At 35.3% G+C, this 499788-nt stretch overlaps 21 protein-coding genes and 7 long non-coding RNA genes across 50 annotated transcripts; 14 read left to right on the plus strand and 14 right to left on the minus strand.

Annotated features, from left to right (window-relative positions):
- Positions 1 to 2834: 2834 nt before the first annotated feature.
- LOC106055393 (NF-kappa-B inhibitor alpha-like) lies at positions 2835 to 9148 on the minus strand. Its single transcript, XM_013211628.2, has 4 exons — positions 8489 to 9148; positions 5427 to 5779; positions 4666 to 5003; positions 2835 to 4048 (listed from the first exon to the last, which is right to left on the minus strand). The coding sequence occupies exons 1-4, from the start codon at positions 8878 to 8880 to the stop codon at positions 3977 to 3979; spliced, it is 1155 nt and encodes a 384-aa protein (XP_013067082.2). The 5' UTR covers positions 8881 to 9148; the 3' UTR covers positions 2835 to 3976.
- Positions 9149 to 15218: 6070 nt separating this feature from the next.
- On the plus strand, positions 15219 to 29878 carry LOC106055392 (ABC transporter F family member 4-like). Its single transcript, XM_013211627.2, has 13 exons — positions 15219 to 15337; positions 19963 to 20067; positions 20331 to 20402; positions 21114 to 21274; positions 22202 to 22341; positions 22607 to 22680; positions 23566 to 23734; positions 25058 to 25546; positions 25634 to 25788; positions 26231 to 26487; positions 26745 to 26846; positions 26995 to 27053; positions 27211 to 29878. Exons 2-13 carry the CDS (start codon positions 19975 to 19977, stop codon positions 27402 to 27404), a joined length of 1965 nt encoding a protein of 654 aa, XP_013067081.2. The 5' UTR covers positions 15219 to 15337; positions 19963 to 19974; the 3' UTR covers positions 27405 to 29878.
- A 1396-nt stretch (positions 29879 to 31274) lies between these two features.
- On the minus strand, positions 31275 to 42064 carry LOC106055391 (methylmalonate-semialdehyde dehydrogenase [acylating], mitochondrial-like). Its single transcript, XM_056025161.1, has 13 exons — positions 41880 to 42064; positions 37111 to 37164; positions 36852 to 36926; positions 36570 to 36731; positions 36361 to 36439; positions 35622 to 35776; positions 34947 to 35094; positions 34561 to 34625; positions 34211 to 34457; positions 33925 to 34106; positions 33203 to 33382; positions 32526 to 32624; positions 31275 to 31695 (listed from the first exon to the last, which is right to left on the minus strand). The coding sequence occupies exons 1-13, from the start codon at positions 41913 to 41915 to the stop codon at positions 31594 to 31596; spliced, it is 1584 nt and encodes a 527-aa protein (XP_055881136.1). The 5' UTR covers positions 41916 to 42064; the 3' UTR covers positions 31275 to 31593.
- Positions 42065 to 43378: 1314 nt separating this feature from the next.
- LOC106055390 (protein lin-52 homolog) lies at positions 43379 to 49084 on the plus strand. The gene is made up of 6 exons (XM_013211624.2): positions 43379 to 43595; positions 44965 to 45033; positions 46025 to 46059; positions 47342 to 47408; positions 48187 to 48270; positions 48905 to 49084. Exons 1-6 carry the CDS (start codon positions 43562 to 43564, stop codon positions 48964 to 48966), a joined length of 351 nt encoding a protein of 116 aa, XP_013067078.1. The 5' UTR covers positions 43379 to 43561; the 3' UTR covers positions 48967 to 49084.
- Positions 49085 to 49413: 329 nt separating this feature from the next.
- Positions 49414 to 63592, minus strand: LOC106055389 (uncharacterized). 3 transcript variants are annotated; one of them, XM_056025159.1, is made up of 13 exons: positions 63351 to 63592; positions 62058 to 62164; positions 61612 to 61736; positions 61308 to 61448; positions 60972 to 61073; positions 60667 to 60781; positions 59602 to 59717; positions 59246 to 59368; positions 58184 to 58277; positions 57585 to 57671; positions 57074 to 57151; positions 53165 to 55933; positions 49414 to 53059 (listed from the first exon to the last, which is right to left on the minus strand). In XM_056025159.1, exons 1-12 carry the CDS (start codon positions 63404 to 63406, stop codon positions 53181 to 53183), a joined length of 3897 nt encoding a protein of 1298 aa, XP_055881134.1. In that variant the 5' UTR covers positions 63407 to 63592; the 3' UTR covers positions 49414 to 53059; positions 53165 to 53180. The 3 variants fall into 3 exon arrangements, with proteins under 3 accessions (XP_055881134.1, XP_055881135.1, XP_013067077.2); XM_056025160.1 differs by having other exon boundaries at positions 49415 to 55933; positions 61320 to 61448; XM_013211623.2 differs by having other exon boundaries at positions 49415 to 55933.
- Positions 63593 to 63877: 285 nt separating this feature from the next.
- Positions 63878 to 69812, plus strand: LOC106055405 (dynein axonemal light chain 1-like). The gene is made up of 10 exons (XM_013211656.2): positions 63878 to 64020; positions 66542 to 66580; positions 66918 to 67024; positions 67151 to 67206; positions 67699 to 67754; positions 67954 to 68043; positions 68299 to 68352; positions 68484 to 68520; positions 68714 to 68800; positions 69480 to 69812. The coding sequence occupies exons 1-10, from the start codon at positions 64018 to 64020 to the stop codon at positions 69512 to 69514; spliced, it is 564 nt and encodes a 187-aa protein (XP_013067110.1). The 5' UTR covers positions 63878 to 64017; the 3' UTR covers positions 69515 to 69812.
- Positions 69813 to 70010: 198 nt separating this feature from the next.
- Positions 70011 to 100014, minus strand: LOC106055386 (uncharacterized). Of its 2 annotated transcripts, none has more exons than XM_013211621.2 (20): positions 99816 to 100014; positions 98767 to 98971; positions 97811 to 97974; positions 97340 to 97637; positions 96706 to 96782; positions 96506 to 96559; positions 95975 to 96089; positions 95317 to 95495; positions 94544 to 94768; positions 92939 to 93147; positions 92125 to 92265; positions 91496 to 91633; positions 78928 to 79150; positions 77038 to 77239; positions 76091 to 76213; positions 74545 to 74618; positions 73756 to 73822; positions 72620 to 72768; positions 71496 to 71712; positions 70011 to 70808 (listed from the first exon to the last, which is right to left on the minus strand). In XM_013211621.2, the coding sequence occupies exons 1-20, from the start codon at positions 99975 to 99977 to the stop codon at positions 70669 to 70671; spliced, it is 3162 nt and encodes a 1053-aa protein (XP_013067075.2). In that variant the 5' UTR covers positions 99978 to 100014; the 3' UTR covers positions 70011 to 70668. The 2 variants fall into 2 exon arrangements, with proteins under 2 accessions (XP_013067075.2, XP_013067074.2); XM_013211620.2 differs by having other exon boundaries at positions 74545 to 74617; positions 76057 to 76213.
- Positions 100015 to 100249: 235 nt separating this feature from the next.
- Positions 100250 to 114040, plus strand: LOC106055384 (uncharacterized). Its single transcript, XM_013211618.2, has 8 exons — positions 100250 to 100790; positions 102338 to 102455; positions 102576 to 102630; positions 104861 to 104909; positions 106394 to 106437; positions 106816 to 106883; positions 107282 to 107356; positions 108513 to 114040. The coding sequence occupies exons 1-8, from the start codon at positions 100465 to 100467 to the stop codon at positions 108795 to 108797; spliced, it is 1020 nt and encodes a 339-aa protein (XP_013067072.2). The 5' UTR covers positions 100250 to 100464; the 3' UTR covers positions 108798 to 114040.
- Positions 106011 to 110268, minus strand: LOC129925387 (uncharacterized). Its single transcript, XR_008777152.1, has 3 exons — positions 110153 to 110268; positions 108896 to 108933; positions 106011 to 106863 (listed from the first exon to the last, which is right to left on the minus strand). It is a non-coding gene; the product is annotated as an uncharacterized LOC129925387 (long non-coding RNA).
- LOC129925389 (uncharacterized) lies at positions 113610 to 122027 on the minus strand. Its single transcript, XR_008777154.1, has 3 exons — positions 121692 to 122027; positions 113840 to 113942; positions 113610 to 113677 (listed from the first exon to the last, which is right to left on the minus strand). It is a non-coding gene; the product is annotated as an uncharacterized LOC129925389 (long non-coding RNA).
- Positions 122028 to 122437: 410 nt separating this feature from the next.
- LOC106055383 (acetyl-coenzyme A synthetase 2-like, mitochondrial) lies at positions 122438 to 140642 on the plus strand. The gene is made up of 15 exons (XM_013211611.2): positions 122438 to 122587; positions 123358 to 123734; positions 124761 to 124857; positions 126296 to 126495; positions 127743 to 127918; positions 129002 to 129154; positions 130320 to 130467; positions 132012 to 132149; positions 133987 to 134079; positions 134744 to 134856; positions 136863 to 136989; positions 137973 to 138100; positions 138260 to 138323; positions 138851 to 138972; positions 139174 to 140642. Coding segments are annotated over exons 1-15 (2106 nt in total). The 5' UTR covers positions 122438 to 122585; the 3' UTR covers positions 139342 to 140642.
- LOC129925388 (uncharacterized) lies at positions 129811 to 131069 on the minus strand. Its single transcript, XR_008777153.1, has 2 exons — positions 130998 to 131069; positions 129811 to 130656 (listed from the first exon to the last, which is right to left on the minus strand). It is a non-coding gene; the product is annotated as an uncharacterized LOC129925388 (long non-coding RNA).
- LOC106055385 (uncharacterized) lies at positions 139623 to 143194 on the minus strand. The gene is made up of 2 exons (XR_008777151.1): positions 142905 to 143194; positions 139623 to 141119 (listed from the first exon to the last, which is right to left on the minus strand). It is a non-coding gene; the product is annotated as an uncharacterized LOC106055385 (long non-coding RNA).
- A 5689-nt stretch (positions 143195 to 148883) lies between these two features.
- LOC106055370 (unconventional myosin heavy chain 6-like) lies at positions 148884 to 215953 on the minus strand. Of its 5 annotated transcripts, XM_056025164.1 has the most exons (41): positions 215583 to 215940; positions 214292 to 214398; positions 207643 to 207849; positions 206897 to 207005; positions 206022 to 206599; positions 179956 to 180105; positions 178161 to 178253; positions 176763 to 176888; positions 175264 to 175500; positions 174271 to 174410; positions 173686 to 173803; positions 173421 to 173576; positions 172875 to 172986; positions 172601 to 172707; positions 172054 to 172211; positions 171128 to 171166; positions 169952 to 170177; positions 168499 to 169455; positions 168105 to 168218; positions 167433 to 167657; positions 166650 to 166781; positions 166137 to 166295; positions 165653 to 165723; positions 165303 to 165492; positions 164577 to 164762; positions 164076 to 164480; positions 163290 to 163429; positions 162721 to 162917; positions 162195 to 162317; positions 161229 to 161252; positions 159481 to 159647; positions 158820 to 158896; positions 158613 to 158694; positions 158198 to 158279; positions 158007 to 158107; positions 157504 to 157623; positions 157245 to 157312; positions 156838 to 157006; positions 156312 to 156395; positions 155554 to 155673; positions 148884 to 154996 (listed from the first exon to the last, which is right to left on the minus strand). In XM_056025164.1, the coding sequence occupies exons 1-41, from the start codon at positions 215620 to 215622 to the stop codon at positions 154838 to 154840; spliced, it is 6855 nt and encodes a 2284-aa protein (XP_055881139.1). In that variant the 5' UTR covers positions 215623 to 215940; the 3' UTR covers positions 148884 to 154837. The 5 variants fall into 5 exon arrangements, with proteins under 5 accessions (XP_055881139.1, XP_055881141.1, XP_055881140.1 ...); XM_056025166.1 differs by lacking the exon at positions 171128 to 171166 and having other exon boundaries at positions 215583 to 215924; XM_056025165.1 differs by lacking the exon at positions 161229 to 161252 and having other exon boundaries at positions 215583 to 215924.
- Positions 215954 to 216486: 533 nt separating this feature from the next.
- Positions 216487 to 225257, plus strand: LOC106055382 (pre-mRNA-splicing factor 18-like). The gene is made up of 10 exons (XM_013211610.2): positions 216487 to 216726; positions 220470 to 220574; positions 221311 to 221388; positions 221664 to 221774; positions 221875 to 222027; positions 222265 to 222333; positions 222485 to 222625; positions 223989 to 224060; positions 224268 to 224423; positions 224801 to 225257. The coding sequence occupies exons 1-10, from the start codon at positions 216661 to 216663 to the stop codon at positions 224888 to 224890; spliced, it is 1041 nt and encodes a 346-aa protein (XP_013067064.1). The 5' UTR covers positions 216487 to 216660; the 3' UTR covers positions 224891 to 225257.
- A 4888-nt stretch (positions 225258 to 230145) lies between these two features.
- Positions 230146 to 248022, plus strand: LOC106055378 (uncharacterized). Of its 2 annotated transcripts, XM_056025171.1 has the most exons (9): positions 230146 to 230711; positions 235167 to 238118; positions 238259 to 238765; positions 238864 to 239001; positions 239749 to 239842; positions 242463 to 242581; positions 242787 to 246095; positions 246204 to 246456; positions 247461 to 248022. In XM_056025171.1, exons 1-9 carry the CDS (start codon positions 230406 to 230408, stop codon positions 247571 to 247573), a joined length of 7791 nt encoding a protein of 2596 aa, XP_055881146.1. In that variant the 5' UTR covers positions 230146 to 230405; the 3' UTR covers positions 247574 to 248022. The 2 variants fall into 2 exon arrangements, with proteins under 2 accessions (XP_055881146.1, XP_055881144.1); XM_056025169.1 differs by having other exon boundaries at positions 242787 to 246456.
- A 331-nt stretch (positions 248023 to 248353) lies between these two features.
- LOC106055379 (uncharacterized) lies at positions 248354 to 266797 on the minus strand. 4 transcript variants are annotated; one of them, XR_008777156.1, is made up of 8 exons: positions 266637 to 266797; positions 265997 to 266100; positions 265490 to 265566; positions 263436 to 265345; positions 256937 to 256977; positions 256595 to 256698; positions 255453 to 255529; positions 248354 to 249347 (listed from the first exon to the last, which is right to left on the minus strand). It is a non-coding gene; the product is annotated as an uncharacterized LOC106055379 (long non-coding RNA). The 4 variants fall into 4 exon arrangements; XR_008777157.1 differs by having other exon boundaries at positions 256920 to 256977; XR_008777155.1 differs by having other exon boundaries at positions 256889 to 256977.
- Positions 266798 to 273541: 6744 nt separating this feature from the next.
- LOC106053266 (methylmalonate-semialdehyde dehydrogenase [acylating], mitochondrial-like) lies at positions 273542 to 294770 on the minus strand. The gene is made up of 13 exons (XM_056022355.1): positions 294709 to 294770; positions 293346 to 293396; positions 290403 to 290477; positions 290068 to 290229; positions 288751 to 288829; positions 287077 to 287231; positions 285395 to 285542; positions 284643 to 284707; positions 282745 to 282991; positions 282057 to 282238; positions 278201 to 278380; positions 276521 to 276619; positions 273542 to 273968 (listed from the first exon to the last, which is right to left on the minus strand). The coding sequence occupies exons 1-13, from the start codon at positions 294748 to 294750 to the stop codon at positions 273915 to 273917; spliced, it is 1539 nt and encodes a 512-aa protein (XP_055878330.1). The 5' UTR covers positions 294751 to 294770; the 3' UTR covers positions 273542 to 273914.
- Positions 294771 to 303027: 8257 nt separating this feature from the next.
- Positions 303028 to 314621, plus strand: LOC106069293 (methylmalonate-semialdehyde dehydrogenase [acylating], mitochondrial-like). 2 transcript variants are annotated; one of them, XM_056025173.1, is made up of 13 exons: positions 303028 to 303130; positions 304072 to 304107; positions 304242 to 304322; positions 304469 to 304630; positions 304744 to 304822; positions 305766 to 305920; positions 306715 to 306862; positions 307206 to 307270; positions 307452 to 307698; positions 308252 to 308433; positions 308877 to 309056; positions 311487 to 311585; positions 314034 to 314621. In XM_056025173.1, exons 1-13 carry the CDS (start codon positions 303092 to 303094, stop codon positions 314133 to 314135), a joined length of 1575 nt encoding a protein of 524 aa, XP_055881148.1. In that variant the 5' UTR covers positions 303028 to 303091; the 3' UTR covers positions 314136 to 314621. The 2 variants fall into 2 exon arrangements, with proteins under 2 accessions (XP_055881148.1, XP_013084368.2); XM_013228914.2 differs by having other exon boundaries at positions 303029 to 303130; positions 304248 to 304322.
- Positions 314622 to 328474: 13853 nt separating this feature from the next.
- LOC106069292 (uncharacterized) lies at positions 328475 to 340215 on the plus strand. The gene is made up of 12 exons (XM_056025176.1): positions 328475 to 328493; positions 331974 to 332241; positions 332511 to 332718; positions 333410 to 333519; positions 334128 to 334336; positions 336060 to 336228; positions 336365 to 336539; positions 337241 to 337332; positions 338143 to 338284; positions 338418 to 338500; positions 339003 to 339168; positions 340074 to 340215. The coding sequence occupies exons 2-12, from the start codon at positions 331990 to 331992 to the stop codon at positions 340184 to 340186; spliced, it is 1719 nt and encodes a 572-aa protein (XP_055881151.1). The 5' UTR covers positions 328475 to 328493; positions 331974 to 331989; the 3' UTR covers positions 340187 to 340215.
- A 3826-nt stretch (positions 340216 to 344041) lies between these two features.
- On the plus strand, positions 344042 to 361093 carry LOC106055369 (probable methylmalonate-semialdehyde dehydrogenase [acylating], mitochondrial). 2 transcript variants are annotated; one of them, XM_056025177.1, is made up of 13 exons: positions 344043 to 344482; positions 347827 to 347871; positions 348002 to 348076; positions 348208 to 348369; positions 348589 to 348667; positions 348982 to 349136; positions 353174 to 353321; positions 354435 to 354499; positions 354685 to 354931; positions 355389 to 355570; positions 357072 to 357251; positions 359618 to 359716; positions 360585 to 361092. In XM_056025177.1, exons 1-13 carry the CDS (start codon positions 344420 to 344422, stop codon positions 360684 to 360686), a joined length of 1602 nt encoding a protein of 533 aa, XP_055881152.1. In that variant the 5' UTR covers positions 344043 to 344419; the 3' UTR covers positions 360687 to 361092. The 2 variants fall into 2 exon arrangements, with proteins under 2 accessions (XP_055881153.1, XP_055881152.1); XM_056025178.1 differs by lacking the exons at positions 353174 to 353321; positions 354435 to 354499 and having other exon boundaries at positions 344042 to 344482; positions 360585 to 361093.
- Positions 361094 to 368454: 7361 nt separating this feature from the next.
- LOC106055374 (uncharacterized) lies at positions 368455 to 387284 on the plus strand. Its single transcript, XM_013211598.2, has 13 exons — positions 368455 to 368777; positions 369073 to 369139; positions 369349 to 369616; positions 371136 to 371343; positions 374193 to 374302; positions 377341 to 377549; positions 378398 to 378566; positions 380416 to 380590; positions 381001 to 381092; positions 382631 to 382772; positions 382896 to 382978; positions 383799 to 383964; positions 386578 to 387284. The coding sequence occupies exons 3-13, from the start codon at positions 369359 to 369361 to the stop codon at positions 386688 to 386690; spliced, it is 1725 nt and encodes a 574-aa protein (XP_013067052.2). The 5' UTR covers positions 368455 to 368777; positions 369073 to 369139; positions 369349 to 369358; the 3' UTR covers positions 386691 to 387284.
- On the minus strand, positions 380472 to 392223 carry LOC106055377 (uncharacterized). Its single transcript, XR_008777158.1, has 4 exons — positions 392168 to 392223; positions 390382 to 390639; positions 387277 to 387389; positions 380472 to 380610 (listed from the first exon to the last, which is right to left on the minus strand). It is a non-coding gene; the product is annotated as an uncharacterized LOC106055377 (long non-coding RNA).
- On the plus strand, positions 389253 to 417096 carry LOC106055372 (uncharacterized). Of its 3 annotated transcripts, none has more exons than XM_013211595.2 (12): positions 389253 to 389389; positions 397541 to 397805; positions 399890 to 400097; positions 401473 to 401588; positions 403339 to 403538; positions 404521 to 404689; positions 408576 to 408750; positions 410452 to 410546; positions 412538 to 412682; positions 414540 to 414622; positions 414782 to 414947; positions 416343 to 417096. In XM_013211595.2, exons 2-12 carry the CDS (start codon positions 397554 to 397556, stop codon positions 416459 to 416461), a joined length of 1728 nt encoding a protein of 575 aa, XP_013067049.2. In that variant the 5' UTR covers positions 389253 to 389389; positions 397541 to 397553; the 3' UTR covers positions 416462 to 417096. The 3 variants fall into 3 exon arrangements, with proteins under 3 accessions (XP_013067049.2, XP_013067050.2, XP_013067051.2); XM_013211596.2 differs by having other exon boundaries at positions 389256 to 389393; XM_013211597.2 differs by lacking the exon at positions 389253 to 389389 and adding an exon at positions 393071 to 393311.
- LOC106055375 (gastrula zinc finger protein XlCGF8.2DB-like) lies at positions 417043 to 424717 on the minus strand. 5 transcript variants are annotated; one of them, XM_056025180.1, is made up of 3 exons: positions 424672 to 424717; positions 419731 to 419803; positions 417043 to 419451 (listed from the first exon to the last, which is right to left on the minus strand). In XM_056025180.1, exon 3 carries the CDS (start codon positions 419410 to 419412, stop codon positions 418462 to 418464), a length of 951 nt encoding a protein of 316 aa, XP_055881155.1. In that variant the 5' UTR covers positions 419413 to 419451; positions 419731 to 419803; positions 424672 to 424717; the 3' UTR covers positions 417043 to 418461. The 5 variants fall into 5 exon arrangements, with proteins under 5 accessions (XP_055881155.1, XP_055881157.1, XP_055881156.1 ...); XM_056025182.1 differs by having other exon boundaries at positions 419742 to 419803; positions 424672 to 424689; XM_056025181.1 differs by lacking the exon at positions 424672 to 424717 and adding an exon at positions 424555 to 424657 and having other exon boundaries at positions 419742 to 419803.
- A 10500-nt stretch (positions 424718 to 435217) lies between these two features.
- Positions 435218 to 436338, minus strand: LOC129924895 (uncharacterized). The gene is made up of 3 exons (XR_008776774.1): positions 436236 to 436338; positions 435725 to 435824; positions 435218 to 435311 (listed from the first exon to the last, which is right to left on the minus strand). It is a non-coding gene; the product is annotated as an uncharacterized LOC129924895 (long non-coding RNA).
- Positions 436339 to 440560: 4222 nt separating this feature from the next.
- Positions 440561 to 461582, plus strand: LOC106074260 (uncharacterized). 2 transcript variants are annotated; one of them, XM_013235010.2, is made up of 12 exons: positions 440561 to 440757; positions 442444 to 442682; positions 444238 to 444445; positions 450530 to 450648; positions 450821 to 451020; positions 454144 to 454312; positions 455489 to 455663; positions 455844 to 455938; positions 457200 to 457344; positions 459462 to 459544; positions 460837 to 461002; positions 461367 to 461582. In XM_013235010.2, the coding sequence occupies exons 2-12, from the start codon at positions 442449 to 442451 to the stop codon at positions 461477 to 461479; spliced, it is 1707 nt and encodes a 568-aa protein (XP_013090464.2). In that variant the 5' UTR covers positions 440561 to 440757; positions 442444 to 442448; the 3' UTR covers positions 461480 to 461582. The 2 variants fall into 2 exon arrangements, with proteins under 2 accessions (XP_013090464.2, XP_055881161.1); XM_056025186.1 differs by lacking the exon at positions 442444 to 442682 and having other exon boundaries at positions 440562 to 440757.
- A 5423-nt stretch (positions 461583 to 467005) lies between these two features.
- Positions 467006 to 497913, plus strand: LOC106078730 (uncharacterized). 3 transcript variants are annotated; one of them, XM_056025183.1, is made up of 12 exons: positions 467006 to 467194; positions 470096 to 470412; positions 478887 to 479094; positions 479765 to 479874; positions 485533 to 485732; positions 486294 to 486462; positions 487117 to 487288; positions 490055 to 490149; positions 491737 to 491878; positions 492013 to 492095; positions 492503 to 492668; positions 494926 to 497913. In XM_056025183.1, exons 2-12 carry the CDS (start codon positions 470158 to 470160, stop codon positions 495036 to 495038), a joined length of 1713 nt encoding a protein of 570 aa, XP_055881158.1. In that variant the 5' UTR covers positions 467006 to 467194; positions 470096 to 470157; the 3' UTR covers positions 495039 to 497913. The 3 variants fall into 3 exon arrangements, with proteins under 3 accessions (XP_055881158.1, XP_055881159.1, XP_055881160.1); XM_056025184.1 differs by lacking the exon at positions 467006 to 467194 and adding an exon at positions 467304 to 467602; XM_056025185.1 differs by lacking the exon at positions 467006 to 467194 and adding an exon at positions 468034 to 468187.
- The last annotated feature ends 1875 nt before the right edge of the window (positions 497914 to 499788 follow it).

Consider the following 499788-nt stretch of genomic DNA (forward strand, 5'->3'; position numbering starts at 1 on the left):
AGTGTTGGCCTTGTCAGCTTGGTCTTTTTTTTTATAGGTCCTTTAATATCTGATATAGTCCCCCTAGGCCTACTTTAATCTTCATTTTTTTTCCTCACGCAATTCATAGTAGTTGATACCTCTAATGTTTTGAATACGCCTATCACCTTCAGCTAGCGCTTGATCCGTACAACGGTCAGATGACTTATTAAAGGTTTATAGGTATATGCCATGTGTAACCCACTATTTCTTGAGTGGAAATAATTTCTTTAATTGTTGCTTGTGTTTAAACCTACTGCGATATGTCATAACATTGTATTCTTATATGCTAAGGCCTAGGCTTAAGTCAAAACAGAAGCCATGAATGCAAATATTCATCATTTTTCGCGTCAGATAAAACGGCTCTTGTGGGATCTTCAATTTGACCCCTTTTCTTGACCTTTTGATTATAAACTACAGGTCGCCAAAGAAGATCACTTATGACTTATGAGACACCAATGGTTCAACCAAATATTAGCAATAGCCTATATATTCAGGTCTGTTCAATAGGCCACTCCTCCTGATTGATCTACTTCTCGAAAGCATTTAGATACGATGCCAATAATTTTCGGCAGTTTTTTTATGCTATATCTCTAAATAAACTCTAAGGGATATTGAAAATGTAATACGTAAAGGAGAGGCCTAGACGAATAATACCTTTGATCATTGTAACGGGACGTGATATTATGTGGCGTGTTTCCATGAAACTCTTGACATTTTAATTGTATTTAATGCTAGAATCATAATATAAAAAAAGACGACAAATTTTTCTACTTGACTGTTTCTTTGAATAGGACTAAATGTCAGGCCCACTATCTACAAGAAGAGGCTATGTTGATAGTTCTTCCTACTTAGAGTACAGCCTACTTATTGCTGTAGAAGAACGGTATCCTCTTTTCAAAATCAATTCTGACGTCCGTGTTTGTAGGTTTTCCCCCAGCTACGCACTGTTTTCCTCTAACATTTGACCCGGCTAGGTCAATACAGCAACGTCATTTGTTTTCTTCTCAGAGGAAGGGCGGAATCAAGGGAAAATTTAAGGCGTGTCTTCAAATTTATTTTTTTTTTAGGTAGAATTAGGTCAACGTTTCATAATTTCAATGAAGCTACGGAGTTGATGTAACTCTGACAAAGCGTATATAAATATATAAAATACGTCAACTATGGATGCCGAGGTGAAAGGATGGTTGAGAGTTTGACGTTTTAAAGCACTAAATATTGCGCCAATTAAAGATCAGACTGGCGTTTATAAATAGAGTACGTTATACCTTTTTATAGACTAGGAAGTAGATTATCTTCAACTCTGAAGGAACACCCAAAACATTTTTACAAAGATCAACCTAGCTAACAACTGACCGTCATTTTCCGTGTTATAGCGACGCCAAGGGCGGAATTATTAATGCCCTCTCCCAGTTTTTAGGTGGGGCCGGGGATTAGCTAGGGCCTAGGCCTATCTAATGTCGAAAATTTGTCACCCACACAGCAGCCCATCCACCTCTTTTTTCTCTTCACGCAGTATTGTCCTAAGGAACGGCAAATGACCCGATACAGTTTGGGATCAGCAGAGTTGTAGGTTCTGTCAGGATGTAGCATTGTGCGCTGCAATGTGCCTCGAGTCAACGGTTCCTGATTTGTCTTCAATTCTGACATTACTATTTAGGATTTAAGTTAGGCTATATTTTGGACACATATTTCTTGAAAACCTCCATGCAATATGACTTTTTAAACTAATCATTTCCAAAAATAAAAAATCACGTGATTCATTTGGCTCGATGTACGTATTCCAATAGTCCTACAGGAAATAGGACGAGATCAAAGTGTGACCTGTTTGTTGATTTGTGATCTGAAGTAAAAGTTTTCATAGGTTCGTGCACAGGATCAACGATCGAAACAAAAAAGACAAAGGGACTGAGAGACAAAGAGATCATCTGAAAAACATTTGACAGAAAGAAAAAGTAAATTGTGATAAAAAAAAAAAAAATCTATCTGTTCATGACTGACAATCAAAGAGCAGAGTTGTAACAGCATCACACACACAAGGAATTGAATTCTTGTAAATCTACATTTTGTAGGCGTTCTAAAAGAAAGCCTACGCCTTAATGACTGGCCACGTTGAGCATTATCAGGCGTAGACCTAAATAACCCGTACTGTTAATGCCTAATGGTTGCATGCTATCTTGAAGTTGTCTTTCAATTTGGCAAGGATGTTCTAATAACTTAATTAAGCAAGATTAAGATGGTCTCCCCCCCCCCCCCCCATCCCTTTATTTATAAAATAGATCTTAACGAAATTCATTAGAAAAAATGTCTGCTGAAGTTATGAAAGATTGTCGGTCTGTGTAGAAGTTGCAAAGGTCAACCAAGATATAAAACAGAGATGGTGTTGGCTCAATCATCCGTCCTTTCCGTTAATTAAAAGATGTCTGACAGAAAATGAAAGGCCGCCATGCAATGCATTCTATTTTATACACTGTCAAATTTGGAGTTCTCCACTAAGGTTATTACAATATACATTTTATGCATGTCTACTGTGTTAAAGTGGAGGAAAGATGTTTTTATTAACAGCCTACGTGACCATGGCACAGCATAGCCAATATTTTGTAGGTGTATGTGTCACTTATTTGACAAGGTAAATTTGTTGAAGTCTTAGCTAGGCCTATTTCAAGCAATAGTTTAACTGTGATGTTAGAATACCATAGGGCCAAACAAGTGTTAGTGTATTGAATTAAATCAAGTTTCTACATCTTAAGTTTCCCTGAAACATGTCATTACATTTAAAAATGAGTACAACACACGATACAATGAACAAAAAGATGTTTAAAATGCATTAACTATTTAATAGTCAATAACTGTATAAAGTACAAGAAGTATTCATAGACTAAAAGACCACTCATAAGATCAGTGCCTACGAATGTCATCTAGCTCTAAAGATTAACTGTTTGAATAGATATCTATACATGTATACACATTTACAACAGCCTCTTGGGCCTGGACTTACAACCAATACATTCTTTTGTGTCTCACACCATAAAAATAAATAACACCTTCAGTAACTCAATTCAGTGATGTACAGATGCATGAAAAATGCCGCAATGCAATGTCTAGGAGAAAACATAAAATATACTCCAATAGCAGAAATATGTGGGAACTTTTCAAACAATACAAAGTTATAGGAAAACATATCTACCTGAATACATACAAATAAAATTAGGCTGCCATTCTTTGTTTCTAGAAACATAGGAAATACAAAAGTTGTACCAACATCTGGACATGGTTTTGAATTCACTAAACTGAACATGGAACAATGAGGTTCTAACACTTGTTCAAATCAAATACAAAGATGTATGCCTTCATGACATGATAACATATGACTAGTTCATTTAATTTACTTTGGTCATGTCTTAAGAACTTTTTTTTTTGCACCAATGAATTCTCTACTTTTGTGTGCTATGAAGTATTTTAATGGTCAACAACATTTTAGGTACTGAAACCATGTTAAAACCGTATATAACCTTGGTAATTCAGATAGCACTGGCATTTCTTTTGACCCAGCTAGTAACTGCCACCATAATTACACCCCTGAGCAAAACTTGTTCTGACATTAACAACAAGCTTCTCCGGTCCCACTAACTTGATTTCCTTAAAATAATGTTGAATATTATTTTCACAATTTTTTAAAACTAATAATAATGATAATAAAAAAATCCCAGATAACTTCAACTTAAATATCTTTACAAAATAACATACAAATGATATAAAAGTAATTTTAACAAGAAAACGCCATTTCCCCTAGGGAATCTGTACCAGGCTTTGATACTCCACCACTTGAAACTGTTTTTAAGTCCTCAGTATGTTTAAAATTGAACAGCGCTGTGGGTAGCTCCAAGACTGTTTAAACAATTATCAGTCTACTTGATAGTCTAAATTGAGATCTACAATTACTAATATATTTTATATTTTATCCATAGGTATTCTGACAAACTCTTTGAGGTAAAGCCCCAAAAGATCGAAATGTGGGTCTCTCATCAGCCTGTAAAAAAAAAAATTTGAAAAATTAAAATAAAACGACAAATAATCACTATTAGCTTCACCACCATACCCCAAACACATCTTTTAAGGACATGTTCTGTAATGACTCTATAAACCAACATGCAAAAGTGAATTTTTTCTACATAACAAATAAAGTCTGTGCAGAATACACTAAAAAAAATGTTTTAGACTAAATTTATTTTAATCCAGCTTCTTTTTAAATTCAAACTTAAGAACCTTAGTTCAAAAGCAAAGCTTTCATAAGCAAAGTAACTCTGACCTTGGCATTAGTGTGAAGCTTGTAAGGTAATTAATTTATAATGTTTTAATGACTCACACAATTAGCATCAGTTTTCAGTTTTAATTTGATATGTTTGAGACAACACTATTGCTATCACTAGTACATTTTAAAAAAAAATTATTCCTCTCCTCTGTTCTTATTAATTTAATTAAAGAAACACAAACTAACAGACTGATGTTTTTAACTGTAATTTGTATTAATTTGACAATTACATATATGAATTATATAAATAGATGTTCTATTAATTATAGCTTTCAAAGATCACTTGAAAAAAAACAACTGACAGTATAATAATAATAATATTTAGCAAGTCTTACCATTTCTTCATCTGAAACATCTAGGTCAGAATCATCACTTAATATCATAGTATCACATACAGCCCCACATCTGGCCAGTTCTTCTGTTATATCTTCATGTTGACGACCTAGTGCTAAAAAGAATGGGGTTAATCCTGCATAGGTCTTTGCATTCACATTCACATCTTTCTGAGAAAGCACAAACTTTAACAAGTCCAAGTTGCCCCACTCAGCAGCAAAATGAAGAACTGTCCTGCCACTCTTGCCTTCGGCTGTGTTTATGTTGGCACCAGATGCTAATAATAGCTTCATCACATGTAAATGCTCTCCAATAGAAGCCAAATGCAGGCAAGTTAGACCTTTAAAACAAATAGTAAACAATACATTTTATTAGTTAATAGTTAAAAAAGGCTTGCTAGTAGTAGGCAATAGATTATCAAATTAGAAATATTAGAAATAAGATTGCCGAGCCTCAACTATAGAATCCTGGTGAAAATTCATATTTTTACTTTAGTTTTGAAGATGTTATGTAACATGCTGGTATTATGAAGATCATCTTAAGATGATTAAGTCTACATGATTACCTGGCGTCAGGTGAGAAACAAAAAGGTCATTATACTAAGTACACAGCTTTTCAAAATGATTGCCCACAAACATAGCTGTACTCCTTCTTCAAATTTAACAGGAAACTTTCCCATGACATACTTTAAATACATTGAAATAGTTTCCCCTGTTTTATTAACTATTGTTGTATCATTCATAATAAAAGATTATAAGCTAACCTTCATAATTTCTGGACTCGAGATCTTGTGGAAATCTTTGAAAAGGAACAATGTATTTATTCTGTCTGGTTTCCTCATATTTAACAGGCATAAGCAACATTCTAACCACATCCTCAAAGCCCAACCTGCAAGCTGTGTGCAGAGGTGTGTTGCCCAACTGGTCCCTAACATCAATAGATGCACCTGCACATATGAGCCTTCTCACAACACTTGTCTGTCTGGTGATGACTGCAATGTGTAATGGTGTTTGCAAAAGGCTGTTGGTTTGATTTAGCCAATCCAGGTCAGGGGCTAATCCAATGATTTGCATTGTCACTTGTGGAAGTCCGTGAATGATGCTCAAATGAAGATGACTAATAATAGAAAAAAAAAATAATATAAATATAATACAAATGTAATACAAATATATGAATAAAAGCTGCTTGAGTTGGTTTTTTTTTAATCACGTCATATTTTTTTTATTTTTCTTATTTGTTACTGACCTAAAACTTAGAAGGTACAGGTCATACATTTTGAAAATACCTTTAAACTACTTTGTCTATACTCTATACCCTACAATATATTTATATTATCATCATCATTGAGTATGTAGGTACTTTGATTTTCCAGTCAAGGCCCTTTTTTTTTTTCTGGTTACTCAGAAACTATTGCTTTTAAAGCGGCAGTTTTGATGTGGACAAGAGTTCATGGGACATATAATATTTCATTCCAATCTTAGTTCTCAAATTGATGTTTAAAATTTATATTTAAAGTTCCTATTTATTCACATGGACCATCGATCGATTTATTCTTTGAATTTACAATGAGTTATTTTTTCTTGCCGACAAAAAAAAAATTTACCAGAATATCGATCTAAATCCCCCATAAATGTAAGTAATTGATTCAGCAGCAGATGCATTAGATATCAAAGAATCCAAGAAATACTGAAGTTTTTCTGGGCCCTAAGTCGTGGCAATTTTAAAAAAATCTTGGGTTGTGAGCGAAGTCGAAGATGTCAAGTTCTTGGCATGGGAACCTTAGATTAGTTAGATTAACATCTAGCACTATTTACAATGCCAAATGTGTATAAGTGTAAATCTATAGTAATCCTGATTAATTTCAAACATAAAGCATAAGCTTAACCGAATTGCCTAATTTATATTAATAAGTAAATCATGACGGTATTTACAGCAGAAATATTTACTAGATCTAAATCTATGACTTTTTTAAAATTTAGAATGACCCGAGAGTCAATATTATTCTATAAATCGATATAGACCGTGTCCCTAGATTCTAATTTAAAAGAAATTTCTAGAAATCAAATAAGAACATAAAACTAAAATGTTATTTAACTTTGGTTAGGCCAATAATAGAATATGCATCCTTCGTTTGGGACCCATCAACTCAAGAAAACATTAAGAAACTGGAACAGACACAAAATAGAGCAGTGAGATTCATAACAAACGAATATTCACATTTGACTAGAGTAACACCTTTAATAAAATCACTAAATTTAGAAAGCCTTCAGGACAGAAGACTCAAAAGTAAAGTAGCAATTATACATAAAAATAATCTTCAAATACAAAAACAAAATTTAATAAAATACTCCAAAAGACACAAAGATAAAGGCACATTCCTCGTCCCATATGCTAGGACAAATTTGTACAAATACTCCTTCTTCCCTAGTGCTATTAGAGCATGGAATGGGTTGCCTGAGCTAGCCAGGAAAACCAGTGACTTGGCAGAGTTTAAGTCATTGGTTAATATGCATGACTAAATGCATGACGCGTAGGACGTAATCATCTTCTTTTTTGAAGTAACATCTGTATTATATAAGATAAGATAAACTTCGACTATATTTAGTAAATTAATATTTAGCATCTCTATATCTAGATTATATGTGTCTTAGTTATTTGATTTTGGTGTGCTACTCTAGATTCAATGCAAATATTATATTAAATATTCTAGATCTATTCTAGATCTAAATAGAATTCATTTTTAGACTGTGATTATTAGATCTATGGAATAGATCAGCGCCAAAGACCTAGAATAGCCGGCATAGGATAGCATGATAGACCTGAGTCAATATTTGGCAACGACATGAATATGACATGCGTACGACGTTATCTTCTCTTTTGAAGAAACTTCTGATAGTAGACACTTGTCTATTTAATTTAATAATAAGCCTGGGTAATGCGAACCAGATTTGAGACCACTTCATTTACTACTTAGACCTAGATCTACACTTTAGGTAAAGAGTCGATATATAATAAAAAAAAAATCTAGGTCAATTTCACTTATCAGGGGGGAAACCCACCTATTCCAAAAGCAGGTAACATACGGTTTTTATTAATTTTGTTATCGGCTTAATTCTTTCTTTTCATTTTGCGCAGTGCGCCAGGCTGGGATTTCCGTCCATCATCCCCTCAACCCCGTTTCTTTTCAACAATGAGGCCCAGGCAAGGAACGCCCAAAATTAGCACAGCGTACTTTCCAAAATGACTATTTTTAGATTTGCCCAGCACACCGATCGATGACCTTTACCTAGCACGCATAAAGAACATGTATATACGTGACATAACATTTTAATTCAAGACGTCAGCGTCATGAAATAAACGATCCAAATAAAGAAATAGACATTGAATGGAGACAAAGTTACAATCCCATGGCATAATAAATGAAATCTAGATCTATTAAGTCTATCATGTTATTCATATCCATTCTCTTAAAAAGAAAATGAGCTAAACTCTGCTAAACTGTGTAAAAAAAAAAAAGAAGAGATCTGTAGAGGCGAGAGGTCTTTTAATTATTTTAATATAATTATATATAGCCTTTATACGTCTAGACTTTATAATATAGATCTAGACTAGATTACTAGATCCTCTCCTCTAGATTATAAAATATATAGATCTAAATATAGATCTAGATCTAAATCTAGATTATTCTAGATCTAGTCTAGATTACTCTACTAGACTTAAGTCTAGATGTTAAAGTTACTTTTTACGTCTAATAAATACAACAAATATTATTCTAATCTAGACTCTATAGATAGATCTAACTAGATTATGATCCTAGGCACTTACGTGTCTCCATCTTCATCTCCTTGAAATATTTCAACAACTCTCTGTGGTGAAAATGACGGCGATACCCAATTGTCATCCAAATTTAACTCTTCATCTCTGATTTCTATTAAGTCCACTTCATCGAGACCTGAATCACACACATTAGTTGGATCAATCGTCATGTCCGAGATATCATTTTCTAACCGCCTCAATTCGACATCACAGTTACTTTTTTGAGGATCACCTTCTTCCACCTCATGTGAACGACATGCTCCAGAGTCGATAGATTCCCACTGAAGAGAATCCAGTCCAGAATCGATTTTATCGTCATTGAAAGTAGACTTAATACATTTTTTTGAACTCGAATCGCCGTCGGTCTCAATATCTCGAAATGCATGATGATGATAATCCATTATTTCTGTTATTGGTTTAGGCTAGAGTTAGATCTAGAGCCACTGGAGCATTGATTAAGCACAAATAAATGTCAATTAACAGTGTTCAGCATGAAATATCTTAATTCTCCTTGAAATAAGCTATTGCTAAGCACTTACAAATACATTATATTGCAACGATCAGTTAAGAATTTTTCGGTGGAATTTCCATGCGACAACAAATTAATCTCAGCAGATGGAGCTGGGATATTTGAGGCTGTGTTGAGAAGGTACTGTGCACGTGACTTTCTAAACCAATAAGAATCAACTACCGCGTGAAGTTTTGCAAAAGGGGATTCCCCTATTTTCTATACACGACGTAATTTCATTTTTTTTTACGGAGAAGCCTAACACACAAGTGGTTCTCAAATTATATTTAGCAATAGTATCATGAAGTTAAGAAAAATAATTAAGCCCTCAGAAACAAATCATAGTCATCTTTTTTTTTTCAATAACGCCTGTAAAAAGATAAAGATTGACAAGATGAAATATGCCTTTAGCTCTTTAAAAGTGTAGGCCTAATTTATAAGATATTTTTTATTCTTGTGAAAAGAAAGGAAACAAAGACACATTTCTGGAATTGCGATTGCGTTTATTTCATTGGAGAGAGTATAACAACAAATGAAATGGTTATAACGAATTAGAATATAGGCTTAGAATTATTTTATTGTCTTATTGTCTTATTCACTACATATACTCGTATCTATCATTCAAAACAAAGGATTAAGATAGGAAGATGCACACACAGAAAAGATAGACATAGATCGGAAAAGAACTTATTGGCAAATGGTCTCGCGCGGTGCTTAGTAGAATGATTGGACCAGAATAGAACTACGTACGGGAGAGCAATAATTGTTCAACATAATCTGACCATAAACCATTGGAAAACCTTCAAAAGCTGCACCTCAGTGCCTACTACAAGCTATCCCGACAAGACCAACGTATAACTTTTAGCCCTAGAACCGGACACAGAAGAATGAGACACACATGTTCCGGAATCTGAAAATTGGGACTAGTGATATTTGCCCTTGTAAGTGTCACCAGAGAATGCCGATCATGTCTTTCAAGGCTGCATAGGCTACTCTATCGAAAGGCCCAAAGACACTTGCGGCGACTTGGCCCTTTAACAACCCCATAGAAGATTAACTACAAGGAGATCTGCCTGATCTGGGAACCACTGCGCAGTTCATCTCAGATATCTGAATTCTTCAACGTAAAAATGAGAACGCATGCCTCATAAGGCTACATATTCTAATGTGGTGTCTATATCACTGTGGTATTCCGATTGGATATATATATATATATAGGCCTATTAAAAGAAAAAAATCCTAGTAGATATTTAGAATATATATCAGATAAAATAATACCATTGAGCACTGACATTCAATATCTAAGGCACTAGCGGATACAGAAATTTTTTTTTTGTTACTGGGGGAAAAAAAAAGGGGGGGGGAGCGATTTTTTTCTTAACCCTAGCCTCATGTAAACCTTAACCCTAAGTATGAATAAGCACTCTTAAATGCTCAAAACGCATTCTACTAATGTCTACAGCAACAGTTCACTATCCAACCTATTAAAAATAACGTAAGGTTGGGGGTGGAAGGTTAATACTGAAGTGTTAGTGACAATCAAGGCACATGTAGTGTATGTCCTTATTTGCCATAATCATAGTAAGATTATCATCATGTTAAACAAAACCTATTGTAATAGGTCTAGGCTGTACCATGTTGGTCAGCAGAAGACGTCAACGGAAGTTCCAGAACAATAGTGAAGTGCTCTGTGGAAATTCGACCATTTTAACGTGCGCATAACGCGTATAATTGATTTGGCGGATACATATTAAAATATATTCTGTATATGAACCTTTTGAATAATGCTTTTACTTGATAAATATTCAAATATTAATTCATAGGCACTAACTAATTCGTAAAGTGAAATGATTTTTTTCCATAGAAACCTTCAACCCCCATCAGCAAAATGCACCCCACAGGTTGAGAAAAGCTAATTTAGATTAAGGAAGAGTTGAAGTGTTGCACCCTAAAAAAAAATACATGAATGTTTGGGTAAAACATTATAAAACACGTTCGTATTTAAGTCATAAAAATAAAAGTTCGGGTAAAACATCATAAAACACGTTCATATTTAAGTCATAAAAATGTTGGGGTAAAGCATCATAAAACACGTTCATATTTAAGTCATAAAAATGTTGGGGTAAAACATCATAAAACACGTTCATATTTAAGTCATAAAAATGTTTGGGTAAAACATCATAAAACACGTTCATATTTAAGTCATAAAAATGTTTGAGTAAAACATCATAGTACACGTTCATATTTAAGTCATAAAAATAAAAGTTTGGGTAAAACACGTTCATATTTAAGTCATAAAAATGTTTGGGTAAAACATCATAAAACACGTTCATATTTAAGTCATAAAAATGTTTGGGTAAAACATCATAAAACACGTTCATATTTAAGTCATAAAAATGTTTGAGTAAAACATCATAGTACACGTTCATATTTAAGTCATAAAAATAAAAGTTTGGGTAAAACACGTTCATATTTAAGTCATAAAAATGTTTGGGTAAAACATCATAAAACACGTTCATATTTAAGTCATAAAAATAAAAGTTTGGGTAAAACATCATAAAACACGTTCATATTTAAGTCATAAAAATAAAAGTTTGGGTAAAATATCATAAAACACGTTCATATTTAAGTCATAAAAATAAATGTTTGGGTAAAACATCATAAAACACGTTCATATTTAAGTCATAAAAATAAATGTTTGGGTAAAACATCATAAAACACGTTCGTATTTATAAGTCATAAAAAAAGCTTGTGAGAAGAAAAGAAAATGAATAGGTCTATCATGCCGCCTATGCTGCTAATTGTATGTATTTTAAGCAGTTTGTACATAACATTCTATGTTAAAGTAGGCCTACCTTAAAGAGAGTAACAGTACGAAATCTGACTGTCCTATTTTAAAACTCATGTTTTCTGCGGAAAAGGGAAAGGGGCGGAAGAATTGAAACGATTACTCATATACTGTCCTCTGTCCATTTTATATTTATTTATTATTATGATTGCATTTGGCATTATCGGGTGCATAGGGTGGGGCACTCGATGTAAGAAGCTACTCTCTGTATCTGTGGCATTTTACGTCTCGAGAGACAATCTTTTCCCTTTGCGACTTCCTGTGTGACAAAAGAGGCCAATCCTTGATACACAGATGCAGTCACAGGTTGAGCCCTTCCTTTATGCTATCTATGTGGATCTATCCAGTGCCACTTTTTTCCCCCAGCTGCTAGTGTCGATTTTAAAGAGTTCGTGTTGCGTTTGCATCTATCCGTATGACGTATACCGTATAAAAGTGGGCGACCAGCGTCTCTCCTGCCTTCTGTTAGATCGCCATACATAATGTCCTGTGGAAGTCGACTTACTGGCATTCTACGAACGTGGCCAAGCCAGCCTGTTGTTGATAACACAGCGGATGTCCTGTGTTATGACATGATTAGGAATTAGTTATTTGTTTCAGGAATAAGGGGAAAGTTTTAATTAGCGACAAGTGACGTGACAGATCTTTAAAAAATAAGAACGCTCTAAGTGACGCTAAAAGGAAGACGCTTCTTGTAGAGTAGTAGACTTGAGTACGACATAACTGACATCGGACGATTCCCTTCTTGAGTATTAAACATATTTGTAGAACAACATATCAGCGTCGACTACATATTTGATTGTTTCGGCCTTTCGCCGGTGTTACTGAAGTAGTTGAGTTCAGCGTTACTTCCAGTCAGATCTGCACTAGACAGATTGCCAAGAATCAACACCGCGAGGAGGCCTTAACACCTGGCACCCTGCTTTTCGTAGCACTCCCTCATTGGTTATTTTATCTTGCCACCGTATTTTAAAGATTCGCCTTAGGCATTGGAGATGGAAGACATTCGACTTTTTTCCCCCTGCTATAAGTAGGTTGACCATGTTTCACTTCCATATAGCAAAGTGCCCTGTTTTGCATATATAACTTATATTAGTGACAATTTTGTTACACATAAGTTATGTAATTTCTCCACTAAAATAGGCCCACCCCACCCCCAGGCATATCTAGGGTGGGGAGGTGTCCAACTGTCCAACATGGTAACGACAAACTGTCATAATATAGGCCTACAAATGGTTTAAAAATATCGATACGTAGCACATATATATTTAACTAATTTTGTTCACAAACTGTCATTTCTGCACAAAAAATCAAATCGAAAAGGTCGGCGTGGGGAGATGCAGTAGATGCAATCGTCACACCCACCTCGCAGAATCGGCCAAAAATTAAATCGTCCCCCACTCGAAGAGTTACTGTGGGGGGGGGGAGGCAGTATAGATGCATTCGCCCTCCCTCCACCACACAAGAAAAAATGGGGGGGGGGCAGTAATATAAAATTGTGTTGAAATTAATATCAGCTTATATTGCTTATAAAAATTAATAATTTTGTACACAAATTGTGATCTCCGCTATCGCCCCCCCCCCCCCGATCCGCCAATGATATTAAAACAATCGATCCCAGACGCACTGGTGGAGAATGTGGGAATTGAGACAGAAAAATAAAAAAAAAAACGATGCAAACATTCAATGGATGGCTGGAAAACATCAGAGTCTAGCAAACTTGAAACTTGAAACAATATTTTTCACTTAGAGATAGACCTATATATATAACTTACGAAGACTGACTCTTGATAAAAGGAGAGGAAATAATTATACCAAGGTCGAAACACTACGTAACGAAATCCTGGGATTAGACTCAAGGAGAAGCAAGCACACTAGTGTGCTTGTCTTGTCTTCCTAGGTCCGACACCCGACTCTAGCAGAGTTGTGTTTACTGAGCTCTATAAAAGCGATAATTTAATTTATTTAATGTACAGAAGAGCAAATGAATTTTTTAAATGTTGGCTTGTATTATCAGCCATGATAAGGGCAGTAGCCAATTCAAAAATCAAAACAGAGAGTGGAACTCATATATATACAACACAAAATCCATTGAACAAGATACGAGTTATTTTATTCAAACATTTAAAGAGCATAATTTTTAAAAAATAAGTGAAGCCAGTGAAGTCAAATGCTTTGAATCTATCGTATATCTTAGCAATACTCCAAGAGACAAGACAGTAGGCCTATATAATAGCCTATACGAATCTAATCCCAGCTTAGGCATATATCTTCATAGGATGGATGACTTGAAGACTGATTTAAAAAAAAAATTAAGATTTCTACTCGTCAAGAGAACGTCAAATTTCTAGAAAAATCGTTATCTCTATAGAGCCGTTTTCGACATCCGTGTCCAGGTTCCAATCCAAATGTTCCAAGATGTTTTCACTAAGTTACGAGTTTAATAAAGGTATTATAAAAACAAAACAAAATATATACATATTTCCTGAAACCGATGACAATTTACAATTTTACTTTGCGAAAATGCCCGATGAGTTATAAGAAACAAGTTTGGGATTTGATTTGAACAGACCTGCGTATCGAAAATGTATATTAAAAACAAAATCGAAAACCTATCATTTTTCTACTATATTTGAGTTTGTGTGCTTAAACCAGAAGATATAAAGGTTTGCTACTTGCCATTACAGTAATCAACAGCCTGTCGGACGGAGGACACACCCCAACGTCTGGTTGGCCTAACTATATATGGCCTAGGTAGGGCCATGTCGGAAAATCTTCAGAACCTGCGAAAGACATTCATGTACGGTTATAGTAAAAAAAAAAATATTCACTGACGTCTTTCATTGTATGATACTCTGTGGATTATTGAAATCATCTTATCTTATCTAATCTTATATAATACAGACGTTACTTCAAAAAAAAAAAAAAAAAAAAAGAACACGATTACGTCCTACGCGTCATGCATTTAGTCATGCATATTAACCCTAACCCTAAATTCTGCCAAGTCACTGGTTTTCCTGGCTAATTCAGGCAACCCATTCCATGCTCTAATAGCACTAGGGAAGAAGGCAGACTTATTGGGCAAACACAATCATGGATCAGCAGACTTTACTTAGACTAAGTTAACTATAAGTCTTAGTTAATGAACAAGGGTGACCATCATTTGAAGAGCGAAATGAAAACTCGTTTAGATCTAAATGAAACATTATCATGTAGCGGTCTACTGAGTTTCTATTCAAATGTTGACATGAAAAAAAAAAGGCAAAAGCGAAATTATAAAATTTTTTGGCGCACGTCATAGACAAACCTAAACCAGTCAAAATGTGTAAGTGTCCCTAAACTAGAAATGGGAATATAACTCTAAATATCATTAGAATGCACTCTCCAAGAGAAAAGTTAAAATTGGTCATGCGTCTCTTTCTCCGGACTCCTGGATAAGGTGTAAAGAAGGCGAAAAAATCTGCGACTTTAAAGGGGCCTTGGTTTGTTTAATTAAGCATAGGTAATTTAAAGTAATTATCACGTATAATCCTTAAATGCAATTTAAAACGTATTTGCTTTCAATGCACTCCACGGTTTCTATCTCGTATGCTTTATTACAAGTGCGCTTGATTAGAGCTGTGACTGTCACTCACTCACTGGACTCAACTCACTCAGACTCAGTCTCTCAGTCAGTGTCACTGTGGAGAATAGACAATTAATAATATGAATTATAATAAATACTTTAAAAAATAGTAGATCTAGATTAAGTAGATTTCTAATTTTAAATATATCTTCTAGATCTAGTATTCTTAGTCTTGTCTATAGATCTACTATAGTTAGATATACTACCCCCTACGCCCTACAGTCTAGTATAGACTCCTATAGGCTATAGAATAGATCTAGAAAATAGAAGCATGGACCATGGAAGGAAGATGATAGGAATTAGGATAGTACTAACTAGTAGATCTAATCTAAACTCTGACTCTACTGACTATTTTCTAGCTAGACTAGGTGACTAGATTTAGATCTAGATATCTAGAATAGAGTAAGGCTGCCATATTGAACACCCCCTTTTGTATATACCATATTAGACATCTCACCTTATTTTTATTAATGCATTTTATTTTGATGGTTAGTATATAAATACTGTGGACTGTGGTATTATGGTATGCGGTCCATTTTTCTATTTTTTAACACATTTAGTTTTGTATACATGTATTAGATTAGGTGATAAAGTACACTGGTATAAAAGCCGCTAAAAGCGTGTTATTTTGACAACATACACATGAATGGGGGTGCTTCCGGTACTAATGCTACTGTATATCCCCATGGTGCATTAGCCAAGCAAGACAGCCAAGACCTAGATTATATATTTGGATTTAGGATTGAAAGGAGAACTTGTATATTACACTTCCCTTGCTTTTCATTAAACCCATTCATAGTTATAGGGGTTGTTGGATAAGGTTTACCATTTTAGAAAATGCTACAATATCCATTTTTTTTTAGTGTTCATGTAATTTTATGCATTGATTTCTTTAATGTTCAAATAAAAAATAAACATAATCAGTAAATTTTTAGTCAATTTTGTAGATAAAAGACAACAAATCACACAAGCAATTTATAAATACATGTTTATTTGACATTATTTTGACCAAAAAAAATAAAAATTTTTCTTGCACAAATTAAAAAAAAAAATTTGGCAGAATTACTTCTCCCCTCCCCCCCAATAATTTTACACTCCCCTACCATTGCTAAATCTATTTATATCATTGACTTTGCCTAAATTTTGAACTATCACTGTTACATGTGTATTGCATTTAAAATAGTCTTTTCTTTTGCACTTGGTAGAAAATAGCCTCAGCCCTCTATGACATCAGATTTTATTTTAACTACGCATGTTTAAACTGTGCAACAGTTTATAGACCAATGGATGACAAGTGTATAGATGGTTTCATTTTTTTCTAGGTATAGCCAATACAGAGCTTCAATAGTTCAAATACGACAAATCACGATTCGGCTTAATTTGTTCGATAAGGCAGCTTTGCTCTAGTTCAGTGGTCAGTGTCGTCAATTCGCTACTCTACTCTATTTTCTAGATTTAGATCTACTCATCTAGAATCTAGTTCAGTGGTCAGTGTCATCAATTCTAGTTCATCTTCTCTGTCTCTGGCTCAGTTAGTGATCTATTACTAGATTCTAACCAGTGGTTTAGCTAGGAAACCATCGTTTTGGGGCCCCGGTGGGCTTGACCTCTTTGGAAGCTCCTGCATTTTGAATAATATTTTATGTTTAATGTAAAAAAAACCCACTCAAGTGGGGGCCCTGGGGATTTTCAAATTCTCCCTCTCCCTCCCCCACCCTAGCTATGTCTTTGATTGTAACAAGAGCTAGATCTCTAGAATCTAAATCAAGAGTAAAGCTGCCTTATGATCAAACACCCCTCTTTTAATCAATGCAATTTTATTTTGATGGTTGTTACAGAAATACTGTGGTTGTACAGTCCACAATCCATTTTTCTAATTTTTACAAAGCTTATATTTTTTTAAATACTTCGTCTGATGTCTGCCTGGTACAAACTTTATAACATGGTATGTTATTTCTCCCACACCTTATGTTGGATCAAACTGAAATAAATTTGGCACAATTATTTCTTATATCTGACATCACAATATCAATAAAAAAAAATTAACAAATTTGTTAATTAACTATTGGTATTGGTATTGGTATTGAACAAGGGAAAGAAATTGTACTTGACTGATGTAGTAGTATAAGTTGAATTAGCCCCCCTTTATACTTTTTAGGTTGCCACTTAGTTTGAAGCTAACAATAGATAACTATAAAACCTATTTTCATAAGTGATTTGCTGAGCCATTGGTTATTGTATTGGCTTCATGAGATTTTAGGGTGTTTGAATTCAAGTCTTTCACCTTTTTTTTTTATAAACACATTTTAAAAATTATCACGGTAATATTCACTTCTTCCCCCTTTCCCTATTGATCCAGACAAGTGATTGGATCATTCAGAAAGCTAAAATATGTAAATATTTCTAATAACACATATTCATTATTGTTAGTCTCTAGAGATCTATTACAAATTTAATTTTATATGACTGATCCAAACTAATTGCAACTTATTATAATCTATTTTTTTTTTCAAGTTTTTAAAAATATTTTTCTTGTTATGCAACATTTTCTTTAATTTTTTAAAGCAAAAATAAACTTCATCAGTAAATTGTTTGTATCTAAAAGACAACAAAACACACAAGCAGTTTATGAGTACAACCATGTTCATTAAATATTGTTTTGACAAATAACACATGTTGTATAAATGTACAAAAAAATTGTTTAAAATAATCTTCTCTCTTCCCCCCCCCCCCCTTTCACCCCAAATAATTTATATAAATATTAAGTACACTCTCTCCTGCTATTTAGAGCATCCACACCATGCCTATATTTTGAACTATCAATGTGACATGGGTTACAAGGTGTTCAATATTGTAGTCAGAGAAAAAAAAATTCGCTTGATGAGGTATACTGTTTGGCATACCTACCCAAACCCTCTTCGACATCAGATTTTATTTTAACTAGATGCGTTGTGAAAAATGACAACATACCTATTTTTATAGACCAACAGATGATAATTTATAGATCCTGTTTTTATTTTTTTTCTAGGTCTTATCAATATGTAGCTATAAAAATTCAAATGCAAAAAAATACGGTTGTGCTTACTATGTTTGATAAGGCAGCTTTGCTCTAGATTAGCTAAGTAGTAGTATACTAGGTCTAGATCTAAAGCTCTGCACTGGTCAATGCTTGCTAAAATGACACTCACTGACTCTTGTCTCTCTAAAATAGACTTTTGATTTCTAAACTGTCTAGCATCTACAATCTAAAGTATCTGGATCAATAATTCTAGATCTACTGTATCATTTATTTCAAAATAAACTAGCTACTCCCTATGGCCTATGATTGTACAAAGTACTTTATAGACATGATTCAGTGGTGTGGAATTTGATTGATGATCTATAGAATATTTTTACTTGAAATATTTTAAAATATATAAATATATATATATTAAAAAATAAAAAAAAATATATTATTTAAATATTATACAAAGAACCTTAACCTTGCCAATATTATATAAAACATAGTTTTAGTGGGATGTTTAACTAAGTAGCAAAAACCGCTAGCTTTATCAAGAGAGCTTGAGTTCAAATCTTGAATCGAGTTGAGTTGTGTTAGCTGAGCACCTAAGGTTAGCACAGAAACCTTTTCCCAGATATTCCCTCCCTCCCATTGTCCACTTTGGATGTGGTGGCTGAGTGGTAAAGCACTTTGACTTTCAAATGGAGGTCTCAAGTTCAAAGCCCAGAAAAGAATGAGCTATGATTTTTAGGATGTCCTGAGTCCACCCAACTTGAATGGGTACCTTGACATACGTTTAGGAAGTAGAGGCGGTTGGTCATTTTGCTGGCCACAGCACCATCAGTCCCAGAAACTGTTGAGCTTCACATCATCCGTCCAGTGTATTGCAGGGTCTGAAAGGGGTACTACCTAACCACCAAGGGGAGGATGAGCACTTAGCTTGCTATAGCTGCATACAAAATTTACTACATAAAAAAAAAATTTTAAAAGCGCCATATTTGGTACTTTTTCTTGTAAAGTATTGGCCAATAACTTTTAAACTTATATGTTACATTCATTACAATTTCTTTGAAAAATAATATTGATAACTGAGTATGGCTGCCTGGTCATGCAATATACATGCTGGATTGTCGTTTGGTTGTCTTGATGGTCCTGGGTTCATAGCTTGCCTGCTGCCATCCCCCGCTGTCCTGCAGCAGGTTTGGACTAGGAAATAGGTTATCTTCAACTCTTAAGGAACATCCAAAACATGTACAACATTTTTCAAAACATGTTTTTTTGTTTGGATAACTTTTAAATAGCACTTTGTAAGGTGACAAGCTCCTCAGTGCTTTAAGTCTTTATTGAAATGATATCTAAGTAATATATAAGAATTTTAATTTAATTTGAACCCGTCTTCTCTACTTACCCCCAAAAGTGAGAGGGAGGTACATTAAATTAGAATTCTTCAAAAGCTAACAAACTGTTCATGATTGAACTCAATCTATGTGTACCATTCCAGTGAAGCAGTACAATGGCAGGCATTACCCTACAGGAAGTTGGGGGAGACCTGACCATCAATATTCCTGAGGAAGCTACAGTCATAGGAAGGGGTCAGTTTCTTCAGGTATGAGATGTGAATAAGTTGTAGATTATAATATTAAAAATAGTTTTGACATAAGTTTCAACTTTAGACTTTACTAAACTAAAGGAAATATATGTTTGAAAGCTCAAGGGTTTAGGATTATATTTCTGCTGAAATGTGAAGCTGCTAATAATTAGATTGAACTAGTCAGTTACTAGTCTCTCTACTGGATGTGCAATGCTCCCAGTTTTGACTCTAGTACTACAACAATTTGAACAAAATGTGTTTGTGTTTGTTTGCTATAGGTGACAGATAAAAGAGTTTCTAGAAGTCATGCTGTTTTGGAAGTTATTGATGATAAACTCTTTATCACACCAGTAAGTTGATGCCTTATATTTTACCAGCTTATTACTTCATATATTGTCTTTAAATCAGTACATGTTTGTTTTCAAACACCAGAAACCTCAATTTAAAAAAAGAAAGGGAGAGAGATTTTGTTAATCATTGCAGCAGTTAATGCAAACAGTGTTTAAAAAAAAAAGTTAAAAACATTTCTGTTAACTTTATTAATGCTTGTTAAACTAGTGCTTGTGAAAGATTGTGTGTAGTCTGAAATATTCTTATATTTAAGATATAAAAGGGATGAAAGCAATTTTCTGTGCTGAAGATCTTTTCCTTCGCCTACTCTCTGGGCTTGTGCTAAAACATCCAAGCCTTTTAGGAAGTATGAAGTCTATTTTGTTTAGTTTTCATAAAACTTGTGGTTGTATCTGATCATTAGTGATTTACCATATAATATATTGAATAAATCTTTAAAACCCAAGCTGTGCCCCAATCTAAGTTGAATGTAAGCTGCATCTCAATTTCTATCCATTCAATAAAACAAAAAGAGGGTGTGGCTTAGATTTGGTGGAATATAGGAATTGAGTTTACTATTGAAATTATTATAGACATCTATTATTGTATACAAAAAGTTCTTGGATTAGATTTGATGGAATATAGTAAATAAGTTTACTATTAAAATTATTGTAAACATGTATTATAATCAGCATTTAGTTGCACATTTAAACACAATGATTTTTTTTTAGACTCATACCAATCCATGTTTCTTGCGTACAACAAGTTCCAAAGAGCAGAAAGTGCTAACACGAGAGATCAAGCAAAGTCTGGAGCATGGTGATGAGTTTGGACTTCTGCCTGACCAACTGTTTTACAGAGTGGTATACCCACAAGTTAATGGGAAAGACAGGTTAGAGAATTAATATTTCTTTCAACACAAGATCTTTGGTCAAAATACTAGAGATATTTTTGTTTTCTTTCATGTCAAAGAATAAAAAAACAATTACAAGATTTGTTAGATTAGACTATCAATTCAAAGTACTAGAGATATTTTTGTTTTGTTTCACATCAAAGTACAAAAAAAATTACAAGATTTGTAAGATTTAACTATTAATTCTATGAAATACTGCATTCTTTCTTGGTGTTTTGAGTCAAAGGCTTTGCCTTCTTATTTTTTATACATTATTGGCTAAAAGTCATTATCTGGCATTGCTAGATCGAGGCTCATTTCGCAGGTGAAAGTGTGTGTAAATGTAATTTCTAGTCTAGGTTTTACTGTAGATCTATGTTAGTCTACAGTGAATGAGAGAATGACTAGATTTTAAAAGATTGTTGGCAGGCGTAGATGACTATAAAAGAGAACGTAAGTCGACCACTGGCAGACAAAAGTTTTATCTGCTTTTGATGTGGTAAAATATTTAGCTCACAGCTAGGATTGCATTGCCACATGAAATGCTGCACTGCTTCTTAATCTATGGACAAATTTTATAATTATTATTATTTGCTTCATCTCCATGCGTAGCGTTTCATATTTTGTTCTTTTTATTATTTTCAATTTGTTTAAAATATTGTCAGATAATGACACTGCTGTGTCAATGATTTTTTAAGATTTAAATTTTTTTTTTTTTTTACAATAAAAAGATCTGGTTGTCATGTCTGTTAATACATACCTATTATTAGTATAAATATTGTTTTATCTAAATAGAAAAACTGAGACTAAAAAAAAGTAGGATGAATTTTGGAGTTGACTTGAATACTTTGAGCATTTGTTTTAAATTTTCTTACTTTATTTAGTGTGTGGTTTTATTTTACTATCGGGCATTTTATTTTTATATAGAGATGAGGAGAAAAAATCTGATGGGGTGACAGATGGGGTAAAGAAGGCTGAACAAAATAATGGCAAGGAAGATACTAAATCAACAGAAAAAGTTTCCAATGGAAGTCCTGAGGACTCTAAGCCTGCAGATAATGTCAAAGGTCAGTTTAAAGAAGAATGTTGTCCACATGTTTTGCAATTTACAGAAATTGAAGACATATTTTCTGTTTTGATAGAGAGTAAATATTAAATGATAAGAATTAACTTTCAGATTGTGACCAAAGCCTTTTTTTTGAAGCATGTCACATTTTATGTTATTGTTCAAACAATTATAAAGATAAATAAGACATCTTTCAATCTCTTAATTGTCCAGCTATAGTGTTTATAAAAGCATGTATATACTTAATTTGTAATTATTGTTTGCAGATGATGAAGAGATCAGTGAAAGTGATCAGAAAAAGAAAGAAGACAAAGAAGAGAGTGACAAGGAGGAAAAAGAAGTAAGAATATACTTATAGATCTTTCTGTCAGCTTTCAAAAAACACTTAAAATTACTTGCCCTTAGAAAATTAAATAGCACAAAAATGATTGTTGTATTTTGTGCTCTTCTTCAGCACAACCATTTAAGTCTTTGAATATCATTTATCTAACTTAATTTTAGGTCAAAAGGGCAACTGAACATTTTTTTTAAAAACTTATTTTTGTTCAAATATCACAATTAGAGGCGCTGTGGCTGAGAGGTAAGGTGCTTGGCTTCCGAACCGGGGGTCCCGGGTTCGAATTCTGGTACCTGATATTAGTTGGGGAAAAGTAAAGACGGTTGGTGGTTGTGTTGGCCACATGACACCCTCATAAACCGTAGGCCACAAAAACAGGTGACCTCTACATCATCTGTCTATAGACCACAAGGTCTGAAAGGGGAACTTTACTTATTCTTACACATATCACAATTAAAAGCATGTTACATCAAACATCTGGCGTTTACACTGTTTCACTCATTCAGTATATGTACTACTGTGCAACCTAGTAAACTGCATCTTATCCAATGATGTGAACAAACTTGTTTCTCTATCTGGTTAAAGTCTCTTTTTTATCTTGAATTATTAAACATAGTGGTACATAGGCCAATGTTGAATAGTTGAGGATTTTTCTTTCTTATTTATAAAAAAAAAAGCCTCTATGAATTTTTTTTCAGCCCATTAAATTATTAAATCCTATTTTCTCATTTCTGTGACCTGATTTTTTTTTATACCTGTTGTGTTGCAATACCAATAAATGCTTTTGATACAATAACATTTCAAGGCCCATGTACCACTATTGTCAAGTGTTTGATACCTTGGAAAGTTTCTTCCTATTTAAAAAAAAGATGTTATCTTTATGCTCAGGAAAAAAGTGAAGACAGTAAAAAAAGTGGTGAAGCTGAATCTGACCTTGCCATGCCAGTTGATAAGCCTCGAGTTTTGCCAGATTGGATGGTGAAAGTTGCAGCATCACCATCTAAAACAAAGGCTAATCCCAAAAAAGGGCCAGGTCCAGCAAGCAAAACCCAACCAAGTAAGCCATTTTAAGCAATAATTTAATTTTTTTTTGTGAACACTGTTTCTCTAAGTGAGGATGTTTTTTTTTTATTGCTCTGTGTTTGAGCATAGGGCCGCAACCACACCTCTCCACTGAACTCGGTTCTGAGCAGCTTTCTTCATCTGCTCCCATGTCATTCGAGTTCCCTTAGCTTCACTGATGACTGACCTCTTCCAGGTTTGCTTGGGTCTGCCCACTTTCCTCTTTCCTTGTGGGTTCCAGTCAAGTGCCTGCCTTGCAACATTGGTAGCTGGTTTTCGCAGGGTGTGTCCTATCCAGCTCCATTTTCGTTTTGTGATGTCTTGGGCTATGGGCTTTTGTCTAGTTCTCTCCCACAAATCGATAGTAGTTATCTTTTCTGGCTCATTAAATGCCTACATTTTAAACTGTATCATCTGATGTCATTGTCCCAAATATTACATTATCTCTAAGAACTTCCGGATTTGAAATCCACTATCCAGGAGAGATAACTCTCTAAACATGCCAATTAGTTAGCTTTTTTTAAGCAAAAAGTAATAACACTAAAACAGTTTTAACAAATAATATAAATACTTATTAAAAATAGAACAGGGAATGACATTTCAAAAAATGTATTTTTGTTATAATGTAGAACACAAAACCTCATTCACACTTCAGTTGTTATGGCCTTCTAAGTCCGGGAAAAAATTCTTTTACTGAAAATCTGTTAACCTTATAGCTCCTATTTAGGTTTCAAAAACCCTTATCATATCCTAAGCAAAGAGGGAAAAAAGTTTCCCTTTCAGACCTTGTGATCTATAGGGCAGATGATGTAAAGGTCATCTGTTTCTGTGGCCTAAGGCTAACGAGGGTGTCATGTGGCCAGCACAATGACCAACCGCCTTTACTTTTCCCCAACTAATGTCAGGTACCCATTAGAGCTCTGTGGTGCCCAAAAGAGTCTCTACTTTCTCATTCTCTTTCTAAATGAAACATGATGAGCTCGTCTTATAGGAAAGTTTTAAAAACGTCAGATAGTGTCGTAAGGCATTCTATTGCAGTAGGGCTTAACCATAAGCTACAACATTATACTGTGGTAGGAGCCATTGGGTTAAATAATATGCTTTTCTTACTTCATTAAAAGTCATTTATCTTATTAGGAGCAAATAAATTAAAAAGATAACTCTTAGATAACGGATAATTAAGATTATTATTATTATTATTAAACACTTTCTTCGGGCATTGTTCTTAGCATACATTATTTCCAACATCACTAAATTTAAAATATAAATGCTCTAAGTTGTAAACAATTTTTAAAAGCCATTCACATTTTTTTCTCAGAGAAAAAGGTTGAATCAAAAAAAGAGGAAGATGAGGACATGGAGGAAGAAGAAGCAGAGGCCATTCCTGTAGTTAATAAAAAAACAAAAGCCAAAGCTAGTGAGGAGGAAGATGATGATGATGATGATGCTAACCAAGAACCTTCAGATGATGACTATGTTCCAGAAAAGACTTCAAGGAAAGGGCGCCGGAAAAGAACAAGTGATGACAGTGATGAAGAGCCAAGCGATGATGATGACGATGATGACTATTCTCCTAGAAAGGGCAAATCTAAAGGTGGTAAAAAAAATACTAGAGCAAAGGGCAGAGGTAAAAGTAAAAAAGCTGCCGCCCCTGCCAGGAGAACGCCAGCCAGAAAAAGGAGTAAGAAGAAAGGGAATGATGACGATGATGAGGAAGATGAGGATTTTGGGCTTAAAGAGGAGGAAGAAGAGGAGGTGCCATCAAGGAGGCCTCAGAGAGCAGCAAGACAAAAGAGAGGAAGCTATGGTAAGTGCATTTCTAGAGTTCTCAAGACCCGTTTGATATTGTAATTATGGGCCTTCATTGGTTGATATATATCTTTTGTGCCACCAGTTGATGACCCCATGATTGAGGAAGCCCTTGAAGACTTTGCATCAGACAATGATGACGATGGTAATGAGGACAAAGATAGTGACTTCCAGGTGGAGGGAGAGGAAGAATCTGGAAGTGATTGGGAAAAAAGTAAAAGTGGTTCTCAAAAAAATAAGGTAGCTTATTTTCATTCACTTATGCTACTAAGACTGAATAGCTTATTAAAAATGCAGTAAATAAGTATGAAGTCAGATCAGCATTAAATGTCAACATTGATGATATTACACTATTATAATTTTTTTCATTTGCAATCTCATTAATTTTTTTTTCAACTAGTTAATATGAAAACTAATACGTTATGCTTTTTTTTATTTAAAAAAGCAACAATTTAGATGGTGTCTGATCAGAATTTTCTACCTTTTTTCCTGGTCCCGTAACTTTTTAAAGTAAACTGGTCTTTCCAATTTTCCCCACAGTACACAGGCACAAAGCCAATTTTTCTTTGTGTTAAGAACTGCTTCCTCTTCCAGTTTTACATAATGTCTAGCCCAAGTTGATAAACTCTGGCTTATTAAATTTAGGGGAAACTGGTTAGATTTTTTTTTTGCTTGTTTGAAGGCGGGCAGTAAACCAAGCAGGAGTCGAGGAGCTCCAAAGGGACCAACTAAAAAGGGGCAGGCTAAGAAGAAAGCCCCAAGAAGATCCAAGAAGTCTGAAAGTGATGAGGAGGAAGAGATTGAAGATGATGAGCCCTATGTTCCTAGGCCATCCAAGAGAAGGGGCGCAGCACTGTCCAAAGATTCGGATGAGAGTGAGGATGGGGCAAAAAAGAAGAGAAAGCGAGAACCTTGTCAGTATGGGAAGAAATGTTACAGGTAATAGGCACTGTGAAATGTACACATAGAATGAATACAAATGACATTTTTAGTGAATTGTAGTCTCTTTTAAAATTGTTTAGGAACAAGATATAGTCAATTCTGTGATATCTGTTTTCAATGTTACAAATCCATACAAATATTACAAAGCCTTTCATTTTGTGCATTTATAAGCAAACATTAAGTGTCTACTTATATAATTAGCAAGTTAAGCTAGTGCCTTTTTAGTTCTCATTACTTGCCTGTCTCTTCTCTAGAAAAAATCCAGTCCACTTCCGTACATATTGCCATCCTGGGGACTCTAGTTTTGATGAAGAGGAAGGGGAAGAAGCATCAAGTCCCAAGGACATTATCACAAAGTAAGTTAGAAGGACCACATGGTTCTCTCAACCTTGACCAATGTAATAGTATCAGTTGAAGGAAAGTTAACCAGTATGATAACTATAAGGCTTGTAATAATAAGGCATGTTTAAATTTAAAAAATGATGTCATTCATTCATTCACTAGGAAAGATTCCAGTAAGGCTAGCAAAGATAAACCAGTCAGACCTCAGCGCAGTACAGCAGGTGAGATTTGGTTTTCAGTGAGATTGGAAAGATTTTAATCTTCTGTTGTTTTTTTTTATATAAAAAGTAGAACAAGGAAATGTGAAAGAAAGTTGAAAAGTAGCTTTTAACTATTTGAATATGTACAAGATCAAAAAGACTTTTTCTATTTCCCCAGGTACAAGACTTGTGACACACGGTGATGAAGGGGAAGAGGAGGAGGAGGAAGAAGACATGCCAGAAGATGGTGCACAGCCATCAGAAGAATCTGCAGCAGATGACTCAGACTATAATGCTGAACAAGATATATCATCCGGCAAAAAGGGCTCTAAAAAATCTGCCAAGGCAGTTAGCAACGAGTCCGACGATTGATTCTGTTGTTTCCTATGTGAATGAGTGGCTGTTTGACATATTTCCTTACAGTGAGCAGCAGAGGTTTGTATGGATTCTATGTTCTGAAAAATGTCAATCTATTGAAGTACAACTCTCAAAATCTCAAGTTTAACAGAGAACTAAATAATGTAGATAAGCATCACATATAAATCACACATGTAAACATAGCTGGATAAAACCATGGCTTGTTTGCGTGAACCCTAACAAATGAAAACACAACATTAAATGCTAATTATTTTGGGTAAATCATTTTGTCTTAAATGTATTCCTACATTCCTAATCTTCTATATCAGCATCAAAAGTTCAGTCTCATGTATTTCAACATCTTAAACAGATGAGTTAGTTTTTAATGCTAACACAAAATAAGGAAAGCATTGGATAATTGTTCATTGCTTTAATTATTTTAATTACTGATATCTTAGTGAAATGATCTTTGAAAAGAATTCTGTGATTACATTTGCGAAATCTCACGAAATGAAAAGTTCTGACCAAACTAGTCATTGTAATCTCATCAGGACTTTTATTTTTTAATAATCTTGGACATAGGAAACAGTGTGACGTTTCTCTATGTTGAGTAGTGCTTGTTCCAAACTTGTGTTCTTGTGTTGGTGTTTGAACTGGACAGGTGTTCCCTGGAAGATATGTGTTCAGCCTCTAGCATTGTTGATATTTTATGGTTTCCATTTTTTTTTAAAAATATAAATGCATTTTTATAGTGTTTTTGTAACTGTGTATATTCTGTTTTTATTTTGATTGTAAATTTTTAGTTGTTTTTTTATGTTCATAATATTTCACAGTTGTTGCTGTTTTAATCTTAGTGGACATGAGCGCAAAAGTCAAACATGGATGTATTTTTTAGTCATGAATAATTTTTTTTTTTATGTGAAAAGACGATACTGCATAGCAGAGATTCTTTTCATCTATATCTTATGAAAATCAAATTTGTTTTCTAAGTAAAGAACTTTTGTCTTTTTGACTACCTCACCATTAGAAGGAAAGATTTTTTTTTTATTGAAAAAGGAAAATCTTGAGAGCAAAATGCTATTACCATGCAAGAAAATTTACTTGCAAATTTTAAAATTACAAATTTAGTTAAGACATTGCTAAAGGCTCGGGTCTCTTTATTATTAAGAAATTACTTTTTATAAGTGCGCTGGAGAAGAAGAGAAAGGAACATTAAATCTGATCAAACACATTTAATACTTGCACATTGTCACTATGAATACCTTATAAAATATCCAGTATTGATCAATGCCCTCACACAAATTGACCATTCAGTGATTGCAAACAAAAAAAAATACTTATTTCATTTGCCTCTTTGCTTTGATACTAACCCTCTATGCTGTTTTGTTTTTATTAATCAGCTCAAATGTATTGCTTTTTATCTCCATTTCTTCATATTTCTATTTACATTTGGACATTTTTGTGAATGTTTTATCTTTAACTGATCAATAGGCAGATACTTCATGAAAACAAGACCACTCCAAACTTACATGTAATTTCAAGTATGAACTTCACTTACTGACAATATACCTAGCAGTGTTTAGGATTCTGTTGCTCTGTGTTATAAATGTGAATTTTTTGCTTCAAGAAGGCATCAATTAAATCTAATCTCATGTGATAAGAAATGAATAGCATGCTAGTAATAATGAATGAAGATTTCACTGCTGGGGCTGGTGATATTATCAAATAGGGTTAGGCAAAGTCTTGTACTTTGAATAAAATTCTGATAAAAGATGGAGGTCATTGGTAACAAATGTCATCCTTGGTGTGGGTACATGTGAGAGGTAACTAGTAATTAAAGTGATTTGAAATGATATTAGCTTGTTAATTTCTTGAGCTGGATCTCTTTTGCTTGTATTCTTTTAGAGCCTTCCTCTCCTTACCTATTAATATTCATTTGTTTGTCTAGTGACAGGATTTCTTTGATTGCTTTAGTGGTGGGTTTCTTTAGTTTTGCATGCTGTTTATTTTCTCCTCCCCTAGTTTTAGTGGAGATACTTTTGAATCACAATGACAACACTAAGTCTGGGGTTAAGGGACAAAAACAACTTTATAAACATTAAGAATAATTAGTTTCATGGAATAAATTTAATCTATTTCATGTTCACATGGGCCACTCAGTTTTGAAATTGTATTGAATTCACAATCACTCGAACTTGAGCCTCTTAACTAATAATTGGACAGCAGTAATCATGATGCTCTCTTTCTGCCCCATGTCCACAAGCACAAAAGTAGATTTTAGATGACCATTTGCATCATAATGACCAGTGTTCAGACATCTTTATTTGATTGTGTGGCTATGTACATAAACCCCTATCATTTCATTGATTTGATTATTCTGTGTTTCTGTGTAGTATTGTCTCATCATGGACTAGATATGTGAGTTTATATGTATCATATTTAGAATGTAAATGTACTGGATTCAAACAAATACAGGCAAAAAATTATTATATATAATTCTTAAGACTTTGTTTTTATATATATACATGTTATTGTAATGAATTTTTTGTCATCACTTCAGAGTGTGGCCAGACATAATAGTCTTAAACTCGGTGTGAGGGAGAAAATGCTGACTTTTTTTTTTTTGAACTCTCACAATGACAAAGTTTAGTTTGTCAGCTCTGGATGGATATAGTTTTAAACTCTACAGCAAAGTAAAAGTAACATTCCGCTTTCAAACCTTGCAATCTATTGGACATATGATGTATAGGTCATCAGTGTCTGTGGCCCATGCTTAATGAGGGTGTCCTATGGCCAGCACAATGACCAACTGCCTTTACTTTTCCCCAACATAGACCATTACTGATGGAACTATGTCAATTTTTAACCCTCCTATCTGCTTTTAAAAGAATGAAATGCTGACAGATTTTTAAAACACCAGTTACTTGATACTTTTTTTTTTTATATATAGCAAAATTTCCCAAGCAATAGTTGTTTCCCTTTTCAGACCTTGTGATCTACAGGGAAGATGATGTTTTTGTTTCTTTGGCCAACGAGGGTGTCATGTAGTCAGCACAAAGACCAACTGCCTTACTTTCCCCCAACTAAATTTGGGTACCCATTAGAGTTGGGTGGACTTAAGGCGCCCTGAAAATCCCATTCTTCACCAAGATTTGATCCCAGGTTTGGAAGCCAAGCGCTTAATCACTCAGCCCCCACTGTATCTAATTAAACAATATTAATGAGAACACCCTTCAAGGCTAATTTCTCAAGAAAGTCAAGTTTTCAGAGTGATTTTCTCAAATCCTCAATCTCAGCCACCACAAAACTATTGCTCATGACCTAACCCTAACCCTTGACCAGTCATCCAATGTTTATTGTATGAGAACACTTGTAAAAATGTCTGCAGAATGTTTGGGTGCTCTTGTAAAGTTATTCATTAATATAAAACTTCAACAAACTACAGAAATTCTTCTATAAAAATTAAAATCAGTTAAAAAGTTGAGAAGAACTGAAATAACCCTTAGTTGCAGCAATGGGATGATGTCTTTAACAATGTTAGTGTGAAATCTTAGCAGTGACTGTCAACCTGTTCTTTAGTACTACTCTTATCCCTATTCAAAACTGATTGCATCATTTTTTTGGTGCATTACAGACACAATTTGAATACTACTTAAACTATCCATAAACAAAGGCTAATTAGTTATTAAATGAATGGCTCTAATCTTTTAGTCACAATTTAGATCCAACATAGATGGTCCAAAAACACTATTTCCTTATCTCTTGTACAAAACAAAAAGGTTTGGACAAAGGCTTATTAGTAGTCCATTAAATAAATGACTGTATGATTATCAAACCATAGACCATTGAGAACCAAAGATATAAAAAAAAAGTGGTGACAAAATGTCAATGCATTACAAGAACTTTATTACAAGTTGATCATCAGGACATTGTCTAACATAAAGACACTTGTCCTCCATGACAAATGTGATAATACATTTGAATACATTATACAAGGCTGTACAAGAAATAACAATCTCACAAACTGGTTCATGCAAACCTGCTAGCATAAAGCTGAATACAGCCAGTATTTCAGTTTCTTTGTGGAGTATAAATAAGCATCTGAGTAAGTCCACACTATTCAACAAACTAATGTGGCAGACTATTTCAACATTTCACAAGCATACACAACTCCAGGTCAATGGATGTAATACTACACATCAGACTACTGCTGCACAGGCATGTTAGTGGCAGGTCGAGATGACACAGCATCTTCTCCACGCCACATTTGGGTGACTGTCTTGATTTGAGTGTAGAACTGAATGCCCTGAAACACAAACAAAAAGACCATAAAAGTAATACCAAAAATGTTCTTAAAAAAGTGGATTGGGTTTGTACTTTTTACAAGACAATGTGTAAGGTAGAGCATGCTAACATTTTACCCTTAACATTGAGATTTGAAAAATGATCAGGCCAATGGAAAGTTAACACTACAAACCCAAGACTGAACCAATAGGGTGATGTAGTGTAAATTTAAAATAGAAATCTTATAAATTACAGACATTCCTTCAAACGAGAAGATAATTACGTCCCACGTGTATCCTGTGACAGCCTAGTCAAGCATGTTAATCAGTGACTTAAAAACTGCCAAATCAGTTTTCCTTGCTGATTCAGACAGCCCATTCCATTCTCTAATAGTACTAGGGAAGAAGGAACACTTTGTAAGTTTGTCCTAGCATATGGAATAAGAAATGTGCCTTTATCTTTGTGTCTTTCTGAGCATTGTAAATTATGGTTCCGCACTTTAAGTATTATAGCTACTACCTTTTAGTCTTCTGTGCTGAAGGGTCTCTAAATTTGGTAATTTTATTAATGATCCCTACCCTCTAATCAAATGTGAATATTTGTAATTAATCTCACAGCTCTATTTTGCATATGTTCTAGTTTATTTGTCTTATCTTGAGGAACCATATTTTAATACTTAATCTTATAGATATTACAGTAAAGCTGAAGGAGAAATCCATACAAGAGTCAATGTAGACAAGTATTGTGTTATCCATAAATCAGCCATATTTTCTATAAAAGAGAAATCTCAGGATTCTCAGATCTTTGGATTAATTGCTTTACACAATATTTTGCTGAACATCAAGGCCCTACCTGTTTTCCATAGAAGTTTTGATCTCCTCTGAATGAGCCTCGGGATCCAGTGAATGAAAACATTGGTAGTGGAACAGGAATAGGGACATTGACTCCAACCTGTCAAAGTAAAAAAACAGTTGAGTAAATGTCACATAATTAACATGGGTTACAATAATACAAAAGTTAATAATAACAATAATAATAATTTTTATTGTCCATATGGAAATTTGTCTTACAATTTGTGCATTACACTAAACAAAAAAAATTATAACTATAAGAAACCAAAATGTACATTCACACCTGACTCACTCATAATTTACATGTGACAAAGTTTATATCAGATTGTTCTTATTTAATGATTTGATTGCCAGGGGAACAAAAGAGTGTTTGTGTCTGTTTGTCTTTGCCATCAGTGTCTTGTATCTCTTTTGTGATGGTAAAATCACAAAATCCTGACACAAAGGGTGATTCTTTATTTCAAGGATCTTGTTAGCTTTTTTATAGATGTTTGTCTCAAACAACTGCCCAAATGGGGTTTGTTTTTTGCCAATGATTTTACCAGCAGGGCATTTGGGAGAAAAGTTAAAGATTTGGATAAAATTACAACACAAATTTGTATTATATGTTAGGATGAATGTTAATCTTCAATTTAATCTTGTATGGCACACAATAAGTGTGTAACATTCTCTACCTACCTGGCCAACATCACACTCCATTGTGTACTTTCGTGCTGTGGCTCCATTGGTTGTGAAGATGGCTGTACCATTACCATATGGGTTAGCATTGACAATGTTTATAGCATCCTCTAAAGTATCAACCTCCATGCTGACTAAAACTGGGCCAAAGATTTCCTCAGTGTAACATTTCATTTTGGGCTAAAGAAAATATTTGAAACATTCAGCTTTTAGACCAATTCAACATTTCTTTAAAACTAACAATTAAAAATTGTATGTTCAATGGTGCCATTACACCATCAATATTAAAATCTTTCACTGGCACATTGTGCAGATGTTCAAATATAATTGAATTTGTTTGCTCTGCAAGTCAAATTTAAATAAAAAAGCAAATTAATGCAATAATTGTGTCTGCTTTGGTAATCATTAAAGGGCTTTGTAAGTAAAGCTAACCATACAGTTGTAACCACTCAACTGTAGTGTGCATCCTAATAGATGTCAGAAAAAGCAATTTTATCTCTACAATGTGGCCATAATGTCTGCGTGGTATGGAACTTTGCTGCAAATTTTAAAGGAATTTTAATGTCCTGAGTGCATCAGCACACAACATGACAGTAAAAAAATAAAAAAACTGTTGGTGATTGTGGCCATCATAACCAAAACAGGTGAAAATAATCTAATACATGATCTGCTCTTATTTGTGCAGTCTTATCTTATATTTAATGTTTCAAATTAATACTTACATTAACATTGTGTAAGATAGTTGGTCCCACAAAGTTTCCCTTTTCAAAACCTTTCACTTTTATGTTGCGGCCGTCAAGCAGCAACTTGGCCCCTGCATCAACACCAGACTGAATGAGATCACAGACTCGCTTCTTAGCTTCAGGTGAAATGAGTGGACCCAGGTCTGCATCAGGTTCAGTGCCTTAAAGATTAACACAATTGTTAGTACATATTTTAAAATTCAAAGTTGCACATTTTCCATTAAGAAGTTTTAATCCAAAAGAATTAACAAATGTGTCAACTTACCAGCAGTAACTTTCAATTTCTTTGCTCTCTCGACAAGTTCTGGAATCCATTGCTTTGCCTCACCAACAAATATGGCTGTAGACAGGGCCATACACCGCTGACCAGCAGCACCGAAGGCAGCACCAACAAGGCTGGTTAAAGTGCTCTCTTTATTTGCATCGGGCATGACAACTCCATGATTCTTGGCACCCATGTTAGACTGAACTCGCTTACCATTTTTAGATCCTCTCTCATAGATGTACTGGCCCTGACATATATAGCATGAACATTCGTTAGGTGGATGAAAAAGTAAAAGTGTTTCCAAGGTAACGTGTCTTAAAATATTTTGAGTGTTGTTAATGTGAACTTACAGCCTGGTCAGAGCCAACAAAAGAAATTGCCCTAATGTCAGGATGGTCGCAGATAAAGTTGACAGCTACAAAAAAGAATTCAAATGTTAATTGTGTTTTTAAAAACAATACAACTACATAAAGGACAAAAACACATAGTTGAGATGACACATGTATCAAGATCATTTATTCTGTGTCACAATCTAAAACAGCTATAGAAAACAAGTTGCTAATTGTGCACAATAGATATACAATCCATGCTACAAAATGTGGAGAATTCAATAGGCAGATTAAAACATTTTTTACTTATGCTTTTTTAAAATGTTGCTTTACTTCATTTTAGAATTAGTTAAAAAAAGATCCATTGTGTTTCAGTTAGCAAATGTTATATTACTGAACTGTCTTACAGTCATGACGTCCATGAATGACATTCACAACACCGGGTGGAAACCCAGCTTCTTGACATAGCTCCATTAGGATCATTAAGGCCCCTGGGTCACGCTCTGATGGCTTCATCACAGAGGTATTACCACACACAACAGCCATGGGGAACATCTAAACATTTCATGCAAAATGAAAAAACTTTAGACTTCAAAGTCTAAAAAGCTTTCCAAATGAAAGAATAAACACACAGCTCTAAGATTGCTTACAAAGTCAAAAAGTAAAAGAAGCTTTTCAAGGACATAAAACAGGGAGTTGTACAAGTACTAATCATTGGCATTGTGTAGTTTTTCTGGGTATAACAAGTTTGAATCCTTATGGGCAAGATTATGTTTTTTTTTTTGTTGTTTGTTTTTGCAGACTTTCTGGAAGAGTAGACTGCCTTCAAATTATAAAACTCCAGTTAAGTGTGGGAGTACAACTCAGTACCTAAGTTCAATTCACATTATTGTATAAAAATTGGTTGAGTTCAATATTGAGCAAAATAAACAAATTATAATCTGCAAGGCTAGTAAATATTGAAAAATTACCCAAATCTGTACAAAAAATTATCCTTAGTAAACCGAAAGGTTATTCAGATAAGCCACAAATAGTAATTAATAGTACTGTATTTATAAATAGTTATAAATCCAGAGGCTTACCCACAATGGAATCATTGCTGGGAAGTTAAATGGTGTGATGCCAGCAGTGACACCTAGAGGCAGTCTAAATGTGAAAGTGTCCATATCTTTGGCTATACCAGGAAGTGTCTCACCCAGTTGCAAAGATGTTATACTGCAGCAGTGTTCAACAACCTCTGAAATAATAAACATTTGATCCTGACCAAGCAATACTGTAGTTAAGATAAATGTTAGTATCAAGGGAAATAGAAATAAAATCGGTTGTAAACTGACTGCAGAGTTACTGGTGGTAAACTAGCTGTAGAGTTACTGGATGTAAACTAACTGCAGTTACTGCTTGCAAACTAACAGCAGAGTACTGGTTGTAAACTAACTGCAGTTACTGGTTAGTTGTAAACTAGCTGCAGAGTTACTGGTGGTAAACTAGCTGTAGAGTTACCCGATGTAAACTAGCTGCAGTAATTGGTAAACTAACTGCTGAGTTACTGGGTGTAAACTAACTGCAGTTAGTGGTTGGTTGTTAACTAGCTGCAGTTACTGGTGCTAAACTAGCTGTAGAGTTACTGGATGTAAACTAACTGCAGTTACTGGATGTAAACTAACTGCAAATTTACTGGGTGTAAACTAACTACAGAGTTGCTGGGTGTAAACTAACTACAGAGTTGCTGGGTGTAAACTAACTGCAGAGTTACTGGGTGTAAACTTACTGCAGAGTTACTGGGTGTAAACTAACTGCAGAGTTACAAACAAAAAGACTTACGAAGCCCTCGCAGTACATCTCCTTCTGCATCAATTAAAGTTTTTCCTTGTTCTTGTGTTATACTTGCAGCCAGGCGTTTCTGTACATGAACCAAAAATAAAACTTGAACAATATACAAACATACTGATCATATTTAAAATACATCTTTTTTAAAGAGCTTTTTAAAATTAACATAAGAACTAAGAATAAAAACAGGTAATTCAACTGACCATATTTTTCTTAATAAGATCTTGAAATCTAAACATTATCTGCTGCCTTGATAGAACAGTTGATTTGGACCATGCAGGAAAGGCTGCCTTAGCTGCCGCAACCGCCGCTTCCATTTCAGCTGTTGTACTTTCTGGCACTCTTGTGATCACTTCATTTGTTGCCTAAACATTTTGTAAACAACACAAAGTTAAAGCTCTGATGTTTGTTTTTTTTACTTTTCCTTAATACATGTCAGAAATTAAATCAAATACAAACAATCACATGATACATATGTAACTTACAGGGTTATGTAAATCAATCCATTTCTTGGTTTTGGACTCAACAAATTCATTGTTTATAAACATCTTGGTTGTGGGCTACACATTTAGAAAAAGAAAAAACATCAATACAAGCAAAAAATGAGCAACTAAACTAGCCAACATCCTTGTTAAAATAAATGTACAACTAGTTCTAAATAAGCTTTCTTCTGAAATTTAACTAAAGTTGGCCTAAAAAAAAGTTTATAAACATTTAAAAAAAAAATCAATTTATAAAACTTACTATGTTTGCAGAAGAAGCAAAGCATCTTGCAAAGTGTAGAGATTGACTTGACGTCTGCAAGACAAATATAAAAGATGTTACAAAAATGACAGAATGACTACCTGGTCATGTGGTATGCGCGCAGGATTGTTCGGCCGTCTAGATGGTCCTGGGTTCATACCCTGCCCACTGCCATCCCTCGTCCTCCTGCAGGAGATTTGAGCCAAGATGTAGATTATTTTCAATTCTAAAGGAACATCCGAAACATGTAAAACTTTTTTAACAATCTCAAAACCTTTGTAGATTTCTAGCTGGTTAAATTTTAACAATCAGCTAAGAAATTTTAAGAACAGATTTATGAATACACTGGCTAAACATTGCATATTTATTAGTAATAGAAACGAGAAAAATATTTTAAAATGCTTAAAAAAAAAAAGCTTATATTAAGTGTACTTTTATCAATTAGTTTGGATCAGTTGTGTAATTAAATTTGTAACAGCTCTAGACTTATAATAAAAAAGCATTTATAAAAATAAAAAAAGGGGGCACGACCTGAATGCAAATTCATGGCTCAAGCCTTCTCAAGCTAACGTGGTAACCACTCTCCTATGGAAGAGTCTATGAACATGGAAGATTGTATAGTTATCTATTGTTTCTATTGTGTTCACTAAGCTTAAGACTGCAGCCTAATATAAAGGGGACTAATTCAGCTTATACCACCACTTCAATCAAGTACTATTTCTTTCCCTTGTTTGAGAGACCAAACAGAGTAATTTTAAACCAATAATTAATTTACTAATTGGTTAATTTTTTTTGTTTTATTTATTCTTCTGTTATCAGGTAAAAGAAATAATTGTGCAAAATTTCAGCTTGATCCAAGACTGGGTGTAGGAGAAATAACGTGTACAAACTTTTGGCCAAAGAGATTCAAGCTTTTTAAAAACTTCCTATTTTTTCTAATCATTTGTTGAAGAAAGCAAAATAAGGTAGGTAAATGTGCAGATTAACAAAAAAATTAAAACCAAAGCTGATGAATGGCTTGCATTAAGACTTAAACTATGGACTCGTTTGTAGCAGACAATAACAAAGAAAAAGTTTTGAGTACAAGAAATCATGTACATTGGCTTTTATTTTATTATTATTATAGGAAATGATAAAACATTGTATGATAACTTTTGGATGTGGGAGCCCAGCTCTCCAGATGATCTGCTATTAGAAATAAACATTTTAATTGAAGTACACTACTTCTGCTGCCAGAACCATCTGGTAAAGTTTCAAGGTCAGATAACTCATAACCTTTCCTGTCAGTGCATAGTTTACAACAGCCATTAACACAAAACTCAAGCACTTTAAATCTGATGACTTTAAACATAAAGAGGTGTTTTAATGGAGATAAAATATCTCACTACTGAAAAAGTTTAAATTAGCTTATGTTTGAAACAGATGTTTGAGGATTGATAAACCTGCATTTAGTTGCTGCACAAACCCAACTAATATTCAATTTACCAGCCCATAGTATTATTTTTCCTGAGGAAAGGGGGACATAAATGTTTTAGACTACATCTATAAAAAAGCTAACAAGATCCTCGAAATAAAGAATCACCCTTTGTGTCAGGATTTTGAGATTTTACCATCACAAAAGAGATACAAGACACTGATAGCAAAGACAAACAGACATAAACACTCTTTTGTTCCCCTGGCAATCAAATCATTAAATAAGAACAATCTGGTATAAACTTTGTCACATGTAAATTATGAGTGAGTCTGGTGTGAATGTACACTTTGGTTTCTTATAGTTATGTTTTTTGTTTGGTGTAATGCACAAATTGTAAGAAATTTCCATATGGACAATAAAGATTATTATTATTATTATTATATTTTAATAAAAATTATTATTGATGAGCCATTCAAAAATGTTAAACTTAAAAGAAACTAATTCTACTATGAAATACATGGATCAAGAAAGGGAGAGATGTAGTATGACCAGCCAATAATAAAAACCAGGCCAATCTTCTTTCAGTGGTTAAATAATCGATACTTGTTGAACCTTGCATCAACTCTGACCTCAACTGTTAATCCTAAGAACATTGATGTTACACTCTGTAGGTTCTTACACAGAAATATTTACAATTTCATTTGATAAGATAAGAAATGACCTGTTAATGATAATCTAAACTGCATATTGAGGCTAAAGTGTCTTACAATGTCCGCCTGGATTAGAACTACAGACCTTAGTTTGGTAATTGTTTGTACTTTGTAATAAATTACAAATTTCAAAGTGTGTTAATGTAAATGTTCATGTAAAAAGGTGCAAATCCAGATCTTTGCTTTGTTTACAACTGTTTTTAGATGTGCAATCATGAATGTCATCAGGTGTTCAGTAAAACTAAAGGTTCATGAATATGCTATGAACCAATGCTTCTTTAATCACTCACCAAAACATTACTTGCTTTGTGTACTTTGAAAAATAAAAAGGAGCTCTTCAAGAGTAGGTTGTCACATAGTCCTAACAGTGCAGTGAAAATAAGCAAAGTTCCCTCTTTCAGATTATGGAGCAGATGATGTAAAGCTCATCTCTTTTAATGTTATGGGGTGGGACTTGGGTATATCCTCAAAACCCTGAAGTTTAAATACATAGACTTCACTGGGATTTGAACTTGTGACCCCACAGTTCATCATGCCCCTTTACAGCAGTAACCTTTGCAAATATTGCTAAAATAGTTCATCATGCCCCTTTACAGCAGTAACCTTTGCAAATATTGCTAAAATTAACCCACAAGCTATCAGTTCCCAGTCTTATATTTTAGATTTTAAAAAATGTGCCATGTCCTCAGTATACTCCATTATAGTTAAACATTCAGTTACCATGATAAGTCATGGCATGGACTATTAAAAATTGGTCTACATCCAGTTTAGGCATACAAGGCTACCACCAAAAAAAAATTAGGTCACAACTGTCTTTTGAAATTGCGTGACTTAGGTTCCTAAAGGTGTAGACTTCTACTGGCTTGCATGCATAGCTATTCTACTTGTGTAGAGCTGTGCTTGGGCTATGATTACACCCTACATACATACATCTGATACATCAAGCAAGCCATGTCAGCAGACAAGGATTTATTGTGGAAACAAGATATATAGTCAAATATTAGGATACTTGTATGCATCTGGTAATAAGTTATTGGATTACTTATACACACGATGAATAAGACAATCATGTAATGTACAGAATAAATAATATCCATATGAAATAAACAGTTCTCAAGTCTAATAGAGAAATTACTTTTAAGTCCATTAAGTAACGGTCTACATATGTCCGCTCTCCATCAAGACTTTTAAAACAACCCACTAAAAACTTTTCCATCCACAGGGTACACCATCAAAGTATTCACATGCAGTAGTATGTTACAATAATTAACTAGATGCCAAAAACAAGGCTGTTGCACAACTACAGTACATTATAGGAATAAAGAGAGTCCCCAATGGGCTCGGATTCTAGCTTTCATGTAAGAGGGGGAACTTGTGTTGTCAGATCAAGGAATTATATCTCATGAAAAACTGGTGTGAACAAATTATCACATTGTAGAAGGCCTCCTAACAGGAAGGTCTGTGAAGAGCCAATCTCTAGTCGTGGCCATGGGATAAAAGCCTTTACCAGGTCAAAGGTCCATAAAAAGAATTTATCTCAAACCTTTTTGGACACTTCAAGGATGTCAGAAAGAGGTACATGGTAAATCTTCCATTTCAAACCTATTTTTCCCCAACTACCATATATTTGGTATTTGAAAAACTTCCTTTATATCATTTTCTTTACAGAAATTAACTACAGAGATTAACTATGATTGGAATGAGGACAGAAAGGGCTATAACTGGTCAGTGCTACAAATAGATCTAGATCTAGCAATTTCAAGGGAGAGGATAAGAGGGAATGGAAGATAACTAATTTATTACATTTACATACACAATTTTTTATTAATCAAAATTTTTTGAAATAAACATGTATTTTATAATATATAATATAAATTATATGTGTGATTTGTTGTTTATTAAATATTAGCTGCTAAAAATTTACTGATTAACTTTATTTTTGTTTTAAGAAGTAAAGAATATTGTGTGAGATAAGTACATGAAGACACACAGTCACACACACACACAAAAGATGTGGTGTTTGATAAAGGCAAACATAAATATAAAAAAAAGTTGGGCATTATCAAATACCCCCATATTTTTTAATGGATAGATAGGCCATGAAACAACAGATCTCTCTAGTGGACACTAGGTGGCCTAATATGCGATGTTCTCTTCAGCTGGTGCATCTTGGGGCTTAAAACTGGACCTACCCTCCTCCTTTAAACATTATGAGACATGTATAGATCTACTTGAAAGGTGGATTGCCAGGCCAAGTGCCGCCAATAGAACAATCTGATTACTCGAGTCTGATTTGTGATCAGTGTCTTGACTTCACTGTCTAGAGTTGTCTAGACGTCTAGAATCTTTATCTTTCTAAAGTGACTAAAGCAGTAACTAACTAAAGGGTGTAGGCATTGACTATTTCCATCATTCTACATCTAGATCTATATCTATCTAACTAGAACTAGCAGTGAAAAGACACAGTGATTGAAGATTGAGTAACTGTAGTAACTCAGCCTACGTCAACGTCACTGATCAAGATATGTCATTATGTCTATGTGTAGGCCTACTCACAGACAAACTAGTCTAGCTGTTAACAGTTAACACTCTGACTCTGGTCTAGATAGAGACCAGGTCTACTAATCTATATAGCAAATACTAACCAATTTTATGCATCGTATAATGCCCGTGATTGTCATTGCTGCAGTTAATTAATTTAACAACTGGTAACCTTTGTGACAAAACTAAAGGCAAAAGAGATTATTAAAAATACTCTACTGTCTTTAGTGCCAGTGTTGGTTCTTATAACTGTTACCAGTCACCAGTTATTACGTTCTTAAAGTAGGTCAGAGCACACTTCTCAACCAATCAGTAGGCTGCATTGTTCCACGCCTCCAATCTGGCTCAAGGTTAAAAGGCCGTAGTTGACCGATTCAGCGTTTAGCATGAACCAAAAACAAACGAACTTAATCTAACGGTAACTTAAAATAATCAAAACAAATGAAAATTATAAAGTCTAACTTATTTCAGCTAGATCTACATCTATGTTGGATTCACACATAGAGCTAGATCTATATAGAGCTATCAAAATGGGCGTAAAAAAAAAAGAAGACAAAAACGAAACAAGATTACAAAGTGTGTTTAAATTATAAGCTAGGCTTATCTTAGAAGCGAACAGAAAAAAAGGATCTATAGCTTCCACAGTACTGGGCTTTGTTCGTGGTAAGGACAAATTATGGGCTCGGTAACCCTTGTCCAATCTGCCTCGCCATTGCTCGCAGGGGCATCGCACGCAGAGGTAGCGCCCTTCTGGAGCTCATGGTTGGCGGGGACACTAACTACGAAAGATTTGATGGCGGCGGATAGGGTTCGAGCCCGGAGCCATCAAGACGACAGTTCACACGACCAGCCATCCATATAGGCTATAATATAGGCTATAATTCAATCTAGATAATCAGGGAGAAAGAACAGCGCTTATATAGCGCTGATATCATATAGAAGTTGGCCTACGTGAGATAATAATACAATAAGTGCGATTGAAGAGTTTTGATCTACAAAAGGCATGGCATTGTGTGTTTTTTCCCCTTTCCTTTGTTTGTTTTAGCATACATGTGACGGAGGGGGAGAGGGCAGAGTTCGAGCTCGTCGACTATCAAGATGACAGTCCAGAGCGCATACCCCAAGCCGCCTAATATATATTTTTAAACATAGAGCCTGCATGCTAACCATAGGCCTATCTGTGGCGAGACCTCAAGTCATTGTGAGTAGGGCCCCTGTAGATTATTCGAAAGCCACCTTAATTCTCCAAACCTTGTTGAAAGCCATGCACACCAAAAAGCGAAGCGCTATTATTATTATTATTTGGCGTTTTATTGGCGCAAAACAAAACAAAAAAATCGTGATGTCCTCTTGCATTTGACAATTAAATTAATCTGCCCACCTGTGAACTAATGTCAGTGATACATTTGCTGTGGGAACCATTTTTTTTTTTTTTTTTTTTGCGAACCATATGTCGGTGCCCCCCCCCCCCCCTTTTTTCAAGCACTAGTGGTGGTGTATAGAGAGGGCTGGTTCCCCTCCTTCGGGGCTTTTCGTGTTTGGTCTCTAGGATTAAATTCTACAGCCTTCGGAAACAACAGCTAGATGATCGCTATATCTAAATGTGAGGACGGACAGGTCGACAGGCAATTAACAAAATGCGATTTTTTAAAAATGTAGTCTCTAAAACGACTTACAGTTACTAGACACTGACATGTCTATGAGAGATAGGCCTACTTTTTAACTCGGTAAAGAAATTAAGAATGACCCGGAAACAACCTGAATTTTATTTTGTTTCACTTTGAAAATGGCCGCTTCAACAAATAACCATAACACTGGAGGTAATTTTAAACTGATATTTGTTTAGAAAGACTTTTTATATCTAAAATGTGTCGGCGGCGGGGGGTGTGGTGGCTTATCGAAGCTAGTCTAAGCCTAAGCGAAATGTTGTCGATCCGAGATCGGTCCTGTGCATTTCGATTTTACATTCTTACTCACTTTGACACTTACTTGACTTACACTTATCACTTACAGTTCTACTTTACATTTTTATGATTTAGTTTACTGTTTAAGTTTAGTATTTACACTTTGACTTTAATGTTACAGTTTTGAGTTTACTCACAAAGTCACTAGTATAGTATCATAAATATGACTAGCAGGTCTAGCACTATGCATGATTATGACTAAGAGTCACTATTCAGAACTATTCTACTAAAATACTATAACTATTCATTATAATTCATATTCTACTCAGTTTACTCAAAACTCAACTCACCCCCAATTGAGCCCTATTATTTAGTATTTTCTGATACACCCCACAATATTTGTTAAAATGAGCCTTTATTTTGATTGATACTGATAGCTTTGATGAAATAAGTGTATTGTTTTTGTTTATATTAGGCTCCATTTCTTTACAGTTCAGACACATTTAGTTTCATTTACTATGAAAAAAATGGGTTTTACTTGGGTTCAAAGAGCATTGGTAATATGACGATGTCACATTGACAGTCACATTTTTATCTTCTAGGACAGAAAGAGGGTAGGTCTGGGGTTAAAGAGATTTTTTAAAAACATTTAGGTAGAAGCTAAACAAAACCTATCTAAAATGCTTCTAAATGATTAATGATTTACTGGAGAAACAAGTGAAACAGAGAAACAAGTGATTCGAATTAGTGATTAGATCTTGTAATATTCTTATAGATTATATCTTCTTGATTATTCTAGACTATGATCATAAAGTGTGCTATTTTAATTAACATTGAGCTGTTAGACTTGTGAGGCCGCTCTACATTTTTTACACTACTTTATTACTATTTTGCCACAAATCACTAATGCGCTAAAATGAAAAAAGAGTCTGTTAAAAACAGAGAAGGAAGCAGTTGAAAGAAGTAAAAGTAACAATTACTTGTCTAACTTGAGTTGGTGTAAAAAGGAATTGATATAAAAAAGAAAATTGAAGATAATAACATTTTTTAAATACAATATAACTATTAAGTGTTTGTTACCACACTGAGAGTGTTCATTAAGTTGAATGGACCAACTGTTGTTATTTAGAATTATGCATTTTTCCTGACATCCTTATTTGTAAAAACCCTCATAAATTAGGAACACTGATAATTTATGTATTACTTAAAAAAACAAAACAGGTTTATCTGCTTAAAGTAAGTGTTTAAAAAAAATAATACGGAAAGTTTTTTGCATGTTTTACAGAAGATGATAAGCTGTTGAGTTTAGAGACATTGAATAATAGATTATCTCCTGACTTGTGGCCTGAGAAAAGTAAGTACCATTTTCTAATAGATATTGAGAATAACAATATTTTAAAATTAATTCATAATATATATATATATATATATCTCCTAAAAGCTGTAGTAGTCTAGCAATTTAGTTATAGTATATAGGCAAATGTCAATTATCATTTGTATCAGTCTTTTTTACTTTATTTCATTAGGGTGTTTATGAATACCGTAAGTATAATACATTCTTGGTGGTATGTGAAAGAGGTTATATTCATACCTTTCCATTATAGAATACAGGGGATGTGGTGTCTGAGTAGTGAATTGCTTGGCTTTTGAACCAAGGGATCTTAGATTCAAATCTCAATGTAGACTTGAATTTCGTGATTTTTAGGACACCCCAGATTTCACCCAACTCTGATGTTTATCTGACATTAGTTGGGGAAAGTGAAGATGGTTGGTCTATGGTAATAGAAACAGATGACTTTTACATCATTTGCTCTATAGATCGCAGGATCTGAAAGAGGTACTTTTTAAAATTATAGAATGTTATGGGAGAAAGGCTATATTCATAGCTTGCATTATAGAATATGCTCAAGTAGTATGGAAGAAATGTTATATCCTAGCTTGAATTATAGAATACGCTCAGGTGGTATGGGGGAAATTTTATGTCATAGCTTGCATTATAGAATATTCCCAGGTGGTATGGCTGATGGGTAAAAAGGTATGTCAAACTTTGCATAATTCAACTACTTGTTAAATGAGAATTTCATTGACATTGGCATTGGTTTTAAGAAAGAAGTCAAACATCAACACACCAGTACACATATATAAAGGCAAATAAAATTTGTTATGTTTTTAAAAAGAAAGCCTAAAATAAAAAAGCCAGCATGTGTGTTGAGTCATACAAATTTGTCTTACCCCAAAATGTGCACTGAGGCTACTTTAAAATAAAAAGTTGTTTTTTTTTGGTACATTTTAATTTGAAGAGAAAAAATGAGATTAATTAGTTATTTTTTGTCTATTTTCAAAAGTCCCAGGAGTTACAGAGTATGAAGTTGGCAAACATGTAAGTAGTGGAGATTCTTAAGCTCTAAGCAAGCAAAATTAAGCACAAAAAACTGTTTTAATAACAAAGCTTGTATAAGAAAACCGCTCAAGTGGCATACCTCTCAATATTGCAAGATTTCTCTCCCTTTTCTATATAAAACAAAATCCATTAAATACCACTTAATTAATTAACTTATTGTTTTGTTTTTTTTTTTTTTTTGATTTAAGTATCATCTCTGACAAAGAATAATTGTGCTAAGTTTCAACTTGATCTGAAAATGTGAAGTGGGAGAAATAATGTGTACCAGACAGACAGTGAGTTGATTTAAGCTCTGTACAAATAGATATACTTTGTGAATTTTTTTTTTTTGTGAATTATTTTATGAATGAATGGTACACAATATTGCCCTGAAATATTCTGGTGGGAGTCTTGGCTGAATTGTTTTAAATTAGTTTCTTTTAAAATTACACTTCATATATCCTAAAAATAGGAAATTGCCCTATGGAGCATTTGAATTTATGAGATATAGTATTTTCTTTTCAAATGATTTTAATTAAAAAAAAAATATTTTTGTTTTTTTGGCACATCTGCACATGCTAGGCTATCTTTCTTTACTCAGTAAACGCATTAAAATTATATAATTTACAATCCATGTATTAAAATCAGCTTATATAAAGTTCAGAAATTAAAAATTATAATGATTTCAATTTGAACTTGATGATGCCATTCTGTTTAGTTATAGTAAGCCAACTGTATTGAAGTCAACTGAGTAGTTTGTGGTCCAATTGAGTTGTGTCAGTACACGTTTGTTCCCTCACAAAGAAAAGCGGGGATGGCATAGTCTGCATTCATAGATAGCAGCATGTTGAATGATTAATGAATACAAGTGTCGCTGGCTCTTAATGGATGAAAAAGGCATACAGTCCCCAGGAAATGTTTAGCTGTTTTATTGGAATTACAAGTATCAGAAGTTAGGCATAACTGACTTTGAATTAGCCCCTTTTTTTTTCAATGAAGACAAAGGAAAAAAAAAACACAAAAAACCAAAGCAACTTTGATGTATGAACTTTTGAATCATCTGGATTCCACTGTTTTTACAATAAATATTAGACAAAACAGTGCCACTAGATTGTTTTCTTGTCTTTTTTAGTGTTTACATCATAGTTAATTGGAGATATAGTATTACTAATTGAAAATAAAATTGGACATGTTTCATTACTACCTGTACCACTAACCTAGTACCAGTATTTAACAAATAGTAGTTTTCTATTAATGGTTTAATGTTTCTTTATATTTCTAGTCAAAAAATGCAGGGACACCAAGGTGGCTAGCTGACTTGGAAAAAGATGACATCAATCTCTTGCAAGGTTAGTGTATTTGGTTGAATTTTTGCATTATAAGTGTCACAATAGCAACCAAAATTGTTTCGTTACACAGTTATACTTGAAACGACTGGAAATTTATGGCAGAGCTAAAAATAATTCATAAAAGCCTGGGATAGCTAAAAATAATTTTAGACATTTGCAATAAGCAGTTGCTGGATATTTCTAGAATTATTTTTAGATTGGGGGGTCAGTTATCCTGTTTCAAGTTTGTGATAAAAATATTCAATTTTTTAAAGTGGATTTGTGCTTATAGAATACTATTCACAGATCCCCAGATACACTTGGATTTTGTCTCTAGAATTATTTCAACTTTGTAAAAACTACACAATATCTGTGGTAACAATATGTTAAGGAATTAGGAAATGCAGATTTCTAGTGAGCAGCAAATAGTGTAAAAAAGATGTTTTGGGTATTTTGAAATAGTGTAAAAAAGATGTTCTGGATATTTTCAAATAGTATGAAAAAGGTTTTCTGGGTATTTTCTTAAATAATAACAAAATTTAATTAAAATGTGTAACATAAATGAATGCGTTGTTTTTAAAAATAAAGTAAAATTATGTCTTAGTAATTTATTTGCACCATCAAAGTAATACTTGCGGTCTCATTGTTACATTATTTCTTTCTAACATTCTTTGGACAGTCAAGACTTCACTTGAAACTTATTGTATTAACGCTATAGTCTGTTTGGAAATGAAAGTTCTCATTTCACTTTGCTGGTGTTTGGTAGACTTAATAGATATGATGGTATTTCTCTTTTCAGAATTTGGTAGCTTAACTCTATCCCAGTTGATGGAGAAAGTCAGAGGACTACAAAATTTAGCCTATCAGCTTGGTCTGGAAGAAGGTGTGTTACCTGTGTCCCTTTTTATGTAGTGTGTAGCTATTGTGTTGCATACGTATCTGGTTCATTCAATGGGATTACTTCTCCCCTGGGGTCAGACTTTCTGAATATCATTTTAAAATGTATAATGAACACTAGAAATCTTTGCTTTGAGCTTCACTGCAAAACTGACCACAATTTGTGGAATATGTCGTGTTTGTGTGGCATTCTCTCTTGATATAATCTATATACACAAGTATTATTTTAAGATGAACTGATATGTATGTGTGTGTGTTGGAAGGAAAGGGATTTACATGGCTAAATGTTGTTGTTTTTTTTATATCTGTGGAGAGTAACAAAACTAGTTTTTTAAAGTGGCACTTAGTATTGGTTCCTTATATTTATCTTATAAATTTACAGTCATTCCCTCAGAAGAGAAGATAATCTAGTCATGCATGTTGATAATAGACTTAAACTTTGCTAGGTCATAGGTTTTCTTTGCTGATTTAAGCCACAAGTTCCATGTCCTAAGTGAAAGAAATATTGCTATTATTACACTAAAAATGTATTTTTAAAATTTTAAAAAATTTATTTAGCATTTAAAATATTTAAAAATGTAAAATGTGTTTTTATTATTTTTTTTTTTAAAAAACCACAGCAAGGGAGATGACCAGAGGAAAATTTCTAAACATTTTGGCCAAACCAAAGCAGCAGAGATAAGCTATCTTGCCAGTTTCGGATTTCTTTATGTTTGATCTAATCATCATTCTTATATTTTCTGTGAAAATGGTGCAATTTCTTTGTAAATAAATAAAATGTAAAAATAAGATAATCTGTGTTATTGTCTTCAGAATAGATGTTTTATATATATATATATATATATATATATATATATATATATATATATATATATATATATATATATAATTGCATTGCTCTTGCCAATACCGGTACTGTCAATTATCTTTGGAGCTGGAGCCTTAAAGTACCTACTATTTAACTTCTATGGAACATGCTAATTTCTACTGCCCTGTGCCTTCCACCAGTTACCAGGTTACATAAATTACTTTAAAGTAACAATAAATAAATACAAAAATGATCCACATACCAGTACAAGCTAAGAAAATAATTGACAAATATAACACTGGGCAATGGTTAGGGTTATTTACATGAGAATTTTATTTTCAAAGTTTTGTGTGTGTGTGAATAATAAAGCATGCATAGTACTTAGATCTATAATAATCTGTAATAAAATGTCAGTTTTAATTATATATATATATATATATATATATATATAAATGTGTACTTTGATGTAGACTTTAAAATATATGCAACTAAACATATAAATTCTTAAACAAGTGAGACTTATTTTTCTTAAACATACAAATGTTTATACTAATTAAAATAGGCAAACAATCAAAAGACAGAAACTCAATGAATTTATGCTTGATAATAAAGTATAACCCCTCTGGGGTACCCCATGCTCACATATTACTTTGCATACAATCTAATGGAATCTCATGTAAAAGTTGTGGATTAACATTAATTAACAGAAACTGCCTATTAGATAGAAGTAAATGCATACACTATGCATAAAAAGTTTTTTAGGCATGACATTTCCCTCTATTGTATTCTTTGATGAAGTACTAACAAGACTTTTTAAAAAAAAAAAGCTTGCATTTCTCATTTTAGAAAACAATAATTCACTTTCAGAAGACCAAAAGTTGCCATTGCACTAATTTTGAGCACTATAAAAGTGACAGTGAAATCAGGATGTTCAATAGCTCCCATAGTTACACAAACTGTAGTTCCTAAAATTAGATCTAGATCCTTTCGTTCTTTTCTCATGTAAACATGGCCTAGATCAATGAAGTTATAATGCTTTCATATAGCTGGTCAACTTTTTTATTTTTGAGAGTCTTAAGTTTGTTTAAGGGCTACAATACATACACTACGGTCTAAATTGGTACCCAAGGAACATTTCTGCCAAGTTTTATCAAGATCGGTCAAACGGTTTTGATTTCTATACGGGGACATACATACATACAAACATACATACGCTTTACTTTCTACTTTATATATTAGATATATACATATTATATATGTGACAGTGCAATACCATCTTTCCCCTTGTGTGGAATGATAACTCTAAAAAACTGAAACTTCAACTCATCAAGTAGTGCTCTGTCAAAAGTAGACAAACTCATTGTATAGGATGGTCCATTCATCTTCACTGCTACATAATTTTCTGCCATTCATTAAGTTTGAACAGAGAGACCATGACCTTGACCTGACCCTGTGCATTGCGAAATGAACACATCCAGTGCATGTACATAACTATTAGACTAAAGGGAGTCAAGAAGAGAAACATCTCTAGTGTCATTTTGTTGGGATTTAAACAACTGGTTTGAAAAACTGTATATTCAAAATATTGAAAGAGACTAAATAAATCAATACAAAAAAACTTTTTACTGAAGAGATGAATTGAAAAACTCGTTTAAACTTGCTTATTTCAAACCAAACTTTACAGCTGTGGAAGCACATATATATGAAAATAGTTAAAACTTTGTAGCCTCAGGTTGTATACAAGACAGTTATGGGGGAAAAAAAGAGATTTCATTTGCAAGAGACTAATTTGTCATCAGATCAACTGTATGCGCATTATCTTATCATACATATCTACAATTATAATTACTATTATTAATTATAATCTTTACAAAAACAATTTTCAGAATAATCTGACAACTTTAACAAATATGTACAGTGTAATGAAAGTAAAGTCAAAATTGAACCTTTTAAAAAGCAATATTTCAGGTGTCAACATAATTGACAATTTTCATTAACACAGAGCTAGTTCACCTATCACAAAAGTTATGGACCCAGTCAGTACAGCCAGGTGAAGAGCCAAAAACTCATGTCCTTATTCTTTTAAAGCCCAACCTTACAAGTGAATACAATGAAGTGTGTATTCATTAAGTCAATGTTCTCCAGTAACTAATACATTGCTATTTACAATTCTGTTATGGCTGAATGTAGTCGGAAGACTTAATCACAGCATCAACAACCTCTCAGGGTGAGACATTATGAAACTATGGCAAAGCAATAGAGGCATCATCAATGTTGACCACCACCAAAAAAAAAGAAATGGATTTTGATAACAGAGAAACAACAGTTGTACACACTATGGTAGATGAAGATCTTGATGCCCATTCACCCTCTAGGGAGTACGATAAGACAGTTTCAGATGACTATGTAAATGTACTCATCTTTTTTTTTAAAAATAATTTCCCTTACTTCACACTAACAATAGCTCATTATGAAGGGCAGATCTCAGTTTAGTCTTTGCTAACTTGGAATTTATATCACAACATCAAGTTCTAGATAATATTAATAATGATTATCTGCCAATATTACAAACTGCCACACTTTCTGAAGTTTTTGCCAAAGCCACTAGGCTACAAAAGTTGCATTACATAAAAACAAATTGGGAGTTATGTCTTATACTTGTAAATAACAGCAACATTACTGAGTGCGCCTGAAGGTTCATCCCTAAAGTTTATTATTGCCCTTTGGCACAAATGAACAAGCTGGTTGCCACCTAGAAAACAGCAGTAGAAAGGTTTTAAAGAACCTGAACAATCCTATATTCAGACAGAAATACCATAGACTCAGAATATTCTACAAAATAATGAAAATAATAGTTTAGCACATCCAAAAATTGTAAATCCATTATTATCTCCCAAAGGCATAATCGTTTCCTTAGATATTGCCATTGCCACCTTATTTTGCTATTATAAACATGGCCAGGAAGATGTCCAGTGTCCAAGGCCATTGACAAGGTAAACAAAGCAGTTGACAATAAGAGACTGGAAGAGACCTAAGTATGAATGAACCTGACCTTTAGGATAGGTGAGTCTAATGCTGCCATTAGAAAATAGAAAAGTTCTGTGTCCAGATGATGTTTTGTGTAGAGAAGACTGCTGATAGGATGGTAAATGAATGGCTTATCTGAAGCTAGTTTGGGCTGGAATGTCCACAATAGATTAAGCCAAAATGATTATGAACTACATGGTAGATATATTCCACAGGCACATAAGCAGTCTTCATCCTATGTCATAGAAATATAAGAAATGGCTTAAGGCACTGAGTTGCTCTCAGATAAATGACTCTAAATCATTTACATGACACAACAGTGAAGATATAACTTTAAGATTTCATCTTTGACTCCATGGTTATTAGTTAATGAATTGATGAGTTAATTGTCATCAGGTAAAAATAATTATTCATGAAGGAAAACACTACAAAGGGATATATGATGCAAATGTTATCATTCTAAAGTATATAATTAAATTTAAAACTCCATTATTCAATAAGTACAATTTAAAACAATGGTACGACAAAATCAAAAGTATGTTACAGATGTTCTTACTTTACATCATTATATGTAAGGTTAAGATCTTCCTAGTTCTATTTGTCACCTTATTGTTTAGGTGGACTCTTGCTCTTGGTCTAATAAGTTTTACATAAATGACATTTGTACAATCTTAAGATTCATAACATATAATAGTTACTACTATATTAGTATTTTTTAAAATGCATTAACAGTTGTTAAAATATTCACAAGTAACGTGTATACCTGCCAAATGAATGTGTGTCAAGAGAAAATCAAGAAATGGAGTTATTCTTGAATAAAAGGGCAGGAAGGAGTTGGTCTATCTATTGTTTGCATTAAAGGACCAGTGTAATAGTGTGTGTGTAAGTCCTCATCATAGATTCACCTCTCAGTGTGTAAGTCTGCTCATCATAGATTCACCTCTCAGTGTGTAAGTCTACTCATCATAGATTCACCTTTCAGTGTGTAAGTCTACTCATCATAGATTCACCTCTCAGTGTGTAAGTCTACTCATCAGAGATTCACCTCTCAGTGTGTAAGTCTACTCATCATAGATTAAACTCACAGAGTCATTACTCTGATCCTCCTCACTGTCATCCACAGGGACATCTAAAATCTTGCTGACTTCATCATTGAGTGAGAAAGTTTCATTCATGGTAATCACATTGTTTTCTTTAGGGTCTGGCCTCAAGCACAGTTGTGACTTTTGGCCAGTTAAACTTGTCTCACTGGGACTTAATCCTGCATCTTCAGCATCTGAGTCGATCTGAGGTTGATTATGAGCTGCATTGCAATGTGGTGAAAAACAACACATTTTTTTGTTTCTTTTTTTATTGCATGTCTGTTTATAAGACAAATCTTGGTCTAGCTTTTGGTTTTCATATTTATTTACTGCAGTATTAGATCTAACATTTGTGATTTTACAGTTTGAAGAGTTTAGAACTTTATGAACATGCAATTTCTTACAAGTAGTAGCAACATTTGTAGTCATGCTTTGTGAAAGAGTGATGGTCATGTCTAGTTTTGAGCCAAGTGAAACAAATTTATTCTTTGAGAATTGATTAGGAGCTTGAGAAATGGGTTTAGCACAAGCAATTGCAGGGTTAGTAATTGTGTAACTTGTGTTTGGATGGTCTTCATGATCATTTTCGAAAGTTGAGCTTTCTTCCAAGCATTCAGGAGCGGAGGTCAGACTTTGATTTGAATTTCTGTGCAGATTTGTATTAGTATTGGTTTGATTGATCAAAGGCTCTCCACCCAAGTCAGACTTGTCAAAACTTCTATTACTCTGATTGAATGAAGATGACCTTGTTAGTGCATCACAGCAAGACAAGTTAGTGGGTGAAGTGGATTCATCTCTTTCCTGGCACGGCGGAAGGGAAAGGAAATGTTTGGTTTGACAGGGGGAAGCATCATAGTTGTCATCTGTTAGAAAATTCAAATTGCTACATGTGACAAGCTTTGTGTCAGTGGTTTCAACATAAGTAGTATTCATGTTATTGTCGTGTTTAGCAGCTTTTGGTATGGTATGATGAGCATCAGTAACTTGTATGTTGTTGCAAGCATGGTCATTATCTGAATCTTCTATAGGACTTTCCTCTATTATTTCCATGTCATCTTCTGGAAAATGTTCTTGGTATGACAAGTGCTGAGCTGCTCTTACATGCTGCTTATGTGTTTTCTTTTGATTTAGTCGACTTGTTTTCAATTTTCTTGACAGGTGACCTTTCAGTTTTTGTCTTGATGAGGCATCTCCAGGTTTGTTCAATGGACTTGTCAAATGACCTCTAGTTGGTTCTTTCAAACATTTATTGCTTGATGTCATCAGGCTACGCTTTATGGTATACGTCATATTTAAATCACGACCATTTTCTAACTCATCACCAGAGGACTCCTCAATCCTACAATGACAAGAATGTTGTAGATTGACATCTGAATTGTGACTTGTGACATCTGACGTGTCACTAAAAGGTGGACATTTTCCTGATAGGTTGTCATAATGACATTCTGTAGAGTTTTGACAAGAAGTTTTCATTTTCTTTTTATTACCATATTTCTGCTTAGGAGAGCTTCTCTTTCTGGGACAGCTTTTAGTAAGTAAATTACCTTGGATATTGTGACTTGGATTAACATAAGAATGAGTTGTGACAGATTGTTGATTTAATGGCAATAGGGCATCAACTCTATGATTGATGGGTGGGGTATCCAAAGGAAATTGACAGTTGCTTTTGTTATTGGTGGGCAAGCAATCCAAAAGTAATTGACAGTTGTTTTTATGATTGTAGGGGGGGCTATCCAAAGGTGATTGACAGCTGTTTCTCTGAAAGAAGGGTTGGATACCTAAAGGTAACTGACAGTTGTTTCTATGATTGATGGGTGGGCTATTATTCAAAGGTAATCTACAGTTGTTTCTTTGAGTGATGTGTGAAATATCTAATGGTGATTCACTTCTGTTTCTGTAATTTATGGTTGGATAATCCAAAGGCGAATGACTTTTGTTTCTGCACTTTGATTGTGATGTTGGTGTTGTTTTTTGTGGGGATGAATCTGTATGTTCTTTACATACCACAGTTAACGTATTCTGAAGTGAGTGAGTTCTACTGCTAGAATCATTCCCCAAATCAGGCTCTGCAAACAGATTCTTTGCAACTGAATATCTACAGCCTTTGATTTCATGTATTTCTTTGTGAGCATTTCTTTGGGAAGAGCTTTGAATGTAAGGGTCCAAGGAATGCATTGCTTGTGGTGAACACTTCTTTGCTGACTGCATCAGCCCATTATTTGTAGGGGAGCAAGTGAGATTTGACTGGAGACATTTACCATCCTGTTCCAACACTTCATCATTTGCAGTGTCCGTGATAAAACATGTATTGTGATTCTGAGGTCCAGGATGATGAACAATTTTTCTGAGCCATCGAATACATTTCTCTTCGCTGTTGACACCACTGTCCACAAGGGAAGTAGGGTTTTTAGGGTCTCTGATGTTTGGACATGGAGTCAGTATGGCTGCACAGTGTTCAAGTGTTTGGTGATCAAAGCATTTGCAGGGAGTGTGACAACGGGATGTCTTACAGGAGGAAAGTTTTGCTTCACTTTTAACACATTTTTGTTCAGTAATATCACAATGTTCACATTTCTTTAGTTCAGTCTTTGAGTTTACCAAAGTTTGTTTTGTAGTTCTCAGCTTAATCAAATTGTATGCTGACAGGTCACTTCTGCCAGTACAGTCAAGTGAAGCAGGAGTGAATTCATAATCTTTTTTATGAACAACTCCAATGGAATGAGGAGCAAAGCCTGGGGAGAAAACAAATCTATTTGAACAATGCAATGGTTAATTAAGAGAAGGGAACAAAAGTCTCTGAGATTCATAGATGTAGTGGTCCATTTGGGCACAATATGAGTAAAAATCAGAGGCACAGAGGTTTCCAAACTGTGGTCCTGGGTTCAAATCCTGGTGAAGACTGGGATCTTTAATTTTGGGATCTTTGGGTGCCTCTGAGTCCATCTAGCTCTAATGGGTACCTGACATTAATTTGGGAAAGTAAAGGCTGGCCACATGACACCCTCGTAAGCCATTGGCCACAGAAACAGATGACCTTTACATCACCTGCCCTATAGAGCGCAAGGTCCGAAAGGGGAAATTTATTTTTTATGCGTAAAAATCACAGAGAAATATAGATCTAGTGGTCCACTTGGTTGCAATATGAGTAAAAATCTCAGGGAGATATAGTTCTGGTAGTTCATAGGGCCACAATTCAGTTGTACTTAGGGCAGACAGCCTTAAGTTTGCAACATTAAACTTCTATGGCAAAGGATTCATAAAAAAAAATTGAATTTAAACTCATTGACTTCACCACAGTCCAAACACAAGACCCATGACTTGACTGGCAAGAGCTTCAATGGACTGTGGGTGTTTTTTTGGCTTAATACACTCTGTAATCATGAGTAAGACTATAGCCTTTGTATTGGCCAAATAGATTGGGATGTAAACATGAGCAGTGGAGACTAAAAGATGTGAAGTTTTGAAAGGAGTTGTTTCCCTTTTTTTTAAACTAGGAAATATTTTATTATTACAACTTGTTTTTCTACATATTTCTTCCTTGAAGTCGAAAGCTGTATATGGTGTGCATTTCAATAAAAGTTTTGTTAATTTTTGTTCAAAATGAAGTTTGTTAAAATAATAGGCCTGCAACAGTTTAGTTGGACTAGTCATCTGGCCCTACAATCCAACAACCATACATAAACACACACTACATACAAGTAAACCTACAAGTAAATCTAGATAAATTGAAAGAACAAAGAGAAAGACAGAGAGAGAGGGAAACAGACAGAGAGAAAGAGAGAGACAGAGAGAATATAAATATCGGAGGACAATAACAAAATAATAGACATTTGGGGAAAGTGGTCTGGGGAGGGTCAGGAGTTTGCTTTTACCTGTTAAATAAAATGGTATGCAAATATCAGCAGACATGAAAGGATGCTGCAGAGCTTGCCAGGGTGTCATTCTGTCTTCTGGAAGACAAGTCAAAAAAAAGGTTTACATTTGACAATCTGAATTAAAGGAGATTAAAGAAAAAGGCAACTTGGCACACATTTAAATGTACAATAACTGACTGTTAAAGTTTGTACATCTAATAAAGTGCTAGAAAAAAAACTTCTATGATGAAATTTATCTTCTAAAGAATTTAAAAAGATTTTTTTTGTGAGCTTTAAAAAAAAATAGTTCAAATAATAAGTGTAATATATATTGATGAAGTGAATGTAACAAGATGGTCAAAGTTTACTGGATTTACAATATTTCATTTAGAATATTTCACAATCATACTGCTCCCATAGCAGTGACAGGATTAAATAAAGTCTCTAAATCTTTTTGAAGTATCTTTTGCAAGTTCTGCATTTAAAAAATAATTTTTAAAAGAGATAATGAAAAAAAACAAAAAATTACCAGGATTTAAGGCTAGCAGGCCAGACAGAAAATTAGCAAACTGATAATTTTTTCTGTCTGTGAAAACTGTCATTAGACCCAAGGCTCCTGAAATAGCAAAAATTCATTAGAACAATGGACATACATTATTTAAATTATAAGGCCAATAGCAGATTGAAAAACATTGTGAAAAACATTGTGAAAATTAAAGGACAAATAATAATTTAGAGTTCTTTCTCTTAACTGCTTATTAAGAAAAATATTTTAAATTGACTTGGATCAGCTGGGAAAAGGGAGGGGCTGTGAAGGTTACCATGATAGTTTATTTTTGGAATGATTTTATATTTTAAAAAGTTGTAAGACTTAAATTTAAACTCGAGGGCTCATGCCTCCTCAATAACCAATGTGTTAGTGAAGTGTTTATGAATATAGAAGGATTCAGTTATCTATTGTTAGTTTCAAACTTTTAAGACACGACTTAATTCTCTACACAAAGTATAAAGGGAACTAGCTCAACTTATACCGCCACATGTCAAGTACTATTTCTTTTCCTTGTTTGATACCAAACAACAGTTTGGCATTTTGAAAAAGAACTTGGATAACATAAGTAAATAGCTAACCTCTTTTGGTTGGATCACCTGCAGGCTTTATGTCAGATGAATATTTGTCATTGGTACACATCTGAGTAGGTAGAGGACCTAACACAGATACAATCTGAAAATAGAAGGTCAGGAAATGTATAATTATATAAATAGCAGTGACTTTACACAGATACAACCAGAAGGTCAGGAAATGAAATTCTATAGATGAATGAAAGCACATTTTTGTGACTTTTGTGACTTGTATATTCTCTGAGTAATACAATTAACTGACTCTCATAGACTAATTTTCCTTATTAGCACCAAAGAACCATTAACTTTTCAGAATTTCCTAAATAGTTATATATATATATATATATCCAGAACATCACATGCAGGCACCAATAAAGCTAGAAATATAATGACCCCTTTAGCCCAACACTCAATACCACTCGTAAATCTGGGCCCCTTTGCAGAAGACAGGAATAAAAAAACAACAACAATAACTTGAGAAATGAGATGCTATAGCAGGCAAAAGCTGATAAAATAATTTAAGGAGCCATGATATCAAGGGGAGGGGGGATGCCTGGTGCTGTACCTATTACACCATTTATTCATGCAGAAGGGTTTAGAGTCCAAGACAGAGTGATGAAAAGATACTAACACTACAAGGTCTTACATTCTGGCTACACAAGTAAAGTCTGCTACATCCCACAGCAACACCATTAAAAATGGAAGGATAGAGTAAAAGTAAGTGGGGCATCATGACAAATTTTTATTTTTCAATAGAGACAAAGATTGATTGATCATCCCATTCTCAAGTGAAAGACCATTTTCTGAATGACTGCTGATATAAAATGCAAGTTCCCAGGGAATAATATCAAAGAGCAATTAGAGCATTAGATATATCGACCAATGCTGGACTAATTTAATCTTACTTCTTGTAAATGTAAAGCAGAAAAGATACAAATTAAAGTGGCACTATGTAACATAATGCCTACTGTAATGCTAAATATTACCTTCTAAAGTGAAACTGTGGGGATAAACATTTAGAGTAACCTCTTTAAGGCAAAAACAAAAAGTGCCTTTAGATCTATATGTTACCTTGTTTATTATCTCCAGTCTGTCTGCACCATTGAACAAAATCTGGCCAGTATAACACTCAAACAAAACACAACCCAGAGACCACATGTCTATTTCCATTCCAAATGGCTGGCCAAGATGCACCTTTAAACAAAAAAACAACAACAACTGTTAAGCAATGCACTGCACTGCACTGTAAAGTAAAATAAAATCATGTTATGTGGCTGTCTAGATGCACCTTTAAATAAACAACAAATACTGTAAAGCAATGCGGTGCACTTTAAAGTACTACAAAATCATGTTACAGTAGCTTATATGACCACCATACCAGCAATAATCTGCCTCTGGGATTTTATAAGGTAGGGAGCTCTACTGACCTCTGGAGCTCTGTAAGGTAAAGTTTGGATCTCAAAATCTGAGTGATACACAAAGGACTCTGATTTATTTAGAGCATTTCCAAAGTCAATCAGTGTAACTGTGTCAAGGTCTTCATCTAAAAAAAATAATTACATAAATAACATATGAAAAGCACAAGAAAAAAAAAAGAAAACAAAATTAAATAAACTTAATATAAAAAAAAATTTAGTCAGCTTCAAAGGAAGGTAATGTTTGGTTGCCAAGCAATAGGTGTAAAATGATTACATTTATGCGTTGAGTTACAAAGGATGATGTTGTGTTTTAAAAAGAAATTTGCAGATTCCCAATCATTATTCATGCTGACTGCTATTTCTCATTCTTCATTAACTCATCCAATTCATGAAAACATTCATCTCGTGCTGTACTTAACACCAAAGGAAACTTACTTTATTGTAGCTCATAACTAGATTGCATTCATATCTGCCATGACAAATGAGGATGCTCTATTTATTTAATTATGCAATAGCAACAATCTAGCTTTATTTACTTAACCACTATTTCCAGTTTTAAACAAGCAAAATAAAATAAGAAAAGATGTACTTTCAAAAACAAAGCTTATCAAAGGGAAAGAACTGCTAATTATTTGAAAATGGCAGGGTTAGCTCCCTTTCTGCCATATAAAACAAAATTAATTAATTAGTACTAATTGATTAATTTTTGGATTGATTCGTGTATTGTCATCGACTATGTATAATTATACGAAATTTCAACTAAATAGGGAGTGGGAGAAAAAATGTGTCAAAATACAATAAGGGGATTAAATCCATAAATATATCCACTCCCATTAAGTAGCAGTTATTCCCCCTTATTTTGATATCAAACAAAATAATTAATCACTGATAATTAATAGGCTACAATAAAAATATAAAACATAAGACAAACAAATATGCACACAAAAACAAAAGAATATGTCTAGTTTCAAACAATTTTACTTTAGGACAGAAGAAAGCCACATAAACATTACCTAATAAAATATTCACATTTTTACAAGAGTAAAATTACATTAGTAAAATCACTAAATTTACCATCCTCAACCAGAATGTTGTCAGGTTTAACATCAGCATGGATGACCTCCTGAGTTTTTAGAAATGCCAAAGCTGTTAAAAGCTGACGGCTGATTTTTCTCAATGCAGAATTTAACTGTTTTAAATTATAGAAAATATTTTGATTACATTCTTTTGATTTCTATTTGAAATGAATGTAAAGAAATTTTAGTTGTAGCAATTGTTATAAAAAAACATATTTTTTCCCCTTACAAAACAATATCAATTAGCCCTTTAAACATTCAATTATTAATAAATGAAACAATTAAACATAAATAGTAACTTGCCTTTTGTTCTGTTAGGCAAGTTTCTGTCAAGACATGAGTGATTGGTCTTGAATCATAACAAGGAAACACCAAACAAATATGTCCTTCATGACAAAATGAATTCTGAAAAAAATAATGACCTTCATTAAAGAATATTTAAATACAGAATGGTGTCAATGACTAAGATGTAATGAAATTTAGTTATTATCTTGTAATTATTAAACGACTAAATTTTTGTTGTTCAATGTTTCTATCACTTTTGTTTTTTTCATCTACGACAATCAGAGTAGCATCAGGAAGAACTTAGTCGTCAAAATACAAAAAAAAGTAATCCAAGATAATAAAACTTTAAATTACCAATAACCTAACTGTATGTGAAGCTTGACTGTGGTCCACTGAGGTTAATCTACGCAGTGTAAAGACTTCTTTTAAACCAGCAGCCAAGTAAGTTGTGTGAACCACCTTGATAATCACCAACTGATTTTCTTGGAAACTATCCTTGAAAAAAAAAATTGTGCTCTATTGTACAAGTAATTTCTACCATAATTGTCACAATTCTATGTCATTCAAATATATGTCATTCACAGTCATTCTCATATCATCCATAAGTCAATCCCTGTAATTCTTATATGTGCCATTCAATCTGTTATGTAAACATTACTTGAGCTTTGATAAGCACTGCTGACTGGCCTTTGTTGGCGACACAACATTGAATGATATATCTATCAGCAAGCAAAACATTCCGCTTGGGTTTCAAGTGTCCATTTACATCTGTTTGGGTTTGGGCTAAAAAAAATAATTAAAAAAAAAAAACTCTTTTTTTTTTCGATATTAAGAACTGGGTTCACATAAATTCTAAGTAAATTTAAAGTGTTCAGAAAGACAAGAGCTGCGTTAAAGAAGGATGAACACCATAATGTTTTCAAGTCAGGATTTCAAAAATGTTAATTAATGCTTAATCTATATTATAAATTCAAGTGAGCTTAGCAAAACCTTCACAATATAATACCCAATTAGATCAACTCAAAAGAATGCAAAATATGATTACATTTATTATGTTTAGAAAATTAAAGAACAGAACAATTTTAGCCCAAAAGTTGTTCTTACCATGGCTAGTTCCATCTTTAATTCTTCTGTATAGTAATTTTAATCCAGCTGTTACTTTGGAGACAATGTGTACAGAAGGTACAAAAACTGTGTTTGGTCCATTCTCTCTTTAGAAAAACAAGATGATAATAATTGATGAAAATAAGATTTTTATTTTCTTTTATAGCATTTTTTTCATGTAGAAAAAAAGATGGCCTTACTCAACCTTCCCTAAAATATTCAGCCATCATTAAAACATTCAATGTAGTTCACAAATAGAACTTTCTATTCAGGTTTCTCAAAATTTTTGTTGGAAGCTGGCATTAGAATGAGAAGTATATATACAATTTGCTTTAATTTTAAATCTATTATCTAGGCATTTTACAACTTTTTAGACAATGTGACAATGTTTGGCACATCATGGTAATAAAATTAGAATCTATCTATCAACCACTAATTACAGTGGAGAGAAAATTCAAGTTGAAAAAAAATAATTTCAAAATCAATGTATTTTATGAATTTATTTATGTCATTGTTTCTAAATATTAGCGATACATTTCCTTTCTTGTACCCAGCAGGGATGTTCCCTTTCTTTTTACCCATTCACATCACTTTTGGTTTAACACCTAGAAAGCACTTAACAAAATTATGTAAGAAAATGTTACAAAATAAATCAATGCAATTTATATTTCCCAGCCTAGAGTTATATCCCTCTCTGATAGAGATGTATTTTCAATGTTGACTGATAAAGGAATATTAGAAAAAAACACTTATTTACACTGATAGGCTATGATATATATGCACAATTTCTGTGCCTATTTCAATTTAGAGGCATTTTAGATAAGTAATGTTTAGCTGAAACCTCACACAATGGTATCAAAAAAAAAAAAATATATCCTCTACCCCAGACCTACCCTCGTCATACCAGTGCACTTTTAAATTTAAGCCCATTGGATGTAAAACCCAAGTTTTTTTTTTTAGAGTAAATGAAACAAATTGTGTCTGAACTATAAAGAAATGGACTCTAAAGGACCTTAAAAAAGACAAGAGTAATATAATAACTATAAACAAGTTCCATCAGTCCATCATTCATAGTCATAGCTATCAATAAATTCAATTTCAAAATAAAGGTTCACTTGACTTGAACAAATATCAGAAAATAGGGGGTGTTTGCTCTAGACCAAAATGACTATAGTTATAGACTTAAGATTAGTATAGAATAATAGATCTAGATCTATATTTTTTAATACACTAGATATAGATATGTACTATGTAGGGTATATTGGTCGACCTTCTCTACTGTCTAGAATCTACCTGCTTAATGATGGTCGAGAGAATGAGCTTATTTGTAGCTCTAAATCTAGCTCCATTATTAATAAAAATTGAATCAGCAAAGAAAAAAAAAACAAAGCAAAAATTATGTAGAATGATTTCTAGAAATCTAGATCTATAACTGGATATAGATTTAAAAACCGCTAGAACTAGAGTCTAGATCTAGTCTAGCCTAGCTAGATTTAAATTGTTTAGCACCAGGATCTTGAATGTTTACAATTAAATTAAAATGTTATTTACATAGGTAAGGTATTAGAGCCAGCAGTGAATGTATTTTCACAGACCTATATATATTGTTTGTATACATTTATATTTATAGGTCTGTGATTTTTTTTTATTTATTTAAAATATAATTTTGATACAAAAATACAGCTATAGGCAGATCTATATCTGGACTAGATCTTCAAATTATTACTGCTTAAAATATTTAAGAATATAAATTAAAAGATTTATATGCTTCATATAAACATTTCTTCATTACTTATATTTAAAAAATGAGAATTCTTTTTTGTCTAGTCTCGCGCAAAATGTGTCATGGCAACGTATGTGCAATGATTGTGCATCGTCTATTTTTGTTTTTCTTCTACATCTAGATCTAGATCTAGTTTAACTGTAGTGGGATTGTGAAATACATGTACAAGATTTCATTATGGTACGGCTTTAGTATACTTACATTTCTTATCTTTATATTAGATGATTTCTGAAGTGTTAAAATCTTAATTCGATTGAGAACTCTTAAATTAGAGTAACACCGTTATAACGACTTTACTATTACATTTACAGTAATTACACTATTTTCACTAATACTATAATTTATAATCACTGTTACCTTTATTTTATGATGGTTTCACCTGCCAAGTAGCCCATTGTGGCAAGCTGTCAGAGGAATTTCCAGTCTTAACAGGAGTCAAACTGGGATGTATTCTTTCACTATTCCTGTTCGGAAGTGTTCCTTCTAGTATTGGATTGGGTCACAAAAGAAGCCTACACGCTAATACTATAGTCTCTAATTCAGGGAAAGGAATCCAATGGACTGTCACACAAAAACTGGAAGATCTGGAATTCGCTAATGACATAGTCTTATTATCACACAGACTACAGGATATGCAAGAAAAGGTCACAGCTTTAAGTGAATTAGGAAAAAGAGTAGGCCTCAAAATAAACCAACAAAAAACAAAAGTAATTAAAGTAAACAACAAACAAATTGGAGACATAGAACTGGATTCTCAGACCATAGACCAAGTAGATAATTTTATATACCTTGGGAGTGTAGTCAAAGTATCAGGTGGAACAGATGAAGACATTAAACGTCATATAAATCTAGCACTTCAGACATTTACACAGCTAAAACCAACCTGTAAATCTCCTCACATCTCAAACAAGTCTAAAATAAGAATCTTTAACTCTAATGTCAAGGTGGTCCTACTGTATGGTTCTGAAACATGGAGAACAACTGAAGCGACAACAAAAAAAAAAGTACAGACCTTCATCAACAGATGCCTGAGAAATATCTTAAAAATACACTGGTACAACAAAGTAGAAAACACCAAACTGTGGGAGATGTGTGGGCTGAAAAATATAGACGTGAAGATCTTAGAGAGGAAGTGGAGATGGATTGGTCACACCCTTAGAGGTTTGGAAAGAGCTGGAAAGCAATAAAAAAACTAGCAAGAGACCGTGGAGAGTGGCATGTTTTTACTGAGGCCCTATGTACCATGAGGAACTCAAAGGAATGATGATGATTACTTAGAGACTATTCATGAGAGATTTGAGAGAAGAATACAAAGTAAAGTAGCTATATATTAGATCTAATACATAAAACACTAAACCATAACTTAAATATAGAAAAACAAAAACTAATGCCTAAGGAAATTCTCAGAAAGGTAGAGGCACATTTCTTATTCGTACAAGTGCTCCTTCTTCCCTAGTGTCATTAGAGAATGGTTGCATGATTCAGCCAGGAAGCCAATGATTTATCAGAGTTAAAGTCATTGATTAACTTGCATGACTAGAATTAGCACATAAAATGCGTAGGACACAATTATCTTCTTTTTTGAAGAAACATTTGTAATATATAAGATAAGATTTTTAAAGAAAATTCTACTGATTACTCTCATAACTTTTATATAAGGCTTATATAGATTAGTAGATTTAGATTATAATGTTCTCTAGATATTTAGAATCTAGAATAGTATGAGTTTTCTTGAGAATATTGTGATCCACTACAATACAATAGATATTAGATAGATTCAGTGCAGATACTAAATCATAGTAAATCTATTTTAAGTAATAGTATTTCTAGATACTTGAACATAATCTAAATCAAATGCTCTGTTCTAGTTCTGACTGATTTGTAACTTTTTGAGGTTTCTTCAAAAAATGAAGATTATTATGTTCTAGCCCAAACTTCCTGCAGGATGACAGGAGATAGCAGAGGGCAGGATAAAACCTGGATCATTGAAATAATAGTCCGGAGTGCATACCATACACTGGATGAGTATCATGAGATAAGACCAGGAAGCATTTCTATATGTTATAAAAGTAGTACAGTACAAACTATTGAAAATTAAAATAAGAAGGACACATTTCTTTATTTTCTAAAATTTTTTAGTCCTCACCAAGTGGTCATTGTATAATGAGCAGAAGCAGAGCTATACATTCTTTTAAGGTTAAAAAAATTGACTATTAAAATGCAGCGTTCTGTCAAAAATAGTTGTTAATAAAGTTAAATAATGTTATCAGATGAACATCTTTATCCTCTGAGCGCAACTTTTATTTTAGGGAAGATGCTAAATGGGTCTACTTTTTGGACTGTTTGGAGCTTCAGTCTCTGTAGATGGCTAAAGAGATGAGAAAATTGATCTAAAAAGAGGCTCTGTAAAGAAATATAAATTAATTCGAAGAGAAAGCTATATGTTTCATTGTTAAGTCCAGTATTTTCAGGCCACCCTCTTATCACACTGGTGGTAAATGGTAGAATCATTGATACACTTTTTAGGACTAAACTGTTTACAGTTTATCTACATGTGATGATTGAGTCAGTACCTTTCTGAGTTCAAAGGTCTAAAAGAGCTTTTCAAAGAGATCTAGCATATTTTTTGAAACCTAGTCACAATTACTAATCCATTTTGTAATAGATATATTACTTAATTTTTTTCTTGTTATTTGTTTAGTCTAAAGGAACTACAATCAAGGAGGCTCTTGCAAAATTTGTAAGTAAAAAGAGTATTTATATCATTAGCTATATTATTCATTATTATAAGATTTTCAATAAAAATTTTAAAAATAAATTTGAAACAGTAAAATAAATACTACTTACAATTTGGACATTTGATTGTAACCTAATAAAATGGTAAGCCATTATGTCAAGACATTAAAAAGAAATGCTTGTCTTTTTTTCAACACTTCAGCAAACAGTTTTACTTGAATTGTCGCCAGTTAGTTTACTTAGGTTACTTTAAATCTAGAAAGAAGTAATCTTCTTTTGATACATACACTTTTATCAATTCATGAAAACAACAACCTTATAATATGATGTATAATTTGCAGGAAGAAAAAAATGGCAAAGCTAGTGAATGTAAAGAAGTTAAACTTATTGGAATCTGCCCTCCTATTGAAAAGATGGATGCATCCTTGTCAACACTGACCAATTGCGAGTAAGGGCAGTATTACACTATAATTACAAAATGAACAAAAATGGTTAGAATATAAGCTTATATTTTGTGAAAAACATTTGAATGCCACTTAAAATTAGATCAATCTCTTTTTTTTTATTATTTTAGAAGGCTTTCATTGTCTACAAATGCTATTGAGAAAATCGCTAATTTGAATGGGCTCAGTAAGTTATTTTTTTTTTATATTAATCTCCAACAAATTACATTGAAATATAACATGTAAGACTGATATGATTACTTATCAACATTTTGAAATTGATAAGCAACATTTAAAAAAAAAATCTTATCAGGTTTGTTATACCATAGTATCCATCTTGAAATTATAGATTTATTAGATAGATGGTGTTAAGTATCATAATGCTTGTTTCTCTGGTCAATAATTTATGAGGGCATCAGATGAAAGGACCAACTACTATTACTTTCTCAAACTAATGTAAGAGACCTATTAAATAATTAGATTTAGAAAAGTAGTCTAGGTCTACTTAAATTTCAAATTAAAAGAAAACTAAGTATTGTTACAGAAATAACACCTTGAGAGTAAGACTTAAATTTGTTCCATTCTATTGATAATTAATTAACTGATTAATATGTATATAATAATCTCACACATTTCCACTTGTATCATTATAATTATTTTTTGTCACAACTTGTTTCAGAAAATCTGAAAATATTATCCCTCGGGAGAAATAACATAAAAAGTTTAACTGGTCTGGTATGTAAATTTGTATCATTATCAGTAATCAAAACAAATTTAAGTCTTGTTTTTTCTTTTTTAAATTTAAATAAGGCAAGTAATTTTCATAGTTTAAAAACTTGAGGCTCTGTTTCATGTTCAAATGATATTGAAAAAAAATTTACTCAATACTAATAGACTTTCTCCTAAAATTAGAATGTTTCCCTAACTTTGCCAGGAAGCAGTAGGTGATACTTTAGAGCAGCTTTGGATCTCTTATAACTTGATTGAAAAATTGAAAGGCATAAACGTTTTGAAAAAATTAAAGGTCAGTAGATTATATTACTTTAAAAGTTAATAGTAATGGGTCTAACTAAAAGATTTATACAAAGATATGTTTTCATGTCCAAAGTGTCAATTTTATTCTAGCATTAATTTGTTAGAAGCAATAAAGAAAAATTTTTAGCCTTTATTTTCTGCATTCCGAGTTTCTCATTTCTATGATTTGAAATAAAAAAAAAAAAAACACAATATCATAACTATCAAAAAATAGATTGTGACTTATTTATGTCATTTTCCCCAGATTCTCTGGATGTCTAATAATAAAGTGGCAGAATGGACTGAATTTAACAAACTAGTAAGAACCTTTTCTTATGAATCAACACACATCCGAGGCTATTTTAATACCCAGACTTTTGTTTAGACATTCTACTTATTAGTTTTGGAACAGGATTTTTTAACATAATGATTATTTATATTTTTTAATAGGCAGAAATGGCATGTTTGGAAGATCTTCTGTTTGTAGGTGAGTTTCTTTTTTTTCATCCAATAATGTCATATCTTTATAAGTTAAATATAGATTAGTTGGACTAATTGGTTTTATTCTCATGTAAAACTTAATACGGTATCTAAAATAGTTTCATGCTGACATTTTATCCTTTTGTTATAAAGATTAAATTTTAAAAAATGCTTATTATAGTAAATTTGTTTTTGTAAAGGCAATCCATTAGAAGAGAAACATTCAGCAGAAGGAACATGGAAAGATGAAGTTGCTAAAAAGCTGCCGAAACTGAAGAAACTAGATGGTGTGTTATCAAATCATTTTATATTTTATCAACTTATGATAATAAGCTCATTTATAATGAAGGCCACTATGCATCTTAAGTTCTGTGCCAAAGCATATAAGTTGGATTAATTCATGGAGGTTTCAATATATAATTAGTAGAGTTGTTGAGGCATATTCTCTTATGCCATAACTTATCTGCTGTTGTCACTGCATACTGCAATGAGTTTCTGTTATTGTTTTGATCTTTTAGCCCATGTTTCAAAGCCATTTTGATAAAAACAAACTCACTTTTGACATTGAGTTGTTCCCCTTACACTGCAGGTTGTTTAAATAGCACTATGTAAGATTTGCATGTTTATAGATTCTACACTATAGTTCAAAACATTCCTGACTGTGAGTGACTCAATACAGCCACATACAGTGGAATGGTTCAAGGAGTTTCAAAATAATTTGTAACAAATAATCCTGAACTTAATCCAGTCAGCTACTAAAAACTGTATTTCTTTTGTGAAATAATAAGATTTAATATTAGTTCTCAAAGCATTTGTAGGGCATGAAAAGTCTTTTTTTTTAAAAATCTGATCCATAGGCTAGTTACATTTGAATGGTGTTGATTAAATAGAAAGACATAACTAATTCCCGAAAGGATCCCAGATTAATGACATTTTGTATTAGTTTTACATTCTGTTTTCTTTCAGGCGTGCCTATTGTACGACAAGAAGAAGAGGAATAAGAAGCTGTATACAATTACAAGAAAGGAAGCACATGTTATGAAAGATTGTATGAATGATTTAATTTGATGGAGTTGATGTAGTATGTTATGTTTCCGTTTAAAGTCTGTACATGTAAGAAAACAAAACGTTCATGTACCAATAATTATGTTTTGTATTTTTCATGTTTGATTTTATTACTGTAATTTATAGGCCTACAAAATCTTTTTTTTTTTATTAAAAAAAAAATTCTACTGTAATATATAGGCCTATGGAATCTTTTTTAAAATTTCTACTGTAAATAAAACATTTTTAAATCAGTGCAATTTGTTTAAATGAATTTTGTTTAAGTGTTAATAATAATGTATATTTCTTTTATCAAAATTAATTTAATTAAAATAAAATGTCCACGATTACTAAGCTAATTAGCACAACCTTGACCAGGCAAAGATGAGTCTTTCAATATCATTTACTAAATAATACCCCCCTCCCTCAGGATTCATAAAATAAAAATTAAGCTTCTATTGAGATAAAAACTTTAATATCAAATATATTTCAAATGTGCATACATTATGTCACACAGTCATGTAAGTCAGCTTTATTTACACACATAATATCACAGAAGCATGATAAATAAATGAAAAACACACTATCACAGAAGCATGGATAATAAATGGAAAATCACAGTATCACAGAAGCAAAATGGCAAAATCATGACTTTGACCTAAGTTCTTGAACATAAATGAATGTGAGGCCAATGTTTGGTAACAGCTAAGGCACAGAGAAGACGGAATGCTTTAAAACATGAAAGTACCTTAAAGGTAGACTACATTTTTAAATATTCTGTGGCATGCCAAAGCAAATTTTAAATATCTGTCACTGGCATATTAATAGTGCTTCTGTAAAAGTGTTTAGTAACATCTAAAAATCATTCACTTTTTAAACTATGTCATTGACTTAAGTAGCTCCAGTTCATAGTTACAGTGATGTAGTAAAACTAATCTATGAGTAAAAAAGAAAGAATGTTCAGGGAGTCAACAATGTTAGGAATTGGAAAATGTTTGCTAGAATGTAACATGTATAAATCCTATTTGTTGGACTTTATATTCATAAATAGATATAAATACTACTATAGGTTACACAAAAATTAAAACATATTTTACATAGTTTTCTTTTATTAAATCCAAAATTTGAATTTAAAAAATGCCTGCATATCTGGGTCATCTACTGGTTTGTTGTGTATTCCTGCATAGATTGTTCTTAGGACATCATTCTTGTACCTCTGTTCTAGTATCTTGGTGTACTTCTCCAAAACACCTTCAAGAAACATACAATGTTATTATAACATTTTTGAGCAAATAATTTTTATGCTCTTTAATTAAAACGATCTGACCTGTGACGTAACATACGCTGCTATTTACCAAACGACTGTGCGCACATGGAGAGTGAGGAAGGTGTGGGTGCGGACAGGAGGAGGGTTAGAGAGTCAGCATGTGTGCGTGGTGTCCCACAGAGAAGATTTCTTGTTCTCCCACCCCCTTTTTTTCTGAGCTGCGCTCTGTGGCCACAAAAGTTACGTGCGAGACTCTAGTCAGACTTGCAGAAATAAAAGAGTTATCTTTCCATGACTTTTTCATCGAGGTTTAGAGAGTCTGCATGGGTGGGCAATGTAGAAAATTATATATACAGAAGATGGAGATTTTCATACTACAGACCTGCTCTTTATTCAGATTCTAATTTTAAAATTGATTCTAGTGCTTTTAAAAAATGTAGGGCTATGGTTTATCAATACTTCTGTTTTCTGTACATTAGAATCACAAAAAATCTTGTTATTAATGGATCTGCCTCCATTGTTAAAAAATATTCAATATTTAATAATGTTAACATGAAGCATACATAAATAAAAGCAAAGAAAAAGCTTTAACCTAATTTACTTAAAAGTAAAAAAAAAAGTACTTTAAGTCACTTTTAAGTACCATTACATCTAATCTAATAAACACTTACCTACACCAAGAACTTTAGCATAGGCAATCATGTTAGTAGCAAGTCTTTTGTCATCGTACTGCTCAGCTTTCATCAAAATATTGACAATTTCCCCAAAGATAAATGCATCATCAAAAGTTGGATGTTCAGAGACAGGAAATCTTGAATAAACATCCACAGCTTCAATGGGATTTGTCTTAGCCAGCATTTCAGCACATTCAATGTAAGCATCATGGACCTAATCAGTGATAAATTCATTTTGCTTTCAGATTATAATCTGCATAAAATCATTTCTTCATGTTTTTAACAACTAAAGATCATGGCCAAGAAATAAACTATTCAAGCAAAACAGTCTTGAGGAATATAGATTTTAAACATAAAGACACATTATTGAAATCAATACAAGACACAGTTTTAAAATCAAACAAAGAACTCTTTTGTTTCCTTAGCAATTAAAACCAACTTTCTGACGTAAACAGCTTGTTATGTGTAATGCATAATTGTTTGACAAAATTCTTAAAAAATAATAATGAAATATTCTTTTATTATTACTGTTAGTATTAAAAACATTCATTTTCTGGTGACACTACAGAGTGTCCCAGTTCAGGGAGCTAAGGGGGGATGTGTCTAAATAGCCAAGTTTCTTGCCAGAGCAAAACCGAGGGCTAGCCCTTCCTGCTCTGTTCCCAGTCAGAGTTCATCTCAGGTGACACTATAGATGGGCATATTTCACTAGTTCCAATTTTAATTTATGGAACACGCATTGTCTCATTCTGTCGTGTCCAGTTCAAAGATAAAAAATTATGTTGAACTGTTATATATAAATAAAGGGAAGTTCCCTATTCATACCTTTCAGGCAGATGATGTTAAGGTCATCTGTTTCTTTGGCCAATGATTAATGAGCAGGGTGTGGCTAGCACAATGACCAATAGCATTTACTTTCCCAAACTAAATTTGGGTACCCATTAGAGTTGGGTGGACTCAGAGGACCCTAGGTTCAGAAGCCAAGCACTTATCCACTCAGCCACCAAAACACAAAATTATTTATATGCAGTGTTTTTAAGCATTTCCAGCAGAAAACTCACCTCAGGAGCCATATCTATCACTTGACTCACCTCAGGAGCATTATCTATAACTTGACTCACCTCAGGAGCCATATCTATAACTTGATTATAATACTTTTTGGCTTCATTGGGTTCTTTGGAAGCTCGCAGTACACGTGCCAGACCAAGACGAGATTCATACAATGGGACATTATTCAGAACAACATTGTCCACAATGACCACTTCTTTTGCTGTGAACAAGATTCATTGGTGCTAATAATAAATCCTATCCTATTATCATCACAATAGTTACTGCCTCTTCCTATGAACCATATTTCACAACTATGTAATCATCAAAAAAAAATTTTTTTTAGTTAGTTCATTTAAAAACAAAAAAATTGATGTTAAATACTGATTTGAATCTTACAGATGCTGCATATCAAAGAAAGTCATGTGTATATGCTCTGGACTATCGTTAGGTGGTCTTGAAGGCCAGAGAATCGAACCCCTGCCTGCTACCCACCCCTGTCAACCTCCAGTATGATAGGGCTAGGATGTAATTATCTTCAGAATCTGAAGGAACATCCAAAACATGTAAAAGTTTTAAACTGTACCAGCTGTTTTATGAAGCACTTTTAAATAACATTATTATTATAAAGTTTACAATCAATGCAATCCTAACTGGCAACCTTTTTTTTAGAATCTTTTATCTACAAACACAACAAGTAATATAAAAAAAAATTCCTACTTTATGAAGCTGATGGTGGTATATCATTTCTTATTCTATTCATTTCTTGTAATGCTTCATTATTGCAAGGAATCTTTCTAAAGAGCTTTGCACAGTCAAGTTTTTCTATTAACGATCTAGCGAATGATTTTATAAAGGGCATGTGGACTAGAACTTCTACGTAACAGGGTGCTCAAAATGTTCATGTACATTTTTTTATTTATTTATTCAACTCTTTACTTAATACAAAGAAACATTATAGCCAGGTGCTGTAATTCCCCCTCAAGTCTTGTTAAAAAAAGACATCAACCAAATGAGATATTAAGAAAAATTATAAAGGTCAAAACAGAGTTTTCAATGTGTGGCCAATTAGGTAGTTATTTTTTTCTTAACGATATACATAAAATGTCAAAATTTCTAGGAAAATCATTAGAGCCATTTTCAAGATCCCAGTCCTTTCAGCCATGAAGAGAATTCAAGGTAATAATAAGAAATGTAAAAGTCAACTTACTTTCAGTTTTCTTTTCAGTTTTCACATCCTTTTTCTGAAGGGTGGAAGGGCCTGATGGTTTAGGGACCTGAACAAAATTGGTTGGGAAAAAAAAAGATGGAAATACCCAAAGTCATTTACATGTAAATCAATCAAGCGTGAATGAAATTATCTCCTATGTTAGCAAATAGAAAGAAACAATATTAAGAGACATTGTTTTATCATAGATCATGCCCATTACAGATACTTTATGTGCCTCAATCGTCCCTCACATTTCAGTATAAGCCCTCCCAACTTTATTTGATTTTATGTAAACTGTACTTTTTTTTACTGTAAATGCCAGGAAAATGCTTGACTCCACTGGAGGAGCTTACAGTGATTCCCCAGACCGCGGGGAGGGGGAGGCAGCACATTATATGTACAAGGCTTAGAAATGCTGACCTATAAGTAAAAAGTGCATTCTATATTTGATATTTCTATAAGCCTATACTTATTGGTATGGACATATTTTTTTCAGCTTTCAAAGTAAGGATGACTAAAATATTAAGTTTCTGAAGATTCTAAATTGTATTGAATGAATCAGCATTTAAAATTTAAAGGCACTGGGCAGATGATTTCTTTGCATAGTGTGTCATTGTCAGGGGAGGCTATGCTGATGTCCCACTTTAAACAAATGGTAGAGGCATTATTTCCCTCTTTACTTTTCCCCTTCACAGGATTCCCAACACAAAGTTTAACTTGGACAGTTACATTAAGTGTTTTAAGTCTTGACACTTTACTTTCTTTATCTCCACAACTCTGCTCACTTACTGCCTTAGATGTTGCTGCTGTTGAAGCTGTCTGAACATGACTTTTAGGGGCTGTTCCAGCTGCTGCTGTGGGTCTTAAAATCAGATAATGATAAATATTATTCTTGCTGGTAACATTATGAAAGAAGGATAACTCTACATTACAAATATATATTTGTTCAGTTTTACAATAACTATTACAGTTGGGCACAGGGAAACATATAAAGTTAAATAGTTATGAGTACAATACTATTTTAAACAAAATACTTTAGTCATAGTACCCTATGCTTTTAAGTGAGCATACATTTTTATTTATTTTTAAACAAAAAAGAAAAAAAAAGGATATTAGTAGTAAAACAAGTTTATAAAAATTGTAAAGTATTAGAAAAAGCTGGGAATGAAATAAAAAAAATATTTTGCAAGTTAGAAGTTAGACATTAAATAAAAGATAGAATAAGTTTAAGGAAAAAACAACAACAAAAAACTTGTTCCTATATAATATATGAAAAAAAACAACAAAAAACAACAATGCACCACACATATTAGTCAAGAAGGGAGCTAGCTCTATTTTAAACAAGAAAAGAAAACACAGAAAGACCAGATTAGATTAAGCCACATTGTCAGAACAGGACTTTAGGCCTAATATTCTATGCAAAGTACAGTGTCCTTTCCACAAGGGAACTTGAAATGGAATCTGGCAGTAGCAGAGTTAACATGAAATGTGGCTACAGAGAAGAACCACCAAAGGTTAAAGATTACAAAAATAAAACATAGAAATTGAAAAAGAAATACATGGGTACATGGACCAGCCTGGCTGAGAAAAAAAAATAGAGTAGAGGTTTATGATGTCATAGGATTTTACTTTATCAAATCAGTAAACACATAGTTTTTAACATATTGACAGATTTTTTAAAGCACTGAAACTATATTTTATGCACATTTTTGTAAGCTTATAAAATACTTTTTTTTCATTGTAAGTGTCACTCATAAGTATATAGCCTGTTATGACTATCCCCATAATGTAGCACATCTAGTTCCACTTTATTTTTTTTTAAGAAACAAATTTTGGATATGTGACTAACAAGATTAGAGGAAGCAATCCCACACCATGAGAATAGTCTGTACAGCCAGGTTAATTATGCTTAGGATGTCTACAAAAGTTACAATAAACAAAATCCACTTGTGCAGAACTTAAACTCAACATGACATGATCTTAACATATTAAACAATTTTCACTACAGAAAAGTTCATCAATTTCCTACTTCAAGATACTTATGTCAAAATGAATGCGATCTAAAATAAATAACTTTCGCATTGATATCTAAATAAAGATTTATGTTTATTCAATGGAGTTTAAATTCTGCAACAAGAACTGCTTAATAAAAATTATATATTGTATTTATTAAATTTAGATACATTTACATTTCCAAGCAGTAGGTTAAAAGGTTATGGGGTTAAGAACTAGGAAGTTCATTATTGCTGACTAGTATGGAATGAAGCTTTCTACTGCATACAAATTAAGAATTTTTTGTGCCTTTTGCTGCTTGGAGAGTAAGTTTTAGACTTATCTCCCTTGTGTGAGGCAAGTTGAGTCCCTGATCTTGTAGGAGCTGTCAACGCCTTACCGACTTTAGTTTGCTTATTAGATTTAATACTACTTGATGAGGATGATCTCATCCACCATTTTTGATCTGTTCAATAGACAAGCAAAAAGAATTAGCTGGAGAATAATTTCAAAATTTCTGCTCTTTTTTAAAAAGTTTTCCCCTGACATGGATAATGTAGATAAATACTTGTGCTGAAATTGGAGCTAATTGAAGAAGGGATAGATAGCAAAGAATAAGTATTGAGACTGACTCTAAGTCATAAGGGATAGATAGCAAAGAATAAGTACTGAGACTGACTCTTAGTCATAAGGGATAGATAGCAAAGAATAAGTATTGAGAATGACTCTATCATGAGGGATAGATAAAAGGGATGGATAATCTTGAACAAGAATTGACTCTCAATCAAAGTAAAAAAGGGACGATATAACAAGTAATAAAATTGAAGCTTAGTCAACAAGAACATTGACAGAGATATTGTAGTGTCATTTAAAAAAAAATCCTTTAACTCTAACTAAACATAAATCTATCAATATATATATATGTATGTATAAATATATATATAATATGTCTCTTGACTTTTGTATATATAAAACTACAGCATTTCATGTGACAAAGCAGACACAGTTGTGACTTAAATATTTTGCAGGCCTCATGCAGAAATAAACATTGTCAATAAGGACATGTGACTGGGACTTAAGAAACATAAAAAAAAATAATAATAATAATAATTAATGGAACAGTTTGAAAAAAAAAAAAGTTCTTTTTATTTTTGGCTGTCATAAGCACAGTCTTTTTGTCAATAGTTTTTAATAGTTGTTTTTTTTTTAATATTACTTTACTTATGTACAATCAATCTTCACTGAAAAGAAATTTAAAAAATCACATTAGAAAATGCAGGATAAATTTACCAGTCAACTGCTTTGGGGCTTCACCAGAACATGGCTTCCCTTCCATTTCAATACTTGCTAAGAAAGAAGCTTTGGCATCACTAAGATATTCCATAGCTGTGTACCCATCTGGAGATTGTTCATACAATGCAAACTGAGCTGAGCCAAGCAGGAATAAGGAGTAACTTACACAAGGTTGTATTTTAACTAGTTTCTGACATGTCTGCAATTTAACAAGAATTTATTTCTTTTTAACATGTCTTAAAATTGATTGAAATAAAGAAGTACTGTACTATATATAATCAGGGCCAGTTCTACAGACTGCGGCGCCCTATGCGAAACGGATTGCATGAGGCCTAGTCTGGGTAGGGATAAGTGAAAATTAAGATTTTTTTGTTAGAAAATAATTTTGTTTTTGCATTTTATTCGTACTTTACTAAGTGCAAAATCAATATCAAATTAACTTTATGAGCCATCTACAATAGAAGGTAGATTTCCAACATAAACCGATAAACATTCAGATCAGCCTTTTAGATTTACTATAGACTATCAAAATATTGCTTTAGATTTTTTTTTAAAGAGATCTAGATAGATTTAGATCTATATTTATATGCCAGTGACTATTACAGTAAAGTAAGTATTGGAACTTACTTTGGTAAAAATTTGCCCAATTATTTTTATTAAATGAAAGCTGACAATGCCATTTTTTTTATTGCAAGTAGGATTGGCGTTTTCCATATTGAATGACACACCAAAATTACAATTTTGTATATTTTTCAGAATATGTTTTGAGTTTTTCATGACTTTTTTCATATACTTTGCAATTTCAGGAGCTCCTGAAAAAATCAGGAGACCTCGGAAAACCTGTTTAAGTTAAAATGGTTCAATTTAATAATTTACAACTAGAGTTAGCGCGGAGCCCATAAAAATGCGGGGCCTATGAAAGTGCGGGGCCTACTGTGGCCGCAAAGGTTGCAGTGCCTTAAGACCGGCCCTGTATATGACTACCAAACCACTCCAATATTTTAGGTGATACATATATACAGCTAAAAGGTTTTATATGCAGGTTTTTTTTTTCATCTCATTTCTAGTGCTTCAATGTAACTTTTTTTTGTTGACTGTTGTAGCTGCCCAAACAGAGTTTATTTTGACGTATCATAGTCACAGTCAAATCAAACTTGATTAACCACTTCGATTAGTATGATAATTTAAAGAGATTATAACTAAACATATTCAAGGTGGCAGAATAAAATAATCAATGTGGAAGGCCTGCAAAGAGCAAGATCACAGGATATCCATACTGTTATCAGCATTAGATGAACTGGATAGCTTGGCCATGTTCACAGACTGCCATAGAGTCGACTTCTGCAGCTATATTTATGATGATCTAATAAAAGGTAGGTTGTCCATCTCTAAGAGATACTAATGTATGCAAGCAGAACATGAAGCTATTCAGAACTGAGATCAATTGTTGAGAGAAAGAAGCATTGGATAGATCTACATGGAGGGAAAGCGTTCAAGAGGGGTCCTGGATATTAGCAAGTAGGAAGAAGACTGAAAACTCTGCAGTAGCTGATGATGAACTCTTGAGCTGCAGTAGCTGTTGATTAATCTCCATAATTATTTTTCCACGTTCTGACAGAATTGTTTATTTTTTCACATTTGTACATTCTAAGTCACCTGACAATATGTGTCTAGTATTGGCCACTTAAGTCACATGAGAAGTTGCATAGGGAAAAGGCCATCTCTCAAGATATAACAAGCATCAGATAATTATGTATTCATGAATGTAAATCCACACTCAGGACAATCAGTCAGACTTAAAATAATCCAATCTTTAAAAAATGTATTGGCGAATTCAATTTAATTATAACCATTTAATAATTATTTGTGATTGCTTTCAAAATATACCTTCTCTTGCAGTTCCAGTAACTTGATGTTCCCAGAAATAGTGGAGTGAAAGATCAAAGCAGACAATCTTTTACATCTGGAGGCAATGAAATCTTTGCTGACATCATCCTGCACCAAGATTTCTAAAAGTTGACTGTGTGCATCAACCAGAACCCACTCCATTTGCTTATAGAGGTCACCACGACAAATGTTTGGTAAGACTTGACATGCCAACAATGCAGCTCTGAAAGAAAACAATTTGATTCGTTGAAAAATGAAAATGAAATCACTCAAAGATAATAATTCATTCTCCTTAAATAAAAAAAAAGGCATTTGATTAAACTTTGGAACAAGTTGTAAAGCAGAAATCATGTGATCAGTTTCCAGTATACTGTTGTGTCCTATGTTGAGTGTTCTGTGTTTTGTCTTTAGAATACCACATCCCATATCTAGCTTTATACGTAATAGCATGCCCTAAGTGCTTGAGCCTTTGTCAGGTATAGTATTGTCACTGGTTTATTTTATATATTATGATTGTGGCTGTGGTTATCAATGTAGGCGTGGTGGTGACATTGGGTTCTTGTTACAAATCACAGAATAATAAAATGACGCTGGGTGTAGCAGACACAATAAGTTTAATATAACACCACATAGTGAATACACCATACAATTCGACCCTGGAATGGTCAGTATTAATCCAACAGTAATATACGAATATCACAACTTAGTACTTATTCTATAACCAACTACTTTAAACATCTAACTCTACTGCTTATATCTTAAGTGACTCAATACAAGTGCTTGCTACCAGATCTCTATGTGGACTGACTGCCTTTAACTCTCTGGTTCACCTAAGGTCAAAAGTGTTCACCTTAGTGCTACATGCGTTGTGAATAAGATTCACAATATGGAATTAACATACACAATACAGAATTAGGGTTTCTACTCTATGGCACCAACTTTGAGGTGGTGACATTACCTATCACCCCCCCTTTTGAAAAAAATTTTGAAGAAATTTTTTTCAGCTTGACGACATAATTATCATAAGTAGGATCAATTGGAATTCTTGGGGTCTATGAAATGTTCAATTGCTGAGTTCAAATAGAACTACAAACTTGAAATAAAATATATAATATGACAGTGTTACACAAAATATTTGCTGAATCAAAAAAAATCATACAAGGGCAAAATTCTCTAATTCATCATATTCTTGTAAGGCAATTCAAATAATTCTCTGAGTCAAATACTTAACCTCTCAAATAATTCTTTACATGTAGTTCTAATATATACATCAATGTTCAAATGTGTTCAATATTTACAAGTCTTTTTCATAATAATATGTGCAAAGTGTGACGAAAATTTCAATGACAATCTCCTATGTCACAATGTGAAAAATTAATACAAGTTTTAATTCACAATATCTATTTATAAAAAAATCTTTGACACTATAGAAATGTTAGAAGTCTGGTTTTTTTTTTTTTAACACCAATAGTACAATATGTACAAATCATGTAGAAAATGTTACAAGTAAGTCTCAATATGTAAGTGATAAGTATAGAAAAATTCAAAATATGTGTCAAAATTCAACATCAAATTGATTAATGATCATTGTTACAAATTCAATGTATCTGTTTACTTCAATATGAGGTTTGACATCTCCATAAAAAATTGTTGTGCATTAATATTACACAAGTAAATATGTATAATTCAAGTATCAAAATATTGGATCAAAAGTATGAACATCAAATCAAAATGAATATCTTTCATAGTGCTTGTTGCATGCACCTTATGTTTCAATTAAGTATTTCTCTATATAACAGTTCAAATAATTTGTAGCTAGTAATGGCAAAAGTTTAATGTTACATTGTTTATCAAATAATTATTGTGTACAAAGTTCAAAAAAACTCTTTTGTCAAAAAAGATTCAACTGAGAAAATGTGTCAGTTGTGATACAATCTTTGAGTTTACATTAATTTGTTCAAGCATATATATACAAGCATAACATCATAATGGTTTAGTTGTATTTATTTTAATCTGTTGTGAAAAAATGTGTAAGTCCAATTTAAAAGAATAATATCAAGTGTCTCTTTCAGCACTTGAAATATCAAAAAGTGTGTTTACAAGGATCTTCTTGTTGACATCAATGATTGTTACAAAAATAAAGTTCATAAGAATAGTTTGACAAAAATGTTTTCAAAAAAATACAAGTGTATGTCAATATTTCATTACACTAATTGACATTGAATAAATAAGTTACATTATGAATCAATCTCCTTTTTCAATAGTATTGAAAAATGTGACTAAGTTATATAATTGTGATAAATGACATAGTAAAAAAATTGCAATCTTGTTTACAATAGCTGTAGAAAAAATTTTTGTCCAAGTTGTTCTCAATACAATGAGAAAAAATAATGTTTACATTGTATGGAAAAAAAAATTAAGCTAGGTACTGAATAAGGTTGGAAAAAATTCAATGTTTGTTTACATTGTTGAGTACAAAAATGTTATTCTTGTTGACAAAAGAATGTGAAAAAATTGTTGGTTACAATGTAGTAATCAAATTCCAAAGTTTGTTTACAAATAGAGTTTTTTAAAAAAATGAAGTCTTAGTTCTAGTTCAATGTTTACAAATAGTACTCATTGTTTACAAAATAATGCTCAATGTTTACAGAATAATGCTCAATGTTTACCAGATGCGATGTATTAAGTCAACAACACTGATGTTAATTGTGAGTCCCTTAATTGGTGTTCCGTATATTTTATGTAATAACTCTTTGTAATGGCCAAAGTTTTTTATTTGTACCCACATTGACTCTCCAAGTTCTGGATGTTTCCAAACTTTTTTATATCCAAAATCACAAGTTATATCTTGTACTATTTGAAAAATTTCTTTCTGAAAATCAGAATCAGACAGGTCATAAAACCATATTGTTTTATGTATTACTGGCTTTTGATGCACTTTAACTTTTGGATAAGATCCAATAATTACTGGACTGATAGTATTTTCAAGTACTACAACTTTTATTTTCCCTTTTATAAATGGTGATTTGATTTCAGCAATGGCAGTTTTACATTCTATCTTTCTAGAGTTTGGTAAGTTACAATGGCTATATCATTCAAATAATCTTCTTTTTCTACTAAATTGGGCTCTACAAAAGTGATTGTGGATTCTTCATCAACTATGCATACAACATCCTGATTATTGACTTCTAGATCATATACTTCTATCTGTTTGCTATTTTTAAATGTCAAGGCTAATATTTCCTCTGTTATTATTACTTTAGGTGAGCTAGTGTTAATGTCATTTTGTATTTCTTGTTTTTCAGCTTTATCTTTATCATCTATTTGTATTTCATCTGTTTGTATTTCACTATCATTTGTTTGTGTGTTAATTGTTTGGCAATCTTTATTTAGTTTAGATGCTTCTGTTAGCAAATGAGTTTGACATTCTACATCTATTTTATTTGTAATTGACTGATTATCTTTAGTTCCTTCATGTATACTGACATTGTTGTAGTCTTGAGAATTTGCAGTTGATGCTAACTCAATGTTTTCTTGATTCACACTATTAGCCCATTTTACTAAGGCTTCTTCTGATAGTTCAACTATATTCTCTATGTTCCCTATAATTAGTTCTTCAGCTGGGTTGTTCATTACTATGGCTTTGTATTGACCAGTGAACCATGGTGATTCAATGAAAACTAATGCTGTTTCACATACTTCCCATAAGTCTTTATTCGCATAAGTCAGTGTGACCTTGTCTTTTAGGATCTGTTCAGGTTTTACTAGTGATTTCTTTACAATGATTGAGGTGCAGCCGCTGTCACGTAATGCATATACCTTAATGCCATCCACATAGGCAGGATACACTTTTAATTTGGCTACCTTTGTCTGTATATATGCTACTGTTTCATATTCTATTGGTGTTTCAGTTGCTACAGCTGCTATGTTTTGTCTGGTATGATTGTTATTGTGGTAAGTATGTTGTCTATCTTGAAATTGATCTCTTCTAGACATTCTGTTGTTTTGCCATCTTCTGTTTGTTTGATGTGATCTACTGTTAGTTGGACTGTAGCTTTGCCATGTTCTTCTGTTATATTGTTGTTGATAGGATCTATTGTAGTTAGGACTGAAGCTCTGGAAAGTTCTGTTATCTCTTCCATATTTATGGTTTCTATTTACATATTGCTGTTTTTCTGATGCCATTCTCTTTCTGCACTCTGCTTTGGTGTGACCCAATATGCCACAGAAAAAACATTGTATGCTCTTGGCATATTTAAATTTATTTGTAGATCTTGGATGGTTTTCTGTCACTGTTGCAGCTACATTGTACAATTCCCTTTTGTCAATGGTGATGTTTGGGTGGGAGTCCTTGTATGTTGTTAAGTTTGATATCAATTCAGCTTCATTTTTTATTTTTCTCTCCTTCAGGAATGAGAATGCTGCATCTGTAACATTAATTAGCACATTCTCAATGAGAAAGAAATCTAATATCTGTTTGGGGTCATCTAAGTTGCAGTTTGCGAGTTGTAGCCACTTTGTCATGTTCTGGCGCATGTCATGTATTGTTCTTTTTAAATCTGCATTCTTGGCTAGTTTTATTTCCCTAAAAAGTTTTCGATAGTGCTCCTCCGTTTTGCCAAAATGTTCAATAAGTCTTTGTTTTACTGTGTTGTAGTCTTTTCTTTGCTCCATAGTTAGTGTGTCGATGATGTTTAGTGGTTCACCTCTTAGGTTAGCTAGAAGTTGTTGAGCCATTTGTGCACTATTCATATTTGCTGTTTGACAGATGTATTCAAATTGAATAATGAAATTTTCCAATGTGTCTTCTTTTGGATCAAAGTTCCTAAATTTGCTATGATACTGATGATGAGATGAAGTTTGACTTGCTGAATTGTCTTTATTTTCTTTTGCTAGTTTTGCCATTTTTTCTTCATGTTCTTTTAATTTTATTTCATGCTGGCGTTCTTTTTCTTTCTCTGAGTTTTCTTGTTCTTTCTCTCTCAGTCTTCTTTCATGTAGCCTTTCTTCCCATTGCTTGTCTTTTTCTACTCTAATTCTATCTATTTCAATTTTAATGAATGCAGCTCTATCATCTTCTTTTAACTTTAGTTTTTCCACTATCTCTATTAGTTTCTCATACTCAGCCATTTTCAAAGATTCAAATTAGTAATATAGTTTAGTAATAGATATGTGTACTAGATATTTGTAAATGAAATATTGTACAATAAATACTTATTATTGCTCAAATAGTAATTACAGGTAATAGTAGATATATATTTTGTGCGAAACAATTGAGGTTATGAGGTGTCTTAAGTTATTCTTGGTACTTTGTCTAGTTCATAATGTAATACTTTACTGATCAATTATGTGATTATGTATTTTTAGTATCTCCACTTGCAATGTAAAAATTTATTGCAACAAATAATTCACAATTATGTGAGCCTTATTAGTCTGATAAATAGTGATCAATGTATCAATAGTATCAAAATAGTTCAATGTGCTCAAAGTATATATTATATACAATCAATCTTGTCACAATCTCAAATCAAAATATATCCCATAGTGTATCAAGTGTGTAGTGTAGTGTTGATAATAATAAAAAATAGGTTGAAATAAGAAGTAAAATAAATATATATATTAATAAGTAATTAGACAAACATAAATACACTATAGATACTAAACAGTCTGCTTTAAAGAGACATTACAAGATAGTAGAAATAGTAGACAAAAGAATTACAATGAGTAATAACAATGACGCAAAAAGAAATTCAACAAATGTAAACAAGACAATACAAGAGTTTAACAATATGATAGATACTTAACGAAATACAAACTTGACTAATACAGCTATACGATCAAGTATTTACTTTATCTAAAGAGTCCCTACCAATACCTGGATGCTTACTTGAAAAAAAATATAAATGCTCAGACTCAATAGATAATTAAATTTAGTCCCTAAAGTCAAATGTATATATAAATACAAATGTAAACAATGAAAAAAATTGTGGTGTAGTTCAAGAGAACTAATCAATACTGATAATACTAAGGGTAATTAAAGTTACTTCCCTTAAATATTCACTTGATGCTTGACTTGTACATAAAGTTCCGGTGATGCTCCACATAAATTATGTCCACAGTACAGTTCATAAGTAATCTACTTGCTAAATCCGCAGCACAACGGTACAGTTCATAAGTAATCCACTTGTTAAATCCACAGTACAATGTTACAGTTCATAAGTAATTCACTTGTTAAATCCACAGCACAATAGTACAGTTCATAAGTAATCCACTTGTTAAATCCACAGTACAATGTTAAATGGTACGGTACTCAAGTTCTTGAACAATAGTAATCCAATAAATACTTCATATGTTTGACAGATAATCCATTAAACAATTCATATAGTTGACAAGTAATCCAATAAATAATTCATGTGCTTGATAGGTAATCCACTGTTTCGTACAGTTGCTGAAACAAATATAAATAACTAAAAATGACCTTAGGTAGTGACGACAAGAGAGGTCTAAGAGTGAGAGCGCTCTCTTATTAAATGTGCTGTTAGACAGCGACAATAGGAGTGTGTCATTAGAATTATGACGAGCACTCGATGTAGATGATTCTTGAATATGTCAGCTACTTCGACTGACCATATATCAGCTGTCTTCAAACGATGACTTGAATGACTTGTAGTACTAGATTTTCACCCACACCGGTTGTAGTATCACGGTTGTCTAGTTTCACCCACACAGGTTGTAAGATCAGGTTGTCTCAGCATATCATGTTTGATCTCTTTCGCTTAGGATGTTAAAAAGTAACTTTGAACAATGCTGTGCTCCTAAAGCTATCTCAACTGGTGTAAAAGTACAACCACATAAATCAGGCTTCCAGATAAATGACAGGACAGTAGTCAACTGGAAAATATGTCGAAGTTGAAAATACAGCTCAGACAGGAACAGTTCAAATTGTTCAGTTCATCACAGATGAAAAAATAGCTCGCTAACGGTAACTGTGTCATGGCAGGTCAACATGACATGTAGTAGTAGATCTAGATACCAAGTGTGTAGTCAAAAAAATTTAATAAATTCTGGATTCGTTGTAATTCATGTAGAGTTCAATCTTGAAGTATAAGTTAAAATAGTAGGCACCGTTAACTTTCAATTTCAGCTCTGTTTTTTGTTAGTAGTGTTAGACTAGCTGAAGATAATAATAATGTCACTCTTGGATCACGTGAATCTCACTTGAAAAATTGTGTGCTGGTCTCAATAAATGTAGATCTAGGTCATCTCTATAATGTTGAATGTGTCGCTGAACGACCAAATGAGAAAAATAGTAGAGTCTATAATAATCAGGTTTTAGCTTTCTTGCTCGTTGAGTGGCGTCATGATTTGTGTAAACAAATATTTTTTAGAGTTACTTTTCATGTGTTAACTAAATAGTTCACTTGCCAACTTCAAAAATATCCGTATAAATGTTACTGTAAGTAACTGTAGTATTAAAATACTTCTGACAGCAATAGGAAAAATTCTTGACTTGTTCCTCTGGTGCTCATAAATCCTTTAAGTTAGTAGATCTGACACTTCTGATATCATAAAATATCGTTTGCTGACACTTCTGACACTATTAATAGTCATTTTCTGACACTTCTGACACCATAAATGCTGTTTGCTGACACTTCTGACACCAAAGATGTCATTTTCTGACAATAAATGACTTGCACTTTGGACACTTCTGACACCATTAAATGTCACTGGTTTATTTTATATATTATGATTGTGGCTGTGGTTATCAATGTAGGCGTGGTGGTGACATTGGGTTCTTGTTACAAATCACAGAATAATAAAATGACGCTGGGTGTAGCAGACACAATAAGTTTAATATAACACCACATAGTGAATACACCATACAATTCGACCCTGGAATGGTCAGTATTAATCCAACAGTAATATACGAATATCACAACTTAGTACTTATTCTATAACCAACTACTTTAAACATCTAACTCTACTGCTTATATCTTAAGTGACTCAATACAAGTGCTTGCTACCAGATCTCTATGTGGACTGACTGCCTTTAACTCTCTGGTTCACCTAAGGTCAAAAGTGTTCACCTTAGTGCTACATGCGTTGTGAATAAGATTCACAATATGGAATTAACATACACAATACAGAATTAGGGTTTCTACACTATGGCACCAACTTTGAGGTGGTAACAAGTATGTGTGTCCAAAGGTCCTTCTTGGCTCCATGCCATGAGAAATGTCACAGGCTTGTGCTGTAAAGTGTTGTATCATTGCAAGGTAAAACAATCTGATACAGATTACTTACTTGACATAGAACAGACTTGAGACAGTATCTTATAGGTATTCAGAGATTAATTAAGTTTTACTACAAAAAAAAAAACCAACTCTAATAAAACTTTTGTTTTGCACACAACAGGGCATATACTACAGTCAGTGGGACACAGAGCAGATATTTTGATTTATTTGGGAAAAGCATGAGCTGGCAGAGTCAGGGTGACAAGATGATAATTAGATTAAAAATTGCATATAGCTTTAAGGACTATAAAACTAGAAGAAGGTCAGTCGAGACAGAAATGATTCAAATACTGCTTGGTGTTGCACTATACCAATGTTACAAAAAGTCAATGTTACAAGAAGTCAATGTTACAAGAAGTCAATGTTACAAAAAGTCAATGTTACAAAAAGTCAATGCTACAAGAAGTCAATGTTACAAGAAGTCAATGTTACAAAAAGTCAATGTTACAAGAAGTCAATGCTACAAGAAGTCACTGTTACAAGAAGTCACTGTTACAAGAAGTCAATGTTACAAGAAGTCAATGCTACAAGAAGTCAATGTTACAAGAAGCCAATGTTACAAGAAGTCAATGTTACAAGAAGTCAATGTTACAAGAAGTCACTGTTACAAGAAGTCACTGTTACAAGAAGTCAATGTTACAAGAAGTCAATGCTACAAGAAGTCAATGTTACAAGAAGTCAATGTTACAAGAAGTCAATGTTACAAAAAGTCAATGCTACAAGAAGTCACTGTTACAAGATGTCAATGTTACAAGAAGTCAATGTTACAAGAAGTCAATGTTACAAGAAGCCAATGTTACAAGAAGTCAATGTTACAAGAAGTCAATGTTACAAGAAGTCAATGTTACAAGAAGTCACTGTTACAAAAAGTCAATGTTACAAGAAGTCACTGTTACAAGAAGTCAATGTTACAAGAAGTCAATGTTACAAGAAGTCAATGTTACAAGAAGTCAATGTTACAAGAAGTCAATGCTACAAGAAGTCACTGTTACAAGAAGTCAATGCTACAAGAAGTCACTGTTACAAGAAGTCACTGTTACAAGAATTCACTGCTACAAGAAGTCAATGCTACAAGAAGTCAATGCTACAAGAAGTCACTGTTACAAGAATTCACTGTTACAAAAAGTCAATGCTACAAGAAGTCAATGCTACAAGAAGTCACTGTTACAAGAAGTCACTGTTACAAAAAGTCAATGTTACAAGAAGTCACTGTTACAAAAAGTCAATGTTACAAGAAGTCACTGTTACAAGAAGTCAATGCTACAAGAAGTCACTGTTACAAGAAGTCACTGTTACAAGAATTCACTGTTACAAAAAGTCAATGCTACAAGAAGTCAATGCTACAAGAAGTCACTGTTACAAGAATTCACTGTTACAAAAAGTCAATGCTACAAGAAGTCAATGCTACAAGAAGTCACTGTTACAAGAATTCACTGTTACAAAAAGTCAATGCTACAAGAAGTCAATGTTACAAGAAGTCAATGTTACAAGAAGTCACTGTTACAAGAAGTCAATGTTACAAGAAGTCACTGTTACAAAAAGTCAATGTTACAAGAAGTCACTGTTACAAGAAGTCAATGTTACAAGAAGTCAATGTTACAAGAAGTCAATGTTACAAGAAGTCAATGTTACAAGAAGTCAATGCTACAAGAAGTCACTGTTACAAGAAGTCACTGTTACAAGAATTCACTGTTACAAAAAGTCAATGCTACAAGAAGTCAATGCTACAAGAAGTCACTGTTACAAGAATTCACTGTTACAAAAAGTCAATGCTACAAGAAGTCAATGCTACAAGAAGTCACTGTTACAAGAAGTCACTGTTACAAAAAGTCAATGTTACAAGAAGTCACTGTTACAAAAAGTCAATGTTACAAGAAGTCACTGTTACAAGAAGTCAATGCTACAAGAAGTCACTGTTACAAGAAGTCACTGTTACAAGAATTCACTGTTACAAAAAGTCAATGCTACAAGAAGTCAATGCTACAAGAAGTCACTGTTACAAGAATTCACTGTTACAAAAAGTCAATGCTACAAGAAGTCAATGCTACAAGAAGTCACTGTTACAAGAATTCACTGTTACAAAAAGTCAATGCTACAAGAAGTCAATGCTACAAGAAGTCACTGTTACAAGAAGTCACTGTTACAAAAAGTCAATGTTACAAGAAGTCACTGTTACAAAAAGTCAATGTTACAAGAAGTCACTGTTACAAGAAGTCAATGCTACAAGAAGTCACTGTTACAAGAAGTCACTGTTACAAGAATTCACTGTTACAAAAAGTCAATGCTACAAGAAGTCAATGCTACAAGAAGTCACTGTTACAAGAATTCACTGTTACAAAAAGTCAATGCTACAAGAAGTCAATGCTACAAGAAGTCACTGTTACAAGAAGTCACTGTTACAAAAAGTCAATGTTACAAGAAGTCACTGTTACAAAAAGTCAATGTTACAAGAAGTCACTGTTACAAGAAGTCAATGCTACAAGAAGTCACTGTTACAAAAAGTCAATGCTACAAGAAGTCAATGCTACAAGAAGTCACTGTTACAAGAAGTCACTGTTACAAAAAGTCAATGTTACAAGAAGTCACTGTTACAAAAAGTCAATGTTACAAGAAGTCACTGTTACAAGAAGTCAATGCTACAAGAAGTCACTGTTACAAAAAGTCAATGCTACAAGAAGTCACTGTTACAAAAAGTCAATGTTACAAGAAGTCACTGTTACAAAAAGTCAATGTTACAAGAAGTCACTGTTACAAAAAGTCAATGTTACAAGAAGTCACTGTTACAAGAAGTCAATGTTACAAGAAGTCACTGTTACAAAAAGTCAATGTTACAAGAAGTCACTGTTACAAAAAGTCAATGCTACAAGAAGTCACTGTTACAAAAAGTCAATGTTACAAGAAGTCACTGTTACAAAAAGTCAATGTTACAAGAAGTCACTGTTACAAAAAGTCAATGCTACAAGAAGTCACTGTTACAAAAAGTCAATGTTACAAGAAGTCAATGTTACAAAAAGTCAATGCTACAAGAAGTCACTGTTACAAAAAGTCACTGTTACCAGAAGCCAATGTTGTAATTGACTTGTACTCATTCTTGAGACTGTGAACTTAAGACATTATAATTGTAGTTTGTAAGGACATGGGGTAAGATGACAATATTATTTACTTTTCTGAGTAGTAACACTATGTTAGGAAGTAACTTGTAGACATGTAGAATAATAGCATTAATGTTTTCATGCCAATTAACCTAGTGTATTTTTCAAGGCAGCATAAATAGTGAAAATTCAACTGTTCAAAGTTATGCTTCAATGTGTTCCTGGTTTCCTGTGTCATTAGTCTTGAGTTTGTAGGAAACACAAGTTCTCTTTTAGTTATGTCATTCACTTTTGCTCTCAAAGGTCTAAGAGAATAAGCATTTAAAAAAATCTTATATTCCTAATGTAATGAGTGGCATGCTGAGAACTAGTCCCTGATTGCATGTATATGAAGTCAATTTTCATGTATGTATATGGCTCCTTCTGACTCGGAAGACAATGGATGCACCCAGATGAGTCACTGGCTTTGGCTACATCTTGAGATGGAGCAAGATCAGGAGTGACTGATCAAGTCAATTCTGGAGTGGCAGAGTTTGCCACAGTTCATGCATGTATATGCATCTGTCCTAGGGCTAGCTGACAGGACAGCTTTCTTTTTCTTTCTCTTGGCTGACACAGCTTCGTTTCTTTTGCTTTCAGCGAAGTTCGTACTAGCACGTACAGTCTGTCTCCATGCTGTCCCGCTTGGGCTATCTCCTCTCACATACTTTGGTTGATGCCCGTGGCTCTCATGTCTTTCTTGCAGACATCTCTATAGGCTAGTCTTGGGCGGCCCCTGGGTCTGACTCCCTTTTCAAGCTCAGTGTATAGGATGTCTTTAGGGATTCTTCCATCTGGCAAGCGAGTGACATGACCGAGCCAGCCCAATGTAGTCTTCTCTGTTGAAGGAGAGCATAGATGCTGTGCATATTGGCCCGTTTCAAAACTTGCTGGTTGGTGACACTATCCCTCCAGGAGATGCACATTATGCATAGCAGACAGCGTAGGTGGAAGTTATTTAATCTGTGTTCTTGATGCATGTAAGTTGCCCAGTGTGGCGCTTGGAGAGTTTTGACATTGCTGCTGCTGTATGTATTATTTTTATAATTATATATTTTTAAAATATTATTTTCTGTGCATGAAAAACTATTTAGTAAAACTTAATGAAGCTGTAAGGAAAAAGCTCAAATAAAATATACTCACGTATGAAAAATATCAGATGGAGCCATTGAATTTTGCACTTTGTTTTTTGTTAGCAATATTCCTAACTGTACAATTCCTCGTAGAAAATGAACATTTGAAGTTCTCACTAAATTCTCTGCAAAAAGACTTGTCTTGGCACTAGAAACAAAAATGACAAGAATTTTAACAAAAGAGATATAACCCAATTAACCAATAGAGTAGTTTTCAGAAAATACTTTTTAGTTTTAAAATGTCAAATAAGAAAAACATAAAAAATACTTTTTAAAAAACAATGCTTATAGTCAACATTCAAACCACTCAGCTTGTAAGTCGCCAATAAAAATAGAAGATTGTTTGTATTAAGTTACTTTAAGGGGCGATCTATAAAGGGGAAGGGGACTAATTCAGTTTATATCACTACTTCAGTCTTTCCTTTGTTCAAGATACCAAACAAAATAATTAATTACAAATAGTTAATCAATTAATCGATTGATTTTTTACATTGATTCTTGTGTTAACAAGTAATGAAATAAGTGTGCAAAATTTCAGCTTGATGCAAATATTTTGGGTGTTGGAGAAATAATGTTTACAAACATTTTAACAAACAGACACATTGAGTTGATATAAGTATCTAAAATCAAATATCTCACACTAATTCTTCTGCTGCTAATGCCTCTTTTGAAAGTGCTGTCAGAAGTGATTCCATACCAGCTTGTAGAAATCCAATGGCTTCTTGACTTCTTTTCTTCCACTCTTCTTTACTTAAACTAATAGCCAGACCTAGGTAAAATCTAACAAAGAAAAATAAGAAATAATATTTATTAAATCCTTCAATATAGAAATGAAACAAAATTTTGAAATAATTTTTCATAAATCCCACTATTTATTTATTTTATATTAAAATCCCTGTAAATTTAGCTATGCCTATGCCAATTTATTTTTAAGATTATTTCCCTTTATGTAATTATGGTAGGTTAAATATCTAGTTTCCTTGTTCTTGAGAAACAAATATTTCAAAAAGGAAGTAAAAAAGAGTTCATTTATTTATGCTGAGATTTTGGAGTTGTAGTGGCTGCATAATAGCAGCATCTGATTTGCAGGCTATGGAATATATGTTTGAATTCTTAGTTGGAATTTTATTTTGGGATTTTAGTAAGTTCCAAAGTCCACCCAGCTTAGTTATTTGACATTGAGGAAAGTCAAAGCAGTAAAATGTTATCAACAGATCCAGATAAACTCAGAAGAATAGAATTGATCTGAAAGCTTTAATTTAAAAGGAGCATTGTTGGATCACATTTTCTATCCCAATAGTAAAATCCTTTTTTTTGGCCGATTTGAAACCTTCTAAAACTGCAAAGATTATTGATCTGGAAAATCTTAATTTAGCAAGGTCTTGTCTGCATTAAAAAAATTATTTGCCTAATTTATGATTAAATAAATAAATTATAAATTATTTCAGCTTGCCTTGCTTGTTCATGGGCTGCATTCCAGCACAAAGCTGCTTCCAATCGTTTGATAGCATCTTCATAGTTCCCCATTATAACAAGCAATCTCCCAACATGAAAGTTATAAACAGCTTTCACTTCATCAAGACACAGGGCATCTAAATATTTCTGGTAAGCCTGGCCTAGAGGAGAGTCATGGTCTTCAACCTTATGAGCTGATGCCCCCTCCTGAAAAGATACAAAAACAAAATGTTGCATCATTGAGTAGGAAAGCTAACTGTTTAATTGGTTTGCATTTCTGAATATCTACACAGTAGTTCTGGATATCATTTTCTGTCCTTTTACACCACATTGAGCTAAGACTAGTCTAGATTGTTTTATATGTCAGTAAAACTGGATCTTATGCTCTAACTGTATTATATGTTATTTTAATCTTATCTTATATGATACAGATGTTACTTCAAAAAAGAACATGATTACGTCCTGCTCGTTATGCATTTAGTCATGCATATTAACCAATGACCTAAATTCTGCCAAGTCACTGGTTTTCCTAGCTAGCTCAGGCAACCCATTCCATGCTCTAATAGTACTAGGGAGGAAGGAGCATTTGTCCAAATTTGTCCTAGCATATGTAACGAGGAATCTTTGTGTTTTCCTGAGTATTTTACTTTTGAGCCTTCTATCCTGAAAGCTTTCTAAATTTAGTGATTTTACTAAAGGTGTTACTCTAGTCAAATGTAAATATTCATTTGTTATGAATCTCACTGCTCTATTTTGTGTCTGTTCCAGTTTCTTAATGTTTTCTTGAGTTGAGGGGTCCCAAACAGAGGGTGCATATCCTTTTATTGGCCTAACCAAGGAAAAACAACATTTTAGTTTTATGTTCTTATTTATTGTATAGAAATTTCTTTCAATAAACCCTAATGCTTTGCTTGATTTTTTGATAGTTTAATCAATATGCGGATTCCATGACAATTTTTCATTTATTATTTCACTAGTAATTTGCTGCCTTTTTTTGTAGCTGTGTCACATGAGCTAACTTTTACTTTTTGTTGTCAACTTATCTTGATTTTCTAAATTGCATTAAATCATAATGTGTGTAAGTGCATTGGAAAGTTTATATTCTGATAAAATCAGAGAAATTTATACAGCCCATGAGTTCATCTTGTGTTAAATAAACACCTGGAAGCAGTTAGGGAAATTAGCTGTGCTGGTCACAAAAGATTTTAAATTAAATTTTACATTGAAAGCTACTTTAATGTCTCTCATTTTGAAGAATGTTTTAGTATCAGAGGTCATCATTCACAAAAACTACCTTTAATAAATGTGTTACAAATACATTATGCCAACAATATCAACCAGCTTATCTATTTCTTTCTACAAAAGCTTGGGGTTCGAGCATGGAGACGAAAGGCTCAGGAGAAATCTGGATGGAGGGATGTGTTGAAGAAGGGCAGAGGCCTCCAAGGGCTTTATAATTCATGTAAATGCAGGATGATAGGGGCTGGAAGCAGGAAACATGTGAACTCCTAATCATCGTGATAACAGTCTAAAGGGCATACCACATGACAAAGCAGCCATCCTGAACTGATTAAGTGTTATTTAGTATTTGTTACTGCTTTACCTGTGAGAGTTTCTTACTGTACCATGCATACAATGCCATGACATGATCTGCCTTTGCGCTCTGTCCCGTCTCAATCAAATGGTGATATTCATTGTCCAGAGCTTTTAAATGATGGCTGGCTGGTTCAGAGATATCAACACCTTTGAGTTTGCAGATGGCATAAACTTCTTCCTCCTTGGAGCTCTCCCTAGCCTTGTAATTTAATGATGGAGCATCTGATTTCTCCTGTAACATAGACAAATATATAGTAATGAATATTAAGTTTACAAAACTAGGATTTATGGGAATGAGTATATTAACAGCCTGTTTCCATCTGTCACCACAAGAAGGTACTAAATAGGACTTGCTGTGGAGACGCTATGTACTGGCAAGAGAGACTTACAAAATTGCTCCCCTTTCACAGATGCTAGCCAGCAGTAGCAACAAGTTAAGTTATCACACTAGACGCTTCACACAGCCTTTGGAACGATTTCAAGGAGGTAGTACTCAGACAGACCCTAATACCACAATAATCCAGCATAACCAACACTCTGTACATGGAGAAGTTGAGAGCAACAGTTACTTTATCATGACAAAGACTGCCAAAGAGTCTATAATTCTGCAGACAAAAGCTGACTAGAAGAAGAGAAATGTTGGTAGTAAGAAGTATTGAAACTAATTCTTTGTTTATTTCTATTCCAGCAAGAGCTTTATTTTGAAGAGGAAGACTATGTTCCCTATCCTTACTCTAACTGCTTTAAAACTCTTACTTAGCTCATTCTTATGATACTCACTAGTTTTTTTAACCCATACATATCCTCAGCCCAATATTTTTCTTCCAAAGACATGGCTAGTTTGAAGTGAATTTCAGCATTATTAGATTTATACTTTAAAGCTGTTGCAAGACAGTGGATGGCATGTTGCAATGCATCTATTGGTGAGTCTCCTTCAGCATACTGCTGGTGGTATTGACCTATTCAAAACAAAAAGATTACATGAATACATTGAAACAGCTTAGAAAGATTCATTTTTCCTAGCCAAACATTGATATTATGATTCTTTTTATGTCTGAACAATCTATGACAAAAGAAAGGTTCAGGGGCTTTCTGGGCTGCAACTTATTAAGAATTCAATAATCTAGCATCATTCAACTTCTTTTGCTCACAGTTTTTTTTTGTATAGAATTTGGGCGTTCCTTCTCAGATGAAGATTATTAAATCCTTGTCCAGTAGCACAAACGTCCTACAGAACAGGAGGGGTTGGCAGAGAGAAGGTTTTACACTCTTTACCATCATGATGACAGTGCATACCACATGATCAGGTGGCCACGCCACAGGTGATAGACACATCAATGATTTATATTTGTATTTGTTGTCTTTAATAAATTGATTTTATGAGAAATATCAAAGTCAAAAAATAATAATTATAACAAATTAATATCAAATAAATTACCAGGTTTTGGAATGTTCTTATAGTACAATGTAAGACTGTTTTCTGCTAAGCTGAGTAATACACTGACTTCCGTTTCATCAAAAATTTGCTGCAAAGCTTTTTGCCACTTGTGCTCCTAGATAGTTATAGTAATAATAAGTAAACACTATGCAATACAATGAAAAGTCAAGCATTATTTTTATAATTAAGAGTACATACAACACTTCTGAACTGATTTTCTAAAGCAACTGGATAAAGAAACATTGAGCATTAAACAATTACAAGTAATGATTTCATAAAACCCTTAGAAAAACCAAATAGATCAAATAAATACAAAAAAAAAAACAAAAACAACTTTTCCAGTGGAGTGAAAAATGAGCTACACAAGTTAGTATGAAAAAAAAAAAAGAGAAATAATTAGTTTATATAAAATCTCAAAAACAATGTTAACAAAATATTTTTTTATAGTAATGTTTGTGATTGAGTTCTAAATTAAGAATTTAAATATCTTGAGTTTCAAAGAGATCCTTTTAATAAGTATGCAATAAATACCTGAAGATTTCTAGATATTGATAATGCTGAGTTGCTAAATACACCAGCCAAATCCTAAAAGTGCAGAAAACAATTTGGCTACTAAATTGATCACTCAAATTAAAACAAAATACATTAAAAAAATTGGTTTTACAATTCACTAACATACTTTATTTCAGGCTACTAGACAATTCTAGATTCTAATCACATTCACACGTTACCTTCATTGGAGGTTGTTGGCTACATTCAGCTAAAATTCCAGCTAGTTCACCAAATTTCATTGGTTTAGTACTCTCAACTAAAAGATTTAAATTGTCACATCAAACAATGTACATACAATCCCATACTAAAACAAAGTAATGATAATCTATTTTTTTTATTTAAAGGATAATATGCAAGCCAAAGATAAAATTTTTAAAAAACCTATTCACAAAAGGTAAGTAAATTTTGCCTTTTTAAACGTATAGTCTATAAGAAAAAAACAAGTAAAATAAAGTTTCTAATTTTCTTAGCTATAGGTACAGAGAGTGTCATGAGTCAGCTTTTTAAAATTACTTTTTGTATAGCACAGCTGTTGGCTTCTCAGTGTGCTATGGTCTAATCTCTATTGAGAATCTTTAGGGGGAGGAAGTATCTGGGAGAAGGTTTCTGTGCTGCCTTTATAGGCTCAGCAAATACAACTCTGCTTGTTTTGGAATTTAAACTCAAAACCCTGTGATAAGTAGCCCAATGGTTTAAGCTACTCAGCCACACATCACACTTAGCTTTGGACTCTATCACTTAGGTCATACAAAACATGTATACGTAAAATATTATAATTTGGAGCACTATAAATATTAAGTATTTTTCACAAACCTGAAAATGTCAGAGGTATCACTGCCATCTGATTGGCCATATTCTTATCTACTTCTATATCTTGAATTTTCCAATCAGATTCAAGGTGCTCTCCAGTCAATGGGTCGATTTTGGACAATCTTGTGATCTCACTAAAGACTGGCCCAGAGTAAGTTCTTTTAGGGTTGCTGCCTTTTATTGAGACAGGGCAGTAGAAGGGGCTTAAGGAAATGGGGCATTCAAATTCGGACAAAGTCTTTGCGTCAACAAATTTAACATATCGGGGTATTGGTTTCTTAGCCACTTCTACTTTATAAACCTGCAACCACAAAGGATTCTAAAATGATTTTCTTATAATTCACATTTAAAAAATGAAACTTGTTGATTATTGTTTCAGCATAATAATCTAAAAAAAATGCTAAAATCAGAAACATGTTAATTAAATAGGTTTTATCAAGTGGAATTAAACTAAGTTGACTTTTATATAAAAACCTTTTTAATTGTTCCATCAGGGGAAGTCACTTCTATTTCAATGATGGTCAAGCCTGGATTTAGTGGTACAGGAGCATTAGCCTTATCACATACCTTCACAGCATTACGAGGATCAGGTGCAGTTGCTACTATGTTGACAGTTGTCAGATTACAGGGTAACAGACCTGAGTAGCACACACACACATAAAATATTTCACTTGCATAAATATGTAACAAAGAAAAATATTACATGATTAATTGGTATTAACCAGTTGAAAGAATGCTAATTTCATTTGTTCAAAACTACAAAGTTAATGTTCAATTTACTTTTTAAAAAATAAACCATATCATTAGATAATTAAGTGAAATCTGTTTAAATGCATCATTGCTATGTAGCTTATAGCATTGATTAATGGAGCAATGTAAATAAGCATTAAACTTGTGTTAATATAAATTTTATATCACTATCAGGATGACAAATGATGACAATTTAATGATAAACATCATGAAATACATCCCCATTTAATAGTCAATAAATATTTGATTAAATATGATATTTTTATCAGGTCCTTTTTTTTTTAACTAAAGGACTTGAAAATTTTTTTTTGAGACCAAATATTTTCTTCTGTGCAAATGAAATCTATCTAGCAATAGCTTGCTTGATCAAACCATTGATTTTTTTTTTATGAACAATGAGCTTTTACTTTTAGAAGATAAATATTAGCTGATAAAATGAATATCATAGCTACAAATCCATATCTGTGGAGACTTAAAGCACAGGATAGATTCAGAATGGAGAGATGTGCTTAAGTAGGTGAGGGCCCTCCATGGGCTATACCACCACTGGAATGGATGGATGGCCCACTAAATCAATTTCTGACAGTTTAAGGGTGGTAATATATAAACATTAACACTTCAATTACATGTATAGATTTTCAAACAGTTTTTTAAAAATACTATAGGGTTAAAAATCTTACAGTAATACAATAATACATTTGGATAAAAGTCAGGCTCTAAATGTCCCTTTTTAATAGCAAGATCTGACAAGTAGGCATCCTTTGCTGATAGTCTCTTGACATTAACAATGTAGTATTTCGTATGACCATCTTCTGATGTTACTTCTATTTTAACAGCTGTCACTGTTCCTTCTGCTAATGACACATCTCTTGATCCCCCACTACCCTGCATAAAAAAAGAATGATAGACACTAAGGCAAATTAGTTTTTAAAGCATTTATGCCACTGTCTGACACAACAAGTGACTACTAAATTTTTAAGAAGTCAATTTGAAAAGAAAAGAATAAAAATGTAAGAATAAAAGACATTTTCAAAATAACATCAATGTAATATAAATAAATAAATAAATATATATATATATAATTATATATATAGTTCCCATTTTGAACCTTGTGATCTATAGGGCAAATGATGTAAAGGTCATCTGTTTCTGTGGCCTATGGTTAATGAGGGTGTCATGTGACCAGCAGAAAAAACAACCGCCTTTACTTCTCCCCAACTAAAGAGAGGTACCCATTAGAGCTGGGTGGACTCAGTGGCACCCAAAGATCCTGAAATTAAAAAGACAAATCTTCACCAGGATTTGAGCCCAGGACCCCCGGTTCAGAAGCCCATCGATTTACCACTCAGCCACCGTGCCTCATATAAATACATAACAAATAATTTTAAAGATTATACTATGATTTTATAATGATTATGGCGAAAATAAAAAAACAACAACTAGATTAGATTATTAGATCTAGATGTAGGCATATAATTGATTTCATTTCTTTGAGAAATAACTCTTTAATTGTGTAATTGTAAAGTAATACAAAATTCTTAAAGACTGAATGTTATGATTTAATCGGTTTTATAGAAAAAGATGGCTTTTGAAACCTGTTGTGCAACACCATGAATTTAAATTCTTGTTAATAGATACGACACATATAATATATGATTATTATATGAATTTAATGAATATGCGTGATATGAACTGATTTAAAAAAAAAAAAGCGAAAACTTTCACACACCAAGATAGTAAATGAGGCTCCGTGATCACTAGTGGATATGTCAAATGTTATCTTTTCTTGTTGACTTGGTACAGTTGTGCTATATTCTAGAATGTCTTTATTAAAATGCGGAGTCAATATCCACGGCTTCGTAGAGAGTTTAGCCAAGTAGCAGTCATCCATCTTGAATCACAGGACGCCTAATAATCCAGACTTTGTCTTTTAAAAACCTTACTTGGGTTTACATTTAGACTAGTCTATATCTAGATATAGAATCTAACTATTTCTTTAATTTAATAACACGTTCATATTGACACTAAATAATTTTAAATGTAAGATAATTAAGAATATTTTAAATTTAAATGTTACTATGCAAATTTTTAATTTATTTTTAGTCATAAGTTATAATATTGTTCTCTACCTGCTCAAATGATTAAACGTTATTTTACACGTGAACAACGGATGTAAACAATTTTCAGTTGCGCGGAAATCAACTTTTAATTAAGATTTTAATCATGTTTTCTCAATTTCATGAATTTGAGTGAATTACTCATTTATTGACTCTGAAATTAACTAACTAGACTGTCTAGAATCTAGAGTAGATTATACTAATTTTTTTAATTAACTTGAATCTTCTGGATCAAAATCTGTTTAACTGATCATATTAAAAATGTCGGAAACTCATGGAAGAAAAGCTAAAAGTGGTATTCCTCTTTTAAAAAAGATTCCTGGAAATGTACTACTTGAACCAACATTGACGTCTCAGTCTACTGGCACTACTGCAAGTAGTACTAGTACTACTGCAGCTAGTAGACCTACTAGTACTAGAGATTTGAACTCAAGAGAAGAGTCAGCCGAGATCATTTCATTGGACGCAGACTCTGCTCAAACGCAGACTTACGTTCAACCAACTAAGTCAAAAACACAAGCTGAGAAAAAAGCTAATACCAGAACATTAATGACAAAAACAAATAAAAATGTCAAAAACAGTAACAGGTAGATCTCGATTTAAAAAAAATAATAAAAAAAATCATGATTTATAATAACATATCTGATATCATAAGCCTTAAGGTCATAAGATCTAGATAATTATAGAGATAGGCTCTGTCATGATTACAGTGAGTACTCAGTATGATTAAAATTGCAAAATGACAATGCGCTAATCACTAGTGGATCCAGAACTTTGGCGTGGGGGGGGGGGATTTTTTTCAAAACCCTAACGCCAAATTAGGTGGACCAATTAGATTCTAGTCAATTTTTTTTTGCTTTTTTTAGGATTCAAATAAATTGTGAATTATTGTTATATATTATTGGGCTAGTATTATAACCCACATTGTTTAAAAAAAAAAAAGCAACAAATTTTTCTATCTACAGGTAAAAACATTTATGGCTTTTGAAACTTTACATTTAGTGTTGAAAGAAATAATAAATAAACAGGATATGTAACATATACAATAGCAGCACTTAGGTACAAAATTGGGCATGGTGGACACATGGTAAAGTGCTTAACGGCTTAACTTCTGAACTGAGGAGCTTTGAGTTTAATTAAATCCTGCTGAAGACAGATTTTAAACTTTGGGATTTTTTAGTATGCCCCTGATTCTATCCAACTTCAATGGATACCTGACATACATTGGGGAAGTAAAAATGGTTGGTTGTTGTGCTGGCCACATCACAGGCTCATTAATCATTGGCCATAGAAACAGATGAATTTACATCATCTGTCCCCATAGATTGCAAGGTCAGAAAGGGGATACCTTTACATTACTTACTAGAGGTCAATCGTTATTTTGAGAATGTGAATTTTGTGAAACATAGACAAGCTTTGATGAGGATTCAAACCAATAACCTCCAAACTAGCTACATCTCCTAGGAGTTAGCAGGTATCAGACCAGACTGACATCTGCCTTGCCTATTCATGTCCCCCCCAAAAAAAGAAATTTTAAGTCAGTAGATTTATCAGGACCACTATCGTCAACCAGTTTACATGACCAGCCTTAATTGTTTTTACAAACAATTTGTATTTAGAGTCAACACATATTGGGGCCAGATTGAAGCTTTTTTTAAAGACCCTAATTTACATTGCATCTCTCTCTATTATTACAAAAGGACTACGTAAACACATTACATATATAGATCAACTTCAGAAATCTTAAAGTAATTTGTTTGTTGCATTTGTTTGTTTTAATCCTTCAATTAATTAGAAGCCCAATGTCATACAGATATTGAACCTTTAACCTTTTTTAACCCATCAGCCCAATTCATTGGTCTAGGGCTAAAAAAGTCAAGCCTCGCTAAGGCAATATATCAGTATGGCACACCTTACCTGAGACTTACAGTCCGTAGAATCTGATGCTTAAAAAAAGTTTTTATTTTTTTATTTTGACATCTGTATTTAACACCATGTAAAAATAGCTAGAGGTTTGAGAATTTATTTATTATTATTTAAATGTATAATAACTATTTTCTTCACTACACTACCCATAAGTTTTGGCTCTGGGCTATAAATAATGTATTGGTATTTGTTTCTTTCAATTGTACAGCAATGAAATCTGGCAGGATGAAAGAACTGAAACAGTTAGTCGTAATCTTCAAGCTATCACAAATACTGAATATGAAAGAAGACGCCAAGAAATGGCATTGAATATTAAATTGTTAGAGGTAAACAAAAATTTCAAGTTCATTTTTTTTTTTTGTGTTTCAGTCCCCTTAAAATGTTTTTTTTAATCATTATAAACAAAACTATTTTTTTTTTTTTTTTTTTCAATTATTTTTTTAAAGGATGAGCTGGCAAAGATGAATGGATTGCTGGAGAAAAGGAAAAAAGTGATGGATGGTACATTTTTTTATTTTTTTTTATTTATAAAAATAGAAAAGAAAATGCAAGTATTTGTTTCCATGTTTCAGACATTCCTTCAAAGATTGATACATAATAATAATAATTAATAATAATTTTATTTATAAAGTGCTGTTAACAAACAAAATGTAAGCTCAAGGCGCTGTAATAACATTACAAACACAAACATGAAAGTAAAATTGAAGAACTAATCTAAAAAAGTTTTAAACAAGTAGGTCTTAATGTTCTTCTTAAAAGTGGTGTAACATGTTGTCTGTCTGAGATCAATGGGGAGTGAGTTCCTAGTCCAGACTGTGGGCAGGGCTAAAACTCAGGACCATCTTCAGAGCAAACCACTTGACCTACTTAAACACATCCTTTCATTCACACCAGAACGTTCCACCTCCATCCCCAACTTTAAGATTTGTCTCACATCTTAGTTTTGGTCTCCTGCCGCTTGGTTATTGCTGATATACTTACTACTTGCAACCTTTTAGTTTTCAGGTTATCTGCTGCCACTGTCCATGTCTCACAATAGTTTATAGACAGTTTTTTAAATAATTGTTCTGTCTTTATAATAAGTCTTTTTTTTATTTCTTTTTTTTTTTTTAATTTTTGGAATTTATTGTTGATTGTAATAATGAAAGAAAGTTACTTTAAAAAAAAAAGTTGTCAGTAATTCTAATGGTTTGTTTTTTTAATTTTGCCATTATAAATACTTGGTCATGGTCTCTGGGATGTCACTGAAATTGTTATCCACAAAGTGAGGTCATCTTCATATATATATAAAGCACTATAGTGGTTGACTGTCACTGCTGATTTTGAACCTGTATTATCTCTCCTGATATATATATAATCTGTGCTGGTTGTGACCCTGTGTTTTCTCTCCTGAAGCTATTTGTAACGTGAGTGCTCGCCTTGGACTTTTTACTTAAGACTTGTTTAATGTCATGTTATTACTTTTGTCAGTTTCTTGGGTATTCCATTATCCTCTCATACAGTATTCAAAGCACTTTTCTTGTACCTGATAATGGCATTTTAATATAACTACTGTAAATCTCATTATACCATATTGTTTATTATTGTTACATATTTCTCTTCTTCTGGCTAAATGTTTTGTTTTTGTAAAATGTTTTACATGTTTCGGATGTTCCTTCAGAGTTGAAGATAGTTTACTTCCTAGTCCGAACCTCCCACAGGACGATGTGAGCGGGCAGGGTTTGAACCCTCGAATGTCGGATAAATCCGAATGACAGTCCAGCAAGCAAACCGCACGACCAGGCTCAGCCATCCAATAAATGTACTTGTAGGCATACAAATAAAAACACTGCAAAGAACTTGACAACTCAACTTTCAGCTTCATATAACTTTATTGACTATTAACTCTAGCAATTCATCACAATAACATGTAGCGTTGAAGACCGTATGATATCTGGTAGTTTACAGTTAGCTATACTGTTGCAATTCATCTCTTCTCAACTTGCATCGAGCCGTATTCCGCTCTACTCAACTGTTCCAAGTCATACTTAACTCTACCGATTCAAAGCCTTACACGTCTTACATCGACTGTAACGGCTCTAGTCCACTGTAGTTCGCTGTATAGACTTTAACGACTGTAGTCTACTCCAGTTAACTTGCATAGAGTCATACACATCTCTCTTCTACTGGACTCTACCGATGACTCTACTGATAAAATTAACTCTCAGGTTTATATAGAATCCCTAATCACTTCTCCAATGTTGCACAAACACTGCTAGTACCATCTAGAACATCACATGAGGACACGTCACATTCTGTCTTTATTTATACATTTAATTCAAGAGAACACCCACTGCTTTGTCATCTCGATGGGTCACACATTGACCTCTACCTGTCACTGTTCATTTGTAGCAGCATAGATGAATGTAATAAATAACAAAAAGTAACTCATTCATAAGCTTTAAAATAATGTCAATTTTTTGGGGTCTGCATTTATAATATAATAATATAATCAAATAAAAATGTTTGGAACAGCCACATTTTGTGTAACCACATACAAAGCCCATTATTGTCTTAGATTTTAGCATGGACTGAAGAAAAATGTGTAATATTAGTATTAGTATAATATTAATATTAGTATACTAAGGATTAAATTTTTATAATGATGTTTCTGTTGAGCATGTTATGAGTTCAGAAGATCAATTATAGTCAAGCTCTTGCTATTTACTTATGTATTATGTTCAACTTTCAGAGGCCCAGGAAGAAGCCAGAAAACAGCTAGAGTCAATGGAAAAAACAATGCAAGTACATTTACATTTTGTGTCCGACAGTTCAATTAGTAGAAGTAGATTTATATTTTAAATCCATTAATATTTTAGCTGTTAAAATTACATTTTCATTTAGTTTACAATGGGTTTTAGGTTAGATGAAAATGAAAGTTCATTATCATAACATACCACATTACCAAAAAATCTTTTTATTGCTTTTTGTAAACATTACATTTTTTTAGTGAAGACATTTAGACAAACCTTTTTGTTCTTCTTCTTCCTTCTCTGGTAATTTTTTTTAAAGAGATTTTGGTACAAAGTGATATTTACACAATAAGTATTGTCTAGAAATTATTTCCTTTTTTTTTCTATTAATATTTTTATTGATTTTTATGTATTTATCAAATACCAATCATATTATTGAATTTTTTCTCTATTATATATATATATATATATATATATATATATATATATATGTAGTTGTATTTTTTCCTGTATATGTTCATAAACTGCAATATTTTTACATTTTATCAGCCTTCTTATTTTATTTTGTTTTTCCTATTAGCTACCAGATGTTTTAATGGTAAATAAGGGAAACAATTTGAACCTTTATCACTTTCTGTTTGGATGTGCATTACTTTTAGTTTGAATATAGATGTTTGCTTGAGTTGGTTACAATATAGAATCAGCCAGGTTAGCATCAAGTTTAAGTGCGACTTTCTCATGTCAGGAATTAGACTGAGCTGTTAGTTCTTAATTTTGCCTATTGTATCTCTTCAACAAAGATGAACAGTTTTTTATTTATGATCTAAACTAATTGCTTTTAAAACTCTCATGAATAATAACTGATCAAATCTGTCGAATGTTGGAAAGTCACTTTCTTAAAATAGTGTAGCTGAAAGAAATTTTAAATGTGGACATTTCATATACCGATATTAAAAAAACAACAACAATGACCATGTTAATAATCAATAGTGAATCACAGACAAATACTGTCACTCCGTCACAATTATTATATCAAAATAATTCACCTTTAAAAAGAAGTAGAGTTCTATAGAAAATTATGGTGATTTCACTTCTGTTTCATTGATGACCAATTATCACAAGTTATTTCATTGTATGCTCACTGAAGATTTTAAGAAATATAATGATACTTTTATTGAAAAGATTGTATCTTTAAAATTCTTAAATATATTAAAAAAAAATTATTTTAATGTCATCTCTAGAGCAGTCATAAACCTCTTGGTTCACCTCATTTGGATCTTAAAGAAACAAAAAACAAACTACCAACAAAAAATGCCTCTAGTTTTTACATTATCTTTTTATAAATGTTCTTTCAACTGAAGCTTTTTCTTTGATTAATGTTTGATACAATTGAATTTCCTGGGCATGAGATTTTAGTATATGGAATTTGTTTACATCTCAAGTATATTCTTTCTATCACTGTTAAGTAGTCTAGCAAGTTAATGTGTTTAAAGTGTAAAGTATTTATTTTTTTTTTTTTATTTTATTTCCAGCGTGGATCAACAAAGTTTACTAATCAAACATGGTGTTGATCCAGGTAATTCTAGCTTTTTTTTTTGTTATGTTTGGACCTGGGACCATCAACAGTCCAGATTACATACCACAGGACCAGGCAGCCATTCATAATTCAGTCATATTTTAAAATTCACATCTACAAAGGACACATGTAAGAGAAAGTGCTGAAGAAATTTAAGATGGTATAGCCATGCAACATTAGAATAGAATAGTTGTTGAAAAAAAAAGAGTGTTGCAAATATATTGAAATAAAGATAAAACAATGAACTGAGCTCAAACCAGAATGACAGGAACTAAGTTAAATAGTGCATTTTGAAAATTTTAAAAATGTCAGATATTTACATGTTTTGATGCATCAAATACATTACAGACATTCATCTCTAATTACTCCTTCTAACAGTAACAGGAGAACAAGTAGTACTGACAGGAAGTGATGGCCAGGGCAAATCTGGGAACATATTCACAAAGGTACAATCTATTATTCATTATTTTTCTTAACATATAACCAGTCTAGAATCAAACTTCCAACATTTTAAATCTTACTGCTTGAAACAATTTTAAGATGGGAAATGATGCTTTTATCTTCCTAATTCGACATGGTAAAGGAACAGCCTATAAAAAAAAGGCTGAACAAAATAAAGGAATTAAAATCCTGTAACAAAATTTACATTGTTAATTGGTTGGGCTTAGTTGTCTACTTGTAAAGGCATCAAACTGCGGCAGGGAGAGGGGGAGAAGTAGAATGTAATTTTACTGAAGTGAGATGGCTTGTACCATTAACATTAAGTCACGATTCTAGGACTAATAAGATAACAAAAATTTTACTATAAAAAAAAAATAAAGGAATGAATTATTTTTTTTGACAGAAAAAAGTTCAGGAAATTAGAGAAAAATTAAGAGACATGAATGAAACTACACGAGTTTATCTTGAGGAAATTGAGGTAATTTCTGAATAGTTTACTAATGTCAATTTAATATTTGTGTGTCTAACTAAAGTGTTGTTAGGTAAAACAAATATGTATGTGTCCTGTTACAAAACATTTTCAGGCTTTCAATTAAAAGTATATTTTAGAATCTCATACATTAAACATTGAACCATAACTTACAAATACAAATAACTAAACTAATAAAATACTCAGAAAAAGAAAAAGGTATATTTCTTATTCTGTCTGCTAGGACCACTGTTTATATTTAGGATTGTGACATGATTTATTAAAAATATTGTAATATTTTTATATAAAAATTTCCATATTCTAAAATATAAACTGTAATTAAAAAAAAATGACAAGACTGGTACCCGTACATCACTTTTAATTCATACAAGATGCACGGCATCCAGCGTCTAAAATGCTTTCTTTAGTTTTTTAAATTGTTTTTCTGCCAATCTTGCAATACCTTATGTATGCTAGCCCAACATTTTCCCACATTGTACATACTTATAAACTTTATTAAAAGTTATATTTTATAACACTAAATTTATAACACTGGATAGTATAATTTGATAGTATTATAGTATATTGGTAACATTCAAATCAAAGTTCATTCATTAATAAAAAAAAAAAGATTCCACTTCTGAGTTTGTTACTTTTAAAGCTTCTATTTGCTTTGAGTAGTTTTGCTGTTAAGCTTTGGGCATAAGATCTAAGCTTTTGCCAATATAACAAAATTTTATCTTATCTTAGGATTTTAAAATGTTCATAAGTCCTTGCTGCTTCAATTGTTAATGAGCATTAGTTGGGTGAAATAAAAGGACTTAGCATGGTGGCTGAGTACTGAGAGGTCCCAGGTTCAAATCCTGGTGAAGACTGAGATTTTTAATTTTAGAATCTTTAGGGCGCCTCAGAGTCCACAGAGCTCTAATGGGTACCTGACATAAGTTAGGGTAAAGTAAAGATTGTTGGTTGTGGTTCTGGCCACATGACACCCTCGTTAAACATGGGCCACAGAAACAGGTGACCTTTACATCATCTGCCCTAGAGATCACATGGTCTGAAAGGGGTATTTTTTTTAATGAACCTTTAAGTCTTGCTAGAAAACATAAAAAAAAAAAGGCCAAAAAAAACAACAAAATAACGAATGTTTTGATCACATCTACAGCAAACTTTGTCTGACATTGACAACCTTGAAAAGGCTAGTGAAAGAGCTAGGCCGACTTCTCCTGAAACTCTGAAGATGCTCCAAGAGTTGGCTGACAGTGACGAGTTCCGGCAGCTAGAGGAAAACTCACAAGTGAATTCACAGGCTCCTGAAGTGGACTTAAATACTGGCAGCCTGGAGGATTACACTAAAGAGAAATTTGGACCTCATGTTTTCTTGACTAATAGTGACAGAGAGGATGACAATGAAAATAATTTTGCAAGTTCAGACATTGAGATAGTTTGAGTTGAATTGTTCAACATGTACATTGTCAGTTGTGTGTCTATTTCTTAACATATATTTTCCCTCAAAAATTCATTTACATAAATACTATTTATACTTACCTTAATTGTGTAGTGTATCTGTCCATCCGTCCGTCATGCTTTTATTTTATAAAATAGAAAAGAGATAGAAAATATGATTTCATGATATTTTTAAGATTACAAAGTTCTGGTGCAACAGCTACTTTTTATCTTCTGAAAGCAAATCGTCTAATTTTTTAACTCTTTGGCTCCGCAACAACGCACAGGACGTTGATTTTAAAAAAGGGGAAAAAAGTCGGACCAACACTGCGGGCATCTGCTATTTAAAATTTATTTTTTCATTTCTATTTCTCCAATTCATGTTTTTTATTGCTTAATTTTTTATCTAGAATAGTTTCCCTTTGCTAAACATCCGGAATTTCCTTCATTTAACGTGTTTTTATTTTGTACGAAGTTTGTAAAGAGATGACATTTATTTTTTCTGTGTGCGTGTTTTTTTTAACATGGAGCTTCAACCAAGGCCATATAAACTTTGTAGATCTAAATATTTCTTTGATAAAGAAGTAAAATAATTCAGATGACTGTGATTTTGTTTCATCTGATGGTGATATTGATAAATCTAATTATATAGTCTAGATCTAGTAAATTAATTTATAGATTAGATCTAGAATCTAGGGCTAGGTCTAGTAATGATGAAGTTTATCAGCTGATGAAGCAGCTCCACCCCCAGCTAATGTTCAATGTTGATCTAGAACTAGTTTAGCTGTCTCTACATCATCTAGATCTAAATCTAATCAGATAGAGGTAGATCTCTAGATCTATCATCTAGGCACTGAACAGATCAATTTCAGATTTGTTGCATCAAGAAATTGGGTTGTCAACCTAGACTTAGTCAGCCATCCATCTATTGAGCTGGAATGGGTTTTTTTCATTGATATCTTTTTTGACTGACCACCCAATACTGTTGCGTGCGTATGCCCAAGGAAAAAACAATGCATGATGTTTAACACAAACAACTATACACACTACACAAGGACTACATGTGTAGGCTCACTAGGTATATCTGACCAGGTTGTTGGTCTGAAATTCATGAACACATACATCCAACCGCTATACAAGGCAGATTGCACTTTACTTATGAGAGATTTATATTAGTAACTAGTTAAATATATACTTACATATTTTACATTGACCCTCCCACACACATCCTTTACAGTTGGTGGCATCTTAATTTGTGATAGGCCTATCTGTTTATAAATACTGTTAAGCTTGAATAAATCAATCAGTAACAGAGTTTAAAACAATAAGAAATATAAAAGGAAAAAAATTAAAACCAACCAATATAGGTATGTTATTTAACATAAAAGTGTTCAGCAACACAAGTTTTTTACAAGACACTTAGGTATCCGGCTCCGGCCAAATATCAAATTTTACTATCCAGTCATATCTGGCTCCGGCAGAATATCAAAAAGTACTATCCGGTGCACCCCTAGTTAATAGTTAAAAAAAAAGGGAAGACTATATTAGAAAAGGGGGTGATTATTTTGTATATTTATACAATATTTATGCAGATGATTTTTGTATTTCGCCAAAATAAAGTTATAAAAAAAAATTGTTACCGGTACTTAATGTGTTTTCAGTTTGTTTGATCTAGTAATCATTTACTATTATTATTTTGTTTTAAAAAAGAAAGGACGCTTTTTGTATTCACATAATTGTACGCATTTTAAAACAAGATTTAATAACCAGTGTTTAGTCCTATTTTATTACTAGCTTATTTATCATGGATGAGGCCATGAGTCTTTTAGACACTTCAACAAAAGAAAGAACTTGAATTAAAGATTGGCCATTCACCAACCTCTTAATCTGTTAATCATGATGATCATTCAATCATGCTTGGCTGGGCTCACACTAAACCATATCCTCATAACAATCAGTTCATTGTATACTTATGGATATGAACAATGTAAGCAATACTAAATATAGACCGTAATACCAATACACCACGTCTGCAACACTTTCACCCTCACATCTTTTTTTTTGTATGGAGGGAGGGGGGATTGTAGCTTCATAACTTTGGATATTCATGCTGAAAATATTGAATCCTGCCTTTTTTTTACTTACGTTGCTTACCAAACAGATGATGGACCTTTCAAGGGCCACATCTGAGTTTGTGTGAAACAGAACCTCTTTTTGTAATATTGGTTCTCATGACTTCAATAAAGATCTATTGTATAATAAATTCTGGAGCTATTTTTTTTTTTTTTATAAATAGATTGAATTTGGGTCTATTTAAGAGACCATACATTTTTCTTACATTATTTTATTTTACTTTTCTAAATATTTTGTCTTAAAATGATCTAAAGATTAATTTATTGAAAAAATCTGGCTTCTTTTAATAAAAAAGTTCAATCCTGTTTATTCATTACCTGGTGCATCAAAAGAATCAAATAACAATTCTTAATAATATATACATATAAAGTACAGTAAATTGCTTCATTTATTACAGGGAGGGTAGGGGTGGAAGGGACGCTCATTAATGCTTCTACTGATTCTTTAGAAACAACGTATAAAGTTTTTGCTATTTTTATTTTTGTTGCTAGTGTTACAGTAATCTAAGCAATGTAGATTTTTTTTTTTGTGGTCATTTCTCATCTCCACAAACCAATGTTCACACTGTTCATTTCTAGCTCTTTTAACTCATCAGTTTTTTTGATGTTTTTCAAAGCACATTTCTAATATCCTTTTGTTTTTTTTTTGGTTTTGGACTTCTCAGCAGGTTACATTGTTGGATATATATTAAATTTGGAAAAGTCAATTTCTTTCTAACTACTAGAGCACTTTATTACTATACTTTCCAAGATTTTGATCCCCTTCACACTTCATGTGCATGCCAACTTTCAATGACTCCTGTTTCATTTCTTTTTACAGTCTTATGTGTAATTGATGCACACATTTCTTTTTTAAAGATATTTCTCATAAAATGTTGCAATTACTTTTTATGCAGACACTCACCACTATTTATAACACCAGTGTGTAAAGTGTGGTTGGGTTACTGGTGGCTATCATTTATACTTTATACTCTTAGGGCACTTCAGGTGATTTTTATTTGACCAGCTTCCTCCATTTCTATTTCTAAACTTCTTGAGTGTTTCATCAAGTGTAAGACCCATGTATTTATTTGTTTTCTTTTTGCATCATTTCTTTTGCCTCTCTCTTTTTCAGATCCTCTGACTCTCTTTTAAAAATGTTCATTAAATAAAGGAAACAAATAAATGGTACATTGGTTGGTGCATTCCATAATTGCATGGAGGAAAACAACTTTTTTTGTTAATACTTTTTTTTTTCTGTCTTAATCTTTTGGATTCTTGCTTGTCTCATATGTTCCTTGACTTTTGAGGTAGGGTGCTGTGACAGTTTTACCAGTAAGTAGCTCTACTTAAGAATAAGACTAAGACTGCTTTATTAATCCTTATGAAATTTGTTGTGATTATTAGGACTCTTCTCTCAAAAAGAATATCAAGAGAGACACCAGTCCATTCTTTTATATGGCCCATTTACAAGTCAAACACTTTAACAATTGGTCAACCTGAATTTAAAAAGAAAACACAAAAAAAAACAACCCACTAATTGTGAACTAGATTTTGTAATGCTGTATATTGATTATTAAAAAAAAAATATATATATATAGAAAATAATCTTAGAAGTTCAGTGCTCCCCCTTCCTCTCCCCCATTAATTCCTACAGCTGCCTGGTAGATTAAAGTGTAGACAGTATTGGTAGTCTTACTGTTAGGTTATAGCTTAGTTAAGTAACTTTTTATTATCTGTGACTAGTTGTAATAATATTGTGATGTTAGCAGTAAGAGTTATACAATGTATAATGTTCATAGCACACAATAGAACCTAAATGTAAATAATATAATAATGTATACAAACCTAATGCTCTTATTTATGCACTATAATGTTTTTGTTTTACTGTATAATTATGATTTAATTATAATGTTGTGTAAAGAACTGGGGTGTTTTTGTTTTGACAACTATGAAATGTATATTTTTAAATGTTCACTAAATGTTATTTTAAAGGGGAGGAGCAGCAAAAAAAATGTGTTTAATTTTTAAAAATTAATTTTTAATTTATGATTAATTATGACAAACTAATATAGGTCATAATTTCCATTATCAGTAGATTACTTTCACTGAAAAAAAATGCATTTCAAAATGGACCTACCAAGATTGATTAACATGCATGACTAGATTGACACTGGATATGCATAGGACATAATTATCTTCTCTCTTTTAAGGAACATCTAATTTTTAAAATAGATGTTTTGAATATCTCATGTTTAAAGATTGAGAAATTATATGCATTGATTAACTGGCTGTATTTCAGCTTTATCTATTTATATTTCTACTTGACTACTGTGGACTTGTAAAAACAGTTTCCTGGATGTAAATAAATGAATGACTTATAATGTCCTTAAAGATTTTAATTGTATAACAGATTCTCCCCATTCCCTTTATTATGCAAAAGTTTTTGCACTAACCTATATCAATTTTTGCTTTAGAGCTTTCAAAAATTCTTTCAGAAATATTCAAGCTTTGTTCAAAAGTTGAAGCTTACCCGATACTTTGAAAGAAACAGCTCAATTAAGCAGAGCACTTTGCTTATTGACACTTTGACTATTAAGGCTTATAAAAAAAAACAAAGAAAATGTAATCAATAGAATTCTATTCTATTCTATTCTATTCTATTACAACTTGAGAACTACAGGGAATGACTGACAAGCTAAAGTGCTTACCATTTTTATTTTGACTTTTTTTTGGTGTTAGCTGGAGCTATCCATTCAATACCTAAATTTTACTTGGGAAGAAAGAGCACAATTAAGTTCACTTATAAAAAATTAAAAGTACACAGAAAGCATGATCTTCATCAGGATTCTATTAACTACCGTCTTTCATGGTTGAAATAAAAATAATTAGAGTAGATAATAATTAAATAATTAATAAATAATTAAATGCATACATCAGAAAGAATTTTTTTTAATACTCTTTAAAACACCTCCTTTTCGATACAGCAGCTGCCACAGGGGGTCCATCCTGTTATCTCTGGTTATATTGACTTGTTGCTTATGTGAAAAAAAAAGTGTTATTATAACTACTATTTATTCTCTTGCATTCTTATATGTTTTAAAAATAAAAAATATATATGTATATAGGTCATTTACTAATTTTGTCCTGTTGATCTCTTGTCATTTGTGATTTATATGTTATAAATATAAATTTATTTATAAACACATAGGCCTACACAAGCACTCCCCTTTCAAACCTGTACTGTGAAGAATTGTACAAATGTTGGCTCTAATCATGTATTGTTTTTTGTAATGCACAATTGTAAAACAAATTTAACTCATGGATAATAAAGAATATTATTATTATTAAAATTCCAATCCTCGCTTTACAAGGCCGGCCGCATGCGTGGTATGGGTGGGTTTGGTCATTCGCAGGTAGGCCTGCATCTTCTCTCCGCCTCTATTTGTCTCTTGTGTCTCGTGACTGTGACACACATGGCTTCACGCAATGAGGAGCGCTCGAGAGCTAGATCTAGTCCTTCCCAGCGCGAGCAAAGCTACTCTGCATCATCGTGGCGCTCGAATTATCTGATAGTGAATTCAGGTCTCGGCTGTTTCGTTCCTAATGACATTGAACATATTTGGCTTTAGAATCTAGGCCTAACGCTGACTGCGCTTACAGTAGGGGGGGGGGGGGGCTTTTTTAATCGCCTATATTAATATATTAAGTTATCGCCCTTTCATCTTTTCTGTTGTCTTGTATAGAAGGTAGTGTGTCAGGGTGTGTTAGTCGAATTATTCATATTAGATGATTAGGCCTAAGAGAAACATAGTTAGAAAACATTAGGCCTATATTTAAGAACCTGCGTAGGCAGGGCCTCCAGAATAGAGATTTAAAAATATCAAAATTCCGAAGGCGGTTGGCAAAACTGTTCTGTTAAATGTGTCCTCGTAGCGTGATCATAATATGTAAATGCAGCTCGGATTTAAGACAATGCCTACCGGCACCTAATCACTGAGTACCGGCACCTATTTTTTTTTTTTACAAAAAAAGCACTATATATATATGTAGGCCTATATATATTACATAAGAAAAAAAAAAAGAAAATCAGAATTCACTAAGTATTAGGCCTATTATAGTAGTATTATTAATAAGCGCCGGCCTCTGCAAAAATCCTGCCCCGGGGCTTCCACTTACTTAAATCCGACCACTTGAGCAGGACTTGATAATTCAAAATGGGTCTTAGTTAAATTACTATAAACTCGAAAATATGTTGTATTTTTATATTGTAGGCCTAGAACTGCAGAAGTACGAATGTAGACAGAAGCCTAGAACAGGATGATCGCATGAATTGGATGGCTGCCTGGTCGCGCGGTTTGCGCACTGGACTGTCGTTCGGACTTATCATCGATGGTCCCGAATTCAAACCCTGCCCGCTCCCATCCCCCGTCGCCCTGTGGGAGGTTTGGACTAAGAAATAAACTATATCCAACTCTAAAGGAACATGGAAAACAAACAAACTACAGACATACGCATGGGCGTAGCCAGGATTTTTTTTCGGGGAGGGTTTTGGGGGGTGGGGGTGATTGTGTGTGTGTACATAATTAATTTTTATTACATCTGACCCTTTCGGAAGACGTTTATTGTTCATTGTAGACTCCCCGCCCTTGCTAGCAAGAGGGTCTGGGGGAGTTCGCAGCGCTCCCCCAGCGCGCGCCGCCGGGCACTATTTCTGGTATTGAAAGCCAACAAAATGCATATTCTGAGGTATCTACAGTGCATTATCTTGCTATTAAAAAGTTTTATTTTAAAAACCTAATGTGCTATTCTTACTGACTTAGACCCTCACGCGCCGTTCGGCGCATTTTCCGGCAAGCTGTTTCCGCAACTCTTATTTTGTGTAATTCATTTTGTGCGAGAACATGTCCCGCAAAACCTCATGCGACGCTCTGTCACAACCTTACTAAGGATTCGACTCCCAGTTCGGCATATGATTTCTTTGATTTTTGTTTTTAATTCAAAACCCCATTTAGCTACGATCATAGAATTTGGTGACTGTAGTTTGCTTTAAAATAATATTGAAGAGAGAGGTTTTCAACCCTAAACGCTCTGTAGGGGAATTTTAAACTCAAAACCATCTGGAGGGGTTTTAAACTTTAAAGAAAAAGCCATCTGGAGGAGGGGGATTTACACTCAAAACCCCTTTGGCTACGCTCATAGATTTTATAGTGTGTAATTTTCTTTTTTTTTTATATTGAAGAGGTACTTTTTAGCTTCAAACCCCAACTGGGAGGGGGAGGGGGTTGAAACTCAAAACCCCTTTGGCTACGCTCATAGAATTTTGAGTGTGTAATTTGCTTTTTTCATTTTGAAGATGGGGTTTATCGCAAATTTTGGAGGGGGTTTTAAAATCAAAATCTTCCTTAACTGTGCTGTCGGAATTAGGGGATTGTTGTTTGCATTTTGTTTTGTTTTGTTTTATAGAAGAGGGGGATTTAACTGCAAAAACCTCTGGTAGGGGGTTTAAAATTCAAAACCCCCTGTAGGGGGTTTTAAACTCAAAGCCCCCTGGTAGAGGGATTTGTATCTCAAAACCCCCTGATAGGGGTTTTTTAAATCTCAAAACCCCCTGGTAGGGGGGATTTAAACTCTAAACCCCTTGGTAGAGGGTTTTTAACTCAAAACTGCCTCGGCTGAACTGTGATAAGTGATGATTTAGTATTAAAATCTCACCTAAAATAAACAAAATGAAAGCAAAAATCAGTCACTTAATTCCGTTTCCCCCCCCCCCTTGCCCGGGGGGGGGGGGATTTCATTTCGGGGGGGGGGGTTTGAACCCCAAGAACCCCCCCCCTGGCTACGCCCATGGACATACGAATATATTATAGACAGTAGGCCTAGAACTGCAGACATACGAATGTAGACAGTAGGTCTAGAACTACAGACATACGAATATAGACAGTAGGCCTAGAACAACAGACATATGAATGTAGACATTAGGCCTAGAACAACAGACATATGAATGTAGACATTAGGCCTAGAACAACAGACATACGAATGTAGACAGTAGGTCTAGAACTACAGACATACGAATGTAGACACTAGGCCTAGAACTGCAGACATACGAATGTAGACACTAGGCCTAGAACTGCAGACATACGAATGTAGACAGTAGGCCTAGAACTGCAGACATACGAATGTAGACACTAGGCCTAGAACTGCAGACATACGAATGTAGACAGTAGGCCTAGAACTGCAGACATACGAATGTAGACACTAGGCCTAGAACTGCAGACATACGAATGTAGACAGTATATATGAAAGTAAATATATAAGACCAAAGGCGAAATGGTGAAGGAGAGAAAGAGAGAGAGGAGGAAGTAAATCTCGTTAAGAACACGTGATGCACACCCCATAAAAAAAAACAAAAAACAACACCCTAGAATCTAATTACTGCAGACAAAACAACAAACAAATGACACGGATGTTATCATTCTGGGTTAACATGCCAAGGAGGAAATGAGACAATTCAAAGTCAACGAATGTGTTCTGTGTTGTGGACGATTCAATCTAGTCGAGTCTCTAGGCCATAGTCAGGTCTTAAGTGTAAGAATGGAAAAAAAACTACGTAGATTATTAACAAATATCAATAATCAAGTAGGTTAAATATATAGCCTAGGTCTGTAGGTAGATCTACCAGATGAATAGAAAAACTTGCAGAACGCTCTCCCCCTCCCCCTAACTGTTGTCCCGGTGGTCCCGGGTATGAATCTTGCAGGCCGCTACCCCCATGCCGTCCAGCGGGAGGCTAAGTTCTAAGGAACATCTGGCCGAAACAAGTAAAACAAGCAAAAAAAAAAAAAAAAAAAAAGACAGATAGATAGATAGATAGATAGATAGATAGATAGATAGATAGATAGATAGATAGATAGATAGATAGATAGATGCGCCTATACAGTGCTTTTTCTGTAAAAAAGATTATAAAAAAATAGGTGCCGGTACTCAGTGATTAGGTGCCGGTGCTCATTAGTTGATTGCCTAACTTTTAACTACTAAAAAATAATAATATACGTTAAAATACAAGAAAAGTAATGTTTGTTTTTCAAAAAGGTGCCGGTACGCCGTACCGGTGCGAACCGTCACAAACAAAGCCTTCAGAGAGATAAATATATAGATAGAGCTTACGTAGCCTATAGGTAAATCCAGCACTGACGACAAGCAAAATAAAAATTAAAAAAAAAGCTAATGTCAGGGGAAGAACTCCGTCCTTACAACTATATATCTCAATAATGAAGAAGTTATTTCTATTATTCGATATCAAACATAATAATTAATTACCAATAATTAATTGACTAATTGTTTAATTTTTAATCGATTCATATTTTTTTTGGTAGGCTACAAATTGCTTAAATTATCAACTGGATCTGAGATTAGGTGTGGGAGAAATAACGTGTACAAACTTTTTACCAACCAGACAAAGGAGTTGATATAAGCTTTCTAAAGCAGCTCTGTTTATACAGATATTAAGCATATATATTTATAGCCCTACTATGTTACAGAAAACCTTCTAACATGTTTTATGTCTATGTGATTTAGACACAACTTTGTTATCAGTTTGCAAAACACATGTATCGTCCAAGATCAAGGACACAAAAGTGCGTTACTTATTTGCATACCCGAATCACCTTGAGGGCTTCTATATAAATAGGAGCTTTCCAACGGGACACGCCACTACGAACTTAGACCAGCGGTTCTCAACCATTTATGGTACCGTTACGTTGCGATGTCCATGTATGGTTCGAGATGACCGCATCCCTTTTATGAACCATGTGAACCGGGAAAGGATTTCATCTCAAGGCTGGATGAGGACTCGCTCTTCACCAGCCCCTCTGTCTGGAGTCCCCCTGCGACTAGATGATCATATAATCACATCCGTCTGGTCGTGGGACACTGTCCCTTGAGCCAGCGACACGGGTCCCCCCGTCCCCTGCGAGGCCGGAAGCCGAGCCCACGCGGGGGGGCCTCCACATGCCTATAATGTCCCACTGTCCCCGTGGGAGAACCATCACCGCCCGTATGATCCCAGTTGGGGAACGAAGCAATGGGGGTTTCGGACTGGTTAGCAAGCCTTTCTCACATCCCCACCACGTGCAATTACACTTGCTAGAGCATACAGTGGTAGCTCACTGGGAGCCCTGTTTGCTCTCGTTCTTAGCCTTTCCGTTTCCCCGGGCGGACGTTTCTACGCAGGTGCCACGCTTAGGCGACGGGCGCTGGAATCCTCCGTTACGAGAATTGCTAATAACTTCGTATGTATGCATTTTCACCAATCTTGGGCCACCAGTAAATCTTAATATTGTCAGGTTAAAATGTAGGTCCTAATGGTTTTGAACATAACGTAGCTTACTGCTTTGGGACATCGGAGTTTAGAAGATATCGTCATGGTGAAAGCTGAAGATCCCCACTGAAAAGAAGGTCACCAGTTGGTAAACTATGATCTGGGTCATAGGTCATACAGTAGATCAGGTGGATAAATGACCTATATGACATTGGTCGGTCCAGCCAAGACCTTGTTGGCTAATAGTAAAGTTATAATCACGGTATACATATTTATATTTGGATCCAAACTGGTCACGAAACCCCCCCCCCCTGGTTCTTTTGGGCGCACTGCTAATTGCTGAAAGCGAAATGTTAATTACTGCTTGACCTATTTGTTTTTGCTCTTAAGAAACTTTGTTGGTCACAATACCTATCGCTATTGTGGAGCTGAAATTTGTTTCGGATTATGAATTAATTATCTAGATCTAGTCTATCTAGATTCTACAGCTACCATGTCTTGGAGAGAAACAATTGAAATCTAGGCCAACATTGAAACCCATCCACACTGTACAAAACATTATATAGGGAAAAAAAAAGCAAGATATAGATCTATATATAAGGTCAAAATATACAAGTGTAAAGCTCGGCTAGCAATCTCCCCCCCCCCTTTTTTTTTTTAAATTGTCTAAGAATGTGAAGGAAGAAACAAGTTAGATTCAATCTACCGAAGATAACAGTTGGCTAAATGTGCAAGGTAACTGGGCTAAAGTAGGCCGCAACTCAAATTACAACTTTTTATTTCCTCTAAAGCTCGACCTTCATAAAATAAATAAATAAATGAGCATCTAGAATCTGAGCCATTAAATACGCTAGCATTACACGCAGGCTACTCGCCTTGATTTGTTCACAGGATATATATATTGTATAGTATATTTTAACGACCCCTGTAACATACTTTTAAGCGTTGAACGGCCAGTTCTTATTCTTCCTTTCTATATCTCCTTCTCTCTCTCTATCTTCTTTCCTTTTCTCCCCTCTCATCTCTCTCTCGCTCATTTACTGCCTCCGGCTCCCCTTCTTTTTTTTTGCACCCTACGCATCGAAATTCTCTCTCATTTAGAATTTTAAGTTGAATTGGAACGGTCCGCAATTTCACTTTTTTCTCTTCATATTGCCTTTCCTTCTTTTCTTTCTCACTCCCCTTCTCTCTATCTCCTTAATTCCTCTTCCTTTTTACACCCTTCTCATTGTATAATGCTCGCCCATATAATCTTCTCTCTCCTTGCCTCCTTTTGTGCCCCCTATTTATCGTAATGGTCTCCCATTACTGAATTAAAATGGCTAGCTTATAGACAATATAATACAAAATGCAATATCTCGCTATAGGCGTGGTTTCAATTAAGAAAACAACAACAACAAGAAAAACATTTAGAAAATAGGCCTACTTTAAAAAACAAAACAAAGCTTATATTAAGTCTAATTGTATCAATTAGTTTGGAACAGTCTGAAATTATATATGCAATTGACCTAGACATAATAAAGCTGTGCGATTAGAATTATTTTTACCAATTGTTTTTGTTTAGCTTAAATTTTAGCTTTCTCAATGCGCTATATGATCCTATCACTTGGGCCAGTTGTAAAAAAAAAAGGGGGGGGGGAGGTATCTTGTGAATTTTTACATAATCGTTTACCAAACAAAATAATTAATGACCAATTGTTAATTAACTGATCGTTTTTTTTAAATTGATTCTTGTGTTGTCAGGTAAAAGAAATAATTGTGCAAAATTTCAGCTTAATCCGAGAATGAATGTACCGTGGGAGAAATAACGTGTAATAAACTTTGTACCATACAGAGTGAGTTGATAGAAACTTTGTACCATACAGAGTGAGTTGATAGAAACTTTGTACCAAACAGAGTGAGTTGATATAAACTTTGTACCATACAGAGTGAGTTGATAGAAACTTTGTACCATACAGAGTGAGTTGATATAAACTTTGTACCATACAGAGTGAGTTGATATAAACTTTGTACCATACAGAGTGAGTTGATATAAACTTTGTACCATACAGAGTGAGTTGATATAAACTTTGTACCATACAGAGTGAGTTGATATAAACTTTGTACCATACAGAGTGAGTTGATATAAACTTTGTACCATACAGAGTGAGTTGATAGAAGCTTTGTTTAAACATAACGAAACAAAACAGCTTCTAAAGGCAATAATCGCCAGATGATATCTGGAATGATGGAATTAAATTTCCCCCTTTCCCTTTGCTCATACAACATCCATCATGTGCCACATAATGATAATAATATATCAGAGTTTAAGAAATGTACATAAAATTGGGTTATGTAAGCTATAAGGCCTATTTAGTCTAGGTCAAAATTAGAAGCGTCCTCTTGTAAGAGCATACTATAAATGCTAGCTAGACATCTTGCAGGAGAGAGAGGTGCATATATATACAAAAGCCTACGTATACAGTACCTTGGTCCATATTTTGGCGGAAAATGGAAAGGTCCAAGTGAGCCAGTGATCCGAGGTGATCACCATAAACAAACTGGGGCTGCAGTACAGGAGTGAATTAATGTGCGCCTGCATTTTTTCCCCTTGAATTTTTTTTTTAATTGGAAGGTCATCATTTTTTATTTTGTTTTTGTCGCTGAGGTTTGGGAAAAATCTAGTACATATAAGTTGTAAGTAACATGTACAACAAATCAACACTAGTGAATCCCTCCGGCTCTAGCCGGATTTTGTGGGCCGCCTTTTTTTTTTAACACTGTCCACGCGATCTACAAATCTGAATATAGAAAAAGATCATGATTTATTATTCAACCGAATTTAAAAAAAAAAAAAAAAAGGCACCTCTCAACTAGTAATCAGACATATAACCTTAACCTAAATAAAAAGTAGGCCATATTTTTGAAAAAGTGATTCAACTTTAAAATAAATATAGATATCGATCTAGCCCTATTTCAAATCCACAAGAGACATTGGGAAATTAGATCTAAATACAATGTGTTCTTTAATATTTTAATTAGTATATAATTGAATTATTTTTATAGATCTAGACAACATGTGTAGTTTTTCTCCCCAAATAAATGATCTATAAATAGAATCGTATCTCGAAGGATTAAAAAAAAAATTAGACTAAAGGTCAAAGTTAACAACCCCCACCCCAAACAAAATTGCGATACAGAAAACACCAACAAATGAACAATAGCACAGTAGGCTTCTATTATGTCTGATAAGTTATGTGTTTAATTGGATCTACTGAACTTCACAAATTTCGAATCTAGATCTACATATATATACTGATAGTCTATAGCCTTATAGACGCTAAGACAGTAGCTAGATCTAGAGTAGCAACGAGTATTATTAATGTGACTAAGAAAGTATTTAATTATAAGACTTACTTAGAATTTATATATATTATATATTATTTGTTAATTTATTAATAATAATAATTTAATTGTCTAAGACTAATTCCTGTATACCACTAGAATTAGAATTAGAGATCACTAGCCACTACCAAGCCTATTTCAACTGAACTAGACTAGTAATGTGTAGTAGGTTAGGTAATTTCTGTAGGTTAATCACTAAATGATACTAAATGTGTCTGAAAACAGTACAATGATAATATGATCAAAATAAAAGTAATCTCATAATCTAATCTGCTATCTATATTAACTATATAAGTCTATATACTCTAGCCTAGGTGTGCCTAGAGAATAGGAGACCTAGATGACAGACTAGATCATAAAATCAAGGCTAGGAATTCAAAAACAAGTTACTGACACTGTGGCTGTGCATCACATTCACATCGAATGCTGTTTGTTTTTATAATGTCCTTTTTTCGTTGTGTTTGTAGACTACCAGTAACTATAGAGACTATATACTACATAGGTCATAGATCTATTATTCTAGATCTACTTCTACAGGCCTAAACTAAAAGTAAAGTGACTGAAGACAGATCTAGTTTACAATGACTAGATTTAGTAAAGAGATATATAAATCTAGACTTATATACATTATCTATATATATAGCTTTATATTTAACCTAATAATATAATAATAAAAAGTGACAGGGACTAATTAGTTTATTATTAGATTCTTGATCTAATTAATGAGTATATTTTGATCTTTGAAACAGGATGGCTAGTCATGGTAGACTTTCGTTAGTTTTACCCAATTTCGGGAAGTATTTAAGTTCAAACAATCCACTATTAAACTGCACTACTTCATACATGCGCACAGGACAATCGAGTGCTAGACCTTTATGCCTTTCTCATTGTGGTTTAAGTTCCCGCAATATATCAACAACCACAGATTATCCAGAATTTAAAGACTTGGAAGAAATCAAGACACACGATAACTTGTATAAATTTAGCATCAATAAACCAGAAGTATTTTGGTCAAGGCTTGCTAGGTCAAGATTAACATGGAGCAAAGACTTTACACATGTCATGAAAGGAGATTTTCTACAAGGAAAAATGGAATGGTTTACAGGAGGGACATTGAACGCATCAGGTAAGGTAGATAATTGGTGAAACTTTAAACATTATTTTAGTAGTGGTCAATAATATAGTAACATCTAAAATCAGATTATCTGGCCACCTTTTATGATGCAAATAATAAATGTATTTGTTTTTTCTTGCCAGCAATGTTATTGTAATTAACTGATAAACCCAATGATCTATGTCGCTGACATGAAAAGAATGAGCGAATAAAGTTGCAAAGGCTAGATCTAGTTAGAAGGGGGATATTGAAAGCTTTAATATGGCCTACATCTAGTCTATATGGACCCTTTAGAAGAATAAATGGAGCATTTACACAAAAATGAAAGATACTGCAATGTTGTTTTTTTTACTGTATAAAAGCCCTATATATATATGCTTGTGGGTAAAGGAAAAGGTGGTTGCTGAAATTCTTTAGACAACAACAGTATGAATGTTAATGTCAAATAGTGTGTTTTTCATCTGATATATTAACTAATCCAAATAGTTGTCTTTGTTATAGATTTTTTTGAGAAGTAAATGTTGAGTGGTTTAATATGTGAATATCTTTCTACTGTTAAGGAAAAAAAACAAAACAAAAGCAAATTATCAGACTAATGTAAAAACATTTTTTGGCCAAAATCATGCACTTTGTTTTTCTCTCCCCTTTACCAGAAGCACCCTTAGTAATATACTAAAAAACTAACTTGTCTAATTCTTCATTTTGTCTGATCTTTATACTGATGAACTTTCTGCATATGTCCTTGAAAAATAAAGGCTAAATCTAATGTCTTCCTAGTTTAAAAGCTGCTTTTTAATAATGAAGAGCTCTCATTTCCTTCATGAATATTTGAATCTCCTCAAATATCATGTACAAAAACTATGCTTATAAAAAACTGAACTCTTTGCTCGCCTCCCAAGTGAGATGACCACATCATGTTCTAAATATTAAAAAAACATTGTTGCCCTGTTAATAACATAAGTAATGATTTTCTTTTGTTTTCAGTCATTTATTAAAAACTAAAATGTATCTTTTTGCTTTACTTTTCAACGTTTTTAGTGAACTGCATAGATCGACACTTGAAAACTCACGGAGACAAAGTAGCTTTAATTTGGGAAAGAGATGAACCAGGCACACATAGTGTCTATACCTACAGGTTTACAAAGATTCCTTTTGTTTATTTCTCTCTCTTTCTCTCCCCAACTGCTTCTAATATATAAGATCTAATTAAAGGATTCAAGATGATGTTAATGATAATTTAAAATGTAGTCACAATGAAAAATCAACATAGATCACAGTCCATAGGTATGGGGAGCTGTCTATGTCACACAAGTCATGAGTGTAGCACGCAGAAAAATCAACATAGATCACAGTGAATAGGCATGGCAAGCTGCCTATGTCACACAAGTCATGAGTGTAGCTCACAGGTCTAAGCGGCTTGATTATACAGGTAATCCTTTGCTACATGACTTTGCTATGCAGGTTCCAACTCTGCAGCACAGCTTTCTGGTGTGAGTCGCCTTATCACACTACACCTCATCACATATTGCTTGCCCTACTCACGCCACCACTGACATCTCAACCTTTTTGTCATTCCAGTAACTGGGCCTCTATAAACTTTCCCTCATACTGGCCCTTGACTAATAAAATCTCCTTTGTATAGTAGTGTCTATTGAAGCTAGAAAGTATTATAATTTCCATTGACTGAACGCATGATCACAACTCATAGACATGTGTTTTCAAATTGAGTTAAGTTGAATGGATTCCCACACTTCACAACAATAGATAATACAAAATGTCTATTGAAGATATAATTAAGAATATTGTTTTCTAATTGATAATGACAAGAAATAAATACATAAAACAAGTAAAATAAAAAAAAAAATTAAAAAAAAAAAAAAATCTCTTTTTCTGAGAAAAATCAATGGTTTCACAAGACTTTTCTACCAGACTTATATTTCTACTTAATTGTTATTACATGAAATACAAATTATAGTGGTTTTTTTTATAACCCTTTCTACAAATAAATAAATGTACATATTTTTACAAAGCTTGTATTAACTCGCTCTGTTAAAAAGGTTGTACACTTTATTTCTGCGACACCCAATCTCAGATCAAGCTGAAATTTTGAACAATTATTTCTTTTACCTCACAACACAAGAATCAATAAAAAAAATTTAAACAATTAGATAATTAATTATTGGTAACTAATTATTTGGTATTTTGAACAAGGGAAAGAAATTGTACTTGACTTTTTTTTTTTAAAATGATTTTAAAAAACCAATTATGGTAAAATCCACCCAGATATTCCTTTCTTCCCCCTCCTTCCCCCATCTTCCCAGGTTCAGACAAGGGATAGGATCATACCTTATTGAGTTAGCTAAAAACATAAAATAGCACTAAACAAAAACAATTGGTAAAAATATTATTAATCACCAGATATATTTTGGTTGGTCTAGATCTAGTACAAATTTAATTACATGACTGATCCAAACTCATTCAGTACACTTCATATAAGGTTTGTTTTTTTTTAAAAAAGGATTTTTCTTGTTTTAGTTTCTTTTATAAAATATTTATGAAAATTTATTTTTCAGAAAGCTCTCGGAGATGGTGGGAAAAATCGGCAATCTACTTCTTAAAAGTGGTGTTAAACCTGGAGACAGGGTGGCCATTTACCTTCCTAAATCTCCAACCGCTGTTGCCACAATGCTTGCCTGTGCAAGAATAGGAGCTATACACAGTGTTGTGTTTGCTGGATTTAGTGCTGATGCCCTGGCTGGAAGAATTAATGATGGTAGGTACACATGTCTAAGTAAAGAGTGAAGTTCCCCATTAAGACCTTGCAATCTATGGGGCAGATGATGTTAAGGTCATGTTTCTATGGCTAATGAGCAGTCTGTCATGTGGCCAGCACAACAACCAACAGCCTTTACTTCCCCAACTAAAGTCAGGTACTCATTAGATTTGGGTGGACTCAAGGGTGCCCTAAAAATCCCAAAATTCAAAATGCCAGTCTTCACAGACATTTGAACCCAGGACCCCAGGTTTGGAAGACTAGGGCTTAACCACTCAGCCACCATGCCCCCTTACATGTCTAGGATGTTTTTTAACTATCTCCTAAGCTTTTTAGAGCATCACCATGCTTGAGAGTTGTTAAGGGGTCTCATTCTCAAACTGTGAAGGAAAACAGGGCATATCTTATGACTTCATTGTGCCCTAGAAATAACTAATTAGAATTTAATTTATCTAGTGAGTTTAGACTTGTTAATCTAATATATATGTTTAAATGTAAGCTGTATGAATGTGTGTATGTCACACATAGAAAGCAAAACTGTTTGACCGATCTTGATTAAACTTGGCATAAATGTTGCTTAGATGACATAAAAAAAATATTTAAAGAGCTAAATTTATCTCTATTAAAGAATGAAACTTTTAACAAATCGCGTAAACCTATTTTCACATTATATTGTATTTGTTATGAATATGTTGGCTAAGCAGGTAAACCATTGTTTACATTTTACTTTTATTTTCATGGCAGAAAAAACAAATTTGAAGAGAACATTGGCCATGTTTGACATAGATCTAAATCCAGTGCACTTGATCAGTAATACCCAAACTAAAGCCTGTGGTCGCAGGTCATATCCGGCTAGTACCAAATATAAGACTTCAGCCTAGTGTGAGGAGGGAGTAGTTTCTTATAATTCATATTACTAGTAAGCCTTGACAAATAGGTTTATGTGATTTCAATATTGGGCTTCAAGCTTGTGAGATTATTCTTGTCAGGTTTATTCAGGATTTCCATTCTTGGTTTTTTTTCTATGGCTTGGTTATATAGGAGGCCAAATAATTCACTAAAAACTGCAAAAAACAGGACAGACAGATGTTTTTCACTTTCACCTATCAATCAAGTGGTTGAACTCATAATATGGCTTGAAGGGGGACTATCCTTAAGTTGTTCATTTAAAAAAATATTTTCCCTCCAATAAAAGGAAAAAGAAACTTTTGTTGGCTAATAAACAAAGTTTTGCTCTCTCAACCAAGCTCAAGCCGAAACTGTTGTTACTGCCAATCAAGCTGTGCGAGGTGGTAAGCTGATAGAGTTGAAAAAGATGGTGGACTCTGCAGTCACCAGATGCCCTTGTGTGAAACGTGTGTTGGTGTACAACAGAACAGAAGCTAAAGTTCCAATGGGTAAACTGGATATTGATATGACAAAGGTTAGTTCCAATGGATTAACAGGATATTAAGTCAATACTAATTTTCAATGAATCATTTAGAATTTAGGTGACATAAGTTAGGTCAAATGTGTAAACTTGATATTGAATGTGTCAAAGGTAAGTTTGGATTGTAAAACTTCATATTTGCATTTTACTAAAAATATTTACATATTTGATTATAATTTAGTTATAATTTAGACTGGAGAAAAAAAAGATTTATCATACATTTTTCAAACCCTTTGTTGCCTCAAGATCTGTTACAAGAATGAATCTATTAGATGGTTGGAGGGATAAGAATTTGTATTTTACTACGGACTAGAAGCCTAAACAAACATTTTATTAAAAGAATGAAAAATGGGCAAAATCTGGAGAAAGTTAAATGGATTGATCTTTCTTTTGGTAACATCATTTTTCAATTGCCTCTGTCCCTAAAATGGGCAAACTATACTTGACCTGGGAACAACACACTCTAAACACAATTTAATTTCTTGACTTAACTTCTTATTGTAAGGAATATTTTCAGAAAATGTTTTTAAAATATTTACTTGGAGATTTATTTTTATTGAAAAAAACTTTGGCAGAAAAAGGGAGCCAAGATAAAAAAGAAATTATAAATGATATAAAAACTGAATTAAGTTACTTGTTCATGTGCAAAACTTGTGAACTAACTTGAATTGTGACCCTTTACTTATTGTTACTTTTTTTTTAAAAATCTCATCGTTATAAACCTAAAATAAGCATTTCATTTATTAAATGGATGCCATCAATGTTATTTAGCTGGGTGGTAAAATGCTAAGAATCAATAGTTTTAGTCCAATCCAAAACAAAAATAAAAAAATCTTAGACTTAAAATTTATTTATCTTAGGGTGCCTTTTAGCTAACCCACTTTTGGGGAAAATTAAAACAGTTATTTATTATGCTGGCCACATGACAGCCTTGTTTATTTTAGGCCACAGAATCAGAACAGAAAAAATATCTGCCCCATGGACTTAAAATCTAAATGAAAAACTTATTAAATCTCTGTTATTCCTATTCAAAATAAACAAAGACCTCTCACTATAATATTTGCACTTGATCTGCAGGCGACACTTGGTGAATCAACTGACTGTCCAGTAGTGCAAAGAGCAAGTGAGGACACTCTGTTTATGTTGTACACATCAGGGAGCACTGGTTCTCCTAAAGGCATCACACACTCCACTGCTGGCTACTTGCTTTACTCAAATGTCACTTTTAAGGTAAATTTACACAAATGTAATGCTCAGTCAGTGACTAAACTTGTTACACTAGTTTCACTCTGAAATATTCAAATCTTATTGAAGTTTCTTCAAAGTAGAAATGAGATGAGTGGACTGAAAAATATAGAAGTGCTGATCTTAGAGAGGAAGTGGAGATGGATTGGTCACACCCTTAGAAAAGATACCAGCAACAGAGCTAGGCAGGCCTTAGAGTGGAATCCCCAGGGAACAAGACGCAGAGGAAGACCAAAAAGAACATGGCGACGCAGTGTACTTGAAGAAGCAGAGAAGACCGGGAAGAGCTGGGAAACCATAAACAAAAACTAGCAAGAGATCGTGGAGAGTGGCATGTTTTTGACGAGGCCCTATGTTCCATGAGGAACTCAAAGGAGTGATGATGATGATGATTGAAGCTTCTTCATTGTGAAACTTTTAAAGTTAATGTAAAATAACAAACTACTACTTTCATTTGGTTGCATAATCTAAATATATGAAGCATTAAATTAAATACTTAAAAATTTATCCAGATAAACACAAATACATAGACACACATAGACACAAAAATGCAGGTATACATACATGGGCACAAATACATTGACACAAATATATAGGCACAAATACATGTCTTTTTCAAAGAAATAGAATTGGTTCTATGATGAAAAATTACAAAATTATTTTATTTGTATGTTTTTTACTATCTAAAAAATGTTAGTTTTGTGTTGCTAAGATGGCCTATGCAGTGCCAATGGTCATAAACTTTAGTTTTGTTTTGGAGTATTTTTACTAGTTTCTTCAGAATTGAAGATTATTGTATCATTGCCCAAACCTCATGCTGGACAATATGGGATGGAGGTGGTTAAGGTTCTAACTCATGTCTATTGTGATCATAGTCTGAAGCAGCCATCTCAGGTCATACATTTTTAGTTAAGGTTATCATTACAAGGCATGGCCCAAAATAGTGTCAATAGATCATAAATTATAGTTTTGTGCTGTTGGTGAATGGTCTAAATAATACATAAATAAATAAAATAAATAAATAAGTACCGGTATATATGTTTGTATGTATGTACACATACATTATACATACATTCATTTAAAGTTTTAAATTACAAAATTGACCCTGCATACAGTGTTATTCTGATAAAAATAATGTTATACTTTGCAGCATGTGTTCGACTACAGAGATGGAGAGAAGTTTGGTTGTGTCGCTGACATTGGCTGGATCACTGGTCACTCCTATGTGTTATATGGTCCACTGTCTAATGGTGGTACCACTCTGCTCTTTGAGAGTACACCAGTTTACCCTAATGCTGGTACAGTTTTTCTGTCTCATTTTTCACTTGCATCATTATGAATTCATACTTTCTGCTTTAGCATCCTTGCTGTTACTTCCACTGAGTCCCACCTTTAGTGACCCTGTCCACCTTGCCTAGACGACCAGTTTATCCCCATATTTCACTCCATGTCTTTGATCTCGGTTTATTGAAAAGTTTGACTCAGACCTGAAAGTACATTATCAACATTACATTTTTTTGTCATAGAGCTACACAACAAGCTCAGGTTTATTCCACATTAAACCAGAGCTAGGAATGTGATGTAACAGCAAAATTAAAGTTTGTGGAATTGTTTGTTGTTTTTTTTTTGGTCTTTTTTCTCAAAGATTTTTTTTTTAGAGTTTTTAGATTCCCTAAGTATTACATCCTAGCTAGAACCTCAACAGAGGATAGCTTTGGTCAGGGTTAGAATCTGGGATCATTATGGTGACATTCTGAAAGGCATACCACACTACCAGACAGTCATTACAATAATTAAAACACTAAACACTATTTGGTATTAGACTTACTCTAGTAACAAAGTTCTATTTCAGTGCACCATTTAGGTTCTTAAACACCAAAGTTATCTCTCCTTTTATACTAGTTATCTTATCTACATGTCACTTTGACATTTACTTTCCTGAGAAATCTTAAGCAGAGAACCTTTATCATGAGACTAAGAACCTTAACTTACAATTTTAATAATAAACAACCAGATAAAGTTATTTAGCCTGTTTATTCATTTTATAGGGGGCTTAACTCTTTCTTTTTATCATTGTACTCCATGTTCAGAGCAATCTCTATTAATACCTTCAAATCTAACAATTTCTATAAATACCTTCGGATCTAATAATTTCTATAAATTCCTTCAGATGTCACAATTTCTATAAATGCCTTTAGATCTAACAATTTCTATAAAACACTTTTAGAATCTGAAGTTAGAAAGGATGTTGTAAAATTGTATTTTTAGCCTGTATTAGGATGAAAGATAAAGATGTAGGCATTTGCAGGAAGACCCCCTGACACAACATATTCTAAATTGTATTAATTGGTTATTAAAAATACCATTTTATTACGTACAAATCAAATTCACTGAGCACAAAACAAAAAGCTCCACATGAGATTATAACAACTTTAGGGTGTTTCTCTTTCTTTGTTAACACAGCCATTTCTGATCAAGGACTTCTGACTTCTGGCACAAATGACCTTTTGCCTGCACTTAAAAAAAATATGTTTGATGTCTATAACCCATTGATAATAATATTAAATCCTAGCTTTAATAAAAAATGCATTTTGTTTTCAATGCCATAGAAGTGTCTATTGTTTTTTTTTAACACATTGTCAACTGAGTCGATAGTTTGCAACAGATTTCTTTTACTTAAATGTAATTTCTTTTTATTAAATATAAATAAGTAGTTGACAGTCTTCCCCAAAAGAGTTTGATACTTGACAACATTTTATTAACTTGATAGTAAATCCCTTTTTTGCAGGCGCTCTGTTTAAGTCCCATTTTACTTACAAAAGTTAATTTGCTTTTTGTTCAGGTCGCTACTGGGAAATGGTGGAGAGGTTAAAACTTGATCACATCTACTTAGCCCCAACATCTCTACGACTGTTGTTAAAATCAGGAGATGAGTTTGTCAAAAAGTATGACAGATCTAGCCTCAGGAAGCTTGGATGTGGTAGAGTACTCTTATTAACACTTAGATTATGTTCCTGTCCTACACCTTGATAAACTTAAGACTTTATTGTTGTTATATTGTTGTTTTTTCTAACAAGTTTATGCCTTTAAAAGGTTCTCATGTTTGAATCCTGACTTAAGCTGAGTTGTGCTTGCCGAGCCCCTTAAGGCAGCAGAAACACCTTTTCCTAGATAGATGGACTAAATTGTGCCGATGTGCCTAACCTCAAAACTCCTAGATAGATACACCCCCACACACACACACACACAGGTCCAAAAAAAAGAGATTAAATATAGTGCTCTGAGCATGCTATAACACAAAAGATGTACTATGTAAAATAAGTTTTAAAAAAATGAGAATTAAAAAAAAAATATCACTGCTAGTTTATGTTGTCAAGTTTGCGGCACAATTGTGCTTCGTGTTGTCATTGTTTCTCTGCCATTATAGGCTTCACATTTATATCATTGTGGGAAACGTGGTCGAGAGGCCAAGTACACTTGAACTTGGCTTGGCTACCTAGAAGGGGGCTCGAGGTTCGACACCCAACTCGGGCAGTTGTGTTTACTGAGTGCCTAAAGGCAGCATGGAAAACCAACTCCTAGATACCCCCCCCCCCCCCGGTTCACAAATGAGATTGGACAAAAAGCGCTCTGAGCATGCTATAAGCATGAAAGTAGCGCTATATAAAAGCTATAATATATATCATTCTTATTTAGCTCACCATTGATATGACAGATGTGTTCAACAATGTAAAATATAGTAACACATATAAATATGTTGCTATCATAGATGTGTAAAGCAATGTTAAATCTAATAACAACATTCAATACAGATATGGAAGATGTCCTAGACAATCTAATCTTCACATTCGCCTATCTTTTGGATCACATGATCTGTTGATGATCTCTCTCCATTCCCCTCTGTCTTTTGCCTTTACTATAATCTGTTTCAATGACAGGCCTATTCATTCTTTAATGTCTTCCCTTTATGTTTACCTCTTCTTCTTTTCCCTGATATTTTTTCCTGGAGGAAGGTTTAGTATGATCTTCTTTTATCACCCCAAAAATGTAGACATTAGTTGACTTGGTACTTAGATTTATGACTGATATCATACTTTGATTTATGACTGATATCATACTTTGATTTATGACTGATGCCATACTTTCTTTAGTGTTGACTTTCTTATAATGTCAACCCTTGAAGCATGTTTCAGTCAAGTTGTATCTGTAATCTGCTCATTCAAGTACTTGAACATTATTATCTTGTTTTGCTTTTGTCATCATATTGTTGATCTTTTTTGTTGTATTGAGGCTAAAATTGTGGTTACATTCTACTGGGTGGTCGCTAGAAAACCTGAACATTTGTCAAACAGCTGTTTTTACAAAGAATAATTTTTACAAAGTTTTTTTAAAGGTGTATGTTATATTAACACGCTCATAAATTATCAAAATGTTGTACTGCACTTTAGAGTAGTGTCGTAACCTTGAAATTCAAACTCGTGTAGCCTTTTGAAGGGTAACTTTTAAGATATCGTTCCAAGCTCTATTTCAATCATCAATAGAGTTTATGTCACGTTGGCAATTCTGAAACTCCTAATCAAAATAAAAATGAGTAAAGCACACATTTTATTCATGATCTTATCTGACCCTCAAATTTTCCGCTTTTCTAGCGACCACCCTTTTGTTATACTTACCAGAAACAAACTGTATAGGATTGCCTACAATATTTTTAACAAATACATTTAAAAAATTGTTAATAAAATGCATGATTTTAACAAATGCAAATATGAAACATAAATATTGATTCAATAAACAATGATGTCGTTTCTAAATTTCAGTTGGCGAGCCTTTAAACCATGAAGCTTGGGAGTGGTACTATAATGTGGTTGGAGAGAGACGATGTGACATCATAGACACTTGGTGGCAGACAGGTAGAGCCTGGCGTTCTTGTGCTTCTGTTTTACTTTTATATTTATTTTTAAACTTTTCTTGTTGGCTGCATGAAACTATGTTGAACATCATGAAACTGTGTTGAACATTGTTGTTTAAAAAAAAAGCAACAAATTGCCACGTTTTTAAAGATTGCACAAGGTATTCTTTGCTTGGTTAATCTATACTATACATCTTAGAAGTGCAAACTAATCTAAAACTGATCAAAATAAATTAATTTAAACAAGATACAATTTTAATTTGTAATATTTTATTCTATACAATTGTTTGATAGTCTTGTATTCACAATGTTATGAACTCTTTGACTGTGTCAGCTCTAAACTTTCTCCCGCTCTCCCCCTTTCTTCTGTAGAATGTTGATCTGTAACTTAGTGGTTGCCTACTTAGTCAACTAATTTAGTCCACTTTTTTTTTCTTGTGTTTCTTGGCCCTTTCTGTTTGAATACAAAAAATATACAACTCTGAATGTTAAAAAAACTTCTCACTACCAGTACCGATAATATTAATTTTATTGGCTCAAACAATGGAAGTTCATTTTATTAAAATTGTCCATCTCAGCGTTAATACTATAAAGAGTATGTTTGTTTAAACCTTGTAGCTTGTAAAATATTATGTTTACCATACTAGTTTTTTATTTATTTATAGAAACAGGTGGTGTGTGCATAAGCCCCCGGCCTTCCGAATTAGGTGCCGAAATCATTCCAGGTATGCCAATGAGGGCCATGCCAGGAATAAAATTAGGCCTCTATGATTCTGAGGTTAGTAACTGTCCCAACTGTCATTATTTGAAAGGGGCAGAGCAGCATTGCAAAAAAAAAATCGGATACTTAACAATGAGAAAAAGAATGTTTATATCATTTAATTAGTTTCTTAGTGTGTCATAAAAATTATGCTTTTTTATATCAAGTTTTATAGGTCTTCTTTTAGAGTTTGGCATATCTAGTGTTGAAAGTAATGGTGTGTGGCCAGCTTATAACTGATGGGACTAAATTAAACAATTTTTTTGCAGATTATGTTACGTTATTTCCATGGTCAAAGTCTAACAAGGGTATGCTATGGTTTGTCCATTACCTTTATTTTATCCAACTGATGTCAAGTACCTAATAGAAGCTAGTTGAAGTCAGTCCAGAGTTCCTAACTTTAGTGGCAAGCTTGTTTCCCTATTGGACTCACACTTGGAATCTTCACATAGGCAGCCAAGGACTTAACCACTTGACTACCTTGTCTCATGGATCCAAAATTTCAAATTATTTGTTTGGTATAGAAATAAATATGTAGGTTGGGCAGAATTTTAAACCATAAAAAAAATCAAGATTTAGAGAGAAAAACATGTTAGTTATCTTATCTTATGAATGAAATACAAACATTACTTCAAAAAAGAAGATGATTACATCCGTCGCATGTTTCTAGGTCAATATTGTCATGCATGCTAATCAATGACTTAAATTCTGCCAAGTCATTGGTTTTCCTGGCTGACTCAGGCAACCCATTCCATGCTCTAATAGCAATAGGAAAGAAGGAGCATTTGTCCTAGCATATGAAACAAGGAATGTGCCTTTATCTTTGTGTTTTTCTGAGATTTTATTAGGTTTTGTTTTTGTATTTGAAGATTATGGTTCAATTTTTTATGTATAATTGCTACTTAACTTTTAAGTCTTCTATTCTGAAGGCTTTCTAAATTTAGTGATTTAGAGTGGTGTTACTCTATTCAAATGTGAATAATCATTTGTTATTAATCTCACTGCTCTATTTTGTGTCTGTTCAAGTTTCTTAATGTTTTCTTGAGTTGAGGTGTCCCAAACAGAGGATGCATATTCTATTATTGGCCTAACCAAGGTTAAATAACATTTTAGTTTTATGTTCGTATTTGATTTGTAGAAATTTCTTTTTATAAACCCTAATGCTTTGTTTTATTTTTTAATATTTTCATCAATATGGGGATTTCATGATAGTTTTTCATTTATTATAACACATAAGTATTTTGCATTTTTAGTCTGTATTACTGGTTTACCATGAATAAGATAAGTGGTATTTATTTTTAGTTTTTCTTTTCTACTCTAAATAACTGACATTTTTTTGGGTGGGATCTTTTTCTAGCCTATATACACAATTTACAAATGAATAATGCAGATTATGAAAAGGATGTCTTTAAAAAGATCTGTAATGGCTTTGTCTGTGTTGGTCATAGCAAAATATGTAGGTCACATACTGCACTTTCATTAATCTTCCTATTTGATAACAAACCTTATTAAATCTTTAAAAAAATAATGTTCAACACAATTTTAATTTTTTTCTTTGACTTAAAAATACACTAGAACAACAATCTCCCTAGGTTTGATTTATTGTCTGTTGTGCTTACATCTCTTCAAAATGAGTGTTTGTATTAGGTCTATATTATCTAGCATTAGATCGATATTATCTAACATTGGATCTATATTATCTAGCATTAGATCTATATTATCTAGCATTAGATCTATATTATCTAGCATTAGATCGATATTATCTAACATTGGATCTATATTATCTAGCATTAGATCTATATTATCTAGCATTAGATCTATATTATCTAGCATTGGATCTATATTATCTAGCATTAGATCTAGATTATCTAGCATGCCAAATGAACAGTCTCTATCTCAACTCTCAGTGAACTAACCATCTCTCAACCACCTCTTCCATTCCTGCTTAATATTCATTATTTACTATTTGTCTGTTAAGATACAATGAACGATACATTCCATTTGGTTATCCCCCCCCCCTCCAGGGTAAAGAAGTGAAAGGAGAAACTGGAGAGGGTGCTCTGTGCATCTGTCAACCCTGGCCTGGAATGGCAAGAACCATTTATAATGACCATGATAGGTTTCTGAAGACTTACTTAAAACCTGTGCCTGGTAGGTTTGTATCTGTTCACATACTACATTTGAAAGATTGGTTGAAATTATTGAAGGAAGGTTGATAGGCTCATTTCAAGGGAAGGAATTTGAGTTTTTGTGAGGCATTGTGTTGGGTTGAAAAAAAGTTTCTTTATTGTTAACACCTGTTTTCATCACCTATCAAGTGCAGGATGGCTGCCTGGTCGTGCGGTTTGCGCGCTGGACTGTCGTTCGAATTTATCTATGGTCTCGGGTTCAAACCCTGCCCGCTCCCTTCCCCAGTCGTCCTGCGGGAGGTTTGGACTAGGAAGTAAACTATCTTCAACTCTGAAGGAACATCTGAAACATGTAAAACATTTTACAAACAAACACTTTACTTGCTTACATTAGAAAGCTTTAAATTACTTGTATATAGTTAGATATGCTTCTCTAGAAAATCTTTTGTAGAATTAATTTTGTTTTCAAAAAGGATTGTTTATAGTATTATTTTTGATGTACACATGAAATGTACATTTAATTCAGAGTATCATTTGTTGTCAATTTTAATAACTATTTAAGAAATGAAGACAAATATGTCCAGATCTCTTAGATGACAGGGATGGCCGCTTGGTCATATGGTTTGTGGTCATGGTGGTTCTTGGTTCAACTGCTTCCATCCCTTGCCTTCTTCTAGAGGTTTGGACTAGGACACAATAATCATCTTTTCTAAAGAAACAAAAAAAAATAAGCAAGGCTCTAAGTTTGAACTCTCTTGAAAACATTCTGAGCACATACATCACAGCCAGGTGGTCTTGAAAACATTCTGAGCACATACATCACAGCCAGGTGGTCTTGAAAACAAAAAGTCAGTCAAGCTTGTATTAGATTGGATCCATAGCAGCCATTTGATTGACTCTATTAAATAAACTCCAATGCCTCAGACTCTTACAGATTCTGTTCAAAACTTACTCATATTGCCACTGACAAATATTCTTTATCAATACTCTCTGGCCACTCTGCAGGAGTCTACTATACTGGGGATGGTGCACATCGTCACAAGGGTGGCTACTATCAAATAACTGGACGGATGGATGATGTCTTAAATGTCAGTGGTCACAGACTGGGCACAGCTGAGATTGAAGATGCCTTGGTGTGTATTTAATATATATTTATATACAAATATAATATTTAACTACTGAAAACCTAATTTATCACATTCCTATCTCTTTTTAGTGAGAGCGTAGTGTAGTATAGTAGCAAATCAAAATTGTGGACGATTGTTTGAACATGGTGATTTAATGTGTTACAGGATGATCACCCTGATGTGGCTGAGAGTGCTGTGGTTGGTTTCCCACATGACATCAAAGGAGAAGGTTATTCACATTGTGAAACTTTTTATTTTGTCAAACTACACAGATTTCACAAAGATAATTCATGTACACATACAATGTGTACTTAGTTCTTGGGAAGGAATTCCAAACCTTGTTAATCTCCTTGTCTTTCTCCAATATTTATCCAGCAATCAATATTTTATCAGTGTGGATTCTATTGGTTCTGATTTAATCTCCCTTCTATGACAGCACAGAGGTACAAGATGTACCAAACCACACTAGATGATTCTTTCTATGAGGTTTTTTTTTTTACAACTTTACACTATAGTTCTCATTAACTTGTATAACTTTTAATATTGTTTTATGTTTCAACTTATACTATGTAGTTGCAATATGTTATTTGTGAACATGTAGAAAATATTCTATTGTAATGAATAATTTTGTTAATAAAAAGAATCAAGTTAAGACATTTGGAGGCCTTCAATTCGATGATTAATACTTTATAGTTATATAATAATTATATTTCTTTTCTTTTTGGTGTTCAACAGTGTTATATCTTTGTTCTCTAGGAATCTATGCTTATGTGGTGCTCAAGGACGGAAGAACTTTAACAAAGAAAGAATTGGAAAAACAATTAAAAGCACTCATCAAATCAAAGATAGGAGGTCTCGCCTTGCCTGAAATTATATTGGTAAATAAGGACATTTTTTTCAAAATATTGTTATAGTTTGTTTAATTTTGGAAACATTTTGAATGTTACTTCTTACATTTAAGTCCAAAGCTCCTGCAAGGTGGCAGAGGACGGAAGCAGGGAGGGTCTGTATTCAGAACCATGGTGTTGACTGTAGGCAGCCATTCCTTAACATAAGAAAACTTTTTTTTTATTTTACAGTTCACTCCTTCCCTCCCAAGAACTCGTTCTGGTAAAATTATGCGAAGAATTCTTCGTAAAGTTGCCTCCAACAAATTTGATGAGCTCGGAGACACGACCACTCTCAGTGAACCAGAGGTGGTGGACTTTATTGTAAAGAAGCACAAAGAGTTAACAGAAGAAAAATAAGCATCCGCGGAATGGGGGATCCTTAAAACCACTTCATACAAGGTGTGGTTTTATTTGATTGGTTTGTATTGATGTATACCAAATAAATATTCTATCTTTTTAAACATGTTGATTGTGATAGCATCTACCTAGCTTATATATTTATATATTGACTCACCTAATGTGCAGCTATTTGTTTTTATATAAAAAAAATAATTTTAATGCCTATTCTACTGGAGTAGATTTACATCTGTTAACGTGCCTTGTAGTTGGCAATAATTTCTCTTTTCAAATTTTTAAAAAAAAAATTATTTCAAGAACCTTATAGATTCTCTGAACATTTTATGTGAATCTACTTAATGCAATGTATGGCTGAGATCAGTGTGATGCTGTCCTTGTTACATTCCATTCTAATCATTTAAAAAACTGAGCAGCCCGGTGAAAGTTAAAAACTTATTCAGTCATTTCTTCAAATCTTTTGATAAAATATGTACTGGAATTTATACCAAAAAAAACAAACCTTTAAAAGTTATTTATACAGTTTCGTGTTGTTAAAAAAACTAGTAAAGAGTCTCAGTTCATCCTAGTTGAGAACGAAAGCTTATGATTGGAAATCCATCTGTAGATATGACCTGTCTGAAATAATCAACTTTGTGATATGAGCCAGTGCTTTGACTACATGTAGACAGTGTATATAAAGTATTCTTGTTTGACTGTTATAACACTGTACTCAAATACTTCAGTAAATATGTACATGTTTTATGATGTAATAACCCATAACTTTCTATTCTACTGGCCATGTAGCAGACACATTTTTTATTGTTATAATAGCAGGGGTACTAATTGTATCATTCATCTACATTACTTGTACAAGCAGTTTGATTTACAATCAAATTTTGAGGTACATGCAAACATCTTTCAAATGAAAGCAATTTTATTATCAAAAGTAACTTTTGTTTTATTCCCTTATAATTATGAATGTTTTAGGTTATTGAATTTGTATTTATTTCTAATGTGCCATAAAAATCATAAGTGCTGTGATTTTATATATTGTGCATATTATTCATAATAGATCATTCAGTCCATAATAAGTAATATGATTGTCATTGAAACCTAAATACAAAATAAATTTTAACAAAATTGTTGAAATGTTTTGCATAATCAAGATATTTAAACAGAAAAGTTTAAACATTGTATAATTCCATCTGATGATGTTCCCAGACTAAGACTTCAATAATTATTACTACTATTTGTATTAGAAACGTGTTCTCACTATGCACCATGATGATAACAACAATGAATAAATAAACTATGTAATCCTTCTGTTTGTTCATTTTATTTCTTTATCAGTGCATAGACTTTGATGATGAGCATTGATGACAGATTAAACTTAAAATGTTATGAGCATTGATGACAGATTAAACATAACATGTATTGATGACAGAATAAACTTAACATGTTATGAGCATTGATGACAGATAAAACTTAACATGTTATGAGCATTGATGACAGATTAAACTTAACATGTTATGAGCATTGATGACAGAATAAACTTAACGTGTTATGAGCATCGATGACAGATTAAACTTAATGTCTTACATTAAACAGCAGTAAGAACAATAAGTAAAAACCATTAAATTTTGTCATTCACTTTAATTGCTATACAGAAAGATGAGTCAATTTTTATGATTTACTTTTCTTAAGAGGTGGAGGTTTTCCTTCAACAATTCCTTCCTCTGTACCATCACTTTCTTCTGAGCTGTCCTCTTCACTTACTCCATCATTGTCTTGAGATTCTTCTGTTCATTAGGAAATACATTACACAATTGTCTATCATGTTTATTAAAATTGTTTATTCATGCTTCAGGCTAAACAAATATTTCAATAATTGTAGTTTTAACCAACATTGATTACTAATTGTACTAAAAGATCACTGCATCTAGATGCTGCTGTGAAACTGTTTAAATATTCCTTGCCTTGCCTCCATTCATCTTTCATTATGAACTATTATAATATAAATTTAATAAACTATGTGCTGAACAGAATTACATTATTTCATAACAATTACAGAAGAAAAAAATAAGTAAAAGTAAATAAGTTCCCCTTTCAGACCTTTTTTGGTCTATAGGGCAAATGATGTAAAGGTAATCTGTTTCTGTGGCCCACGCTTAACAAGGGTGTTATGAGGCCAGCACAACGACCAACAGCCTTTACTTTTCCCTAACTAATATTAGGTACCCATTAGAGCTGGGTGGACTCAGAGGCGCCCAAAGATCCCGAAAGTAAAAATCCCAGGATTCGAACCAGGGACACCAGTTTGGAAGCTAAGCGCTTTACTGCTCAGCCACTGCGCATCCTATTTAAGATGAGGTCATTATATAAAGACGGAATATTGTGTGAAATTCCCTCTTATGATATAAACATGTCTATATTATGAATCTAAACACAGCTACTCAGAGCTAGATGTGTTCAAGTAAAATGATTTTCAGTAACTGATTCATAGACTAAAGGAACATAAATAATACAATTTCTTATCTTTAGATCACTCTAATTGATTTCATTAGTATATTCAATTACATCTATATTGACTTTACCTATAGTATAAGTATACAATAACAATAATTTAATTTATAGAGCACTGTTAACAAACAAAATGTAGGCTCAAGACGCTGTGATAACATTACAAACATAAAAATGAGAGCTAAAATGACAAACTAATCTAAAAAAAAGTTTTAAACAGATAGGTCTTAATGTTCTTTTTGTAGATCTAATCTACATTCACATTTCATTGTGACATCATCACATGGTAAATGATGTTGTTCTTCAGAAGTTCAGTTAGCCATCTTTTTGCTACTTAGCTGTGAGTCTTTTGCAATGTCATTTTTTTAAATTAAATTTTAGATCAGGATAGTACTAAAAAATTAAAATAGTAAGACTACATATATTTATTATTTCTATCTTTAGTACTACTACAGTACAGTAGTACAACAATACTAAATAAACTTATACTAGTTATTATGCTTAAAATTTTAGAACTATATAGACTCTAGTTCTAGACTGACTAGAATCACTAGATCATTCTAGTAGATATCTAGTTAATTTATATTGATAGACTAGATAGATTCTAGATGAGGCCAGTACTAGAATAGATCATACCGGTATTTCTATATTTAGTATTTATATATAAATTATAAGATATAGTCATAGTTATAGTAATACTACTTATACTGCTACAACTACGACTACAGTAAAGTAATGTAAATGAGTACTAGACTAAAGAATAGATGTAGTAATAGTACTAGTAGATCTAGCCACAATCTAGAACTAGTAACTAGTGACCTAGGACCTAGGGCGTCCTAGGGCTAGGCTAAATGCTAGACCTAAGAGTAAGACCTAGGCAGATACTCTCAGCTAGTCTAAGTCTAGACTCTAGAGTACACTAGACTAGAGTCTAGAGAATAAGTTCAATAATTTCACAGCAAATACTTACTAAACTAAGTAAACTTACTTAGTTAGATCTAACTTAGACTTAAAAAATCGATCTAAAATGTCTAAAAAGTATAAAAAAAGTAGTAAAAGTCTACCTGTAAATTTACATTGCGCTTTCTCGTCGTTTACAATACTAGTCATAAAATTGTTGCTTTCCTCGTGAACACGTATAATGGAATTTTTCAAACTATTTAAATTCAATCTGCATTGTTGATTATCAACAGGCTGGGAAATGTTATGCTTGGAACCATTTCGTAATGTAAATTCAATGTTTACATTCGCCATCATTGGTTTGGAGCACAGGGGAAGTCACTCAGACATATAACACAGACCTATATATGTATATATATTTGTTATACAGAATCATAAAAATATGTGGCCATGGCTAAACTTTCTAGACGATTTCGTCATCATCATGTCCTTGACTTTCGTCGTAGAGGTGCTGTGACAGTTTGTAGAGGTGCTGTGACAGTTTGTAGAGCTATTGTGACAGTTCGTAGAGGTGCTGTGACAGTTCGTAGAGGTGCTGTGACAGTTCGTAGAGGTGATGTGACAGCTCGTAGAGGTGCTGTAACAGTTCGCATAACTAAATCCCTTCATTTTTCCGGGTCAGCAGCTGTTCTTAGAAGAATATCAAGAGAGAGGCAGGTCCATTCTTGTACACAGTCTAGCAGTCCAGCCAGCTTTTCTTTGGACAACCCTTTCTTCGTACTCCCTCCACTGTACCTTAGAGATGACTTAATTAGTCAGTGAGTCATGTCTTACAATATGACCAAAACCAGCCAGCTTTCGTCTCTTCACAGTATTGAGGAGTTCCACCTTTTTTTTTTGCCAGTCAGAGTGTTGACTTGTTACAGTATAAACTTATTTGTCTTCTTTTCCTGGTCTCTAATTTCCAGCATTTCTCTGTAGTATCTACTCTCAAAGTCTTGAATTCTTCTTTCAGCCTCAACGTTCAGTGTCCAACTTTCACAGCCATATAGCAGCACAAAGACCACTCGCGAAGAATACAGCTTTAATTTTACTGGGAAGCTGATGTCCCTCTTACAGATTTTCCACAGTTTGCTCCTGACAGCAGATGGCAGGTTTTTATCTCTTTAATTGATCCTCCGTCTTTTGCTGTTTGACCCTAGATATTTAAATGAGTCTACTTTTTGTAATGTTTGTCCATTTAACTGTATGCAACATATCCACAAACCAGTCTTTTGCCTTTTTGCACTAATTTCCATGCCAACTGCTTTAGCTGCAGCATCCTATTTCGTAGTCAGATGTTGTACGGTGACAGTTGTACCTGGTATGCATTTTCTCCAATGAGGTCTATATCATCTGCAAACCTGAGATTGGAAAGTGTCAGCCTTCTATTTCAACACTGGAGAACAGTGTTCTTGCTGTTGAGCTTTACAAGGTCACACAATTGACACAATATATTTTGTACAACATCTTTTGAATGTTCCTTCAGATTATGTGGATAATTACATCCTAGCCCAAATCTCCCGATGGGAGATGCGAGCAGGCAAGATGACCACCGAACGTCGGTACGGGCATCATGAGTTGTTTTATTTAGGAATCATCAGAGTTTGTCAAGCTTTGAAGGACTATTTTTATATTGGTCACGAAAAAAATTTAACTGTTTGGCAAACTTGGCTGATTCGCTAGCATGATAGCTGTTAGCTCCAGTGCTCCTATTTCTTCTCTTTGGTTGTCATAGAGCTCATTAGTTACAATGAACTTAATTTTTAAATTATTGTTTTCTCCATTGGGCCATTCAATGAGTATTCCAGCTTCTTCGTTTGTGGTGGCTTTCTGAGAACCATCCATGCAAACTCTGACCCATTGGTTGTTAGGGCCATTGATTTTGTAGAAGAGTTCACTAAATTAACTAAACGACATATTTCTGCAAACAACATATTTCTCTACACAGCGGGCTGAGTCAACCTTGTCTGGTAATGATGTATTTTTTTGTTCAAATTATTATGGCTCAAGAAATCCACGAAAAACTGCTCTTTGTGAAAACTTTTACTATGATACTTAAGGCACATTAATATTTAATGTTTTGAAGAACTACTTCATAAAACAACAAATCACTATATGAAAAATTATCTCAGAAGGAACGGATGGTGAGCTTGCAAACCTTTAAAATCAACAAGTTTCCAATGTGTTTAGTGATTGTATGCTATAGGCCTTCTTATTAAATGTTGTATAATGGGTTTAAATTTAAATTTTCATACATTTATTTAAAAAAAATAGATTCAACTTAAAATTTATTTTTAAATTACTTTGTCACTGGTAAGAAATTATTTTAAACAAAATGTGTAATTTGAAATTGATGAATTAAAAAAAATCAATATAACAAGAAAACATGGCAAGGGGTCTACGAGAAAAAAAAGTTTGGGAACCACTGTTCTAGAGTTTCCATCATAATATGCTCCAGAAATAAGTTAAAAAGAGCTGGAGAGAGAATGCATCATTGCCGCACCTCTATAGATGTCCTAAAAGTTGTTTGTTCACAAGTACTGAGCTATTTTGGTAACGGGCTTTGATAATGTTCATGTCTACGTTGAACTCCCTCATCAAACGATTCTTAGAAAACTCTTTGGTCAGAACCAGGGCAATCAGTACCCGTGTAGTAATCACACCATATTAGCATAGACAGTGATGCCCAAAGTCATATCCAACCCGTGATGAGGTGTAGTCCGGCCTCTCAAGTTCTGCTAAGTATATAAATAACACAGCAGATCCCCCCCCCTCCTTTTTTTCGGCCAATGACACGCGTGCCGGTTTGGCTCCACTAAACATCTTTAATTTTGTAAAGGAAAAAAAGTCTGATTATTTTGAAATCAACAAATAGATAACTACTTACAAACATCGTCTCCATCAAGTTAGCCACGTGCCAGATCGAAGAATTCCAAAAAAGACACCCTCTATTCCTTCAATAAGGTCCAATAGAGAATCGGCGCTGATGGCGCCCTTATCCCTTTGATAGTTAGAAAGGGTTTTATCCAACGAACAGGCCTGGAAATCTTATCTTATATAATACAGACGTTACTGCAAACAAGGTGATTACGTCAATTATACGTCCTACGCGTCATGCATTTAGTCATGCATATTAACCAATAACCTAAATTCTGCCAAGTCACTGGTTTTCCTGGCTAGCTCAGGCAACCCATTCCATGTTCTAATAGCACTAGGGAAGAAGGAGCATTTGTACAAATTTGTCATAGCATATGGAACGAGGAGTGTACTTTTATCTTTGTGTCTTTCTGAGTATTTGATTCAATTTTGTTTTTGTATTGGAAGATTATGATTAGTGTTTTATGTATAAATAGTCGACCGGCGGCGTAGCATACGCCGCTATTTTGCAGGGCCGGTCTTAGGACCGAAGGATCCGCACTTTCGTGGAATCCGCGCTAATTCAAGGTGTATAAATTATTAAATTTAACCATTTTATAACTTAGAACATATTTCCCTCGCACTCCTGTCGATTTACCAGGAGCTCCTGGAAATCTCCCGAAATTGCAAAATATACGAAAAGTCCTTAAAATATACGGAAATATATAGAAAAAAAATTGTCATTTTGAGTTGTCACTCAATATGGAAAACGCAAATCCTACGCGCTATTAATAAAATCGGCATTATGCATTAGCCGTAATTGTGTAATCAGGTGAAAGAAGCTTCTCGCGCCTCAAATTAATGAAGAATTACTTGAGGTCAACAATTCTCAAAGATAGATTGAAACATTTGGTAATTCTTGCTATTGAGGAAACAGAATTATTATGATATACTGTATGACTTTGCTACACGCAAGGCTCGTTAAGTAATTCTGTACGTAGTAAATAATGAATAAAAAGCATAAACTCTTAAATTTCACTTATTATCCGCTTCCCTAGCCAAACTTGCCCCCTCGAAATCCGTTTCGAATAGGGCCCCACAATGCTTATGTCCGGCCCTGCTATTTAATGTTTGTAAATTGTTTGTTTGTAAAATGTTTTACATGTTTCGGATGTTCCTTCAGAGTTGACGATAGTCTACTTCCTAGTCCAAACCTCCCGCAAGACGAAGGGGGATGGGAGCGGGCAGGGTTTGACAGTCCGGCGCGCAGCCATCCGTAGCGTGCTGTGAAAACCAGTTCCCCCCCCCCTCCCCCTCTTGTTTTTTTCGTGATCTTTCCTTTACTTCTCGTTTAAACTGTTGAGGGAAGAAGAGAATTATATATATAGATAGATTGCTACTTTACTTTTAAGTCTTCTATGACTATCCTGAAAGCTTTCTAAATTTAGTGATTTTACTGAAGGTGTTACTCTAGTCAAATGTGAATATTCGTTTGTTATGAATCTCACTGCTCTATTTTGTGTCTGTTCCAGTTTCTTAATGTTTTCTTGAGTTGAGAGGTCCCAAACAGTGCATATTCTATTATTGGCTTAATCAAAGTTAAAGAAAATTTTCGTTTTATGTTCTTATTTGATTTATAGAAATATTCTTTTAATAAACCCTAATGCTTTGTTTAATATTGTGATAGTTTCATCAATATGGGGATTCCATGATAGTTTTTCATTTATTATAACCCCTGTCCTGTCTGAGGGCTCCTAGTAGTAGCGGCCACAATGACTGGGCTAGAAAGCAGACGGTACCACGTACACAGCGAACTGCCCCCCGGTCCTGGGTCCACCCGCTACAAGTGGCCGAGAGCAGCGCTTACCATGGGGAGCTTGTCTCATATTCTTATACTGTTACCGCCACTCCAGTGCTCTCTTATGACAGCCTCCTTTGTGGAACGGCGTGGCGGATTTTTTTGGACTGGGCTGTTGGCTATTTGTTCCATTCCCACCCCGAGTGAGATTAAAAAAATAAAAATAAAAAGCTCACCCAGGGAATGCTGCAGGGGCCTTGTTCACTACTCGTACACCCTCTATACCAGCGCTTCTCAACCTTTTATGCTCGGCGACCCCTTTTTACAATCCCCCACTCTGCCGCGACCCCCCCCCCCCCCCACAGCAATAGAAGAACAGACAACACGTCACAACAACAATCCATATTTTCGATGGTCTTAGGCGGCCCCTGGCGATCCACAGACTGAGAACCCCTGCTCTATACAGAGCTTGCCAAAGGAAATTAAACCCAGCTGTAACCAAGATAAATGTTTGCTAGCAGAACCAGAGCAAAAGAGCCAAGGAGGACTTAGGTAAAAGGAAGAAGAGGAAAACTTGGCAGTGACCTCCCCTTCATCATGACACTTTTTTAGCGGCCCCCGAAAGGGGAAAAGTAGCTATTAGTTTTGTGTGGCCTGTCTGTCCCGTTTAGATCTCGTAAACTAGAAAAGATAGTGAAAATCCGACATCACAATATTTTAGACCATTCAAAGTTCTGATGCAACGGCTACTTTTTTTCTTTTCTGAAAGCAAAAAAATCTAATTTTTAAAATCACTTATGCAAAGTTTTTTTTCATAAAAATACACCACTTTTACAAGTATTCACTCTTAATAGTAACAAACTTTCGAGGCTCTTTATTAGGGGGTGTTAACAATATGCCATATTTTAAACACATTTATGCTAACGGTTGTAGAATTTTAGTCAAAATTATTTTTTTATATTTGTTTGTTAAGTTATGTAAGTTCTGTTATGCTCAATACTATATTTACACACCAAAAAAAATCTATTTAGTATGCATATAAGTCAGACATAATTTAAAACAACAATTAATAAATAGTTTTTCATATTATCGCGTGAACTGCAATGCCGCACAGTTTGCAAACACCTAACCAAAGAAAAATATTTTTTTTTAACGGAAATATTTTATTCTTGAGAAATATTCATTATAAGACATCAGTTAGGCCAGGTTCACATCTAACTTCACATTCACCTATCCTTTGGTCTGCTGGGGCACCACACTAGATCTTTAACCTTTTTTTCCTCCATTATTTTCTGTCATTTGTCTTTGATAGAATTTCATTCTGATAATATTGAAACCTGCCTGGGTGGACCACTTCATGGGCCGGTCTTTGCAACCTTGTTAAAGGAGACATACTCTGGAGTGGATACTTTTAAGAAACAAAAAAATCAAGATTAAAGAGAGAAACTGTAATAATAATAAGTTTAATGATTGCACAAGTTTTGAAGCATACGTACATTGTTAGCATAACAACTGAACCATTGGGAAATGATAGAGACAAACATGCAAGCCATTTAATGCATAGATAAGCACTGGGTGACATAGCACATTGTGACATCAAAGATAAGTTATACAACTATCTGTTCCTTAGCTTTGGTCACAGGCTAGAAAAGTCCACTTAATCATGATGTGTGTGAACATAAAAAAAACAAACTAATTTGGTCCACAGCAACCAGCATTAATGTGTTGGACTGTGACCAAAGAAAAGTGTTTCATTTAAAGAAAATAATTTTTAAAAATTCAAATTTTTAATTACATAGCCAGTATCACTTAACTACTAGTTTATTACTTTAAACTATAAGCCTACAATATAAATTATATAAAACAAACACTAGTCTCAATTTAATTTTTTTTTTTTTTTTTTTTGTTAAATATGTGTGGACATCTCTTGTCAAATGAAGAAGCTGGGCTTTAACAGAGTGCTTTAAATTTAAACTATAAAAAAAAAACTAAAAATTTGTTCTCATTATTGAAACCTTCCAAATAATATTAACATTTGTTCTGTGTTTGGTTCAAAACAATAGGACAATTCTCTTTCTTCCTTTTATTTGGTATAGTTGAGTGTAGAATGGCTGTCAATAAAATAGGATGTAAACAATAAAATTGTTATTTTGTTTAAATTTGTTTTGATCAAGCAACTTTACCTATGCAATCAAAGACTTGAAAACAAAGGCACTCAGAAACAGCAAGTTTTTTAAAAAATACACTGAGTAAATGGAAGTTGTTCTTCATCTTTGGATTAAAAAAAACACAATCCAAATGTGTGTAGTACATAATTGAAAATGTTTCAACTCATGGTTCCAATAAGGTCACGAGAGAGTCATAACTGAAGTCAGTCAAAATCAAATGTGACATGTCAATAATTTAACAACTGAAATGAAATGTGCTTGCAATGTAATTTAAAAAAAAAGACAATTTATAAACACGTCACATAGATAGGTGTAACCTAGGTTATATAAACAGAACAAAAAGTAACAAAACATTTGGAATGTGGAAACATGTCAAATTTGAATCTTTCACATTTTGAAACAGCCATTTAGCAAGTGTCATGAAATGAATTGTATAATGAGAGAAAGCATGAATGAAAACATCAACAGAAAACCTACGAGAAACTCAATGGCTATTACTTAGACTTAGGTCCTCCCGCGCCGTTCGGCGCATTGGGCGGCAAGCTGTCTCCATAATGATCTGTCACTGGCAATGTCTGGAGCCTCCTCCCATCTGGTGTCCACTGTTCTGAGGTCCTCCATGAAGGTGTGTCGCCAGGTAATACGAGGACGTCCCTGTTTGCGCTTTCCTCGTTTTGGCTTCCAGGTTATCGCAACTCTTGGTGTGCGTAATTCATTTTGACGTAGAACATGTCCCGCAAACCTCATGCGACGCTCAGTCACAACCTCACTAAGTGTTCGACTCCCAGTTCGGCATAGGATTTCCTTGTTTGAGATCCGGTCTGTGTAACTGACTCCCAAAATCCGTCTATGGCTATTATTACTATAGGATTAAAACCCAAGGATTAATGTTTGAATCTTTTTTTCTGAATATAAAAACAAAAGACTTGCCAGCTGAACTTAAACTATTTCTACTTGCGCATTGTTTTGTTAAAAAAAAATATTTGTATTTGACTTGCAGATCTTGCCTCAGAGATACTTGTATAATACATGATCAAGTCCATGCATAGTTGAACATGTAGTAGGAGGCTAGATAGCTACTTTTAGAAATAAATGAAAGAAGCTGGTTACATTAGTGTTGTAGATGGAAAGCATGTTCTACATTTAAACACATGTCTAATAGACTAACAGTTTCTGTTTTATTTCCTCTCTAAGAGTAATACTAGACTCAGATGAAAGCTGCACTAGTACAAGTGTGTTTCTTGCACTGAAAACAACGAACATATCATTCAACACAGAATGGAGTCTAACTGAATATGTATGAAGAAACTAGCAGGCTGCCTTAGCAAGTTGAGTAAGAACACAAGGTCCATCATTTGTACTATGACCAATCCACTGCAGTACATTAGTGGCAGGTGACTGATGAAATATAGACATGAAGATGAAAGCACCAACAGTTTTGTGACACTCTTTGGATTGAGCTTGGTTTACATTCAAATGTCATCTGAGACTCATGGAGTTACAGTAATAACTAGAGATACACAATCATGGGGGGGAACACAAATGGTATGATTGCAACAATGACATACAATGGATTTGGCACAGTCCAGTAAGACAACAAAGAAACTTAGGATTCAGAATCTTATTTGTGCTAAGTTCATGTCAATGACTACCAATGCAGCAACCTTTGGTTTGACTGCTTTCTAAGGATAATTCCATCATCATTACTGACATGAATAGATGAATGACCCTAGAATTATACAACAAATAAAAAAAAATCTACATGTCAATATGCAAACATCTAGGCGCCCTCAAGTATATCACTTCGGTACAGGTCAGTGCCATAATAAATAAAAAGTGGAGCTATGAGATATGTACATAGCAAAGTTTGTGCAGTCAAAACAATCTTCCCACACTACCAGTAGGTCCAATAATGCCATCTCAGCAGCAATGTTGAGCTAATCATTTCATTATTACACTGTGGTAATAGCTGCATGGACCAGAGGTGCCCAACCTATTAAAATCTTCTGACCACTTATAAACAATGGGGTCAATTTCAACTGTCTTCTTTTGGAACACTCTATAGTCATATATTTTGTTCCCAGACCTTACAGGAAATATTCAATCCTCTAACTATGCAGGTTAAGAAATGTTGTTCTAGATTGTATGTTATTGAAACAAAATTCTTTACAATCATTTCACTAGATATGTCTTTATCATGTCCTTACAAAATGTGACAGTCAAATTAATGATAAAGTTTTAGAAACGGCACAAAAAATATAATGAGACATAAACTCAGAGCATTATGTGTTCAGATCAGGAGAAATAGATTGTAAAACAAATAATTCTTGACTGATGCCTGTTGTCATTTAAGAAATAAAACAATACAGAGAATCAAAACTGAATATTAACTACTTAATAACATCTAGAAGATTTCCTTGATGTTAAAAAGATTTCTAAATTCAGCTTGTCAATAACAAACTTTCATTATAGTTTGATTTAAACAAATCCTTAACTTTAATAAAAAAAAATAATTGACAAAATGAATCAAAGTTTACAGGCTCAGAAAAATTTAAACATTACTGCACAAACAAAATACTTTTAAAGTAACTTTAAATTACAAAATCAAGAATAAAGAAAATACAAAATCCTGGACTGTTGTGGGTTTTTTTTTATAATAAGATACAGGCATGGGTTAAGAAATACATTTAGTTGAGAATTCTGTGATCCATTCATTAATGATTCATATCAAATTTAAAAAAAAAAGGTCAACACTTCAGTATAAACTGTACAGCTCAGTACTAAATGTTTTGGCATAAACAATTCAGGAAACAGACGCTACAATGTCATAGAAGTTACTTCCCCTTATTGATCCATTAATAATGGTTTTGAAATGTTTTTTAGATAAAGGAAAGAAGTATTTGTAACAAAAAAACAGGTAAAAAAATGCAAAACAAACAAAACATCATCAAAGTACAGAAACAAAATAAAACAGCAGCTTTCTGAAAAAGTGAAAGCTGCTGGATATATGAGTCAGTATATTGTCAATAAGAAAATAATGCTAAATGAGTGTAAATGCTTCTTACAAAAAGCCTTATACAGTTATTTACTACAATACTGTTTGCACAGTTACAATGTATATACACAGAACTACATTCAAAGTTTGCACTTAACATTGTCAACATAAACACTTGAGACTATATTTTAAAGAAATGGTGTGGCTTTGTTTTTCTTCCATCCATAAAATGACAACTAAATGAACCCTAGAAAGCCTGAAACATGATCTGCTACATAAAATGTTGGCAGCCCAATTTTCAGGTAGAATCTTCCTTGGGTTCAATTACACATCAGATCTACAACCACCAAAAACAAGTCGAAAAGAAAGACATTTGTTGACTTACAATGTGCGTAAAAATGTGCACATAAACTAAGGGAAACAGAAGTCTAACTACATTACACTGCATGGAGGGCAGCAATATGGACAGTCACAAGACTAGAATTTCTTCAACAATGTCACAAACTCAAAGAGAAACTATTCACACATACATGGAACGTGGGAAGTGACTTGGTGATCAAAGATGTATTCTAACACTGAACATTCAGAGAAGACAGTAAGTACATGTCAACATCAAATCAAACACATGTAGACACTCTTCAAAGGGACAGTGAACTCTGCACTTAAAGATACATGACATCAGTCTAGTGAACATGAAGGACACTTGTCCTTTGATCACTCAACTTCATCTGTCCTGTAGGACATGAGTCCTGAACTGTAACATTTAATGTACATATTTCAGAATCCTGTGATACTGGGTGTACAAACATTCAAACATATCACAGTGATTGACCTATAGAGGAATCTTGTATGTCAGTAGAACATTTATTACTGTAGATTAAATGTGTACTTAATGTCGCTTAGAAACAACATGTCCTAGATAAACAGACAGAGAGATAAAATGTCTCACAAACTTGAATCTCAGAAAAACTGGTAAGCTACACAATGTTTCTCTACATTTTGAAGTAAATCTTGAGATAATGCTTTCATTGCTCTGGTATAAAATAATATCAAGTTCAATCAAACATAACTCAAGCTAGAAGACTTACTGTTGTCTTTCAAATAATGTCTATCAACAAACAAAATTATTTGGTTGTCATGGTAATTTTTTTTTTTTTAAATAATTATAACATCAAAGTGTACAACTTTAATAAAAAAAAAAACACATGAAAAAAAAAAAGATCTATGGGGGCCAGTGAATGTAAGAAAACAAAAAGCATGAACAACTGTTGTTATTATGTTGCATTCTGTGGGCCTGTGAATGTTAGAAGAACTCAGCCACAACAATGGGGTGGTTATTATGTTGCATTCTGTGGGCCTGTGAATGTTGGAAGAACTCAGCCACAACAATGGGGTGGTTATTATGTTGCATTCTGTGGGCCTGTGAATGTTGGAAGAACTCAGCCACAACAATGGGGTGGTTATTATGCTGCATTCCTTAGTGAAATCACTGTACAACATCAAACATGCTCACAGCCACGGAGGGTGATTTAACATCATGGGAAGGGAGACAGAGGAAAATGTGCCTCAACATCAAACATACAAAAGTAAGAACACTTCATCTGCAGTCACACTACAGAACAGTGTTCAATCAAATTAACAACAGCAATATCTAATGAATAAATACTTGACATGCAATATATATAAATATATAGGTCATGTTTTGTTCCCTTGTCAACTTGTTCAATAATGATTAAAAAATATACAGGTTTATGTGTAAAACATACTATATAATATTTATCAAAAGTCCAAATGCAGTTTGAAGCATTATGTATAATTACAGCATAAAATAACATCAAGACATCATCCCATACATTTATCAAAATGGACAAATTCCACTTCATACTTTGTACATTATATTCATTGACAAATGATTGTTTTGACTTTGTCATCCCTGAAATTTTAGAAAATAACCAGAGGATTAAATGATTTACTCAGTAAAAAAAAAGTCTAAAATTGATGTGGCTTTGAGACTTAAATTCATCCACTGGACAAAAACAAAACAAATAAATAGTGACCAAAAAAAATGATTATGCTTTCTTTTTGTAGCATAGTAAAAAAAAATATGTATTGACTTTCCATTGAATGAAGACAATCCAATCCAGTTAGTTAGGTCACATTAACATCATGTAGAGTAGGTCAAGTTTTGAAGCCATTGACCAATAGTAGAGTGTTGCTCTATTTCTACATCATCTTTCATCAGTCTATTTCTATTGCTTGGATGAAAGCATTCTGCCTCTCAAGGTCATCCAATCCATACACTCTGGAGATTCTGCTGGCATTTTCTGGAGGTGTGAACATGTAGCGAGCCTGCAACTCATCCATGTAGTCTTTAATCAACTGAGAAATCTGATGTGCCTGGAGAAGAAAGTTGTACAGTATTTCAACTCATATCTCTACATTGGTAAGATCAAGTCAACTCTAGCACTGTAACCCAATAATTACTTTTGTGATAAAATGCTATGGTTATGGGTAGACTACTAATGCTGCACACTGTGATATGAAGTTACTGGCATTTAAAAAAAATCATATTAAAGTGCTCTTCATATGTCTTGTTCCAAACAAAAAAAAATTGAAACTAAAAGACTATTTCAGTAAAAACCAAATGTGTATACCTATTTTCTAAACATTTCTAAATTGAAAGTGACTATTGTCTTGGAAATTTTGTATTTTTGAAGCTATTTTTATTAAAATTATATATATTTTTTAAACTGGACATTTTTCTCTCTCTCTCTATATATATATATTTATAAAAATATATATTTCTTTTTTGTATTACATTAATAAAAAAAAATATTTTTAAAAGATAATTTTATTAGTAAGTTAACTTTCACTGCTTAGGAAATGGACAGGACTTTGTCAAAGCCAGAACTAGTAGTTAATGTTGTGACATGATGTCTATAATGTTGACTCACTTGATTAGTGTTGAACATAAACTTGATTCCTTTAGCCATGTTCCCTATAACTATCATAATACTTTTAATGGCTGGACTTGCATGAACAATTTCTGAGTACGTGAAGGAGGAAAGGATGCTCTGAAATGAAACAAAATAAAAATGAGGTGAAATTAGCAAGTGTTTGCCTGTTACAAGATGGGAAGAAAACATAGGGAAAAAATTGTATTGATTCATTATAACAATTAATGCGCAAAATATAATACATCCTTATAAAAAAAAATGCTTATCCAAAGGGGAAGAACTCTGCCCATAAAACTATATCTATCAATAATGTACAAGTTATTTGATTTAAAAATAAAATTATTAATTACCAATAATTAATTGACTAATGGGGTATATTTTTTTTATTGACTCATGTTTTGTTAGCTACAATAAATAATTGTTTAAAATATCAGCTTGTTTGTAGAATGCCTAAGGGAGAAATAGCGTTCAAAACATATTTTTTTAAGGGGAATAAACACAAAAAATATAGCTTTATCTGTGAATACTAGAGGTTTCCCTTGTTGGTATCAAACAAAATAATCAATTACCAGTAACTAATTGACTAAATGGTTACTTTTTTTTTTATTGATTCAGGTCTTGTTTATGCCATTAAATAATTGTGTGAAGTTATAACTTGATCCGAGAATGGGTGTGGGAGAAATAACATGTACACACTTTTGACCAGACAGATAGAGGGAGTTGATATAAGCTTTGATAAAAGAAATGAGACTTACAAAAGAGGAGACTTCTAGAAGGTATATTCCTCTCTGATGCACACCTAAGAGTAATACTTTAGGCAGTGTTGATGTATAGGTTTGCTGTAAACAAAAAATTTGCACAATACTTTCAATATATTGATTTTTCACATACAATTATTAAAGCAGCAAGTAGTGAGTAAAAAAAAAATACACTTAATTATAGCTTTTTATATAGCGCAACTTTCATGCTTAAAGCATTCTCAGAGCGCTTTTGGTCCAATCTCATTTGTGGACCAGTGGGAGGGAGGGGGGATCTAGGAGTAGGTTTTCCGTGCTGCTTTTAGGCGCTCAGTAAACACAACTCTGCCCGAGTTGGGTGTTGAACCTCGAGCCCCCTTCTAGGTAGCCAAGCCAAGTTCAAGCACACTTAGCCTATCGACCACGCTTCCCACACTTGAAAGTTTGTTCTCAGACCTGAATGCTGAAATAAAGTTTCATCTCTAAATAAAACTAAAGTTTTTCTACGTGTGTTAAACAGACCATCCAAGTCCAAGTTACTTACAGAAACTTCAAAAACAGTTGCTCCAAATAAAGACCAGTTTTTCAGCAAGTTAATAAAGGAAAGAATTGCCTGATGTGGACTAATATCTAGAACAGTTTTGTGCGTTGTGGCCACTTCCTCTGGCCGAACTGTACAGCGCATATCTCTAGGCAGGATACGCATCACAGACCTTTAACAAGTAAAACATTTACAATCGTATTAATTTAATAAAAGTGAATATAAGTGCTTGCCATTAAATTCAATTATTTTGATGTAAACCTTGGTTTTAATGAAGGTAGAGTTGTGATGATTAACCTTATTGTTCCCAAGTTAAAAAAATAATTTCAATGCAAATTGTATACAAAAAAACAACAAATTTAATTTAGAAAACCATGAACTTCTGTTCATCTCTTATTCAAACAACTTACGTGTAATCAATATCTCCTGACTTCATATCTTCTATTTCAGATTGAACTTTAAGTGCACACAGGTGAACCTAGAGAAACAGTTGGGGCACTTGTTGATTAGAAGTTCACAAATGTTAAGTGCTAAGATCTTTTTTTTAGTAACTATTTGTAGACATAGACATACGCTCTCCCAACCCCTTTCTTTACTTTTTCTGAGAAATCCATGTTCAAGGATAGTTCTAAAGTTTCTCTGAAATAGACCTAACTATAATACACTTACAGCTTCTTTGTGACTTATTGGTATTCTTTGTTCAAACACATCTTCAATCAGTTGATTGAACAGAAGATCACATTCTACTGGATCACTGGTGTTGATGTAGGGATCAATAAACAAATGTTTCTGAGGAAAGTCAGAATGATATTTGAATAACTGGGCAATGACAGTAGAGTCACTAGGAAGGAAAGAAGACAAATGTCATGTACAGTAATTATCATGATAAATATTGAAATCAAGTGAATACCTGGTAAATTATAAATAGATATGTTGCGCACAAGGTTTATAAATGTCTTTTTAAAAAAGAAACAAAAGTTTTGAGTTTCAAAAGCAAATAGTAAATTAAAAGTACCCTGAACATAATCATACATGTATAGACTTTGTTAACAAGAGAACTGTGAAACAGTTTGACTCTTATAAAGCAGCTAATAAAGTAACCAGCTATGGTGGCAATAAGTCAAAGTTAAATTCAACTACTTGTTAAAACACTGATGCCTACTTAATCCTACCTTAAAAACCAGCTTCAGATCACGAATAGCACCACTGCGAGACAGTCTCTCCCACTTGCTGACAGTGTCTGATAATCTTTCATCACTTGTCATGGCACGCTCTGAAAGGAGAAAACATTACATGTTATTGAGAAACAAAAGATGTTTTTAGCCAAAATGTTTGATCAAAGTCTGGAATAACAACAATGTACCTGACGTGCCCATCATCTCATAGATGGCAAAACATTCAGCGTCTGATCTCATTCCTATTTTAGTTTTGACAGTTTTGATTACCTAATGATAAGTAGAAAATACAATTTGTTATTTACATTTGTAAAATAATTTGTGCAATTAATGATACAAAATAGTGAAACCTAACAAACTGTTGATTTGCATTTATTAAGTTTAGCCATAGAAAGCATTGCTTTGTAATTGGAAAGTTTGGTAGGAATTCTTAGAGATGTTTATATTATATGTGTTGAGTAAAATGTCATAGCTTCATTACTTTCATTGATTTTTCAGTCATGATTAAAGTATCATCAATAGAAAGGAGGAAAAGGGGGGGGAGATTTGAATTAATACATATTAAATAATAACTAATCAAAGATAATCTCTTCCACTTCTTACCTCCCCACATGTTCCTGCTGAATCAAATTCAATAATTCTTTGTTCCCCATTGAGGAAGAAAACCTTCTGGGTGATTGGTTTCCTGGGTGAAAAGACAAGAAATGGAAATTGAGTTCAAAAGTTTTGAATTTACTGAAAATGTTAGAGGTAAGTATGTACATGTTCAGCTTTATTTTAGAGACCTAAATTCATCACTTCATTTAGTACCTTTGTATGACTGCATGAATTTCTTTAAGTGACGGTGCAAATTTTCTGCGTTTCTTTTCAGCAGTTCTGTTTAGGCACTGGAAATATTTTGTAAAATTTGTTTTTTTAAATTAGTCTTATTATAATTAAATTTAACAAACACATAAAGCATGAAAGATTTAAAATAAATAAAAAAAACAACATGAATATTAAATAATTTTACAAGAAAAATACAATGTCAGTGAGATGGCCTACCTTCTCGAGAGACCAAAATATTGTTCAGTGTTAATTATGATTTTATATTATTACTCATGAGTGAAAAGACCTTCAGATTGTTTCGAGAGAAAAGTACAGCACAAGATGAGTAAATGAAGGGGCGCAGGGATCTCTGAAAGACATATGTACCCCACACCCAGGGTACAAGTGAAGGGTACTTCAATGTTATAAATGCAATGATGTTAAAGTGTGGCCACTGAGTATTGGACTTAAAAACAGGTAGAAGTGTAGTATATTCCATTGTTATAAATGCACTGATGTTAGAATGTGGCCACTTACTCAGAATAAAATGCTATACTATAATTAGTCAGACATTCATTGTTTCAGTCTGATTTAATTGAAAAGATGGTAGGCCTTTTATAATGAATCCTGTATTAAAGTCACAGTTTATCCACATTTATCTTACCTTCAATGAGAACCTGGCATACTTTCCTTCTTCTGTTGTAGTATCCATAGAGCACTTCTTCAGGTGACATTGAACATACTTGTGGACTCTCATGTTGGCAGGAGCCAGAGTACTAGTGGTCACAGCCATCAGCTGCCAACTGCGGCAATTTACAGTACTGTTTGGATCTGAAGAAAATAAAAATGTTACATTTTATACAAAGGTGAGTCAAAAATGAACAGGCAGAGCTGATAGCCAATTATTTTAGCATAACAATGTAATATATTAAACTCAGAACTGTTTCTACATTCATCCCTTTAATACCTGCAATTTTTTAAAAATCCCACACTTTAATAATACCCAGTGCTTTTTTTGTAAAAAATTAGGTGCCGGTACTCAGTGATGGATGGCCTAACTTTTAACTAGCAATAAATTAATAATAAACATTAAAATACAATAAAAGTAAATTTTTTTCCCCCACAATGAAAAAAATGCTGTTACGCTGTGCCAGTTTGTACCATAAAAAAAAAAGCACTGATAATACCCCTCTGAAATAGATTTCATGATACAAATTCAGAGAAAATATACATGGGTAGTTTAATAGTGCTTTTATTTTTGGTCTCTTTAAATTAACTAATACATTAATTAATTAATTTTAAAATGAATAAATTTATGAGAAAAGAAAAACGAAATACTGATGTAATAAGCACAAAATTAGTTCATGATAAGGATGCAAAGTATTGTTTCTATGGTTACTAGAAATGTTTTCATAAAAGTCTCATCAAATAGAATAAATAATAAAAGAAACTTTCTTTCTCCTTGTATCCTTTGGGCTTATTATTTTATTTCATTCAAAAAGACAATCATAAATCAAGCTAGACCTAAACAATAGTAATATTGACAGTGGCTCAACTTATCAATGACTAATACTATCCTTAATAGTAAGCTTCTATATCTAATCATAATAAAATGGTACCAAGTTGACCATAGGAGTAACCATCATATAATAAAAAAAAAAGAATTTACTGTTACAATGAAGTTTTACTTATATTCTTATTTAGTTACTTCATTATTGAATTCAACGTCTTTGGTTTATATCTAGTTTTATACTTTGAGCAGCATCCAAAAAACTCAATGGATTATTACTTGTTTGTTCTGGTTAGTGGATGAGGAACAAAGTAAAAGACTAGTCAAAATTGGTGTGAACAAAAAAGAAACCCCCAATGCAAAACAAAAAACTGAAAAGTTGTAAGAAATTGAATACATCATTGAGGTGAAGTGAGACCAAGTCCACACCTGAGGGTTAGCAGATCAAGATTGTTAAATGAATGAAATGTCCAAGTCATCAGATAAAACTCAAATCACAAGACTATAGGATGCAAGTGTAGATATATATTACAACTTCTATTTCATATATTATGCCAGATATAAGTTAGTAATTACACAGTTGTGATATGTGATGTTAGTACTTAATAAGTTAGAGATGTTAAGTTTATGAGTTTTATTGTTAGTAAGAAATATTTTAATTTCATGTTTATAAGTAACTTTGTCATTTCTTAATATATGTCACAAAATTCAATTAAATATTTTAGTTAAAAAATATGTACTTGATTTACAAAAAAAACCCCAACTGTTTAAAGATGTATTGCTCTGATAATCTTCTAAATAAAAGTTATGTTAGATTATTAAAAAAAAAACGCTAAGTGAAAAACTTTGCCAAAGAAAAAAAAAAGATGGGGGGGGGGGGGGAGATTTATTTGAAATCTTACCTGGCTTGAGGTTATATTTCTTATCTGCCCTGGCCAAGAAACATTACATTGTATTTACATTGCACAATAAGCCTGATAGGAAGTGATCATACAAATCAAGTCTAAACCTATATGCACATCAAATTCACATTTAGTACAACAATGAACAAGCAAACAGTTCTAAACAGTCAACAAAACATTCGCCACTTCTGCTTCTGTTTAGTTCATTGATATGTCTAACACTGGTGCTCATTATGTTCAGGAGAGAGAAATGCTCGTGTGATTAAAATGCAAGCATGTAACAATTAAAATATCCGTGCATTTAAAATATTTATCAGGACATTTTATAAAAATGTGACACATAATTTCAACAATTGTGCTGACAATCTACAAACAAATCATGCTAGTGACTTTCATCAAGAGAGCTGTGTACACAAAAAAAACTACACCAATAAACAGTCAAGACTTGTCAATCCTGATCAATTAAAAGTTTTAGGTGGATAGTGAAAAGTCAAGGCACTAGGATACAGGTGTTTTTGTAAATTCAGATCTGTAAAATCACTATAATGAAATGTGCACGTCTTGATTTACACTTGCATCTTCATAATGTATTTATGATTGTAAATTCACCACAAAATAAACATCTAATTAGGGAGAAAACTTCATGGAAAATAAAATATTTTCTTTTATCCTGGCAAGAAGAAAAGCTTGATGCTACATAAGTAAAAAAATCTTCAAATGTAATTTAGTTAGGAATTAGATTCCAATTTATTCACATAAATATAGGTCATGATACAAAGATGCGAATAAATCTGTAGCAGTGAAATTTGAATACAAAGAGGTGTGAGAACTTCAAACATGTCTTGACTGTCCAGCTAAACCACCACTGAAACACAGACACACACTGACACAGTCTAACTAAACCACCACTGAAAGACAGGCACATTGACACAGTCTAACTAAACCTAAAGAGAAAGAAACTCTTACCTGGATGATCAGTGGTCTGTTTCACAAGTTGCATGTAGAACTCATTGCAGATGAAATCACTTTCCAAACATTTCTGCATCAGTTGTTGAACCATGTTGCTTTTTTCAGCCTCATTGGTATTTTCTGAAAGGATACATTCATTTTAGGTAGGAATGGCATCTTTAAATATGGGAACTAAATTATCAACATTAAAAAAACAATAACAGCATCATCACTAGTTTCTTTATTAAAAAGAGAAAGGAATGTTTTTCTTTGAGAGTTCCAGGTGATATCAAGATAACAGGTTGAAACAAATTGTCCTCATTATGAAAACTACCAACTGCTTTAACTTTGCCAACAAAGGTGAAATACTTATAGGGTGGACCCTGGGACATCCTGAAAACCTGAAGTAAAAATTCCAACATCAACAAAAGACTTATGTTTTGGACACTATATGCTAAGCCACAACATCACCGCACTTCACAGTATGTTCTAGTCATTATTTTTCCTACTAGAACAAGTATGATAAACTCCAGTTTCCACTTACCAGCTTCTTCTATGCCAGCATAAATCAAAATTTGATTAAACATTTTGACTGCAGATTCCTCCAAGCTGGGATCATGGATGATAGTCAAACTTTGTTTGATCACAGTCTTGGTGTAGGACCAAAAGTCTAGACCAAAGTTTGTACTTGCATCACTACTAGACAAACTTCTCAGTTTGTCCAGTTTAGATTTGGTCAACCTACAAACAGAGATCATAAACAAAAATGTCACTGCAATACAACTAATTAAGGGAGAACAAAGGAAAAAAAATTTGAAGATTTAATAATGCACTTAATTTTTTTTTAGATCATGGTTTAATTGAAACAAAAGTCTGTTTAAAATTCTTCCTCTGACTCAAATGTGCAGCCCAATAATGTGTTGAACTTTTTCTAGATATATTTCACTTTTAGAATTATTTTTTTTTGTATAAAATGATTTGAAAATCTATTATTTTAAGAAATTTAGTTTCTAAAGACATTTCAATGAAATGTAAGTTCATAGATAATATTTATCAATATGTGTCAAGAACTTTAAACTAACTGTTGAGATTGATTCAGCACACAATACTAACCTTCTCAAAGTATTTCTTAAAAAGCCAGAACCAAAGTCTTGTGCTGGTCTCTGCAACAGTCTAGTTTCTGAAAGAGCTTTCCTACACCGGACTAATTCTTCATAAAGCTTCAGTTTATCCTCGTCTGACATCTTCATTTGCTGCAATACAAATACATAACACAAATGTTACTTCAGAACAATAGTAACTTAAAAATACATTTAAAAGGCAGATTACTATGTCATTATGTCAAGGAGGCAAAATGCAGTGATGATGAATTATTTACTTTGTCTTGTCCCAAGATGATTTAATATTTTTAATCAGAACTGGACACAACCATTAAGACAACACATGTTCTGGAAGTTAAAACTAAGGACTAGTGAACTTTGCCCTTGTCTCACATCATCCAGACAGACAACTTTCAGTGTGTGCACATTTAAGTAAGCAGCCAAACACCAAACCACTCTACCATTATACATTTTTTACAAATATTTTACAGGGAAAGGGGGCACTGTGGCTGAGTGGTTAAGCGCTTGGCTTCCAAACCTGGGGTCCTATCTAAGTGAAGACTGGGATTTTGAATTTCAGGATTTTCAGGGTGTGCTTGAGTCCACCCATCTCTAATGGGTACTGGGCTTTAATTGTGCTGACCACCCGACACCCTGACCTTAACACCATCTGCCCTATAGATCACAAGGTGTGAAAGGGGAACTTTACTTACAGGGGAAATTTGCCGGTGTGTTACACAATACACATCTCACAATACTGTAACAAATCTATAAGCAAGAAATAAAAATTGTTTTATACCTTCTTCATGCTGTCATTATCTGACTTCATCCAGGAAGCATGTGTGGGTGAGTAGGAAGCTATCAAATGACCCACGTCCTCTTTTTGGCTTGTCTCAAAAACAAATGTCTTCTGGGCAATGCCTGACTGGGCAGAGTTGTAGAGCTCAAGAGTGATATAGTTCTCATTGGAGTCAATCTGGATGGACTCAATGTCAGAATACTTGAAGTCATGAATCACAGACTTGTCTTTAGATCGTACAAACTTCACACCATCCATATTGATGGCCAGGAGGGACTCACTCGTGTGAGACCACATGCCTTTATGCATGATGGGAAATAGTGTGCAACCGTAGAGCGCAAACTGTTTGACACAGGTTAAGTACCAGACTTTAGCCTCTAAATCACTCTTATCTCCCCCATAATGCTGAAAGAAAAGAAAAAAAAATGTGACAGGTTTAGCTTTATTTCTTTTTAATGAGTTGTTTTACACAACGTCAGCTTTTGAAAAAAGTTACACTACCATGTGTGCTTTAGCAACTTCCTGGGACCAGTTTCTTCCAGATGAGGCCAGAATTCTCTTACAAAGGTACTGGTCAGCCTCACTGTATCTGAATTCTTTGTTAGGCTCATAGCGACCCCAGATGACCTGAGCCTGCAGACCTGCCAGTTGAAGACCCACCTTGTCAGAGACGCTGTACTCGTCAAACTAGAAAAAGATGGAGAGGGTCAAGGTTACAACCAGATTAATTTCTCACCAGGATGAAGGACAAACTTGGCTGAAGGTCAAAGTATCTTCAAATATAAGCACTTAGTATAAAAGCACTTCATCAACTGCATTCAACAGGATGAACAATTACAGTTCTCACTCAAAGAAATAAAGCAATCAAGCAAATTATTTTTTTCTAAGTTGTTTGACTCAGTCTACTAGTAAGAAAAAAGAGATAAGCCCTAGAAATAAATACAGAGTTGGGATTTGTTTCTCCATAAGTCCCAGTCAAATCAAATCAACCAATATTTTAAAATGAATTTTAACAAAATAATTATCTAAGTATGTGTATAAACTTTCTGAATTGTGAGACAGAAATTAATTCCATCTTTGTGAAGCTAATTTAAGATCTGCTTTGATCTGAGCTTCAGTTCCCCTCAAACAATAGTTCATTCTAGAGCAGAAAGATCTGATGAGAACTATATTTACTATTGATCTCAGGCATGCACTTCAAAGTTAGCTTGAAGAGAGTAATCCTACCTTGACAACTTTGTGCACAGCTTCAGCATACAGCAGATGATATTCAATTGGATCATTAGGAATGTCATGAACATGTCTGTAAACACGTTTTCTAAACAACAATTTGCTGTCGGATCCCCCCAGTGCAAGTTTAGGACCTTTCCTTGAGACAGTCTCATACTTTGTGGGCTGTATGGACAGGTGATCAGCACTGACAACAAATAGAAATGATTTCAAAATGAGTCATTGTCATAGATACAGGCTATTTTACAAACTGAAAGATTCTCAAGTGTAAATCATACACTAGCTTCAAATACTTAGTAGGTCCAGAGAAATCCATGTGCGTGTGTGAAGGAGGACATAGTACTTACCCTTCCCATTGAGCTAGAATATCAGCAATGTATTCATAACTGCGAATAAATCTCTCTGTGTCTTTATTTGCCTTTAAATACAGTTTAAAAAAAACATAAGATATTCAGTGATTCAGTAACTTGAGTGCAATTTCTAATTCATATAGCACACATAAAATACTGGCTGATACTGGTTTAATGGAGAAGTTTATAATTTATAATAAATAGTTTCAAGAACTAAATATTTTTCCAATAGGATAAAAACTTGTAAAGAGATCAAATTGTCTGACAGCAACTCAAATATAAATATCTTCAGTCATTTCTATTTTAAAAATTGTCCATGCAGTCTTTTAATATAGACATACAAATTAAAATTTCTCAACCTGCCAAATATTTGTAAATTAGCTATTGGATTTACAAATAGCTAGTTAAAAAATAAAAAACAACAACTTTATATGAAATGTCTAGTAGGACTATTGTTAATATGATCTCTGTTAGTACTTACCTCATACAGCGCCCAGCCTTCCACAGACTGAAGGCCAATTCTTTTGGCCACTTTGATTAGAACATCCTGTGTAGTGTCCACTGAGTTTAGGCTGACTGCTTTAGTCTTGCCATCCATAAAGAAAACTTTACAAACTATAGGACTTAGGTTATGTACACTCTAGGAGGAGACAGAAATAAAGAGGACTTATGGCACACTCACCAAAATATACAGGCATTAAAGCACACTAACTAAACTATACAGGCATTTGACAAAGAATAAGTGAGTGTAAAACATTTAGAACACAAGTAACCACCATTGTCTCTTGTAGGCAGAAAAATGCCATCAAACAAAACAATATTGATACACATTAAAAATTGTTTAAAATAGAATGATTTATTGGAAATAAATTTTAATTTATGCCATTTTTTTTCATGCAAGAGTAAACCCCATATCAAGAGCTGAGATTAACAAATGATTAATTAGGTAAAATATAATTTGTAAAAATCAGAAGTAATGATAAACATAACTCACTAATATCTCCACAGTGGAGGGTGGCAGTTTGCGAGTGGTAGCACGAGGCACAGTCAGCTGTTTATAACAGGTCATGGCATATCTTCCTCCCACAGGGTCAGAACAACAACGCTTCACATAAGACAGGAGATACTGCAATAAAATATATACATTGAACGGAGAAAGATAATATAAAGAATGAATGGGGACACACTATATTGTTTCAAAATAGCAAACAAAAGAAAAAAAAGAATACATTTTGTATAATTTAAAGTGAAAGAACAGAATAAACCCATTTCTAAGTAAAAAAAACACAACCCCTCCCACCATACACATTCAAAAATACAATAATTTAGGTAACTCAGTGCTGTATTTCTAAAACTATCCTACCACCACTTCTACCGTAAAGAGAAGCAGTTGTTAGCTGAGTGGTAAAGAAGTGGTTAAACATTGGGCTTGTCATAATGTCATAAAACAGCTTCTGCACAGCAAGGTTTTGAAGATTTTTAATTCCTTTTTTTTTTTACTCAGAAGTTAAAACATAATTCTAAAATGAAATTTGTTTGAGAACAACAAAAAATCAACAACAAAAAAGAAAATTGTTTCATTGTTCAAGACTAATGAAAAAGTTGACAACCATTTTTATTTCCAAAGCACTGTTGCTCTGGTTGTATTGACATACTAACTCATTTATTTTCATACCGTCTACATCAATTTGGGTTTTACTTCTATGTATGTACTAACATGTATGATCTAAAAACTGAAAATGTAAACAAATGTTTTGTTCCACACTGAACAACGTACCTTATGCAAGTTCTTGCTGGGAGAGAATGCTGCAGTACACAGACACATCAGTATCCAAGCTTGCTTCAATGCCTCAGGCTCAGGATTGTCATTGGTCTGTCTCAGCAACTGAATCAGGATCTCATCCCTCAACTCTATCCTGTCTATGCCAGTCTTTATCACCATCTGGATAATGCTTATGGCTGCTTCATCTTTAGCTTCATCTCTCATGTATCTTGTTATTTCCTGTGCATATATAAATCTGGGTTTTAAAACTTGGCTGACTTCTTACATCTATTATACAAACATTGTTTAAAAAGTTTTATCTGGTCTTTAACTTAACAACTATTCTAATTGTTTGAAGACTTGCATTACTGAAATCATTTGCAACTACAAAGCCATTAATGAAAACTTAAACTCTGTACAATCATAGCATTAAGATTTAAAACAGAATGTTTGCTTGTATTTCAAATATAGCAGCTTAAAAGGTCAACAAAACATTCATTAGAAAAAGGACTCAATAAAAGTATAGAAATGATTTAATACATTCAATAGCTTTAACTAAATATTTCAAGATTTAAATTTAATTTAGTAAAATTTATGGGTTATATAATTTTCTGTGTGTATGTATACATGAAATTTCTAAAATAAAATTTAGATGAAAAACTAGTTTAGGCTCTGAAACATATTTACCCTGAAAATATTGCAAGCCTGATGGATGTTTTCTGCATCATGGAGATGTAGATGTGATGTAGGGATCAGACCACTTTTACAGTAACGTAACATTTCTTCTTTGGTTACATTTTCCTGCATAGAGAATTAATAATAAATTTGGGGATCACTTTTTCTCTATTTGTGAAAACACAAATTAATTACAAGCTTAAGTGTTTTTTTAGTGCATTTATTATAAAAATATTTGTTTTAACCAGCTATCAGAAGAATTCAAATTAAGTAAAGATAACAATGTTATTATTATCATCAGGAAGTAATATTCATAAGTTATGTAACAAACAAAACAATTACATAATACTGTTATGTTTGTATAGAAAAGCATTATACAAAAAGAAGTATTAATTATGAAACTTACACTAAATGAGGACTGTTTGGCTCGTTTTTTTATACTTTTTAATAGAATGCCACCAAAATCTCTCTCGTGATCATTGAAATATTTTTCTGCATACTCCAATATGTCATAGAGGGCATCAGGTTCTGGAATACTTTCTTGGAGAGGGGAAGACTCAGAGTGTGGGCTCAACACTTCTAAAGATGGGTGAGACATCAAGAAACTGAGTCTCTCCTTGGTGGTTGGGGACAGCTGACCTAGCTCAGCATCTTTGCGAGGAAGGTTGAGTTCATGGGAAGCACTTATCCTGAGAGCCATGCTGGAGCGAGGCGTGCTGGGCACAGATGGTGGGAAGCTGCGTGGTATGGGTGGCACTGCAGGCGGAGTTGGTCCTGGGGTCTGAAAGCCTCCATTGACCAAAGTGTCATGAATGCTTTGATGGACTTCTTTAAGCTCAGCATAAGGGTTTTCTTCAGCAGGAGGAGGAGGTAGTGGATCTCCATTTGGCAAGTTGGAAAGATCAGAGAGGGGTGGAGGAGGGGGGATATCTCCGGTAGTGGCAGATGATATCCGAGGAGGTGGAGGGGGTGGTACAGTCCCTTTATCCCTGAGTGATGGAGGCGGCATGGTTATATAAGAAGAAATAAAAGCTGTAGCTTGGCTGACCCCAGGGGGTGGTGTCAAAGGTGTTGGAAGTTCAACGGTTCTGTCCATTTTCTCTGATGAAGGGGGCGGTGGTGGCGGAGGTGGTGGGGGAGGAGGGGGTCCTGACACTGAGCCAGGTGGTGGTGGGGGTGGGGGGATAGTATTTGGCGCCTGCAACCCTGGTGGTGGTGGGGGAGGAGGGGGTGGAGCCTGTCCCAAATTCATAAGTTCTGAAGTCGGCCTTGAATCAGAGCCAGAACTGTCAAATTCTTCAATGGTCTTATCCACAGCTCTCAGAGCTTGCTCAATCTCCTGCTCATGATTAGCCTTAAATTCCTGGAAAACAAATGCACACTTTCTTAGTCATTTAATCAATTTTACATAGGCTAAACAAAATTGCACACCAATATATCCTTTATACTCTTCACCTGTTAGCAAAACGTTTTATTTTTCTGCCTACATTCCAAAGTATGAGAACAAAACATTGGCCCAGAAATGTTGTGTATTTATATTTCTTGTTGTGTGTTGTGAACTGATCTGTTCTAGTGTGTCAAAATGTCATGGTGTCCAGGTCAGCTTGTGTGTGTGTGTGTACTGTGTTATTGTGAACAGTTTTGTCATTCTTGTTCAATAAAACCTAGCATCAAGACATGTCTTCATGTAGTATTTTATTAGGTCACTAGAAGAAACAAAATAAATTTGAAATTACTTTTAGCTAAAGTTAAGTAATAAGAGCTAAGAAAAGGAGAGAAATCCTATACAATCTTGAAAATTGGAATAAAAATGTATATATTATTAGCAGTATGTGATTGAAATTCATGAGTTTTCTTACTTTCTCAGCTTCTTTCCAGAGATGATCCAAGGAACTGAACTCCTCATTAATCTTCTTCAGCTCTGCCTCCTTAGCAGCGCCCACTCCTTTGATTTCATGACGCTCTTCTTTCAAGAAATCAAACATGACATCGAGGTCAAGATTGGAAGCAGTGACAGCAGGTTGACAGTGAGTCCACATAGACTCAATCAGGTGTGTCAGTGACTCCAGTTCAAGCTGGGATTGTCTGCATCAGAATAATAACATCATTTCAGTGACATCTCAGTACTGTTCCATAAAAAAGCTCAAATATACACACAACAATATCAGCCTAAAGGATTTCTCTTTCTAGTTTTCTTCACTTATTAAAGTCATTCAAAGCTTTACAGACAGCGCCCCCTACCTACAAACCTTCAAGACTCAGCAGGTTGATTGCTAGTATTATATTAGTAGATTACAAACTGTAAGGAAAACATAAGTTTCAAATTCCAATTTAAAAAAAGACATTTAGTGAAACTAGACTAAATATACAATGGCATCATGCAACATTAATATAGGGAAGCCATTCTGTAGAGCAAAGACATATTGTAGCAGTCATTTAAGCATGTTATTCACCTAATCTCAGCTTGTCATTCAATCTCTTAAAGGAGTTATTTTGGGTTTATAATATCTGGCATTCATGTTACAAATGTCTCAGCAAGTCACAAATACAAATGTCTGCAAGTTTAAGCTATGATAAAGTGACCAAACTTTCATGTTAGAAGTGTCTTGGCAAGTCACAATTACAGCTGTCTGCAAGCTTAAACTTTATCAGACATTCATGAAACATAATGACAACTGTCTGCAAACCTAACTGTCTTTAGCTAAGGTTGACATTAATTTGTTAGGAGTGTCAAAAATGATATGCAGCTGTCATTTAGTAAGCTTTACATTTACTCTGTTCTCTCTAATGTGACCTAAAACAATGTAGAACTGATTCGCGTGTCAGAAGCTGAACTAAAACAACAACACACATCTATGAGGAATGAATGAACACCAATAATTGTCACCAACAATGACCATGCTATTCCTACAAAGTAAAAAAAAGTGTGAAATGATTCTAAACAACATTGAATAACAAAAACAACTGGCAGGTGAACACTGAACATTAAAGCAATGGGAAGCCATTTATCTCACATCAATGGAGAACTGCTATACCTCAAGATTATCTGCCAAGATTGTCTCTTTTTCATTTTCCTGGAACAGTCAGCAGTAATAGGATTAAAGCTAAAAGTTATTACTAGACTACGGTAGCAATACATCCTTCCATGGCAAAATTTACAGAATTTTAATAGTATTGTCAGTATAGTTGTCCTGTTCTGTTTTCTTTGTTAAAGTTCAATTATCATTATTTGAAACATTCTAAGACGTACCAACAGTAAAGTCAGGAATGATGTGTATAAAAATAAAGTTTGAAGAGGCAAGAATCTAGTTTCTAAATAGCAGACAACTCCTCCAACTAGATGTAACAAAGAAACAGGACAATGCATTACGACACAGTAGTCATGACGTTGATAAAAATGTCTAGATGGCTAACATGATCCTAGATGAATGGTTTGGTTAAAATATGGTAGTGGTTAATTATTATTCCAATACATGATATTAAGATCAGTTTTCATTTAAAGTCAAGGTTATTTAATATAATGGATACCTTCATCAATCAAGCACTTTTAATGTAGCAGTTACAATGTTGCATGATAAATGTGACTTGATATAGTTGTTATTGTGCTGACATGACATATAAATGTCAAAAAAATGTTAAGTTTAGTTCCATAAATATTTGGATGCAACTTATTATTACTGTTTGTATGATGAAAGGTAGTTAGAAGGTCTGAAGAGATCTTTGAATTACATATAGATCACTTTCTTTGTAATACTTTTACAGATTTAATGCATGTTAGGAAATAAAAAAAAAATCTGTTCTTTTACACAAGTACACAATATAAAACCCCAACAGCCATCAATGTGAATTGCATGACATATTACCTCAGTGGATAGGAAGCTATCAATACTGGTGCTACAACAAATTCATACGATAGATTTTTTAAAAGTTGAATGGTGAGTAATCAATGACCTTGACCCACCTGAGTGCTTCGTCAATGGCAAGCTGATCCTCTGATTCTTTTTCTCTGTTCTGTCTCTCTTTCTCTATTTCCTCCAGCCTCTTTCTCTCTTCTTCTTGCTGCTTGCGAACTCGTATTTCTCGAGCCAGCTTACGAGCCAGTCTTCCCCTGTAACAAGCCTGGAAGAACACAGTAGATACTAATGTATTCAGAGGCATGAACGACAGGAAGACTTAAAGAAAATCTCAAGTGAGATTTACTTAGATATGCTTCATATTTGACCCCTTTATACTTTAAGGTTTGCTGGGCAGAACAAGTTCACCCATTACAAGGCTTATGATTAGAAAAGATGTATGTTATGTGGATAGCAAAATAAGTTTTCATCTGTAATTTTCCTGACCTAAATCTGGTACCTATGTAAGTTGAGAGGCATTGTGTTATAATATCTCAAATCATCCTATCAGGATCTAATGAAGTGATCTGTGGTTTAGCAGCAGACAGCTGCACTTACTATTTATTTCAAGTATATTTCAACACTAAGAAAAAACAAAAATAAAATAGACCAAACCTGCAGAGTTATGGCAGCTCTTCTCTTACGTAAGAAATCCAAACGAAGTCTGAAAGATCGAAAACTGTCTTGCAAAATAAGGACTGCTTGTTTTTTTCTGTTGTAGTCTATAATAAATAACACAAAATTGTGCAAGCTATAAATGGACATAAAATAATCAAGGGAAGTAAGCAATTAAGTAAACATATTTAAAATAGACTTGTTCAATAAAAAGAAATAAAGAAATGATTTTAGTATAAAAACATATATATCTACAAGACATCTTGGATGTTACCTCTCCAACAAACAAATCCACGCCACATTTTCTGAATGTATATTGCCTTTCTTTTTAATAAGCTCTGCCTCTGTTCTTCTAAGGGCTCAAACACACTGTTTTTCATAAACACCTAAGTAACATAATTAACATAGAAGTTTAATAAAAAATATAAAAAGAACTTGAAAACTAGCACTTTCAAGTGCAGTCAGATAATGTTACATCAAAAATCATAATATTATCTGTGGCATTTTATGTCTCAAGAGACAATTTTTTCCCTTTGCAACTTTTTGTGTAACTAAAGAGACCAATCCTTGATACACAGCTGCTGTCACAGGTTGGGAATCTTAAATCACCAGGCACCATTGCACTTTCACCCTTCTTTCTACTACTGCTGTGTATGGCATCTTCAATCAGGGACCCTTCCTTAATGCTCACTCTCCATAATATTTATACTTATAAATTATTTAACAAAATTAAACCGAAAATGAGAAATAATGATAAAAAAAAAATTTAAACAATACTATAGAAACCTAACATAATAGTTTACTAACAAATTCCACTTACTTTGGTTTTGCCAACCTGCCAGTCTGTTTTGGGTAACTTAAGGGAAGTAAGAATGGTTTTCACTGAATGACCTGAGCTCTCATGGAGCAGTTTTGTGTCAAGAAGTATTCCATACTTGCTGAGAAAATTGTCCACAGGAACATGCACAGGGTAGCCCTGGACACAGAAACAAATTTATCTTTTTATTTGAAAATTTAAAAAAATAAAGAAAAAAAGCAACATTTTGAAAATACTTCATTCTTTTTTTTAAAAGTGAGAAACTGACCTCTCGTTTGATACGTATGATGTCCAGCATTCCTGAGTAGCGCAGCTGTTGAAGAACTTCCTTCTCTTGATAATCATTGGGACGCTTACCAGAATTAGGTTTCAAACATCGTACATACCTGACACAGATATATATATATATGTAAAAATGTAAATATATACAGAATTGTAAGACCACATTATTAAAAGTTTACTTATGACTGGAGCAAAATTTCCTAGCTTCCTCCAAGATCTTTCAATTTGACCTGGGACACTGGGAATCAACTTTCCAGTGAAGGAATGAAATAACAAGATATTTTGTTTTGGCCCAATTTATACTAAAAGAGAGCGTCATTTGTCAAAGTTTTAAGGCAGTGTAGAGAAACATTTTGATAGAGTTTTACAGAAGTTCTCAAGGCTCCAGTACCTTTTCAAAGATAAAGATTAGATAAATACATAGCCACCATTAAAAAACAATGTAGTTGGACATTTCAACAGTTGCATCAATATTATTTACTTCCAAATAAAGTTATAGCTAAAAAAAAAAAAAAAGTTAAAAATGTAGTAGAATTAAAATCTAGAAAAAAAAAAATCCCAAAAGTGTTACCAAGGATTGGTTAGATCCAGCACATCTACTAAAGCATTCAGCTGGTGTTTGAATGTATCCCCAACTGTTGGCTTACTTCTGGCAGTACGAGATATTGTTTGTCTCCCTTGCAAGATTTCTAGTCTAACACCAAGGAGATCCTACACAGAGAGGGAAATTATTTTCAATCATATTTCATGATTCAAACAATTCAATTTTAGTAAATACAAGCAAGCAAATTCAATCAGTGCTTTTTATTATCACAGAAATTTCATATCTTCTGTCTCTTTGCTGTCTCCCCCCCCCCCCCAGACCAAATTAAATTGGACTATACATTGTTAGGTTAAACACTTAGAACAATACCAAAATTACTATATAAAAAAATTAGATAAGCACTATCAAATGTAAATAAATCTATATGCTGTCAACTTAGGACAATCTTAATTGGTAAATTAAATCAACAGAAAATATTTTTTAAAATATTGTTTTTGAATCTCTAAACAGCATTTCTCCAGAAGCTTTGGTTATTTTTAAAAGCACTTCAAAAGCAGATATGAAGTCCAGTGCCAAGTGTGTTACAGATTTAGCCACATAGCCATGAGGTCTACACAGGCTTTTAGAGTGCAATGCAATGTTTCTAACTAAATCCATTCATTACATAGGGATTGGTCAAAGTGCTCAAGAGGAGCTACATTTCTACAAGAACCAAGAAATGTTTTGTTTATGTAAGCTTCTGTAGAATAAGTTAAATAGAGTGAAGAGCATAACTAAAGAATGTTTTATATTCAATTTCACTTTAAAAATACAACAAAATGAAAAGGTTTAGAGAGATCCATAGAGATCTAACAATTTAAAAAAAAAAAATAAAAAAAAAATACAATAATCAAATGCACAGTTTAATTCAAGATTCAAATACATAAAAAAAAGAATAAAGAAAATAGATCCAATGTGTTAATGCAATTAATTATGTTCTGCATATATTGAATGGATTAAAGACAAATAAAATAATACTACCTGAAATCTGGTCAGATCTTCCACAAAGGTATTTTTAGATCCATGCATGAGGTCAAACAGTTGGTCCTGCTGTGTATCCTTGTTTTTGTCCAAAAATCCCTGGACATTATAGACCACAACACCTGCATAGTGCTGAATGCCAAACTCTGTCTCCCAGTTCCTGCGATCTCCCTTGATGTAAGACTCATGGTCCTCCAGCTCCTGATGCTGTTTGATTATGTAAGACTTGTCAGTACCCTGAAATAAAAGACATAAAGATGTTCATCTGGTGGCTTTCTTAAAGACACTCTATGTTCCATGTTTGCCGTTTTTGCAGCGATTGAGATTTTTACAGTGTTGGTTTAGAAGCTTCATGCCCAACCCTCATTTCTCTGCAGCATTTTTGACCAGCAATGGCCATGACAAAATGAAACACGTTGACCAAAGACAGCAATAACATGGATGCAAAAAAGAGGAAAGCAAAAAGAGGGCTGCCCATGTCAAACGTGTCAGTTCACCTTCTTGAAAGAGCTGAAATACATAGGCACTAGCTGGGAAAAAGTTGCAGAAGTCTGTGGATACAGCATGCTGCCCTAAGAGACAAATAGTGAGGGAGGATAAGTTAAGGCACTGAAATACAAGAGTTCATTGAAATGACAGATTAAAGGAATATACCAGGAATTTCAATTAAATGACAATTTCAAATGTAGACAAAATTTAGTGCAAACATATTTCTTAAAGGAAACTCATTCCAGATGAAGCTTCATGACAAGGGAGATGAAAAGTTTATCTGTTTCTTACACACTGTCAAATGACCAGCATGATGACCAGGGCCTTTAACTTTCCCCTAACAGATCCCAGGTGGCCATTATCCAAAAATGTCATAAAATCCCAAATTAAATAAAATAGCATCCATCAGTTTTCAAACCCAATATCTTCAGTTATGCAACAAAGTGCTTCATTACTCAGCTATCATGTTCTTAATAATAGATCAACAATCTCCAAATATCTTCAAGGGAAAAACACCTAAACCGACATTAGTGAAACTTTTGTTCAAATGCTGGAGGATACAGAAGAACAATGTCTCTTTTATTCTAACGGCCATAAATACACAGACCTGAGGTTGGATTGATAAGAAGAGTGCTATTGAGTTTAAACATTTTTTTTTCAAAACATATTTGGTGATTATAGAAATACTTTTGTGCTTTAAAAAACAACAACTTTTTTTTATACATTTATTTATATGATTATTTATGTATTCGTAAATGCAAGAAAAAAAAAAGCCTACTGGATTCAATCTTTGGGAATCTAAATTTAGAACACAGTCTACTTTAAAAACTGACATCTAAGTATATGACCTAGACTTGCTGACTAAACAAACACAGACATCATTTGTTTGTGTAACACTATTATTTCAATCAAAGCCCAGGTTACTTCATTCATCCAGACAGCACAAAAATGTGAGATAAAAAACACCTGTGATACATTCCTGGACATGACAGCCACAGCGGCATATTTACCTGTGGAAATCTACATTCCTCATCCAGCATTTTCAGCACACATTTGGGTGGTTTCTCTATCAGCTCCACACATCTAGTGTTGTCTGTGAATGTGATGTGTGAAAACTCAATCTCTTCCTCCCTGTACTGTACAAACATAAAGAGGTTTTATGAACTACAGTACACCATACAGAACAAGAAGTCATCTTCACTACAAACATAGAGAGATTTCATGAACTACAGTACATCTTATAGAACTACAAAGTACACTACAAACATAGTGAGATTTCATCAACTACAGTACATCTTACAGAACTACAAAGTACACTACAAACATAGAGAGATTTCATCAACTACAGTACATCTTACAGAACTACAAAGTACACTACAAACATAGAGAGATTTCATCAACTACAGTACATCTTACAGAACTACAAAGTACACTACAAACATAGTGAGATTTCATCAACTACAGTACATCTTACAGAACTACAAAGTACACTACAAACATAGTGAGATTTCATCAACTACAGTACATCTTACAGAACTACAAAGTACACTACAAACATAGTGAGATTTCATCAACTACAGTACATCTTACAGAACTACAAAGTACACTACAAACATAGTGAGATTTCATCAACTACAGTACATCTTACAGAACTACAAAGTACACTACAAACATAGTGAGATTTCATCAACTACAGTACATCTTACAAAACAATCAGTCAACTTCACTACAAACATATAAGAAATTTCATGAACTATTATACAGCTTACAGAATATCTACAGTACATAGACATTAACTTACAAGGTTTAAAGAAGTAACTACAGCATACCATATAGAGTAAACAGTATATCACACAAAACTACAAATCATATAAACAAGCAGTTGAGACAGAAAAGATATTGCTATTCAATATTGTATGTTACCAATATGATATTTGTTTCATATTAATCAATGCATTTTATATCCTAAGAATGTTTAAATAATTGCCAGATTTAATGCTTATCAAAGTTTTTATTAAAGCTGTAACACAGAAATCAAGTCCTAAACCAATCCCTTACAATTTCCTACAAGCCAGAACACCTGAGTTCTGCAATCAAATATCTATTTAGAAAAAAAACCCTGATAAAAATTGTTTGGCTATGGTCTGTATTCATAAAGAACTAAAACAGTAATTTATCTTCAAAAATGTTTAAACACTTTTTATTTTCTATCAATAGGCACACCTTATATTTCTAAATATAACCAGTTTTTATAGAGTAGCCCCTCCAATGCAGTGTGTATTTATAGCATGTATTCTAGAAAGATATAATGGCCAGTGTTGTGACACTCACATTTTAAATCATACATAGACACACACAAACACATACAGGTAAATTAAAGATTTGAAACTAAAGTAGCAGATAGTTACAGTTTCTTGTTCCAGGGCAAACACATAATGATTGAAGAATCTGTGAAGTTTTTCATTGGTAAAGTTTATACAAAGCTGTTCAAAACTGTTTTTCTGAAAGTACAAAGTAAACATAACATGGTTGTAAATGTCAGACTTCACATTTTGTTTCATTCTGTTTGATTACTTGCTAACATTTGTGTGAGGAATAATTTATCAGGTAGGAAATGGGAGACTTTAATTCACTTAAAAAAAAAACATTTTCAAGACTTCTGGACAACCATCTGGAAACAATTATGTTCCAAGAACCCCTCCAAAAATATGAAAAGATATAGATCTATACTGTATTCTGAACACATTTCCATTCCTAAAATCAATGTCACATTTTTTTTTAATGATATGACATTAAACAAATCTATTGTATCTTAAAAATGTGTTTTTGTGAGTCTTTGTCATCTGTTTTCGTGAGTTTATTTGCCATTTTTAAAACACCAAACTGATGGGTATGAATATTTTATTATTTAGTTTCCTTGTCATTCAACATGTACATAAATGTTTAAAAAAAAAATCAACCATCAAAAATAAAAAAAATGGAATTTGTTGTTTATTTCCTTCCTTTAAGAAGATCTTCCTGGCATTGGGTGAGTAATAATAAAAAAGAAAAAGTTTAATCAACTTGTTGCATATATAGATCTACTGTCAATAAGATTCGTTTTTCTTCCTTCTCAGATAATAATGAGATGCAAGAAATCGTGACCTAGTTTCCGAGGAAACTTACGAACTTTGCATGCGTGTGTGTGTGTGTATTCGTGTCTTACTACAATAGTTTATTTCCGGTCAAAGGTCATGGTTGGAAGACAGGAATGCAAGGAAACTAGGTTACAGCAGTAGCCAGGAATGTAAGCTCTCATTTAATCCTTGTTATCACAGTTTCATTTACAACCGAAACTTTACCAACACCGGCAGACGTGAGCTCTTCAGGCAGACGTCTTTCATAGACGCCAGCACCGGTACAAGAGGGGGACAAAAAAAAAACCAAGGAGGAAGGAGGAGATCGTGACGACAGTAGGAAGTAGAGCTGAGATGGAATATTAATAGATCTGATACACATTCGTGAGAGAAACTTTATGCTTGGAATCACGAAACAAATCATTCAGATGGGTTATTAAACCGAGATACGTGTACACGTTTATTACAAGAAAAAACAAGCTTATCAAATATGAAAATTTAAATATCAAACCCTTTTTTTTTCATGTGGCAGGGGAGACATATTAAGCTTTCATGTGTGATAAGCTTGTTAAGAGCAACTTTCTTTGAGAAACAACATTCAAATAAAGTACATCTTTCAAAAGAAAAATAAATTGAGCTTCTTTCACTATACTAGGCTTTATGATTTTTTAAACAAATTCAATACCAGAGCGATACTGTGTAACTGTTAGGCCTATCTGTACACTATTTAAACTAACTACTCGATTCAAAGGTTTCGCGCCAATGAGTATTGATAACTGTTTACCAAAAGTCTATTATTAACCACAGCCCCGTTGCCCTTTTTTTTTCTCCCTAATCTACCAAAGGTTGTACCAGCACAGCCCAGAGCTGCTCAGATAAATCAGCAAAAATAGACCAGCAGGACGAGGGAGATAACCTCGCCTCATGTCCCTTCTCTCTGAAACAGATTCTTCCCCCTTTTATTATGCTGTAATTTGATTGATTTTCCTTGTCCCCATCCACCCTCTCCCCCATCCCCACACACACCGCCCGGAATGAAAGCTGCCAATGCCTGCCAATGATATAGTCTAGATGAACAAAATTGTACCTGGAAATTTTCGAATCCAAATATATCCAAAATGCCGATAAAATATTTCTCGTGCGCGCCTGGGTTGGTACACTTGTTGATGGCGTCTACTAGCCAGGCGAAGGTCCTCGAGTACAAGGCCTTAGCCATGGCATGACGGTTCTCTATGGCCTGAGAAAGAAGACATAACAACAGTTTAACTGACACACAGGCATGATGTGGTCCTGCAGCTCCAAGTTATGAGACAAACATTGAATGGCAATGACATGACATTAAGTAACTTTCTTGTAAATATCAGACCAATGACAAACTATCACACTGAGACTAGATGAATGACGACTACATATTACACAGAGACTAGATGAATGACGACTACATATTACACAGAGACTAGATGAATGACGACTACATATTACACAGAGACTAGATGAATGACGACTACATATTACACTGAGACTAGATGAATGACGACTACATATTACACTGAGACTAGATGAATGACGACTACATATTACACAGAGACTAGATGAATGACGACTACATATTACATAGAGACTAGATGAGTGACGACTACATATTACATAGAGACTAGATGAATGACGACTACATATCACATAGAGACTAGATGAATGACGACTACATATTACACTGAGACTAGATGAATGACTACATATTACACTGAGACTAGATGAATGACGACTACATATTACACAGAGACTAGATGAATGACGACTACATATTACACAGAGACTAGATGAATGACGACTACATATTACACAGAGACTAGATGAATGACGACTACATATCACACAGAGACTAGATGAATGACGACTACATATTACACAGAGACTAGATGAATGACGACTACATATTACATAGAGACTAGATGAATGACGACTACATATTACACTGAGACTAGATGAATGACGACTACATATTACACTGAGACTAGATGAATGACTACATATTACACTGAGACTAGATGAATGACGACTACATATTACACAGAGACTAGATGAATGACGACTACATATTACACTGAGACTAGATGAATGACGACTACATATCACACAGAGACTAGATGAATGACGACTACATATTACACAGAGACTAGATGAATGACGACTACATATTACACAGAGACTAGATGAATGACGACTACATATTACACAGAGACTAGATGAATGACGACTACATATTACACTGAGACTAGATGAATGACGACTACATATTACACAGAGACTAGATGAATGACGACTACATATTACACAGAGACTAGATGAATGACGACTACATATTACACAGAGACTAGATGAATGACGACTACATATCACACAGAGACTAGATGAATGACGACTACATATTACACAGAGACTAGATGAATGACGACTACATATTACATAGAGACTAGATGAGTGACGACTACATATTACATAGAGACTAGATGAATGACGACTACATATCACATAGAGACTAGATGAATGACGACTACATATTACACAGAGACTAGATGAATGACGACTACATATTACACAGAGACTAGATGAATGACGACTACATATCACACAGAGACTAGATGAATGACGACTACATATTACACAGAGACTAGATGAATGACGACTACATATTACATAGAGACTAGATGAGTGACGACTACATATTACATAGAGACTAGATGAATGACGACTACATATCACATAGAGACTAGATGAATGACGACTACATATTACACAGAGACTAGATGAATGACGACTACATATTACACTGAGACTAGATGAATGACGACTACATATCACACAGAGACTAGATGAATGACGACTACATATTACACTGAGACTAGATGAATGACGACTACATATTACATAGAGAGAGGAAATACAATTCGTCTTTTACAACTTCATTCAAAACAACAACAAATAATACTTTAAAAAAAAAAAAGCTTATATTTAGTGTACGTTTGGATCAGTCATTTAATTGGATGTAGGACTGACCTAGACATCTGTGCGATAGAAATATTTTTAACCTATAGTTTTTGTTTAGCTTTCTCAAGGCGCTGTGATCCTATCATTTGTCTGGACCAGTTGTGAAACGGGGAGGGAAGAAGGAGGTGTGTCTTGCTGAATGTTGACATGATCGTTTTTTAAATGCATAAAAATGTTCACTCAGGATTCAGACTAATTCAACTTATACCACCACATCTGTCAAGTACGATTTCTTTTCCTTGTTCAAGATACCAAACAAAATAATTAATTACCAGTAGTTAATTAACTAATTGGTGTTTATTTATTTTTTTACTGAGTCTTATGGTATCGGGTAAAAGAAATAATTGTGCGAATTTTTAGCTTAATCCGAGATAGGATGTGGGAGAAATAACATGTACAATTTTTTTTTTACCATACAGGCAGACAGTCAGAGTAAAAAGCTTTGTAAAAATAGGGAAGTTTCCTTTGAAGTTCTAGATAGTGTCAAGTTTGGCACTAAGTGCGGCCATTACTTATGTAAGAAATTAGTGTGTCTTACTGGCTATCAAGTTACACTCACATACACATGCTAGGTAACTTAGTGACACGCTCACACATAGTAATGTAGTAGATAAGTAGATTTTAGTTATACTGATACACACCAACAAATGAGTGGCAGTTAATTGAAAGATAAACTAGTACTGCATCAAAAGCAACACCTCAGCGGTTACTACTAGTGACCAGCAGATTGTGGACACCAGGTATGTTCATTGAGCCTGAGGTCTAGGTTTAGAACACTTTTGTTGCCCCTAAATAGACTATCACTCTTTGTCTTTATTTGATCCTTCTTTGAATGAAACCCATTGGCTAGAGCAGATATACGAGTGTACAGAAGGTGTCGAAAAGAGAAACATACTCTCTGTGTCACACACAAACATCTTACACCAATAGAAACTAGTCTACCACTGAGTCCCAGATCAAAGCCTTGTACATGTTTCTTGTGTACTAGTCTACCATTGAGTCACAGATCAAAGTCTTGTACATGTTTCTTGTGTACTAGTCTACCACAGAGTCCCAGATCAAAGCCTTGTACAAGTTTCTTGTGTACTAGTCTACCATTGAGTCACAGATCAAAGCCTTGTACATGTTTCTTGTGTACTAGTCTACCACTGAGTCACAGATCAAAGTCTTGTACATGTTTCTTGTGTACTAGTCTACCACTGAGTCCCAGATCAAAGTCTTGTACATGTTTCTTGTGTACTAGTCTACCACTGAGTCCCAGATCAAAGTCTTGTACATGTTTCTTGTGTACTAGTCTACCACTGAGTCCCAGATCAAAGTCTTGTACATGTTTCTTGTGTACTAGTCTACCACTGAGTCCCAGATCAAAGTCTTGTACATGTTTCTTGTGTACTAGTCTACCACTGAGTCCCAGATCAAAGTCTTGTACATGTTTCTTGTGTACTAGTCTACCACTGAGTCCCAGATCAAAGTCTTGTACATGTTTCTTGTGTACTAGTCTACCACTGAGTCCCAGATCAAAGTCTTGTACATGTTTCTTGTGTACTAGTCTACCACTGAGTCCCAGATCAAAGTCTTGTACATGTTTCTTGTGTACTAGTCTACCACTGAGTCCCAGATCAAAGTCTTGTACATGTTTCTTGTGTACTAGTCTACCACTGAGTCCCAGATCAAAGTCTTGTACATGTTTCTTGTGTACTAGTCTACCACTGAGTCCCAGATGAAAGCCTTGTACATGTTTCTTGTGTACTAGTCTACCATTGAGTCCCAGATCAAAGTCTTGTACATGTTTCTTGTGTACTAGTCTATCACTGAGTCCCAGATCAAAGCCATGTACATGTTTCTTGTGTACTAGTCTACCACTGAGTCCCAGATGAAAGCCTTGTACATGTTTCTTGTGTACTAGTCTACCACTGAGTCCCAGATCAAAGTCTTGTACATGTTTCTTGTGTACTAGTCTACCACTGAGTCCCAGATCAAAGTCTTGTACATGTTTCTTGTGTACTAGTCTACCATTGAGTCACAGATCAAAGCCTTGTACATGTTTCTTGTGTACTAGTCTACCACTGAGTCACAGATCAAAGTCTTGTACATGTTTCTTGTGTACTAGTCTACCATTGAGTCACAGATCAAAGTCTTGTACATGTTTCTTGTGTACTAGTCTACCACTGAGTCACAGATCAAAGTCTTGAACATGTTTCTTGTGTACTAGTCTACCATTGAGTCACAGATCAAAGCCTTGTACATGTTTCTTGTGTACTAGTCTACCACTGAGTCACAGATCAAAGCCTTGTACATGTTTCTTGTGTACTAGTCTACCACTGAGTCACAGATCAAAGTCTTGTACATGTTTCTTGTGTACTAGTCTACCACTGAGTCCCAGATCAAAGTCTTGTACATGTTTCTTGTGTACTAGTCTACCATTGAGTCCCAGATCAAAGTCTTGTACATGTTTCTTGTGTACTAGTCTACCACTGAGTCCCAGATCAAAGTCTTGTACATGTTTCTTGTGTACTAGTCTACCACTGAGTCCCAGATCAAAGTCTTGTACATGTTTCTTGTGTACTAGTCTACCACTGAGTCCCAGATCAAAGTCTTGTACATGTTTCTTGTGTACTAGTCTACCACTGAGTCCCAGATCAAAGTCTTGTACATGTTTCTTGTGTACTAGTCTACCACTGAGTCCCAGATCAAAGTCTTGTACATGTTTCTTGTGTACTAGTCTACCACTGAGTCCCAGATCAAAGTCTTGTACATGTTTCTTGTGTACTAGTCTACCACTGAGTCCCAGATCAAAGTCTTGTACATGTTTCTTGTGTACTAGTCTACCATTGAGTCACAGATCAAAGCCTTGTACATGTTTCTTGTGTACTAGTCTACCACTGAGTCACAGATCAAAGTCTTGTACATGTTTCTTGTGTACTAGTCTACCATTGAGTCACAGATCAAAGTCTTGTACATGTTTCTTGTGTACTAGTCTACCACTGAGTCACAGATCAAAGTCTTGTACATGTTTCTTGTGTACTAGTCTACCACTGAGTCCCAGATGAAAGCCTTGTACATGTTTCTTGTGTACTAGTCTACCATTGAGTCCCAGATCAAAGTCTTGTACATGTTTCTTGTGTACTAGTCTATCACTGAGTCCCAGATCAAAGCCATGTACATGTTTCTTGTGTACTAGTCTACCACTGAGTCCCACATGAAAGCCTTGTACATGTTTCTTGTGTACTAGTCTACCACTGAGTCCCAGATCAAAGTCTTGTACATGTTTCTTGTGTACTAGTCTACCACTGAGTCCCAGATCAAAGTCTTGTACATGTTTCTTGTGTACTAGTCTACCATTGAGTCACAGATCAAAGCCTTGTACATGTTTCTTGTGTACTAGTCTACCACTGAGTCACAGATCAAAGTCTTGTACATGTTTCTTGTGTACTAGTCTATCACTGAGTCCCAGATCAAAGCCATGTACATGTTTCTTGTGTACTAGTCTACCACTGAGTCCCAGATGATAGCCTTGTACATGTTTCTTGTGTACTAGTCTACCACTGAGTCCCAGATCAAAGTCTTGTACATGTTTCTTGTGTACTAGTCTACCACTGAGTCCCAGATCAAAGTCTTGTACATGTTTCTTGTGTACTAGTCTACCATTGAGTCACAGATCAAAGCCTTGTACATGTTTCTTGTGTACTAGTCTACCACTGAGTCACAGATCAAAGTCTTGTACATGTTTCTTGTGTACTAGTCTACCACTGAGTCCCAGATCAAAGTCTTGTACATGTTTCTTGTGTACTAGTCTACCACTGAGTCCCAGATCAAAGTCTTGTACATGTTTCTTGTGTACTAGTCTACCACTGAGTCCCAGATCAAAGTCTTGTACATGTTTCTTGTGTACTAGTCTACCACTGAGTCCCAGATCAAAGTCTTGTACATGTTTCTTGTGTACTAGTCTACCACTGAGTCCCAGATGAAAGCCTTGTACATGTTTCTTGTGTACTAGTCTACCATTGAGTCCCAGATCAAAGTCTTGTACATGTTTCTTGTGTACTAGTCTATCACTGAGTCCCAGATCAAAGCCATGTACATGTTTCTTGTGTACTAGTCTACCACTGAGTCCCAGATGAAAGCCTTATACATGTTTCTTGTGTACTAGTCTACCACTGAGTCCCAGATGAAAGCCTTGTACATGTTTCTTGTGTACTAGTCTACCATTGAGTCCCAGATCAAAGTCTTGTACATGTTTCTTGTGTACTAGTCTATCACTGAGTCCCAGATCAAAGCCATGTACATGTTTCTTGTGTACTAGTCTACCACTGAGTCCCAGATGAAAGCCTTGTACATGTTTCTTGTGTACTAGTCTACCACTGAGTCCCAGATCAAAGTCTTGTACATGTTTCTTGTGTACTAGTCTACCACTGAGTCCCAGATCAAAGTCTTGTACATGTTTCTTGTGTACTAGTCTACCATTGAGTCACAGATCAAAGCCTTGTACATGTTTTTTGTGTACTAGTCTACCACTGAGTCACAGATCAAAGTCTTGTACATGTTTCTTGTGTACTAGTCTATCACTGAGTCCCAGATCAAAGCCATGTACATGTTTCTTGTGTACTAGTCTACCACTGAGTCCCAGATGATAGCCTTGTACATGTTTCTTGTGTACTAGTCTACCACTGAGTCCCAGATCAAAGTCTTGTACATGTTTCTTGTGTACTAGTCTACCACTGAGTCCCAGATCAAAGTCTTGTACATGTTTCTTGTGTACTAGTCTACCATTGAGTCACAGATCAAAGCCTTGTACATGTTTCTTGTGTACTAGTCTACCACTGAGTCACAGATCAAAGTCTTGTACATGTTTCTTGTGTACTAGTCTACCACTGAGTCCCAGATCAAAGTCTTGTACATGTTTCTTGTGTACTAGTCTACCACTGAGTCCCAGATCAAAGTCTTGTACATGTTTCTTGTGTACTAGTCTACCACTGAGTCCCAGATCAAAGTCTTGTACATGTTTCTTGTGTACTAGTCTACCACTGAGTCCCAGATCAAAGTCTTGTACATGTTTCTTGTGTACTAGTCTACCACTGAGTCCCAGATGAAAGCCTTGTACATGTTTCTTGTGTACTAGTCTACCATTGAGTCCCAGATCAAAGTCTTGTACATGTTTCTTGTGTACTAGTCTATCACTGAGTCCCAGATCAAAGCCATGTACATGTTTCTTGTGTACTAGTCTACCACTGAGTCCCAGATCAAAGTCTTGTACATGTTTCTTGTGTACTAGTCTACCACTGAGTCCCAGATCAAAGTCTTGTACATGTTTCTTGTGTACTAGTCTACCATTGAGTCACAGATCAAAGCCTTGTACATGTTTCTTGTGTACTAGTCTACCACTGAGTCACAGATCAAAGTCTTGTACATGTTTCTTGTGTACTAGTCTACCATTGAGTCACAGATCAAAGTCTTGTACATGTTTCTTGTGTACTAGTCTACCACTGAGTCACAGATCAAAGTCTTGTACATGTTTCTTGTGTACTAGTCTACCATTGAGTCACAGATCAAAGCCTTGTACATGTTTCTTGTGTACTAGTCTACCACTGAGTCACAGATCAAAGCCTTGTACATGTTTCTTGTGTACTAGTCTACCACTGAGTCACAGATCAAAGTCTTGTACATGTTTCTTGTGTACTAGTCTACCACTGAGTCCCAGATCAAAGTCTTGTACATGTTTCTTGTGTACTAGTCTACCATTGAGTCCCAGATCAAAGTCTTGTACATGTTTCTTGTGTACTAGTCTACCACTGAGTCACAGATCAAAGTCTTGTACATGTTTCTTGTGTACTAGTCTACCATTGAGTCCCAGATGAAAGCCTTGTACATGTTTCTTGTGTACTAGTCTACCACTGAGTCCCAGATCAAAGTCTTGTACATGTTTCTTGTGTACTAGTCTACCACTGAGTCCCAGATAAAAGTCTTGTACATGTTTCTTGTGTACTAGTCTACCATTGAGTCACAGATCAAAGCCTTGTACATGTTTCTTGTGTACTAGTCTACCACTGAGTCACAGATCAAAGTCTTGTACATGTTTCTTGTGTACTAGTCTACCACTGAGTCCCAGATCAAAGTCTTGTACATGTTTCTTGTGTACTAGTCTACCACTGAGTCCCAGATCAAAGTCTTGTACATGTTTCTTGTGTACTAGTCTACCACTGAGTCACAGATCAAAGTCTTGTACATGTTTCTTGTGTACTAGTCTACCACTGAGTCCCAGATGAAAGCCTTGTACATGTTTCTTGTGTACTAGTCTACCATTGAGTCCCAGATCAAAGTCTTGTACATGTTTCTTGTGTACTAGTCTATCACTGAGTCCCAGATCAAAGCCATGTACATGTTTCTTGTGTACTAGTCTACCACTGAGTCCCAGATCAAAGTCTTGTACATGTTTCTTGTGTACTAGTCTACCACTGAGTCCCAGATCAAAGTCTTGTACATGTTTCTTGTGTACTAGTCTACCATTGAGTCACAGATCAAAGCCTTGTACATGTTTCTTGTGTACTAGTCTACCACTGAGTCACAGATCAAAGTCTTGTACATGTTTCTTGTGTACTAGTCTACCATTGAGTCACAGATCAAAGTCTTGTACATGTTTCTTGTGTACTAGTCTACCACTGAGTCACAGATCAAAGTCTTGTACATGTTTCTTGTGTACTAGTCTATGATTGAGTCACAGATCAAAGCCTTGTACATGTTTCTTGTGTACTAGTCTACCACTGAGTCACAGATCAAAGCCTTGTACATGTTTCTTGTGTACTAGTCTACCATTGAGTCACAGATCAAAGCCTTGTACATGTTTCTTGTGTACTAGTCTACCACTGAGTCACAGATCAAAGTCTTGTACATGTTTCTTGTGTACTAGTCTACCATTGAGTCACAGATCAAAGTCTTGTACATGTTTCTTGTGTACTAGTCTACCACTGAGTCACAGATCAAAGTCTTGTACATGTTTCTTGTGTACTAGTCTACCATTGAGTCACAGATCAAAGCCTTGTACATGTTTCTTGTGTACTAGTCTACCACTGAGTCACAGATCAAAGCCTTGTACATGTTTCTTGTGTACTAGTCTACCACTGAGTCACAGATCAAAGTCTTGTACATGTTTCTTGTGTACTAGTCTACCACTGAGTCCCAGATCAAAGTCTTGTACATGTTTCTTGTGTACTAGTCTACCATTGAGTCCCAGATCAAAGTCTTGTACATGTTTCTTGTGTACTAGTCTACCACTGAGTCACAGATCAAAGCCTTGTACATGTTTCTTGTGTACTAGTCTACCAGTGAGTCCCAGATCAAAGCCTTGTACATGTTTCTTGTGTACTAGTCTACCATTGAGTCCCAGATGAAAGCCTTGTACATGTTTCTTGTGTAATAGTCTATCACTGAGTCCCAGATCAAAGTCTTGTACATGTTTCTTGTGTACTAGTCTACCATTGAGTCCCAGATCAAAGCCTTGTACATGTTTCTTGTGTACTAGTCTACCATTGAGTCCCAGATCAAAGCCATGTACATGTTTCTTGTGTACTAGTCTACCATTGAGTCCCAGATGAAAGCCTTGTACATGTTTCTTGTGTACTAGTCTACCATTGAATTCCAGATCAAAGCCATGTACACGTTTCATTCAGCTCAAAGACAATTACAAATCAATAGTTGACATTCTCAGATTTTATTAAATAAAAAACAAAGTGGTGGGGTGGGCAGTGTATGAATTATGCAATGCCTTGATGCGTTCAATACTGCTGAGCAAGTCCAGACAGAGACACTCAAACAGGCCATCAAATCTATTTCAAACCTAGGAAGTGTATGAAGCAATACAGAAGAATGTACAAGCCAAGCTTTGCAAGAATATGACAACTTGTTCAAATTCATACAGTTCAGCAGTAAATGCACCTATGTTCAGCAGTAAATCCACCTGTGTTCAGCAGCAAACAAGAGCACTTTGGAATGACTGACTTCTCAGAGTGAGAATGACCTCTGTGATAATGAAGTCAGAATGATGCAGCAAGTCACTTTAATATTGTTCCTGTCCCCCCCCCCCCCAGCAAATATTGAAATAAACTCAAACTTACATCTACAGTCGAAACTCGTTAGATTTCAATCTAGCCGCTTTCCATATTTTTTAAAATGTGTTTCCTAGACAAACAATGTCCCCTACAGTTAAAATTCTATCTGAAAAGATGTAGCGGACATACTTTTGTGAACATTAAACTATCTGTATCAATAATTACTTCATTATATACGCTTAAAAAATACTTCTGTCCGCATGTTGATGAGTACAACCATTAGTAAATGTAAATTAGGTTACTATTAGGGACTGGATCATTTTCTAAGTTCTTTCTCAACCAACCTCCACTCCTTAGAAGATAACACGTGATACTATGTGGTCGAACACGTAAGGTGATACTATGTGTCGTACACGTAAGGTGATACTATGTGTCGAACACCTAAGGTGATACTATGTGTCGTACACATAAGGTGATACTATGTGGTCGAACACGTAAGGTGATACTATGTGGTCGTACACGTAAGGTGATACTATGTGGTCGAACACGTAAGGTGATACTATGTGGTCGAACACGTAAGGTGATACTATGTGGTCGAACACGTAAGGTGATACTATGTGTCGAACACGTAAGGTGATACTATGTGTCGAACACGTAAGGTGATACTATGTGGTCGAACACGTAAGGTGATACTATGTGTCGAACACGTAAGGTGATACTATGTGGTCGAACACGTAAGGTGATACTATGTGTCGAACACGTAAGGTGATACTATGTGTCGAACACGTAAGGTGATACTATGTGTCGAACACGTAAGGTGATACTATGTGTCGAACACGTAAGGTGATACTATGTGTCGAACACTTAAGGTGATACTATGTGATCGAACACGTAAGGTGATACTATGTGATCGAACACGTAAGGTGATACTATGTGTCGATCACGTAAGGTGATACTATGTGTCGAACACGTAAGGTGATACTATGTGATCGAACACGTAAGGTGATACTATGTGATCGAACACGTAAGGTGATACTATGTGTCGATCACGTAAGGTGATACTATGTGTCGAACACTTAAGGTGATACTATGTGATCGAACACGTAAGGTGATACTATGTGATCGAACACGTAAGGTGATACTATGTATTGATCACGTAAGGTGATACTATGTGTCGAACACGTAAGGTAATACTATGTGTCGAACACGTAAGGTGATACTATGTGTCGAACACGTAAGGTGATACTATGTGTCGAACACGTAAGGTGATACTATGTGATCGAACACGTAAGGTGATACTATGTGTCGATCACGTAAGGTGATACTATGTGATCGAACACATAAGGTGATACTATGTGGTCGAACACGTAAGGTGATACTATGTGTCGAACACGTAAGGTGATACTATGTGTCGAACACGTAAGGTGATACTATGTGTCGAACACGTAAGGTGATACTATGTGGTCGAACACGTAAGGTGATACTATGTGTCGAACACGTAAGGTGATACTATGTGATCGAACACGTAAGGTGATACTATGTGGTCGAACACATAAGGTGATACTATGTGTCGAACACGTAAGGTGATACTATGTGTCGAACACGTAAGGTGATACTATGTGTCGAACACGTAAGGTGATACTATGTGTCGAACACGTAAGGTGATACTATGTGTCGAACACATAAGGTGATACTATGTGGTCAAACACGTAAGGTGATACTATGTGGTCAAACACGTAAGGTGATACTATGTGGTCGAACACGTAAGGTGATACTATGTGGTCGAACACGTAAGGTGATACTATGTGTCGAACACGTAAGGTGATACTATGTGTCGAACACGTAAGGTGATACTATGTGTCGATCACGTAAGGTGATACTATGTGATCGAACACGTAAGGTGATACTATGTGGTCGAACACGTAAGGTGATACTATGTGTCGAACACGTAAGGTGATACTATGTGTCGAACACGTAAGGTGATACTATGTGTCGAACACGTAAGGTGATACTATGTGATCGAACACGTAAGGTGATACTATGTGTCGATCACGTAAGGTGATACTATGTGATCAAACACGTAAGGTGATACTATGTGGTCGAACACGTAAGGTGATACTATGTGGTCGAACACGTAAGGTGATACTATGTGTCGAACACGTAAGGTGATACTATGTGTCGAACACGTAAGGTGATACTATGTGTCGAACACGTAAGGTGATACTATGTGGTCAAACACGTAAGGTGATACTATGTGGTCAAACACGTAAGGTGATACTATGTGGTCGAACACGTAAGGTGATACTATGTGGTCGAACACGTAAGGTGATACTATGTGTCGAACACGTAAGGTGATACTATGTGTCAAACACGTAAGGTGATACTATGTGTCAAACACGTAAGGTGATACTATGTGTCGAACACGTAAGGTAATACTATGTGTCGAACACGTAAGGTGATACTATGTGATCGAACACGTAAGGTGATACTATGTGGTCGAACACGTAAGGTGATACTATGTGGTCGAACACGTAAGGTGATACTATGTGGTCGAACACGTAAGGTGATACTATGTGATCGAACACGTAAGGTGATACTATGTGATCGAACACGTAAGGTGATACTATGTGTCGTACACGTAAGGTGATACTATGTGTCGAACACGTAAGGTGATACTATGTGATCGAACACGTAAGGTGATACTATGTGTCGAACACGTAAGGTGATACTATGTGATCGAACACGTAAGGTGATACTATGTGTCGAACACGTAAGGTGATACTATGTGTCGAACACGTAAGGTGATACTATGTGTCGTACACAGAATTCGCGACTTTGGGTGCGTTAGTGTTGCTTTGTCTGCATCAGATGTGGAAAAATGTGCAGGTGGCAACTGGGCTTGCGTCGCCATCTAAACACTGCACTCATTCGGAATCGAAGACAATACTATTATTATTATTAAACGAATATGTCCATAGAGTCCCTCCTCGTTGTAAAGTTTTGGTTCCGCCCTTCCGACCGTTGAACGTAAGAGTCGGTCACTAAAAACTCAGCAATTTGTGCTTAGCTAGCCCTATTGTTCGAGTCCCTAGCACGCCTCCACCTCTGCATCTTACAACTACTCACACACAGACCCGGTAACCGGAATTGTTTTTTGTGTTAGTCTTTGTTCTCCACAGGTGGTAATAAATTACAGATGTGTGTGTGTGCGAGGGGAGATCACTGGAGTCTGCCGTAAGATAAACATTAATCCCCTTCGTGAAGCCGGCGCGTGCGACTTTGTTTGCTGGGCCGAACAAAAAACACGCAATCTGTTGTCCTGCCTAGGATTCTAGTTGGTTTTTTTTTTTTTAATTAGAACCAACGATGTGATATTCAATCCTAAATGTATCAACTACACTAATCATCTCTAAGTTGAAGCAATACTCTGGGAGCTTAAGAGGAATGAAAGAGAACAGAACGCTTTTTTTTTGTTCCAAACCTCGTGACTAGAGTAGAGAAGAGCTGACAGCTTAGCGGTAAAGAGACAATTAAGATACTAAAGGAAACGAGACAAGAGGATTGTAATAAGCCCAATCTATGACACAGATCTAGGCAAACTTACAATGTACAGTCAACACAAAGACAACAGCAACAAAAAAGAAAAATTAAAAAAAAAATCCTTTTGTTTTCAAAAACAAAAGCTTATTTATGGTGAAGAACTGCACAATTACAATGCTATCTCTCAAGAATGTAGAAGTTATTTCCTTTATTCGATATCAAACAAAATAATTATTTACCATTAATTAATTGACTAATTGTTTTTTTTTAATTAATTTATGTTTTGTTAGGTGCAATAAATAGTTGTTTCACATTTGAACTTGATCCGAGAATGGGGGTAGGAGAAAGAATGTGAACAATTATATAAGGGGACCAAACCCTACATATTTAGCCATATCTGTGATTACTGAAGGATTCATTTCCCTTGTCTGTATTAAATTGAGTGTCATGAGTGTAATAGAGCTTACAACGATCTCATGAGTAATGTCTGACATGTATTTCTGCTATAGCCACATGACATGGGGAGGGACATTCTCTTGCGGAAAAATTAATACCCGACACAAACTCCTGAAAATATTTTCTTGATTTTTCTTAGTACTTTATTTAGTGTTTTGTGTGTGTGTGTGTTTTGTTTTTTGGTTCGCCCTCCTTTCCTTTCTACAATAGACTATCTTTTGTAACCCGCTCTCCATTCCCCAAAACCTACGTACGAAACTTGTCATTACACAAGTTAGGCGTGTCAAAATAGTTCTCCCCCCCCCCCCCCTTTTCAGTACGGAGATTCAAAGTCAAATATTTGGCGCACAAACTAGATCTAGATCTTACAAAGTCTCTAAAGTGGCCAGCATTAGAAACTCCCTATGTGCATCTATGTGTAGGTGTGTGTATTTTCCCGGATATCCTCCTTTTGTAGAAAAACGCCTAACAGTCGCAGTTTTTTTCAATTCATATTGAAGGGTTTAAAAAAAATGAAACCTTTACTCTATTTGAAAGAGTCTATTATTGAACAACAAAGTTCTGCCTATGATCACAATCAGTTCAAACAGTGGGGGATGTATGCGCGAGACGTTGGCTAAGGGTAGAAGCCACCCTAGGACCCCAATGCTGCACCCCCGGCTTTCTCTGAATGAACAGCAAACTCTTCACCCCCCGCTTGTATTCCAAGATTCATTTATGGTCGAGGCCAGTGCGGGATTGGGTCGCAAGTTGAGATATCGAAGTTTCGTCTGTTTCTTTTAGATCTGGCTGCGCGAGTTTCTTCCTTCACAAACCTACATTTCAGGGAGGACTGTCAGTTTCAGTTGACACTATATAGAACGGCAAGATGGACTGGGCTAGCATAACCTCCACTCCAAAAACGTAAAAGCTTTGGAAACGTAAATTTCTCGAACCACAATTAGAAGCCAAGTTTCCCTATCCATGGCCCAGTATACCAGGTACCAAGGTAGATAATCTTACAAATCAATCAAAAGAAACTCATGCAGAGAACATTATCAGTATTTGATTGAGAGCTAATGGAGAAAAAATCGAAAGAAACAAGTCTACGAAAGGAGTTTGCTCTAACGGGGCGGACTCCTAAAGTGCACAATCATTAGTTCTAGTGAGTGCCTGGATATGAGTCATCTCACTAAACAAGCCAAGGAGAACGACTTCATTACATTTCTTGGACATCAAAATAGAATTCACGAACTGTTGTTTTTTTTTTTTTAAACTAATTTGTAACCAATTGAATTCCATCGAACCAAATGTCTTGAGTTCAATTCCAACAGTGAATTTTGTGTTGAGAATGTGGCTTGGTCCATTTGAGTGTGTGTCGTCTGCCCACCAGCCGGATAGAGATTAAGGACACATTCATATCTTACTAGATTGTTCTATTAGTCGTTCTAGATTGTTTTATTAGTCGTTTTAGATTGTTCTATTAGTCGTTTTAGATTGTTCTATTAGTCTTTCTAGATTGTTCTATTAGTCTTTCTAGATTGTTCTATTAGTCAATCTAGATTGTTCTATTAGTCTTTCTAGATTGTTCTATTAGTCTTTCTAGATTGTTCTATTAGTCTTTCTAGATTGTTCTATTAGTCTTTCTAGATTGTTCTATTAGTCGTTCTAGATTGTTCTATTAGTCGTTCTAGATTGTTCTATTAGTCTTTCTAGATTGTTCTATTAGTCGTTCTAGATTGTTCTATTAGTCTTTCTAGATTGTTCTATTAGTCTTTCTAGATTGTTCTATTAGTCGTTCTAGATTGTTCTATTAGTCATTCTAGATAGTGCTACAAAAAATGTATTTATATGTCAACCCTGATTGATGTTTTTAAAAAAGGGGGTAAGGGAGAATAAAGGCGCTCAGGGTTAGGGTGTGACAAGGTGCTACCCATTTCCTCCTCAGCTACAACATTAAAGGTGTTTCCCCTGTAACAAGTAGAATCAAAGTGAACAAAAGCAGAGCACCCACCTACACTCCAGACATTGACAATGCCAGAAATAAACGAACACGACAACTGAAACTTAACGTGATTTTTGTTTTTAAGTTGCTTTTGAAAAGAAGTTTAAAGCAGAGACCTTTTTGGTGACCTACAGATGTAACTTTAGCATGTCGCTCCGTAACACACACACACAATGGTCGAAACTCCAGGGAAAGGCGAAGGAATCCCAGATGTGCCCAAAAAGAATTTTTACAAGGTGCCATCGATTCTATCAGTTCCTATTTTTGTATGAGCAGAATGTTAGGACGTGTGTATAGACACACACACACACACAGAGGGCTTTGGGTTGGGGGGGTGTATCTGGGCAGAGATTTATGACTATTTCCGTTGTTAGTAGGATTTTATTAGCCAAACAGTGGAAACCAGAATGGCTGTGATGAATACGTACGACAGACTATTAGTCAGGAATGACTGATCACAATCTAATATCCCAAACTGGCAAACTCAATCAATTGGTATTATTACAACGAAAGTGACTAACACGCACGACCCAAAGTCAAATTATCAAACACACACAAGAAGGCGATGAGTTACTTGGTTTAGGTGAACAGTTCTCTGCTCACCACGAGAACTGGGTGTAAAATGGTAGATTTAGTTTGTACCCCACCAAGTGATGTGTTTGATTACACCACAAAACCAGAATGAAGACCAATTGAAGAGTGCTGGTTAGACAACGACCAGAATGAAGACCAATTGAAGAGTGCTGGTTAGACAACGACCAGAATGAAGACCAATTGAAGAGTGTTGGTTAGACAACGACCAGAATGAAGACCAAGTGAAGAGTGCTGGTTAGACAACGACCAGAATGAAGACCAATTGAAGAGTGCTGGTTAGACAACGACCAGAATGAAGACCAATTGAAGAGTGCTGGTTAGACAAGGACCAGAATGAAGACCAATTGAAGAGTGCTGGTTAGACAAGGACCAGAATGAAGACCAATTGAAGAGTGCTGGTTAGACAAGGACTGTTTTTATTTGCAGTTGTTTCTCGAGAAACGATGATTATTATGTACTGGGCCAGACAACAGGAGGTGACAGCGTGGGGGATTCAAACTTGGGATCATCGCCACGACAGTCCGGAGCGCATAACACATGATCAGCGGATGGGGTTCGGGTGCTGGAGAACACTAAAACAGATCTTGAAAAAATAAACAATAACCAGCGCTAGAGAACTTTAGTGAAATATTGTATTTTCTTGCTGGTATGCTACTATCTTGATGTTTTGCTGTTTTAAGTCGGGACTGCAATGTTTCTATCTTGATGTAAGTGACTTGTGGCTAGAACAGAAGTGTTGTAATCTATGAAGGTAAGTGCGGCTCGAGACAATGTGGCTATACGATTGCATTTCTTCGTGAAGTCAACGACCAGCGTGGTGCCGCACAAGACTCAGACATAACGGAAGTGATGCCACTTGATATTCAGTCCAAAAGTGTTATTTGACTACTGGTGATGGTGGGAAAGTGGGGGGGGGGGGGGGGGGGGAATCAGTTGTACCAATACGCTAGGCCCTACTGTGTCCATGTGTGTCCCGCTACGTTGCTGTTTTTGAAATATTTTCTGCCAGATGTAATCACGGCACAGAAGATTTGAACAACTTGGCCTTGTCTGTGACAAAACCCAACAACAACAAAGTCTTGCTGTCATAGTTCATAGCGGAGAGCGAGACGCTGGTGTTATCTCTCGATCAATAGTTAACAGATTCTTGACTCTCCAGCTACAGCGGCATTTATTTGTACACCAAAAGCAGAGTTCTGTAAAAATACATTGCTGTATCATTTGTCTTATAATATTTAAATGGTACAATAAACACGTTTAAATATTTGCTGTCCGAATGAAATTTATATGGGCCTACATGTTTGGTCAGCTGACGTGTCCACTATATATGTTTAGATTTTTGGTCAGTAGATGAAGCATACCCGTAAAGGCCTATATTTGAATGGTTGTCTGTAAGTAACTAGATCTCTCTATTCGGTCTTCTTCAGGTGGTCAAGACATGACGTTTCTATAATTTAGACACTGAACAACTGACCAGAATGATGTGATGCACCATATATATTGTTCAGGTTGGCTTGTACTTCTAATCAGGACTATAAATCATTGGTTCTCAAATGATAACAAAATGGCATCCCTTATAAACATATATTATTTTAAAAGTATACCATCATACACCAACTAGTGATTGAACCTTTGAGAGGAGCATTGTATTACTAGCAAGGACTAACTAGGTAACACTTTTTTTAACAGGCTGTTCATGTTATAAGAAACATCTTTAGCAGTAGATTTTAGAAAAGAAAAGAACTAGATCGAAATGATTTCTCAAAAAGATAAAGAGTTGACATTTTGATGGAGACCCACAAGACACAAGTCTATAAACAGCTAGATGTGCTAACTCAACGTGGTTCTGTCGGCCCTACAAAGGTGAAAACAAATTTACACTTCATTGGTGGTATCGTGATATAACACTTCATTGGTGGTATCGTGAAATAACACTTCATTGGTGGTATCGTGATATAACACTTCATTGGTGGTATCGTGATACAAACAGAACGTTAGCCTCCAGCAGAACGAGGCAATCCCCATCATTGCGAACCAGAGTGACTCATTCGGTGACTCCAGGGTCAGCGGTCAAACTCATCAATACACGCGCGCTCAACTAGTGTACTCATTGTCCATTAGCTCGTAACAAAGTTAGTGTCATTCAAGTCGGTGCTATCTAGTTGTACAAGTCAATAGAACAAAGCCATTCTCAGTTTTGTCAGTACTATCACACTATGTCAGAATTACGACAATTATCACTCGAAGTGTTATGACAATACAGTAAGTCAGCATAACAGTTGTATTATCATGATGTATCAGTCATAAAACAAATTTATTATCAGTCAATCTTTCCTGAGTCAATATAGTCATACCAAGTGGGTATATCAGCTTTATTATCAAACATACCTATTACCACTTCTATCACCCATAAGGCCATTTAACAATACTCACATGCGATGCCGATACAATCTAATAGAAAGTCAACACGGCGAAGCTATAGTCAGTGACGTGATTTTTACAAAGCTTATTTCAACTATGTCTGTATGTATGGTAAAAACTTTGTACGCGTTATTACTCCCACACCAAATCTCGAAAAAGCTGACATTTTGCACAATTATTTCTTTTACCTAACAACACAAGAATCTATTTTTAAAAAATTAACCAGTTAGTTAATTAACTATTGGTAATTAATTATTTTGTTTGGTATCTTGAACAAGGGAAAAATTCGTACTTGACAGATGTGGTGGTATACGTTGAATTAGTCCTCTTAAGGAATCTTGAACCCTGAGTTAAATTTTTTTATGCATTTAAAAAACGATTATGTAAACATTCACAAAGATACTCCCTTCTTCCCCCCCCCCTTTTGTTTCACAACTGGTCCAGACAAGGGATAGGGTCATGTCAGAAGAAGTCAGACTAACATGACTATGTCAGATGAAGTCAGACTAACATGACTATGTCAGATGAAGTCAGACTAACATGACTATGTCAGATGAAGTCAGACTAACATGACTATGTCAGATGAAGTCAGACTAACATGACTATGTCAGATGAAGTCAGACTAACATGACTATGTCAGATGAAGTCAGACTAACATGACTATGTCAGATGAAGTCAGACTAACATGACTATGTCAGATAAAGTCAGACTAACACGACTATGTCAGGTGAAGTCAGACTAACACGACTATGTCAGATGAAGTCAGACTAACACGACTATGTCAGATGAAGTCAGACTAACACGACTAAGTCATGTGAAGTCAGAGCGAGCGGTCAGAGACAGCGCTTAAAAAAGTGTAAACAAAATGCAGACTATGTGTATCTACTGTTTATGCGTGAATGCACAGTACCTGCCCCCTTTTCTAGGCCAGTGAGTACACAAGTAACAAGTGAGCACTTGAAATGACTCCCAAGGACGGAGTCCTATGTGCTCACGTAGATGAAGTGTATATCTTCAAGTACCACTGCACGTGTGGACTTCATCATACAAGCACTAGCAATGGAGCTGTCAAGTGTGTAAGATGTGAGTGTTTTCAGCAAGATGTGCTTATCATGCGTGGTATGCACTGTCACATGGGAGCCCTTGTGTATGAGAGAGAAAGAGAGATGGAGAGAGTCGACACTAAATTAGACATGCATACGTTTCCAGAGAACAGAAGAGTGACAGAACGAGAGAGAGACAGGGAGAGAGTGGAGGAGAGAGAGACAGGGAGAGAGACAGGGAGAGAGTGGAGGAGAGAGACAGGGAGAGAGTGGAGGAGAGAGACAGGGAGAGAGTGGAGGAGAGAGACAGGGAGAGAGTGTGAGACAGGGAGAGAGTGGGAGAGAGAGACAGGGAGAGAGTGGGAGAGAGACAGGGAGAGAGTGAAGGAGAGAGACAGGGAGAGAGTGTGAGACAGGGAGAGACAGGGAGAGAGTGTGAGACAGGGAGAGAGTGGGAGAGAGAGACAGGGAGAGAGTGGGAGAGAGACAGGGAGAGAATGGAGGAGAGAGACAGGGAGAGAGAGACAGGGAGAGAGACAGGGAGAGAATGGGAGAGAGACAGGGAGAGAGTGGAGTAGAGAGACAGGGAGAGAGTGGAGGAGAGAGACAGGGAGAGAGTGGGAGAGAGACAGGGAGAGGGTGGGAGACAGGGAGAGAGTGGGAGAGAGAGACAGGGAGAGAGTGGGAGAGAGACAGGGAGAGAATGGAGTAGAGAGACAGGGAGAGAGTGGAGGAGAGAGACAGGGAGAGAGTGGGAGAGAGACAGGGAGAGGGTGGGAGACAGGGAGAGAGAGACAGGGAGAGAGACAGGGAGAGAGTGGAGGAGAGAGACAGGGAGAGAGTGGAGGAGAGAGACAGGGAGAGAGTGTGAGAGACAGGGAGAGAATGGAGGAGAGAGACAGGGAGAGAGTGAGAGAGAGGACAGAGACAGTGGGAGAGAGAAAGAAAGATATAAGGGGGACTGAAAATAATAATATATATAAAAGTGTAAATATAGCTCTAAAACAAGACAGTGATCAGGAAAAACATAAACTAAAACAAAGAGACACTAAATCATATACATCTATACTACAACAAACAGACACTAAATCATATATATCTATACTACAACAAACAGACACTAAATCATATATATCTATACTACAACAAAGAGGCACTAAATCATATATATCTATACTACAACAAAGAGGCACTAAATCATATATATATATATATATACTAAAACAAAGAGACACTAAATTATATATATTGTTACGTATTTCTGAATTTTCTGGCTAGATGTATTAGTTGGCACACAAATAAAAGAAACTGTAAAGAACTTGACGACTAAACTTTCAGTTTCATATAACTTTAATGACTATTAACTCTAACAATTCGTTACTTGAACATGTAGCGTAGAAGACTGTACAATATCTGTCAGTTTACAGTTAGCTATACTTCGTTGCAATACATCTCTTCACTTCGTTGCAATTCATCTCTTCTCAACTTTCCTCGAGCCGTATTACACAGAACAGACCAACGACACACTTCCCAGTGTCGCTCCAGGTCTCCCTAAGCTGAACCAAGTCGTACTCAAGTCTACCGAATCAGAGCCGCACACGTCTTACATCGACTGTATCGACTGTAACGGCTCAAGTCCACTGTAGTTCGCTGTATAGACTTTAACTTTAACGACAGTAGTCCACTCCAGTTAACTCTACCCTAGTTAACCTGCATCGAGTCGTACACATTTCTCTTCCACAGAGCCGCACACGTCTTACACCGTCTGTATCGACTGTAACGGCTCACTCACGACTCCATACGACTGACTTTAACATTAACTCTCTGGCTTATATAGAGTCCCTAATCGCTTGTCCAAAGTTGCACAAACACGGCTAGTATCCTCTGAAATAACACGTGAGGAAACGTCACATCCTGTCTTTGTTTATACATGTAGATTCCAGAAAACATCGGCTGCAGTGTCATCAAGTTGGGGTCACACTAGTGACCTCTATCTGTCACTGTTCATTAGTAACTGTCCCCCTACTTAGATCTGTTCGTCCCCTGGAACAACACGTGAGGGCACGTCACATCCTGTCTTTGTTTGTACATGTAGATTCCAGAGGACACTCGCTGCTGTGTCATCTCGCCGGGGTCATACGTTGACCTCTACCTATCACTGTTCATTTGTAACACTGCCCCCTTCTTAGATCTGTTCGTCCCGAACAGATTCTACTTCACCACGATACTGATGAAATCGATCGACGATCAAGAAGGAAGCTTTGGTGGTTGCCCCCTTCTCAGAGATGTTCTTTCAATCTGGCAGTTGTCCATCTTCTTTCCATAGAAGAATGGGAGCCAAATCTTCATTTTTCAGCAGTTCCTCACAAATGTTTTCATCAATCTTGGTATGGAAACATCGACCTTCAGATGACGACATTGGGCACTCTTGTCGAGAAAATTCATCAGCATTCTAACGAGTTCGTGCTTCACTGGCTGAGTTTTACATTTTCAAGCATCTTTTTACAGATGGGTTAGGGCTTTTTCCAGAGCTTCTTCAGAGATGACCAGGTTCATTACAGTACAGCAATATTCACATGTTCTTCTTACAACAGCAACTGACTTTGGGTTTGTACGATGCCTGTTGGGTTGATCTTCTTGTACAGTTCTGTCACAGATGGTTACTAACTACATTTCTGACATCTTAAACTACTTCATTGCTGTCCTTCTTGCTTCTGACTTAATTAGCGTTCTTCTAAAACCTCTGTTATATACTTCATCAACCTATTCTCATGAGGAATGTTCTTAGATTATTCATTAGTGGCTTCACACTTTCAACTGATTCGTAAGGCTTTCTTCTTTGGTCTGATGGTTCCGGACAGAATCTTTCTAAAAACATGGGCTGTGGAGTTTCATAAATGCAGGTGGGGGTCTATCAGTGGGAGAAGGGGTGGGTTTGTATCTTGATCTTGTTGGAGCCATCCACGTTGCACTCTGCATATGTCGCTTTCTCCGCCTCCTCAATTTGATATTTCTTTGGTTGCGTTGATGTCGTTGTCGTTGTCTTGCTTTCCTGTCGATCAATGCTGATGGCAGCGACTTAGCACATAGGAAGGCATTGTATTTCATAGCTGTAGTCATCAAGACTGTTGATCTAACAAGTTGCTTCAGCATTATTCTTCGATGGGTGCTTTGCGAATGAGCTGCAAGTCCACTTGAAGGCAAGTTGTCAAACACGTCATCACCTTCATCCGAGTCTGGAGGACTCGACTGTGGGGCAGGTTGATAACATTCAACGTGCAAAGGTCCATCAACTTAAGCATCAGTTTCTATTGTAATTCCTTGACTATCACCAGGGCTTCTCACGCCTACCTTGATAGCTGTACAAGCTTCTGTTAAGTCTAGAGCTTGTTGGTGTATTTCTTGGCATTCACAGTCTTCTTGCATAGCTACGTACGTACAGTTCTTGTCAAACGCATGGGTGCAATAATCCAGCTTCGAGTTCCTCTCGTAGACAATGACAGATAGACAGAAGTCTTTAAGGCCCACAGCAACAGGCTTGGACGCAGACCCAACGTTGTCTTGATCTGTTTGGCTAGTTGAGGTACTCATATCAGGTATATCTATAGCTAAAGCTTCGGTCAAACTATAGGTCTCTTCTATTGTTTCCTCAGCGGTCTCATTCTGCTTCTCGTTGAAATAGTAACAGCTACCGTCTCTTTTCATTTCCCGTGGGCCACATTCGTTTGGTTTACCATCACAGTCACAGACAGCACAACCATCACCAGCATCCCTATCGTAATTGTCTGTATCGCCACATTCTTGGTTGGACAATTGTTCACTGTTCATCAATGGTGTAGCTCTTTCATCTGTTGACTCAATCTGATACTGCTGAGTGTTCAGCAGCTCGTTAATCATGATTCTCGTTTGATCTATTATCGTCTCTGTTTGTTCTTCTGTCTTGTTGGGCGTGGTAGCTATTTGTTCATTCTCATTCATGACTTAATCAACTGGTTAAATGAAAAAAATTGGGTGTTGATTTCTGATTCTATCTCCTTAATGCTCTCGTTCACCGAGTTCATTTTGTATTGCAAAGTTCTCAGGAGCTCCATCGTATCAGGTTTGATTTCAAATTGGCAAGTGTCCGGATTCTCATCTTCCTCCAACAGGGCTTGTCTGAGACGTACTGTTAGCATTTCCTTATTTCCGTTTAGCTGTAGACCTCTTTCTCGAAGCTCTTGTCTAAGTTCTTTCATGTCAAGTTCATTAAGAAGTTTGGTGGAATACATTCTAGCCAGAAATATCCCACTTCTGACACCAATTGTTACGTATTTCTGAATTTTCTGGCTAGATGTATTAGTTGGCACACAAATAAAAGAAACTGTAAAAAACTTGACGACTAAACTTTCAGTTTCATATAACTTTAATGACTATTAACTCTAACAATTCGTTACTTGAACATGTAGCGTAGAAGACTGTACAATATCTGTCAGTTTACAGTTAGCTATACTTCGTTGCAATACATCTCTTCACTTCGTTGCAATTCATCTCTTCTCAACTTTCCTCGAGCCGTATTACACAGAACAGACCAACGACACACTTCCCAGTGTCGCTCCAGGTCTCCCTAAGCTGAACCAAGTCGTACTCAAGTCTACCGAATCAGAGCCGCACACGTCTTACATCGACTGTATCGACTGTAACGGCTCAAGTCCACTGTAGTTCGCTGTATAGACTTTAACTTTAACGACAGTAGTCCACTCCAGTTAACTCTACCCTAGTTAACCTGCATCGAGTCGTACACATTTCTCTTCCACAGAGCCGCACACGTCTTACACCGTCTGTATCGACTGTAACGGCTCACTCACGACTCCATACGACTGACTTTAACATTAACTCTCTGGCTTATATAGAGTCCCTAATCGCTTGTCCAAAGTTGCACAAACACGGCTAGTATCCTCTGAAATAACACGTGAGGAAACGTCACATCCTGTCTTTGTTTATACATGTAGATTCCAGAAAACATCGGCTGCAGTGTCATCAAGTTGGGGTCACACTAGTGACCTCTATCTGTCACTGTTCATTAGTAACTGTCCCCCTACTTAGATCTGTTCGTCCCCTGGAACAACACGTGAGGGCACGTCACATCCTGTCTTTGTTTGTACATGTAGATTCCAGAGGACACTCGCTGCTGTGTCATCTCGCCGGGGTCATACGTTGACCTCTACCTATCACTGTTCATTTGTAACAATATCTATACTAAAACAAAGAGACACTAAATCATCTTCTACAACAAAGAGACACTAATAATAATAATAATAAGGCTTGTCTTCAAGTCCGAAAATTGTTGAGGAATGCACTAAAACAAAACAAACAAAAAAGCATTCATAAGGCCTTTAAAAGTATTTTTATCAAATTACCTAAGTTCAAAGAACATGCCAGCACTGGGTGAAGGTCAACTTAATAGTTTGTAAGTTTGCTCTATGATTGCAGGCTTCTTTTTTTTATTAAACAATAACAACATTTTCACATGCACTTCTGGTAGTAACAGTCATGCAAAGACCATGTTATAAGAAACATAAATTCTAAACTGCTTTTTCCCCCTCAAAATTATTTCCCAAGAGTGTTTAAAAGCCAATAAAACAAGTGGAGCATAATTTAAAGTGTTGACAAGAGAAACTGGGATTCTGGGCGGCCACCAGGGAACAAATACAATCATTCACAATGACAGACACATGACAGAACATCAGATTTAAAAAGATAACCATGTTACCATATTAAAAAAAATGTTATTACTACTATATCATTATCATAACCTAATGGCATAAAATATTAAAACTGAATTGTGACAAAATGTTTTGAAAAGAGCTGTTATAATAATACATGTACACTCTAAACTTTGTAGTTCAATAGAATTAATCCAACACCATCAGTAGCACCATGAAAGATATGCTGTACAAAGGAGAATGATGATACTTAATGGAGACTAGGATTGATATTACTATTAACTAATTAAGTTAATAAACTTTAAAAAAAAAAGAGTTCTTACCTCCTGAAGTTTAAATGGAATGCTGGTAATAGTCCCTCGAACTTGAATCTGTCGGAACAAGGCAATATCCTGGAAACTTTGCACATCAAATCCTAGCAGAGTACAAATTTGCTCTACTAACACTTTATCGCTGTCTGAGAATTCACTCTTCTCCTTGTCTCCATCAGGCCCCTGGAAGTGCAGGTTGCCCAAGAGAAGCACAGCCGAAAGAACAGAAAACAGACCATGCGACATCTCCTCTGTGATGCCCAGCACGTTCATGGCCAGCCGCAAGCTGTCAAACATGGCAGAGTCGTTGACACCGTCCAGACTATAGCAACCGCTCTGGTTGAGATAGGCATAAGTCTGGGGTGGACACAGCATGTAGGTCTCTGCTAAATGAGGGCAGGCTTGAGAAGCCGCTAAAAGCTGATAAAATACGTGATAGTTTCTTTCCTGCCCACTCTGGAAAGTAATCCTGGACTGCTCCAAGAGATAGTCTTGCACAATGCAGCCTTTGATTTGAGTCCCGGAGAAACAGACTTGCATAAATTTCCCAAAACGACTAGAGTTGTCATTGCGAACTGTCTTAGCGTTACCTGGAAAATAAACAAATTCACTCTATAAAATATTTTTAAAAATTAACCTAAATGAGAAATAACCTACAAATACAAAATTGCTTAAATAAAACAAATATAATGGCTACATTGAAGAAAATATAAGCATGAATTTTATGCCAAGGATTTAACCATAATCTTTTATTACTAATGGAAACATCTTCAAATTCAAAGCATTGTTTAAGACATGAAATTTTAAAGCTTCAATGCATCATGTCAAATCTTGATCGCTGTTTTACAAGTGCCAGTCTGGAGGCTAATATCTTTCATTCAACTTACCAAAAGCTTCTAAGACTGTGTTGGCCTCTAAAATTTGTTGTTCTGTCCAAAAGGATGTATGGTTAGTAACAGAACAGAGGTACTGAAGAATGAACTTGGTGGTTTCTGTCTGTAAACATTCAAGTACAAGATGAAAACTGTGTTTAAAGTCAGTCTCATTAGTAAAACTTTCTATTTGTTTATGGGTCATGTTGGCTGAGTGGTAAAGCACTTGGCTTCTGAACTGAGGGATCTTGGGTTAGAATCTAGATGAGAACTATTAATTTGAATTTTGGGATTTTTAGGATGCCCTTGAGTCCATTCAACTTTGATGGAGTGCCTGACATTATTTGGGTAAAGTTAAAGCAGTTGGTCATTGAGCTGGCCACATGACACCCTCATTAACCAATGACCATAGAAGCAGATGATCTTTACATAATATGCCATATAGATAGTAAGGTCTGAATAGGGTACTTTATTTTTTTTTTAAAGCTTATGAACCATCATGACACATGTAGCCTACATTATATCAGAAATGTTCTCACTGAATTACAATGCCTTAAATGCATACAAAATGTAAGTGAAAATAGCTTCAATCTCAATACTTAAAAATAGCTTATAATTACTGTAATTAAAAAAAATTCTTTTCTTCAAAAAAAAAAGGGGCATTATAATTACACTTTTAATGTGTTGTATGTTTTCTTAGGCTAGGCACTGAATGAAGGTTTGTTGTATACATAAACACACAAGCTTAACTAACAATTTACCTTGCCAGCCCCACTCTCTCCACTGATTATACAGCTTTGGTTGATACTGGAGCTAAACAGACTTTGATAGGCAGCTTCTGCTATAGCAAACACATGTGGCTCCACCTGGCTCAGTTTCTGTCCACTGTAACTACTAATATCCTTTGGTTCATAACATTTCAGTTCTTTGTAAGGGTTTACAGCTACTAAAATAGAGCCTGTGAATGTCTGAGGTTTAGGGTTAAAGAAAATATTTGAAGCACTGCAGCAACAAGATATTTAATACACCTGACACAAATCAAAAATATATTAGACATGCTACATTCACCTTCACCTATCTTTTAATCTGCTGAACCATTGGGGCACCACACAAGATCTGTCAACCGTCTTTCCTTTCCTCTCTGTCCTTTACTTTGGATAGAAGTTCATTCAATGACAGGACTGTCCATTCTTTGATGTTGTCTTCCCATCGCTTCCTCTGTCTTCCTCTTCTTCTTGGTAGTGTTCCCTGAAGGAAGGTCTTTACAAGCTCTGAGGACAGTTGCTGACAGGTCATCTTGGGGTGTATTAATCCTGTTTCTAATCTTTTCATTCCCTAATGCCATCTTTGCAAGTGACAACTTGGATCTTTCTGAAGCATCTTAGTTCCATTGCTAGGATCCTCTTCTCAAAAGCTGCAGTGCATTATCAAGCTAAATTAACTAGCTAGGGGAGGGGGTAGAAAACATGAACTTGTATAATTCGATTTATAGCTGATGTTCCTTGAGCATGAGACCATCTCACATTTCAATGGACGAATCTCCCTCAGTAAAAAAAAAATGTAAGGAGTTAAAAGCTCTAGAACTGAAACAAATGATGAACAACTAGGACATGTGTAACAAATAGTAGCAGTGAGCCGCTATACCATATTTGCATCTCATGTTTATTCACCAGTAAAAATGTTATACAACATAGGATCTTATCTAAGGAACAATGTCCCATTAATCAATAGATTCTCCATAGGTCCTAATTGTAAATAACTATACAGTATGTTTTTAACAATAAAAGGAAAAAAAGAAACATGAATGTAAAGCAACAGTATGTGTGTGTGTGTGTGTTGCAAAACAATATCAAAATGCCTGGACATTCATAGAGCACCCCACCCCCCCAAAAAAAACACAACATTTTCAGCTTTCCATCCTCACAACCTAATCCTCTCTCAGTCTTTTTTTTCCTCCCCAGCTCTCTCTCTCTTTCTCTCCCCCATTTCTTTCTATCTTCTCTGGTCCCTCATCACTGGATAGAATGGGAGGAGCCCTCATGAATAAAACATACCATTCCCAGAGAGTGGCTGGCTATCACATTACTGTAAAGAGACTGGGCCAGTTGGAAGTATTGTTCTGGAACAGTTTGTCTTAAGAAAACATATTCCAGAGTGAGGGGAGGGGAGTCTGGTGACAGTATGGAATTTAATGTTTGAATGACTGAAAGGTCAAAGGTGAAAATGCCATTACTATAAATATTAAGCTTAATGTTCAAGTGTTGTTTTTTTTTTGGAAAAAAAAAAGGCCGGGGTGGGGGGGGGGGGGGCGCTGCTATTTTAAAGTTGTATTCTCATATTTTTTAGACATTTATTGTGATTTATAGAAACTGTCCTATTCCTAATCCTTTTCACACATACATTTATTTCTTATCCAAATCTCCATTTCCAAAAAAAAAAAAACTTTCACACCTGCATTTTATTTACTGCAAATGAATGCATTTCTAGTGCTCACAAATTAAGACTACGAAAAAGCAATAACGCAATGAAAAAGACCATTCATGAGCTTTGTTTAAATGAGGATGTAAAACAAAAAATAATTATTAAAAACCTAAACACTCATTAAAGTTCAAGAATGAATCACTATATTACGAAACAAGGATAAATTCAATTAGCATTGAACTGAAAGTGTTGTGATAGAAACAAGCTTGAGTGTTTTCCACTAGAGACACCAAAATAACATGAAATAACACAGTTGCCAAAAACTGGCTACAAAAAAAAAAAAAAAAACATGGCTTAAAGCATGGCTACCCAGTTTGATACATATTAGCCCTCAGGCTAGATAAAGTACCAGAAACCTTTTTTCAAGGAAACAATGTTTGGGTGAGGCTGGACTAAATAACAAACCGATGCAAGACAAAAAGAAAATTTGTTAAAAAAACATATGGAGTGGTGAAGTAGGTCATGTAGCAGACTTAGAAACACAGAATACAGCTGAAAGCAAGGAAATCAATTATTTGACTACTTGATTTCTCTTCTACCCCTTTACTATTAAAGAAAACCAAAAATATTATTCACAAATAATGGAAGTAAATAAAGTAGAAAATTGTAAAAAGTCATTCATTATCAAACCCTGGTTATTTTAATGTGCATTATCATTTGGTATTGGCCTGAGTCTGACCACTTCAAGCTGGATTTAAGGGATAAAGATTTGTATTGAATGAAAGAGTTTGGATTCCCTTTTTTTTATATATGATTAAAAATAACACAGCCAAGAAAAAAAAAATCCTTTTATGCAGTTAAAATATGACTTATTTTTTAGCATTAAAAATCTACAACCAACATAAACAAGGCTGTAACAGAAAAACAAACAAACAAGACCAATGATGAACTTCAAAATGAAAGGCTGTGATGTAAAAATGATTGACTTTTAAAGCACTTTCATTATAAATGTAAGCTCTATATGGTATGACTTATTTACCTTGGCATTACATTTCAAACCTAGGGTGGGAAATACTCGACATAAAAGTAAATTAAATTTGGTGCATCGTTTCTCAATACATAGGTCATTGCCTTAACCATCATAAGCTTAACATATTATCCACAAATATTCATTCCCGTTTTTCACTCTCATTGTGTTTTGTGTGAAACAACCTTTCCATTTTTAGCTTCACTTCTATATTATGTATAATTTTTTATCCGTCAGCATTTTCCAAGCCAATGACTTGAAAGCAAGTTGAGCATAAGTTTGGACTCATTGTCAATAGGCTGTTGCTACCAAATGGATAGTTGACCATTGTTTCCAGCTTACCCATTCACACTAGATGAGCACAACCCATTTCTTTACTCATCTAGTACTTGCACTAATTAGCTCTTAACAACCTAGCGGAAGTTTATCATTTAAGGCAAATGTTCTCACACTGTGAGTTATCATAAATAGTTTGCAGAAGAAAAAGGCAATATTATAAACCATTATTTCATAAATTCAAATAACATCAAGGAATAGAAAGGGCTTACAGTTGATGAGCATGGCAGACAAAATGAAAGGAAATGACAAATTTACACACAAAAAATCATTTATAATACAGAAAGGAAAAGACTGGACATGGGTGAATCCCTGATGATGACAGAAAACAAAAAGAAATGGACAGGATTTAGATAAGGACATAATATGATTTTTTTTTGTTGTTGACTTGGCTCGGAATTGCATTACCATTAAAGACAGACAGACACATATACACACACATATATATATATTATATAGATATGAAGATCACTAAAATACTACTTTAAGAATGAAAATAAATATATATACATGTTGATTTTTTTTTTAGTCTGGACACAAATGTAAAGCTTGTAAAATGCATGACCAAAATATCTTCAGACAAATTAAGAACCTCTACATTTATCAGGGATAACCCTGTCTAGCCAGACAGCATGACAAAACAGGATGCTCTCTCTTTGCTGGTGGGACAAACAGACCCCATTGGCTTCTGTATTTACATTACTACTGTCCGCTATCAGCAAATCAAGATCGGACAAATACAAGTACCAGTGTAGGCATCATGTACATCAGTGATGCCCAACTTAATTGGGTCTGTGGGCCAATTTCTGGCACTCATATTACAGAAGAGATATGAAAAAAAAAAAAAGAAAAGAAACAATAAACCAATTTTATTAGAAACCCTTGAATCTACAACTTACAATAACTAATGAGAAAGCAACTTCTTATTATCCGGCTGCATAAATGAGGCAGCAAGAGGTTCATGGGGTGATTACAGTACATGAGTTTCGCCTGTTTCATCACTGAAAAGTTTTGTTCACACAAATAAGTGCTTGTAATTTTTGTTATCCTGTGGGAAAGTTTCTGCAGATGACATGGTGTAGAAATGTATTGTCTGCATCACTCAAAATTTGTTTAAGTTGCAGGTCTAGAGGGCTGTTGACACATTGGCCACAAATAGATTTTGGAAAAGATGTATTTCATTTTTCAAAATATAAAAATCTGGAAATTTTCAATGAAAATATTCTTCAAGAGCTTCAAAACCTGGATCATTTTTTTTCGTTTAGGATAGACTCATTTAGCTGCTCACCATGTTGTAGGTCCATACAGGTTTGGAAGTAGACAAGGTGGGCCCTTTACACCTACTGAATGAAAAGTTGCAATTTCATTTGGAAGGCTCTTGTGTCAGCATACACATTTGAAATCAACTCATCGAACTTGTCTTTCCCATGTGGTTTAGTGTTAAGTTTTTCCAAATGTGTCTCTTAGTTTTGAATAGTGATTTTAATCAACATCTTTCACTCCCCTTTTAAATGTCATGAGACAACTTCAACTGCATTTGTTTTATTTTAAGACTAACTGCTAGCAAGCACATATTAATGCATTCAGTCAGAAAATGGCTTCATTTAACTGCTGATATGTGAGCAGATCTGTAGCTTGTCTTACAGCAGGCTCTTGTCGCTTTCTGGTAAACATTTTCATCATTCTTCCACTCTTGGTGTAATGTACAAATCCTTTTTTACAGCCTTATTTTATTTTTTTATAAATTGTAAAGTCCTTGTAATGAAAAAATTTCCAAGTAGGATTAGTAAAGTGGTCTTGCCTTAGTCATATTTGTTTTTGCCTTATGACTTCTTTAAAAAGTGCCACCACTTTCTTTCTAAAACAAATATCTTGACTTAATAATCATTACCACAATCCATCAAAGAAAGACTGAGAGGCCCTAACGTAGGGGGATATTGTTTTTTCTTTGGGGGGGGGGGGGGGGGGGGGGGGGTTAAAATTTTAGCCAATGTTTCGGTAAGCTTATTTGAGGCATGTGGGCCCACCCGTGGGGTGTATTTTGGGCATCACTAATGTACAAGAACAATCCTAAAATATCGTCCCAGAAAAGACATAGATTAGTAAAGAATATTTGTATAATTAACAAAAATATCTTTTCTATATGAATTTTTGTTAAACATTCCATCATTTTGACTAATTACATTAACTTTTGCTGATCAGCCATATAACGGAAAGAGATCAAACTATTTAGGTTAACAAACTCAAGCTATGATTCAATACTCAAGTGGCTTCTCTTTGGGTTAGTCACTCAACAAGAGCCTTTACAAACCACTTAGAATTGGGAGGACAGGACTGTGGAGTTAAAACACAGACCAATCTTGCTTTTTTAAACCAGTGTAGGAAAAAACATAAATCCTCAGCAAAGTATTCTTATAAAGTTTAAAAGATTAAAACTTGATGAAGAAATCTATTTTTTTATAGCCAGACAATTGTAATGAAGGCATCTTATCTGATTCTTGATAGAAAAAAATGTTCATGTTTATAATTTATATATTTGCTTCTTATGACACTTTTATAGCAGATTAATCATCACACTGACCAATATAACCAATCAGATGTTATTTTTCTAAAAAAATGTTCACAATACAGGGAATGACAATCTCAAATGAATCCTCCAGTGGCGTAGCTAGGGTGGTGGAGGAGGGGGGCATTCAAATTTGTTTTTACATTAAATATTACACCATTATTTCATGTCATGATTTTAAATGTCAAAATGCAGGGGCCCTAAAAGGTCAAGCCCTCCCCCCCCCCCCACCCTCATGGATTTACATCTAGACCTATTTCAACATCTTATTTAAATTTTAAGTTAGTTTCTATTTAATAAAATGAAGTTTTGGCTCAATAAATGTTGACCAATGCTCTTCAAAAAAAATACATTTAAATTAATAATTTTTTGAATGCAATCTTTTTTTTTTTGCTACATGCTTAGAAAAGTATTTAGAAAATGAACATTTAAGTTTTCTTTGAATAAATAAGAAATGAAAAGGCCAAAATAATAAACCCATTGGATTTAAATTGAATGTTTATTAATTCTATAAAAACTTAAAACTGCATTATGAACACAATAATACCAACAGCAACAACAAAATGTAATTTAGTTCTAGAACTGTGAAGATCATGATAATCTTAAATCTTTTACAAGCTAATGATGGGGTTAGTGCCAACATCATCAATGTAAACAACAGCTTTAGTCATACACATAATTTATAAGGCAAAGTTAGACTTCATTCATGTCTATTATATGTGAGCCCCCCCACCCCCCTGCCCTTTTTTTTTTTAAATTTACCAGCTTATCTCTTTGGCACTCTTAAAGGCTGGATAATTGGGAAACATCTTCAATTCCCAAACATTGTAATATATATATATATAATAACAATGCTCAAACATTGAAATATAAGTGTAAATAAAGCTTTTTGTGTGTTTAATGACACATGACTTCAAGCTTTAAAACAAACACAAAAAATTCAATGAAAAACATGAAACAAAAGAAAAAAAAGGAGACTGAAAGGGAGTTATAAATATTTTGGCAGATTTAGCCTGCAGATTAATTTAAATAAGTTTGTTATCAGACATAAAAAGGATACATAAATAAGCTCCTTCTTATAGCGAACTTTAAGGTTAGTATTTATTCCATTTTCATCAATGTCACTAATCAAAATCATATCTCGGACACCATCTGATGGACGTAAGCCTGAAGAAAAAAAAATAAAATCAAACCATGAATGGTTGAAAAAAAATGTTTGCTTCGAAATTATTATTTAAAAAATTAAAATCAGATTTCTATATTGATGTATAGGACTAGCAATTCTTTTCCCTCATCTTTATAAGCTTGGAACTTCTACCAAACAGCTCCACTCTTTTCATCTGCACTAAGAGCTATGCACCTAGCGAATGTGCAAGATGATTTACTATGATTTAGTGACATACACTATAGGTACAACAATTTGCCTACTAGACATTAATTCAAATAACAAGCTGCAAATATGAATTCAAGTCAACTTGACTATTACTAGATCTAGACTTTTCTATTAGATAAAAATATTTTTTGTGTCTATGTCTATATTGACTTTTATAATACTTTTATAGTAACTTATAGTCTTATTATTATTAAAATGCAGTTAGGTTAAAATATATATTCTACTTCTGGTTATATTATATATTATATTCTAGATAATTATATTTTTATTATATATGTATATATATAAAAATATATATAGATCTATATATATAGAGACTATCATAGACTGTCTATATATAAATTTTTATATAATATATTATTATAATATTCATGTAAAGACAAAATAAATTTAGATTTTTTAAAGATCTAGATAAAGATATATAATATATATAATCTAAATCTTTAAAAAAATCTAAATTGTCTTTACATGAATCATAAAAATTCCTGGCACTCCTCAGACTCCCTCTACTCTAAGACTGACACTTTTACACAGACAGACTTTGGGACAGTGAAACACTATTCCTAATTACTAATACTACTAATACTGAGTACTAATCTTCTAATTACTAATAGGCTAAAACTAAGTATAAAGACTACTAGTAGACAGCTACAGTACAATTGGGTAGAGTAGATCTATTTTAAATTTTAAGTATTTAAATTTTAATATACTATCTATAGACTTTTATAGCTCTAATAACTAATTATTATTAATATTATAATATTTTATACTAATAGTAATACCCTAGTCCTAGTATTCTAGATCTTATCTAGATCTAGTCAATCTAGTCATCTAGATTGTAAACCAAAATATTATATAGATCTAGATTAAGTGATTAACTGATTAAGTTTAAAATAATAACAAAATCAACTTTTTTTTTGTAGTTTTTTTCAACTTTAATTATTAAACTTTAACTTACCTTGTGAGGCTAACTCTGGTTTGATTAAAATAGAAGTCATTTTCAGAAATATTCTAGGGTAAGCCTAGAAAAAAAAAAGATCTAAATTCTAGATCTAACATTAATAATATGTAATTTTAATCGTTTGAAATACACTAGTTCTACACATCTTTATCCATGCCTGACAACGACAGCAATGCCAGTGCTGACTCACTCAATCATCAATGAGTGTGAGACTAGAATCCTCCTTGTTGCGAGAAATAATAATTTAGTACGGAAACCCACTGAGTCATATTCGTACAAATCTGGCGAATTGCGATCTGATCTGTGTTATCGTAACTAGCATGCCCCTCTGCGACTTGCCTCCAAGTATTTAATATATCTAGATCTATGTGTTGAAGAATGGGGGTGATATGTGAACGATTAAGATACGGGTATGTAGGTTTGGTACGTATATATACGTTAACAGACAGTCATAAGAAATTTAGCTATATTATTATATATACACTATAGATCTAGTCAATTTATGATCTAAAGCACAGAATAATTACTTCTACATTAACTTTTTATTTCACCCAATTAATTTTTAAAAAGTTTACTAAATCAAGAGCTTGACTAGCGCTTATTTTAAAGTTAATTTATCTATCTGCATACAATTTTGATAATCTTCTGAATACTTTAATGATTAATGACTATTCCCTATGGTAGATTATCGGACTTTGCTAATAGATAAAGATTTAAATTTTTACTAATTAATCAATTTTATCTCATGTGTGTTTTACAATTTTATTTTCGTTTTAATATGTAGATCTACATTATAAAATTTTCTTTTCATTTTACTAAAATATGTACTCGGTAATTAGAATCTATTAAATTGGCATTTTGTTTTTGACATACAGCTGGCAATAACAGGATGTCATTTAAAAAACAACAACATCCGGTTTAAATATACTGAGAAGAAACAAAAAACAAATGAGATTTAGATTCCAGATCTACATTACTTAATCTATCTTATACTATAGTTATAGTCTAGGTCTCGATATCTACGAACTAGAATCTAGATCTACTTGTCTCTAGTCTAGGCTCAGATGTATTGATTATGGATATACTTAAAGCTGAAATAGAAAGAAAAAAGCGTCAGCTTGAAGAAAATAATTTACTAAAAGTAAGAACTACTTAACTTCTTAAGTAAACTACTACTTTACTACTTAGACTACTAAACTTATTTATAAATTAACTTAATAAAGTCAAACTCCTTAGCCTTAAGCTAAGTGGCTTAAGTTAAACTAAGAGATAAAAATTTAAAATGAGTTTAGAGTGAGTAAGTTACATTAAGCCTAAGGCTAAGAGGTACATAAAGTACATTGTATATACTAATATAGATTTATAGATCTAGTATAGTAGTAATGTAGTATATTATATTATATACTTATATATTATATAGTATATAGATAAGTAGTTTTACTATCATTATGATTATAATATATTGATTATAATTGATTATATGTATGGATTATACTTATCTTATACTTATACTATCTGATCATATTCTGATCTATCATATTCATACAGATGATACACTATTCAACTATACTTGACTTAAGAAGTTAAGACTTACCTGTTAGCTAGCTAGATCTAGTCCGTTCTAGAGACTACCATGTAAATCTATTATTAGTATTATATAATAATATATTATATATAATAATATTATATAGATCTAATAATATATTTAGAATCTAAATCTAGACTGTCTAGACTTGGTCTCTAAATCTAGAGAGAGAAATACAGAGGTGTAGCTGAGGTGGGGGAGGGGTGGAGGAGTGTTTTTTACATTAAATATTACGCAAAATGCAGCAGCCCCCCCCCCCCCTCCAAAGAGGTCAAGCGGCGGCACTGAAGCCTTCTGGGGCCCCAAATGTTGGCAAAGTCCTAGGTACACCTTTGGAGAAGTAGTCAAGTAGATCTATTCTTAAATTCTAGATCTATTTTCTATCTAGTTTAGATTTCATCATCTAGAATCCAAATCTAGTAGTTAATATAATATATAGTACCTAATTAACTAAATTTTATATTAGTTGTCTAGTCAGAGAAGTTGATCAACTAGCACTAGATATCATTGCAGTGACATCATCATCTATCTAATAGAGTTTAAAATAAAAGACTTTTTTTTTATATTTCTATCAGATTGCACTAGATCTAGAAATCTATATGATGATAGAGCTAGATTCTAGACTCTACTGACTCTAGCCTGACAGTTATTTGAGTTAGATCTAGAAATATATATATATCTAAATCTATCTAGATCTAGTCAGGGACAACTCACAATCTGTTAACACTGGACTCTTTTGAGTTCTGACAACTTTGTAATCTGTAACTGTAGCTCCTGTCATTCTTAATTTGTTCACTTTCACTCTAACTTAAAAGTCTAACCACTAGAGTCTATATCAAATTTAATGCTATCTAACATTTTTTTTTTTTTTTTTTTTTTTACTGTTGAGATAATCTTAATCTACTAGACTTTGGAGTACTAAGTAGTAGATTAGATATATACTGATATAGTCATATAGATTCTAGATCTAATCATCTTCTTCTTCTTCGTTCTCATTTTTATGTTGGAGCGTTCAGATGACTAGGCCACTATATGAGATGAACTGTGCAGTGGTTTCCAAATCAGGGAGCTCTCCATATAGTTTTCTTTCTATTGGGGTGTTTTGGGGCCAGTGTCTTGTACTGGCCTCTTGGTAAAGAGAACAGTTTTGAAGGACATGGTCAGCATTCTCTGGTGATACTCCACATGGGCACTGGTTCTAATTTTGAGCTTTCAGTACATATGTTGTCACATTCTGTTGTGTCCAGTCCTGAGTTGAAAGATTAGGCATTGATCTTGTCAGGATAGCTTATAATAGGCATCATCTTTCTTGTGATTTGGATGAGTGATCATTTCTCATTTATTTTATTTGCTATTAGTTTCTTCATTTCTTCTGCATAGAGTGCAATATTTATTTGTGAGTTTGTTCTCCCACTCTTGTTGAGTGTGTCAGCCTTCTCATTTTCTTCTAGTTCTATATGTGCTGGTATCCATTGAATATTAGTTTTTTGCTGTTGTTGTTGAGCTTTGTAAGTGCTGTCCTGAGTCATTTTATATAGGAGGAATAAGAGTTTTCCATGCTTTGGAGGGTTGTTTTCACATCGGTTAGAAAGACAATCTGACTGTGTGGGGTACTTGGATGATTTGCTAGCATGGTTGCAGCTAGTGCTAGTGCTTCCCTTTCTGATCTATGGCTGTCAGAGAGCTCTCCAGTTGCAATGGATTTTTCTAGTTTAAATCAGGCCATTCAATGAGTATTCCAGCTCCTCCATTCGTGGTGGCTTTATGGGATGAGCCATCCGTGTAAAACTCTGATCCACTGATTCCTAGGATAATGAGTTTTTAGAAAACCGTTCACTATTTCTTTGAGCTCTGTTTTGGAATGTAGTCAGATTTTTTTGTTATCTAATCATCTAGTATAGTAAAGAGTCCAGTAAGTCTAGTTCTAGAATATATTATATTTAGTGGATAGACCTAACAAGGATGGCTGCTATCATATAAGACATAACAAAAATTTCAACACTAAAAGGTATGGCAGGTAAAGTGTCTAATAGTAATCACAGAAATATAAGCCAAATTAACTGATTTGCCCACTTGTGTGCCCCAAAAAACTCAACATGTATTCTATTGCTTACATTACAAATGAAGATAGCACATCAAAGCACTCTTCATGATCGAAATGGCAAGATCTCAAATTTCCAAAATCAATCTTCTGTTGTTTTTTTTAATTCAATGCATTTTCATTAAGTAAACAAATTGATACAGATGTTTAATAGCACAAAACGATTCTTCCTCCATTTTTTATTTTTTGAAGCACTGGACAACAATCTCTAACATTTAACTTGTGATTGTAGACACTTTATATCAACAAATTGATATTAACTTTTTTTTTCACCCTTAATATGAAATAGTTGTAGTAGTAGTTGCATGTAATAACTTAAGCATAAAAAGGTATGTTAAAAGAGCTTGATCTACATCTAGATATATAATTGCATATAATCTGTGAATTTATGTAGGACTTAGGGGTGGGAGGAGCTAAGGGATTCTAGGATTCACAGGCCAAAAAACTTGGGGTGGGGGGAATGCTATATTGCAGGCCGTTCCATTGGAGGATGCAGAAAAAACAAAAAACACCATACACCTTATTAGATCAGCTATGTCAATGTAGCGATGCACAAGTATCAGGAATACTAAGATTCATGGTACAAGAATATTTGTGGGAGAGCATGTAAAAGTACGCTTCAATTAGGCCAACATTTTTTGCTTTTTGTAACAACATGGAGTGATTGAAGAGTATGAAAGGTAGGCTTATGTTTGAATCTTCAAAAGAATTGGTTTAGGGACATCTTAGAACACCAGGGAATGAATGAATGACTGTAGCTGGTGGACAACGCTAGTTATTTTATAATTACCTTTGACTAAACTTAATCACTGGCCCCTAGTATAACAATAATCTTACAATGTAAATGTTGCCCTAATTTTTTAAATATTATTTTAACTTGTTTTCTTATTATATTTGATATTGTTCCCTTTGACTGCTAGTGATCCATGGCTCATTGAGTTAGAGTTAGATTCTACTTTTAAAAAAAAACTCTGCCCCTCCACCAGTATTTAAACGTTGAGCACTTAAGTATCTTTCCACTCAGTCATCACACTTGTCATTATATTCTAGTTGTAGACAAATGGTAATATTGCTCCCCCACCCATCAGACATTATTTTAGCCTGTTACTTAAACTTCTTTAAAAACAAATTTGAACACAAAAGTTACCTTACTAGCACACTTATAATGATAACTATAAGAAAAACTTTTTTTCTTTAGGATCCAAAAAAGAAATACTTTAAGCGAGCAGAGTTGGCAACTAAACAAGCTGAAGAGTATTGGAAGAAACAAAGCAGTATAGTCAAGTCAGATAATACTGCTCAGGTGAGTGCCTGGTTTTGTGAGCTTATTGATAAGAAGATGCAGACTTTATAGGACATTATAATATTTTTATTGTCATTGTACAAATCTACATGGAAAGACACTTAACTCCTCAGGATACATTTATAAATATTTGACCAATTAGAATCAAACACATTCCCATGAGAGCTACAAAAGAAAGTAGAAAGCAAGAATACTTTTTAAAAAAACAAAGCTTATCTAAAAAAAAAAAAAAAAAGCTAAGTACTGCTATTTATCTGAAAATTTATCTCCCTTTTGGCTATATAAACAAAATTAATTAATTAGTACTAAATGATTAACTAATTGGTTAATTTTTTTATTGTTTCGTGTATTGTTAATTGATCAAATATATGCAAAATTTCAACTTGTTCTGAGAATGGGAAGTGGGAGAGAAAACTTCAAAACGTAATCACCAACAATTAATTAACTAATTGTTTAATTTTTGATTGATTCATGTCTTGTCAGGTTTAATGAATAATTTTGCAAAGTTTTAACTTGATCTGAGATTGGGAAATGGGAGAAAAAACGTGTTCAAACTTTTGACCAGACATACAAAGTGAGTTGATATAAGCTTTGTAAAAAAGGTTGAGTGACATCTTTAAATTGGGCAGTTGAATTAAAGAATTTCCTAATTAGATTTTTAACACAAACATTTCTTTCTTTTATATATGATTTGATATCTTTTACTGTATTATATACTTAGTTTTTGTTTTTATAGATAGCTGATGGTGAAGACAGACTTAAAGTCAATGGTGAAGTTAAATCAGACAGACACTCCCTATTACCAAGGAAAGAGGTAATTATTAAAGCTTATTGCTTGTATGTGTTAATTATCTATTTTAAATTTTAGACATAATAACACATTTCTGCACCATGTGCTGAAGAAATATTGAATGTAATCATAGTAATGTCAAGTTATTTATCGAATGTTTAGTAAATATATCAATTCTTCTTAAAAGTATGTATTGTTTATATATTACTTTTATGAAAGTAATAATTGTTATTTTGTTTGGGAGTTTTTAGAAGTTTGTTTAATATATGAACTATTTTAAAATTGTATCTTTGCACTAGGTAATTAGAAAGCTCAGAGAACGTAATGAACCCATACGGTTGTTTGGTGAGGATGATTTCGATGCATATAAAAGATTGAAGAAACTAGAAACCTCAGAGCCGGACATCAAGGTTTGAAATTACAAATTACTAAAGCTCTGGTGTAAAACAATTTTTTGCTTTATTTTAATGTTAGTGAGCATATTTAAACTACTGATTTGTTATTACTCAGAATGAAGGTTATTCCAATGACTTCCAAGCAGCTATGGAAAAAGTGGATCAGGATTATCTGAATGAAATAATTCAATCTACTGGTGAAGAAGATCAAAACAAATCCAACGATGTATCTGTTAAGGATGATGGGACAACTCTTGAAGATGTCGCTGTGAGTGCCTTAATGTTACTGATGCTAGTTAATTCCCCCCCCCCCCCCATTTTGTTGTTACAAATGTATTACTACTTTTTTTTTTTATAATTGGCTTCTATTTATTTATTAAATATTGAAACATTTTTTTTTTACATAAAAATGTTAAAAAAGTTAATTTATTGCTAAAAATTATCATTATTCTTTTTGGAAATGTCTAATTTTATATTCATTTTTCATATGCTGGTATATTTGTAGCGAATGCGACAAGAACTAGGTCAAGGTGATAAAGATAAGGACCATGAAATAGTTTTAAGGTTTTTCAAGGTTTGATTTTTTTGTTTATTTTGATTATTTTATTGTTCATATGTGTGTATGTGTACAGATAGTCCTGCTATTTAAAAAAAAAATTTTAACTTGATACTTGTAGAAAACAATCAGTCTTATAGGCCAATATAACATGCTTTCTTTTTATTAGTTTGTCCTTAAAAAGTGGGGTGAGCAGCTGAACACAAGACCAGAAGAAGACAAGAGAACAATAAAAGGTAAAATGGCCAGCGCCACACATTCACAGACAGTTTCCTATCTCAAACCTCTGTTCAGAAAATTAAAGTACAAGGTATGTTCTATTTTGATATTGCTCACATGTTTTTATGTGTCCTTAGTGCATTACACATTAATTAAAAGCATTCTGTAGTCTTGTATAACAGCCCTAATTTATTTTTTTTGTCTAAATACATGGTGTTGTTGTTTAAAGAGTCTTATACCTAGTATATTACATAAAAAGTTAAAATCAAATTGACTGGCTTGTTTTATGTTTAAGCGTCCTTGCGAGCATTTGCGATGCAATTATTGATTACTAACACCTTGTTTTGTGTAAAAAATGCCAAGAAACTATTTCTGACACCAGTCGTTCAGCTCAGACAAAGCTCATGTTCCACACCTCTGAAGAACATTAAGATATACATGCTCAAAAATTACTTTGAGTATGATGAAATTATATTTTGTTCCTCCATTTCAATAAAAAAAATAGCATTACTCCTCTATTTTAATGATGCCCTGATCTTGGTTTGTTAACAGTCATGTATACATTAAATTATTAAGATAATATAAGATAATTTTATTGGTACAAACCCTTTCAGTTAATTTACAGAGTTGCCACTGTTTTTATGTTCTAATCTGAAGTTTAAAAAACAGCATTTTTTGTTTGTTTGTAAAACAGATCTTGTTTCTTTTGTACACCTGGAAATGAGTCTTTATGATTTTCAGAGAAAAAGGAAATAATTACTATAGTAATAAGAATGGAAAAAGTGCAGGCATTTCCATTTCTAGATCGATTTACTAAAGACTTGGCTTAGAAAAGACTGTAAAAGAGACACAGTTTAGTAGAAGAGTGTAGATTCTGTTTGCTAAACTAGGCAAAAACCACTTGGCTACCTATCAAGAAAGTAAATTTAAAGATTAAAGTATATAGAATTTTATTCCTTGTTTTGTGCTTTGTTTATTCTGAAGTATATTATATGAAGAGCTGCTGAATCCTACTTGAACAAGTGAGGACATATTCAACTCAACTTGAGGACACATACTTTAAAACATATTAAAGCAAACTTGTCAATAATATTGTAAAAACTGTATGATGTTCAACTTTGGATTGTGCTAACAATTGTACAATTCACTTTTTTTTTTCTACTCAAAATGTTAAACGTATTTTGTTTTTGAACCTAAGCTAATGGTTATGGTAAGTATTTCCCTATGTGCCAAATTCTGGTAACTTTAAATTTTCACAATTTTATTGACATATCATTTTCGCTGATATGAAATGAGAAGTTGGGTTGGTTTATACTTCATTTTCACATCTCCACTAAGATTAAACCTATATAACACAACTTTATTTATTATGTTTAAACATTTTATCAATAACTATATTTTTGCTATTAAAGGGACATCATTAAGATTTTTCTTTGACTATTTGTATCCATTAGGATGTAGATGAAGGCTTGCTGGGCAGTATTGTAGAAATAGTTCAACATATGATGGATCGCAATTACATTAAGGTATTTTAATTTTGTTCAATAATCAAACTGTTTACTTTAGTGTTTGAATGTTTTGTTATTTTCAGCAAATCATATTATGGTGGGTTGGAAATCATATTTATGTTACATACATTTTTAAATCAACATAATTTTCTTAATGTAATATTCCTACATCAAAGTTATATTGTGCCTAAATTTGAATAATCATTGTTCATGCATTTCCTTTAGGCCAATGATTCTTATTTAGAAATGGCCATTGGCAATGCACCCTGGCCCATTGGTGTAACTATGGTTGGCATTCATGCTCGTACTGGTCGTGAAAAGATTTCATCTCGCTATGTTGCTCATGTGCTTAATGACGAGACACAAAGAAAATATATTCAGGCAAGTGTTGTTCACTCTACTGTACTAATAAACTTTTAAAAAACAAAGTTAAGATTTGAAGTTATGTGGATGTTGAAACATGAAAACACACATTAATAGACAAAATACTGACAATATATCATATGAAAAATTTAATAAGTCTAGACTTGTTAGTTATGAATTGCTTTAATAAAAACAACAGTGTTTGGATATAATACCAGTAATCAGTAAAAGCAAAACAAAAATTACTGCCCAGTCCTAACTTATGTCTGTGTGGTTAAGCGCCCTAGGGTCCTGGGTTTGAATCTTTGTGAAGAACATTCTATTAATTTTTTAGTTTTCCTTTTTAATTGCAACATTATATTTAGGTGAGTCTAATAATAGTTGTGTCTTTTCAGGCTGTAAAAAGATTAATGACTCAGTGCCAGAACCTCTTCCCCACAGATCCATCCAGAAGTTATAACTATTTAAGGACAACTAACAAATGAAATACCATTCAGAAGTTTTGCTTAATGACACTATATTTTTAGACAGATCTGTGAAATTAATTCTGATTCCTTTTTTTTTTTTTTGTACAGTTAACCAATTATTAAAGAGTCATTATGTTTTAAAATCTAATATTTTCTATCCTTCTTTACATTGTATGTCCAATGCCTGGAAAATATTGCACAGCAGGCTTTACACTGGAAGCCTTTGGGCTGAGAGACAAAATCAAACATGGAGTTCAGTAAAACAAGAAGCACAGATGGCAGGATGGACATGGATCCAAGTGAGGGGAATTACCCAGAACACAGTCTAATGACAAATACTGTAACTGGGAGTCAAAAGGGATTAACTTAAAAACATGTTTTTAAACTTGCTGTTTTCTTTATGAAATACACTATTGATATAGAACATTCACTCTTGCACGACTGATACTGGACATCACTCTTGCACGAGTGATATGGAATATTCACTCTTGCATGATTGATATAGAACAGTGATACCCAACCCGATTCGACCTGCGGGCCATTTTAATTTCCAACACTCGTCTCGCGGGCCACATGACCGAAAAGTTACAAAAACGAAATGAAATTGTTCTGAAACTATTTTACCAGAACCCCCCTGGATTTAGTGTGACATTTGACGACTATGGTTTTTTACAAGTCAAAAAAATAACTTAAAATGGCTACTTAAAATGTTAGCAACAGTGTAGAGGATTTTCTCCACTTTGTGTCCACATTTCAGCGGGTCTGATGGAACCACGTCTGGCCCGCGGGTCGTATTTTGGGCATTGCTGATATAGAACATTCACTAGTAAATTGTAATTTCTGAAGTAAAATAGATAGTCCTATTTAATCTACACATTTAAATAAGGCTGCTGCTAATTCATATTACACCCTACTACTATTATAAAGGTGGTGTGGTTTAACAATCCTTTCAGTGTTTGAAATCGGGTGATGGACAAAATAATTAAAACTAAATGTTTATGGGTGAAATGTTCCATTCAGACTACATCAGCAAGAATATAATGAATTGATAGTACTGGCATAGGTAAAACTAGAAAATAACATAGCCTGAGCATGTAGAGGGTAGATGTGTTGTGACAGGCCTATAGACATATTAGACACAACCATAAAAACATATCCATTAGGGCCAATTACGGTTAATTAAATTAAGTCTATTGAGGTCTCATTGGGTTCCGCCTCCGCCAATAAAGGAATGTTATCGGTTCCTTGAGAAACACGAGTCTGGCGTGCTCCGAACAGATTTCGAGCCCACTTTGAAAGGATCCGAGAAGAGTCGATTCTGCGTGGAGGATACGAAAACATCGAACACAGAGTATCCCCCACAGATATCACCTTAATGAATAACCCTAATATACAAGCATTGCAAGCACCGGTTTATAAATCAAATAGTTCTATAGGTCTATAAGACAAAGTAATGACGCGACAGTTTAAGGCGTGGCATATCTATCTTATCTTGTATAACACAGACGTTACTTCGAAAAAGAAGATGATCACGTCCTACGCGTCATGCATTCAGTCATGCATACCAACCAATGACTTAAATTCCGCCAAGTCACTGGTTTTCCTGGCTAGCTCAGGCAACCCATTCCATGCTCTAATAGCACTAGGGAAGAAGGAGTATTTGTACAAATTTGTCCTAGCATATGGGATGAGGAATGTGCCTTTATCTTTGTGTCTTTCAGAGTATTTTATTAAATTTTGTTTTTGTATTTGAAGATTATGGTTCAGTGTTTTATGTATGATTGCTACTTTACTTTTGAGCCTTCTGTCCTGAAGGCTTTCTAAATTTAGTGATTTTACTAAAGGTGTTACTCTAGTCAAATGTGAATATTCGTTTGTTATGAATCTCACTGCTCTATTTTGTGTCTGTTCCAGTTTCTTAATGTTTTCTTGAGTTGAGGGGTCCCAAACGGAGGATGCATATTCTATTATTGGCCTAACCAAGGTTAAATAACATTTTAGTTTTATGTTCTTATTTGATTTATAGAAATTTCTTTTAATAAATCCTAATGCTTTGTTTGATTTTTTAATAATTTCATCAATATGTGGATTCCATAACAGTTTTTAATTTATTATTACACCTAGGTATTTTGCGTTTTTAGTCTGTATTATTGGTTTGCCATGAATAAGATAAGTGGAATTAATTCGTTTTAGTTTTTTTGTTCCTCTTAACAACTGACATTTTTCTGGGTGGAAAGACATGCTCCAATTTGATTCCCATTTCTGTAATTCATCTAATTCTCTTTGTAAAATATCTGTGTCTTGTGTTGTTTTTATTGTTCTATATATTATGCAATCGTCTGCAAATAATCTGACTTTTGTTCCTGAAGTAATGCAATTTGGTAAATCATTTATGTAAATTAAAAATAGTAGTGGACCCAAGACTGTTCCTTGAGGTACACCTGAGTTTACTGTTATTGGTGTTGATTTAGAGCCATTTATTATTACAGTTTGTTCTCTCCCTATCAGAAAATCTTTAATCCACTGATGCAGTGGACCATTAATGCCAAAATATTTTAATTTTTTAAGCAAACTATGGGGGTGAACTTTGTCATAAGCCTTAGAAAAATCTAGTAAGATAGCATCTATTTGTTCACTATTTTCTAGGTAATAAACATGGTTATTATATGCGTAAAGAACTGTCTTATTAATGTTTAGGCCTAGTAGATAGGCAGCATTTTAGAACTCGTTTAATAACAGACTACGACAGTAGACTATATCATATCCTAATGTTCTTTAAAATAGATTTTTCTCCCATGCAAATATATGATGTAACAAACATCATCACTGGTCTTTTAGAGAGAAAAAAAAAGACTGGTATGAAGCAAGTCTGCCAGAACTGGAAACTGCCACTAGGGTACAAGAGTAAAGCCATGCCAAGAAGGAGTCCTGCCCATGCAACCTACAAGCGTGTCTACCCAATAAGCACAGTATCTATACCGCTACACTTTTGACACAGAGGAGACTACGTTGGCTCGGACATGTCTAACCGCATACCAGACGGAAACATTTTCAAGGACATCCACAATGCTGAGCTGGATTTTGACTCTAAGGAGGCCCAAGACTAAACGTCAGCAAGCGAGTTCCGAGAACTACAGGCATCATTGAAAATATGTGGGAACAAATTGCACTAGATCGGACAGCATTGAGGCAGTATCTGCGTGCTGGTACAATCCTCAGAAAGCAAAATGAACGAAGACAAGAGAATAGGAAAGAAAGAAAGCTGCCCTATCAAATAGCCCAAAAACAGGGGCAATCATTCACGAATTGTGGCAAACTTTGCTTAAGATGTTGCTCAAACTCAAGAAGACAAAAGAAAACAAAACCAGTAATTCATTTGGGCACATCCATTATCTTTCGAGGTAGGAGCCATATGCCCCACGAGGGCAGTCCTTCGTATTCCCACATAACCGTAGGATAGCCGCTTCCAATATGATTCATAAACCGGATCCTCATCACATGCCTTTACAAATTTAAGGTTTCCATTTCATACTAACTTATCAGTGCATCGCTGAAGACCTAACCCACTGAGCCAGGTTAGGGTCAAAGCTTCCACTTGTGTAAACAATTACAACTGTGCAAGCAGGCCGCAAAGTTTTCTCTCATCTCGCCTGTCCCTTGAATTTCGTCCTAGGGAAGCTGTGGCAGTTCCTCCACTCTTCCCGGTCAGCAGCTGTTCTTAGAAGGATATCAACAGAGAACCCGGTCCCTCTTTTACATTGTCCAGTCAGCTTTTCTTTGGACGACCCTTTCTTCTTGCTCACTCCTTTGTGCCCTGAAGGATGACTTTTGATAGTGAGACATGTCTTACAATAATATCGACCAGTTCAGCTTTTGTCTCTCCACAGTATTCAGTTTTTCTTTTTTTTTTTTTTTGCTTGCCAGAGTATTGAGTTTTAAAAGAACAAACTCATTTATCTTCTTTTCCTGGTATCTGATACCTAGCATTTTTTGTGTAGCATTTACTCTCAAATGCTTCAGTGTTCAACTTTGAAAACCATAAAGAAGCGAAGAATACAACTTTAAGTTTACTGGGAAGCTGATGATATTCTTCCAGGTTTCCACAAAAAAAAAAAAAAAAAAAATTGCTCATGACACCGGATGCCAAGCTTGGCCTTTTTTTTTTTTTTTTTTCTTCTATGTCTTTAATATAGACACCCCCATCTCTTGTTATGTTTGACCCTATATTTAAATGAGTCGACTTCTAATGTTTGACCATTTAACTGTATGCAGCATCTCAATGATCTCTACCACAAACTAGTATTTTTCTCTTCTCAGCACTGATTTTCATGCCAACGGCTCTCGCTGAATCATCCTCTTTTGAAGTAAGATTTTTTACCTGCATGCCAGTATTTTCTCCAGTGAGGTCAATATTATCTGCAAGCCTGAGATTGAAAATAGGCAGCCCGTTTATGGTCAAGCTAGGAGTAAATTTTATTAGTTTCCATCATAATATTCCCGGAAATGTTTTAAAAAGAATGCATTGCATCCTTGCCGCACTCCTATAGATGTCCTAAAATATAAGATATAAACTTTATCCAATTTGGTTGTTCAGAAGTACTGAGCTATATAGTAACGCATTTTGGTGCAGGGCTTTGATAACATCAAGTTTTTTTTTCAAGTTTTTTTTCTGTGTTTGAACTCCCTCGTCACTTGCCTGTCATATGCTAAACTCGGTCAATCTTTTTTTTTTTTAAATCCATGTAGTTGCGTAGATCTACCAGTTTCTTTTTAGTGTTAATTGCATTTTTTTTTATTAAACATTCTACTACATTCTAGTTTCTAGTAAATATACATCTTATAATTATTGATTTTAAGAGGCAAAACTCAAAAAAAAAAAAAAAAACAAAGAAAAAACTAATCTGTTTTATGGTCCCCCCTACAACTTTGTTAATTTAGTGTGTAAATCGCTTTGAAAGTTAACGCGCAATAGAAATGAATTATCATAACACGTAGGCCTACTGCTAATCTTGATTTTTTTTTTTTTTACATCTCTAACTCGCGTCTCTATAATATAAGGGGATAATCACAATTCTTCAGTCTGTTCAGATTCTGATGTGAATTTGTGATCCTTTTCAAGACGATGTATAATCTATTATCATAGACTATAGTGTCTATCTAATATAGCATTATATAGGATCTAGATCTAGATCTATCATATGTTCAATATAGTTCTAGTGTTGGATTAATTTTAGAAATCTTAAATTGTATTTTCAATTCAACATTTATAAAAAACGCTGGTAACCGGAAGTAAGATGAGATAAAATGGCCGACACTATGTGACACTATAATAATAATAATAATACATCCAGAGTTTACATTCTAATTTTATCTTTGTTCATTTCAATTGTAATAAATGCATCATTTAGATCTAGATCTAGACCCTAGATCTAAGATCTAATTATCACAACTCATTCACACCACACATTTTTGTTTTGTTTTCATTGCCATTTGATTTGTTTTTGTTTAAATCAATCAATTAACAATTACTAAGATGAATTATCGCGGTGGAGGTCGATCGAGATATTCCGAAGATCATGCCCATGATGATAGATCTCGATACGGTTCATCACAGAGGCAGAATGATGGAAGGTCTAATCAAAGGAATTTACCTTATAATAATTATCCCCCTGAAGCTAATTCTTATAATTCTGGATACACACCGAATGAATTCTACAGTAGCAGATTTTCAACAACAGGAGTTCCACCAAGCCTTCAAAACCCTGGAGTTCCATCATTTACACACATTTCATCTGCTGTTCAGCAAGACCACATATCAGATAGATCTAGTAGCTATGTTGTGAGTAAATTCTTTATGATAACTAAAATCTAAATTCTATTTTGATCTAGAATCTAGATCTACTCTGATATTAAGTTAATGAACTTAATGTACTTAAAAAAAGAAAAAGTAGAAATTTACAGATGTATAGTATAGTACTAAGTATACATATAATTATAATATAATTATATATTATAAATTACAGAATCTCTTCAACAAAAGAGAAGAGAATTAATTTCCTATGCATATCCATATGCCTTATCTAGTTGTGCATCTTAATTAGACTCTGTAAAGTTATATTTATAAATAATATATATTAAAATATTAATATTATATAAAAATATAAACTAACTATACAGCTACTATATATTATATGTATTCAGTATTCTAATTTATATACTAATATACATTGTAATGATTGTAAACAACTTATTTAAATTGATTTATAATGTACTTAGATTAGGTAGTTGCACCAAAAAATTTAAATTAATCCTATACCAACAAATGTGTAACAGAATGAAAGATGATGAAAAATGCTTTCCAACAACACCACATTTATTATGCTAGCATTATTGGTTCAAAAGTTTGGTAATGTACCATTTGGCGGGCGGGGTCGCCATTTTGGAATAGGTACAACAACAAACCAGATTGGCTGTATTTATTTTATTTGTGCTGGTTTCTAAAAACACCTGGCTAACGTGTTGTTACCAACTCTCTAGTCTTGTTATGTTATTATTATTATAATTTGTTTAGTTTGGTATTAGGTAAATAAGAAGGATGCAGAGCAACTGACTGCCACGCTTGAACTGGTGTTGAACAGACACTCGCTGGACATAACGAGTGGATTTTATTGTGTTTTAAAAAAAACAAAGTAGTGTAACATTTAATAGAAAGTAGTGTACGGTTATAGGAAGGGATAGGGAAAACTGTAGTGTCCATACAATAATTAACAACAATTTGATCAAATAGTACACTACTTTCTATTAAATGTTACACTACTTTGTTTTTTTTAAAACACAATAAAATCCACTCGTTATGTCCAGCGAGTGTCTGTTCAACACCAGTTCAAGCGTGGCAGTCAGTTACGTTTTATAATAAAATTTTAAAAAGAACAACTAGGAGATTGTTTTATTATTATATATAATATAAACACACAAACACTTGCTGAATTTTGAAAATAGATTTAATTGACAATTTGAAAAACAATAAAAAAATATACAAAAACATAATAAAATAATACATGCACCTAATACCAAACTAAACAAATTATAATAATAATAACATAACAAGACTAGAGAGTTGGTAACAACACGTTAGCCAGGTGTTTTTAGAAACCAGCACAAATAAAATAAATACAGCCAATCTGGTTTGTTGTTGTACCTATTCCAAAATGGCGACCCCGCCCGCCAAATGGTACATTACCAAAAGTTATTGTGATTTTAAGTTTGTCCGAGGCGTCCTGACATCCTATGGACTTTATATATATAGAGAATAAAAAAAAAAGTGAAGCAAATTTTGTTTAAATGTGAATATTTAAAAAACTATTGTGAATACATATACAAAAGTATATATCAAATTGTACAGTTTTAAAGGAGGAATTTTAATTTATATGTGGCAAATCAAAATGAAATTAAAAATTTAAAATATCATTAGTAAATTACGAAAAAAATACAATTTTTTTCTAATTTTCTTAAATAGTCTATAAAAAGAAAAATGCTCCTGGTTGTTAAGTTTTCAACACAATAAGCTTCTAAATTGATCTAGATCTATCTAGTTATAAAACAATAGTGTAGATTAGAAAAAGAATCTTTAGATTTAAGATTTAGATCTATTTAAGTATATTTATTTGAAAGAATATTTTAGATACCTAGATTTACAGATTTTAGCTTCGACATCGACTGACCAAAAGAACTCCCAAGAATACAGATATTTATTATATTTTATGTTAATAAGCAATGATATAGGTATAAAGAGGTGATTCATTCAATTTTACATGTTTTAGTGTACACTAATTTTATTTTTCTGATGTAAAAAACGGATATTAATGAGAAAAGGTCATCCCGACCTTAGTGAAATTCTAGTACCTGAAAAAAGTGTGCTAAGTTTTAAAATATCGTTGACTCGTTTAATCATAATAAACTTGGTATCATTGGAAAGCTGAATGAATTTTCTAAGTGTATGGTTTAAAACTAAAGATGTTCGGAGACCTATTTTTTTTTCCTTGTTATTTGAAAATTTCAAATTTTTCAGATTAAAATATTTTGGACATAGTAAGAGAAAAAAAAAATTTTTTTCCCACTAGCTGTTAGAGGAACCTCTTATCTTTAGAATAAACTCAAGAAAATGTTATAAAAACACTCAGTTATAAAGCAATGTCTTTTCTTAGGACATGCTTAATTTCAGTTTTGTAAAACCTGAACAGGAAATTGTTTTGATGTCAAATGTGTTTTTAGATCCAATATGGCCGCCTGTGAGAGTACCTAACTTAGATTATAATAGATATCTAAATACACTCATAATAAACTCTACTAGCACTAGTAGTAGCTCTAGCACAACTTAAAGAGAAGATTATAATTCTGTATCAATTTTTTAAGATGTAATACAAAAATAAAATTTACTATTACATAAAAAAAAAAAAAAACAAAATTGAAAATATGTCACCTGCAAAATTGTACAAGTGCACCATCAGAAAATCTTTTTTTTTAATTGTTCTGACCAGCACTGCAACATTGGCTCATATATAAGAAATAGCCATGATCAGTTAAAGTTGCAAGTGAAATATAATATATATTATTTTTTGTTTGAAAGGGAGGTTGCTTTCTTTGCAAAGTTGTTATTATTTCATATCTTGTGTTTTTTGCACGCAGGTAATTTTGTAAGATCTAAATGTTTTTAAATGAAAGCTAACTCTTGAAAAGTTTTAATTTTTTAGAATGATGGGTTACAAAAATGAGTCATCTGAGGAAACCAATGCACAAATATGTTTGTAAAATTTATATAATTTATTATAAATCACAACTCTAAAGGAAATCCATTTTGATAAATATGTACAAAATTGTTCCATTAAATATATTTAAATTTAAGATAAAAACCAAATTCAAAAGCTTTTTTATATTAATTTCAGTAAAAATAAGCCAACACTGTAATAATAAAGACACCCCCTATAGAAATATTGCAATTCTTCATTTGTATACAAAATAAACAACACTTAATTTTACTATCAACACACAATTTAGTTTTTGACAAATGCAAAAGTGGAACAGATTGTCTTTTTGGAGAAAATTTATTTCAGTCTACTTCACTGGCTGATATCGAAATGCTCAATGATAGCCAATAGCTGATTTGCATCAATTTGAGGTTGAGGTTATTCATTTAGATTCTAGATTCTGTTTCCAAAGATATTGCCAGTTAATTTTATTAGCTTTTAAACTTATCCGCTACCCTCCCTGGCCAACACCAAAAAGTTAGTCCTTCGTACACATTCCAAGTTAGTCCTTCATACACATTCCCGTTTCTTTCTACATTTATCTTTGTATTTTGTTGTCTAAATAAAAAGAAATATATATTATATATCATTTTGGTTTTTATTAATTGTAATAGTTTATATATTTAACCCTTTTTGAATGTAGCAAAATAAGATTAGACCTTGTTTTATCTTTTCTATGCTATTAGCATTTAGTTCTTAGTGAGAACCTCAGAGGTAAAAGGAACCTGTGTATGAAATTTTATGTCAATACATGTACAACAGTGAATGTGTCAGTCAGGGATATTTTACAAATATGTTATAGATGATAAATAATTACACTATGTAATGAAATAGTTCTGTAAATATATATTTTTTCAATACAAGTATTAAATGTAGGCCTAAAGTTATTAATATTATTACAACTAAATTTGTAAATAAATTTACCTTTATCTAGACTAGACACTTGTGTTGCTGCAATTGCATATCTAAAAATAGACATAGGTCTGGACTTAAATCATCGCGTCTCTTGTTATAGTATCTAGTATAGCTTTAACACTCAAATGATGTAATCAAAATATTTCTGCTCCTCATTCCTTTTGTTCTAGAGTAGCATAGTTTCATGTGAACCCACTTGCGCATAATTTAAAATGAATGATTTATTATATCATCTCTATTTATATTTTAAGGAATAGCACTTACTTTTATATGTTGATGATATCTAGACTGGCCAAACCCGTGCCATTGTTAAAAAAAAAATTAATATAATGTACTATTTGTAACTATGTAATGCACTCGATCATTAGAGTGAATATATATATATATATATAAATAATAATATATTTTAGAACTTGTTAATTACAGTCATATTGCTTTTTTAGTTTTGAATGAAATGCACATTTAAATAAATAAATAGATTTATTTTTGGCATAAAATTTTAATTGGCCAAGTGCTTTGCATTTTTTTTTAGACATTTTATTTTCTGTTCTAACATATTTTATTGTAATTGTCAGGGAGACACCTATTCTAATAGACAATTTTCTCAACCATCGGGTCCTGCTCACTACCAGAATTTTGAGAGTCGTCATGATCGTTCAGCCGCAGACCCACAAAAAGGAAGATATGATGGCCCTTTTGGTGAAAGAATAGGGGAAAGAAGCTATAAAGAATCTGTCATGACAAGAGAATATTCACAGTCCAGAGAGCATGATGAAAAGATAGACAAGCCCCCCCATGATAAATCTGGAGAAGACAGAAACAACCCTGACAAGTATTCTGATATTTATGAACTTCTAAAAGATGAAAAGCTGAAAAATGTTTTATTTGCTGGGATTTCAAAGGCTACTGCAAAACTTGAACAGTCTCTACAAATGAAAAGTAATGAAAACATTACTTTTCTGGAAAGTTCTCAAAGCTCAGCCTCCCAGCTGTTTCCTTCTGCCTCTGGTGGTAACAAGCCTAGATCAATTCTGAAACGCAAAGAAGATGATGCAGGTAGCACAGATATTTTTTCAAAAACAAGTGTTCTTGAAAAAACATTGCAGTTGCTACAGAACAAATCTGCTCCTGTCGATCCAGTACCTGTTGCCAATACAAGCTCAAACTCCAGTAAAAATGCTCTTAGCCAGTTATCTTCTTATGCTGACCCTGATGAAGACAATTATCTTTACAGTAAGGATGATTCTATTAAGGAAACTCAGTCTAAAGAATCCAATAGTAGGCAACCTTTTTGGTCAGTGAATGCTATTTCCTCTGCTTCCGAGCCTTTGAAAGAGGGAGATACATTTGATATTAAAGATAAACTTTATGAGCAGTGGAGGCAATCCATTCATAGAGGAGATGAGAGTCAGAAAACATTGAAGAAAGACAAACTGGCCAATGTGGATCCATTTTTCAAAAAGAAAATATCAGACAAACTTGAGTCTACTTTCTCACAAGCACCAGCTGAACCATCAAAAAAAGAAAGTGAAGATCTAGATACAACTGTGCAAAATATTTTGCAGTCTATTGGGTTCAATTTTGACCTATCAAAGCGCATGCAGGAACTTGCACGGCAGAAAAAACAACAAGATGAGGTTCAGGTAGGGATTGTTGATCAGTCAGCTTCCTTTTTAGGTACACATATGTTTGATGCTGAGTTAAAAGACACCTTGGTTAGGCCCAATAAAAGGGAAGCAAGCCTGGAAGCCCTTATTAAAGAGGCTAGGGCGAGTAGTCAAAGAGGTAGAGATTATGAAGCAAATAAATATCCTGAGAACAGGTATAGATCCACTTCTCCTGAGAAAGACTCACTTCATGACGATAGATATGAGAAATATAAAAAATGGGACCACAGAAGTCCTGGAATAACAGACGATAGGGGTGGCTCAGGCTTTAAAGAAGATGAAAGAAATGTTATAGCTTCTCAAAGAAGAGAATTAAGACCTGCCTCGTATTCTATTGATAGGGATCTGAAATCCCCACCAAGATCAAGCTCTTATTCTAGGGACCAGGATTTGAAATCTCCACCTAGAACAAACTCTTATACCAGAGACAGAGATTTGAAATCTTCACCAAGATCTAGCTCATATACCAGAGACAGAGATTTGAATTCTTCACCAATATCAAGCTCATATACCAGAGATAGGGATTTGAAATCTTCACCAAGATCAAGCTCATATACCAGAGATAGGGATTTGAAATCTCCACCAAGGTCAAATTCGTATACCAGAGATAGGGATTTGATATCCCCTCCGAGGGGTAGATATGTTGTTGGTCATTCTGGTGAGGAGAAATATTTAGAGAGGTTCAAAGATGATCCAAAGGATGAATATTATTATCCAGATGAAGGTGACTTTAACAAATCACCTGTTGTGCCATTGTTAACAACGTTCAGCAGTCGAAAGAATGAAGACCTCAGCAGTGGTTTACTGACAAAATTAACAACTAGAAGTGCTCATGTTGAAAATCTGCGTGTTTTATCCCGCACTAATGAAGATGCAGATGAGCCATTTATGGGAAGCAGGAGAATAATACTGCCTGCCAAGCAAGAGAAGAGGCCATACTCTAGATCTCCTAGTTTAAAAAATGAATCACCAGAGGCTAAACGTAGAAGGTCTTTGTCACCAATTTCCAAAGACAGAAAGGCTTATGATTATAAAGACCAATCAAAAAATGATAGTAGGTTAAGGGATCAGAAGAGCTCATTAACTCCACAAAGCCCACTTCATTATCCAAATATTTCAAGGCCAAAAAGTAGATCTCCAGAATTCAGAGCATCTCCGCTTAGATCCCATTCTCCAGAGCGCAAGTCAGGCCCTTACTATAGGTCTCCTGGTCGAGAGAAGTCTCCGAAATTTGTTAGCAATCGTTCCTATCCAACAAATAAAATAGAGGACAAATATTCAGATAGATCAAAGTCACCTTTGAATTATTCAAATGAGAATGACAAGTCAAGAAATGGTAATTACAGTAAAAAAATGGAAACACAGAAATCTTATTCTCCAGATTACCGTAGATCATCTGGACGGCGCAGGTCGAGATCACCTTATAAACATACAAACAGGTCTCCTATTAGGCACAGATCAAGATCTACTGAAAGGCGTCGACGTGTGTCCCCTGAAAGATATCAGTCACCTTTAAAAAGTTATAGAAGATCTCCGTACCGAAAAAAGTCGCCATTAAGAAAGAGGACCTCAGATGAGAGAAAACCACTTGAAAAAGATGAGAAACCCAGCGGGAATAGAATTGAAAACACTTCTAAAAAATTACCGGTCTCTTCCAAAACACAAAAATCATTCGAACAGAATGTGAAAGAGGAAAAAGTGGATGTATCTAAACTGGGTCCAGAAGAAAGAAAAGCCTACCTTCAGAAGATGCTGATAGAGAAAGGTCAAAATGTCGATCTTGTGAAACAAACTATGCTCGCAGCTCTTGAAAAGTTTCCATATTTTACACAAGATGGCAGGAAAGAAATGTTAACACAGGTGTGTTTTAAAATTATTATTTGTTTTAGTTTGCTGTTTAAATTAATGTTTGCTGTTTAAATTAATGAATACAATTTGCAGTTTTAATAAAAATAAAGATTCTCATATTTTATTTTCATCTAACCATCCATTTTTTTCAGTTGAGTCAATCAACCCCAGAAGAAAGGCAAAAGCTTTTAAACGATTTATCTCTAAGGCAGCTGAGAATAAGTTCCTTAAAAGTTGACTTAACACAATTAAGGAGGGAACAAAATGAACTTTTAAGAAAAAGCCGTCGAACTGGCTCGGCGGGTAAAGAACCAGAACTTTTAAAAAATGAAGAAAGCCAGGCTGTAATTGAAAAAGAAATTCAGCGACTCAGCATACCAAACTTAAATATTCCTCTGACTATTCCAGTCATTATACCGCCATCTCCGCCTCCGTTAAATCTAAAGAAAAATCTTGATAAGGCCAAAGCCACAATTAAAGCAAAACAAGCTAAAGCAAAAGCTGAATCAACAAAAAATACCAGCGTGGCCAATGCTGCCACATCAGCGCAGAAAAAGTCTCAGACCCCAGTGACAAAATCTACACCCCAGAAAACTGTTTCAACAGATGCAGTTAACCAGAAGCAGGAAACTGTCAACACAAAAGAAGTTGAGCAAAAGGTAAATTATAAAAATTGTATCTGATTCTTACACAGTTGTTTGACACTAAGATATGTTAAAATGTTGTTTTAGTAACATTTCCTTTAAATGTATTTTAGCCTCCTGATTCTTCAAGTCAACAGAAAACATATTTTGAATATTGTGACAGCGGAAATTATTGGTGCATTCATTGTAATGCATCAGCCAATAATTTGGATCAGCTTTTTCAACACTTTCATGGGAAAAAGCATAAAGCTGTAAGAATTTATTTATATATCACTTCATATACTTAAGGTTTACATAGGCTATATACCTATAATTATTGATAAAATTATAATATTAATAATATAATGGAATAATTATTGATTTTATTGAATAAAATGTCTTGCAGATAGGCCAAGATAAGTCTAGTGAAAAAGTTAATTCATCAGAATGTATTCACATAACTATTAGAATTGGAAAACTTGAAGTAAAAGAGATGTGACTTATTTCACAGCTCAGTAGTTCAAAACTAGCAGCCAACATAACATTTTTTTTTAACAAACTTATTTATAATGACTGCATATGGGTCATGTGGCACGGCATGACTATGATGACTATGTGCTCTCAACTGTTGTTTAGATGATATTGGGTTCAAGCCTTTCCTGCTGCCCCCTACCCAATTCCTGCAGGAAGTTTTAGTTAGGATGTAATAATCTTCAGCTTTGATTTTGAAGTGACATTCGAAACATGTAAAACTATTGTCAAACAAAGCAAAAGGATTTCTATGGAACATTTAATACTGACTGTAAATGTCCATACTGTTTGATTTTAACTTAGGACAGATCTGGGTTAGTAATTCAGCCAGTAATTCTTACTGCAATTGGCAATTGCATATATAACATTTAGGACTAAAGCAGCTAGACCTATTTGCTAAACATTCATTAGCTGACAGTTTAGTTTCTTATTCTACATTAGAAATGACAATGCCAAATTTATACTAGACATTATTTTTTATACTTTAGGTGGTTGAAAAAGCTAAAAAGCCATGGAAGGCAGCCAAGAAACCTGACCAAACAATACGTAGAGTTGGTGTGGCCAGGAGTAGACGAGTCAAAGGTAGACTCTCTATTTAAATAACTTTTTTCATCTCTCTTTTTTAACCATGCAAAGAATTTCTTTAGTTTTAGTGTTTTAAATTTTATCCTAATTGATGACTTTTTTTTTAACCTTATCACTTATTAGTTAATGGTCATTCTAATGTTCTCCTGACCTTTGGCCATCAAAACAGGAGAAATTTCCATCATGCACCTCATGATGAGGCCAATTGTTATAGAAGGCTTGAACGTTGACCTGTGATGTTTCAAAATGTGGACAGTTTAGACCAATAGCTTGTTGCCACGTCACAGGTCTGATGTCAAAAGTGGCTAACAAATTGAGCTGAGACTTAACCAAACAATTTTATCTTGTAGTTTAATTCAGAAAAAAAATTTTTGTCTTTGAAAAATGACTTCAATTTTATTATGACAATACTTAAATTCAAGACAATTTACTTCATTCTAGACTTCTTAAAACATGAAGGTTATATTGTATGCCTATTTGATAGTAGTGGTGTAGCATTCTGGTAAGAGAATGGTAAGAGACAACTGTAACAGCTGTGAGAAACCTATACCACCAAGATTAGATACTCATGGCATACCTATCTTTCTGCATTCTCCAGAAATATCCCACAAAAATACCAAAAGTTCAAACGGCAATATTTTGTTCTGCAAAGTCAGAATTCTTTAAAAAGAAATATTTTATTGGCCTTATCTTCATTATCTGTTTTTATAATGCATACTAAAAAAAAAATTGAATATTTGTGTTCATCTCTGTTTGGGCCTGTTTTGTTTCTCAGATAAGGCTTAAGTACCTGCATTCATTTCATTGATAATCACGGCCAAAGGCTCTGCTTCTTATAGTGCTTGTAGCACACCAATTTCTACTAAAATAATACAATATCAAACTAAAATTCATTCTTTCTGGAAAATATTGTCTCAATATCAAGTTATTTTTTGTGATCTAGATTATATTATCAATATATAGATCTAGATCTTGTAGCTTTGTAAGTAAACTAAGTCATTAAGTACGCTGTTGCCATTTTTGTAATTATAAAATGTAATGGAAAATATTGCATTTTTAGCCACATTGTAACTTTTCTTCCTAGTTTTCAATCTAGTATAGATAAATACCAAGTGCTATGATAAAATAGTATATACACAACTCAGATATAGTTGAATAATTATTGTGTCAACAAAAAAAAAGAAGTTTGTATTTGTGTGTGGAGACCTAGAAATTGAAGCCTACTGAGTCATGATTAGATCTGATCACCAGACCTACCTACCCTTAATCAAAATGCATATTATTTACACAAAAATCTCTTTAAAAAAGATGGCCGCCAGTATACAAATATGAAGTTAGCCAGTCACATTAAGCATTGGGTATCCTTTTACCCCTCTCTTAGAAAGCTTATGAGTGGTAAGGGAGGTGTAAGAGGGGGACAAAGAAGGTGCGGAAAAGACATTGAGCCTTGATTTAGATGTTGATTGGCTAATTAGCCTTCTAGATGAAATCTAATGTTAGCTATTTAGGCTGTCTAGAGGGGTGTCACCAAACAATGTCTTACATTTTGAGCTGCAGAAATGCATTCTCCTTGCACCTACAACCTTATATTTCATCATATTAAATGAAAATAAACTCAAAAAAGTTTGAAACGTTGGAGGCATTTCTAATGTTTAGCAAGATGTCTTGCATGTGGGCCTGTTTTAGTTTTGAAAGAAATTTTACAGAATTTTAAATAATCCCGTTTATGTTTTTAAGCTATAAAATATAGTAACATTGAAAAGAAGAGAAAGTGTTAGTGAGAAAAGGAGAGGGGATAAAAGAGAACTTTCTTAATAAGAAGATTGAAGAGAGATTGAACTAAATCTATAAAATAAGCAGGACACTAAATTGAAAAGTTACTTATGACATATCTCGAGCTAATGCCAAGAAACAAAATTTCTGTTACTTTTTTCCATATTGATATTATTTTGTGCTACAAGGGGAAGAGTTTAGAAATTTGATTTTGCAGTGTCAATAAGTGCACAAAAATTATATCCCTTTTGAAATACAGAGTTTATTGCCTAGACCTTCTCTATTCTGTACACCAGATGCACCAAATAGCTGACTATTTCAACGTATCTGCCATAGATGGAAATCTGTAATAAGAGATTCTGATTTGATCTATTTCCTCATAATGTCAATGGTACCAACAGATGTACACAAGTTTTATGAAAAAAAAAACATTTTTACAAAAAGAATCTTAATTTTAGTGACAAACATATGTTTTGAGCATCTTTATTTTATATATTATGTACTGCATAACTCATGAAATAATAATAACAGTTTAGTTAATAACAGTTAGTTTTTTTTTGTTTTGCTAATATTAGTCAAGTAAGCTTTTCATAATCATTTCTTAATAATTTCTTTAAAATTTTGAAATGGCTTCTCTAGGAAATCACTTACATATCTCTAATCTAATGAAATATGAAAAGGCAAAATATTTAAAAATAAAAGAAATAGATTTGTTTAATTCTTTCTTTTTTTTTTTTTTTTTTAAATATTGTCACTGAATTAAAGCTATATGTTATGTAGGATGTAAACATTTGTTTAAATAAATAATTAATAAATAATTCTATAATTTTTTTTCATTTGCTAGGGGCAGAGCTAATGTTCCCTATTAGTGGTTTCTACTGTACCATTTGTGAAACATTTTGTGGAGATTTTACTGACTCTAATGATCATCTCAAAACTGATAACCACTACAATAAATATCAGGTGACCTGCAATGTTTTTAGTATAGTAGTCACTTTCAAATGTTTCTGATTACCACTAGTCAATACAATAAATAGGTGACCTACATGATTGTAAAGTATAGTAGTCACCTTCAAATGTTTGTCTCTCATATTAACCAACCCATTTTTGTTTTGACCAACCACAGCTTTAATTTGACTTCTCATATTGCCTTTTTGTTTCTCTACAGGAATATATCGCTAAAAATCCTATGTACGAAAAGTCACTGCTTTTATCCAAGGCTGCTCACGGAGGTAAAACGTCTGGTCAAGGCGCCAGGGCCAAAAAGAAGAACTTGCGGGTGACTGGTATTAAAGACTCAGAGTCTGAGGAGGAAACACCCTCAATGGATAACACTGAAATAGTGGACATGGAACTAGATGAAGATTGCTTAGATCAAAGTCAGCCAAAAGTTCCTAAATTTACAAGTAAACAGTTACCAACCTGGACATCATTGCCAAAATCTCAAACTGTGGCCATGAAGGAAACAAAGGAAGATAAAAATCGGTCTCTGGACAAGTTTTTGAGTATTGAACCACCAAGCAGCCTGGCCAAGAAAAGTCAGTTGCCTGTAATTACAAAAGATGCAATGGATCTGTCCTCTATTCCCATACCTGAAGGGCCATGCCTCCCTTCATTGTCAGAAACATCTAAAGACAAAGCTAAGAGTGAAAAAGCTGACAAACACAAAAAAGAGATTATTGAGAAAGATGATTCTTTAGCTGCCTCTTTTGCTGAGCTCAGTGGTATTCCTCTGCCCAAAGAGATTCCATTACCAGAGGAGCCTGCAGAGCCAGAGGGTAAAAAAGCTCCAAGCTTAGATACATTGCTTGCTAGGCTTAGCAAAAACAAATCCACTAAAAATAAACCCAAACAGAGTTCTGCTGCAGCAGCTACAACTTCAGAATTAGAGCAAAGAATTCAACTAGAAATCAAGGCCAAATTGGCCAAAGAAAAGCAGAAGCTACTCATGCAAAAGCACAGAGAGGAAGAAAAAGAAAGAAAATCAGAAGAACAGACTATAAGGAAACGATTTCTTAGTGATAGTGATTCATCAGCAGAAGATTCAGACACTGAAATGATGGAAAATACTGAAATGAAGGAAAATACTGAAATGAAGGAGAATACATCTGCCAATGTTAGTTTCCAGAAAAACATTTGGGCTGAAGATATATTAGTGGATAACTTTTGTCAACCTAATATTGGTGGACATAAAATGGGTTCAGTTGGTAATGCTCACAATAATCGGAGACAGTTTTCATCTCAACCACAGATAAGTGAAAGGACCCAAGAACAGACTAAGATACCTGGATCCAAACAGGATGAAAATAAGGATTTTAAAGGCAAACAAAATGAAAAAACTGGGATTGTTAGCAATCAAGAAAAAGCTCATTTGACTGATGAAGTAGGTGAAAAGAAAGAAATTAGTGGTAATGGAGATGAAAATCAAGTAAATGAAATTACTGGTAGTGGTCAAGAAAAAGATAACTCAACTGAAGCTACTGCTGATGGTCAAGAAAAAGATAGCTCAATTGAAACTACTGCTGATGGTCAAGAAAAAGATAACTCAACTGAAGTTACGAGTGATGGTCAAGAAAAAGATGAAGTTGTTAATGTTCAAGAAAAAGGTCATCTAATAGAAACTACTTGTGACAGTGTTGTAAAAGATCAGTTTACTGAAATTACTTATGGTCAAGATGAAGATGGCCAAGGTAAAGATCATCTACCTGAAGTTACTTGCAGTGGTCAAGATGATGAGTTAACTGAAATTACTTATGGTCAAGATAAAGAAGAAGATCAGTTAACTGAAATTACAGATGGTCAAGATAAAGAAGAAAATCAGTTAACTGAAATTACTGATGGTCAAGATAAAGAAGAAGATCAGTTAACTGAAATTACTTATGGTCAAGATAAAGAAGAAGATCAGTTAACTGAAATTACTGATGGTCAAGATAAAGAAGAAGATCAGTTAACTGAAAGTATTGATGGTCAAGATAAAGAAGAAGATCAGTTAACTGAAATAACTGATGGTCAAGATAAAGAAGAAGATCAGTTAACTGAAATTACTGATGGTCAAGATAAAGAAGAAGATCAGTTAACTGAAAGTATTGATGGTCAAGATAAAGGAGAAGATCAGTTAACTGAAATTACTGATGGTCAAGATAAAGAAGAAGATCAGTTAACTGAAATTACTGATGGTCAAGATAAAGAAGAACATCAGTTAACTGAAAGTATTGATGGTCAAGATAAAGAAGAAGATCAGTTAACTGAAATTACTGATGGTCAAGATAAAGAAGAAGATCAGTTAACTGAAATTACTGATGGTCAAGATAAAGAAGAAGATCAGTTAACTGAAATTACTGATGGTCAAGATAAAGAAGAAGATCAGTTAACTGAAAGTATTGATGGTCAAGATAAAGAAGAAGATCAGTTAACTGAAATTACTGATGGTCAAGATAAAGAAGAAGATCAGTTAACTGAAATTATTGATGGTCAAGATAAAGAAGATCAGTTAACTTCTGATGGTCAAGATAAAGACCAATTTATTGAAATTTCTGATGATGATGAAGAAAAAAATAAACTAACAGGATTAGTTTGTGATGGTCTGAAAAATCAAGATGTGATCACTGAAGTTATGGATGATGGTCAAGAAAAACATCATTTGACCAAACTATTTGATATAAGTGAAGATCAACCTACTGGATCCTGTGTTGAAGATCTTCACAAACAAGAACCTTTGACTGAAGTTGTTGATAGTCAAGAAACAGATTCACACATTGGAATAGTTGGTAGTACCGGTATTCAAGAAAAACCTTTTCAGTTTATGGAGACAAATGAGGATGACAAAGTAAAACCCGATCAGTTGGCTGAAGTTAAGAGTAATGCTAAAGAAACAGAACACTTATCTGCATCTATAAGTGATGGCCAAGAGGAAGTTATGTCATTTGAAGGCACCAATGTTGGTGAAGAGAAGCAAGATCACTCATCTGAAATTAGTGGTGCTGATCAGTGCAGAAAAGATCAGTTGATGAATGTTACTAATCGTTCACAAGACACACATGTTCTAATGACAGATACTGATGATCATGACAAATTAGTTCAGATCAGTGAATCTTTTGATTTAAATCAAACTAGAGAAGGCTGTATTGCTGTATATGCGGATGAGGATGTAGACAAAAAAGATGAATTGTTGGAAGTCAGCTCTGATCTTCTTGTTAGAGAGGATGTGCAGCCTGAGATGTTCATTTCCACTGAACAGCCTAGTACACACTACACCATGGACTTTAACCTCTCAGTTCAGAGTTCCACTTCTTCATCTCCTCCTGAGTTGGAGTTGAAAAGCTCAGCTGACTACGAGGTGATGCCCAACCAAGAGTTCCTGCCTCCAGCTGTTGAAATGAATCTGCTGGAGTCTGTTGATCAAGAAGACAACATCAGTCATCAGTTGATATTGGACCAAAGCCTCATAGTTTTGCCCAATATCTCTGATGACAGTGACCTGATCCTGCAACAGCTGAGAAATGATGACAGTGACCTGATCCTGCAACAGCAGAGAAATGATGACAGTGACCTGATCCTGCAACAGCTGAGAAATGATGACAGTGACCTGATCCTGCAACAGCAGAGAAATGAGGATGAAAAGATGGAGCTTGGTGTGGATGCTGCTTTATTGTTTGTCAAGGACATAAGCACAGGACATATTGCTGGCATGGATATTGTGTCCTGGGATGTAACTCCTGCTGATGGCCAGGTGCACAGTGGGCAGGGTAAAGACCCTCCAATGTCTGGTGTGGTGAGTGAGGTGGAACCTGCTGAACCTGACATTGTCACTGTTGACCAGGATGAAGAGCAGGACTTGGGTAAGTTTTTAAATAAACTATTTGGAAGCACCTTCATCATAATGTCTTCATCTTTTCTCTCCATAATTATTTCCCATGTTCCATTTTGCTCATATGTATTTCACTACCCTGTTATGATTAAAAAGGCAATAACTTTTTTGCTTATTATCAGAAAATGTTATATTTGGTAAAAAATTATATGGGAAATTCACACAAACAAATTTATGCTTATAAAACCAAAAGGAAATTTTATTTTGAATAATAGAATTTATAGTCTCATTTGAACTAGATTTAGGCAATATTTTATTATCCAAATTGAACAAAAAGTATTTTCATAACATTAATATATAACTTTATGAACCATAGAATAATTGTCTTAAGCTCACTAACCCATGTCACCATATGCGGAAAATTAATATCTAAAAAGTTTTTTTAGCCCACACTCTTTAAAAACATTGTTTTGGTCAATTAAAAGTGAAACAAATGTGTACGTATTGCTGATTAAGAGAAAGAACATGGAACAATTTTGAATGATGTGTCTTAATCTCTTTTTTTTTTTTTTACCCACAATTTATTGGTATTTAAATTTATTAACATTAAAATATTATGTTTAAGAATTACTTAAGTTCGGTTGCCAGATATCTTATTAGTAAGAGAATTGATCCTTAACTTAGAATTAATCTAGGTTAATTGTATCTTTAAAACTCTCATCATCACCATTCAGACTTTTGATAGAAAGTATTAATGCTGGTAACATTTTCTCTGTACTGAATGAGTGTAGCAGACGTCACAGTCACAGGGAACTGAACTTCATTGGAGGGGACATCACTGCAGGCGATTAAATGACATTTAATATGTCAGCAGTGAACAGGAACATCAACATTTCAATGAAGTGTTTTGTGAATAAAACGTTTGGTTTCTCTGTTCATGTTGATATATGAATATTTAAACTCTGTAATAGTGATACTAAGTAATCATCATGATATAAAAAATTGATAATGGTACCTATACTTTTTTTTTTCAAGACACAGTCAATTCTCCTACAGAAGGTCTTAATCTTGATCTTGATGATGATACCATGGATTATGACTTAGTTGATATTCTGACTGATAAAGACAACGGAACAGATTTGGGATGAAAATGTTTGGAACTAAAGTATACAAATGTAAGATACAGTATTTGTTGTCACTTGTCCATATATATTTATCTATTTATGTAAATAAAAGATTCTATGTCCTAGAAAGAAAGCTTTTATTAATTGTATTCTTAACATTTGTAACCAAATTCTTGACCTTAAAAACATTCTTTCTTTATTGAACTGATTTTATTTTGAATGTTGAGTAATGTGATTAAACTGTTTTATAAAGAATGAAACGTTTGTTGGTGTTTTTAATATTCATTCATTCATGCATTTGATTCTATGTATTTATATCAAAACATGTACAGTAAGAAAGCACGGCTAGAATTTCATTCTTCAATGTTCAATTTTGAAAAGTAGTCCCTACTTTGATTTTGTTTTTCAGCTTTGATGCACTTATTTGCAATGTTGTGCTCAAAAAGTAGTTGTCAATAAAGTAATATTCAGAATGTGGTGTTACTTTTTATTTGTAATGCTATAGAAATTGTGTGTCTGTGATTTACTAGTACCGGTACCTAGTATCAGTAGGATATTACTTTACAACAAACAGTCTACCCCAAACATTTGTGAACTTCTATGTACCGGTATAAAGACAAACTCAGCCAAGTGATACCCAGAAATATGAAACTTTCCTTAGATAATTTTTTTCCTATGAAACAAAAGATTAATGTGTATGTGCCAAAGTATCACACAATGTTAATTTGACAAATTAACATACAACAACTGCACAAATATTCAAACAAAATAGATTGTATAAATAGAAATAAAAAGGAAAGAAAATGAATCTTTAAAAATAGTTTTTATTTCATAGTGAAATTGTATGTGTGTATATCTAAGCATTTAAAAAGTTTGACACATTGAGATCTCAGTAAATTATTTAGCAAAATTGAAAGCCAAGTGTACAGTAAACCAAAATACTGGATTCTACAACAAAATATAACTTGATGATATCTTTACAATCAGGACTTTGTCTGTCAGAAGACTAAAGAATTCAAATCTTAAACCCACAAAGTTCAGTTTAGATTGTCATGAAGTCGAGACAGACAAAGTTGTGATTAACACAATATCATGCAAGCCAACATTTTTTAGTGAATCTTCCACTTGTTGGTATATTAATTCAAAACACATTTTGTGTTTGCTTTGTTAAGATTAATAGTAAATTCAATTCTTATTTTTAAAAAATGCAATCTGATGGCTATAAAGTTACCAGTATATTGATATTTACTAGAGCTCATTTAGATTTGTAGAAAGTATAATTTAAAAAAAAAAATGAAACGTGAATAGGAATTTGTAAATTTAAGATTGGCATTAAAAATCTAAATAGGCCTCCTGGTTACAAAGTTCATAAACTTTTAAATCATGGCTGAAACTTAATAATTTATGTCTTTTGAGGTCATTGTTAATCTCTGCTTTCAAATAGCCAGGTATATTTTATCATTTTAGAACGTAAATAAAAATAATTTGCTTCAATAGTTGACCTTATAGTTTCAAAATATTTTAATCAGCACGCTATATCATTTTGGATGTAATACTATCAGTCTTGCTGCACAAGTATTGAATAATAAGACTGACTAATGATAGCAGGAGGTCTTTACAATTTCATTGTTCAAAATAATTTACATTGTTGTTGTTAGATTTCTTCATTGTTGCCTTACATAACAAGTACAGAAAGATAACACTAAAAGAACACTGGTTACAAAATAGAGCATTCAGAATGGGACTCTGTGATCATTTTAGCTTCTCCTTTCTGGGCTGCACGGATGCTATCAATAACCTACACAGTGAAGAATAAGAAATAATTGAATGTATATCAATAACCTTGTCACAACATCAGATGGTATGATGTCACGATGTGTTGTGATGCCGGGGATTTTACTTGAATTCAGTAGTTAACAAAAATGAAGATCTAGAATCACAATTGACAATTCTTTGATAAAACAAAACTCTGGAACTTTATTAAATACAACGTAAGTACAGTTTATGTACAAATTACAAATCAATGAGCATGAAACATATTTATAAAGGCTTTTCACACAGAGCTCTTAGAAACGTGTCTATCTACAAGAACCTTATTTTATCGACTGACTTTTCTTTCTTACTACCGCCAATTCTCTGGCGCTAACTCTTTTCAAAAATGTCTTTGTTTAAATTCAAATCAACCAATATATTTCAAACATACTAATTACGTCCCTTGGGTAAATCCTGACTTGAATGACAAGTGTCTAAATTTGAGGATTAAATCCCGAGACTCATGTCGAGGGCTTATATTTCTTTCAAAAGTGAAATGTACAAACAATTCTATAATGTAATCTGTGACATATTACCCCCCCTCTCCATTTAGCATTTGTATGGTAATAGAAATGCTCATATGTATTACAATTATTTAAATATACACAAAATACCATACATGAAATTATAGAAAAATGGTTGAGGTAACATATGACAAAATAAAGTCAACTTGGAGATAACAACAATAATAAAAAATGTAAATGCAGAGAATAAAATTATTGGTGACTTTGAATACCTGTCTCGCTATTCAAGTGGTTATGAAAATGAGACAATGCTTGTTATGAACAATATCAAAAGTTGTACAAGGCATAATACTTGGATTGAATAAGTTATGAAGCTTCATGATGAAATTAAAATATGACATTATAACTCATTTGTGAAAATGTGTACATGGAAAAAAAAATATATTGCATATGAAAAATTGACATAGAAAAAAATGATGTATACATGACAATCTTCTGAAAAATAATACTCAATGTGAAATAAATCTCAATATGTGTGAAGCAATGAAAAATTCCAATTATATGTCATGTATCTGTAGTGTTATAATAGGATATATGCAATAATATTCGACCTGAAATAAAATACCTGAAATAAAATGCTCATGATTTAAAAATTAAAATGTCTGATGCATGTCATATGCAAAGATGCTGAAACATAATAAACAAAGTATCTTGAATGAGTGACTTTCCTCAGTGGGTTGCTTGGTGCTAAAATAAATGCAACATCAGATATAGAATACCTGTGGAACAAATAAGTAGACAAATTAATTGATTAAGTACAACTGAATACTGTTCTTCCTTGACGAGTATGAATGATAATGGATCAAGTGACACTAAATATGCTATAGTACATATGTAGAGTAGAAATGTAAAGTTCGGAACCCTTCTGAATTGCCGACATGGATGTGCATTTTCTAAACTTGAAGAAAAGGTCTTTCAGTTTATGAAGCTGTTGTCTCCATGTCATAATGATCTCACAGATAATGTCTGATTGAACCGCGTTTGAGTTTGGTGAAAATAAGAACTGTCCGAAACCAAAACTCAATTTTCTGGTTGATGAACTTTGACGCTGTAGAACAATGGTAGCAGAATGCTTTGCATTAGAATGTTCAATAGAGCAATGACTGAACATGTCTGAGTTCAATCGGCCAATACGGCAATGTTGAAGAAGTTCATTTGTTCCTTTCTGAAGAAAAGTTGCCCCTTGAGTGGACGAAGGATGAAACTTGGTGTTGTCAATGTTATTGCTTTCTGAGTTTCTTTCAAATTGCAGTACTGGAAATGTTTCAGAAACACTGGTAAAGAAATCTGCATGGTCTGGAAACACTTTAATGTTCTTCACTGTTTGTAGTGCTATGTCATTCAGAGTGATGACTTTGGGACTGTCAATTTGATTTGATGCTGCTATGTCATTCAGAGTGATGACCTTTGGAATGTCAATGTTATTTGATGTTGGTAATGAAACATCTATCTCAGGAATGGGTGTTGATGATGTTTCTTCTTCCTCAGGAATAGTTGCTAAGCTTGTAAAATGTTCAACTTCTGCTTTGATGTCTTCATTATCTGTTTCATGGTAATGTTCAAACATATGAACATGAAATACTCTGGTAAACTTGTTGACATTGATTTCATAAAGCAGGTTGGAAATCTTTCTGGTGATGGTAAATGGACCTTGCCATTTGTAAAACAGTTTGTTACTGAAATCTGGTAACAGTAATTTGACTTGATCTCCTTGAGCAAAATATCTTGATTTCATGTGTTGATGTAATATTCTTTGACTTTCAATGTTCTTGGTTGTAATGGCTTCTTGAGTTGACTCACATTCTTTCAGATGAGGAATACTTGTATGAGTGGTAGAGTCAAGTTGAAAAGTTTTTCTTTTGTCTGGTATAGCCAAAGTTGATTGAGTATAAGTTTCTTTAGTTTCTGCTTCTGGTTCTTGAGACTTGTCTTGATTGTAGCAAGAATTTTCAATGAATACCATAGTATTGGTAGATAATGATGCAGATGCAGTCTTATTCAAGTCTTGATGTATGAAGTCATCATGTGTGAAATATGACTTGTCTTGATGGACTTCAGTTTGACCAGTTAGAGTTCTTGTATCATTGCTAGAGACTCTGGGCATGTCGTCTTGTTCTTCAAAGTTCAACAATGGACATTCGGGAATTGGAGGTGGACTTATGACCGGTAGGGATGGGCTTGATGTAACTGGGGGTGTCCATGTTGAATGTTCTTGATTATTGCTGGCTACTGGACTAGTAACTGGTTCTGTTGCATTCTGCATAACTTGAGTAACTGAGGTAGCCATGTGATTATTTTGGCTAACTTGTTCAGATGCCAAATGTTCTTGTTGTCTGGACATGGATCTTGTCATTACTGCCAAACATTTTTGACCTTGCTCTATGGCATTTGTACATTCAGTAAGTTCTTGAGGAGTGCATTCTTTAACTCCTTCTATGTTTCCAATGATTAGGTCCACTGGTAGATTGGGTGTTACTAATGCTTCTGTTTGACCACTGAAGAATGGTGTAGTAATATAAATGATGGCCTCAGGTAACTTGCTGACAGTTCCGTTGAATGCAGTGACTTGGACGTGGTTGCCTGTGAAAAGGTTTGCATGTACGAAGCGTTCATGTACTAATGTGGACGTGCTTCCGGTGTCACGAAGAACTTCCACCTTCTTGTCTCCTACGAAGCCTGGATAAAATTTGAGACCATTGGACTTTGCAATGACTGTCATAGTTGAGTGCTCATTGTAATAGCTTCTGTTATATGGGCTTCTGTTTGGCATATATTGTGGTCTGGAGTCCTGTGAATGACTTCTGTAGCGAGGTTTGTTGTTATCTGGTTTATTATTTCTAGGTGCTTTGTTGAGATTGTATTGCTCTCTATTGCTGTATCTTTGAGTTGGTGATGTGGGTCTATCAAAATTTTGATTTTTGGAGACTGCCTGTTTTTTCCAACATTCATGAGATTGGTGACCCTTTTTATGGCAATATGAACATTCTGTGGTTCTGCTGCGGCATTGAGACGTGAAATGCCCTAGTTTATGACATTTGTTGCATTTGACTTTGTCATCTGACTTATATCTTGCATTTTTGTCTTGAGCAAAGCAGACAAAATTTTCTTCAACAGATGGTTTGACTGACTTGTTTGGATAGGCTGCTCTATATTGTCTGATGATCTTGGTTAGTGTCTGGATATCAGTAGGATTTCTCTCTATAATGTAGGATTGAATATCTTCTGAGTGAGCATGGGTGATGTTGTCGATAATAATATGTTGACGAAGAGCTTGGTAACTTTCTTCTATTTTGGCCATGGATACCCATCTATCAAACCACATTGACATATTAGCTACAAAAATTTGAGGATCATCATTTTGCTGTGGCCTTTCATTATAGAATTTCTTTCTATAATTGGCTGAAGTTGCTCCGTATTGGCGCAGTAGAGCTTCCTTGATATCAGAGTAAGTGCTGCGTTGATTGATTGACAGTTGTGAGCAAATGTTGACAGCTTTGCCAGTCAAAAGGGTGAGTAGTGAGCTCGACCAATGTGCTTCAGGTAGACCGGATGTTGTAGCTATTTCTTCAAATCTTATGAGATACGAGTCCATATTGTCAATGTTTTCGTTGAAAGCCGATATTTTGTTCATTAATCTGTATTTGTCAAACATACTTGAGTGACCTTGAATTGAAATGCTTTCTTTATTTTCTTTATTTTGCCTTTCGAATTCCATTTTTTCTTTTTCATGTTGTCTTTGCTTTTCGGCGTCTTGCCTTTGTTTTTCAGATTCTTGCCTTTGTTTTTCGGCGTCTTGCAATTTTTTTTCTTCTAATTGCATGCGTTTTTCAGATTCTTGCCTTTGTTTTTCAGATTCTTGCTCTTGATATTCTTTTTCTTCTTGTTTCTCTGCCCACTGGTCTGGCTTTGAAATTTGCTTTTCTTTGGCAAATTCTATTAATTCAAAGAATCGTTGTGTTCTAGCACTGGAAGCCATATTTAATTTTTTTGTTAGTTTCTTGTATTGGAGCAAAATGTTCGATATCTGGATTTTGGCTTTATCTCAGATATAATAATAATATAGATCTAGTGACAAAGTTCTTGAAGCCTCAATTTGCTAATAAATTCTTGACAGTAGACTTGTAGTTACTGGAGTCGTATGATTGATATATAGATCTATTGAGCCGATGTACTTTTTACTGGTTTAACAGTTGGTTAAATCTGGTCTTTTGTTTACTTTGTGCTGCTCAAATGATTATTTACTGGTCTTCTTTATAATGCCAGTTATCTGATTTACTGGTCTTTTTTATAATGCCAGTTATTTGCTTTACTGGTCTTTTAATATTGCCAGTTATTTGCTTTACTGGTCTTTTAATAATGCCAGTTATTATGTATATTGGTCTTATTCCTTTTGCCAATTACATATAATAATAGATTTCGTGAGTTAGACGTAACTCTAACGAAAATCTTTATAAAAGAATTATCGATAACCAACTGACCTGTTAAACACAGAAATTCTGTCCTCCGTTAAATAAGAATGAAGTTCCTTTGAAGAGTTTAGAAATTGGTCCTAGATCTTGAATAAATTTCGTTAAAAGTTGTCCATGAACTTTTGTTAGTCGGAGAGTGCCAATTATGTCACAACATCAGATGGTATGATGTCACGATGTGTTGTGATGCCGGGGATTTTACTTGAATTCAGTAGTTAACAAAAATGAAGATCTAGAATCACAATTGACAATTCTTTGATAAAACAAAACTCTGGAACTTTATTAAATACAACGTAAGTACAGTTTATGTACAAATTACAAATCAATGAGCATGAAACATATTATAAAGGCTTTTCACACAGAGCTCTTAGAAACGTGTCTATCTACAAGAACCTTATTTTATCGACTGACTTTTCTTTCTTACTACCGCCAATTCTCTGGCGCTAACTCTTTTCAAAAATGTCTTTGTTTAAATTCAAATCAACCAATATATTTCAAACATACTAATTACGTCCCTTGGGTAAATCCTGACTTGAATGACAAGTGTCTAAATTTGAGGATTAAATCCCGAGACTCATGTCGAGGGCTTATATTTCTTTCAAAAGTGAAATGTACAAACAATTCTATAATGTAATCTGTGACAAACCTAAACAGTGAAGAATAAGATTGAAATAATTGAATGTATATCAATAACCTAAACAGTGAAGAATAAGATTGAAATAATTGAATGTATTCAGTAACAGAGACTTGTACAGGCTACAAGTAATCTATGTTAAAATAATTATCTCAGTGGAAGTGTAATAATTAACCTTGCACCGATTTGGCCAAATCTCAGTGGATACCTAATAATTAACCCACCCATTGAGTCAAGCATCATGCATTGTGTTTCTAAGAATGTTAGACCATGACATGTAATTTGAACTGGGCATTGTTGTTAAAACATATTCTGTTAATGAAATTCCACTATAGAGATTGCAGAATTAAGTGTAGAAATATTACTAAATAACTCTACGGAATCAATTGCACTTATGTAGTGAAAAAATGTAAAACAAAAAAAATATGTATTTCAAACTTAAATGCAAGAACCAGGATACTCACATCTTCAGCTTTGGGAAAGCCTTTCATCTTAAGTTTTGAGAAAACCAGCTCATCATTGATTTTTATCTCAAAAGAACCTGTAGAAAATGAATGATATTATTATTACTACAGCAAATGAAGATGAACTGTCGGAGCATTCAGATGACTAGACCAATATATGAGATGAACTGTTGGAAGGTTCAGATGACTAGACCAATATATGAGATGAACTGTGCAGTGGTTTTCAAATCAGGGAGCTTTCCATATAGTTTTCTTTCTATTGGGGTTGTATATGTAAACATCTGGAGCAAACAATGTCCTTAAGCTAATCTTTTCCCCCTGAAGAATGTCAGAAGTATTTAAATTTATTAAGATCTAATATTTATAAGTCTGCTGTTTCTAAAGTACCAGTTGACCAAGATTGAAACAAATGATAAATCTTTTTATAAAGGACAGAAAATAGGATCTTAAATTATTAATTTCACTTAGAATTGTAAATATTCATTTCACCTAGAATTGTAAAGCAACAGATCTTAAGGTTTGAGTATCATTGAGAAATGTGGAGAATGACCCAACAGAAACATTAAAATTTTTCTTTTTAAAATATCTGCTCTATAGATGGCAATGTTTCAAAAGAAAGTATAAAAATCCATATCATGACTTTAAGTTCAGCTGCCATTAAAACTTAAAGATGTGGGCAATTTACCATCAGAAAGGAGATACAAGACACTGATTCAGAAGACAGGCTGTTACAGATTGAATGAGGTTGCTTGTAAGAGTACCCCATGTTACATAATAATGGGGATTGATTCTAAAAGAGCACCCCATTCAACATAACAAAATTTTGATTAATTTTAATACAAGGTCACACAGGCACACAAAATCTTTTGTTCCAACCTGCAATCAAATCATTTAAATACAATTCAACTATCTGATATAAAATTTCACATGTAACTCTGTTATAAATAAATAATCTGTTTTCTATAGTTATAATGTTTTGTTTGGTGTCATGCACAAATTATAGGACTAAATTTCCTATTGGATAATAAAGATTATTATTATTATATTATTTCTATTTAAGAAATCTGTGATTTGAAAAATCTACTAATGGAGATGACATTCAAAGTAATCCAATATATCAATTGAAATATATTTTAACTTACTTCTGCGCCCAACCTGGCCAACAATATCAACCTCGGAGTCTGAAATTTCATTCAGGATGACGCTGCGCAATTTCAGAAACCGAGGTTCATATCCTCATGCACCGCTAAAGAAAAATGGCAAGAAATTAATATTTTTGTATTCATGATTGAACAAGTTTGCTAACATGTAAAAAAAACTTTTACTAAATATTTTCAGTTTGAAGATATCACTATGAAGCCTTAAAATAAAAACTAATAATAATTACTGGTAACTTAAAACTGAAATAAAACATGAAGTGTTTATGTTTGTTTTACATGATGTTCCTACAGAATTGAAGATGATTACATCTTAGCAGCCCATACCTCCAGCAGGGAATGGAGATGGCAGCAGGCAAGGTTCAAACCTGAGGACAGTCCAAAGGGTATACTCATGAGACATGACCAGACAGCCATCCTATTTAACGAAAAAGGTGGCATAGGCATTAAAATGTTAAATCCAGATGGGTTTAAATCATGGAACTTTTGCATTGAGCAGAGTTCTACAGGTTTATCCAGCTCCAAATATTGGTACTTATGAAGGCGCTTGGTTGTAGTGTGCTGATATTGTTACCCGTAAGATGTATGACCTCTACTTTACATGCCACAGGAACAAGAAGGTAAACTTAAATACATTTATTATTGTTAAAATGGTAGACTGTTAATGAATTCACGCCACTATTAACGGTGACCTGTCAAAATAACGCCGACAAAATAGCGCGAAATTTCCCGACAAAATAGCGCAAGACAAAATAACGCGGACTTATATAAGATGTGTATAAAAATACCAGATTATCAGTAATTTAATGTCATGGGCAACATTTTTGTTGATGTCTCTATCTTTTTTAATATAAAAACATCTGAAAGTATGCCATATTTGCAGAGAACGAGAGGACTTTAAATTTTATATCATTCCCTTTTTTCACCTTTGATTAAAAAGTATAACTTGCTAAAAATAGGATCTTGAAATGTGGTGACCCGACAAAATGGGAGAGGAAAGTTTGTTATACTATAATCAGAAATCTGCGGTATCTTTCTTTAATCAAAACAGGGCGTAAGAAATTTGTAGGACTATTGAGAGGACAACTATATTGGTCGTCAGAGACGAAACCGCAGAGTGACTCCAAGATTTCTGATAGCATTATGGAATGTTAGAGATCGTGTGCAGGACAATATACCACGAACTAACAATTCAGTGGAGGGATGGCACCAAGCATTTCAACTGTATTGACGGCCATCACCCTAATGCAGTGGCGTAGCTACCAATTTGCGGGTGGTGCGGGCCGCACAGGGCACCAAGTGGAGAGGGGCACCAAAATTCCCCCAGTGTGTATTAATGTCCTATTTCCCTGAGCGTTTCAGTAAAAACGACTAATTGTATGGACACGAACAAACTTAAACAACTGTATTTTAAACATGAACTAACGATTTATAAACTAGTCATGTCGCTATTTTGTTTCATCTCCTTGACTATTTCTTCCATACAATATATGTAAGCTATAGAATAGTTTGAATCTAATTTACTAGATTTATTTCGGACACACGGTACATGTTGTTACTACACTGATCGATGCTTTGTAATATAAAGAAGAAGAAGATAGGCCAACCTTTTTTTACTTCATTGTTTAGTCCATTGGTTTAATCTAGATATTGAGTTTACAAATATATTTCTAAACTCTAGCTCTAAACAATTCTTAGTTTATTCATTTCTTTATGATTCTTGATAGTTTAATTTTGGAAATAATTCTATTGTAATGTCAATATTTTTAAATAAGCTAACATTTGTTTTCTACGAGTTTTTTTTTAACTAACTAATTAATTGTAATACTCAAGACTGACTAGTCTGGCTGGCGCCTCAAAACCCTTTTAAGCTCAGACGGAGAAATCGGCATCTCAGGTTCTGTCCGGTCTGGGTAGACTATAAGGGCCCCATACCCAGATCTATCGGGGTCCCTTATTACCGACCCATCGGTATAACAGAAAATAGCATCTGATGGGTAGGACTTTAGTGTAGCTGATGCCAAGTTTTGGAGTATGGCAAGTGTTAATCGCCTCTTGGTGGCTCCCTCTTGCCCTATAAGGGACATGCTTATTTGTCGGGCCGACTTCTCCTCCACGGAGTGCAAGTACTAATTCTTCTAATTGGGATTCTGTCAGTGGAAAGCCCAGCTGTTTTTGACAAATTGGCCGCAATGTGGATGAACGATCGCATTTTTATGCGGTTCCTCTCTCTCCACTGTCGCACTAATATTGAGGTGGGTAGCCTAGAGTCGCCCCTTTTATAGCGCTCATAGGCCGTGATTACTGCCCTCTCCCTCCTTAAATGTAAAGGGGCCATGTTTGTTAAGATTTCAGGAGCGTTTGTTGGGCTTGTCCGAAAGGTGCCACAAATGAACCTTAGTGCCTGTGATTGTACTCGGTCGAGTGATTCGAGGGCAGTTTTACTAGCGTATACTTGAGCTGTACTCAATTTGTGATCTGACTGCCCCTAAGTACAATGTGCGAAGCATGTAAGCTTTGGCACCCCACTTTATGCTGGCCAGCTTTTTTAGTAACGCTAACTTCTCCGAGGCTTTTCTTTCAACTTCCTGGACGTGCTGGAACATTGATAACTTTCTATCCAGGGTTACCCCAAGATATTTGGCGTGTTTTAAGTTGGAGTCGCAGCCCACCGAGTTGAAGCTCGAATAGAGCCTTAAGAATGTCGATCCCTAGGCTGAACAGGGACCAGGTCGTTTTGGCAACGTTTATCTGAATCTGTCATTTGTCGCAATACGAGGAGATGGTTTGGAGGTCTGCTTGAAATGCCGCCTTTATTTGGTCGGCTTTCTTGCCGGTTGACCAGAGGACAATGTCATCCGCATAAAGCAGTTTCTTTGACCGCAGTGAGGTGCGTTTCTTAAATTTCTTAAGTCTAAAGAAGCATCGAGACAATTTCAAGTCACATCATTGCCAGAGTCCACCGACTATAGGCGAGCTGTTAATGGGTATGAATTAACTGAACAATTAAAAGCAACAAAGCAAGATGAGACGGTTATCATTGAATCCAGAAAAAAATGATGAGGCCGACATCGGGAAAAGAAGAAAATACTTTAATACCGCAGGTTCTAGAGACTAAAGGACAGCACACAAGCATGTCCTCAAAAATTCATACTAAGGAAGCTGAACCATCAGACAGTGTAAACAATACAGAAAGCAGGATTATATCCTCTAGACTGAACGACATTGGAGATTGGCCTGATGTCATCACAGATAATATTCGCATACACCTTGTCACTCAAGGATCTGAAACAGTTCAGCGTATGGACAGTCAATTCAGAGAGTCGTATAGACATCAAGAATCAGCAAAAGGAAAGGCTAGAAAGCTTTCAAAGGCTTGGTTTTTCCGGCAAATGTCAAACGTCGAGAAAGTTCTTAGAAAGTGGATGTGTTATTCCCCTGCACACTCTTCTCAACAAGATCAAGTTTCAAATCTTCATTTAAATCCAAAGATGGATTCAATGAGTGGTGGAGGTTATCCCCGAAATAGAAAAACATGAGACCAGCAGAGCTCACATTCAGTCATCGCTTGCTTGGAGGGAACTTGAAGTTTGCCTGAGAGTAGGGAAAAATATTGACAACAAGGCCCAAGATTTGATTATACAAGAGACGAAAACTTGGAGAGCTAGTAAAATTACTATCAAAGTACTATCCACTCTTGAGGGAGCATGTGCTTCGAACTAAGCTTTGTTTCAGACCGAATACATACATGTCTCCACAAATACAAAATGAATTTATTACAATATTGGGGGATCACGGTAAAAAACAAATCATACAGCAAGTAAAACAAGCCAAATATTTATCTATTATTTTTGACAGTACACCTGACATCTCAAAGCTGGATTAAATTTCCCAAATTTTACGGTATGTTGTCTTGGAGAATGACGGGGTGCAGGTTCGTGAGTCTTTTGTTGACTTCATCGACACAAAGGACAGGCATGCTGCTGGAATCGCTGAGATGATTCTAGAGAAATTGCGTTTGGATGGCTTAGACATAATGGACTGCAGGGGTCAAGGCTATGATAATGCTGCGGTCATGAAAAGTCATTAAGGTCATGAAAGAATTAACAATATTTGATTAATGAATACATATTATTTTTGAAAAAAAAGTAAGGTTTTGCAATGTTATTAATTAGTTAGTTTTTTTTTTTTTTTTTGGGGGGGGGGGGGCATCAAGATGAGGTACCGCACCAGGCATCATATACTCTAGCTACGCCACTGCCCTAATGTGTACAAGTTAATCTCTCACTTCCTCAGAGAACAGGAGAACACTGAGAACAAGATTCTGAGGTACAATGCTGGAGAACGAATTAAAGCTGCAAGCAAGACAAAGTACCTCCAACTTAACAGACGTCTTGCAGCCTATATTACCAATGTACGGAAACAAGCCAGTGATGGAATTTCTACGTGACATTTCCTACAATTTAACTTTGTGAAAGTTTGTGTGTGTGTGTGTAAATTTGACAAGTATCTCTGCCTAGGCTGTTTTCTAAGTACACTTTTATACTGTAAATAAATGCTATATTTTGAAATTAGCCTATTCATTTTACCTTTTTTTTTATTTTAGCTTATTTATGTTTTAAGATATCTAAAGTGTTTCCTGCAAAATTATGATAACTTTAAAACAAAACAAAAAAATATTGGCTATATTCATATTTTACGATATCTAAAGTATTTCTTTTAAAATGACTAAAATATTTTTTTTTCTGCGCTATTTTGTCCGCGCTATTTTGACGGGGTACCCTATTAACATTTTACCATGAAACATTGTTTTAAATGACAAAACATTGGACAGTGTAGCAAAAAATAAGATTTTTTTTCTTCTGGGAGTACTTTTACTGAGGATCAAACCTATTTAGCAGACCTCACAATAAAAGCAGTAGATGGTCAGAAAATAAGTAGCACAAACAAATGAGGAGGAAACAACATGTCTATAGTTTACACCTATATCAAGAGTTTCCTTTACCTATAAATCAAACTGGGAAATATTAAAAAAAAAATATCTAGCCCATAGACTTATATACTAGCCCATAGACTTATATACTAGCCCATAGACTTATATACTAGCCTATAGACTTATATACTAGCCCATAGACTTATATACTAGCCCATAGACTTATATACTAGCCCATAGACTTATATACTAGCCTTTCTTGCAAGGAAAAGACGAGCTAACTATTAAAGGAAGGGAGGTAATTACACTTAAATTCCTACACAAAAAAATATAAATATTTTCTCCAGATACTTTGCACATTGTCTTTTATACACAATTTACAGCCTACTGCCTAAACTTATACCAAAGTTGGCAGAGGATGACAGGTTTGGGCAGGAAAATGGCTGCCTGGTAGTGCGATATGCACGCTGGACTGTCGTTTGGACTTCTGGATGTCCCAGGTTCATACCCTGCCATCCCCCGTTGTCCAGTGAGAGGTTTGGACCAGGAAGTAAATTATCTTCAACTCTGAAGGAACATCCGAAACATGTGAAACATTTTACAAACAAAATAAGGGGGGGGATTCATTTCTAAAGCCTGAACGTTCTGGTCATTCATTGGAATTTGTTCTCCTCTACCCGCATCCATTGCTATTGCTAGCAGGTGCATTTGTCATTCAAATCATGCTTCAAATGTACAATAAAAGAGGGATTGCATCATCAAATTTTTTCCCGATATCTCCAAGTCATATTTTCATTCACGTGGATTAATCCTTTGCGCTGTAAAGGGCTTTGTGATGATGTAGCACAAGAAATAACATTTTAACGGGGTGTTGATGTTTGATTAGGCATTAATCCAAGTGGAGGCATAAGAGAAGCGAATCAAATCCTGCGAGGAATCTAACACACTTTAACAAAGTTGCCATGTCATGTGGTGCCCGCTCTGGGCTGTCGTTCGATGGCCATGAATATCACAGGCTTGAATCAGACCCATCGCTATCCCCTGCTGTGCTGCGGGAGGTTTGGGCTAGAAACTAATTGCCCTCAAATCTGAAGGAAAATCCAAAACACAAATATTTTTGACTTCGACAGCCTTTAAAACAAGAATTTCTATGGTGGAGACTGAATAGTGAATAATAATAGAACTAGAATCTATATGTCCTGCCACTATATGGTCTTAATTTCCAGTTGAGATCCCAATTGGAGTCATGTAGGCCTATATATATAGGGCCTAGTATTCCGTATTATGGTCTACTTTAAAATCAATGAGAACATGGCATTGAATCCATTAACTTATAGTCTTCTATGTAACTTTGAAAAAATGCGTAGACTCGTCATCCCCTTTTTCAAATGTAGATATTATTCAACCAGTAAAAGTAGGACTGAACAGACAAATCTAAGCCTATTTCATAATTTAGGGAGGTTTACCGGCTATGCCGCTATAGGCCGATTATACATTCTAGACTTGATCTAATAAGCCTTACTTTAAAATTAGTCTTGAAATTAGCTACGGTACGCCCCCCCCCCCAAAAAAAAAAAAAAAATAAAACTGACTGCATTAGTTGTTTTGTTTTTTATTATAAAAAAAAATCTAGATACAATATATGTATCGGGCATGAGCTTTTTAAAAAAAAAAGAATTAAAATTGTCCTAACTTTAATTACAATACTCTTTATTAGTTGTGGCCTAGATTTTTTAACGTAATATGTAGACCTACTGATAAGTTATGTAACATGATAGATTATCTACTGTCATGACAGTGCAAAAATTGTAGCGTAACTAAAATTAACCTTTGCTTGCAAAAAATGTACAGGTAGGCCTACAACTAAAATAATATAAGCAACATTATTCTTACCAATACTCCACATGCACTTTGACCTTCCCCATTAAAAAAAAATTGGTCGTTTTTTTTTTTTTTACCCCTATTGATGAATTAATGAATGTCCGACTGATAACAAATCTAGTAATATCCCTGAGGGTTGCCAATGTAAATTATAAATCACGTGATTAAGTTCATACCTGGCCAGAACGAACCAAGAGGAACGTGCGATACGCTTCTTAACATACATTTTTAATAAAATAAAACCCAGATAAAACTTAAAAAAGGATTGTTGCCCAACAATCGATGATGCTTGTAAGCAGACTAGCTCAAACCTGTCTAAATATCTAAACAAATAGTAATTTGGGAAGCGCTTGTCAGGGGTCCTGGATATTAGGTTGGGTAAAGTAAAGACGATTGGCTGTTTATCAGAAATTATCTGCACTAAAGATCGTAAGGTCTGAAAGGAGATTTAAAAACAATGAAGTGGATCTAGAGCTGCACTATGTCAAATTCGGATTGACAAATAACAGCTCCATTAAAAAACAACAACAAACAACTGATTTGTTGAATTTTATGGCACATTTCCTTACTAATCCTGCAGACACAGGCATATCCTATAAAAAAAAAACACAAATTTGGCAACCAACTTAAAATGTATTACATTTATTTAAAAAATATAAAACACCAACATAATTTTTGAACAAGATTTTTTTATTTTTGATTGAGAAAGTGTAAAAAAAAATTTTAACTACCTGGTGTAAAGTTGTAAAAATAGAATGTTGAATTACAGTCCTTGTTACAAAAATAAATTAACAAAATTAACAATGAGATCCTTATACAAATAAATTTGACTACAGGTAAACAGGAAATACAAACTAGTAAAATTTAGCACAAGACACATTGGTATCACCACAAACTGACATTTTTACAATCTGCACTTTATCTATTGGCAGACCAAGGATTCAAACCTAAACCCAGTAAGTTTAGTTTAGATTGTCATGAAAGTCTGACAGAATAGATAAAGTGGAGATCAATGCAATATCACAGAAGTTTCTACTTTGTAAATCTCCCCTGCAGTGTTTGTAGAAAAGTAAATAGTCAATGATACAGCAACACAATAACTAACACATTCAAGTCTCAACAAGAAAAGAGAGTGCCAACCTCTTTTTAAAACATCTCTACTACTGCCAAATGTAACCAGACTCAAGAAGAACTATATATTTCATTTTTTTTAGAAGAACAGAAATGTTCATAAACTTTAAAAAGAAAAAAAAGAATGCCTTAAAACGATTTTTAAAAAACAAATTTTCCTCATTTAAACACTGTAGTTGCACCATATATTTTAAATTGATCAATAAATCATAAAAAAAAAATGCTCAGTTATCAATCAGAATGTTATGTGGAAGAAATGGGACAAGGATGAATAAATAAGTTTGAATTTTTTTAGCTTAGTTTCAAGAAACAATCTAATGCTGAACATTTTTAGTGAGTGGTTTCAATGATGAATTGGGATTTAGGTACAACCAACCTATTAAGATTGTAATTAGCTTTAGCACAAGTTATTATGTTTATCCTTCTTAATGCTAACATGTTTTTTTTTTGTTCTTTTTTTTTATTACACAGCTTTACTGCATATACCTACATTTTGTTAGATTTCATAATGATGGATACATCTGGATCAAAAGATCTGGTCTTGCTGTAGGTATAAAAAAGTTGCAATAAAAATATCAAAATAAAGTTATTAAAGATAAACGTTATCAGACTAATATTAATTTTTTAATTTAAGCTTTTGTTTCTTGCACATTTGTAAGAGCAGAATACATGGAGATTACATTAAAGGCCCAAGTTCAGAATATTTTTTATAAAATACTGCATCCAGCTGAATGTGACTCTGTTATAAGTTTAGCTTCTCCTTTCTGAGCTGCACGGATGCTATCAATAACCTGGAAAGTGAAAAGTCAAGAAATTAATACAAAATGTTTATTTCAAGAAACATTCTCAATGCTATCCCCCCATTTCTTAAGATAAACACTGCACAAATGAACACTTAGAAAATGTTTGTAGCTTTTAGAAACCACATCACTCACATCTTCAGCTTTAGGGAACCCTCCAAGTTTAAGCTTTGAGAAAACCAGCTCATTGTTGATTTTAATCTCAAAAGAGGCTGTAAAACAAAAATTGTAATCTTTAACATTATATTTGACCTATATTTATGAACATTTCGCAGCAGTTATTTAGTAACCATGTCACATAAACCATAGAGTATAAAATGTATATGTAACTTAAGACTAAGAACTGTTTCACAATTGACATAAAATTCTGTCAAGGCAGTTGTATTAAAAAGTAGCCCTATTCAATATAAGCATACAGTTCATCTCTAATAGAAGAACAGTGGCTACTGACTGTGGCACACAAATTATTGTTGCTTACTCGAAGTTTCAAAACAGATTTTAAAACATATACGTTTGTATTGCTCACCATTTATTTAATTAAGCTAATAGATTTATACATATCTTAAAAAAACAACAAAAAAAAAAAAACCTGGACATACACACTTTATTTTGTACTAAAGCTAAATAAAATATTTAACTTACTGCTACGCCCAACTTGGCCGATAATCTCAACCTCGGATTCTGAAATGTGCTTCAGGATGTTGCTGCGCAATTCCAGGAACCGAGGTTCATAACCTCACCCACCACTGAAAAAGAAAAAAAAAATATATACATAGTTAATAGGCCTACACTGATCTTAACATTTAGATTGAGAACAAAACAAAACAATCTGCAAAGTAGTATTCTTATTCTTTTGATGTTGAAAGTAACATTGACAGAACATAAATTGAACCAACTTTTTAATGTAAACTTCACATATGTAATGTTTGAGTGAACTGGTATGAATGTTAATTTGTTCGCTATCATTATAATGTTTAGTTATGTGTAAATAGTGTAATGCACAAACTGTAAGACTAATCTCCTCAAGAATGATAAAGATATTATTATTTAGTCAAGATTTCATTTATATTTCTTAGATATGCCTTAAAATTGGAACTTGAAGACAAACTAAGGAATGGATAGTGAAACATAATGCAATAGTTAATAGGGAGTGGCATCTTCGCCGGCCTTCCGGCGGAATCCAAATGTAAGAATAGTAAGATATATATAGATCTACTCTAGACTAATATTATATTCTGAAAAAAAAAAGATGATAATTAGAATAAATGTCAGTCATTCTTACCAATACTCCACATGCACCCTTACTTTTCCCATTTTCTGTATGCGCGAGATACAAGAAGGACTAGTACAGTAGATCTAGTCCCTACACCTTGCAGCTGTATGTCTATCTACACCTGGCCTTGCGTCGTCAAAATACATAAACAAGTCATGTGACTTTGATGTGGATCCATATATATTCAATTGCATTATCTTAAAGTACGCTTACACTGTTTTCACTTTCAACACAGATTTGTAAATATATTAAACCAAGAAAAACATAGTCTAGTTACAAAGGGAACAATTTTACCCACGGGCTATTCCTATTTTTGTGGGAACGTTGGTAATCTCTAGATCAGTGGTTCCCAAACTTTTTTGTCTCGTAGACCCCTTACCATGGTTTCTGATTTTCGGTAGACCCCCAGCTTAACTTATATTGCATTTTTGCAAATTCATTAACGTTTTTAAAACTAATTTCTAAATGTAGTGAGTCTCAGAGTGAAAAAGTAATTTAAAGCTGCATTTGAAGTTATACAGATGTCATTTTTAGCGGCCCCCGAAAGGGGAAAAGACGCTATTAGTTTTGTGCGAAATGTCTGTCCGTCTGTCCCGTTTAGATCTCGTAAACTAGAAAAGATATTGAAAATCCGACATCACAATATTTTAGACCATTCAAAGTTCTGATGCAATGGCTCCTTTTTTTTTTCTGAAAGCAAAAAATCTAATTTTTAAAATCAGTTATGCAAGCAGTTTTTTAAAGAGAAAAAGCTAATTAGTATGCATTATATGTTAGACCTAATTTAAAATAAATAATAATGTTATAAACTTCAATTTTATGAACATTTTTTTTTATTGCGGAAATTTTTTTTTTTTTTAATTTTATTTGAGGATTCGAATAAGAGATTGAGCCTTTTCAAAACAATTAGATCAATTATAAGACATCAGTTAGGCCAGGGGAGGCGCGGTGGCTGAGCGGTAAAGCGCTTGGCTTCCGAACCGGGGGTCCCGGGTTCGAATCCTGGTGAAGACTGGGATTTTCAACTTTGGAATCTTTGGGCGCCTCTGAGTCCACTCATCTCTAATGGGTACCTGACATTAGTTGGGGAAAAACAGATGAACTTTACATCATCTGCCCTATAGACCACAAGGTCTAAAAGGGGAACTAGTTAGGCCAGGTTCACATCTAACTTTACATTCACTTACACCTATCCTTTGATCTGCGGGACCGTTGGGGCACTACACAAGATCTGTTAACCTTCTTTCTCCATTCTTATCTCTCATTTGTCTTTGATATAATTTCATTTGGATGTTCTTTCTGAAAATATTGAAGCCTGCCTGGGTGGACCTCTTCGGGGGCCGATTTTGAGTTTGTGTTTCCACACAATTGTCTTTTGTAACCTTGTTATTGATAAAATTTAAATTTAAACCAAATAAAACAACAGCTTTTGAATCATCGAACACACTGGAAGTGTTTTTTTTTTGTTTTTTTTTTGTAGGCTCATCATCCATTGCTACGGATATTAGGCTATGTTTCATACAGAAATTTGTTGTTATATAAAGTAGTCTTTGAAACATTAAATATTAATTAATTAATTTACTTTAGGGATTCTTGTAAACTTTTTCACAAAGATCAGTTTCTCTTGTATTTCATGATCTTTCACGTGTGGCTCAAATATTGGGTCCGCAGAACTGTTTTCACTAACAGGAGAAGTGGGGAAGGCGAGTAACTAGCACCAAAACCAGTAAGCCTTGGACAGGCGGGACTCATTAGCCTTGGCTTTCTACCCACCTAGCAGAAGGATAACTGAATTCAAACCTCTGCTGTCCTGCAACTATAAACATGGGTTTTGTGAATCAACCCTGAGGAAAAATAAGGAGCCAGCAATCCTTAGGCAGTTTCCAGCAAACAGCGCTGCATCCTGTCAGGGCCTGCTAGACCGCTGATCCCAAACTGTTTATGTCGTTTGAAAAGAATTACATAAGAAGCTTTTAAGACTAAGACTAAGACTGCTTTATTGATCCTTACGGAAATTTGTTGTGATTACAAGGACTCTTTTCTCATATAAAGACAACACCGATGTTCCCTTGAACTGTATTGTTGCAAGAAATTCGTTTAATAATATCAGATGTAGGTTTGTGTAAGACAGTTTTTAAAACTATTTCAACGGCAGGTAAAATTAACGTTTTACCTAAATTGTTTCCGTATTTGGTTATAAATAAAGAGATATTGTAAGTCGTTCACAAACCATCATCTTCTCTTTATGATGAAGAGAGATTTTGTGGGTCTATTCTGAACTTATCTTTTTCAAACTTTTATCTTTTTATCAGGGTGGCATCGTCTCAAATTATTCTCCAGCGTAATTAGTTTCATATCGTCATAAAAAGGCACTTAGGCAACCGCTTGTTTGACAAGGAAAGAATGAATCTCAATTTTAAATAATCAACGGTGTACAATATACATTTCTTTTTGTTAAACATAACTTACATATAGGCAAAATTAAGATATTTAAATAAATATTAAAATAAAATACAAACATTTTTCGTTTGAATAGCAGGATAAATATTTAAAAGATTAACTAAGGTACAGATCATATATCAGTGAAAATTTAAGTCACAGATGAAATGAAATGAAATCCATTATCGTAGACCCCCATGGACATCTCATAGACCCCCAATTTATTTTTTCACTTTCGTAGACCCCTTGGAAGTCTTCGTGGACCCCTGGGGGTCTATATAGACCACTTTGGGAATCACTGCTCTAGATCTTCAGGTCCAGGGCTGTATTATAAAAGGGGAGTGGGTGTATAGAATGCTAATATAAGGAACTGAGACCGATGAATAAGTCACTAATAATTTACACAAGTAGGCCTAGTTGCTTAATTGTACGACAGTGAAGCAATAGCGCAAATTAAACGTGTTCCACTTGCTCTGTCTCCGCCGAATCTTAAAAAAGTAGGCAAGACAAAATTGGCAACACTGAGGATCTTTCTTGCTCAGGTCTCCCTAGTAGGGCATTATTATACACCAAAATTAGGCAACGCCGCATGCGCTATCTTGGTCATGTTTGCCGTATGCAGGACGAATAAATTCCCCGAGCCATCCTCTGTGGACGACTTGCGCCTGGCACAAGAAAAATTGGTCACCCCAACCTCCGTTACTTTGATGTGAACAAATGGGACCTTAAACAGTGGACATCGATGTCGACTAATGGGAAGACTCCCGGAAGACACAGCCCTAGACCGCACTATAAGGACGTCATGGAGAGAGAAAAAAAATGACCTCAGTTCTGGAAGAAAAGCGAGCCAAACGAAAAATGGTGGATTTCACTGCCACCGAATCAAATGTCACCTTCACCTACGATGTAGCCTTATGCTCCATGAGATGAACCATTGTCGTTTCACGTCAGAACGAGGCCAATGCATTGTTAATATAAGAACTAGCTGTTAACACAACTCTGTGGCGTATCTAGGATAGCTAATGCCTAGCGCGGGAACTCCATTTGAGGCTCTAAAAATATAGAATCAAATAAAATGCGAAAAATAAAATCCCTCTAATCAATCGAGGCAAGACCAATCGGCATAGAAGACCTGAACACTGAATGCAACGTCACAACCTATGGGCAGACACACAGGAGACATTTGACCGTTATGACAACAAAAGACAATTGCATTCACAGAAATCTGTCGACTGAAGTGTAATTTACTTCAAGTACTTGATCCGTTTTCAAATAGTGATGCAAACACAACAAATTTTGGTGGTCTAGAAAAACAAACAAACTATAGTTAGTGTCAGGTTTAGGATTTATTTGGGTTGTTAACTAGCTGTATACTATTAAGGTCCCGGGGTTCAACCTGACAAGAACATCACTCACACACAGTCGTACATACAGTAAACAACTAGGTGAATAGTTTAAATAACAACAAAAATAAATGAATTTTAATTGTATGAAACATATATGTGTATGTACAATGAGGATGATAAATAGACAATATATATATATTATATATATATATATATATATATATATATATATATATATATATATATATATATATATATAATAGGTATATATAAAGATATTATACAATAATTAATTTAAGCACCTTTGCTACTGTTATCACTTGTCACCCTGGTTTTATGGTCCACCAGACTCTAACCGACGGGCGTCACAAAACTGCCAACCTCGGTAATAGTAAAGTTAGACCTCAGATAATCGCCAATTTGACAATGACACTGGCAAGCGACGCCCACAACTCCAACACTGGCACCCTATAAACGAAATAAACACAATACTCTCAACTTCTACACTAAAAATAGAAATAGTGACAACCTCATACAGCATACAATAATAGATATCACAAACGAATAACTCACCCTAAACAGGGGTCCCAAAAATCCAACTGAATCATAAGTCCGAGAAACTGGTACAGACAAATAACGTTTTACAGGCCAACACACCGTCCGCTACAACCAAACTCAGAGGGTGAACTGCCTCATGACAAAGAATGACCCATAGATGTCACCGGACTTTGTGACGTAGCAAAACAATTCAAAACAAAAAAAATACAAGACACTCTCGCCCCGTACACGTACTACCAGTAGAGGAAATAAAAAAAAACAGAGTTAGGAGAAAGAAATAGACACTTGTCTATACTACGCAACAGTTAGCTATAGTTAGTTAGCTGCAGGAGTTGTTTTTTTTTTACATATATATACCAGTGATGGGCAAACTTTTTAAGGAGCGAGTCAAATAACTAAACAAAAAATTTTGGCAAGCCAAAATCTTTAGAAGTGAAAAAGTACAAACATTTAGTTTCATATTTAATGATATCAAAATGTAACTAATGCGATGTATGAAACTATGAGTGTTTAATAGTTCTTAATTTTGGTTCAGCTTCAGACGTAGTTATTATTTAAAGTTTACTGAGTAGTTCATCCGTCAATCTATTTCTGACATCGCTTGTTCTAAGCTGCTTATAAATATATTATAAACATTGCACATAATGTTTGAACTTGGAATATTACCTTTAGAAAACAAACTTTCGATAGGCCCCAAGTAGATGTCTAATCGCAACACTTAGAAATGATTCAGAGGATAAATAGATTGCAGTTCAATTAGTTCAAATTTCGATTGTGGTATCAATTGGTCTCAAATCACATTAAAAAGCAAACTGAAAATATTTAAATCTTTTTCAATAGAAGTCACAGAAGTCTTGAAATCTTCTTTCAAATTCATCATCAACTTGTCTCAAGCTATCTTCATAGTTTGCGGGTCGTGTTGTTTGAGACTCCCCTAAAAATCCAGATATTCTCCTTATTACATTGATCTCTAGTAATAAACTAATAATTACATATTCCTGCATTTGGCTCTTCTGTTGCTCCCTTAAGAATCGCATGAATGCTAACTGGGTAACTCCCTAGTAACACAAAAAAGTTTAATCGAATTATTTTATAAGTAATGCCTATTGCGCTGTAACATTCACCTCGCGGCTATTTTTGACACAAGTACTGGAGCAGAACTTTTTTTAGGCTAACTGTACTCAGGTAATTTAATGTTATTTTTACCTGTTGAGTCCTCTATAGTTTTTTTTTTTGAGATAAACTTACGATTATAAATATTTTTAAATATCTGGATATAAAACTTCGCAAACTTGAATCATGCATTCTCTCATAAATCCCCCCCCCCCACCCAGTTCTGTTAACATTGAATGCTACAATAACTTGCAAGTGTAGCAGCCTTAGAATGCTACAATAACTTGCAAGTGTAGCAGCCTTAGAATGCTACAATAACTTGCAAGTGTAGGAGCCTTAGAATGTTACAATAACTTGCAAGTGTAGCAGCCTTAGAATGCTACAATAACTTGCAAGTGTAGCAGCCTTAGAATGCTACAATAACTTGCAAGTGTAGCAGCCTTAGAATGCTACAATAACTTGCAAGTGTAGGGTGTAGCAGCTCTAAGAAAACTAACAAATTGAAAAATAAAATGCTGTCGTAATGATTTTTTTTTTCTGGGACATTTTTCTTTTTTTTTCGTCCCCACTAATGGTCGTAAAAAGAGTGTTAGGTTTGGAAGTGAAATGTCCTGATATATTGTAGTCCTTAAAAACAGCCACGGTTTCTTTGCCAATGAGAAACCGAGGTTTTGTCTTTAACATTTAGTAAACACATGCACTTACACTTATCTTAATGATGAAACACTTTTAGAATCAACTCTGAGCTTTACAACAGCTTTGCATACAATCGAAAAAAACAGGTACCCTCAGACTTTGCGACCTTTGGCCCACAAGGTGAATTAAGGTGTTATGTGGCCAGCACAACGACTAACCGCCTTTACTTTTACCCAACTAATGCCAGGTACCAATTAGAGCTGTTATTGTTATTTAAAATTATTATTACAAAACATGTTGCGACCTGTATATTTTCCCCCATTTGATGCAGACAAAGCCATTGACCAGCGGGGGTGGGGGGTGGGGTGGGGAGGATCTATTTAGGTTTTCATTACGTCTTCAGCGCCGTCTTCCACAGGACCTTTCTTTGGGACTCAAATATGTGTCCGACGACCTTCGCGAGAGCTCTCCAACTGTCTTTTTACGAGGCCACCTGCTTTTATCAACATCCCTCTATGCCAGTGAGGGCAAAATGGCGACTGAATTGATCTTCATAGAGTTGACGGAATAAACGAGCAATAAATGGTATTCAAAATGTTCATGGTTCGATATTCATGGAACATTTTCAATATTGAGTCCATGATAGTAGTTTTTATAACCTTATCATATTCATTTACTTAGCCTAGGTACCATTTGTTTATTTTGTACTAAATTTTACTTCAAACTTGCGCTTTTTAAAAATGGCACCAGACAACACGCAATAGGTAATGAAGATAAAAGAATAAACACTTGGTTAAAATAGAAGCTACATTTCAAACTGTATTCAAATTGTGTGTCACATGCTAGAAGTGAAAATCTCATAGGAAAGAAAATATAGATGCCATTTATTTAAGTAACAAAAAAATAATATAATAATACAGGTCGTTATGGAAAACAGTCAGATCATGTTTGAACTAACATTACTGGTGTTAGTAAAATGGAACAAACAACAGAATATATATATATAAAGAACAAAAGCTCAGCAGAATGTTTAAAAGTTTTTCATAACAACAAACAAACAAAAAAACAAACAAACAAACAAATCCACTACATGTCAAACGCAGGTTTGTGCGATGGGAATGGTGACAGATCTCTTTTACTCTCATTGCTGACTTGGTCTATGAGATATTTGCATCAAGTCAAGGTCACACAGCATCTATTCACGCCAGAATTCCATCACTGTCCTTGTTTGAGTAAAAAACTGAATAGCCTAGAGAAAAATAATACACAGATTAAACAAGTAGTTCTAAGCCTAATGCAGACATTTGGAGGTAGATCTAGTTTGATCACTTTAAAAGAGGTTCACTTGACGTTCGGAAGAGACGAGCGTTTCAGAAAGGTTTAAATCTGGTGAACCATTTCCACTACAAGCTGCAGGACGGATCATCAATAGAAGAAGGAACTTTTCAGCTCTAATTGTTTCAACATACCAACACAGGGCCGGATTTAAGTATGTGAAGGCCAGGGGCAGGATTTTTGTGGCGGCCCCTACAATTTTTCGAAAGCTTTAATGAAGATCCACTTATGAATGCAAATACTTCTATCTAAAACCATGTTATATTTTAGATGAAAGAAATAGAGTCCTTGTACATTTCATCTCACTTTCCTTTCAAAAAATATTTATTATGCATATTTTAGTTTTAAAAGTGTATATTTTTTGAATTTGTTGCGGGTAAGTCCTTGGTAGACGGAGCTGTATTGACTTATTCCAAGCATACTACAAGCGGACACTTCTCATGACTTGCCAGACGTAAAAATGGGGAAAAATTTTTTTTAGGAAAAAAACACAAAACCTTACAGTTTCTAACCCGTTGAATGTCGGATATATTTTTATCTCTCTTGTGGAGGCCCCTTTCTTGCGGGGTTCCCGGGGCAGTAGCCCCTCCTGCCCTCCCTTAAATCCAGCCCTATACAGACAATTTACTTGTGGGCTCCTAAGTGCCTCTTTATAAACTAAGATCCAATCCTCGGAAGGACTCCCTGTCGTTAACGACAAATAAATCCCCTAAAAAGAGATGGAGCTAATGGAGTTATTGGAATGAACAAGAATGAATGCCGAAATGCAGGGTTCACTTCACTCAAAGGAAATTATGCAGTCATTAAGGTGAATGCCCCATCATTACAATGTGCTGCAGAGCTTGGAGGGCCTTTGCTCTCCACACCAACACCACCACCAGCCCAAATCCATCTAACAGCTATTTTCATACTCTTAATAATCATAGGATAAAGATGTTAATTAGAAGTGTAACTTCTGTAGCGGAGTCGGGTCATTAAAAAGTTACGATAAGGGATCTAGTGCAGACTATGAGTCTCGCAATAATAATAATAATGAATATATTTAAAAATATCATTTTTGTTGTTCTACTTGTAGAGTTACCGAATCTTCAATTCTAGTTTTATCTCAGCTTTGACAGACTTGACGATACACAGAGTAACAAGTGATACATAATAAACTATAGAGTGTTGACAGACTTGACGATACACAGAGTAACAAGTGATACATAATAAACTATAGAGTGTTGACAGACTTGACGATACACAGAGTAACAAGTGATACATAATAAACTATAGAGTGTTGACAGACTTGACGATACACAGAGTAACAAGTGATACATAATAAACTATAGAGTGTTGACAGACTTGACGATACACAGAGTAACAAGTGATACATAATAAACTATAGAGTGTTGACAGACTTGACGATACACAGAGTAACAAGTGATACATAATAAACTATAGAGTGTTGACAGACTTGACGATACACAGAGTAACAAGTGATACATAATAAACTATAGAGTGTTGACAGACTTGACGATACACAGAGTAACAAGTGATACATAATAAACTATAGAGTGTTGACAGACTTGACGATACACAGAGTAACAAGTGATACATAATAAACTATAGAGTGTTGACAGACTTGACGATACACAGAGTAACAAGTGATACATAATAAACTATAGAGTGTTGACAGACTTGACGATACACAGAGTAACAAGTGATACATAATAAACTATAGAGTGTTGACAGACTTGACGATACACAGAGTAACAAGTGATACATAATAAACTATAGAGTGTTGACAGACTTGACGATACACAGAGTAACAAGTGATACATAATAAACTATAGAGTGTTGACAGACTTGACGATACACAGAGTAACAAGTGATACATAATAAACTATAGAGTGTTGACAGACCAATACAAGTGTCGACTGCCTTTAGCTATATGCTAGATCTAAATCTTAAACAATAGGTACCCTACAGTATACCAACATTCTAAAAAAATCAACAACTTTGAGATTAAATTATCTTATAAATTACATAATTATTTCGTTTGTTAATCTTGTCGTGCATGTTAATTAAAGACTTAAACTATGTTAAGTCATTGCCTTAACGGCACCAAGAAAGAAGTTTTATGAATTTGTCCTAGCACATGGAATAAGAAATGTGTTTTTATCTTATTGTATTTCTGAGTAAATCGATTACATTCAGTTTTTGTAATTGTAAGTTACGATTCAGTGCCTTATGTATTGTTGATACTTGATATTTTAATCTTCACTCTTTCAGTGTCTCTATATTTAGTGATCTTATTCATTTATATATCTCGTTAGGTCTACAAACAAAAAAAAAAAAAAAACAGATGTTAACTCTAGATATCCGTTATAGAGTTAGGGAGATCTGTGTGTGTCGTGGTGAGGCTAGTATGGGGAAGGAGGAATTAACTAGCCCGGTTCAGCAAACTAACGTTAATGTTATTACCTCCTTTCCAGCCAAGCGAAGGTCTCCTTTGAAAGAGCCCTTACTTCCAGTGAATGAAAATGTGTTGATAGGGAACGGAATGGCTACATTGATACCAACCTGTAGAGAAAAACAAGGAAAATAAGATTACAAGGAGAGTTTGTGTTATCGCACAAACTCAGAGGCGGCCCCCATCAAATTCACCAATGGACGAGAAATATATTCAGGCCATAGTCTTGTTTTGATCGTTTGAAGAAATTAAAAAAAATTGGCGTTGTTTTTCACATAAACGCAGACAGCGCAACACGTCGTCTTTGATAATACTCTTCTAACTCTTCTGGAATAAGTAGAGTAGCGTTAAGTGATCACCTAAGATCATGCAGCATGGAAACCTCCCGAGTGAGTTTTTCTTGTAAGAGAGAAATTGGTAGTCAGTTGTTTTTTCCTGGACTGATGCCTATGCACATATATTTCTTGAGAGTGGCTGTCATTTTTGTGCTCTATCGGATATTAAAGTATTATTTGTATTTCCTTGGATATCTGGAGTTCAAGTTGAATTTAATCTAGTATTACTTTATTGTTATTTAAGTAACCCCATAACGAGCCAAGTAATAAAGGAACCCGACAACCACCACCTTATACCACCACTTCAGTCAAGTACAATTTCTCTCCGTTGTTCCAGTTACCAAAAAAAAAAATTAAATTAATTACCAATACATAATTAACTAATTGTTGAATTTTTAAAAATGGATTCTTGTGTTGTCAGGTAAAAGAAATAATTGTGCACAATTTCAGCTTGATCCAAGATCGGGTAACGAAGAAATAACGTGTACAAACTTTTTTACCATACAGACAGACAGGGTGAGTTGATATAAGCTTTGTAAAAATTCCATCAATTCCTACTTTATGAACTGATAGTGTTCTATGAGTTGTTCTATTTATTTCTTGCAGGCCTAATGTTTCACGATTGCAAAGACTCCATTGAACTTCGCACAGTCATTAATTTAGACCTAGATCTAGGCTAGTAGCTTACATGTGTGTTGATTGTGTATACTTTATAAAATTCTGGGAGCTTGCACTTACATAAGGCAGAGCGCTTACATGTTCATGGACGTGTATTTATTGATTCAACTCTTTATTGAATACAAAGTGTTGTGAAAGGATTTTGTGTGTGTGTGTGTGTGGTAGAGCATGAGTGTCACCCTTATTAAGTTACGCCCCTGTTCTGTATCTATCCAGCGATTGAATAGGTCAGCCTAGCGGGAGTAACATGAGGTCAGGAATGCAGAAGGACAGTTGAGCGGCTAGGCCTGTTGGTGTAGGTTGTGAGGTAGAAACTAGACAGTAAATCAAGTGCTGTAGATACAATAAAGCTATTCGAGTTTGTTACTTTAATTAGATGTTTCGTAGTTCACTACAATTAGAAAGCCATCACACATTTCAAGTTGAATATGTGTATATTGGGAATAAAAGTAATCTACACACAACGACCGATGAACAATATACAGGATCTTGAAATAACAGTCCAGAGCACCTACCACACGACAAGGCAGCCATCTTTCTACCCACTCATTTCAAGTTCCGTTTTATAAGGGTTCTGCTGTTCAGTTTACTCTGTGTGGTGGAAGCCTAAATAAAGGTGACGCCCCTGAGTACCAAATATATGAAATCGTTCTGACACAATGAGGTTAATGCACCTACCATTCCAACATCACACTTCATCGAGTACTTCCTTGCTGTGGCACCGCTTGCTGTGAAGATGGCCGTAGTATTCCCATAAGGGTTAGTTCTGACAATGTTGATGGCATCATCTAATGTATCCACTTCCATTGTGGCTAAAACTGGACCATAAATCTCTGTAGTGTAACATTCCATTGTAGGCTAAGAAAAAACAAAAGTAAAAAAAAAATAAATCAATATCTTTGCTTAAAAAAATAAATGTAATGGCTACTCCAGATTTGTAAGTGTCAGGCTTGAAAAGAGTTATATTTTGAGACACATTTTTTTTTTGTAGCTGTACAGAACTTTTTTTCAAATATTGATTTACTTGAACACAAGAAAACAACAAAGAAATATATATTGGTATTGTTTGCATGAAAATAAGTATTTTTTGTTCACAAAAAAGTATAGTTTGGTTGCATACATACTCACAATATAGTATTGGCGTATTTTGTTTTTTAAAATACCTAATAAGTCTGCACGTACGAAGATAATGTCTAGTACCGACGTATACGTGTACCCACCAAGTCAGTCTGTTTAATACTAACTAATACATGTACTAAGTCAACTTGTCTAGTACCAACTAATAATAGAAATATCAAAGAGATGTCTAGTTTCCCTTTTGTGTAATCAAAGACTCAGTGTGAGGCTATTTAGAGATGAAGCGTCTCATTACATACGAAAATTGTGTAAGATTGTGGTGCAGAAAAGTCGTATAACGTATAGTGGTATACAGAATATAATTGTAATTACATATTGTTATAAACTTGGTGGAGGCACAGATGGGGGTAGTGGTGTGAGTGTAGTCAGCCGACGCAATTCGCCCCAGGCCAGCGCTAGACGAGCGGTCAACCATGACGAGCTACGACGGTCAACCGAGTCGAGTATCAACAGGACGGTTCGGGAAGGATCGCCGTCGTGAACAGAGCTCATGAGCGTCACGAGAGTTGTAGTCATCTGACCACCTAGAAACGTCGAGCGGCGTTCTGTCCGGTTCGAGAAGGCCAGTAAGGACCCTATATAAAGAGCGGAGGTGTCGCAGTCAAGACGGTCGAGAAAAGGGGCTCAATACAGCACGGTTCACGGCAGTGGTTCAGAGCCCGGTTCACTACAGTCCGGTCGACTACAGCACAGTTCAGCGGTGTGGTTCTGTACGGAGCATTACGACGGTTCAGTGCGGAGTACTGTCAAGTACAGTTGAGACGGCTGGCGTCTTGATCTTGGTCTGCGATCGAGTCCGACACAACGAGCCTAGTGTGTGAAGTCAGTCCTGAACTGTTGAACCCAGTGCAAGCCCGGAACGAGACGGAGAGGCCAGTGCAAGAGTTGATACTGCGGAACGGTGTTATCGGAGAGATATTTGTACAGTGTACGTGTTGCCAATTGTACAGTATTGGCTGTTATTTATGGACATTAAACCTTTACGTTTTTTTTGAGCCCTGACTTGTCAAGTTCTTTAAGTTGGTGGTGTATGGTGCAGTTTGTAGAGAGCCTGGATAGCTAGATTCGTAACAACTGGTGTCAGAAGTGGGATCGGATCGGAATCGGATTGGATCGGATCTACTATGGCTCGTCTAAAACTGCTGTACGAACTTGAATTTAGAGAACTGAAGGAAGAACTCCGTGGACGAAGGCTGAAGGTATATGGTAACAAGGAAACTTTACAAGCCCGCCTCCGAGAAGACATGTTGGAAGAAAAAGAAGATCCGGTCACATATCTTTTTGAAGTCGAACCTAACTTGCTGGAACAGTTCACCAGTATCATGCAGGAAAAGATGGCAGCTATGCAGGGACAGATCGCCAGTAGCAAACAGGAGCAGATTGCAGCTATGCAGGGACAGATCGCCAGTAGCAGACAGGAGCAGATGGCAGCTATGAACTCGGGGCTGGAATACACCAATTCCAAGATAGATGCCATGAACACCAAGATAGCCGCCATGAACCAACGCATACCTGCTGTGGAGGAGAGGATCATCAACTCAGACGTTTGTTCAGATGCTAAAGCCAGAGAGAGGAGCCTTGGTGGTGATCATTAGGACCCATTGAAACCTGACGAAGCCGTTGAGAGACATACGAAAGTCGAGAGATACCAGCCAGGTCCGAACCTAACAGACGTTGGTCCAGTTGCCAATACTGGAGAGGAAAGTCCTGATGGTGGTAAAGAGAATCCAAGGCAGTCTGACGTTGACATTGATGGACATTTGAAAGACGAAAGTCATCGACAAGGTCTGAAACCAACAAGTGATTGGCCCGATACTGAGACGAAAGAGAGAGGCCCTGATGGTGGTGAAGAAAGCCGAATGGAGCCTGAAGCCGAAAACGAGGGACCTTTGCACGAGGAGTGTTGCCAACCTGCCCCACGAGCATGCCCTCCAGACAAGGCTGAAGATGATGACCTGTCCCACAATTCCCTGTCCTGTGGATTTGAAGCCCATCCCAGTTCTTCTTCGCAAAGCCCTATGAAGCCACCTCTTTTGCCAACGATCTTGGTATCCCCATCCCTTACATCTTATACCTCTCCATGTGTCAAGTGGCTGTCCTCAGTACCGACCGACAAGAGAGCGATGCAACTACAACGTCACTGCAACAAGAAGACGATCAACTGGAGGAAAAGAAGAAGGCGGCGTTTGCGTAGTCCAACGTGCATGGTGATTCTACCAAGAAATAACTGCAGCCACATGAAGACCAACTGGCGGAGAAGAAGAAGAAGGCTACTTTTGTTGAGTGCAACATGGATGACGATGCGACAACGACATCGATGCAACCAGATGAAGGCTAACTGGAGGAAAAGAAGAAAACGTTTACTAAATTCAACGTGGGTGGCGATGAAAGCACGACGTCGAGGCAAACAGGTGAAGGCCAACTGGAGGAGAAGAAGGAAGCTGACTGCAACATGGATGGCTCCATCAAGCTCAAGATGCAAGCCAACTGCCACTGATCGACCCCCGCCTGCAGCGATGAAACTTTACAGCCAATGTCATGATGTTGATTCTGTCCGGGACGGACAGATCTAAGGAGGGGGCAGTGTTATAAACTTGGTGATGGCACAGATGGGGGTAGTGGTGTGAGTGTAGTCAGCCGACGCAATTCGCCCCAGGCCAGCGCTAGACGAGCGGTCAACCATGACGAGCTACGACGGTCAACCGAGTCGAGTATCAACAGGACGGTTCGGGAAGGATCGCCGTCGTGAACAGAGCTCATGAGCGTCACGAGAGTTGTAGTCATCTGACCACCTAGAAACGTCGAGCGGCGTTCTGTCCGGTTCGAGAAGGCCAGTAAGGACCCTATATAAAGAGCGGAGGTGTCGCAGTCAAGACGGTCGAGAAAAGGGGCTCAATACAGCACGGTTCACGGCAGGGGTTCAGAGCCCGGTTCACTACAGTCCGGTCGACTACAGCACAGTTCAGCGGTGTGGTTCTGTACGGAGCATTACGACGGTTCAGTGCGGAGTACTGTCAAGTACAGTTGAGACGGCTGGCGTCTTGATCTTGGTCTGCGATCGAGTCCGACACAACGAGCCTAGTGTGTGAAGTCAGTCCTGAACTGTTGAACCCAGTGCAAGCCCGGAACGAGACGGAGAGGCCAGTGCAAGAGTTGATACTGCGGAACGGTGTTATCGGAGAGATATTTGTACAGTGTACGTGTTGCCTATTGTACAGTATTGGCTGTTATTTATGGACATTAAACCTTTACGTTTTTTTTGGAGCCCTGAGTTGTCAAGTTCTTTAAGTTGGTGGTGTATGGTGCAGTTTGTAGAGAGCCTGGATAGCTAGATTCTTAACAATATGAACATTATGTAAGATGGGGACATAGAAAAATTCAATAAAAGTCTGATTACATAAACACGGTGTAAGATTGTGGGACCAAGGAAGTTTCCATTTTCATATCCTTTCACTTTTATGTTGCGGCCATCTAACAGCAACTTAGCTCCAGCATCAACACCAGACTGAATGAGATCACAGACTCGCTTCTTAGCTTCAGGTGAAATCAGTGGACCAAAGTCTGCTCCAGGTTCAGCGCCTAAAAGATAAACTTTATTATTAGTTTAGTCTATGTGTACACAGTACACTATTTACTTTTTAGTACCGAAATGTAGATCTCTAATAGAATTAGCATTCCATTCCAATTATTTTTCAACTGCTACTTGTTTTATTTGTTTTAGATGTTATAGATGTTTATTCAAAATTGAAGATAATTATTGCATCACAGACCAAACCTCCTGCATGACGGAATGGGATGGCGGGTGTTTGAACCCGGAACCATCGAGATGACAGTCAAGAGCGCATGCCACACGACCGGGCAGCCATCCCAACCATAGATCGAGGTCTGATAATCTTAAATAATCGCAACAATTTTTTATTTATTATGAAACGATTTGTGCTAGATTGAGAGTAATAATCTACTTTTTAAGACACAATAGCAATACAGGAAGAGGACTTATACAGACTACACCAAACGAGAAGAGCACTTATAGAGACTACACTGCATGATTTACACGTGTACCGAAAACCAACATTTTCATTTACCACTAGTGACTTTCTGTGTCTTTGATCTTTCGACAAGCTCTGGAATCCATTGTTTGGAGTCGCCAACAAATATAGCTGTAGACAGCGCCATACATCTTTGGCCTGCAGCTCCGAAGCTACCAGAAATAAGACTGGACAAAGTCCTTTCTTTATTGGCGTCCGGCATCACAAGGGCGTGATTTTTGGCGCCAAGATTACATTGAACACGTTTGCCATTTTTAGCTCCCCTTTCATAGACATAGCTCCCCTGAAATTAGACGAATAACATGCTTACATTCAAAGTGACATAATGACAGGCTTACATTCAAAGTGACATAATGACAGGCTTACATTCAAAGTGACATAATGACAGGCTTGCATTCACAGTGACATAATGACAGGCTTACATTCATAGTGACATAATGACAGGCTTACATTCACAGTGACATAATGACAGGCTTACATTCACAGTGACATAATGACAGGCTTACATTCACAGTGACATAATGACAGGCTTACATTCACAGTGACATAATGACATGCTTATATTCACAGCGAAATAATCATATGCTTACATTCACAGTGAAATAATGACATGCTTACATTAACATTGACATAATGACAGGCTTACATTCACAGTGACATAATGACAGGCTTACATTCACAGTGACATAATGACATGCTTACACCCACAGTGACATAATGACAGGCTTACATTCACAGTGACATAATGACAGGCTTACATTCACAGTGACATAATGACATGCTTACACCCACAGTGACATAATGACAGGCTTACATTCACAGTGACATAATGACAGGCTTACATTCACAGTGACATAATGACATGCTTACACCCAGTGACATAATGACAGGCTTACATTCACAGTGACATAATGGCATGCTTACATTCAGTGACATAATGGCATGCTAACATCCACAGCGACATAATGACATGCTTACATTAACAGTGACATAATGAGATGCTTACATTAACAGTGACATAATGAAATGCCTACATTCACAGTGACATAATGACAGGCCTACATTTACAGTGACATAATGAAATGCCTACATTTACAGTGACATAATGATAAGTTTACATTTACAGTAACATAATGACATGCTTATATTCACATTGACATAATGACATGCTTACATTCACATAATGACATGCTAACGTTCACTTTGACATAATGACATGCTAACGTTCACTTTGACATAATGACATGCTTATATTCACATTGACATAATGACATGCTTACATTCACTTTGACATAACGACAGGCTTACATTCACTTTGACATAATGACATGCTAACGTTCACTTTGACATAATGACATGCTAACGTTCACTTTGACATAATGGCATGCTTACGTTCACTTTTGACATAATGACATGCTTACGTTCACTTTGACATAATGACATGCTTACGTTCACTTTGACATAATGACATGCTTACGTTCATTTTGACATAATGACATGCTTACATTCACTTTGACATAATGACAGGCTTACATTCACTTTGACATAATGACATGCTTACGTTCACTTTAACATAATGACATGCTTACGTTTACTTTGACATAATGGCATGCTTACGTTCACTTTGACATAATGACATGCTTACGTTTACTTTGACATAATGACATTACGTTCACTTTGACACAATGACATGCTTACATTCACTTTGACATAATGACAAGCTTACATTCACTTTGACATAATGACATGCTTACGTTCACTTTGACATAATGACATGCTTACGTTCACTTTGACATAATGACATGCTTACATTCTCATAGATATAACCGCTCTACCTTTAAACATTCAAACAATCTTGTAGCTTACATATGGCAACATTTCAAGAAATTTTAGTTCTAAGTAACACATACAATACAATAGGCCGTCCTACTTACTGCTTCGTCAGATCCAACGAATGAAAGTGCCACAACGTCCGGGTGATCACACACAAATGTCACAGCTATTGGAAGGAATGTTCAAATTATTATATCATATTACTTTTAAATATAAAAGGGTAAAAAAAAAATAGAAAAAGATCCCCCCCCGCCATTCCCAAATGCACTTAGATACAACTGAAGTGCTTTCAGTACACATGTTTTTTGAAAGGGTCTTACACGTAAAAGCTTTTTTTTATCAACAAAATAATGCCTTAAAAAAGTTCAAACCTTGAAATTTACAGGCCAAATGATATAAAGGTCATCTGTTTTGTAGCCCACGGTTAACGAGAATGCCAAGCGGCCAGCTCAACAATCAACCACCTTTACTTTTTCTCAACTAGTATCAGAGGCACCCTAAAGATCCCAATCTACTGAAGGATTCGAAGCCGAGTCCACTCGGTTCGGAAGCCAAGCGCTTTACCGCTCAGTCACCGTGCTTCCAAAAATTGCCCAATAGTGTTTAACTCCACACGTTACATTCATATGTTACTTACGTTTAACTCCACACGTTACATTCATTTGTTACTTACGTTTAACTCCAAACGTTACATTCATTTGTTACTTACGTTTAACTCCAAACGTTACATTCATTTGTTACTTACGTTTAACTCCAAACGTTACATTCATATGTTACTTACATTTAACTCCATACATTACATTCATATGTTACTTACATTTAACTCCATACATTACATTCATATGTTACTTACGTTCTTTGCGCCCATGTATAACGTTAACAACACCGGGAGGACACCCAGCTTTTAAGCAGAGCTCCATTAATATCATTACTGCCCCTGGATCACAGGAAGATGGTTTTATGACACATGTATTCCCGCATACCGTAGACATGCTGAAAATCTAAAGAAAATGACCATACGCAAGTAAAATAATATAATTGTTAATTAAGTCAAAATATAAAACAAAATGATTCACCTCATAATTAGTCTTTCTTTCTTGAAAGTTGCCACCCTTGACAATTTTATTACAGGCCTTTTGAGTTCGTTACAACTCTATTTAGGGAATAGGAGCACTGTGCATCTCTATTAACCCTATAACCACAGAGAACTATTTCTGTCAGCAGACATGTGTGGACCCTGAGTCCTGTCTGAAGGTTCCACAATGTCAGTGGCCGTTACTGGGTTGGGTTACACCATGTACGTAACAAAGGCGAGAGATTTCTTCCTATTCCGAGACCTCTTCGTTCTGTGAAAAGACCAACACTATAGCTCTCGGTTACTGAACTGTGTGGCAGCTGGTTCAGACTGGGCCAGATGTTTCATTTCCACCCCGGGACTCTAATCACTGCTGCATTGAATGCGTCGGCTTTAGGTATCACGGGGCCTCTGGGGGAGGGGGTCCAGTTTTGTTTCCCCATCGTTAGCCTATTCTCCACACAAAAGACACAACCAAAGGGGGCAACGTTGAGGCCACAAGATTCTTCGATCCCAGTTCTCACCAGTTTTTTTAACCCCTAAGACCGTCAAGTCAAGTGTAACTCTGTTATAATCTGCCCAGAAGTGTGTCAAGTCAGGTGTAACTCTGTTATAATCTGCCCAGAAGTGTGTCAAGTCAGGTGTAACTCTGTTATTATCTGCCCAGAAGTGTGTCAAAACTAACTCATATCCACAAGAATGTTTTGTTCATTTAATGTTCATTCTACACTCACAGTTCCAAGAACCGTTTACATAACTGTCATTAAAATATTTTAAATCATCGGTTGATACAGGTCTGTACTCTGTTTGTCTGTGTGACAATGTTTCGAGCCTTTAGAGAAAGAGTGCCATAACCCTGACTTTACCCAGGAGTCAAAGATTCGAATTTCCATTTTCTCTGAACGTAGTTGCGTAGCTCCTAAAACTAAATATAGTTCCGTAGCTTAGTTCCTAAACCTAGATATAATGCTGCCTGGTCGTGTGGTTTGCGCGCTGGACTGTTTTTCGAACTTATCGATGGTCCCTGGTTCAAACCCTGCCCGCTCCCATCCCCCGTCGTCCTGTGGGAGGTTTGGACTAGAAAGTAATAATAATCTTCAACTATGAAGGAATATCCGAAACATGTAAAACATTTTACAAACATATAATTTTTAGCTTTATTTTTAAACCTAGAAATAGTTTCTATATTTCCTTATCTGAATATAATTTTTTAGCTTGGTTTTTAAAACTAGATGCAGTTTCTTAGTTTTGATCCTAAACTTAGATCTAGACTTAGCTCATTTGAAAAGGTGCTCTGGAGAATCATGGTATGAACAACATTCCACTTTGTCTGGCCCTAAAAACTTCCCTCGGGAAAAAACAAGTTCTAGAAGTTTCTGTTTAATGTGGGGGACATCGTCAAGCAAATAAATGAATAAATCACTTTTTTAAACTAGCTTACAAAACAAGAAAACACCTACAGAAATTGGAACCATGGCTGGGAAATTGAAAGGTGTGATCCCGGCAGTGACACCTAGTGGCAGTCTGAATGTGAGTATGTTCATATCTTGAGCAATATCTGGCAATGTCTCTCCCGTCTGCAATGTTGTGATACTACAGCAGTGTTCTAAAATTTCTGTAACATTGAATTTAGCCGCTTTAAAACGATATTTTGTCTAAGTTTGATGGTCTAATGCAGTGGTTCCCAAACTGTAGTCCGCGAAACCCTAGTTTTCCGCAAGGCCTGAATAGGTGTTCCACGAACTGCTGACAATTCACTAGAAGCAACCACGTGAAATTTTGGGAAACACTGGTCTAAAGTAATCGATTTTGATCATGTCCACTAAACTAATTAGGTATTAAAAATAGAAATATGTGATGATGTAATAAGGAGACTAACTCTGCTGGTGAACCAAATTCGTAATTTTTGTTTTAAAAGTACCTTCTACATTTTAATAACTATAATCATGATGGTTTAAAAAAATCGATTACTTTATTCTATAAGTTCTCGATCCATTTTGTTCTTGGTATTCGTAAACGTAATCTCCGACCAAGTTGAAACAATTATGCATTGTGCCTAACAAAACATGAATCAATAAACAAAAATACTCAATTATTCAATTAATTATTTTGTGTGCTATCAAACAAGGGAAATAGCTTGTATATTATTGATAGATATAGTTCTAAGGGCGGAATTCTTCCCCTTTAAATAAGATTTTTTTTTAAACGGATTAAAAAAAAATAATATTGCTATTCTTATTGTATCAACACGTATTTCAGAAAAGTGACAAAACAAAAGGTAGAGTGGTTGTGAAGAGATCAGCGAAACCTTTTCGTCAATCTTTTGGCACATTGCTAGCAATCCTGACAATGTTATAGGTATGGAGGAAGTAGACAACATCTTCAATATACTTGACTGCTAACAGCTCTAATATACTTGACTGGTAACAGCTCTAATATACTTGACTGGTAACAGCTCTAATATACTTGACTGCTAACAGCTCTAATATACTTGACTGGTAACAGCTCTAATATACTTGACTGCTAACAGCTCTAATATACTTGACTGCTAACAGCTCTAATATACTTGACTGGTAACAGCTCTAATATACTTGACTGCTAACAGCTCTAATATACGTGACTGCTAACAGCTCTAATATACTTGACTGCTAACAGCTCTAATATACTTGACTGCTAACAGCTCTAATATACTTGACTGCTAACAGCTCTAATATACTTGATTGCTAACAGCTCTAATATACTTGACAGCTAACAGCTCTAATATACTTGACTTCTAACAGCTCTAATATACTTGACTGCTAACAGCTCTAATGTACTTGACTGTTAACAGCTCTAATACACTTGACTGCTAACAGCTCTAATATACTTGACTGCTAACAGCTCTAATATACTTGACTGCTAACAGCTCTAATATACTTGACTGCTAACAGCTCTAATATACTTGAATGCTACTTAACAGAGACTTTAAAATCTATTTTAAACGGAAATCGTTAACTTTTATTTAAACTAGAAAATTGGTTGAATTCCAAAAAACACCTTTTTTTTTCAAATCATTTGCTTTCTACATCAAAAATACTGGTAAGGTTTGACTAAAACAAGTTATTGCATGTTTGGTGAATTCCAAAACAACTTACGAATGCATCTGCCAATCTCTTCGTCTGCGTCTTCCTTTGTCTTTCCTATTTCTAGAACCAGACTGTCTCTAAGACGTGCCTGTCATCAATAAACATTCAATATTTATTTTTAAAAAATACCCAGAGTTCTAAGGGTACTACAAAACCATAGACTGTATATAAAAGGACTGCCAGCACCAAGGTAACTAAGCATATGCGTCGTTCAACACCAACCATAATGTCTATGGACAAAACCAATACAACTAAAGTAAATTGTGCAAATATCTAAATACATTTTAAAAACAATATAACATTCCACGTTTCTCTAGTGAAACTATTGTCAAACAGATCTTGAGTTGGAAACAAGAATTAGATATGCTAACATTTAACTAGGCATAGTTCATGAATATAGACTAGCTAGAGAAATAGATGGTAATGACATTATTTACGTTTGAAAAAATGCAAGCATGTATCAATCACAGTCCGTCACATGCCTACAGTGGCGTTCATACTTAACAACATTGTCAAAAACTTGTGGAGTTATGTAGTAGGCCTATAGCAATATATTGTCCGGATTTTGATCACATTTATAAAAACGATAACAAACAATAACATTAACATTTTAATTACATAATCACTGTCACTTTACCAAATATATTGCTAAAAATTGACCAAATATAGGTTAACGCTATATCCTGAACAGCTATACCTCCACAGGCACACTAAACATAGCACTATAAATTGTCCAAATATATCGCTATGGACTCCCTATAGCCTAAATTTACCAAAATATATCACTCAAAAAAATGACCAAATATTGTTTTGAACTGAGAGAATAAATCGTTATGAACAATAACAAAGACATCACTAAAAATTGAACAAATATTTGGCTATAAACTGAACAAGTTATGGCCTCTTTCATTCGCGAAATAAGATGAATGCCTGATTAAGTATATTGCCATTAAATGACCAAATATATCGTTATAATCTGACCATATATTTCGCTTTAAACTGATCAAACATTTCGCTTTAAACTGCGTAAATTTTTCGTTATAAACTGACCTAATATTTCGATGTAAACTGACCAAATATTTTGTTATAAACTGACCAAATAATTTGTTATAAACTGACCAAATATTTTGTTATAATCAGACCAAATATTTTGTTATAAACTGACCAAATAATTTGTTATAAACTGACCAAATATTTTGTTATAAACTAACCAAATATTTTGCTTTAAACTGCGTAAATATTTCGTTATAAACTAACCAAATATTTCGTTATAAACTGATCAAACATTTCGTTATAAACTGATCAAATATTTTGCTTTAAACTGACCCTATTTTTAATCAGTTGATCACGTAGTCTGAACATGATCTGCTGCCTGAATAAAATTGTTGATCTGGACCAAGCGGGAAAAGCTGCCTTAGCTGCAGCAACCGCTGCTTCCATTTCTGAGGTTGTACTTTCTGGTACTTTTGATATGACCTCATTTGTTGCCTAAAATATTAATAATACAAAAAAGTATATTTTTATTAATGATTATACAGAGGGTTGATTAAGGTCTAAAAGAACACAAATACTCTCAAGTAATGTGACCATTACATCTAGATCGAGTTTCTCTTAAAGACATACAAAATAAAATATAAAAAGCAACTCGTTCAAGTACTTACAGGATTTCGCACATTGATCCATTTTTCGGTTTCTGACTCCAGAAATTCATTGTTAATAAACAGTTTTGTTGTTGGCTATGATGAGAAAGATGAATGAAATTTTGAACGAATAGACTCATATACAATGAGATAAGGCCCTGTAGACTTATTACAAAGACTATATCAACTAACATTGTCTGTCTGATTCAGTTTTTGTACACGTTTAGATCTCAAACACCCATTCTCGGAACTAGCAGTTTACACAATTATTTGTTGCACCTTACAAAAAATAAAAAAAAACAACAACAAAAAACGAATTACCCAGTAATAAAAAAACAAACAAACAATTATTTGTATTAATTATTGGTAAATTAATTATTTTGTTGGGCATTGACAAGGGGAGATAAATGCTACCTATTGAGAAATGTGGCTGTATATGCAGAGTTATTTCCCTTTTACATTTATTTTGTATGTTTTTTTTCCCCACCTCCATCCTCGGATGAAGTTCAAATTTTGATATTTTTTCGTTGTCGATAACAATAAATGGATCGATAAAAATTAACAAATTAGTTAACCAATTAATGGTTATTAATTACTTTTGTTTTATATAGAAAAAGGGAGCTCCTTGATGCAAAATCTACATCCACAAAAGTGATTTCGTGGTTCTATCCCTTAGATTAAAAATATTAGATTCGAAAGATTTAAAAAAAGACTTATTTTATTTCGCTTGTTATATTTTTTAATATCGATTTTATATAGCGCTACTTTCATGCTTACAGCATGCTCAGAGCGCTATGGTCCAATCTCATTTGTGGGCCAGTTGGGGGGGGGGGGTAATCTAGGAGTAGGTTTTCCGTGCTGCCTTTAGGCGCTCAGTAAACACAACTCTGCACGAGTCGGGTGTCGAACCTCGAGCCCCCTTCATAGGTAGCCAAGACAAACCATTTTATATTTTATGGTTAGGTCTGACCATAGAAGTAATAATGTTATTTTTTTTTATACAAATGAAAAAAAAAAAGGCCACAGTACATTGTAAACAGTTACATTCAATATGAGTATATAGAAAATAAAAAGTTCCAATGACGTAGATGGCACATACTACCATTGTTCACGTTTATTAAATACACATATTGCAAACAGAATACAATAGTACGAGATCACTTCAAGCAGTTATTCTACATCAGCGGTTCTCAACCTTTAATGCTCTTAGCATTGTGATTTTATTTGAATGTTTTTCTTAAACTTATTGTTGAAAGAAACAAACACACACACACAAAAAAACAACAACAGTCAACAGACTTAAAATCATTTCGTTATTGAAGATTGTCATACATGAAGCCAAATCCATAAATAGCAAGCTTTTGTGTATGCATACGTATTGACAAACGTATTTCAATAAACCATAAATTTTTTTAGACCTTTTCAGCACGCTAGAATCAAGTTTTTAAGTTTTTCACTTGTAGCAGAAAGTAATTTTTTACAAAGTTTCTATCAACTCACTTTGTCTCTCTGTCTGGTCAAAAGTTTGCAAAAGCTATTTCTCCCATGCACTATTTCGGATCAATTTGAAATTGTGCACAGCTATTTCTTGTACCTGACAAAACAACCTTATTATTATTATTACTAGTCGACAGGCGGCGTAGCATACGCCGTTATTTTGCCGGGCCGGCCTTAGGTGACCGCATTGGGCTCCGCACTTATGCGACCGCAGTGGGCCACACACTTTCATAGGACCCGCGCTAATTCTAGGTGTAAATTATTAAATTAAACCATTTTATAACTTATAACAGACTTTCCACGGCCGCCTGATTTACCATGAGCTCCTGGAAATCTCCTGAAATTGCAAAAGACATGAAAAGTCATGGAAAACTTTTGAAAACTCATACAAATCTTATGAAATATATAGACAAAATTGTCATTTTGGGGTGTCATTCTATATGGAAAACGCCAATCCTAAGCTTCTCGCGCCTCAAACTATTGAAGAATTACTTGAGGTCAACAATTCTCAAAGATAGATTGAAACATTTGGTAATTCTTGCTATTGAGCGTGATCTATGTAGGAAATAAAATTTTTATGATATACTGCATGACTATGATACACGCAATGCTCGTAAAGTCATTCTGTACTTAGTAAAGAATGAAAAAAATGCAAAGACGAATTTATTTTCTAATACAAACTCTTAGATTTCACTTGTTATCCGTATCCCTACCCAAACTTGGCCCCACGAAATCCGTTTCGCATAGGGCCCCACAACGGTTGAGTTCGGTCCTGCTTTTTAGTGACGGGTGAATTCAGAGTAGATTACTTGTTCTCCTCCTCCCCCCCCCCTTTTTTTTTCGCGTTACGTGAGGTAGCAATTAAAAAAAAAAGATTGATCTTTCTTGGTCACAACGGTCCGGCCCTGCTATTTAGTGACGGGGGAATACTACTTGTTCTACCCCATCCCCTCTTTTTTTTTCCTGGCTTAACTCTAGTTCGTCCAACTTGCAGAAATAAAAGAGTAATCTTTCCTTTACTTTTTGCTTGCGTGTCCAAACTCTTGAGCCATGAAGAGAATTACATAGATAGATTAATCACACAAATAGTTCTTAAAAAGTCCCCTTCACAAAAAAATGTTTGATTCCATACACTATCAAGGACGCTGTATTCCAAGACCGCTGCTGTCAACTACATAATAACAATTTACTTTGTGCCAAAAAGCGAAATAACTTATAAATGAGATTTTACAACACTTCCTACTTAATGAAAACCGGATACACCAAACAGCTAGCTATTTATAGTTATCTGCCATATATGAACATCTCTAATAGCTAGCATGTTTCAAACCATAGACTATGTATATATAGTCTATGTTCAAACTAAAAATGTGCATTGTTTTGTTACGTGAAATTAAATTGTCAAACGTTTTCTTGTAACATGTGGAAAAAAAAAGGTGTGTCCCAGTGCTAAGATGATTTTCTTACTATTTGAACTGTAGAGGCAGCTCTTGAGGAAAACACAGATTGTCGCACAGCCTGGTAGGAAAGATGGAGCAAGAAATAAAACGAGAAAAACATAAAAAAAAAAAAAAACAAATTTAAAAAAGACAATACCTCCATTATTTAACTTAAAATATAATAAATAATTAAAATAATATTTGGTTCAAACCGGATATCGAACCCGTGACACCGTCAACTCCTTGAACGTACAAGATGTTTCTGATTTGGCCATCGGGCACTGCAGAATTGTGCGTTTATTATTGATATGCTCGTTATATGGACATCTAGATCTAACACTAATCAGACTTCTGATTTAGAATCCTCAAGATGTTGCCTAGTGTAAATGTTATTCATATTTGCATCTATATTGTTATTGTACAGTAGTTACGCCGAAGTTGTCAATTGTATTCAAACTGAATTTCCATTTGTTTGGATCAATAAAAATTATTTTATCTCTTATCTTAATCCATATAGGATCTATTTAACAAATATAAGTAACGCTTAGATGATTTTTCAATAAACCTGAAGTAACTTTACATTTACTCAGTTATCTCAAAATATTGGTACAATACGGTGACTACGCCATGTTATCTTTTAAATTACTAGATAATTCCAATGACAGGCCTATAGATCTAGACTTAAAAGACAATGCCCAAAATGTTCCTGAACATTAATTTACTAAACTCTTGACTCAATAATGCCTTACATTCCCGAACGCGACAGTCCTTTTAAGAACGCGATAGTTCTTTCAAAACCGATGTTGGATCTAGACCTAGATTTAGTCTCTAGCCAAATATATATTTCTTTATTTGTACTTTGAAAAATTATAACGGTCAAACTAGAGTTTTCCCCATGTTGCCAACAAGCTAGTAATTCTTTTCTCAGCGATATACATCAACTGTTAAATTTCTAGGAAAATCGTTAAATTTGTTTTTCAGATCAGCGTCCAGGATGGATCCAGGCTTGGTTCCAGGTTACATGAAGTTCTGACTTGAATAGAGGTATCGTAATTATAAAAAGGCAGTAGTCAAGACTAGCATAAGAGGGTGCGAAAAATGTTCCTGAACATGAAGATGCATCAAACAAATACTCTCACATCTTTTTAGTCGAAATCCCTGTCCACCCAGTGTCCATACAGCCACCTTTTTTGAAGCCGTGAAGAGTTTGCAAGCTGATAAGAGGTAGTGTTAAAAAAAAATTGCAAGAATTAACAAGCTTTTTTTCTTAACGTTGACATGGAGTCTGTAAAGGGTTTCTAAATCTATTTTAAAACAATAGGAAATGTAACATTTAAAAAGTAAAATTGATTTAAAACAAATCCGTGCATATATATTGAATACTTTCTTACCAGACAAAGGCGAGTAACTCCTAGCAATCTCGAGATGGCCATAGTCCAATGAAGATGTGAGCCCACACTCTGCAAGCGATAGTGTTGTTATAGCATTCTCTGATGCGTGAAGCTAATAAGTCAAATAGTTTATTTAATGCACAATGATTCTCAAAATATTCTGATCCCAGGGGCTCAATGTAAATATACATTTTTAAATCCAAGGCAGAGACCTTGCAGAAATGAATAGAGCCACCATTTAAAACAAAAGAATTTACACATTTGACTAGTGTAACACTATTAGTAAAATCACTTACTCCAGTAAAACTTCGAATGAAAAAAAAAAGAAAAAAAAATCCGAGTAAACATACCCGATCGCTGTGGAGACAGCGCGCCGCATTATGTGTCCTAGAGGTGCGGGAGGAGCTAAGTCTAAGTAAGTGATACAATACCGAGAAAACACAAAGAGAAAGTCACATTTCTTATTCCGCATGCAAGAACTGTTTCCTACGTGTTGCTGCTATAACTGCATAGACAATTTAGCCTGAAACAGCCAAGAAAACCGAGACAATAGCAGAGTTAAAGTAATTATCATGCACGACTATATTAACACATAGAATTAACGTGTAATTAGCTTTTTTTTAAATGGACATATGTAATTTAAAGACAGTACGACCAAACGAAGCCACTTCAAAAAACAAAAGGTCACTAAAACATTATTTCTTCAAGTGAAATTCCACTCGTTTCTGGTCGGAGAGGTGGCAGGGGTGGGCAGCACTAATGGAGCGATCAGATATGTCTAATTTCGTGTCATGGATCCTGGAGAAGTTCCAGCTCCCGTAGCTTTGAAGTAGTGCCCTCACTGGAAACGTCCGGAAGCGGATAGGCGAAACATGAATAGCAAATCTGGGTCCCAGAGGGAAACAGCGGGACCCAAGGAGCCAATGAATGAATTCTCAGGGATTCGACAAAGACCTGCTTACTCAGTCTAAACCGAAATGTTCGCAAACATTTTGGAAACCTCAGAAAGTACTTGGGGAATGTACGCCTGTACGCAGATAAATATTTCTCAGTGGTAATAGGGTTCAGGTTTGAAAAAAAGTTACTAAAAAAACAAACAAACAAACAAACAAACAAGAGCAGAGCATTTGGTATTTTGAATCAATCGTGTAACTAATTCGTAATACTTCTATAATAATGTAATAGCTTAAGGGAGGCAACTCAACGAGGCAACGATGTTTATTTACGGTACATCACAAGTACATAAAACAACATCTGTCTTTAGCACAGTCTCTTCCTATTGGCTCTAGACTTGGGCGGAACTCGTTCTCTTCTTCCTACTGTTGACATCCTTCTCAGTCTAGTCTCTAACAGTGCGCACCTTCTGCACTAGCTTAGATGGCGGTGTGCATGGCAAGGTTATAACAATAACAATAATAAAAGTGTGTGATTGAAAATATTTTTACCAAATGTTTTTTAGCGTAAAGTCATGCTTTTAGCATGCTAAATGAGAAAAGGTCCAATCACTGGTGTGGACCAGTTGGGGGTGGTGGAAGGGGTATCTGGGAGATGTTGCTCGACTTGAATTCGAACTCGAAAGATCACGCCTTGGTGAAACGCCGACACGCTAGCCACTAAGCTAGACAAGTGTTTATGAAAGTAGAAGTTTTTATAATTATCTAAATTTCGTTTCAAATTTTTATGCGAGACCTAATTCCCTACACATAGCTTATCTCCCTTTATCGTGTACTGTATCTATATAAACAAAATTAAATAATTAAGACTGATAAAATAATTGGTCTTTATTCAATTGTTTTGTGTTTTTAGAGACAATGAATAATTGCACAAAGGTTCAACTTCATCTGAGAGTGGGAAGTGGGACAAATAACCAAACAGACAGAGTGTGTTGCTCTAAGTTTGGCAGGGTGCTTCCTACTAACAACAAAACAAACAGAGTGTGTTGCTCTAAGTTTTGCAGGGTGCTTCCTACTAACAACCAAACAGATAGAGTGTGTTGTTCTAAGTTTGGCAGGGTGCTTCCTACTAACAACCTAACAGAGTGTGTTGCTCTAAGTTTTGCAAGGTGCTTCCTACTAACAACCTAACAGACAGACACGTGGTCTCTTACTTATAGGTCCAATCATTCTCTAGTAAGCTTCAATTTGAGAATATCATGAAATGTTATGCTGACATAGAGGTCCAACATTCGATCTCGAGGGTCTCTACTAAATTGGTTCACAGCATTCTATGATTAATGGCGCGTTAAGTAGTTCATTCAACTGATACAGTTAATTGGAACAACAGTGATCGTTGACACAATGAACTCTGCTTAGCTACTAACAGAAAAGTGTTTCTCATGAAGATATAATTTTTTTAGTGGCTGTGAGGAAGGGGCATCGATATATTTGGAAGGGGCATCGATTTATTTGGAAGAGGCACACATACATACCAATTTAATTTTTATCAAACAACAAAAAAAAAAAAGACACAAAAAACGCCCATAATGAGACTGAAAAGTATAATAATAATAATGATAATAATAATAATAATCTTTATTGTCCGTAAGGAAATTTGTCTTACAGTTTGTGCATTACAGCAAACAAAATGGAGTGGGGCTTCCTCTTCACTGAACTAAAACAAGAGGTCGAGATTGAAAATGAAATGTCCTACTTTGAAGTGATCGTACTTCAGTATACATAGACAAGTTAGAGGTGAATGTAGATCAGTGGGATGGCAAATCTAGAGCAGTGTAAATGTAGGGCAGTGTAAATATAGGGCAGTGTAAATGTAGGGCAATGTAAATATTGGGCAGTATAAATGTAGGACAGTGTAAATGTAGGGCAATGTAAATATTGGGCAGTGTAAATGTAGGACAGTGTAAATATAGGGCAGTGTAAATATAGGGCAGTGTAAATATATACAGGGCAGTGTAAATGTAGGGCAGTGTAAATATAGGGCAGTGTAAATATAGGGCAGTATAAATATAGGGCAGTGTAAATATAAGGCAGTGTAAATATACACAGGGCAGTGTAAATGTAGGGCAGTGTAAATATAGGGCAGTGTAAATATAGGGCAGTGTAAATGTAGAGCAGTGTAAATGTAGGGCAGTGTAAATATAGGGCTGTGTATATATAGGGCAGTGTAAATATAGGGCAGTGTAAATGTACACATGGCAATGTAAATGTAGGGCAGTGTAAATGTAGGGCAGTGTAAATGTAGGGCAGTGTGAATGTAGGGCAGTGTAAATATAGGGCAGTGTAAATATACACAGGGCAGTGTAAATGTAGGGCAGTGTAAATGTAGGGCAGTGTAAATATAGGGCAGTGTATATATAGGGCAGTGTAAATATACACTGGGCAGTGTAAATGTAGGGCAGTGTAAATGTAGGGCAGTGTAAATATAGAGCAATGTAAATATAGTAGAGCAGTTTGATCCAAATGTAGACCAGTCAGAGGGTTTACCTAAACACAAACTGAGCTATAGCTTTCTGCCCTCGACATTTTGATGCCTCCCCTCCCCCAAAAATGTCCAAATGATCAATTGCCAGCGCATGCTTAAATATATTATCGATTATTTAAAAAATCAAATGCCCAAAATCTCGATATCTTTAACTATTACTCTCCTCCACTCAAGCATGCACTGTGGACCTCTGTAAGTGACGCGGCAGACGAGACAATAGTTCTGACCTATTAATTAGTATTTACAGCCTCAGCTTTAATATTTGATTGTTGACATTATGGAGAAAGTTGCTGTTTTGTTATAATCATTTATTTATTTGTATTTATGTGGAAACGATCACTTGAGGAAGTGATTAGGCTAAATGAATAGCAAAACAAAACTCATGTGGAAGTGTCCAAGGGAATGCGAGAGCTTTCCCATTGCACGGTGCGGAGTTGAAAGAGAGCTTCCCTGTCCCGGCGAGAATCCATGCGCCGTTCCTCAAGGGACCGTTACACTAATGGCGAGTCCTGCACGGTTAGCTTGGTACAACACAGGAAAATGGCGGGGGTTCCCGGTGTTCTCGACCTTCGGCCATGCATTCTAGTTCATGCTCCCGGGGTGCCAGATATATTGGAAATATCAATGTTTTACATAGACATTGACTTGGACCTCTTCCAGACAGAACGGTTTGTTCAAGCAGGCTTACACGCCTAGAGTTCGAAGAGCCATGGCCCAACTCTTTTGGCAATCACACGGTTAATATAACAGTGCACTTTGCATCAAAACATTGTCAAAACGTATTGAAATTGATGACATGTTATTTTTTTTTAAATTGTTTTAAATTATTAACATGAGATACACTATTTATAAATTATTCAATCCCAGCTTCTTACACTGCAGGATTTTTAGCATATATTTGTAACTTGATTTTGTCAATATAATAACACATTGTAATCTATTAGTAAGCTCTTCCATTTGATCGTATATAGCCTCCTGTAATGAATTGTCCTGCACATTGGCAATGCCCTGCTTCCTAAATTCATTATCATTTGGTCTAGAACGCACTATTTCTCCCACTAAGGTCAAATAAAGTTAAATTAAGAAGACATATGACCTGCTGTTATTGAAGTATGAGAGACCTTCAAGGCAGTGCAGCATGTAGGTTTGTAATGGTCTTGATCGTGGCTAGACAAAGCCAGTTGTTATAACTAAGCTATCTAGAGGGTGCGCAAAATAATCCTGAACAATGAATATTATTTTTAAAAACTCTTTAATGAATAGGGCAAGCACGCTCATACTTAAACAATGAAACATCAGAAACAATGCCGAGAAGTCTCTTGTAGGATTCTAAATCACATACCGGTAGTTTATAAGACAGATTAAAAAACGGCATACGTAATTATTGGACAATGTTTATAAATTAAAAATGTATTTTACAGAACTAATTAAAAAAAATTTCGGGACAATCTTGTTTGGTTTGTAGACCTTTGGGCGTCCTTCTGCGAGTGGCGCCCGGGGCATGATGCACCTCATTGCCCCCTCTCGCTACGCCTCTGCATTGACATGATGACAGATCATAACGTTGTGTTCTAATGCTTTTCAACCAGCAATCCGTTAGAAATACCGTTATGTTCTGCTGACTAGTCCCAAGTGTTTGGAGAATAACACGACCCTCAAACATTTCTTGTCATGGTTGAATGAGCCCCCTGCTTACAAAAGTTGATCTTTTGACGAAAAAAAAAGATTACTGGGGGGGGGGGGGGGGGAGAGAAACGGAAAAGGTTTCAAAAAATATACCCCCCCCCATTCTTAAATTTTAATGGGGAGAATGGCCAAACATCAGAAGAAGTGAAATCATTTAAATAATTCAGGTCAAACAAAAGATCGAAGTTCTCAATAAATAAGATTCAAAACAAAACAAACGTTTAAGCTTGGTATCCGGTGCAGACAAGCGACTTTGTACTGTTACAAGTGAACACTCTTGGTATCCGGTGCAGACAAGCGACTTTGTACTGTTACAAGTGAACACTCTTGGCATCCGGTGCAGACAAGCGACTTTGTACTGTTACAAGTGAACACTCTTGGTATCCGGTGCAGACAAGCGACTTTGTACTGTTACAAGTGAACACTCTTGGTATCCGGTGCAGACAAGCGACTTTGTACTGTTACAAGTGAACACTCTTGGTATCCGGTGCAGACAAGCGACTTTGTACTGTTACAAGTGAACACTCTTGGCATCCGGTGCAGACAAGCGACTTTGTACTGTTACAAGTGAACACTCTTGGCATCCGGTGCAGACAAACGACTTTGTACTGTTACAAGTGAACACTCTTGGCGTCCGGTGCAGACAAGCAACTTTGTACTGTTACAAGTGAACACTCTTGGTATCCGGTGCAGACAAGCGACTTTGTACTGTTACAAGTGAACACTCTTGGTATCCGGTGCAGACAAGCGACTTTGTACTGTTACAAGTGAACACTCTTGGTATCCGGTGCAGACAAGCGACTTTGTACTGTTACAAGTGAACACTCTTGGTATCCGGTGCAGACAAAAGAGTTTGTACTGTTACAAGTGAATACTCTTGGCATCCGGTGCAGACAAAAGAGTTTGTACTGTTACAAGTGAATACTCTGGCTGGCAAAAAGAAGGAACTCCTCAATTCTGTGAAGAGACTAAAGCTGAGCTGGTTTGGTCATATTGTAAGACATGATCCAATGTCTAAAGTCATCCTTCAAGAGCACGAAGAAAAGGTCATCCAAAAAAAGCTGGCTGGACTATGTCAAAGGAACTGGTCTCTCTCTTGATGCCCTGCTGCTGACCGGTAAAAATGAAGGGATTTGGTTATGCGGTCTGTCACAGCCTGCGGTGGTCACGGTCACAGCACCCCTACGACGAAAGTCAAGGGACAGATGAATGATGAATAATGGTGAAACCTGAAACCTGTTCAATAAAATCCGTTGATCCAATCCCAGTACTCCCCTGCATTACACTTTCTAATTGTCAAATAGAATTAGAACACAGTCATCTATAAACTTTTCTCTTCGTAAATGATTTTTATAGAAAAGAAGACAAAGAGAGTTTGTGTTTTCACATTAACTCGTGAGTTGATCTTATGGGTCCCCTGTTTGATAAACAATCCCTGGAGAAAGGCAGAGTTCAATAAATTTAGCATTAAGTACATGGGGGTAAAGTTAGAAACAAAAACCTTTCCCATTTAGATTGTTGCTCTATCCGCCAAAGGGCGTGGCAGGATCTGATTACGTTTTCATTTCTTGACAGATGAATATATTAATAGTGACCTGTTACAATAGTGCTTTTTAATATGTAGTACTAAGTGTGCGTTTGATCAACAAAAGTTATAAGCAAATTTAATACGTGGATATAAGTAAGTATGAAATACAAATGACCAAGAATCCTAATTCTATGTTCATACAATACGTCAGCCTACGTTTAAAACAGAATGGACCTCATTCACCAATCGTAAACAAACACCTTTTCACCACGTGGTTCTCTATCTCTTCTATACAAATTACGTAATACACTAAGGCTGTCACGTGATACGTTCTTTTCGTTGTTTTATCAATATTATCAGTGGCTAAATGTTGTTTGTTTACGATTGGTGAATGAGGTCCATTGGTCTGTGATTAAGACCACCGAATGCACGAGGTTGTGTTTAACGCGTCAGAGTACGGCCCGCCTAAACTCAGAGTAGACAAGGACTAGACACATTGACCGGAGCATGTAGGAAGTCTACAATGTGAAATATTAAATAACCTGAACCACTTCCAAATCTTGTTTAAACAAGATGATAAAGAAAGTTATCACACAAAGGATTCGCCCATGAACAAGGAATATTCATGTCATGGTCTTATTTTGATTGATAAAAATAAAAACAGACCTAGAGCTAGATCTTTAATATCTTTAATAGCAGGAACCGCTACTCTGTGTTCAGCTCGATGCTATATGTAGGCCTACAAAGCAAACCGCTTAATCACTCAGTCATCGCGCCCCCTCTGGAAATTTCGGTTAAATATAAGTTGGAAGACCGATTAAAAATCACTTGAAGCGTTGTTACAAAGCTTATACCAACTCAATTTGTCTGTCTGAGAGTATGTCTATCTGTCTGTCTGTCCGTCTGATAAAAAGTGTGTACATGTTATTTTTCCCATACCCATTCTCGGATGTAGTTGAAACCTCGCACAATTATTCATTGGCATAGACAATACATGAATTATTAAAAAAAACAACAACAATTAATCCATTATTACTGGTAATTAATTATTTTGTTTGATACAAACAAGGGAACTAATCCTTCAGTATTCACAGATATGGCTAGATTTGTTAGGTTTAGTCCCCTTAAATAGTTTTTAACGCTATTTCTCCCTCACACATTCTTCGATCAAGTTAATACTTTAAACATGTATTTATTGTACCTAACAAAACACGAATCAATTAAAAAAACATCCAATTAGTCATTTAATAATTGGCAATTAATTATTTTGTTTGATATGGAATAGGCAAAATCACTTGTACATTATTGATAGATATGGTTTTAAGGGCGGAGTTCTTCCTCTTTAGAAAAGCTTTTCTATTTTGCTTGTTTTCCACTTAAAAACAAACTGAAAGACTTATTATCAATAATGAGACTCCTGGCCCTTAGGCGAAAAAATTAAATGCAATATAACTCAAAATGACAATTTCAAGGAATCATTTGCATTGTTTTTCATTTGAAACAAACTGAAAAGCCTATCAATTTAATTTTTTTTTCCGAAAAGAGACATTCTCTCCCTTTTAAAACCCAAGCTTCCGACCTAACAGTTTGAGAAATCCTGAACTTTGAACTAAAAATACTTATTTTCATGCTTCAGTGAAATCTAGACCTTTTAGGCTTCTATAATCTCGTCCTCAGCGTGAACTGAGGTTTAATATATCGTCTGCTGTCTCTTTAGCATTCAAAACAAAAATGGCTGCCAGAGGGACACTTCGCTATATTATACGTCTGGTAAGAATTAAACTACATGTATAGATTCTGTGTCTCTGAAAGAATGTGTAGAAACATTACAGTGAAATGTATAGATTCTGAGTCTCTGAAAGAATGTGTAGAAACATTACACTGAAATGTATAGATTCTGAGTCTCTGAAAGAATGTGTAGAAACATTACACTGAAATGTATAGATTCTGTGTCTCTGAAAGAATGTGTAGAAACATTACAGTGAAATGTATAGATTCTGAGTCTCTGAAAGAATGTGTAGAAACATTACATTGAAATGTATAGATTCTGTGTCTCTGAAAGAATGTGTAGAAACATTACAGTGAAATGTATAGATTCTGGATCTCTGAAAGAATGTGTAGAAACATTACAGTGAAATGTATAGATTCTGGATCTCTGAAAGAATGTGTAGAAACATTACAGTGAAATCTACAGATTCTGAGTCTTTGAAAGAATGTGTAGAAACATTACAGTGAAATCTACAGATTCTGAGTCTCTGAAAAAATGTGTAGAAACATTACAGTGAAATGTATAGATTCTGAGTCTTTGAAAGAATGTCTAAAAACATTACAGTGAAATCTACAGATTCTGAGTCTTTGAAAGAATGTGTAGAAACATTACAGTGAAATCTTCAGATTCTGAGTCTCTGAAAAAATGTGTAGAAACATTACAGTGAAATGTATAGATTCTGAGTCTTTGATAGAATGTGTAGAAACATTACAGTGAAATCTACAGATTCTGGATCTCTGAAAAAATGTGTAGAAACATTACACTGAAATGTATAGATTCTGTGTCTCTGAAAAAATGTGTAGAAACATTACAGTGAAATGTATAGATTCTGAGTCTCTGAAAGAATGTCTAAAAACATTACAGTGAAATGATAGAAAAAAAAAACGAATATAAATTGGCCCGCAGAGTATTTTGTTCAATGGAATCTTTTTGTTTGTTGCAGACGACAAGACCACGTGTTGCCAGATTTTCTTCGTTTGTAAGACAACTAAATTATTTATTTTTCCCCTAACTTATTTTCTTTTTTTTTTTTTTGTTTGTTTTAAAAATTAAACTTAAAAATTTAAAATGTTTAGTATTCACTAGAAATGATTATTGACTTCCTTGCAACAGCCTACGCCTACAACTAAATTATTTATCAACAATGAATTTCTGGAGTCAAGAACCAACCAGTGGATTGATTTACGCAATCCAGTAAGTCATGCATTCCAGTGAGTGTGTGTTAGTTTCATTTATTTTACAATTTTAATTTTTTAATTGTTCATTTCTTTTTTTTTTTTTGTTGTAATTCACAAAAATCTTTTAATTTCAATTTGTTCTCACTATATGTTTAACGATAGGCAACAAACAAGGTTATATCCAAAGTACCAGAAAGTACAACTGCAGAAATGGAAGCAGCAGTTGCTGCAGCTAAAGAAGCTTTTCCCGCTTGGTCCAGATCAACAATTTTATCAAGACAGCAGATTATGTTCAGACTTCACGAGCTAATCAGTAAAAATCTGGTCAGTTAACTTTTCTGTTCACCTGTTTGAATTTTTAAAATTCCCAAACTGAACTAATGATACTTGAATGCTAAGAATTGAATCATTGAAAACTGTCTGAATTGAATTTCTAGGCACGTTTGACAGAAGTTGTAATCCAAGAATCAGGAAAGACAAGAAGTGATGCAGAACGAGAGAGTCTTCGATGTCTTGGTCTGTGTCTGTTTTTTAAATGTCTTGGTGTGTGTCTGTTCTTCGATATCTGTGTCTGTTCTTCAACGTCCTGTTTTGTGTCAGTTCTTTGATGTCTTAGTTTGTGTTTGTTCTATGATGTCTTGGTCTGTGTCTGTTCTTTGATGTCTTAGTTTGTGTTTGTTCTTTGATGTCTTAGTTTGTGTCTGTTCTTTGATGTCTTAGTTTGTGTCTGTTCTTTGATGTCTTAGTTTGTGTTTGTTCTATGATGTCTTAGTTTGTGTTTGTTCTTTGATGTCTTGGTTTGTGTCTGTTCTTTGATGTCTTGGTCTGTGTCTGTTCTTTGATGTCTTAGAGTTTGTGTTTGTTCTTTGATGTCTTAGTTTGTATTTGTTCTTTGATGTCTTGGTTGGTGTCTGTTCTTTGATGTCTTGGTCTGTGTCTGTTCTTTGATGTCTTAGAGTTTGTGTTTGTTCTTTGATGTCTTAGTTTGTGTTTGTTCTTTGATGTCTTGGTTGGTGTCTGTTCTTTGATGTCTTAGTTTTTGTTTGTTATTTGATGTCTTGGTCTGTGTCTGTTCTTTGATGTCTTAGTTTGTGTTTGTTCTTTGATGTCTTGCTCCGTGTCTGCTATTCGATGTCTTGGTTTGTGTTATTCAATGTTTTAATCCTGACTTTATACTGTGTCTGTTATTTGATGTTTTGTCTGTATTTGTTCATTGATGTCTTAGTCCTGTTTCTGTTTATTGATGTATTGTTACTGTGTCTGCTGTTTGTATGTATGTTTGTACATGTTAAAATAATGCTTTAAATAATTTTTAATTCCCCGCTAATTGTATAATTACAATTTTTTTTGGCTTATGTAAATTTACATTTAAAAAATGCACCATGGAAAGATAACGTGACAACTATCCTCATTGATGTCTGTAAACAAAGAAGTCGATTGGTTTGTTCAAATGTTTCAGAGATAGTGAAACATTGCTGCAGTATTCCATCTTTACATCTGGGCGAGTCATTTCAAAATATATCTCAAGATATGGACATATTCACGTTCAGACTGCCGCTAGGTGTCACTGCCGGGATCACACCTTTCAACTTTCCTGCGTTGATACCTCTTATGGTAGGGTTTCTTTTTTTAAATCGTACAGTGCGATCAGATAATTGTTGGTGAAACTTTATCAAATGCCGTTTTGTTTAGGTTTTATTTTTTTATTTATTATTCTTTGCTTTTAACGAAGAGTTGAGCTGCGTCTCACGCCTCATTAGCTGTTTAAGTTTTGTTAGGATAACTTAGGGTTAGTCTTTGATAGTTTACCGATGAGATGAACACCAGCTACATTTATATACTGTTGACCAAATAATGCTAGATGTAGCAACTGTAATGTGATAGGCCTTGATCTTGTAGTTGTTGATGGCTGTCTGACTTTGACGAATTACTCTGGACATGTCTGGGTTTCTTGTACGGGTGTATTAGATGCGTTTAAACTACTACAGAACGATGCCTACACATGCAACAAGGTTAAAGTCCAGACCTTTATATACCTGAAAGAAGTTCAATACTGAAAAGGCCACAGTCGAGTCTCTGTCAGTAATACGAAGGTATGTACCAAAAGTCCTAACAGCAACTGACTAAAAATAACATAGACTATAACCCACTTAGCCGTGACGTTACTAAATGTCGCATTCAAAGTCCGTCAACTATCGTGCGTCTCCAATAGTCTCCATAACAACCAAGTGTCTAACAGTAAAAAAATTGAAGTTGTGCTTTTTTTTTAAAAAAAAAAACAATAATTTAAACGCTTACATTCTATGCATGAGGTGAGTTTCGCCTCGGCTTTTCCATCTTCAGTTCAAATGAATTTACAAAAAAAAATAAAAAAAAATAAAAAAATAAACGAATGCTCCTTTGTTTAGATATTTGCTCTGTCCACTGTATGCGGAAACACGTTTGTACTGAAGACGTCATCTTATGATCCCGGGGCTGTGATGATCTTGGTAGAACTGTGTAGAGAATCTGGGTTTCCGCCTGGTGTTGTCAATGTTATACATGGACGCAAAGAACGTAAATATCTATGACATTTCTAGTATATATTTTACAAAGACATCCATTTTCCCAATAGGGATGGGTGAATAACAAATAAAATTTAGCCTGTTATTACTTCCCTTATACCCAGAACAACTTAACACTTTTTAAAATCGAAACGTCAGCCGTTAATTTTCCCAATAATGACTTTTTATTCGCAGTTTTGTCCTAATATTTTTGTGTGTGAAAGCTAACATAGGCCTACTAATGTTTAAAAGCAAAATAATAATAAACTATTAAAAAAATGTAAACCTTGCATCATGTATAACATGTGTGACATAGAGAGTCAGTTTACAGAACAGTTTCAATTTTCTTCTCACAGCGGTCACTTTTCTATGTGATCATCCTGACATTAAGGCTATCTCTTTCGTCGGCTCGGACCAGGCGGTAAATATAGTTCTATTTTCATTCATCTGCTTATAATTCTCACGTGAACAACTTTTACAACTTTTGGTTTGTGTTTCATCTTTTGGAACTTTTTTTGTCGACATTTTATTTTTTCAATGGTTCTAGTAGTTTAAATAATTCTACCAGAAATTCGAAAAAAATGGCTTCAATATCATTTCAGGGTAACTATATCTACGAGAGGGCGTGTAAAAATGGAAAACGCGCGCAGTGCAATCTTGGCGCCAAGAACTACGTAGTTGTCATGCCAGACGCCAACAAAGAAAGAACTTTGTCCAGTTTGCTTTCAGGTGCTTATGGCGGCGCTGGTCAGAGGTGTATGTCCGTGTCCACAGCAATATTTGTTGGCGAGTCTAAAGAATGGATTTCAGAGCTTGTCGAGAAGGCGAAACAATTCAAAGTCAATGGCGGTAAGTTGAAAAAAGGGATAAAGACAGTGTTTGTAAGTTGAAAAAAAGTTTTAAAGGCAGTAAATTGAAAAAAAAATTTAATTCAGAGGCTTTACGTTGAGAAAAAATCGCAAATAAAAAAAATGTCAAGTTGAAATGTGAGTCAATAGCAAACACTGTTTTGGTTCTATTTAAAAACATTCAAATAATGGCTAGAAAGTCTCAATGTAGCTCCTTCTTCTATTTCATAAACCCTTGAAGGATTTGGCTGAGGTTGGAACACTGATGAAGTCTCTTTCACTTGTTGGTGCCATCTGACTTAGGTCTCTGTTCTCAATAAGTCCGCTAAATAAAAAGTCTGTCCTCTTCTTGATCTCACACGCACCTCTTTTCTTTTGTCGTCTACGTTTTTGTCTTCTCTATTGTCTTCTTCTCTTTTGTCTTTCTCTCTTTTGTCTTCTCTTTTGTCTTTTGCTTCTTCTCTTTTGTCTTCTCTTTTGTCTTTTGCCTTCTAATGAATCACAGACTTCTTCATTTGTTTATAATTATATAACTTTGTGTACTCAATTGTCAGGCACTGACCCTGAAGCAGACATTGGTCCACTGATTTCACCTGAAGCTAAGAAGCGAGTCTGTGGTCTCCTTCAGTCTGGTGTTGATGCAGGAGCCAAGTTGCTGCTTGATGGCCGTCACATAAAAGTGAAAGGTTATGAAAAGGGAAACTTTGTGGGACCAACCATCTTAAGTCACGTACATGTAATTGGACATTTTTTTTTTGCATGGGTGGTCCAGTAATCTAGTAGTAGTATTTCATCTGTAATAAAAACAGTTTGTTTGGAAGAGATTTCACACATAGTTCATATAATACAGAATTTAAGAATACTTTAACACTTTGATGGATAAGGGGGAAATAAAGAGGGCATCAGACGCTAATTATATTCGTGACGAAAACTGTGAGAGTAGTTTTATTGGTCATAAAGTGAGAACAAAATATTTGCCAGCTAACATTTTGTACATAGATGTTGTTCTCCTCTCTCGGTACTACTATAAAGGTAGCAAAATTTTTGACAGCTCACTGGCTTACTTGGTATGTACAAGTGTATGTTAGTTCATGGACGAAATTTAAAAATCTTTGAGCATTTAGAAATTCAAACTTTATACATTGTCTAGATGTTAGTGAATATTTTATTTTATTTCAGCCCAAAATGGAATGTTACACTGCTGAAATATTTGGTCCGGTATTAACCGTACTAGAAGTGGATACATTAGATGACGCCATCAACATTGTCAGAACTAACCCTTATGGGAATTCAACCGCCATCTTCACAACAAATGGAGCTTCAGCGCGGAAGTATACAATGGAATGTGATGTGGGTCAGGTTGGTAGTTGCTGTATGACAAGGGAAATTGAGTTTTCTTTTTTACTCTCTTTGTGAAGTATTTCAGTTTCGACATTTAGTGGCCAGACAGATCACAAACTGTCACATTGATGGTCCATTTAAAAGCAGTAGCACAGACCTAGATATATTATAGCTAGACTAGAAAAGAAAAGACAAAGTCATATCCAATCGTTTGGTGCGTAACTGTTTTTCAAGCTGTTTGGGAATTCGCATTTCTCAAAACCGCCTTTCTCTGTCTTTAAAAAGTACTGATCTTTCATTTCCAAAGTTTAGACATAATACAATCCTCTTTGCGGATTTTAAACATAGACATATATATATATATATATATATATATATATATATATATATATATATATATATATATAGACTGGACGATAAAGTAAAAATTATTATGGGAAACATTTGGGAAAAGATAAGTTTGTATGAGTTATACAGCAATTATGAGCAGTGTAAAACTAAAAGTATTTATAGTTGTTGTTTTTTCAGTCATAACCTATATAATTGATAGAACCCCTTCTGTATTATTATATCTCTAATCGTGCCTACCAAATCTATTAAATTTACATAATTAAAATAATTATAAATAGTTTTAAATACTAGATTTAGATCTAGTGTATATAAATACTATAGTAAAAAATACTATTATACTTACTACTAGTACTATACTACTATACTATAAACGATAATTGTAATCTGTATAGTCTAGTCTATAGACACTATAGTCTATAGTTAGTATATAAAATAAATAGTCTAGGACTAGATTGTCACTAGATCTATAATCTACACTTATATTAGATCTAGTCTATAGTCTGCATGCATAGATGATAGACTGACTAGTTTAATAGTTAGTAGTAAAAAGTATGAAAAGTATTAGACCTAGTTATTACAAATATTAGTCATATTTATTAGATTTAGATCTATCAATATTAAATTAGTGACAGTCACAGTTATTCTGACTTACTGAAACTGAAAGTTAATGTGTATAATATTCAATTTTTTTTCAACCTTTAGAATTTATCCCTGGCCTATCGTACTACGAACATTAGAGCACGTTCAGCTCATTTTCTTTGACTTTTTTGACTAAAAACTAATTCTAACAATTTGAATCGATAAGACGACCGCCATACATTAATAAAGAAGCCATGTCAACAAACATAGATCCACATCACAAACCTATATATATTTGCCTATGTCTATGATTATGAAACAAAGGCAAAATACTGGGAATATGGCAGTTTTGTACTTTTCAAAACTAAAGATCATAATTATATATTGGCTGAAATGTTAGTCCTAGAATTTATAGCTCAATTGCCGCCATTTTTTTTTTCACATAGATATAGTACATCAAACATATTTGACTTCCCCCAAATAAAAATAACTTCCTACTTCCAGTCTATATTTATTTGTCTATGATTTAAAAAAAAATGGGCTATTAATCACAGAACTATATATTCACGCGAATCTATGACATAAAGCCATTTCCTTTTAGTTTCCATTGAGATAATGTTTCCACAATCCTAGATATAAATAATTCAAGCCTATTGATTTGAACCATCTTACATTTAAATATATTGATTACCTAGATATTTATAGATCTAGATTCTGGATCTAAAAATTGTAAAATAATAATTTTGAGGCGAGTGTGCTCTTATTTGCGGGGTTCAATGACTCGAACTAAACATCATAATGATTATTACATAGGTTAGGTTTGAAAAAAAAACAACAACTTCTTGTAACTGCTTTACAAAACAACACCTTATTTTAGCTTTTTGATGTTTTTCACGACATTTTTGTGTAGGGCTAAGAGATCGGCGCGTCCAGTCTAGGTCTAATATATATATAGGTCTGTGACAAAGGGTTTGAAAAAAAAAGAGACGAAAAAAAAAAACAACCTTTGAAGTGCCAGTCTGGGAAGTAAATATTTTGGCGTTGGGTCTTCATGTCTTCGGGATGTCTTACACTTAAGTAAATATACAATTTTTATTTATTAAGATAACTGGACTTCCTGTCTCAGGATTAACAACAAGATTTTGATTTGGGACTACAATCCATTTTACCACACACTTTTTGTTATCATTTGATGATTGGACTATTACAATTCTCACAATTGAATTTTAAAAGACTCAATAATATTGCCTTGATCTTTTTTTTAAATTTCAAGCTTAGTGATATCGAAGTGACAGCACACTATGTCTATTTACTTATAAGATTTTTTATTAAAATCTTAATTTACCAATGTGAAACGCTGTTGAATTATCGGCCTTATTTATCATGATTTACGGGGGAATCCTAAATAGATATATAATGATTGCAAAGATTTTATAGAATCCTTAAAGACCATTTTTTGTACTATCAATATAGATTTATTCTATGTTATATTTACTACATTTATTTTTCCCTATATAGGTCGGTGTCAATGTTGCTGTTCCTTTTCCAAATCCAACTTTTTCATTTACTGGGTCACGTGGATCTTTCAAAGGCGATCTCCACTTTAAGGGAAAGCAGGCAATAACACACTTATGCGTTTCTAGTCTATAATAGTTTGTTATACCTACAGTATGGAGTAGATGATATGCGATAAAAAAAGACCCATTTTCGTTTGTGTGTTGTTATGTACTAGATTAGAGAGTAGGTTAGTTTTGTTAGACAAATTAAATTGTGTATAGTAACAGTTTTAGCGACGGTAAAAGTAATGACGTAGTAAGACATTAATGGCCAACCACTAGAAATTGTTGATCACTTTTGTTACCTTGGCTCCATCATATCCAACAACACTCTACTGGATAAAGACATAAACAACAGGATAGCCAAGGCAATGGCCACCATGTCACGGTTGCAGAAAAGAGTCTGGGACAACATATTGCTGACTAGCAGTACTAAAGCCCTAGTCTACCGGACCTGTGTGTTGAGCAACTTGCTGTACGGAAGTGAAACATGGTCAACCTACTCATGGCAGGAAAAAAAGCTGAATGTCTTCCACCTCCGATGCCTAAGGCGGATCTTTAAAATAAGGTGGCAAGATAAGATAACCAATGAGGAAGTGCTACATAGAGCAGGATGCCAGGACATCCGCTCTGTTATCAGCAGCAGACGCCTTGGCTGGCTTGGCCACGTTCGTAGAATGCCAGTAGGTCGACTTCCACAGGACATCCTGTATGGCGATCTAATAGAAGGCAGGAGAGCCGCTGGTCGCCCACTATTACGTTATACGGATGTATGCAAACGCGACATGAAGCTCTTCAAAATCGACACTGGCAACTGGGAAGAGGTGGCACTGGACAGATCCACATGGAGAGAGAGCATAAAGGAAGGGTCACAGATTGCAGATGTCATACACAACAGAAGCAGAAAGAAGGGTGAAAATGCAACGGCGCCTGGTGATTATATATTCCCAACCTGCGATCGCAGCTGTGTATCAAGGATTGGCCTCTTTAGTCACACAAGAAGTTGCAAAGGGAAAAGATCGTCTCTCGAGACAAGTAAGATGCCACAAGTAAGACAGACTAATGACGTAGTAGACTTAGGCGAACAAGAGACCAACATGGCGTTCATCTAGAAGTAGGCTGTGTTTTGAATAGTAGTTGAATAGTAGTTAAAGATAGCGACGTTTGGGAAGACTTGACGGATTTCCCAGTGAGAAATGAAGTGCCATTGTATACAAGTGAAACTAGTTATTAAGTATATTTCTATTTTGTAATGTTCTGTGGCTAATGGGAAGTAATTATTAGTAAGAAGTTAAGTCAGATGATATTAGCCCACAACAGTGTGTAGATGTAGTTGGTTAAGGAGGAGCTATACATTGGGATTTGTTTTCACTAGATTTATAAAGATACCCTCAAGATGTCCCTTGAGGAATGTAGAATCAACTCCTAAGATATGGAAGAACGTGGATACGTCAGTGTTGAGGAGAGCCGAGGACAAAGATCAATGATAGGTCTAGCCCCAACCTACAAGTGCCCTTAACGTAATCGGCTTTTCAAAGCGAAAATTTGACCCTAAAGTCATCTTCGAGTTCATAGGAGATAAGATTGTGCCTATCTACGATCATGATTGAGAACCTTCCTTCATCAGCTGTAGTGTGCTCTAGCCCTCCGCAGTAAAAGATCCAACTTTAATAATACAAAATACCTTTAAATACATAGTACCTTTAAATACATATACCTTTAAATACATAGTACCTTTAAATACGTAGTACCTTTAAATACATAGTACCTTTAAATACATAGTACCTTTAAATACATAGTACCTTTAAATACATAGTACCTTTAAATACATAGTACCTTTAAATACATATACCTTTAAATACATAGTACCTTTAAATACATATACCTTTAAATACATAGTACCTTTAAATACATATACCTTTAAATACATAGTACCTTTAAATACGTAGTACCTTTAAATACATAGTACCTTTAAATACATATACCTTTAAATACGTAGTACCTTTAAATACATAGTACCTTTAAATACATAGTACCTTTAAATACATAGTACCTTTAAATACATACACCTTTAAATACATATACCTTTAAATACATAGTACCTTTAAATACATATACCTTTAAATACATAGTACCTTTAAATACATAGTACCTTTAAATACATATACCTTTAAATACGTAGTACCTTTAAATACATAGTACCTTTAAATACATAGTACCTTTAAATACATAGTACCTTTAAATACATAGTACCTTTAAATACATAGTACCTTTAAATACATATACCTTTAAATACATAGTACCTTTAAATACATAGTACCTTTGAATACATAGTGCCTTTAAATACATAGTACCTTTACTTATTTAAATAAAATTATAATGTAAATATGAAATAGGATAGGAAACAAAACTAGTTAAATGTAAAAGTTATTGAAATTTATGTGTGTGTGTGTGTTTTGTGGATTGTTCATTGTGTTGCTAATTGTGTTTTTTTCTTTGCTATCACCAGGGTCTCCAATTTTGTACTCAGACGAAAACAGTGATTCAAATGTGGCGTGCAGAACACTCAGTGTCAGCTCAACCTGCTACATCTATGCCTGTACATCAGTAACAAAAGACCCGTTCCTATTCACATTCAATTCAAACTGTTTAAGATTCATCTTTCCATAACTTGTTTTACAACCTCATTAATTCAATCTTAAGACTTCGTCTATAAGAAAGAAGATGTACAAAACACAATACACACGCCAGCTCTGTGATTTATAGCTATATCGCTACTATTTTAAGTTCCTCTTGGGAAAGGTGGTGTTGGGGCCCCTGGCTACTGTTTTGTATATCTAATCGTTAGCAGAGGAATCTGATAAAAGGGATCATACTTAATCAGGATAAAAATATTTAAAATGTGTGTCTTTCCTTAGAGTATAAGAGAGGAAAAGGGGAGGGAAATGGTGTCAAGTGTCATTAACGAGTGTCTAGACACAAGTGACCAATCTTTCGACACCTTGTGTGAATAGTTAATGACAAAGTCAATACTGGGAGAAAATATTTTTCTGTTCAACAATAGAAACAATATAAAGGCTTTAAAAAAAACTTTCAATTGTGTGTTTATTATGAATTTATGTGTTATACACATGTCTGCTCTGTATATAATCATGTCTATATATATATATATATATATATATATATATATATATATATATATATATATATATATATATATATATATATTATTCATTATGTACATCATGGGCGTAGCCAGGATTTTTTTTCGGAGAGGGTTTGGGGGGGGGGAGATTCCCCCCGACCCCCCCCCCCCCCCGCGGAAAAAAATTATATATATATCTATATATGTGTGTGTGTACATGATTAATCTTTATTACATTCTGACCCTTTCGGAAGACGTTTATTGTTTATTGTAGACTCCCCGCCCTTGCTAGCAAGGGGGTCTGGGGGAGTTCGCAGCGCTCCCTAATCTGGTATTGAAAGCCAACAAAATGCATATTCTGAGGTATCTACAGTGCATTATCTTGCTATTAAAAAGTTTTATTTCAAAAACCTAATGTGCTATTCTTACTGACTTAGACCCTCGCGCGCCGTTCGGCGCATTTTCCGGCAAGCTGTTTCCGCAACTCTTATTTTGCGTAATTCATTTTGTGTGAGAACATGTCCGGCAAAACCTCATGCGTCGTTCTCTCACAACCTTACTAAAGATTCGACTCCCAGTTCGGCATATGATTTCTTTGATTTAGACCCGATCTCTATGACTGACTCATAAAATCTGTCTTAGCCATCTTTGTTGAGATACATTTAATGATTTTCAATTTCTTGACTACTCTCTTGGAATTACATGCCTGTATTTCGCTTTAGATTTTATATCGAAAAGGAAAGTTTTTTCGTCAAATAATCTGTTGAGGGGTTTTAAACTAAGAAATCTCTGGAGTTTTTTTGTTTTGTTTTTAATTCAAAACCCCATTTAGCTACGATGATAGAATTTGGTGACTGTAGTTTGCTTTAAAATAATATTGAAGAGAGAGGTTTTCAACTCTAAACGCTCTGTAGGGGAATTTTAAACTCAAAACCATCTGGAGGGGTTTTAAACTTTAAAGAAAAAGCCATCTGGAGGAGGGGGATTTAAACTCAAAACCCCTTTGGCTACGCTCATAGATTTTATAGTCTGTAATTTGCTTTTTTTTTAATATTGAAGAGGTACTTTTTAGCTTCTTCTTCTTCTTCTAGCCAGCTTTATTGCTTCTGAACTGTGAGCTCTTTTGCAGACTCTGCCAAGGAAAAAAAGTGTGCTGTTTTCTTCAGTTGTTCAGCACTGCCGTACAGGGTGTTGGTTATGTTGGGCTGTAGTGGAAGTAGGGTCTGCCTAAGGTGGATTAGGGAGGGGCATTCAAAGAGGATATGGTTTACGGTTTCAAAGAATTTTGCGTGTGTAGTGTGTAATTTTTTTTATATTGAAGATGGGGTTTATCGTAAATTTTGGAGGGGGTTTTAAAATCAAAATCTTCATCAACTGTGCTGTTGGAATCTGGGGATTGTTGTTTACTTTTTTTTTGTTTTGTTTTATAGAAGATGGGGATTTAACTGCAAAAACCTCTGGTAGGGGGTTTAAAATTCAAACCCCCCTATAGGGGGTTTTAAACTCAAAGTCCCCTGGTAGAGGGATTTGTATCTCAAAACCCCCTGATAGGGGTTTTTTAAATCTCAAAACCCCCTGGTAGGGGGATTTAAAGCCAAAACCCCCTGGTAGAGGGTTTTTAACTCAAAACTGCCTCGGCTGTGCTGTGGTAAGTGATGATTTAGTATTAAAATCTCACCTAAAATAAACAAAATGAAAGCAAAAATCAGTCACTTAATTCCGTCCCCCCCCCCCCGCAGGGGGAGGATTTCATTTCAGGGGGGGGGGTTTGAACCCCAAGAACCCCCCCCTGGCTACGCCCATGATGTACATATGTGTTATATACGTTTGTGTGTGTGTGTTGCAGTCACGTGTCATTATTACTCTACATTTGTTGAGCTTGTTGTCAAGTCTAAAATATCACAAGTTTCACCGAAACAGAAAGTGCTGGATTTACTTAAGAGCAACATAAACTATAGGGCCCCAACTTGCTTGGTGGGTCCCTCAAAAAATTATTGCAGGAATATTTTCAAGGATTTTAAGGAAAAAGCAAAGAAAAAATTGCATTGTGTTGATTTCCAAGGTCTCGGTATCGCAAACAGCTTGGGGCCTTATCAAATCTAAATCCAGTCCTGGGATGATAAGCCAACAAACTTGTTGGAGCAGCTTATTGGAGCTCGACTAAAAGTTTTTATAGGGTAGTGCAAGACATGGTAGGGAACTTAACCTAAGGCCCTAAATATCAAACATTAACTTGAACATTAATTTAACATTAACTTTAACAATACTTTAATAATTGTTTTGAGGATTCCTTCCCATTAGCCTATGGCCTATATTATATAACTGTCACTTTCAGATGCAAATGGATGCCTGCCTGCTTTCCTATATGTCGGTGATGGCGAAATGAAGCCCCTGAAGTAATCTTCATAGCGATTCCGTGTGTGTGTGTGTGGGGGGGGGGAGCAATTCTGTTACGCTGTCCTCCTTTAGGCTCACATAAAAAAAAGATCGGCTTTGGCATGTGGTCATCACCACACGGATGGCGTACCACACAGCGCAGCTGTCGAATGTTAAGAAGTGCCTTGACATTGTCCAGCAAAAAATGGTTATTTGTAAGTCTTACCGGCGTATGTCCATTATGGAGATACTTTTTTTTTATAGAGCTTCCAGGTCTCAAAGCAATACAAAGCTGTTAAGAGAACCATTGCTTTGGAGGCATTGTTTTTTGTTGGTAGGCAAAGAAAAAGGTGGAGGGGAACACATTTGAACATTTGAGACTTAAAGAAAAGCTCATGTCGCAGACAGACGCAGACGACGATAAGATATTTTTAATAGACATCAGGTGGGAAACGGATTTTTAAAATCTGCATCAGAGGTGGCAAAATATTCATGTTGCAACTGGGTCTTCGTAATCATATAAATACGCAAAAGCACCAATTCATTCATCACTAATTCTCCATCCTTGCGGTGGACGAAAAAATCCGAACATTTAACCTGCCATTGCTTTGGTCTACGACAAGTGAGATATGTGTATGATGAGACCGCAACAATTAGATTTACCAAAGTCGATTTTTTTATTCGCAACTTCGACCCAACATATGTTGTTTTTTTTTTAAAGTAGACCTATTGAAAAGTACAAGATGATACTTCCATTTTTAAGCACTTACTTTTTTTGTGCGTAATTACCTCAGATATTAATGTTGGTAGAGCATCAGACTTTAAATCTGAGGGAACAGGGTGTAGTCCCTAATCGCGCGATAGTTTTTTTTTTAATAGCGTTTTTCTCACAAATGTAATCTTAGTAATTAGATCAACATGAAAGATGAAATTGAATTTATAACCTCTATTGTCAGATCATTTTTAACACTTGATTAAAAATTGATTAAAATTGAAACCATCAGAGAAGCTTTCAAATAGTTCGATACAAAAATGAAAGTCGAAGAATACTCATATATGCTATGTACAGTGTGTGTGTGTAATAAATGATTATGTAGGATTATTATTTAAGTCGTACAGTGTGTGTGTAATAAATGGTATTGGTAATCGAGTCTATAGGCTTGGGAGGGACAGCGTTATAAAGCCGTCCGTAAAACTTTGATTTAACAGATACTAAAATTGAGATGTTTTCAAGGGGGGGGGGGTATAGTGACATAGAGCTAGGCCAGAAGTGAGTGATTGGACGGGCGATTTAAAACGGGCCGTTCCAATTCAATGTAACATATATTAGAGAACACTGGCCAAAAGGGGAAAGGTTGAAATACGGACAGTTTTATGGAAATTGCACAAAAATAATGGGGGGGGGGTACGGCCAAGTGAGAGTTTGCAGGATGTAGGCCTAATAAGAAAAAAGACAAGAGACAATTTTTTTTAATAATATTTCGAATAAGAAAAAAAAGTAGAAGAGTAGTCATATAGTTAAGTAAGAGTAGTAGAGTAGATCCGGTACGTGACGTTTTGGCGCAGCCGTTTTGGCGCCGGGGACGTTTTGGAGCGAGGTATAATTTGACGATAATTTAATAACCGCGTAGCTTTCATAACAATGCTTATTTCATTCTAGTATAGTATTGTATGATAGTATTGTATGATAGTATTGTATGATAGTATTGATTGTATGATAGTATAAATTCTAACACCATCCAGCGAATTGTTTTTTTTTAATTTTTTTTTTATAAAGGTTTTCACGAATATATGATAAGTCTAATTCCTGAATTGTAATGACATGCTCCCCTCTCCCCTTTAATTATTTTTGATTTCTGCTATGCGCACTGGATGACATTCTTCCATTTCTGTCCAATAGACATTTAAAACAAAAAGAATTGACATCAGTTTTTATATCCCAACAAGCTAAGAGACTTTGAAAAGATATATTTTGTGAAATGGGGTAGGGGTGATTTGGGTGACACATCTCCCCTTGACGCAGGTCAAGTCAAACAAGTGAAGAGAACACCAGCACGGAGCACTGGTTGTTTGCGTCATGCGTCTGGCGATCATCTCCTTTGGACTGGTCATTACCTGTGGCACCTATCCCCGCCCCCTCTCTTCTGGGCACCTTTCACTCTTTCCTCCACCCTTCCCTCTCTCACGGGTAAGACGATAATCTGTTTCTAGCACTCCTCTTGACATCCCTAGGTGCGAATTTATAATCTTTATTTCCGTAAGCGGTTCAATGTCTACCCCTCTCTTTCAATCTCTTCCCCACCACGTCTTTATAACATCGCGTAGTTAGGACCATTCACTAATCATTGGTCCAGCACGCTGACAGACTGGCAAAACTTTCCCCATTTCACTCATAGCAGTTGGAGCAGTCAAAAGAATAAGCTTTTCGTGGATAGGACATTCGTTATCTCCCTTTCTATATTCTCACAGATCTACGTATGGCAGATGCAGAAAGAGGTTTTGTACTGCCTGCCATATATGTACTGCCTGTCCTATATGTACTGCCTGTCCTATATGTCCTATATGTACTGCCTGCCCTATATGTACTGTCTGTCCTATATGTCCTATATGTACTGCCTGCCCTATATGTCCTATATGTACTGCCTGTCCTATATGTACTGCTTGCCCTATATGTACTGCCTGTCCTATATGTACTGCCTGCCCTATATGTACTGCCTGTCCTATATGTACTGCCTGTCCTATATGTACTGCCTGCCCTATATGTACTGCCTGTCCTATATGTACTGCCTGTCCTATATGTCCTATATGTACTGCCTGGCCTATATGTCCTATATGTACTACCTGTCCTATATGTCCTATATGTACTGCCTGCCCTCTATGTACTGCCTGTCCTATATGTACTGCCTGTCCTATATGTCCTTTATGTACTGCCTGCCCTATATGTCCTATATGTACTGCATGTCCTATTTGTACTGCCTGCCCTATATGTACTGCCTGCCCTATATGTACTGCCTGCCCTATATGTACTGCCTGCCCTATATGTACTGCCTGCCCTATATGTACTACTGCCTGCCCTATATGTACTGCCTGCCATATATGTACTGCCTGCCATATATGTACTGCCTGTCCTATATGTACTGCCTGTCCTATATGTACTACCTGTCCTATATGTACTGCCTGCCCTATATGTACTGCCTGTCCTATATGTACTGCCTGTCCTATATGTACTGCCTGCCCTATATGTACTACTGCCTGCCCTATATGTACTGCCTGCCCTATATGTACTGCCTGCCCTATATGTACTGCCTGTCCTATATGTACTGCCTGCCCTATATGTACTGCCTGCCCTATATGTACTGCCTGCCCTATATGTACTGCCTGCCCTATATGTACTGCCTGTCCTATATGTACTGCCTGTCCTATATGTACTGCCTGCCCTATATGTACTGCCTGTCCTATATGTCCTATATGTACTGCCTGGCCTATATGTCCTATATGTACTACCTGTCCTATATGTCCTATATGTACTGCCTGCCCTCTATGTACTGCCTGTCCTATATGTACTGCCTGTCCTATATGTCCTTTATGTACTGCCTGCCCTATATGTCCTATATGTACTGCATGTCCTATTTGTACTGCCTGCCCTATATGTACTGCCTGCCCTATATGTACTGCCTGCCCTATATGTACTGCCTGCCCTATATGTACTGCCTGCCCTATATGTACTACTGCCTGCCCTATATGTACTGCCTGCCATATATGTACTGCCTGCCATATATGTACTGCCTGTCCTATATGTACTGCCTGTCCTATATGTACTACCTGTCCTATATGTACTGCCTGCCCTATATGTACTGCCTGTCCTATATGTACTGCCTGTCCTATATGTACTGCCTGCCCTATATGTACTACTGCCTGCCCTATATGTACTGCCTGCCCTATATGTACTGCCTGCCCTATATGTACTGCCTGTCCTATATGTACTGCCTGCCCTATATGTACTGCCTGCCCTATATGTACTGCCTGCCCTATATGTACTGCCTGCCCTATATGTACTGCCTGTCCTATATGTACTGCCTGTCCTATATGTACTGCCTGCCCTATATGTACTGCCTGTCCTATATGTACTGCCTGCCCTATATGTACTACTGCCTGCCCTATATGTACTGCCTCCCCTAAATGTACTGCCTGTCCTATATGTACTGCCTGCCCTATATGTACTGCCTGTCCTATATGTACTGCCTGTCCTATATGTACTGCCTGTCCTATATGTACTGCCTGCCCTACATGTACTGCCTGCCCTATATGTACTGCCTGCCCTATATGTACTGCCCATATGGCTACCAAGGGGGGTTTTGGGGGTTCAAACCCCCCCCCCCCGAAATGAAATCCCCCCCCCCGGTGGGGGGGGGGAGTCGGAATTTAGTGACTGATTTTTTGCTTTGATTTTGTTTATTTTAGGTGAGATTTTAATACTAAACCATCACTTGCCCCAGCACAACCAAAGGGGTTTTGAGTTTAAAACCCCCTACCAGGGGGTTTTGAGTTTAAAACCCCCTACCAGGGGGGTTCGAGTTTAAAAACCCCTACTAGGGGTTTTGAGTTTAAACCCCCCTACCAGGGGTTTTGAGTTTTAAACCCCCTACCTGCGTTTTTGCAGTTAACTCCCTCTCTTCTATAAAACAAAACAAGAAAAATGCAAACGAAAATCCCCTAATTCCAAGAGCACAGTTAAGGAAGATTTTGATTTTAAAACCCCGTCTAAAATGTACGATAAACCCCCTCTTTAATATAAAAAAAAGCTAATTACGCACTCAAAATGTTATGTGCGTAGCTAAATTGGTTTTGACATAGTTTTGAGTTTAAATCCCACTTCAGCGGGGTTTGAAGGTAAAAAAAAATACCTCTTTAATAATAAAAACAAAGCAAATTATACACTAAAAATGTTATGAGTGTAGTCTAAGGGGTTTTGAGTTTAAACTCCCCTCCAGTGGAGTTTGAAGCTAAAAAGTACCTCTTCAATATAAATAAAACCAAATTACTCACTCTAAAATCTATGAGCGTAGTCAAAGGGGTTTTGAGTTTAAACCCCCCGCCAGGGGGGTTTGAGGATAAAAATACATCTTCAGTGTAAGAAAAAAAAAAGCAAACTTACGAACTCAAAATGCTATGAGCGTTGCCGAAAGGGGTTTTGAGTTTAAACCCCCATTCAGAGGGGTTTGGTGCTAAAAATACATCTTCAATATAAAAAAAAGCAAATTACACACTAAAATTATTTGAGCGTAGCCAAGCCAATCGAGGGTTTTGAGTTTAAACCCTTCTTCTACAGATGGCTTTTTTTTAAAGTTTAAAACCCCTCCAGATGGTTTTGAGTCTAAGATCCCCCTACAGAGCATTTTGAGGTAGAAATGCCCCAACAGATGATTTTGACGATAAAACTTCTCTTTTCGATATAAAATCTAAAGCAAACTACAGTCACTTAATTCCAAGAGCGTATTCAAGAGAGGTTACACATTTTTACCAGTGGCAGGGCTCCATTAATAAACTGCAGTGAATAGTCATCTACCGAAATCGAAAAACACTAAATGTAGCTCAACAAAGATGGCTAAGACAGATTTTAGGAGTCAGTTATAGAGATCGGGTCTAAATCAAGGAAATCCTATGCCGAACTGGGAGTCGACCCCTTAGTAAGATAGTGAGAGAGCGACGCATGAGGTTTGCGGGAAATGTTCTCCGACATAATGAATTACGCATAAGAAGAGTTGCAATGATATCCTAGTAAAACTTGATGCCACTCATTTATGGAGGTCCTCATGGTAGGTGGGAAGAGGCTTCAGACATTACCAGTGACAGATTTTTATGGAAACAGCTTGACGTCAAATGCTCTGAACGTGGTGGGAGGGTCTAAGTCAGTAAGAATAGCACATTAGGTTTTTGAAATAAAACTTTTTAATAGCAGGAAAATGCAGTGTAGATACCTCAGAATATGCATTTTGTTGGTTTTCAATATCAGAAATAGTGCTAGGCGGCGGGGCGGGGCGGCGGGGCTTCGCCCCGCGCTTGGGGAGCTCCTAGCGCTCTCCCAGACCCCTTTGTTAGTAATGGCGGGGAGTCTACAATTTTATGAAAACAGCTTGATGGCAAATGCGCCGAACGACGAGGGAGGGTCTAAGTCAGTAAGAATAGCACATTAGGTTTTTGAAATAGAACTTTTTAATAGCAGGAAAATGCACTGTAGATACCTCAGAATATGCATTTTGTTGGTTTTCAATATCAGAAATAGTGCTTGGCGGCAGGGCGAACAGACCACTTTGCTAGTAATATCGGGGAATCTACAATTTTTCCACTAACTCATGGAAGAACCTATTCTAGGGCACAATAAACGTCTTCCGAAAGAATGAAGGGTCAGAATGTAATAAAGATTATGTACACACACACAAATACATATAATTTTTTTTTTCGAGGGGGGGGGGGGGTCGGGGGGGGGGGGGAGAGAAAAAATTTCACCCCCCCCCAAAACCCCCCCCGAAAAAAAAATCCTGGCTACGCCCATGGTACTGCCTGTCCTATATGTACTGCCTGTCCTATATGTACTGCCTGCCCTATATGTACTGCCTGCCCTATATGTACTGCCTGTCCTATATGTACTGCCTGCCCTATATGTACTGCCTGCCCTATATGTACTGCCTGCCCTATATGTACTGCCTGCCCTATATGTACTGCCTGTCCTATATGTACTGCCTGTCCTATATGTACTGCCTGTCCTATATGTACTGCCTGCCCTATATGTACTGCCTGTCCTATATGTACTGCCTGTCCTATATGTACTGCCTGTCCTATATGTACTGCCTGTCCTATATGTACTACTGCAATATCCCCCCCCCCCCCGCGGACACACACGAAAAAGTTGATTATTTCATGCACACTAACTGTGAAGTATGGAAGGCTGCCTGGTCTTGTGTAATGTTAGTGCTCTAACAATAATTAAAAACAAACTTAAATTCCCCAAATAACGCACAAAATGATCTCTTGTTCTGTACATTATAAATACATCTGAACACAAACACACATACAAAACAGAGATATGTCTCATTCTTTTTAAAATAAAAATACAATGAACATAAATAATGTAACCAAAACTTTTTGCACCAAAACGTCCCATGCGCCAAAGCGGCTGCGCCAAAACGACCTTCGCGCCAAAACGGCTGCGCCAAAACGTCCTGCTTCGGAGTAGGCCCTATTTTTTAGGAACGTTGCTGGGAAGGGGGGGGAGAAGGGATATTCAACTGTACGTGTTGGTCTACGTCACCGTACTAGATACTAAAATGAGCTGTGGCCAAATTAAAGGATGTGGTGGCGTTTAACTTCATATCTTTACATCAGAGGGGGTCAATGGCAAAATGAACACTATAAAACCTAGAGACACAAAAGATCGAATGATAAACTAACCGTTAAAACTACCTCTATGTTTCCATGTGTAACTCAAGCAATATTTAGTACAAACTACATTCCAATGAATGCACTCTTATGTTAATGTGTTGACCTACTTTTTCAACATTGACTTTTTAAGACTTTGACTTCAGTTCATTCAAGTGAGGGAAAAAAAGTCTATTTCTATCACACAAACATAGAGTACCTTTAGCTGATCCCCATTCCAACCTATCATTGCCCCCCTGCACACATCAAAAATGTCTTAAGCCTAGCTCAACTAGTCTTTCTGCATGGATGAAACCTTACTGAGGGCGCAGGAACTCTCTCAACACCTGACATTGAAAGTTATACATGTAACTTTTATTATTAAATTAAAAGAAGAATTTAAATATTTATGTAAATTACAACTTAACAATCAGTTGCTATGGCTGGGGGAAAGTAACCAAATTTTAAAATCACATTTCGATTCTAATTGTTTATCTTTATTAGGCATTTAGATTCTAATGATCTGAACATTCAAGACTAGATCTAATTCAATTCTACGATATTTACTGAATTAGACTTTATCAGTTGATTGAGTGTATAAGTAGTTGTACTTAAATAATCTATAACTAAAACCTAATTCTATGACAAAGACTTAAATATATAACAAAGACACAATAACAAAGACACAAACTTATAACTAAGCCTAATGCTATAAATAAAACCTAATCCAATAACAAATGCCCATTGTATTACAAAGACCTAAATATATGACTAATGCTCAATTTTATAACTAAGACCTAAATCTATAGTGAAGACCTAATTTTATAACAATTCTGTAACTAAAAACTAATTCTATAAATAAGACCTAAAGCTATAACTAAATCGTAAGTCTGTAATCAAGACCTAGTTCTATCACTAAGACCTTATGTTAAAACTAAGACCTAACTAATTCTACATTTCAAAATCCGTTTTCTACTTCTGCGTCTAAATCAACAAAAAACATTGAGCCCCCCCCCCCCCCGTTCCCCCACCACTTTGCTCACGTCTGCATAAAGTGGAAATGACGTCATCACAAAGTACCAGGTCTTTTCGTACCAATGTTTTTAACTTTTTTTTTTTTTGGTCATTTTTACAATTAGTCATTTGTGTCTTGTGAAAAACTGATTATATTGGTTTTGATAGATCATTTACATATTTTTAAAAAGAGATTTCATTTGAAACCCACGTCGTAGGATTTATTACTATCTAAATAGTGGCTGCTATAAAAAAAATAAATGTTTTGGGTACGGTGCATCCGGGCCCATAAATTGTATATTATATGATGAGCATCCAGTGCTAGGTCTACCTGTCCTCAAAATCAGTAGGTCAAGTTGGATAATGTATCGATAGCTGTACACATACATACAGTGAATATACATACGTCGCCCCTTTTGTCAGAGAATACTATAACTATTTTACTATTGACTACGTGCCTTAGTGACATCCACACGGGCCTTAGGCTATCTTATAAAATACAGACATGATTTAAAAGAAAAAGAAGATGATTACTGTGGTCCTACCGGCCCATTTGGGTAGGACCCACCGGCATTTGCCCGAATGCCCATATAGCCAGTCCGCCCCTGGTACGGTGTGTACAATCATTTATTGTCGATGGCAACGCATGCATCAATAAAAAAACACCAATTAGTTTATTAAGTAGTTGTAATTGATTAATTAGGCTTTATATAGGAAAAAGAAGATATATCTTGCAGTATTGAGATAGTGTATTAATTTTGTTTGTTATTTCCCTTAGATGAGCTTTGTTTTTAATATTTCCCTTGTTTTTATTGTTTTAAAGTGTAACAAATAGGCCTTAGTACAAAGTGTAACAATAGGCCTTGATACAAAGTGTAACAATAGGGCCTTGATACAAAGTGTAACAATAGGGCCTTGATACGAAGTGTAACAATAGGCCTTGATACAAAGTGTAACAATAGGGCCTTGATACAAAGTGTAACAATAGGGCCTTGATACAAAGTGTAACAATAGGGCCTTGATACAAAGTGTAACAATAGGGCCTTGATACAAAGTGTAACAATAGGCCTTGATACAAAGTGTAACAATAGGCCTTGATACAAAGTGTAACAATAGGCCTTGATACAAAGTGTAACAATAGGCCTTGATACAAATTGTAACAATAGGCCTTGATACAAAGGTTTTCATTGACTGTTACTTTGAGGATAGATGTTGCAGATAACTGAATCAGAATCCAATGAAGGAATCACAAGACAGTAGAACTCTCGCTAGCTAGTTGTAATTGCTGTAAGCAGTATATTCCTAGTGACAACATTGCTAGCGTGTTGTGAGGTCTTCACTGAGAAGGATCTAACTTTTATACATTGTGCAATGTCTTGAACAGCTGCAGGTTAAAGTTTAACATAGTTGACAAACGCTGTGCTAGATTTCTTCAGCTTGACTGGCCGCGGAGTCACTTTGACCGTAAACAGGTTTCATTTTGTTTCTTCAATAAGTACTTTGTCTTTTTTTTTTTTTTTAATTCAGCCAAGCATGACTTTTGTAAAGGTCATTTTTTTATATTCAGAGACAGGTAATATTGTGTGTGTATGTTCTAGCTAAACATATACATGTATGACCCGGGTATACGTGTGTAATAGACTACACATCAACGTTGACTTTATTTTTTAATTACCTGTGATCAACTTTCTATCTGGAAACATTTTGCTTGATTTCCTGTTTGTTCAGTAGGATTTATGATTCGTTGATTTAAAATCTATGTTTTAATTTGGCTTAAACAAGATTACTTCACGTGAACAGAAAGAGTGATTTAATTAAAACAAAAAACAGAACTAAATAAATCAACCTGTTGTAATTGGATATTTTCATGCTTGGATAAATAGCAAACATTGTGGTCTAACCGGTGTACAGAATACGAAAGTATTGATGCGAAGTATTTTAATAAACTGTATCATATTTTGTAAGCTCCTTCCATCAATTTAGAATCACATTTCCTGGCATCTTTCTTGCAGCACAAGGTAATTTTTTATTATTTAGTTTCCTGCAGTGATCTTTTGGTTAAAAATAGCTTTTGTATAGCGTGATTATATGCTATATTAGACTGGACAAGGAGATTTTTTTAACACTACAAAAAATGTGAAATTTTGTAGAAAGTTGGATCAAGGCGTTGTTTTGTAAAGTAGTTCAAAGAAGTAAAATTGTTGGTTTTTTTCAACCCTAACCTATGTAACATAATTTAATATATATAGATAATAATTTCAAATATTTTTGTGTTCTAATTAATTCGCAGCGGAAATTCTACAAAGACGTCATCATTACGTAACATTTTCGGGAATTTCCAAACACTAAGCTAAAGCAGTCAAGAGGCTACCTTTGCTAGCTAGGAATCCACATATTGATGAAACTACAAAAAAATCAAACAAAGCATTAGGATTTATTAAAAGAAATTTCTATAAATCAAATAAGAACATAAAACTAAAATGTTACTTAACCTTGGTTAGGCCAATAATAGAATATGCATCCTCCGTTTGGGACCCCTCAACTCAAGAAAACATTAAGAAACTGGAACAGACACAAAATAGAGCAGTGAGATTCATAACAAACGAATATTCACATTTGACTAGAGTAACACCTTTAGTAAAATCACTAAATTTAGAAAGCCTTCAGGACAGAAGGCTCAAAAGTAAAGTAGCAATCATACATAAAACACTGAACCATAATCTTCAAATACAAAAACAAAATTTAATAAAATACTCTGAAAGACACAAAGATAAAGGCACATTCCTCGTCCCATATGCTAGGACAAATTTGTACAAATACTCCTTCTTCCCTAGTGCTATTAGAGCATGGAATGGGTTGCCTGAGCTAGCCAGGAAAACCAGTGACTTGGCAGAATTTAAGTCATTGGTTAATATGCATGACTAAATGCATGACGCGTAGGACGTAATCATCTTCTTTTTTGAAGTAACGTCTGTATTATATAAGATAAGATAAGGACCTTCCGGAAGATAAATTTAGGTATAATAGGGGAGATAATAATAATTTAGACATTCCGTTAAGAGAAAGGTTTAGGGTTAGACAGCCTGATTTAACGTTAGTAATATCAATATATTGTATTCCGTTATATTATTGTTATAAACCTGGTGGTGGCACAGATGGGGGTAGTGGTGTGTGTGTAGTCAGCCGACGCAAATCGCCCCAGGCCAGCGCTAGACGAGCGGTCAACCGTGACGAGTTACGACGATCGGCCGAGACGAGTGTCAACAAGAGAGTTCGGGAAGGATCGCCGACGTGAACAGAGCTCAGGGGCGTCACGAGAGTTGTAGTCATCTGACCACCTAGAAACGTCGAGCGGCGTTCTGTCCGGTTCGAGAAGGCCAGTATGGACCATGTATAAGAGCGGAGGTGACGCAGTCAAGACGGTTCAGAAAGCGGGTTCACGGCAGGGGTTCAGAGCCCGGTTCACTACAGTCTGGTCGACTACAGCACAGTTCAGCGGTGTGGTTCTGTACGGAGCATTACGACGGTTCAGTGCGGAGTATTATCAAGTACAGTTGAGACGAATGGCGTCTTGATCTTGGTCTGCGATCGAGTCCGACACAACGAGCCTAGTGTGTGAAGTCAGTCCTGAACTGTTGAACCCAGTGCAAGCCCGGAACGAGACGGAGAGGCCAGTGCAAGAGTTGATACTGCGGAACGGTGTTATCGGAGAGATATTTGTACAGTGTACGTATTGCCAATTGTACAGTATTGGCTGTTATTTATTCAACTATTAAAGTGTTACGTTACTTTGGAGCCCTGAGTTGTCAAGTTCTTTAAGTTGGTGGTGTATGGTGCAGTTTGCAGAGAGCCTGGATAGTGAGATTCGTAACACTGGTGTCAGAAGTGGGATCGGATCGGAATCGGATTGGATCGGATCTATTATGGCTCGTCTGAAACTGCTGTACGAACTTGAATTTATAGAACTGAGGCGAGAACTGCGTGAACGAGGGCTGAAGAACGGCGGAAAGAAGGAAACCTTACAAGCACGCCTCCGAGAAGACATTGTGGAAGAAGGGGAAGATCCGGAGACATATCTGTTTGAAATTAAACCAACTTTAGGAGAGCTCTTGCACAAACAGCTAGATGAATGGAAGGAAGAGTTGCGGGCTATGAATACGACATGGAAGAAGTCCAACGAAGAGACCTGTACCAAGCTTGAAAAGATGTATATTTCGGTGAAGGAAATCACGAGCCCCATGGTGAAGACGATGGACGTGTTGGAAGAAACCCCGTACGACCAAGGAGACATGAAAGATAAAGGAGCTGCGCCATCGTTAAACAATGAACAAAGCTTTGAAGAAATATGCAGTGACAACGGCAATGCTGATGAATGTGGTGCTGCCTGTCAATCTGAAAACAGGGAGTACAGACCTGTGGAGCCGAAAGAGACAGATGAAGAGGCAATGGAAGCTGCCCATAGTTCGAACGAATATTGTGCTGAAGCTTTACCTGATATGAGCACCTCAAACAGCAAAACAGATCAAGAGAACGCTGATTCTGCCTACAAGCCTGTTGCTGAGGGAGGTTTACATGATGAAAGCTACCAGCGAGGCTTGGACCCTAGAGAAGTTCGTCCAGATGCTAAGCTCAGCGAGAGAAGCCCTGGTGGTGATAATGAGGACCCATTGAAACCTGACGAAGCCGTTGAGAGACATATGCAAGTCGAGAGATACCAGCCAGGTCCGAACCTAACAGACGTTGGTCCAGCTGCCAAGACTGGAGAGGAAAGTCCTGATGGTGGTAAAGAGAATCCAAGGCAGTCTGACGTTGACATTGATGGACATTTGAAAGACGAAAGTCATCGACAAGGTCTGAAACCAAGTGATGGGCCCGATACTGAGACGAGAGAGAGAGGTCCTGATGGTGGTGAGGAAAGCCGAATGGAGCCTGAAGCCGAAGACGAGGGACCTTTGCACGAGGAGTGTTGCAAACCTGCCCCACGAGCATGCCCTCCAGACAAGGCTGAAGATGATGACCTATTCCACAATTCCCTGTCCTGTGGATTTGAAGCCCATCTCAGTCCTTCTTCGCAAAGCCCTATGAAGCCACCTCTTTTACCAACAATCTTGGTATCCCCAGCCCTTACATCCTATACCTCTCCATGTGCCAAACGGCTGCACTCAATACCGAACGACAAGAGAGCGACGCGACCACGACATCACTGCAACCACATGAAGACCAACTGGTGGAGAAGAAGAAGACTACTTTTGTTGAATGCAAGATGGATGACGATGCAATCTCGATATCACTGCAACCACACGAAGACCAACTGGCGGAGAAGAAGAAGAAGGCGACTTTTGCTGAGTGCAATATGGATGACCATGAGATCACGAGGTCGATACAACCAGATGAAGGCTAACTGGAGGAAAAGAAGAAAACGTTTACTAAATTCAACATGGGTGGCGATGAAAGCACGACGGCGAGGCAAACAGTTGAAGGCCAACTGGGGGAGAAGAAGGAAGCAGACTGCAACATGGATGGCTCCATCAAGCTCAAGAGGCACGCCAACTGCCACCGATCGACCCCCGCCTGCAGCGATGAAACTTTACAGCCAATGTCATGATGTTGATTCTGTCCGGGACGGACAGATCTAAGGAGGGGGCAGTGTTATAAACCTGGTGGTGGCACAGATGGGGGTAGTGGTGTGTGTGTAGTCAGCCGACGCAAATCGCCCCAGGCCAGCGCTAGACGAGCGGTCAACCGTAACGAGTTACGACGATCGGCCGAGACGAGTGTCAACAAGAGAGCTCGGGAAGGATCGCCGACGTGAACAGAGCTCAGGGGCGTCACGAGAGTTGTAGTCATCTGACCACCTAGAAACGTCGAGCGGCGTTCTGTCCGGTTTGAGAAGGCCAGTATGGACCCTATATAAGAGCGGAGGTGACGCAGTCAAGACGGTTCAGAAAGCGGGTTCACGGCAGGGGTTCAGAGCCCGGTTCACTACAGTCTGGTCGACTACAGCACAGTTCAGCGGTGTGGTTCTGTACGGAGCATTACGACGGTTCAGTGCGGAGTACTGTCAAGTACAATTGAGACGGCTGGCGTCTTGATCTTGGTCTGCGATCGAGTCCGACACAACGAGCCTAGTGTGTGAAGTCAGTCCTGAACTGTTGAACCCAGTGCAAGCCCGGAACGAGACGGAGAGGCCAGTGCAAGAGTTGATACTGCGGAACGGTGTTATCGGAGAGATATTTGTAAAATGTACGTATTGCCAATTGTACAGTATTGGCTGTTATTTATTCAACTATTAAAGTGTTACGTTACTTTGGAGCCCTGAGTTGTCAAGTTCTTTAAGTTGGTGGTGTATGGTGCAGTTTACAGAGAGCCTGGATAGTGAGATTCGTAACATTATATTTGAAGAACTACAGCCCAACAGTGCAGTGTTACATTATTCATATATTTTACTCAAATGCTTCAATATGACTAAGAGCTTTCGAAAACATTTTTTTTCTTCAGATTTTGTCTATTGGTCATGAACCGACCGTTTCGATTAGTTGTGATTAAATTATTTCTGCAAAAGGAGCTTCCGGTGACACTCAAGTCAAGGTCTCCAAGCACATCACCATCCTGTTGGGTCCGTTCGAAATGGATATCCACCTCATCACTCATAGGTCCGGACAACGTAGTCCGCAGTCACTTGCCGGACATCAACATACCTACCAATGTCACATTTCACCAGTTCCTGTTTGAGAAGTGTGACCAGTACAAGAATCTGGTGGCTGTGGTAAGTAGTGTCACACCACTTTTAGCACAAGTATTTTCTCTCAAATCTGGGTTTTAATAGGGTCATATATTGTCATTATACGTCACGCCTAATTAGACATTTTATATTGGAGAATAAATCTTTTATAAATATATGTGTGAAGCTTACCTGCTAATTCAACCTTGTGTCTTTAGTCAAGATGCAACCCCCCCCCAGAAATACAAGTTTAGTATATCTAGCTCTTTATCATAAGGACCTTTTCGTTAATAGTTTGACTCTCTGGTTTACAGGAAGATTTCTTAAGCGGACAGACCTATACTTTTGCCCAACTCAAAGAAAAGGCCATTAAAGTGGCTAGTGGCCTGCATCGTTTAGGCTACCGTAAAGGGGACGTTATCTCTGTGTACTCTCCAAACCATGTCCACTACCCTGTTCTGATGTTGGCCTGTGCCGCCACTGGCGTGTGGTTCAGTGCTGTCAACCCTTCCTATAAAGAAGGTAAATAGGTTGATATCATTAATTTTCAGGCGAAGTAAACCTCCTAAAGCAGTGATGCCCAACCTAATTCGACCTGCGGGCCATTTTCATTTCCAACACACGTGTAGCGGGCCACATGACTGACAAGGTTTAACAATGACATGAAATCGACCTGAAACATTGGAAAATTATCTTTTTTTTTTTACACTTCGGAAAGTGGTTTTCATTTCTCTATTTAAAATGTGAGAAACATTGTAGCTAGCTTTTTTGTAAATATTCTCATCAATCCTTCAATCTCTAGGCGTAGTTTAACAATCTTTTATTTGCGGCTCAAATAAAAAAAAAAATGCCGTCATATTTGTTTTCTAAGGCCTTTATATGTGTTTAAAAAAAAACAACAACCACACTTTCTTTACAAATTAAATATGTTGGCTAATTATCATGTTCCACACAAAAAAGTAAAGATCCGTTCACTTCTCCTGGTAGATTCTACATTCAGGTCCCATTACAGAAATGCACATGTGTTAAAGGTTAATAGTGAGGGCCCTAAACCCCTTATTTTATGAAAAGGGGGGGGGGGTCTATACTTTGTTCTGAAGTTTCGGCGGGCCGAATAGAACCACGTCGCGGGCCGGATGTGGCCCGCGGCCGTAATTTGGGCATCACTGTCCTAAAGAAATCATGCTTCATTCACAATTTGCGTTCTTTTCAGACGAATTACGTCGCCAGTTACTTCATAGCGGTTCTAAAGCTGTGTTTACGACACCCAGCTCTGCTTCCCTAGTTTCGACCGTGGTGAAATGTAGAGACAGTCTAGTGAAAGTAAGATGAACTTCTGTTAAACATGTACAGATAACTTTACAATTAGTTTTTTTTTTAAATATTGAAAAAAAACAACAACAACACTTTTCAACAATTTGGTTTAAGATGAAGAGTTACAATATTAGTGTTGATAAGATGTTTGAAATTTGAAGTTCACTATATGGACATCCAGGAGTTCCGGTATTCTTGCGACATAAATATACAAAACATTTAGTAACGACAGTCAATCTATTGACTGTTATTGTACTTTTACAGAGTTAACTTTGCATGCTGAAATACATTAAAAAAAAAAACCTTTAGAGAAAACAATGTATGAAGTATATTGACAAATTCCTGGGGGAAATTCCCCGCCACACGTGGTGTCACTATGGACGTGGAGTAAGTTTTCCAAAATGGAGAAAAATGAGGGAGCCTCCAACTCTAACCTGAACCTGCAGGCTCGACTGCTGAAGAGCTTTGTTGGTAGGCGTTTGGGTGTTGAGCTCTGGCATGGGCTTGCACGCTCTTTGGTTTAGGAACTGTCTGTCAGAGTTAAGATCAAATGCTGAAATTGAACAAACGACGCTCTGTAGTGAAGTTGATCTCACAGCTGACTTCTGTATCCACAGGATCTCTTTGTGTTTGGCTCAGCGGAAGGATTTCAAGGATTTCGGCCGTTCCAATATTTACTGGATGACGATGGTCGAATGTTTCCAGACGTGGATATTAATCCAGTGGAGGATGTTTTTATTTTACCTTACTCTAGCGGTACAACTGGATTACCTAAAGGTGTTATGTTAACACATTATAACTGCATGGCCAACTGTCTACAGATTGCGTGAGTTTGTTTTTTTCCTATTTTAGAACTGCGCATGCGTATCGTTTTGGGAAGCATTATTTGTCACACCTGTGATTGTATTGGAGATTTCCATTCTACCTCATAGAACTATAAATAGCAACCTGTTTTTGGTGTATCCGGTGTACAGACTGTGCTACGTACTTGAACAAGTTACAGTTAATAGTTTGTTTTCACAATAATCTCGTGCAATGCAGTAGTGCATTCCTTTCTTTAAACACATAATTGATTACGTACAGGAGTCTCCACCAACTCTCTTGTTCCATTGTTTTCATTCATAAACATGCTTTTATATTGTGCTAATCAAGAGAAAAAGATTGAAACATATTCCTCGTAAAGAAATACTAATATGATTCTTTATAAATAGTATACTATTAAATCAATACTTAATCAATCTAAAATTATTTCGTTAGTTCAATCTTATAAATATTGGCATTATCAACTTTCCGAAAACCTTTTAAAAAAGTCCTGTAGGGAATCGACACCGAAGGCGCCATAATGCCGATTGATCGCTGGAAAGTTTTCTATCTAGTGAACAGTCATGGAACGGAGGCTCTTCACCCCTAGTCCAGTTTGAGGGTTCCTAACAGTAGGAGAGAGCAGATTCGGTCCACTCGCTCTAAGCAGCCGAGGACAGCGCTAACCACGGGGAATTTACCTCACATTCCTATACGGTAACCGCCACAAAACAGTGCAAGGGTCGCCAATTTAGCTGTCCAGTGTTTATGATGACACCCATTGTGGAACGACGTTGCGAACGTTTTGGACTGGGCTACTGGGCTGTTTGTTCCATTCCCACCCGAGTGAGATTTAAAAATAACAACAACAAGAGCTCGCTCAGCCAAGTTAGCCCGGAAGTGACCTTATTAACTCCTTAGTTCTTAGTCTACATTAGTTCCACATCAAGACGTTTCCACAGAGGTGCCAAGTTGAGGTGACGGGAGATGGAATCCTCCGTTTCCAAAAATCTGAACTAGTGTGTCCTTTTCGAAACCATAACATTTCAACATTCTTGTCTTCCTATTTCTATCCCATAATTTCTTGGGTAGTTAATGGCACCCCACTTGGAAGTTTTAAGTCATCTGCTTCAGTTTGTAAAGATGAAATATTCCAATGTACACAATAACATACTGCTGTAATTTTGTTTTAAGTTGTAAGGTGACAAGATCACATTAGTCCAGCTATAGTAAGTTTTTTTTGTATTTCCAAACTATACTGGGTTTCTGAATGAACTTGAAACATCAGCGTTCAATGTATCAACCATGTGTCTGAAAATTCATTTCTTTTCCCGCATCTTCATTCATGCTGATATAGTCAATATGTTCTTTTTGGCTTCTTTATTTTTCCCTCGTGGACTGCAAGGCATTTTAAGTTTGTTATTGATTGTTCTTTGGTTTCTTTTAATCAAGTTTCCAAATGACACATTGAATAACTAGAAGAGAAATTTCTTTTTTTTTAATCTTCTTCCAATACAACTATGAGTTTTAAATTCGAACAATTTCACAGTAATCTTACTGTAGCATCCGGTGTTGTCTTACTATGTATTCATCAATGTTATATCACTACTTTAATTTACGAAGTATAATGTTTGTTTCCAAGTATATTTTATATTTCATTGGAATACAAATCCAACTTTGTCATTGCTTCCAGTTGACCTTGAACAATAAAATATCAAAGGTTTTCATTCACAACGTTATTTCAACAGCTCAAGTCTGCCCACTAGCCCAGAGGATCGTGTGCTTGGATTACTGCCCTTGTTTCATCTCTTCGGAATGATTGTTGTTCAGTTTTCTGTTCTTCTAGGTGGTAGCTCAGTTGTCTACCTTCCAAAGTTTGAGCCTGAGACATTTCTCAAATGTCTGCAAGACAAACAGGTACACTATGACTTTGGGAAAGATAAATCAGGACTACGCTCATGAACACCCTTGAGAGTAAACAATGTTCAATTTTGTGTGACAGACTTAGTTCAATAAGTGTATTTAGAGTAAGACCCATGTCTCTATTCACTAGATTACACTGGCTCACCTGGTACCTCCACTTGTAGTCTTCCTTGCCAAACATCCACTTGTCAGTCAATACAATTTGAGATCCGTCCAGAGAATTTTTTGTGGCGCTGCACCGCTGGGTCCAGAGCTGACTGCAGAGTTTTTAAAGAGACTCGACCATGGCCTCAAAATCAATCAAGGTAGATTGAAATAATGTGCTTACAATCAATTAAGGTAGGTAACTGAAATAATGCGTTAAAAGTCGGTCTGGGTAAATAAAACAGAAATGATGTGTTTAAAATCAATCAATGTAGATAATAGAATTGGTGCAGGATTTTTAGAGAACTGTAAAATAAATGTTAATGTTACATATTACAAGTGTAATCACTAAAATAATATTGTGCTATAGTTATAATATATATGCCAATGAGAAATCATATAAGTTGTACGTTCTATTTGTGTTAATAATTTGTAGTTTATATCCACACTAATGCCAGCTACTATTTCTTCTATATACACAAACTGTTATCATTCGGCTGAATTAACCAGTGTTAATAGGGCATTAGAAGCAGAAACCATGTTCCGTAAAGACAGAGGAAGAGAGAGAGAGAGAGAGAACAAGGGAGCGATGCATAGAGGGAGGGAGAGAGAATGTTTGTGAGTGTAAGAAGGAGGAGCAAAGTAAATAGTATTTCGCCGACCATAGCTCGTACTTAACACTAGGGTTCAGCAATTTAGATACAATCTACACTTGAGAAGTCCTTGCAGAGCAACTTAGAGCCTAAGAACAATAACTCTGCAAATTATTACAGTACCCTCATAACCATGCACCCTTTAAACTTATACTAGTAATAATCTCCCATTTCTATTTCTATAACTAAATGGATTATTGTAATGAAAGGGTTTGGCTCCACTGAAACCATTTCTCCGACCTTGGATGTGACAAGCACCATTGGTTCTGTTGGCTACATGGTCGTGAACACGCTTGGAAAGGTAAACGCTTCTTATTATGTTTTATAAAAACGAAATGGTCAATGCTGCTGAAGTCTTCATCTTTTTTTCTCTGATCACCTCATTGCAAACTTATAGACTATACATGGTGAGAACAAGAAAAACATGAACAATGACTGTTTTAATTAAAAAGACAATGTCCTCCTATATACAACTTATAGAGCGATTGTGTTTCTCTTAATAAGTTATTAATTTTTGATTCAAAACAATGGAACATTTTTTACCCCGCCCTCTCCTCTCCCTCACCCGAGAAAGAGCCCTGGTTAAGTGATTGTATAGATCTACTCAACTTTATACTATTCCAATGATAGGCTTTTAGATCTAGACATAGAAGACGATTTTTTAAAACTCTTGAATCAATAATGATTTACATTCGGAAATTCCCTAACGCTTTTAGTCGTTTCAAGAACGCGATAACCCATTCAAAACTGATGGTTGATCTAGACCTAGATCTAGTTCTCTAGCCAAATTTTTACTTGAAAAATTATAACTGTCAAACTAGAGTTTTCCCCATTCTTCTTATTGTCATTGCTTTAGCACATATCGTGGTTTGTCATGATGTGAGGGCCTGGTCCAATCTCTTGTCAGCCTGAGTTGGGAGGGGGTATCTGGGAGGAAGTTTCCTCGCTGCCTTTTGGGTGCCCAGCAATCATAGCTTGGTTCAAATCTATTTTTAAAAAATTGGTTTACATGGGGATTGGAACTGAATCTATCTTGTTAGCCACATGGTATAGGCCACTAAGTGACACTTCTGCTAAGCTCATGGTTTCTCTTTACACTCTTTCTAACCAGTTTGTGAGCACAGAAAATAAAACACTGCCACCTGGTGGAGTTGGCGAGTTCTGTGTGAAAGGTCCTCAGGTCATGAAAGGTTATTATAAGAATAAACAGGCGACTGATGAGATGATTGAACCGAATGGCTGGATTCATACAGGTAGTTCACTGACCGAGAAATCTCTGCATTTGGCTTTATCAAATCAGTCTCATGCTTATAATGTTACAACGGTTAGAGGCTCTGCTTAAATTTAAATGAGTCAAATCAATTTTTTTGTTCATATTACATTTAGGTGATGTTGGCTATGTCTCTGAGAGTGGTTTGATCTACATACAAGACAGAATTAAAGATATCATCAAATATAAAGGCTTTCAAGTAAGTCATTTGATGTTATACGATTTATAAAATTTACTTTCCGATTTATTTCATCGGTATTATGTCAAAGTATTTAGTTAAATATCAAGACTACGTCCAACGAGGTATCAGAATCATTAAATGTAAGAGAAATAAAAAGAAACAAAACATTGACGAGTGATGTGGACATTCATCTAAGATCTAAGATTTCATTTTGTATGTTTACTTGACACTGTTCTTTGGATTCACTTTCAATTCTAGATTTAGAATCAATATTAACAATGTAAAACAAAATTCTTAAAAAAACAACAACAACAACGACATAGATTACATTAAGTGTAATTGTATCAACTAGTTTGGATCAGTCATAGAATTCAATGTGTAATAGCTTTAGACCAACAATAATAAATCTATAATAAATAATGAAACTACTTAGTACTTGAGAGCAAATATCATTTCAACTAGGCGCCGAGAATTTTCAATGCATTTTTTGTGTTATTGATTAATTACGATTTTCATCCAGGTTCCCCCAGCTGAGCTTGAAGCCTTGCTGTTGGGTCATCCAGATGTCCAGGATGTGGCCGTGTTGGGAGTACCCGACTTAGAATGTGGAGAGTTACCCAAAGCTTTTGTTGTCAAGAAACCAGGGTCAAAGGTCAACGAACAGGAACTTCTGAAATATGTTGAAGGTAAATACCATGAAAATTCATTACGTGGGTGAATCTGTACATTGTGGGTTGGAACTTTTTCATAAATTGGAGGCCAATCCATCAGTACAAAGCTTTTTGTTTTTGGTTGCCGGTATAACACTGTAGAGACGTATTAATAAAAAATGTATTTTTCAAAAACCATAAAATAATTGGTGTGAACATTTAAGTAGAATCAAATTTAAAAAAAAATGAACTGTCAGCAGAGGACAGATTGATGCAAGTAACCTCTAGTGTGAACATCTCATAGATATCAGCCGAGGGCAGATTGATGCAAGTAACCTTTAGTGTGAACATGTCATAGATATCAGCAGAGGACAGATTGATGCAAGTAACCTTTAGTGTGAACATCTCATAGATATCAGCAGAGGGCAGATTGATGCAACTAACCTTTAGTGTGAACATGTCATAGATATCAGCAGAGGACAGATTTATGCAAGTAACCTTTAGTGTGAACATCTCATAGATATCAGCAGAGGACAGTTTGATGCAACTAACCTTTAGTGTGAACATGTCATAGATATCAGCAGAGGACAGATTGATGCAAGTAACCTTTAGTATGAACATCTCATAGATATCAGCAGAGGACAGATTGATGCAAGTAACCTTTAGTGTGAACATGTCATAGATATCAGCAGAGGGCAGATTGATGCAAGTAACCTTTAGTGTGAACATGTAATAGATATCAGCCGAGGACAGATTGATGCAAGTAACCTTTAGTGTGAACATCTCATAGATATCAGCAAATCTCAAATAAGAACAGAAACTTTTTTGTATTCTCAAAATTTTGTCTTTAGTTTTGTGTTTTAATGTGCAGTGTATTGGTAATTTTTTTTTTCAAGCGTTTGAGTTATTATACTTGTTCTAAACTTTTTTTTTCTCTTTAGATCGAGTCTCGCACATTAAAAGATTACGAGCTGGAGTTCTATTTATAGATGAGATTCCCAAGAACCCTAGCGGGAAAATATTAAGAAAGATTATTAGAAATAAATATTTATGATATACAAATAAAGAGATCATAAAAACTAATGTCAGCTGTTTTTTAAATTTATTTCCTACATTCTTGGAACTTTGTTTCTTGGTTTTTCCCTCTACGTTTCACATTTGGAAATGAAATGGTGTTCGTGTTTCTTGTTTGCCTCCTGGCAGATTTGTGTTTTTCAGTTTCTATATTTCTATAAATAGTTCACTGATTTAATAAAGACAATGTCAGCGTATTTCTTTGATGCGGGTTTGTATCTCAAAACATTTTCCTCTAGATCTAGATCAAGGTGTGCTCGTTGAAAAGTGTGATTGCGTATGTTTGTTGCAAGTTTATATAATCGAGATCAATAGAAGTCACTGTCACAGTCCAGTTTTAGAACCTCTGTGACATGAAGTGACACTCAGTCACCTATTGTAATATTCCGTGCGGGCAAGCACGAGGATATGTGAATAAGTTAAAGGACTCTAAAATAAGGGTCAATGTTAAGCAGTTAGTGAAGAACTCCAGCAGAGAGTGGATGTAAGATTTTCTCTGTCTGTAATATGTACCTTAATGAATTTGATCTAATGTTAACTTGAGAGATTTCTTCGGACTTATATTGTGAACATTTCATTGATGTGATTACTTATTCCACATGGCATGAGCAGCCAGTATTTATTGGTTTATATTTTGTGACGGCTGAAGTCGCCAGTAACTTTTGTGATTCATATTCTATATGTAATAAAATTATCGTCTGCTACAAGAGCGTTTATTAATAATTCGGAACGTTTGTGCTTGAAGAGTTCAGTACGCTTGTACTCACGCACCTGCAAATATAGTGCGTATCAGAAAGTATCTACTTAAGGAACAATACCTACAACACACGGACACATGCACGTCGTCACGCCTACAACTAAAACCAGGCAGCGACAGTCACGTGACAGGCCTGTACGACAGGGCCGGTCAATTCGAGGATGAAAGAGCCAAAAAAAAAGGGGTCTGATAGAATTTGAGAACCAAATAATAACATTGTGTTAGGGAAGGGGAACATTGCGGGCCTTTCTTTTATGTAAAAAGTGATACATGGTAAAAAAATATTTTTATTTCCAAGTATTTCAACCGTAGCGCGTGTTCTATAACTATGAATGCTGTGATTTAAATTAGATTTATCACCGAAAAAATGAAAATAAAATTTGGTGGTTATTAAGATTGTCTTACAAGAAAACAAAGTGCCCATTTCTTATCTTGCGATCTATAAAGTGTCACGTGACATTAACTTTCCTCAATGATTGTCAGGTATCCATTAGAGTGAACTCATTGATCTTAAAAAAATAACATTCTTCCTTGGGATTTGAACCCGACACCCCTCGGCTAAGAAGCCACCAAAGGGCCAGTATTAATGGTAAAAACAACCGTATGGTGTGTTTATGTCTATTTATCTCCCCTTCCCTTTTCCCCTAACACGAGAAAGTAACTGTTCAACGATGTCCATCTAAATCTGGATCTTTACATTAAAAACAATCCTGCGTAGAATAGTATTATACAAATAACAAACGAATGTATTATGAAATAGTCACTTCACGTTGACAAAACACTCTATAGTGTTGTGTTGTCTTTATATGAGAAAAGAGTCCTTGTAATCACAACAAATTTCCGTAAGGATCAATAAAGCAGTCTTAGTCTTAGTCTTAGTCTTATAGGCCTACTGGTTTTCGTGTTAAAAACAAAACAATAAAGACCAAGACCAGTGTTTACAATCGCGTTAACCGTCTGTTCTCTGGCGCCTCGTGACGTTTCAGATTTACGTTTGACAGTTTTGTAGAGCAAATATTCATTAGCGACCAAAAAAAAAATGTTCTCAATTTGGTAAGCAGAAAGAATATTAATTAATAAAACAGAAATCACTCATTATAAATATTGTTATACCTCTGCCATGCACACCGCCATCCGGAATACTAATGCTAATGCTTAGAAAGACACACAAAGATAAAGGCACATTCCTGGTTCCATTTGCTAGGACAAACGTGTACAAAAGCTCCTTCTTCCCTAGCGCTATTAGAGCATGGAATGGGTTGCCTGAGCCAGCCAGGAAAACCAGTGACTTGGCAGAATTTAGGTCATTGGTTAATATGCATGACTAAATGCATGGGACGTAATCATCTTCTTTTTTGAAGAAACGTCTGTATTATATAAGATAAGAAAAGAAGGTGCGCACTGTTAGAGACTAGATTGAGAAGGATGTTTACATTAGAGAGAAGCAACTCTGTTTCGTCCAAGTCTACAACTCATAAAGAAGCTATGCTCAAGGCAGATAATTTATTATGTGTTTGTGATCTTCTGTTAGTAAACGACAGTTTACGTTGGGTCGCCTCCCTTCAAATTATTACAATATTTGTACAATTCGAACAAGAACGGTGGGAAGATTTACAAATACTAGTCCACTTACACAGCATCTGATTACACACCAAATCATCTACACGGTCAAGTGATCTAGTAGTTCATTTCGAAATGTTATGGAAACACACAAAAACCTGTATTAAACCTCTTACTAACAATGGTAAAAAAAATGTACTCATCTTTTAGCATTCCAAATGCAGGCAAACGCATACGAGACATTAAAATAAATAAATATTAGGATTCTATTTAATTCCATTTCTGTTTTCGCTCATCAATAGCAAGTGTCACAAGTATTTAGGTTTGTAGTAGAGATTGCTTTGAAAAAACAGAAACGATTTTTATCAAAGAATATTTTTTTTTGGGTGTGGGGGGGGGGGAGTGTAGAAATACATGATAAAGATGCAACTTTAATTTTTGAAAAACATATTTTCTGATCATATTTCATTAGTAAACTGTAGAAAACAATATACAGCGATTGGACTCCACGATGACCTGCTAACTAAAACACAATAGCCATATCACTTTGCAAGATCTTCTTTCAGGGAACGGTACCAGGAAAAAAAGAAGAAGAGGCAGACAGAGAAAGCGATGGGAAGACAACATAAAAGAATGGGCAGAAAGAAAGAGATTCTTCTATCTAATAGAGAAAGACGGTCAACAGATCTTGAGTGGTGCCCCAACGGTTCGACAAACTAAGGGTTAGGTCGGTTAGGTGAAGGTGAAGCTGAGATTGCAAAATTTACGAAAATGTTGCCCTGATGCCAGGTGACATACCTAGCGATCAAAAAAAAGAAAAAATTTGGTCAAAAAATAATTCTGCATAATTTGTAATTTGTGTAAAATTACTGTTTAAACTTAATGGAAGTTTCTGTAGACAAGAAAGCTCCTATCGTTGTAGCATGTTTTTTTTTTAAATAATTTAAAACTGCTTTCTGTCCAAATGCTGTCGTTTATAATCAAAATGTATGGTCTACAACTATTTCTCCTAGTAGGAAGAGCGTTGGGTTTAAAACAGTGTTTTTCAAACTTACTTTTAGATAAGCCCCTCAATATTACGTTCACGCTCCTTTTATCAGTTAGGGGATCTGGGGAGCGCTGAAATCTCCCTAAACACGTACTGGTCGGAGCCCAGGGCCAAGCGTTTCCCTGCATCCAAAATTCATTATCTTTTGGTCTACAATGCACAATTACTCCTAGTAAAAAGAGTTCAGTTCAAGTACATTTAAATTAAGAAGTTGTGGTTGTGTAATAAACATTCGATGCAATTAATTGTGTATGATTGTCGTAAGGTTAAAGTATTGTTCAGAAAGTACTCTTGCAGCGGGGTTAATTGTTATGTAAAAAGCTTCAACTGAACAATAGTACGTAACTCGGGAAAAATTTGACCTGAAGCTAGAAAAAGACGCTATAATCCTTAGAAGCTACAGTTTGCTCTATACATATAAACTATTTAGACATTAAAGTATACACTATAGAAGACAATATACATAACACAGGTGGAAACTCCTTTCAGACCTTGCGATCTATAGGGCAAATGATGTAAAGGTCATCTGTTTCTTTGATCCGCGGTTAACGTGGATGTCATTTGGCCAACGAATGTCAGGTAACAATTAGAGCTTGGTGAACTCGAAGTCGCCGAAAGATCCCAAAATTGAAAATCCCAGTCTGCACCAGAATTCGGAAGCCAAACGCTTTATCACTCAGCCACCACAAGATTCGTTTGTCCTTGAACAAAGAAATAATAAGACCAACTCCACGAACTATTTACCAGCACGTCGTGGCACCCTAGGGAGGGGCCGCTCAGTAGTTTGGGAAAAGTTTGTGATCTATAACCTCGTCATCAGTGTGAACAAAAGTTTCAGATATCGTCCGATGGTATTCAAAACAAATATGGCTGCCATAGTCACACTTCGCTGTACTCTAGGCTTACGTCTGGTAAGAATAAAACTTTTTTTGTGTGTTTATTTGCGTACAAACTACTACAAGGAATAGTTCTAGCAATGTTTAGGCTCAGGGTTAGATTTACGTCAATGCGAGGCTGTATGGCCGCTCAGGGTCTTGCCTTTAAAGGAGCCTCCAAAGTTGTAAAAAAAATATAATAAAATATATATTAAATATAAGAAAATATGTGAAATGAAATGATATTAGCTTTATATTTTTATTCACAAATATGACACGATTTGAAAGGGTTAATACTTAAGTGCATTTATATTAAAGCATGAAGGGAGTAGAGGCGTCCAAAAAAAATCCGCCATGTAAATCCTTCAGTGTTTAGGTCAGTGTTTCTCAAACTTTTTTGTCTAGCGGCACAGTAAAAAAAACTACAAAAATTTCGCGGCACACCAAGAAGAGCAACAGTTATATTATAATAAAAAGAAAACAAGATTTTACCTGTTTTTAAGTATTACATTTAATGTGAAGGGTGTTCCCTTTTTCTGAGAGCTCCAGAGTCGACAAACAAACTCGCATTTCATCGTCTATTGTAAGAAGTCTCTCTCTTTTCATAGACTTGATTTCAGTCAGTGCTGAAAATTTAACCTCACAAAACCATGAAGATGCAAATGGAAGAATTATTTTGATTGCTTTTAAACTGATTGCAGGATATAACTTGTTGATTGAAATCCAAAACTTATCCAGGCTTTTCTCGGCAAAACTTGACTTAAGTACTGCATCGTTTTTAAATCAATGAGCTGCTCTGCTTCTTCAGTTGTCAGATTTATAGCTTCATTGTTTCCAAATGGATATGTGACCCATCCATACTCATTACTTCCAACTGTTGGAAAGTAATGCTGCAATGCTGACTGCAGGTGTGTCAAAGTGTCCAGAATTACGGGGGTGATTTCTTTATTTGAAGCACATTCATTGTAAGTAGGAAAGCAGTCGAAGACTCCTTTCGAGATCTTACTTTGCCATAAAGACAATTTTTCACCAAATGAATTCAGTTTTGTGGATGCAGTGATGATGGTTTCTGATGGTCCTTGAAGACTTAAATTCAATTAATTTAATTTGTCAAATAAATCAGAGAAAAATCACCTTAACCCACCAGATCTCGTCATGAATAGAATATCCAAGGTCTTTTTTTTTTCAGTCTCCAAGAATGAAATCAGCTCAGTCTTGAGGTGGCTTTAACACTTTTCCCCCTGGAGAGCAAGCAAATGTTGGTGTGATACAGGAGACATTTGTAGTCTGAATCCATTCCTTCACAAAGCTCTGAGAAAAGTCGGGATGCAAGCGGTCGAGATTTGATGAAGTTTACAACTTCAATCTCTTGACCCAGAGCAGACATCAAATCTTTCGGTAAATATTTGAAGGCAAGAGCTTCTCTGTGGATCAACTAATACATTTGGATTTTCTTGACCCACAAGAGTGACGAATCCCTTTCTATTTCCCTGCATGGATGGACAGCCATCGGTGCAGACGCTGACAGTTTTTCCACTGTAGTTTGAATAGCAAAATGTTTTTCTTCACCACTTTGAAAATATCTTCGCCTTTGGTCGTAGTTTGTAAGTCTTTGCAAAATAAGAATTCGTTGACACATTTTTCATCCTTTATGAACTGAATAAAAGCTATCAGCTGGGCTTTGCCGCTAACGTCAGTGGATTCATCAACTTGAAGAGACCACAGCAGAGACACTTCATCGTCAGTCACGTCGAAGTGTTCGCAGATTTGATCTTGTAAATCTGAAGATAAGTCTTCAATTCTGAGCGAGATAGTATCATTTGACAAAGGAACTTTTTTAACTTTTTCGGCGGCATCGGGTCCAAGGATAGTTTCAACAACAATTGCTAAAGCTGGTGCAATGATTTATTCAGCCTCTGTGTATGCTTTCTTGCGTTTTGCTAAAAAATTGAGCAACCTTAAAACTTGGAATCAATCCCTTTTCTGGCAGCTTTAGATACTTCGTAAATTTCTTAGCTTGTTTATTTTGTTGAGCGTTGATGTTTTCAAAGTAGGCCTATTTCTTCGGTTGCGCTTTTACAGCTGGATATTTTGTTTCCAAGTGTCTCTTCAATTTGCTTGGAACAAGCGCCTCATTGGACAGAGTTGCATTGCAGATCAGACAGAATGGCAATGGAGAATCTTCAGGTCCAGAAGAGATGAAACCATATCCGATGTAGACCATGTAGTCTTCTTTGTACCTTCGTTTAGTTCCTTGCTTTTCATTTTGACGCTTTCGCAGTTTCATTCTTGCTAACGTATTTCTCCATGGATAAGGCTTATTGATAATTTGTTATTATTAGCATACACCTAACAAATTTACATGAAACACATCGCTTATTATTATCGTTACCAATTCAAGAACTGCTGTGCGTCTGCTAAGGCGGCCAACATTTAAGCAATTATAATATTATATATATAGTGGACAATTCCATAACCTGAATAGGTAACACCCCTTTCTGTCACTATGTAGCGACCCACTACTATTACTGGTCGTTGTAAGTGGGGATGTCGTCGCAATGTAAAATAAACATTTAATAGTAGGCAGACCTGTGTAACGCTGCACGTGTGGCGTTCTGAAAACTCCCGCGGCACACCAGCAAATCTTCGGCGGCACACTAGTGTGCCACGACACACATTTTGAGAAACACTGGTTTAGGTTAATACCATATCTACCAAAAAAAAATTTGGATTAATATTTCTTTAACATCTATTCTGAAAAAAAAAAAAGAAAATTATTGGATATAAAAATCGAACACAGTCGTTAAAATAGAGTAGTTTTTGGATTTGTACAAACAGCTCCTACATTCTTCAAAGTATATGGAAGCTGGTAAAAGGGTGAAAGCTGGGTGGAGGCTGGTAAAAGGGTGAAAGCTGGGTGGAGGCTGGTAAAAGGGTGAAAGCTGGTAAAAGGGTGAAAGCTGGGTGGAAGCTGGTAAAAGGGTGAAAGCTGGGTGGAGGCTGGTAAAAGGGTGAAAGCTGGGTGGAGGCTGGTAAAAGGGTGAAAGCTGGTAAAAGGGTGAAAGCTGGTAAAAGGGTGAAAGCTGGGTGGAGGCTGGTAAAAGGGTGAAAACTGGTTGGAAGACAAGTAAAAGAAACTCAACTAAAAATTGAACCATTTATTTCAAGCAAAATTTTCGCAGATCAAAGTATTGCTAGACTGTGGACAGAGCGTGGAGCTAATAACACAAAGGTCGTGGGTTGGATACATACACTATCCAATTGTTTCTCTTTGTTTTTCAATAATGTTTAGTTTACTGTATTATTGAAACATAAGCTAGACATGAATTGAAACAAGAGTATATATGTAATACTTGTTTTTTTGTGTGTGTTTGTTCCAGACGACAAGACCAAGTGTTTACATTGCCAGATTTTATGCTTCGTTTGTAAGTTAGACCAAAAAATACTCTCACGCTTTATTTATTTTTTAAAGCAATATTTTTCTTGTCTGATTAAAAACATTTTAAATATTGAGTTCGTTTAAACAAGAAAGCATTTTTAACTTATTTTTACTAGCCAACAACTAAATTATTTATCAACAATGAGTTCGTGGAGTCAAGAACCAAGCAGTGGACTGATTTAAAAAATCCTGTAAGTCGTACTTTCAAATTTAAAACAAAAATTGAAACTTAATCTAAATGCCAAAAAGTTTCTTACATTTTATTTTGGTTGGTCTCGACATTTTACACTACATTTCAATTTGTTCTCTGTATTGACTATAGGCAACCAACCAGGTTATATCCAGAGTACCAGAAAGTACAATGGCAGAAATGGAAGCTGCAGTTGCTGCAGCTAAAGAAGCTTTTCCCGCTTGGTCCAGATCAACAATTTTATCAAGACAGCAGATTATGTTTAGACTTCACGATCAAATCAGTAAAAATCTGGTCAGTCAGCATTTGGTTTAGTCATAGACTGATTTAGTGGTTAAGTCATAGACTGGTTTAGTTATAGACTGGTTTAGTTATAGACTGGTTTAGTCATAGACTGGTTTAGTTATAGACACAGAAATATTTCTATGGCTTTCGTTTATTAATTTTTTTTTTTAAATTCCCCAAATTTAAGTGAAATAAAAATCATTAAAAATGTCTGAATTGAATATCTAGGCACGTTTAACAGAAATTTTAATTCAAGAATCAGGAAAGACAAGAAGTGATGCAGAACGAGAGAGTCTTCGATGTCTTGGTCTGTGTCTGTTTTTTAAATGTCTTAGTTGTGTCGTTTTTTTTTTAAAGAATATTTTCTTTTTAAAAATTGTTTCTTCTATTGAAGTGATAAGGCCTAAATACAATGATCCGTTTATGAACAATGTTGAAAGATGAAAAGATTCTTGTTTTTAAAATTACTGTAAATAACCGAAGAAACAAAATCTATTAAATTTATTTTAAGAATTTGGTTGATAATGCTAACTTTTTTTTTTAGTACATTTAATTTAATGTAACACTGCGTAGATAGAGAAGTAGATTATTTACTTAAAATGAAAAAAATGAATGTTTCAGATATGGTGAAACATTGCTGCAGTATTCCATCTTTACATCTGGGCGAGTCACTTCAAAATATATCTCAAGATATGGACATATTCACGTTCAGACTGCCGCTAGGTGTCACTGCTGGAATCACACCTTTCAACTATCCTGCGTTGATCCCTCTTATGGTAGGGTTTCCTTTTTTAAGCAGGCAGTTTGGGGAAATAATTCTAGATGAAGATTTATCAAAGAAATTTGTGTTTATAATTACCATTAATTATTATATAAAGCTGTTTTTTTTTTCAGCGATCTCTAAATGGTCATTAGTTTTGAAGTGTCTCTCCTTGACAATGATCCTATCACTTCTCTGGATCAGTTGTGAAAAAAAAGGGGGGGGGGGGAGAAAAGGATACCTGGGTGATTTTACTGCAATTAGTTTTTAAAAGCATTTACACAAAAAAGGGGAACGACATGAATTCGAACACATAGCTCACGCCTCCTCAAGGCTCAAGCCGACGTTCTAACCTCTCTGCTAGTGAGCTGCTGTAGAAGATTGTAGGTTTATGTATCGTTAACTTCAAACTTACATAAAAACGGGAACCTACAAAGGAGACTAATTCATACCACCACTTCAGTCAAGTACAATGTTTTTCCCTTGTTCGAGATTACAAACATAGTAATTAATTACCAATAGTTAATCAACTAATTTTTAAAATTAATTCTTGTGATGTCAGGTAGAGAAATAATTATGTAAAATTTCAGCTCGATCCGAGATAGGGTGTCAGGGAAATAACGTGAACAAACTTTTTACCAGACAGACAGACAGACAGAGTTGATATAAACTTTGTCAAAAGACTTTAAAAATAGAACATGTACTGGTAAGTGGTAAACAACTGTATAGACATGCATAAGGGAAACCATGCTGGTTCAAAAGTACAAAAAAAACACTTGAAAAACAGTTAAAAGCATGTCTCTATTCCTGTTGATTGTTCAAAACCTAGGGTTAGACTCCACATCAGGGTTTTTCAGAGCAGAGACAAAAATATTTGTCTACAGAGAACACACTTTGTTTTTTTTACATGCCACACATTCGCGCAGGGCCGACAACTAATACACATTTCTTTATAATGAGATGCACATAAGAATTTCGACCCCTTCACCTCTCTCATTTCTTGTAGTTCTATTCTTTCACCTTAGTCCGCCTGCCTCTTCCCGATCTTTAGTAGAAGCAATGCTCATTTCCTGTCTGCTTTCATAGAAGCAATGCTCATTTCTTGTCTGCTTTGATAGAAGCAATGCTCATTTCTTGTCTGCTTTCATAGAAGCAATGCTCATTTCTTGTCTGCTTTCATAGAAGCAATGCTCATTTCTTGTCTGCTTTCATAGAAGCAATGCTCATTTCTTGTCTGCTTTCATAGAAGCAATGCTCATTTCTTGTCTGCTTTCATAGAAGCAATGCTCATTTCATGTCTGCTTTGATAACCAGCCACATCGTTGAACAGATAAACTCACTGAAATCCCAATTTGTGTTGATTGTTTGCATTTTTAATTTGTTTGTAGCTTGCAAAGGCTTCGTGGCCGCAACATCTTGTTGCTTTGTTGATCCAGAAGGAATTCTTGTATGTAAAACTCAAAGCGGTATTAAAAAGTGTTGGTTCCTTGTCTCAGCGTTACTCGTTAACTAAGGAACGTGGAAAGGATCAAGACCTCTGTGTGTAGTCACACAATGAACTGTTTATGTTGTGTCTGTTCTATTTATGTGGATGTAGTTATTTGTTTGAACGGATGGAGGATGTGTACCAACCAACAAACTAGACCAGCTCTATGAAGACCTCTCTATAGTGACGGGAATAAATAGATGACGTTGGGCAGGTCATCTTGAAAGAATTGCCAGGAAACAGAGGGCTAAGATTGCTCACTGGCAAAAACCCCAAAGGCGGACCACGAGCACGGTGGCTTGATAACGTAGAGGCAGATCTACAACAGCTACAAGTCCGGGCATGGAGACATAAAGTCCAGGATAGATCAGAATGGAGGACGTGCTAAAGCAGGTCATGGTCATGGGCTGTAGCGCCACTGGGAGGGATGGTTGTGTGTTTAAGGAAAGAGTCCTTGTAATCATAACAAATTTCTTATAAGGAGCTAGGAAGTAGTTTTAGTCATAGTCGGACTTCACGATATTTTGTCGCATGCTAAAAACAGGTGCTATTTCCACTCTTGACCTTCTGAAAACAGTTTGGGTCGTAAAATTCAATTAGCGCTTACAATTTTTTAAAAAAATAAATACACTTAAAAAAAAATACTTCAAAGTCTTGTGTAATATGTAGGCTTACCTATAATATAATGATAGGGGTGCAAAGAAAGGGGGGAAAAATACTAAAATATGACAAAAGTACTTTTGAATATATATATATATATGACACCCTCGTCAACCTTGGGCCACGGAAACAGATGACCTTTACATCTTTTGTCTCATAGACAGCAAGTACAAATAGCTTCAATCGAGTGAAAATAAATTATTTCGAATCAATCATGTAATTCATTTTTAATAGATCTAGATTAACAATAATAAATCTGTGCGATTTGAACTATTTATATTAGTTTCTTTTTGTTTAGCACAGCTTTCCTTCTCAGAGCGCTCTGGTCAATCACTTTTGTGGACCAGTTGGGAGGGCAGTGAAGGCTACGTTAAAATGGAATTGTATGTATTGTATTGGAGGAGCGTTTGAAACTAATTTGGCAGTAACAATGATAATAACATAGCAGAAGAGATAACTGTCCAATGTCAAGGACCAGCGAAGCAATCTTGTTGACTACGTTGTCAACAGTGTGAAGGGCAGGTCACCGTGTGAAGGGCAGGTCACCGTGTTAACGCCAGCTTAGGTTGCTGGTGAAATGTAAACCATTGCTCATACCAGCGGCTACATCAATAAGCGTTTGGAGTTGAAACTTAAAACAATCTAAAGAGATCTGGTCTCAAAGGATTCAGTTGTAAAACAGTAAGCCGTAGGGAAAGGGGGGGGGGGCTGAGTAAGTAATTGTTTTTCTAAACGTAATATCTAGGCGATGTTACATGCAGAGATCATTCAAAATATGGGGAACAATATAATGCACTAATGTATACCAGATGATGGAGTAGCATGCTAGATAATACTCTAATGAGAGTGTAGATGACTCGCAGGCACAATAAATGGCAAAGGGATTTCAACATGTGGTAGATATGTTGTTTTTGTTTTAAAAGTAAAGTTCCCATTTCAGACCTTGCTGTCTATGAGACAAAAGATGTAAAGGTCATCTGTTTCCGTGGCCCAAGGTTGACGAGGGTGTCATGTGGCCAGCACAACGACCAACCGCCTTTACTTTTGCCTAACTAGTGTCAGGTAATCATTAGAGCTGAGTGAACTCAGAGGTGCCCTAAATATCCCGAAATTAAAAACCGTAGTCTTCACCAGGATTCGAGCCCTGGACCCACTGTTCGGAAGCCAGGCGCTGTATCACTCAGCCACCGCGCCTCCTATTTGGTTTTATATTACTCAAGTTGAGAAATAAAAAGGGACTAACCTGGAGTGAGTTGACGGCGATACTGGGCGCTGAAAGGCGAAATTCGTAGATTATGTACTATCCGACCAGAGATCAATAACGATGCACGCCCATGGGTGAGATAAATAAAGGACAGAAAGTGGTACTCGGATGTTTGAATAAGTTTTTTAGGTCTTTAAGATTTACCAAAACAGATTGACCAGATGAATAGAACGTGAAAGCAACCGTCCTAATAGCCTTCTATAGTGTGTGTTATATAAGGCTATGGTGGTCAAGGGGGCAGGGTTAGTCATGTCGAGGGAGGGAAAGAGGAAGGAGCAAGGTAAAATAATTAGACGCGCGATAACTCAGCTAGAATATCACTCAAGCGTTAAAGGTTTGCCACAGTAATCTAACTTTATTCTTATGTTTGTGGTGATAAAACATTATAAAACCTGACTTTTTATTTGCATTGCTTACCAAAAAGAGGACGCACAGGGCCGCTTAGGAGTTTATATCAAAACACAAACACTTTTCATCGTGTTTATTTTTTTTTAAAATAAAAGACGTCGCTGGGGTGCGGGAGGTGAAGTGTCTGTGTGTGTGTGGGGGGGGGAATGAAGTTTAGCCATGCCTATGAGCATGTTGAGCTTACACAAACAGATTGACACAAAAAAATTTATAAAAGATATGATATTTTGTTTAGTTGTTGACTTTTGCAACTGTCTGCGGAAACACGTTTGTACTGAAGACGTCATCTTATGATCCCGGGGCTGTGATGATCTTGGTAGAACTGTGTAGAGAATCTGGGTTTCCTCCTGGTGTTGTCAATGTGATACATGGACGCAAAGAACGTAAGTTAAGTATATGTTACTTATAAGTTGTATGCTAAATACATACGTGTGTACGAAGTAAACAATTAACCAATTAAAAAGAAGTTGTACAAAAATGTTTTATTGACTGGATTATAATTAATTAGCAGCGCGCAAGGAAAGAAGTTACAGTTTGCTCTATACATATAAACTATTTAGATATTAAAGTATTACTATCACTTTCCAAAGTACAGAACACAGGTGGAAACTCTTAAGAAGTTACAGTTTGCTCTAAACATATAAACTATACCACCATAGTATTAAAAGCACACCACAGGTGGAAACTCCTTTCAGACCATGCGATCTATGGGGGCAGATGATGTTAAGGTCATCTGTTTCTGTGCCGAAGTTTGAGGGTGCCACGTGGCCAGCACAACGACCAACCGCCTTTACATCCACAATGTCAGGCACCCATTAGAGTTGGCTGGGCTCAAGGGCATCTTAAAAATCCCAAAAATAATCGGGATCTAACTTGAGATCTCTCGGTTCGGAGGACAAGCGCCTGACCACCCAGCACCAGGGTCATAGAACACAATGATTTGAATGTTTTCTGGCGAAAGCATTTCTGATGTATGACTTTGTTAAACATTGATCCCAAAATGTTAATTTAGAATGTACCTAAGTATAGTAACACTGATCCTGTGACCGATGTCTTGGTCCAAGGTATCTAATATATTTCTCATTTTGGTGATACTTTGATTATACATGTTAAGTTTCTGCCGTAACTAAAATTATTTAGATTTCTGTCGCTATTAAATTGAAAAGTTAAAATTAGTTTCTTTATGTTATTTAAAAAAACAGTAAAATATTTTTGAAGGTATGGAGCCTATATACTATAAGCAGAAATGTTCGCAAGCTAAAAAACTTGCTTCATCTTAATGATAGAGAGGCTCTGTTACAAATTTCACGTGGCTCTGTTAAAAGTTTCACGTGGCTCTGTTAAAAGTTTCACGTGGCTATGATACAAGTTTCCTGTGCTCAAACTTGTCAGACATAAGCCATACTTGAAATGTTCGACGTTTAAATATAAATTTCGTATCATATAAAACTAAGATTGTCATTTTACCATATCTTGAAACATGTCTCTTCTCTCAGCTGTCACTTTTCTATGTGATCACCCGGACATCAAAGCGATCTCTTTCATTGGATCGGACAAAGTCGTAAATATATTTCAACATTTTTTTGTTTCGTTGCATTAAGATTTTTCTGCAAGATTTTAAAACTTTTTTCAATTTAAAAAAAAAAAAACTGTTTCTAATAACTTTAAAAAATTATTCCCTTTGTAATGGAAAGAAAAAGATTTCTTATAAGAGGAATGAAGAAAATGACTTAAATATCATTTCAGGGTAACTATGTCTACGAGAGGGCGTGTAAAAATGGAAAACGAGCGCAGTGTAATCTTGGCGCCAAGAATTACGTAGTTGTCTTGCCAGACGCCAACAAAGAAAGAACTTTGTCCAGTTTACTTTCTGGTGCGTATGGCGGCTCTGGTCAGAGGTGTATGTCCGTGTCCACAGCAATATTTGTTGGCGAGTCTAAAGAATGGATTTCAGAGCTTGTCGAGAAGGCGAAACAATTCAAAGTCAATGGCGGTAAGTTGAAAACAACTGTAAATCAATATGCTGGTAACTTTAAAAAAAAAAACAACAAGTTAGTGGTGATTAATTAATGAACTAATTAGTCAATGTTTTGATTGATTCACGTTTTGTCTTCGACAATGAATAGACATGATTTGTATCAGACAGACAGTGATTGGATCTTATAAGATCTATAATTTCTCAAAATGACCTAGCAATGCCGATCTATGCTTTGACGTCACACACGTTTCTATTGTCTTCTTCTTTCTCTTCAACCTTGTTCTGTACTTTGTAAGAACGTTTTTAAGAGCTCAGTTCACGCTGTCATTCGTCCATAATAAGAACGATTTTTTCTCGATTTGTCCAATGGTGGGGTTAAACAGTCGACCATTCTGTTTATATCTATAAAACATTCATAGACCTCTGCATTATTTATAGGTATGAAATATATGCTGTTGAATTCATCTTTCAGGTTCTGACCCTGAAGCAGACATTGGTCCACTCATTTCACCTGAAGCTAAGAAGCGAGTCTGTGATCTCCTTCAGTCTGGTGTTGATGCAGGGGCCAAGTTGCTGCTTGATGGCCGCAACATAAAAGTGAAAGGTTTTGAAAAGGGAAACTTTGTGGGACCAACTATCTTAAGTCACGTACATGTAATAAAAAAAAAGTATCTGGTTGTATTTACTAACAAGAATGCGTACAGAAGAATTATTACATAAAGACGAAAGTTTCAATAATAACAAACATTGAGAATTGAGATAAAGAATCAAACAGTTTTATTAATTTCATGAGCAGATAATTTAATGAAACTCAAAATTTGGTCGATAGAGGAGACAGAAAAAAGGGAAGGGGTGGGGACAGAACTATAGAGGCGTATCCGTCTCTTGGAGTAAAGCTGTGAGTTTGGAGCAAAAAAAATCATCCGATATCATGAGTATAATCTTATATAACCCTAACCCCAACCCATCTTTCTGTCCATAGATCTTGTGTTCATATTTCTGTCCATAGATCTTGTGTTCATATTTCTGTCCATAGATCTTGTGTTCATCTTTCTGTCCATAGATCTTGTGTTCATCTTTCTGTCCATAGATCTTGTGTTCATCTTTCTGTCCATAGATCTTGTGTTAATATTTCTGTCCATAGATCCTGTGTTCATATTTCTGTCCATAGATCTTGTGTTCATCTTTCTGTCCATAGATCTTGTGTTTATCTTTCTGTCCATAGATCTTGTGTTCATCTTTCTGTCCATAGATCTTGTGTTCATATTTCTGTCCATAGACCTTGTGTTCATCTTTCTGTCCATAGATCTTGTGTTCATCTTTCTGTCCATAGATCTTGTGTTCATCTTTCTGTCCATAGATCTTGTGTTTATATTTCTGTCCATAGATCTTTTGTTCATCTTTCTGACCATAGATCTTTTGTTCATCTTTCTTTCCATAGATCTTTTGTTCATCTTTCTGTCCATACATCTTGTGTTCATCTTTCTGGCCATAGATCTTGTGTTCATCTTTCTGTCCATTGATCTTGAGTTCATCTGTTTTGTTTCGTAGGTTTCAGAAAGCAAATATTACCTCCTAGTTTAAACCTCATGCAAGACTTTCCAAAGCGCATGCCATACGACAAGGCAGAATTGTGTACACAGATAAATTTGTTTATCTTTATTGTACATACATATTTTGTTCATTTTCCTGTACTAAATAAAGAAATTAAAGTTCCCCTTTCAGACCTTGCGATCTATAGAGCAGATGATGTAAAGGTCATCTGTTTCTATGGCCAACGGTTAATGAGGGTGTCATGTGGCCAGCACAACGACCAACCTCCTTCACTTTTAGAGCTGGGTGGATTCAGAGGGGCCCAAAGATCCCGAAATTAAAATTCCAGTTCACTCACCAGGATTCGAACCCGGGTCCCCGCTTTACCACTCAGCCACCACGCCTCCCGTGTACAAAATGCATATCTTGTAATTCTGAAGTAGAAGCTTCATGAGGCTACAACTAAGACATCATAATTCACATTGACGCACATCTTTACGTTAACGACATTTCATCTTGGATTTGAAAATGAAATAATTGGATCAAAACATCTTTGTGTATTTTAAAATTTAAACTTTTTACATTTTGTAGATATGAAGAGAATATATTTGTTTTGTTACAGCCCAAGATGGAATGTTACACTGCTGAAATGTTTGGTCCGGTATTAACCGTACTAGAAGTGAATACATTAGATAACGCCATCAACATTGTCAGAACTAACCCTTATGGGAATTCAACCGCCATCTTCACAACAAATGGAGCTTCAGCGCGGAAGTATACAATGGAATGTGATGTGGGTCAGGTTGGTAGTTGCTGTATGATAAAGATGGAATTGAGGGCAAGACACTGCTCATCCCCCCCTCTTCATTTCCTCTCAATTTTCCATATTCAATTTTGACATGTATCCTTTATAATTTATGCCCCCCTCCCCCCATCCCATATGACTTTATTTCGCTTAATAAAAAGTAAAGTAACGTTCCCTGTTCAGACCTTGTGATCTCTAGGGCAGATGATGTAAACGTCATCTGTTTCTGTGGCCCATAATTAACGAGGTGTCTTTACTTTCCCCAGCTAATGTCAGGTACCCATTAGAGCTGGGTATACTCAGAGGTGCCCTAAGATCCCGGAATTAAAAATCCCATTCACAAAAATCCCATTAACTGGATTCGAACCGGGGACCTCGGTTCGGAAGCAAAGCGCTTTACCGTTCAGCCAACCCATTTCGCTTAATAAACTAAACTTAATGTCTTTGTCTTTGAAAAACTTGAAGGCTAACACTAACAATTAGAAAGCAACAAAAAGTAATTAGTCTGGGACTCACTTGCCCTGGGCCTATGATGTCTTTGGGTGCAATACTCTAAGAACTATATTCTAAAGTAACAAGTTCTTAGTCATCAGCCTACTGATATTTTAAATTTAAAATAACCTCTTGCGTCATGGCTGGAATTAAGTAAGTGAAGGCCCCGGAAAAGAATTTTTGTGGGAGCCCCTACACTTTTTTTGTAAGCTTTTATAAAAATTCACTTATTTAACAAAATAACCAATATATAAAGGGATGCCATATTTTAAAAGAAAGCACTTGTAAATTAAATGTTATTTTCCTTCATTGAAACAAAAAAAATTTAATATGGATATTTTAGTAAACTTTAAGAGATTGCGCAATGTATTTCGTTTATCCGAAGTATATTTCGAGAATACGAGCACACTATAAGCGGACACTTTTAAACTACGACAGTGTTGCCAACTGTAAGATTTACAGAATTGTTGGTAAAAATGCGAAAATATAATGTTTAAAAAAACTTAAAGTTTCTGACCCATCGAAATATAGATTTTTTCTCTTGGGCTATAGCTCCGCATACCCTCCCTTAAATATAAACACAATTAAAAAAAAGTGTATTGTTACGATAGATACTTGAATATAAACAAACTTTTTAAAAAAGTGTATTGTTACGAATAGTTACGATAGATACTTGAATATAAACAAACTTTTTAAAAGGTGTATTGTTACGATAGATACTTGAATATAAACAAACTTGAAATAAGACACTTTCAGATCATAGCAAACAACTTTAATCAGCCATCTTGGCTACCAGAGTAGTGTCCCCTATGCATGGGCACAACTCTTCCCACCATCAACATGTATGTTAGTTTTTGTGCACATTTTTAGCACTGCAGAGTCATCCAATGTTCAATGCTCTTTCCGTTTAAAGCCCAAGATAGTTGCAATAATTTGGAAACATAAGACTGTCACTCTAGGACTTCAAACTTATCATAAAACAAATGGGCAACTCAATTGTAAAATATTTTACATGTTTCGGATGTTCCTTCAGAGTTGAAGATAGTTTACTTCCTAGTCCTAACCTCCCGCAGGACGACGGGGGATGGGAGCGGGCAGGGTTTGAACCCTGGACCATCGATAAATTTAAACGACAGCCCAGCGCGCAAGCCGCACGACCAGACAGCCATCCTAACTAGCGGGGATAAAGGAGAGTTGATACGAGGATAAACTGCCGCTTGTTAAAATTTTAGTTCAATTTTTTTTTACTTAGTTGGCAACAAGCAAGTTGAATTTAATGTCCTTGACATTGTTTAGCTTGTCGAAGAATCTTCACTAGAATCTTCTAGGCAAACAATCAATTAAGGCACACAGTCAGTGGTCTGGAGGCCCATACGTATTTCTAAAACGCATGCCACGGCCCCCTACACATCAACAACTCCAATTAAAACCCATGCCACGGCCCCCTACACATCAACAACTCCAACCGAACATACGGCTTCATTAAGACATTACTTCAAGGGACCAGTTAGCAAAATGAAACGGACCGGATTGGGACCGCTGGCCGTAGTTTGGGCACCACTGGCTCACACCTTTTGTTAATTGGTTACAAGTATCTTTTGTAGTCACGATTGAGTTATACAAGACTAAAACTGCAATTTACTTCAATTTGGCTTAGAACTTGAATGAAAACATAGGATAAGGAATGTATTATTCTGTGTTTGATTCACTCATGTGCGAAGGCGCCTTTTATAATAAAATGTAGAGCAGACGTATTTATAATTTGCCTAGAGCGGCTCCTAACCTTTTCCACCCTTACAATACAAGAAACGTACGGGGATATTTACCAGACATTCACTTATTTGTGTTGCTATTTTTTCTTCCCTATATAGGTTGGTGTCAATGTTGCCATTCCTTTTCCAAATCCAACTTTTTCATTTACTGGGTCACGTGGTTCTTTTAAAGGCGATCTCCATTTAAAGGGAAAGCAGGTAATAGCAACTTATTTGTTTATAATCTTAGCTCTCTCTTCTTAGAAGGTTTATCGTTCGCCCAATAGAATGTATACTAGATGATTGACAATACAATTTTTCTATCAATATTGAAGATGTGGATTGTTTACAGAGAGCTGTGCAATGGAAGGCGTTTCCAAAGGTGATCAACACAAGAAATAAACTGATACTCTCATGTCTCCCTCAAGGAATTCGGAAACCAGATCCTATGATTGGAAAGAACTAGCCCGTGAATGCAGCATGTTTTGCGTGTCCCAGTCAAGCTAAGAGGCAAAGAAGATTAGCCAACAACAGAGAAATTATCAAACCAAACATTTTCAGAGAGATAATGCAGCAATGGGCCAAACTTGCGAAAGCCCTAGGACTAAAAATAAAAAAAAAATGAAGATCGCACTCCACAGCCCTCTTCAAGTTGATAAGAAATGAGATTGTACTATTCATTGATCTTAATGGAGGAGAAGCTTTTTTCATCAGATGTTGTTCCCCAATCCTCTACAGTAAAACAACAAACTTTGATAAAAAAAAAACAACAACATATCACTTGTTTATAATTTTACTTGTTGATAAAAATAATGTAATATAAATATAAAAAAAGCGAAAAACGTAACTGTCCTATTGACTTAAAGTTTCATGTTGGTCTTTTTTTGTTGATTGCTCATTGTGCTGCTAATTGTGTTGTTTTTTGTTGATTGCTCATTGTGCTGCTAATTGTGTTGTTTTTTTGTTGATTGCTCATTGTGCTGCTAATTGTGTTGTTTTTGTTGATTGCTCATTGTGCTGCTAATTGTGTTGTTTTTTGTTGATTGCTCATTGTGCTGCTAATTGTGTTATCACTTGCTATCACCAGGGTCTCCAGTTTTTTACTCAGACTCAAACAGTGATGCAGATGTGGCGTTCAGAAAACGTTCTGTCAAGTAGACCTGCTACACCAATGCCAGTACATCAGTAACAAAAGACACGTTCCTTTTCATATTCAATTCAAACTGTTTGAAATTCATCTATCTATAGTCTTCTTTACAACTTCATCCATGATATCTTTAAAAAAAATGTCCTATTCAAAGCAAGCAGCAAACGTGGTTATGCATCGTTGACGATTGACGACCAAAAATACAGTCAAGGACATCAAACTGTTAGGTGTTTTCTGAATCAGGAGCAACCTCTGGCTGAGATAAAGTACATGAACAATGTCTATATTAATGTCTTCCGTGCGGAACATTCAACAACATTATTACGCTTCTGGAAATCATGCAACTGTAAATTGTTTGATGAATTGAATAAATACTTATAATTTTTTTATATTTTTTATAATAAAATAGTTGTTAATATTTAGATACTGACTACAAAATATCTCTTACGTAAGTTCTTTTGTTTTATTTGTTTCATGTATGCACACATTAATAAGTAAGTTAAAGTAACAAAAATAAACTTTTCAGATTTAAATTAAGAGTTACTTTAACTATCCTGCCCAATGTACCCCTCCATGTTGACCTATCACCCCTCCATGTTGACCTGTCTTTCCTCCATCTTCACCCATCTTCCCTCCATCTTGACCTGTCTTTCCTCCATCTTGACCTGTCTTCCCTCCATCTTCACCCATCTTCCCTCCATCTTCACCCATCTTTCCTCCATCTTGACCTGTCTTTCCTCCATCTTGACCTGTCTTCCCTCCATCTTCACCCATCTTCCCTCCATCTTGACCTGTCTTTCCTCCATCTTGACCTGTCTTCCCTCCATCTTGACCTGTTTTTCCTCCATCTTGACCTGTCTTCCCTCCATCTTGACCTATCGCCCCTCCATATTGAGAACAAAACGGACAGTTAATGAAGACCTACAATTGTGTTGGTACAAGGATGTACTGAAGACGAAAACAAAAGATCAATAGAATGTGACAAAATAAACTTGAATTGAAATAACAATCTCCAATGGATGAAATCAAAACCTCAAACTTACAAAAAACACACACACACATTGTTTTATTAAAATAATCTCCAATGGATGAAATCAAAAACTTAAACTCACAAAAACACACACACACATTGTTTTGTATTAACAAGTATTTCCTTATTCAATACAGACGTAATTTCGTGTCCATGTGTCAATCTAGCCGTGCATGTTAATTAGAGACTTAAACTCTAAGTCATTGTTGTTTTTCTTCTGGCTGATTTAGGCAACCCGTCCTATGCTCTAATGGCACTAATGTACACATAGAAGTTTGCCGTAGCATATCTCTACAAATTGTTACCACAACATTGTTAAATTAATATATAGGTTATTTGGTATAAAGTAAAAAGCATTTTATAAAGTGATATATCTAGATACGATACATCAAAAAGTGATAAATCAAAGTGTAATACACCAAAGACTCCAGTTACGAAAATCCTTCAAAATAATCTCTCTATCTTTCTCTATGTGTTAGTTTGCTTATGTTTGTATGTGTGTGTTTGTATGTATGTGTTTGTGCTAGCATGTATGTCTTTATATGTATGTGTTTGTATGTATGTGTTTGTATGTATGTGTTTGTATGTATGTGTTTGTACAAGACCAATCGTTATAGTATGCATCAACACTGACCTGTGACGTCGCAACCTGTGGGCAGTGGAGACGTTGTACAGACCTGTGGTGTGGCAACGAGCGATCGGTCTCCACTGCCCACAGGTTTTGATGTTGCAGGTCAGTGTTGAGGCCTTCTATCACATTGGTCTCGGTTTGTATGTATGTTAGCACAATTTTGTTGAGCAGGTTGTATAATCATCAAATCGAAAATGTTCATCAATGACTTAGACAGATGATGGGCAGGCAAACTAGTCGCAAAGTGCGTCTCATAGACTTAGCCGTGATGCGGGTGTTCAGCAGTCCAAAGTATCTTAACATAACCTATTTCTTGACTTCTTACATGTTTCTTCAAAAAAAAAAACACCCTCTCGTAATGAAGAGCTCTAGCTCCAATATTCAAGAACAATCCGTGCCACATTATTTCTTTTTTCTTTTTATTAAATACAAGATTGCATCCAAGTACAAACAACGTGTCAGAGAACACACAACAGATCTAATGATAAACAAACTGGCCCCACAGCATGTCATAGAACCCAAAGTACAAACAACGTCTTGGAGAACACACAACATATCTAATGATAAACAAACTGGCCCCACAGTATGTCATAGAACCCAAAGTACAAACAACGTCTTGGAGAACACACAATAGATCTAATGATAAACAAACTGGCCCCACAGCATGTCATAGAACCCAAAGTACAAACAACGTCTTGGAGAACACACAACAGATCTAATGATAAACAAACTGGCCCCACAGCATGTCATAGAACCCAAAGTACAAACAACGTCTTGGAGAACACACAACAGATCTAATGATAAACAAACTGGCCCCACAGCATGTCATAGAACCCAAAGTACAAACAACGTCTTGGAGAACACACAACAGATCTAATGATAAACAAACTGGCCCCACAGTATGTCATAGAACCCAAAGTACAAACAACGTCTTGGAGAACACACAACAGATCTAATGATAAACAAACTGGTCCCACAGTATGTCATAGAACCCAAAGTACAAACAACGTCTTGGAGAACACACTACAGATCTAATGATAAACAAACTGGCCCCACAGCATTTCATAGAACCCAAAGTACAAACAACGTCTTGGAGAACACACAACAGATCTAATGATAAACAAACTGGCCCCACAGCATGTCATAGAACCCAAAGTACAAACAACGTCTTGGAGAACACACAACAGATCTAATGATAAACAAACTGGTCCCACAGCATGTCATAGAACCCAAAGTACAAACAACGTCTTGGAGAACACACTACAGATCTAATGATAAACAAACTGGCCCCACAGCATGTCATAGAACCCAAAGTACAAACAACGTCTTGGAGAACACACAACAGATCTAATGATAAACAAACTGGTCCCACAGCATGTCATAGAACCCAAAGTACAAACAACGTCTTGGAGAACACACTACAGATCTAATGATAAACAAACTGGCCCCACAGCATGTCATAGAACCCAAAGTACAAACAACGTCTTGGAGAACACACTACAGATCTAATGATAAACAAACTGGTCCCACAGTATGTCATAGAACCCAAAGTACAAACAACGTCTTGGAGAACACACAACAGATCTAATGATAAACAAACTGGCCCCACAGTATGTCATAGAACCCAAAGTACAAACAACGTCTTGGAGAACACACTACAGATCTAATGATAAACAAACTTGCCCCACAGCATGTCATAGAACCCAAAGTACAAACAACGTCTTGGAGAACACACAACAGATCTAATGATAAACAAACTGGCCCCACAGCATGTCATAGAACCCAAAGTACAAACAACGTCTTGGAGAACACACAACAGATCTAATGATAAACAAACTGGCCCAACAGCATGTCATAGAACCCAAAGTACAAACAACGTCTTGGAGAACACACTACAGATCTAATGATAAACAAACTTGCCCCACAGCATGTCATAGAACCCAAAGTACAAACAACGTCTTGGAGAACACACAACAGATCTAATGATAAACAAACTGGCCCCACAGCATGTCATAGAACCCAAAGTACAATCAACGTCTTGGAGAACACACAACAGATCTAATGATAAACAAACTGGCCCAACAGCATGTCATAGAACCCAAAGTACAAACAACGTCTTGGAGAACACACAACAGATCTAATGATAAACAAACTGGCCCCACAGTATTCGTGTTATAGAACCCAAAGGATCAGAGGATAAACTGCTTTAAATACTTGCTAGATTTCTGGCCAAGTGGAACTCCAAGCGTTATAGTTCTTAAATAAAAGTTAATTTCATACAAAATTAATGCAGGCATTATGGAAACTATTGATGACTGCAAAGTTGTCACCTTCACCTTTTCGCTAGTATGTTGAACCATTGGGGCACCACATATAAATGTGTCCTTTGCCTTGAATAGAATCGCATTTTCGACAGCGGTCAGCAAGTCATCATGGGGCCCATTGTGATCCTGTTTCGAATCTCCTCATTTGAGAAGAGGTTTTTGTAGGACCCTTGTATAACATCTCATTTCCATTGATAAGATCTTTGTCTCTAGCTCTGCACTTAACGTCCGAGATTCGCAAGCATGTAAGAGTATGTTAATGATGAGTCCGATTTTAGTGACAGGATTACGCCTTTGTCTTTCAGGATTGCTTTGAGCTTTGCAAGTGCTGCTTTGGACTTCGCATTTCTGACCAGCAGCTCATGTTTGATTCCTTTAACTGAAACGCTATCTCCGAGCAATTTAAAACTTCTGGCGCCATCTTTGCGCATCCACTAGTGGTGTCTACTTTAAAGCCCTGTTTTGTATTGGTCATTATGTGTGCTTTTTCTTGCATTGATTGACATACCACATGCTGCGGACGTCTTTATCTGTACGGAACCACCAAGTCAGCTCGCTCTTCTTCTATTCATTTGCCAGCCACACAGCTCAAGTTAATCATTCTTTTTCCGACAATGCTTACAGAACTTTCGTAACCTTCGAGAGCATCCTTCAGTATCTTTTGAGGGTAGATAGTCAAAAGACGATTCTTATCGCCTAATTTTCTACACAAGGCTTATCTCCCTTAGTTAAGTTCATTTGTTCTATATATACTACGTAAAAATACAACTAATGAATCGCATCTATTTGGTGGAGTTTTTTCCACTGATTGGTGTGTGGTCATCGATCAGAAGCTTGTTTGCAAAATTTGATGACGATTGGATGAGTAGAAGTGGTCGAAAAATCGACTGCAAAAATCTAAACAAAATCCAAGAAAGATACAGAGCGAGCTTACAGGCGTTGCAAAAAATGTTCATGTCTATTCCAGCCTGGCACCCAGAAGCCATGAAAGGGAGAAATTTGATTTTAAACACATTTTTAATCCTGAATGTCCACTGTAGACCCATAGATACTTCAATCATTCACGACTAATTTTAGGGTTTTTAAAAAAAGTTATCTATTACATGCCCCGTACGATTATTGTTATAAATAAATTGTTATTATAAGCTAGTTGATTATGCAGTGATTAATCTTCGGACTCGAAGACAAGCCTATCATTATTATCATATTATTATTATGCAGTGGCCTATAAAATTTTATCTTATGGATACACTTTAATGAGTAACATAGTGACATAGTACAACAATGACTTTTGAAGGCCAACAAAACACTATAAGCCGCTATTACTAGTGTGTAATCTGACTGTCCGTTCGCCCGTCACGTTTACATCTCAAAAACTAGATATTGAAAATACAATTTCATTCCAGTTGCAGCTTGGAAAGCTCAGGTCTTTGTTTTGTGAAAGAGAACCTTTCGACTTTCTTCAATATGTAAGGCGCTATTTTGTTTTTCATAAACATACACCCATTGGATAATTATTTACATTCATAAAATAATTTATTGAGATTTCCACGATCAACTAAAGAATACTAAATTAAACTTCAAAATTGCCAACTAACTAAAAGGCACAGGGCTGTAACCGTCGCTGGGCAGACAACTTGTGATGTGACTTTTTGAAAGACAAAGCTTATCAGCACTTTCTATAGTTTGTACATAATTATACACATAAAAAAGAGCTTTAAAAGGCAGACATGACCACTATATATCTCTAGTGTATATCACATCTTACGAGGCAAAGGCCCTTTAGACCCTTGGCATAAGAGAAGACTTTCTTCCTGAGGCCAGGACTTTGAGAGTGCCTCTTTATCAAACACCATTGCCCTTAGATCAACCAACGTTTTGCGTGGTCACGGCTCCTTCACCCATTGCCCAGCTACCCCTGCAGGAAAGAGTCTTTCCTGTTTATATAATAGACTGCTGCTAGCTATGAAACAGCTGAGGCGAAAAGGGAGGTAATCTCTTTACATACACCAGATTGTCAGCCCCTGTTTGAAAAGATGTATTGAACAATAGACGGCTCATAAGAGTACAGGGACTTGTTAGACACACCCATTTTTTTCTATGCAGTCCAAACTTGAAAGAAAAAAAACGAGCTAGGTGCGGTTTATTTCATACAAAGACTTAGATACAATTATAGGAGACCAAAAGAAAATCCGCTGCCAAGGACAGACGCAGACGGCGAAAATAAAAGTTTAATCGACCACCGGCGGACAACGGTTATGCTTGCCCTGGATCACAGCTGGCGCTGCATAGCCATGGGAAATACTGCATCCCTCATTAATCTTCGGACTCGAAGACAAGCCTTATTATTATTATTATCATATACAATTAGGATATCATGTGATCAGTTCATGTACAGAACTAGAACAAAAGGAAATAGCTTATTACAATTATAAGGGGAAAATGGGTCATGTGACGTCAAGTATATGTGCCTAAAATACTTCTGTTTCAGTACCGAGGCTCCCATGTCGTCTGCTCAGGTCAATTGTTGAGTTTTATACGCACTTTGTGACGGCTTTGATCTCCAAGGTTAAATACAAATTCCTGCTGAAGCTAAAGCTATTCGTGAATACCCTGTCTCAAATCAGCTGCGACCGTAACTCATTCACGAATACCCTGTCTTACACCAAATGTCACTTAAAAGATTCCTGAACACCGTGTCTTAGATCAGCTATCACCTTAACCTTTCTTATATCAGCTGCCAACTTAACTCATTGGTGAATACCTTGTCTTACATCACCTGCCAACTTAACTCATTGGTGAATACCTTGTCTTACGTCACCTGCCAACTTAACTCATTGGTGAATACCTTGTCTTACGTCACCTGCCAACTTACCTCATTGGTGAATACCTAGTCTTACATCACCTGCCAACTTAACTCATTGGTGAATACCTTGTCTTACATCACCTGCCAACTTAACTCATTGGTGAATACCTTGTCTTACATCACCTGCCAACTTAACTCATTGGTGAATACCTAGTCTTACATCACCTGCCAACTTAACTCATTGGTGAATACCTAGTCTTACATCACCTGCCAACTTAACTCATTGGTGAATACCTAGTCTTACATCACCTGCCAATTGAACTCATTGGTGAATGCTGTAGATGTGAAAGGCTTACTTGTGTTACACATTTATTCCACTTGCAATGCCATATTGAGGGAAGTGCAAGAGGACAGATGTTTCTTATGTTGTTGTTGTATGTCCTATAGACGAGGCGTACTTGTCTGTAGCTTATATCATTGTTACAATATTGAACTAAACCTTATCTCTTACTGATTAGAATGCACCTTACAAAAATTGCCAAATATGATTTTTTTTTTTGGCTTTTTCGCTGCTACTATGCAACACCGCTGGAGCATGTCAAATATCGAGATGAAAACTTAAAAACTTCATTTCTTTCTTGTTAAAGTGCACACTCATAAAATACTGCCAAAAACTGGTCTTCTGCTTCTCCACTTCTGCTTGACCGCTGGAGCATGTCACATTTCAAAACGTTTGGCATTCTACTTGTTTTTGTCTATCATTCAGACCTACCCTGTCTTTTGTGTGAAGATTCGACTATTGATAACGTCTTTAAGGAATGATTCACCTATGACCAAGTTTCCTTAGCTCTGTTTTTAACTCAAATTTATTCTGTCAAATGCATTGATGATATCCCTCCATTTTTTACCCCCCCCCCCATAACAGAAATGTCTAAACAACAACCTAACACGATAAGCCTAAGATTTCCCCTCATGAAAAGGACATCAATACATTATTTTTTAGTTCATAAAGCAACAGAAGAATACGTTTTTTTAAAGTTAGAAAATGGTGACGAAACATTCACCTTATTCCTCTCAATAGCAACTGCACTCTAGCACTGCATTGATGTTACATGCTATAACAAACATTGAAGCAGTTCTTCAGTTAAACACTACGTGTGTGTGTGTATGTTGCACAACAACTTCATACTTTAAAAACGATCAACTTTTTGTTTTCATCAAAACATTTCAAATTGTAATTTTCTATTTGTTCCGTGGAATTCATCGCTTGTCAGTCTTCAAGTTTTCAAGACAAGGGAAATAATTGTTCTAATTTGGTTTACTACAAGGGGACTACGCCGATGTAACGTACAGATTGCATCTGCTCATTTTTTAAATTACATATTTGTTATAGTTTTAAATGCACGTGACATTTTTACTCAGTTACTGAGTTATGTGTTCTAATATACTTATAGGCTTACACATCTTCTGTAACATAGTTTTATACTCATCTGCTTTTAATATACTGAAAATCATCTGTTGTAATATGCGTATGCTCATCTGTTGTAATATACTTCCATTAAACTATTGTAATTGTAGTATACTTTAATCATCTGTTGTTATATACTTATTAAACGCAATGACCACTTTCTGAATAGACTGACGAGTCGAAGTGCTTCATTAACCTTAATAAAGATCTGGCCTAAATTAGTGATGCGAAAGCAGGTTAGACCTATTTGCATATTTAGCACAGGTTTTATTTTTAAAAAAAATGAATTCTACCATAAACATTCTTCTTTTGCTTGGATGAGTTTAAGATTTTAAAAAGTTCTAAGATCTATTATATTTTAGTTTAAATATATATATATATATAATCTTAGACACATTTTCTGTAATACATTTGTATTCTAATGTGTAGTTGATTTCTTTTTCAGATTTTGCTTAATGGCCATGAACAGACCGTTTCGATTGGTCGTGATTAAATTATTTCTGCAAAAAGAGCTTCCGGTGACACGAAAGTCAAGGTCTCCAAGCACATCACCATCCTGTTGGGTCTGTTTGAAATGGATGTCCACATCATCACTCATAGGTCCAGACAACATAGTCCGCAGTCACTTGCCGGACATCAACTTACCTACCAATATCCCATTTCACCAGTTCCTGTTTGAGAAGTGTGACCAGTACAAGACTCTAGTGGCTGTGGTAAGTAGTGTCCCACCAGTTGAGCCGAACCTCCTACCAAAGGTTATTCCCTTCCATTAAAGTTTTTTTTTCCACTCTGACTCTGTCAGCTAAAATTTTACACATTTTAAGATTTATGTATTTTTTTAACGAGACATATATTGCACAATAATAGCCAAACTACGGTCCGCGGGCCAACTCCAAGTTTCTAACACAAAGTCGCCAAAGTCTCAATACGGTCCGTCACATATTTTAATATTAATATATATGTCTCCTTCTGTCTCGAAAGACAATGGATGCGCCGAGATAAATCCCTGGTTGTAATAATAATAATAATACTTCAGACCTGACACATCACCAGAAAATTCCTCGCTGGAAACTGATAAAAGGACTACGATGAATTTTGTTTCCCTTTAACGAAACTCGACCCTGGCTGCGCCAGAGAATGAATACTCACTCTTTTCTTAGATAATAATAATAATAATAATCTTTATTATCCATCTTCTTGAGTTTATGCAGAATATGGTCGGATGAAACAAGTCGATTCTGAAGCGGAAAAATGTTAAGTTTTAAACCTAGATATGGGTAGCTGATAACGCAGCTTTCTTTCTTCTTCTCTTTAGTAAGCCCGCCCCATTCCCCGTGTTCTTGAAGAGGTTCATACCAGCACACACCATCTGTCTCCATACTGTCCTCTTTTGGGCTATTTCCTCAAACACACATACTTTCATTGATGTCCTGAGACATTTTAATCATAATACCTAAAAATAAAATGTACAAATATTTTTTTTAAAAGACAATACCTACATTTTTAAACTTCAAATATAATAACAAAAACATAATTAAAATTTTTATTTGATTAATACAGATATCGAACATGTAACACCGTTAGTTGCTAGAAATTACGCTTTTTTTTATTCGGCCAGCTAGAAAGATACACTTTTGTGATTATTTATTGGTATGTTCATTATATGGACATCTAGATCTAACACTAAACTTAAAGTTCTGATTTAGAACTTTTAATATCTAGTTTAGATGTACTTCTAAATCTAGAATGTAGATGTAGATGTAATCTATATTAGATTTGCGCAACGCTTATAAACTTTAATAAAATTGAAGCAACTTTATATTTATTATTATCGCATAATTATGGTAATACGGATGACTCCGCCATTTGCCTCTAGACCTAGATATAGTCTCCAGCCAAATTTACAGTTTTCAAAGTGAGTTGAATGTGAACTTACTGAAATCAGACCAGCAGCTTGAATGAATTGATTCAAATCTAATTTCAAATGACTTCTAAATGTTACAAAATTAGAGCTCTACAAAGTCACGTCGAAATCCAGTTTTCAAACTTTATATCTGTCTTATGCAAAGATTTTGTTTTCTATGTTTGCATCTGTCAATAGATTTAAGATAATTTTTTTTAATAATGAAACTTGTGATATTTCATCCTGTTATCTTTGGTCACCTTGACATTAATCACGTTATCATCAAGAAGTTTGTGTTTATGTTGACAACTTTACTCTGTGATTTACAGGAAGATTTCTTCACTGGCCAGACTTACACATTTGGCCAGCTCAAGGAAAAGGCCATTAAAGTGGCCAGTGGCCTGCATCGGTTGGGCTACCGTAAAGGGGACGTTATCTCTGTGTACTCTCCAAACCATGTCCACTACCCTGTTCTGATGTTGGCCTGTGCCGCCACTGGCATGTGGTTCAGTTCTGTTAACCCTTCCTCTAAGGAAGGTAAATGATTTGGTATTCTATTAGTTTTACAACGTAAAGAGAGTCGAATTCAAGATATCAAACTACATAATATTCACAATTTTTATATTGTCATACACATGGGCGTAGCCAGGATTTTTTTTCGGGAGGGTTTTGGCGGGGGGGGGGGGTCCTCCCACCCCCGCGGAAAAATAAAATAATATATAAATATATATATATGTGTGTGTACATAATTAATCTTTATTACATTCTGACCCTTTCGGAAGACGTTTATTGTTTATTGTAGACTCCCCGCCCTTGCTATCAAGGGGGTCTGGGGGAGTTCGTAGAGCTCCCCCAGCGCGGGGCGAAGCCCCGCCGCCGAGCACTATTTCTGGTATTGAAAGCCAACAAAATGCATATTCTGAGGTATCTACAGTGCATTATCTTGCTATTTAAAAGTTTTATTTCAAAAACCTAATGTGCTATTCTTACTAACTTAGACCCTCTCGCGCCGTTCGGCGCATTTTCCGGCAAGCTGTTTCCGCAACTCTTATTTTGCGTAATTCATTTTGTCGGAGAACATGTCCCGCAAAACCTCATGCGACACTCTGTCACAACCTTACTAAGGATTCGACTCCCAGTTCGGCATATGATTTCTTTGATTTAGATCCGATCTCTATGACTGACTCCTAAAATCTGTCTTAGCCATCTTTGTTGAGCCACATTTAATGTTTTTCAATTTCGTCAGAAGACTATTCACACTGTATTAATGGAGCCCAAGCCACTGGTAGAAATTTGTAACCTTTCTTGACTACGCTCTTGGAATTACATGCCTGTAATTCGCTTTAGATTTTATATCGAAAAGGAAAGTTTTTTCGTCAAATCATCTGTTGAGGGGTTTTAAACTAAGAAATCTCTGGAGTTTTTTTGTTTTGTTTTTAATTCACAACCCCATTTAGCTGCGATCATAGAATTTGGTGACTGTAGTTTCCTTTAAAATAATATTGAAGAGAGGTTTTCAACTCTAAACGCTCTGTAGGGGAATTTTAAACTCAAAACCATCTGGAGGGGTTTTAAACTTTAAAGAAAAAGCCATCTGGAGGAGGGGGATTTAAACTCAAAACCCCTTTGGCTACGCTCATAGATTTTATAGTGTGTAATTTGCTTTTTTTAAATATATATTGAAGAGGTACTTTTTAGCTTCAAACCCCAACTGGAGGGGGGGGGGTAAAACTCAAAACCCCTTTGGCTACGCTCATAGAATTTTGAGTGTGTAATTTGCTTTTTTTTATATTGAAGATGGGGTTTATCGTAAATTTTGGAGGGGGTTTTAAAATCAAAATCTTCCTCAATTGTGCTGTTGGAATTTGTGGATTGTTTGCATTTTTTTTGGTTTTGTTTTATAGCAGAGGGGGATTTAACTGCTAAAACCTCTAGAAGGGTATTTTAAACTCAAAGCCCCCTGTTAGAGGGATTTGTATCTCAAAACCCCCTGATAGGGTTTTTTAAAATTTCAAAACCCCCTGGTAGGGGGGTTTAAACTCAAACCCCCCTGGTAGAGGGTTTTTAACTCAAAACTGCCTCGGCTGTGCTGTGGTAAGTGATGATTTAGTATTAAAATCTCACCTAAAATAAACAAAATGAAAGCAAAAATCAGTCACTTATTTCCGTCCCCCCCCCCGGGGGGGGATTTCATTTCGGGGGGGGGAGGGGGTTTGAACCCCAAAACCCCCCCCCCTGGCTACAGACACTTGACATTCGCTAAGCTTTCATGGGGAAATAAGGCCCATTATTAAAAGGTTATCGTTCTTTTATATTGGGATTGAGTGATATTGCAATATGTGCACAATTTTTGTTTTCATTTTGACTTGACCTGTAACTTTCGGACTTTACTTTGGAAATGAAGATCATTATGTCATAGCTAAATATCCTTCAAGACGGCCGCGGATTACATCATCTGTCTTATAAATTATTTCAGTCTCTTATCGTCAATAGTTAGAGTGAGACATTGTATTCCATTCATGTTTTTACTTAGCACAGCCAATAAGGGCCAATATTCTATGGGACTATACCAACAACTATGTAGATTCAATAGTAGTTATATTCCTCTTTAAAACATCTTAATACATCGTAGTGTACCGCATTAACATGCAGAATGTCAATTTAATATACAGTTGCTTTGTACTTTACCAAGCTTATCAACTCACTCCATCTGTCTGTCTGTCTGGTAAAATAGTTTGAACACGTTATTTTTCTAACAGCCATTCTCGGATCAAGTGAAAACTTTGCACAATTATCCATTGGCGTCAACAATATATGAATCAATAAAAAACAATTAGTCAATTAATTTCTGGTTATTAATTATTTTGTATGATAACAACAAGGGAAATTAATACTATAGCATTTACAGGGATGCTTAAGTATGTCTGGTTTTGTCTTCTTAAATAATAGTACACTTTATTTCTCCCACACCCATTCTCGGATCAAGTTGAGCAGAATCTTTAAACAATCATGTATTGTAGAAAAACATGAAACAATTAAAAAATTAACCAATTATTTAATTAATTATTGGTAATTAATTATATTGTTTGATATCGAAAAAGGGGAAAAAACTTCTACATTATTAAGTTATATAGTTATAAGTTTAAAGTTATTTCCCTTTGATAAGCTTTGTTGTTGTTTTTTTAAAGAATTCTTTAACAAATATTTTGCTATTTATGATTAAAGATAATATTAAATCTAGACCTTTGTTCCCAACACTGACTTCACATTACATATTTGTTCACATAAACAGGTTTATCCTGTTTATCAGCTGGGCAAGATGTTATTGAACCTAACGAGATGTTTTTATATGTGTACAATTTATTCACAATCAACATTTTCTCCAGATGAACTACATCGCCAGTTACTTCACAGTGGTTCTAAAGCTGTTTTTACAGCGCCCAGCTCTGTTTCCCAAGTGTCAAACGTGGTGAGAAGTAGAGACAGTCAAGTGAAAGTAAGGAGACCTGTTGAATATTTACCGAAATCTTCGGAATATATTTTGTATCAAGATCGAAACTAACCCTACTCTACTGTTTCCCTTTGGAAAGGGAGTCCCGACTCTGCTCCCCCTGCTTCTACTCTAAATAGCGATGAGGGATTAATGAGGCTGTTATGAAAATTATATTTTGTATCAGTTATCGTTCTTATGTTTACATGTGCTTGTAACTCGTTCGTAAGAATGTGTTCACGAAATGTGTGTTGTGTAGTCATTCAGTGTATTAAAGCCATACTATATAGACATGGTTCTCGACTCTCTTATCTTTATGTTCATAACAGAGGCATTAGGCCTATACATCTCTACTCATCACGAGGATAAATCACTGTATTTGTTTAAACATCAGAATTATTATCTAGTCATTAATATTAAGTTCAATTAGACCTTACTATAAGAATAAATACAAAAGTTGTATTATTTGAAGGTAAAACATTGACATATTAGTTTGAATTCCTTAAATGAAACAAGTAAACAAATAAAAAATACTTAAAAACAAGATTACAAAGACAGTTTGTGTGGTCCACCCAGGCAGTTAAAAAGGCAGGTTTCAATATTTTCAGAAATAATATCAGAATAAATTCTATCAAAGGCAAATGACAGAGAAGAATGGGGAAAAAAAGGTTGACAGATCTTGTGTGGTGCCCCAACTGTCCAGCAGATCAAGGGATAGGTGAATGTGAAGGTGAAGTTAAATGTGAACCTGACCTAACTGATGTAATACAAGGATTATCTAATTGATCTAATTGTTTTGTAAAGAGTCAATGAGGCCTATAAAGGAAACAAAAATGTCCTTTAAAAAAAATTTCTTTTGAAGCGTCCTACGGTTGAAGAGCTGCTCTGCAGTTCACGTGGTAATATGAAAAATTACTTTCTAATTGTTGTTTAAATTATGTTCCACTTAAATGCTTATCAAATAGATTTTTTTCATTTTAAAAAAAGTTTACATTTTTGTTTGTAAATGTAGTAGTTAGTATGACAGAACTTACTTAACTTAGCAATACAATTGTAAAAAAAAAAATTGACAAAAAATCTAAAACCGTTTGCATAAATGTGTTAAAAATATGGTAAATGCTCATCTCGCTTACTATTAATAGTAAATAGTTGTAAAAATGGTGTATTTTTATGAAAAAAAGTGTTAGCATAGTTGACTTAAACAAAAAAAATTTCGCTTTCAGAAAAAAGTAGCCGTTGCATCAGAACTTTGAAAGGTCTAAAATATCATGATGTCCGATTTTCAAATCTTTTCTAGTTTCTGAGATCTAAACGGGACGAACGGCCAGACGGCCAGACAGACCACACAAAACTAATAGCGTCTATTCTCCTTTCGGGAGCCGCTAAAAAAAGAAAACAAACAAAGTTTATATTGAACAAAAAGTCTTCAATTATTTTGAATCAAACAAGTAATTAATAATAAATCTGTGCGACTGGAAATATAAATATTTTTGTTTGTTTGTTGGAACTGTTATGCTTTTAGCATCTTCACTGCGCTATGACCCAATTACTGCTGTGGAACAGTTTTGGGTGAGAGGGAGTTGGTTTTCTTGCTGCCTTTTCAAACGTAGGATTAGTGTATCTGTCGAATATATGTGATAAGCGTATATGTTTTCTAGATAACAGAGCAGGATAAGTGTATCTGTCGAATATATGTGATAAGCGTATATGTTTTCTAGATAACAGAGCAGGATAAGTGTATCTGTCGAATATATCGTGATAAGCGTATATGTTTTCTAGATAACAGAGCAGGATAAGTGTATCTGTCGAATATATCGTGATAAGCGAATATGTTTTCTAGATAACAGAGCAGGATAAGTGTATCTGTCGAATATATCGTGATAAGCGTATATGTTTTCTAGATAACAGAGCAGGATAAGAGCATCTGTCGAATACATCGTGATAAGCGAATATGTTTTCTAGATAACAGAGCAGGATAAGTGTATCTGTCGAATATATCGTGATAAGCGAATATGTTTTCTAGATAACAGAGCAGGATAAGTGAATCTGTCGAATACATCGTGATAAGCGAATATGTTTTCTAGATAACAGAGCAGGATAAGTGCATCTGTCGAATACATCGTGATAAGCGAATATGTTTTCTAGATAACAGAGCAGGATAAGTGCATCTGTCGAATACATCGTGATAAGCGAATATGTTTTCTAGATAACAGAGCAGGATAAGAGCATCTGTCGAATACATCGTGATAAGCGAATATGTTTTCTAGATAACAGAGCAGGATAAGTGCATCTGTCGAATACATCGTGATAAGCGAATATGTTTTCTAGATAACAGAGCAGGATAAGAGCATCTGTCGAATACATCGTGATAAGCGAATATGTTTTCTAGATAACAGAGCAGGATAAGTGCATCTGTCGAATACATCGTGATAAGCGAATATGTTTTCTAGATAACAGAGCAGGATAAGTGCATCTGTCGAATACATCGTGATAAGCGAATATGTTTTCTAGATAACAGAGCAGGATAAGTGCATCTGTCGAATACATCGTGATAAGCGAATATGTTTTCTAGATAACAGAGCAGGATAAGTGCATCTAAAGTAGCCAATGAACCTTGTGACCTGGAAAATAAATGTATCCCTTGGCCAGGATGAAGGATTGGCTCTCCGCCGACCCCTCTGTATGGAGGCCTCCTTCAACAAGATGATCCTTTAATCACATCGGTTTGTGTATTCGAGGCCGGAGCACGAGCCCACGAAGGGACAAGCTCCATATGCCTATGCTGTACCATCGCTTTTCGTGGAGGAACCATCGCCGTTGTATGGAACTCGCTGGGGCACGGTGACACGGATTGGACAGGTTAGCGAGCCTTTCTTCCATCCTCATAACTTGGGTAGCACATTGGAGACTATGATTGAACACGTTCTTAGCCTATCCTCGGGATCTAAAGAGCCAGCCCGCTGCAAACTTTTTAAAATTAAGTACATCTATATAAAATAAGAGTTTGATGAAAGGGATCTTACAACTGACTTCTGTATCCACAGGATCTCTTTGTGTTTGGCTCAGCGGAAGGATTTCAAGGATTTCGACCGTTTCAGACTTTACTGGATGACGATGGTCAAATGTTTCCAGACGTGGATATTAATCCAGTGGAGGATGTTTTTATTTTACCTTACTCCAGCGGTACAACTGGATTACCTAAAGGTGTAATGTTAACACATTATAACTTTATGGCCAACTGTCTACAGATTGCGTGAGTTTGTTTGTTTCTCCTATTTTAGAACTGCGCATGCGTATCTTTTAGGGAAGCATTATTTGTCACACCTGTGATTGTATTGGAGATTTCCATTCTACGTCATAGAACTATAAATAGCAAGCTTTCTTTTGGTGTATCCGGTGTACAGAATGTGCTACTGTTTTAAAACGTATCAGAGTAGTTGAGTTTCACAATATGACAGTGACAATGACTATGACAGTGACTATGACAGTTACAATTACAGTGACAGTGATTATGACAGTGACACAACCAAAACGTTTTTGAAAACAAATGAGTAACTAATAGCGATGATAATACAGTTGATACAAAGATGAACTGCTATTCTTTTGATTTTATTTTTACAAACAGATATTTTGATTTATCCTACAAGATACAGATCTTTTGATTTATACAAGACAGATCTTTTGATTTATACAAGACAGATCTTTTGATTTATACAAGACAGATCTTTTGATTTATACAAGACAGATCTTTTGATTTATTCTACTAGAGTTTACTGGACATTATTCTACTAGACATTGATCTTATGATTTATCCTACTAGACATTGATGTTTATCCTACTAGACATTGCTAAATGTTATAGCGGCTCTTGAAAATCAAAGTGTGACTCCAACCTGTTATGACCCTCACTCGTACTATTCACTATCATTCTGCTTTCTTCCTGACGTATATGTAAGAAAGTGATATATCCAAACGTCCAGTGTATTTACATGTACTACATCTGTATCAATTATAAGAGCATTTTATCAATCAACTTAACTTTCTTGTTACTAATAATATATTAGATTTACATCTTAGTATTTTATTTACAAAATCTCAACAGTGCAAGCCTGCCAACTAGCCCAGATGATCGTGTGATTGGATTATTGCCCTTGTTTCATATTTTCGGAATGATTGCTGTCCAGTTTTCTGTTTTCCTAGGCGGTAGCTCAGTTGTCTACCTTCCAAAGTTTGAACCAGAGACATTTCTCAAGTGTCTTCAAGACAAACAGGTAAAAAATTTATATCGAAATAAACTAAAAATAATAATCAGGCTTGTAGAAAGCTAACACGAGCTTTGCTTGGAGCTCGGAGCTTCAGAGTCAAACAAGTGATATCTCATTTCTACTTCATTACCAATTATCAATTATTTCAGACGTGAAGTTATTTGTTATTGTAGCCTGTTAATAGCCAGGCCCGAGGTCCTTGAGATCAAAGGGAGGGAGAGAGGCCATGATTGGCTCTTCACCAACTTAAATCTACATGAACATTTCGTCACATCAGTTGCAGGGTCATGACTCTTTGAGCCAAGTCTGGCTCCTCCTGTTTGACGAGGCAGGGGGCCAACAACGATTCCAATAAATGTTGTGGGGGCTCATCATTTTAAGTTTAAACTTCTTTTACACAAAATCTAATTTACTCTGTCAAACGCAGAACAGCAGATTGGTAGCATTACAAAATAAGTAAACATGTTTCTGTTTTACACGCGTTCTCCCACAAGCTCCTCATTAATCTTCGAACTCAAAGATAAATCCTATTATAGTAAAATGCAAAATTACCTTATTATAATAACAAGTATAAAAAAAAACTTCTTATAGTACAAAGAAGTAAAAAAACAACTTATTATAGCAAACTAAGTAAAGAGCAAAATGGCTATTATAGTACAAAAAGTAGAAAAACTTAATATAGTAAAACATTTAAAAACCTTATAAGGCTAGTCTTCGAGTCCAAAGATTATTGAAAGATACAGTATTTCCCGTGGCTGCGCAGTCCCAGCTGTGACCTACATATTTTGCCACATCCAGGGCAAGCATAACCATTGTCCACAGGCGGTCGATTAAGATTTTCTTTTCGCCGTCTGCGTTTATCCTCTGCAGCAGATTTTCTTTGGTCTCAAATGTGTATCCCGCGGCCTTCGTGAGTGACCTCCAGCTGTCTCGTTCCGACGCCGCATGCAGCCAGGTGCTCTCTTCTATGTCAGCCAAGGAAAGTTGACACCTAAGCTGGTCTTTGAAGCGTTTCCGTGGGGCGCCTCTGTTACGTCTATCACCTTTTAGCTCACAAAAAAGACTGCCTTTGGCATACGCTCGTCTCCCATACGGGATACGTGTCCTACCTAGCGCAACTGTCGGACCAAAAGTCCCTCTATACTGTCCATACCGGCGTTCGCAAGTATACTAAAAAGTATAAAACCTTACTGTAGTAAAAAGTAAAAAAAAAAATCTTATTATAGTCAAAAATAAAGTTCCCTTTTCATACCTTGCGATCTAAGGGTCAGAATGATATACAGGTCATTTCTGTGGCCCACGGTTGACGAGGGTGTCATGTGGCCAGCACAACGATAAACCGCCTTTATTTTTCCTCAACTAGTGTCAGGTACCCATTACAGCTGGGTGGACTCAGAGGTGCCCAAAGTTCCTGAAATACCCGGTCTTCACCAGAATTCGAACCCGGGTTTCCCAGTTCGGAAGCCAAGCGCTTTACCGCTCAGCCACCGCGTCTCCAAAGCTGTATTATAATGTAAATGTATACACATACGAACCTAGCCCAATAAAATACTCCGAAGTCACGGAAGAAATAAGAAGTAATTAAAGAACCTTTTCTCAAGAGCTATCAGTAATAGTACATGTAAATGTTTATCGGAATAAGGCAAGAAATCCAAAGACTTAAATTGCCAATTAACATTTACAAAGACATCAGTACGTGCATGAACTTATACCATATTCTACTTTAGGGAAAGTCTGTAATTTATTAGGAAAAATTAAATACACATATTCATATTAAAAATATAGTTTTAATTTTTAGATAATCTTGTCCAGGTAGTTCAGTAAATTCAATAAGACCAATGTCTCTATTCACTAGATTACACTGGCTCACCTGGTACCACCACTTGTAGTCTTCCTTGCCAAACATCCACTAGTCAGTCAATACAATTTGGGATCCGTCCAGAGAATTGTTTGTGGCGCTGCACCGCTGGGCCCTCAACTGACGCTAGAAGTTATACAGAGACTCGACCATGGCGTCACAATCAATCAAAGTAGATATCTGAATTAATGTCTTTAAAAAATGTATCAGGTTATGATAATGATAACTTAAATTATGTTTTTATGTTTTAATGAAATGAGTCAGGATAGGTAGCCGAAATATTTTTTTTCAAAATTAATCAAGGTAGATAATGAGATGTTCTCAACAGCAATCAGAAGACATTGAAATGATTTTTTTAATGCTGATATGATGCATTGTTAAATAAAAGATTTCAAAGAAATGTCTGTATTTTTTAATAGATAAAAAATATATATTTTGATATGTGTACATAAATCTTGCAATAAACATATTTCTCTTAATAACATCATATTCCCCCCCCCCCCACCTATGCACTTTTCATACCTCCAAAAGTCCCAATAATGTGAACTTTCTTAATTCACTGAATTATATTTTGAATATTAGTCTTCGGCTTAACTGAAACCATTTGTCCAGCCTTGGATGTCACAAGCACTCCAGGTTCTGTTGGCTACATGGTCGTCAATACACTTGGGAAGGTAATTTTTTTTAAATAGCTTTTTAGTATCGAATGAGTCTATCGCTTGTCCAGTACAAAGTGGCGTACCTAGGGTGCCAGGCTTCTAAATTCAAACTATATTCTATTTCGACCGTAACCCCTCCCCCCCCACACACACAGACAGACACACATTGACACACAGTGACACACACACACATTAACACACGGACAACTGCCTTCACACTTTTTGGTTCATTTTTATTTCAATGACAACTTTCCGCCTTTATTTTAACCTCCTCCTATTGATCAACTCTTCAGTACGTTTAAGGCCTAGGGGGACAAATGCATGTTCCTAAGGCCCCAACTGAATGCATGTATGTGTCAGGGTCACCTAATGAATTACGTCTTTCCAAATCAAGTCAAAAGTATATGTCGGAGAAATTACGATGCGGGGGTTAAAAAAATAGGGGGTTCCAAAGAGCGAATAATAGGGAGAGAGAGAAAAGGAAAGAGAGATCGCGTCCCTAAATTTCATTCTAACAGATACACTCATTCACGGGCTAAAAAAGTCTGTTAGGTTGATAGTTAAAATAGGACCTTCTGTTTATTACATTAAAAAAAAGAAGGGGGTGTTCCGGCAACATGCTTGTGAAAAATTCAACGGGCGTATCCAGTGTCTACTGCTAGTCTTATCATATAAGAGAATTAAATCCAAACAACGAAAGAAAACTAGTGGAGAATTTCACACTATACTAAACAATGTCAAGAACACTCATTTAAACCCAAACACCTTCCAATACATGGAAAAGAATTGAGATCTAATTTTTAAGATAAATCAATTCGTGGCAGTTGGTCTTTGAATCCAATCTCCTTTACCACCGCTAGTTAATTGGTTATTAAATACGTTTTAAAATCCTAGATTCTAAATCGAATAATTCCTTCATACTCAAATTATTTTATGCTATAAACAGAAGAGCGGGGAAAACTTGATTCGACTTGCCTAAAAAGAGCACAATACACCAATAAGCTTGCTAGTTCATAGCCGTTTACGCTACGTATGAAAATCTCCAATACAATTGCTTAACTCCTGGAACTTTGAAGACATTGCTGTGGAACTCCAGAAAGATTAAGACCACCTCGTAGAGCTTCGTCTGCTCCCGTCTCTTTTGACCGAAACACTTCCGGGATACCAGAACAGTCAATGTCATTTTTAAGTGCATCCGGAAGTTACTATTTAGTCTTTATCATTTTATTTATTTCTTCAGTCTGACTTTACTGAGAGCCTCTCTAGTGTTGATGCTGATGTATAAGAGAGAATTGTTTTTTTTAAAGTTCAAAATGTTGATGAGACTCGAGGAATTCCCAACTTTTTGCCACTCTTGTATATTATGTCAGAAAATGACCGAAAGACATTATAAGAATATGAAAGAGCATACAGTAGTTGATTTTTTTTTCACTCACTTCTCATTGAGCCTGGTCTAACCAGAGGTTTCCTTACTTTCAAGAAGAATATTATAACTTAGATGTTTAAAACATATTTCGGTGCGATTTCTCTAAACACTGAATCTTTCTATCCAGTTTGTGAACACAGAAAATAAAACACTGCCACCTGGGGAAGCTGGAGAGTTCTGTGTGAAAGGTCCTCAGGTCATGAAAGGTTATTATAAGAATAAACAGGCGACTGATGAGATGATTGAACCGAATGGCTGGATTCATACAGGTAGTCCACTGACTCTGCATTTGGGTTAATGAGACAATTATCAGGATTAATGAAACACATTCTTAAAAGCTATATTATAATTTTTTTGAGTCAGATTAATATTTTATTTTATCTTACATTTAGGAGATGTTGGTTTCGTCTCTGAGAGTGGTTTGATCTACATTCAAGACAGAATAAAGGAAATAATCAAATACAAAGGCTTTCAAGTAAGTACATTGGATGTCTGTTACGTTGAATGATTGACTCAACTTCAAGAATCGTTCGAATCACACGGTAGTGAAAGCATGGCATCACTTTCGTTAGATTAACTTGATTCTCAAATGAAAAATATTGAATCAACTGTAATAGTTTCACTAGGACTACTTCTTTTAGGCTGAGCACACCAAAAACTACCAGTGGCTGGGCTCCATTAAAAAAGTACGGTGAATAGTTATCTGCCGAAATGTAAAAATACTAAATGTAGCTGAACAAAGATGGCTAAGACTGATTTTAGGAGTCAGTTTTAGAGATCGGGTCTCAATCCAGGAAATTCTATGCCGAACTGGGAGTCGACCCCTTGGTAAGGTTGTGACAGAGCGTCGCATGAGGTAAAAAAAAATGCGGAAAAAAAATGTCAAAAAAAACAAAAAACTTTTGTCAAAACTCGGATGTATTTTTAGATCTTTTGTCGAGGCCCTAAAGAGTTTGATGAAAGAAGTTAGTTAATACATTTAAACAAAATAATAACGAGCCAAAATAAATTCTTAAATAAAATGTTTAGTTTTCAGAATATAAAAAGTAGCCGCTTCACCAGAACTTTGCAAGATCTAAAATATCGTGATATAGGATTTTCAATATATTTTCTAGTTTATGCGATCTAAACGCGACAGACGGACGGAAGGCAGACCATGCAAAACAATCAGCGGCTTTTTTCCTTTCGGGGGCCAAATAATGATTCTCATCCTGGACGAATACACAATACAAATCTTGTATTTGAACAAAGAACTGATGAATTTTTATGTTTAAAACTTTACGCATTTCCTCCAGGTCCCTCCAGCTGAGCTTGAAGCCTTACTTTTGGGTCATCCAGATGTCCAGGATGCTGCTGTGTTGGGAGTACCCGACCTAGAATGTGGAGAGTTACCCAAAGCTTTTGTTGTCAAGAAACCAGGGTCAAAGGTCAATGAACAGGAACTTCTTAGATATGTTGAAGGTAAATACAATGAAAAAATTGAAAACTATTCAACTCTTACAATATGTATTGTACATACTGCAAATTGTACACAATCGTACATATCGCACACTATTTATACAGCACATTGTACAAAATTGTACACATTGCACATTGTACACACAGTACATTATTCATACATAACTATGTACATACATCACATTGTACAATATTGTACGTATTGCATATTGTACACACAGCATATTGTTCATAAAGAACATTGTACATACACCATATTGTAGAATTATGTACATAACTCATCAGCTCTATTTTATTTCACCATTATCAAGAAATTGTTTGTGGTCTCATTTTGTAAAATACTTTCAATTAACTTCTACTAAATCTTTTCAACATTGAACTTGTCATCTTTGTTATTAACTTGAACCAGAACAAGTTGCTAGGAGTACATCATCCCAAACGAAGAGTCTATCTAGTACGTTCAGTCTCTGATCAGTAAAGATTTTCCTCTTTTTTTTACAAAACTTATATCAACTCACTTTGTCTGTCACTTTGTCTGTCTGGTAAAACGCTTTACATGTTATTTCTCCCACACCCAATCTCAGATCAACCTGAAATTGTGCACAATTGTTTCTTTGACTTGACAACACAGAAATAATAAAACAACGTTTCAAAGACAGTTTGTGTGGAAACATAAACTCAAAATCGGCCCCCGAAGTGGTCCACCTAGAGTCTTCACCAGGATTCGAACACGGGACTTCCTGTTCCAGGTTCTTTACCCCTCAGCCACAGCATCTCCATATATTCAATTAGCGTACACATATATTTTTTGAAATAATAATTATTAACATTATCCATACATTCAAAATTAATAACATGTTACATTGTAATCAAGAAAAACTAAAAAAAAGAATTCTTCTTCTAACATAATTAGATAAATTGGCAACACGAAAAAAAATAATTATTGACCTACTTTAAGCTACAATTGTGTACAAATGACTTAACATTAAGACTTTCTCCTCGCAAATAACATTAAGACTTTCCCCTCGCAAATGAGAATTAATATCTCCATTGTCATTTGTCATACAAACTAGACATAGATCTAGCTAGAAATCTAAATTTAAATTCAGGTCTAGAAGTAGAGCTAAGTCTAGATCTAGAATCTAGAAATAGATCTAAGTCTAGATCTAGATCTAAGTCTAGATCTAGATCTAAGTCTAGATCTGGATCTAGAACTAGGTATAGAATCTTGATATAGAATCTACTATATCTAGACTAGAACTCGTATGAATTTACACGTTTAATCTTACGATAACTAGACCTAGGCCAATGTTATGATCATGAATAGTAGGATTTTTTTTTACCGGGTAATGGAATACTTGTACTACACTGTTCGTATCCGATTAATTTCTTAATGTGATACTATTGTTTACATAATAAATAAATCTGCACCCCTAAGCTGTCAGAATATAAGTTATTACCTTAATAATTAAAATTTTGTTCAAATTATCAATACATTCATAATTATAAATATATCTAGACCTGGGTTCTATTTAGTCTTATTTAGACTGTGAAGTGCAGGCCCCCTATATAATTTGGATTTGTCAAAATTGCGCGCTATAAAAGTAGTTCGTTATTTTTTAAACTTAAAACTAAAACGAAGTTCGTATCAAAATTCTTTTTTGAAAACAACATTTGAATCAATATTCTGTTCATGAGTTATTTATTAAATGGAAAATATATTTTATAATGAACCATTGACACTTTTACCATTGTGACCTTAGATGCAAAATCTATGAGTGAAGAAGTCCATGACCTTTAAAAAAAAGTTACCTTCCCTAAAGTTTTTCATTTAAAAGTGGTGTAATTTTTTGAAAAATCTGCTTGCATATATATTTTAAAAAATAGAAGGTTCACTTTCGGAAAAGAAAAAAGTAGCCGTTGCATCAGAACTTTGAATGATCTAAAATATCATGATGTCCGATTTCCATTTTCTCTTCTAGTTTCTGAGATATAAACGGGACGGATGGACGGACAGACAGGCCACACAAAACTAATAGCGTCTTTTCCCCTTTCGGGGGCCGCTAAAAATCAGCAATTAGTTAATAAACTATTGCTATTAAATTATTTTGTTTGGTATCGAACAAGGGAAAGAAATGAAACTTGACTGATGTGGTGGAATAAGTTGAAGTAGGCCTCTTTATACTTTGTAGGTCGCCGCCAAAAAGTTTGAAGCTAAAAATAGATAACTAAAAGACCATGTTTTTTCATAAGCGATTCGCTAGCACAGTGGTTAGTTTGTTGTTCTGAGCAGGCTTGAGTCTTCGAGTTCTAATTCCATTCTTTCAACTTTTTTTATATAAATACTTTATAAAGTGATCATGGTAACAATCAAACAGATCCGCCCTTTCTTTCTTTCTGGTCCAGAATAATGATATGATCATAGCGCACTGAGAAATCTAAACGCATGAAATTGCTCTAAACAAAAAAAAAATGTTAAAAATATTTCTAATCGCTCAGATTTGTTATTGTCAGTCTTGATCTATTACAAATTTAATTACAAACTAATTGATACAACTACGCTTAATATAAGCTATGTTTTTTTAAAAGTATTTTTTAATGTTTTCTTGTTTCTAGATCGAGTTTCTCCAGTGAAAAGATTACGAGGTGGAGTGCTATTTATAGACGACATTCCCAGGAACCCTAGCGGGAAAATATTGAGGAATATTATTGGAAATAAATATTTATAACTCCTCTAGGGCCTACGTAAAAACATACACTCTGAAATTGTTTGCCTAATGCACTTTGTGCCCCTCTAGAAAACTAATTTCGTGTTTTGTTTATGTTGACCTTTTTTTGATATAAACAATGTTTTTCTTTTCTTTCTGATCAGAAACTTCATTTCACAGTGTTTTTAGTGATTTTCTAAATCTGTTTTTTGCACGACAAAATAAATACACCAAGTATGTAAATAAATTATGATGCCCTAAAAATTTCATTAAATTTGTCAGGATTGAGCTCTGGTCATCCTGGGTCTCCTGTTAACATTAGAGAAGAAAAGGGGGGGGGGGGGCAATTCAGGTTGTTGACTTTAAGATTGTTTTTTGTTTTGGATTGTTTTACTTTGTGAGATGTTTTTTTAATGGAATGTAACATAGTAAAACAGTGTGGTTTTTATTCATAGTCCAGGACAGTTGGATTTTACTTATAGAGTTGAAGTATAGACTCTTAATTATTGTTGTGTAGTTTTTAATCAGTCTATGGGTTATTGAGCTGTAATATATTAATTGATACTGGATATTTCATTTGCCTGAACTGTGCCTGTATTTTACTTACATTTTCAATAAACAAGTTATATGTCCGTGAATCGGCCTTCTGAATCTTCATTCTGTCCTTATATTTGTTGTCACTATTATCTTCATGACTTGGTGACATTTTGGTGGCCAGCACTGAAATACACACAGACGTCTAGTAAGAAGACAACAACCTTGACAAAATGTAAATATCAGTTTCAACACCTGATTACAAAAATACATGAGCCATGGACTCCAGTATATTGTTACGTATTTCTGAATCTTCTGGCTAAGTGTATTAGTAGGCACACAAATAAAAACACTGCAAAGAACTTGACGACTAAACTTTCAGCTTCATATAACTTTATTGACTATTAACTCTAACATTTTGTTACTGTAACATGTAGCGTAGAAGACTGTACAATATCTGTCAGTTTACAGTTAGCTATACTTCGTTGCAATTCATCTCTTCTCAACTTGCCTCGAGCCGTATTCCACAGAACAGACCAACAACACACTTCCCAGTGTCGCTCCAGGTCTCCCAAAACTGAACCAAGTCGTACTCAAGTCTACCGAATCAGAGCCTCACACGTCTTAAATAGACTGTATCGACTGTAACGGCTCAAGTCCACTGTAGTTCGCTGTATAGACTTTAACGACAGTAGTCCACTCCAGTTAACTCTACCCTAGTTAACTTGCATCGAGTCGTACACATCTCTCTTCTACTGTCTCGCACAGTAGACAACAGTACCGACGACTCACTCACGACTGACTTTCACATTAACTCTCTGGCTTATATACAGTCCCTAATCGCTTGTCCATTGTTGCAAAAACACTGCTAGTATCCTCTGGAACAACACTGGAGGAAACATCACATCCTGTCGTTGTTTATACATGTCGATTCCAGAGAACACCTGCTGCAGTGTCATCTCGCCGAGGTCACACGTAGTGACCTCTAACTGTCACTGTTCATTTGTAACACTGCCCCCTTCTTAGATCTGCTCGTCCCCTGGAACAACATGTGAGGACCCGTCACATCCTGTCTTTGTTTATACATGTAGATTCCAGAGAACACTAGCTACTGTGTCATCTCGCCGGGGTCATACGTTGACCTCTACCTATCACTATTCATTTGTAACAATATGTATTAAGTTGTCCAATAAGATAGTCGAACTTTTATAGTCGTTACATGTTCATTGTTCAATAAGACGGAACTAATAGTCTATACGATTTCTATTATATTTTTAGACATAAGTGTCATCAGTTTTCTAGAGTAAGTACTCTCTTTAACTCAAATGACATGGCTTCAAAAATGAGTTCCATATATGAGATACGACTAACTAAAATGTTCACTGATCTGTACAAGAAAGCTGAACATACGAACTACAAAGAAGTTATTTTAAAAACAACACACTTTTCGATGACGTCTTTGAGAATGAGTGACCTGAATTGAATCCAATTGTCTTTGTGAATGAGTGACCTGAATTGAATCAAATTGTCTTTGAGAATGAGTGACCTGAATTGAATCCAATTGTCTTTGAGAATGAGTGACCTGAATTGAATCCAATTGTCTTTGAGAATGAGTGACCTGAATTGAATCCAATTGTCTTTGAGAATGAGTGACCTGAATTGAATCCAATTGTCTGGATTTCAATTAAAGAAAGAACGCTAATTAATAGTTTTAGGCCTCCACATAGACTCACTGATCGAGGGTATGCAATCTGAGCTGTAGTCGTTCAATGGTCTTGGAGATTCGCCTTCGTATCCGCCGTGCTGTGGAATTACGTAATAGTCTTCAAATCTGAAGGGACACCCGAAACATGTAAAACAAATAAACATAGAATATGCCATGTTGGTTTTTAACTGCAATACATACAGGCCAGTGCCATTAAGCGCTTATCTCGCGTACGTTTCATGTAATCAATAAAATACAAGTGAAGCGTTTTATTTTGGTAACCTTTGAAAAGTGAGAGGGGAGACTACTGTTGAAAAAAAATGGGCTGTTCAAAGTTCAGACTCCAAAATAATTGGGGCAGGGTTCAAAGTCTTAATCTTTTTTTTTTTAAGTTATCATTTGGAGTAAGTTACTTAGAAATCTTCCGGACAGGTTGAAGTGACCAGGAGAATAACCGTTATCATTCAAACGACCGAATCAGGTAGGTGAGTTATTTCCCTTTGAAATAATTACAAACTAAAAAATTAATTAAGAAAACTATGCTATAATTTATGACCTATACTATCCAATAAATTTACAGTCCAGAATTATAATAACAGTGTAAACAATAAACATTCCTTTAAATTTAAATTTGATTGTAAAGAGTAGAATAATCTATATTCATTTCCAGTTTATTCTGTTTTCTATGAGTGTCAGTCTGACACACAGTGAGGGGCCGCCGCACTCTGAATAGGCAGTAAATAGAATTTTACCAGTTAGTAGGCCTAAAATCCATTTTAAGATCTCAGTTGACGTTCGTGATTTTGTGGCAGACGATATGACGTTTACCAAACAATATTTCTAACAGTCTAACTTCCCAAACCGATTTCAGGTTTCAGTAGGTCCAAGTAATCAGCCTTTCTACCCCCCTCCATTTCAAATGTTGAATTTTGTAAGTTAAGGTAAATGTATAAAGATTAAATATATAGATTATATATATATTTATATAGATTAAGAAGGGCTGCAGTATTTCATTTGGAAATCAGGGCTAGCTATGTCGTACATATTGTACCTCATCTAATTCAGACAAAATCGTAATCTGCGAGTGGTCGATTTAAGTTCCCTTCTCCAACTGTCTCATTAGGAAGCCAGTCATCAACTAACAGGTGTTCTCTTTCATGCAAGTTAAGGCAAGCTGTCATATGAGCTGGTCTTAAGTCTTTCCGGTGTGCACCTAGGTCACGCTGTCCTTCTTTTAATGCGCCCCTCCCCCACAAAAAAAAAATATTTAGTCCATGAGAATAATGGGATGATTGTTGAGTAGAACAGCCAATGTAATCTAGGGTAAACAGAACATTTCCCTAACGCATATAACCTCAACCATAAAAAATATATCTACTAAACATTAAAGAATGGTGTTGATATACGGCCGTTGCTCTAGTCAGCTAGTCCAACTACACCGTTGTAGAGTTGTGTTAATTTCTTAATACATACCTTGAATAGAAGTTACACTATTTTTAGACAAAAAAATAAACTTTTATTGACAACATAGATCTATACAGCTTTAAATCTGAGTACTGCTATATTTAGAAACACAAGATGTTGAACTCCCTTCAAAACTTAACACACATTATTCTGTCTCTGACTGTCCCTCCAACTGACTTTCATCAGGCATTCCCTCCTCTTTATAAACTCTTCTGCCACACGTCTTACTCGTGGTTACATCAGAATTCATTAAGGCAACACAAACGGCTGGTAAAGGTAAAAAGGAAACTTTTAGATATAAAAAAACTGTACGAAACAATAAAACAATGATATAAATAGAACTTAATCCAGGTAGTGTCATAATCTTCTGGTAAGCCCGCAGCAAATTAAAAATATAATGGTAAGTATTGTGCCATTGCGATAAAGCTGGACAGAGACTTCTGATGTTAGGATTGTACCCTGAATGAACATGAAATCTATATATAAAGGAATGTACTCAGCTCCCTGTGAGCTACCGATTGCATTGGACTACTCAATTTTCAGCTGCTTATTTTTAGGATTGGTCAGTTGTATGCTGTTAATGGACCTCATTCACCATTCGTCAACAAACAACATTTAGCCACGTGATTCTCTATATCTTCTATACAAATTATGTAATCCATAAAGGCTGTCACGTGATACGTATTTTTGATTGTTTTATCAATATTATGACGTGGCTAAATGTCTTTATTTACGATTGGTGAATGAGGTCCATTTCTGATGCATTATTTTTTTTTATTATAATTTATTTTTAAATGCTTCTAACATGGTACTAGATAAAAATGGATTATTGAAAAAAAATATTGGTGCTTGTTGAGGATTATTGCTACACTGACCAAAATGTGAGCCCGCACTGAAAATGAACTATGATTAAAATTGTTCAAGGCGTAGCAAATGTTTTCTTTGAATGCAGTTTTATTTATCTAGACCAGTTCGTTTGTGCGAAAAGGTCAACTAATCTATTTTGACAAAAATTGTTTAAGCTATTAGAACAAAAAGTTTGTAATGAATCACGAAACATTCTCATGTTTAGATGTTGACACATTGACGTCTAGAGCAAAGTGTAAAAGTAACTAACCCTAACCTTACTAATGACCAATGGATTCTTCCTTGTACTAAACTGTGTCAAGCCATTCAACTACGTTATATTAAAATACAAGAGTACATGAATAGATGTGTACATCTCTAAACTGTGTCAAGCCATTCAACTACGTTATATTAAAGTACAAGAGTACATGAATAGATGTGTACATCTCTAAACTGTGTCAAGCCATTCAACTACGTTATATTAAAGTACAAGAGTACATGAATAGATGTGTACATCTCTAAACTGTGTCAACACTTCGTCTATGCTACAAACTACAACCCGACTCTATGTACAGTGAAATGCATTGCTGTACAATGTCTAACTCGCCAATGTTGTCAGTTTCTGTATTTAGATCACACATGCATTTAACTAGGTCAGCACATCTTTGAAAAGACTGTGAGAACTAGCAGCCTTCATCTTTCCAATGGGAGTCTTGTTTTTTCCACATGCATAGTCATTTTGTAATACAGCGAGTTCTTTTTTTTTTCCAGTGGTGTGTGTCATTAGTGTGAGGGTATTTTAGATGAGTTTTATTTCTTAAATACTGTGCATAGTGTTTGTGTTTTTTTATACTATTGTAGTGAGATTTATTTTAAGTTTGAAGCTTTTTTCTAGACGGTCGCTGAGATAGGCCTACTTAAAGAGTAACATATCTACATAAATTATTACCTGATAAGTTTTAGTAAAATGTTATAGAAAAAAAAAGCGTTTGGTGTTGTTTTCTCAGCAGTCTAACAACTAGCAGACGACACATCACAAAGTTTGCCCTGTGAACTTTGAACTAAGGAATGTGCTATGTTTCCGTTTTTCACCTTTTTTATGTGCCCGACTATATAATATTAAGAGTAAAACTAAAACAATAAATTCCACTAATCCTATATAAGGTAAACCAGTAACACAGGCTAAAAACTCAAAATACCTAGATGTTATAATAAATGAAAAACTGTCATGGAATCCCCATATTGATGGAAATATTAAAAAATCAAACAAAGCATTAGGGTTAATTAAAAGAAACTTCTATAAATCAAATAAGAAAATAAAACTAAAATATTTAATCTTGGTTAGGCCAAGAATAGAATATGCATCCCCTGGGACCCCTCAACTCAAGAAAACATTTTTAAAAAGTGGAAAAGACACAAAATAAAGCAATTAGATTCATAACAAACGAATATTCACATTTGACTAGAGTAAAACCTTTAATAAAAAAAAAAAACGGGCCTGCCATTGAGAGAGGTTCTAAACAAGGCAAAAAAAGGGAGGAATGGAGAAAGACGGTCGACAAATCTTGCCTGGTGCCCCAACGGTCCAACAGACTAAGGGATAGGTAGGTAAGGTAAATATAGAAAGCCTTCAGGAGAGAAGACATAAAAGTAAAGTAGCAATTAGAGCATGGAATAGGTTGCCTGAGCCAGCCAGACTTGGCAGAATTTAAGTCATCGGTTAACTTGCATGACTAGATTCATGACGTGTAGGACCTAATCGTCTTCTTTTTTAAAGTAACGTCTGTGTTATATAAGATATAATAGATGTGTGTGATAAGCCGAGATTGCTAGGCGATGTAATAATTCAAGCGAACATCGAAAAGAAAACAACTACGGAATTCTATAGGAATCTAGTTCGTATCGTTTTAGTGAAAAGTAAAGGCTAGTTCCAGATATCCGACTTTTTCCTGGTCTAGATTACATAACTGGACCAATGCAATGTAAACACAGTTATCTGACAACGCCTTCGGTCAAAGTACACTTGTCTACGTCACAGTACGTGAAAATATAGCAAGTAGAAGTGGGTCAGTCAGGTCGGAAACTGTACCAAGGTATGTTCAATACATTTAGTTGAAATCAGTGTGTGTCGGGTCACGGCGGGAATCATGAAAACTAGATCAGAGCTTCCACACTTGTTAAATCTGTACGTGAGCTATACTCACAATAATTGTTCAACTTATATAAAAACTATTTGTTTTCTCTCCCCCACGGGTATAATATAACAACATGTATTTATATAGTCATTAAATTAAGAGCAAGACAACAATTATGATTTTTCTTTCACTGATTTGAAATAATTCATACAGACGAAGATTTATTAATGGTCTTATAATGGGGAGGGAGGCGGTTCCGAACAAAGTGTTGTTGTTTTTGAAGTGTCCCTATAGCCAAAGGTTTCTCGTGAGTTGTAAAGGTTCCTAAAATTATGAAAAGTTTGAACCAACTTGATTTACTATTTTTGCTTACAACTTCAGTAAACTATTAGTCTACTGCATCAGTTGTATCTGAGTGGTCAATGTTTACTAAAGACTAGACTAAAAAACATCTACCCATGCACTAATCCATACATCTGCCCGTGCCATTTGTCTAAACATCTGACCATGTACTAGTCTTTAATCTGACCGACCAGGCACTAGTCTAAACATCTGACCATGTACTAGTCTATAATCTGACCGATCAGGCATTAGTCTAAACATCTGACCATGTACTAGTCTATAATCTGACCGACCAGGCAGTAGTCTATAATCTGACCGACCAGGCACTAGTCTAAACATCTACCCATGCACTAATCCATACATCTGCCCGTACCTTTTGTCTAAACATCTGACCATGTACTAGTCTATAATCTGACCGATCAGGCATTAGTCTAAACATCTGACCATGTACTAGTCTATAATCTGACCGACCAGGCAGTAGTCTATAATCTGACCGACCAGGCACTAGTCTAAACATCTACCCATGCACTAATCCATACATCTGCCCGTACCTTTTGTCTAAACATCTGACCATGTACTAGTCTATAATCTGACCGACCAGGCACTAGTCTAAACATCTGACCATGCCGTGGTAAAAACACTGGACTATACAACCAAAATTTCAACATTTATAGTTTTACGACCTCAAATTTACAAAGAAAACAGTTATGCTCCCCACTCCACCTTTGTATATTAAGAAATGTAAAAAACTCAAGCACATCTAACAAGTAAATACACACTGTGTGCTGATAGAAAACGGCTCTATACCCTGTATAAGTTCGTCAAATCTGACCTAAACAAATGGTAGTTTAGCCTAAACATGTTTTTTCTTTATTCTTTTCATTTTTATCAACTTGCCATTGCCATACATTTGCGTGAATCAATCGAAAAGAATTGAGTTCTAAATGTGTCAGATGATTACTAAGTATGTAATGTAAAGTTCTCCCTTTCAGACCTTGCCATCTATGAGACACAGGGTGTAAAGGACATCTGGTTCTGTGGAAAACGGATCACGGAGTTGTCCTATAGCCAGTACAAAGACCAACCGCCTTTTCTTTCCCCAACTAATGTCAGGTACCATTTTAGAGTAGGGTAGACTGGGGCGCATAAAGCTTTAGACTAAAATCTTTTTTTTTTTTTCATTCTTTTCTCTCACAGTTATTTTAATGGTTCTATTCCTAAAGAATTGTGTGCAACAGTTTTCTATTTTGAGAATCCCTATACTACATAACCTTACCGCTCCTAACATGTTATCAGGTATTATACAAAAAAATAATTGTCATAGCAGATTTTCAGATAAGATTAAAGAAATTTTTGACTCGCGATCTTTGGTAGTTAATACCGATTTGTTCTGAATGTTTATATGTATATCTGCGTTTTATTAGATATTGCACCATTTAGGTCATTTGACTGTATATTTTACAATTCCTCTATTCAAGTTTGTCCTTCATGGAACCTGGAGCCTGGGTTGGTGGGCGGACAACTGATCTCAAAAACGGCTCTAACGAATTTCCTAGAAATTTAACTGTTGATGTATATCGCAGAGGAAAGAATTACTAGCTCGTTGGCTACACAGGGGAAACTCTTGTTTGACTGTTATAATTTTTCAAAGTAAAAAAAATATGTAAATTTGGCTGGAGACTATATCTAGGTCTAGAGCCAACATGGGGTAGTCAGCCGTATTATCGTAATTATGCGATAACCGAGTAAATTTTAAGTTGCTTCAAATTAGTGGCGAGTTGAATTTTTTTTTTTACAAAATTCTATAAACAGCATATAGATTAAGTGTAGTTCCCAGTGAAATCCCACAGTTGTGGTCTTACTTTACATTAGGCCTACTAGTAGCCATTAGTAGATCTAGAACCTGTAGCTTAAGACGTCAACAGTAGGTCTACTGTTTCTTAGCTGCAAGTAAAGTAAGGGTTCTTAGCTACAAGTAAAGTAAGGGTTCTTAGCTACAAGTAAAGTAAGGGTTCTTAGCTACAAATAAAGTAAGGGTTCTTAGCTACAAATAAAGTAAGGGTTCTTAGCTACAAATAAAGTAAGGGTTCTTAGCTACAAGTAAAGTAAGGGTTCTTAGCTACAAGTAAAGTAAGGGTTCTTAGCTACAAATAAAGTAAGGGTTCTTAGCTACAAATAAAGTAAGGGTTCTTAGCTACAAGTAAAGTAAGGGTTCTTAGCTACAAGTAAAGTAAGGGTTCTTAGCTACCAGTAAAGTAAGGGTTCTTAGCTACAAGTAAAGTAAGGGTTCTAGCTGCAAGTAAAGTAAGGGTTCTTAGCTACCAGTAAAATAAGGGTTCTTAGCTACAAGTAAAGTAAGGGTTCTAGCTGCAAGTAAAGTAAGGGTTCTTAGCTGCCAGTAAAGTAAGGGTTCTTAGCTACAAGTAAAGTAAGGGTTCTAGCTGCAAGTAAAGTAAGGGTTCTTAGCTACCAGTAAAGTAAGGGTTCTTAGCTACAAGTAAAGTAAGGGTTCTTAGCTGCAAGTAAAGTAAGGGTTCTTAGCTACAAGTAAAATAGGTGTACATAGCAAGTGGTAAAGAAAACATCATTAGCTACGTGTAGAAATTATAAAGATCATTACATTTCAGTGACTTTTAACTGATAAAGGTTTCCTGGGTAAAGGCTGGGTTAGTTGTAACGCTAAAATGGTCGACAAAGGCGGAAGAGCTGAAAAGAAAACTGATGTACCGAATATAATGAACATGAAAACAGCTCAGCAAATATTAGGTACTAGTCTACCCACGGCGTAGCATACGCCGCTATTTTGTAGTGCCGGCCTTAGGGAACAGCAATCTATGCGACCGCAGTGGGCCCCGCACTTTCTTAGGCCCCATGCTAATTCTAGGTGTAAGTTATTAAATTTTATAACTTAAAACAGATTTAACGCGGCCTCCTGATTTACCAGGAGCTCCTGGAAATCTCCTGAAATTGCAAAACATACGAAAAAGTCTTGGAAATCTCCGGAAATTATTAGAATCTTTTGCAAACTCATACACATCTCCTGAAATATTGACAAAATTGCAATTTGGCGGTGTCATTTAATATGGTAAACGCCTTTCGGACGCGAGATAAAAAAACGGCATTATACAATGCCCGTAATTGTGGAATCTGGTGAAAGAAGCTTTTCGCGCCTCAAACCAATGAAGAATTACTTGATGTCAACAATTCTCGAAGATAGATTGAAACATTTTGTAATTCTTACTACTGAGGGTGATCTATGTAGGAAACATAAAATTTTTATGATATACTGTATGACTTTGCTACACGCAAGGCTTGTAAAGTAATTCTGTACGTAGTAAAGAATGAATAAAATGCAAAGACGAATTTATTTTCTAATACTCTTATTTTCACTTATTATCCGTGTCCCTGCCAAAATACAGAGAAGATTGCTTGTTTTCTACCCCCCCCCCTTTTTTTTTCCTCTTTTTTTTTCGCTGCGAGTGTTACGTGGGGTAACTCTAGTCCGACTTGCGGAAATAAAAGAGTTATTTCTCAATGATATGTCAATGCTATAGGGAATTGTTGAAACATGAAGAGAATTATATATATAGGTTTTATATTAGGTATTGAAACAATTTTCAAAAGCTTAAATTGTTTGTAACGCTGCCATTTTGATCTTTGCGAGGACCTGAAATTAATTTAAAGACATTTGTAGTATGGTCCTTAAAATAATAATTTTAAAATAAATCTTTGATTTCACCAGAAAACGTTTTTTTTAAAAACAATCTACATTGGCAACAGACAGGCAAGGATTTCCTTTCCTCAAGTTGACATCTTTATGAGTTGTATCCTTATATTTCTTTCAGATCCAGTACGACCATGTTCAAACAACTTCAACGTCTGCTGGTTCAGTCTTACGTCAACAGCCAGTCTCTGTTGGCCAGGAGTCCGTGCGCCTGTGTCCTCTCACAGCAGATTTCTAGTTCCACGTGTCACATGGCCGCTCAGCCAACCGTGACGCCAGACAACACCCTTCAAAGTCACATCCCCGACATTAAAATCCCAACCAATGTACCATTCCATCAGTACCTCTTTGAGAAGTGTGACTTGTTCAAAGACCAGACAGCAGTCGTGAGTATTCTATCCTTCAAGTCTTTCCCTGCAATGACTATCTGTGTATTGGAACTTTAACAGCCTGTAACCTAGAGGCTTGGAGCATGTAGGGATCTCAAAGAAGTCAGAAACAAGTTGTCGGGGATTGTTTATAACATTGTGAAGTAGTCTTCTTGTCATTTATTTATCACTTTCTCTATGGGCATAAATGGGGTGTGAGTTTCTGCTATCTTTGACACCGACCTTTTATTTTAAAGCAAAATAGTTTCTTTCACTACATATTACTAATAGAAGTTTCATTAGAATCTGTCGTCTAACATTGAGTCTGGTAGACACTCTTTTAGTTACTTTGGTAGACACTCTTTTAGTTACTTTGGTAGACACTCTGGTAGACATTTTGGTAGACACTCTGGTAGACACTTTGGTAGACACTCTGGTAGACACTTTGGTAGACACTTTGGTAGACATTTTGGTAGACACTCTGATAAACACTTTGGTAGACACTCTGGTAGACACTTTGGTAGACACTTTGGTAGACATTTTGGAAGACACTCTGATAAACACTTTGGTAGACACTCTGGTAGACACTTTGGTAGACACTCTGGTAGACACTTTGGTAGACACTTTGGTAGACACTTTGGTAGACCCTCTGATGGACACTCTGGTAGACACTTTGGTAGACACTTTGGTAGACATTTTGGTAGACATTTTGGTACACACTTTGGTAGACATTTTGGTAGACACTCTGGTAGACACTTTGGTAGACACTTTGGTAGACATTTTGGTAGACACTCTGATAAACACTTTGGTAGACACTCTGGTAGACACTTTGGTAGACACTCTGGTAGACACTTTGGTAGACACTTTGGTAGACATTTTGGTAGACACTCTGATAAACACTTTGGTAGACACTCTGGTAGACACTTTGGTAGACACTCTGGTAGACACTTTGGTAGACCCTCTGATGGACACTCTGGTAGACCCTCTGATGGACACTCTGGTAGACACTTTGGTAGACACTTTGGTAGACACTTTGGTAGACATTTTGGTAGACATTTTGGTAGACACTTTGGTAGACATTTTGGTAGACACTTCCTCCCTTCAATAATTTTATGTTGTATTGGTAGACACTCTGATAAACACTTTGGTAGACATTTTGGTAGACCCTCTGATAAACACTTTGGTAGACATTTTGGTAGACATTTTGGTAGACACTTTGGTAGACATTTTGGTAGACACTTTGGTAGACATTTTGGTAGACACTTCCTCCCTTCAATAAGTTTATGTTGTATTGGTAGACACTCTGATAAACACTTTGGTAGACATTTTGGTAGACACTGTGATAAATATTTTGGTAGACCCTCTGATAAACACTTTGGTAGACATTTTGGTAGACACTCTGATAAACACTTTGGTAGACACTCTGGTAGACACTTTGGTAGACATTTTGGTAGACCCTCTGATGGACACTCTGGTAGACACTCTGGTAGACACTTTGGTAGACACTCTGGTAGACCCTCTGATGGACACTCTGGTAGACACTCTGGTAGACACTTTGGTAGACACTCTGGTAGACCCTCTGATGGACACTCTGTTAGACACTCTGGTAGACCCTCTGATGGACACTCTGGTAGACATTCTGGTAGACCCTCTGATGGACACTCTGGTAGACACTCTGGTAGACCCTCTGATGGACACTCTGGTAGACACTCTGGTAGACACTCTGGTAGACCCTCTGATGGACACTCTGGTAGACCCTCTGATGGACACTCTGGTAGACCCTCTGATGGACACTCTGGTAGACCCTCTGATGGACACTCTGGTGGACACTTCCTCCCTTCAATAAGTTTATGTTGTATTGGTAGACACTCGCTCTCTCTACTAAAATAACAACAATACAACTAACAATTTCTTGGCTTTAACATTATTTATGTCATACCTGGCAAGAATGTGTAACTGCCTACTATTATACTTTATCTTTTAGTAAGGTAACATTTGAATGGTGTGAAGAAACTAAAAAGTACCCTACTGATAGCGACATCTATAATTCTATATTGTTTTAATGACCTATGTTCAATGTAGGCCTATGCCTAACTTCGCAGGATGAGTTTCTGACCGGAAGGAAATACACATACCAGCAACTGAAAGAGAAGTCGATCAAAGTGGCTCGTGGTCTTTACAACATGGGCTATCGTAAAGGAGACGTAGTGTTGGCCTTCTCCCCAAACCACATCGACTACACTGTACTGATGCTAGCCTGTTCTACAATCGGTGTCTGGTTCAGCGCTGCCAACCCGGCCTACACAGCAGGTATCAAGTCTGGGGGGGATAAAAGCAAAAAAAAAAAAAAAAAAAGTTTAAAATACTTAAAAGAAGAAAACAAAGCTGATAAAAGGGAACGAAACGATAAGTGGCTGCAACTTCTCTCAATACTCCAAGAGTCATTTCTCTTTTCTATATAACACTAAATTATGAATTAATTAATTAACAATAATTAAATCAATTAACTAATTGTTTTATTTTTCTTTAATGATTCATGTGTTGTCTTCGACATTAAATAATTGTGCAAAGTTTCAACTTGACCCGAGACTGGGAAGTGGGATAAAACACACGTGTAAAAGACTCCTGCCAGACAGACACAGAGATGGAGTGAGTTCATATCAACTTTCTCATAATAAACGTTTATCATATCTAATACACAAAAATATGCTCATGTTGTAGTTGGCACTAATTCGTTAGTATTTTATTCTCTAAGATTTAACCAAACACACGGCATGCTGGCTAAAACTTTTCTATTGGTCAATTTACAGCATTGACTTGGAAATATATATGTCAGTGACCTACAGTTTCAAAGAAAAGATCGTGGGAATAGTTTGTTAAACTGCTTGAACTAAGTGTGATTGTTTTCTCTAACCTAACCGATTCGATCTTGTAGGACTCATTAGAAGTTTTCACTGGTAGTTTCAGGGATAGGTTTTCAGTCGTTTTATTTGTTTCTTTTACAAAGCTTGGATCCAGGTGAAATTTCTCAGAACTATTTCTAGTACCTGACAACACAAGAATAAATAAAAAAAAATAACCAATAAGTCAATTATTATGTTTGATATCAAACAAAGGAAAGAATAGTACTTGACAATGTAGTGGTATAAGTTAAATAAGTCTCCTTGAATTGGCTTGAGCCCTGAGTTTGAATACAAAAGTTACAAACTTTTTTTTTATACATTTAAAAAGCGACCACAATAAAAATTCATCCAGATAAGCAATCTCTCCCCCCCCCTCCCCCAAACTGGTCCAGACAAGTGATAGGATCATAGCGCATTGAGAAAGCTAAAAGCATGAAATAGCGCTAAACAAAAAGAATTGGTAGAAGTATTTCTAATCGCACAGATTTAGTATTGTTAGTCTAGATCTATTACACATTTAATGACATGACTGTTCCAAACTAATTGATACAGTTACACTTAATGTGGCTTTGTTGTTGTTTTTATTTCAAGTATATTTTAATCTTTTTTTTTTGTCTATTTCAATTATATTATTATAGGGGAAAAGAGAATTCAGACAAGTTGAATTAAAAACCTATAAATAAAATGCAACGAACAACATAATGTTTTTCATGCAATAGATTCGATTATTAACTTTACTTTAATTAATGTCAATTTGAACATTTTCTGATGACTTTATACAGAGGAGTTGAGCTGTCAGATCAGTCACAGTGAGTGTAAAGCAATCTTCACCATTCCATTCTTCGCTGGGACCGTCAAGTCAGCTCTGGACATTAAAAGTCACCCCCACAAAGTGAAAGTGAGTTTTGAAAAAGTCATATGAAGACTGATTCTAACATAGATAGGCCCTGTCCAAACGTTTAATCAGACAAAATGCGTGACAATGTTGGCCCCATGCAAACTGAGAGACAAAGCATTCATTTTAAAGCAAGTACTTTGAAAACAATTAAAACCAATAAAAAAAAATCTGAAAGCGAAAAGCTAAAAAACAACAACAACAAAACAAGGTTACAAAGACAGTTTGTGTGGAAACAGAAACTCAAAATCGGCCCCCGAAGTGGTCCACCTAGGCAGGCTTCAATATTTTCAAAAAGAACATCGGAATGAAATTATATCAAAGACAAATGAGAGATAAGAATGGAGAAAGAAGGTTGACAAATCTTGTGTAGTGCCCCAGTGGTCCAGCAGATCAAAGGATAGGTGCACGTGAATGCAAAGTTAGATGTGAACCTGGCCTAACTAGTTCCCCTTTCAGACCTTGTGGTCTATAGGGCAGATGATGTAAAGTTTATCTGTTTTTGTGGCCTACGGTTAACGAGGGTGTAATGTAGCCAGCACAACGACCAACCGCCTTTACTTTTCCCCAACTAATGTCAGGTACCCATTAGAGCTGGGTGGACTCAGAGGCGCCCAAGGATTCCGAAGTTGAAAATCCCAGTCTTCACCAGGATTCGAACCCGTTACCCCCGGTTCGGAAGCCAAGCGCTTTACCGCTTAGCTACCGCGCCTCCCCTGGCCTAACTGAAGTGTTATAATTGATGTAATTGTTTTGAAAAGGATCAATCTCTTTATCGAATTTTTAAATTTGCATTGTGGCTTGTAACAATGGCTAGGAAGAATGTAGTTTACAAGATTACTATTCGTTTTAAATTAGGTCTAACTTATAATGCATACTAAATAGCTTTAAATTTTTCGCTTTCAGAAAAAAAAGTAGCCGTTGCATTAGAACTTTGAATGATCTAAAATATTGTGATGTCGGATTTTCACTATCTTTTCTAGTTTACGAGATCTAAACGGGACCGACGGACAGCCGGACAGACATTCCACACAAAACTAATAGCGTCTTTTCACCTTTCGGGGGCCGCTAAAATTAAGTACCAAAGGTCGAGCATAAAAAATAATAGTTAGAAATATGTAATAAAAATATTCTCCAGATTTATACAAATTTAAAAATTGAATAAATCATACTTTCCTAATTTCTCTGCATGATCAGTTTTAACCTAAACCCTTCAATATCTATGGTTTAACCCATAATAACCTATTATGTCTTTTCCTTATTTTTTTTACTCTAGACTTGGCAACAATAGGCAGCATCACATAACAAACTATTTCTGGAACAAAACAAAAATCTTACCATGATGGTGTATCACCTATACAAAAACAAAAAGTTGTAGAGAAGGGAGTTTGTGTTGCACATATACTTTAGAATGACCCTCAGTCGGATCAGTTGTACTCACACACCATGTTATTCTCTAGTGTCGATAATATGTATACTTAGAAATTCTTAGTTTTTGAAATGAATGGATAAGACCGACGGACTATAAGACCGACGCACTGCACAAATGTCCACAAAACCAAAACCGCGTTTTCCCTAAAAAAAAAAAGGGGGGGGGGGTCGCTAAAAAATTTTATGACACTTTTTTTTTTCATTTTAACTATCTTTATTGTTACAAACAAAAGTTCGTTATTCTTTATGATTCTTTATGATTGCTTTATACATATATATTAAAATATGAAATTCGGATGTACCATGTTTCATTTGAATTCAGGATCTATTTGTTTTTGGCGAGGCGCAAGGATACCAACCCTTTGACACTCTTTTGTCAGGAGATGGAACCACGTGTCCAGACGTTGACATTGATCCTGTCAAGGACGTTTTCATTCTGCCCTATTCCAGTGGCACCACTGGGATGCCCAAAGGCGTTATGCTAACCCACTACAACTGTTTGGCCAATGTCTTACAAGCACTGTACGCCTATTCAATGTTTCTATTTTTTATTTTTAATTAATTAATTTTTGCAAACATTTCATGTCAACTTTTTACTTTGATACTATTTTCTTTAGTGTTGATATTTACTTAATATACTATAGCACTGGGATACAATAGCACTGGGATACAATAGCACTGGGATACAATAGCACTGGGATACAATTGCACTGGGATACAATTGCACTGGGATACAATTGCACTGGCACTGGGATACAATAGCACTGGGATACAATAGCACTGGGATACAATAGCACTGGGGTACAATAGCACTGGGATACAATAGTTATTGAGAAACGATAAAGAAAATAAGACGAGACATGGATAGGATACGAACCACGGCCACATCGCCTAGCAGCGACCAGACACTAAGTTTACATCTGACTTGCCCATCGAGGTCCTCAAAAAAAAAAGAACCGTTTAAGTCAGTAGTGTTAAATGGATTGTGTCTGTTTTATTTGTGTCAATGCTACCCTTATTAAAGCCATATGAAAAATGAATTTCAAGAAGGTCTTTATCTCTTGACGAAACCTTCAATTTCTGTTATGAAAACTAATGTAGAAAGAATGTGGTCGAGATTTAGGCGGATAGCGTAACAACGTGGCACTAGCTGATTTTGCCAAGTTGGAGGTCCGTGGCTGGCATCCTCGTCGGAGTTTTGTCTGTTCATCATCTTTTTTTTTCACCTTCTTCTTTCAATATCTACTGTGTCCTAGTGCCGCTGTCGTCTGCTGTTACAGGTCTATGTTTACTCACAACTCTTTAGATCGAATCCTTTCTGTGGAGTGTTAACAACCCATAGCCCTAGTATTTCATAATTAGGCCTTATTCTTTCATGTGGTGTTTAGATTAAGCTATGTTAAAGAGTTTATTCATTCTTTGCTCAAAAATGAACTCCATTTCCTATCCACCAATAACATTGAGTAGCCTAATGTTGGACATGTTTTGATTTGCTTTCATTCAGCACAAGTATACACGTAAGTACTGAAGACCGAGCCCTTGGATTACTGCCCTTGTATCATATTTATGGCATGACTGCGGTCCAGTTTTCAGTTCTCTTCAGCGGGGCAGCAATTACATTTCTTCCAAAATTTGAACCGGAAACGTTTCTGAAATGTCTTCAGGGTAAAAAGGTGAACCTTATTTTTTAATTCGCTCTTATAAAAAAAAACAAAAAAAAAAACAATCAAACATTTAGTTTGATATGGTTTTTTAAATAGAGAGGTTGAAACAAAAGAGAAACTGAAATAACAATGTAAAAACGATCATAACCGTTTTGTATATTGTAAGGTATTAAATATATACCTAATATAAAAGTACTTATAGTAGGTATCCACTTAATTTACAAGATTTGAATAAAAGTACTTATTGTGATATATCGCATTAGAAAAACTACTTTTGTTCTTTCAACATATGGATGACTTTCATGGCTGAAAGCTGCCAGGTAATGTTGCCAACCTGAAGATTTGTATTTCATTTAAGCATATGATTGCAATCTTTATCTAAGGCAGTGTTTCTCAAACTTTTTTGTCTGCCGGCACAGTAAAAAAACTACAAAAATTTCGCGGCACACCACGAAGAGCAACAGTTGTTTTATAATAAAAAGAAAAAAAAATTGACCTAAGTATTACATTTAATGTGAAGGGTGTGCCTGTTTTTGAGAGCTAATGCGATCTACTCGAGGCGCCAAAGTCGACAAACAAACTCGCATTTCATCGTCTATTGTAAGAAGTCTCTCTCTTTTCTTAGACTTGATTTCAGTCAGTGCTAAAAATCCAAACTCACAAAACCATGAAGATGCAAATGGAAGAATTATTTTGATTGCTTTAAACTGATTGCAGGATATAACTTGTTGATTGAAATCCAAAACACATCCAGGCTTTTTTCGGCAAAACTTGACTTTAGAACTGCATCGTTTTTTAAATCAATGAGCTGCTCTTCTTCTTCAGATGTAAGATTTGTAGCTTCATTGTTTCCTAATGGAGAGCTGACCCATCCATAGTCATTACTTCCAACTGTTGGAAATGATTCCTTCAATGCTGACTGCAGGTGTTTTAAAGTGTCCAGAATTTCGGGGTGATTTCTTTATTTGAAGCACATTCATTGTAAGTAGGAAAGCAGTCCTTTCGAGATCTTACTTTGCCACGAAGACAATCAATTTTTCCCCAAATGATTTCAGTTTTGATGGTTTCCAATGGTCCTTGAAGACTTAAATTCAATGAAAATTTAGTTTGTCAAATAAATCAGAGAGAAATGTCCCCTTAACCCACCAGATCTCGTCATGAATAGAAAATCCAAAGTCTTTTTTTTCAGCCTCCAAGAATGAAATCAGCTCAGCCTTGAGATGGACGACACGCTTTAGCACTTTTCCATTGGAGAGCCAATGAACGTTGGTGTAATACAGGAGGCATTTGTAGTCTGAATCCATTGCTTCACTAATCTCTGAGAAAAGTTGGGATGCAAGCGGTCGAGATTTGATGAAGTTTACAACTTGAATCACTTGATCCAGAACAAACATCAAATCTTTCGGCAAGGACTTGAAGGCAAGAGCTTCTCTGTGAATCATGCAGTAAACAACTAATACATTTGGATTTTCTTGACGCACAAGAGTGACGAATCCCTTTCTATTTCCCTGCATGGAAGGACAGCCATCGGTGCAAACGCTGACGCAGTTTTTCCACTATACTTTGAATAGCAAAATGTTTTCGTTCACCACTTAAAAATATCTTCGCCTTTAGTCGTAGTTGGTAAGTCTTTGCAAAATAAGAATTCGTTGACACATTTTTCATCCTTTATGAACCGAATAAAAGCTAGCAGCTGGGCTTTGCCGCTAACGTCAGTGGATTCATCAACTTGAAGAGACACAGCAGAAACACTTCATCCTCAGTCACGTCGAAGTGTTCGCAGATTTGATCTTGTAAATCGGACGATAAGTCTTCAATTCTGCGCGAGATAGTATTATTTGACAAAGGAACTTTTTTAAAACTTTTTTGGCGGCATCGGGTCTAAGGATAGTTTCAACAACTATTGCTAAAGCTGGTGCAATGATTGATTCAGCCTCTGTGTGTGCTTTCTTGCGTTTTGCTAATAACTGAGCAACCTTATAACTTGCAATCAATCCCTTTTCAGGCAGCTTTAGGTACTTCGTAAGTTTCTAAGCTTGTTTATTTTGTTGAGTCCTGATGTTTTCGAAGTATTCCTTCGGTTGCGCTTTTACAGCTGGATGTTTTGTTTCCAAGTGCCTCTTCAATTTGATTGGAACAAGCGCCTCATTCGACAGAGTTGCATTGCAGATCAGACAGAATGGCAGTGGAGAATCTTCAGGTCCCGAAGATATGAAACCATATCCTATGTAATCTTCTTTGTACCTTCGTTTGGTTCCTTGCTTTTCATTTAATGCTATAAACGTTTCATTCTTGCTAACGTATTTCTCCATGGATAACAATGAATAACGCTTATTGATAATTTGTTATTATTAGCATACACCTAAACAATTTACATGAAACACATCGCTTATTATTATCGTTACCAATTCAAGAACTGCTGTACGTCTGCTAAGGCGGCCTACATTTGAGTCATTATAATAATATATGTATAGTGGACAATTCCATAAACTGAAGAGCTAGCACCCCTTTCCGTCACTATGGAGCCATCAACTACTATTACTGGTCATTGCAAGTGGAGATGTCATCGCAAAGTAAAATAAAAATTTAATAGTAGGTAGACCTGTATAACGCTCTACGTGTGGCGTTCTCAAAACTCCCGCGGCACACCTGCAAATCTTCGGCGGCACACTAGTGTGCCGCGGCACACAGTTTGAGAAACACTGATCTAAGGACATTATCTGTTGTATCAATTCTAATGAGTTGGAATGGGTTGAATATGGGCGTATGTTTAATTTGAAACATGAGTATCAGTCAGGAAGGGAAACCATTCTCTAGCAGCAAACAGCAGCAAATGCAAGAAAATAATTTGCTGTCAGCTCACGTTATAACAAGCTGGGCTGGGCCCAAACAAAATTGTATGATCATAGAGAGACACTCCACCGACTCGTGCAGAGAAACGTTCAAACTAAATGGATGCTTCTGGTAAGAGACATTTTTTTCTAGAGAGCTTTTCAGAAACATCTACTTCTAGAGAGCTATTCAGAAACATCTACTTCTAGAGAGCTATTCAGAAACATCTACTTCTAGAGAGTTATCCAGAAACATCTACTTCTAGAGAGCTATCCAGAAACATCTACTTCTAGAGAGTCATCCAGAAACATCTACTTCTAGAGAGTTATCCAGAAACATCTACTTTTAGAGAGCTATCCAGAAACATCTACTTCTAGAGAGTTATCCAGAAACATCTACTTTTAGAGAGCTATCCAGAAACATCTACTTCTAGAGAGTTATCCAGAAACATCTACTTCTAGAGAGTTATCCAGAAACATCTACTTCAAGAGAGCTGCTCAGAAACATCTACTTCAAGAGAGCTGCTCAGAAACATCTACTTTTAGAGAGCTATCCAGAAACATCTACTTCTAGAGAGTTATCCAGAAACATCTACTTTTAGAGAGCTATCCAGAAACATCTACTTCTAGAGAGTTATCCAGAAACATCTACTTCTAGAGAGCAACTTCAGCATAAAAGATTTAGTGTTGAATCAGAGTTTGTAAAGATCAAAAATTTATCAGCATCTGAATAACCAGCTCTCCATCCGTCCGTATGTTATTTAGCGTCCTTTTCTATAAAACTATTTGATTACAAAGAAATAAAAATATGTCCCCCGAGCGCTACTTTTACTTCAGAAAAAAAAAAAAAACCTAAATAGGCCTAACTTTTTGAATGGGTTAGAGAGATGGTAGCATGGCTCGGAGAAGTGATTACATCAAAACGCAGTTTATTTAGGGAAATAAAAAAACATTTCATCCTTAATTCTGAAACGTTTCAGATCAACTTCGAACCTCATTTTTTAAAAAAATGCAAGATTCTGAGAGATTATATGTTCATATTGTATGTGTTGTACATTTCTCAGATCACCGTGGCCCAGCTGGTACCACCCCTGATTATATTTTTGGCCAAGCATCCAGTGGTCAGTGCCTTCAACCTGACTTCTCTTCAAAAGGTCGTCAGTGGAGCCGCCCCGCTTGGAGCGGAAGTTACCATAGAGTTCACTAAAAGGTTTACCCACGGGGTCACCATCAACCAAGGTGAGAGAGCGTGTGTGTAGGGAGTCTTTTCTATTGATGTGTCTGGATAGGGAAAAGAGAGAGCGTGTATGTGTAGGGAGTCTTTTCTATTGATGTGTCTGGATAGGGAAAAGAGAGAGCGTGTGTGTGTAGGGAGTCTTTTCTATTGATGTGTCTGTATAGGGAAAAGAGAGAGCGTGTGTGTAGGGAGTCTTTTCTATTGATGTGTCTGGATAGGGAAAAGAGAGAGCGTGTGTGTGTAGGGAGTCTTTTCTATTGATGTGTCTGGATAGGGAAAAGAGAGAGCGTGTGTATGTAGGGAGTCTTTTCTATTGATGTGTCTGGATAGGGAAAAGAGAGAGCGTGTGTATGTAGGAAGTCTTTTCTATTGATGTGTCTGGATAGGGAAAAGAGAGAGCGTGTGTGTGTAGGGAGTCTTTTCTATTGATGTGTCTGGATAGGGAAAAGAGAGAGCGTGTGTATGTAGGGAGTCTTTTCTATTGATGTGTCTGGATAGGGAAAAGAGAGAGCGTGTGTGTGTAGGGAGTCTTTTCTATTGATGTGTCTGGATAGGGAAAAGAGAGAGCGTGTGTGTGTAGGGAGTCTTTTCTATTGATGTGTCTGGATAGGGACAAGAGAGAGCGTGTGTGTAGTTAGTCTTTTCTATTGATGTCAAACGTAGACCAATAATTAGGATACTTGTCATTCTGTGTGAATGTCGAGGTCAGCATGAAGGACGATAGGGACAAGGATTTGATAGAGTGAGAACTGGTTCGTGTGCGGCTTTAGGGCTTTCCTTGTACGGCTACAAGGCGACCTTGAAACTCACTGCCCGATTCCTTTCAGGTGCTCTAAGGGAGTAATTCTCAGCATGGTTCGCTACCAATGGGGTTTCTGGTTTAGATACTTGTCATTTATTGTCGGCAATGGGCGCGTTGTAGTCTGAGACTACTAACTTAGTACTAACCGTTGTCGAGTTATTTAAGTAAACTTACTCATTAAGAATTAATTCAGTACAATATGTACCTATTTCTTTGCGACAAATACCCAAGTTATTAAACTCAAAATTTTTGTTTCTATAGTTTAGTCAGTGCGCCTCTTGATAATTTAAAAACATTCATTCTTCCTAATATAAATTAAATATTGAATTTAAAAAAAAATAATTAAGCCTTCTTGTAATAATTCCTCTATTCAACTCTTACTTCGTGGAACCTGGACACGGATTTCTAAAACGGCTCTAACGATTTTCCTATACATTTAACATTAGATGTATACCGTCGGGAAAAGAATGACTTGCTCGTTGGCCACACTGGGAACACTCTAGTTTGACCGTTCTAAGTTTTCAACGTAAAAACAAAAAATAGAGACTAGAAAATACTTCTCATGACCGGGCTATACGTCTTTGGATATTTCCACATGTAAGCATTATTCATTCTAGAGTTTAATAATGGAACATTCTGCGCATAGACTTTTAAGTCTATATGTAAAGGCCTATTATTAGCATTATTGGAATTTGTATGAAGTCTAGTAGATCTATAGCCTATACATTCACTAAACTAGGATTGTTTCTCCGTGGGGGTGAGGGGGAAAGATTGTTCCATTTTTTTTCTAATCTAACATTCATTTGTAATTAAAAGAACATCGCTTTGTTGTAGAAAGGAGGTATTTTTGTTTTAAAGTATTTTTATGCTTTTCTTGTTTATTTCCTTTGTTCCTACTCAGGCTATGGACTGACTGAGACATCACCAGTAACAAACGTCGATGTAACGGGAACACCCGGATCTATCGGTAACTTGGTGGCCAATACCCAAGGAAAGGTAATTTGATATCTATAGCATTTTCACATGTAGATCTATAAACTTATTTGATATGAACCATACCCTCCACTCCCATTTTCTAGTTTTTAGAAACAATTATCATCAAGGAGCTGTGGTTATGGGTCCACGCCATCCCATTTTATTTAGATTTTTAGCACAAACATGTCAATACGATAGTGTTCTATTCCATAGTATGTGCTAGCTTTTGTGGACTTACGAGTTTATTGTTTCCAACACCCTGCACTTTGTACAGCTTTCCAGCGTCCACTCAGTTGTGGGAATTCAACTCAATGATGGTAACAAAAATTGGGATTGGTCGTTGCACTGGGCCACTGATAGGTCCTACTTTTGTTACGCCAGGCCACAGAAATGGTTGGTCGTTGTACTGGACCATTGATAGGCCTACACTTGTTACGCCTGGTCACAGAAATGGTTGGTCGTTGCACTGGGCCACTGATAGGTCCTACACTTGTTACGCCTGGTCACAGAAATGGTTGGTCGTTGTACTGGGCCACTGATACACTTGTTTACGCCTGGTCACAGAAATGGTTGGTCGTTGTACTGGGCCACTGATACACTTGTTTACGCCTGGTCACAGAAATGGTTGGTCGTTGTACTGGGCCACTGATACACTTGTTTACGCCTGGTCACAGAAATGGTTGGTCGTTGTACTGGGCCACTGATACACTTGTTTACGCCTGGTCACAGAAATGGTTGGTCGTTGTACTGGGCCACTGATACACTTGTTTACGCCTGGTCACAGAAATGGTTGGTCGTTGTACTGGGCCACTGATACACTTGTTTACGCCTGGTCACAGAAATGGTTGGTCGTTGTACTGGGCCACTGATACACTTGTTTACGCCTGGTCACAGAAATGGTTGGTCGTTGTACTGGACCATTGATAGGCCTACACTTGTTACGCCTGGTCACAGAAACGGTTGGTCGTTGTACTGGGCCACTGATACACTTGTTTACGCATTGGCCAACTTCGATAAAGTCCATTAGGGAATCGGAGCTCCAAAAGTCTTTCCATTATCCCGCTGACCGTTGCGAAGGATTTCCCCCAACAGACGCCTGAACCGGGATCTCCTCACCCCAAGTCTGTGGATTCCACAAGGGCACCGACCATTTCTATCATTGAGTCGTACCATTTACAAAGCGTGCATCGCTCCGGATCACCCCCGTTCGCAATAAGCGGCCGGACAAAAACGGCTGGGCCTCTGAAATATTTATTAAACCCTGACCGCAGAAAGGGTTGTACTTTACATCCATCAACCGCTTGGTTTTGAAGGGAACATTAATTCCTGTTTATAAATAGCCCTATTAACAGCCTCGTATTAGTGGATACCCTATCGACAACAATGCTGTGCAGGATACCTATCCCGTATGTGGACGACCGTTTGCCAAATGCGAGCTGAAAGATTATCGGCGTAACGGAGATGCCCCTCCAAAAACAATGTAAAGATTAGCTTAGGTGCCCAGTTTGTTTTAGCTTACATAGAAGAGAGTGCTTGGCAGCAGGCCGCTTCCGAACGAGAGAGCACTTGGCAGCAGGCCGCTTCCGAACGAGAGAGCACTTGGCAGCAGGCCGCTTCCGAACGAGAGAGCACTTGGCAGCCGGCGGCTTCCGAACGAGAGAGCGCTGGAAATGTATTAGAAAGGCAGCGGGATACACATTTGAGACCAAAAGGAAATCTACTGCCGAGAACAGTCACGTACACGACGGAAAGAGAACCTAAACCGACCTCCAGAAGACGATGGTTGACGTGGAAAAATATGTAGGTCACAGCTAGGCCTACGTAGTAAAATACTGCACTAGTTTTTAATTTTTGAAGTCGAAGACAAGCCTTATTACTATTATTATAAGTAGTAGTAGTAGTTGTAGTAGATAGCTAATTAGACTTTTTGCAGTAATCTTCGGACTCGAAGACTAGCCTTATTTAAAGTCTTCAGTATTCTAACATCATTATGGCAATGTCTCTGGTCACAGATTGTCGACCTAGTGACCAACAAAACTTTAGGAGTAGGAGAAGTCGGAGAGTATTGTGTCAAAGGTCCTCAGATCATGTCCGGTTACTTCAAAGATAAACAAGCAACAGATCACATGATAGAACCAGATGGCTGGCTCCATACAGGTAGGTCAACGAACTATTAAATTTTTAAAGCCACTTAACTCATTTGGTACCCAGGACGCATCAACCATCCACAGAAAGCTTAGTTTTTGGTATAAACCTGTTTTTTTTTCTAGAGTATCGGTACTTCTAAATGATGTAGCTTATTCTTCGGTGTTTTTCTGCTGTGTTTCCTTTATATCTGTTGATTTCTTTTCCTTATCACCATACAGTTGAATGTTCTTGGTAAAATATCAAGCCTACGCTTTTTTTTTTTAAATTGTATAACAAGTTATAGGCCTATAATTAAAAAATCAATGTCTACTATATGTCGAAATAAAAAAAAAAACAATCGTAAATAGAGAGCAAATCCCCATGTTTATTGTAGTATATATGGGTCTGTGGTTTTATGTTATATAACTTTCGTAACTTCTTCTGTAGAGAAATGGCTTCTGTAATTTCTTTTACTGAAAATGTAGGCTATTTGCGTCTGACACATATATAATTTTTATGTGCAGCAACAAAGCCCATTTGTCATTTTACAAAATAGCTAGTATGGAGATTGAACCCACTTCATTAGCGTTATTATCGTGACGCTCAACTCAGCGAGCCAATCATGTGAGAAATTTGAGCTTTAAATTGCATCGTCTATCAAAACTGATCTGTTCATGACGTACATGACTAGATGTTGATACATTGAGACGGAGTTATCTTCCCTTTTGAAGTAGTCTGTAATTTAGAGTATAGGCTTCTATCTTACATATTACAGACGCTACTTCAAAAAAAAAAAAGAAGATAATTCCGTCCTACATATTTCATGTGTCATGATTTCTTTTTTTTTTTCTTTCAACACGCATTTGCACCATTTCACACCACGCTGCGAACTTATGCTTCCAACTTTTGACGTACGGCTACTTTTTTTTTTGTTTTCCACTTGTGAAGAGGGTGTAGGTCTAAAGTCAAGGCTATTTGTACGTTTTGATAAAATAATGAAATTGATCCAGTACACGGCTTTTAAGATGACAGTTATGAATGCTTCATTCTTTAAATTATTGTTTTTAAAAGAGTTTGGTACTTTGATTTGTCGAAACCAGCATTATATATATTATATTATGCTTTTTTTGTAACAAAATAGGTACCGGTATCAGTGGTGGATTGCCTAACTTTTAACTACTAATAAATTAATAATAAACGTTAAAATACAAAAAAAGTAATAATTTTCCCCACACATTGCAAAGGGTGCCGGTGCGCCATACCGGTGCGTACCGTCACAAAAAGCACTATATATATATATGTATATATATATATAAAATATATATATATATTTTATGTTAAAAGTGCTTTGTTTTTGTAACAAAAAAATATAGGTGCCGGTACTCAGTGACAAATTGCCTAACTTTCAACTATTAATATATAAATAATAATAAAAGTTAAAATACAAGAAAAGTAAAAAAAAATTCACCACATTGAAAAAGGTGCCGGTACGCTGTACCCGTGCGTACCATCACAAAAAAAAAGTCCAGTATATATATAAGAGCTTGATTTCTGATATTTGTATCAAGTGTACTTCTAGATACGATGTTGACATTTAGTTAGTTGAACCTGGTGATGTCCACCATTGGTTCTACAGGTGTTTGATAAGTAATAATAAGGGATGAATTGACCAGGGATTTAATGACTGGGATTTGTTATCGACATTGGTTTGGGAAAAGAAAAGTAAAATATTGGTTGTTTTATTAAAAGACACATTTGTTTACCATTGCCCAGGTGAACATAACATCGCCATCAACCTGTGGGATTAGAAGGCAACTTTGCTTATTATACTAATGTGATATTTCTATAAGTGTAATAAAACTTTTTTTTTTCTAAACTTTATCTCAGGTGACATCGGCTATGCCTCACCGGAAGGTCTGGTGTTTATTAAAGACCGACTAAAGGAGCTTATAAAATACAAAGGTTCTCAAGTAAGTTTTCAACTCACTTTTTCTATTAAAAAAAAAAACAAGGAATCATTAAATTTAAAAGAGTGAATTCCTAATTTTATGAATCAAATTTATGTCTTTAGAAAAATATTAATTGCTTGATGCATTTGTTTAGTTTGACACTTGGCGTTTTTTACTCAGGTACCTCCAGCTGAGTTAGAAGCCTTGTTGTTAGGCCATCCAGATGTCCAGGATGTAGCTGTATTGGGGGTACCAGATGAACAATGTGGCGAACTACCGAAAGCTTTTGTGGTCAAGAAACCAGGTTCAAAGGTCAGGGAAGAGGAACTAGTGAAATATGTAGAAGGTAAGCTTTTGTAATATCGATATTGCTGCCAAATTAGCATCTTTTCAATGTGACATGTATTCGAAAGATTGTTTTAATCATTGTTATTATACTGCCAGTGATGTGATTTAATGCTATAAATGGCACAAACAAAAACAGAAATTTATTGATAGAAAACACAATTTTAAAAAATAAAAATTCTTGCATTTAATTTTATGAAATACATTCTAAAAATATTCTTAACAGAAAAAAAAATAATCAAAGGTAATACAGGGCATTAATGAAAAAAAGTCATAAACTAAGAAAAATTATTTAAAATGTGATTAATAGATAAACAATACCTTAAGACTTAGTTTTATAAACAAACTATAAAAAATTAAAATATGTATATTGTGTTGTTAATGAAAAAAAAAACTGATATTTAAAACAATATATATATATATATATTGGTCTATTGTATGTTAAAAGTTTATAAAATGTAGACATATATATATATATATATATATATCTTAAAAGTTTATAAAGTGTAGACATATATATATATATATATATATATATATATATATATATATATATATATATATATATATATTACAAAAATTACATACTGTACCTATAATAATATGAATGAGAATTTGTCAAGTGTAGAAAAAAAAGTTTGAAAATGTGAAAAAAAATGTCAGCAGCATGCAATTTAATAACCCTACAGCATAAGTCAAGAAATGTTTCAACTTATCACATAAACTTGTGGGGAGATTGTTGCTGGCAACGTATATGATTTGTTATTTAGAGTGTCAAAGGTCATAATGCTTGAAAAACCTTTCCCTTTTATTTAAAACTCAAGTTTCCCAGCAAATGCCAGACACCATTTAGAAGTGGAGGGATAAACAGGGTGACATAACAATTCCAAATAATTTCTAATGGAGTTTGAACTTTAGGCAAATTGGTTTGGAGGCCTATCAATTTATCATAATATCCCAAATAGTAGTCCAAGTCTGTTGGTGTACTGTATAGTAAAAAGACAAGGGATGTAAGAGTTCTCTGATTGACTAGGTTAATATGCCTTTATTCCCCAAGAGATTCTATGTCAGACTCCAAATTGATTGGAAAAAAGCAATAATAACCAGAATAGCACCAAGAATTTGTAGCAGAGCAGACGCATCCCCTATGTAGTAGACCACATTTTACAAAACAAATTTACTAGGAGAATGACTGTTATGTTTAGATAGCATTTCATTTATGAGAGAAACGTTAGTCAGCTCTCTGATGCAAACAAACTAAATGTAGCCAAACTATAGGATGTAAAAAAGACAAGTTTTGTTCAACAATAATATTAAATAGATTGCTTTCATGTGTATATTATATTATTATGTAATAAAGCCTGTTGACAAATATGGACAATTTTCAACTCTCCAGATAAAGTAGCTCACACCAAAAGACTCAGAGGTGGTGTTTTGTTCATCAATGAAATTCCAAAAAACCCAAGTGGAAAAATATTGCGACGTATAATGAGAGACCAATACATCAAGTCTTAAAACATCATCTTTTAAAACATTTGATCAACACTAGTACAATAAATGCACAATACATCAACATGTACATATCTCTTTTATATTCACTAATGTTTAATTGTGAACAGAATTTGTTGTACTAAAAGTTACAATCACAAATTGCAGCCCAAAATCTTACTGTACATAATTACTTTTCTGTTGGAATGTTTTGAATTCAAATTGTTTCTACCTTTAGTTATAAATTTTTTTGTATGTACTGTATATAAATGAATGGAATGCCGATGTTATTATGTAGTGTTGTGAGACTAGGCTGCTTCTGATGACTGAATTTTTTTTACAGTTGTTATCTTTTACTAAGAAAATGTGATATGTAGAATAATGAACTAGCCATCTTAATATGTATATTGGGAATGTCTATCAAAATGTTTGCTTGGAGACACTGATAACTCATCCTTCACCTGCTGTTTATTATACATACACTAAAGTGTTGGTGTTCTCTGACTAAATACTTGTTATCTAAGATTTGTGTGTACATATATTTATAGTAAGTCAACATTCATGTGTTATGATTAAATGTTGGATAGCAAATAATATCAGAAGAAAACTTGTTTTTTTGTTCCATTTCTTTTTATCATAACAATAAAAGAAAATAATTTCTATTGCTGTGTAAATGTGATTTGTTTTCTTCACACAATTCTACTTTTGAAAATGTCTACATTTAATCCTTCTTAATCACACAACATAAATACATATGTTATTAAATGACTGAACACTTGAGACCCACAAATTCAAATGTACTTTCTATTCAGTATTCGCAGAACAGCTTAGAACAAAGATGAATAATTGTGCTTATTGGCACACTAATATAGTCCATTACATCCCAGGTTTTTCTACTGCATGATGGCTGAAAAATGTGCTAGGAAATAAGATTTTCACTTGTAGAAGCTAGACTATAAAGATGGTTCATTGTTAATTTCATCCTTTTCCATCACAACTCTTGAAGTTGTTACCTTCTTTAAAATTGTTCTTTTTGCTTTTTTTTTTACAAGTAACAAAAGAAATATAAATATTTAAATGCAAATAAATAATCGTACCATCATGGCTTTTCAAACAGAGTACTGGTACATTGTAGTTCATTTTTAAAGTCATGATGATTTATTAAATAATATCTTGCAAAATATGTGTACAAAATCTGCCATCAATATTCAACTACTTAAATTAAGATTACAATTTATTACTACAGATTTAGCCTTAAATAAATCAGGTAGTTGTGACACTCCAAGTTTTACTATTTTATTTCTTTTTAAATGATTACAGTATTAGTAATGTCATCACAAGCAACTTTTCAAAATAAAACTAATCCAAAGAGTAACACATCATTTTTATATGTTCTACAAATATTTAAAACAAAACAGGTCAAAAAATCCAGCAGTCCATTATGAATATGCCACAAATTTTGTTTTGTTTGGTATGTTATCACAATGCCAAGTTATTTCTGATGACAACAAGAAGGTTAAAAAAAAAAGACAACCTAATTATTTCTTAAATGGAATCACTCAATCTGAACACTTTACATGACAGAAGACATGCTTTCTTAAAACATTTTCAAACAATAACATCAAACTGATACATTCAATGCAATTGCTCTTTTTACACGTTTTGCATTCTGATAGCCTGATATTTTTTCCCAATATTCTCCTGTCAATTTCTCCAGCTCACTATTTTGTGAAAAACAGAATGTAAAAGAAGAATCGATACATCTTATGACAGATAATTCCATTTTTTAAAACATGATAAATTTGACATCTGCAACATAAAAGGTTTAGTTCCATAAGTGAACAATTTAGATTTTTTAAACTGGTAGCCGTGCCACATTGCTTGTTCATTTCTGTTGTTTTTTCCAGCTTATTTGTTTCAAATTCTTCCATGTTTGTTTTTGACATTGACTAAAAAAAATCACTCTGAATCATAATTCACACATTTTTTTTTAAACATTTTAAAGCCTCACAAATGATATACTATAATCATTTACCATGAGTCTGTATATGACTTTTCAAGTTTATTTTCTGATTAAAACTTTGATCACAGAGGTGACAGTGAAATGGTCTTTCTCCTGTGTGTACCAGGACGTGACACATTAAATTATTCTTCTGGGCGAATCCTTGGTGACAGATGTCACATTGGAATGGCTTTTCCCTACTGTGAACCGACATGTGAATTTTTAAATGAGTTTTTCTAGAAAAGCCTTTACTGCAGATTTGACAATGGAAGGGCTTTTTGCCCTCATGAACTGACAAGTGACTTCTTAAATTTTGTTTAAGAGCAAACCATTTGTTACATATTGAACACTGAAAGGGTTTCTCCCCACTGTGTACCAACAAGTGAGCTTTGATGCGTTTCCTTTCAGAGAAGGCTTTATTGCATAGATGACATTTAAACTGTTTTTCTTGAGTATGAACTAATGTGTGGCTTCTAAGCTGTGAGCTCTGTATAAAACTTTTGTAACAAATGTGACACTGATATAGTTTTTCACCTGTATGAATTAAAAAATGACTTTTTAAGCTTGTCTTTTGAGAAAACACCTTTTCACATATGCTACAAGTAAATGGCTTTTCTCTTGTGTGAACAGACATGTGAATTTTTAAATGAGAGTTTCGAAAAAATTCTTTGTCACAAGCCTGACATTTGTACGGCTTTGTCCCAGTATGAACCTTTATATGACTTATTAAATTGCCTTTTAAGGCAAATCCTTTAGAGCAGATATGACAAAGAAAGGGCTTTTCCCCAGAGTGAACGAGGAAATGATCTTTCAAATGGGCTTTACGGGAGAATTTCTTATCACATATGGCACATTTAAATAGACTGCCATCAATTATTATAAATTGAAGATTTTTTTGTTTTTCTGAAGCATCTTTCATTTCTGGACAAAGCTGCTTATTATCTGTCATTTCTGGGATATGTACTTTCATTGGCATCACAATGTCTTATCGTTTCACTGATTTCAATGAATTCACCTGATGATGAAAGAATTCAAATGTACACAAGAGTTACAATAATGATTGACAATAATGTATACATAATCTAGATTGATATTATTACTGAATACATAATGTTTTCCTTGTTTTATTAAAAACCACCTACAATAATAACTTGCTCATGACAAGTGTCAAATTAATGTCTTAGTAACTTCTCTTAACTATATCACACTTTGATACTTTTCTAGCTTTAGATAGTTTTTTTGTAAGAACAAAGAAGGAAACTATTTATAAATTTTAATTTATTTCAGGACTTACATTCCACTCACCATCATCCCCTGACTTGAAGGTTTGTCCTCGGATTGATATTTTTTTTTTTGTAAAGGAACAACTGTAACATAGAAAGAAAAGCTTCATTAGCAACTCTGTCATAATTCTGTTAATTGATGTATTTAAAAAAAACTAGATTTACTGATATGTTAATATGTAAATTACAAAGTTTATTTCAAACAATTTGATTCAATTTTCAATCTTTTAAAATCTAACTTTGAAATCAAAGTCTTCTTTTTCTTCTTCTGTCTTCTTATTATCATGCTGGGGGGTACAAATAACTAGTCCTATATCTGAGATGAACTGTGCAGTTCTTTCCAAATCAGGCAGCTCTCCATACAGTTTGTTCTTCTAAAGGGGTGTTAGGGGTGCCAGTTTGGGCCTCTTAAAAAAAATTATGCAGCTTAAAAGGGTATGGTCAGCATTCTCTGGTGACACTCCATCGGCGCATGTTTTGCTACTTCCAACTTTTAGCTTCAGAAACAAGTGTTAATTTAATTATTGATTATAATCTTTCTTCAAAGTTTACTTTCTATATATAATAATGTTTCTCAACCCGTGCTCTAAGACTAAATTAATCTAAATTAATCGCAGCTTGTGACTTACACATTTACTAAACAGTTTTAGTCTCATAAGACAATGACATCACTGTAACTTTAACTGAATAGTAATATTTTATTCTTATCTTCTTATCTTATATAATACAGACGTTACTTCAAAAAAGAAGATGATTACGTCCTACGCGTCATGCTTTTAGTCATGCATATTAACCAATGACTTAAATTCTGCCAAGTCACTGGTTTTCCTGGCTAGCTCAGGCAACCCATTCCATGCTCTAATAGCACTAGGGAAGAAGGAGTATTTGTACAAATTTGTCCTAGCATATGGGACGAGGAATGTGCCTTTATCTTTGTGTCTTTCAGAGTATTTTATTAAATTTTGTTTTTGTATTTGAAGATTATGGTTCAGTGTTTTATGTATGATTGCTACTTTACTTTTGAGCCTTCTGTCCTGAAGGCTTTCTAAATTTAGTGATTTTACTAAAGGTGTTACTCTAGTCAAATGTGAATATTCGTTTGTTATGAATCTCACTGCTCTATTTTGTGTCTGTTCCAGTTTCTTAATGTTTTCTTGAGTTGAGGGGTCCCAAACGGAGGATGCATATTCTATTATTGGCCTAACCAAGGTTAAGTAACATTTTAGTTTTATGTTCTTATTTGATTTATAGAAATTTCTTTTAATAAATCCTAATGCTTTGTTTGATTTTTTTGTAGTTTCATCAATATGTGGATTCCATGATAGTTTTTCATTTATTATAACACCTAGGTATTTTGCGTTTTTAGTCTGTGATACTGGTTTGCCATGAATAAGATAAGTGGAATTAATTTGTTTTAGTTTTTTTGTTACTCTTAACAACTGACATTTTTCTGGGTGGAAAGACATGCTCCAATTTGATTCCCATTTCTGTAATTCATCTAATTCTCTTTGTAAAATATCTGTGTCTTGTGTTGTTTTTATTGTTCTATATATTATGCAATCGTCTGCAAATAATCTGACTTTTGTTCCTGAACTAATGCAATTTGGTAAATCATTTATGTAAATTAAAAATAGTAGTGGACCCAAGACTGTACCTTGAGGTACACCTGAGTTTACTGTTATCGGTGTTGATTTAGAGCCATTTATTATTACAGTTTGTTCTCTCCCTATCAGAAAGTCTTTAATCCACTGATGCAGTGGACCATTAATGCCGAAATATTTTAATTTTTTAAGCAAACTATGGTGGTGAACTTTGTCAAAAGCCTTAGAAAAATCTAGTGAGATAGCATCTATTTGTTCACTATTATCTAAACCTTTTGAAAAATCATCAATTAGTCCTATTAGTTGTGTTTCACATGATCTATATTTCCTAAAGCCATGTTGGTATGGTGTGAGGACATTATGTTTGTCTAAGTGGTTTATGATGTTGCTACATATTATGTGTTCTAGGATTTTACATGTGATGCTGGTAAGTGATACTGGTCTGTAGTTCCCTGGGTCAGATTTTTCTCCTTTTTTAAATAGGGGGGTGACATTAGCTTCTTTCCAGTCCTTTGGTACTCTGCCCTGGTTAAGTGAAGCCTGAAAGAGTATTTTGAACACTGGGGCTAGCTCATTACTTAGTTCTTTGAGTAATCTAGCTGGAATACCATCAGGTCCAGAAGCTTTATTTGGTTTGGTGTTGGCTAATAGTTTTTGAATTCCATTTTCTTGTACTACTATATCTTCTATGTTGTCTACTTGGTTCAAATTCAGTAATATGTCTTTGTCTCCTGGGGCTGAGAATGCTGATGCAAAGTATTTGTTTAGAATGTTTGCTTTAGTTTCATTATCATTATGTATTATGTTCATCTTTTAATGGCGCTACGCCTGTTGTTTCCATTTTCTTAGACTTAATGTATGACCATAGGTTTTTGTTGTTATCTTTAGATATTACATTGTTTATGTATTCACTCTGCAGCTGTCTGCTTACTTTTTGGGTTAAGTGTTTAATTTTTATATACTTTTTGTAAACTCTTTCTGCATTAGTTTCTTTAAATTTTCTATAGAGGTTTTCGTTCTGTTTACAAAGCTTCTTTAGTCTATTATTAAACCAGCATTTATTTATTTTGTTTGATGTGTATTTAGTTGGTATATGATTTTCTATTATGCTTTTAAGATGGTTTTTAATGAAATTCCAGAGGTCATCGACTGGTTGGTTAATGTCTTTTTCTAATAAGAATGTTTGTTGAAAGTTTAGTGCAGCTTGGTGTAGTTGTGTTAGGTTACATTTATTCCAGAGTAAGATTTTTCTTTTGGGTTTTGTATTGGCTACTGCTTTTATCTGACTGTGTATTTTTATGATCTCATGGTCTGATAGACCAGGGATAATTTCATAATCAACTACTAATCCAGGTCTGTTGGTTAAGAAGAGATCTAATGTGTTGTTTAATCTAGTTGGCTTTTTAATGATTTGATCTAAACTTAGGTTGTGTAAAGTTTCTATGAAAAGCTCATTTATGTCCTTAAGGTTTTGGTGTTTATCTATGGTTAGTGTTTTCCAATTTATATCAGGTAGGTTGAAATCACCCATAATCCAAAAAACTGCATTTTTATTTGTCTCTTTAAGTGTAGTAATCTGATTACATAGTTCCTGCATGTATTCTAAACTAGAATTTGGTGGTCTGTAAATGCTGCCTATTATTAGGGATGTTGAGGTGGTATTAATTTTACAAAATGTTGATTCTACATTTTTTGAGTTAGGTAAGGTAATTTCTTCTGCTATAAGAGTGTTTTTTATTGCTAAAAGAACTCCTCCATGATTATCAGCCCTATCTTTTCTAAAAATTTCATAATTACTATTGAAAATTTCTGCATTATAAATTTCAGGATGCAGCCAAGTTTCTGTTCCTGCAATTATGTCTGGTTTCTCACATTCTAATAAAATTTCTAAGTCTGCTGTTTTGTTCCTAATGCTTTGAAAATTTATAACTAAGGTTTTAAGGTATTTTGGTATTACTTCTTTAGTAGGTTTATTCTAGATATGCACTACATGTGGATAAATATGCAGGTCACAACTGGGATTTGAATAGTCTTGTGAAACTCTGCTGCACTCATCCTTAATCTTTGTAATGAAGACATTGCCATTATTATTATTAGATATTATAGTAAATTGAAAATAGATCTACTGCTACTTATTGTACTACGAGTATGAACTACCTAGATTAGATTTAAACTCTAGCGTAGGACGTAATCATCATCTTTTTTGAAGTAACGTCTGTATTTTATAAGACTAGATCTACTACTAGATCTAATTACTAATTCTAACTAATCTAAGTTCTTTTGTTTTGTCATATATATAACTTCTGTTTTAATTAACTTAGAAACATAATTGAGGTATCAATAATTTTGGTTCAAAAAGCTCTATCTAAAAATATAACTAGGATCTAGACTTTAGTCTAAATTACTAAATTTATTATAATATTATTATAAATAACATAGTTTAACTTTGTCAAAGTAAACACCTAGGCTAGTAATATAATAATATCTTTAAAAAAATAAATCTAGAATCTAGCACTATAGCGACATAATCACGATAGTCACAGAGACAGAGTGACTAGAGTAGTACTACTAAGTACTAGTAGAGAGTAGAGCTAGATGATAGATCTACTATCTAGACTAGAGACTAGACTAGTAATAGTACTAATAGTAGTAGTAGAGTCCAGCTAGAGCAGGGGCGTAGTTCGGAATTTTCCATCATTTGGGGGCCTGACCTGCCTGGGGGATGGGGGGCCAGCATTTTGAGTAATATTTAATTATTTATGTAAAAAAAACACTCATTTTGGAGCCCCCCCTCAAGTGGGGAATTTCAAATTCTCCTCCCTCCTCCCCACACCCTACGCTACTGAGCTAGAATAGAGTTTAGAGTATATTATACTAGACTCTATATAATTATATATAATAATAAATAGTTATATCATTTGATTTAAAATTTAATATGAATTATCATCATTATGAATGATAGATTTAATTTATGATTTAGGCAATTTAGGACTAGTCTAGACAGTGTGTTACAGTTACAGTGTGAGTCAGTGTGTAGATAATCATAAATCTGATTCTGATAATTATTTGTAGACATATCATCATTAATCATTATCAATGATATCATAGACTCATAGTCATAGACAGTAGATCTAGAAAATCTAGACAAGGTCTAGAGTCTAGAATAGTCTAGATCTAGATTAATCTAGAAAAATCTAGATAATATTCTATATAGATCTAGACAATATTCTATACCCGAGACTCAGTCTCTAAAGTCTAGCTAGATATAGCTAAGATAGATCTAATCTCTCGATGGTCATGATTGCGTTTCATGTTTTTGTCCTGTATGTTATTTTTTTTTTAATCACGGACCTGTAAAACTTTCCATCGAAGGACCCTTTTAAGAATGTTATGCAAGTGGCAGCACCGCGCTGTCTATCGCTACGGTAATCAGGTGACAAGGTCACTACCGGCTAGACGGTGCCGGTAGTATCATGTAATTGTTCGTGATAGATCTAGTCATGCTCTAATGATATGAAAACTCTGGATCTATATTATGTAATAATAAAATATTATAAAAGGCTATAAAAATAAATATTGAGAAAGAATTAAGCTTTATTTTTTTAGCTTGTTTTTTTTTTGTTTATGAGGCTAAACAAATGTATGGTTTCCTATTATGTAGTCATACGCCTATATTTATATATTTTTGTTTTCATTTGTAATGTTTTATAGATCTAAATTAGTATTTTTTTAGAAGGGTATTATGGTGGATCAAATTATTAATTTAATGTAATTACTTTAAATTAAACTAATCATAATGGGGTTCGTATTAGTGCATTTTATTTTCAAATTAAATTAAACTTAAAGTTTCCTTATAAGTGCAGATATTTAGGCCTATAATTATCTGAAATCCACGCGTTTTCAATAACAGCCTAGTAGCTATAGATGTTTATGAAGCGTAGTATGTAGCCTAACATATGTGCTCGCCCCTCCTCCTTTCACCAGTGGCGTAGCTACCAATGTGCGGGTGGTGCGGGCCGCACAGGGCACCAAGTGGAGAGGGGCACCAAAATTCCCCCAGTGTGTATTAATTTCCTATTTCCCTGAGCGTTTCAGTAAAAACGACTAATTATATGGAAACGAACAAACATAAACTGTATTTTAAACATGAACTAACTATTTATAAACTAGTCATGTCGCTATTCTATTTCATCTCCAAGACTATTTCTTCAATACAATGTAAGCTATAGAACAGTTTGAATCTAATTTACTAGATTTATTTCGGACACACGGTACATGTTGTTACTACACTGATCAATGCTCTGTAATATAAAGAAGAAGAATAAGATTGGCCAACCTTTTTTTTACTTCATTGTTTAGTCCATTAGTTTAATCTAGATATTGAGTCTAGAGGGTGAAAATCTGTTACATATTGCGCATCCTGTTATTGTATATGAAATAACTGAACAATTAAAAGCAACAAAGCAAGATGAGACGGTTATCATTGAATCCAGAAAAAAATGATGAGGCCGACATCCTGAATGATGAAAAAGAAGAAAATACTTCAATACCGCAGATTCTAGAGACTAAAGGACAGCACACAAGCATGTCTTTAGTACACTCCTCAAATATTCATACTGAAGAAGCTGAACCATCAGACAGAAATACAGAAAGCAGGATAATAAACTCTAGACTGAACGACATTGGAGATTGGCCTGATGTCATCACAGATAATATTCGCATACACCTTGCCACTCAAGGATCTGAAACAGTTCAGCGTATGGACAGTAAATTCAGAGAGGTGTATAGACATCAAGAATCAGCAAAAGGAAAGGCTAGAAAGCTTCCAAAGGTTAGGCAAATGTCAAACGGCGAGAAAGTTCTTAGAAAGTGGATGTCTTATTCGCCAAAAAAAGAATCCTTATTTTGCTTCCCCTGCATACTCTTCTCAACAAGATCAAGTACCAAATCTTCATTTAAATCCAAAGATGGATTCAATGATTGGTGGAGGTTATCCCCGAAAATAGAAAAACATGAGACCAGCAGAACTCACATTCAGTCATCGCTTGCTTGGGGGGAACTTGAAGTTCGCCTGAGAGTAGGGTATTGACAACAAGGTCCAAGATTTGATTATACAAGAGACGAAAACCTGGAGAGACTACCTGAAGAGAATCTTGGACATCATTCGTTTTCTCTCAAAGCAAAATCTGGCACTTCGTGGGCATCGCGAGCGAGCAGAAGAAGTGTTGGAAGGGCAAAATCAAGGCAATTTCTTGGAGTATTGGAGTTAGTATAATTACTATCAAAGTCCGATCCACTCTTGAGGGAGTATGTGCTTCAAACTAAGCTTTGTTCCAGACCGAATACATACATGTCTCCACAAATACAAAATGAATTTATTACAATATTGAAGAATCAGCAAGTAAAACAAGCCAAATATTTCTCTATTATTTTTGACAGTACACCTGACATCTCAAAGCTGGATCAAACTTCCGAAATAAATTTTTACGGTACGTTGTCATGGATAATGACGGGGTGCAAGTTCGTGAGTCTTTTATTGACTTCATCGACACAAAGGACAAGCATGCTGCTGAAATCGCTGAGATGATTCTAGAGAAACTGCGTTCGGATGGCTTAGACATAATGGACTGCAGGGGTCAAGGCTATGATAATGCTGCGGTCATGAAAGGTCAAAACTAGGGTGTCCAAAAACGTATTCTAGAAGTCAATCCCAAAGCCCTATTCATTGCCTGCTCAAACCATTCTCTTAATTTAGCAGGAATTCGAGCTGCTGAAGCTGAAGTCAATTCGGTAACATTTTTTTTTGGTACACTGGACCGTTTACACACCTTTTTCTCAACTTCAACACACCGCTGGGATATCCTCATGAAAATAACCGAACTAGCCTTAAACGTTTAGTTGAGACCCGCTGGAGCGCCAGAGCAGAAGCCGTCAAGATGATTAGGGATAAATTTTCTAAAATTATAGAAACTCTGGAGACATTAACTAGCAGAGAGGAAAATTCATCGGCTAGATCTGATGCAGGTAGATTATTGGTTGCTATTCAGTCTTTTAATTTTCTCACCTATCTTGGATTTTGGGCTCCTGTATTAACTGAAATTAATGATACGCAAGTCTACCTTCAAAAACAAGGATTGTCTATTCGAGGCTGCTCACTCAAACTAAAAACATTAGAGACATTTTTAAGTAGTAATCGAGAGGACATCGCTGAAGCCAGCATTACCTTTGCCGAAAGCGTGTGCTCAGATCTGAGAATCAGTACAGAACCTCAAAAACGTATTGGCCATAAGAAAAAGATGCCTGGTGAGAAAAGTGACGACTCTGTACTTACACACAAAGAAGAGCTACGAAGGGAAATTTATTCTACCTTGGACAGGATTGTTCAAGAAATAATCACCCTATTCCAGCAACTTCATGATGTAGCAGATAGGTATGAATTTTTGTCACCTTCCCAGCAATTAAATCCTCAGGTCGAAATCAATCTCGATAATACTCCTAGTGACATTGATAAAAACGAATTTCTGATGGAGCGAAAGAGGCTTCAACGGTTTGTCACAGTTTCATCAGAAGCCTCCGAACTTCCAAAACCTGTTGAGCTCTTGAAATTTAAAAAAAAATATATATCAGCTAGATGATTCAGTCCCGAATTTCGTCATCATGATTCGCATATTTTTGACTATTGTGGCAAGCGTCGCTACATGCAAGAGAAGTTTTTCCAAACTTAAACTGATCAAGAATTACTTGCGATCAACTATGACAAATTTACGACTCACTAATTTGGCCATTTTGTCCATTGAACAAGAGCTGGTGGAAAAAATTGATTTCGATAAAATTATTGATACTTTTGCCAGCAAGAAAGCGCGTAAAATTCACTTGTAGTATGTTTAATTAAAAGTGATTTTTTTCAATTAACAATATTTGATTAATGAATACATATTATTTTGAACAAAAAATTAAGGTTTTGCAATGTTAGTATTTAGTTATCTTTTTTTTTTGGGGGGGGGGGGCATCAAGATGAGGTACCGCACCAGGCATCATATACACTAGCTACGCCACTGCCTTTCACATTCTGTTCTTCAAACCAGACAACGGAGGAGTTATACCGGCTTTTAAGTAAAAAGTAAATTTTTTCTAAATATTTAAAGCCCCAGTAGAGGAGACATAGGCAATATGTAATACAAAGGCTGATTGCTGTATTAATGTAAATAAAATAATTCGCAGTTGCACTAAAACCAAATTGGTTAAATGAATGTAGAGATGAAAGGTAGACCTAAACTAGAAGATGTAAAAATATAAAAATATTTCTGATTCAATTTTCTAACGTGCTGGCTCTCAAGCATAAAATCTAGGAAAGTTGGAGTCACAAGGGAAATAGCACACTACAAATGTACCACATTACTTTTTTAAAACAATTCCAGTTTCATTGAACAAGGGATTTATTTCTGCCAGATCTTTACAAATATTTGTCAAAGTAGTTTAAGTTGTGAAATCCACCGTAAAACATACCCGAACTTTTGGCATGAAACTATATAGGCCTAGAGGAAACTAAAGAATTGAAAAGATTGAAACCTTACACTGGATTTTGTATCCGAATCAGTCAGAAATAAAAAATAAAAAAAATAAAAAAGCGACGATGCGATGTTCACTGTTGGATAGCTTGATAATAAACTGTCCTAACTAAAATGTGGACATGTGACTTAAGACAAATCAAACCAATCATGCAAATCTGTGGTGGGTTATCCAGATTTGTGTGACAGGACAAATTAAGTGAACGTTACATGAAAAGACAGCAGGGGGGGTAATAGGAAGGGATGGGTGGATGTTGACAGTCTAGCATGTGGCGAGGGAGTTACACAACATGTCCATCTGTCTTATATATGACCTGCGTGCCCATGTTTTATTGAATGTTGACAGTCTAGCATTGGCCAGGGAGTTACGCAACATGTCCATCTGTCTTATATGTGACCTGCGTGCCCATGTTTTACTGATATTGTATGTAGTGAGTATGTAAACCCACATGAAAAAAATTAAGATTAAATATTATTATTAATAAAACAAAAAAAATACATTTATTACTTAAAAAGATTCATGTATCTTCAACTGTATAGCTTTTAAAAAGAAATCTTTTATATATATATATTGTTACGAATCGCACTATCCAGGCTCTCTGCAAACTGCACCATACACCACCAACTTAAAGAACTTGACAAGTCAGGGCTCCAAAATAACGTAAAGGTTTAATGTCCATAAATAACAGCCAATACTGTACAATTGGCAGCACGTAGAACAGTACAAATAGCTTTGCGAGAACAAATATCTCTCCGATAACTCCGTTCCGCCGTATCAAGTCTTGCACTGGCCTCTCCGTCTCGTTCCGGGCTTGCACTGGGTTCAACAGTTCGGGACTGACTTCACACACTTGGGCTCGTTGTGTCGGACTCGATCACAGATCAAGATCAAGACGCCGTTCGTCTCAACTGTACTTGACAGTACTCCGCACTGAACCGTCGTAATGCTCGTACAGAACCACACAGTTGAACTGTGCTGTAGTCGACCGTGTTCTGAACTCCTGTCGTGAACCCGCTTTCTGAACCGTCTTGACTGCGACACCTCCGCTCTTAAATAGGGTCCCTACTGGCCTTCTCGAACCGGACAGAACGCCGCTCGACGTTTCTAGGTGGTCAGATGACTACATTTGATTGCATTACTTCAGGAACAAAAGTCAGATTATTTGCAGACGATTGCATAATATATAGAACAATAAAAACAACACAAGACACAGATATTTTACAAAGATGAATTACAGAAATGGGAATCAAATTGGAGCATGTCTTTCCACCCAGAAAAATGTCAGTTGTTAAGAGTAACAAAAAAACTAAAACAAAATAATTCCACTTTTCTTATTCATGGCAAACCAGTAACACAGACTAAAAACGCAAAATACCTAGGTGTTATAATAAATGAAAAACTGTCATGGAATCCACACATTGATGAAACTACAAAAAAATCAAACAAAGCATTAGGATTTATTAAAAGAAATTTCTATAAATCAAATAAGAACATAAAACTAAAATGTTATTTAACCTTGGTTAGGCCAATAATAGAATATGCTTCCTCCGTTTGGGACCCCTCAACTCAAGAAAACATTAAAAAACTGGAACAGACACAAAATAGAGCAGTGAGATTCATAACAAACGAATATTCACATTTGACTAGAGTAACACCTTTAGTAAAATCACTAAATTTAGAAAGCCTTCAGGACAGAAGGCTCAAAAGTAAAGTAGCAATCATACATAAAACACTGAACCATAATCTTCAAATACAAAAACAAAATTTAATAAAATACTCTGAAAGACACAAAGATAAAGGCACATTCCTCGTCCCATATGCTAGGACAAATTTGTACAAACACTCCTTCTTCCCTAGTGCTATTAGAGCATGGAATGGGTTGCCTGAGCTAGCCAGGAAAACCAGTGACTTGGCAGAATTTAAGTCATTGGTTAATATGCATGACTAAATGCATGACGCGTAGGACGTAATCATCTTCTTTTTTGAAGTAACGTCTGTATTATATAAGATAAGATAAGATAATTGAAAAAGGTGCCTGTACGCCCTATATACATTCTATTTACATACATGCGAATGTTTGTTCTTCCCCTACGGCTATGTGGCTATCGCCCTCTAATCTTGTCCACTTTTTTTTTTACGTATCTATGCCATCCAGTAATTAAGGTCAATCCTCTTAATACCTACGTCGTTCCTTAACTCCATTTCTCCCCATTTGACAGTTTGGCACCTGACATAGCGCTAGACAGAATGGAGCCCCCACCTACCAACCCCGATCCACCGTCACAGACACCTAACTCATAATCTCATTTGTAAGGGATACATTTTGTTCAACAGGCCTGTTTGTAACTTTGTTTTGTTACAGAACTATAATTCCAAGCTCTAAACAAAAAAAATGTGGGAGGAGAAATTAAGTGTACCAATTAGATTATACTCTAAATTTTTGGGATTTTTAGAATTCAAGCATAAATTGTGAGCGACATAATATGAAAATTTATATACTAATTCCCCACCCCACCAAATCGGCCAACATACTACAGGGCGAGGGGGGTGCCAGTACCACCCCCACCCCTGGATCCGTCAATACCTTCCATCCCCTGATAGGATAAGATGTGACCAACACATGAGCTTCCCATCCTATCAGTGCTCTCTGAGCCCGCTTAGACAGCATTAGGACTACTCCCTGGGTGCTCATGTGCATAATGTGTAATTCGTGTTTCAAATCAGGAACTTTCAAACTAGACAATACACAAAGTATCAATCCTTTTTTGACACAGTAGACCAAGTTGGATCAGATATGTCACCTGCTAGATGCTAGATGAATGAATTCCTAGAAACATCCTGTATGCTGAGCTTGTGGAGATCCAAGAAGCGTACAAGATTTACCAACAGAGATGTCTGCAAGTAAACTCTGACGACTACAGGGATAAACAAATAGTTTGAGAACATCTGGCAGGATGGACAACGATAGCGACAGAAATGAAGCTGCCATAAAGAAGGGCATACAAAAGAAAGCAGCCCTGTGAGATAGCCCTAAAACAGGAGCATTCAGATGCACGAACAGTGGCTACCTTTGCCGCTTCGGAATCGCTTTACTTAGTAACATCCGATTGTTCGTGGACTCAAAAAGAAACCCAAATAGTTTTTAGTGTGAGTGCATTATTTACATCCTTTGTCTTTCAAGACATATTACGGTCGGCAACCTTGTCTTGGTTAACCAAATGTCCATTTGTAGCGTACTCGTAATATAAAAAATCCAGCTACGGATTTACGGCAGTGCGTCAATCCTGTGCCTGAATTTCCGCAAACCTTAAAATATACAAAATACACATTGGTTGTTTCTTCTAAAATATGGCAATGTATCTTTAGATATTATTATTTTTTTAAACGTTTGCTTTGATTATTAGGCCTATTATCCTGATGATTCAATCGGAGAGTCATACTCTTTAAAAAAAAAAAACGAGGGCAGAAAAAAATGTATTTAAATACGTAGCCTATTTAAAATAAACAAAACACGATTAGATTTATTTTTTTTTTATCAAAGAGAAGTTTAATTAATTAATAATATATTTTTAAAATCTAAATCTATATTACATAGATCTAAGATTTACTAAAAGAGAAGAGAGAGAGAGAGGGACAGTGACCGGACGCGCTCTGCTAGTAGAGAGCGCGCGCAGGTGAGGCCACGTCAGTAAGTCATCATACGTGCGGATAGACATCTGCCAAATAATTGACCTTAAAAACTAGGGGCCTTCGATGCCCACAGACCATGAGACTTATGTACAGTGCATATGCAGCAATAGTTTTAATGCATTTCAGTATGCTGTTATTGCCAACTCGTAAAATGTTTTTTTTATTACATTTGTATTGCTTAGTTCTGTAAGTTCTGTCATACTAACTACTTTTTTTGTACTACTACATTTACACACAAAATGTTTTCTTTTTTTTAAAGAGAAAAAAATATATTAAGTATGCATATAAGTTGGACGTAATTTAAAACAACAATTAATAAGTAGTGTTTCATATTATCGAGTGAACTGCAGTGTGTGAGTACATAGATAGCACACTTGACTATTTTTTTTTACGGACAATTTGTTTTCATGAGAATTTGAATAAGAGATTGACCCTTTACAAAACAATTAGATCAATTAGATATTTATTATAAGACAATCAGTTAGGACAAGTTCACATCTAGCTTCATATTCACTTTCACATTTCCTTTGGTCTGCTGGATCGCTGGGGCACCACACAAGATCTGTCAACCTTCTTTCTCCATTCTTCCCTGTCATTTGTCTTTGATAGAATTTCATTCTGATGTTTTTTCTGAAAATATTGAAACCTGCCTTTTTATTTGCCTGGGTGGACCACTTCGGGTCCGATTTTGAGTTTGTGTTTCCACACAAACTGCCCTATAAACATGCCCATTACGGCCCAGTATCAGTTTTAATTAGGGTTATCCCCCTTTGCCCTAATTGCAGCCCTAAATAGCCCAAATCGCGCCCTAATGGGCGCGCATACCGTTTGCACATTGGCGTCATTAGGTTCCCATAAGGGACCAATACGGGCAACCCTAATCGTGCCAATATCGGCCCAGTATGGGTAAACCCACTTCCGGATTCATTGGGGATTTCCAGAATCGCGCCCTAATCAAGCCCATACTAGCCCCAATGGTTTAGTAACTGAGATTTTCATTGGGGTTTAATTAGGGATAACCCTTATTGTGCCAATATCGGTCCGATGCTGGCCTGAATGGTTTAGTAACTGAAATATTTATTAGGGTTCAATTAGGGATAACCCTTATTGTGCCATTATCGGTCCAATGCTGGCCCTAATGGTTTAGTAACTGAAATATTAATTAGGGTTCAATTAGGGATAACCCTTATTGTGCCAATATCGGTCCGATGCTGGCCTGAATGGTTTAGTAACTGAAATATTTATTAGGGTTTAATTAGGGATAACCCTTATTGTGCCATTATCGGTCCGATGCTGGCCCTAATGGTTTAGTAACTGAAATATTTATTAGGGCTCAATTAGGTATTATCATGCAAATACTGTCTCCGATGGTTCAGTCATTAAATTTTATTATGGCTTAATTAGGAATAATCTTTATTGTTTTTCAATACTGTAGCTTAAAACAAATTCATTAGTGATTTTTGTTTATAATGCCTTTTTTGTTCAAATGCAGCTCAATGGTTTAGTATGAGATTTTTAACCTTTTACATAGGTCTACTTTCACACTGATGATTTAGATCTAGCAATAGAATTATTTGACATAATTGTTTGGAAATTATAATAATTGAATCAGTGCATGATTTCTATATACATCTAGCTATAATGTCAACATATTTATAAAGTAATGGACAAGTTAAATTACATTTTTGGGTTTGAACACTATCAAACAATACAACTTTTGGTAACGTACTATATAAGACTTGCATGCTCTGATCATTTATTCTTAAATCAAACTTACACAATTAACTTTTTTTTTATTTTTTATTCATGGAATAATTAACCAACACAGAAGACAAATATAACAGCACAAACAAGATATCAAGACAGCATTTTCATTCAATTCTTAGCATTCTTTACAAGCTGACTTCAAGACTGGTGGCAATAATTCATATTTTGACTTCCATGCAGCAGCTGGAACAAACAAACAAACAAATAAATATTATAGTCATGTAATAAAACTACCTTCAAGCTGTATTAATAATAAAAAGAATCTAACAATTAAACATCAGAAGACCTTACATTTATCTATGTGGACATACTATTTAACGGTTATATTTCCAGCCCTTGATGATAAACGGTGCTCAAAAATTAGGTTGCTTCTAAAGCCTATTAAGCAACACAAAAATTAATGGTATTTCAAAATTTGGAGTTCAATCCTCTCCTTAAATTAAATGTTATGAATTGGTGTCAGCAAATGTGGCACTGGTATTTGACTATGCTAAAAGTGCAATGGCAGACTAGATCGAGCTAGGCTTCAATTCATTCAATATTATATTTTGTCCAATTTATTTATATTAACTTTATCACAGGCTCTTACTAATACAACTATATTCTGTTGTAATTAGAGTTCTATGGTAATTTTAAAAATAAGTTGGCTGAAAAGTTATTCTAGAATTAAAATAAACAATTATCACAGTGAAACTTAAAAAAAACATAACAAAAAAAAAAAAACACAACCAGCATATTTCAAAATTAGGATAGCATTTCTTTATTTACATTTAATCAATTCCATCCCATTAACAATTTACTTTCAGATTGCTGATCAGTAATCTTAAAGCAAAATTTAATTCTTACCTTCTTGAGCAGGCTTAAATTGCTTATGAAAAGATGATGAACAGCATCTGTACTGCATGCATAGGTTATTATTAACCTAAAAGATTAATGTCAACATCCCCTAAAGAAAATGTGGCGATCTGTTAAAAAAAAATAAAAAAATAAATAAATAAAAACATAAAAATTGTTTAAAGAATGCAAAAAAATAATAATATTACAATAGAGGCAAAACACAAAATGTTTAAGGTAAGGTATACAAGAAGGATTGTTGCTATATAATGACATTAGGTCAAAAACAATTCTATGTAGGCCCTATTTTCATTGTATAAATGTTCATTATAATTTTTTATGCAAATTAATAATGAACTTAAATCTCAGTGAAATTACAAAAAGCTGAAGATATTGCTCTCGAACATTGTTTCACAAGATTAACATTTATTTTACATTTTTTTTATTTAATCGATTTGATCTCATTAAAATTTTCATTTGGTTTGGGGGGATGGGGGGGGGTGTCACTGATAAGTAATCTTAAAGAAAAATTTATTCTTCGTACCTTTTTGAGCAGGCTTCCTCATGAAAAGATATTGAACAGCATCTGTAGTGCATACATAGACAATTCTTATTGTCAGCTGCCCTTAAAGAAAACTGGCATTCTAAAAAAAACAAACAAACAAAATAAAATTACAATAAAGACAAATCCTGAAATGTTTATGGTATGGTGTATAAGAAAAACTGTTGCTATAGCCTAATGATGAGACTGTATTTTTTCTTTAACAGTATCCACACAATGAAATTTTAAAAAGCCTAAGCCTTAGCTAAGCCTATAGAATGAATCCTAGATCAAATTGTAGAAAAATGTATAATATAATAATTAGTATTAAGACATCTAGATATTCTAGCTAGATCTAAATATAATCTAGATCTATGTCTAGTTTATAGATCTAGAATTTCTAGATCTGTATAGATCTATTTAATTCTATTACATAGAGCCTAGAGTCTTTAAAATTTACAAAAAATAAAATCTAACATATATTGAGTATTGGTGAATGAAGATCTAACGCTACCTGGACCTGGTTATGTGGTATGCACGATGGACTGTTTGGTCGGCTCGTTGGTCTCTGCATGGTCGTCTGGTTCATACCCTGCAACTACCATCACTTCCCTAAGCTCCTTTGAGGTTTAGAATAGAACTAAAATCTATATACGAGTATGAGTACTATGAGTACAATAATTATTATATTAATATACCAAAGTGTCCAAAGTCCTAAGTCTAAAGTCTAAGTATTAGTTTACAGTTACGTGACTAGATAGGCATATAGACTAGATCTAATATTCTGCCCTAAAAGTTAAAAGGTAGTAGATTTAGATTTAAGATCTAGTAAGTCCTTAACTAAATCTAATTCTATGCTGCAGATGCATTTCATGGTAGATTCTAGAATCTAAATCTAGAATCTATTCTAAATAGTAAATCTAGTCATAACGCATGCATGTTAATCACTTAAGTTTAAAAGTCGTCTAGATCTAGATTTAATAGGTCTCAAGTCTAGATATAATATATATATTAATAATATTATATCGTACTAGATCTAGAAGCCTATTACTACTATTAGATTTAGATATTATAAATTATAATAAAACTAGTCTAGAGAGATCTAGTCTATCTCTAGATCTAGATTCTTAGGATTCTAGATTATCTAGATATATCTATAAATCTATTCTAAGTCTAGACCTAATCTACTATCTAGATTACATCTGTTAGTAGTGTTAGAGTAGAATTAGAGATTCGTCATCTGATGATGATCTGTACTTGTGATAGGCTTAAGACTTTAAAAGTTACGACCATTCCAATTGAATTGAATTTCCATGGCTGCTGCCATTGCTGCCATGAGTTGAAGAACATATGCATTGATATCAAGAAGTACAGCTCATATAATTATTTATAATAGATCTATTATATTAATAAAAGTCTAGATTGACTAGACCTAGACTAGAGTGACTATAGCTCTAAAACTTGTAGTATAACTAATAACTTAACAGATTTAGATCTAGATCTAGCTAGCTCTAATTTGATCCACGTGTGTACGTTCTAGAGTGAAGACTGAATAATCCAGTTTGTGCCGAATATCGCGAGCTTAAAAGAAATAAATGCTTCTCATTCATTGGTCGAAAAAAATGTTAAAATGTATAAAACTTTTTTTTAAAATCTAAATCTAAAAAAAAAAAAAAACAAATATGTTCTCCTTTAACTTTAGATTCTATGTGTGATTAAATATTACTAGATATAGATATATTTTTTTATTGTGCACATTAAAAAATCAGACACACACACACATACACTTTTTTGATTACGAAAAGTCTGCATTGGGCCCATACGGGTAAAACTTCACTATTCCAGTTAGGGATTTCCCCAATAGAACCCTAATTAATTTTTTTTTTAAATCTTAATATTACTTACAAAAAGGATTCAAAGCAACATTTAGCTTTAAGACGATTAATACTACATTTTAAAACATCATAATATTGTTTTTTATGTTATAATAAAGATTTCATCATGTTGGTTCTGGCGTGATTGGGGAAATCCCACACCGGCACGAAAGCGGAAAGACGTTAACGGCCCAATAACTAAAATCCCACACCGATCCGTTAACGTTTTTATAGGGGTGATTGTAAGTAGGTCAATCTACCCAATGAAACCTTATTACCCCACACCGCGCCAGAATGGTTTCGATGGGGCTTTGTTTATAGGGTGTCTTTGTAACCTTGTTATTGTTGTGTTTGTTTGGGGAGGGGAGGTAGGAATTAGTTATCTTATCGACAACGTAGGCCTGTAATTAAAAAAAAGGCTTTTGTGTAGAACAATGGCTTTTAAATCATACTTTTGTTGAATAAACAAAACTATGTGAGGACCGGTAAATTAAACTATCACTATAATCAGAACTTTTTTTTTTTAAAGTAATACTGAATTTAAAAAAAAAGTTTTTTTAAGGCGGTATAGGCCTGTGTAAATATAAAATGACTAAAAAGTCATATAGAAATGCGATATATTCAACTCCTAGCACTTCATCAGCAGACGAAGGTTTTTTTATACAGAATGATTAATATGTAATATCCAGCTATAAGGCTAAGATGATGGACATATAATTGAATAGCCTACTACATAAAAGAAATAATTGTCTAAATATGAAATATCTCTTCAAATACTGAATGACACTAAGTACAAATAATCCTCATAAGATACACACGTCTGCTTGACCAAGTCACGAATCTCTAAATATCTCTCACTTTCTCTCCCTCAAAGTTTTCTCCCGTGTTTTACAACAGATTGAGATGCGTGACGAAATGTCACAACATGTCGCAGTTGAGGTTGTGACGGTTAAGAATCCCACAAATAAACTGATTTCCACTAGTTTTTTCATAATCTTGTATATTCATAAATTCATAATCAGTAGCTCTTTGAGATCAGTATCAAGTGAGCAGTCCAAAATGCTGGAATAATATTTCCAAGATTTACTCGGCTCGAGTCGGGATTCGAACTTGTCCCCTTGATCGGTTTTACACCACTCAGCCACACATTCGTTGCCTCATTTTTAATTCTTTTGTCAAAGCATGATTAAGAATGTCTGCGTTTTTAAATGTCGTATATGATCTTCTTTGCATGAAGGTACTTTTCTAACAAAGCAACGAATTCCCCCAAAAATTCCATTGTTTGGTTGAAACAGTCAATAACAGTGCACGAAGTGCTGAAATTTATTTTGCAAGAAACTGCACAATTGAAATGATTCTTTGTAAAACATTGTGCTAGTGCTAAGTCTCTTTTTGCGCGGGTCTTTGTGTTTCCTTGTCAATCGACTTTTCTTCCTTTTAAACAATTTCCCAGCTCAACCCAAGCGCAGATAGCAGAAATGTGCTTTATGGACTGTTCATGATCAGTTACAAGACTGGAAATGTTGTTCCAATCGCTATGTCTTTCCATTTTGAGCTTCATCTTTAGATCTGAGAAAAATCAATTTTTTAAAATGTTTCAAATAAACTATCTAACGACGATCTGAGATGTAGTACATGTGTAGCTTGCATTCAAGGATTCGTGTGCTACTATTTAGATTCATCTAGCAGATTTTAGTACACAAACACACAGCTTTCTATTACTAGGCCTAGTCTACTTTAATGCCATTGACTGACTTATCATGGACCATGTAATAAGTTATGTAAGTAGGCCTACTAAAATATAAAACATTGACCCAGTTTCCGTTACAGCCATTGACACTAGATAGTTTTTTTTTCAAAGTAATGTACTAGATGTAGCCTAGTAACAGAGATTGGGTTATTGCTCTGAAGCTAAATTACAAAATTAATTAATGTTTGTTTTGTTTAATCAATATAGGATGTTCCTTTAGAAATGAGACTAGTATGTCCCAGTACGATTGTCATAGAATGTAAGCGAGCAGAGTTCGAACTCGGGACCACGAAGACGATAGCCCGTTGCGCATATTCCACGACCAGGCAGCTATTCTATTTGAAATATTTTAACAAGAAAAAACATAAAAATACTTTTTAAACAAAACATTGTATTAACTAGTTTCAATCATTCATGTAATTATATGCACGACTGACCTAAACTTAAGATATTTAAATATTTTTACCCTTCAGTTTTTGTTTAGCTTTTAGCTTTCTCAATGCGCTATATCTGGACCAGTTGGGAAATTGGAGGGGGGTGATGGATGAGACGGGGGGTATCTTGGGGAATGTCCAGTTGATCGTTTTTTAAATGCATAAAAAAATATTTACTCAGGGTTCAACTTATACCACTACATTGTCTAGTACAGGGGTTCTCAACCTGTGGGTCGCGACCCCCCTTGGATGTCGATTGATGATTTGCCAGGGGTCGCCAAAGACCATTGAAAAAATGGATTGTTTTTGTCTACTCTTCTATTGCTGTGTGTGAATGCGGGGGGGGGGGGGGGTAGTCGCGGCATAAAAGGTTGAGAACCGCTGGTGTAGTATGATTTACTTACCTTGTTTAAGTTATCAAACAAAATAATCAATCACCAATAGTTAATTAACGAATTAATTAATTTGTTTCATTGATTCTTGTGTTGTCAGATAAAAGAAATAATTGTGAAAAAGTTCAGCTTAATCCGAGATTGGATGTGGGAGAAATAACGTGTAGAAACTATTTACCAGATAGACAGACAAACAGACAGATTGAGTTGATAAAATAGGATTCAGGTATCCTAAAAGGTCTTCTTCATATCTAATGTCTAATGTCTTTTTTTTAAACCTTTTTTTTTTAAACAAACTAAAATGAGGTCATAAAATGAGACTTAGTTTCATGAAGCACTGTTACATTTTTTTTTAATCGAGACGAATTCTCAGATAAGACGCTAGCTGTTAAAAACATTTCACAGTCTGTCCGCTATGTGTCTTCAGTCGGACGCAATTAAGTACAATAAGAACCTTGATTCTCCTTCTGTAATTTAATGTTTCTAGCTTGATAGGGCCCTACCACTACACTATGCTTCCATATTGATTGCATCTGTTCTGTGACTTGTCTTGGATAGCTTTAAAACTATTTAGAATCTCTTTATGGTAAGAACGTTTTAGGGCCTATACTTTTTTTTTAATGCTATAAATACTTTTTTCTAATAATTAGGTCTACAAATCCTTAGTATTGGCCCCATAGTGCTTTAGAATATTTCATATATAAACACTGACCATATTAAGAAGTTAGGAGCAGTGGTTGAGAGGTGAAGCGCTTGACTTACGAACTAAAGTGTCCCTGGCTCGAATCTCAGTGAAGACTGGAATTTTGATTTTTCGGTATTTTTTGGATGCCCCTAAAACTCTAATGGATACTTGACACTAGTTTGAGAAATTATAGGCGGTTGGTCGTTGTGCTAGTCACATGAAACCATCATTAACCGTCGGGCGTAGAAACAGGTGAACTTTGCACCATCTGCAGTCTAGATGGCAAGGTCTGAAAGGGGGACATTTTAGTATAGAACTAAAGTTTTATGATAGAACTAAAGTTTTATGATAGAACTAAAGTTTTATGATAGAACTAAAGTTTTATGATAGAACTAAAGCTTTATGATAGAACTAAAGTTTTATGATAGAACTAAAGTTTTATAATATAAATAAAGTTTTATGATATAAATAAAGTTTTATGATATAAATAAAGTTTTTGATAGAACCTAAGTTTTATGATAGAACTAAAGTTTTATGATAGAAATAAAGTTTTATGATATAAATAAAGTTTTATGATAGAACTAAAGTTTTATGATATAAATAAAGTTTTATGATAGAACTAAAGTTTTATGATATAAATAAAGTTTTTGATAGAACCTAAGTTTTATGATAGAACTAAAGTTTTATGATAGAAATAAAGTTTTATGATATAAATAAAGTTTTATGATAGAACTAAAGTTTTATGATATAAATAAAGTTTTATGATAGAACTAAAGTTTTATGATATAAATAAAGTTTTATAATAGAACTAAAGTTTTATTATATAAATAAAGTTTTAAGATAGAACTAAAGTTTTATGATAGAAATAAAGTTTTATGATAGAACTAAAGTTTTATGATACAACTAAAGTTTTATGATAGAACTAAAGTTTTATGATAGAACTAAAGTTTTTGATAGAACTAAAGTTTTATGATAGAACTAAAGTTTTATGATAGAAATAAAGTTTTATGATATAAATAAAGTTTTTGATAGAACCTAAGTTTTATGATAGAACTAAAGTTTTATGATAGAAATAAAGCTTTATGATATAAATAAAGTTTTATGATAGAACTAAAGTTTTATGATATAAATAAAGTTTTATGATAGAACTAAAGTTTTATGATAGAAATAAAGTTTTAGTATAGAACTAAAGTTGACTAAGTTGAACAGAACAGCAAATCTCAATGACTGCAGGTTATACTTAATAATTAAATCTTTTATCTTTAAGTATAAAGTAGACAATGGCTTTGTCTTCATTGGATTGTGGCAAAATATGCAGGATGTATCTGGGTTTGCCTGGTCATGTAATACACTCACCTCTAATAATCGGAATCGAAGACAATGTCTTTTTATTTTTTTTTTAATCTTGAGAACTAGAACTATGACCTGCATTGATATTCATTCAAATGTGCAAATGTTTTTCACTTTGAGAGCCACTTTTGTATGTGACCACTAATTCCCGAGCATAAAATTTAAAGAAATTTGAAATACATATTTATTCAAATGTATTCATACTTTCCCATCAACTGTGGTTCGTTGATTGGACAGAAATCATGTACCGCCATCTCCCTAAAGTCTTCATTTGTTCAGCACCTTTTAAAAGTCACTCTTTTAGACTCGTGAGGTCAAGGCTGTCTGCCTGTTTGAGATGGTTATCTACCGGCTCACTCATAGGTCCAGACAACATAGTCCGCAGTCACTTGCCGGACATCAACCTACCTACCAATGTCCCATTTCACCAGTTCATGTTTGAGAAATGTGACCAATACAAGAATCTAGTGGCTGTGGTAAGTAGACACAAACACACCGCAATGAAATGCACTCTTAGCCTACCTCTAGATGCTTATTCTAGAGTTAATATAAAAAAAATAATCACCATTCAATACTGAGTTTAGATTTTTGTGAAGTGTTAAAAGACTCTTGAAGATTTAGATACAGTTTAAATAAATGAATAATAAAAAAAAAACTCTTACAGCTCCAAAGAATACCCTGCTCTGCTTTCCTTCCCCACTCACAATTTAAAAAAAATATGTTTATTTAATTTCAAATAATAAAACTCGTTATTGTGTTAACATAAATGTGTCATGTGGCTACAAAAGATTTCAAACATAATTGTCCACTACATCACTACACAGATTTTTCAATTGTTCAATGTCAGTGTTTTGTAGACGTTTCAACATAACTTTCCCCCAATTATTTTGTGTGCTCTTCGACTCTGGAACTAGTTTCAGTCTGATCACTCCCAGAGGACGTTTGATCAATAAGCTTGAAACTTGTCATTCAGAAACTTATATCTTACTTGACTTTGCATTACAATGTACATTTGATAACTAATGCACTCAATATTTTAAAATGACCTTTTCAAATCTATGTTTTTTGTTTTTTGTTTTTTGTTTTTAAATTTAGGCCCTAGCATTGCACACCGGTTGCCCCCGTTGATTTGTTACTAGGCTAAATATTGTTCATTTGTTACTAGGCTAAATATTGTTCATTTGTTACTAGGCTAAATATTGTTCATTTGTTACTAGGCTAAATATTGTTCATTTGTTACTAGGCTAAATATTGTTCATTTGTTACTAGGCTAAATATTGTTCATTTGTTACTAGGCTAAATATTGTTCATTTGTTACTAGGCTAAATATTGTTCATTTGTTACTAGGCTATATATTGTTCATTTGTTACTAGGCTAAATATTGTTCATTTGTTACTAGGCTAAATATTGTTCATTTGTTACTAGGCTAAATATTGTTCATTTGTTACTAGGCTAAATATTGTTCATTTGTTACTAGGCTAAATATTGTTCATTTGTTACTAGGCTAAATATTGTTCATTTGTTACTAGGCTAAATATTGTTCATTTGTTACTAGGCTAAATATTGTTCATTTGTTACTAGGCTAAATATTGTTCATTTGTTACTAGGCTAAATATTGTTCATTTGGACCGGAACCCCCTTCCTCTCCAGAGCCACCTTTTTTTAAAACATATTTTTGGTCAATTAGATATGTATTGCTTTTTATCCCAAACTGTCAAATCTCTAAGAAAATCGATAGAGCCTTTTTTTTCAAATACCCGTCCAGTGTCCAGGTTCCAATTTCCACCCAATGTACTTTTTGAGCCCCTGAAGAATTTGCAAGCTAATAAGAGGAATTGAAAGTGCGCAAGTATTTTGCAGGGTTTATTATTTATCAAAAGAAAATATGTGATCTTCAGTTTTAAAAATAAAAAATATAACATAGTTCCAACAATCCCAAGATTTTGTCTCCGTTTTAATTTTAAAATATCTATGTTTGCATTCAAAGGTTATCTGTCAATGATTGGTCTAGTCGTATAATTTATTGAACAGGAAGACTATTTAAGTGGTCAGAAATACAGTTTCGGTCAGTTGAAAGAGAAGTCCATGAGAGTGGCTAGTGGTCTCCATCGCTTGGGTTATTGCAAAGGGGACGTCATGGCGGTGTATTCCTGCAACCAGATCGACTACACTGTATTACTATTGGCCTGTGCTGCTACTGGCCTTTGGTTCAGTGCTGTCAATCCTTCATCTACACCAGGTAATCAAGTGTGCTTTAGATGTATAGTTTCTGTTGATGATATAATCTATGGACAAGCAAATCTACTGAGCTTAAAATCTACTGAGTAAGTTTAAAATCTATTGAGTTCAATGTCAAATTAACACTTTCATAGCTCTGTCTTTGAAACTTGGTATGCTTTAATCTTTTATTATCTTAACTTTCACACACATCTCTCTCCTCCTTATCTGGACTCTTCTCTCTCTCTCTCTCCTCCTTATCTGGGTTTTTCTTTCTCCTCCTTATCTGGACTACTCCATCTCTCTCTTTGTTACGTGCGCATCTTAGTGTGAATGTGAAATGGTGCGATTGCGTGTTGAAAGTAGAAAGAAGAACCGAAATGGAGGACTATGAACAAGAAAGTGTTTTCAGTGTTAATAAAGATTAAAGTATTTATAAACTGTGATTTGTCGTTTACATGTCTAAAGAGTCTCATCCAATATGAAAACGTAACAAGTGGCGCCCAACGCAAAGGTAAAACCTACGTAGTCCTTTATACACAGTTGATCTCCTGTCAACAGACAGTAGAGATATCATATTATATAGTCTGGATCTAGTGACAGGATACTATTCAATTTGATTAATATTAATAGAAAATGGCGGACAAGGCTGAGGTATATACAAGAAAGGTTGATGGAGAGGGAGAGATTAGCAATGGAAAGAGAAAAAGAAAAGGAGAGATTAGACATGGAGGACAAAAGAGAAAGAGAAAAAGAAAAGGAAAGATTAGACAAGGAGGACAAAAGAGAAAGAGAAAAGATAGCCATTGAAAAGGAGAAGAAAAACGAATTAGTCGCCATTGAAAGAGAAAGATTAGCGTTTGAAAAAGAGACAGCAGAGAAAAAGTTAAAAACAGACCAAGGAAAAGAGAATGATAAAAGAAAGAGTGACTCTACAGGGAATAAACTGGCAAAATATAAAGGTTTGATATTCAACGAAGACAAAATGGACATAGACATTTTTTTGAAGAAGTTCGAAATAGAAATGAGAGAATTGGAATACCCTGAAGACAAATGGACATTCTTATTGTCGAGATCATTTACAGCGGAGGTGCCTTCAAAAATATGTATGAACCAGGGTAACTACAGCATTGTGAAAGAACAACTACTTCGAACTTTCGGGAAAACAGAAGCTTTCTATCGCCAACAATTTGTTAATTGTGATATAGAACCAGAGGATGACCCGCAGACCTTCTTGGACAAAATGAGCAGCCATTTCGATAACTGGATAGAAACTGCTGAGGTAGAAAAAACCTTTGACAGTCTTAAGACATTTCTCATGCTGGACAAAGTGATGTACGAGTGTCAGGAGGAATTAAAAATATTTCTGTTGGAGAGGAAACCGAAATCCATAGAAGACATAGTAAGACTGATAAGGGCTTATAAAGTGGCTCATCCCGAGAAGAAATTATCTAGAGGCAGTGATATAGAAGAAATAGTTGCCTTTAACAGAACATGTGAGACACAGAATAACTCTCACAGAACAAGGGAGACACAGGATAGACAGTATAGAAGTGGTACATATGAAAGACAAAATGATAGCCGCAACGGAAGATATCAAGGAAACAGACAGGAAAGAAAGGACTGGGAGAAAGGTAGAATAGAGCAAGGCTTATCATTGTCATCTGATACTGGAACATTGGAGATTTTTCAGACATTCGTAGGGAACAAGGCAGCCAAGACCATCAGGGATACAGGGAGCACTATTATTGGAGTGAATAAGGATTTAGTGGAAGACCATGAATATACAGGCGAATCTAGGAAGTGTGTTATGTTTAATGGGAATATTGTACAATTACCGATTGCTAAAGTTAGTATAGACACACCGTATTTTAAGGGGACAGTGGAAGCTTGTGTTGTAGATCAGGGTGAGATAGATTTAATTATTGGGAATATTCATGGGGTGAAAATATGTTCAGCAAGGGAGATTGAGAATTGGTAGAAATATTATGGGATAAAGTTTACGCGAGGTAGAAATGGGGATGTGGAAGAAGACATAAGATCTCATACATCAGATGACATGGGTAGCAGAGAGCACGGAGAAGAAAGAATTAACAGATAAGGTAGAAAGCAATGCAATAGGAATGGGTCCAAATCAAAGTAAAGTAAGGCAATCAGTGGTACAGGGAAAGCGATTTAAACCCACATATAGACGTACAAGTCCATACATCTTATGCTTTAATTGTGGGAGAAGGGGGCATATTAGAAGACAGTGTCAACAGTTAATTAGAATTAAGGAATCAAGGTACGATAGTGGAGAGGCGTATACGAGAAAAGAAAGGGATATTAGCAGCCTAGAAAACAGTACAGCTAGATCATTCGGTAGTAGGATCACAATGGGACATCATTGCAAAGGAGGGAAGCGGAAAGGATGGCATGTCAATAATGTTAGAATTATATAGATATGATTAGAAAAGGTAGGACTGATGGACACTAATTATTGTTCTATTCTACAATGAATAAATATATGTGTAATGAAGTAAATATTGTTGTTACATATACATATAGGTTAAGGATACTACATTATAGAAGTTTGTATAGGCTACATAGGAAATGTAAAAGAGTATAAATACTGGAAAGTAGATACGTAGATGTTGCACAATGTATTTAATTATGTGTGGTTCTGTTGGATTATAATTATTCTATTAAAATTACATTTGTAAGAAAATTATCGAAATGATGTGGTAGAAATACATAAAAAGAAACGTCAAGACTGGAATTATTATATAGGCCTGATGATACTAAGACGTAAATAGCATTGGATTAAATCTATGGTAGCCTATGAGGAGTGTTGTTAGTTATAAACTGGGTCATGTTGTGGAGGCTACAATATACATGGAGCAAGATAGACCTTGTTTGTTAACTATTTGATTGCGACTGGAATGATGGTGTTTGTACAGGTATAATATTATGAGTGGGGAGTTGTATTAATAGAAATATGATTACTTAAAGATATATGTTAACAGAAGTGGTTTCAATTGCTCGTAATAACAGTTATTATTGTGATGAATATAATTGTTATTCCATGTTGGAATTGTATTGGTATTAACATGACATTGTGTTTGAGTTTGTTTAGTTATTACATTATGGTTTTATATGTTACCGATTTTTTTTTTTAACTTGGAATAGTCTGATAATATATTCAGTGATTTGTATTTTGGACGTTCGATGTACATCGAACTTGTTAAACAGGGGGGGGGGGTGTTACGTGCGCATCTTAGTGTGAATGTGAAATGGTGCGATTGCGTGTTGAAAGTAGAAAGAAGAACCGAAATGGAGGACTATGAACAAGAAAGTGTTTTCAGTGTTAATAAAGATTAAAGTATTTATAAACTGTGATTTGTCGTTTACATGTCTAAAGAGTCTCATCCAATATGAAAACGTAACACTCTTCCTTATCTGGACTCTTCTCTCTCTCTCTCCTCCTTATCTGGGTTTTTCTTTCTCCTCCTTATCTCGACTACTCCATCTCTCTCCTCTTTATCTGGACTCCTCTCTCTCTCTCCTCCTTATCTGGACTCCTCTCTCTCTCCTCCTTATCTGGACTCCTCTCTCTCTCCTCCTTATCTGGACTCCTCTCTCTCTCCTCCTTATCTGGACTCCTCTCTCTCTCCTCCTTAGCTGGACTCCTCTCTCTCTCCACCTTATCTGGACTCCTCTCTCTCTCCGCCTTATCTGGACTCCTCCCTCTCTCTCCTCCTTATCTGGACTCCTCTCTCCTCCTTATCTGGACTCCTCCCTCTCTCTCCTCCTTATCTGGACTCCTCTCTCTCTCCTCCTTATCTGGACTCCTCTCTCTCTCCTCCTTATCTGGATTCTTCTCGCTCTCTCCCCCTTATCTGGACTCCTCTCTCTCTCTCCTCCTTATCTGGACTCCTCTCTCTCTCCTCCTTATCTGGACTCCTCCCTCTTTCTCCTCCTTATCTGGACTCCTCTCTCTCTCCTCCTTATCTGGATTCTTCTCGCTCTCTCCCCCTTATCTGGACTCCTCCCTCTCTCTCCTCCTTATCTGGACTCCTCAATCTCTCCTTCTTATCTGGACTCCTCTCTCTCCTCCTTATCTGGACTCCTCAGTCTCTCCTCCTTATCTGGACTCCTCATTCTTTCCTCCTTATCTGGACTCCTCACTCTCTCCTCCTTTTCTGGGCTTTTCTTTCTCCTCCTTATCTGAACTCCTCTCTCTCTCATCCTTATCTGGATTCTTCTCTCTCTCCTCCTTATCTGGACTCCTCTCTCTCTCCTCCTTAGCTGGACTCCTCACTTTCTCCTCCTTATCTGGACTACTCACTTTCTCCTCCTTATCTGGACTCCGATCCCTCTCCTCCTTATCTGGACTCCTCACTCTCTCCTCCTTATCTGGACTCCTCTCTCTCTCCTCCTTAGCTGGACTCCTCACTCTCTCCTCCTTATCTGGGCTTTGCTCTCTCCTCCTTATCTGGACTCCTCACTTTCTCCTCCTTATCTGGACTCCGATCCCTCTCCTCCTTATCTGGACTCCTCACTCTCTCCTCCTTAGCTGGACTCCTCACTCTCTCCTCCTTATCTGGGCTTTTCTCTCTCCTCCTTAGCTGGACTACTCTCTCTCTCTCTCCTCCTTAGCTGGACTCCTCTATCTCTCTCCTCCTTAGCTGGACTCCTCTATCTCTCTCCTCCTTATCTGGACTCCTCTATCTCTCTCCTCCTTATCTGGACTCCTCTATCTCTCTCCTCCTTATCTGGACTCCTCTATCCCTCTCCTCCTTATCTGGACTCCTCTATCCCTCTCCTCCTTATCTGGACTCCTCTATCTCTCTCCTCCTTATCTGGACTCCTCTATCTCTCTCCTCCTTATCTGGACTACTCTCTCCCCTCTCTTTCTCCCTTCTTATATGGACTCCTCTCTCTCCTCCTTGTCTAGATTCCTCTCGCACCTTCACTCTTCTCTCTACTCTTCGATGAGCTGTTTCTTTTTCTTTAACTACTTTCTTATCTTTCTTTTCCCCCCTCCCCTTAACTCTCTCTCTCTTTTTCTCTCCGAATCCCCCCCTCTCTGTACGGTTCTCTTTCTCTCCTTCCTAATTCTCCACCTATATAGTTTCTTCCCCATCCACCCAGCATCCTCTGCCCCCTTTATACTCCCCCCCCCATCTGGACTCCGATCCCTCTCCTCCTTATCTGGACTCCTCACTCTCTCCTCCTTAGCTGGACTCCTCACTCTCTCCTCCTTATCTGGGCTTTTCTCTCTCCTCCTTAGCTGGACTACTCTCTCTCTCTCTCCTCCTTAGCTGGACTACTCTCTCTCTCTCTCTCCTCCTTATCTGGACTCCTCTATCTCTCTCCTCCTTAGCTGGACTCCTCTATCTCTCTCCTCCTTATCTGGACTCCTCTATCTCTCTCCTCCTTATCTGGACTCCTCTATCTCTCTCCTCCTTATCTGGACTCCTCTATCCCTCTCCTCCTTATCTGGACTCCTCTATCCCTCTCCTCCTTATCTGGACTCCTCTATCTCTCTCCTCCTTATCTGGACTCCTCTATCTCTCTCCTCCTTATCTGGACTACTCTCTCCCCTCTCTTTCTCCCCTTCTTATATGGACTCCTCTCTCTCCTCCTTGTCTAGATTCCTCTCGCACCTTCACTCTTCTCTCTACTCTTCGATGAGCTGTTTCTTTTTCTTTAACTACTTTCTTATCTTTCTTTTCCCCCCTCCCCTTAACTCTCTCTCTCTTTTTCTCTCCGAATCCCCCCCTCTCTGTACGGTTCTCTTTCTCTCCTTCCTAATTCTCCACCTATATAGTTTCTTCCCCATCCACCCAGCATCCTCTGCCCCCTTTATACTCCCCCCCCCCCCATAAAAAAAAGGTTCTAAGGAAACTCTTTCCCTGCAACATTTTTCATAGCTCAATGCAAGGAGCAAGTTACATTTCTTAAAGAAGTCACACTCATTGTTTAGTTTCATAGCATAGAAAACTTGGAGGAGATAACGTCCTCTTCTATTGGGAAGTATTGAGCTGACTCAAACACTTTGAAATTTTTTTTCGACATTGTTTAAAAACACGCGTTTTTTTTCGTTCTCTTTTTTCTATGCTAGATGAACTCAGACGACATATAGTTCACAGTGGATCTAAAGCTGTGTTTGCGACGCCCAATTGTGTTGCCAGCGTTTCAAAAGCTTTAAAACTTGTCAAGCCCCAGGAGAGTCATGTCAAAGTAAGTTGATTGTTTTGCAATGATGAAGTTATTCAACTCAGCCAAGACATTAAATAGTATAGACTAACAACATTATGGCCAACAAAATTTTGACTTACAAATAAATTGTTGTCTATATAAAATATTTTTGAGTTTATTAAGTTGACCTCACGACTGACTTCTGTATCCATAGGATCTTATTGTGTTTGGGGAAGCTGAAGGATTTCGACCGTTTCAGACTTTACTGGATGACGATGGTCGAATGTTTCCAGACGTGGATATTAATCCAGTGGAGGATGTTTTTATTTTACCTTACTCTAGCGGTACAACTGGATTACCTAAAGGTGTTATGTTAACACATTATAACTGTATGGCCAACTGTCTACAGATTGCGTGAGTTTATTTTTTTAATTAAAATTTGCATAACATGTACAACAAAAAAAAAATTAACTGATATTTTCAAATTATAACCATGTATCTACTCGTTAGAAACTCAATATTTTAGTATTTTATTTAATTATCCAATTGGAAGCTTATTTTAATTAAAATAAGTTAAAATATCAAATACTAGCTAATATTTTTAACCCGGCTTTGCTGTTTTTTTTTCGTTTTGTTGTAATATAAATGGCATCAATGAAGTTTTAATAATTAAAATGTTTGTCAAGATGACACATTGACCTAAATCTAGTAAACTGTTTTGTTGTAGGGCAGCTTGACATCTCATAAGATCACCGCTTTAAACTAAGGAATGTTCATGCGAAGTTTTATCAAGATTAATCCAACGTTTTGGATTTCTATAAAAGACATAGGCATACATACACCTTAACATACACCTTAACATACACCTTAGCATACACCTTAGCATACACCTTAACATACACCTTAACATACACGTTAGCATACACCTCAACATACACTTTAACATACACGTTAGCATACACCTCAACATACACTTTAACATAAACCTTAACATACACCTTAATATACACCTTAAAATACACCTTAGCATACACCTTAACATACACCTTAACATACACCTTAACACACACCTTAGCATACACCTTAACATACACCTTAACATACACCTTAACATACACCTTAACATAAACCTTAGCATACACCTTAACATACACCTTAACATACACCTTAGCATACACCTTAGCATACACCTTAACATACACCTTAGCATACACCTTAACATACACCTTAACACACACCTTAACATACACTTTAACATACACCTTAGCATACACCTTAGCATACACCTTAGCATACACCTTAACATACACCTTAACATACACGTTAGCATACACCTCAACATACACTTTAACATAAACCTTAACATACACCTTAATATACACCTTAAAATACACCTTAGCATACACCTTAACATACACTTTAACATACACCTTAACACACACCTTAGCATACACCTTAACATACACCTTAACATACACCTTAACATACACCTTAACATACACCTTAGCATACACCTTAACATACACCTTAACACACACCTTAACATACACTTTAACATACACCTTAGCATACACCTTAGCATACACCTTAGCATACACTTTAACATACACCTTAACATACACCTTAGCATACACCTTAGCATACACCTTAACATACACCTTAGCATACACCTTAGCATACACCTTAACATACACCTTATCACACACTTTAACATACACCTTAGCATACACCTTAACATACACCTTAGCATACACCTTAGCATACACCTTAACATACACCTTAGCATACACCTTAACATACACCTTAACATACACCTTAGCATACACCTTAGCATACACCTTAGCATACACCTTAACATACACCTTAACATACACCTTAGCATACACCTTAACATACACCATAACATACACCTTAGCATACACCTTATTATACACCTTAACATACACCTTAGCATACACCTTAACATACACCTTAACACACACCTTAACACACACCTTAGCATACACCTTAGCATACACCTTAACATACACCTTAGCATACACTTTAACATACACCTTAACATACACTTTAACATACACCTTAACACACACCTTAACATACACCTTAGCATACACCTTAACATACACCTTAACTTCTACTTTATAAATGAGATATCAAAATAAAAAAGTCAAGGTAAGCGTGATACCTTTTTACAACGCTGAGATATTAACTAAACAGTGCCGGATTTAAGACAGTACAAGACTGTGCAGCTACCCGAGGCTTCAGCCTTAATGAAGACATCCACATTAAAAAGATAAATAAAATTTGAAAGACAAAATGGATATTAAATATATGAATATAAGGATTGAATTGACAAGTGCTCTATTAGTCTATTTCATTTCTTCACAATTAACACTTTTACCAATGGTGTCATCACAACTTTCTTATTGATTTAAATGTTCAGGAAACTAAAGAAATGTTAATAGGTTTTAGGAAACATGAAGGCCATCTTGCAGAAATTCAGAAAAACAACCAAACGATAGACCAAGTTATAGAATATAAATACCTAGGTACAATCATCAACAAACCAAGATAAAGTAAACACTGTCAAAACGTTTACATCAAAATTCATCAACGACTCTTCTATCTTATAAAGCTAAGGAAATTTAAAATAGACCAAACAATAATTAAACTTTTCTATACAGCACTGGCACAACTAAATAGGCTAATTAAAAAAAACATCGTATATCACTTAAATAGAGTTAGACCAACCTGCAACCATTAAACCACTGTTACATCAGATTTGTACGAAGTGGTCATCTCCTTTTCATTAGGACTAAAACAGAAAGATTTTAAAAAACTCCTTTATCCTGCTCTCGGCTACTGTAACAGTGTTATATGTCGTCACCGAAATGTACCTAGAAGTTTAATTTAAAAAGGAGCTGGTTGTGAGTGTGCATATATGTTTTATGTAATTGTTGTTAGCATTTGTGAATTTTATTTATGTTGTTTGTTGTTGTAGTAGTTACATTGAGTTGGCCAACTTTAGTTAAACAAAATTTCTATTAGTTTGGATCAATAACTATTCTCTCATCTATCTCATCTAAATAAGACATTCGTACAGATTTAATACTTTAAAGTGCAATTATCTTGAAGCTTCAAGAGGGTAAGGCCTCCATAAAAAATCCTGCCCAGTGCCTTCCCTTACAAAATATGTCACTGTGGTTAGTGTTATGCTCCTTTAGCCATGTTATCATTAAGTGCCTCAACTTATGTACCGTATCTAAAGCGCTGTAGCTTCAACTTGATCCTAGAATGGGAAGTGGGAGAAATACTGTGTACAAAATGTGTACCAGACTGACAGTGAACGGGGAGAAGCTTTATAAGAATCAAAATAATAAAATACTTTAAAAAAAAAAGCTTTTCTAAATGGGAAGAAATCCAGACTTACAATCCATCTTTCAATGCTGTAAGATTTATTTCCTCCTTTTCGATATAAAAAAAAATTAGAGAAATAAAGAGAAAAATTCGATACACTATTTCTCTATCTATCAACAGTTCCAGCATCCCCACAACGCCTGATGATCGGGCTCTTGGTCTTCTGCCCATGTTTCATATTTACGGAATGGTCGTAGTCCAGTTGTCTGTCATCCTAGGTGGCGCGTCAGTCGTATACTTACCAAAGTTTGTACCAGAAACCTTTCTGCAATGTCTGCAAGATAAACATGTAAGCTAATAGACTAAAAAAAATGAAGGAATTAAAAAACAAATGTATACCTTTAATTAATGTAACCTATGTGTTAACATAAATGTAACCTAGTCGTTACACTCTCTTTTTTTGATTAGATATATCACTCAATTATGGATACATGATTTTGTCACTCTCTTCTCTCTCTCTCTCTCTCTCTCTCTCTCTCTCTCTCTCTCTCTCAAACAGACACACACATTTAAAAAGCGCAAAATGGAGCCTTGAGGTCTATAACAAATGAATATTCTTATTTGACTGGAGTGTCACTAGAGCAACTCCGTGACAGTATTAGTAAATTGACTAAACTTAGAGACTTTCTTTAACAAAAAAAAAACATGACCTAATAAAATTCCTACAAAGACAAAAAACATATATTCCCTATGTTATATAAAATCATATATTCCCTGTGTTATAGGTAATTCATATCAAATCTCTGATTTTCCTAGTACCACAATGACTTATTGTAACTTGATCACGTGGGTCATTGACATTTCAATTTTTGCCTTACACATGCCTGTCCATAGCCTCCCCTCTCCGTAAGATGTTCTTTTCGTCAAAAAGATGGTGTGAATCTCTATTTGTGCCGTCTCCTTAGTTATTTCTTATTCCATTTGCTAGGACAATTGTGTACACGTGATCCTTCTTTCCTAGTCCCATTAGAGGTTGCCTGACTCAGCCAGGAAAACCAACGACTTAGCAGAGTTAAATTCATTAATCAATATGTATGACTAGATCATGAATTCGCGTCAGCTTAACAGAGCCTGCGCGCTACTGATCCCAAAATGTATCAGATATTCCGTTCCTTTGGTCACATCAGCTGTGCGAAGAGGGGGGAACTGCTTTGTGGGGGACATCGTTCCGACCATAAACAATGCCCAGGCTTTCATCTCATTTTGTTTGAGATGAACCATAGTCGTTCAACGACTGAAGGAGGCCAATGAATGAATGAGGCTGCGATTAACACTCTATTTGTAACCGTAATAGTGAATTCGATTTGTATATAATATAATATGTAACGTCACATATAGCTAGGAAGCTTGTGACAGACCCTCAGGGGCCGCCCACGATTTTCCTTTAATCTTTGCCTTACATATGTCTGTCCATTTAGTCTGTCCATTTAGTCTGTTCAATTAGTTGTTTGTTTGTTTTTTACAGATTAGTCTGGCACATCTAGTTCCTCCGCTTGTGTTGTTTTTATCCAAAATGCCTAGTGTCAGTCAATATAATTTAAAATCTCTAAAAAGAGTGATTTGCGGAGCTGCCCCTCTTGGAGTCGAAGTGACTTTGGAGCTTCTAAAGAAACTGGACCATGGCATTACTGTGAATCAAGGTAGACTATCGTGTAAAGTAATTAGTATTAATAATATCACGAGTTCACTCCCTTACTAAAATGGGTGTGTAAGGCAATGTAGAATTATTTATTTTAAATTTTTTTATTTTCTGGTTAGCTTTAAATATTAATTAAGTCAGCTAATTTACAGTCCATGCCCAACTGTGTTTACATCAACAGCCGCTGGCATGACGGAGCTGTCACCAGTATTCACCATTGACACGACAAGTACACCTGGGTCAGCGGGACACTTTGTGGTCAACACTCTTGGAAAGGTAGCACATAGCACAGTTTTAGAAATCTGGGAAACAAGCGGGAGTTATTGGGAACGAAACCAAAACAATAACAGAGATTTAGTGTAAAAGAAAAATAAATAAGTCTCTTTGATAAAGTTTGAGAAATGGTGCTCTAGCTCCTCAGTATCTACACTAGCACCTCAGTCTCTACACTAGCACCTCAGTCTCTACACTAGCACCTCAGTCTCTACACTAGCACCTCAGTCTCTACACTAGCACCTCAGTCTCTACACTAGCACCCCAGTCTAAACACAAGAACCTCAGTCTAAACACAAGAACCTCAGTCTCTACACTAGCACCTCAGTCTCTACACTAGCACCTCAGTCTCTACACCAGCACCTCAGTCTCAACACCAGCACCTCAGTCTCAACACCAGAACCTCAGTCTTTACACCAGCACCTAAGTCTCTACACTAGCACCTCAGTCTCTACACTAGCACTTTAAGAATATAATAATACTAGCCTGACATTACCCGCGGCCTGCGGGTCTAAGTTTGTGTTTACTAATCTAGTGGATTGGATTTAAATGTATGTTAAACGTAGCTAATGATCCTTTCTATGTCAACATTGTAGACATGGCCTAGATCCATAAAATACTATAGCTGTAATAGAGTCGGACACCTTTTTTTTTTTTAGGGTCTTACGTTTGTTTTAGGGCTACAATACATACACTAAGGTCTAAGTTAGTACCTAAGAAACATTCCTGCCAAGTTCTATCAAGATTGGTCAAGCGGTTTTGATGTCTATAAGTAACATACATACACCTCACATTCTACTTTATAGTATAGATAATTCTCATCTTTAGAGCACTAAACAAAAGTATCGTCGCGATCTCGAAAAAATACAAAAGAAAAAATGCGTTCATTCATTAAGTGCTTTAGAAGAGTTGCTTACATCAGACAGCATGACAACATCGATACTCCTCACACCTGACTATTGGGCATGGTCAGGACTCATTTTTAACACGGTAATCTCCTCTTTCATAAGTTTCACTTTTTAAGAACCAGTTTTATATTATACAATTTGAAGCAACACAATGTAGTAACATAGAAAAAGAAGAGAAATCGATGGGAAAATGTGAGGGCGATATGAGGTAACCAAAAGAAAAAAAGTAAGGGAAAAAAGTATGTATATGTAATTATGTGTATTTGGTTATGTAATGTGAACGTAATTAAGTCTATTTTTAAAATATATATATATATATATATATATATATATATATATATATAAATATATTGTAGATTGTAGATACAGACACACATGAACCATTAGGAACTGGAGGTGTTGGGGAAATCTGTGTGAAAGGTCCTCAAATAATGAAAGGCTATTTCAAAGATAAACAGACAACAGATTCAATCATTGACCCCGATGGATGGATGCACACAGGTACATTAATGTCACATGATCACCACAACATTTCTATATTTATCTTTCTTTCATTGTTACTGTATTGTATTACTTTAATAATGTCAACTGAGGCTTAGATATCGAAAACTAAACAAAGAATGGAAGACTGTGTATGAAATATATCTCAGAGCCTTATGAATATGTGTTTGCGTGCGTCTGAGAGTTGGCATGTTGATATTAGCAACGAAAAATGAAAAAACAAGAACATCCGGCTACAAATACATTTGACAAGGAAGTCGTTGCTATGATTGATATAAAGAAGAAAAACAATGGAAGGATATATTGAAAGGACTCTGTTTCTATAAAAAGCAGAATAGTTGACATTTCGTGACCATATTAACAACGAGTCTTTATTGAATACAGAATTTCCATGAGATGATGGAAATGTTGTGTAGATAACACCCATAGCTGAAAGTACATTGGTTATGTTAAAAAGTGTATACATGTTTTAGCAAACGACGTAAAGATATTAGTGTCAGAATGACTGTAAGCACCTTTGTATTTTATTTGACAACACACCTGACATAGCACACCTGACATAGCACACACTTATCAGATTCAGAAGTTATACGATTTTAAGGGAGACAAAAAACAACTGATGAGATCAACTTAATATCTTAAATTGTCTAGAAAAGGTTGGAGCGCAAAGATGAGGTTGGAGCTCAAATATGAAAATGCAGCTTCAATGTCTGGAACCTTGGAGGAGTTCAGGAAATGTATTATGAACCAACAGAATAGCTATTTAATAGATGTGTATAACATTCACTCTATGTGGTCAACTTTCTTTTTCAGAAAGTAGCGTTTTACCGAGCATTTTTGATACGATTGAAATACTTTTTTTCGTTCTGAAATTATTGCCACTAGAGGCGCAGCTTAAGATCTTTTATTTTACCTATCTTTTTTTTTTTTGGAAGGGAGGTGGACGATGTACTAGAAGGCCAAAGATACACAAGACTAGGCCTATCATTAAACTATTGACAATGTGGTGACTAATTAAACATTTTCTTTCACAAAAGCTTTACACGTTTGCGCAAAGTGTTCTAAAAAAAGGCTCTTCTAAAAAAAAAAAGCAATGTGTGATTCAGAAGAAAAAAAAACAAGAAGAAAATGTCAGGCGAGCAATCACAAGATGCCGCACTTACTATTTAAGGAGAGAAAAAGAGGTTCATTCTTATGTGCATTGATCGTTTTTTAACTCTGAGCTTCATCTCCTACTGGAAGCAATCATTGATGTAGCAGATACATTTGGACCAATCTAACCGAAAAATTCTTTAGTCCAACAACCAAAGAAGTATTGTAGATGTCTGTTTCAAAATATTTGCGTATATGATGATTTGCCAAAAGGCGACATTCAAACAGAAACACCATGACTGAGAAGGGAAGGCAACAAAAGTTAGTCTTAAATAAAATAAACGTTGACAGTGTATGATTCATAAGCCACTAAGACCTTTAAAACTATCTCTAAATCATTAACAAAGCCTTTAACCGTTTCTTACCATCTGCTTATCTGTGGCGTCATGTGAAAAAGGATTTTTACATTAAGAACCTTTTAAAGACAAAGGAAAAAAACGACGCTTTCACAAAAGTGGAATTTTATTAAAAATGAAACCGTTAAAGACATTAACTTTGATATGTTAATAATAAGTTTTAAAGTTTGAAATCCAGAAAAAAAACAGTGTAATTTGCTAATGGTTGCATTGTTGTAAAATTGAACTATAGATTAATGGCAATGTCTTCGATGCGTGCAGAGCTTCACATGACTACGCGAACCAGTGAACTATAGATACATTGTAATCAACAAGTGATAAACTATATCTATTACAGCGCAACAAACAAACGGGGATAAAAGGATTTTTTAAGGGGGGGGGGTTGACACCATGAGATGACGGCACCGGGTGACACCCATCCTAGTGACGCCACTGATTATGAGTCTTGATTATTTATAACATCTCGCTATTTTGATTTTTTAGTCTGTGTAACTGGTTTACAGTGAATAAGATAAATAACTTCATTTGTTTTTGTTTCTTTTAGTCCTCTTGATAATGAGCATCTTCTAGGTGGAGACACGCGATCTAATGTATTTCTCTTCAATTCAGGTGATATCGGCCATGTCTCTCCAGATGGACTTCTTTACATTCAAGACAGACTGAAAGAACTCATCAAATATAAAGGCTTTGCGGTAAGAGGTATTGAACAGCTCGCTGTAATGTCGCCAATGACTTAAAACTTCACAGCAACAATAAAAAACGTAGGTTTACACGACCAATGGAAACACATTCCATAGCGCCAACTGGCATAGAATCACATAAACTGCGCTTATTTCCAAGCCAAGATAAAAAAATGTCTTGAGGTTGGGTGTCGATGTAATAATGGACATATAACTATTTGATGGATGAGGTTAGCGTTCCTTACATGTGTGTAGCTTGTTGTCCAGATGCTTGAAAGACTTATAGAGACTGGGAGTACTTTATAGAGACTGGGAGTACTTTATAGAGACTGGGAGTACTTTATAGAGACTGGGAGTACTTTATAGCGACAACCGTAATGGACTTGACAACTCTTCATTGCTTGGACACAATGTTTATGTACATAGATATACAGGTTGTGACGTACCAATGTTGCGTGAGGAATCCAAATATGAACCTAATGCATTAGAGTAGATGAGACATATAACAGTTTATAGTCCGTATTTTGAATCACACAATTATTGCTTCAATGACACAATTTTATGACTGCACTCTTACGTGACTCCTAGAATGACTACTTCACCTGACTGCACTCTTACGTGACTCCTAGAATGACTACTTTACCTGACTGCACTCTTACGTGACTCCTAGAATGACTACTTCACCTGACTGCACTCTTACGTGACTCCTAGAATGACTACTTTACCTAACTTTGCTTGATTGACTCTCCTATTGACTGCATACTTGTTGATTTCTCTGTACAAATTACAGCTTTCTGACTGCTAAATGACTAACTAATTTGACTGTATACTTGGCCAAACTCTGACTAAAATCTTGTACTTTCTTTCACTCGTACTTCCGGTCATCTGACAACTAATGTTCACATGTTCATGTTTTCACTCGTACTTCCGGTCATCTGACAACTAATGTTCACATGTTCATGTTTTCACTCGTACTTCCGGTCATCTGACAACTAATGTTCACATGTTCATGTTTTCACTCGTATTTCCGGTCATCTGACAACTAATGTTCACATGTTCATGCTTTCACTCGTACTTCCGGTCATCTGAAAACGGATCATAAGATAAGGGCGCCGTACTTCCGGAATAAACCTATTTTGCAACATCAATCATCTGATAACTAATGTTCACATGTTCATACTTTCACCCACTAGGTTCAACCAATACACATTAAATGTAATAAAGTACAACATGATCACTATTTAATCTGTGACAGTGGATTCTCCAGTTTTCTGAATCTAAATATAAAATGTCTTATTTCTCAGGTGGCTCCTGCTGAGTTAGAAGCCTTGCTGTTGGGTCATCCAGATGTCCAGGACGTGGCGGTCTTGGGAGTGCCCAGTGAGGAATGTGGGGAACTACCTAAAGCGTTTGTGGTCAAGAAACCAGGGTCAAAGGTCCAAGAGCATGAACTGGTGAAGTATATTGAAGGTGACCTACGAAGTAGAACATTTAAAACCTAAAATTGTCATCTAAAGCTGAAAACAGAGGAATTGTTGTTTTTGTATTTGATTCCACCACCGGTGTAGTTCTTCTGTATGAGATTTTTTAAATTTAGTTTGTAATTTTCAAATTCAACTAAGTGTATTTGACATTGTTTAGCATATCGTAAAAATCTCTCATCACTTTAGAAAGATAAACTTGTGAGACTGAGGCGGGAAATAAATAGACGTAACAGAATAAGTAAAACTTAATAATTTTCTTTAAATGAATAATTGTAGCAGAGATATTGTGTGCATCTATGTATAAGCTATTTTAAAACAATCTATTATCTCCCTTTAAAATCTATTTTTAGATCGAACCGCCTATATAAATAGACTACGAGGTGGTGTCCAGTTCATTGAGGCCATACCAAAAAGTCCAAGTGGAAAAATACTGCGGAGAGTTTTAAGACAGACGTTTTTGTAAAGTTGGTTGAATGTTTAGCATTGGTGGGAAAATGTTTTTCTAATATGTTTTAAAGATTTTGTTGTTTTTTAATTTTAAAAAGAAAATACAAAGTTGAAGAGTTCGTCAGATGTTGTTCTTTTTTACAAAGCTTTTATCAAATCACTCTGTCTGTCTGTCTGTCTGTCTGGTAAAAAATGTGTGTACACGTTATTTCTCCCTCACACATTCTCGGGTCAAGTTAAAACTTCATACAATTATTCATTGGCATAGACAAGACATGAATGAATAAGAAAAAAAAAGAAACCAATTAGTCAATTATTTACTGATAATTAATTATTTTGTTTGATACCATCAAGGGAAACTAATCCTTCTGTATTCTCAGATGGCTTAATAATTGTTAATCCTATTTCTCCCTTGCGCATTTTCCGATCAAGTTGATACTTTAAACAATTATTTATAGTACCTAACAAAACATGAATCAATAATTAAAAAATACTAGTAATTAAATATTTTGTTTGATATTGAATAAGGGAAATAATTAGTTCATTATTGATAGATATAGTCTTAAGGGCGGAGATCTTCACCTTTCGATAAGCCTTGTTCTTTAGAAAAGGACTTTAATATTTTGCTTTTCTTTTTCTTTTTTTTTTTTTTTTTTAACTTTTTATTTTTCATTTCTTTTTTATTATTCTAAACTGAAAATTCGATCGAAAAAAATATTCGCTCTCCAAAGAAAATATTTTTCGCAAGGGGAAAAGCCGCTATTACTTAAGTGTGGTCTGTCCGTCCGCCCGTCCGTCACGCTTATATTTCAAAAGAGATTAAAAATTCGAGTTCATACTTTGGAGGCCGCAAAGTTCTGGTGCAGCGTATTCCCGTTCATTACTTCCCCTGAACCAACAAATAAGAAATGTAAAAAAGTAAGAAAGTTACACCATCTCATTTATTTATTTTTATTTGCATGACAAAATAAAATGTGAGACATTAAATAAAAATAGAATTTTAGAACGAGGATTGAAAAAAAGCTTATAAACTACAAATCAATATACCATCAATAACCTATCTAATATATACATATGTTTATTTAGAATGTTGTTTTTGATATTTTTGAACCTGTTATTAAAAGTGTTTATAGTTATCTACCCTTCTTCTCTTCATACTTGTTGAGAAATGAAATAATATATGTAAATAGTAAAGATCAAAGGCCAATAGGAAGTAAGAAGAAATATGCAACACTGACCTATAAATAAAACGTTTTATCAGGATTTGAAATAACGTGCACATATTCAAGAAAGATATAAAGGGAACGATGGCCAGGAGTTATAAGCGGCAGGATTCAAATTTATTCGAATCGCTCTCATCGCACAAAAGATTTTCCTTACTTCCACCACACATTGGCCTTTGATCATTACAATATATCTTCCTATTTACATATATTATTTCATGTCATTACTATTCGAACTAGAGTTTGTTTAAATATCAGTTTATTTCATTACTATTAGCACTAGATTTTGTTTAAATATCAGTTTATTTCATTACTATTAGAACTAGATTTTGTTTAAATATCAGTTTATTTCATTACTATTAGAACTAGATTTTGTTTAAATATCAGTTTATTTCATTACTATTAGAACTAGAGTTTGTTTAAATATCAGTTTATTTCATTACTATTAGAACTAGAGTTTGTTTAAATATCAGTTTATTTCATTACTATTAGATCTATATTTCATCTCAAGTTCAATCGTGAATAATTACAATTATATTGAGTTTTTGTTCACAAAGACGTTTGTTCAAGTTATATCAAGTTAATTTTTTTTTTTAATTTAAAAAACGCCTTTATCGGTTCAGTTTGGAGCTACAAGCTAACAACCAACCAAAAACAGGGGGGAGGGGGGGGGCGAATAAAAAAAAGTAAAACTCCTTGCCGATTTGATAGGAAACCTGCTGCATCTTCAATTCTATCTCCAGGAAGAACTTTTTACAACGCTTAACAATTATGTAAAAAAAACACAATTTCTGAAAAAAAAAAACACAACTTGTTTTAGTGGACTTTCATGACGTCACTTTGGATTCTTTACACAGTGTTCGATAGATATAAATCTTGTACAATAAAGTAGAAAGTAAGGCGCATGTATGTTATGTATGTCCTGCATAGAAATCAAAACCGTTTCACCAATCTTGATAAAACTTGGCGTTAATGTTCCTTGGGTACTAACTGGGACCGTGATGTATGTATAGTAACCCTAAAACTAACTAAAAACCCTAAAAAAAAAGGTGCCCAACTATATGAAAGTATTAGTATTTCATGGATCCATTCTAGGCCCTGTTTTTTATGTTCAGATCGAAAGGATCTAAATCTACACTTTGCACTTTACTTTGACACATGAAAATACAAAATATAGTCTATTGATTTTATTATTTAGTAAAATTAACCTTCAAATTTGTGTTTCAAAAGTATTTTTACATAAATTCGTTCCTTATATCTGCGAATTTAGAATTCCTGACGTACATTCTTTCATTAGACAAGACCGAAATGTTACACATCTCTCTATTCCTAGGTCTAAAACTCTAATTCAACTCTAAGAGGATAGAACTTCTCTTCGCAAAGATAGTTTTATACTTTAACACATGAACATACTAATTATAGTCCATTCATTTCATATTTTAATCATATTAAATTCAAATTTGTTTTTCTAAAGCATTTTTTATACATTTGTTCGCTATAGCTGCGAAGCCTTTTGGACATACATTTTAATAGTTCCATTCATGAATCGCGTACATCTAACAAAAAAGGTCACGCTTAAGCAGACAGAGGCCTCCTCGCACGCGCAGAACGAACTCAATCCAAGCCAATATTTAACTCTGGATTAGTCTAGATCTATCTCTAACTCAAGATCTAATTCAAAGATGATAGAACTACTTTATACTTTAACACATGAACATACAAAATAAAGTCTATTCATTTCATATTTTAATCAAATATATGTAGGCCTACAAACAAATGTTTTTATTTGAAAAAATAGATTTAGGTCGATTAGCTATTTTGATAGCTCCATTCATACTATTTTTGCATTCACACATTCAGCATTCGCTTTACTTATAACATTATTATTTCGTTTAATTGTTTACAAAACACTCTCAGTGATTATATCGACAGTGATACGCAAATTAAGACCCGCGGGCCGTAGGTGACTAAGTTTTTCTTTTTATTACATTCTTAAAAAAAAACTCACGGACCTCACTGCGGAAGCCTACATCGCTCCTCTTGGCTTCAGCTTCTAAAGGGGTTCTCGAACGAAAATGTTGTTATCTATGGAGTTGCCACCCTGGAATGTGAGAAACACCTTTTTACTATGTTTTATTTCAAGTCATTGTAAAAGTGACTTATACTTTGGATCATTTCCTTTGTATTAGACTCGAGAAAAATATTCAGCTTCATTTTTTCGGATAAATGTGTAGGCAGCACTGATGAATTCGTGTATGTCAGATGATTGTGGATACAATGCACATCTCTCCAAAATACAATCGTGAGAATTATCATGAAAGTATATGGAAAGTTGAACAAGTTCCACTGTTAATGGCTTTTATATTTCGAGCTTTTTTTTTTCGAATTATGCTTTAATGTACAATGACAAGCAAGTTAACATATTCAAGTCCAGACCATGTATCACTGTTGAGCAGTCAAAGTAATCGAGAAAGTGTATATAGATCATGATCATTCACACTCTTCATTGTAATATACCCGCCGCAGCTCATCAATTATACTCGTCGCAAATACAGGAGCAGACGTGAGTAGTCAGAACGAGGTCAGTTTTTAAACCTGTTCACAAAGAACCAAAATGTCGGCTTCCTGTAGGCACGTTGTTCCTAGTGCATGGTTCCTGTAGGCACGTTGTTCCTAGTGCATGGTTCCTGTAGGCACGTTGTTCCTAGTGCATGGTTCCTGTAGGCACGTTGTTCCTAGTGCACGATTCCTAGTTCTACTTGAGGGATACAACAACTGTGCGAATATGAAAGGAAAAAATGGAATGGTCTACAAAAAATACATTTAAATCAAAGGGCACTTTTGGAACAGAGCTCAGTGTTACTGTGTTGTTTTTTTCCTAGAAAGTTCCTGTGGGGAACTACCTAGAAAAAAAAAAGGGAAGGGGCATTTTTTAATTTCGCAAGTAATGGCGGACACAACCCTCACGGCGGCCCCGGGTAGATATATCCGTTAGAGCGAGCGAGAGAGAAAGAGCAAAATAGACTAATAGGGAGGCAAGAGAGAGAAAGAGAGAGAGAAAGAGCAAAATAGACTAATAGGGAGGTAAGAGAGAGAGAGAAAGAGAGAGAGAGAAAGAGCAAAATAGACTAATAGGGAGGCAAGAGAGAGAGAGAAAGAGAGAGAGAGAGAAAGAGAGAGAGAGAAAGAGCAAAATAGGCTAATAGGGAGGCAAGAGAGAGAGAGAAAGAGAGAGAGAGAGAAAGAGCAAAATAGACTAATAGGGAGGCAAGAGAGAGAAAGAGAAAGAGAGAGAAAGAGAGAGAGAAAGTGAGAGAGAGAAAGAGAGAGAGAGAGAAAGAGCAAAATAGACTAATAGGGAGGCAAGAGAGAGAAAGAGAGAGAGAGAAAAAAAAAAGCAAGAGTAAAGTGAATCTGTTAATTGGTATTAATTGCAACATGTGTAATTAAGAGGCTCTGTTGTACTCAAATATTATCGGAATTTTTCATTTTATCGTCAATTAGATAACTTATTTTAATGTTAGTTTACATTTAGGAACTATGTAAGCTGTCCTACTCCATTCAACTGCTACATACCACAACACAGACACTACTCTGGTTACTTCTAACGAAACATTGCAGCATGGAGTGTCCTAAGAGGAGCTGCCTGGTTGTGTCGAGTTAGAAGCCTTGCTTTTAGATCATCCAGCTTTCCACTACGTGAATGCCCAGTAAGGAATGTGGCGAAATTCCTAAAGCCTGTCATCCCAAAGGTCCCGAGTTTGAACCCTGTCCACCTCCACCCCATACCGCCCTGCTGACCAGGACGTAGCAAGTGTTTTTTTCTAAAGGAACTTTCCACATTTATATACAAACAATCTACATAAATCTAAAAAAAAAAACAAAAAAACACAAGATTACAAAAACCGTTTGTGTGGTAACACAAACTCAAAATCGGCCCCCCGAAGTGGTCCACCTAGGCAGGTAAAAAAGGAGGTTTCAATATTTTCAGAAAGAACATCAGAATGAAATGATGGTTCACTTTCGGAAAAGAAAAAAAGTAGCCGTTGCATCGGAACTTTGAATGGTCTAACTCTAAAATGTTATGATGTCGGATTTTCACTATCTTTTCTAGTTTACGAGATCTAAACGGGACAGACGAATGGACAGGCCCTCTTTCGGGGGCCGCTAAAAACGTTTTCTTTTGCCTATTCCTTACAGGTTCACAGATTTACAATTTTACGGTTCAGTTGCAAGGTTAGATGTAGGTCTACACATTTTTAAAACAAGGCTATGTATATTTCTAGCGTCAAGTTTTTACATTTGTTGACTAGAAAGAACTAGAAAAACTGGTCGAGGACTAGTCCTAGAATGTCCTCTTCTTGATCAAATCTCAGTTTCTTGGCGGATGTTGTAGTGTGATGGTGACCGGGGGGTGGGGCGGAAAGTAGAGCACTGTGTGTATGTTTATCGTCTCTACTGTGTGTTCGTTTAGAAAGCAATTTCGTCTGAATTCGGATTTTGGTTAGGTCAGTCTAAATGATAGAAATGTGATAAATATGTAAATTTGTGACACGACATGTTGGTTACATTGATATTAGTTTAATCTTGGTTTATTTATTACTTCATTATGTGTGTATTTCTGCTGAAGCTGTATTGTATCATTATATTCATGTATCTATACAAGCTTAGGATATCTTTTTAAGTGCTTTTTTTTTAAGCCTTGACCTACTTACAGGCCTGTGAAGTGTGTTAACTTGGAGGCAGACGTGTAGAGAGGGGGCCGTGAGACAATTGACCCACTTTTATATTTTCATGTTTAGACTTTTCAGACCTAATTTCTGAGTTCCCCTTTACATTTAAAATCTATGGACTACTTTTTTTTTCAGTAGTGGAATTCATACGGCTGTATCCATTTGAATTCTATCAGGACTTTTGTAATTTAAAAGTTTTACTTTACGAAAAGCAATATTTACTTTACAATACTTGAATTTTAACGTTTTTTTTAATTAATTTATTAATAGTTAAAAGTTAGGCAATCCATCACTTAGTACCGGCACCTATTTATTTTTACAAAAAAAAGCATTATATATATGTATATGTGTGTGTGTGTGTGTGTGTGCGAGCTTAAAACTTTATTTACATTTGTAAAATACTATTGATATTTAATGATCAATATTAGTCAGAGCTGATGTTCTTGCTATTGTAGTTACAATGACCATAAGTTTCATTAAGATGTTACCAAACATGTTGGATAGTCAGAAATGGATGATTAGATCTACTATAACAGCAGTGAAAACGTTAGACCTTACGAGCACTCTCTAGGCCTGCTTCGAGATCACTTACCAAAAATTAAAAACGGGAAAATCCGATGTTTTCACTTTATTTCCACGTTAAGATTTGGTTCTGTTTGAGGTTCAAATTTTGGAGAAATAAATAATGTGTGACTTTCTTGGAGGGGATTAATGTATTACTTGCAGAATTAGGAAATCTATTAATAGCGAAGAAGAAATGTGACTTCAGTATGTTTTTTTTTAATTTGAAGAAAAATATATATATTTCTTTTTGATGTGACCATTTATTAGCATTTAGACACAGTATACGAGATGAATCAAAATAAATACTATCACTCCATGATAAAGATACTTCACACTCTATTTGTTTGAAGTTTGATTTAAGAATGGCTTATTTAGGTGTGGTCAGCCTCCACCACGGAAAGACCAGAGCGCCTCCAAGACTCCGCCCTCTAAGCACAACTTTTAGTTTTGGAACGTCTCTAGATATAACATGGACGTGTTAGAGCCTAGAGGTGGGGGTATTGCTGGGGGGGGTGTGCAGAGACCTGTATGGAGATTATGTAGAGCAGTAAAAATTTACTTGTAGAAATAAAAAACTACACGCTTCATTTCGGAAATTTTTCAGACAACCAATCTACGGATTGGCCCACTTACCCATCACTTCCCATGAATCAACATATAGCCTTGACATACAATGCACCCATCACTTCCCATGAATCAACATTTAGCCTTGACATACAATGCACCCATCACTTCCCATGAATCAACATATAGCCTTGACATACAATGCACCCATCACTTCCCATGAATCAACATATAGCCTTGACATACAATGCACCCATCACTTCCCATGAATCAACATGTAGCCTTGACATACAATGCACCCATCACTTCCCATGAATCAACATATAGCCTTGACATACAATACACCCATCACTTCCCATGAATCAACATGTAGCCTTGACATACAATGCACCCATCACTTACCAAGAATCAACATAGCCTTGGCATACAATACACGCATCACTTCCCAAGAATCAATATAGCCTTGAAATACAATACACGCATCACTTCCCATAAATCAACATATAGCCTTGACATACAATGCACCCATCACTTACCAAGAATCAGCATATAGCCTTGACATACAATGCACCCATCACTTCCCATAAATCAACATATAGCCTTGACATACAATACACGCATCACTTCCCATAAATCAACATATAGCGTTGACATACAATGCACCCATCACTTACCAATTATCAACATATAGCCTTGACATACAATGCATCCATCACTTCCCAAGAATCAACATATAGCCTTAACCTACAATACACCCATCACTTCCCAAGAATCAACATAGCCTTGACATACAATGCACCCATCACTTACCAAGAATCAACATAGCCTTGACATACAATATACCCATCACTTCCCATGAATCAACATGTAGCCTTGACATACAATGCACCCATCACTTACCAAGAATCAACATAGCCTTGGCATACAATACACGCATCACTTCCCAAGAATCAATATAGCCTTGACATACAATACACGCATCACTTCCCATAAATCAACATATAGCCTTGACATACAATGCACCCATCACTTACCAAGAATCAGCATATAGCCTTGACATACAATGCACCCATCACTTCCCATAAATCAACATATAGCCTTGACATACAATACACGCATCACTTCCCATAAATCAACATATAGCGTTGACATACAATGCACCCATCACTTACCAATTATCAACATATAGCCTTGACATACAATGCATCCATCACTTCCCATAAATCAACATATAGCCTTGGCCTACAACACACCCATCACTTCCAATGAATCAGCATAGGCTTGGCCTACAATACACGCATCACTTCCCAAGAATCAACATAGCCTTGGCCTACAATACACGCATCACTTCCCAAGAATCAACATATAGCCTTGACATACAATGCACCCATCACTTACCAAGAATCAGCATATAGCCTTGGCCTACAACACACCCATCACTTCCAATGAATCAGCATAGGCTTGACCTACAACACACTTTTTACACAGAACAGTTATCAGTTAAGTGTTTTTTTTTTCTAAACTGATAGCTTCTTTTTTTTTTCTTAGTTACCATGCTGAAAGCGTTCCAATGCGCAATCTTCTGATTTCTTTATACGCTTGCTCGGACAATGGTCTCTTGTAGAGCCATGCACAGACAACTCCACAAGATGATGAGCTGCATGTTTCTGCGAAACTATCTTCCGGTCACATTTAGGTCAAGGTCTCCCTTGTTTGTTTGTTCCAAATGGATGTCCACATCCACTCTCATAGGTCCAGACAACGTAGTCCGCAGTCACTTGCCGGACATCAACCTACCTACCAATGTCCCATTTCACCAGTTCCTGTTTGAGAAGTGTGACCAGTACAAGAGTCTAGTGGCTGTGGTAAGTAGACATACATTACTGCTTAACTAACAACTTATTTGTGGCATTTTATTTTGTAAGCATTAAATTATATCATACTTTTTGAATGAATGACGTACCAGAGGCGGCCTTAGCAATACGCCATATGGAAAGATCACTTTTGCCAGCGAAATAATACAAATTATTTAGTGCTACCAGTTAAAGAACACAATACTTATCGTATGACTTGTTAGATACTTAGTTAACTGTGTACACACAATACTTATCGTATGACTTGTTAGATACTTAGTTAACTGTGTACACACAATACTTATCGTATGACTTGTTAGATACTTAGTTAACTGTGTACACACAATACTTATCGTATGACTTGTTTGATACTTAGTTAACTGTGTACACACAATACTTATCGTATGACTTGTTAGATACTTAGTTAACTGTGTACACACAATACTTATCGTATGACTTGTTAGATACTTAGTTAACTGTGTACACACAATACTTATCGTATGACTTGTTAGATACTTAGTTAACTGTGTACACACAATACTTATCGTATGACTTGTTAGATAATTAGTTATATGTGTACACACAATACTTATCGTATGACTTGTTAGATACTTAGTTATATGTGTACACACAATACTTATCGTATGACTTGTTAGATACTTAGTTAACTGTGTACACACAATACTTATCGTATGACTTGTTAGATACTTAGTTAACTGTGTAAACACAATACTTATCGTATGACTTGTTAGATGCTTAGTTAACTGTGTACACACAATACTTATCGTATGACTTGTTAGATACTTAGTTAACTGTGTACACACAATACTTATCGTATGACTTGTTAGATACTTAGTTAACTGTGTACACACAATACTTATCGTATGACTTGTTAGATACTTAGTTAACTGTGTACACACAATACTTATCGTATGACTTGTTAGATACTTAGTTAGCTTTGTACACTAAATACTTATCGTATGACTTGTTAGATACTTAGTTAACTCTGTACACACAATACTTATCGTATGACTTGTTAGATACTTAGTTAACTGTGTACACACAATACTTATCGTATGACTTGTTAGATACTTAGTTAAATGTGTACACACAATACTTATCTTGTGACTTGTTAGATACTTAGTTAACTGTGTACACACAATACTTATCGTATGACTTGTTAGATACTTAGTTAACTGTGTACACACAATACTTATCGTATGACTTGTTAGATACTTAGTTAACTGTGTACACACAATACTTATCGTATGACTTGTTAGATACATAGTTAACTGTGTACACACAATACTTATCATATGACTTGTAGATACTTAGTTAACTGTGTACACACAATACTTATCGTATGACTTGTTAGATACTTAGTTAACTGTGTACACACAATACTTATCGTATGACTTGTTAGATACTTAGTTAACTGTGTACACACAATACTTATCGTATGACTTGTTAGATACTTAGTTAACTGTGTACACACAATACTTATCGTATGACTTGTTAGATACTTAGTTAACTGTGTACACACAATACTTATCGTATGACTTGTTAGATACTTAGTTAACTGTGTACACACAATACTTATCGTATGACTTGTTAGATACTTAGTTAACTGTGTACACACAATACTTATCGTATGACTTGTTAGATACTTAGTTAACTGTGTACACACAATACTTATCGTATGACTCGTTAGATACTTAGTTAACTGTGTACACACAATACTTATCGTATGGCTTGTTAGATACTTAGTTAGCCGTGTACACACAATACTTATCGTATGACTTGTAAGATACTTAGTTAACTGTGTACACACAATACTTATCGTATGACTCGTTAGATACTTAGTTAACTGTGTACACACAATACTTATCGTATGGCTTGTTAGATACTTAGTTAGCCGTGTACACACAATACTTATCGTATGACTTGTTAGATACTTAGTTAACTGTGTACACACAATACTTATCGTATGACTTGTTAGATACTTAGTTAACTGTGTACACACAAAACTTATCGTATGACTTGTTAGATACTTAGTTAACTGTGTACACACAATACTTATCGTATGACTTGTTAGATACTTAGTTAACTGTGTACACACAATACTTATCGTATGACTTGTTAGATACTTAGTTAACTGTGTACACACAATACTTATCGTATGACTTGTTAGATACTTAGTTAACTGTGTACACACAATACTTATCGTATGACTTGTTAGATACTTAGTTAACTGTGTACACACAATACTTATCGTATGACTTGTTAGATACTTAGTTAACTGTGTACACACAATACTTATCGTATGACTTGTTAGATACTTAGTTAACTGTGTACACACAATACTTATCGTATGACTTGTTAGATACTTAGTTAACTGTGTACACACAATACTTATCGTATGACTTGTTAGATACTTAGTTTACTGTGTACACACAATACTTATCGTATGGCTTGTTAGATACTTCGTTAGCCGTGTACACACAATACTTATCGTATGACTTCTTAGATACTTAGTTAGCCGTGTACACACAATACTTATCGTATGACTTCTTAGATACTTAGTTAGCTGTGTACACACAATATTTATCGTATGACTTGTTAGATACTTATTTAACTTTGTACACTAAATACTTATCGTATGACTTGTTAGATACTTAGTTAACTGTGTACACACAATACTTATCGTATGACTTGTTAGATACTTAGTTAACTGTGTACACACAACACTTATCGTATGACTTGTTAGATACTTAGTTAACTGTGTACACACAATACTTATCGTATGACTTGTTAGATACTTAGTTAACTGTGTACACACAATACTTATCGTATGACTTGTAAGATACTTAGTAAACTGTGTACGCACAATACTTATCGTATGACTTGTTAGATTCTTAGTTAACTATGTACGCACAATACTTATCGTATGACTTGTTAGATACTTAGTTAACTGTGTACACACAATACTTATCGTATGACTTGTTAGATAATTAGTTAACTGTGTACACACAATACTTATCGTATGACTTGTTAGATACTTAGTTAACTGTGTACACATAATACTTATCGTATGACTTCTTAGATACTTAGTTAGCCGTGTACACACAATACTTATCGTATGACTTCTTAGATACTTAGTTAGCTGTGTACACACAATACTTATCGTATGACTTGTTAGATACTTAGTTAACTTTGTACACTAAATACTTATCGTATGACTTTTTAGATACTTAGTTAACTCTGTACACACAATACTTATCGTATGACTTGTTAGATACTTAGTTTACTGTGTACACAATACTTATCGTATGACTTGTTAGATACTTAGTTAACTGTGTACACACAATACTTATCGTATGACTTGTTAGATACTTAGTTAACTGTGTACACACAATACTTATCGTATGACTTGTTAGATACTTAGTTAATTGTGTACACACAATACTTATCGTATGACTTGTTAGATACTTAGTTAACTGTGTACACACAATACTTATCGTATGACTTGTTAGATACTTAGTTAACTGTGTACACACAATACTTATCGTATGACTTGTTAGATACTTAGTTAACTGTGTACACACGATACTTATCGTATGACTTGTTAGATACTTAGTTAACTGTGTACACACAATACTTATCGTATGACTTGTTAGATACTTAGTTAACTGTGTACTCACAATACTTATCATATGACTTGTTAGATACTTAGTTAACTGTGTACACACAATACTTATCTTGTGACTTGTTAGATACTTAGTTAACTGTGTACACACAATACTTATCGTATGACTTGTTAGATACTTAGTTAACTGTGTACACACAATACTTATCGTATGACTTGTTAGATACTTAGTTAACTGTGTACACACAATACTTATCGTATGACTTGTTAGATACTTAGTTAACTGTGTACACACAATACTTATCATATGACTTGTTAGATACTTAGTTAACTGTGTACACACAATACTTATCATATGACTTGTTAGATACTTAGTTAACTGTGTACACACAATACTTATCATATGTCTTGTTAGATACTTAGTTAACTGTGTACACACAATACTTATCGTATGACTTGTTAGATACTTAGTTAACTGTGTACACACAATACTTATCGTATGACTTGTTAGATACTTAGTTAACTGTGTACACACAATACTTATCGTATGACTTGTTAGATACTTAGTTAACTGTGTACACACAATACTTATCGTATGACTTGTTAGATACTTAGTTAACTGTGTACACACAATACTTATCGTATGACTTGTTAGATACTTAGTTAACTGTGTACACACAATACTTATCGTATGACTTGTTAGATACTTAGTTAACTGTGTACACACAATACTTATCGTATGACTCGTTAGATACTTAGTTAACTGTGTACACACAATACTTATCGTATGGCTTGTTAGATACTTAGTTAGCCGTGTACACACAATACTTATCGTATGACTGGTTAGATACTTAGTTAACTGTGTACACACAATACTTATCGTATGACTTGTTAGATACTTAGTTAACTGTGTACACACAATACTTATCGTATGACTTGTTAGATACTTAGTTAACTGTGTACACACAATACTTATCGTATGACTTGTTAGATACTTAGTTAACTGTGTACACTAAATACTTATCGTATGACTCGTTAGATACTTAGTTAACTGTGTACACACAATACTTATCGTATGGCTTGTTAGATACTTAGTTAGCCTTGTACACACAATACTTATCGTATGACTTGTTAGATACTTAGTTAACTGTGTACACACAAAACTTATCGTATGACTTGTTAGATACTTAGTTAACTGTGTACACACAAAACTTATCGTATGACTTGTTAGATACTTAGTTAACTGTGTACACACAAAACTTATCGTATGACTTGTTAGATAATTAGTTAACTGTGTACACACAATACTTATCGTATGACTTGTTAGATAATTAGTTAACTGTGTACACACAATACTTATCGTATGACTTGTTAGATACTTAGTTAGCCGTGTACACACAATACTTATCGTATGACTTGTTAGATACTTAGTTAACTGTGTACACACAATACTTATCGTATGACTTGTTAGATACTTAGTTAACTGTGTACACACAATACTTATCGTATTACTTGTTAGATACTTAATTAACTGTGTACACACAATACTTATCGTATGACTTGTTAGATACTTAGTTAACTGTGTACACACAATACTTATCGTATGACTTGTTAGATACTTAGTTAACTGTGTACACCCAATACTTATCGTATGACTTGTTAGATACTTAGTTAACTGTGTACACACAATACTTATCGTATGACTTGTTAGATACTTAGTTAACTGTGTACACACAATACTTATCGTATGACTTGTTAGATACTTAGTTAACTGTGTACACACAATACTTATCGTATGACTTGTTAGATACTTAGTTAACTGTGTACACACAATACTTATCGTATGACCTGTTAGATACTTAGTTAACTGTGTACACACAATACTTATCGTATGACTTGTTAGATACATAGTTAACTGTGTACACACAATACTTATCATATGACTTGTTAGATACTTCGTTAACTGTGTACACACAATACTTATCGTATGACTTGTTAGATACTTAGTTAACTGTGTACACACAATACTTATCGTATGACTTGTTAGATACTTAGTTAACTGTGTACACACAATACTTATCGTATGACTTGTTAGATACTTAGTTAACTGTGTACACACAATACTTATCGTATGACTTGTTAGATACTTAGTTAACTGTGTACACACAATACTTATCGTATGACTTGTTAGATACTTATTTAACTGTGTACACACAATACTTATCGTATGACTTGTTAGATACTTAGTTAACTGTGTACACACAATACTTATCGTATGACTTGTTAGATAATTAGTTAACTGTGTACACACAATACTTATCGTATGACTTGTTAGATACTTAGTTATCTGTGTACACACAATACTTATCTTGTGACTTGTTAGATACTTAGTTAACTGTGTACACACAATACTTAACGTATGACTTGTTAGATACTTAGTTAACTGTGTACACACAATACTTATCGTATGACTTGTTAGATACTTAGTTAACTGTGTACACACAATACTTATCGTATGACTTAGTTTTTAGTTAACTGTATACACACAATACTTATCGTATGACTTGTTAGATACTTAGTTAACTGTGTACACACAATACTTATCGTATGACTTGTTAGATACATAGTTAACTGTGTACACACAATACTTATCATATGACTTGTTAGATACTTAGTTAACTGTGTACACACAATACTTATCTTGTGACTTGTTTGATACTTAGTTAACTGTGTACACACAATACTTATCTTGTGACTTGTTAGATACTTAGTTAACTGTGTACACACAATACTTATCGTATGACTTGTTAGATACTTAGTTAACTGTGTACACACAATACTTATCGTATGACTTGTTAGATACTTAGTTAACTGTGTACACACAATACTTATCGTATGACTTGTTAGATACTTAGTTAACTGTGTACACACAATACTTATCGTATGACTTGTTAGATACTTAGTTAGCTGTGTACACACAATACTTATCGTATGACTTGTTAGATACTTAGTTAGCTGTGTACACACAATACTTATCGTATGACTTGTTAGATACTTAGTTAACTGTGTACACACAATACTTATCGTATGACTTGTTAGATACTTAGTTAACTGTGTACACACAATACTTATCGTATGACTTGTTAGATACTTAGTTAACTGTGTACACACAATACTTATCGTATGACTTGTTAGATACTTAGTTAACTGTGTACACACAATACTTATCGTATGACTTGTTAGATACTTAGTTATCTGTGTACACACAATACTTATCGTATGACTCGTTAGATACTTAGTTAACTGTGTACACACAATACTTATCGTATGGCTTGTTAGATACTTTGTTAGCCGTGTACACACAATACTTATCGTATGACTTCTTAGATACTTAGTTAGCTGTGTACACACAATACTTATCGTATGACTTGTTAGATACTTAGTTAATATGTACACACAATACTTATCGTATGACTTGTTAGATACTTAGTTAACTGTGTACACACAATACTTATCGTATGACTTGTTAGATACTTAGTTAACTGTGTACACACAATACTTATCGTATGACTTGTTAGATATATAGTTAACTGTGTACACACAAAACTTATCGTATGACTTGTTAGATACTTAGTTAACTGTGTACACACAATACTTATCGTATGACTTGTTAGATACTTAGTTAACTGTGTACACACAATTCTTATCGTATGACTTGTTAGATACTTAGTTAACTGTGTACACACTACTTATCTTGTGACTTGTTAGATACTTAGTTAACTTTGTACACACAATACTTATCGTATGACTTGTTAGATACTTAGTTAACTGTGTACACACAATACTTATTGTATGACTTGTTAGATACTTAGTTAACTGTGTACACACAATACTTATCGTATGACTTGTTAGATACATAGTTAACTGTGTACACACAATACTTATCGTATGACTTGTTAGATACTTAGTTAACTGTGTACACACAATACTTATCGTATGACTTTTTAGATACTTCGTTAACTGTGTACACACAATACTTATCGTATGACTTGTTAGATACTTAGTTAACTGTGTACACACAATACTTATCGTATGACTTGTTAGATACTTAGTTAACTGTGTACACACAATACTTATCGTATGACTTGTTAGATACTTAGTTAACTGTGTACACACAATACTTATCGTATGACTTGTTAGATACTTAGTTAACTGTGTACACACAATACTTATCGTATGACTTGTTAGATACTTAGTTAACTGTGTACACACAATACTTATCGTATGACTTGTTAGATACTTAGTTAGCCGTGTATACACAATACTTATCGTATGACTTGTAAGATACTTAGATAACTGTGTACGCCGGAAACACCAAAAAGACAGCTAATTGTTATTCACATTTGGTGGAAAGCTCCAATGAAAGACGGCGGTAGGAACTGTGGGACTGTGAGTCGCAACTTCTTTTTTTTTTCTTACGTTGCTTTCCAGAATCTCCTTCCGTTTCCGGTAAAATGGCGGTTGTTCGTCGTATGAACCCCACGCCCTTCTTGTAAACCAGGGGTTCTCAAACTGTGGATCGCCACCCCTTGGGGGCCGATTGACGATTTACCAGGGGTCGCCAAAGACCATCGAAAAAATGAATTGTTTTGTCTATTCTTCTATTGCTATGTGTGTGTGTGGGGGGGGGGGTCGCGGCAGAGTGGGCGGTTTGTAAAAAGGGGTCGCCGAGCATAAAAGATTGAGAACCGCTAATAAATGTAAACCATTATCTAGTGACGCGTGATCACCACTAAAAAAATGTCGCTTGCTGATGAATTGTGAGCTTTTCCTTTTACAGGAGGAGTTCTCCAATGGACAGAGCTACACGTTTGGCCAACTTAAAGAGAAGGCTATCAGAGTGGCCAGTGGCCTGCATCGCTTGGGTTATCGAAAAGGTGACGTCATCTCCGTGTTCTCCACAAACCACATCAATTATTCCGTCCTGATGTTTGCCTGTGCCGCCACTGGCGTGTGGTTCAGTGCTGTCAACCCTTTGTACAAAGAAGGTAACTTTTTTTTTCCACTAAATAAGTTATGAAATTATTTGTGGTTTTGGCACTAGAGACTAAGACTTTTAAGAAAGCAGTGTAGTAATTTTTCTTAGGTCGTTCATTTTGCTAGTAGTGATGCCAAGACTTAATCTTGGTTCTAAGTCACTGCTCGCTTCCTTTGATCAGTCAAGGGATGCAAAAAAAGAAAGACCATCTAAGCTGAAAGGATTCTTGCTTGGGGTTCTTGTGTTTCTTTCTTGGGCACTAGCTATTAGAAATGGAAGCTTGCAGATATATCAACACTACTGACCACTGTTTCCTCATGTCGAGTGAAATGAACGTTGTATACATAAATATTTCCTTGGGCACTAGCTATTAGAAATGGAAGCTTGCAGATATATCAACACTACTGACCCACTGTTTCCTCATGTCGAGTGAAATGAACGTTGTATACATAAATATTTCCTTGGGCACTAGCTATTAGAAATGGAAGCTTGCAGATATATCAACACTACTGACCCACTGTTTCCTCATGTCGAGTGAAATGAACGTTGTATACATAAATATTTCCTTGGGCACTAGCTAGTAGAAATGGAAGCTTGCAGATATATCAACACTACTGACCCACTGTTTCCTCATGTCGGGGTAAATGACTACATTTGTATATACATAAATATTTCCTTAGATGAGCTACGTTACCAGTTGGTTCACAGCAATTCTAAAGCTGTGTTTACGACAGCCAGCTTTGTTTCCACGGTAACGGCGGCAGTGAGACATAAAGGCATTCAGATCAAGGTAAACTATGTTAAAAGAAATTAAAAATGACTTTTCATTCATAAACGTGATAACTATAACTGTAACAAACATTCTTTCTATTTTGAAAATTCTATTAATACCTATGGACTATCGCCAGACGTTGTAACGTAAATTATATTAGTAGACGATATGGTTTAAATATGACTCATTAATTAATTCCTTTAGTTCTAGTGACATAATTCTCCTCAGTAAAAGACGGCATTGGTTGTGCTATAGGGCGCCAAAATAAATGACGCGGAATTTGATGTAGAACAAGTGTATTGCTTCATCGGAAACATTATTTAAAAATTCGCTTGCTTTAAAGTAACTACATAAATTCATACCATTTTTGTACATGCTGGTCAAAGTAAAAAAAGGGTTCTCAAGTAAAAATAAATAAATAAAATAATAAATAATTATTTCTATTTCCACAAATTATCATTCTCCTATCGACCAAAAACTCATGTTACGTGGGCGTGGCAACGAGCTATGATCTAACTGTCTAGGTTTCCACGCCCTGGCCTACAACGAGCTATGATCCAACTGTCTAGGTTTCCACGCTCTGGTCTACAACGAGATATGATCCAACTGTCTAGGTTTCCACGCTCTGGCCTACAAAGAGCTATGATCTAACTGTCTAGGTTTCTACGCTCTGGCCTACAACGAGCTATGATCTAACTGTCTAGGTTTCCACGCTCTGGCCTACAACGAGCTATGATCCAACTGTCTAGGTTTCCACGCTCTGGTCTACAACGAGATATGATCCAACTGTCTAGGTTTCCACGCTCTGGCCTACAAAGAGCTATGATCTAACTGTCTAGGTTTCTACGCTCTGGCCTACAACGAGCTATGATCTAACTGTCTAGGTTTCCACGCTCTGGCCTACAACGAGCTATGATCCAACTGTCTAGGTTTCCACGCCCTGGCCTACAACGAGATATGATCTAACTGTCTAGGTTTCCACGCTCTGGCCTACAACGAGCTATGATCCAACTGTCTAGGTTTCCACGCCCTGGCCTACAACGAGATATGATCCAAATGTCTAGGTTTCCACGCTCTGGCCTACAACGAGCTATGATCTAACTGTCTAGGTTTCCACGCCCTGGCCTACAACGAGCTATGATCTAACTGTCTAGGTTTCCACGCTCTGGCCTACAACGAGATATGATCTAACTGTCTAGGTTTCCACGCTCTGGCCTACAACGAGATATGATCCAACTGTCTAGGTTTCCACGCTCTGGCCTACAACGAGCTATGATCTAACTGTCTAGGTTTCCACGCTCTGGCCTACAACGAGATATGATCCAACTGTCTAGGTTTCCACGCTCTGGCCTACAACGAGATATGATCCAACTGTCTAGGTTTCCAAGTTCTGACCTACAACGAGATATGATCTAACTGTCTAGGTTTCTACGCTCTGGCCTACAACGAGATATGATCCTACTGTCTAGGTTTCCAAGCTCTGGCCTACAACGAGCTATGATCTAACTGTCTAGGTTTCCACGCTCTGGCCTACAACGAGATATGATCCAACTGTCTAGGTTTCCACGCTCTGGCCTACAACGAGATATGATCCAACTGTCTAGGTTTCCACGCTCTGGCCTACAACGAGATATGATCCAACTGTCTAGGTTTCCACGCTCTGGCCTACAACGAGATATGATCCAACTGTCTAGGTTTCCACGCTCTGGCCTACAACGAGATATGATCCAACTGTCTAGGTTTCCACGCTCTGGCCTACAACGAGCTATGATCTAACTGTCTAGGTTTCCACGCTCCGGCCTACAACGAGATATGATCCAACTGTCCTGGTTTCCACGCTCTGGCCTACAACGAGATATGATCCAACTGTCTAGGTTTCCACGCTCTGGCCTACAACGAGATATGATCTAACTGTCTAGGTTTCTACGCTCTGGCCTACAACGAGATATGATCCTACTGTCTAGGTTTCCAAGCTCTGGCCTACAACGAGCTATGATCTAACTGTCTAGGTTTCCACGCTCTGGCCTACAACGAGATATGATCCAACTGTCTAGGTTTCCACGCTCTGGCCTACAACGAGATATGATCCAACTGTCTAGGTTTCCACGCTCTGGCCTACAACGAGATATGATCTAACTGTCTAGGTTTCCAAGCTCTGACCTACAACGAGATATGATCTAACTGTCTAGGTTTCTACGCTCTGGCCTACAACGAGATATGATCCTACTGTCTAGGTTTCCAAGCTCTGGCCTACAACGAGCTATGATCTAACTGTCTAGGTTTCCACGCTCTGGCCTACAACGAGATATGATCCAACTGTCTAGGTTTCCACGCTCTGGCCTACAACGAGATATGATCCAACTGTCTAGGTTTCCACGCTCTGGCCTACAACGAGATATGATCCAACTGTCTAGGTTTCCACGCTCTGGCCTACAACGAGATATGATCCAACTGTCTAGGTTTCCACGCTCTGGCCTACAACGAGACATGATCCAACTGTCTAGGTTTCCACGCTCTGGCCTACAACGAGATATGATCCAACTGTCTAGGTTTCCACGCTCTTGCCTACAACGAGATATGATCCAACTGTCTAGGTTTCCACGCTATGGCCTACAACGAGATATGATCCAACTGTCTAGGTTTCCACGCTCTGGCCTACAACGAGATATGATCCAACTGTCTAGGTTTCCACGCTCTGGCCTACAACGAGATATGATCCAACTGTCTAGGTTTCCACGCTCTGGCCTACAACGAGCTATGATCTAACTGTCTAGGTTTCCACGCTCTGGCCTACAACGAGCTATGATCTAACTGTCTAGGTTTCCACGCTCTGGCCTACAACGAGATATGATCCAACTGTCTAGGTTTCCACGCTCTGGCCTACAACGAGACATGATCCAACTGTCTAGGTTTCCACGCTCTGGCCTACAACGAGATATGATCCAACTGTCTAGGTTTCCACGCTCTGGCCTACAACGAGCTATGATCCAACTGTCTAGGTTTCCACGCTCTGGTCTACAACGAGATATGATCCAACTGTCTAGGTTTCCACGCTCTGGCCTACAAAGAGCTATGATCTAACTGTCTAGGTTTCTACGCTCTGGCCTACAACGAGCTATGATCTAACTGTCTAGGTTTCCACGCTCTGGCCTACAACGAGCTATGATCCAACTGTCTAGGTTTCCACGCTCTGGTCTACAACGAGATATGATCCAACTGTCTAGGTTTCCACGCTCTGGCCTACAAAGAGCTATGATCTAACTGTCTAGGTTTCTACGCTCTGGCCTACAACGAGCTATGATCTAACTGTCTAGGTTTCCACGCTCTGGCCTACAACGAGCTATGATCCAACTGTCTAGGTTTCCACGCCCTGGCCTACAACGAGATATGATCTAACTGTCTAGGTTTCCACGCTCTGGCCTACAACGAGCTATGATCCAACTGTCTAGGTTTCCACGCCCTGGCCTACAACGAGATATGATCCAAATGTCTAGGTTTCCACGCTCTGGCCTACAACGAGCTATGATCTAACTGTCTAGGTTTCCACGCCCTGGCCTACAACGAGCTATGATCTAACTGTCTAGGTTTCCACGCTCTGGCCTACAACGAGATATGATCTAACTGTCTAGGTTTCCACGCTCTGGCCTACAACGAGATATGATCCAACTGTCTAGGTTTCCACGCTCTGGCCTACAACGAGCTATGATCTAACTGTCTAGGTTTCCACGCTCTGGCCTACAACGAGATATGATCCAACTGTCTAGGTTTCCACGCTCTGGCCTACAACGAGATATGATCCAACTGTCTAGGTTTCCAAGTTCTGACCTACAACGAGATATGATCTAACTGTCTAGGTTTCTACGCTCTGGCCTACAACGAGATATGATCCTACTGTCTAGGTTTCCAAGCTCTGGCCTACAACGAGCTATGATCTAACTGTCTAGGTTTCCACGCTCTGGCCTACAACGAGATATGATCCAACTGTCTAGGTTTCCACGCTCTGGCCTACAACGAGATATGATCCAACTGTCTAGGTTTCCACGCTCTGGCCTACAACGAGATATGATCCAACTGTCTAGGTTTCCACGCTCTGGCCTACAACGAGATATGATCCAACTGTCTAGGTTTCCACGCTCTGGCCTACAACGAGATATGATCCAACTGTCTAGGTTTCCACGCTCTGGCCTACAACGAGCTATGATCTAACTGTCTAGGTTTCCACGCTCCGGCCTACAACGAGATATGATCCAACTGTCCTGGTTTCCACGCTCTGGCCTACAACGAGATATGATCCAACTGTCTAGGTTTCCACGCTCTGGCCTACAACGAGATATGATCTAACTGTCTAGGTTTCTACGCTCTGGCCTACAACGAGATATGATCCTACTGTCTAGGTTTCCAAGCTCTGGCCTACAACGAGCTATGATCTAACTGTCTAGGTTTCCACGCTCTGGCCTACAACGAGATATGATCCAACTGTCTAGGTTTCCACGCTCTGGCCTACAACGAGATATGATCCAACTGTCTAGGTTTCCACGCTCTGGCCTACAACGAGATATGATCTAACTGTCTAGGTTTCCAAGCTCTGACCTACAACGAGATATGATCTAACTGTCTAGGTTTCTACGCTCTGGCCTACAACGAGATATGATCCTACTGTCTAGGTTTCCAAGCTCTGGCCTACAACGAGCTATGATCTAACTGTCTAGGTTTCCACGCTCTGCCCTACAACGAGATATGATCCAACTGTCTAGGTTTCCACACTCTGGCCTACAACGAGATATGATCTAACTGTCTAGGTTTCCACGCTCTGGCCTACAACGAGCTATGATCTAACTGTCTAGGTTTCCACGCTCTGGCCTACAACGAGCTATGATCTAACTGTCTAGGTTTCCACGCTCTGGCCTACAACGAGATATGATCCAACTGTCTAGGTTTCCACGCTCTGGCCTACAACGAGCTATGATCTAACTGTCTAGGTTTCCACGCTCTGGCCTACAACGAGCTATGATCTAACTGTCTAGGTTTCCACGCTCTGGCCTACAACGAGATATGATCCAACTGTCTAGGTTTCCACGCTCTGGCCTACAATGACGGTTGGGCGGCAAGCTGTCTTATTAAAGACCTGTACATTTGTTGAGAATAAAGTATGAATTAGATTACTTGTTTAATGAAAGTCCAGTCCAGCGGTGTAGCATCCGTGGTGCGAAGGGGTTCAATGAACCCTGGCCCATGACGAATAGGGGCCCACCAAGGTACTTACAAAAAAATTTAAAACAAAAGTTAATGACTACAAGGACTTAGATGCACTGACCCTTATATAATTTACTATGTTTCTAACAGAGATATAGCAAAAGAAAAGCTACGCTACGATTACCATTGCGATTTCCCCTAGAGACCGATTTGGTCGAATGGCGCGAGAGGAGCTAGAGTTTAAGTAAGCGTCTAAAAAGTGCATTGAATGTAATGACTCCATTACTTCTAGTAAGTAGTACCGACAAAAGAATGTTTTATTTTTAAATGTACTGATGCTTACTTGACAGCAAGATCTGTTTTTGTTTTACTCAATGTAGGGAAGGGGGGCCCACACTCATATTCTTGAACCCGTGCCCACGGGCACCTTTCTGCGCCACTGATCCAGTCATTTATTTTCAAGAATGTTTTCTGTATCCACAGGATCTCTTTGTGTTTGGGGAAGCGGAAGGATTTCGACCGTTTCAGACTTTACTGGATGACGATGGTCGAATGTTTCCAGACGTGGATATTAATCCAGTGGAGGATGTTTTTGTTTTACCTTACTCTAGCGGTACAACTGGATTACCTAAAGGTGTAATGTTAACACATTATAACTGTATGGCCAACTGTCTACAGATTGCGTGAGTTTTGGTATCTATAGCTTTACATTATGATGTTGTTGTTTTTTTTAATTGTTATGTGCAGGAGACAACCTCGAAGAAAAATCAGTAGTGAAGCCCCTTAGGCGTTAGGAGTATCAACTAGGAAATTCCCTCCGGCAGCTTCTGCAACTGAGTTGGTGCCAAATGAATGCGATGCGTTCCTTTGGATCACATCAGCAAGGTCGAGAGAGGGATCATGACGCATGGGCATCAGCAAGGTCGAGAGAGGGATCATGACGCATGGGCCACCCATGACCCCTTTATATAAGGCCCAGGAATGCACCCCGGAGAAGAAACTCTGGTGCTGCTGCAAAGCGGCCAAAATAAGGCCTAACCAAAGCCAGTGACTCATCTGGGTGCATCCATTATTTTCCGAGATAGAAGGAGACATATATATATATGCATTGTTATTTTAACACCACTTACAGCAAAATAACTGTAGACATAGTCACTTGTTGTCATTAAGTTCCCATACTTACACCTCAGTGTGTTTCTGTGGACAAAGGCAGAATGAGACTCGATGTACTTTCTATTTCCCAGTGCAAGTCTGCACACCAGCCCAGAAGACCGTGTGATTGGATTGCTGCCCTTGTTCCACATCTATGGAATGATAGTTGTCCAGTTTACAGTTCTGCTCGGTGGATCCTCAGTTGTCTACCTTCCCAAATTTGAACCAGAGACATTTCTCAGTTGTCTTCAGAACAAGAAGGTTAGTGAGGCTCTTTCTAACTACTTCAAGTAGACCCATAGCATTAAGCATTGTACAAATACGCCTATTTCCCTAGTACTATTAGAGCATGGAATGGGTTGCCTGAGCTAGCCAGGAAAACCAGTGATTTGGCAGAATTTAGGTCATTGGTTAACATGCATGACTAAATGCATGACGCGTAGGACGTAATCATATTCTTTTTTGAAGCATCGTCTGTAATATATAAGATAAGGTAAGATACTTCCGGAAGTGATGCTATGCGTCTCAAATAGACCCTGACAACCAGTCCAACTTTTGGGTCTTGACGTGTGGCTCAGTTAATGGGTCGAGCAGTCCAGGGAATTAAATGGGAACAGTTGCCATTTGTTGAAACTTGGTTCCCAAACATACAGAAATTTTGGAAAGCAAAAAATAATTCACTAAATTAATGAGATAACGTCGATTAGTACATCCCGTATTTAATTGACCAGTGTTTTGTGTTTTATATGAGACTTTAGATCTATATTGCATGCTTAACATATAACACATATTACATGTGAGATTACATATAATGTGAAATAACAAATAATACATGTAAGATAACATATCATACATGTAAGATAAAATATATTGCTACTCCTAATTCAAAGTTCTAAATTGTTCTGTTTTCTTTAGATAACTCTGGCTCACCTTGTACCACCCCTGGTTGTCTTTCTTGCCAAACATCCACTAGTAAGTCAGTATAATTTGACATCTCTCAGGACAATTCTTTGTGGAGCTGCTCCATTGGGGAGTGAGATTACTTCAGAGTTTCAAAAGAGATTTGATAAAACTACAATAAATCAAGGTGCTTGTAGATGTTTAATATTCATTAATAGAGCTTAAATCTATTAAACTAGTCGACCGGTGGCGTAGCATACGCCGCTATTTTGCAGGGCCGGCCTTAGGCCACTACAACCTATGCGATCGCATTGGGGCCCGCACTTTCATAGGACCCGCACTGTCATAGGGCCCGCGCTAATTCTAGGTTATAAATTATTAAATGTAACCATGTTATAACTTAAAACAGATTTCCCGCGGTCTCCTGTTGATTTGCCAGGAAAAAGTCCTTAAAATACACGGAAACATATAGACAAAGTTGTCATTTTGGGGTGTCATTCAATATGGAAAACGCCAATCCTATGCGCGTTAAATAAAAACGGCATTATGCATTAGCCGTAATTGTGTAATCTGTTGAAAGAAGCTTCTCGCGCCTCAAACTAATGATGAATTACTTGAGGTCAACAATTCTCAAAGATAGATTGAAACATTTGGTAATTCTTGCTATTGAGTTCTTGGTCACAATGGTTAAGTCCGGCGCTGCTATTTAGTGTTTGTAAAATGTTTGTTTATAAGATGTTTTACAAGTTTCGGATGTTCCTTCAGAGTTTACTTCTTAGTCCAAACCTCCCGCAGGACGAAGCGGGGTGGGAGCGGCCAGGGTTTGACAGTCCGTCGCGCATCCATCCGTAGCGACGTGTGAATACCCACTTGTTCTACTCCCCTCCCCTTGTTTTTTCATGGGGTGACTATCCGCAGAAATAAAAGAGTGATCTTTCTTTTACTTCTTGCTCGTCCAAGCTGTTGAGCGAAGAAGAGAATTATATATAGAGATACTCGTGAAACTTCGCTGACTGACTCTTTCATGCAAGAAATTTCCAGAACCTCTAAATGGATTAGCTTGAAACATTGCAGCTTCCCTTTACATTTCAGGTGCTCACTAGGAAACGGTTAGGATAGATACGCCGTCTGGGAGCGGATTTTCCAGAAACATCGCAAACTTTGTATTAAACTAAAACAACATAGAGTGCAGGGTGCAAACAGAAAAAATGGGGTGGGGGGTACCGGAGAGAGAGGGGGAGAGAGAGGACCGTTCCTCTTCAACGTAACAGAGAAATAATAGAATCCACGGGCTCAAGTGTATATTGGGGGGAAACGTAAAAAGGAGGCAGATTTTTTTTTATGGGGAATAAAAGAAGAGGATGTTGTGGTCAACTGGTTAGATGTGTATAGGCTGGGTATAGGCTGGGTATAGGCTGTGTATAGGCTGGGTATAGGCTGGGTATAGGCTGTGTATAGGCTGGGTATAGGCTGGGTATAGGCTGGGTATAGGCTGTGTATAGGCTGGGTATAGGCTGGGTATAGGCTGGGTATAGGCTGTGTATAGGCTGGGTATAGGCTGTGTATAGGCTGGGTATAGGCTGTGTATAGGCTGTGTATAGGCTGTGTATAGGCTGGGTATAGGCTGGGTATAGGCTGGGTATAGGCTGTGTATAGGCTGGGTATAGGCTGTGTATAGGCTGGGTATAGGCTGTGTATAGGCTGTGTATAGGCTGGGTATAGGCTGTGTATAGGCTGGGTATAGGCTGGGTATAGGCTGTGTATAGGCTGTGTATAGGCTGGGTATAGGCTGGGTATAGGCTGTGTATAGGCTGGGTATAGGCTGTGTATAGGCTGGGTATAGGCTGTGTATAGGCTGTGTATAGGCTGTGTATAGGGTGTGTATAGGCTGGGTATAGGCTGGGTATAGGCTGGGTATAGGCTGTGTATAGGCTGGGTATAGGCTGTGTATAGGCTGGGTATAGGCTGGGTATAGGCTGTGTATAGGCTGTGTATAGGGTGTGTATAGGCTGGGTATAGGCTGTGTATAGGCTGTGTATAGGCTGTGTATAGGCTGGGTATAGGCTGGGTATAGGCTGTGTATATATAGGCTGTGTATAGGCTGGGTATAGGCTGTGTATAGGCTGGGTATAGGCTGTGTATAGGCTGGGTATAGGCTGGGTATAGGCTGGGTATAGGCTGTGTATAGGCTGTGTATAGAACACATGAACGAAGGTAGCCGGGGTATAATGTCTGTTTCATGTACAGAAAGTGGAGTCTTGAATAGAAACTTTGCACGACTCGATCGTCAGCTTATAAAAGATCTTAGTTGAATCACTTTGCAGTGGCAAGTTTCTGCCTGATACTTAATTTACATTTTACGTTCCAGGAGGGGGGGGCGAAGGAAGGGGGAACCATTCTTTTACAAGAAAATCGTGTTACAAATACTTCTGGTTTTTTTTTCCTTGGAATCTCAAGTTACGGTCGACTGATTTCAAAAACATTTTTCTTGACTTTAGCATGTATGAAACTATTTTCACATTCACGCATAAAGATCAAGTATTAAATTCTTACTCGTGTTGTTTGAAAGTCTGTCAACCTGCCAATCCAAGTTTGAAAATAACGGATAATAACATGAGTTTGTTGGGGGGGGGGTTTGTTGTTGTTTCTAATTTTTGGAGTGACGGAGAACTAATATTTGTGAATGTCATTTGAGTTAGTAAATACAAATCTTATTAATCTTATGTTTTATGTGGTCAAAGTTCCACTGTTTTGTTACTATAACATGTCTCATAACATGATGAGGCAAGTGGGAGATAATATATATTAAAGCACACGCGAATCAAAACGGAGTGGGGGGGGGGGAGATCATCGTCACTTCATTGAAAAGTTCTGCATTCGCACTTTGTGGACTGTGTGAGTGAGAGAGAGATCTAATCCAGGTCTCTGACCAATGTCTATCTTCCAATGATAGGTTACGGCATGACCGAGCTCTCCCCTGTTGCATCACTGGACACCACAAACACTGCTGGCTCTATTGGGCATCTGGTGGTCAACACTCTCGCCAAGGTAAACTTTCTTAGACTCTAGTTCAGTTTGTTTCTCAAACTGTTCCTTGTAACCCCCTCCAGTCTATAAAAAGGCTACATCTGCGCTCTCAAACTGTTCCTTGTTACCCCCTCCAGGCTTAAAAAGCTACATCTGCGCCATCAAACTGTTCTTTGTTACCCCCTCCAGGCTAAAAAAAAGGCTACATCCGCGCTCTCAAACTGTTGCTTGTTACCCCCTCCAGGCTAAAAAAAAAAGGCTACATCCGCGCTCTCAAACTGTTGCTTGTTACCCCCTCCAGGCTAAAAAAAAAGGCTACATCCGCGCTCTCAAACTGTTGCTTGTTACCCCCTCCAGGCTAAACAAAGGCTACATCCGCGCTCTCAAACTGTTGCTTGTTACCCCCTCCAGGCTAAAAAAAAAAGGCTACATCCGCGCTCTCAAACTTTTGCTTGTTACCCCCTCCAGGCTAAAAAAAGGCTACATCCGCGCTCTCAAACTGTTGCTTGTTACCCCCTCCAGGCTAAAAAAAGGCTACATCCGCGCTCTCAAACTTTTGCTTGTTACCCCCTCCAGGCTAAAAAAAGGCTACATCCGCGCTCTCAAACTGTTGCTTGTTAAGCCCTCCATGCTAAAATAAAAGTTACATCCGCGCTCTCAAACTGTTGCTTGTTACCCCCTCCAGGCTAAAAAAAAAGGCTACATCCGCGCTCTCAAACTGTTGCTTGTTACCCCCTCCAGGCTAAAAAAAAAGGCTACATCCGCGCTCTCAAACTGTTGCTTGTTACCCCCTCCATGCTAAAATAAAAGTTACATCCGCGCTCCTTTACCTCAGCTGCGGGTTGTGGGTTCCTTCTAAAGTTTCAGAAACACAATTGTCCAGCGCACAAGTCATCAAAGTAATACGACTTACTAGTACTGAGATTCACATGCGCTGTTCAGTTATAGGGCGGCAAGTTGCCTTCACAGAGATTGGTTTAGAGCCTCTTACCTACAGGTGGGAAACTTTAAAAACAAAATGAACGCCTTCGCACCCCCTTCCCTTGTCAGCAAGCCGCACCCCCACTTTTTTGGGTGCGCGCTCCATAGGTTGTGAACGACTGCCTTAGTTTAGTACCAACAAGACAAAACAAATCAAGTTTAGTACCAACAAGACAAAACAAATCAAGTTTAGTACCAACAAGACAAAACAAATCAAGTTTAGTACCAACAAGACAAAACAAATCAAGTTTAGTACCAACAAGACAAAACAAATCAAGTTTAGTACCAACAAGACAAAACAAATCAAGTTTAGTACCAACAAGACAAAACAAATCAAGTTTAGTACCAACAAGACAAAACAAATCAAGTTTAGTACCAACAAGACAAAACAAATCAAGTTTAGTACCAACAAGACAAAACAAAACATTCTGATCTCATTGAAAATTTCCTATTTACTAAAGGCCCTGTTGTAAGGCTCTGGATAGTACACTTGCAAACACTTGTCGGTATTCACAGCAGAGCTGACTCGCGTTTTGTAGATGGATTACTTAGAATCTTAGATCATGAAGAGAAACATAAATCTTTGCCATTGAGTAATGTATTGATTCCTGAATGTTTTCAAAACAGATTGTGAATCAAGAGAACCAAACTTTGCCACCAGGTGGTGTTGGAGAGATCTGTGTGAAAGGTCCTCAGGTCATGAAAGGTTATTATAAGAACAAACAAGCCACTGACGAAATGATAGAGCCCAGCGGCTGGCTGCATACAGGTAGGTCATCTTGACATGGTTCTTTTGCAGGTCGTAGAATGACAAACTGAGTTAAATCAATGATTTTTTTAAAACACTTACTTCTATTAGCATTAAATCATGCGCACAAAACTATTTGGTTTTATTTTTGTTAGGAGATCTTGGCTATTTTACAAAAGATGGAATATTGTTCACTCAGGACAGATTAAAGGAACTGATCAAATTTAAAGCTTTTCAAGTAAGCTTTTTGTTTTACTAACATATCAAAACTTGTATTTAATTTGTTCATTTGTTAAATGGATCTATTCACGTAGAACATTTGGTTTTAAAATGAAGTCCCTTTATTTCATTAGTTTTATCCCATTACCATCTTAAAGACATTTAGACTTGCAATCTATGGGGAAGATGATGTATAAAGTTCATCTGTTGCTATGGTCAACATTACAAGTAACCAATTACATAATCAGATACCTAAAATTCTGTATTTCTATTGGGGATATTTCGTATTGAAAGATCACATTTACCAACGAAATACTTAAGGTGACTTTGTGCTGTAAGTAAAATCTACAATTTATGAACGCTGATGAATTCTTTTTTTTTTGTTTTCTAATCGTTTTGGAAGCTCACCCAACACACTATTTTCAGGTGCCTCCGGCTGAGCTTGAAGCCTTGCTGTTGGGTCATCCAGATGTCCAAGATGTGGCTGTGTTGGGAGTACCCGACTTAGAATGTGGAGAGTTACCAAAAGCTTTTGTTGTCAAGAAACCAGGGTCAAAGGTCAACGAACAGGAACTTGTGAAATACGTTGAAGGTAACAAATTTAATTACATCGTGAATCTTATTGTGAACGAATGAAGTTCCAACATCAAATATAGTATAGAAACAAACTAGCCCTCACAATGACATTCTGAATGCATTTTAAGAACGCATGTAAGGTTTACATTCTTGCTTTATAATTGTTTACCTTTTTTTATTAGTTGGTATTCCATGAAAAAAATTAAAAAGCCGTTATATAAAAGTCATTTAGTAATAACAAAAATGAACAGAAAAACTAAATAATTCAGAGTTGATATACGGCGGCAGTAACATGAAATCTCTGTACAAGTGTACTACCAATCTACAATTGTTTTTTCACTGATTCTCAGCAAAGACATTTAATGGACTAAACTTTTTAGCTGTTTATGTGAAAGATTTTATTATTATTTAAATGCGTGGAATGATGACCTTCAAATTACACGTAAGAAAAGTAACAAAACAAGGACCTACCAGGATAAAATTTGACCTGGACAAGCTGAAAGACCCCCAAGTTGCTGCCATATTCGAGGCACAAGTAGGAGGACGCTTTGCAGCCCCTGGACTCCAATGACCAGGATATCGATACGCAAGTCAATATGCTAAACACAGCAGTCACAGATACAGCCCTGGAAATACTAGGGAAGCTCCGCCCGCCCAAAAAAACCTGGGTAACTGAGAATATACTCCAACTCTGTGACAAGCGACGGGAGCTTAAAGGGAAAAAGTCCGACCCAAAATATGTCCACGAATACAAAAGCGTCAACAAACGGACTAGAAAGGGAATGAAAGATGCGAAGAAAAAGTGGATAGAGAATAAGTGTCAAGAAATTGAACAGGGAATTAACAGGAATGACAGTAAAAAAAAAGCGTACCAATTAGTAAAGGACTTCACTACCTCAAGCATGGAAGAACCAACACAATACAAGACAAAAACAACAAATGCTTTTAACCGAGGACAAAGATGTGTTGAAAAGATGGATGGAATACTGTTCAGAGTCGTAGAACTTTGAAATCTCAGGAGATCCAGAGATACTAAATGTCCCGGCAGTATCCAACATCGACAACTATCCGATTCTTCGCTCAGAAGTAGCAGCAGCAATAAAAGCCCTGAAAAAGGGAAAATCGGCCGGAGTTGACAACATTCCTGGCGAACTTCTTCAGGCGGGAGGAGAAACTATGATAAACGCACTCTATACGATTAGCAACAAGATCTGGCAATCAGGAGATTGGCCCAAACCCTGGACCCAATCACTCATCATAACCCTTCCAAAGAAAGGCAACTTACAACTCTGTCAAAACTATCGCACCATCAGCCCCATAAGCCATCCCTGCAAAGTACTGTTAAAAATTATATTAAATCGACTAAAACCGATAGCAGACAACATCATATCAAAAGAACAACCTAGTTTTAGACAAGGTCGCAGCACAACAGAAAATCGTAAACCTCAGAATACTCTGAAAAATACCTCCAATACCAAGAGAATCTGTTCCATGTATTTATTGATTTTAAGAAAGCTTTCGATCGAGGGGGCACTCTGGGCGACTATGGAAAAGTACAACATCAATAAAAACATAATTAAAGTTATCCAGAACCTCTACAAGGATGCCACCAATGTGATGTACTCAATATTGGGGACTGGTTCAAAACCACAGTTTAAGTAAGACAAGGCTGCCTACTGTCACCAACACTCTTCAATATCTTCCTTGAAAGGATAATGGAAGATGCTCTCGAGGGCTATGAAGGTACTGTTAGCATTGGAGGAAAAAGAATCACTAACTTGCGCTTCACAGATGACATTGATGGCCTAGCAGGGACAGAGGAAGAACTAGCTGACCTGGTGATGCGCATTGACAAGACTTCCGCAGCATATGGTATGAAAATAAATGCCGCAAAAACCCAAATTATGACCAATAGCCTACAGGGCTTTAAAAGGGGCATCGTTATTGGAGATGAAAAGCTTACTAGTGTTAGCATAAAAGAATGGACGGGCCTGCCATTGAAAGAGGTTCTAAACAAGGCAAAAGACAGAGAGGAATGGAGAAAGACGGTCGACGAGTCTTGCTTGGTGCCCCAACGGTCCAAAAGACTAAGGAATAGGTAAAGGTAAAGTGGAATATGAAAAGCAACTTAATTGAACTATTTGAAAGTTAGAGTGGACATACTGGGTCAAAGAAAAATGATAATTATAGTTACGAAAAGAAAATATTTGATTGGTATATCTTTATGCACTAATCTTTTACCCTAATTAATAACAATCTTATATGTTTTATAGATCGAGTCTCGCCCACGAAAAGATTACGAGGGGGTGTTCAGTTTATCGAGGAAATCCCAAAGACTGCTAGTGGAAAGATACTACGGAGGGTCATAAGAGAGAAATATCTTTAGAAGAGAACAGCGAACAAGTCTTGTACTTCTTGGTGGCGTTTCTGTTGTTGCTGTAGCCGTTGACGAGCGCTTGGTATTATTGTTTTCTAAGATGGCTGATGTGAGGATGTTCTTGGATTTGCAGAAGTCAAAGCGGTTATTAAATACTCATACAACACTGCTGAAGTAGGGTGTCGGGAATGTCCCTACAAAGTTATAGCAAAAATCTATATGTTAATATAGGTGCTGAAAAAAAAAGAATGATACAGTCGTATTAAGCATAAATGGAAAGCAGCATCATGGACAAAGTTTTTAGATAAGAGAAAGTAGTGAATTAAATCCGACAATAATATAGGCTTTTGCTGTATTTGCGTACGGTCGGATGACTCTGTACTAGAAGACTTTTTTATTAGAACATACCTATGGTCTCGAGGTTTATTTCGCTTTGCAGTGCATTACTGCTAGGCTGTGTTGTTTTCAGGGTCACTGGTTCGAACCTCGGTCGACGTAGTCCCTTATTTTCGTCGCATTTAATTCATTTTATGTATGTGAAGTTAAAGCGAGTACGATTAATGGTTGAACAGAAATATAGAAGTATGTTTGTTCCTAGTTTATCATTAGCTACTCTATATCTCAACGTAAGAACTATTTAACAATGAAGTGAAGTGGGTCAATCTTATTAGAAGTGTGCAATGCAAACAGTGATAAGACAGCTTTCGTACTTCTTATCAAAGACACATTACAACACATCTCAGCTGTGTAATAAACTAATAAATTATTAGATCCAGAATCAGCTGGTTTATTCGCGTAACCTTAGCACTAAAATGGCAGAACCACACACTATAAAATTGTGATTCTCAAACTGTGTAACGCGCTACACAACGTACAGACGAATTTTTTTTTTACCATACCTCTATTCAGCTTGTAACTTCGTGGAAACTTCAAAAACCTAAAATCTGATCCTCAAAAACAACTGTAACGATTTTCCTTGAAATGTAGAAGTTGATGTATATCGCTGAGAAAAGAATGACTATCTCGTTGGCCACACGACTGTAGTTTGAACGTAATAATTGTTCAAAGTATGAAAAGAAATCAATTTAAATTAGGCTAGAACTTAACAAACTGCACATCTTTGTCTGTCTACGAATGCAGGACAAATTCATTCAAGAGTTAAATCAATAATTATTTAGGGACATTTTGCGCTGCGTCTAGATCTAAAGGCCAATCCTTGGAATATTATTTAGCCTAGTCCATTTATACATTCATTTAACCAGGATTTTTTTTCTCAGATGTGTGTGTGGAGGGGGGCGGGCGGGGTAGAATTGTGTTTTAATTCATTAGTTCTTAAGAGAAAAAAATCGCTCTATAAGTTGTATTCAGGAATTATTGTCTTTTAAAAAAAAAGTATTTTTATTTATTTTATTTTTTTTCTATTTGCATTGACTTTCTAAATCCAAATGTGCGACCTATGTATAATGTTCACAAATTAATGTAGTACTTTTCATACTTTTTTGTGTCTCCTAGAAGCGAGTACAACAATATCGATTCAAAACTTTTTTTTTTAAAATATTCCACAATGCGATTGTAAGGTCTAGCCGTCTTTCCTACTTCAAAACAGTTTCTGCCCAGTGGTTCCGCTATTACAGAGGTTCTCAAACGTTTTGAATTCAGGGAACCCTTTACAAGCCACACGATATTAGCGGACCCCCGACACAGCCTAATGCTGGCTTGCGTAATCAAACTTTCCGCAACGCGTGTGCTTTTTTTTTTTTTTTTTTGCTCTGCGCTCTTTGCAATGCACTAATATAGGAAGCCTTAAGAGCTTTTTCATTTACTGTTGTCGCATCGCTAATCATTGTCTGATGATTTACATTCAGTTTTGTGTTACGTTTGATGAACTCAAAGGGTTTGCCTTTTATTTCAATCTGATGACGCTTTAGTTGAGCCGAATTTAAATTTTCGTTGATAACACATTCAAACAAATGACACATTGTGGCTGATCATTTAAATTAAATTATAGCTTTCATGTTTATAGCATGTTCACAGCGCTATGGTCTCATTTGTGGACCAGTGGGGAAAGTTTTTACTGCTGCCTTTATGCGCTCAGTAAACAGAACTCTGTTCGAGTCGGGTGTCGAACCTCGATCCCCATTCTTAATAGTCAAGCCAAGTTCCAGCCTCTCGACCACGCTTCCCACCTTTGCTCAGTTGCGATCCAACTTGTAAATATTCAGGAGCATGTTCACCTAATTTTTAATGCATCATGTCTCAGTTCATTTCCACTATTCCCCTTACACTCCTGCTCCTCCATCGATGTCAGATTACGCTTCAAATATTATGTTTGTGTGTCGTGGAATCTCAGGGTCGTCGGTAGGAAACTTTAAAACGAAGCCTGACCTTCTTTTGTGAGTAGCATGATTAAGCAGAAATTGAAAGGCCAATGTTGATTGGTTTCTAAAATAAGTAAATTCGTGCGCAAAATAAATTGCCAAATATATCACTCGACTATTAGCAATCATTGTTGTTTTTTCCAAGCTGCGTCAACAATGACGTAATAAACATATTCAACAGTAGTGAGTGGCGAGTTTATTTGTCTTCAAATTATCCGATCTAATTGTTTTGTAATTACATGTATTACGGTTATGTTTTTGATTTTCCTTTTTTTTTCTTACAATGGACCAATATGTTTTCATAACCTCATTTTTACTTTGCTTCATTTATATGCATACTGCATAATTTTGTATATAAATAATGCTATTAAATGCTGCCAATTGTTAAGTTTATGCAGCAAAAATGCTGATGTCTATTTAATGATACTACAACCTAATTAGCCCCTCTTTTGTTGCTGGCAACTATTAAGGAAGTAAAAGCCAATGAATTAAGTAGAACTGTCAAACGTTTGTTTCTTTGTTTGTTTTTTGTGGGGTTTTTTATTCATTTTTCTTGGGGTTTTTTGTTGGTTTGTAGCCCAAAACTTAACGTTGGCAAATAGTAATTTTTTTTTTCGTACATTGATAATTGAGGCGATCAAAGTTTTTGTTTTATAGTAATGACTTAATAACAAAGTTGCATACTTTTCATTGTGCATCGCCTATATGGACGTAGAAAGACGTGGAAGCTTCTGGAAGTCATATCCTCCTTAGACCTGAGTGTGTCCATCTTCATTGTCTATCTCGTTTGAAGCAACAGTCACCAAAAGGCAACTATATTGAGATGTGATGTCCATGAAAGATAGGTCTAAGACAGGGGTGGGCAACATTTTTCTATCGAGGGCCGCATTTAAAAAAAAATATAGGAATGGGTGAGGGGCGCATATATCTATATATGTATGTATTTACAACCAGTTCGTTACGTCATAAATGTGCTTTGAAATTCCACAAGTCTTTTCAACCATTCAACAAGACATAGTCTCGTCTTTCAGCAAAGGAAGGTGATACAACCCGGGAAAGCTTTGTTTCAAAAGATGCACAAACATTTGACGCGCAAGCAACCCATTGGAATACCTGCGATGAAAAACATTAAGTTTGTCTTGCACTCCTCATTAGAAATATTACTAACGAAGTCACAGTCAATGTCCCTCAAGGAACATAAACATTTATTACTTGAGATCCCATATTCTTCTCAATACCTTGCCCATGCTAACCCAGTGAACACTACTGTGGTACCGTCGGTACCGAACATCGGATTGTTGTGTTTCCACATCTTCAACTACTTCTCGGAACTGCCTGTGGTTAAGTCCCCCTAGCTCTGATACGTCTGATCGCTGAGTAGATTGCACCAATAACATGTTTGATATTCAATACAGCTTTGTGCAAACATTCCCGTGTAGAATTTATGGTTGGGATATTGTTCTTTACTTATCTTTTATCTTATATAATACAGATGTTACTTCAAAAAAGAAGATGATTACGTCCTACGCGTCATGCATTCAGTCATGCATATTAACCAATGACTTAAATTCTGCCAAGTCACTGGTTTTCCTGGCTAGCTCAGGCAACCCATTCCATGCTCTAATAGCACTAGGGAAGAAGGAGTATTTGTTCAAATTTGTCCTAGCATATGGGATGAGGAATGTGCCTTTATCTTTGTGTCTTACTGAGTATTTTATTAAAGTATTTTATTTAAAAACCTGTTTTACTCAGTTAAAGCACGGGCTCCATCAGTTGTAAACTTGCCTTCTTGTTCCAAGCCTGCTCAAAACTTTCAACACAGTTGTTCATAGCATTGAATAAATACTGGCCTGTGTCTTTGATTGAAAGTTTCGAAATATTGCCAATAAGCATAATTTTCATTTGCTTTAACTCTTTAACGTTGATTCCATCAGAATGTGGTAAATAATTACGGAGAGAAAGTGTTAAACTTTTTTGTATGACAAGTAAAGTCAATGTTTCTTTAACCTCTTCTTCATAAGTGATAAGATATTCGAAATTATTTAATTTTATTATATTTGTATTTTTCAATATATTTTGTCTGTGGGCACACCTGATTTCTGTGGGTGTCGCGGGCCGCATAAAACAGTCTGGAGGGCCGCATGTGGTCCGCGGGTCGTAATTTGCCCAGCCCTGGTCTATGAGTATAAAATGTAACTGAGTGCACTAAATGTGTACTAACGTGCGCATTGTTTATAGTTGAACACGTTGCCCCTGTAATACTACGTGCAAGTGTGTGTGTGTGTGTTTGTTTTTAGGAGGGGGTGGGATTTCAAAAAAAAAAAAAGTTAAAGCAATTTGAAAGAAAAAAAGAAGAAGAACCCATAGATTGGAAAACTTTA

The sequence above is a fragment of the Biomphalaria glabrata genome, chromosome 3 (genome assembly GCF_947242115.1).
Source record: "Biomphalaria glabrata chromosome 3, xgBioGlab47.1, whole genome shotgun sequence".
Taxonomy (NCBI): Eukaryota; Metazoa; Mollusca; class Gastropoda; family Planorbidae; genus Biomphalaria; species Biomphalaria glabrata.

Bases quoted from the DNA above. Each gene is read 5' to 3' on its own strand.
- LOC106055392 (XM_013211627.2), top strand. From the start codon at position 19,975: ATGGCAGGCATTACCCTACAGGAAGTTGGGGGAGACCTGACCATCAAT. The intron at 25,789-26,230 runs GTAGCTTATTTT...GCTTGTTTGAAG, and splicing joins GTGGTTCTCAAAAAAATAAG to GCGGGCAGTAAACCAAGCAG. The intron at 27,054-27,210 runs GTGAGATTTGGT...CTATTTCCCCAG, and splicing joins ACCTCAGCGCAGTACAGCAG to GTACAAGACTTGTGACACAC.
- LOC106053266 (XM_056022355.1), bottom strand. From the start codon at position 294,750: ATGGCCATCTCGAGATTGCTAGGAGTTACTCGCCTTTGTCTG. The intron at 282,992-284,642 runs GTAAGTAGGACG...GTCTAATTTCAG, and splicing joins TCGTTGGATCTGACGAAGCA to GGGAGCTATGTCTATGAAAG. The intron at 273,969-276,520 runs GTAATAACATTA...ATTTTTCTCTAG, and splicing joins TTCGCTTGGCTGGAAAGGAG to GCTATTCAGTTTTTTACTCA.
- LOC106055369 (XM_056025177.1), top strand. From the start codon at position 344,420: ATGGTATTCAAAACAAATATGGCTGCCATAGTCACACTTCGCTGTACT. The intron at 348,077-348,207 runs GTAAGTCGTACT...TATTGACTATAG, and splicing joins GGACTGATTTAAAAAATCCT to GCAACCAACCAGGTTATATC. The intron at 355,571-357,071 runs GTAATAAAAAAA...GTTTTGTTACAG, and splicing joins CTATCTTAAGTCACGTACAT to CCCAAGATGGAATGTTACAC.
- LOC106055386 (XM_013211620.2), bottom strand. From the start codon at position 99,977: ATGGATGACTGCTACTTGGCTAAACTCTCTACGAAGCCGTGGATATTG. The intron at 98,972-99,815 runs GTGTGTGAAAGT...TTTTTTATGCAG, and splicing joins GAGCCTCATTTACTATCTTG to GGTAGTGGGGGATCAAGAGA. The intron at 92,266-92,938 runs GCAAGCTGAAAT...TTTCTTTGTTAG, and splicing joins GCAGCCCATGAACAAGCAAG to ATTTTACCTAGGTCTGGCTA.
- LOC106055374 (XM_013211598.2), top strand. From the start codon at position 369,359: ATGGCCATGAACAGACCGTTTCGATTGGTCGTGATTAAATTATTTCTG. The intron at 371,344-374,192 runs GTAAATGATTTG...CATTTTCTCCAG, and splicing joins TAACCCTTCCTCTAAGGAAG to ATGAACTACATCGCCAGTTA. The intron at 378,567-380,415 runs GTAAAAAATTTA...TCTATTCACTAG, and splicing joins AGTGTCTTCAAGACAAACAG to ATTACACTGGCTCACCTGGT.
- LOC106074260 (XM_013235010.2), top strand. From the start codon at position 442,449: ATGTACCGCCATCTCCCTAAAGTCTTCATTTGTTCAGCACCTTTTAAA. The intron at 451,021-454,143 runs GTGAGTTTATTT...ATCTATCAACAG, and splicing joins GCCAACTGTCTACAGATTGC to TTCCAGCATCCCCACAACGC. The intron at 455,939-457,199 runs GTAGCACATAGC...AATATATTGTAG, and splicing joins TGGTCAACACTCTTGGAAAG to ATTGTAGATACAGACACACA.
- LOC106055378 (XM_056025169.1), top strand. From the start codon at position 230,406: ATGAATTATCGCGGTGGAGGTCGATCGAGATATTCCGAAGATCATGCC. The intron at 239,843-242,462 runs GTAGACTCTCTA...TTCATTTGCTAG, and splicing joins CAGGAGTAGACGAGTCAAAG to GGGCAGAGCTAATGTTCCCT. The intron at 242,582-242,786 runs GTGACCTGCAAT...GTTTCTCTACAG, and splicing joins ACCACTACAATAAATATCAG to GAATATATCGCTAAAAATCC.
- LOC106055375 (XM_056025180.1), bottom strand. From the start codon at position 419,412: ATGCCAATGAAAGTACATATCCCAGAAATGACAGATAATAAGCAGCTT.
- LOC106055391 (XM_056025161.1), bottom strand. From the start codon at position 41,915: ATGACAATCACGGGCATTATACGATGCATAAAATTG. The intron at 37,165-41,879 runs GTTAGTATTTGC...TTTGTCTTGCAG, and splicing joins TTATACGATGCATAAAATTG to ACGTCAAGTCAATCTCTACA. The intron at 32,625-33,202 runs GTAGGTAGAGAA...TTACTTTGACAG, and splicing joins TGGAGTGTGATGTTGGCCAG to GTTGGAGTCAATGTCCCTAT.
- LOC106069293 (XM_056025173.1), top strand. From the start codon at position 303,092: ATGGCTGCCAGAGGGACACTTCGCTATATTATACGTCTG. The intron at 304,631-304,743 runs GTCAGTTAACTT...TTGAATTTCTAG, and splicing joins AGCTAATCAGTAAAAATCTG to GCACGTTTGACAGAAGTTGT. The intron at 307,699-308,251 runs GTAAGTTGAAAA...CTCAATTGTCAG, and splicing joins ACAATTCAAAGTCAATGGCG to GCACTGACCCTGAAGCAGAC.
- LOC106069292 (XM_056025176.1), top strand. From the start codon at position 331,990: ATGAACCGACCGTTTCGATTAGTTGTGATTAAATTATTTCTGCAAAAG. The intron at 332,242-332,510 runs GTAAGTAGTGTC...TCTGGTTTACAG, and splicing joins ACAAGAATCTGGTGGCTGTG to GAAGATTTCTTAAGCGGACA. The intron at 336,229-336,364 runs GTACACTATGAC...TCTATTCACTAG, and splicing joins AATGTCTGCAAGACAAACAG to ATTACACTGGCTCACCTGGT.
- LOC106055390 (XM_013211624.2), top strand. From the start codon at position 43,562: ATGGCCGCTTCAACAAATAACCATAACACTGGAG. The intron at 46,060-47,341 runs GTAAGTAGTGGA...TTATATTTCTAG, and splicing joins AGTATGAAGTTGGCAAACAT to TCAAAAAATGCAGGGACACC. The intron at 48,271-48,904 runs GTGTGTTACCTG...AAAAAACCACAG, and splicing joins TCAGCTTGGTCTGGAAGAAG to CAAGGGAGATGACCAGAGGA.
- LOC106055383 (XM_013211611.2), top strand. The intron at 130,468-132,011 runs GTACAGTTTTTC...CTTTTTGTTCAG, and splicing joins ACCAGTTTACCCTAATGCTG to GTCGCTACTGGGAAATGGTG. The intron at 134,857-136,862 runs GTTAGTAACTGT...CCCCCCCTCCAG, and splicing joins TAGGCCTCTATGATTCTGAG to GGTAAAGAAGTGAAAGGAGA.
- LOC106055389 (XM_056025159.1), bottom strand. From the start codon at position 63,406: ATGGAGCTAGATTTAGAGCTACAAATAAGCTCATTCTCTCGACCATCA. The intron at 59,718-60,666 runs GTAAATTTAGTG...TATTTTTTTTAG, and splicing joins CAACATTCTGGTTGAGGATG to ATGAAGACCTTGACACAGTT. The intron at 59,369-59,601 runs GTCAGTAGAGCT...TTTTGTTTAAAG, and splicing joins TACCTTACAGAGCTCCAGAG to GTGCATCTTGGCCAGCCATT.
- LOC106055405 (XM_013211656.2), top strand. The intron at 67,755-67,953 runs GTATGTAAATTT...TAACTTTGCCAG, and splicing joins TAAAAAGTTTAACTGGTCTG to GAAGCAGTAGGTGATACTTT. The intron at 68,801-69,479 runs GTGTGTTATCAA...GTTTTCTTTCAG, and splicing joins GAAACTGAAGAAACTAGATG to GCGTGCCTATTGTACGACAA.
- LOC106078730 (XM_056025183.1), top strand. From the start codon at position 470,158: ATGGTCTCTTGTAGAGCCATGCACAGACAACTCCACAAGATGATGAGC. The intron at 479,875-485,532 runs GTAAACTATGTT...CTGTATCCACAG, and splicing joins ATAAAGGCATTCAGATCAAG to GATCTCTTTGTGTTTGGGGA. The intron at 485,733-486,293 runs GTGAGTTTTGGT...TCTATTTCCCAG, and splicing joins GCCAACTGTCTACAGATTGC to TGCAAGTCTGCACACCAGCC.
- LOC106055384 (XM_013211618.2), top strand. From the start codon at position 100,465: ATGTCGGAAACTCATGGAAGAAAAGCTAAAAGTGGTATTCCTCTTTTA. The intron at 104,910-106,393 runs GCAAGTACATTT...TTTTATTTCCAG, and splicing joins GAGTCAATGGAAAAAACAAT to CGTGGATCAACAAAGTTTAC. The intron at 106,884-107,281 runs GTACAATCTATT...TTTTTTTGACAG, and splicing joins CTGGGAACATATTCACAAAG to AAAAAAGTTCAGGAAATTAG.
- LOC106055370 (XM_056025164.1), bottom strand. From the start codon at position 215,622: ATGACTTCTATTTTAATCAAACCAGAGTTAGCCTCACAAG. The intron at 178,254-179,955 runs GTACAATTTTGT...TTGTACTTTCAG, and splicing joins TTGGATTCGAAAATTTCCAG to AAAAACAGTTTTGAACAGCT. The intron at 166,296-166,649 runs GTGAGTTATGTT...GTCTCCTCCTAG, and splicing joins CCTCCACTGTGGAGATATTA to AGTGTACATAACCTAAGTCC.
- LOC106055382 (XM_013211610.2), top strand. From the start codon at position 216,661: ATGGATATACTTAAAGCTGAAATAGAAAGAAAAAAGCGTCAGCTTGAA. The intron at 222,334-222,484 runs GTTTGATTTTTT...TCTTTTTATTAG, and splicing joins TAGTTTTAAGGTTTTTCAAG to TTTGTCCTTAAAAAGTGGGG. The intron at 224,424-224,800 runs GCAAGTGTTGTT...GTGTCTTTTCAG, and splicing joins CACAAAGAAAATATATTCAG to GCTGTAAAAAGATTAATGAC.
- LOC106055372 (XM_013211595.2), top strand. From the start codon at position 397,554: ATGTTCAAACAACTTCAACGTCTGCTGGTTCAGTCTTACGTCAACAGC. The intron at 404,690-408,575 runs GTGAACCTTATT...TACATTTCTCAG, and splicing joins AATGTCTTCAGGGTAAAAAG to ATCACCGTGGCCCAGCTGGT. The intron at 410,547-412,537 runs GTAATTTGATAT...CTCTGGTCACAG, and splicing joins TGGCCAATACCCAAGGAAAG to ATTGTCGACCTAGTGACCAA.
- LOC106055393 (XM_013211628.2), bottom strand. From the start codon at position 8,880: ATGGATTATCATCATCATGCATTTCGAGATATTGAGACCGACGGCGAT. The intron at 5,780-8,488 runs GTAAGTGCCTAG...TTCTATTATTAG, and splicing joins GGAGATGAAGATGGAGACAC to TCATCTTCATTTGAGCATCA. The intron at 4,049-4,665 runs GTAAGACTTGCT...TTTTTTTTACAG, and splicing joins ATGTTTCAGATGAAGAAATG to GCTGATGAGAGACCCACATT.